General features: G+C 42.3%; 4 protein-coding genes and 3 long non-coding RNA genes across 22 annotated transcripts; 3 read left to right on the forward strand and 4 right to left on the reverse strand.

The window, feature by feature from the left end:
• Nucleotides 1-724: 724 nt before the first annotated feature.
• MOB2 (MOB kinase activator 2) lies at nt 725-113,247 on the forward strand. 8 transcript variants are annotated; one of them, XM_080596116.1, is made up of 6 exons: nt 48,236-48,272; nt 48,568-48,667; nt 102,481-102,641; nt 103,864-103,957; nt 110,148-110,272; nt 111,938-113,247. In XM_080596116.1, the coding sequence occupies exons 1-6, from the start codon at nt 48,251-48,253 to the stop codon at nt 112,246-112,248; spliced, it is 813 nt and encodes a 270-aa protein (XP_080452242.1). In that variant the 5' UTR covers nt 48,236-48,250; the 3' UTR covers nt 112,249-113,247. The 8 variants fall into 8 exon arrangements, with proteins under 8 accessions (XP_080452246.1, XP_080452247.1, XP_080452245.1 ...); XM_080596120.1 differs by lacking the exons at nt 48,236-48,272; nt 48,568-48,667 and adding an exon at nt 725-940; XM_080596121.1 differs by lacking the exons at nt 48,236-48,272; nt 48,568-48,667 and adding an exon at nt 11,577-11,595.
• A 12,296-nt stretch (nt 113,248-125,543) lies between these two features.
• BRSK2 (BR serine/threonine kinase 2) lies at nt 125,544-433,795 on the reverse strand. 6 transcript variants are annotated; one of them, XM_080596108.1, is made up of 24 exons: nt 433,620-433,795; nt 433,211-433,327; nt 431,903-432,311; nt 283,796-283,890; nt 235,511-235,596; nt 221,387-221,527; nt 211,290-211,406; nt 202,358-202,391; nt 201,171-201,239; nt 198,026-198,172; nt 189,296-189,327; nt 184,381-184,545; nt 183,581-183,678; nt 178,450-178,600; nt 174,453-174,518; nt 170,433-170,456; nt 164,567-164,627; nt 160,077-160,689; nt 158,778-158,826; nt 152,323-152,446; nt 150,179-150,359; nt 149,425-149,514; nt 140,947-140,994; nt 125,544-128,818 (listed from the first exon to the last, which is right to left on the reverse strand). In XM_080596108.1, the coding sequence occupies exons 3-24, from the start codon at nt 431,994-431,996 to the stop codon at nt 128,643-128,645; spliced, it is 2,661 nt and encodes an 886-aa protein (XP_080452234.1). In that variant the 5' UTR covers nt 431,997-432,311; nt 433,211-433,327; nt 433,620-433,795; the 3' UTR covers nt 125,544-128,642. The 6 variants fall into 6 exon arrangements, with proteins under 6 accessions (XP_080452234.1, XP_080452236.1, XP_080452237.1 ...); XM_080596110.1 differs by lacking the exon at nt 170,433-170,456 and having other exon boundaries at nt 160,077-160,284; nt 433,620-433,791; XM_080596111.1 differs by lacking the exon at nt 140,947-140,994 and having other exon boundaries at nt 160,077-160,284; nt 433,620-433,791.
• Nucleotides 433,796-445,401: 11,606 nt separating this feature from the next.
• On the reverse strand, nt 445,402-457,002 carry LOC308196714. Its single transcript, XR_013952363.1, has 4 exons — nt 456,954-457,002; nt 454,847-454,943; nt 449,138-449,201; nt 445,402-447,594 (listed from the first exon to the last, which is right to left on the reverse strand). It is a non-coding gene; the product is annotated as an uncharacterized lncRNA (long non-coding RNA).
• A 1,468-nt stretch (nt 457,003-458,470) lies between these two features.
• On the reverse strand, nt 458,471-472,298 carry LOC308196712. Of its 3 annotated transcripts, XR_013952359.1 has the most exons (6): nt 471,191-472,298; nt 469,690-469,853; nt 467,341-467,464; nt 465,648-465,685; nt 464,225-465,565; nt 458,471-460,636 (listed from the first exon to the last, which is right to left on the reverse strand). It is a non-coding gene; the product is annotated as an uncharacterized lncRNA (long non-coding RNA). The 3 variants fall into 3 exon arrangements; XR_013952360.1 differs by having other exon boundaries at nt 464,225-465,559; nt 469,690-472,298; XR_013952361.1 differs by having other exon boundaries at nt 469,690-472,298.
• Nucleotides 472,299-472,428: 130 nt separating this feature from the next.
• On the forward strand, nt 472,429-499,976 carry TOLLIP (toll interacting protein). 2 transcript variants are annotated; one of them, XM_080596122.1, is made up of 7 exons: nt 472,429-472,586; nt 481,258-481,407; nt 483,796-483,978; nt 486,293-486,445; nt 487,677-487,767; nt 491,621-491,641; nt 496,423-499,976. In XM_080596122.1, the coding sequence occupies exons 1-7, from the start codon at nt 472,554-472,556 to the stop codon at nt 496,635-496,637; spliced, it is 846 nt and encodes a 281-aa protein (XP_080452248.1). In that variant the 5' UTR covers nt 472,429-472,553; the 3' UTR covers nt 496,638-499,976. The 2 variants fall into 2 exon arrangements, with proteins under 2 accessions (XP_080452248.1, XP_080452249.1); XM_080596123.1 differs by lacking the exon at nt 491,621-491,641.
• A 5,742-nt stretch (nt 499,977-505,718) lies between these two features.
• LOC308196708 (uncharacterized protein) lies at nt 505,719-552,804 on the reverse strand. Its single transcript, XM_080596107.1, has 41 exons — nt 552,652-552,804; nt 548,801-548,869; nt 547,804-547,869; nt 547,121-547,382; nt 546,594-546,708; nt 545,902-545,992; nt 544,802-544,911; nt 544,376-544,592; nt 543,322-543,447; nt 542,731-542,848; nt 541,783-541,921; nt 540,633-540,743; nt 540,022-540,091; nt 539,006-539,143; nt 538,744-538,908; nt 538,193-538,287; nt 537,287-537,413; nt 536,273-536,528; nt 535,718-535,770; nt 535,202-535,302; nt 534,189-534,340; nt 533,612-533,750; nt 533,411-533,524; nt 532,690-532,869; nt 531,125-531,364; nt 529,497-529,653; nt 529,089-529,217; nt 528,594-528,720; nt 528,228-528,271; nt 527,945-528,139; nt 513,824-526,648; nt 511,440-511,604; nt 510,982-511,232; nt 510,373-510,547; nt 509,257-509,300; nt 508,268-508,390; nt 508,063-508,161; nt 507,587-507,709; nt 507,207-507,252; nt 506,687-506,798; nt 505,719-506,405 (listed from the first exon to the last, which is right to left on the reverse strand). The coding sequence occupies exons 1-41, from the start codon at nt 552,722-552,724 to the stop codon at nt 506,192-506,194; spliced, it is 18,156 nt and encodes a 6,051-aa protein (XP_080452233.1). The 5' UTR covers nt 552,725-552,804; the 3' UTR covers nt 505,719-506,191.
• On the forward strand, nt 543,454-547,172 carry LOC308196713. The gene is made up of 4 exons (XR_013952362.1): nt 543,454-544,083; nt 546,263-546,322; nt 546,437-546,520; nt 547,044-547,172. It is a non-coding gene; the product is annotated as an uncharacterized lncRNA (long non-coding RNA).
• Nucleotides 552,805-568,125: the final 15,321 nt, after the last annotated feature.

Below are 568,125 nucleotides of genomic sequence, written 5' to 3' on the forward strand. Positions count from 1 at the left end.
ATAATTATTTTCTGCAGATGGTTTGATCTGGTGTTTTAAACATTGTAAAAAATCTTTGTCCCAAAAACTCCATAAAGTGTGTGGGGCTTTGCTAGTGTGAGACCTCTTTCCTGCTCTCTGGTACATTCTGTATGTGCAAGGGTAGCTAAAAGTATAAAGGATTAAAAAGTGTAGGCATTAAAGAAAAATATTCAACCTGAACACATACAACACGTATTTTTAAGTTCTGGTCTTCCGTTTTCTTTTATATTACATTACTGGATACCCAAATAATTCTCAGTGTGAAGTTGTATTATAGGAGAGTGGCAAAATAAAACACGTATGTGCTGTGAAAAGGGATTCCCAGCAAATTTCACTGGGGAGTTCATTCCAAAATACAGTGTCACAGTATTGTTGATCCTCAAGCAGCCTCCAAAAGACGGTGCTTCCCTCAGAAACCTGGTGATCTCAAGCACGAATGAGCTTGCAGAGAGTCCTAGGATGTAACTATCAACCACCCATAACACAGTTTTTTGGTAACAGGTGTCCAAAGCGTGTGGACACCCCCAGCAGATCTGTCCAGAGGAGGACATCCTTCCCATTTTGCAAATGGCTTGGGGGGGGGGGGGGGGGGGGGGGGGGAGCGGGACTACATTTCCCAGCGTGCCCCCGGGGGGCCGGGCTGGAGGCAAAAATGGAGGAGGGGGCGCTTCCGGGTTGGCGGCGGGGCGGTGCCAGCGCCGTGTGTTTACTTCCGGCCGCCCCGGTGCGCGAGTGGCGGCGCGGAGGGGACGCGGGCGCCGCGGGACGGAGCCGGAGCGCGGCCGGGAGCCAGCGCCGAGGGCGGCCCCGAGCCGCGGCCAGGCCCCGCGGGGACCCCATGAGCCGGCGGTGAGAGGGAGGCGGCGGCCCAGGGGAGCCTCCCGGGGCGGCGGGACCCAGCCATGGACTGGCTCATGGGGTGAGTGGGGCGAGGGCGAGGCGCGGGGAGGATCCCCCTCCTTTTTGGGGTACACCCCTCTTTTTTTTGGGGGGGGGGCACCCCCTTTGGGGACGGCCCCCTTTTGGGCACCCCATTTTGGGCACCCCCTTTGGGGAAACCCACTTTTTGGGGCACCCCCCACTTGGGACCGCTTTTGGGGGGGGGCACCCCGTTTGGGAAGCCCTTTGGGGGCACCCCCCTTTTGGGCTCCCCCTCTGGGGCCAGCCTCGCCGCGCGCCCCCTCTGGACGCCCCCCGAGGAGGCTGCCAGGAGGCACGGCGGGGCGGGGAGCGGAGCGGCTGCCGGGCGGGCTGCGTGCGGTGGGGGTGGCAGCCGGGGCTGCGTCCTGCCGGGGCGCGGGGAGGGAGCGTGAGAAGGCGCCGCCGGAGCAGGGGCAGGGCGGCTTCTCCGGGGTAGCCCCGCGGAGCTTGAGGGGAGGAAGAGGTGTGGAGGAGACCTCACCTCGTCTCTCGAGTGGTTGCTGGCTGAAAGAGTGACTTTTCATCCCTTTTTCGGGGGGAGTAGGAAGGCCAGGCGTCGCGGGTCTCCCCGCTTCCTACCGGTTCAGCGATTGCCGCAGCATAAGGTTGTTTTCAGCCTAGAGGCTTGCCAAGGTTTAAGTGGCTTTCTGTGGGGAGGAAGAAGAGACCTCAGCAGAGATTAAAGCCAAATCAGAGCCACGCCAGGGGGCTCGGATGGCCTGGGATTAATGGTGCTAATTGCTTAGAGACAGGAGGTAGAAAGCACTTTGCTGCCGGTTTTAGGATTGAAAACCTCAGTACGGGAGAGGGTGGTGCAGCTGCTGAGAGTGACCCAATGCACTATCAGCGTATAAGGGAGGATAAACTTGGTTGCTGGTGACCTGTGCTTGGGTGAACTGTGAATAATTTCGCTCCAAAATTGCATGAGCAGCAAGTTTATGCTTCAGCAAAAGTAGCATTTCGGCGGAGCTCACTGCCCTTCGTTCTTTCTTTACGGTAGTTTGATCCTGTGCCCGAAAGTGGTCTTTATGGCCTAGGTTATGTGATGTGCCTGCAATAGGAGGTAAAAACCTATTTTGTCACAGTTGCTAGGCCTGGCGTGTTAGGAAGATGGTGTGTGTTGCCTCTTGCCTGCAGCTGAACACCAGTGAAAGTACGGCACTCGTTAATTACCTTCAAACGAGATGTGACCGGCTCTTGAGGCAGCAATACCAGCTAGGCTTTACTGGAAGTGCGTTCCCCCAGTTTAATGGGGTGAGTGCTCGGTGTCAGCGGGGTAGATGTTGATGGCAGGGCTGTCCTCCGGCCCGCAGAGCAGCAGAAATGCAGCATTTGAGATGTGTGAGAGGCTCGGCATGCCGTACACCGCAGCGCTTGTGTCGCGGCCCTCTGGCCTACGCTATTTTTACGTGGTCTTAGTGAAAATATTCGTGTAAACGACGAGCTTGTTTTGCTATTTTTGGTAACTACCACACGGCACAGGTGGTCTGTTTCATTTACTTTGTAAAAGTAAAAGCTGAAGTGTCAAAGGTCCACTGCAATTACAGAGGAGTTGAACGCAGTACTTGTGCAAGACGTTTGGATGACTCAAACCGTCTCAGTTACGCGGTCTACTTACTCTGTGTCAATTACATTGTAAAGCAGAAAAGAATCAAAACCGACTTGAGCCAAACTGTCAATAAAATGTTTCCTTATGAGAAATACTGTGGGCTTCTTGAAGCTGCTGTGAAAAAATTGGCATTCATGCCGTGTTTTTTTTTTTACCCAGAGTGGGTGGATCCATCCACGTGTGGAAAAAGGCTTGCCTGTTTTCCCCATTGTAATGGGAATGGATCCTGAGTCACTTGTACATTACGCGCTTGTTCTCAGCTATTTCCTGGTATGTTTCTTGCCTCACCAAAGCAAGTGCAGTGCTTGAGGTTTTCTCCTTTAAATCTGAGATGTATTTGTGGGGATTTTTTGCGGAGGGACATAGCAGGAAAGCAAAGCCTTGATATTTTGAAGGGGAGAGAGGAGGGAGGCCTGACAGACCTTTTCTTACCCTGCCCAAATTAGTGCTGCTGGTAGCACGTGTGTCTAAATGCAAACATCCTTCTGTTGTTTGTGGAGAAAAACTGAGGGCATTACTCTATCCTGGCTGAAGCTTGGGTCATGTTGCTCGCTCAGCCTTTCTTCAGCGAAAACTTCAGCTGTTCCCGGCCCTTGTGTGGGAAGGGAAGGGCTGCAGAAAAACCTGCAGGGATCGCAGGAAAACAGGTTGCTCCCAGTAACCTCTCAGTCTGTGGCCGTTTCTTGCTGTTCCTCTGGAGAGCAAATTGCATTGGTCTGCTCCTTGGGCTTGTCACTCTCTCCTGGATGAGTATTGTCACTAACGAAGTACCTTGATCTTTATTGTTTTGTACTGCTCTGGTAACATGCTGCTTTGTGATTACAGCTTCATGTGTGCTTGCTCACAAGAACCCTCCTTGTATGCCTCACGTTATCAGCTGGACTTTCTTAGCATTCAGTATGAGAAACACCCTCTGTTTTTTAACTGCATATTACCGACACCTTAACCTCCAAGTGCAAGTGTGTTAAATTAGGCAACAGTAACAGTTGCTTCTGTTCTAGATCTCTACCCTTCAAGCTCGTGTCACATTTATCCTATAGAAGATTTAGAGTGCGATCTGCTTTAGTCCTTGCTGGTCCTCCCCTTCGCTTGTGCCCTCTTGGGGAGGGGGAAGGGTAAGTCCTAATCATATTGCTAAGGGCAGCAGCCCGAGTGTCTCTGATCGCCTCCGAGTGCTTAATACACAAAAACGGAAGCTGGAGCTTATGAACAATGGTGAATTTATTGGGGATTAACAAACAGCTATAGGCTTACGTGGTCACACAGAAAAACTTCTCTGGGTGCTGCCTTCTGCTCGGCCAAGTGCTTCAAAATCCAGTCAAGTTGTAGGGAAGGAAGCTGAACAAACCGAGCTGTTGGCACGTCACAGTACGTCCTCAGCTTAGCATCAAAATAATCCCCAAGTCTTCTCTGTGGTTGGTTAGTGTCTTTTACCCTTCTCCTGAGCACGGCCTTAGTACTGCTGCTGAGGAAAGCCCATGGTCTCTTCAGTGCATTCTCAAATGAAAAAAAAAAAAAAGAGCCTTTTTTATTTTTCTACTTTTGTTGTACATAGAAAATATTTTCTAATGCAATTTAGCCTGAAAGTCACTGTTGCTTAGTTGTTTTGGTCACCAGCATCTGAAAGGTCTATGTTACACTTTGAAATTCCGAACTTTGTATTACAAATAGCATTGATCTGCTCTTGAAGTTCACTGGAGCAACAAAGACAGGCATTGTTCCTTCAGCTAGGAAACTGAAATCTCATAATTTGGTTTTAAATTTCACAATTACAAGGGAAAAGTATATTAATGGTACTAGTAAACCTGATGTGGCCTTAGTTAATCTTCAACTGTTGTCTAATGCTATAACACGCTTTTCCTAATCAAAGAAAGATTGTGTACTGTAGTTTTTTTTTTTTGAACTTTTATAACAGAGGAGAGAGGCAGGGTATTTTACTAACAATTGTCTGTTAAACATGAGACACTTTGGGCTACATCTGTACTATAACTGCAACCATGAGAACTGTAAGAGGTCAGCATAGTTGTGATGGCAAAAGACTTTAATAGATGCATCTTAAACTGCAGAAGACACTCTCTTCCAGTTTAGGCTACTGGAAAAGCCTTCAGCATTTAGACCAGCCCTATGGAAAGGGACTGTTGGTGAAGAAAACGTGGAGGGGAGAATGATCTTGCATTTTTTGCTTTGCAAGCCAGCTTCTGTTTCAAAAAGCTGATGGCATTCCTTCTCAATCCTTACCTGAACACCTCTGAGCACAAGGCAACCTTTGCATCCTCCAGAAGTGAAATGTTGCCCCTCTGAACTCTTTAGCGAAGGTTATTTTGTGTTGTTGGTATATCACTATTTCACCTGCATCAGAGGACTGTGTTATTCTGGGATCAGAGTAAGATCTTTTGTACTCGTGGGCTGCAGTGTCCAGTGCTTTTACAGGTGGTTCTGGTACCAGTAAGTGCCAGCATCTTTATCCGTATGGCTTGGTTTCACTGTGGTACTCAGGACTTTCTGAGGTAGCTGCAGCACCTAGCAGCTTACTAAAAATAGCCGAACTTCTATTGTATAACAACTATTTTAACAGTAACTTTTTTTCTTTTGGACAGCAGGGTGTCCAGCTCTGGGGGAAGGGGATTTAAGACACTAAGAAAATAAATTGTAAAGTTAGCGTGCTCCCACTCCAGTGCATTATCTGTCTGCCTTTCTGTGCTTTATGGTGACTTGACAATGACCCACAGCTCCTTCCCCCTTACTTAGTGGGGAGTGGAGTAAAAGGGAAGGGGCTGTATGCAACAGGGATTTGTCCTGTCTTTGGTTTTTAAGCTGTAGCCCATGCTACCCATGCTGTCAGCTACCCATAGTGTCATACCATTCACTGCACAGTTATCTGTTCCTCCATATGTTGTCCTGGTGACTTGGAAAGGAGGGCTTAAAAATGATTGAGGGTTATCTTTTTCTCATATCCTGGCCAAACTGCTCCCATATCTTTAGCTTTGAGCACAGTAAGAAAAGCAATGGCCTAGGAAGATCAGAAAAATGCAGATGGAAGAAAGAAGCAAACTCCTGGTGGGAATATTTGTGCCTGAAGACAGCACAAGCATCTTCAGTCTGCTCAGGTGCTCTGTCCAGCGAATGGATGCAGCTGTTTACTGAAAAATGTTTAATTCAATATAATAACGGCCTTCACACTTGCAAATTTATGTTCTCATGTCAGTCAATCCATTGCAAACGCCACAGATATGCTACCTAGTATAGTCTTCATCTCACCAGGACAGGTAACTGGGAAGTGTGTTCTGTAGAGACTGTACCGTAGCTGTGCAAATTGAATCTATTAGAGTATGTGCTATGCTAAAGATTTTTAACAACACAGGAGAACTTCTTTAGGTCTGCACACTGGCAGATTCTTCTTGTACAGAAGGCCTGTGTGTCATTGCATTTATTTCATTTAGGTGTAATTGTCAGGTCCCTAAAATAAAACTAGCAGATTTTCCACTCTTTTTTTGGATACAGGATTTTGCAGCATTATCCCAACAATGATTTTGAAGGGTAGAAGAAAAACAACATGAACACTGCTGTTTTGCTGTCTCCCATACTGCTTTTATGGCAGTGTCTTTAAGAAACTTCCTCATAAGGCCTTAGGACACTGTCCAGTTCAAGACACACGCCGGTGAAATATGAGTGATATTGTTATGCAGAGAAGTCCTAGCACTGAGCTGAAACAGCTGAGGACTAGAGGAGAAAAAACACACTAGTGTTGTAGTTCTGAGACAGAAAAAAAAAATCCCATATGCTAATTTACAGCTGTTAGGCTAAATCTTTGTTTTTGAACGGGATGTATTAATTGTAAGGAATGAATCTTGTAGCGGGAGCAGTGAGAAATTAGGCTGTTTGCTTAGCTGCTAGCTTGGCTGCTATGTAATGCAGTTGAAGCAAGAAGAGCGCTGCTGTCTGTGCCTAACAGACCTTTATGTATGAAGGTAGCTGATCATTTTCATTCTAGGTACTGCTTGAAACTTCCTAATTATAGCAAATGTTGCTATAAAAAGGAAGAATGCTGGAAGTTCTTCAGCTGCTGCAGCCATGAGGAATGCTTCCCCCTTCGGTCCTCTCCAGTAAGAAGGTCTCCTGCCTTTATAAGGCAGTCTTTTCCCCTAGAAACTCTGCTGCAACCTCCCACCTATCCCAGCTGCACTGTGTAAAGCTATTCTGCTGTTCCACTGACCTCACGACAGGTGTTTCCTCTGCTTTGCATGCCCTGCAAATTCCTGGCTTTGTGGGCTGTTTTCCCTGCTTTGAAAGAGCTGAAAGTAGCTCGGAACCAGTAAAACAGACGTGTCCAGTCCCATTGGGCAGGAAATGTTCACGTGTTCCTTATTTACTCCTATTTATAGGTGTAACCTCGTTACCTGTGGGATTCCAGGTTGTTTTCCCTAGATAAGTCTTAGGTCTGTCTGTGAGCAGTTCATGCTCAGCTCACTGTCTGCCAATGAGACTTCAATATTATTTCATGTACTCTTATCAGCCACGAGCCATACGTCTGCTAAACCAGTAGTTACCTGTCAAAACAACTAGCATAACATAGTCCACAGGTAAAAGAGTTTCTCTGTTAAATATTAACCTGTCAAATTCATACAGTGTATGTATAGTAGTGGAAAGGTGCTGTTTGTTTGATATCCCTGGAGACTCATATTCTTCAGTTGTAGAAGAGGCATCAGTACTGGCCAAGAGCCATTAAAACTGCTCACATCTGTTGCACCCTTATGGGTCTCTGGTTCTGAAAGGGCTTTGGTGTATTACTAAGAGTGTTGCTTTTCTGCCATGGTTATCTTTTGGTATTTGTTTTATGCTGCAGAGCCCTATTTGTGGAAGTGTCCTAGCATATTTAATTATTGAAATCTTGCATTTGTTGGAGAAAATGCCAAAGAAATCCTGCATTTTGAAACCTGTGTTACTTTAGCAAACCACAGAACTTGCATCACTTAGGCAGTTACTTGCCTTTGGTCAGTACAACGCACATAAATCCTGGTTTGATTTTGAGAGCATCCTTTTTCCAGCAAGGGTTTTATTTAGGGGGAAGAAGAATAGATCAGTCTCAAGGTTCCTAAAGTAAAATAAACAATTGACTTCCTTGGAAAAAGAGTTGAGTGTTCACAAAGGGTAGCAGTAGTTCTTCCTCATATATATCTCCATGTTACCTTCTCTGATTTTATGCTGGCATCATTATTCATGAAGGCTGGTAGGGTAAGATGCTCATCTGTCTGAAAACTAATCTGTTTTGTTTTTTTCCTCTTCCCGTTTTTCCTCTCCAGATTAGTTTTCAGCTAAATGAGTTCCTGTAGCCTGTTTGTGTAGCTGCGTGAGTAACGTTAATGGCACTAGGGAGCTGGTGGGAGCACAAACCTTTGGGAAGAAGAGGGATGCTCTTCTGGTGGCGGCAAGGCTTTAAATTAATTGAATGTAATCATGAAGTAATGTGATTATTAGTGGTAATTACTCTAAATAAGTAGTGATTTTCTGATGTATCCTTCTGCTTGAACTGTATGGAGGAACTGCAGAATATGTGAAAATGAGATGCTCTGCCTATGCTGGTGCCTTGGAGCAAGCAAGGAGCTCAGAGCTCCATCAGAGTGGCAGTCCTACGTTGGCACATTCACTTTATGGCTAAATTATAAAGACAGTGAACTGGATAGTTATATATAACTCAGCATTTATTATCTACTCCTCAGGTGGAAGAACCCCAATTTGAAGAGCACTGGCTCTCCCATGGGGTGAAGGTAGTGGAAGTTTGGGTGTCGGGCTGAATCCAGCAGTCTGCTTCAAGGCAATTTTCAGGAAGCCTGGTTCTCACACGCAGGCCTATGTAGCTTTGCCATATTTCACTGGCAGCTTCCATCTGTTACATCTACTGGATGTGGGCCCGGAGCAAGCATACTTGAAAGAGTAATAATAAGGGGCTGCAGTTTTTAGATAGCTGTGTATACAAGTTTGAACTCGGTCTTGTCAGATCTGCATATTCTGCAGTCACTGCTGACCTATTAAAGAACTTTAATGCGGTTCTCTGCTCGTGGAATGCTGTTGAAGGAATCTCGTGCATCGCTTTTAACCCATGTTCTGCCTTCTAAAAACAGGGATAAAGCTGCGAAATCTGCTTACTGGGTTCAGTTTCTAAATGCCTGCCTTAGCAGTTTTTCCACTGATCTTATTCTGCAATAAAAATGAAATTTTGCCTGTCTCCTTCAATGTAGGAAACTTTATAATGAATTATTTTATTTGTTTTTGCAATCATGTTGTTGATAGCATTACTGAAGGCTGTTACATCAATGGGGCTACTTAAGGAAGAGCTGTTGTTTCATCACTGGCTGCTTCAGAAAGTTGCACTCTAGGAGCTTTCCTGCTCCTGAGGCTACGTGCGATAATTTAAGGTAATTTAATTTTGGAGTTAGAATGATGAGTGTAACTGTAAATGGCTGAACAGCAGAGCTATTATTTTAGCATTTGGAGGAAAAAAAATGGAAGTTCTGTCTGAAGTCATTATTTTTATTCTGTCAACCAAGAGAAACCAGTCACGGTGTGGGTTCTTCATCCAATTCACAAAACTGTTCATGACTGTGGAAAGAGGGACTACATGGGCATTGGGCGCACTGAAAAATATGAAATGTATAAATTCTGATGCCTATTATTTGTCAAAGACCTGAAGAATGTCAGTCTTTCAACTGGAATCAAGACAGGGATGACTGTCATAGATCAAATTCTTCCTCTGAACACCGAGTACATCCATTAAGCTAAAAGGCAAGCATGCAGAAGAGTGTGTTTTTAACAACTGTCCCACGGCTTTGGGGGATAGGGCAGAGGCAGAGGGAGCCAGGCGCCTGAACTCAAGCTCTTTAGAAGTTCTGCTGCATATTTTCACTGTGCAGGTTAGAAAGGGGTGCGCTGAGAATTGTTGGCTTCGGTGGATCGTTGCTGTTTCTTCTCTGTGCTGAAATGTATAGATAGCTGGCACTTTCACCTGGGAAGTTTCCTGGTTATTTATACATAGAGCACAGATTGTGTGTGAAGCAGGCTGTGTAGAGGCAGTCTTGAGATTGATTTTAAGGTTTTGTGTGCTTTTTTTTTTGAACTCCATAATTTCACAATTTTAATCCCCCAGTATAGAATTCCTTTTGTATTGTGCCTCCTAAACCAGCAGAGAGTTGTTCAGGAAAGACTTTGTTCCGTAGAATGTATCTTAGCAGGCTATATAAAACTGGAGAGAGTTGTTTTTTTGCAACAAGGTGTTTTGTGTCTGCTTTCTGGATGAGACTACTTGGGCTCAGGTTGCAGGGTTAACTCCACGGTTTCAAGTTTGTGTCAGGTGTGATAAATAAGTAGCTCTCTTTCCAGTAAATCTTGCCTCTGATGATATGCAGGTGTTGCTGGGACTCTGGTCTGTAGCCTTCATGATTGCTGGGGCTTACAGAGTACTAGTGTGCGACTGCCTCTCATGGCTTATAAGAGGAACAAGCCCATATTGAGGGTTAGGAACTTCTGTTAGACCAGGAGATGTCCTGTGGGAAGGAAGAAGCAGCATCGGGGTATGCTTGTATTGCTTCTTTATGTTAATAGACTGTCTTGAGCAAAACCAGGTTAATGCTAAGCTCTGTGTTGGCTGGGGAAGTCTTGCCTGCTGATGTAGCAAGGACTGGTATCTTTAAGGAGCTGACCAGCCTACAGTCAGAAAGCCACAGGTGGGCTCTGCCATTGCCACTACTAAGGTCATGTAAATCTCTTCTAGGATAGCAACGAGATTACAAATTGGAGTATTCGCATGTTCTGGTTTATCTAAAATCCTCAGATATGCCTTATCCCTCCCATGTCTTAGTTTTTGTTCTGCGAGCCACCCTTTCTTGGTTTATTTGTAATCTCTGGCTGGGGTGCGTGTGCTAACCTGCAGCCCTGGCACACTTACTGGTCTCGTTGCGTCTCTTTTTTGTTTGTCAAGGCAGTGACGTTTCCTCAAACCAGCATCAACTGATCTTGAAGGTTTGAAAGAAGTTCGGCTGGTAAAAGATGAAAAGAAGCAGCAAAAATGATAGGAAAGCCTAATTGCACTTGCTGGATCTTGCCCAATTGTAGTCTTAATCTTGCAAGGCAGAGGGTTTGTTGGGTGCCCCTATGCTGCTGGCTTTTCAGGCATGAAGTATTGTTTCTTTCTGCAGTGTTCCTCTTGTGGATGGGCATGTAGCAGTAGTTCTTATTCTGCTCCTTTCTCATTTGGTTATCATGATGTTGTTGATTTTGAGCAATTTTTGAAGGCCATCCTGACATTTCAGTTATTTCTGATATATTTATTAATGTTTCTCTTTAAGTATACGATGGGCTTTTACTACAAGGTCTGGCAGAGCACAGGCTTTTGCTTAGATTCATTGGTGCTATTCAAAATGCTGCCTTGGGTTTGCATTCTGATAGCCCCAGAGTGTCTGCGGTGTGGGTTTCTCTCCTGCCCCACCCTGCTGAGTGTGGCACGAGTCGCTTGAGCCTGTTGAGGCTTGAGCAGGTGGTGTGAACTGCGATGGAAACTCCTCTTTGAAAGGGGAGATGCTCTGTTAGAGCCTGTAACGCTCTGCTAGGTATTTGGCTTCAAGCTTATAGGCAGTGTGCTTGGCTTACTTTTTAGAAGGGTGGCCTTCTGGTTTTTGCATTGCTCTGTAAGGGTATTTTTGTTGTTTTTAAAATGCTTGTGTTTCAGGCAGGATGTGCCTAGTCATCTACTGAAATGCACACAGCTGTTGCTGTATGAGGTATAACCTTCCAGGTGGGTACAATATTATTCACATGTGCACAGGCTTGCTTTTTCTCCTCATTGTTAAGAGAATCAAGGCTCTTGTTTAAGTCAAGTACATCTTGGTTTCAGGTGGAGTGAAAGCTTATTAGGTTGGCTGGTTAGGAATACTTAAAATTAATTAATCATCTTGTTAAGGGAGGCTTATTTTCTGTAGTTCTTGAAACACAGGCAGTAAAACCACTGCCTTGAAGGATGAAGTCACTTGCTGGTTTGCTTTTTCAGCAGAAATGTGAGTAGACTTTTTTTTTTAAGTAAATAGAATAAGAAACATTATTACTTAGATGTGTTAAATTCCTGTTTTCATACATTGTGTTCTAAAAAAATGGTCTCTTATTTTCCAGTTGACAAAAATGTCCTGAGAAGGAAGTATCTTTGTAACAAAACCAGCCTCAATGCAACACGTTGGTTCTACTTGTTAAGGGTGTGGTGGCTATCCTGAGTGTTTCTGAGCCAAGTCAGAAAAGTCAAATAAAAGGATGTTGAAGATTTCTTTGGGCATCGCAAATTAAGCTAGCATGGAGGTTGCTTAACTTCTGAATTACAACTTCCATGAAGGTTTTAATGTGTTTTAACAGCTACAGTTCAAATTCATTCTTTACACTTAATTTGACTTTCTGTATAGAAGAGCATTTGTACAACCAGAAACAGTAAAAAGGAAGCAAGCCTGAGAGTGCATGAGGGATATCACCAGAGTAATGGTTCACGGTGTGAAGAACAACAGCACTTGCTTTTAGAGCAAGCACATAGAATCTGAGTAAAGAGGAAGCAAATACAGGAAGAAAAGTGCTTGTGTGTATAAGGCTTTGCTAGCATGCACATCATCGCTTCTTAGATGGGTATAATAAAGGAATAGTAATGAGTTTCTATTATCACAAAGACCTTGATAGTTTTGTAAAAATGCTGCGTACAGTAGCATCGTACACAGAATCATTACCTGTAATTGAACTGTAGCACAAAACTTGGATCCTGGGAATTCATACATGCCTGGATCGCTGACCTAAAGGAGCAATTTATCGTTCCTCCAGATAAATGTCTGTGTCCAGATTTGTCACAGGTGCCCATTTTAGAATTGATGCTTGCAGCATGCTACCTGAGTTTCACAGAGTGCTGTCTGCATTGGTGTCTGGTGTGGCTCCTTAGTTGCCTGTGGCGGTGAACTTTATTGCCTTCCCTTTAATCCTAATGCCAATAGTTCCTGTCCCATGGTTTGTATATAATGCATTTGTCTAATCATGGGCTTAGCGTGCTTTTATTTTAACATGTGGATATGGTTTCAGCCTGTCGCTTTACAGACAAAGGTTCTAGTCCTAGGTGTGCCAAAAATCAATATATGCAATTTGATGGTATCACAAGTCAGGCTGAGAGATATTGCTGATCAGTCTCAAGAGCTAAGAAAGATGGAGAAGCACAGGTGTCTCGTAAATGCTGTGAGATTTGAACCTGAGGGCACCCAACCACCAAGTCAGTCAACGTGCCCTTTGTGGACTGCACAATATGTGAGAGGGGAATAAAGCTTTTATTTTTTTCCTCGAGGGCTTGATTTGATAGTGTGATGGAAAAGTAAATGTGATTGAGCTGAAGTGTGCAACTTTGTGCTGAATTGTACTCTGCTGTTTCCTTGGAAGTTAGAATTTAGTAACTGCTCTATGCTTGCTCTCATTCTTATGTTGATTGTAGAATGATTTGGGTTGGAAAGGACCTTACAGCGCATCTAATTCCAGCCCCCTGCCATGGGCAGGGACACCTCCCACCAGCCCAGGCTGCCCCGAGTCCCATCCAGCCTGGCCTTGGGCACATTCAGGGATGGGGCACCCACAGCTTCCCTGGGCAATCTGTGCCAGGGCCTCACTGCCCTCTGAGTGAAGAACTTCCTCCTAACATCCAATCTAAATCTGATAAAGTACTCTAGAAATCCAGCTGTGTGTCTGTTAAACGAGCTATGGAATAGTACGTGAGTCTTGAAGGAGGTCAGAGGCTCTTGTAATGGAGGAGCCAGGCTGCGTGTGCAAACCAAACTACCTGCAGCTTTCTGTTCCTAGCAGAGGGAAATGTGAAGGTGCAATTCTTTTTCCTTAATCCTCTTAATTCTGCTATCCACTATTCTAAATCCCGTATTTTTTAAAAATGGTGCATGCAATGTTACTAGCTAGATGGGGGGGATAGTTAACTTTGCCTGCTTGGTATTGCTGAACAAACAAAGTAGATTCTGTATTAGCTAAAATAAGAAGGGTAATGCATCTTTGCTTTGGTGTTAGAGGCAAAATATTGCATTGTTGCAAAAGGACGTTGCCAAGATAGTTTCTCAGAGTCAGCGGCTGACTTTCCCCTTGTTCTTTTGCTAGCGTATGCCCAAGTATATACACTTTTTATATTGAAAAAAAAAAAAGGCAGGACCAAACAACTGTGGGAACAAGTAATCCAAACTGTATCCGTGTTTCCACTGAAATAATAATGTGGCTGCTTACAGGAACTATCCCCTGGCTCTTTTCTCTACAATCCCTGGAGACCAGTGAAGTGGGTGGAGTGCACAGGACACAAAGCAAAAGTATTGTAAGATAAACCTGTCCAAAAAGAAGCTTAATCTCCAAGGAAGACAATGGTTATCATAGAGTCACGGGCTACTCATTAACTGGGGGTTGCTAAAACAAATATTATTCTAAGGTGACAGCCATCCACAGACTTGAAACTGTTACTTTCCTTTTTAATCTCACTTTGGATTTGTTTCTCTGCACCAAGATTTTGGAGTCTAGGGGAAGAATGACAGTGTGAGTATCACAGCAGGCACTGTCTCAGACCTCTAAAGAAAGAATGAATTCTCCAATATGCTCTGGTTACAAAATCAAATCCAGAAGAACTTCAGTTTAACTAGGTTCCAAATAAATTCTTGTTCTGCTTCATCATGTGGAAAAGCAAGTTCAAAAATGGGGGGAGAATCAAGGCAGAAGTGACTTTACAAGGCAATTGACTTGGCAGCATACTTTTACAATAAAGAGCAATTTTGATGTCTTGCATAACAATAGAAGGTTGGAATACTAATGCTAGGAGGAATTCTTGTGTACAGCACCGTGTTACACTGCAGGATTTAAATTATGAGATTGAGGTAAGTAGTACAGCTCTGTAAAGATTAACGACATTAGCAAGGGTATCAGGAGCTGTACGAGCTAGGACAATACTGGTTTTTAGTCTATGCATCAAAGCTGAGCAGTCAAGAGCTGGGAAGAAATTTCTCTTGGGATATGGTGTTGGGCAATTAGCTTTGTTTTGAGAGATTTATAGAGTCTTCTGAATCGCTCCAGTGTTGGCTGTTGTCAGAAATGGAATACTGGGCTTGCGAGGCTGTTGTTTTGCATTATGTATGGTTCCGATGCAGAGGTGGATAACCAGAATGTATTGACAAAATAGCATGGTAAAGATTTATCTGTTCTTCTGTTTGCAAATACCTCCCTTCAGCTTCAACAGGAAGTTGAAATGCTTCATAAGAATCTGATCGTTACAAAGGGACAAAAAATAAAACTTCCTTTTACAATAAGTTCTCTAACGCTCATTTCTAATACCTGTTCTTTCTACAGAAATACTAAATATGTTAATTGGTGATTTGATTTTAAGTTTGAAAAACTTCAGGAGGTACAAGTGGAATGCTTTTGCTCCTCCTTTTTCAGTCTGCTTTTTTGCATTTGTACTTCCATGTTACCTCTTACAGAAAAAAAGAGATCAATTTCTTCATCTTTTTTAAGTGAATGCTCTTTGGGCTAAAGTGAACGTTGTCTGATTTATTTTTCATGAAGTCAGCCATCTCTTAAGCATGTTTCATCCTTCTGTTTATTTAGAGGCCCTGGCTTGCAGCATCTAGTTCCTAAGGATGCTGAAGTCACGCTCTTTCTGGTATTTACTGTTCCCTATTGTTGAAATGTCACCTTTGGGACCTTGGCTGTCATTAGACATATGTTAATCGTTGTACCGACTTATAATGATATTGATAATGCAGTGATAATGAGGGGAAAAAGACAAAATTGGTTCTTGGGGGGAAAAGACATGAAATTCTACAGAATGAGAAGCATCCCAGGATGCTAACATTGAATCGCTGTGGTGCTCTCCCTTTATTACTAGCTTTTTAGAGGTGAAAACACACCAGCTTTTTTCCTCATGCCAGAGAAAGAAGCAAGAATTAAGACAGAGTCTGTTTTTAACATTGGCAAGAATGGAATGTAAACACAGAAACAAGACCACTTGGATATACATATATATATGAGCTACATTATCGATCTGCTGTGTTTTTTCTAATCTGTAACTGCATGCTTTTTTATTATAGCTCTTTCTGAAAAGCACGGCCGCTTGGATTGGGGTTGTGTTTTCAGAGATGCCAGATGGTACATTGACCTTCGTCTTCCCCACTTGAATCTGTAGTGCTTCCTGAACAGTTGAAATACTTAAAGCTTGTATGCTCCTCTTGGGTATTCTGAGCTGAAGCTTTAATAAACTTCTGTCAGAATTTGAAGGGTTGAATTCAGTCTACGGTAATTTTGAGATTTTTTATTTAAGATTTCAATATAACATTAATGTTTAAGCAGAGTTTCTAATTTTAACCCTTCAGTAGGAATTACTTTAGCATCTGGAAGCATGGAACAAAAAGGTCGTGGATTGAAGGTGCTTTTCCTAAATATAATTGCCGCTTAAAATTCACTTTTAAACACTAAAGTGAATTTTCTCCCCCACAGAAGGGGAGGATCCATGGTAGAAAAGAATCATAATTGCTGTTTTTTGTCTTATTAGGTGCATGTTTTACCTTTTTTTGTGTATGTGCAAGAGAAATGTAAGCATGTGATCTAAATATACCTTGTATTTTTAAAGCTTTATGGCTAGTAACTTGCTGGTTTAGTAATTCCAGCTTTATTTTATTTATGTGGCGTTAATGCAGGAGAAAAGTCTTGTTTGGGAGACATAAATAGTATCTAAGTAGATGAAGAAAATACAATTCTGCTGGGTACTCCAAAGAGTGATTGATAACAAAGCCAGTTCAAACAGCTGATCAGCCGAACGTTACCTCTGATTTGTTGGTACCATGCTGAGGATAAATCAGGTTTGTTTAGTGGCTGGAAATGACCTTTTTGTGTTCCTTGGAACCATTTTCACTCAAGGCTTTTGAAAAACCACTGCTCTTCCTGGGCTTCGTTCTTTAGTTTTAAATCAAAATGTTGCAAAACCATTGTGTACACATTAGTGTATGCATAGGTTTTAGGAGAATTTGCATCGGATTAGCTAACTCTGTTCAAAATGTAACTGCAAAGTATGACGGTGGCCAACACTCATCTTACACTGCAGCTCTGTCCGGTGGGGTCCCTTTTTCTTAATACAGCAGAACTTGACTAGTTTAGGTATTGTATTCTCCAAAATCTCTTGGAGAAGATTAAGCGCTTTATCTTGCAATTAGATTCTTCTAAAGAATGACCTCATCATATGCCACGGGAGCAAATGAGGCTGTAGCAGCTCGTACGAGCCTGTATTATGAAAAGCTCCACGGCTTTTATAAGTGCTGCCTCTCCTTCATCCTTTTTCTTCTAGCAAGTTTAACTTCTACCAAAACAAGTCAATGAAGAAGTTGCTGATAAATTCTTTGGATAATTTGGAAAATAGTTTACATGTGGGAATGGAAGGAAAAAAAATAAAGTTGAAAATAATGCCTGCTTCCTCAGATGCACTGTGGCAGCAACATGTTTGTAACCTCCATGTCAGATTTCAGTGTGATACATTCTGTTAAAAGAAAAATAAGATTATCTGGATTTTTAGCACAGCTATGTCAAAAGAAGGGAATGTGACTTTCATCGGGGAGAACTATAGCTTTCTATTGCTCCAGTTTCTTCCTCCAGTAAGTTTACTGAGGACAACACTTTTCTCTCTACACATTGCAATATTTAAAAAGTATAACTGATATTTCTATGGGCTGTGAGCCTTTCTAAAGGCTGATCTTAAAAAGTTGATATGTCTATCTGCGTTAAATTATAGCTGAGTGTTCTTAGTGTTTTAGGTGCTGCAGTAATTAAATTTTTGTGTTAAAGTTGGTATGATTGTGCATATGCCACAGTAGCCTCTGGTTCCTTCAGTTCTCATTACCCTACCTGTGAGGGAGATATTTTTACCCCGCGTCTGACAAGCGAATACAAATTTGTGTGTGTCATTGTCATAGCTTCTTTGTCGAAGCTTGATATGAGGAGAACAAAAGAAGGCTAGGGACCCTAGTGAGAATGCTAGAGAGGGATTAGCAGAGCCTTGTAGCTATGGAGTTAAGCTGGGCTTCTGTTTTCACTGCCAATGACATCTTGATTTATGCATACTGGGGATGTTTTTAAACAGAGAACCAGTGGGAAATAAGGCAGTCTGCTTCTAACCCTTGTTTCCTGCGGGGCTTCTTGGCTTTGCCTTCCGGTTAGACAACAGCATCAGGAGCATACTGTTGTCATTCTTCCTCTTACTGCTGGTTGTTTGGTTTGGCAGTTATGTAAAGCTCCAGGCTTGTGCCTGCTCTCCCCTTTCCCAAATCTTCCTTGAAGATGGAAGTTGGGAATGTGCCTGCAAAAAAACCTACTGTGCACGTCCTGTTTGCAAGTGGGGGTGTCTGCTTTGCTCTTGCACACCTGATGGAGTTGGAGGATGCTAAGGGCAGACTTGTGCATCTTCAGAAATGGCACAAGAGGTTAGCAACCAGCAAGATAATTCCATCTCAGCTATGAATGTGTAGCTCTCTAGAAGTGTTTTGTGTTATATCTAAGTTATCTCAGTTGTGGGTCTGTGTCCTGTCGTTCCCCCCGGACGCATATTTAGAGAAAAGCAGTCCGAAAGTGGTTTGAATATTCAAGCTGTCATTATGAAAAACTCCAACCACCGATCAATTTGCACAAACACAGAGAGCAAGCAGCAGCCTGGAACAGAAATTTAAATTTCTCCCTTCCTCCTGCTTTGCTTCAGTGTTTGAAATGTGCAGAAGGCCGAGGTGAGCTGCCCAGCCGAGCTGAGAAAGGTTGGCCTTGCTACTCGGTGCACCTAACGTGAAGGCAAGGCAGCTTCCAGCACCGAGGGAGCGTTTCTGAGCAGCCTCTGCCCGGTCACCTGCTAAAACAAGGGTGTACTTTGTGATTGCAATAGCATAGCAGCCCTTTGCTGACACGCTGAAAGAGGTTTCAAGTATTTCAACATCTGTTCGCTAAAAATATGTTCATGATTTTGCTTATGGGTTCAATACGAAAGCGGAATGATTGATGGAAGCGAAGTATTACAAAAGAATGGAAATAAAGTATTACAAAAGAAGGAGCTTTTAAGCTGTATTGATGGTGTTTTACTAGGAAGATGACTAGAATTAACATCTAGCCCAGTCTCAGTGGTCTCTGGTAGTAAATTGCTAATACAAGCTACTGATTAGGATCTTTCTTTTCAGCAAAACAGTATTGCTTCATCTTCTTTCGTAGACTACTGTAAAACAACCTGTTAGCCTAGTGTAGTTCCAGTGCTGATAAAAAGTAAAAAATGCTTTCATCTGTGGAAAAAGCATGCGAGCATAGAAGCTTTCCTGGCCCTAAAGTGGTCTAAAACAATAAGGTTATTTTTTGCGGAATCTAGCTGCAGTTCTGCAGTGAAGTATGGATTTCATCATTTGGCCCTTCCATGGTGTTTGTGTTGCACATTTTTAATACTTTACCTCAAATTTGTTCTGTATTGCCTGGAAGCTGTGGTTTCTGTTCTGGTTGAGATATGCTGAAATTTAGATAGTATTTTTTTTTTCCTTCAACAGTGCTTGAGGTTGGATGTACTGAATTATATTGCGAATTTATAACGTTGCCTATTTTTTTTTTGCTTAACTGCCTCTTTTTTTTTCTGTTAGAAGATCCTATTGAGAATATTTTCCATCATTACACGGGAGAAGTGGTGCTAATGTTTGTTTTGTCACATAATGAATAACTCTGCTTTGGAAAGTTCCTCTCCCTAATTCCCATCTTTAAAGCCTTTGTTATGGTTCTAATTAGTAGGTATTAGCATATGTATCAAAATGCAGGATGTTCAAGTACTTATTTGGAAAATTAAATGCTAGGTTTAGCTCGTCATTCTGTATCATTTGGATTTATATTGAACAAAACATTAGCATGCTGAATTATGAAAGCTATAAAATTATGGCATCAAGTCAACATCAATAAAAACCTGTCTCCTACATGGCTATTCCTCTCATAGTATCCATGAAACTGGGCAAAAAAAAAAAAAGTAATATAACAGAGTAATATTAAAAAAAAAAAAAAGTATAACAGCTATTCTTCATGACTGAGGGTGGAGGAGGTAAATGTGGAATTATCAGTGTGGAGTTGGAAGTGTGAAAACACCCAAGTGCTCCTGGGGTGTTGAGAGGGAGGAGATGGGTTCCCAGAGATGTGCTCTTCTCACTGCCCCAGCTGCCTGCTCCCCTCTATTTGGGCAGCTCACATGCTTGAGGGCTCTCATTAGGATCCTGGGATTGATGCAGGTTACAACGGATGGGAAGAAAATAGCGTTGAGGTTTAACTGGGATGTGTTCCTGATGCAGTTCGCGGTGGTGCTGCACAAATCCCTGTGCCTGGTGGAGGGGATGGTGTCGGGGGGACCGAGTGACTGGGGTGGTGCACAAAGGGGGCTTGCCTAATGGCTAGCTGGGTTACAATTTTTCTGTTTTGTTAATATGGCCACCCTGCTTGGGTAAATAGAGTAAAAGTGCCAGGGTAATTCCTGAAGCAAAGCCGGCTTTCGGCTTGCCAGGTATCCCACTAATTGCTGCAGGTCCCGTGAGGGTTTGTGGTGGTGATTTGTACGTACGTGTGTGAAATTTTTTTCTGGAACTGCTAATTAGGTTAATATGTTTTAACAGATGCTATAGCACACTTTTCATAAATGTAGTTTTTAGCTGAGATCTGGCCTTTCTAACCTGATTATCATTGTTGGAGCTGTCGTTTGTATGTCAGCTTATTTTCTGCTAAAATTAGACTAGCTCTCTTTTATGTTCAAGTTGCTTTGCTACAGTAAAATGAATGCAAATCAGACACATTCTGTATCGTGTCTTTTGTGTTCCGTCACCCTCTGTGGTAACAGCCAGCAAAGAGCTCAACTCCAAGTTATGTTTCTCGTGTTAATTTTTCTGCTGGCATAACGTTTCCGAACTGGGATGTGTGTATCCTGGGAGTGGACAGTAATGGGTTCCCTTTGTGGATAGTCAGATGCTATCTTTTGGTAAAGGACTGCCTTTGATAAATAATGCGCACAGCCCATTGCCGAATGCAGCTGTTATGCACAAGATTTGGTTTATTAAATCTGTGATTATAGAAGAATAATGGTAAATGTCCTCCCTCTCTGAGCCACAGATGGCAAATCCGTGCTGGTCTGGGGACTGAAGAGAAGTTAGGATGGGCATCACTTTCTACCTATTACCACGTGCTCCCAGCCAGGCGTTTTGTGATGTGAAAATCCAGCATGGAACTTACAAACCAAAAATGCCCTTTACTGATAGAAAATGACACAGAGTTCTTAACTAAAACCAATTATACCAGAAAGTTCTCAGTTCGCTTTCTTTGTCAGTTATGCTTTGGTTCACATGTGACTCACTGAGGATGACTATCACTGCGTTCAACCTGAAGTTACCTAGCTGCTGTTCAGCATATATTCGCTCCTGTGACTCAGTGACTCTATTCACTCTTAAAACTTCTGGTTTGCTTGCTGTTTTTGGTAACGCTCGCTCTTGCAGGGCGCGAGAGGCAGTGTGTCGATACCCTTGTTACAGGAGCAGCCATGCAGTGCCTGGCCCCAGCGCTTTAAGGTCCCTGTGAAATGCAGCCGTGGAGGTTTATCAGCAGCAGCTGCTTTTGTGCCCTGGACGGATCCATCTCGGGTGGGGGGAGAGAGCGGGTGGCTTTTAGAGATTAGCTGGTGACAGTTTTGCCTGGGAAGTGTACCAAGCGCCAGCAGAGCTGCTGCAACAGAGATAGGAGGGGGAAAGGGACGGGTGCGAAAAACACGAGCTCTACTAATCTTTGTGTCAGAAGAAGCCTTCAGGATTTGGTTATCTGCGTGTGGGTCTAATTGCTGCCTTGATTAGAGGAGTGCCTAACACTTCCTACTGCTGTAAAGATCTGGCTGAGCTGTTACAGCCGTTTGGACGTGGAAGGCCTAGATGAGGAATCGGAGCAGCTGTGCCCTTGCGGCGGTGAGAAGGAGGCTGTCTGGTTTATTGGATTACCTCTTGTCAGATCATGGCCATGCGTGCTTCTTAAATCCCTTGGGATATGGAGGGAGTGCCATGGAAGGGATGGCTTATTTCGGGTAAACTGATTTAGACGACAGTCCGTTTGCATCATGGCTTTTCTGCCGAGAAATGGTGGGATGCTTCATGAGAGGGTAGCGTGAAATGGTCACGTCAGGTGTTGCGGTTTTTTGTGGGCAGATGCTGCGTGGCAGGTATGAGGTGGGCAGGGGGCCTCCAACAGCTTGGCTAACTTCTTCACCTGTTGTTTAACTTCAGGAGCGGTGGGGGAGTGCTCCCTTCTGCTGCTGTTCCCACTCCTGCCTCTCCACTCGTCCTTTTTCCTAAGCTGGTGCTAAGGGTTGACAGTCGGCCTTCGTTCAGCTCGCTAATTCCCTTTGTAGTAAAGGGTAACTGGGAAACCTCTCCATGGCAAAAGAGCAGTGAAAGGCTTTTGGCTTTAATTATTGGCTCTTTGAACCTTATGTTTTTGTAGAAAGTGGTACAGGTTTTGTGGGTCTTCATCTCCTGTTGTCTATTACAGAACCACTAGCTGCTCAGGCCTTGTATCAGTTCCTTAATGTATTAAGGCAAACACTTTGGTCTCCAGCTGAGCAGGAGGGACTTGAGAATAATGCCTTTCAAACGAGTACCGCATCGTGGTTGATTATCTTTGTCTTGGAAGGGACAGGTGGGCTCCTGTGCTTCAGGCTGCAGTTCTCTATGGCCTCGTGCTGTGCTTGGAGAACTTCCAGTTGCTGCACAGGGACAGACTCCTCTTCCCTGGCGAGGAAAGTCTCCTGCCTCTTGCAGTTTAGACCCTGCTGATAAAGTGCAGGCTGCTCTGAGAGGTGTGGGAATGATAGGTATTCCTCAGGACTGTAAGTTAGACATAAGTGGCAATTCAGCAAAGGTGATCTCTGCAGAGGAAAGCATGCTATGCTTGAATTGCTTGGTAGATGTAGTGTGTGTGTTGCAAATGAATAAGATCCTGTTTGCAAATACACTGTGTGGCCATGCCAGTCAGCTTTGTGTCCAGAGTTGTGCAGGTGTTACAACTGGAGCTCTTAATCTTATCTTTTAAACACAACGGGCACTTGCTTGGAACTGTTATTAAGCACGACTTGTCACCCCTTTAGAGCACAGTCATAAAAAGGTTGACTTAGGCTGTGATACCGCCGAGGGAAAGGAGGATAGCATTCTTCTGAATCAGCTCTGCCACTAGCAGAGTGTTGCTGCTTGGTCAGATTATCGTCTGCAGGAGGCTGCGAGATGCCACGCCAACAATTCGTGTGACTGTACACAGTGGCTGGGGGACAAGTGCGCTGTGGGACAAGGGAGAGAAGAGTTGATGGGGACAAAGAGATCCAGGCGTGCCTTTTAATGTTTGTGGTAACAAACAGCTGTCATTTGTAGATGCTGATAATTAATAATCAGCTATGACTGAGTAGTCCTGGATGTAAACAAACTGTAGAGTTTTAGAAGCTGCTCAAAATGGGTTTGAAGATTATCGCTAATGAAGAGGTCAGTAGCATTTTGATGATTTTTTCATTTAACAAAAAAGTCATTGAAAAACTTGGAAGAAATATTTTGAACTGATCTGTGTGGATTTGAGCTCTTAGGAGCAATGTGCGCTATTCAACTGTCTCACCTGCTTCCTAAAGGAAGCACGAAGACTCACGAAGTCCTGTAGCTTAATTGCAAACTTTGCTTTCTTCCTCCTCCTCCTCACCGTACAGCGCTCTGCCCGCTGTAATTTGGAACATTTTATAATGGTAATGAACTTGGCAAGGGGAGAGCCCTTTGCCTGCTGCCAAAGTAAAGCAAACAAACAAAATACGGACAACAAAAGCAGCTCCCTCCCGGTCCCTTTGCGGGCTGACCGGCGCGGCTGGCACCGCTGGCCGTGCCGCGGAGGGAAGGGAGGGATGTCCTGCCGGCCATGCCTCGCAGCTGGCCTGGAACCCGGCCACCCCAGCGGAGCAGCCAGTGCCCAGCTCTCATCTCAGCCGGGCCACTCGTGATTTAATTGGAAGCTGAGCGGACTTAAAAGGGTAGCGCACTGTAAATTCACACTGTCTTTCCAAACTTTATGCAATGGGTTGGGTCTCCCGAGGATTGGCTCTGACCTGTTGTTTGCTCAGGAGAACGTGAATTTTTCTGCCAGACAAGCCTTAGTTATCTTAACGCCTTTCCTCTTTGGGGAATCTTCTCGGAAAGGCTCAGTATCCCCATCGGAAGGGAGCACAGACAAGAGTGTCATTCTGCAGTCACCTCTTCAGACTCTTAGCTGAGTGTTGACCTTCTGTTTTCAGGGATGATGAAACGATGCTTCCCTTGTGGCAGATACCAGCTTTGTTTCTTGGGAGCATTCAGGACAGCTGATTGTACTTCCAGGTGGATTTGTATTTATAGCTGTGATACCAATACTCGCTGCTGCTATAAAATACTCAGATCCCAGTTCAGAGTTTGTGACTGCAAGTTTCTGCAAGAGTACTGCCAGCTGCGTTCACTTCTGTTTTGTGTGTGAAGATGGACTGCAGAAGGAAGGTGCTGATTTGTGCAAGAGCAGCTTCTCATTCGAGTGTGTCTCGCACATGGCTCTCAATACCACTGACTTCAATAACAGCTTTGTATCATTAATCACATCTGCAGGTAGCAAGAGAGGAGCGGCTCCCTTCCTGTAGCCTACGTATTGTTTGGTCAGTCACCATGAAGGAAGCTAAAGCACCGTAACCTTAATTAAAGGATGCAATAATGGTGCTTTGTAGTTATTTAGCAGGCAAAATCCAATGCCATTAAGGAAGTAGAACACCCTGTCCTTAATTGAGGGATATGCTAATGATGCTTTGTAGATGTTTAATAGGCAAAATTTGTGATTAGTGTCACGTATTGTTTCAGAATCTGGAGAAAGCGTACATCATGTGTTTGTGGAATTAAATAATTTTAGGAAGAAGGTGGAAAATGACATCACCTAATTCTACAGTGCTGTGAAATGCTGGCTGGTAGTTTCGTGCTTCCTGATGCTCGGTAAGAAACTGTTCCTCACAACTGGCGGAAATATAAACTGGGGCAGGGCTTCCCCCCACAGCTTAACAGCTGGGAAGACAGCGCTGTTTAGAAAAGTAAGTTCAAGTCCTGTTTCTTGTAAAATATGTCAAGAATGCTATGCAAATCTGTATGTTAGAATAACAAAGCACAAATCAGTTGGTTTTGCTAGAGGTCAATGGCAGCTTAAGGCTAATGCTACCTAGACAGCCAAAGAAAGCCTTGTGAAGCAGGGATGCAGAGGGAAAGGTTAAACTCCTCCAGTATTCTTTGGCTTGCAAGATTGCACAGTGGCTTGATGTTTGCGGGGACTGCAGATTTGAAAGAATGTACCTATGAGCTGGAAGCATTCCCTCGTGATTTAAAAACAAAAAAAAAAAGCCAGCAACTGTTGGACCTCTCTCTTCAGTGTCTCTACCTGAGCTTGATCCAAGTTTGAGCATCACAGCATGGACCAGTTGGCAATCTCGGCATTGTACTGGGACATTTCCAGGTTGCAGATGAGTGCCTTGCAATTACAGCTGCGTTACTGTCATGCTGAAGATGAAAATGAAGAAAAGCTCTCCAAAACCAGCAGTATATAAGACATGGATGTGGTTGCTTTTCCAATATTCTCACTACAACCTGAAGTTACAAAGTTAGTTTTGATGGCCTTTTACAAACCTTCACAAGAGTGACTGTTGCATAGATCCGTTTGTTTTGCTTTTGCATAAACGTGTTTTAATTGCACAAGTTTCATGCTGGTGTTGGCTGTGACTATGCTAGGTTTCTAATTTAATATGAAATGTCTTTTCATCAGTTTAACGTTGCTTTCAGATCCAGACAGGAGGATAACTTACTTGCATTGCCAGATAAATGTGTACTTGGCTGCCTGATGAAAAGCTGTATTTTTCATATTTTTCTTCTGTGTATATTTCATAATGTGGTGTTCAAAAGTCTCCAAAATGCAATTACCAAAAAGAAATTAATGCTGGATAATTATAAGAGAAATGTATTGCCTGGAGCCTCTTATTCTAATATCACCTTCCTGCTAACTACAGTTAAAAGAAAAAGATTACATTAATCACTTGAAAAGGGCAGCAATCATGTTTAGCAAACCATGTAGCTTTTTCCACTGCTCTCAGCATCCTGCTCAGTGAAGGAAAGAAGGAAACCTAAAAGCGCACTGCACGTTGTGTCGTGAGTCGCTGCGTCTTCGTTTGCCAGACTTCTTCCCAGGATTTGCAGTCATGGTGTGCTGAATCTATTGAATGATGAGCTTTAATATCTTGAGTTTAGCTGTTCTTCTTGATGATGAATCAATTCGTCTGCCGGCGTGGTTTGGAGGAACATCTGTGCCCCTACACCTTCAAGACCCCCCAATATAAACCAGCGTCCTCCTTCCCAGGCCCAATACCTGCTGGGTGAAGGATGCTTCATCCCCCAGCTTCAGGCTGGCCAGTGGAGAGCATGTGCACACGTGTATTTGAGAGGGCATAGCTTGCTTCAAAATGTCTTAGTTTTCAATAGTCTTCTATTATAAAATTTAACAATTCATTTTCCTGACAAATGAAGGGTCTGAGTTCTTGAAGCAGCTCCTCTGTGTGAATTAACTAAGTGGAGGGTATTCCAGAAGAGTATTTTCATTAGGGTTGTGTTATAAAAATCTGTAAAATGAGTAGTAACATAAAATAGGGAAGGTCTGGGTTTGGCTTTTTTTACTTCTGAAGTGCAGGTTTCTTCTTTCAGCCCTCCTCTTAAATAGCTGAGCATAACTTGTAGAGTAGGAAATGCGTGCAGGCAGGACTCCAGCAATGTGTGGTATGTCTGCTGGGGATGAAATACTGAGTAAGAGAAGGTAACAAAGTATTTTGTAGAATATTGGATAGAATTTAAGTAGTTTGTTCAGCATGATTAAAACAGCAACAACAAACATTGTTCTTGGAAGTTCTTAAATAGCCTGAATCAGGTACAAAGCAGGTACTGTGTAGGTGGCAAAAAATGCCACACATCCTAACACGCCACACATACCAACACTAACAAGTCCTGCACTAAACCATATCACTAAGCTCTACATCTAAACATCTTTTAAAGACCTCCAGGGATGGTGACTGAACCTTTTCCCTGGGCATCCCCTTCCAATGTCTAACAACCCTTTCCCTAAAGAATTTTTTCCTAATATCCAACCTAAACTTCCCCTGGCCCAACTTTAGCCCATTCCCCCTCGTCCTGTCACCAGGTACGCGGGAGAATAGACTAACCCTCACCTCCCTACAGCCCTCTTTAAGGTACCTGTAGAGAGCAATAAGGTTGCCCCTGAGCCTTCTCTTCTCCAGACTGAACAACCACAGTTCCCCCAGCTGCTCCTCATAAGACTTGTTTTCCAGCTTTGTTGCCCTTCTCTGGATACCCTCAAGCACCTCACTGTCCTTCTTGTAGCGGGGGGACCAAAACTGAACACAGTACTTGAGGTGTGGCCTACAGGGGGACAATCACTTCCCTAGCCCTGCTGGCCACCTTGTTTCTTATACAAGCCAGGATGCTGTTGGCCACCTGAGCACACTGCTGGCTCATATTCAGCCGACTATCAACCAATACTCCCAGGTCCTTCTCTGCCAGGCAGCTTTCTAACCACTCATCTCCCAGCCTGTAACGCTGCTTGGGGTTGTTCTGCCACAGCTGCAGGACCCGGCACTTGGCCTTGTTGAACTTCATGCAGTTGACCTCAGCCCATCGCTCCAGCCTATCCAGATCCTCCTGCAGAGCCTTCTTGAGCAGATCGACACACGCACCTAACTTGGTGTCGTCTGCAAACTTACTGAGGGTGCACTCGATCCCCTCATCCAGATCATTGATAAAGATATTAAAGAGAACTGGCCCTAGTACTGGGCACTGGGGGACTCCACTAGTGACTGGCCTTCAATGGGATTTAACTCCATTCACCATGACTCTTCGGGCCCAGCTACCCAGCCAGTTTCTAACCCAATGAAGCGTAAGCCAGTCCAAGCCAAGAGCAGCCAGTTTCTCGAGGAGAATGCTGTGGGAAATGGTGTCAAAAGCCTTACTGAAGTCAAGGTAGACCACATCCACAGCCTTTCCCTCATCCACCAAGTGCATCACTTTGTCATAGAAGGAGATCGGGTTTGTCAAGCAGGACCTGCCTTTCATAAACCCATGCTGACTGGGCCTGATCGCCTGGTTGCCCTGCAAGTGCTGCGTGATGACACTCTAGATAATCTGCTCCATGAGCTTCCCTGGCACTGAGGTCAAACTAACAGGACTATAGTTTCCTGGGTCTACCCACCAGCCCTTTTTGTAGATGGGCGTCACATTTGCTAGCTGCCAGTCGACTGTGACCTCCCCTGATAGCCAGGACTGCTGATAAATAATGGAAAGCGGCTTGGCCAGCTCCTCCGCCAGTTCGCTCAGTACCCTCGGGTGGATCCCATCCGGCCCCATCGACTTGTGTACATCTAAGTGCTGTAGCAGGTTGCCAGCCATTTCCTCATGGGTTGTGAGGGCCACATCCTGCTCCCCATCCCCTTCCACTAGCTTAGGGTACTGGGTATCCAGAGAACAACTGGTCTTGCTGCTAAAGACTGAGGCAAAGAAGGCATTAAGCACCTTAGTCTTTTCCTCATCTCTTGTCACTAAGTTTACTCCCGCATCCAGTAAAGGATGGAGATTCTCCGTAGTCCTCCTTTTTGTGTTTATAAAAATGTTTTTTGCTATCTTTAACAGCAGTAGCCAGATTGAGCTCCAGATGAGCTCCCATGTAAGCCTTAGAGATCTTCAGTAAAATTACTAATGCAAGACTTGGATATGACTATGTCCTTGAAATACTTAGTCTGTGTTTTATTAAGCTGGTAAGAAGGCTGGAACACTAGTGGCTATGATAAATCTAGATAAGGAGAGGGACAAATGAGCTTTTTTTTCCTCCCAGGATGACATTTAGATTAACATGGACCGTGGTACCAATAAATGCAGCACGCCTTTCCTGTCGGGAAAGTGATGTAAAAGTCAGCCCAGCCTGTGGTAGAATGAATGCAGAACAGGCTGAAAGTGATTTGCAGGCTCAAGAAGACCTTTACCAAGTGGCAATCTTACAGCAAATAAGTGGTCTTGTGTTGAAAACTACACCTTCTTCAAGAAACAAGCATAATTCTGTCCTCTGCGTGTTGAATTTTGTACTGTGCATCTTCCCTGCCCAGTTCAAGACCAGGCTACATGGGTTGCAGTTTATTTTCAAAGGGTCGGTGTGGGTATAGTTATCTATATGAACTTTGCTCTTACCTATTGATTTTGAAGGAACTTTGTGAGTGCTGGTTTCTTCAAATCTTGGTTACTATATCGCTGAAAGGCAGCTTTTCCTCCCTTCTTCCCTTTCATGCTGGCAGGGTTGTGACCTTCATTCTACTAATACCGAGGAGCACGCAACCTACTCTGACCTGTATGGACATACAGACCTGTGCACCACAAGACTGTGAAACTAATTTGCCTTCTTCCAAAGCTAGAAGTGGACTCAGGTTCAGGAATAGTAACTTCTGGCTTTTGGTATTTCATGTATGAGGCCGTTCTGTATTTAGCCTTCTCTTCTACTTAGTGCATGCTGTTTTTTAATGGCGATGGTGAATCTAATTTAGATTGGCTTTGTGGTTGATGTCTTTCTGTTGGCCTGTGAAGCTGTCACTCAGTGAGCTCCTGAAAAGATTTATTTGCAAGTTGTTCCTTAGTGCTTCACTTTAAATATTTGTTCAGTAGGCACGACATGTTTACATCTGTAAGATATGCTTGAGAACATGCAGAAGACAAAAATGACTTCCTATCAGCACTTTGTTGATGTCAACATTTGGGTTGCTTTTCATTTGTTCTGAATTAGCTTGCTGTCCACCTGCTCTGTGTTTTACTGATCCATTCCACCCATTGGTTACTGGTAGATCTAGAGAAACTCCAGGCAAAACGGTCCTGGAGGAAGAACCAAGGCTCACCATCTGAAGTATGCTGAAACTGGCCCCGTGCTTCTCCAGCAAGCTTGTTCGATGGCTGTCCACTAAATACCTATTTATTGAGGATGGTCACACATACCTACTCAGTGTATGTATTCATTCTCTCTCTAGCATCTGGGCTTCACAGAAATACTTTGAGCCTATTTCTGACAGATGGAGTTCAGTTAAAAAAAAATAAATTAATCAGCACAATGTGTTGAGATAATTCCAGTCTGTATTTAAACGGGGGGGGGGGGGGGGGGGGGGGGAACAAAGCCTGAAGTTTATTTTGTGCAAACACTGCCTGTAGAGGGAGAAAGGCGTTCTTTTGTTCTTCTGGTTTAATAGAGGAGCAGTGAACTCAAATCTCCCAGTGACTGCTAGCAGAACACCTGAGTGATGGGTATTAACCTGCATGTACCTTTCCGGCAGCACTTCCAAAGAAGGAGCAGAAGTCAACAGATAGAACTTCTCACCTGCTAGAATCTTGCAAGTAGAATGAAAAGGATATTTTAAAGGTGGCTATTCTGTGTACAACTTGTACTCTTCAGTCTAATAGATCATTTTGCTAAGGTAATAGTTTAATTTGCAGAAGCAATACTGTACATAGTAATGAAGAATCCAAGCACTCTTTGATTCCACCTAAGAAAAAAAATAAAAAATCAGCAAACCATTGGAAGAAACAAGCTGAAATTTGTATGCTCTGCAGATGTCTCTGAGTGGGTTTCTGGAAAACTGGACTTGTACAAATGGAATCTTTTCCGTGTAATCATGAAATTGACTTTCTTGTAAGCCATCCTGTCAAAAACGCTTATTTTGATTAACTGAGTATTAAGAAATAACTGTTCTGTTGTAGCCCATGGAATAACTGATAGTGAGGAAGATGTTTTGAAACATAATGATTTCAATTCAGCTTGGCTTGTTTATTCACTAAAAAAGTAAGTAAGAGTTGGCAATAGAGGTAGTGTTGTATTTTGTTTCTAAGTTATCTGTGAAACACTACCAGGAATTTAAGATACATCTGGCATTACAATAAGCTGAATGAGTTCTGGCAGCATTTACAGTTGAAAGCTCTAAACAGTGTTTTGAGGACCCTGCTTTTCAGGGTAGATAAATCTCCTCCTCTTTGCACCACATTTTCAAGGGAGCCTCGGAAAAGGCAGTGATGCAGCAGGTTTGTCAAGGAAGTATACTTTACCATCTTGGCTGTTGTTTTTTTTTGTTTGTTTGTTTGTTTTTGCCTAGAATGTCTCCAGGCCTGAGGCAGAGGGAAGGAAATGTGACACTCCCAGGTTCTGTGGCTTCAGCTTAGATTTCCATCTAAGTTGTTACTCAGGCTTTGAGTTTCTTATCGCTGCTTTGCTGGTAACACAGTAACAATGAGCACATTTTTCACTAATAATTTTTCCACCATGGTGTGGGTGATGGCTCTCTGACAAGAATATAACAGCAAACACCTTCTTTAAAAGTTCGTTTGATGTTGCTTGTATTTAGTTATCTTCAGAAAACTTTCATTATTAGGAGGTTGGTTTTCATTTTTTAAAAAAATGCATCTTCTCTATCAACTTCTAAATCTGCATTGCACATTAGCCTGTTAGATAACACATGATTTAAAAAAGCTGAGGGCTTCCAAGGGTGATTTCCCTCTGCTGTGGACTGCTGAATCTTCGCAAAGCTTTTTTGCAATCCCCAAGAAGGTATTTCTTTGAAAGATTCTAGTATCTAAAGAAACAGTTTTTCAGAAAGAAAATAATTTCACGCTGGGAACTTTCTTTACGTGAAATATTGCTACTGACAGGAAGGATCTGAAATATTAATCCATCTCTGCCTGACTTCTAGGTTAATTGTACTTTGCTTTTCAAACTTAGAGCCACATTTCTGCGTGCTATGTGAGAGCAGCACCTGATGTACGAGGTGCATCTCATTAGAAAGTGAGATTTCTGTGAGATCTGAGACCTTTACGGAGTGGAAACTCTTCTCTTGCCTTTTGCTTTGCCTCTCCCTGTCTTTAAGCTGCTGCCCTAAATTAATAGCTATGCAGAGCTGTACAGCTACTTAAGTTTACCAAGTTATAAATGGTATTCCTCCTAACAACCCCGGGGGGGTGAATGTGGTGGTTCCTGGACATGCACCGAGAGATGGAAAGTGTTGTGCTTTCATCTCCTTGTGGGTAGGTGTCAGCTTTGGTTTTGTAAATCAGAAACATAAACCTTAGTGCATATTTCCAAAGGAGTATTATGCAGCCCCAAGCACATGAAGAAGATGCATGTTTACACGCAGGATGTTGCTGCTTCTATCGCTAGTGTAATTCTGGAAGTGTAACGAGAAGGAGAGGAAGTGGAGGACTTCCTGCATTAGTTTTTGTGGTTGCGCGAAGGGGCTCTGTAAACTGCAGCTGAGTTACACAACCGATAAAAGTTTTGTTGGACTGAGATAACTCTTGAGATGTGAGCTAATATACCTCGTCATGCTGCATGCATCGTGGTTAAATTTGGAAGTGGTTAAAATGGAAGTTAGAAGAGCAGTTATAATGGCTGAGTATGCTGTCTGTCATCTTTTTTTTTTTTTTTTCCATGGTGTACATTACTTTCCCACATATGTATTCATGGTAGGCTGTGTCCTTAAAATATGACTCACCCTTTTGGGAAAAGCTTCCTGTGTAAACCAAGTACAAGAATGCAAGTAGGTCTGTGTAAGGTGGGAGAAAGAAGGGATTAATGGGGAACCTTTAAGATGGTGATCTATTCCCCTTACAAGTCTCTGAATGAGAAAGGGATAAACGCTAAATGGGAAAGGATTCACGGGTTTGGGGAGAAGCTCAGGATGGATGTGATGTGGTGTGCTAGAGAGAATCTCAGTTACTTACTATCCTTGAAACACCCAAGCTACTTTCATGGATCTGATTTCTACATTTTGGGTTGCACTTGTGCAATGCTGTGCTAGATCGGATTTCCTGAATAGTGATTGCATTTGTCTTGTACACTGTGGGTTTATAAACTGAGTTGATGAAATGTTAGTAAATGTCACTACCAAAAAAATTAGACAACTGTTAAAGTGTTAATTGTGTTTGTTCAATATTTGGTTTTACAATATCTTTGCAGTGGCTTTCATGGATATTTTTCTATTTATTCAACATAGTGTTATGAATTTCTTTGTGCACTTACAAGTTTGTCTGTGTGACTCTCCTTTAATAAAAGGCCTAGGACCTCGACAAACTTCACTGTAGGGCTGAAGGGTGATTTTGAGGCCAGTGCAAGACATTATTTAAGGTGCAAGGAGAAATGGAGACCATTTCTCTTCTGCTTCCGACCTCGGTGCTTTTGTGGGGGTGTGCTTTTGTAGCACGTACAGAGCAGGGGAAGTGCTTGCAGGTTTTGGAAAGTGCTCTTCTGTGTATGTGGATGAGAAGTACACTGTGCTGGTCAGTGAGAGCTTTGCAGAAACAGCAAAGCATGCCAGACATAATTAGCTTAGCCTCGCTGTCTGACATTGATTTTGTTGTTGTTGTTGTTGAGTGTTCATAATGGTCACTCAAATGAAATAATTGACAGAATCAAATATTCTGTTGTCATGGTAGGAAAAAAATGTGGGTGAAAATGGCTTGTTGCTGTAGGTGGTTTTTTCAGGGAAAATAGTACCTTCTGCAAATGGACTAGATTTTCCTGTAATTGTGTTAGGTGGATATCCCAGATTAAACCGGGCAAAGCAGGACAGTACAGGTTGCTGTCTTCCCAAAACCCAAGGGCTGTGTGTTTGCCTGCAGTAACAGCACTTTAACATCGCGTGACCCAAGATAACTGGGATGGGGTCCTCTGCTTTCACTGCAGACTGGCTGGATTAGGTCGTTCTCTGTTAAGGATGTAATGCTGACATTGCCAATTAGCTAGACATGAAAGATTTTATGATGAGATAATGATCTAGTATTTTAGATTATTGTAATAAAAAATATTAAAGTGGAGACTAAAGACAAGGATGGCAGTTGCACTGGAAATGCTCATCCAATATGAAGAAACATAAGCTGAAAACCAGCAGGAGAAGCTGAATTTGTGGAGTCCAACTGCTTTCCCGTGTGCAATCCTGCAGATAATGCAGGAGATAATTAATATAAATGCATGTTCAAAACAGTGCTTAAATTTCCAGGTGCATAGAAAGGCTGGACATTTTAACTTCTCTATATGCTTTGCAGGCCACATGTTTATTTTTTCCCTGTTGATGTCTTTCTCAACAGTGTAATGCAGAGAACCAAAACACAGATTTTTCTCTTAAGAGGCTCATTCAGGAGTTGACCCTTCCCCACAGACTATATCAGGTGGGACAACTAAGTTTGCTATTGGTTCTTCTTTGGATGGGTTTTGAGTTTTAGTTATTTTAGCTGTGAAGGTCTGGAAATTCAAAACTAGTCTGCCAGCTCAACTGCAAGTGTTATAATTCTTTGGTAGCATTGGGGGAAGACAATGTTCCAAAAAATGTTGGTCTTTTTAGGCTTCAGAAAACAATATCTCCATGGTCAGGTGGAGTGAATGTGCTAATTAGGAAGATAAATTCATATATCCCCAGTAAATTTTAAAATTTTCATCACTTTTATTGTAATTTCTATTTATTGCACCAATACCACTTTCCAAGAAAGTGGCTGAAATTATTTAGTACTTTCTGCAGAGTTTTTTTTCCTTATGAGGAACCTTATGCTAGTTGGATATTTTAAACTGTAGTGGTCAGATGTTCTCACAGTATTGCAAACAAGGGTTTGTTCTTTTTAACTGTTTAACCTCTTCTGCCAGAGTGGTGTTTGGTTCACATCTTCATCCTTTTTTTATAGCTGAGGGCTGCAGGCACAATAAGCGTAGCTGCACATTGCGTGAAGTCTCAGGCAGGGGCAGTCAGGATACTGGCAATAGAATAGTGAAGCATCTTTGGTTATTAAATAGAAAAAAAGTATGTAGGGAAATACATAGGAGAACTAGTCAGTGAGCCATGTAATCTGTCATTGCAGTCCACACTTCTAACTCCATTTTAAACATAGAGGAGAGGCTTACATGGATTAAAGGTCACGGTACGTATTGCTGTCAGAGTGCATCACTATGGCAAACTGATGCATTTTAGTCTGTGCCCTCGGTCGCTATAGGTTGTAATTTGTATGAAAGCTGGAGACAAATATATTTTTCTTTTTGTTATTGCAGGGTGAAACAAGTATGAGTTTTCTGTGGTTCCTAGCTTTCTGGCCAATTCTTGTAGTTTGAGTGAATTATCTGTCTGTTCTTGTAATAATACTGTTTGCATGTGGCGCTCTGTGCAGCCCAGCAGTCCGAGTTCAACCTTCTATTTATAAAGTTTTGCTCTTTAACTTTTCATGATGGAGAGGGCGTGCTCAAAAGTGGATTTAGAATATGCTTCTGTTCACAAACAGCTCTCTCCTGCGGGTTCCTCAGAAGGATCTTGGGAATTTAATGAATTCTTATTCCTTAGGATAGTAAATCTAATAGAACATTGGGAAGCTGTAGGTTTTAAAAATCACGCATCGGTTCCTGCTAGCCCTTTCACGCGATGGATGCTTTCCTTACGTGTGCAGACTAAGTGGTTCAGCAGGCATAATATCTCCCAGCTGAAGAAACTAAGCATCTGGCAGCTGAAGTAAGAGTGATAAAGCATGGTGAGGCTGCCAAGCAGAAAGATACCACTGTAGGGACAAAGCATGTGGCAGCACTCAGGCTTTTCAGATACATAATCTAGCTACGACGCTTCTGGTTTCTGAAAGGAAGAAATTGTTAAAACGTTCCTTACTCTACTCTTATCTCACCAATATGGACTTGCTAGGACTAGCTAGGTATGTTGGTGCTTCTACTGCTGCAGGAACAATTTGGCTGCATCTGTTTTTAAAAGTGCAATTTACATACCTCCATCCTTCCCTTGTAATAAATACTACAAAAGTTGCTTCTTTCTTTTTCAGCTTTTACACGTTCCTTCAATTTCATTGTGGTGAGACATACCTTTCCACGGATGACGTGGTCTGTCTAGTTTTGAGTGAAGTGATTTGTACTGCAAGTCAACTAAGGCAAAAAAAAAAAAAAAGAAAAAAAAATTTGTGTGCATATGAGCATAGCCGGAGGAAAGCAGGGGGCAAAAGGAGTTGATCCTTTAAAAACCAGTAGTTTGAGTAGCCTTTTTATTGGGTTCATATGGGGGTCAGAGAGAACAGTGACTTTGAAACCCATGGATTAGATGTCATTTTTGGACTGAAGCTTTGATTTCATGACAAAGAATTATCAAAGTGTGGTTTAAACAAGGGATTTTCACATTCTAAGGATGACTGATACTTTTACTTTGGCATGCCATTTTTTAAAGTCTTTACTCTGTCAGTGTTAAGACACAAAGAGGCTTTTGACCTCCATCCATACACAGTTTTTATATTGTCAATGATTTTGGTCCTGCTCTGTGAACTATAAAAGCTAAGACAAGCTTTTATACTTTGCAGTAAACTGTTTGAGGTGGGGTGTTTTGTGTGTGTGGTTTGCTTTGGCTTTGTTTTGAATAAAGACTTTGTAGTTTCATATTAAAAACTATAGTGTGGGAAGGTAAATTGCTTCACTTTATGTGCTAGGATATATTTAATCTCCAATTGCTTTTTTTTTAAAATTAATCATAAATTTCCAGCACTCTGTCACCCTCGCAATAAAGAAGTGTGTTCTCATATTCAGCTTGGAACACCCTGTGTTTCAGTTTGTGCCCCTTGCCTCTTGTCCTGTCACTGGGCAGGACAATGTAGTTACTGCTAATATTCAGTTACTAATTATGACATATTTAATAACTCAAACTATTAAATCAATATGGATGTATGTTCTTTAAGTGTCTTGGTTTTACTACACAAAAATCTCATGACACTGTCATGACTGTTGTATTGCAGAAGATAAAGGAAAGGTTTAAATTAGTTTTTCTGGGGTTATTTTTCTACACCTCAATTTAGTTTCCTTTATTTGCTCTTACACTGTTTGAAAACAGGAACTGCATGTGCAGTGCTTTAGTACAGCGTCTCTTTGATCTCTGGAGTCCATACGTGCTGACATGGTATTGTAGTATGTAAGCTTGTAAACCTATTTGTAGCCTTCATAGCCCTCATGGGGAGGAAGAAGCAGTGTAAAAAAAAAAAAAAAAAAAAGTGATAAAACAGAATGCTGAGTAATGTAAAGGCTTACAGAGAAGAAGAAAAAACAAGGTATGTACGTGAAACAAAACTAGAATGGTATGAAAGTTGCTATAGTTTTCACGTGCAGGGTCCTTTTTCAGCAGAGGGCAGTACTGGTTCAGTTTCTTTCCAAGTCAGGGAGATGCACAGTCATGGGGAAACACCGGCTTTTAGAAATAGCTGGATGTGGATGTTATAATTTAAGTTTGTTCCTAATAGGTGGCTGGAGAAGGCTTGGGAATAGCTTTTGGAGTACCTGTGTAAAACCAGGGTCAATGTAGTACCAGATTAAGCTCTGTTAATCATTTGTGTGTTCTTAACAGCAGGGTTGCTCCATTCTTTGGTCATTGACCCATCAGCCAGGTAACTGCAGCAGATCTGTCTGTGGCTGCCTGCTTTCCTGCTCACAGGCAGGTAAGTCCAGAGCCAGTGTATATGGTGAAAGCAAGACCTGCTCTGGACTGCTGCATGTGCTGTCTGCTGGTAGATACAGCCTGGCTGCTCTATGTCCACAGAGAGCTTTTTATTTTATTTGTAATCCTCCACTGCTTGTTTTCGTGCTGGAGTAGAATGTATTTAAGAGACTATGGTACTGCTTGGCTGATGACAAAGTAAGTGTCAAACGTTATTAATTGCAAGTCCTGTTTTTCCTCTGGAGCCCATTGGTATATCTATTATAAGCATCTTCCACAAGGTGGAGCTTTAAAGCTCTGCAGCTGGGAATTTTTCTCTTTGACTAATAAACAGCAGGATGAATGGAGTTTATGAAATCTTTTAGAGCAGGTATAAAGTGACCGTTTCATTTCTTTTCAAGAAAGTGGGTGGGTTTTAGAAAAACAAAACAAAAAGAGACTCAAAAGATATTTTGGGCTTGGTAACATGAGTCTCTGAAATTAATGTTATAAAAGAGGATAGGAAGGACTGGAAAAAATCGCTTCATTACTTATTTATTCTTTTGGAATTACTCTTTTCTTCCAAGCTGATTTGAGAAGTAGCAGAACTAGATAGAGAAAAGCACTAGCAAAAGACTTGCTAAATCTTCCTTTATTGGGAGGAGTGTTTTTCTTTTTTTTTTTTTTTAGACAGTCCTACCCTAAAAGAAGAGGAGGAAACTTTAGATAACAGCTATTCTGACAGATAAAAGAAAGGCAGAAAACAATTTCTTTCGGACAGCTGTCTTTTTGAGAATGAGCCGTGCGTGCATACACTTTCTCTGGAGGAGAACCTTTTTTGTTTCCCACGGTACTTGGTAGAAGTTGCATCTTGCTGAATTCTGGAGAAGTGCTACCAGCATTTCAGGCTGTACTTCAGTAATCAGCTATCTTGTGCATCCCGTATTTCTTTGAGTATCCTAACTGTGTTTTACTCTGCCATCTTGTTGGAAATCCCCCGCTGTTAATTTTGCTGGAATGGAATTCATCATCTGCTCATTGTGCTGCTGTTGGTAAGACAATTTTGTACATTAACTAGCGCAGGCATGTGTGAACATGAGGTGGTACTCTGTGCAGGCAAAAGCTGGAAGAGAACTTACTGGTGGCGAGGAAGAAGCACTGGATGGGTAGCAGCAGAGAGGGAGAAACTCAAGTCTTGTGTGTCTCCTGCCTGGCTTTTCTGTCTCAAGCTAACACTTGTTATTATCAGAAAAGGCTAATAATGTACCTCTGCCGTAACTATATGACACAAAACTTGAAGCAATTTACAGAGTACTCTACAAATACTCTTTCCCTGTTGACTTTATTCAGTAAATTCCTCTGTTACTCAATATGTTTGAACCAATTGATTAGTGTTTTCTGCAGGGTCTCTGCTGTCGCTTCATGCTTGATCTGAGGAGTTGCAGATGAAAGTTGAAAAACTTTTTCTCGAAGTAAATTATTTGTGTTGTTTCTTTATCCTTTGCAGGTGGCAAGCTAGTGGGCAAGAGATAAGAAATTGGTTATGACTTCATTTGGTGTTTCAGAGAGGCTGTCTAGGTTAACAAGTAGAACCCTGAAGAACTTGGAACAGGAACTGCACGTCAGAAATCCACTTTCTCCTTTTCTAAAATTGCTACCCCCTACTTGATGGCCCTTCCATCTCCAATTTTAAGCACAGGAAATAGCATATGGCAAATGCAATGAAAAGCAGGGGTTCTTATGCCTAATTACAGTGAGTTGAGAGGCTCTCCAGACAGACCGACTACTACTGATTTAGGCTTTGTCGAGGCCGATGGCTGGACCAGTTTGTAATGCTACTGTATCTGCTGCAGATCCAAGATAAGAACTCTTCTTTAAAATTCAGTTTCCTTCAGATGCTGTCTTTAGAACTATAATTTTTTTCTTTTAGTTCCGCCTCTTATTTCTTTGAAACATCCTTGTCATGCAAATTTGTTTAAATGCCAGTCCATTGCTAGCTGATGAGATGTATCTGTTGGTATGGAAGATGTGGTAGGCAATTTGGACAGTTTTATGAAGAGCTCTGCCCTGTAATATAATGTTAGGTTAGATTTCTGAACCACAACCTCAGAATAGAAATTTAGTGTGTGTAAAAAAAAAAAAAAAAAAAAGTAATATAAGCAGGGTGGTGGAGTGAGCTTGGAATTATGATTTTTTTGTTTTATGGGAAGTGTGGTTGTGTACAGGCAAGAATTTTTGCCCTTCCCTCCCACTGCTGCTGCCAACGTGGATGTCCAGTACTCTCAGAGTACTCCACCCCTCTTGATTTCTAGCACTAATGGCAAATTCCGTTCTTTTCTGAAAGCAATAGTAATGTCAATTACCTAAAAAATATTCCAGATACAACCTTTTGCATGATTCTTAAGTTTTGTAACAGTGAGTGGTTCTATCGCAGTCCGTTCCAAATTGCAATGGCTGTCTACAGAGTTGGATAAAGCATTACTCATTTTTCACACAGACTTACAGAAGCTGGGTGATTTTGGCAGGAAGCTTTGTGGTGACTGGAGATAATGAAGCTAAGGATACTGAAGGTATGTTTTCTAGGGATAAATATTTATTTTTTCTATTACTCAGGCCAGTGCACTATTGACAAAAATGCTTTCAGCAGACAGTTTGGAGGCATTCCTCTGTTGGTAATAGAATACAGTTGTCTTGGAGCAAAGACTTTCTTAACACTTCTTAGCCAAGCTTAATTTAAACAAACTTTGGTATGAAGATATCAAAATAGCAACCCTAAAACATGCTTCCACAGAGTGTGTGTAGAGAGGGGCTAAACATAGCATAACCAGCCTTTGGATTTGAATAGGCAGTTGGTGACTATTTAGCTGGATTTCTTTATTGTCCCTTTTCTTTGCAAGACACATATTCAGAACAGAAGGTGAAAGAACTGCTGCATAGTCACTTATTTAGCTTCAAATCAGTGTGAAAATCCCTCTGCAAATTACAAAGAGAGAAGGGTGACACAGTAAGTTTTTAGAATAATAGTGGAAGATGTGATTGGGAAGATAGATGCTGGCCATAATAAAGCCACCTGTGCCTTCAGCATCTGCTTTTTTCAAATATTCCAGTCTATAGCATTACTGCCCCATCGTCTGGATAATTATTGCCTTATTTCTCGTTTCACTGGTAGACCTAGATGCTTGTAAAACTGAGCAACTATGTAAATTTTACACTTCTGTTCCTGCTCTTGTGTGTTCTTGTCCTGGCCAGTGAAACAGCTGCTGTTAAAGCTGTACGTGTTGAACGCAAAGATAATTTGTTGAAGTGATGCAAGGAGAGTGGCCCTTACGTATGAAGTGGGAACACCCATTCATTGCTAGGCTGATCTTAGCCTTAAAACCAGAGCCGAATACAGGTATGTGGAAGTAATGCTTAAATTCCAGTGCAGCAAACTCTTGTCTCTGCTGCTACCGTGCCAAAAATAGTTGCTGCAAAATTATTGGTCTATTCACTCACTGCTAAGGCTATTACAGCCTAGCTGTAATTGCTTGACCCAGCATGTGCACTTCCCTCCCTACTTTAAAAGCTGCACCATGTAGAATTTAAAGATAAAACAGTTGTCACTTCCATTAATCATAATACGTTTTCATTCATATTTGTTCTTTCTCTCTGTTGATGTATCCTGATATATGATTAAGCGTCTTTTCAGGTATTACTGAAGTCTTTTTGCACCCACTTTCCCTCAGTCATTTTGCTTGGCCTTCTTTATGTACTTAACTGTATTTTTTTTTCAAGCTTTTTTTTCAAAGCATGTCTAACTGCAAAAGTTTTAAAACGATTATCATCTCTCTTTTACCATTCATCTCTTTTATAATCTTAGCAAGTTTTTCAAACACATCCTGGCTAGGGAGCCAACAAGTGAAAGGTCTCTATGAAAGCTCAGCAGCATGGGCATTATCAGATGGCATGGCTTTGGATCAGATGCCACACTTCTCATGCCGTACTTGCTGGATTTGTCAGTTTTCTTTCCGTGAACAACACTGGGAAGTCTCTAGCTTTCACCTAAGTGTCTGGGTAGCAAACTGTTGACTTAAGAGAGCCCAACTTTCCTGTGGTAAGGGGATGTCAAATCACAAAGGGATGGTTTACTCCATTTATGCTGTAGGACTCTGTAGTTGATGGACTTAATTTTCTGTGATTTTAGTACCTGGCTCACTCGGCCTATTTTTTATTAGATAGCTACTATTAACTAAGGTTTGGAAGTGGTCTGTAACTGATTTCAGTTTCAAATACCATAACTTCTGTATTGAATTTTCTGTTCCTGATATTAGGTAATGTTCTAATAGGAGATACCTATTGGTTCTGGATGTATAGTTAGACTGAGAAATCACTTCTGCTGATGCTACACCTCTTATAATCAGTTGAGAAACTTTAAAAGGGAGGAGATAAAACAGGAACTTAAAACCAGTTTATCAGCTACAGCTATTAGACAGTAAATGACTGTAAATCACACAGTAGACATTTCATAAGAGCAGATAAATCCCAATTAGACAATCCCAAATGTTTTTGGGAGGAGCTATGGGTGCTATCATGTAGTTAGTATATTACCCTAATCAGCAAATAGATCACACCCCTTAAATGAAGGAGTTATCTGAGAAGTGTTTGAGTTTGAACTATCTGAAATTAGTTAAGAGTCTTTTATGTGTCTCTCTGATATCTCTTTGTCAGAGAGGATTGAATGATAAAGATTGCTTTCTAACAATGTACAAATTTTAAGGAAGATAAAAAAGTGGTATACATGATTTTTAAAAAAAAAAAGGCCAGAGTTTCTAATAGCATTAATAGCATCTGTTTTTCAAGCTGTCCCAAGTGATAGATTTTCTTCAGCATACTCCTTGTATGATTTTTGGTCAAAATGAGTCTGAAGATATCCTCACTGTGTTATGATAAATGTAAATGATAAGAGATAGAAGGAGGTAGTGTTTTTTAGCCAAAATCTTGTTCCTTAGACTTGTCATTGATTTTTAAGAGGTAGTCAATGTCTGAAGAAAAACAAGTGTGATAGTGGCATTGCAGTACATAATATTGCCTCTAGATTGTATTGATTTTTTTCTGCAGGGGAAAACAGATGTTTTTGGTTTTGTTTTCTTTAACTTTCAAAGGACAAGGCCATGTTTTGCCTAATTTTCCTGTTGCTTCACAGTTTTCATCAATTTCTTTGAGATGCTGTATTTTTAAAGTTCTGTCTGAAACCGGGAAATTTTCTATGCTGGGGCAGTTCCTGTGATGTCTCCTTTCCTACTCCAACCTTAGGTGGGTTTTGTTCTGCAGCGTGTTCTTTCCCTTGCAGTTTTTTTCTTAAATTAATTTTTCTAGCCAAGAGCTACATCAGAGTCCTCTGATGACTCTAGTCTTTAAATAGGGAACTGGCTTTGCTTACTGCATTTGATTTTAGAATAGTTTATTTAAATGTATTCTAATCTATAGCATCCAGGTTTGTTTATTTGGGGTTTAAACCTTCTTAGATCTTGGAAGCATTGTTTCATTTGTATCTATAATAAGTCAGATAATGTCACGGCCTTTGATTTGTACAGAGTTAAAAGAATCCTGAGTAAATCTTACTAAAACTTTTTTTTCTTTTTGCAACCATTGTTCAGTGGAGCTTTTGCTGTACCTAAAGGATTTTTTTGGTGAGAATTTGGACACTTTCAAACAAGATTTATATAGAAGTCATTCTCTGAAGCTTGTATGTGAACGTATAGTGTCGGTCGTAACTGGAGGCATCTCTGTCAGTGGTAACGAGGTCCAGGACAGTCCATGGCAGGGGGATGATGATTTAGGCCTTGCTGAATCTGACTGCAAACTGCTGCGTTCCTATTCCATTTCAGAACACCTTCTGCAGATGACAGGGATCAAGAGGACAGAAACCTATCACCTACCTTTGTATTCTGCATCTGCTTGTCAGAATAGCGTCTGCTTTGTGTGTAGTAAAAGCAGAGACTCTGGTTGTCCATTATAGTGTTGTTTAAGGCCCCCTTCCATTGCCCTTTTATTGGCTTTCTGCAGCTTTGTAGGGAGTAGATTGTATAAAGCATGCCCCTGGAAAGCAGAGGCCGCTAAAAGGTTTAAGGCAAATTTGTTTGGGGACAAAGAGGGCATTGAGGAGAACTTGAGAGAGAGATTGAAGGGCTTCTGCAGCGCAACAGAGCCTTGTCTGTGCAAGACTCAGCCTGCCTCTAAGTTCCAGCAGGCTGCTGAGAAGCAGGCCAAGAAAAGACTCTCCAAGACCCCGTTCCCTTCATCTGAAGTCTGCCATCTGGACAGAGGATGGCTAGAGGGTTCCTGGAACATATAGAAAGGAATCTTGAGGGCTGAAAATAAATGCCAGTGGAGACAGGAAGCGTCTGAGACATAGGGTTGGAGGAGGGGAGCTGCTTAGCATGACTGCTCCATGGGTCACGGTGGTGGCGAGGAGGAGAGGGGTGAGTAAAGCCTCTGTGCGCAGGCCTTCCTCCGAGGCCTAAACCTGCCCTCCACTCACCGCTCTGTGTGAGGGCATTTTAGTTGTTTGCTGCAGAAGTTCATCCGAGTGATTTGGACTTTTCCCTTGTAGAAAGGGGTGCGTATGTTGGTAGCCCTTGGCACACCAGGCATTTTAAGATAGAAGGGTACCAGCTCTGAGACAAGTTTTCTCTCAGCGCTGCCATGCCTGAGTTGTCACAAGGCTGTGTGTGGTGGGGTTGAGGCAGGCGATGTTCTGAGCAGACTATGCTGCTCTTGGTAATTTCTCTCACCTGGAAAAGCTAATGATCAGGGGTATTTTATTCCTTTGATGTGCTTTAATAAGTGTTATAATACTGGAGAACAGTAGCCTTCCTTTGTGGGTTATGAAGATGGTACAGTCTTTGTACTCCTCTTGGAGCAGAAATGTCAGCTAATCACATCACCCATCTTTTCTTCCTATAAGAGCCTCTTATATGTCCAGAGAAACCTTACACTGAACTTCTTTTTTGCATCACCCGTTGTGCATTTTGAAGGATAACCAGCTGAATAATGAATGTTTTTGCTCTGTGGGCTGTCCTGTAAGTATTAAGTTGAAATAAGGTAAGTTCATTTCTCAAGCTATTTCAAAGAATGTGGTCATGAAACAGCTCCTATCCTACTAGTAGGCTTCTCAGTGCCTGCCATAAGCAATCCTACACAAGATTTCTGGGCTATTATCATCTAAGGAATGGAGGTAACTGGCTCTTAGAAGGCCAAGGCACTGATTCTTGAGAAAGTTAGACTGTAAAAAACAGAGCTCTTTTCCTTCACTTAATGCTTCTGACAGAAAAAAAAAAAAAGTGTTCTCAAATAGTTAGTGTATATCCCATGTGAAGTTGGTGGTACATTTCTTATTCCTGAGCTTGCAATTGGAGTGTGCATTAAGAGGCACCAACACTGGCCTACTTGAATTGAGCAGCAACAGAAAGTGGTTTTGGTGTGAGAAAAAACATTTCCAGAGCAACTATTTTATCAGGCACATTGTAGTCGCAGCCTTCTCAGTGAGATCACCAAGGATCGTTTATGGTTTGATTGTAACTAAATGTGGTAGTAAGGGCATGATATATAAGAGTAGAAGGCACGAGTTTGGAATGAGGATCCTTAAATGTCTTAGGATTGAACAGCAGTAAGCTGGATTTATAGATAACTTTTAGGGGAGTGTCTCATGTTTTTCTTTCTTCCAAGCTTCTTCCTGAATTTCATTAGTCCTTTATTAGAGCATTAGCTTGCCAGAAGAGAAATTTCACTAATTTGTTGGTGTTTAAATGAGTCATCACTGATTCTTTGCTGAAAGTCTTCATTTTTTGTATTGTGACCATTTTTTTGGCTGCTGTTGCTGTAAATTACCAGCATTTTAGATTGCTGTCACTTCTGCAGCAGTAAGTTCAGAAGTTCTGTAATCCCTCTTGGCTTGTGGTGTGTGTAATTGGAGCACAGTGCAGTGTGACAACAAGGACCAGGCAAATCTCTCTTTGCATATGAGGAAATAGCATGGAAGTAGTTTAGTATAATTTTGAGCTAGGCTTGGAAAATATCCTGTCTTAAGGAGCTTGTTGAATTCATGGCAGTTGTTTTCACTTTTCTGTCATGACAAAAAAAAAAATATGGAAAAGACCTTTTAAATTGAATGTCTTTGCACTGTCTACGGAAAGGGACAAACCAAAGCTTAAAGAGATTGTGACAATTGTTTCTATGACAATTGTTTCTAATACACTTAGCCAGTCTCTTTTCCTCTTTGAACATTTGCTGTTGTTTTTTCGTAGAGTTTGTGAAATTTGTCACAAATTTCTTGTGGCACAGAATTGTAGGATTTTAAAATAGCTGCAGGTGAAGGATGGAATTTTGTATTAAAATATTCATGTAGAAATACATGCATGTGCTCTCCTTGTGGCACATGGTTGCTTTGTGCTCACCCCTAGCACGAACCATCTTTGTCATGGACTCTGCGATAAGCAGGGTTGCTGCTCGGTAGCTACAGATAAGGGAAGCAATTCTTTTGTGTGGGATTGTGGTCGACGTGCATTGGGAGTAGAAAAGATGGCCTTTAAAGTAAGCTTGTGTCAAATGTGTGTGGGGGGGAAAACTTGCAATATGTAAACTTGAAGTAATCTTGGTCAATAAAGTAGTCAGAAATGGTGACCCATATTAACAAATGTCCAAGTGTTGCAGTGACATTCCCCAAATGCAGCTGTGAATATAAAATATCACCCTTTAGGAGACTGGGGAAGCTGAAAGAGAGAGATTGAAGGGATGGGGCAAGGACTCTGGCCCTGGCTTTGTGCTTGTATAATTGTTCATTGGGCATTTGCAGCTTCAGAGGTAGAGATAAGGCAACTTGCACATGATTATCCAAATTCTTTGGTATATAGTGCTGCATAACGGTGGTGTATGAGGAGGGTAAGTGCTGTCACCCTGTAACAAAGCTTTGTAAGAACTCCAACTCCTTACCTCTGGTATAGGATGAAAACTGGCTAGTGCTCTGGTAATGATTCACAAATAGCTGAAAATACTCAGTTTTTCAACACAGAAGTTTTTTGTCATTTAAATTTGAAATGAGTATGTTTATGAAGGTCAATAGCAAATGTGCAATAATATCCCTCTCTAGCTTCCACTGCTCAGAGCTGAGCTTTATCGTACATTATGGCAATGTGTTGAGGTTTTTTGATTCTAAAACAAGCAGATAATTCAATGCTGTACTAGGATGTGGGGAGCCCAGTGGTATTTATCAACAGAGTATAATTTTTCCATTGAACTAGTTGTCAGAAGGAAAAGAAATGAAACAGGAATGATCTTCTGAATGACAATCTAGATGAAGTTTTAAAATAAGAAACGGGGTTTGGGGCTGTTGGTGTGCAAGGTGATTTGTAAATAGTGTGTGGGGTTAAAGCACGATGCTCATAGGTGCTATCAGTACAAACGTGAGTAGCCTTGCTGGGAATGCAGTGGTCACTGCTATGGTGACTCTTTGGGGTCTGAATTGAATCAGAAGTAGAGGGCTGTGCTGAGCTTTTTCAGGATTTTTCTTAAGACGTTTGGAGTAGCTGGAAAAAAAGATGAGGATCTGTACGTGCTCTGTTGGAGACGGACAGATTTCCACTTAGAGCATTCCTCCTTTCATCACCTGGAGCTGAACCCAGCAGTCCTCTTTGCCTAGCTTGCTTGTCGAGGCTAGCAGAGCAAATGCCATGGCAGAGATGCTGGCATTTCACACTGAAACAGCGTAGTAGCAGTGCCAGCTCAGGTGGCAGGGGTCCATCATAGATCACTAAATTGTATGTGCTCCCAGGATTTGTGGACATTAGGGTTTCGCAACACAGAAGTTACTTTTCAATGTTACTCACAGGAAACATACCAAATCTCTCTTTTGGAGGGAAGAAAATGGTATGATAATGTAGCACGGAAAAACTGGCTCACAATCTGTATGTTCAGCAAGGCTGACTTAAAGGCTGCGGTCTAACTGTTGCGTTTTGGAACTTGAGCTGCTTGATGGTGCATGCTCAAAATATCTTTAACGTACATCTTTTTGGAGGTGTAACGTGGCTGAAAATGCAGGGAAAAGTCTTAGTTATTACACTGGTGATACCCCTTAAAAGTTGTTCTGACTACTACAGTAAACATACTGTTTAAGGTTTTGTGAATTGAATTAGAAGAGAATTAGGACAGCTTCTGTGTGTATTTTTTTTGCTTTTGCTTCTAGACATGACAGGTATAGCTGGTGATTATGCTTTTACTTATTTTTAAATGATGTGAATGCCAAGATCCAGCCATATACATTCTGTTAATTGGTCTTTTACTTTTTTTTTGAAGGTAAAGAGAGGAGATGTAGTCACAGTATATGTAAATGCTGATATTTCTTGGTGGAGAAGCTTGTTCTGTCTCCTTAAACATCTGACAGAAGTTAAGTATCAGCTGGGCAAGGGCAGTGTGGAAACGCTGCGTTAGGAGCTGCTCAGGCTTCTGCCCAACTAAACTCTTATTCAGCAAGACACTGTGCTATGTGGCCTCAAGCAATTTAATCCATTTTTATCCCTTTTCACTTTCTAAAATTGGAGAATATTCCACATTGCAGAGATGTAAATGGCTTTGCTAATGATGAGATAATTGACCTTTGAAAATCGTTTGCTAATTAGTGTAGCTTTTTATTGTATCCTGTTCACAGCAGTATAGGCAAGGCTGTGCTTATTACTGTAGTTTAATAACTTTAATTACAAAACAATAAACTAAAAAAAAGAGCCTAATAAATAATAGCATATAGATAATATAATAATAGATATTCCAGAATAGCATATAAGGATAATTTTTTCCCTCTTACCTTCTCTCAATTTGCTGGCCAGGCTTCCTTTTGCCCTTTTTTGACCATATCAAGAAATTCTGTTTAGAGTAGGTTTAATGACTGGCTTTTGAATTCATTCTTCTGCTAAACTATGAATGCAAACTAATAGCTCTGTTCCTGTGACCCTAACAGTGCGCTTTATAAAGCCAAGATCTAGGTTAAATCTCCAGTGTGCAAGCTGAAATCCTTATAAAAGGGCACGTGCATGGCAGGAACTGCTCACCCAGGTACTGGTCCTCATCTTCAAAGTATGTGCCTAGTCAGGTCTGTGTTTCACCCGCAGTCGTTAATGAAGCTGTGTTATAGTTGTGTTTCAGTTCCTCCATGTTTTTTTTTTTTTGTTTGTTTGTTTGTTTTTTGCCAGTTCTCTCATCTAACCTGGGTCTTTGCAGGAAGCTCAGCCACTCTTAAGTTGCTGACGGCTGTTGTCCTTCTGGGCAGTGGTGCAGTAAAAGGATAAAAATTCTGGTGATAGTTTAGAATTTCTGCTTTTCCCATTAGAGTTGCTTTATCTTTTGCCAGGAAGAAGATATTTTATTCGCCAAAGAGGATTACTTTGCTTTGTTCTCCCAGATCAACTGTTGGCTACTGAAGTAGTGTGCTGTCATATCTTCAAAGACACGTAAGGTCTAGATTCTGAGACATGTGTGTAAGGATGTGATGCTGTGTTACTCAAGACTGAGGGATTGCTTTGTGTTACAGGTTTTCCTGCTGCATAAAATAGGTGGGTTACTTCTCAGGGGAAGTCTATAAAATCAGAAATGTGACCAGGCAGCAGCTGTGCAGTTTTGATGGAATTTAATGGTGACAGTAATTCTTATATTTTACCATTCTCATGTCTCAAAATAAAAAGCAAGAATCTAGTGATAAGGCTATGAATTTGTGTCCCCAACTGAGTTCCTTGGTCAATGAAATCTTTAAAGAAAGTACATGCCTGTGCACAGATGACAGAAGGGCGGCTGTTCAGAACTGACGTGTAGCTTCTGCCATGTACGAGGTGTTTTGAAAGGCACCAGGCCTAAGCAGTGAGGTTTGAATCGGGAGCCGGGGTCTTCTGAATTATGTTATTCTTTCATTTGGTGCTTGGCTGTCCATGAATCGCTTCAACTAGTAAAACTTTGTGTCTTTTCAGTTCCTGGCTGTCAGAGTGGTTCCCAAAGCATAGTTGTTGCTGTTTTACATGTTGGGAATCTGCAATGCCAAAGCTGAAGACTGTCTTTCACTGAAATCTTCTGTAAAATGTCGTTCCCCTGGAATCTGACCTCGTGTGGAAGATGAGGCAGCTTTGACCTGATTTAGATGCAGGCAGACTCTTAATTCGTGGTCTTGACCTGTATGTTGGGGAGCATAGCATTTAAAGCTCCCAGGCCTCTGAAGCTGAAACTCCAGTATTGTATCCTGGTCTTACTAGTTTTATTTCACATTCACTGCTGTGCCTTAGCTAATACGATGAAAATGCACAGTACAGATAGTACCCTGTATGTCCCTGTATGTCTTGTCCTTGGTAATGTAGAAGGACAGAAACAGCAGTGAGATTTTCATTCCCTTTCCAAACTGTTTCCTTTTATTTGCTCCACTTTTTAGCTGTTTCCTCCTGTTTTTGTCCGATCTTATGGCTGTAACAATCACTGAGGGGACCCAGGTAACAGGGATTGAACACTTTTTTCCAACGTGCTGTGTAGATCTTAGTTAATGCTCACCTCATAGAATCATAGAATATCCCGAGTTGGAAGGGACACATAAGGATCATCAAGTCCAACTCCTGGCACCACACAGGTCTGCCCAAAAGTTTAGACCATGTGACTGAGTGCACAGTCCAATCTCTTCTTAAATTCAGACAGGCTTGGTGCAGTGACTACTTCACTGGGGAGCCTGTTCCAGTGTGCGACCACCCTCTCGGTGAAGAAACCTCTTCCTGATGTCCAGCCTAAACTTCCCCTGCCTCAGCTTCACACCGTTCCCACGGATCCTGTCACTGGTGATAACAGAGAATAGGTCAGTGCCTGCCTGTCCACTCCCTCTCGCGAGGAAGTTGTAGACTGCGATGAGGTCCCCCCTCAGCCTCCTCTTCTCCAGGCTGAACAGGCCCAATGACCTCAGCCGCTCCTCATACGTCTTACCCTCTAGGCCCTTCACCACCTTCGTCGCCCAGATATCCTCAACTATGAGGTACAGACTGTCTTGAGTGAAGTAGTCTTTCCTTTCCCTGACGGATGGATGACTAAGGTTATGCGTATGTCTACAAGGACTCTTTTTGTTGAACATTTAGGATCTTGTGAAAGTATGAATAATAGCAGCTGAAGTCCATTTTGGCTAGGACTTTGCTAGAATTGCCTAAAAAGCCAGTGTTTAAGTGATTTATGTTGCTGACTTCACCATTGACATGCGGGTTATTTTTTCACTGTGCATGTAATTTCTGAGAGGCCATTTCAGTACGTGCATTAATTTAGAAGTACAGAAGAATCTGAACACAAAGCTGCTTCTATTTGTTCTGAGGTGGTCGATTAATTCTCTTCTCTCTGAAAGTATGTCATCTAAAGCGTGTCTGATAAGTGACTCTGGTAATGCAGGATGATGTTTTTATGATCAGAATTTATTCTGCAATGCTTGGTTTTCCACTTCTCTTTTCTTTCCATACCAGTCAGTAACTGAAGGATTAGATTAAAGCTTCTGGTCATAGTTGTCTCCTGTGCTATGTGTTTGGCTTTACAGTTTTTGTGGTTTATCTTTGGTTCCCTGTTTTGGGGGAGCACATAACTCACATTTGGCCAAGGCTGAGTATATCGCATGGTTTCAGAGGCATTCATTTGTTTAGGTTTGTGCTTGATAACCTGTTTTTCCTGAGAAAGACACAAATTCTAATCTCTGTGAGTTCTAAAGTAATGCTTTCGGTGTTTTCAGGTTTAAATGAGTTTACTGCAAGTTTGTGAGTAAGCACAAACTCAGAGCTAGACTGTTGGATTCACTTAAATAATAGCTAAATCTGAAATGTCAGTGGTGACAATGTGATTAACATTCTGCTGGTGCTGGTAGAAGCAACTTCCCTGCAGGAACCTACCTCCAGCACACAATTTAGAACAGGTATGGCCATTGTCTTTGGTATTTGATGCAGCTCAAATGCCATTCTAGATCCCGTTAGTCCACGAAGCAGCAAGGACAGTAATAAAAGAGATGAATGACTCTTTGAGGACACTGGGGAGGATGTGCAAAGCAAGTTCATAATCAAATTTAAAATGAGATTCGGAGAGAAAGGGCCTGATAATTTTGATTTGTTTCAAATAAACATTTCAGTGTCTGAGCATACAACTGTGTACATACCTGTTGTATTCACTAATCCATGTATGGCATGCGGTGTCTCTAATAAATTTTGTCCCTGTTATTTGATTGTAGTTCCTGATAACTCTTACTTATAATTGTTCTATATTCGATGAAAATTACAGCCCTTTCGTAATATTTAAAGAATTTTACTTCCTTTCCTTTGTTAAAGGATCTATGTACTAATAGTGTTACTTGTGAAATAGCAGCCGTTTGTATTGGAATTTGGGTAGTTTCCTTATTAACAAAAACAATCCAGTGTTAAACTTCTTTTAATAGAAAAATTGCTTGCAGAGTTTAGCACCTTAGTGTGAGACCACTTAGCTAAATTAAAGAGAAAAAGAAAAGGAAAGAGGTGAGGAATGCAGTAGAAAACTTACTATTTTTCTTTCTGCTTGTTTTATAGGCTTCAGGGATTCGTACGTGTCTGATCTGGTGTAGTTAATTTTAGCTAAAGCCTCTTTCTCAGAAATTTCTCTCCTGTTCTCCCTCTGTGGTGCTTCCAGACTTCTCCTGGATTGTATCATTAGCTAAATTTTGCAGCAGAGGCTTTTATACCGGCTGGGACTTCTTGGGTGGGGCGTTTGGTAAGTCACACAGTTGTTTCCTGTTCTTGGGCTGAAGGGGCAGTGCCTGCTCTAAATTACCTGCTCACGGCTTTTGCCAAGAACATCAATCTTCTCGTGCTATTTATTTTGCTCCATGAGCCTTCCTTTGAGATGGACGAGGTCTGTGGACTGATCTGAATGGGGGTCTTCATGCTCTCAAGCCATTTGCCACAGTTGTATAAATGGCTCTTGTCCCTGTGGCTGGTCTTCATGCCCATCTGCACAAAGCAGGGCAACTTTCACTCAAAAATTCATTTGGCCACGGTATTTTATGATAACCCTGTGCAAGGACCTCTCATTAACACAAACTTATTATTAAATTCTATCAAGCTGCATCCGTTTTTAAAAACCAGGTATCATTTAAAAGGTTAAAAACAACGCAATTAAGCACCGTGCAGTCTGATACCAAACTTGCATTTCATTAACTCTTCTGGACAGCCCTTCCAAAGAGCGCTGTGTCAATGTTCATTTGCTCTAAACCTGCCTCCAGGAAACTGCCCAAAAGGGGGATCAAAGCAGGCGGCGTGCCAAAGGTTTGTGTTTCAGACAGTTTGGCACACGCTGAAAGCTTGTTCTTTCCTGTATTAAGCCATGGGCAGATGTCCATTAAGAATGATTAGGCAAAATTTATATAAAAGCCTTGTAAAATGTCTTTTTTTTATCCTCTTACTTGAGAGGTTTTGTGTGGGCGTGTATTTTTTCTAAATTTATAAACCCTGGCTTTTGCCCTCGTCCGGTAGAGACTGCTCACCCACCCTTTTCCGTTTCCAGGCGGATTGCTTTTCTGTTATTTCAGTTCTGTAACTTTCTCCAACACTGTCCTGTTTGGCATATTATGAAGGGCTTGCAATAACCCTTTCAGTGCCACTGTCATCTTTGTCTTAATTCGGGACTGGCTGTTGTATTCACTAAAAATACAAATCTCTTCTTCGAAGTAAATTGAAGACTCCTCCTGTTATGGCTTTCTGTTTGCATGCAGGGAACGTGATGTGGCTTTCATTTGTTTATTGACCATTGTAATAGCCTCACACTGGGCTTATTCTTCAATACTAAACCAAAACCCCCACTGAAATCAGATTTCTTAACAGCTTTGGCAAAGGAGTACCTTCAGCTCTGAAGCTGAGGCAGCGCTATCTGCATGTGCAGGATGAGTTAGCAGAATTTGGGAAAAATGTTTCCAGCTATGTCTTAGAGTAAACTTCCCTGTTCTTCTTCTCTTAGTAAAGGTTGCTTACTTCTTCATTCCCTATCTAACAGCAATTGATGTTTGCTTGCTTCTCTAATAATAGTGTTTAAATTAAGCCTGAATTAGCTCAGTAGTGAAGTACAAGTGAAATGAGCCTAACTGACCCGCTGTTTGGTGCCCCGTATGATACATGAACTAATACAAAGTGTTGCAAGTGTACAGTCAGACCAGAAATGTAGACTCAAACCTGCTTCTTCTAACAATTCAGCGTTTTACCGTTTCTCTCACGAATTGATTTGGCCAGCCCTTAGGTGCAAATTGCGATGCAGGACAGCAGGAGATAAAGACGAAATATTAGGTTGGTAGGTCTTTTCCAGATGGGGTAAGTTATTCTCTTTAATAGTGGGCTGTATGCCAAATTCAAATAGAATTCCTCAAAAACATTGGGTGGGATGGGTCAAGGATACATGTATAAAATAACACTCCATGCTGTGCAAGTAACTTTAACACACATGAAAAAGCCATGACCCTGGAAAACAGGGTACATATGGGCACACTGTCTCCTCTCTTTCCTGACCAGATGTGGATAACTGAGGTTGCTACTGAGTGTTTCTTTTTTAGATGTAGAAAGATGTTTCATTCATATGCAGAACGTCTCCCAGATGAATAATTAAGCTCTGAGTGTACCGTAATCCTTTCCAAGTAGTAGCGGGCTAGCTATTCTCTTCTGTACCCAGCTTTTTATTTGACATGTACATTTCCTTATTAAATGGAGAATTTTTTCATAGTAATTGAAACAGAGGCCTTTCAATGCTGTTTGCAAAGTAGCAAGTGGCTGGGAGACGGCTGAACATGGTAGATCATCCATACTAATTTCTCTTATCTAAAGAACTGTATTTGAGCTAACTTCTAGAACAACTGGGCCAAATGGTCCAGTTGAAATTCCCCACAGAAGCAGAGCAGTAATGGGATGAATGTTTAGCCTGGGAGCAAATAATCCATGATAAGATTGATAGATGCTGCTTGGAGAAAGGAATAAAAAAGAAGTGGACTGTTAAGAATGTTTTATTTGTCAGAAGGGACCTTGAGGAGATGTGAAGATACTTTCCCTCCTCCCATATGTTTTTGCAGCAGTAATGGTGATTCAGCTTGTGTGTGTTTTCTGGAATGTGTACGTGTAGAGAGAGGGGAGAAAAGTATTACTTTAGGTGCAGCTAATTGAAAATACTGTAGGAGATAATGTGTGTAGCGTATTGCTTCACCATAGAGTGGCCAACTTCAGCAAGTTTATTGTCCTGATTTTTTATGGTGACCAAAAATAAGTTTTTTCATCTTTGTTAACCAACTGCATTTCTCCAGAAGACCTCTCTGAAGCAGGAATTCATTGTTTCTGAAGCCGTTCTGTTGGCAAGTAGACTTTTGCTGTGTTTCTGTGGTAAGTGCTTTTGTCCATGATAGCATTTTGGGATCCCAGCATCAGTGTGGCTGGCTCAGGCTCTGATTGGAGGGTTTATATTTAGTTGCTGGTTTCTTATAATAGTTTTCAGATGGAGATGTTAAAGAACACATACCCTTGTGCTGCTGTAATCCTTGAAAGAGCATGGGGGAGTGAAAAAGGAAAAAGCATTGATGTGTTTGGGCAGAAGCAGACTTTGGAAAAAACAGCAGCTACTTGCAGCAACAGAACACTGAAATTTATTTTTAAGAAATCGGGTAGCCAGTAAAAACAACATGCTCATAAAATCAGCGGGTAAATCATTTGCATTGTGCATCCAGACAGGGGCTTAAAAGGCAATAACACTGGGGAAAGGTCCCTTTTTAATTACAAAAGTTGTGATATTCCAGTTTACAAGTAGCACTCAATTGCTATTACTTAATAGTCATCGGATACCCCCTTCTGTTAACTCCTGTGTTCTGTATTGCTAGAGCACTTCCAATGCAAATTAGCATGCATCCAAAAACCAGTGGCATATAACTTTTAATTGTACTGTCAGATGCACCTTCTGAGCAGGGCATGATCTTTTCCATCAAAACCTGAAGACCCTATTCTGAGCCTGGGTTTAAAAGCCCCTCTCCAAAGGGCTTCCCCAGGAATCTTTGCTTCCAAAAAGAAAACTGAAGTTTTGGGTTGACTTTTAGAATTTATAAAAGATTTTAACATAATTATTTTGACTTTTTAACTTTAACTATTTTTTCTTGTCCAAATTATTAATGAAGTAAATCATCCTAGTTCTCTTTGATATGCTTCCCAGAACATGTCTCCGCTTCATCCAGCACCGGTAGGTAGGTAGCTGCCTGCAGGCGTCGAACTTCTTGGTCCTCTGCAGCCACGCTGCATCTTCGCTCCCTGGTGAGGGACAGCAGGGCCTGGCCACCATGACGTGAGGAATCAGGTCTTGGTTCCAGCCGAGACAAGGGTAGGAGCTCTGCAAAGCTGCTGGTTGGGAAGGATGTGAAGTGGAACGCTTTCCCATGATGTATGGTAAAAGCAGAGTGCTGCTACTGCTGTGGTGGTAATGCATTGCACGTCTTGGCAGTCCTGGACAGTATAATTTTTTTTTTGAGGGGGAAAAAAAAGTCTGAAGCATGCTGTAGTCTGCTTTGACTTGAGCTAGTTTGCCTCATGTGGTTACACAGCACAATTTTCTTTCTTTCTTCCATCCAGTAATAGGAGCAAATCATAGAAAGCTAGGGCTGAGTGAGACCTGTAGAGGTCACCTAGTTAATCCCCAGCTCTGGAGCGACATCATCTCAAGGGCCTGCAATAATGGAAACTCTGGATCTATTCCTGTACTTAAAAGAAAAACAACATTGTAACACTAACCTGGTTTGTTTCTTGTTTAATTCAAGTCCCTGTATGATGGATAGAGCAGGAAGAACATTTTGTTTCCTTTCTCTTATTGTTTTACATTCCTGGGAGGAGGAGTTACATTGTTTTCCTCCATTGGTTTTCTCATCTTTGGGGTGGATAAATTCCATATTGGTGCCCCTGGGCTCCAGCTAATTCTACATCTGTCTTCAACTAGGGTGCCAAGGGTTGGACCTGGTGCTCTAGATGAGGCCAGATAGATGCTGAGAATTGCTTTCTATCTTGCAAAATTAGCATGCTTGTACAGCTCAGTCTCATTGTCTTGTTAGCAAGGTATGATATTGTTGATTCCTTCTCCAAGCCCGTAATCCCTTGTAACCTTGTTTTCTGTCAGCATTTGTGATCTAATCAGTCCCTATATTGGTACGGATCAACACTCCTGCCTGTATGGTATCTGGCATCTAGAAAGAAATGGAGCACTTCTACTTTTTAGGCTGCCTTTTTTTAAAACCTGTGTTTTCAAATGACAGCTCTGAAAGGACAGCGCAAAGACAGGATCAGGATGAAAATTCACAGTTCGATAAACACAGTGTCTTGAGTCATTTGGGCAAAATCAAGTACCATTGTACTCAGGTTGGAGTTTTTTGTGCCCCTACACATTGCTTCCCCCTGTTTAGGTAGTAAATATTCAGTCTTTACATTTGGCTAGCATGTTGTTTGCCCACTATCCTAGAGTAGTTTTATCCAGGCCACAAGTGAATCATCTCAATTTTCATTTTTAAAAACATTTTTCATGCGATTTATTACTTGAGTGTTGATTTGCTCACAGCACCTGATCAATAATGACCTGGATGAATTTGTGCCCCGTGGGGTAGGTCCGTACCTCTGGCCCAGGCGTGGAGCTGCACAGCTGCTTTGTTCCCAGCTATCTGGGATCGGTAGGTGGAACAGAAAAGGGAGCGAAACAGCCTGATCGGAGACAGCGTGACCGGGTGATTTATGCAGAGCAGCCTGCCCAGGACTACACTGGGCTGCTAGAGGATATTTTTCTCTGCAGTGTTCGAGTGTGACTTCAGTCACACATGTGCTGGTTTTACCTTTCTATGGGGGGGGTGGGGGGTGGGGGAAGAGCCTTTAACCACGGGTGGTGTGTCCGTTTCCACGTGTGTAGCGTCCAGCTTGGTATTGGGGGGGGGGGGGGGAGCAGAAGGCTGAATGTTTGTTATTTAGGGCTGGCTTAGGTGCATTGTGCTGTGAAGGTAGTGATGAATACTGGAGCGATAGTCGCAGCTGGGCTTGTGAGGAGGAGGGATTTTTGTCTGAAGCTGCTCTCAGACTAATTGGAAGAGCGGCTCACCAATAAAACACAGTTTTTACGAGGTTTATTGTTGCAAAAGCAGGGTGGTTACATACCTTGTATTTAAAAAAAAAAAAAACAAAAAAAAAAAACCACTTTTCTCCATGTCTCTGCTGCTTTTTCCTGGTGGAGATGCTGTGGGAGGTGGGCTGGGGCCGCTTTACACCTCCAGACCCTCGATGGGTTGCGGGCAGTTTCCTCTGGGCTTCCTGCTAATTGGCTCCAATGGCAGTTTCTCATTGTTCCTTGCTGATGACTCAGAGAAACAGGAAAGAGATCCCCTGATTAGCAAAAGGCACAGCCACCAAACAGGTGCCTGTATTCTGCTCCAGCAGAGGACAAACCTCCTCAGTCTGGATTTTTTCCTCAGATTCTTATCTGCAAGTATGAGGCTCAAGAGGAATGGTTCATACACGCTGAACGGGTAAGAAAAAGCCTGCATCCTCTTTTTGAATCTTCCTCATTAAAGCTGCACGAAAACGGAAGCCTTTTATTTTTCTTTCTAGTGATGGGGTCTGTGAAATAGCAACCAAGTGTTCCGCTTCAGAAATGACAAAGGATTGCAGTGTATGAAATGTGCAGCTTGTTTAGCTTGCTTTTTGTAGCTTTTGGTTAGATTTGCTATTAAAGTGTGTGTTGGGAGGGGGGCTAGGGCTGCCTGTGTGGTGATGATATGAGAGGGATCTGATCTAAGAGTGGGAGAAGCTTCTGCTCGGTAAAAGCACCAAAGCACTAGGAACTGTGTGATTCCTGAAGCGATGCCCATGGTAATTAGTTTAAGTGCTTGCCAGCAAGCAGCCCAGGCTCTTGATACAAACAAGGGCTACACTCATTAAATGTGATGCTCCCTTGATAGTGAACACAGGTGACTTTAAATTTAGTCTGTCTAGAAATCAGTTTAAGTAGCTTCAAGTACTCAAAAGCACTCTGAGATAACATTATGAGTTTTGTAGTTTTAAAAATCCTGCTTTTCTCTGCTGTTAAATCCCTTCAATAACAGAGAATATAACGTTCTTGTAAAGAACAAATTAGTTATTTCTTGTTTGAGGAATCTTAACTTTTTTGTAATAACTGAAATCAGAATTTTTAGGTGAAAATATTTTTTATAATTGCATTTGATGCTACTGATGCAGCTACTGATGCAGAAGCATGTTATGTGTTCAGATGATGCAGGCTTTATTCCTCAGCACAGCATACCTGATCCAAAGGGGACTTGTACTTCACACCGCTGTGTTAACTGTCTGGCTGGTAACCTGACAAATGAAGAACGGTGTTAGTCCTCGAGTGGCGTTTCACTTTGCTGCTTTTAACCACCCGTAATGAGTAAGCGCTGTGATAAATGCTTCATGGTGCAACTGGCTTAGTGCTTCATCCCTGAGGAGCCCAGGTATACTCCAGCGCACAGCGTGGAGCCGAGCACAGAAGTGCCTGCTGGCTGGAAACTCATCGCCCCTTGCACGGCAGGTTGGCAGCCTCTGCACAAGAGATGTAGGTGTGCAAGCAGATCAGGTCAGAAATATTTGGTAGTGGTGTTCAGCTAGTCTGCACTGTTTTTGCCAGCACTGGCTTGCAGAAGGCCACTTAAAAAGGACCTTTGCTGATACGTGCTTAAATTTGATTTTTAAGAAAATAGAAGCCTGTTAGTTTTTTAATAGCAAAGTAGATGGATACTAACATTTTCTTGACTTATCCTTAACATTTTTAATAACTGTAATAATTCCACTATCTGTATACAAAGTCAAACATAATTGAAAGTTACTGTCTTGCAGTCTTTGGTTTTACGCTGTAAGCTGAGCTTGTCACTCAGTGGGGCTGAGTTTGCAGTAGATGAAGGTTAACAATATACTGGTATTTGTTAGTGTTTTGTTGTGGCGTAGGTTTTTGACCCTCTGAGAGATTATCTTAATTTAGAGAGTTACTTAATTAAAGTTGCTGAAATGCAAAATTTAGGGTATATAGTGTTTGTTCAAGGCATTTTTTAGGTTTTAGTTGCACACAGGAAGCACAGTCTTTAATTGATTTGAGGTTTATTAAAAATGGATGCATGCATGGTATAGAACCTACGGGAAATAAGTTGTGCAAGATCACCCTGTGCATCTGTTGGGCCTTGTTCTAACTTGCAAGATGCTGCATAATCATTTTAAGGAATTTCACTTGTGGCCCAGTGCATACCTGGCATTACATTTTATGGCAATCATTTAACTGGAAGCGTTGTATTACAGTGAGTGAAAACCAGTGGCACCCAAATGTTTGCATGAAAAAGAAGCTTCAACCGTGAGTTTGTGGGATACTGCAATATTATCTGATTCTAACATGCTGATGTACTTTGCTCTGTTAAACAGCAGATGCTGAGGAGTGAATTTATCTAATTAAAGAAATTCCTTTTATGTTTATCTCTTGCCTAGATAGTTTAATAATGCAAGGTAATGGAAAAAAAGAGCTTCAAATGTGTTTTCCTGTTCAGCCTCGACTTTTGGCACGTCAGCAGAAAGGCTTGTTTTGATCTTTAGGTTTTTTGTTTGGGACAGCGCGTTCCTCTTGCCAGGTGGAGCGGCACCCTGTCGCGCAGGTCACGCCGGGCGAGGGGAGCTCAGTGCTTTGGAATGCTGCAGGGCCGACACGCGACGGCTGCCCCAGGTATCTGCGCACGGCAGGGGCATAGGGGCAGCGGGGCGGCTGTTTGCAATATACAGCATGAGAACCGCCAGCTTCTGTTAGTTAAGAAAGAGAAGAGCAGGTGGTTTGTACAGCCAAACGGGAGTACCTTGAAGCAATCAGATTTACCTGCAGAATGTAGGGCGAAACGTCCCGTGCATGCTGCACATCAGACAGGGTGGTGTCGTGCTAAGCGTTTAGTAATGTTAAATCATAGAAGCTGTACATTTAATCTTCTCTATCAAATGTGACCAGGTTTGGGTTTTAATCTTCTTGTTGCTGGGAGATGTGATGCTGGTATCTTGGGTGAGGCAACCAGATGGGTGACTGGAGAAGCCCAGTTTCTGGGATGGAGGGGTTAAGTGAAAACCCTTGCATCGTTTGCAATAAAGATGCTTGCTTTTCCGTTTAATAGTATTGTCTTAGATGTCATAAGGACATCACAAGACATCATAGACCTCAAAACTGCAGACACTTGGTCCAGTTTTCAGAAAAACACAACTCTTTTAATTTTTCTTGTGGATGAGCAAGAGTCATCACAATAATTAGTCTTTTCTTTGGGTATAATTCGGTCAGGCACTGATTGCACTTTGTGAACTCACAAGAAGGATGAAGACCGCAAGGGAAGCGAAGATATTTGAAAACGTTTTCAAATCCAGTGCCAGCCAAAAGCTCCCCCTGCCTCACCTTGCTCCTATTTCATTGCACCTTGGTTGATGCTAGTGTTAGAGCTGTACGTGTGTGAATTGGAAACTCATACAAAGTCCAGACTTTCACTTAGGGGTGGTGATTTGTAGGTTTTCCTTGTGTTGCTGTCACTGGATGTGGACAAGTTTGCTTTTGCTTTCTTAAGCAGGTGATGGTTATGTGTGTTTGTGGAGAGACACCTCTGGTGGGTGAGACCACCTACACCATCTTGCTGAGACTGAAGTAGGAACCTTTACCTGCCAGCTTCTTTCTGGCAATGTTAAGTCAGCTTTGCTGTTACAAGCTAGCCTGGAGTGTGCTGGTTCTATTTCTTCGCGTTGCAATATCTCTTTTTAAACAATTTCTTTTGAAGGTCATCTTAAGTTGGATGATATCCCTTTATTTGCTCGGTGCTGTGTTTATTGGCAGCGGAAAATGCACTGGTGCTATAACTATTTCAGTATGTTTTCTCTTGGCAAATGCTGTGTTTTGGTGTTTTTTTAAACTTCTGTCCTGTTCCTTTAGCATTTGGAATTGGTGGCAGCCGAAGTCTTTGCACACTGGTAAGGTGTCAGATAGCGAGTGCTGGTTATTGCCCATCTACTTCCGCTATCTCCTCTCCTAATGACTTAAGGAAGGGTGTAAATCCAAGCACGCATCTTACAAGATATGACCTCAACCCACCCGAAGCAAGTATGCAGCTTGAACATTGGTGGGGTGACCTAAGTTTAGTGTGCCTTTCAAAAGCATTATGTATGGGCCTATGCCTTCCTTCACAGGTGGGGACAGAGCTGTGTCCGTGCCAGTGTACTTTCACTCTGCCTGCAGTTTTCTGCAATTACAGAAGTGGAGAGCTCCCTTGGGCAGCTGGCAACTTGCTGACCTTGCTTTAAACATCCCAGGATACCCTGAGAAACAGTCTGCTAAGTACAGTCGCACCCGAATTGGGATTTCTGGGGGCACTGCTCTGCGATGCCTCATCACTCTGCTGATTGGCCCAGTTATTTTGGCAAGGGGCACTTGGTCTGCAATATTTTCTAAACCTCTGAAGGTTTAGAGACTTGAGAACAGCCTGAAGATGACTGTTAAGACTGTGAGCAATTATCTCTGCAACTCATGCATAGCAGCCATCCCAAACAGCTGGTAATGGAAACCAAACAGCATGTAAAAGAGGTTATTCACTGAAACAAACGTGTAGCAAAAAGTAAAATGTTTAAATGTTAATTGAATTATTTGACCTTCCCTCCTTTCCATTACCAGATTCTGTGCTGCTGAATATTGTCTGTGTGGCAGTGTTTACCTGGGATGCTTTCGGTGCAAAGGGAGCATAGCTAGATTGTGCGTTCGGAAATCTGCAGGGAGGAAGACTTGAAAATGACGTGTTTGCAGCTAGCTTCAGTGCTGTCACTGCTGAGGAGCACTTGCTCAGCTTTCTGGAAAGTTTGTGTTCAGCTTGTCATACCAGGGTCTAACTGAGAAGTCAAATAGCTTGACATCTCCCTGCCCTGTGCTGTCCTGGGTCCTTCTGAAAATGCTCGCTGAGTCCTGGTCTCCAAAAAAAGCAGACCTGGAACAGAACAGTGGAGATGCTTTTTGCCACCTTTATCTCAGGACTGTGTGTACTTGAAGGTGATTTTATGTAATCAAAGGCAGAAGTAAGCGATGTCTTGAAACAAATCCTGGTTGGACAGGGAAGAAATATTTAGGAATTCCTTAAAGATTAATGGATGTTCAACCAACTCTGATAAAATATTGTTGGCCTCAAGATCTGTTTCCTCTGCTCCGAGCCACTGATTTAAACTAATGACTCTTGATTTTGAGCCAAGCACTGAAATTGAAAAGGAATTTATTTTTCTCGTATGCTTCCCTCTTGTACTGACGCAAAACAAGCCAGGGAGAAAAAGTAGTGTCTTGCATTTCTTTTGCCCAAAAATGTAGAAACAAGAAAGAGCAAAGTAAGTCTATTTCAGAGAGCTTTTTTTTAAGGGTCATTGCAACTGCAGGAAAACCGGTATTAAAGGATGTGACAAGCAGCTCGTGAAAGCCTGTTAAAATAGTTCATCTGGCAGACAGAAGTAATACGAACACCCAAATATCTTATCTGAGGAGAAGCAGCTGTTTGAACTGTTTTACAATCCTCCCAAATTACTGCAGTTCCTACCCTTGAAAAAGGGAAAATGTAAGGGTAGTAACGCAGGCTGTTATCCTTGGAAAGCATAGCAAACGTTTGTCAGCCTAAGGCCAAAAAATGTGCATTATCCACTTTGCTTTTTGTTGCACTGGCAATCCGTTTTTGGAGAGTCTTCTTTAAAATGCTTTCTGGTGTCAAACAAGCGTAAGCCGAGATGTCACGCCAGCACCGGTGACTTGAGGGGACCTCATGCTCTCTTGGTCAGCCACAGCTCTTCGTGCTCCCTTGTCGAGGAGCTCCAGGTTTGCTCTTCCATTCTCTGAAGCTGGCAGTGGTTCTTCTCGAACCGTAACGCCGAGATGACGGAGTATTCCCCACCTTCAGCGACGGGAGAGCTTTTGTAAGGATTGTGGGTACTGATTTTGTGGCAGCTGTCCTCTGGCTGCTCCGGTAGCGTTTGTCCTACAGCGCAAGATTTATGATCTCACATGTGTTTTCTTTTGGGATTTTTTTTCTTGCATGTTTGAGCAGGCGAAAGTAGTTTAAGCACTTTTATTTTCATTAACGATGTATGTGTAAAGATTTCGACTTTAGGCCTTATATGGGGAAAGTATTATAAACTCAATGCTTCTAAATAGGAGATTTCATTAGAAGTTGCACTGTGAGTCATTGTTGTTATATTAATAGAGCTATTCCCAAATATGGGTTTGGAACTGAGCCTTCTTCATGGCGAATGCTGCAGATGACTGGGGAAAATATACATTTAACTATAAAATAGTTTTTAGGTAGCCTCTCAATCAACCAGTTACTCGGATCAGTGGACCATACAGCGTAGACTGATATTGTCATGTAATTCTGAAGCTGAAACACTTGCCAGATGATATTGTAGCTGGAAAAATCTTTGTTGCTTTTATGTGGAAAAGTGATTAAGAAATAAAAAATTTCAGGCTATAACATACGAAGATGCTCATTTTAATGCTTACCCTTAACTCTGGCCTCTTCAGTTAGTTTCCTGCAGTTTGACGCAGTTAAATCAAACAACAGCCTTTAGGAGTATATATTCATTCCCATAGGTTAGCTCTGTGCAGCTAACAGCAACACCTCTGAAGAACCAGAAACATCTCCAGGATGTGTTGTGGCATGTGTGTATTCCTGATTTTTTTTTCCCCTATGGTGTGTGCGCTTACTAACTGGAAACGTCTTGCCTTTTGATATAAAACAATGCTGTGGCACAAATTCAGCGAAGCTGTCATCTCTTACACAGAATCTCACACAGTGATAAATGCTCATATTAGGATCTGAGTGCTACAAAGGGCTTGTTACAACCTTGGGCCAGGACGAGAAACAACAAAACACGTAATTGACACTTGACTTCTGTGTTTGTTTTGGTTTTTGGCACCTTCTGTGTTTTTCTGCCCTCCCTTACTCTAAACAGCCTCATGGAGCGTGTAGTGTGGTCAGGGCTTATAATGAAGGCAGTATACACGCAGGGCAAGAAGTGCCTACTAAAAGTAGCCATGTAATTGATCTCTTCTACACCAGAACTATTAAGGTCCCCATTTATAGCCCCTTAATAATAATTAGAGGCTGTAAATTAACTCTAAACTTTTACACCAGTTGCTGTGAATCGCAGGTTCCGCAGTTTGAGCTGCGGCAGGCAGTTTGTTTCTGCTTCTTCCCTCTGAGATGCTGAGAACCAGAGCTTTTAACTGGAATATAGTTACGTGAGATCGTAATGGACAAATGTATTAAATATAGCCATTTTAATTGCTTTTTCAGTGAATTCAAGCTTTCCATTGCGATACAATGGGAACTTGTTTTCTTCCTTTACCAGCTGTCACCCTGTACCTACAGTAATGATGATGTAAGTTGAGGTTTCTTCCCTCATAGCTGTATGAAGGGGATTCTTGAGTATGGTCCACTCTAAAGCCAAAAAAGAAAAAGCAGAACTTGCGAATGGAAGATAAAAATCATTAACAAAGCTCCATCCTGCCAAGCATGTAAGACGAAACATCACTCATTTCATTTTGCTGCTAACTCTGCTAAAAGAAAATGTGGCTTCTTTACGATGTGTGGGAGAGAAGAGCAGCAATGCCGAAGGATGCTAAAGATAAAGAAGCATCTGCATTGGCAGGAGGGATACTAATGCCGAATGTTAGGTGGCTGACAGCTCCACGCTGGCTTTCTGTGTGTCAGGTTTATTGGCTTGTAGCTTTATTTCATGGCCATCATAAAGCTACTGCAGTACTCCAAAGAGCTAAACCTGTTCTTTTTGCAGACAAGTCTTTGCTTTCCTACTCTGTTCTAGTTACGAGTATATTCTTGGCACAGTAGTACTGTAGTTTTCTGAGGGGAATCTAAACATTTTTTTGTTATAATTTGATTTCGTAGAGCCTGTTTTGAGGGATTTTTGTAGTGGTTGATGCTCAGAGAATGCTTTGAAGAGGAACTATATTGATCACATTTAAATATTTTTATAGGGGTTAAATGATGTGCTCTGTAGTATGCTCAGTATTCTTACTGTACTTAAGTTTATGAAAAAGTCTTTTTTTGGTTCTAAAGGCTATTTGGACCTCAGCAAACAAAAAATGAGGTAGCTATTCAGCAGCTGGAACAAGTTAGATGTTTTTTACAGGTTTATTCCATCTTTGTCAAATGCAAATTGATTTCTCAGTGGTTGGAATATGGCTTTCTGAGATTGACTCCCCTCTGGGTTAGCGCTGTAAGCAGTTTGAACACAGGAAGCCTTGTGTGCAGGTAGATAACACAGCCATCCCAGTGCGTGGTGCGATGGAGTGGGGAGCCATGGCTTCAGAGGAGGACAGATGCAGACGTGAGCCATACCTCAGCTCGCACAGCTCCAAAATTACTGAGGTCTCCGGAGGTACCTGAGCAAGTACTGCACTTTTACATTAACTGTGGTGCCAGAGGAGTGTTGCCCTTTGTTGGTGCTGGTTGTACTGACCCCTTATTTCATGAGGGACCTGTCTCTTTGTGTTGCAGTGTACGGTTTTAAAAAGCGCTGTTTAAAAAATGCGATTTTTCTAGGTCTGTAGCACCTCTTTAACAGAAGAGTACTATTTACTGGCTTCGTTTGTCTCCCTCCTGTCATCCATCATGGCAGGGACTGGACAGATTTACGTATCGGCTGGCTGTTGTTTTAGAGAAGTCTTCATGATCTGAAAACTATCTTATAGTAGCTTCGGGTATGAAATGCCTTCTGGGAATGTCTTGAACTCTGAAACCAATGCCGATGCCGTTTGGAGGTGACCTGGGAGCCAAGAGCGGTGCAGGCAGAGCCATTCCACGCAGGACCCTGTGCCATGAGTGGTTTGTTTCTGGCAGAGCTTCTCTGCCCCGAGCTCCTGACAGTCCCCTTTCTTGGGTGAACCGACCACATGGCGTGCTCCTTCCCACTGTCTCTGCAGAGACCAGGAGATAGAGAAGAAAAGGTAGGCAGCGACGGCAAAGGACAAGGCAGGAGAGCTTGTTGGCCGGAGACTAGAAGCTGGAGAGATAGTTGAGTCTTCTTTTTGCGCTTAGAGCTACCTGGAACAGGTGGGGAGCTGGGAATTTGTGCGTGAGGGAAGGGGGACAAACTGGTGGAGGGGATGGATGCATGGACCACACTGGTGTAAGCCGGAGCTCGTGGTAGGTATGCTGTGATGGAGGAATATGTGATTTGGACATAGGTAAATTCATGTTGGAGGCATATGCTAGGGAAGAAAAACGTGATTTAAACCACTTTGAGAACTGCTGATTAATTGCAGCCTGTGCACATTGGAGCTGTTCTCAATATAGGCAGGGTAAACTGAAAGAGCTGGATACTGAGCACACTTAAATTTATTTTCTTCATTTTGCAAGATATCTGGTTTGAGACAGTAATTATATAAAACTTTTTTTTAAATCCAAATTGTGCCTCCCCGTATGATGAAAAGCTTTTAAAAAGTTCTAAACCTAGAACTAATTCAGAGTATATTACGAAAACTGATCTCATACAAACTTCTGTGTTTAAAAGTAGGGGTAGGACATCCCATGTAGAAGCAAAGGCCAACTGAGCTTTGTTCTTAGTACTTGCAGGAATTTTTTGGGTAGCTCATGCAAACACAGTGTCAACCCAGCATCTCAGGATCTTTCACTGGAGAGTCTTCTGTCTGATCCTGCCAACTCCTCTCCTGTTATTGGTTCTTAATGTAAGACCCTGGAATACATCCGACCAGTGGGAAGATCTCTCTCAGACCTTCCAGCCACCAGAAGTTAACAGCTATCAAGTAACTGACATTCCTAGAAAATCCGCATACTTTTCTGTCCTAACGATTTTCTTTCCCCCTTGAGCTAAAGACAATATTGCTGCTCATTTATGGCTGCTGAAGTGGAGGTGTGGAACTTTCTGCATGCTCTGGGGAGCGATATTCTGCACTTGAAACAGTACAGCCTCATTTATAAAATGGGGATAAAATGTCTAGCCACTTTATAAGGAGCTTGTGAACTAATTAACTTGTACAGTTATTTAGGCAGGCATATTTCTTTGCTTTGGTTGCCTTTATGTATAGGTACATAAAGTCTCTGCAAGAGTCTAACCACCTGAAAACTTGGGTAAAAATAAATGATTTTGTACATTTATAAGCAAGTCTGCTTGAAATATAAATAAATTTGAAAACAGCAGCACCGGAGTGGGTAAACACCGGTAAGCCCAGCCATCCTGTCGCTTACCTTAGAATAATTACTGGTCTGCATTTGAAGAACAAATCTTAATGTTGCCAAACTCCACCTTTTTCCTGCCCTGTCTGTATGTGGGAGAGCCTTTATAAGAATCTATTTCCTGTTTCCCAGACGAGGGAGGGGAAAAAATGTGTTTTCTCCTTGTTCTGAAAAACAAAAGACAGGCAGTGACTCCATGCCTGCATCGGCTGCTGCTGTGGCAGCCTGAAAGCGAGCGTGCAAACAGCGGAAGGCTGCAGCCAGGTCCTCGGCTCAACCCTTGGCAAGGTGGCAGGCAGTCTGGCTCATGGGGGCTCACCCTGAGAGTTTTATGGGATAGAGAATGTACGAAAGGTGATAAAGAGCTGGAAGCATCTTTTTATTATGGCACTTCGACCTAATCTCCAAAGCATAAAAGAAATTCTTAATCTTCCTTTTTTTTTTGTGGGATGTCATCTTAACCCTGCTGTTTGCAGTTTTACAGGCTGGGTTTTGTCACAGATTATTGAACTTTGAAGGTTTGACTTTTGCAAGGCCCAGAGAAGATAGCAGCGGGGAGGAGTGCTTGCTTAAGCCACTCACAAAATAGTCGTGGCCCTTTCCAAGTGCAGCACTAATCAACAGCAATAAAATGGACAGGATAAGAAGAGCAGAATGAGTTTTCTTCTGACTTAGAGCACTGGCTGCGTCTCATCTTTATGTTTTCCATGTAAGGAAAAAAATCATACTTAACATTTGCTCTCTTTGGGAGAATTCTGCAGTCGATACTGAGCAAACATGAGTAACAGAGGCATTGCGGTGCTCAGACACGTTAATTTATAGAGTAGCACGTCACTGGGTATTAGAAAGGTCTATGAATTAGTAACAGCTCCCCTAAATATTGCTCGAGGACTAAAAGCGAGGTTTGGGGCTTTTTTAGAGGGCGGTTGTGGACTTCGTAGTTCCCTTTCCTCTGTGGTGTTCCTACAAGGATCGGAGTGCATATTTGCTGCTTCTGCTCTGTCCATCAGCTTGCAGCCCGACTGTAGTGGTTCTGTAGGGAATAGGATTGAGGGAGAGTTTCTTACTGTTGCAGAGGAATTAGCAGACTGGATAAATAATTTGAACTTTTGATATTTGACATGCATTGAAAGTCTAGATAGGTTAATCAGGTTAATAGGTTTTCAGCCTCGTTACCGTGACTTTCTTGATAGGAGGTAAAAAGTGTCTCCTGTGTGCATCGCATAGTTTATCATAAGTCTGCTCTATAGTATGGTAATGTCTCTAACATAAATGGATTCAAGCTATATTACAATGCAGGTAAAATGTTGTCATTGTCTTGAAAAATAATTGCAGTTTCTGTTTTCCAGTAAGCACATTGGAGTACAGCGGTGTAATTTCAACATAGATCCATCTGTATCTGAGGGAGGCTTTTAAAACGTTTATAAACTATTTGTTTCTTTAAGCATGTTTCGTCTTGTCCTTAGGAGAGTAATGCTCTGTTCAGAATTAGGTTCAGACATAATGCTCGTGCTTGACTCTTTTTCTCTTATTGTTACCACTTGGACCACTTGGAGCGATCCTTTAGTTTCTGGCTTGTACCAAGGGTGGTGACACTTTTTGTCAGAAAACTGCAAGACTGGGAGGAGATGAGTGTCTTCTGGGAATCTGGTGTGCTTCTCCAGCTGTTCCAACACAGTGTGCTGAGCAGCTCCACTGGATTGCCCCTCTCAAGTCCAAGTCTCCTGTTTCTCCAAGTATTTTCCTGTGTTCCGGAGCAGCTTTGACTTCCTCCTACAGTGATATTTAACACAACATCCTTGTAGCATGGAACAATGGATCAAGGAGCTGCGTGTAATTTTTCTCTGTTCAGTCTTATCACTCTCGTTTATAGGAACTGATGTAGTTGTACACATTGGGAATTGTTCTTTGTTTTGTTCGCAAGCACGTGTGTGGAGCTATTAGCACAGGCATGCAGTTTGACAGCACAGCGGCAAACCTCCCCTGACTTGACTTCCTATCCCTAGGTGTGTTTCTGCTGTTTGTCTACAGACCAAGCAACTGCAGTCACCCCACGGTGAGCTGGTTCCTGGGCTAGCAGGAAGCCGTCGCTGTGAAAATGCAGTTTCCAGTTGGGTTGAGCAGGAAGGAAGGAATGGGAAGCGGTTTGGCTCTAGCACCAAAAGATGCCTCGCTGGGTTTCAGAGATCCCAATGAGCATTTTGTGTTGGTAGACTACTGAAGAACACTCTTAAGAGAGGGATCAGTGATACTTTTATTGACTACATAAGCCCTATTGAAATATTAGTTTACTGTTACTGTGGTTTTAGGAATTAAAAAGTTCCATTTAAGTGTCTGAATGATGGTCTGGTAAGGTTTCTCTGTATCCATTCAGCCAATTTTTGAACAACATTGCATCTTTTGGATTCTCTAATATTTATATTTGCACATAGCAGATGTTTGTTGCTTTCATTGCAATGCAGGGCTGTTTCTGAAAGGTTGCACAAGTAGAACAAATGCCAAGCTGCTGATCTGTTTCTCATTGCCAATATGTTTTTCTTAATCAACAGTCTGCTAATAGGAGTTGTGGTACAAAAGCAGATGTGTGCTGTACGGGAGGATGATCTGGTTTCCTTTGTTGCATGGTGAGACAGCGTGGGCTTTCAAGTTCTGTTGGCAGTTGATTGTCTGGAGTGGAAATGAGCAATAAACGAAGCGGGGGAAACTGCAGCTTTTGCTCGCGGTAGAGGCTCAAGGTGTGGAAGCTGGAAACCTGTGCACGTCCTGACTCGCACGACGGCGGTCTGGTGTGCCCTTTGTTTCTCACCCACCAGGCAGCCCAGCAAGCCTTGAAGTGTGCCGAGTGTGGTGTGGGTAATGCTTTTCAGCGAGCTCAGGGATGGGTATGTTTTTCTCCCAAGTTCTGCAGGTTCAGAATAGCCTTGGTCAAGTGTGACAAGGATGGTATCGAGGGAACGGGGGGCACAACTTGTTTTGGAGATTCTCTTGCTGCTGCTCGAGTGTGTTCCTTGTAAAGGGTGGCAGAACCCATCTCCTCTTTGAGCCCGAGGGGAGGATGAGGAAGGCGTTGGGACAGCAGGCAGGAAAGTGGAACTGAGCAGCTTTCCATGTTAATGGCCGTATTAGCAGATGATAAGATGCACTCATTCAAGTTTCTGGCTGGATCATCTTCCCCCCTCCCTTCTACAGAGTCCCTCGGGTCAGATAGTTTGCCTTGAATCAGTACTGCTCCTTTGCTCGAGGGTATTCAAGGACTGCAGCGGAACCAAGCAGTGATAAAGAGCTATTTCTACCTGGAAGAGGGCAGAACTTTTTTGCAATGTGCTCTCCCTTTGTTTCTTGCAACCTGATTTCCAATGATCGTGCTGCAGCTTTTTCCCCCTTCCATGACTCTGAATGAGAGAGTGAAGAAAATGGATTTATAAGAAAAAACTTTTTTTTTTTCTCCTTGAGTTTTTTAATCAAAGGTAGCACAACCCGTGTGGGGTGAGATGGTCTTAATTGTTACTAAGCTGATTAAATATTTATAAAACAAGGACTATTTTACATTTATAGCTCTTTTGTCTGGAGAATGAAAGTAAATTGACTTCATAGATTTTTCTTTGCTTGCTCAAATAATGAGTACTAGCATTTTTCCTGGTGCCTTAGGATGTAAGTATTTTCTGAATTTGTAAATGTTAGGAACTTAAACGTTTTAACCTTGCAGCATTATTAAATGAAGTAATGTTCTTTTAATCTGTTGGGGAATGAAGATCCAGATAAAGTTCTGTGTGCTTGTTCATCCCTATTAAGATTCAAAGAATAGCTTCAAATCTTTTGATCAGTCATGCTCACGTTGCCTTGAGTAGGCACTTGGATCCCTTCTAAGTTAGAAAGGCGGAAAGGAGCTGCAGTATTTAAAGATTGGAAAAAAAGATTTCTAATAATGAGGCATAAGGAGATTTATTTTTTTTTTTAAAAAAAAAGAAGGTTAAGAGGTGAATGTGATATCTAGCTAATAAAGTTTAAAAAAAAGCTATAATCTATTTGTAATTGGTAACAAAAGGATGCTAAAGATAGGATGCTTCAAATACTCAAAGGGTGTGCGTTTTAACAATGGATGTGATCAGCTATTCAAACAAATCACGGAACTGAACTGATTTTTCCTTCTTGTCAGAGTAGAAGTTGAGCCCAGATGCCTTTCTGGAAGGTGTGCTTCAGCTAACGAAGCCTTAGGTTCATTACAGAGGTAAAGAGATGGAAGGCAGAGAAGAACTGGAGGCTTGTCCTGGCCCTGAAGCGTACTGATCTGGTGACTGTGGTGTACCCGAGCGTCTGGGAGCTCATTCAATGGCCCACTCTGAATTGTCCCTGCTTCCCCAAGGGCCCCTGGAAACAAGTTATGGACAGAAGATGTCCTGTCTGGGGCAGCCGCCCTGTCTTGGCTGCTATCTTCTGTGGGCTCCCAAACAGGAGGTAGGTGGCTGCACCGTCCCCTGCACGTGCAGCGTGTGCGACTTGCGCAACCCCAGTAAATCAGGCTTTTCGGGGAAGCGCCCGGCAGGTGCCCTGTGTGCTGCTGGAGGAAATGCGTGAGTCATCCGGGGAAAAGCTGGGCGTTACCTGCCTGCATCTTGTCTGTGCTCCAAATGTCTGCTGGCGGCTGTTGGCTGGGCTGTGAAGAAGACTTGAGCGTACACCTGCACTGGAAGAAAGTCAAGCGTAGTTACAGGCAAAATATATTTTTTAACCAGTATAGCTTGTTTTACTTGGACAGCTCAGAGGCATGGGTGAAGGGTGACTTTCAAAATCCTTGTGCAAAGCACAGATTTCATGGGAAGTGCTGTCTACAGTAGCAGCTGCTCTTTGCTAGCGTATTTATATTTGTATAGGCAGAATATCTTCTCGGATCAAAAAAGCACATTTTCATTGTGAAACAATTAGAATATGTAAGCTACAAAAACCATGGTGGGGACATAACTACTTAGTTTGTCTACAAGATTACAACAGTTGAAGTCAACCCCAGGAATGGATGTGCAATGCTGATTGTACCTACCTCACAGATCTGGTCACTATTAAATTTTAAGTTGTGATAAGTATTGTGTATTTCAACTTCTCTTTTAAAGCCACTTTACAAGCCATTATCAGAGAAGATGAAGCAAAAGATGAAAGGAGCTGTGCGTTGTATGTGTGTTGCATCCATGCCAATTTATTCCTTCTTCAGCTGTCTCTTTAAAAGGTTAAAATTTTATCTGAGGAGGTTTGGCTCCAAAAGAACTTACTGAATCCTCAAACGGCAAAGTACCATTCCTTGTTGCTTTTCTTTCAGTGTAGGAAGTTAACCATCTTTGTTTAGGGGTCTCCCTCCCCTATGCCTTCCCTCCTGTGTTGAGCAGAGCAGAAGGATTTCACGGTCTGCAGTACTGAGCATGTTTGGAAGGTCTGGGAGTAGGGGGCAATGGGCATCCATCACAGTTCAGCAGATAAATGGCAGAGCTTCACTGCCCAGTGGTGGTATTTCAGGTTCTGCACTATATTTTGCCATGCACCCAAGTCGTGATGGATGCAGATACTGCTTCAGTTAGGTGGCCTTTTATTAGGCTCTTTATAAACTTGGTCGCTGGGAAAGGCAAGCAGGAAGATACTTTGTACGAGAACTGCTGGTCAGAGGTGTGCAGGTAGTGTAGCAGTGTAGCCGCGGTCAGGCCCCAAACATACGTGACCGTTCACATGTGCAAAAAAAACAAAGCTTAATTTGTGGAGTAAAGTAACTTCATTGCTTTCAAAAGGAGCAGCAGCAACATGTTCTGAATGTTTTCTCATTAAAAGCCACAACTGTACTTTTTTATGGTAAAAGGAGGCTTCTTTTCAAAACTTGAATTTAGTTGTCCGTGTGTTCTTTATATAAACGTAGAACATGAATTGGGAAGCAAATGAAGGTTTTGTTCCACCCCGTAGAGTTAAAATGCCTTGTCCTTCTCCTCACTCCTCCCTGGCCCTTTGAAGAAGCTGCACCGTGTTGACTGTGATTTTTCAATTAGGTTAGGATCCCCACTTTTAATTTCCAGTTTAATATACCACTGGAACACAAAGGTAAGTTCTTTTGAAGCTGATAGTTTTATATGCGTATCTAACAGCCTGGATGTATGGAGAAGACTGGAACTGGATCCTTAGCAACATTCATATGCTTTTTTAGATCTAACGCTGAATGTGTAGGAGAGCAATAGTGAGCAGAATCTATATTCTACCATTTTCCAGCCAAATAAATGAAAAACTGGATTTTGAAGTATTACCAAAAGCTTGAATGTGGAGTGCAAATCCATATACCAAGGTTAGTTTATCAGGGCATAATTTCTTCTTAGCTGTTCTGTGTCGTCTTTTAATGTGCTGCTGCTCAGGTGTGGTTACCCTGAGCTGGCTGACTCTTTGATAGAGGTGTGTGCAAGGAAAATGATAGAGGGCTGCATGTGTTCGGAAGAACTTTGCGTGTTTCATACTTCTGGCTGAAGTATGGAAAAGCTTGCAAGGTTTAGATGGTATCTTCAAAAATCTGCTACATTTTGTTCTTGGTGCTTCTGGGGAACTTGTGTAAACTGGAAATACATCCTGTTTCTTCCTTCGTCAGGTCTGCAGCTATTCATTTTATGAAAACAGGAGAAATTCCTGGACAGCCCCCTCTTATGAATACACATCTAGAAGTGAATTATTTTCCTGAAGTTTTAAGGATATTTTGGAATTGATGCCTGTTTTTTATTCCTGTTTTATAGTCTCACCTTCTGGAAAGTTAAGACAATGGTGGTAAAGACAAGGGAAGAATAATCGTGCAAGAAGCTAATCAGAAAAGTTACTACCTGTTTTAAAGCACTAGCAAAAATAAAGCTATTGAAATGAAAGATAACTGTTCCTTTTCTTTACTTTTCAAGTAAAAACAATGAGGAGACTGATGGTGCTGCCCATATGCGGGTGTGTACGTGTTTATGTAACGTGGGAAAAATTTTGTACCAAACTAAGAATAGTGGTTAAATGTTTGTCCTCTTAGTTGCATCCTAGTCATGATGCAATTCTCGGCAAGATGTACTATAATTACACAGGGAAGTTGCTATTTGCATAGTGGAACACAATGTATTTTCCTTAGTTTCCAATATTTTCTAGAACAGAATGTCAAAAGAGAAAGGTTCACATACTGTACTGGAGCGTTTGTCAGGTGCATATAACGCACCTTCAAAATGCAGAAGTAGCTCAAGGTGCAGGATGAATACATTTATTTGCTTTCACCTCCCTGATAAGAGACCTACAAAAGTACTGAAATACTTCAGGTAATGTGTGTCGCTTGCATGTCAAACTTTATCTGCGTTCATTTATCTCTGCTTTAGAGAGAGAATCATGCTTTCACTCCCACCTCGGGCTTCTCAAATATCCACTAATTCCTCCGGAGTTCCCCTCTTCTGTTATTGCAAAGTGTTTCTCTCTCTCCGGTCACTTGCCTGCCCATGTATCCTAGCAGTAATGCTTCTATTTGAGGGCCTTTTCCTAGTCATAAAGCATTTTTCATCGAACATTTAAAAAAAAGTGGCTTTGCCACGTTTGTGATAATGGTATTTCTCTGTAGTAAAGTAGGAATCATTGTATTTGACATTATCACTCATTTATCCTAGTCTCTGTACTTAGGAACAAAGTCCTGAAAGCAAGTGTTTAGATAACGTATGTAAAATGAGGCATCCAACAAGTAGTTTGTAGTAATTTCTTTTTTGTGGGGTGGGGCAGTGAAACTGGGATGGAGACAGATTTAGTGACGTTCATACAGAATAGTCTTGGGAGATGCAGTAGTTTACTGTCCTGAACTTTGGTCCTGTACCTTAAATGCTCCTTCTTGTACCTTCTTGCTCCTTAAATGTACCTTCTGCTCCTGAGAGCAGGCATGGCTCATTTTCTTATTGCATTACTAAAACATGACAAATGACAATCTTGTCTAACCAGAACAGCCAAGCTCTTCTGTCAGCCGTTGCTTTCGTTTGCTTCCTAGTAAATAAACATCAATTCAAGAGCTGTAAGGGATTGTGAGGGGAAAAAGGTGTAAATCTAGCTATGGAACAAATTGTAGGCAAATTGAAGATTTTTGGGCAAGACTGCACAGCTTTATATACAGCACAGCTGTTAAACAATTCATATGTGCTTAATGGTGTTATTTTTAAGCCCACTTTTTTTTTTCCTCTCCATGCTTGGCTTAATATAGTTTTGAAATTCGGGGGTCATCTGATGCGTGTTCTACCATTTCTCTTCTTTTTCCTTGATCAGATGAAGTTTGGGTTCATAGGAGCTTCCTTTATATTATGGTGTTTCTCTCTTGATTTAATCCATGCTTACCTCTTAACCAAGGTTTACAGCAGTGCAAGCACATGCCACCATAATAAAATGTGTCCTAATAATGTGTCCTCTGTGATAATTCAGCCATAATTCAGAAGGCAATCTGTCGTAAGTAGACCTTTTTGTGACCTCTGTAAGTTTCCAGGAGGATTTTTTTTCTTTTTAGATTACTTTCAAATATTCTGATCCAGAAAATGATACTTCTGATAGTTTGCAGTAATTCAAGTAATTAAGTGCTTTATTATTTTTGAGTGGAGAAGTGATTATTTTCCTTATATTTTATTTTTTTGGACGTTCTTTCTTTTACTACCAGCATGATTTTGCTCAGTGGCTAGCTTGACTTGATTTTGGAGAAATGTTGTTCAAAACCAACAAATGTGATACAAAAGCGACAATCCTATGTGTACCATTTTTAATCCACCAGTTCCACATTGAACCAGTGAGTTTCCAGCATGTGGTAGTGCAGTGCCTCAACGTTGCGGGGGGGGGAAGGCAGGGGCAGAAAAAAAGCTAATCTTAGTGTGCTATCCCACTGCTTCTTGTCCAGACCTGTCCTGAATTTCTATGAGGGGCTTGATCGCAAAGGTCATCAGATCACGTGAGGTTTTGTAAAGTGCTTGAGGTTTTATACCTGCCGAGTGTGGGGTTCAGATCAAATGGGTAAGTGAATGCACTTAAGCCAATTGATCAGAAAGTAAAAGCATGAAAACTGACTCTATTTTTGTAAGAAGCTTTAGAAAAATTACAGGCGGGTTATCTCGGCTAGGCAGCATGGTGTGGCCACGCCTCTGTAGGTGGACTTTGCAGGTACAGGGGAGCTCTCGGGCAGGTAGACCTGGTGGGCACAGCCAAGATCCCAGAGCATTGTGTGAGCACATCTTGTGTGCAGCACCTTGACTGTAATGAAGCATCAAGAGTTGCCCTGTAAAGCTTCATTTAAAATGTAAAGCTTCATTTAAAATGTAAAGCTTAAATCAGCAGTCCGTTCGGTTTGAATCCTCAAAGGGAAGGATGTCCCTGCCTCTGCTCTCCAGATTGTTTGAAGTGCAGCCTTGTCACTTCAGCAGAGGTGAGTCTGTGCTGAGCTACTCATTACAGCAGCCCTGTGTCCATCCAGGAGGCACGTGGGTGCACACACACCAACCCAACAGGTCCGGCTTCGAAGCTGGGAAGCGGCCTCTCCTCAGGGCTGAGCAACGCCAGCAGCACTTGCACAGCTGGGCTGCTGCTGGAAAGCTTTCATTTGTTTTCTAAATCTGAACTATTTCAGGTTTTAAGTTGGGCGGTTCATGGTGTGGTTTGTGTGCCAGAAGCTGTTGCCGGCCTCCTGTGGCTCTGGTCTGTGCTGGGTGTTAGGAAATCCAATTGCAGTGTTTGTGTGTCTTGAATCGTATGTGGAATGCAAACGTGCACTGGTGTGGGCGTGAACCAAGTCAGTTTGGTGACTTCTGGATTTTGTGGCCCTGCTCTTTAGAAGTAGTAGCTAAGGGATTATTTTGTAAGTGCCAGGAATTACAATGAATAGTTTCCCGTGTTTAATCTTACATAATGTAGGCTGTGTGCTTCATATTTTATAATGCATGCCTGGAGAAAAACCTCCTAGAATAAATTTCACGCTTATTTCCTGAATTGTTTTTCCCCCTATGCTGTCATCTAAATGTGACATTACCAGATAAAATCATTTGCTGTATTGAAAAGAGGCCTTTCTTAGCACCAAGATGGAGAGAAACTTGTATTTCCTTTGCGGCTCTCCGTCTGTCTGGGAAAACTCTCCAAGTTCACTCCCAGCATCTCCCCTTTTTCCTTTCCCTTGCCTTTCCCACCCAAGCACAGATAGTCCTGACCAATAACCATGCTCACACAGATAGCCTCCTTTCCTGTGCTGATTGCAACTTTTACTCCTTAGTCTAGAGTTTCGTGCCAATTTGCAATTAGGGTTTTGTTTTCCATGCCATATTTACATAAGTCCGTGAAAACAGTAGTTGTGTTGTAACACTTACAGGGAGACTTCTGTGTATGTGTAGCAAGTAGGTCCGAATATGTTAAACAGTCCCCAGGGAGAATTTGTTAGCCAAGTTTTAGAAGTTTTGCCTCTTTATATGAAGCTGGAGGTCCAGCATATTTGGGGGAGGGAAGGAGAAGAACAGGAGTCTTTCATTTTAGCTTTGCTGTATCAAATGCATATTGCACTAATGCTTCCCTGGAGTACAGCCTATTCAAACTTCAAAATCGGGGAAAGAAAATAGAAGGAAGAGTAAAATCCACGATGAAATTCTTTCTTATCTATTATAAGAAAGCAACAGTGGCTACTGTGGCATAACTTGAGCATCTCACGCTTCACAGTGTGCTGTGAGCCCCCCATGAAGCCTACCTGCAGGTACTCTGTTTGACACGATTTTTGCCTCTGACTCTGCGAGTTGTGTGTGTCAAAAGGCATCCTTTTGGGCACTCGTAATGATAAATGCATTAGCTTCCCAGCTCCAGTGGCACATCTCCACTTTTTTGTGTTTTCTTCTCTCCTCCTACCCCTCTGAAAGAAAAAGAAAAGGTTTTCATCCTCACATACAGACTTTGCCCTGTTCCTTGAGCCTCAGCGTCACCTGGAGCTATCGCTAGGCTTTTGCCTAGCAAACTTCATCTCTTTGGAAGACAGTTTTGCAAGGTTTGAGCTGCCAGTCTGCAAATATTTTCCAGCTTATTGTTCCTCTATTGAGTCATGCCAAGCATACTGCTTTGCAAACTAGTAAGAGGAAAGCTCTGCCTCGTGAGGCCCCGTCATTGTGGTGTTTGCTGTTTAGGAATGAACTGCTTAACAAAGGTGTAGGGGCTGCCTCATCCATCCCTGAAATGGGGTGCTGTGCAGTGGGGTACCTCAGCTCAGCACAGAAAGCAAAGAACACTTTTTGTTGAAAGCAGGGAAACTTTAAGCAGAATGCAGTAATCTTGGGACTTGCCCAGGGTTTGGGTTATTCGCTTTTTAAAACAAATTATTGTTATAGCAGTGCTAAGTGTTCAGCGATGCTCCATGCTAAGGCCTGGACCTGCTGCATGTCCCCAGCTCCATGACAATTCACTGACTCGGAGTCCCCTTGCTACAGACGTGCCTGGAAGAGCTGCTCAGGAAACAAGTGTCCTGACTGCAGGTTTTGCAGAGTGGCCTCTGTCACTTGGGGCAGGCTAACTCAGGAGGGCTGACTGGACTGCAGGTGATAAAAATCCGCTCTGCCCTCTATTTCACATCACTTCACTGGGGAGTCTGAGTGCAAGCATCCTCACTTCATAGCTCTTGGGTACTTGCTCAGTGCAGGCAGAGTTTAATACCTCCTGCTGAGCTGCTGTTAATGCTGCTTCCTTCAACACTTTCATGTTCTTCACATCTCATCTTTGTACACTTCTTGATGAACCTGGGTTAACTTGACATTTGAGGGGATTTCAGAACAATAGATGTGCCTACACACATGCCAGAAATACAGTACCTTTGAGATCACGATTTCTCTGTTTGGTGCATACAGCAGCATTCACTTTCCTTTTTCTTCTCTCTCTTTTTAATAGAGTCATACTTCTGTTGATCCGAACCCTCCATTCTTCTCATTTTGTGCATCCTTTCTGAAATGCCATTGTATAAACTTGTAGGAGTTCCTGGTGAAGCTTTACTGATACTTTGAGGTATTTGGTGTTCTTGCTGTGACTGACTGCTTGTTTCTCAGGTTATCGATAAGGTGAGAATATCGTGTACCATTTTTCTTCTCCACCTGTTGCTGGAAAAAACCTACAGCACTGATGAGGCCGAAGGTGTTTTTTTGCAGGATGATGGTCGCTGACCTGTCATGTTACCAGAACTTTCAATAAAGCACCAGATGTAGGCATCTTGTCACTTATAAATGTGCTTCTCTTAAGCTCACTCTCTTATGCACGAACTTTCTGACACGTGTGTGGCCATTGCTGATAAGGCTTTTATCACAGCACTCTGTGTGGTCCGGAAGAGCAATTTCTCATGCTATCATCTCAAGAGTGGAGCTGAAGGCATACCCTTGAAATCTTTTATTTTCCCCTCTGCTATGACCACCTCCAAACCACTTTTTGAAACTGAGGGGACTGATTTCAGTCTGTCTTCTGTCCAAAAATCCGTGTCTTTGCCGCCTATACAGAGCAGAGCTGCTTGTGCCATCTTTGCTGCTGTGGGAGGATTGCAGAATGGAGAGCAGATGTGATTGTGGTTTAAATATTGCTTAGCTAGAGGATAACGTGTTTTCATGGCTAATACTGAGTGGTTCCAGAGGACTGGGGATGCACTGGGAGGTAAGTGGAAAGGGTGCTTGGCCAGGTAGTGGCAGGGGCACTGAAGTTGAACAGAAGGCTAATTAGCTAGCAAAACCGAAATGTTGTATGTCAGGCAGGGACACACAATAAATTGCGGTTTAATTTAAAACAGAACTTTACAGTCTGATGTTACAAGGCCTCATTTCTTACATATAGATGCTGAGTACTTCAATCACAATAATGGCTGCGATTTTTTTTGCCCCTGACATTGTTTGCTTGTCTGGGTTGATACAACTTGCTTTCTTTGCCAAACCTCTGGATGCTAGCACGCGGCCCTGCGGTGGCTGCTTTACACTTAATTTTTATGGAAGCCTAAAAGAGGCAAATAAATATATAATTGTGCAACAGCTGCTTATAAAATCGTTATATATACAAAGCATTATTCATAAAATTTCTAAATACCATTCCTTGACTTGGTTTAAGCTTTAACAAGAAGTTGGAGTGGCATTGACCACAAAGCTTTTTCTCTCTATCCTGTCCTGATAGTGTTAGGATTGGTGTAGAAAACTTTCCAGGCATGTGCAATAAGCGTATGTATTGTGTAAATGGTGGGGAATGGGGTCTGCTCTTCCCACCAAATTGCATTGTGCCATTGATTCACCAGGGTGGGTGGTGATGGTGCTATTCTGCTGCAGCTAAAGCAGCTGCAGGTCCACTCAGAGGTACTTGCAGTAGGGTTTCCTTGATGACTTCAGTACGTGGCCCCATGGTCTTTCAAGCCCAGCAAGGATGTGTAAGAAGCACTTTGCTGCTGTTGAAACCCACTTGTTCCTAAGGTTGGACCCAGCAGTCGCTATGTGCAGGGGTGTTGAGGAAGCAAGTGAGAAAGAAGCTAGTGATGACTGTAAATAGCCCGACTATCGGGTAGCTCTAAGACACACCCTTGAGGAAATGCAGATATGCTCCCTTCAGAATATGCATGCATGGAGATCATACCAGTGGTTGTGTTCAAATAAATGCATTGCTTTTAGATAGAGTACTGCTCTTTCTGGCTGCAGCAGCTTTCAAGTAAATCCGTCTGTGTCTGCACATGTGCTCTAAATCCTTTTAAAATGTGAGAATCCACGCTGCACGTGTTTTAAATTACTGTGTGTTGATGCCCTATAAATAAAGCATACGTGCTTAAGTTGTGCTTCCTATAATAAACTTGTTTCAGTTTTATTGTTTTGGAGCACTTAAAGTTGACTATGAGATACTGAATTGTCCCACAACTTGCAAAAAATCTAGTGATGCAGGTGAAGCGGCATGCAGTTGATCCCAAAAGGGGGTGCTGCTTGAAAGGAGGGATCCTCAGAGGTGGAGGAAGGACTATAGAATGGGTGCAGCGGGGCTGTACTGGTGAGCAGAGCAAAGTAAGCGTTGGCTTGATGCAGGAGCTAACAGAGAAGTGGGTCACTTATCTAGGTCAAAGTGACAAGATTAACAGCTTTAAAAACTTAATTTCAGCCGATCTATTGGTCCTGATGGCAAAACATCGGTCCCTAAACTTGGGCCCCCATGCGAGGTCATTGAAGCTCCGTTTTTGGAGAGATGTGCAGCCCTCAGAGTCACGGGGAGGCCAGCTTTCCTAACAACTGTACACCGCAGAGCTGTGTTTATTTTGGTTTGACCCCTGGATTTTTCTTGAATTTACTTTGGATAGACAGAATTTCATTAGAACTTAAGCTGCTTTATGTCCCAGGCTTGTTGTTTTTAGGGTGGTTTTTTAACAAACAAAATTCTCTCTGTGCAGATCTCACTGGTGAACAAACAGAAAGAGGGCAACTTCTCTCTTGGCAGGTGTCCTTCCTGGGTTTGCCAGGACTGCTGCCCAACAGTGGGGCCGTGACAAGCCGGTGTTACTGGGGGAGAAGCCTGAGTGGGCACTGGATTTTTTGGAGATTGGGTAATCTTCTGTACAAGGCACAGGACTGCAGAGTTGGAAAGCTGAGCTCTGTTCTCCGTTCAGCTGTGGGCTTTGTGTGTGCTATCAGTGAAGTCGTTAGGACCCCGTCTTAAATGGGATGCTTGGAGGGTGGGAATAAAAATACCTCCTGCTTCACAGGGAGGTGTTGGAGGCCTGGCCGTGTGACTTGCAGTCAGCAGCACGTCAATGAGAAATACTGCTGCCTGCGTGGGTGCTTTGGGACAGAGTAGCACATATTTCTCCGAGTTGCATCATGTGGCTGTAGTTTCTTGGGTTTGTGCAAAGAGCAGCCACGCTCCTGTCTGCGCTCAGCGAGTGAGGGAGGTGCTGGCGGTGGTAGTGGTGCTGTTTGTGCTGGGTTTAACAGAGAGGTTACGGAGGTAACCTCCTTCTGTTTACGGAGGTGCCAGTTTAGCACACGGACAGAAGAGCTTGGCCGTGTTCCCTTGGGGAACAGTGCTGTCCCGTGCAGCTGGTGTTGTGGGTGTACACAGAGTGGCAAAGCCATGGCGTGTTCGCCAAGACATCCCAGGTTGGTCTTGGCATGTCAGAATGAGCAGCACCCTCAGGGCTTCTTGTTCTAGGCGGCGTCACACCACGTCTGTTGTGTTTTTGTCACAATTTGGCTCTAAATGCCGCGTTGGCCAGCAGTGGGCACAGCTGCCTTCTAGAAAAGTCTGTGCTGGGTGGCATGGCCGAGGAGCTGGCCGCGTGGCGCCCCTCGAGTCTTTGTGCCTGCAGGTGAGGCGGTTTCGTGGTGCGAAGGCAATGTTGTGTGGTGACAGGCCTCGTGTTCGGGGACCCTGCTTCCTCACGGGCTGGCACCGAGCGCCTGCCCCTCACCCCCACCTTCACAGCCAGGTGCCTCGTGCTGGCTGCACTTAGACCCCTCCGCAGCTGATCCCCCCACAGCGGAGCTCCCCGCCCGCTCTCCAGCCCCTTCGGCCGGCGCGGAGCCGAGCCAGGCGGCCGGGCCCTTCCCTCCCCACCGCCGCCCCCTCAGCCCCGGGCTGGGCCGGGCCGGGCCGGGCGGAGGAGCCGCGGTGCCGCCCGCCCCCGGCCGCCCATTGGCGGCTCCTGGGCGGGGGCCGGGCCGGGCCCGGGGCGGAGAGCGGCGGAGAGGCCGAGCCGAGCGGAGCCGTGCCGTGCCGTGCCGAGCCCCGCCGCCGGACCATGGTCGGGGATCACTGCAGCCTCCCCGGCGAACGGCCCGTCCGAGCCCCGAGCCCCAAGGCCGGGCTGAGCTGCAAGATGGTCCTGCAGGCGGTGGGCAAGGTGCTGCGGTAAGGAGAGGGCTGGGGAGAGCCGGGGCTGGGGGCCGGGGGGGCCGGAGGGGCCGGAGTTACGGGGGCCTGCTGCTTCCCCGTAGCTCAGGGCTGGCCGGGGACTGCAGCGCCACGACCCCAGGGAGCCTCGTCCCTGCCCCGGCTTGATTTTGGTCGTCCCCGTTCCCTGCTGCTAAATGTTTGTCAGCAGGAGCACTAGCCCTTCCCCTGGGGCTCGCAGCTCTCCTTGCCCCCAAAAGAGTAGGGGAGCCGGTTATTGAGGCCGAGAGGAGGAGGGCACCATCCTCATCTCAAGGCGGCTTGGTGAGAGCCGCTCGGAGCTGCTCCTGACGTAACTCGCGCTTCTTTCCCTGTAGAAAACATCGCTTTAAGGAATTCAGGTTTCTTTCTCAGCTTTTAACGAGTTTAACATCCCTCCTTTCTGTATTTTTTTGGGGGGGTGGCACCATTCAATACGGTGTTATGCAGCTGGCCATATCATAAAACCCCTTGGCTGGCAGCTTGCTATTCATGCCGTGAACCTTTTGAAGTTTTTGGTAGCTGCTCTGCTGGCATCGCTCCCAGATGTAAATAGATGGGTGCCTCTGCAGGGAAGTGGTGCCAAACCTTTTGTTCAGCATCCGTGGCCGTCTATCTGTAAGTATAGGTAACTTCCTGCGGCTTAGCAGGGAAACATCGCTTTGATTTGTTCAGTGTGCATTTTTTCAAATGTATAACAAAAGCTCTTCCTGTCTCCTCCAACTGGAGGACGTGCAGAAATTGTGCAGAATTTATTTGCTTTTTTTCCCCCAAGGTTTCTTTTCTACATATGCTATAAAACTTGTGAAAGCAGGAAAAAGTTGCTGTTGTACGTGACATATTTCGGCCTCGGGAATTAATAGCAAACCTTTGTCTTGCTGAAGCTGTTACTAGATGGTAGTGATTAGTATTTTGGAGTTTTGTTTACTTTCATGTCTTTTCATGCTGGATTATCTCCATTTAGGGAGTTCTCTAGAGTTAGAAATGTGAACTCACAAAAACTTTCTTTAGATGCCAGACTGGTTCTCTTATTTCTCTTCTAGAGTATACTTCAGCTGCCTCATCTGACCTCGTGTGCGTTGCTTAATTTTGCTTTTCTTCAGTTTTTGTTCTGTAAAATAAAAACTCATCATATTTTGAAAAGAGCTCAGACAGCATAAGAGCGCAGGTACTGGCTAGGAGCCCAGGTAAATACTGAGTCTAATCAAAGCTTCCTTATTGCAGAAATCAGGTGCTTAAGAAAGGGGGAGCCTAGAGATCGTGAAAGAAAACAAGTGGGACCTGGTTCAGGAAAGCTGTGGAGGGATTTCTCTGAAGGCAGACATCCACAACTGAGCTTTGTGCACTTTGTTTCTGGTAGAGAAAAGCGGGGAGCTTGAAGACGTGGCTGAATGCAGAGCTGCATTGGCAGCCTGGTAAAGAGTGTGACTAGTGTGCACTTGGTGTGGATGTTGTAGCTGTAAAGTCAGATGAATCTCGCACTTAATGTAGTGGCTGACCCTCTATTCCAGAGTAAGTGGAGGATAACGTGTATCAAGTACTGCTTCTAAGCCTGCCCTCCTGGAGCACTGAGTCTCTTGTAGTCTATGCAGACGGTGAATGAACGCTAAACTTTGGATGAAGTGATTTTTTTCTGTTTATCAGGGCTTCGGGTGACTTGGGGATGACATTAAAGGGCACCTTGCTTGTGCATAGCCAGCATTTTAGTCTTGTTTCATGGGTGAAACCGTGAACCTTCACCACTCCTTGCCCCTTCTCCACAGGCCACCAAGCACTTGTAGAACTTAACAGTGGACAAGGGATAGAGTGCCTGTCTTTTTCCCTAACTTGTCCTATATTTCTGTCTCTTTAGGGGTTTAATGGTTGTGACTTATAAAGCTCACTTGTTCCAGTGAGGTGCTTAGCCAGGATGACTTTCCTCCATGGCAAACCCATTGCACAGTAATTAAGTGAGTTGTGTGTGCCTGTAAGTAAGTTCTCTGGAAACATTCGACATCCCTGTTGCTTTCACTAGCTGGTGGTGTAGATCCAGGCCCTCCTAGCTGCTGATGCCAAATCACGCATGTGTCGCACTCGGGGAGTAACAGTTGCCAAAGGAGAACTTGGCACTGGGAGGAAGCAAGAAGGGAAACAAAGGGATTCACGAGAAGCAGCAGCAGACTTGAGCACCTGGGAAGTGTTGAAAAGAGTGCGGGGAAAGACGACTGAACTAGAAAGGGCAAAAAACGTAACAAAAGCAACAGATGTGCTCTCAGCCTTTCTAATTAATTTTTTATGAAAGCTACTGTTAGGTTTAATACTCTTTTAAATTATTAGTGATTCAACTATGAAGAACTCTGGAGATGTTAGTATCTTTCATCACACGGGCTAGCAAACTGTATTTAACTTTTAAGGGATGGGACTGAGACTACACGCTTCTAATGATTTAAAGAAATTAAAATACCATTAGAAAAGTGTCATCTCCCCTTTTAAATTAATAGCATAGCTGAGATGAAGTTATGTGTGTTCCTCAGCCCAGTGCTTAATTAGGGCTTTCGTTTCACTTCAGATGTTTTTGAAATATGTTGATCTCATTTTTTCCCTCTCCTGTAATGAATTATATGTAATTATTCAGCCTATGGTTGGGGAGGAAGAAAAAACATGACAAAATGGATGCAATTGTTCTGTTTTTTGTTTTCTGCAAGTTGGTGGTTCTAGAGAGGCGGAAGGGGTAAAGTGAAAAAGAACAATGCAAAAAAAAACCCGAATATTATTCTATTTTAAAAAACTAATTGTTCCAGCTTTTTGTGAAGTGGCTGATTATTGTTAGCTTCCTTGCAGTGGTGTGCTTTTTACTGACTTTGAACAGCAGAAGTGGAAGGAAAACTCAAAATTCAGCTATGTGGGAAATCTTCCCTTTTTCGTCCCTGGCTATGTGCACTCACAACTCCTCAGATCTGCGTGCTTGTGACATGTGGACATGGTTTTCGCTGCCCATGTCTGAGCCTGAGTCCTGGTTCAGACGCTCAAGTGCAGCTCAGAACTTCAGCGTTTGTGTTGTGGCACTGCAGGTCCTGCACGAATGATTTTCAGAAAATACTCATCGTGCAGCTTCATTGTCAGTGCTCATCCCTTTAAGCTTCCAGTGGAACCTAGTCCCTGTGGGATAGCTGACTAACAGTCGGTGATATGGTGTCATGGAAGAGGAATGATGAGGGCTGCAGAGTTGTGATGTCATGGTCTAATGACTTCTGATGAAGTACAGTACATTTTACATGTATACATAGTCCAGGACGAGTGTGGGAATAGGTAACTTAAACTCCTCCTCGTGAGAGAGCTTCCCTTTTTAGAGCAATGTGCAGGGATTGATTTGGAAACCAAACCAGAATCAAGGCATCCTTCCTGTGTAGATGTGCCTATTGTGGGCAGCACTAATTATGTGGAATTTTTACAGTCACTTTTCAAGAATTTGTCTTCAGTGATAGTGTGATAAGATTGCTTCCATCACAGATAAGTGGACACGTTTGTGTTGGCATCCTGGATGGTGCTATCTGTTGTTACATCCAACACTTTGAAATTAAACAAAAAAAACCCCTAAGTGTTAAGCATGTTCACGAAACAGGACACATGTGGACAGAAGCAGAGCAGGTTTACTGTGGCTGCCACTTTTCCACTGGCTCGCATGGCCCAGGACAGCTGCAGCTGGTTGTCAGTGACACTTAGGTGTATCAGCAGGGCTGAGGCAAATATTTAAAAAATAAATCCTGTTTTATCCTTTTTTAGGTTGAAATGTCTTCCAACAGTTTAGTCTGGCCTACACCATTAACAAGTAATTAGTGAGGGCCGTGTTTAGTGTTACTAATCTGATTAATGCACAAATCTGAGCAGGGTAGGGAGTAGAGAGGGAGGGGAAGGCAGCGTGCAGGGAAGGGGCTCACAGGCAAAACTATTCAGAACCACGTCAGCTATTTTTATCCTGTTCTTGTCCTTTCTCCCTCCCACAACTTTCCATTGTACCAAAATAGTTCAAAATGTTTATGGTTCAGGGCAACTGACATCAGAAACTGACCTGCTGTGCCTCACCGAATATTTCTGTAGCAGGAGATGGCTTCCTGTCAGCGGCAGCCACTGGGCTCGCGCTGAGCGGCTCAGAAAGGGCAAAAGAGCATCTCGTGCTCTGGCAAAGCGTGGCTGGGCACTAGGGGCCTTGTGGAAGCTCTGCTGTGCACAAGAAAGCACAGATGGGCTTTTGGAGATGGTTCTTTGACCCAAGTGTCCTGTCATGGTGACAGAGCAGGTCCTGACGAAGGTAGGCCCCGCGGCCTCACCAGGCCCTTCAGAGGGCCCGTCCCCCGGCGCCATGCGCAGGTAGCGAAGTCGCTGCGAAATTTGTGATGTTGTGCTTGAAAATCTGCCCCGCTACAAGCTGTAGGTACCTCTGTAGAAGGCATCTAACAGCCTCATCTCCTTCTGGAGTTTGGGACTTGAAGCTGTGTCCTGGGAGGAGGCTGTGTCTCATCAGACCTGTGTGCCAGGCACTCCTCCATTTCTTTGGAATCATTGTCACTGGTGTTTACTTCAGGAGTGTCACAATCCCGGTGTGTTTACGAATCTTGGTAAGCCATGTACAGTGTACTAGCTTAATGAAGAAGCCAGTCTTTGTTCATTCAGAGGTATTTTACAACATCGAGCTGTATTTTGGTTGTGTGTTCTACATCCGGTGAACAGATAGCCAGAGGGAGATGACTGCTGAAATTCCTCTGTGTGTTGAAATAACCCTCTAAGGTGTCTCCAGAGCTAGTATAAGTTAGTGGAGCCTATTAACACTGAAGCTAGGCTGTTTGAACTTGTCTGAAAATGTTTATTTTCCAAGTTTATTTCTGTTTAGTGCTCCTACACTTGTTTCAATAACAAAAGTGTAGGAGATGACGGGGATTGGTTATAGCAGATGCTCCCCGGGTGAAAGGAACATTGTAGATGTCTCTAATTCCTTTTAATTTAAAAAAAAAAAAAAAAGAAAAAGAAAAGAATTGTCAGTGAGTGCAGCTGGCTGTGCTCAGAAAGACAGGTAGTGACAGAACATAACTCTTAAAACAGCTTAATACCCAAAAAAAAAAAAAAATCCCATCATGCCATACAAAGCTGATAGAATTAATGAAGAAAGGTACCTTGGGCTTCTTCATGGTAACTTCAATGCCAGAAAAGATGTTACATGTCCTTCGTAGCTCCTCTCACATTAGCCACTTACCCAAATTTGCTGTTCAGGCCAATGTGGCCATGTATCCCAGATTCAGAACAGCAGAGGGTTACAGGGACATATGCTGACAATCAGCAGGGTGCATTTGGCAAGACAGGAGAAAGGAAATTTGTGCTGAACTAGGTCTTCCTGACTCCTCATTATACAAAGTCCTCGGTTACAACGTGACTGCCTTTTTTTATTTTCTTCAGAACTGACCTGCTCAGGGAAAAGATAGACCATCTTGACCATCTTTATGGGACAGGGGAAATTGCATTGTCTCAGTTGAAATACTTAATTTTTCTGTTTTTCAACATGCAAAACCTGTCTTGTTACATCATTCAAATGCATCAAAATGAGTGTTTTTTTTCCACATCTTATTTAGCAGGTGAGCTAACTGTATCTGTTAACTGACTTGAGTTACAAGCTTTCTGAAAGGGATTCATATTGATTTTTGAAGTAGAGATTTAAGTGTTGAGACTGGATCACCCAGTGATGATATTTAGCTGCTCTCTTGAGAGAGACTTCCTCCTTTATAGGAGATCATCTTTCATTTCTTCGCGGTGAGATGGCTAACGCAGCTGTGCACCAGTAGGCATGGCTACATCCCTGTGAAACCACTGTGAACTGCCCCTCGCTGCCAGGAACTGAAATGGGGCTTCTCAGGCAAGCACACAGCCTTGTTTAAAAAGGGTTAGTCATGACCACCCCTTGTTTTGAGGTGTGATGCTGGGTTAGAAAAGCTGCTGTAAAGCACGACTTCACGTTGTGTTTTGAGCAAGAAGCTTAAATACTAGTCTCTGCTTGTGTGAAGTGATTAATTTTAAGTCCCTGTGAGCAGCTAAAGGTATTGCTTGCCATTTGCACGTGCAGCCAAGGGAACGAAACTAATTCAGCACACAACCGTTCATCTAATTCTAATATTTGGTTTGGAAAATTACTAGTCTTCCTTAACCAATTCCTTGCCTGTGCTTTCAGTGCTTAATTAAAAGAATAAGCAAGCAAGCTCTTGAAGGTATTGCTACAAGTTTGAATGCATCTATATTATTGTGTTTTTTTCTGGTTGCTAATGGATCAGTATGTGTCTACACAAAACTGTTTCTTCTGAAGCTTTTCAGTCTCCCTTGGAGTATCCTGAAAAGTAATAAATTAGAGTCAGGAATCACTACTGTCTCATAAGCTAATTAACAGTGGTTGATCTAACTGTACCAGTAATTAAACTATTATCCACCCTACTATTTTTTTCAATCATTCATTCAAATATAATTTTCTTTGACCCATAATTCTGTAGAGTTTATATTTTAAATAGATTAGTCTTCCTCTGCTGTACATAAAGCAAAATTTTGATCTTCTAGGAACTATTGAAAGGACTATAGTATTGATGACAAAACTGAACAGACAGCATTGCATCATTCTTTTGCAAAGCAGTTTAAAAATTAACTAATGGTTAGATTAGTGAATGCTTTGTACATATTATTTGTTAATGAAAGCTATCCAATTACGATAATGCTTTAATTCCTTTTACCTTCAACTCTCTCCTACCTTGTGAGAGGAGACAGTTTGTATCTTCTGTGATTTTTTTTTTTAATAAGACAATTCATATTAAGACTGAAAGGTACTGTTTTTATTGCAAAATCTCATCAGAGGTATGCCAGGAGAGGTGGGATTTCCCTGAACTAACTTTAATTTACATTTAAAGCAAAAATAGTAAGAAAAAAAGATCAATAATAGTTGTTTTTTTTTTTTTGCAAAGCTACCATTGAGTGACTGTGACTGTGGTAACTTTTAGCGATTAAATGTTCTTTCTAATAAAAATGCTGTAGTTCACTTCAAATGTAAGAGATAAGTTTGTCAAGCTTGACAAACAGTGGATCTGAATTTCACATGGGGCTTCTTCACATTGGTATTTCTGTGCCCAACCTGTTCAATAACTAATGACTCTGTAGGTAAATGAACTCTCAACTGTGTGCCAGTACAAATGCTTTGCAAATAAGTTCATGGGTGCAGGCATGCAAAATTGCTTGTGAATCCTGAAGACAACCTATAATTTTTTCCCTGCTCTATATCAATAGACTTTATATTGTTTACCTAAGATCCTACACAAAGACTAAGATACTTGAAATAATAGTTAGGTTGCCAGCTGTGTTTCTATGTATGCTCTCACTTGTGGTGCACTAGTGCTCTTCTGGCCTAGTAAATCCTTTTACAGTTTTTTAGATGTGAAACAGTTTATCTGAAGGATTCAGCTGCTGAAATCCTGCCTACTGCGTGATTACATAGAGATGATGTTTTCAAAGGTGGAACTGTATATGTAAGGAAGTAGCAAAACAGAGGGAAGAACTTGTTTTCACTCTTCCCAACCAAAGCAGCCAACGTAGCCTTCCAATGCAAGTCACGTTTTATGCCTAAATAATCACAACTTGCCCTGTCCTGCCGGAAGTAAAAAGACAGCCCTTCAGTGTTCCTCGCCTCTGGGACTGTGCTCAGCTGCCAGCTGACATGTTGCACCACGCTGAAATGGATTTATCTGTGGAGAGCACTGACTGGGAGTGAGTATTCCCATTAACTGTTTGGGGACTGCATCACGCAGCCTGTATTGCTGCCCTTCGTACTGCACACTGTAGTTACAAAACATATCATAAAACACTTTTGTACTTGTAAGAGTTCAGAATTATTTCAGATTACAAGTACATTAGATATTACCGTGCTTTGCAGGACAGGTAAGGTGGTGAGCGAGGCTCACACCTCTAACATACCTCCTTTGTAGGTTTTATTTAGACCGTGGTGGTACCTAAAGCTAGTTAGTACTGGTAGGTGAGTATTTTTGTGGGAAAAGGGCAGAGAGGAAAGTAAAACCGTACAAAGACAAACCTGTCTGCACCCTGGTGCTCTGAGCAGAGTACGCTGTCTGCAGTTGTGTGTCTTGGGCTGTATAGCAAGAAGTCTGCGTGCTAAGGCCAGGTTGCCATGGTGAAATAATTCCTAGCTATTAAAGCACAGTTTTACCCTGAGAAGCAGCTCTGTGCAAGCTTCATTGTGAAATCCCACGTTTACGAGGTCGTGAGGTTTCCAAATCAAATTTGCTCAGTTTGGAAATAAAAAGATAGCTTTGCGATCTGCCAGCTCTACAAACTGCCTTTGGCTTGGAAGATAACAAGCAGCGTCTTCAGTGGCTCCTGTGCGCTGGTGGTGAGCTCCCTCCCTGCAAAGGTGGACCCAAGTGTACTGCATGTGCTCTCCTGGAAAGATAGCAGGGCTGCCTCGGAATGGCTGGGAGGAGTGGCTGCTGCCAGAACTTGAATTTAACCATAATGCAGAAGTCAAAATAGCTCTTATTTAAGTGTATTCCAGTGGAAGATTGCAGGAGAGAAAGTAACAACAAAAAAAACCTGCATAAGTTAATAGACATGTCTGAAAGCACACAGGTAATAGATATGTTAATTAAGTTTCCACGGTTTTACTTCAGTACGTCTTACATCCTGCAAGTTGAAAGAAAATGTAAAACCTTGAGAGGTACGGATTTTTTCATTGTTGTTGATAATTGGGTTGGTTTTACTTTTTCCTTGTTCTCGCAAACAGTTGTGCTGGCCTCCAGAATTCCAAATCATGTTGAATAAAACATAACAACAAACCTGGTAGGCCTATATTTGCCTTCTCCATAGTGTAAAAGGGTAAAGCCACCCTAAAACTTGCTTGTGTTCAAGTCTTGGTGCACATCACTTGTTCTTGTGGTTCCTTCTCACAGCTCCTGCTGTGAGAGCTTTCCCCTCTGCAGCATACAGTCTCTGAACAGCAGTAGGCTCTGGATCTCAGCCCTTCTCTGCTCTGAGCTCGGTGCTCCTCCTTCCCCCGTGTGTTTTAATTAACGAACTTCAAGCCATGCTACGGATCTCTGCCTTGGACTGAGATGTTTTCCAGTATACAGAAAAAGCTATTAATCTCCGCTGACTTTAAAAGGGTTTGAGAGAACCAATTCACATGTAAACATTTACATACGGAGCTATCTGTTTGGTGAGATGAGTCCTGTTCCTGCTGTCCAGCTGCAGTACGGGGTATATTTAGCACGCCCCTCGGAGGAGGGCAAGGAAGTGTTTGTGTTGCTATAACACAAATGGTGTTTTCCTCTAAGGGAGGCGAGGATACGGGAGCATCCTTATCTTGGGGCTGACAGCTTCGGAGCGTGCGCCTGGGAACTAAAATGAGCTGCATGTTAACGAGACAAACCCCAGAGCCCGGCACTCCGGCCCCTGTTCTCAGCTGGAAAGCTTGTGAAAGGGCTGGGTGGAGATGCTGCTGGAGAGAGTCACGGCAGCAGCGACTCTCTTGTCCCTTCGTGCCCCGTGCTGGGCTCTGCTCGGGGCAGGAGGCATCGCATGGGGCAGAGCACCCCGAGTGCCACCTTCTCCAGCAGCCCTTTGCTCCCTCCTGCTCAGGTTTTGCTTTGCCTCCAGAGCTCGCCTGCAGCTGGAGAGCTAAAAACACCACCACAACGAGAAGAAACACCACCCCGAGCCTGTCATACGCTCGGGCCTCTGGCACCTCTGACGCAGTATTGTGCTCTGTAGCTTGTTCTGAGCGCTGGGTAAATTAATTGTTGCAACACTCTGACTCTGTGACCTGCTGCATCTCTTACAACAGCCCTGATCTGGCTTCACGTAGAGCTCTTGAGAATAAACATTAGGAAAGATGTGTCCTTTTACTTTCCTAATCCTCAGATTACCAAAAACCCGGCCCGTGCTAAGTCTCTTGGGAAAAGGACCTTGCTGAGTTTTCCCGTTGGCACCTCCTGGTTTGGCTACATGGGGGCTTTTTGGCACGGAGGTAGAACAACAGTTCAAAAGGAAGAACAGGGTGGTTGCTTGGGTAGGATAATTTTCTGCGTTCCTGCTGGTGTGAGTGGTTCCTTCTAACTCACGTCACGAGTAAATACTCTGCTCTTCTGCCACGTCTCGTTGGGGCTCTGCCCTCTCCCTTGCTGCCTGGGGGGGGCCAGGACCAACGCAAGCAGTGCCCACCCCAAGGCCCCCGTGGAGGCAGCGGGGAGGTCAGAGGCACCCTCTCCTGGTCGGGGAGGAGTTCTGGCAGGTACACACGGAGAAGAAAGGAAGCCCTAGTGCAGTGTGCGTTACCACAAGAATGCACGCTGCGCATTTTTGCAGCATTAGCTGAGCCCTTCGCAAGCCCGGCCTTGCCTCTGTAGCCGTTCTTCCCAGAGCTGCGCTTTGGAGAAAAGGGGGGTCCTGCGGCCACCAGCACCTCCCAGGGAGTTGGTGGCTTTCAGAAGGCAAATGACACGTAGCTGCCATCGCAGGGGGGGCAGGCACCAAGTTAGCAGGGGCTGGACGGGCAGAGGAGAGAGGTGTTGGGTGGTGGGAGACCTGGGAAAGGGAAGGGAAGCCGGAGGCACAGCGTGGGCAGGTGCCCCGTGTTCCCCTCGCTTTGCCAGCAGCACCAGCTGGAGCTCGGTTTGGCCCCGCAGAAGTGTTTTGGGCTTTGTGCTGAGAAGCAGCATTATGAAATAAGGTTATGGCACTTGTCGTCCTTAACATGCCTGCCATGCCTTGGCACCGGCTGCGCAGCGCAGCATCCGGAGGCCGAGCAAAGATTCCCTTTTAAGGCAAAGAGCCACTCTGAGAATCCAGGAGAAAAAGTTTCCCTGGCATGGAGGGTACATTCTTCTTTCCTCCTCCCCTTAAGTAAACTATTAGTAACTTTGAAAAACAGAACAAAAATGAAGGAGCAGGGCCAGAAATGCTGCCCAAGACATTTTATTCGGCGCGGCCCCCTTAGAGCTGCGCCATAACCTGGCCCTGGAACTGACCCAGGGCAGGAGCTGGGAGGAACGGAGCTGGGGTCCCGGGGTCTGTCAGAGACCTGGGGCGAGAGGAAACGAGAGCGGAGATGGTCTGGAAGCGCGCAGTCTCCTTCCCATCCCCAGGCCCTGGAGAAACAGTCTGACCACAGCAATCCATGAGCAATTGTCTTGCAGGATGCAGTGGGTTTGGGCTTGCGTCCTAATACCTTGCAGTCTCCCTTCCCCTGCTGACGGTCTTTTCTTTCCCAGCCCTGAATGCATGCATGGACGTCCAGGATTCGTGGTCTGGGCGTGCTGTCACGTGGCGTTTTCAGCTGAAGGCTTAGCGCTGGTCTTGGTTAAAACAGGACCTGTGACTGCAGAAAACTCTCCACAGGGATACTAAATCTGTATGGTTTTAGAGGAAGTCCCTCACTTTCAACTTCAGTGAAGTTCAAACAAGGCTTTTAATTCCGCCTTTTGTGCCTGCTGTACAGACAAATAAAGGCACTGAGTTCCCAGAAGGTGACTTTAAGGTGACTGCGGCCTTTAAGCCACCAGTCCTTGCGCCTCTCAGAGGGCAAAAGACTACGGCCTGCTGTGGGAGGTGGGGTGGCTGGGGTAGGAAAACAGCATTTGAGAGTTTGTGGCTGGTGTGACCTGCTGCTTCGCTGCTCGTGCTGGGAGGTTGTTGCTGGGAATGACATTTTAGCTCATAAAACTGTTTCCTTCCTGCCATGAATAGGTTCTGGCGTCCCATACTTGCGCAGAGCGTTTCTGACCAGAATTTAACTGATAACTTCTTTCCGGTAAAGGGCTATGGAAAAAATAGAAGATAAGCAAAGCTGGGAGCAGTTAGCCTGCTTTTCCTTGCAAAGCTGCAGCCTTCAGGATGGCTGAGAGCTTTGTTTCTTTCCTTTCTGCAAAGGGGGAGTGCGTTAGAGGGAAAGAGCATGAGGATTTAGAGTTTTTACTTTCAGATATTTTGTTTGCTCTCCTGTTCCACACACTGACTGTGATTCCTTACCCCGAGAAGGGAAGGGGAGAGAAACTGCAGTGAAAGCCTCCAGCATGCTTTTAATTTTGAATTACAACCCCCTATTCACTGCAAGATGTAAAAACGTGAAAGTGGTCATAAGGATTGGCCTAAGAGACACCGTTAAAATGTTGGCTCGCTGCCTCACTAATTCTGCGTTGGCTTGTGTTTTAAGAAGCTAACCCCCATCCTCAGATTACCAAGAAAGTAGGTTTTGGCAAGAGTACTTTGTAATACTTCATCTGTGGAGGATGTTTTAAAACATGGTATTTCAGAAAGAAAGGAAAAAATTACAGGATGAAAATCAAAGGCAGAGATAGTTTGATACATGCAGTAATGTGGTAGTCTGGAGGAACACCTGGGCGAGGTGTGATACGGTGTCGCTGTTGGAGACTGTCATTCTCAGAAGGCTGTTTCCCATGACAGTGTTTTGGTCAGGAATGCAACAATTCAACCCTAAAATTTTCCTGCTTGTGAACCATATAAATTGTAAAGCATAAACTAGATTCTTGAAAATAGCCCCCTAAAGCCTTAGGTATATTTTTTTATATTTTGTAATATTCTGTGGGCATCTTGTTTTTGATCTTCCTTAAAACAAACTTTTCCTTTTGCGCTGCTTCTGTAGGCATTGCTATGAACCTCAGGCTCTCACTCTCCTCTCACCAGCACTGAATACATCAGCTAGATTGTCACACCTGAGAAATCTTCTTTTCTAAATTTGCTGGTGATTCCTGGAATTATACCAGTTAACCTTGGGTAATAAATAATAGCAGTTATTAAAAAATATTAACCACAAAGTAAGCGTCTTTGTGTTGCAAGGTTCATAATCTGTGGCAATTTTCATCCCCGCAGACTTGAGGTGCCTTGTGAGTTTTGAAGTTTGCAAGCAGGGAGAAATTCGCCACTTAAGGCCTGCTGGTCTTGCTCTGTTGATTTTCAAAGAGAAACCAGCATCGTTGGGACCTGGCTGGGACCTGAAACTGGTGCAGGATCCACAGGGCACAATGTTTTGCCTACAGCTCTGTTTCCTTGCCATTATGTTTTTTGGTAGGATACATATATATATATATATAGGATATATATATGTATCCTACCAAAAACCATAATGGATATATATATATATATATATATATTACTTTTTAAAAGTCACTTCAAAGTGACTTTAAAGTCTTTCTAAAGTCACTCTCCCATGTGGTGTTTGTTTTTGGAAACAAACAAACAAAATAACCTTGGATTTGCCACATTAAAAAGAAGAAAGAAACTGGTGACTTGTATTTTAAAAAGAAAAACTAAATGGCCGTTCACCCCAGGGTGTAGAGAGTTGGGTGTGAAAGGTGTAGGAGATGGCGACTGAAGCCTCGTGGTTTGACCCTGAGAAGGCTGCAGTTTTCAAACTGGTGTCAGAAACTGCCCAGCTTGCTGGAGACAGCAAGATACGGTTAGAGCAGTGCTGGGCAGCTGGTTCCCTCTGGGAAAAAGGAATCCTGAATTGGTAAAGATCTTAAAATGCATGATCAGTTTAGTGAAGTTTGGCATTTCATAAACCACAGGTGTCCCATGTGTGATCAAACTTGTAATAAATGCGGCTCACATACCAAAACCGTGGACGCCTGGTACAATTCCAAAGCGATGTGAACCAAATCAGGTTAAGGAGCATGACCATGCTGTGGACGCTGTGTCCCTGACACGTCTTCAGCTAAATCAGATTGCTTCCCATGTGCTTCTTTTGAAACAAACCGTATCAGTTGTAATGGAAGCACGTCCTTAGTGTTTGTACAATGAATAAACTTTGAACCTTACAGCCAGTTTCTGGTATGAAAGGGGAATAATACTTTCCTCTTATGGTTTTAAAACTAAATACCTGGATGGTGCTTTGAAGATGCTCCAAAGAAGGTTTTTTAGACCAAGAAACTACTGGGCATCTGATCAAGAAGGAAATGAGAGAGAGAGATTAGAGGAGAATCTTGATTAACTGAGACAGGCTAACAGAGCAACCTGGGAAATTGGCATTTGTGCTCGATCTTAACGAGGCAGTTAGTCCAGGAAAAAGATCATCGTGGCCCAGCGGGCCTGTTACTCGGTGGTGTTGTCTTACACGTCTCTTTCTCCAGTGAGATCCAGGCAAGCTTCCAGCCACTGTGTTTTCTCAGGTGAACACGAGGCTGAGTACGGGATGCAGCAGGAGCAGCAAGGAGCGTTCTCTCTGGCTGGAGCCGGTTCGTGTAACCTGTTGTTAAGACACTTCACGTGAGCAACCTCTCGTGTGCCATCTCCCATCCCTTCTCCCTCTCTGAAACTTCTTCCTGGGTGTGACTTGGCCTGTGGCATCATACTCAACCGAGTGCCTAACACCAACCACACACAAACCTATCCTGGGACTTATCTGAAGGATTAGTTCGTACTCTGGTTTACCTGTCAATGAAAGCTGCTCAGTGCTGTCTCCATAGTTTCCCTAAAGATGTCTCTTCCCTTAATTAGTAGCCAAGCACTGATAGGCAGGCTTTGGGCTAACCTTGGCAGACCTCCACCATGGTGCTGCATAGCAGTTCTTCCTCCAGCTGCTTTGGAGTTGCATTGATCTGACACATAAGTGCTAAGATACATTGAACAGAATTCTCTCTCTCTCTCTTTTTAAGAAAAACACAGATAAACAGGAATCAGGACTTCTGTTGGCTTCAGTAATGTTTTGAAAGATACTGCCCTTTTTGTGGTCTTGCATGACATTTAGTTACGTTTTCCAGTAAATAATCTGTAGGTGATGGATTGTGGTGTTTCCTGGACAGAACAGTAGGTCTCCACAGCTCTTGACGCTTTTCCTTTCCCTGAAAGCAGGCTGAATGAGCTGGTTTCGAACATGCTGCTTTATGAGCTGCTGTAGTCTTCGCTTACAAGGGAGTTCTGGGACACCTCAGAAACAGCAACACGTAATTTTTCATATTTGTGTGCTTCAAAATGAAAAACTGAGGAAGGCCTCTTGCATGTAAACACGGCAGCACGAAGGGAGTAACGGATGGTTCTCTTTGCGCGCTGGGAGTTGGCTCCACGTAGGTGGTGTTTTCTTACAGGCCTTTGAAACAACAGGAGTTTGGAGGGAGGGGAGAGCAGAAGCAAGGAAGCAGACTTCTGAGCTTTAGGCTTTCTGGTACTTCTGTTAATTTTGAACGTCTGAGCCTTGGTTTATCTGGAACACAGAGCTGTTACTTGTTGACTTTTCATCATACAGAATCGTGTTTCTTGAACTGTTTTCTCCATACTGCTGTATGCTCCAGCTTTGTAAGTCTATAAAGAAAATGCTTTAGTATCGACCACTATTGACAGTTTCTAACCTAAACCTACGGTTTTGCAACCCAGGCTGAGCATGATTAAATTAATACTACAAAGTCTGATTTTACAACCTGAGTCGTGCCTGAGGGAAGATGTGTGGTCCAATTTAAAACCTGGCGATGTTAAGACTGGAATTTATTTTGTTTGTACTTAAAACATTTGAGCCGTGTAATATCCCAAGCAGGTCATGAAGATCTGCTGGTAGAAACAATTTTCTGGGGTCTTGTGTTAGTCCTCAGCAGCTGCAAAAGGTTAAAAAGAAGTTTGTGCTGCAGATGATACTCGGACATTCAGGTTTCAGTGGTGTGAGTAAAACCCGCTGGGTATCGGTGACAGTTGTGATTAGGGGCCTCATTGCAGGCTCAGTGATGGTATTCACGAGTCCGGCTCTTTCTTAAATCCAGGCAGAGCGTTGGGAAGCTTCTGTTTGAGGCGATCCAGTTCCAGACTGAGGCAGTTGTGGAAAGCCTTGCAGCCTGTTGAGAAGTGCCTGCATGTACTAATGTGTGGGAATGAGTAGGCTTTGTAAAAGGACCACGTATAATCAGCACATTTGTGAACTCTATCTAGCATAGAATGTTTGTTGGGTTTCTTGGAGAGAAGGTGCTGAAGGGAGGACAAGGTAAAGGTGATGCACGTGCTCTTGCTGGAAGGCCTGCCTCGGCCTCCCATGCCTGCCCTGCGTGCTTTTCCTCCAAGGCCTGGCTCCGTCACCTCCCCATCCCTCCGTGTTTGATCCCCGTCCCCTAACCCCTCCTCTCAGAAGCTGCTCTAAGCTGATGTGGTGCAGCCCTGACCCGGGGACCTTGGTTTATCCTGGAGTAAAGCAAAGATACAAACTCTGTTCTGTCCGCACTGCTTAGCACCGATAGCTTTCCTCCCCAGGTGGTTAACGCGGTTTGTCAAACCAGTCTTACATTGAAGGTATTTTCTGCCTCAGTGTTACTGAACTATAACTCTCTTTAGAGTTTCTTTTTCTCTTAAAAAATGAACTTATCCTTCAGTGTCAGAATCCTGTTCCTCCCCCCTAGATAAACGACCAAAATGGCAAACCACCCAGCTGAAAAAAAACACCACAGCCTAAGAGTATATTCTGGGTTGACCTTCGTATTGTCTGTCAAAGGCCCAATGAAGGTACGGCAGGGAGCGTGCCAGGCCTGGCTTTAGCAGCCTAGGAGTAAGGCAGCCTGTGCTTGGAATTAAGCAAATTAGTGGCCTCAAGTATTTTTGGCTAGCTCAGGGCCAAGTGCATAGTATCAACTGGATTTATGGTGTTTGCTGTCAGGGTAGGGTGGTTTCAAGTCTTAACATGGTATTCCTGCAGAAGGAAGAGGACAAACATGTTGCTTCATCTGTGATAAAGTCGGGTTACAGGCTATCCAGCAAGACTGTTCCTTCATGCCATTATGTTTTCCTTGAGTATTATCAAGTTCTGTGAAAACCTGCAGCCTCACGCCCAAGCATAAATGAAGGACACAGAATCATACCTTTAAATACCTTCAATGCCTTCCTGCAATTCTTTCATGGTCGTTTCTTTCTTATCTACAGGTCATTTTTACATGGTGAGGTTCAAAAGCAATCTTGCAAACGTAAGGGTTTGAAGACAAGAATACTTAGCTAAGAACCAGGATCTAAGACATCCCTTTGGGCACCAGCTGTGAGAATTAGTCCAGGTTGCTTCATTAAATCAACCCAAGGGACATATCTTGCCGGCTTCCTTTGAATTGAAGGGTATTCCAGTGGAAAAAGGAGATGGCAGGGAAATGTGCAAGAGAAGTAGCTACACAGTAAACTAACTGGTCTCTGTAAATACTGGTTTTAGTTTATTCTCCTACTGTATATGTAGTCTTTAAAAGGATATTCATGTCACAGGCACCCTCTTTCTAATGGTGACATTACACGTGTGGAAATGCAGCAGGACCGTCTTTTCCCTGCTGGAGAACTCTTTGCGATGGTTCCTGCGCATCTGTGGCTTGTGAATACATTGTGAGGGTGTAAGTGTGTATCGTACTGCCATCATGAAGCTTTCCTTGATTTCTCCTTGCAGATGGCCTTCCTTCCTGGTCATAAAGTCCCTCCAGTCGCAGGTTACTGCTTAGAGGGAAGTATGACAAGGCTCAACCCAAGTTCTAGGCAGTAACCAGTGGCAGTCCCGGTAACTGAGCTGTAGTAAGCTATGGCAGGCATTCCTCTCTTGTAGAAGGCAAATCAAGGTCTCTCCCTACTACTGCAGTGTTGAAGATGTGAACCATGAGTCATTCTGAAGATAGGTTTAATGTACAGATCAGTAAAGAGCCCATAAAGAGAGAAATACAAAGAATTATTCTTTCTTTGGGGAAAGCACTGACGCGTGAAACACCATTCCAGGAAAAATGTGCATCCCAACCTCATAGCAAAAATCAAGCACTTATCTTAGGGGCGCAGGTGGAAGATTTTTTGAAGTGTGCTAAGAGCCATAATGTGAGGTCAATTTCCTTTGGATGGGATCCAGATGAGTTTCAGCAGCAAACTTAACACACTCATCTGCAAAGTTGGGCTTGTCTTGACTTCACAGACCCTTAAAAACCTGCTCTTTAACCAAGGAAATCTGGCATTAAAAAAAACCAACATCTCCTTGTGTGTATGTGATAATGCACAGTGAGTATTGCTTACTGCACGTGTCCCTCACCATGAAATACATCTTCTGTTTCTGGTTAGCTGGAATTTATAACTAGAAGTGTATGGATTTGCAGCTGTTTGACCACACAGCCTAAAAAAGCCAAAGTGCTGACCCACTGTCCTACCTCAAATGTCCGTACTGAGCCCCCACCCCAGGAATATTGGTTGGGTACAACAAACGCTTTAGAAAATGGAGAAGAAATGTCACAATATGCTGTGGAGGTAAATGCACTTTATGGGATTCTGGAATGCCCTTTGTCGGCTTTTATAAACACAAGCAGAGGGTTATTTCATGATGCAGCTCTGCCAGTAGCTTTTTGCATTGGATTTTGCAGGATTTTCAGGGGAAAAAAAAAAACTGAACTAGGATCAGATATAATGGGAGTTGAGAAAGGAGGTGTTTTTGTAGTTGTCAGTGCTTCTAGCTGAAGTCACAAATGCACGCTTCCAGAAGATGTGTGGAATACCAGAGAATGTAGTGCCACAGCACCAAGGAACACTGTGGCTCTGAATAAGCAGTGCCAGCACATCGTGTGGAAAGAGCGTTTTTCCAAATGAGAGCTATCTTCTTGCAGCAGTCTGCTTTTACTGTCCCTCAGGCTCCCGTTCTGCAGGTGACAGCTACCTGTGATGCAGCAGCTTGTTGGTATACTCACATCAGAGCAGCTCCTTTGGGCACAGTGCCATGCTGCTGTCACGACTGTTCACAGGTGTACGGAGAGACTGTCACTCTCCCACATGATTTGCAATCTAAACTTACAAAAGGACAATGGAGACGGAATGGCTCAGTCTCAAGTTTCTTAACCATTCAAAACTTTCCTAGTAACGTGAAAACAGTGACTGAATCAAATGCACTTTCTAAAAAACAATCTTTTGCTTTAATAAACAACAACAAAAAAGGTTAAGTTGATGGGAAGGAAGGCAGGAGGAGCACTATAAACAGGAATAAATATAATATAAATACAAATGTATTATAATTTTTTAAAATATAAATACAGGATTTTGTATAAACCAACTTCTTTCAGGTTTCTATAGCTGTTCATCAGCAGTAGAGGTAACCCTTCTTTTCTTTTTAATCTCTTGCAGGAAGTCCAAGGGAAAGCCAAACGGTAAAAAGCCAGCACCGGAAGAGAAGAAGCTTTACCTAGAGCCAGAATACACAAAATCCAGAATTACTGACTTCGAATTTAAGGAGCTAGTGATGTTACCACGAGAAATAGACCTCAACGAGTGGCTAGCCAGCAACAGTGAGTATTGCGATCGTTTATCTCTGAGGTTGCTGTCCACGCCCAAGAAGGCACTCATTCACTGTTTCTTTTTACTGATTTCAGTGCTTAGAAAAACACGCAATGACTATTTATGCGTACTGCATAATGCATGCCATTATACCTTGCATAGTAATTAAGCTGTCTTAACATACAAACCAGCTGTGCTCAGCAGCAGGGGATGCTTGATGCGTTTCTTCCTTCCAACTCACCCACAGTGGCACTGAGGGCATTAGGGCTTCTGATGCTCTTTTGAGGACCATTGCTTCGTCTTTGACTGCTCTGCTAAACCTGCTGGTTCAGCAGGTTTCTGACTCAAGCTATTGGCTTTCCAAAAACACTGTAAAAATGCTTCTTTAGTAAAACTTATATGCAAGGCAGTTATGCTTAAAACCAGACGTTTTGATGTCTTTTGGTTAGATTTCTGTTCTCCATTCCTTCCAAGCTTTGGAGGAATTAACTGTGAATTTAAACCATAGTCAGGCCGGAACTCAAAGAAGTGACTGAGTACTGTGACTGAATGCTGTATCTGTGCATCTCAGTTCTGACGTACGATACTTTTATGTGCTGCTGCTTCATCTGCCAGTTCTAACCTGCAGCCTCGACCCAGTCTTGTTTGTATTTTCAACAGTATGTGGTAGTAGCAAGAAAGTTCTTTAAACTGCACCAGGAAAGTTTATAGAGGCTCATTAAGAAAACTGAGGTGCCCCAGAGGAGTAGCAAAATGTTAAATATCTTAGGAGATTTTTAAAAAGTAGAATTGTACTAGTTTTCATGCTTTTTTTTTTTTTAAGATATATCATTAGGATTGTTAATGTTGTTTTGTAGCCACTGTGCATTTTATGTCTGACTTCAAAATAATGTAGCAAATCGTTTGCCTTCAGCTTGGAGTAGAGTATTCTGCTGTAAAGGTAAGGCTGATGATGACAGAGACACTTCCCAGTCTTGCTGCTTAGTGAGTAATAACAGCTGATGCATCATGGCGCTTTCATCTTAAATCAAAACAAGAGCTTTCATTCTCTGTACCTCTTTGTTTTGCAGTTCATCATTAGACTCGTTTAACTAAATCATGTTTAAATATATACGCAAGCTCCAAGACACTGAGGTCACTTCACTTGATCTATTTAAATAATTGTCTGGTGGACAAGCAGTGTTTGAAAGTACTTTACTTCTGAATTTCTTTTCCTTTGTGTTTATTTTTCAGCAACAACTTTCTTTCATCACATCAACTTACAATATAGTACAATCTCAGAATTCTGTACAGGAGAGTCGTGTCAGACCATGGCAGTGTGCAATACGTAAGTCAGTATTTACTATTACGGGCTTTCCGTGAAGTCTTGAGTGTGGCCTGGGGGAGAATTTTGGTGTTAGTTGGCACTGGGCAAGCACATCTCTTCAATCAATCAGGATGTGGAAGCTGTGTATCCTTTTCCCTCCCCTCAGTAGCGAAGTGTGGTGGCAATGTGTTTTTGTGAAGGAGTAGGAGGACCAGATCTTTGACTGTTCTGAGCTGGTTTTATAAGGTCAGATCAGAGAGGCAAATTGCCATGTGTTTAGCTTGGAGGGAGGAGAAGCAGAAAAAAGGCAAAACTGTCCTTACTGGTACCACTGCTGGGATTCCAGAGGAGGCAGGGAAGGATAAATGAATTGTGAAAACCTCAGTGGGTGCTTTTGATATCCAGAGTACTGACAGAGCACCAGGCTGCTGATGGATAACCTCGAGCCTGACGTGAGCTGCTGGCTTTCTGCCTGAGCCCCTGGGCACAGAGGGCACAAGTGGCAGCTTTGCAAAGAGCACAGAAAACGTTTTGGTTTGGCGCTCTCCCTGTGTAGGGCTTAGTGGACTTTTTAAACATTGACTAACTGTCACTTATGAAAGAAGGCTTTGTAGTTTTGCTGTACATGGTGAATATAAGAAAAAGTTACCATAAACTCCTGCTCTTGATTAGCACAGTCCAACATGATGGAAAATGAGATCCACTTGAGTATGAATAAGCCTGTTGTGTTTTTTTTTCCAGCACATGTGTTGATAGTCCCATTCTTCCCTCCTCTTGCATTTCCTGGGATTAATTTTGTTAAGATGGATTTTAAAACAGAAGACTGAGCTGTTAATGTTATAGTACATCAAACAGGCATCCTAGGAAATGTATGGAACAGAACCAGAGCTTTGTATTGTATCTAATGATAATTACTTAGTGCTTAAAAGGAATCCTTGCTTAATGTGCTAGGCTATCTAGTACACTTGAAATTAATATCAGGGGCCTTCTTTGAGAATGCTCTGAAGAATGCAAAGTGTACAGAGGATATTTTTGCATGTAAAAGTTGGAAAGATAACTGTCAGTAGAGAATTAAAGGCTGTGCTAGGGGCTTTGAAAGCAGGCTGGAACAGAAAGTAATAAATCTCTGCTGGACTCAGATTTTATCAAAAGTAGACAGTATGTCTCTAAATGAGAAATGGTGATCAGTAAAATGAGTGTTTTGTTGACTCTTGCTCCCAAGCTTTCTCATGTTTTAATTCCTGATGTAGCACTGGCTGTCCAAAGGACTGAGCTTAACTGTTGATTGGCTTGTCTGATGGGAAATGTTGGCTAAAAGGAGATGGTGAGAGGCTAGTCAGCGTTGCTCCATTCTGCTGTATTGACTCTTAAACAAGAGTTCTCTGTAAGCAGCTTGTGCTGCAGAATAAAGAAAGGAAGTGTCTGTAGGTGGCTCCAGCTGCAGTCTGTATTTTTAGTGGTGAGGACCAATAGCTGAATGTTCCTATCCTTTGTTTTGGAAAACTGAAAATTGCACTACTTGGGAATAACAGGAAACATGGCTACACTTGTGTGAAACGCTTGAAATGGTTTGTGTTTAACTAAATCAGAACAACTTCAGTTATCTTCCTGTACTTGGGGGGCTGATGACTGATTCATGTTGCATATTTCATTCTGCTGTTCATCTAGCTCTATGCCTCAGTGCAGTTCAGTTTTGAAGACCCTGTTCATAATTGTGTTCTCCAAATATCTCCAATGACAATTCTGGATATTCCTTATCTTTATGTTCTGCCTTTCCTCATTCTTCTTTTTTGGAAGAGAGATGCCTAAACACGGAGAACTGCCTCAAAGATGCATGCTTGTTTATGTCCAACTGTGACTATTACAAAGCTATACGTTCCCCCTGACTTTTTAATTTTAAAATCTTGTCCTAATGAAGTAAGGTTAAATGGGTGCTTGTTGTGTAGGAGAAACACCAGTTGATGTGATTTGTCCTGCCTCTGACCTGTCTGTAGTACATGAAGAACATCACCTAAGCATTAGAGTCAGTTGCTTATTAGCCTGAGAAGACAGCCCTGGTCTGACCTTCTGTGACTGTGATGTGTGTGCGTTCAGCAGCAGCAGCTACCTGTGTTAGGTTGCCACAGCATGCCAGTATTTTGGAATAAGGGTGATGTTGGCTGTTTTTTGCAGTGTTGATTTCTTTAGCTCAGTGTGAAGTTCTGCATTTGTTCCTCCTATGTGCTTTCCTTGCCCAGTTCCCCGAGGCGTGTTTTGGATCACACCCTTCTGGTCGTACCTAAGGAAGGCTTTCTGTATTTATGGCTGGGATGTTGAATTAACAATGCAGAACAGGTTGCTTGTCTAGTTCCTTTGCATTCAAACTCACTGCAAATACTCAATCCTAAGTTCAGAGGACTTACTGGCAAAATAAACACAAGTTGCAATTTAACATTCGAGGTAAGGTTTTAACATCTCAGAAGTTCCAGCCAAGTGACAAACTGCAGACAGATGCAGCTTTCAGCTCTCTGTCAGATATATGAGATAACACAGCCATCTGCACACAGTGAGAAAGAGAATTTCTGCCTAGGGTCACAAAGAGACATCTGACCAAAGCTTAGTCTCCTTGTAGGACAGATGGAAGCATTTGCTGGCAAGGTGGGATAATGCCAAGAAAAATAAGGGAATGGCCACTTATCTTTGAAATTTAGGGAGGGTCACCCAAATGTAACTTGGGAAGTCACTTAATTTTGTTCATTAATAAGTTTATCGCTTGCTGTAAAGCAGGTACTATATACATTATAGATTATTATTATTAGGCAAGCTAAGGTTCCCCACCATGGCCTGTAAACTGGTTCTCTATAGCTGACATTGGGGCAAAATTTCTAAAAAGTGCTGAAGAGAGTGGATAACTAAGAGCCTGTGTGAGTGCTGTTCACTAGGTTGAGATTACAAAACTCTCCAGGCAGAAATTAAGAAGTGATACAAATTTCTAAGCAGCCTACAGATAAGAGTGAGAAGTCTCATTTTGGTCCATTAACACCCCTTAAGGAATAAGGAATAAATTCCTTATTACTCATTTTTTTCCCTAATCTTGCAATCTATCTCCTGTCTGTGTTATCCTTAGTATCCCTGACTACAGAAGTTCTTTGCAACTCAAACTTGCATGTTCTGTAGTGTCTTATTCTTCAGTTCCCTGAGCTTCTACACAGTGGCTCTTTTTTCCTTTTTTTTTTTTTTTCCATCTAAATGTTGTTTTGCCCCGTCAAACCATCAAAGCTATTCCAAGTTGCTGCCAAGCACTGTATTACAGCCCTTGCACTTTATACAATTTGCTATCCTTCCTTCTTCATAACCTGTCTTCTGGCATTTATAGCAGGACTGTCTCACCCTCCTTTCCAGACATCGTACCTCTAGTGCATTTGCCTCTCCTTCCTTACAGAAGCTTTTCCTATATACTAAAGTAGCCTCTGGTCTGCCATGGCTTCTCTGTGTGCAGTAACAGCTGTATGGTCCTCCTTAAACTCACCAGCACAAAACCAGAATGTTTTGTAGGGAAAGGGATAAAATATGTACACATATTAAGACATGGCACTGTGACTGACTCCATATTTGTTTTACTTTGTTATTTGTATAACAGGCTTTTCTACGTTAAACCCATTAGTAATTGTTCCCTGGGACTTAGAATGGGAGCTGCAAACTCCTTGTGCTCTCCATACTGGGAAAGTTTAAGTTGCCAAAATTTTACATATGGAGTGGAATCAAAATCTGTATCATGTAAGCACTTTTCGAGAAGTGCCTTTAAGTGTCTGTCTTCATGTCCTGTTTGCTCCCCATCCCTTGCCTAATATGGGGCTGTGCTGTCACAGAGCCAGTGGTGGAATGCACTCAGACTTCTGTGCCCAGCTGAGCCCCTCGATGGCCCCAACCTGGAGATAACTCCAGCGCGGTGGGAGCTGCTCCCTGCCTGAGATGTTTGTGGCACGCCAGGGGCTCCTTCCTTTCTTTCTTCAAGACACGTGAAGACTTTGTTCACAGAGCTTGAAACACAGGGAAGACAAATGATTCTTATCAAACAGGACAATCCCTGTAGTTATCCCCTTACTCTTAATGATTTTTCTGAATTCCCATTTTGCATAATCAGCTTAACTGTTAAGGAAAGGCAAAAGGGATGTACAGTGGGATGTTGTAGCAGATTTATTCACTTACATTTTTGTGTAAGTGAACTTGCACAGTTGCCAAATTGTTTCTTTTAACTAAAATCCAATTATCCAGATTTGGGTTTGTGCCTAAGGGCAACTCCAAACTGTTCTGTTTTGTAGCTGAGGATTTCTGCAGCATGTAGGAACTGCTGAGGAGCAGACAGTCCAGTCTGCTGCTGCTCTGGTCTTAAGACCCAAAATAAGTCAAGAGTTGCCTAGAACTGCCTTCCTCCAGCTTAACACAGGGCTAGACAAAGGAGGGACCATGGCTTGGGTTTGCACACCACATTGTGCAATTCCCTACATGTGGATTGTATAAAGGAAGTGAGCAGCAATGAGCAGAGCCCACCCCTAAGGCCCTAAATTCTAGTGTTGATGCCTGGCATAGCTCTGCAAAGACCTTTTAACTCCTGCTGTTTCCATTCACTTACCTTTTTGTGCCCTTTTGCAGGCCGTCCTGCTACCTCCAGTAAACAATGGAGTGACCAAGCACCACATGCTGAAAATGCACTGAAAGACAAATTCTAAACCTTAGGTGTCTGCAGAACTAGTTTTCAATTGTCTTTCCTCTCTTTAAAGTCTGAGCTGACTTCTGTACTGTTTCCTCTTGTCTTCATATGGCTTGGGGCATGAACTGTTCCTTACTGTCTTCACATCACCCCCCTCAGGTCCCTGAAGAATCTTTCCGGGCAATGAAAACAAGCTGTCAATTAGAACTTTTCAGTTGCTACATACCATTTTTCTTCAGTTGCTTCAGGACTATTCTGCTGGTCAGTATACGTAAAACTCCACTTCCCAAGTGGCACCTGTCGGTCCTTCTAGTTTAACAGTCTAGTCCTGTTAGATACAGAAAAAAACCAACATTGAATCTTTATTTCCTTGCCAAAAAAAAGTGTCCAAAAGTGGCTAAACTTCCCACTGAAGAAAGAAAAATGTTATCAAGCAACTGAGAAGTCCAATACAATGGATTTCTTATCAGTCTCATAATGGCCAGCACCTGGAGCTTACACTGTTTGAAGGAAGAGTTCAGGAATTGGAACTCAGATAACTCTAATGTGACATAGACCAAAAAAAAAAAGTTTTTCAGATAAAGAAATCAGCAAAACCATTTCTTACAGTGGATAGCTGCTCTTGGTAACAGCAGTGTGCTTTCTGAGAATCACAGAATGGCTTAGGACATCCACAGCTTCTCTGGGCAGCCTGTTGCAGTGCCTCACCACCCTCAAATTAAGCATCCTTTAATTAACCATGATTTAAAGAAACAAAAAAAGAAAGGAACAAAAGTTTGAGTTCTTTTACAGCCTTCAGATTCCTCTCTCAGGTGACTGCAATAGTTATTAGGGAATGTTTCTGTTTTATTTCAGTGGCTGCAGCTGATCAAGATGATGATTACAGTTGCTTTTGAAAAGCCTCACAATATGCTAATTTTTCCTGTTCCTTTAAAATCCAACAGGATTATTCCCTGGTGGCAGTGTAAAATGTAAATTCCACTCGTTTAGGGTGTTTGGAAACAAAGGAGCAGGCTTTTGAGGCACATATAGGTAGGGATGTCCAAAAGGGCCATGAAAACATTCCCCAGATAGGATTTTGGAACAGGTTTTGTACTGTTCAAAAACACTACAAGTATCTCAGAGCACCAGCTTTGAAAAAGCTGGTGTTTTGGAGCCACCTTCTGTCTATTTAATAATACTACACTACAAGACTAATTTTTGTTTGATGATGTATGATGTTAAACATTAGAAGTTTTATCACTTTTTAAAAGGCAGCAGTGCTACAATAGTTATATAATGCCTTCCTGTACAGTTTTATGGACTGTAAACCCTCAGTCTGTCACGGATAGGTAGCTGTCACTGCCCCTCCTGGGAGACTTCAGCAGCCTTTCTGTGCTTGGTATTACTTGGCAGTGGCAAGTGATGATCTATTTCAGTAATGTTGCAGTTGTTGTTTTATATTATTTAGACACTAACCTCTTAGGAGTTGAGCTGAGGATCCGAGGTACAACATGGTGACGCTGTCGATTCTCTCCACAGACAGTACTACTGGTATGATGAGCGGGGAAAGAAGATCAAGTGCACTGCTCCTCAGTATGTTGACTTCGTCATGAGTTCTGTGCAGAAACTAGTGACAGATGAGGACGTCTTTCCAACAAAATACGGTAGGCTTACCTTTGGGCAGGTGCTTCCTGGGGCTTTTTGCAGATGCCATAAGTAAGGTGGAAGTTGGCATATATGCATTCAGCATACATATTAATACCAGACAACTTCACACTTGTTTTTCGAAGGGAGATTTTAATTTTGGTTCATTTGTACAGTAACAAAGACTTGTGCTGTTGGCATAGGAACTGGGGTGAAAGACTCCCCATCCTGTCCCCTTGGCTTACATTTCATCAGGACATCTTTTTCTTGAAGTGCTTCAAGATCGTCTAGGAAAAAGCCTGTATTCAGAGAGGAGAAAAACTGTCAGTATGTGGGTTTTTAACATGGTGCGTTGCTAGTAAAATTTAGCCTTGTTGGTTTTTTATTATATCCTTTAGAGCCCTAATGTATTAAGGGGGAAATAAATTGCATTGTCAGGAATGTGGCTAGTCTTCCTTGCCTAACAGATTGTTTAGAATCTCCTTTCCCCTCCAGAAATTAAATAAGAACATGATTTTTAAGGACTGAAAAGAAACAAAAGTAATTTTAACTCAATTTATAACTTAACAAGATAGCTACTTGCAATGCCTTTGATTAAGGGGAAAAACACAGAGACTTGTTGAGCAGAAGTTATTGTAGATAGGCTTAATCTGGACTAAAAGCATCTGGCTTCTTGAGTCCCTTCACCAGATAGCTGGGGAACTAGGATGTTACAGTATCATGCATGTTCAGCAGACAGCATTTACCTATAAGCATCTGGGAGGAGGCAATGCCCAGTAAGCCAGGCGTAGTTTGAGTTTTTGTTGTTATTTTTGTTATTATTGTTTTAAATATGCTAATTCAAAAGGCAACAAGGCCTTTCATGTAAGTCACTGTGTCCAGGGTGTACTGTAGACCAGTAACATACTTCCTGTTGTGCATCACGCTTAGGATGGCAGGTTTTTCTTTTTTGCTTGCCTCAGTTTCACTTTCAGCATCACCAGCAGTGGTTGTCCAACCGTTGTCTTTTACAATGAGGGCAGAGTAATGCTCCAGCAAGAATCACAGAATTGTAGGGGTTGGAAGGGACCTCGAGAGATCATCGGGTCCAACCCCCCTGCCAAAGCAGGTTCCCTAGAGCAAATTGCACAGGTAGGCAAGCATCATTTGGATCACACCTGAGAGAAGGCAGCCAGTATTTCCTTCCATTTCTTTGGCCATTTGATAGAATTTCAATAATGAAATGAGGGAAGTCTGCCAAGTACTTTAGTTTCCATTTCGTGATCTGTTAAATGGTCTCATAACTATTATGCACTTTCAGCAGAAAGATCTGTTCCTCCTGGACAAACTAGATAAGAACCCAGAAGAACCTCTCATTATTTTTATAGCCAGTATCAAAAAAATTGTGGTTTAAAGAATGATTACATTTTCTTCCTGATTTTTGAACCATAGGGTTTAAAAGCTTAACTTTAAATGAAAACACTTAAAACCTTAGACTCTTCCCCTTACGTCTTGTAAAAAGAACATGTTGGGAAGATGATACAGGGCCCGTGAGTTGCCTGTGAAGTTACTGCCTTTGTTGCCCATGAGTTGCCTTTAAGGTGGGCTGGTTGCACTTACCCACAGCCTGGCCAGGACAAAATGCTGATGTGGAGCTCAAGGTGACCAGCTGGAACTGTCACGGTGTTTCTCTGTCTTCCTTTCAGGCAAGGAATTCCCAAACTCGTTTGAGTCCTTAGTGAAGAAGATCTGCAAGTACCTGTTCCACGTGCTGGCCCATATTTACTCCTCACACTTTAAGGAGACTTTGGCACTGGAGCTGCACGGACATTTAAACACGCTCTACACACACTTTATCCTATTCATCAGGGAGTTCAACCTGGTGGACCCTAAAGAGACCACCATCATGGACGACCTCACAGAGGTCCTCTGCAGCAGCAGTGGGAGCAGCAGTAACGGGAGCGGCAACGGGAGCAACAACAGCGCAGGAGCACAGAACCACGTGAAAGAGAGATGAGCCCTCCTACAGGATCTAAACTAACATTAAAAACAATATTATATATTATGTGTGTATGTGTATGTATATGTTCAGATATACATACAGACATATACAGCAATGAAAGCTGAAAGAAATTATGCTGCCACCACAGGACGTGTAGTCATATGGGACTGTATGGAGCTTTGGTTTAATGCGCCACCTGGCGAGAAGTTGCACCAATTTTATTTTATTTTCTGTCCACTCCTCCTTTTACCTATTCAGATGGATGATGAGTGCTGTTTTTAGAGAAGAGCCAAGCTTGAGAGTGGGGCCACTCTTGGCTTTTTTTTGTTTTGGTTTGGTTGTTTTGGTTTTTCTTTCTTTGGTCTTGAGTGCAAGCCCTTTGTCTTTCTAGGATGGTGGTCCTGCCATTTTAAAATTATCTATTATATTATAAGAAGTGACTTTTACTTTGAAGTGGCTTAAAATGCAGATTTGTTTGTGTTTTTTTTTGGGGGGGAGGGGGGGTGTTTTTTTGTTTGGTTTTCCATAGACTGCCCCTTACCCCCTGCCAAAAACTCCCCGTTGAGTGCATCTTGCCCTTTGCTAGCTTGGAATGGGAAGCAACTCCTGGCTTGACTAGAGTAGCAAGTAAGGGCTTGCTACGTGCTGAGAGTGGGCATGATTCTCCAGTTGTCCCATCTACCTGGTCACAACGTGTGAACATGCAAGAGGATCCACAAGCCTTTCTGCTTATCGCTCCTACAAAATATAGGCTCTCTTCTCTGCTCCCCCCACCTCCTCTTTTCCCAGGCACATCTCTATCAATAAAAAGCGTGAGATCACTGGAGTCTAAAACTTACCATGTGAAGAGCCACCACCATTTGCTTCTGTTGAATGGAGGCCCAGGGAGGGAGGAGAAGGGTATATTGAGTCCGTCACCGCCTGTGCTAGAAAGATGGCTGTTGGCATAAAATTATATTGTTGGCTTATTTTAGTTCATCTGTTCTATAATAATAAAAACAAATCTATCAGCCATAAGTTTTGGTTTTGTGTTTGCAGCGTCAAAAGTCACTGGAATCCACCCCAAGGCTTCCCTTTCACCACTGATGCAGTTAACCTTGCTGTCAGCCAGCTTTATGAACAGTTCTGAGTCTTCCACCCTGTAATCTAGCATTTATAATCAATTTGTTGCCCTTTCTGGTATTGCTAAGAACCTCCTCCCCAGGTAAACCTGCAGACCCAAGGATAAGAGACACATGGAAAGGAGCAAATTTCCTGTCTTTACATACTTAAATATTGTAAATCTAGGGGCTCCTGGATACTTTGCAGCAAAAAGTGTATCACAGTATCTGGATCAATATTGTGTCTGGACAGCAATATTACTCTTTTTCTTACTATGTCCACTGAATTCTGGCACCCCAGATTTCCAGTTGGGAAAATGCCAAATTTTGCTTGCAATTGTGCTTCTACCCAGTCTGCAGCAAACACTCTCTGGGAATTGTTTGTTACTGCTTTTAAATCATTAGCCTGAGGTATATACATTATTAATAACTGACATGGCATGAATCCTAGAAAGGTTTCCTGATTGAGCTCTAACTGCACTGGGAGTCAGTGGAAAGGGGAAAAAGAGAGCAAGCTCAAGAGCAATGAGAACAACTGCAAAGAGAATAGACAAGGAAAAGTGCAAGTACAAAAAAGCACAAGCAAGAAGGGACGAAAAAAAGAAAAAGCTCAGCTAAGAAAAAAAGTCTGTGAAGACGTACACAAAAGCAACCATAGGTAAAGGAAGAAAAAGGTGCAAGTGAGAATAAAAATCAAGACATCATAAACATGAGGAAAAAAACAGCAGGAAAAGGGAAGTAGAGGAGCATGTGGGAGAAAACATCCCCAGCTTTGTGGGCCCAGAGTTGTCACCTGCTTGTTTCCAGATTGCAGAAGTGTTTGAGGGCACGGCTTCCCCACCACGTCCTCCTGCTGATGCTGTCAAATGCAGATGAAAATTCCCATTCATTCTCCATTCACGCCGACCTGAGCCTTCCCATAACAATTTCCTACATCAAGGGACAAGTCTAGCATCAGCTGGTTTATCAGAAGCAAGCAGAAGCTATCAGAACAATGCCATTTGTAAGGTCCCTGTGCTACTTGCAGTGACAGCATACAGTAGAGAGAAAGGTAAGAAAGTAATAGCAAGACCATCAACCCAAATCCAAGTATTTCTGGTCATTCATTAGCTACTTGTAAAAAAAAAAAAAAAATGCACTCACTGTCTTCATAAAAGGCCAGTTAGAAATGACACACCTGGGAAAGGCTCGAGTTGAACAAGAGGCCGTTCATCTCGCTGGAAAGACTGCCTTAGCAGTGTGTTGTGGTCTCAAACTTCAGCGTGGACGCTATCAAATGTTTGGCTGTGCCTTACCTTCCCCTAGGAGAACCGACAGGACCGAGCAGTCTGGGAACCCATGCTTGGAGGCAAAGCAGCACACGTTGGTTCAGCTACCAGCACAGCAAAGTATATTTCCTCCAGGAGAGCCAGCGGTTGGTCATGGCAGCTGTCCTGAGTTGCATCTGCAGACATTTGATACTCCTGAAAGTACAGAAGCTTCAGCTAACAGAGTGATCTTTTTCATATTTTACAACCAGCTTAAGAGACAGCAAATAACAAATCCTATTTTAGCGCGGCCTACCCTGTTGATTTTAGCAGTGGGAATAAGGAAAACACTGAAATAAGTGCCAACACTAACAATCTTCCTGCCAGGCGTAAATATTACTGTAAAGATCAGCCGCGAGGTGTCCAAGCATATTTCAGAGGTTACTGAATTATGGTGTAATATAACGTTATTGATACACAAGTGCCACCAAGCCTGCAAAGTACAGCCTGTCGGTGAGCGTCTGTGTGTGTCGCAGTTTGCCCTGTGGCCAGACAGAGTGCGAGTACTGAGCCCGAATCCCTTGGCATTTGGAAGAGGGGTGTAGGTCTCCTAACACAGAATTGGCACATGTCTGCTTACATGTGTTTTGTAAATTGATCAAAGCTGCTACAACAGAGGCACCTAATTAGTCCACGTTCAGTCCACCCTTCTTCCCCTCCCCTAGTGTTCAATGAAGTACAGCACCATTGCAGCACGGCTGCTGTGTAAAACAAGCACACAAACCAAACCGTTACACATCCTGCTAGAAGAAACCTTCCCAGCTATCCCCTTACCCCCAGCACACACCTTTTGCAGGCCTTCCCTTGTCAGACAAACTCTCAGCTGTACACCTGCCTCTGCAGTCCCTAACCAATTTTCAGGCCTAAAACCATGGTGATATGAGCTCAAGCCATCACAGGATAAAATTTTTTTCTTAAAAACAACAATATCTCCATCTATGTTATATAGGGTTATGTTCCCCGATGTTTGGTGTGCTGGATGCAAGAGTGAGATGCTGAAGAGCTGAGGCTGCATAAAGTAAAAGTAAAGCACAAAACACCAGCAAACTGAAACTTCTTTTTTCTTTTTGATGCAGTCACACAGCTACTTTGTGTTGTGATCAGTCTTTCTTTGAGGCTGATGTGTCCTTAACAAATCTGAGCATAAGTACTGGTAAGTAAAACCAGGACAACAGCTGCTTCGCACACAACACCTGGAGCAAACGCCAGCAGCAGGTAAGCAAGCAACAAGGTCAACAGCTCAGTGCCATAACATCAGCTGACTCTGGCCACTGGCAGCAACAGGACACGAGAACAGCACCACAAGTCTCACAGAGGGAAACAGCCACCTGCAGCACTGACCTCAAGGCAATAAACCATAGGTATCATGGGAACAGCTTCACCCCAACCCAAAGAAAGCCCCAGAAGTGACAAGGTAGAAATTGAATCAGGTATCATCCAGCGCAACCTAGCAAAAGCATCTCTACACCCTGCTCTCTTGCCTGAGAATTGCAGAAAGTTATCGAGCCTGCGATCCCACAGAGCACTCTCATTTTATGCATAGACCAAGCACCTTTTAACCAAGAACTTAGATAAAAATTGACCTCGCATCTTAGGGACCGCTCTGCACTTAGGTAGCACAGCCAAACAGTGAGAGCCAGGCACCTGCTCTGCGGGACCACTGGTGCCAGCCAGACACAGCCACAGTGAGGAGCTGCTGGAAGGGATCTGGGCCTGGTGGGGGAACGCTGTCAGGAAACGAACAGGAGACCAAGAGACTGCCAAAGAAACCAGCACACCCACAAAGGATCGGATGTTATGGGAGCTTACCCAGCATGCCGATCTCACACGGCCACGCTTTGTCAAACAAGCTCACGTCATCCTCTCACCTCTAAGGCAGCCCTTAGCTCTCTGTCTCATCTGGTAACAGAAGGGCTGGAAGCCACAGACACCCTTCTACCACCTGAACCGAGGCCAGAGACCCAGGCTGTTGGTTCACCTGGCCAAACTTACTACAGGAGGCCGATGTTCCTTGCCTGCAGCACGAGTGGCACCACCGCCCAGCTCAGAGCTACTCGTGCTGTAGCCGTACGCGGCACAGACAGCTCCTGGTACTCCGGATGGAGCTGGTGAAATGAGAACGGCAGCAACCAGCTGGCCATCCCCCCTCAGCATGCTGCTGGGGGTCCCCATTCTTTTCAGGGTAGCAGAACCCCCTGGCTGTGAGCCCAGGCAAACAGTCAGGCTTTCCCAAGGGAGGTCTGCGCATGGCTGAGAGAAAACAGGAATCGACGTGGCTGAGTGCTCAGGTGAGAGTACCCAGAGCTTTCTCTAGCTCACTAGAAAGGATTTCAGATGGGACCTGACACCAGCAGTATCCCACCCTCACTGCTCCACCAAAGGTTTCACATCTGCTAATTGTTTGCCTTGCAGCCGAAAGGCAGCCATTAGCACACCAGCTCCGATAGGAACCATTCCCTCACAAAGTGCTGCGAGGCCCCTTAACTCTTCCTCCTTTTCCTGGTCCCTGGCATAACTGAAATGCGACGGCACAACGAGCCCGGGCTAGAGGCCTTCCTGCTCAGAGCAGGGCAACCCTCCCCAGCAGCAGCTCGGGCACAGGCAGGCCAAATGCCATCTCACGAGGGACTTAGGCCTCTGTGAAACCGCCGCATCACCTGCCAGCAGTAAGGGCTAAAGGACACTTGCCCGAAGCAAGCACTGCCTCAAGGACTGCCAAAGGAAACCTGCGCAGGGAAAACCGACCAATCTTTGGCAGCAGTCACGGATTTAACCACCGCAGCAGCCCAGTGAAGCGACCTGGGGACCCAGCAGGCATCAGGCTGATTAGGACATGAACATATATGTTCACAGATATGAACAGCCCCATCAGGCCACGCAGCAGTGAGAAGTCCCCTTCTGCAGGGACTCAGGACCTTAAGGAAAGGCCAGTGCTGTTTCTTAGACTTGAAAGCTCCATTTCCAAGCATATCAGTTTTCCTTTCCCCTCCTAATTGCACTTGACTAAGCATCAAACACAAAAACCTGACATCCACAGGATTTATGCCCTAAATCAACTCAAGGAATTGTCTGTTCCCAAGCATCAAAGCTTGCGGAGCACCTCGGGTAGAAGGCCTGACTCTCATATAAATTCTGGCAAACAAAATACAGAAATTCATCCCCATTCTCTGCCTTGGCCAGCCTGGGATTTTCATTTTGCTCTCATCACGTGCTAGTACTAGATCCTTTACTGTCTGTGTCAGGACAGAGTACAGAGGCCTACAGTACGTCTGGATTTCAATGACTAAAAGTAAAGGAAATCTACTCTTTTGTAACAAATTCAGGGACACTGGTATCACAGGTAGCAAGAGTACTTATATCTGCTTATTAAAAGCATTTATTTTTATTAACAAGGAGAGCTCCGTGCTTCACTCTACTTGCAAAGGATAATGCAGAACAGAATGGGAAACTGATACCGAATAATCCGCGTTTCTTACAGTTATATGAAATCTATAGAAAAATTGTAACAGAAAGTACTATCCCGTCCTTTTCAACAAGGTTTAGTGACACCCGACAATTCTGGAAAGTAGGCTTGAATCCTTGTGGCTACAAAAAACATTTTGACAGGAGTTAAAATCAGAAGCGGAAGATAAATTGTGCTTAAGGACCAGCCGTACCTGCTGGAGCAGAACTGTGAAAGCTTTGGCTAATCTAAGAATATTTTCAAGACAGCCCAAATAATAACAACAAATGTCTTTAAATAACCGGTTTTAAAAACATTGTTAAATTGGCCTAAATCTACAGAACGGGTGCTGTGCAGTGATCGGTCCTGGCACACGAGGACTGCAGCTCGGACAGGTAGGGCTGTGCGAACCTCAGCACGGGTGTGCATCGAGACCTCAGCGAGTGCTATTCTTCACCTCTGCGAACTCATTTACTGGTACGCCAGCGACACTCATGGCCTGCAGAACTGCAAAGAGCCAACATGCACCAACTGAATACGCACCGATTGACCCGAAAGGGTTTGAGCAGGCCCCTCCTTTCGCTCCCCGAAGGCTGACCCTGGGAAGTAGGTACCAGGCGGGGTAGCCAGGTGCTGCACGCTGACATTGGCAGGCATCCTGCTGCTGAACACAACTGGCTGTGTGAGGCCCAAATGCTTGAGAAGAATCAGATGGCATGTAGGGCAAAGGAGAGCTAGGCCAGCAGTTCCCAGCCGGACAGATAAGGCTCCTTCCTCATGACATTTTCACCTCGCACCCACTTGCGTTTGAGACACACAAAGTTCAAGCCTGAAGCACCAGAAGACTGCACAGCACCACCTGAACAACAAAGTTCAGCCCCTTGCAATCACAAGCTATTCTGCCACAGCTGCTGGGCATGGCGACAGGCAGCAGGTTTGTGTCCTGCACTCCCAGCCCCAAAGCCCCCACCAGGACGGGCTGCGGGTCCCCTGCGTGCCTTCAGGACTGGGCCCGTGGGCTCTGGCCTGGCCAGGAGGTGGCTGGACACCGGCACGGACCTGGGCTGAGGTTGGTGACAAGATGGCAACCCATGAGTAAAGTCAGTCTCGTGGTGTAACCACTGCTTAAAGGCGAGAGCAGGACAAATACTGCAATCCGTCAAGGAATTCTGAGTGGATTAGGAGCCCTCTGCGCTTCATTATAGTCTCCCTGATGAAGGCAAAAAGCGAAACTACAGCTGGAGGAGAGAGATTAAAAAACCTATTATAACAGTTTAATTATCTGTTATTATTGGATTAACATTCATTGCTGATCCAGGTGCTCCTCAAATAAATAGCTCAGGTGGTTTATAAGAGCATTGTTTTATTTTACTGGTGAAAGACTTTTGGCCCATGAAATGAAAGCAGGAGCTTTTTTCAAAGCCCGGTATTCAAACCGAAGAAAGCTGAAGTATGCACTCCATCTGCCCAGCTTTTTTTAAATTATTTTTTTCCCTACCCTGAACTTTTGAACTGTTGGCTCCTTTCAACCAACCCTGTAAGTCTGGTGATAAAGCGATTTAAAAGTTTTTACATGTTTTGCAGAAACACACAACCGCTGGAAGGGGAGAGAGAGCCTGCAAATGAACCTTTAAATTTCCTGTGCAGGGAAATGATTGCAACCTAGGCTCCCGTGTTCCTAGATGCCACAGCGCCCACACAAGGACGCACTCATGGAAACCCCCAAACACAAAGGGACAAGTCAGAGCTCTGAATCAACCACGAGACACAGCAGTCCACACGCTCCTTACCTAGCGGAACTACTTTTAGAACTGCTACATATATATATGTATATATATATTTTTTTTCCTTAAATGCCTGTAGCTGGTCCCTGGTTGGGTCAATAAGCAAAAGCAAGCCCCTACATGCCAGCAACAAGATTAAAAGCTAGAGCTAGTGCATCAAACAAAATTGCTCCACTTAAACTAAGAAAATTTCTTAGATTTTCATTCTTCTCAAGTGTAAAATGCACAGGGTGGACCATCACACAAACTGAGCTGTGGGGTACTGCTTTATAAAGCAAGCCCACTTGAGTTATGAGGACCCTTCATTTAAAACTCAGAAGGGAACGCTCAAGGCACTTCTCTGAACTCCCGTGTACCACAAACCACAGAACAGCCCGAAAGGACCCTGACGCTGCCGAGGAGCTTTTCCCTCAGCAGCACCCTTTTGTTCCCTGTAGCTCACAGCTATGTCAGCAAAGCCCGGACATTTTCCCTGGAACTGCAGGATTCTCCAGCAGCTGTATCAGCTGCTGTGCTCTGAGCTGAGCACACAGAACAGCAAAGAAGAATGAGGCAGAAGTGAGACCTGGAGCCAGAATTATTGTTTGTCTGGAGCCTGAGCTAAAGCTAGTTTAACCCCGTGAGGCCAACGGCCTTGTGCAGATGCCCATCGGCTGAAGCAACAACTATCAGTCTGTCTCTCTTGAAATATTTCTTATTAAGTTCCCTTTCTGTGTCTTACTGCCATTAACTTTGCCACATGGATTTGACCAGCCTACTCAGTCTTTTCTAAGGCATAAACCATGGAAATTGCTGGTCCTTTTTAAGCACAAGCAGTACAACAACCTTACCTCCTCCTTCCATCAAGGTTGATTTGCGCCTGCGTTGCCCAAAGGACACCTGTGGCTCCCTGTCTGGGCAGCAGCTAAGGGAAAAGCCTGTGCTGTTGCCTTCCCCGAGTCCCTTCTCTGCCCCATGGGACTGCTGGGGCACCCCCATGGTTATACCCAGGTATAGCACTGCTAGTGCCTGGAAAACCACCAGCACAGTCTGTTTTATGTTATGAACTATTTAGCCTCTGACACCTCACCACCATCTCATGCATTTAACATGAAGCTAGGGGCAGGGAAGAGAGTTGTGCTGTCTTGTTCTGAGATACCTGCTGTGCCATACAAGTACTGGCAAATAAATGCCCCCAGACTCAGTGAGTAAGGTAGCTGTTTTTTTGAATCTATATTTTGACAGAAAAATAAAGTTTAGCAGTTTAAGATCAGGATGCCAGCAAGCTACACTATGTGCCACAGATGCCTGCGCTGGGTCCAGTCCTCCTCGAAGCATTTCTGAGTTATTTCAGTGTAAGCAAAAGGACGTGCCAAAGTCCCACGTGAAGCACAGCTACATCCAAGCAGCTCCCATCAAGGTGTCTCCATCAGGAGCCAGCAACTGCAGCATTTATGCACAAAAGAAAGTATCAGGAACCCTGTACGAACTGGAGCAGAGTGCTCCCATAAGGTGATGTGCAGTCTCAGTCAGGACATCATCTGAAATATTGCTAAAAAATGGTTTTTTGCATAGCCTCAGAACATCCCTAACTAATGCAGCTCCAACAGATCCCCTGATGCATTCGATAAACTGTAGCAGAAGCATGGAAGTAATTTGTTTCAGACAGCAGAAAAATCACTATTTCATTATACTATTTATAAAAATAACAGGCCTGACTGAGCCAATTGTCATGAACAGGGTTACCCTGAAATCTAATTTCAGGTAACTCCAGCATGCCCTGGTACTGAGTCAGGAGAGCCTTGTTTCATCCGTTCTGTAAACTGGCTGCATTAGGAATGAAGGTGCTCTCAGAGGAATTATCCAGACAGAACGGACACTGCAATTTGAAGTCACTGTCTCAATCTGAATGGATTTTCAATCGTATATGAGACTTTACTGTAAATACAGTTTTTTTTTCTGACTGTATTTATTTATTTTATAATCTAAAAGTGCTCCCTGAATCAAGGCTTGCTGCTTCCCTAGATTGACCTCTCTCCTGCTGTTCCAGACAACACGGAGGGAAGTCCATAGCCATAGCAGGACTGGACCAGGGCTGCCTTCTAGTCCCACCTACGTCCCTACAAGAGATGACGCTCAGCAGGGGTGCAAAAGCCACTGCAAAGAGCAGGTCAGTGAGGAGCTGAAGCATGGGAAAACAAGATCTCTCTCCTGTCCCCAGCACGTATGTCTGGAACAGGCTGCCCTGAGAGGTTTTGAGCAGGGGTGAGACCACACGGTCCCCAGTGAACCCTTCCAACCTCAACTGTTGTGTGCTCTGCCATCCACACGCAGACCCGGCTGCACAGGCAGCGTCCCCAGGAACAGCAGCTACAGAAACACGCACCCTGACTGCAAGCGAGCTCTTCCTCCCACTAATGCTGTTGATGAGAGCTTGTGTCTTCCCTGACCTTGAAGCTGTGTTATCTGCTTTGGCTGGGAGAAGGCGATAATAGCTCCCGACAATGGGAAGAGTCAGCTCTGAGCCGGTGGAACAGGAAATCCCATTTCTCAAGCCCTTCAAAGCCTGCCAGCCTGCCTGGCACTGTTTCTCTCAGCAGCACTCAGCAAGATTACAGCACTATAAATAACCCACACAATAAGTTGTGCATTAAGGAGAAGAAAGGACTAGCCCTCGATGGGGGTTTCCCTTCCACTTGTGGCCTCAAGTGTCCCCAGGCAGTTGAACTGCTAGGGTTTTGTTCTCCAAATTAAGAAGGAGCTGCAGCTGTTGAAGTGGTTTTAAACAAAATAAGGAGATTAAAGGGTACAACAAAGAGCTAAGATACTTCCCAATGTTAAAACAAGTGTCTCCCTCCCCTCCCTGTTGTTTTCTATAATAAGAAACTCAGAACTAAATCTGATTCCTTACCAATCACTCTGCCCTTCTTTCACGAGCTCAGGTACAATCGTTAGCATAAAATGAAGCTGAACAATGAAGTCCTGCAGACTTGCATACAACAGACGATCCATGTGGTCATTGTGCTACAGCATGTAAGAAAACATCCAAGCCTGTTGGGTTAAAGCTTTGTCTGAACCATCAGGAAGAAAGGCTCACCTCGTAACAGTAGGCACTAGAATTAGCATGCCTGGAGGCCGTACACAGGTGTTGCTGTTTAACAAACACTGCCCTTCGCCTCTGCCTAGCGTGAACCATTAAAGCTCAGCCAGTTGTATCAGATCACTTTCATTAAAGCCAGCCTGAGTAGTGAGGAAATTTTCATGCATCACTTGCACGGCTTGGACAATTTGCATTAATGCTGTCAAACACCACTGACTTCTTTCTCAGCCCCCAAACAGACTGTACGCTGACATGTGGCGATGTGAATTACCCTCACAACTACTGCCTCAGCTGCTCATTCGATGCATATACACAATTTATTGCTTATATAGCACATGTCATGTACTGGTTCAATTAATAACAGTTCACCTTGAGCATAAATGCATTTTTCATGTATGCATTACCTAAACAAACTTCATATGCAAGTGTGCGCAGACAAATAGGACTTGTCAACTGCTGTCTTACACACTTCCCCTGCCTTCAATTTACACTCAGAAGGTTGTTTGTTGCGGTGTTCTCCACGGAAAATCAGAGAGATAAAGGTAAAATGTAGCAAGTGTTTTAGGTACCCAGCCTGAGCTCTCAAAGAGAAATGGCGAGATGCAGAGCTCACAACCACAGCTAAACGAGGGACAGGTGTCACGGCTGCAGGCATCTTAGCAGGCAGCACCTGGGGGGGTTGGATGAAGACAACTGCCAGCACCTGGCAGCAGACCTCCACCACAGAGGCATTCCAAAATCCTCTGCTGCCTTTACTGCTTGCCTTCTAATTTAAGCTACAACAGAAAAGGGTCTTTTGCAGAGAAGAGGTTAAATGTAAACCCCTTTCACTCTAAAGCATGCTCTCTCCTATGCATTAAGGATGATAATAAAACGTCAGGTAGCTAGAGAGCGGGTTAAACATGGCCACATAAGAAGGCAGAATGAATGTGGGTAGGCCCTAAGCATGAGGCACTTTGCTTTACAAACTCATTGTTCTCTACTTATAGCTTTCAGAGACCATCATTAGCAATAAAAGGGACCATAATTACTTCTGGAGACACAAAAAGACCATACAAATTTGTGAATACTTCTGAAAACATAGGAAAAGTGAGAGAAATGTTTAAAAGCAGCATAGATCTGCTGCCACATCGCTGTTAAATCCCACTCCCCTGTATCGTGCTCTAGTCCAGCACCTCCTTCCTGCTCCAGAGCTGCGAATGCCACACAGCTAGAGCCCAGTTCTGGGTTTCTGGTGTCACAGAGCCCAAATCCTGCAGCATGTGTGATTCCCTTCATTTTTTGATCGCTGCCATCTTCTCCACTGCTGCTGCTGTGTCCCCCTTCCCCTCAGGTTTCAGCAGACCAGTAAATCCCCACGTGCTAAACACTCTGGCTTTTTTCAAGGCAAGAGCTTATTTTTTGTCAATAACACAGCCCTGAAGCGCACGCTCCCGGCCCCACTGCTCCCCACTGGCACAAACACCTCAGAGCCCTCCTGCGACCCCCCCCCCATGACACCCCAGGAGTTGCTGAGGGCTGAGACCCTCACCTCACCTTATCTTATCACTCTCACCTCACCCAGGCACCCTCTTCTTGCTGCCATATGTGCACAGGACGACCTGGAGGAGGTGCTTGTCCACCCCGTGCTGAGCAGGCCGAGGTGGCGGTGGTTCCTTGGTTCCTCAGCCTTCCACAGCAGCCGGAGCCTTCCGGAACCCAGCCCTCAGAGGCATGGCGGCAGCCCAGGCCTAGCACCACCTCACCTCACGGCCGTGTGCTGATGCCCAGTAGCAGCCATGCTGTGTGGGTGCCCCTTTCCCTCCCCAGGCCCCGGCACCCCATCCCGTGAGCCCTCAGAGCACGGAGCTGTTCTGGAGCAGCGCTGCCAGTGCAGTGACAGGGGAGCACAAGGTGCTGGGGATGGCTGTGGCCAGAGACATCCAGAGAGGTCTTGTTCTCTCAGGCGTGTGCCACTGACCTCTGAGCCTGCAAGGCAAGCAGCCAGGCTGGGTGAACCCAGCAGTTACAAATCCAGCATTAATGAGAATACCCTGAGGCTGTGAGAGGGGCACAAGCCACCAGATGCCCAAACCGACCAGCAACACAGCCCAAGGCAACCCAGGGACGTACCTGAAAAGCTTTTTCAAATGTGTCTGACTGAGAGAGTGTTTCAGGCAGGGAGGGTGGAGAAATCCTTCCTATGCTAAATCTGGAAGCAATGTGAGAAGCTCAGGTTAGAGATGAGAACAATCATCAGTAGCAACAGTTTATGGTGCAGAGGTTTTCTTCTGGGCCAGATCTGGGGGTTTTCATTTTCCCTCAATTTGGATTCACCTTTTTCAATGCACTGCTGTGAAAACCAGACCAATGGGGCTGAACTCTGCCTGTGCACAGCGTGCTGGGCGGGGACACTAGGGCACGCTGGGTGCAGCACGTGCAGACCCCAAAACGCTAATGGGGAGATGTTAATTCCACAGCCAGGAGGATGCTGCCTCACACGCCGGCCATCTGCTTCTGCTTCCGCATAGAAAGCAGGGACATGGTACTTACCGGGTTCGATGCTGGTGTGAGGAGGTTCTTTTTCACGGACATAAACAAGACACTCAACAGCTAGTATCTTTACTGAATGAATTTATTGGTTTTTGAACTAAAGTTGCTCACAGTTATTTAACAAGGGATACATCAGATTTTTTTGTCCATTTTAAACCATTAAATAATGTCAGTTTGTGTCTGTATATGTGTGTGTGCGCGCGTGTGTGTCTTCAAAGTACAAAATAGGAAGGATAACAAGAGGTATTGCTTTCATTTATTCTTATATCTTGTGTAAGTAATCCCCTTCCTGCTTGTACCACATGGGTTTTGCTGATATAGGTATTTTTAAATTATTATTATTATTTTGTATTGAAATCCCAGCCTTTTGTAGAGGTACAATGTAACAGAAGCATCAAAATCTATACACAAGGGAAGAGAAAAGAGGGAAAAGAAGGACGGGGGTGATGGGAGGGGAGCTTGGAGGAGAAGTAGAGAGAGGGTGGAGGCAGGAAAGACAACGAAAGCAAAAGAGACTAATTTACAGCAATGTCATGCAATTAAAACTGCCCCCCTCTCCTGCACCCTTGCCTCCCCCCCTCCCCAGCCATCACCCCCTGGTGTCTGACATGCACACAGCAATACGAGAGAAAAGGTTCAGAATAGGGAAAATAAATAAATAAATAAAAACAAAAAATAAAATAAATCCCTCCCATTTGGGGGAATGGGGAAACAGGGCCAAAGTCAAATGTCTTTGCCCCACTTGTGTCTTTAAAAATTCTTTTTAATCTTCAAACCTATGTACAAGTAAAACTGGTCCAAGAAGGGGAAAAATGATGAAAAAAAACAACAACGACAACAACAACAAAAAAGAACTCATCCAACATTGTCATTAAAAAAAATAATCTTGCGATACAACATACACCCATAGGAACCCAACGAGCAGCAATCGAAGGTCATAAAAGAGCTGAACACTAATGCTAAGCCTACATTCTTAAAATCTCAGTCAAGAAGTACTTCTCACTGTGTTTTGTCTTCCACGCGTAAAACCACGTTTTTTTGTTTGTTTAACCTTTGAGCTTGGGCCAGAATAAGTTACACTTGGTCACGTAACTCTTGAGGAGGAGGAAAAAAGGCAGCAATTCTTCTTTCTCAAAGTCACAAGATGAACACTTACGGGGTTTCTGTGTCTTTTTTCGCCCTCCTCCACAAAATAAATAAGAATCAATGTTGCCTCTACACAGTTATTAAACAGAAGATATATCTAACAGCTTATTTTTTTAAATATATATATATGTATATATAAATAACCAAGACCTAGTAACTGAAACACAAAAAAGGTCCCCATCCACCCAATCCCACCCTCCTCCCCTTCAAACAAAAACAAAAAACAAACAGAAAACAAAAAACAAACAAAAACAAAACAACAAAACAAAACAAAACTTTATAAAAATATCTTGCAGTAATTTTTAAAGTTTACAGTAGCTTCGTGATTAAGTCTCCCGTTGCCCTGACTCCACCTTGTCTTGCTCAGATTAACTAAGTGCCAGTGATTTGCACACACACACACACAGGAAATAAAACCCAAGATAAGTCTCTTTTCTTCCTCCTCTTCGTCTTCTTTTTTTCTTTTCTTTTTTTTTTCTTTTTTTTTTTTTTAGAAAAAAATCACCCAAGCCAACAAATGAAATTGGTAACTTAAAGAAATAATAATACTGATATCAATGCAGCACTAGCAACACAATTGCCTCTAAATGCAGGGTGTGGTGGAGGATCCAGCTGGTGGAAGAAGGTCCCAGCACGGTGGCACAGTGGCAGGGAGCTGACAGATGGGGAGGAAGGTGTCGAAGGAGGAACAGCAGTAGCAGCAGCGGCAACTGTGCCTGGTGGTGGGAGAGACAGTCCTTGGCAGAGTCGTGTCCCTCTTCTTTGCTACCAGAAGTTGCCTTTTCCCTAAGTTTTAATGTTTTGTTTGTATGTGTTTATTCATTTAACCCCCTCTCCCTCCTAAGTTTATTCCTTTCCCCTTCCAGCAGGTCAAAAAGCAAAATGATACAGTATAAAAAAAATAAATATTCTGTGTCTATATATATATGTATGTATGTATGTATATTTATATGAAAATATACACACACATATACATGTATATATAAAAAAGAGGACAAAAGAAAAGGAAAAGGTGGTGGGGAGAAAAAGAAGGTTAAGAAAATCCTGTGATGAAGCTCCCCAATTTTGTCTTGGTTCAACGCTTAGTTTTGAGTTGCTCCTGGCTGGTTTCTGATGAGAACGCGCTCTGGATTCACAAAACACTGCACTCCCGCTACCCCTTCTCCTTCCCCGCACCCTCCCCTCCGGGCTGTGTTCACCTGCGCGGACAGAAGTTGCCAAGGGTAAAGGTTTCACTCCAACAATTTGCAACCTCCTTTCAGCCCAGACTGTGCAATCCCATAACTGAGCAGATCTCTCTTGTGGAGCACCAAAAAAGAAAAAAGAGAGAGAAAAAAAAAAAAAGGCGTGCATTGGGGAGGTGTTTGGGGAGAAGTGGGGGAGAAACCCACTTCCCGAAGGGAGAGGGGAGGCTGGGAACCTCAAACAGGACTGGTCCTTGGACAGTCTACATCGGTTGCCTTCCGTCAACAAGTGTCCGCAGAGCACAGAAGGTGAAGCCGTGGCTGACATGTTAACTTTTCGGGATAATTCCTGGTAGCAGAGCGGAAACAAGTGGTGTCGTCAGAAACACAGAGAGAGCATGAACAGAACAAGAAACAAACCAAAAGAAAACAAAAAAATAAAAAAAAAAATCAGGAAGGAGAAAAAAGAAAAACATTCAAAAAAAGGGAGGAAAAAAAAAAACAATCAAAAAAACCACAACCCAAGATCTGTCGAACTGGGTTTGTCATCTGTGCTACCTTTTCTTTTCTTTCTTTTCTTTTCATTCTTTTGTTCGTTTGTTTTTGTGTTTGTTTCTGAGATATATATTATATATCATATATAAATATATATATGTATATATATACAGTCATTCCTTCATACAAAATTTGTCTATAGACAGTTTTGTACTGTTGTGGCAAGGTATATACATCCTTCTAGTTTAGAGGCTAGCTTGCTAAGGAATATTCTTTCATTCTTTCTTGCTTTTTTGTTTTTGATTTTTTTTTCTAAGTTATTTAATTTTTATGTGTTTATTTAAGGTTGGTCTTGTAGGCCGACTGATGAGACCATCTTTGCCTTGTCTTTGCCAGCAGGGTACTTATTGTCTCCTCTAGACCCATAGTCATTAGAACCGGAATCGCTCCGCTTGCTGTTTGCGCTATGCTTGGTTGGCGTGCCGGGGGGATGGCTCACCTGCCCGTTCTTCTCGTCTGAAAAAAGTTGTTTAATTACGTCAAAGAAGTTACTCAATGGGCTGCCTGGGTACACAAAACAGAGGAGACAAAAAAAGAAAGAAAGAAAGGAAGAAAGAAAAAAAAACAAGAGGGAAAGAGAGAAAAAGAGGAGAGAAAGAGAGAGAACAAACAAACAAATGAACAATGGGGCTTTTAACGAGAAGAACATGATGAGGAGATCCAGAGCCACGTGCGTGGGGGTGTGTGGGGGATGAAGACAATGAGCAGGAAGAGGAAGAGTGTTTAGGATGGGACACCTACAGAAATAAAGAGGCTGGGAGCACAAAGCACCTAGGTGGTAGGTCCTGGTTTTCTCCTGAGAGGGTGGGTACAGCTGTCTCACCTAGCAGGAGGACACAGTACCATGTTGAAATAGTTCAGTCTACTTGGAGTCATTTGGCCACTCCGCAATGAGACGTCAGTGAACGTAAGGCTGAGTACAGGCAAATCCCATCTTAGTGCTGCTGTTACATTTTTTTAAGGTGGTCACCAATTGATGCCTTGCTTTGCAGCCCTGCTAAGTTCTCTGGCTGCACTGGGCATTATGCTTTTCTTGCTTGCTTTCTGTTTCGTTCTGAGTATCTGCTTGCTCACCTTTCAGATATTAAGCCTGAAGTGCCTGAGTGCTCTAAGGAAGAAAATATGTGAAAAATGAGAGACGGCTGACATGACTACTTCCATCTGCATGTGTGATTTATGGCTTGTGCTTGCAAGCCTCTAAGCAAATTCACAACCTTCTTACAACAGGCACCTCAAAATGAAGATACTGAATGCTATGTAGAAGCAGACTTTTCTGGCTGTAAATATTTCTGGGACCTACTAGGGTCAAGAACTGCTTCCTCACTGTCCTGAATTTATGTTTTCGCTACAATACAGCCTCCACAACACTGACATGGCTTTCAGGGGAGCTAGGAGCCACAGAAGAATGCAGGGTTTCATGCTGGTGGAAAAGGTATCTCATTAAGCCAGCCACTGGAGCAGGCTGCAGTTTTAACATGGGTTGGGCACTGTGCACATCAGAATACAATCTTTCATGCCATTTTGAAGAGTCTCTTTGCCCGCCATTTCACCTTCTGATCAAATCCAAGATTCACTTTACCAATGCCACTTGTCACTGTGGAGTGTGATGCATCACAGACCCACCTCCAGGGGCCAAAAGGAACAGACAGACCCTGCATTGAATGCAGTGAGTCTTCTTCTAAAGCCCTTTGAATGCAGGCATCTGAGACCTCTCAATTCACAAGGCACAAATGATACGTAAGGAGCCTTCACGTGCTTGACTAACAGCTATGTGCTGGGTTTAATTATGCAGCTCCAGGGCAATTACATGCAACACCTTGACTGGTGAGAGCCAGACAGTTGACAGTCTTCATTTAATTCCTGTCTGCCGTACATCCAATGCAGTGAAAGACCCAACTGTGTCTCAGCATGAGTGGTACCAACCCAGGAACAGTCCATGGAGGTTTCACAACACAACAGCTTGGGCTGAGGCTGTGCAGCAGGTTCTTTTCTCATGCTGGAGTGCCCACTGTAGTAGTGGCTACACCTCTCTGCCACTGTATTTTTGGACCTCCAGGCAGCAGCGGTGTGTGGTGTTTGTCTAGTCCTGTGTGAGAGGATGTGTGGAAGGTCATACCCAAGGAAAGGTTCTGTGAAGCTACTGAAGGAAATGGACCAGCTACTATCATAAAGGTAGCCCTTGTGAGGCTTTTCTAGTCCCTTTTAATTTTCCTGGACTGGGGGATTAATCCTGACCAGACATCTGAGGGGTCACAATAAATCCTCTGGACATGGATGTTGAAAGGACTGTTTCTTACCTAGCCTACACCATACAGGTGACGACTGTTTGTGATCATTAAAACCCCATTGTGCTTTTCTCAATATTGGCACTGTTGGCTCCGTTGTTCTAACAAATTCAAATCCGCTCATTTACATCCCACCTAAGTAATTTTGTTCTCCGGCTCCCAGAAGGAAACAGGCTCCTTGTTTCTGCCTTGCAGTGATGTGGCATGCTGTGAGGAGTGGGGCCTTCCTTCCCTGAGATGGCAACGTTCAGTCCAGAGCAAAGGGGTTTCTGCGTAGCAGAGAGCACCCCTTATTCACAGTTAGTGGACACTGGTGACTTAGTAATATTCTATTTCCTTTCACTTTTATTATACACACAGGCAAATCAGTTACTACAGCAGGCAAATACTGTCTCTGTGTGTTAACGTTTCTGAAGAGCTTGTTGAGCGCTGTCTTACTCTCTAATGGAAGATACTAGACAGACATCAACTGTTCTTATGCAAAGAAAGTGCAATATGTAGGATTTGTGCCCTACAAAACAGAATGTGGTACTTTTTCTTCTGCCCCATGCTAGCCAGGTAGTTGTTGCTTTCTTCTGCATGGTAACAGGCACAGAGAGAAACCAAATGGCTGGTAAATAGAGTGAAGGATCACAGTCTTTCTTATCTAATTCATTCCTTGTCTTCCTGTACTTGCAGTTTTGTGTTTAACTTACTGCTGGCCCTGGTTCTCTCTGTGCATTCAATTATACCCACGCCCCAAGCAAATGGCTGTTAGTTTCTGGAAGGGTATCATTCAGCTAACAGACTGAAGCCTTAGAGACGGGCCTGAACAAACAGCCAGGCAACACATGTATCTCAGTTTCTGGCTAAGATAGGAAAAGCTATCAAACTCTCAGCCATTTCTGGGTCAGAACTCTGTAAGCTCCACCTGCCTCCTTCCACGTGCATGCAAATGCTTTGGAAAGGAGATATCTCTTCCAGATCTATGACGTCTAATTCCAATTTTTCACTAAGCCTCTCTAAAACTGTATTAGGTTTGTGGGTGCATGCTCTGCTCAGACTCTTTTCTATCTACTCAGATTCATTTCTACTTCTTTTAAGTGAATACTCTTTTTCAGAGAAAAAAAAAACAAACACTCAGCCTTGAATGCAGGAATGTGGGCAGATCTGGCTCTTATGTGGCTTTGGACCTCTCATCTTCATAAGCAAATGGAGTCAGCAGAGAGAATGAAAAAGAGCACTGAAAAAAATGCTGGAGAGGGAAAGACTGCTAGATTGGGAGAAAAGGGGAGGGGAGTATCTCCGATTATTCAGCTGAGCAGTTTATTCAACAAGCTTAGAGGGAAAGAAGAGGGCAGAGTAAGCAGTGCTCTGCAGGAATTGGGGAAATTTTACTTTTCACGTAGACAGGAACAGCAGACAAAAGTACAACTTGCAAGAATGGAGCAATAAAACATTTTAAAAATTGTATGTAAATATCTTGTACTTGATGAGTTCTGATACAGGATTTTTAATCATCCTATTAAAATATGCAGCCCCTGTTTCATCCACCCTTTCTCCTCCCCATGCCCTACTGGCTTTCAAGTGCTTGGAGATTTACTGCAGCAAGAGTATTTAACAGTCTGCTTTTCTTTGCCTGTATCTCTACTGGATTCCTCACAATCAGCATTTTCAGGTAAAATTTTAATGGGAGGTAAGAAATCCTTAGGGATATTTAAAGAGAGCTACTGAAAAACAAAATAGGCCATTTCACTAACCCTTTCCTTTCTTTGCTTTTTGTAGTATCTGGCCTCGTAATTAAATACTTGGTAATAATACTTTCCTATCTTGCAGTCAAGAAAGAACTGATCCTACGCCAAGCACTACAGACAATCACGGCATTGATGTTATCTGCAGGGCAGCTTGTTAGCCCACTCTTGGGCTGGTCTAGATATTGGTCTTTGAATAGACAGAGAGTCCTCACATTTCTCTCTGGGGATATGTAAACACGGGGCAGCTATGCTGGAAGCATGAAAATGGTGAGTGGTGTTGCTCCTCTTAGTTCTCAGTTCCCTTTGGGCTTATACGGCCAGTAAAACAAGACCTGAAAATGCAGGCGATGATGGATTAGAATAGCTTTTTCAGCAATCTTCCACTCCTAGCATTCAGTGCAAAATATGTGACAGGCTCCTACACCTGCGAGTCCATCTGGGGGCCTCAAAGAGGCTGCCTCTCTTATTTCAGAAAGTGAGATGACATCCCATTTTCTCTGGGCAGGGATGAAGGTTTGGCTCACTGATTCTTCAAAACTTCCCTGGCATTTCATGCATCCGTAACTAAGGTCTTCTTTCCCCTTGAGAGCAAACGTTCATCAACACAGAGCAAAGAAAGCGTGAAGGGCAGCAAGGGTGAGAAACTGCAAGAAGGATCAGAGGCAGGAGGGGAGGTTCAGAGCATTAGGTTTACATCTGTTAGGAGGAGATGGATATGTGCATTTTTGAGTTAGTCCAAGGAGCTGGATGCTGCAAGATGGGGAAGGGGAATGAGTTTGAAAACAAGCACTGAAGCTTATGAAAGGGTCATGTGTTGAAGGGACACTAAAGAAACAGATTTAAGGAGAAGGTGCTGGTTTGTGGCACCTGTGTGCAGCTCTGTCATGGCCAAATATCTCAAAAGGAGTCAAAATTGTGAATGTATTTAAATACAAGAGGAACTAAAAGGAAGAAGTAAGGCTGGGAACAGACACAGAGGTAAAAGGAAGCTGGGCAGATGGCTTGTATCAGCCCTCAGAGTACTCTGTATCTCATTTGCTGTTCCTAAGAAGTCTGGTGACATTGACTTTAGCCCCAGTGGTGTCACATGAAGTTGAAGTGGCAGAGCCAGGTTAACAGAGGAAAGAGAGAAGGTGACTCACTCCCAAGCACCAGGAGTGGCACAAGGAGAGGGTGCATCTGCTCTGACCTTGCAAAGACCTTCCAAGTCCTCCAGAGGAAACTTAACAGGAGGTGGTGAACAAGCAGCTTCAGGATAACCTTGGAGGCTTCAGTCCCTGACTGGAGCCTGCTGTTTTGTAACATTTTAAGACAGCCAGATAAGGACTTGGTCTTGTTTTCATTCAAGCAAATGGCAACATTCCCATTGCCTTAGTGGAAGCAAACCCTGAGGCACTTTCTTGTCCTGTGAAACCATCTCTCTCACATCCATAACAACTTTTAATGCATTAATCCTTGTGGTGCTGACCACAAAGTTGCACAAAGCAAATATGCCATCTGTGAGATTATTATCCTGTGCCTTTCCTTTCTGTATAGCCTGACAAATTTTGAGTTTCTGCATTTTTAGCTTAGGCTTTGAGAGAAAATGAATGGAAAAACATAGGTCTCAACTGGAAACAGAGAGAGACACTTTGTCAACCTGACTTCCCATATTCCTTTTCATGTTGCTTTCACATCCTTTCTGCCTGCTTTCTGCCCTTGTTGTTGTTTTTTTTTTTTCTTTTTTTTTCATCCCTAGCTTGCTATTCATTTCAATAGCAGCCAAGGTTTCAGTGAATAATGTAGCAAAAATCCAACTCCTTCCACATAATGCATTGAAACATTCTGTTGATGAGTGATAACCCAGTCCCTTTCAAACCCATTTGCTACTTTGACAAAATTCTAGCCCCCTTTTTTAAGACTAGACACTTTCTGTCTGTTTTCTGTTGGCAGAGTCACTTTGCCTTCAATAGCAGAAGATTTAAAATAGAGAACCCACTCCAGAAATATTTGCAATGAAAGGGATATCAGAGAGGTAAAACTGGCCTACTCCTCTTCATTTAATTACAATCTCATGTAGGGGTCTTTCTTCAGACTAAGGAGTCCCTGGCCTTGGCACTGTACAAATGCAAATCAGAAAGAGGCCTCATGGAGCTCACTCACTATCAAAGAAGATGATAAAGAAAACTTTTGCTCAACTTGTCTAAGCTAAATTGGATATATGAGGTCTCCCTCTAGACTGGAGAAGGGTGACTGAAAGGCAGTTGCGATGTCTTGCTGGAGGCCATCACACAGAACTTCCTAATCTATGAACCCATCCTACCCTACTTGAAGTGAGCTGAAGGAACTGCTGAAATCCCAAGACTGGTACTTCTCTAAAAATATAGGAAGTCAGAAAAGCTTTTCAGGAGACAAGTATGTGGTTTCATATTTGCTAGATTTTTAAACTGTCACACAACAGATTGACCAAAACAAGTTCTCCCATTTATTTTTTCCCCGGTAAGTTATATAATTGGACAGCTGTTTTGATTTTATTTTGGTTTAGGACTAGAAAATGGAGGCAGACTGACAGCCCACAGGATAACTTGAGTTTCTTAGCAGGACACCTGAACTGTAACTGGGCAAGACTACTTCCAAAGGAAAGAACAGAGCTTATTTTCCAGAGTCCTTGGATTCTGTAAAAATGCCAGCTGATAACAGTGTTTGCAGAAACAGACTGCTGGTAGGAACTACTCCACTTATCACACACTGTTAGCACAGCTGTTCATGCTACCAGCAGGTGGGAACTTTCAGTGGCTACACATCTGGGCAGATCTGAACAACCAACCTGACATTCAAATGCCCTATAACCCATCCTTGTTCCTACTCCCCTAAAACATCCCTTCTCCTGTGCAGGAGGTAGGCCCAATACTTGTGATTAGCCAGATGCATCCAGATGCCCATTCTGCCTCTGTCTCACACGTTTTTTCTCTCACTCTCTCACAGAGAAAATTCAGCCTCTCCTGTCATAGGCAATGTAACTGAGATGGGTACCTCTTGGGTGACTGAGTTAGAGGATGGTGAACACAGCCAGCAAAGACCTAAATAAATGAGGCGTATTCCCTTCCTGCTATCTTCTGCAGAGCTAAAACATGAGTAATTAATTGGAAAACAAACATGTCCATTACTGATGAATAGCTCTGACCACTCCAGCACCACCACATATCTTTCAAAAGAGGAGACATGACGATGAAGAGGGAATCATGTTCATTTGGACAGCTGGTGGCACTGAAAGAGCAGGCAACGACAGTGCTGTGAAGAGATGCCAAATTTTCTTGTGGAATCACACTTCTGGCAAATTGGTTGGTAAAGGAGTCAGCCCAAGAATTCTTTGTATGTCTGTCCTTTTACAAAGATCTGTCTGCACAAGTGTGTGATGAGAGAGTAGGATGACAACCTATACTCACAAAGCCACAGTAGATGATAGTATTGCTGCTACCCATTCTCTTAAAGACTTCTGCTGTTTCATTTAATTTTTTGTCCATAAAAATGTCAGAAATGTATTGGCACTTAATAATATGACTTTTTTCCTTTCCTGCCAGAGGGATGTTTATGTGTGATCTTAGGAGCTTTAAGTTCTCTGACCTGTTCCTAAGGAGAGGAATGAACTGTGTATGCTGGTGAAATGTTCATTCCTCATTTCCTCTGAATCAACCCCTTCAAAATATGATTTAACTTTCAGGGGAGGCCATTGCAAATTCAGCTTAGTACAGCAAGGAAATATTCACATGGAGTATTCTGAAGCACTGCCTGCCGTAAGTACTGTTATCTTAATTAAGAGAGAAGTGTGCTTTCTGCAATAGGTATTATTACAGAGAAAGAAGAAAAGATCTTGTATTGGACAGCAAAAATCTGGCCACAGTGTCAAAACAGAAACTGATATATAACAAATAGCTTAATATATCTGGATACATCTTTAGTGCCAAGTTGCCATCTTTATTGCTACCTTCTTCTACAGAGCAAAATATGAGTTATGAGTTGGAAAAGAAGTGTGTCCCAAACACAACACAAGAATGAGGAGATACGGCTACAGCATGGAGGGAATCAAGCACCCATTTGGATAGCAAATAACTGAGAAACTTGGCTTGAACTCTTTGGAAACTCTGAATTATCTTACTTATCATGATCCACACGTTATGATTGAATATGTGATCTTTCACATATTCAGGTGAAATGAAGGTGGGTTTCTTAATTTGATCTCTCATTTGGGTGTCAATTTATATCCATATCCATCAAGAATCAGCCATGCTCAGAAAGACCGGTCGTAAGCACATTTTTCACAAATGCTGATAAAGAGAATATTGTTTTGACAACCTCGCAGTGTAGCAAAGGTGAGGATAGCCTTTGAGCTGGGAGGACAGCATGCATTTTTTTTTCTGCAGGTCTCAGCATCAGTGTTTCTGCCATCCATTATGACTTTATGAATGCAAATCATCAATCTCCTCTTCCATCAAAGATCAAAAGGCTACTCTGAAAGAAGCAGGGTTACTCTAACTGATGCTAGTATGGATCACTTCTGAGAGCACCAAATCCAGATATTTGCTGCTGTTAATAACACTGCGAGTCTCTAAACTAGCACTCACTAAGTTACATGCTGTAACTGCAACCCAGAGGTGGTGTAACCAGTTTAAAACTACGAAACCTTTCCTAATTTCTCAAGTAGCTTGGGGTAATATTGACCTGGGCTTGCATCTGTATGAATCAAACTGCGTTTGCAAGAAGGTAAAGAGAAGCCTTTACTGCAAGTGTGCACAAAGGATGATGATTGGCCATAGGAGACAATGTCGGATGGCTCAGAATAGGAAGCTCTGTCAATCTCCTAAATACTGGAACCAACAGATTTGAGTGAGATACACTGAAAAGATATGGAAGGCAAGTGAATTTGCTGTGCTTCTGCTTTGGTCAGCTCATTTTGGTGATAGCCATTGGTATACACAAGGATCTGCAAGGCTTTTTGTTTAACTGAAGACAGTTTCAAACTGTGAACAGCAACAGAGTATGTTTAAGCACGATGTCTTCTGACTAGTCTTTTCTCACAGGGTTATGGTTTAAGACTCTGCAAGAAAGCATGTTTGTGCAGTGCCAAACACAATCACATGACTTGACTGGAGCTGCATTACTTACACATAATAATCTCTGATCATCACCCATGTTCTTGGAAGTGCCACTGATGTAACTGAAAACTTCCCTGAGAGTCATGAGAGATGGAAAGCAACAAGCAAAGATTGCCTTACTTGGAAATAAAACTCAGCCCCAGACAGCCACAGCAGGGAAACTGGAAAGTTTACAGGCTCCCTGGTAAGGGTTTTTCAGAAGATAACATGAAGAATGAGGCAAACTTTTCTGAGCTTTCTGCCAGCAGCCAGCACCTTGGTGAAACATGCTTACTATAGGCTACAAAAAACTACGGATTGCTGGGAAAGGGAGCTATTCAAGACTGTGTAACAGCTTTACTACTGATTCAACTGCCCAAACAAACTCTGCTCACGAATTAAAGGCTTTAAAGTCATTCAAGTTTGTGAAGACAGACTCTTTTGAACAAAGACTACTGAAATGGCATTGGGCTTCCGTGTGGTATATATCAATGGCTCCAGATCCAATGTGCTCAATCTATAATGAGATTTGTTTTGTGGCTGAAGCTTGATGGCTTTCCAGTTTGAGTATTATTTTGGTTTTATTGTTTTTATTTTTTTATGTAAAGATTCAGGAGAACCTATTAGAACTGCATTGTTAATTATACAATCTATTCTTCAATGAGATAGACATAAATACCAGATTAGATGATAGTAAACAGTTCTCTCAATCCTGCCTCAAAAGAAACAGGATCCAGCTCAGTCTTTTACAGCTGTGTTAAGTTTATAAGGTTTACTGGCAGCACATAAAATAGTAAAGCTTATTTGTCACTAAACTGATTTGGCTCTGAATATGCACAAGGGAAAGATCAGCTAAGCTGGAAGGTGTCACTTCTACAGACAATTTTCAGGTTATGGCTGCATTTTAAATGTAAAGAGCTTTTTCAAGGCAAAGTTATTCTTATAAACAGATACTAAAGACTTCATGGAAATCAGTTTAGTCTTCCTGACACTAGAAATGCCCCTTCCCCTGCTGACGTGGGTGGAAACTTAAAATATAATATTCCATCCCAATGTGCATTTCAACTTGATTATGAGCCAAATGTTTTTCTTCTCTAGTGAAATACTAAGAGTTGGCAGCAGTGTGCGCAGGTAGGACCGATACAGCAGCTCCTACGTCATTTGGACATTGGCAGGTCCTCTGACATACCTCTGCCATTCAACAATAACTTGTTCTTCAATGCTAATGGCTAGATGCAGAATCATTTCTCAGATTGATGACTTACTAGCGTAAGATGAAATAACATTTAAAGGACTAAATAAATTTGCCTTGCTGTTAATTACAATGTTCAGTGCTTTATAGTAGGTGAAGAGATATTCCTCACTCCCACCACAGCTTTCACATGGCTGAGCCAGGCATAATGCATCTCATTTGCTCTTCCTGCTCCAGTGTTAACTCTTCCACAAATGTTTTCCTATGCTCATTCCTAAAATGTGGAGCGATGATGAGGTCAAAAAAATTCAGTGTAGTTTTTCTTACACTATTGGCTGCTACTAGATGAACGCTGTGCCAACTCCACAGAGTGCTGCCTGTCCTCAAAGTCAGAGGACAGTTGCCAATACTAGGTTAAATCCTGGCATCATTCTGCTTTACTTCCCTGATTGAATGTTGGGTGAGCTCCCCTGCACACAACATAGCTCTCCAGTCATATAGGAGGGTGGAATTCAGCACCGTGAGCATCACCACAACCTCTGTTTTTTGTGAGCACACCAACAGGAATTTGATTCAAAGGAAGCAGCTCCATTAAAGCCCAACACCTCTTCCTATCTCTTCTCTGGATCTATGTATGTACTCTGTTTGTGCTGTAGCTGCCATAAAGTAGTCTTCTTGCTGGCATTCACTTTGTCCTTTTTGTCCCTTGTTGGACGGATGCTGACACTGTGACAGCTGGAAGGCCTGCCTGAGCTGGGAGTGAACAGTAATGCTCTGTTTAGAGAGTGCAGAGTACTGACTGGTTATCCGTGTAGCTCAATTAATGTGCAAGCAATCAGCAGAATCAGCATTTCAGTATTTTTGTATGATGTGAATGCCAGATAAGGCAAGAAATAAAGGCTTGAGGGAGAACAGAAATTTGCTGTCTGATGCCTTCAAGAAGAAGCTGCAGGTCTGCCTACAAATTAAATGAGTCTTTGTGAAGAGATCAGAAATGGTGTAAACCAGAAAACTCAAATAAGAAATCATATGAGCCCTTCTCAGAGAAAAGGAAAAAAGCCTACGACCAAAGCTGCACTTTTAGGGAAAGAGATCATCTGAAATCAGGAAACGGGACAAATTCTGCTCTCAGTCACATGCACATAAACCTAATATTATCTCCACTGTGACAGCTTTCCTTCATTGTTACAAAGTGCAGAACAACTCCAGAAGAACTTCCCTCAATATACGAAGAAATGACGCAGGAGTCACAAGTCCAGCTGGAGAGCAGTACCAGTTCAGCAATCACTTCCTCAACAGCTTGTGTTCCCTTTCACAGAGATGTCTGAATTCAGCCTAGCTACCAGAATGGAAATCTAAAGAGAACAGATTTCTCTTGTACAGAACCTTTCTATATAAGATAAAAGGAAAAAGAAAAAAAACCTCTCTTATAGTATTTGGGTATTTCCACTATTGTATTTGAAGGAGGCAGGAGAGGCACAGGTAATGAAAGAAAGAATACAGTCCATGTGTGCGTAGAGGGGAGGGGAGGCAAGGGACAAGTTAGCCAAAATTCATGGAACCCCAAGCAAGTTGAGATGCAAGTTTTGCAGGAAACTCCTTTTTTTCTCATTCCTAACAAAATTCTGAACCTCTAATTGTTCACTATTTCTCCAGCTAGGAACACAATGTCCTTCCTCAAAACCAGACTGGAACTATACCAATTTATACCAGCTAACTGTCTGGCAGATAATATGCAGTGTGTCTTATGGAAGATTTAAGAGGGTCTTACCCCAAAGATACACGGGGAAGAAGGGAGTGGATGCAAAAGGGAATTAAATAACAGAGCAATCCTGTCTCAGTAAATTGCAGGAGAACAAGGGAGACAGCAGCTAGCTGGGCAGCATTCACCGAAGAACCAAGAATCAAAGGCAGCAAGTAAACAACAACAACAACAAAACAAGAAAGAAAATCACTGGCCTGAGTGACAGTGAGGGGGGAATCTGAAGTGCAACACCACACACTTGTGCTATGAAGGGGAAAGCTGTGGTGGAGCCTGTGCATCTGTGCATGGATGGGGAGGATCAGAAAAAGGGGTACGTGCTCATGTCCACCAGGTAAGTGAAAGACATTGTGGGCTGTTACGGGGTGTGCAGTCTTGAAAAGGGCGTGGGAGAGCAGGGATGGGGAAGGGGAACAGGTGGAAGGGACAGGGCGGCGTGTTATTATGTTGCTCAGCAGGGGCTGGGGAAGGAGAAAAGGCAGTAGGGAAGGAAGTTCTTACCACATTTGGAAAGTCTGCCAGTCATCAACTCCATACAGTTAGTGGTGTCTGGATCATAGAACGGAAAGAGGAGGGAGGGAGGGAGAAACATAAAAAAAGGTTTCCATACCTCTGTGCATAAAGTAGTAACTTAGCACATTATTACCTGAAGCAGGAAACATTTACGCGTCTTGGACTTCACACAACCCAGGCCAAATTCTGCCACCTGCTTTATGCCAGTGAAAACCTGGCCGTGTAACTGGGAGTGGAGCTTGCCTGTTCCTGCTGCTTGCACCCACCTCTTTATCACAGCTAGCGGGATTTCAGAGATGTGGAAATCGTTCTGCTGTTATATTAGCAATCTAAAAGCCTTGAAATACATTGCTTTCACTGGATAGCTTTGCAAGTTATCCTGCAACACCCAGAAAATGTCCAGCCAGCTATGTACATCAAAAGTTTGTGAGAGGGAGGAAATGCAGCACTGTGCTACTGGACATGGGCTAAGGTGGTTACTTACACAGCTCAGAAACATCTTTTAGATCCCAATGCTCACATCCCTAACAATTCTGCCCTTCTCATTCACATGTAGTCTCTTACTCTTCTTGCTTTCAATGGCACTATTCACAGGCAACAGAATTACTCCTGGAAAGGGTGGCAGAATCTGGCCCAGTGATATTACTGTCCACTTTGTGTATAGCTCCCCTTGCCACAGCCTCCGACTGCTTCTTAATTCAGGTGTGATAAGCAGAAGGAGCTCTACATGGGAGTTTTAATGTGGAGAGGACTAGCCCCGCTGGTCTCTTCCCTGTGAAAGCTGCTGGCAAGTGAGACCTGCTGCTGTCAGCCAGGCTGCTGCGGCACCTGGGGCCTCAGCCCATGCTCCCTCTGGAGCCAGTGGAAAACATTTACAGCACTTGGTTCGGTCTTGGGTCTCCTCTTGCCTGGCCTCTCAGTGAGCACTCAGGTATTAAAGAAATAGGCCTCTTGGAAACATGCGCACATATGCCCCAAATCCCTGCCTGCCAGGATGCTCTAATTACTCCCTGTCCGCTGAAAGTCTGCAGGAGAGAGGGCAGGACCATTTCTCAGCATGCCTCTCCACAGAAAAGTAATTTTCAAAGAGGAGGAAGGGATGCTGGATATGCCTGGGTATGCTGAACCCATGCTAGAATAGCATGGCTGTGCTTTCTGACGTGGCCAGGCCTGTGCTGCACAGATCGCCTGGGAAAGCACGGAGTAGTGCTTGGTCCAGTGATGCTGGTCAAAGCGTCCGAGGAGAAGTTACATGCTCTCCACCCCAAAGGTCAGAGGCAGGCTGACAGAGCTGAATGGGAGATTAAACCCATGGAAGGTCTCTCAGAAAGGCACAAGACTGACAGAAAGAGGGGAAAAAGGAAGGAGGTGAAAGAGAAGAGAGGATTCAGGGTTTGGAACAAGGTATCAGAGGTGTCAGAGGCCAGGAGTTCACCTGTTTTTGGCTATTCTGACTGCGTGAAGGCAGACTAAGCTCCCAAAAAATACTTCTCCCCAAAGATGCCTAACAGGTTTAGGAAGTGCCTACAGGTGCTGATTGAGGCAATGACAAGGAGTCACAACCATGACCTCTTTTTTTCTTCTTCAGTAACTTGGAGAAGCCTGTTACCTGATGCCTTGTAGCAGCTCCTGTCCAACCCCTTGTGAGTCAACTACACCCAGCTGCAGTAACTACAGATCTACGGTGGCAGAGCTCAGAGCTGTCACCCAGCCATCAGCATAACCTCTGCTTTGAAAGAGTGCAGAAGAACAGGGAAGAAGAGCAAGGAAAGTCTCAAACAGGACTGAAAGATTGTTTCTGACTCCCACTTCCATCACCTGGAATTCTTCTCTCAAGAGTATCCAGACTGACCACACAGTCACTAGCAGTCAAGAAGCAAAATTGGTAGCACTTGGATAATGCCAGAATAGGTAAATATTATGGTTGGCTTACTAAGAGTCTCCTGAAATGAGTATTTCTCTTTCTTTGTGATTTTTTAACATAAATTAATCATGCCTTCTTAAGGTAGTACCTCAGAATATTGTCTTTTTTTCAGTCATCTGTGGTCAGCATAGCTCTTTTAAATATTTCATTTAAAGCTAATTGTGCAACAGGTCTACATAAATTAATCCTGTGATGAGAATACAAACTGACAGATCCGCAACAGAAAAAAAAGGGAGTGTAGGCTTTTTGACAATGTAACACCTTGGGATCTGTAACCCATTTTGTTCCTAAAATACTAATTTTGCAGGTTGTAGAATAGTTTTGGATGGATAGGAAAAAACACAAAGACTCTTTTGAAATATAAGACCATGGAAAAATATCAAAGGAAAACTAATAAAACTTCACAGTTTTCTTTCTTAGAACATTTATGCACAACAAAAACTACAATTTGTGTTCTCCATATTGCCAGGGCCAGTCCCAAGACCTGCACAGTAACTTATTTTTATTTCTAATGTCTTCCTAATACACAATCAGGTGTTTTTTTCCCCATTCCTAAAGGACAGCAAAAATGAGCATGCCAGAAACAGTAGTTGATACCACATCTTCGAAGAGACTAACAGAGTTAATATGCCTTCAGCTTCTCTCTTATAATGACTACTTTAATACTTCCTTCATTTCCATCAACTTATAACATCTGCTTTAATAAATATTCTGTATGATAAAGTATTTCATAATTTTAAAGGAGAATTTTCATTCTTATTAGAAAGCCGTAGATTCTTGGCAGCAGGCTTCTGCTTACAGATAATAATCCATAACCCAGTGTCTGCAGGATCAAGGTGTTATGTGAGGTGAGTAACACCAGGGTCCAAAAGCTAAATGCTCCCCGAGAAGCATTGATGGGTCATGTAACTACATTTTTAATGTATGCTGTTTAATTTTTTAATTAAAGCAGAGTGGCAGTGCCAGAACTCAATCCTTCTGAAGATAAGGCAATTCCTTATTTCATAAGAATTGCTGGCAGTCCCTCACGCTTCAGATTTGACCGAGACTCTTTCATAAATGACACACAGTTCAGTTCATTAACAGATGACAAATGCTTTGGTTAACATAGGCCCTTCCTGATTGGAACATGAAAAGGTCAAAACGAGCTCTGAATCCATTAAAAAATCCTAGTGTTCTGCTAAATTTTCTTTCCTGAAATTATTTTTTTCAGTAATTGGTGTTTCTATTCCTCATAAATTTCACAATCAAACAGCCTGGTTTGTGATGCATCTGGTATCTCTGGGACTGCGACTTGTCCCAGCCCAGGAAATCTCACACAAACAACTGCTCTCCTGTGATCTCCAAATGCAGGGCTAGATCCCAGAAAAGCACTGAGTGTCTCCTGCCAATTGCCGATAGTTCCCAGTAACCACTTACATTAAAGGAGATGATGCCAAGGGAGATACCACTTCCTCTGGTCCAAAGCAGTTACCATTTGGGTTGGAATTTCCCCGCGTTTGGGTGCCTACTTGAAATGTACTGTTCTATAAAAAAATCTGGAGCGCTTGGACTCTTTCTTAAATGTTTTATTTCAGGACTACTCAGTTAACTTTACTGAGGTCTGTTCAATAATAATACTAAAGTTGTTTATCAAAATGCAGTGTTCTAGCAATCCAACTAGGCATTACACTGTGCCTCTTATAGGTGGGAAGCATGACAGCAAGATAAAGTGATGCCCCAGACACTACAAGAGTGGTTACAACATAAAGGATCCCACAGGAATGCAGGAAACAAGATAAAGCTAGGACCTGGACAAGCCCCAGATAAAACTGAATGGCAGTCCAGTTCCAAACTGACAGATACATAGTCCCATTTCACGTCTGCAGATGGAAGCTGACCTGGCAAAAGCACTTCATTTGCTCCTTACTCCCTTTTTCTGTCTTTATGATAAAATCCTTTGCACACTTGGAAACCATTTCTTACTATGATTTTTTTGTAGCTATTTAGCCAACCCACAGCTCATGTGAGCCATAAAGATGAACACCCAGAATGCACAGATCAATACTCCAGCAAAGCCTTTTGAGTCACATGAACATCTTTTTTTCTTTTTGAGACATACACCAGCACAGTAAGAGAGATCAGGTGCGTATACAGAAGACAGATGCAATCAGGAAGAATTTGCACAGCCCTGTTTTGGAGCTGCACATGGTCTCTAAACAGCTGCTTATGCTGATGAAAGGCATTTCCAGCAGTAACGCTGAGAAACTCTGAACTTCTGAGAAGCTGAGGGTTAAAATCTGACATGAAGCCAAGAAATATAGTAAAACATCAGAAAACCTATTACAAAGAAGTTATAAAGGCTATTTCAGCACTGCTGATTGCCTAAAACACAGGAAAAAAGGTAAAAAAATGGGGATATGCAGTACCCCACACTTAAAACCAAAGCCTAAAGAGGCAAGAAAATATTAAGAAAATAAAAATTGATAACCCGTGTATGATCATGGATGGCTTTTGCAAGTCCCCATTCACCAGCTGTTTCTATTACTTTTTTGTGCAATGGCACTGGAGGAAAACAGATTATAATTTAATGGAAAGGGTACCGGACTGAAATGAAGGCAAAAATATGTGTTTTTTTTTCCCCCCTCAGGAGATCCCCTTATTCTACCAAAGGGCACCAATGGATGAAGAGACAAGGCTAGCTGCTCCCATAGATCTTGTTACTCATTCTTCATCCAAGAGGGACTGTCCTTTCAGGGCATCACTGGGCACAATGGATTTTGTGATACCAGTAACAAGAACACATGGACAGCTATTCCAGCTCAGAAAAAAGGCCAAAATCAAATCACCTAGAGCTCTTTCTCCAAAAGCAGCCACACGTGGGCATGCAGGAGAGTAACAGCAGACCAAGCATATATAGAACACTTTCTCATAGCACTGCCTCATTCTCTCATCACTTACGGGTCAGGGATTTCCTGAGTTTGCTGTGGTTTTATCCATTTGGTAGTTGCCATGAAGTTTCCTCTTCCAGGGAGTCATCCAGTCTCCCTGGGAGTAGGAAGTACTCAGGGGAACATGAGCATCTCTGTAAGCTTCAAAACCTGCTTCAGCAAGTTCTACAGGTGTTACCCATTACATGAAGACACACCTTTCAGTATTTGTTTGGTATTTGGCTTCCACTAGCTTCATTTGATGGCTTCTAGTTCTTGTACTGGAAGAAAAAATGAACCATCAACGCCTATCTAATTGTTCTATACCAGTCATAAGTCCGTAGACTGGGTATTGTCTCAGCAGCTATACCACAGAGGATTTCATGTCCTGAAGCATCAAGGTAGAAAGCTGATACGTTGCACTAAATTTGACCAACTGGACAGCGGCTTTTAAAAGTATTAGATTAGCTTTTGGGATGGATTGCATTTATTTACACATTTATTCCAGTAAGGGAAGGAAGCTGTTTTCCTGCTTCACAGGATGTCAGTAGAAATAAGCACAGCCAGTCTAAGGAAGGGAAAATGGAACTGAATGCAGGGATATCCATGGGGAAGAGAGATTATAGGGTACTCAAGTATGACACAGAAACACATCTGCCTAAATCAGGTATGTATGTGTACACACTCACATAACACACACACAGATGCATGGGCAACATGACATCTACAAACACTGTTGTGAGCTGGAGGAAATGAGAAAGAGAAAAGTACGTTCTGAAACCCAGGCAAGCCGGCTTAGTGGGCTGGCCTGCTGCATAATGGATCAAAGAGGAGCCGGAGAGAGAATGACTGTCAGTGCCATATGCTTACTAGGCCTTTCTGTTCTCTTTTCTACTGTATTCACTGAATCTTGCCCTTCTGCAGGTCTCACATTACAAGCATGCACCTTTCACAGGTGGCTTTCATCATCCCACCTGTAATGGCATCTGAACTATAAGGCAGGGCACACAACCATACAAAGGATATGTCTATGCACAATGAGCTAGGAACATCTCCAGTGCTCTGGCAAGGGAACAAACAGGCCAGAATTGCTGATCAGAGCCAGCAATATCCTCAAAGCCATGGAGGAGGAAAGTCAAAGTGAACTGTAAACTCCGTTGCAGCAGAGGACTGCCTACAGAGCATCCTCCAAACATGAACCTGAACAGGAGTCCAGCCACCACAATTCCTGTGAGGTGTTAAGGGCTGGGAATGTGGGAGAAGAAAGAAATGAAGAACTTGTCTTGTTTCTACGTAAGTAAGAAATACTGAGTCGATTTCTAGGAAGCCCCTATGCAGACCTACCCAACCACAGCCAACCAGCTAAGTAAAGTGCTGAATGTGAACTCTTTGTGATCTCTTTATCCATTTTTTTCCACTTATTCTCTCACTTTGGATGAGGATGTGAACCATGGGACCCCCCTGCTTTGAACCACGTTTTCTCTTCTGTGGTAACAATCTTTTCCCCGTACTTTCTCTCTTTTCCTTGTACTCTGCTCCAAACTAAGTTTTTCAGGTTGAATTACTTCTCTCTTTTTCAAACGACATGCATCTTACTGATCAGGACAGGTGATAGACACAGGACAGTTTGGCACTGTGTCTCTTGTGAGCTGCCTCGCTTGTTGTTAACACTCCACGTGGAGTTTTCACTTTCTCCCTGTCTTTAAAGATCAGGCTGGGTTTTCCCTGCTAGAAAGAAATGCTCTCATGTAGCTTTAGGCAGTAGAAAGAGACTCTGCATCTGTAATATGATTTCTCCATTCCAGAACCAGAGCAAAACTGTAAGTCATACACTTCTTACAGCATGGTTTGCCCTGAATGTCTCTCTGAGCCACAGTCAGATGAATGGTTTTTATTGCTGTTATAATATGACTTTCTTATGGAGATACCCTGCTTCATGTGCAAGTGTGCAACAGGGTCCAAGTCTTTCTATATGGCCTCATTAGCTAGCACATGTTAAGGTGAAAAAGTTAAGAGAGATCATAGTATTTACCTTTTTTTTAACAGCTTTTCCCTTATCAGAGGGCAAGGGCACACTTCTTTCCCAAAGAGACAAGGGATGCTTGAACATTGTTCACGCAGCAGGGGTACTAGGAACTAGACTCGGAGGATGCTTTTCTGTTAGCTAATTGCCCTCACTCTCGATAGATCCAGCATTTCCCAAGAGAAAGGGCTGGCAGAAAATTCTGGCTGCTTTCTTGAGTTTGATTTTATTTCAGAAGTCCACAGAGCAAAAATCTGAATCAAATCTAGTTCTAATATCCTCACCTTTCCTGTTTCCTAACAGAATAACCCATGTGCTGGGCATCCTTGCAATCCAGCATGCAGAAGGTCAGACAGTGCTGGAGGGCAAAAGTAAAGTGGAAAATAATCTTTCGTGAGCTGAGCATACTTTTCTGTCACATAGTGAGCACACACTCTTCTAGCCAGAGTTATTTTATCTTCAGCTGTTAAAGCCACACTGTTAGACCAGAAGGATGTAACCCATATGTGCAATGAGCCAAGGAGACCCAGGATTTAACTGCATGATGCTATGCTGACTTCATTCTCCAATTTTGTCTTGGCTGGTTCACACTAAGGTAAAACATATAACTTAGCTCTTATGTATAATATTTATTTACTACCTTTTCAGCATCATACAATGGAAAAACTCTTCCCATTCCTCCTGCCTCTTCTTCCTGCAGCTTCCACTCTCTGCTTTGCTCCTATTTCTTCCCTGTATCTGTACATTCTTTCTGCTTCTCCATGTTTTTCCTTCCTTGAAGCACTCCCAGTATCTAAGCTTCCTTAAGTTTTCCATTTTCACCTTCTTCCTTTGTTCTATCCTCTAAAAGGACAGAATTGCTATCATTGATTTTTTTAAGTGTCACCACTAGTGTTCAGAGTGAACATTTGATACATAATGGTGAGATGAGGAGAGTTTCTGTAATATCATCTCAGGCTGCCTGGAGATTCAGATTAATGTCATTGCAAAGGGCCACACTTGTAAAGCTTTCTTTACCACTGTGAGGAATTGCAACTTATTTTAAAAATCAATAACGTAATAGCTTTTGCAGAACCTTAGTATATGATTCGTGCTACCACAGTACTGGGCCAAGAATTTGACCACACTACTGGAAACTATTAGCCACCGTCTGACCATCTGAAAATGCTGCTCTTAATAGCTAGTTAAAAGTAGCTCTCAATTTTGTTCTGGGACCCTCTGAAGCTGGAGGTTTCTAAGGCACACCTGAAGGGTCTGTACATCAGGTATCTTCTAGACTGTGTCCCTGTTCTGGGAACTTTTGGACCTTGAGAAAATCTGGAATATCTGTTGATGATGCAGCTTTCGATGGAGAAGTGGGCAAATGGCTCTTTGGGCGGGAGGAGGGCAGAAGCGGTTCAACTAGGGAATGCGCTGGGAGCACTGGAGTGGGAATGAAAGAGGGAGGGTGCAGGGAGTAGGGTGGGTGCGGGGAGTTACTGCTCTGTCTGAATAGAGCTAGGTTCTTGCTGTGATCAGAGGGATGGCATCCCTCAGCCTCCTGGTACTGAGAGGCACTTCACCTTCCTGTCCCTGCTGAAGCAAGGTGCCCAACAGTAGAAACTACTTACCTGATAACTGCTGCACTGAAGGCTGGTCATGTGTGCTTAACAACTGTGCCTGAATGGTTTCTACTACCCTCTTAAAACGACGGCTTGGACCTGTGAGGAGAGAAGAGGCATGCATGGCTGTGAGAGCAGCAGGAGCCAAATCCCCAGATAACACAGGCTGGAGGGAAAGGATCACAAACATTTTCCCTTCAGTCCTGTCCCCAAGACTGTATGGCCAGCATAGCTGAAGGCACAACTTTGAAGAACTATTATACAGCCCCCCCATGTTTACAGGGACTTTGCAGTGCTACGCTCAACAAGAAGGATGGGTTTTGGGCTCCTTTTGTAAAGACAGGCAAGTGTTTTTTTTTTTTTTTTTTTTGTTAGTTACTTTTAACCCCTGTGTGGAGCACATGATGAGCCAGGAAAAAAAGGTGATTGCACATTTCTGTAAGAAAGGAATCAGTGGCTTCACAGTGCCCAGGTGAGATATTGAGACCTTTGAGTGAAACGAGGAGGCAGTACAGGGAGGTATTTCAAATCTGATGCACAGAGCAGCTATTTTTAGCACGAATTGTGGTGGTGGCAACTTCACCTCTTTGTGAATCTCTTGTCCTCCCAAGCATGTCTATCACTACCAATGCCATTCTTGTTCCCAGTATCCTCTTTTTACCCACTGTATGGATCTTTCCCCTGGAAGACCTCTCTTTGCAGGCCTCCATATCAGCAAGGACAGAGACAACTTGCACCCATGTTGCAGCTTTGCCATGGTTACCTGATAAGAGTGTGAAAGTGACAGAATAAATCCCATTCTCCTTCTGCGCCTCTCCCCCTTCTGTGTATGTTATGTCCACCTGGAACTTCACTGGCTTCTGGAAGACAGCAGGACCTCCTGTGGACTTGTATTCTGCACGGAAACTTGTCTGTGAGATGACACTGTGACTGAGGCTTGGAATCTGAAAGAGGTTGGCAGAAGATAGTAGAACCAGCTCAAAAAGGGAACAATTGCAAAGTTCAGTTTACAGCAATACGTATTTCTAGAATGTGTATGATTTGCTAGATTTGCTTCTGGACTTCAATTTGTAATATTCAGGGCATTCTTGTGAGATCAGTAAGAGTGTAGATTGCTTGGCACCACACAAGAAGGCACTGTTCCTTAAAGGAATGACCTAAATTTAAAGGATAAATACTGATGGAATATCCAGCACGCTTATAAATCCCATGCTGCACAGCTTCATACACTGAGTCCTTCTTTTCCTGCTCATCTACCAGTTTTGAGAAATGCCTTTTGCTTAGTGAGAACTGATATTAAGGGAGGGACTAGAAAAGTCAGTGAGATATAAGACTGGATATAACAACAACCTGATCAGCCTGGTCTGACCTCATAGCTGATCCTGTTTTGAGCAGGAAGTTGAACTATTGACTTCCTTACGTCATTTCCAACCTCAATTGTTTGGTGATTCTATGCTATCAAAGAAACATCGGGACAAGGAGCAGACACTTAGACAAGTGTCTGGGATATCCACAGGGACAGCATGCCTGCTATTAACTTACGCAAATCACAACTCCTATCAATATGGAAAACAATTTTGAGAAGCTTTCTGGTGTTATCCAATATCTGTATCATCAGACCTGTGGCAGAACTTCACAACTGCCTAATTTTCAAGCAGTCACTATTCACTGATCCTACTAGAATTTAACATACCCTCATATTCTATTTATTGTTTCACAAAAGACAAGATTTAAAAAAAATCCCCCCAAACACTTGGAAATCTAACTTCTATTTTTGGAGGGAAAATGACAGATGAATTCTTTGAGAAGCTTACCTTACAAACTTACTTATCAGGCTCTTACAATACATTTAATTTGAAGTTGGCTGAAAGAGGTGATTCACAGGGTTTGCACACAAATCACCACATCACACCTTGCACCACACATGTAGGGTATGCACAGGATCACTAACATAGGCAGTAACGTACACTATGCTGTACTAAACTCACAAGCATAGCTAAATACAGGGAACTGGTAGAGTAACACAGCTGCTTCAAACCAATCTGAGATAGATAACAGTGTTTGATGGATGTTACTATACTGCACTCAGTCCCTGTATGCCTGTACTGTGTATGAACAGTTAAAAGGATTACAGCTGCTTTTTGTGAAGAAATTCATTGTAGCATCATAGAGACTAAAAAGGAGAGCAATATTTTGTGGAAAATAACACCAATTCAACAAACAATAAAAGAAATTAAACCGTCTTCTTTTAATATTATTTGAAAAAAAGTCTCATTATGCTTCAAGAACCCTTGAATTGAAAAATCTGTCAAATTAGGTTTACTCTGCTGACCTTTTTCTTCACTGGTACTTTTAAATGGTGAGAATAAGGAGGTTCTGTAGGAAAAAAAAAAGGACATTTTCTCTGCTCACACAGCAGACTTTCTTAGATCGTAAATAAAGAGCATCTGTAACAACTGATACTCTGCTCACCAGAAGAAATTACCCTTCTATCTGCCATAAAGCACAGAAGAGGAGATCTGAAGTAATAAATGCAGGTGTGAGACAGGCTTTTTGTCTGATTAAAGTGGTGGAGGGCATACACAGGGAGGCCCAACCTTTTGCACAGATGGTGACTGCAAGATAAGTGTGACAAAGCAGCCAATCAATGTCTTGATACTGCATTGCCAGTGTGCTCTAATTGCACTGATATTCCAAACACTGGTAACCTGGAGAGCCCGGCAAGAAGGTTGAAAACTTTTCTCACCTTACAGAGTACTTTCTATAGCTAGAAATTTAGACAGAGTACAGTGGAGGCCTGAATGAACATGATGCATAATTTAAATGCACAGAGCATGCATTTGAAGGAGCAGAGACCTTGGTCTGACCAATGAGCAATGCCTCCAACAGGCAGTTGGGCTGACTTACCGAGAGGAAAGCGTGGACAATATCAGCCTTAATGGAGCTTAGTGGTTTGTCCTTAATGACCACAAAAATCTGTTCTTCTTTCTCCAGGTTGATGAAGTTACCAAACCAGGATTTTTTGGCAAGCCTGACGTGATGAAAAGAAAGAGACAGTTTAGAATACTGAGTACTATTTCTTAGATTTCCCAGCTAGGAAAAAAAAAAAACCTGCAGAAAAAAGTATTGATAACACTCCAGATGTGACATTACAATAGGTGGCTCACAGAGTCAGAGAACATCCCACTCACTTAGTGAAAACTGTTAAAATAATGGTCCCGTCAGTGCAGCTCTGGCAGCAGGTGTGACCAACAATTTAAAACTAGGAGTAACTTTTCTATAAAGTCAATATACCAATTAATACTCCACACATACAATTCACATAAATCTGGGGACATATTTCTGAAATGTCTCCAAGGATCTCTCCATTTTTTTTTGTGACAATATGTGGATGCTGTTAACACAGGGATTTAAGTTCCCTCCTGCCCAGTTTCAACGCCTTTGGTGTTCTCGGACTTCGAAAGTTCCATTTTCAAAGGTGTCCTCTTGTACTGACAGTACAATCATATGATATCGCTTTTTAAAGCAAACTAGAGGTTTCACTGGGCCTCCAACCTGTCAGAAAGTAAAATCCACTCCTACCCAGAGGGCCAGCACAAACACTGTCCCATTCATTAGTCCCATTCAAAATCTGTCTAAATAATGAGCAAACTCTGGAAAAGAAAGAATTTTCAGTACTAAGAGAGAAGATACCAGCAACACAGAAAACACAGCTCAGGCTTTCCACTGATAGCAATCCAACTCCACAGCATCAGATTTCGGTTTCATCATAAAATGAAACTGCCTTTTTTCACACTGATTATGTAAGCAAATGTTTGATTTTGCTTATTGTTTTACCATTGCAGTGCACTTTGTTGAAATTCACTTTCAATTTAAACAGGCTAAAGTGAAAATAGGGCAGGTATGTTACTGAGGGAAACTACCCAGAACTTGGAGGTAGCACCTCTGAAAGTTAATGTTTTGAGGGGAGAGAAGATGCTGTCAGCCATGATATGTGGGCAAAGAATTGCTGGACCAAGCTAAGTCCAGGAAAAATTCCATTGAAATCAGCCATGTTCTAGCAGAGAAGAATTTAGCATGAAAAAGTCAGAGATGAAAAGACCTGCCTCCAAGAGAGTGCAGGTTTTTCACTCTACAGGGTATTTTATAAAGCCAAGCAATAGGCTTCCACTTTTAGGGGACATTCGCCACTCAACAGAAGAAGACAACCTACAGTTGAGGAAGAATGAGGAAGGGTAGAATGAGAAAGGGCAGAGATGAGGAGAGAAAGGAGTATGGAAACACCACAACTGGAGGACAGCTCGGTTGTGCAAATACTCATTTGTTGCCAACTATTAAGGGCAACAGAAGGTAAGAGAACAAAAAGATTCACTTGCAATTTGGTAAACCACCATTCCCCACTCAATTAAAGTGGGCTGGAAAACTGTCACTCCCTAAAATATTCATAGGCAGCTGTAATTAAGCCAGTGAGCCAAAGATTAGCATAGGGAGCAGTAAAGAGAAAGGGCCTCTCATTTAAATGGGTCGTTAAGGAGCCAGGGTTAGAGTGTGAAAGGAAATTACATACTAATTAGCTCGTGTGTCTCACACACACCATAACAACTCTGCAAGCCCCTGGAGAGCTGGGGCAATAGCTCCCTGCATGTAAAGGGTCTATGGTAATTAGTAAATTTGCACCTGGTTATCCATCTAAAATGTCTGGTTGTCTTAGGCTTGGATCTATCATACTCTGAACAGTGCTTGGCTATTGGGACTCCAGGGGCCCAGTGTATGTCACACATTCTCCTTGGAAGCTGGGCCTAGAAACAGTGTGAATATTTAACTGCAGATCTGCCATCTACTACTTTTTATATTTTTATCTTCATTAATGGTTTTGTGGGAACTTCACTTATAGATCTCTTAATGAGGGTAGGTTAAAAGAGCCCCAGAACACAGGGAGGTTTTCTGCTGTTCAGTGTGGAAACTTGGTCTGGAGTCTACAGAGTCAAGGTGGGCTCTTTTCTTTGGCAAGGTTATCCATACTAATACTGACTCTGATAGCCTGGGCCGTGCTCCAGATTGCAAATCCCTGGAATTCAGGACATAATTTTGCTGGTGTTGCATGAGATTTCATAGATGAAATATTATATAAGCAGTTGGGAGAAGTCTCACAATCGCTAGCTCTTGCTCTAGTGGGGGACTTCAACTTACCAGATGTCTGCTGGAAATACAGCAGAGAGGAAACAGTCTAGGAGGTTTCTGGAGTGTGTGGGAGATAGCTTTCTGACAGCTGGTAAGTGAGCCAACTAGGTAAGGTGCCCTGCTGGACCTTTTCTTTGTGAACAGAGAAGGACATGTGGGTGATGTGAAGGCTGGAGGCCACCTTGGGCACAGTGATCATGAATTAACAGGGGTTTTGATTCTTGGAAAAGTAAGGAGGGGGGTTAGCTTCCAGAGGGCAGACTTTGGCCTGTTTACAAAACTGGTTGGCAGAGTCCCTTGGGAGGCAGTCCTGAAGGGCAAAGGAGTCCAGGAAGGCTAGACACTTTTCAAGAAGGAAATCCTAAAGACACAGGAGCATGCTGTCTCCATGTGCTAAAAGATGGGCCAGTGGGGAAGAAGACCAGCCTGGATGAGCAGACAGTTTTGGCTAGAGCTCAGGAAAAAAAGGAAAAAAAAAAAAAAAAAAAAAAAAAGAGTTCATGACCTTTGGAAGAAGGAGCAGGCCACTCAGGAGGCCTACAAAGATGTTGAGGCTGTGCAGGGAGGAAATTAGAAGGGCCAAGGCCCAACTTGATCTCAATCTGGCTACTGCCATTAAGGATAATAAGAAATATTTTTATAAATACATAAACAAGAAAAGGAGGACTAAGGAGAATCTCCATCCTTTATTGGACGTGGGAGGAAACATAGTGATAAGATGAGGAAAAGGCTGAGGTACTTAATGCCTTCTTTGACTCAGTCTTTAGTAGTAAGACCAGATGTTCTCCGGATACCCACCCTCCTGAGCTGGTAGGTAGGGACATGGAGCAGAATGAAGCCCTCATAATCCAAGAGGAAATGATTAGGGACCTGCTACACCACTTAAATGTACACAAGTCTATGGGGCCTGATGGGATCCACCCGAGGGTACTGAGAGAGCTGGCAGAAGTGCTCACCAAGCCACTTTCCATCATTAATCAGCACTCCTGGCTAACAGGAGAGACCCAGGGAACTACAGGCCTCTCAGTCTGGCCTTGGTGCCAGGGAAGCTCATGGAGCAGATTATCTGGAGTGCCATCAGGCGGCACTTACAGGACAACCACGTGATTGGGCCCAGTCAGCATGGGGTTACGAAAGGCAGGTCCTGCTTGACGAAACTGATCTTCTGTGACAAGGTGAGACACTTAGTGGATGAGGGAAAGGCTGTGGATGTGGTCGACCTAGATTTTAGTAAAGCTTTTGACACTGTTTACCACAGCATTCTTCTGGAGAAACTGGCTGCTCATGGCTTGGATGGTTGTACGCTCCTCTGAGTAAAAAAATGGCTGGGTGGCTGGGCCCAAAGAGTCATAGTGAATGGAGTTAAATCCAGTTGGTGACTGGTCACAAGTGATGTCCCTGAGGGCTCAGTATTGGGACTAGTTCTCTTCAATATCAGTTTTCTGGACGAGGGGATGGAGTGCACCCTCATTAAGTTTGCAGACAGCACCAAGTTAGGCATGAATGTTGATCTGCTCGAGGGTAGGGGGGGTCTGCAGAGGGATCTGGACAGGCCGGACCGATGGGCCGAGGCCAATGGGATGAGGTTCAACAAGGGCAAGTGCTGGGTCCTGCACATGGGGCACAACCACCCCATGCAATGCTACAGGCTGGGGGAACAGTGGCTGGAAAACTGTCCAGTGGGAAGGGACCTGGGGGGATTGGTTGACAGCCGGCTGAATATGAGCGAGCAGTGTGCTCAGGTGGCCAAGAAGGCCAACAGTATCCTGGCTTGTATCAGAAATATCATTGCCAGCAGGACTCTGTGGGCCTCTGTGCTTTGTCTTTCTCCAAACCCTAACCCTAACCCTAGTCAGCATCCAGGTCCAACACAACCTCACTTAGGTCTCCCAGGAAATACTACTCAAAACAGAAGGCTTTTTGTGTATATCTACTTCTTTGGCAGCCCTTCCCCAGCCCCAGTCAGAAGCGTAGCCTTTGCTTTATCTTTCTCCAAACCCTAGTCCAAATCTTTTCTCCTTGAAATCGGCAGAACTAACTGTGCTTGTATACACAGGGCATAATTCCGCTGAAGAAGATGCAGTAGTTTCAGATTAAAATCACGCAATTAAGGTTTCCCTCCTGACAGGGCTTGCTAAGTGCTACTAACTTGGAATAACACAAGTATGAATTGAACATCTTCAGCATCACCTTAGAAAATCAGGCTGTAAGCAGTGAAAAAAGTACTTACAATTAAAAAGCTTTTCTTGTGATGAAAAGCCTCATAAGGGGGAGGCAGGTAAGAGACATGGGAGGGAGGCTGGGTACATAGATCACTCTAGGGAATCTAACCAGGTGTCCAGTTGATGAAAAAAGCAAATAGATTAGCATGAAAATAGAGGCTACTGCTTTATTATTTCACACTGAATTTCTTCCTGTTATAATGCTGTTCCATTTTCTACTTTTGGAGTGTCTGATTGTTTCACCTTTGGAGACCCTCACTGTTTTCCCTATCTGTCCCTGGGTGCAGGGATCTATAACCTCCAGAAGTTCACTTGCTTGGCATAAATAATAGCATTTCTTTTTCATGTGAGAAAGAATAACATTACCCAGACACGTCAAAGTTTATTACCTAAACATCAGGTTTGTTAAATGAATGGCAGTCATTAAAGAATGCTGTACCAGACCAAGGACACTCATTTTTATCACTCAAACCATGAGGTCAATAGAGCTCTTGATAAGGATATCTTATTTCTTACAGAAAAGAAGACAATATCAGGAAAAAAAAAGATATGTGGAAGTGGGCACTGAGCAACAAGACACCTACCATTAAAATAAAATCTAGTTCATTATTTTTTATGACTTTTATTATGTTTACTGGAGGGTGCAGTCCAACTGAACTCATTAATTTGGCAATTATACAGAAAAAGAAAAAAGGGCCTTAGGCTTTGACTTGCATCCAAACTGCCTCAAATGACAGACACTACTTCTGTATACCAGCTTTTAAAGGGTGAGTGGGAAGTACAGAAGGCAGTAAATTCACCGAAGAACATCTACCAACATAGAAGGGAAAGGAAGGGAAGGGACTTCATTTAGTGGCTTTTCTGCTTTAGCAGCCTTAAAAACAATTGAGATGAGAATATCACTTACTTATTCTGTAAGGATATGTTTATTTTATGAAATTCTCTCATGCCCCTTATTAGTAAATTCTCCAAAGTGCTGAAAACACAATTTATTCCACTCTTCTTCCTGGATTTCTTTTACTACCCTTTGCTATTTCCTTACTTCTCCCTCTCCCTTTCTTTATTATCCCTGTCCACTCTGCAGTATTAGAAACAGACTGCCCATCAGATACATGCCAGGTCTGGGAAAAGTTCTTAAGGCGATACCATTATCACCAATTACAAAACTTTGGGCCCACAATTTTCATCTGTGACTCATGAATATTTCACGCAAGTATCTTGACAAAAGGCCAAATTGTCTTGGTTGGCAGGGAAAGTCAATGGGCATTGGGTGCACAAACACAAGCTGTGAAAATAAAAAGGAATAATTTGGCATCTGTTGCATATATTAGGAAATGTTTGGAGCAGCACTCTCTGGCAGGGGCTTCCAAACCTGCCATGCAGTGACGCACATTTGTGCAGTGAAATGGTTGAAGCGTACACTGACTTTAAGGAATGAGTCTGGTGAATATGAAACAGCTTCTGCACCTCCCAGTGTTGCTGCCCAGAATTAATACTGCATTTACTATCCAAGCTAAAGATTCCTTGGAATCATCCTAGCAGAAGCTTCTGCATGTTATTTTGAGGATGCAAACTCTCATGTTCTAAGAAGACTTTTTATGGCTTAGTTAGTGCCATTATAAGACATCGACTATCCTCAAGAGTCATCTGCTTGAGAATCAAATGAAAGAAGAGAACAGGAAGATGTTCCAAGACTAGGAAACTCAGCATGCTGTGACTAAATGAGCTGGTTACTGGGAGACTGTTTCATCACCCACTAACCCCACTGCTATTACTGAAGTACAGATTTTATTCAGGGTCCTTAGCAGAGGGACCATTTCACATCTGCACCCACTCGTGAGATAACAGGTTACAATCAGATACTGACTCAGAGCAGAAACAGTCACCCTATGACATTCAGGCAAGGAAATGACACTGGTAGGTGGTGGAAAAGAAGTAGCGTACTGGCAATTTACTTACTCTGGGGATGATTCCGGGGTTAAATTGGACATCTCCTCTGGTGTAGGTACTGCCCATGCATGCACAGCCAAAGAGAGGGAGGAAGAAAAGAAATCAATGAATCAGTGCACCTTTCTTTTTCTGCTATTATAAAAATGAAAGAATTCTGACATTGTACCCTCTTTCATTTGCTCATTGACTCTGCAGATTAGTTCTGACATTTGAACATTGGTCATGTGTCCCTAGATCACTGTATATAAACAGGTGACGCATTTCAACCTACACTTCCTTAAATCACTAGAAAATCTTGTGCTGGCTTCAATGGTTTCTGGTCCTGACCCAAACACCGTGCCAATCTGATTGCCTTACAACTTGTTTAATATTATTTCATGAGCCAATTCTCACACTGTATGTAATGGGCATTATCCAAAGTCTCTTTCAGTCACTGAGAGTATCAGGAATCCCTGTGGAATTTTCTAACACAAAGTAAGAGTCTGCCACACCAGGCCATTTGGATGCAGCTCAGTCACTGCTGCAACTCTCAGCAGTTCTCTGGCCAACTCTGAGATAATGTCCCTGACCATCACAGTCCAAAACCTAACTCTTCCACAGCTGTAATCCTCCTTTCTGAGAGGATCCTGTAAAAGCACAGGGCATTGGGATAGCTGCTGCTGCTATCTGAGGGTAATACATATGACTTCAGGTGCCCTTTGCCTGAATATGAAAAGCCACCTGGAGCTCGAAGAAGACAATTTTGCACATCTCAACAATCTAGAGACTCTGAAAACTGAAACAGGCCAGCAGAAATGAAAACACTCTTTGTATTAGGGCAATTTTTACACCAATTATTGAAGGAGTTAAAAAAAGCACTAACCAACATGAAAGAAGCTGCACCTCAGAAGGACAATTTCAGCCTGTTGTCACTGGACATCTTTTTGCAGCAGAAGGCTCAGCCTGTGGCTGCAAAGAGGCAGCAGAGTACAGCCATAGGGGAAATATCAGAGCTCTAGGTTTGCTGGCAAAATAAGGGGTGAGCTGAAGATAAAATTTTCTTGTGTTCTAAGAACCAAGACAGGGACAGTAAGATCTGTACTGCTAGAGTGTGAAGAGGGCTCAGGAGATGCTGTTGGAGCAGGTGCAGTGGATTTACAGAGCCTGCTGACACACGCCTTGGGCTAGGGCTGCCTGACACTATCACTCTCAATACCAATATTCAGTCCTTGCTACATTAAACTTGCAGAGCCACAGAGAGGCATCAACTTGCTGCTGAAAGGCTGCCCAAAGCAGAACCACCCTGGTACATCTGGACAGAGTACTCACCTTGCAATTTCCGGCGATGGAAGCGAGGAGACCCCAGGAAACTATTCTTGATTGAGTTGAGCCGTGTCCTCCATGGCATTCCTCCAATGCTGGGGCTGGATGGTGGTGTTGGGTTGGGTGTGCCTGCTGGGCTCTCCTTTGGCGTATGGACAGGTGTCCCCTTGGGGGTAGGGAGGGGACTTCCCCTTGGAGAGGGGTGAGGGGTGACCTGTATGATGGGGATAGATTTGGTGCTTGGGTCAGTACTAGAAGGGAGTAACCTAACAGGAGACATAGGGTTGGTCTGCAATTTAGGAACAGCCAGCTGTGGGTTAAAGCCGGCAGCAGGCGTGCGGCCCTGAGCATTCTGCACAGGGGTGTTCTGGGAAGAGGGGGTGCTGGCATTGCTGGAAGGGAGTGGGTTGGATTTAGTAGACTGGAGTGGTTTTTCGGCCAATTTGCTCTTGGATGGCAAAGTCTGCGTCTTTGGGTTGGGCTGAAGTGCTGGCTTTGGTTGGAGTACATGTCCAGGCCTGGAGGCGTTCCTACAAGCATCAGGGTCCAAGGAGACTTGGGGTCGGGGAGAGAAAGGGAGGTCGGAGGTCTGAGGGGGGATGAAGAACTTTCTGATAGGCTACGAGACAGACACAGAGTGTCCATGCACATCAAAAACAGTGAAATACGCATAGAGCGGGCGAGCAGAGAAAGGAAAGTCAGAAAAAAATCCATCCGAGTCACAAAGATGCATCATGTCACAAGGAGACACAAGAGATGGAGGTGAAGGGGTAGTGGGGGGGAGGGATTTTGCAAAGAAACAAAAACGAACAAACAAACAAACAAACAAAAAAAAACAAAAAAAAAGACATGCAGTTAGCTGGGAACACAGCATAATCAACAACAGCAGCAGCGGCAGCAGCAAGAACAACAGTGTCATAAACAGGCTTCATCATATTAACCAACCATGTGTCAGCAAAGGAAAACAATGGAAAGAAAAGTAAAACAAAGGAAAAGTAAAAAAACAATATGAAAGAAAGTAACCAAGAAAAAAAAAGAAGAGAGAAATGCCATCTCTCTGGGATTGTTCTGATTGCCCTGCAGTGAGAGAAGCACAATGCCGTAGGGAGGTGAGGAAAGGGAAGAAGAACCACTCAAGCCACAGACAAATCGAGATGTGCCAAGAATGGGACCACCTCTTTCAGCTCAAAGTGCCCACGTGCAAACCCAGTGGAGAAATGAAACTCAAAACAGGTGTGTGATACACACGGAGTGGTAGGCAATGAACACAGGTTACTGCACACACAGGTCAGAACCTCTGTCCCTCCTCTTTATCCCTGACTCTGGTTTAATGCACACATCAGATGTAGCCACCCTTGCAGAAAGAGGGGGGGAAAGGGAGAGCGACGCCCTGTTGGCATCCACCCTCCTCCCCTGGACGGTTAAACTGTTCAGCATCTGCTCGGGGACTTCAGAGAATGCAACACCCAAAGGAAAACACGACCTCAGGTTGGTGTTTAATTTGTGAACAGCTATAGCAAGAATTTCAGACACGGCTGGAAAATTAATTTATCTGGGAAGAGATGGTATTTCCCATCAGACTTTATGCTTCTCCTGCAACATCCCTCACGCCATCGGAGGACAGCTCAGTAATCAGGATTTTTGTCATAAAGTCACAGCAATATTTGATGTTAAGTCCCAATTCTGTGGAGGGGTAGGGGGAACCACTGTTTGTAAGATATGGTTTAAAAAAGAAAAAGACAATTGTAGTTCATAATCCACCAGTGAGTTATCAAAAATGGGATTATGAATGTTGTTTTTTTTCCCAAATAATAACATTTATACATGTTACAAGTGTTTTGGGAAAACCCTTCCTATGGAGTCAGCGAACAGCAATACACAGACTTGGGAGGACAGAAGCCTTTTTGAGGGATAGTGGCAAGTAAAAGTCACTTTGAAAACAAAAAGAATGTTCTTAAAAATATTGCTGTAAACACCTTAGATTACAAATACTAGCAGAGTTGTAAAAACAGAGATTACTGCTCCAGCTCTTTAGCTTTGGTCTGCATTCACATTCTGATTTTTATAAATTATTAACTATTATAAATTATTTATCACCTTTTATTATTATTATCCATTCTGAATGGACAGAAACTCTAGCTAGGCACTGTCCTGACATGCCATGTAAAGGTAACCTTGCCTCAATTGTCCGGTAAGCAAACTCACTAGTAAATTTACTTTCTGGGTTTGATGGATTAACATAATGCTGCCATATTTAGAAAATGCAGAGATGTATTTAAAGCAATGTTTAAAATGGTTTGCCCTAAAGTTTTCTAATGATTTTGAAGAGCTTAGAGTTTGGCCACTTAAAAGAAAATCACTAAATCAAAATATTTTTATTATTATTAGAATTGTAAAGATAAAATCAAGCCTCCCATTTTGGTCAGTTCTGATTACCAATGAGAAAGGAAGGGGAAAAGATAAGGGAAGTGGTTAATTTATGGAAGTCACTATCAGCACCTGACTATTAACCATTGGCAAATGACTCCAGCAGATAAACGTCAAAAACTGTTGATCGCAAATGTTTTCTTGCAATTTTTATATCATATGATGGTTTGAGAAACAAATTTGAAAGATACGAAGTCAAATTAATCTCCAACCTAATTCATTATGAATCTCTAGGGCACCCTTAATTACCACATTTCTAATAACATAACAAAGAACAAGATTAGGTCTGTCTTTGCGATGGTGCAATGGGGAACTCCGTTAGCAAGTTCTTGTGAGATTTAACAACTCTTAGTTGCTGTTGAATTCAATTGCTTATAGAACTTCACCTAAGCAGTGCATACAGTGAAATGTGTATTTGCTTTTTAAAGTATATTCTCTTTCAATAATCTAAGGTGCTATTTGAAGCATAGGTAAGGACTTAAAAAGAAATAAATGATTTTTATTCCAGCATTACCTTTTAAGCTACAAACGTGACCTGTCTTAAAATGGTTATGATCTGCTGAAAATGCCATCTGGCTGCTAAATCCCTTTGAAGACTATTTAATCAACTGCTTATTAAGTAGTAATGTTAAGATACAGCAACTATGGAACAGATCTTGTCATCCTTATTCTTTGAGATAGTCCTACTGAGATGTCAGAAACCGATCCCAAGAGATCAATTAATGGGATCAAGTCTAAGGTTTGCAGCTCTGGATGCTTATTTTGTGCACAAAACTGTTTTTGTTTGTTTTCAGTACATTCTGCAGAGGCATTAAGAGTTCTCAGACATCTGCTTCATTCCACTGCCATCCAGGAGGCCCCAGTGCAGAAACAAGGAAGGAAACGAAATGGATCTTCACTGGTTCCTGGCATGTTAAAGGCACAGGGGAAACTGCAAACATATTTAGCTAGTTGCAAAATAGAGTAACAATTGATAGGAACCCAGAATGTTTCAGAAAACAGTTCAATCAAGCAAGGAGTTGGAAGCCTTATTAGCCTGTAAACTTACACTTGACTGTGTATTCATGTGAAAGAATTACACGCATTATTCAGAAATTACGATTTAAAATATTTGGAATACCGATGGTATCTTCATATAGGTAAGAGAAGATCCATAGGTATATCCATACCCTAACAAGTGGAATATATCTATGTCCAGTGGGGGATGGCACCTTCTCAGGAATTCCTGAAAAGTATGTGGAAAGCCTCCAAAGACTCTGGGTCAGACAATGAGGTACCATGGATTGTCATAGCCCTATAGACTTTGTGATAAGTTCCAGCCTTTTTGTTAGGACTGAAGTCCTGAAGTGACAAAGTCAACCTTTCCAGACACTAAGAATACTGAAGAATTTATCAAGGTAGACGCAGACCTCTGTCGCAGCACTTAGAAACTAATAACTTTGCAACAGATATACTATCAACTATGTTTGATCTGCTGAGTATCAGTATTTGGTTGACTCCAATCGAATAAGGGCCTGTATACGTATCTTATTTATAGGGTTTGAGTGTTCTCATCTTAATTAGTCAACTTCTTACCTTCCCTTTAAATTTGCTGGTCCTCAAATCCATAAAACTTATTTTGTCTTACTTTCTAATCCAAGCTACTCTGTGGAAAACTGAATCGAGTTGATTGTAGTCAGCATGGCTTGGTGCTCTACCGTGACTTGATTGAAAGTAGCTGTGAAACATTTCCTGATATATGGTCTGAAACCATGCTGTATACAGACTTTAGCTAGATATGGCAGTGTTTAGTCATAGCAATGTTATTCAATGCACTTATGAGATTGAAAAAGGACAGGGGCGCAGTGAGATCCCTGAAGTACCTCTAACAGTGCAGGGAAAATGTGTGATAAATTCTCTGCTTGGATTTGTAAATAACATTTCCCTCACCACCCATGAAAATTTACAAGCTGCCAAGGAAAAACAAAACATCCCAGCTAAGAGCCACAGCTCTGCAGCAACAGATGTCGAAAAGCATCAAGCATGTGTGAGTGAATTGGACCAACGGATCTTGAAGCAGCACCACTTACCCTTGGACTGCTGAGAGGACTGGTGGAGAGGCCAGACGATGCTCCGCTGATTGACCGAGACCTGAATGGACACAATAAAGAAAAAGGCCCTCAGAAAACTTAGACGAGTAATAACCCTGAACACCAGCCACCGCAGGCACAGGCATGAAGTGAGGAGAAGGAGGGAGGCTGTCACCGGAAAAGCACATGACTCTTTCCTCTCACTACTCTCACATTTTGCAGTTGTCCCGCCCTCAAAGCAAAACTCTTCGAAATGCTGCTTGTTCAAGGAGGATACTATAATCCCTTTTCATTGAGGGAGTTGCTACCTTCTTGGCCTTCAAGCACATGGAAACTACCACATCTGACGTGTGCAAGCTGAACTGCTGAATTCAAAAAGGACTGTCAAGATTCATGCTGGTGCTGAGGATTCTCTTCTGCGCAGTGCTGGTGGACACAGCATGAGACGTTCTCTGTCACAAGCAACACAGAAAGCCACCGTGTGTACAAGGCACAAAGGTGGGGAATTCCTTGAGATACTAAGGAAAAAATCAAATCTCCATGACCAAGATACATGATCATTTCCCATGCAATAACTTCCCACTGAACTCAAAGCTCACATTGGCCTTTCCAACTTCTCTCTGCTGGACTTCACAGCTCTGCTCTCCACTACGATTTCCTCATGTTGCATTAAACAAGCCAGGTCTTCTCTGTGGATAACTAGTTCTGCTGTTGTTGGTGACTACACTAATAACATGATAACAGCCCAGGTGCCCTCAAAAAGAGGCCAGTCAACAAAGAATAAACTGTCCTACTTGCTGACAAGGTCACCTGTACTGTAATGCTCTTATGCTCTCCCACGAAGGCCACCTATGAAAAATGTCAGCTGTGGACAACAAAACATATGAATGCGCTATGCTGAACATGCTGAAAGGGCACAAGCCAAATGCACAAACATTTCAGCAGAACAACTTTCCAGGAGGTGGGCTGCCCATTACAAAAAAAAACACCCTCTGAATGACTGTAAATGAATGAGCCCCAGAGGCAGCTGCTTTCTGTCCTTTTTAAATAGCAAGACAATGTCTGGAAGACCGAAATACCTTACAGGAGAGGACTTGGCTAAGAACCTAGCTGGCCAACCATCACTATGAAATATGTCAATTCAGCAAAACTACCAATGTTTCATCTATACTAAGAGCAGTGAAAGCAATTATGTGCCTTCAGGTAACAAATATAAAAAGCTGAAATCCTGTAGATGCTCGGAAAACAGAGTGCATGAGTGGATGTGTATTTATGTGTGTCTGTGCATGTGTGTACACATACATATATTTATAATGGATACAGGTCAGACAGTATCAATTTATACATAACAAGATATAAAATAAATTTAGGCCATGAACTGCCTCTGTTTACTAAACTTTTAAATCTGTTAATAGAATAATAAAATAATTTTTAAAAAGTTTCTAAAATGGTGTCCCAGATGTATCCTCCTAAGTAAATTTGAGTAGCAGCATTATTAAAAAGTAAGTAAAACTGCATAAGAGGAGATATTTCCAAGGAAACAATAAGTTAAAACTGAACACAATGGTAGGTCCTATTCTCTCTGTATCCTCTGGAGAAACTACATACTGATGGCTTTTCTTCTATCTCATTTCAGTTTGTCCATCACAGCTAAGTAAAACCCAGAAGACTTGGCATGCTTTTTTTGCCAGATTAAATCTAAATCTGTGCCATGAAAATCTGGGGCACTCATTCTATGCAGAATCTCCCCCCATGTACCCTGCTGCTGTCTGCCCATCAGAGTATAGCAGATGAATACTACAAGCTCAGTCTTGGCATTCTTTTGCACTTGATTAAACCTGAATCTGCACCATCATCATCTGGGGCAGTGATAAAGATTTAAGGAAAGTAACTTTAAGGGGAGAACCGTCTGTTCCACTTCTGATAGGCTATTTTATGTGCCTGTCCTATAACTGCAGCAGCTGAGTGCAACACAGGTGTGTCGTGTATATCAGAACTCCATTTAGTTTAAATCTTCCTTGTATGAGTCATCAGGAAAAGCTTCTTCTAAACCGTAAGTTACAAGGGGAGTCTAAAAATTACCTTGCACAAGATTTGGGAAGTATATAGGTGCCCGGAGATGCAGTTAAACACCTACTTAAGGCATTTAAGTTCCACTAGGAGATGTTCCCACCAACACTTAATTATGGTGGGAAGGTCCTCTCTGACACTCACCTGAATTCCAGGATACTTGATTAAAAGTTCCAATCTGCTATTTCCTCTTTGCAATCAGATGTGTTTCCAACAGTCCTGAATTCTCCCCTCCCAGCCCAACTGCCTCCTATTTTTTTTTTTTTACAAAAATGATCACACACATGGAGGGCAAAACAAGGCAGCTGCCCCTCCCAGCACCCAGTTCCTTATTGGAAACAATATTTGAAAAAGAGTTGCTGTGTACTGTGTTTTCATCCAGCCTAGGAGCCTGAGGTAGGGGACAGAAGAGAGAGTTAGTGTGAAATCCTCCTGGAAATGCATTCAGTATCCACATGATTGCTATCGAACAAGCTTTATTTCTGTTGCTGATTTACATGCAAAATACTTAAGAAGTAGGTCTCATAGCAAATCTTAGTTTGTCCACACTGGAAATCGTATAGAGGAGCAGTGGAAAGAGTTTAAAGAAGCACGGGTTAATTTTAAATGTTTGGGTGAAAAGAGAGTTGTACATTTTCAAAACTTTTCCCCTTTACGAGAGCATGTTGGTACGGAATGTGACAGCCAGACTGAGGAGTTCTTCCCTGCATCTTCTTCAATTTAATAAATCCCCCAGAATTTACCTTTATAAATGTGACACACTTTCCAAGCTGGCTATAAAAACTCAGAACAGTAGCAGGTTCTATACTCCAGTACAAAAATACTAACAAGCAAAAATGAGAGATTTTTCCTCCCAACAAGATCATCTTAGCTGGAAATGCTGGAACTGATTTTCAGAGGAAAAAAAAAAAAAAAAAAAAAAAAAGCAAACACATGCACTGCTCCTGTATCTCAGAGTCAGGTGGACAGAACTGGGACAGGGCCGAAAGAAAGTAATGAAAATGTAGCATTATGCTGAAATGTTGTGATGAAAGAACAGAGAGAATTCAAATCTGTATCCCTCTCACCAGAAAATGAAAGTTCGAAGCCCTACAGGCAGCACATTAGTATGGCAGACCCTGGATGATCTTACGTGTGGAAAAAGGAGAAAAATACGAAATCATCTTACATTTAAGACTATGAACAGAGTTTATTTAGTGGGAAATATCTATTAGTGAATAACCTCCGAGGAGTCTCTACAGGCATTAAATGTCATTCGAAGTATTAAATCTGTAATTATTCCAGTAACTTACTACTACATGCAACAAACCAAGAAACTATGAGTGTTATGTGTGACTCAGTTTAATCCGTATTTTGCTTTGCTGTACGCTTGGGCATTAACTCATTGGAAGACACCAAAAAAATGGTGAAAAAACAAGCAGAAAAGTTAATGCAGTTGCTCAGAGAAAGAGCATTGCCTCAAACACAATTGCCAGATTTAGGGAGAGACTCAAGTCCCATTCAAAGTGATATAATTGCTTTGCCAAGCATGGAGGGAAGAAATAAAAAATAAATCAGTCTTTTGGGATCTAGACCCAAGTTCTAGGAAGGAGAAGCTGTAAAGGGGGCTCTAAGCATAAAGTGGGCACTGAAATCATTGCAGGCTATTCCTCCCATCACAAAGACTCAAACAATAAGCAGGAGACATCTGAGCTATGAAAGAGAGAGGCCAAGCACTGAAAAGAAATGTGCATGTGCAGGCTGCAGTTTGTATATGTCATGACTTTATCCCTCATTCAATCTATTTGATAATTCAGTTAAAAGGTCCTTTGTTTTAAAGTGAGTTTTTACTCATTTTAGTCAGCTGCTGCCAAAGGGGAAGCCATGCAAGGCTCAATTTGTGTTAGACCAGTTGATCTCTTACTGGTGAAACTGAAGAGCTGGAATGCAGTTTCCAGACAGTTTAAGAGAAGTGCCGAGTTTCTTATGGGCTCTAAGAGGTGAAGGGCCGAAGCCTGACACTGCTGAGGTGTAGGCAGAGAGAGACACAAGGAAGAAAAGAGCAGCTGACCTGGTAACTGTAGTACACATATTGCACACACAGAGCACTTCTGTATGGCCCTTCACCCAGATCAATTTTCAAGTGCTTTAAACAGTGCATCAGCTACTACACACCAGCATGATATAAAGGACTTCCAGTCAGCATTAAACATTTGGGTCAGATTTGGCATTTGTTTCCTCTTTGAATAAGCATCTCACAGAAAATTTTCCTACAGTCAGAGGGAAGTTTGGTACCTTGCTTCAGTCCCAGCAGAACCTGCTTTCATAGCGCAGCTTTACTAGGATGCTGAATAAAGCCTTTTAGCTGGTCAAGCTGGAGCCATGCTTCCAAAAAGGGGAGCCTGCAGCATGCATGCAGCGTGCAGAAATGCATCTGACTTGTGTCCCTGGGTGAAATGCCTTAGAAATTTTGAATTGGTTTGATTCTGTGGGTAGTTTTGAAAGGCAGAGCCAAAATATCCAGCCAATTTTTGTTTGCTGAAAGCATAAATTGGGTGGCATTTGATACTCCTCTTTGCTTGTTCACTCAAGTAAAAATAAAAAGTCATAACCTATAGTTCAGGGTATGAAACCATTGCTGAATTAGTAAGCAATGGTGAGCATTCAGGCACTGTGTATTACAAAGTTTCATTGCTTTGCTCTTGAGTGTCCAAAAGATAAAACTTGTGCTTCCTTGCTCCCTGAAGTTGATCTAGGGAATAAGAACAGACTACCTCTAATGCTACTCTGTTTCACAGTCCCAACTGTGCAAATAATACCAACCTTAACATCTCTTACTGGAAATACTTATGCCTAAATCAGAAGGTCTACTCAAGGTAATAACCATTTGGAAGATTAAGCCTTTGCAAAAAGCACAGGGAAAGGACTGTGGGTATTGATAACACACCTCTTCTTCCTTCCAGTGCACACAGAGGGTGATGTTAAACTGCACCACCTCCCTTAATTGGCCAATTATACTGAATTATAACCATTCATAAATGGTTTAAAAAGAATTAATAAATAGTAAAGCATGTTACAAACATGAGAAGTAAATGTTACTGGTGCTATTTAGCCTTCTCAGTTTGTACCTTCTTGTAAGCTTTTACTGTAGTCTGTAATGATCTATTACAATGTTTTTACTAAATCATTTATTAATAAATATTCTCCTTCTGTTAAGTATTTATAAATGGAACCTTAATTCGAAGTGTGACTGCATACCTAATTGTACCTATATCCTCTTTATTGAAAATAAAGAGCTTTGAAGATATAACAGTCTCTAGGGCCATCTGTTCACCTCTTACAAAAACCTACACTAAAAAGAGAGGAAATACCCAGCATTTTTTTAATAACACAGATGGGACTCAACTTCATCTTAAAAAAAAAAAAAAAAGATAAATTAGGATCAAAATTAACTGGAAGGTACCAAACAGATACGAAAAGAGCTAAATGGAGAAGGGGGGTTCATTCTCAGGTGTCCTGGTACCTGCACAGTGTCTGAGATTAGTTCTGTGTGCCCACAGACATTGAAACAGACAGACAGAGAACAAAAAAGAACCCCAAATTAAATTATATGGAGTGTGACTCCAACATAAAAGCACACAAACAGGCACAAAAGCACCAAAAATGCTTCTTCCCACATCTCTCTGCTTCTCCCTGCTGTAAAGCCTCATTCACTGACGTATATCCACCTGGATTGTATTTGTAAAATGCAAATGAAAAGTTTATCTACAAGATACAACAGGTCCCGCAACAGGAATAATCCAAAACCAGAGCTTACCCCAATGGATCAGCACTCGCCATCCTCGGAAAGGGAAAATGAAGAGAGAGGGAAGAGAGAAAGAAAAAGAGAGAGAGAGGGATGTGGAGGCAGGTGGAGAAAAGAGTAGGAAAAGCAGAGTGAAATACTGTTTGGAGAACTGCATGGTCATAATTATTGCCACAGGTACCTATGTCTTCAGAGACCAGGAACACTAGGGGGACAGTTTCATTTACTAGAAAGTAACTTTTGTCCTGCTCACAATACTGCAGACGCGTCCAACTTTGGCACTGGGGAATATGGAGAGGGACATACGAAGGCTGTAAAAAAAAAATTCCCAGCCAAATCCCAATGAGAGCAGTCAGCAGAGCAATGGGGTTCAGACTTCATGCTGCATTTCTTTTCTGACTTTGACATAAGGCACAGTTATACCAGACTGTTTTAAAGGAAATTGTTCTTTTTGTCCCCATTTTGCTCAGTGTAGTGTCCCTCTGTCCCCCAAGCTGGCCTGGTAAGAAGTACTTTTTTTGCCATGAATGAACTGTGAAACATATTGGTTATTAAAGCATGCATTTCTGAGCCAGCTTGGGAGCCCAGGGTACAAGATTGTAGCTCAAGCTGTGAATCTGCTTTCATACTGGCTTATTAGTCATGATGGTCTTATAGTCAGGAATTCAGATCAGCTAGAACATACCAGCTCAGCAACCCGGCACTTATCTCTGTGGATGCCATCTTGTGCTCCAGGATCTCATTTTTCATTTAAAATAAATTCAGTCTCTGGGTCTTAAAGGTTGCAAGGAAAATTTTTCAAATGTGAATGCAGAATAAATCAATGCTGTGCTGAAAAGAGTCTGAAACAGCAGCTCTAAAAGCAGAATGAATCTCTGGCATGTTGACTTTGATGCCTACGGACAATCAAAAACTTCAATATACTTTATTTTTTGCTGCTAATCAAAGCACTCACGGTGGAAGAGAATAGTCAGAATATTGAGTTTTTAGGGGTGCAAGTAAGCAAACTCAGGAAAGTGTCACCACTTCTTCACATTAACAAAGATTAGATTAAGAGTGAAAAAATATCGGGTGTGTTATTAAGTAAAATTATTTTAAAGTCGGATGCCCTGCTTTTTTTCCTCTCTATCTCTTTCTCTCTCTCCTTCTCTCCGTTTTCAATAACAGGCTCCCAAGCTGCCAGAGTTACCTCTGGCTGGGTGAAGAAAATCCATTCTTCACAAGACGGTCACCAACAGAAATGCTAAATTTAATATATGCCCAGTAGATTTCACAGTTTCCTGCTCAGTGCAACTAGCCATGCTTCCGGATACAAGAACATTGCAAATGCTGGGCTGGGCAACACAAGGCAGTTGTGAGAAATGTTAAAATTAAAACATAGTTAGAATAGAAAGAAAAAGCTGTTGTGCTACACATTGATAGAGAAGTGGAAAGAAGCATTATAGTAAATTCTTTTTCGTGTGTTTGAGTGACACTCCATTTGTGATTTGGCCTGGAGTGCAAATTTGGTTAAGATCTAATTCATATATATACAAATACATATGTATTGTATATATTTAGGGACAAATGCTGTCCTCAATTGTTGCAGTACAAATCTACCTACATTGATGTAACTGAGAAGAACAAATTGACACCCATTGTATATTGGAACATGTATGTATAGTTACACAGCAAATACACCCATAATCACACATGCAGAAGATTAAAATATAAATAGAATGGGTGCAAGAAGGTTGATTCATTTTTCTTTCAAGTCATTTTCCCAACAGGGAAGGCACTTAAGAGGTTAACAAAGAGAATGGAAAGCAAATTGACAATAGGGAAAAGGAAGAGGGAAATGAGTTTTAAAAAAAATGAACAATCCCAGGACACAATAGACCCAGAAGCGCAGACATGTGCATTCCCTACAATACTGAAGCAAGTGAACTACGGAGCTGCAGCAACCCAGATACAGAAGAAGAGAAGCACTGAAAGAGGGGGTGAAAGAGAAAGTCAGAAAGAAAGAAAAAGAAAAAGAAAGGGACAGTGGCCTCAGCTACTAAGACAACCATGTGCATCTAGAGGGAAGGGACCCTTAAAGATGCAGTATTCCTTTAAAAAAAGACATCATAAAGTTGGATAATTAAACACTGGACAAAAATTTCATGGGCCACCATGATTAGCTGGCCCCATTTTGCTGGGTTTCTCTTCACTGCCTATCCCTTCCTTTCATGTGGCTGTGCACAGCTCCAGAATTTGGTTCCTCTCACTTTCCTACCACCGAAGTCCTTCATCCTAACTCTTAAAAGTGGGAGGGAGGTGAGAGAACAGTGCATGTGACCTTTCAAAAATCAGCTTGGCCTTCCAGCGAGGGGGATCCTGGGTGATCCTTGTGCACTACCCTAACTTTCACCTCCTGTACTCTGAAAAACACCACCTTCAAAAGGCAACATGAAATGCCTGGGTGTATTTATGAAATTCCCCTAGTGGTTACTGAAGGGTCATTTCCTCTGCTCCTAACACAGCCGTAACACAGCTGCCAGAGAAGTACAGAGGGACCGTGAAAGGTGCTGGTAACATCTGAAGGACCCTTCCCACACCACAGACAAAATGCAAAGGCACCTCTTTTACTGGACCTGGCTTTTAATTACTGTGGAAGAGATAATCTTTGGAATAGTTTCAGACTAAATTTTAACGCAAGAAGTGCCACGTGTTCCAGGAATGTAATTTATGTATAGGGGGAATCAGAAAGGAACATCAATTTCCATGTCTATGGTAACAGTCCAGGAAAGCCCAGACACTAAAGACTGCGTCACCTCTCCTTCATGGCTGTGAAATTCTTAGAGGCTTCTAACGGTTTGGGTGCAATGCTTGTACCTAGCTTGCCATCTTAAAAAATGTGCCTTACATATGTGAGGGACAATATCTCCTGTGGGTACACGTAGTTGGTCTTCACTGTGGCAGGTTCAAGATTTGAAACACTGCCCACAGAGGACTGTCTCAGTCTGCAGAAGGCCAAAACAGGGGCTGTCCTTACATCCTAGGAGTCTCCTGTGGCTTAAACGCCACATTTATCTTTAAGTAGAAAGGCTTACATTAAAAGGGGAAATGGAAAGAAGAATGGTTAGCTGAGTCCTCAGGTTGGTTCCTTTAAGGAATTCACTGCTTTCCCCTTTCTGAATCATATGGAATAGTCCTAAATCTCAAGCCGCTGATTTCAGATAAACTGAGTGTTTGTCCAAAATGTGTGAGGATCATCTTATAAATGAAGAATTATCCATCCAGATGCCAGCTTTTAACATTAGAGAAGAACTCTCTTCCTCTGAGACTGCAATTTTCAGAATTCCACATCCACCAACAACCTCCTCTTAAATTTCTTTTTTTGTTCATGGACTCAAACTTAAGTGAGTCCACTAACACTCCCTAAATCTGGTGGCCTGTATGTCTTCTGCTGTGCCTTTATTCACAGTTGGCAGTTACTCTTTTTGTTATTCTTCAGCATCTGTTAGACTGCTAGACTGGAATCATCCTCCAAACCCCCTCTCTTTCAATGATTTTTTCCTCTTGTGTTCTGTGATGCAGCCAGGCTGCTTAAAGAGTTTGGCTCTTACCTAGAGGCACTTAATATTTTGCTCTGTCAGTCAGGATTTCCAAAGTTTCCTACCACTGCTTTTGCTGACTCAGTTGTACTGCTGTTTCTAGTGCTGGGAATGAAGCACTCTGGCCTTTCTTAGTGTTTTATATTCCCAAAGCAGTCCTAGCAAATACATCTTCTAGCCTGGACATCCTAACTTGGGGAAGGACTGAACCAGAAGTAACGGCAGGATGACATTTTAGTGGGGAAAACAGTACAGTCACAAGCTGCATTGGGGATAGCCTCAAATGTATAGAACTATACAAAAATATATGTAGTGTGGGACTGTAAATATCCCACCCTCTTTGTTTCTCTCTAAGGAGAGAACAGCTATGTCCCCACACAGAGAAGGTAAGTACTGCATCTTTAAGGTCTCAGCAGTGAGGTAGAGGAGAGGAACATATTGTCAGTGTTTATACCTTTCTTCTTTGTTGAATTTGGGATTGGCTTCAGAGATATCCAGGCTTTTACTGAACATTGTTTTACTATGGCAGGAACAAAGCGAGAAAACAGAGTTACTAGTGTGGACATTTATAAAAAAGAGTCACCTGAAGCAATGCTGGACACCCAGCCCCCCAACCCGTCCTCCCCTTTTAAAGTAATGCTCTGGAACCTTTCTTTTACTTTCCAACTATGGCTCAAGCCTACACACAGCTGAAGTTCGTTATCTCCACCTGACTTCTGAGGTCTAAGATGACTTCACTCAAACATACTTGTAAACCCTGCTCTTCTCTATCCAGTTGAAAACCCAAGTGCAATCTACTTCGTCACATTGTCCAGGGGATATAGAACGTGCCTGAAGGCACAGATTGCATAGCACTCGTTACTCGGACTTCTCTAGCAGATCTCAACACTAAGCATGATCTGGGAAAAGGTTCAAATTAGGCCACAGAGACTCTTAGAGGAAAAGTAATCCATTTTGTATTCTAATTTGTACGTCTATTACCACTTACTCCCAGCTCTCTTCCCTATACTCAGTGTATAGAGAAATGTCCTTCTTTATAATCTTGGGTGTGAATCCCTGAAGCTTAGAAGCAAAATTCCCTCTGCCTTGCTAAAAGGGCAGCTCTCTGTAACATGTTTCACTGGTAATATGCTTCACTGTTTCGCAGAACACTGTTTTCTAATGTTAGCTGATCTTTCATGCAAGCTATCCACTTCATTAGCCAGAAGAAAATGTATAGTTAATGAAGCCTATTTTAGAACAGTTTTTGGACTCTCACAGAAAAGCTGCTGAAAATTTCTGGCATATCCCCACAGGATTCTAGTTCCCACAGAATTCTCCCTTGTCTGTCTGATTTTGGCACAGGGGACAAATTAGCTGGTGTTAAACTACGCTCAGAACCTACCACTTTTCTTTTGACATTTCAGTGAAATACCAGATAGTCTGAGAAATGTGGATACCAGAAAAGCAGAATCAAATAAGATGCAATTATGAACACCTTTAGTTGACAACTAGTAGCGAAAACCATGAATCAACAATAGTTAGTCACCAGTTTTAGGGTGGCTGGTGTTTGTGCACATTTATTTTGTCATACACAGTCAAAGACCCAATGAAGAACACTTGGAGAGGTCAGCACAAACATTTCAAGGAGTCTGAAAGCTCAAAAAGCGGTCCTTGTGTTGAATTCCTCTCCTACACTATCCAGAACTAAATCACTAAAGGACTATGCTTTTCACCTAATACTTTGTCAGCCTGTATGACTGCCAAGACTTAAACCTCAATGGAAAGATGTGCCCTTAAACAAGCCAAGACCAGACGCTTGTAAGGACCCCATTTTATTACCAAAAGCACAGTTCATCACACAGACACATAAAACCAGAGGTTACAATCCCCTTTATACAAGAAAACATCTGTTCACTACAGGGAAAGGGAACATACGACTAAATCACAAAAAACATGGGTGTGTTCTGCCCACTGGTTAGAAGAATATCTCTGCTACCTTAAAAAAGAAGTAATGTCTGTGTCTCCAGATGATTGCACAAGTCATTTGTGTCTAAATAAGAGGCCTGTTTCCATGGTCTACCTCCCTGTTTTCCTAGTATTATAGGATAAAAGCACTGAACAGTCATCTATCCAGAACAAAGAAATGCCATTCTTAAAAAAAAGCATTCACTTCTGGGATCTAAGACCTAGTGCTGTAAAATCCACTCTCAGTGGGTCATTTAATGGAAAATAATATGCAGCTAGCCACTAAAAATCCTTCAGTCTTGGTGGAAGGCACTTGTCATTTTGTTACTGACTGCTCTGACAGATGGTGCCCCATCAGCAATGCATCGTCCCCAGACAATCCCCATGCAGTGGTGTTTGTTAATGAAGCCAGTTCACGTTATAAACGACTGTGCTGCCAGCAACACAAAATGTGCCATTGTCGTCTGTGGATGTGGAATGGTATGAATTATGGAAGCTCAGACATAGAGTAAAATAACATCTTCCATTTAACCCCTTCCAAAATAAGCTCTACCAAGCTCATCATCATCAATCATGGTGTTATTACATCCCTTCCTCCACCCTTAATCACACCTTTATGTCCAGCTCTGAGCTGTGTGGTATGCATTTCCCTCTATCTCTTTTGTGCCTGGCATGTTTCACTTCTTCCTATGAGCCAAAGTCCTTCCTTACTGATATGTCGCCTGGGTATGTGCCTCCTCTGCTCTGCACTCATCTCAGATGTTTGGCTTTAAATGCTTTCTCATCTGCAGAATTGAGTGAGACATTTAAAAGCCAAAGAAATACTTTGGATAATGAGATGCAGCTTTGCTTCTTCAGCGTTTTTGAATCCAAAAGCAAAGCTGAGAGCTGGAAGAGAAGATTTCAGCTCTCAGAAAATTTCAGGATCAATCTAACACGTTCTAGGTTGGATGAACATGACTGAATCATTACCTTCGACTGTTCATCTCACCCCTTCCTATTTGTTCCGCCCAGTTGGACAGTTACTGCAAACAGCTGCAGAGTACTGCAACTCACAGGCAGCCTTGGGGTGGGGAGAAGTGATTCACCTGTCTGGCTGATTTCTGGGAGCTTCATGGCCCAGACCTCTACCGGATACCAGATTAAACACTAAGTTGAACAAGGAGTGAGCAACTGTTTGTCAGTCTTGCATTAATCCCTATCACTTTGAGGCCTATGAAGAACACTGAGAATACACCCTGCCCTAAATGCTTCCTTAGCCCAGACCTCATTAAATATCAAAGCAAACCACACACTCGAGACAGGTTTCCAACCTACAATACAATGAAAAATCTTTCTGGCAGTGTATCTCAAGGCCATGCTAGGTCTGAAGTCCTAGCAAGATCCTCAAAACCAACATTTTTTCCTCTCTATAGACTGAACTGCAACAGTTGTCAGTAAAACTTTCCAGCAGATCTAGGGACCTCTGGACATGAAATCATTCCATGTTCTTCACACAGTTCTCAGTCAGCAAAGGGAGTTTCTGAGCATGCACAGCAAGCTCATTTTGAGCAGATCTTAACAGCTAAACAAAAGTAATCATGTCATAAAGCTGAAACAGAAGTTACAGCATCAACAGCATACACATTTATGAAATGTTCTTTAGTACTGATTCATTTATACAAGTGTAAAACCAAATGCATGTGCTTCCCTTAGGGTAGGCATAGTGATTGAGGAAACAACTTCCATTATTCGTATAAGTGAACTTCTACAGTTCACTTATTCTCCCAGAGCATGCCTTGAGGAAACACCATGCTCCTCTGCTGTTTCTCCACAAGACTAACACTTTCTCTGAGAGAAAAGAAGTAAAATTATACTCATTTCATTGCTTTACAGACAGGTGGTAATTTATGGGGGTCAGATGCATGTTGGCTCTGACAGCACATTTTAGAGGTATCCACAGATGCCTGGACAGGGCTTTCCAGAGTCAAGCTGTTCTAACAACATGGATCATGAGGTTCATCTCATTTAACTTCGGGTTCCTAAAAGCTAGGTACCTAATCCAAGAGAGTCATCTAGATTCCTGCTGTAGGCTATGGAGACAGAGAAGAATGACCAGAGCATAACTTATCCTAAGAGTGTTGGAACAGAGGACATATGTATCTAAGATCTTTCAAAGACCTCATCTGTCCCCTCTACCTAGAGTGACAGCCTGTGCATCCAGCTCAGACTGAATCCCTATGTTCTGGACAATTAAAATGAGATGAGATGAATCTTGCCCAGAAGACAGAGCAGTTTCCTGAGAAATAGCTGCAAGCAAACAGAGCTCTTAAGCCCCTGGCAGGGCTTCTGCTCCTGTGTGCATAAGCGCTGTTGACTGCCAGATCATGTTGCAAGTGTGCTTGGAAGTTGTTATGAGTGCTGCTATGAATAGAAAAGCTCCACAGCTCCTTTGTATGTACAACATAAAAGAGGGTAACAAACCCAGGAGGGACTCTCAGCTCTTGGGTAAAGGAGAGACCCACCTCTGTCCATGTTGTGCCATTTCAATAGCTCTGCGAGCAGGGACTGGGGAGCCGCCATCTGTCACGCTGAGAACCTCCATCGACTTCCTTTCTGGCCGCCGCTTCCCATGCCTGTTCAGCATTGGGGAGTCCACACGCTTCCGGGGGGGATCTTTATGAAAAGAAAACACTGTCAGCTGAATCTGGCTGTGATTTACCTCACAAATGTTGGATCAGTCCTTTCTCAACAATCTCACTCTCACACCCCCCTACAGAGATAGGTATCTTCATGATGGGGATGAACATTTGCGGTCTCTTTTCTTCCAAATTTACAAGCATTAAGACATAAGTTGCAATCCATCTGCAGAAAAAAGGAGTATTGCTACTGTCCTGAATGTATGAGCACTGTAAAATAAAGGTACAACTATAGCACAGCCTGCACAAATTACCTTACAAAGCTGATAACAGTAATAGCAAGATGATAACATGGGCTATAGCAGAAGCTGTTAGCCAGAGTGTATGCCATCCAGGGATTCTGCACATGCACTCAGGTTGCTAGAGCTTGCTTTCAATGTCCATGCTAGCTAAATTTAACATGACACAAGGACATAAGTAGATTCTAAATTCAGACTCACATTCTCTTCTGAAAACATATCCTTTTTTTTGCATCTTCAAGATTAGATTTCAGTTTTCCCTGCTGTGTTATATTTTCCTCCTTCAGCATTACAAATTAAACATTCTTGTCTACCTGAGATGAATCTCTGATGAGAGCTACTGAAGTTTATCTCGGAGGTCATCATACAGCTTTTACTGCTACAGTAACTGAAGTGCTTTATACTTTTTATTGTGTAACATTCCTATGATGTATGGAAGTGCTACTTTCACTCTACAGAGTGAAAACTGGGGTATAAGAATGAGATATTTAAAGGCATTTCATACCTAAAGGTGCAGACAAACATTTACTGCAGTTTTGAGAAGCACCTAAGTTGCTCTGGAAAGAGTCTTTAGATACCAAACTGCATAACAGAAAGTGGTCTAAGGTGACTTGCCAAATCTTACACACCTCCATGGTGATGCAGGGAGCCAAATGCAGACCTGCTGAGTTCTTTTATTACTAACATATCTGATAGCATGAAAACAGTAAAGAGGAAAGCAGAAAAATAAATAGGGAAAGATTTTCTTGCTTTGGTTGGGCTATTTCAGTACCCTGCCTCTGTTTATAGGTGCATTTTTAATTTTAGTGGAGAGTGACCACCTGTAAGAAAAGGCATTCTTCACCTCTTCAGTCAAAAAGAGGCTCACAGTGTCCAGTCTCTAAGGCTTCTTCCTCTGCCAGGATTCCTTTGTAAAACCAATAACGCTATATTTGACAATTATATCACTACTGCCACAGTTACGTCACTACCGCCTAGTCTGGTATTATTTTCATTACCCTGACCTCCTCAGCTCCTGCCTACTTGCTTGTTTCTTCTCTCTCTTACATCATGCTTTTTAGAATATGGTTCCCTTGACGCAGGGATTATTCTTGAAACAATGAGCATGAGTAAATACAGCCCTAATGCAAACGGGCTAGTAATAACAACCGAGTGTGTTACTGTATAAGTATTATTTGTATTATAATAATAATTCTCCTGTTAAAAATGAGTTAGAATAGAAACAGTTGTATCTCACTCCATTTCAAACTACTTTCAGTAATAAAAATGTACAGTAGGAAAAAATTCAGTGCATAAAGTTAAGGAAAAAACAGTGGAAGATAAACCTAATAAAACAGTTGTATTGAGTGACTTCAGTTGCACACAGAGAAGTGGTCAATAATAAGCTAGGACAGGATTTAGACATTTCAAATTCCTGCTTCTTCAAACAAGTTCAAAGAACAAGAAAGGATCCATCCTACAGTACAAATGCTGGTATAAGAAGTGTGATTACAGACGACTAACTCACATAACCAGAATGAAATTAAGTTTGGTATCCACAAGAGAGTAAATATAAAGATTCCTAGAGGGATATGAGACATTAGAAATGAAAGGAAAAAAGTGCAGTTGAATTAAAGAAAGGAAAAAAATGAAGTAGGAAGATGACAAAAAAGAATGAAGAAAGAAGATGAAGCAAGCAGCTAAAGTCAAAAGAAAGGAGATGAGTAAGCTCAGACTGCATCACGGTTAGTTAATAATAGAGTCTAAACAAGAAGGAAAAAGGCAAGAAAAACATTATACGAGAAGATATTTTTAAAGGCAATTTCATCCATGCATGTTCAAAACAGAACACTTTAGAAAATGGCAATTCAACCAAGTGACAGTTGCAAAAGTGACAGTTAGGCCAAATATAAGGTGGACATTAAAAGAGAGCTAAAAAGGAATTTGAAGAAAAATGAGCCAAAGATTTGAACAATGTTTTGTACAGCCGTCAAAAAAAAGAAAGCTTGAAAGAAGGATAGTAGCCAGAAGGACTATAAGGGAATCAACAGAGCAATTAAAGAAGATAAGGGTATTGCTAACAAGCTAAATCATTCTTTTATATCAATCTTTGCTCAATATGTTGGAAGATACTGATTTCCAATCTGTATTTTAAACTTTCAAATAGAGGGAATAAGCAAAAGGAGCAGGTGCTGAAACACACCCATAAATTCAACAACAGCAATTCACAAAGGTTTGACGGAAAATACATCCAGAAGTTTGCATCGACGTAGTTGGTCTTCTAACAGTGGTATTTGATTCCTCTTTAAATTGGCTACAAACCTACACTATACATGGCTAAGGTTGTCAAGTACTGTACATATTTTTTAAAAAGGTCTGAATAAGAAACCACAGGGTACTGAGTCTGTCATCAATGTCAAGTCTAAAGATGCTAAAGTACACAGCCATCCTGCCATAAAGACTAAAATGGTGGCATATAAGAACAGTTGGAGATTTTGCAGCAGCACAGGAATTAAAAATAGGAAAACCGCGAATGTGCATACTTCTGTTTTTGAGTCTCTGGAACTATTTCACATGGAAACAAAACAAAAACCCACATTCAAGTCCTGGTCTGGATGTGGTAGTTTTGGAGATGTATTTTTCCTTTCATTTCACATCAGAAAAGTGAAGCCATTCTTAAGGTTTTTTTTTTTTTCTTTTTTTAAGGAGGAAGGCAGTATCATGTAGATAATAATCCAATTATAACAGCATTTATCTGAAAGGCAGGAAAGTTTCATCTTCTGAGTTTGGACGAGGCACTTACATCCTAATAGGGCAACTCTGGCTCAATCTCTTGTTCTCTGGTTTATTAAGAATTTCCACCACACAGAAGCCTTTTGCTCAGGGAGACATTAGTTGACATTCACATATTTTACTGAGAAATTTCTCATTTCCATGTTTTGGAAGAAAGAGGGAAAAGCAAAATATAATGAGGTGCACCTTTTTTATTTTTTTTCCCCCGGCAAGAGCTCAGGCAATACATAACTCTCACAAATGTGGTTTCTTCAACCTGCTAATATTAAATCCATTACCTTTTCTCTGCTCTTCTCTGTTTGTGCAAAGCCATTGCTAATGGCTAATGATGAGATACTCATCAGAAGCATGACTGCTCTTAATTAAACCTTGCCCCATGTTCTCAGAAATACTGCTGGGAACAGAGGAGGTGGAAACCCCCTGTGGAAGACAAAATACAACTTACAAACTCTCAAAGAATAATGCTCCAAGTCTAAAATGTGTTAATGCAGCACAAAGATACATTCACTGTAGTGTTTTCCTGATGGGGAACATTTTCACTCCTTGTACAAAAAAATAAATAAATAAAAAAATCAGGAGAGAAGAACAGTTCAACACATGAAAATACATGTGTAAGAGATATACATGCTGTGTTACGGTCATAGCTGTGTATTCACTTACATGCTGGATATGAACATTCTAGTCATCTTGCTTCTTTTCTTATGACAGAAGCATTTCTAAAACAAGATGGTGGTGTCTTTGCATTGCAGGACAATCTGAGTCAAAAGCTGATGAATAAAGTGTTAGAAGACAAACTGCACTGAGAAAGGGCCTTTTGACCGGAGCACCCGCAGTAGACACAACAACCCATCTTCGTCAGGATGCTTGCTAACATACTTTCTGCAGCTCCATCCAGGTAAGTGTTTAAAAAATTACTGTGTTGACTCAGAATTTCCATTTCATCCCCCACAGATGAGATTTCCCTGTAAAATTATAGGGCCTGGAGCCTGGAACTTCGATAATGTAATAATTCAGTTCAGTATTAGCAAACGTATAGTTCAATATACCACTGCCCTGTAGGCCTGGGAGATTACAGGCTTTCCAGTGAGAATGAAGAGCACTTTGCTTCTAGCCTTCAAAGTGCTGAAATACAAGATCTAAAAATCACAACACTAGTATATAAAAATGCTATTTCAGGTCATTGACAGAAGTGAGTAATGCTTTATTAGTTAAACTTTTGTCACTGTACAGAGCAAGAGTCACTTACATAGTTAGCTCCTTAGGGGAGCATTTTTCCTGTTGTCTAGATTAGTGTAGTCCTTGGTGATCAACAGCACTCTAAAATACTAACAAATAATTCTCCAGAAATAAAACATTATCACAGGAGTTTTATAAAATATGTAATCTTACTGCTATTAAGCTTTTAAAATCTTTTTAAGATAGTCTAAAAACATGGTAGTATAATGTATGTACTATAAACAGGCAAGTGATATTACTCATACTTCTAACAGTGTATGTATTTACCTACAGAAAAGAGGATGTGTACACACATAACTTTATCGGGATGTAATGCTACACAGTCTTACTAGCACAAGTCCGGAAGCAATGCTTCTGCAATACTGCATGTAGATTAGTAATTAGAAAATTCTGCCACTACATTACAATGGTCCTAAACTTCACCTGCTTGCATAGAGGCAGCTTGTGGGTCCACATGGTATTTTTTATGATTTCTGGTTCAAAACCAACTTGGATGTTTCTGCACTGACACAGATTATGTCCAGAAAAATGAATCCCTGTAACCAGAAAACAGACCTGCCTGCCTCAGGCTGCAGATTCTCACTAGCGCTGTGCACTGTTTCAGTAGGAAAGTAATAGTAATGCTAGGGTTTGAGGATATTAAAAAACAAAAAGATGAAGAGGAACTACTTAAGATGTGTTTGTGATGACAGAGGTCTTATCTGTAGTACCTATTTCATTTCTGGGGGGAAGATCCTCATCTTCATGACTGGGATACCTCTCCTTCCGGTCAAGCAGAAGAAAATAAATCATTTTCTCTTGGTTTTCTCTGAAAAAAAATGAAAATATCTTTAAATTTGAAGATAAAAAAGCAACAATGTGTAAATAAACCTTTCTCATCAAACAAATAGTTACAGTTATTCTAAATAAGCTGGAAATGCCTGCCAACTAGATATATAACCCACAAAGCTTTTGAGAACCTTGCTGTCTCCAACAAGCAGCTTGTGAGAGAAGGAAATACGATTCCCACATTACGCATCTGGAACAGAGCCACAGGATAGATGAGGTAACACATCCACAAGAAGCTGGAGAGTGGCACAAGACATATTTCCTGAGCCTCTGTGTGCTCTTTCCACCACGTGTCCCTGGTAACACCTCAGGAAACACAGCAGCTCTCAGGCATAAGTTTGAAATAAGTAACAATTTGCCCACAAAGGCATATCCAACACAAATAGCAGCACCAACACCTCCCCGTCTGGACTGCAAGACCCATCTTTTTGTGAAATGACCATGCCTAGCAGCAAGGGAAGAGACAACAATATTCCTCCGCTGACACCAAGTGTTAGGAAAGTTCAGTGACCCCTTGCTCCCTCCCAGAACATCACTGGCTGCTGAGCAGCTAGAGAGTGAGACGTTGCTACAAGTCCCTCATAGCAAGAGACACAGTAAAATGATTTCCACCTTTCCCCAGGTCTGTAAGCATCCCAGCCCCTGGACACCCAACTGATATTAAGACTGAGCAAGTGCTTACTCTTCTGACAACAAGTCCTGTAAGAGTTTATTTCGGTCACGGAAGCAGCCTAACGAGTGCATGCTATCTAACACGTCTGGATCGATATCCTCCAAGGAAGGGAGAGAACGAATCTGCACCTTTCGAGGGATTGGTTGCTCTGGTTCTGGCTCATTCTTACCACCTCTGCAGAGGAAAGAAGATTAGAGAGACAAAGGGGGCAGGGAAAGAAGGAGAGAAAAGAAACATGAGTCACAAATGAACCTGTACTCTGAAACACAGCCTGCAGCAACATATGGAAATAGCTTGTTAAATCCCCACTGAGAGACCAGATCTCGCAACCAGACAGATATTCTCTTCAGAAGACACCACCATGAAGGCTGAGAATGACCAGCACCTTGTGGATTTGGGTCTTTAATGAGAAATGTCTGTGTTCAGTCAGAAAAGCAGTAGGAACTTCACTTACCAGTGCCCTCATAATGTAAGCAGCTGTTCAGCATCCTAATGCCAAACATTTCTACAACACTACGTGGTTTTAGAGATGCTGTCTCATCAGCAGGCCAGACTCAGGCTGTCGGGCTGGGAAGCGCAAGCTGAACGATTCCCCCTCAAACAACGAGCTGTGAGAACAAACCCTCGCTGCGTTTCACCAGCTCTTTACAACCAGCACTGCAACCATTTCGTACTTAGAAACTTCCAAGGTGATTTAAGAGATCTCACTGTTGAGGTATATATTTAACACACTTTAGAGGATTTTTTTTAGGAAACCAGTTTGTTTATTTATATTCCTAAATAAAACTCTGCTTCTCTTCAGAAATGCAAATTTGAAACTTCTGGCCCAAGCATGATGCCTGAGGTCAGTGGCAAACCTAGGAACATACATTAGTGGTAGAGCATATTACTCTTTGAAAGTAGTTAACACAGGTTTCCTGCACGATCCTCTCACTCTGTTGACTGGACTCAGGAAATGCAGATTATTTGTTGCAGTTAAAAGCCCTTATTGTAAGAAACATGTCAAGATGTCATGACATCTGTAACAGACCAAATGCTACATATTGCAGGCACCCTGGATAACCTTTGCTTTTGTTTAGCTGGGAAAGGAGCAACCTAGGTCAACTCTATCCACCTAAAGAGGTGGGTTTGGTGGTGGTGGTGTTTTGGTTGGAGAAACTGTCTATCCGGGCCCTTCGCTATTTCTCAGTGGATGCTCTGTGTGACCTTGAGGCTTTCAAATTCTTCAGGTGAGGTCTTCCCTTTCCTTTATGTGATGTCAATGTGTGACTATCGGGTCCAGGCTGCATTTGTTGTTTATGGGGCTGATGCCTCCTTGGAGTCTCACAGAAGTCTCTATGTCTTGTGCAATGACAACATGGTCCTGAATCTAATGGCTAAATTTGGAAATCTTGTCCAACTAAAGAAATATCTTACTCCATGAGTGCCCTGTCTTTAGGAGGTAGCTACTCTTAAAGCTGGTTATTAGTCAAAGTGTGTCAAGATTTAGCTCCCAGCAGGTAATAAGCAAAGACTAGACCATAACCTTGGCTATTAAAGCCACTGATGATATTGTCATTAAGATAAATTCTTGCAGGATGGACCTTCGGACAGCAGCTGAGATTTTGTTTTTTAATGATCTGGAGTTCATTTTTAGAAGGAACAGACTTCATTAATAATTTATTACATTAAAAACAGAGGTCCTTAAGGTAATTTAAGAGACTAAGAAGAAATTATTGTTTTGGAAAATTCCCAGAAATTTTGGGTTGCCTACTTGTTGCCCTAGCCTACAGCAGAATATCACCTGCAAGCATCTTTTACAGCTATCAGCTTGGGTGCCATTTCTAGAGAGCACAACTTGGTATCTTCTGTGCAGTGAAAAGTGGCTTTTCCTTATGCCCGGCACCTGGTCAGCCTCAGACATAGGCAGGAATATTCATACCTCCTCATCAGGTACCAGAAAAATCTGCAAGAGGTGCCTCATCATTTGGCAATGCATTCAGTGCTTTGGGAAATGAAAATCACCGGTCTGTGCTGTGATTGGCATGCCTGTATTGCCTGTTCCATTCTCAGTCTGGTAGAGAGTGACAAATTTGTTGCATTTCAACCCACATAGACATCAAACAATGTCACCCAATGAATACTGCAAATCACGTATATTTTTTAAAGGCCTGCATGAATGTAATTACTGCTTTTAAACCCTGCCTCTTTTGTGAGGAATGGTGCATACAATGGATGTGATTCCAGAACAGGGCGGACTTTTTCAGTCTCTCCATGAAATTTCCTTGTGAATCTCACTGAGATGCACATTTACATCAGAGCAAAGTGAAGCAGCACTGATACCATTCTTCTTCTGATTTTAGTAAATTTGGTACCTCCACAATTAGGGCAATAATTCAGTGTTACTGAAGTATGCATTTACCGTAATAGCTAAATTTATTTGCCATCTTGCTTTAGTACAAAGAGGTGAAAACATCTGCTGTTTATTTGCTGATTGAAGATAACCTGTGCTTGAAGTAAAAATAAATGAATTAAATTAAAAAGGCTTAAAAAAACTCACTGAATTAATTTGGGTGGGAGAGTAAGAAGAACTGGAGGTTGGTGATGAAAGGTTTCTCCTTGGTTTTTCTTTTTTATAGGCTTGTGAATCATGATTTCAACTTTCAAGACCTCCTTCTCTGTCCGCTGAGACTGCAATTAAACCTTTTCCCCAGTTTTACAAAATCCTGAATATTTATTTGAAGAATTAAGTGAAATGACTTATTGGGTTCTGAGAACAACCTTCAGGTCAGCAACTTATATATGACAAAGAATAAAGATTTAACATGGGACAGTAGTGTTAAGTGAAGTAAGGAGAAAATGAAAGATGTGAGCAAAACAGCTACAGTGTGCAAACACTTGTAACCACTCCTTCTCTGTCAGCATCAGTATTTCCAGGCAAAATGAATGCAAAGAGGCTGTGAAACATTACCAGATGAAAGCAGTAGAGTTTTGGAGGTGGTAAGGTTATTCACAGACTAAATTTAGCCAAAGGAGGTTAACCTCCTTAGGTCAATCCATGGCCAGTAGAGAATGAGAGAGAGAGAGCCTTAAAAATATAGCTTTAAAAAGCTATTTTGAGCAGAAACTTTGTTTTAGGCAATCTGAACAGATTTCTGGAGGAGCCTTTCTCTCTCTTTATTGACTATAGCAGGAGTGTAGGAGGCACTTGCTTTTGCAAAACTCAGCTTATACTTATGAGAATGGCTTCAGATGCCATTTCCGTCAGGCTAAAAACCTGTTCACTGTGCCAGTCATCACAGAATCTGACCTTCATCAAGAAGTGCATGAAAACGTTCTAACGCTTATGTCTGCAAAGAAAAAAATCTTCATATTTAAAATCTAGAATAAAGTCATGAAATAACACCTGCCTAATTGTGCACGTGAGCCGGGGACAATAACCCTCTGAGGCGAAAACTTCCAGGTTAAAATCTTGAGGATGGTTACAGTAATAATAGAAGTGATCAACGACATTTAATTTTATTTCCTATTCCACTTCTGATTAAAGCACAGAGAAACTGAAGTCAGCTGATCTTACTCCATAAAGAAACAAAGGGGATCAGCTGTCCAGTCTTACAGAACCAGAATTTACTTCTGGAATTTCTAGTGCGACTTTACAGGAGGGCTACTTCAGATTTACAATTAGAGATTTTCCCCCTCAATTTCTCTTACATTTATCCATCAGAGCTGAAAAAAAACAAACCTGTAGCAAACAAGACTCAAGTCCTTCTCTGATTTTAAAAGGTGCCATGTCAGCCGGTAACTGTAGAGCGCATGAAAAAGCCACAGGCAGAGTGCTGCCACGATTTCAGGTGAACTAAGAACAAAACATGTTATTCTACAAACTGTTGAATGCCCTTGGGTCCTACTGAAGTCAGTGAAGCCAGCAAGTGAACAGTGCCCATAAGATAGATTTAGAGAAAACAAAACAAATCAAAACAAAGGTGTTTTTTCTTCCTGGTGACAGGCTTAAATATCAGTTCATATCATCCTCAAATATTTCCCAAGAGCAATGAGAGAAGGATTATGAAGGCAGGACTTTTCTTATCACCCACCCAGGGAGTGTGTAGGAACGCTGACCCCCAGAAGCAAGTATCAAAGCATAATTTCCTTATTTAATATCTGCGAAGTATTCTCCTTAGTTTGATTGGGTTATCGTGAGTACAAACAAAAAATGTTATTTACTTAGGTTTCTTTAAATACTATTAGGGCTACACAGAGTGCAAGGTCACTTTTAAAAGCTATCAATCTTCCTTACACCCAAACCACTCAACAGGCATGTACTTTTATCACAGACCTCCTGTTTCACTGTCAAGACTGCTGCTTTTAATCAAGTCACAGAACTACTCTCACATCAACAGGTTACAAGGTCAGAAGCAGCCTCTTAGCTTGCTGTGAAGCAGTAGGGATTATGAGACAGAAAATCTCTTGTTCACAGGTGCTTACTTATCAATATAATAATTTTTGTTTCTACTTGGAAAGCCAAGATGCCAAGAAGGAACAAGCAAAAGCTTTCTTGTCAAGAAGGTATTACAAGGGATTCTCTGGAGCACTTGAAGAGCAAACCAAATACGGCTGTTAGGTTGTGGGTTTTTTCAGTGGTGATGACTTGCAGATATCTTTTTAACACAACAAGTTGGTGGACTAAATGTTTTATTTCAGACAACTGTTAGTCACTGCATACATATTTCCTAGCTTGAATCTATAGAGATGAAATTATACTAGCAGCAGAGGGTAAAAAAACCCAACACATTAGATGCCTTCCCATCCTCTGCCCCTTTCTCCACCTGTGTGAAAGCTGCTTTCAAACTCCAATCTCTCTTGTCATAGATCACGAGAATACCAGCCCCCATAACATGATTAATACTGAATGCATGCAAAAGTGAATTCAAAAAGTGTTACTTACATATACCATATGTGTTTCTGAATATGTTCTAGCTGCAAAGAAAAAGAAAACAAGGAATTAACTCTGTAAAACAAAAAAGGTAACTCCATAAGACATCCTTATTCAAGGCTTGCTTGTAGTGAGGACTAAATCCACTATTCCAGAGCTGGATCTGTGCGAACAACAGGAACTTTTTACTGCATAAAGAGCATGTTCATCCTCACCCACCCCACTGTATATGAGAATATTACTCTGGACAATGGAACAACTCAGGAGCAAATCCCAGGAAAATGTGCAAGGACGAGGCTTCACCGGCAAGTGTTTTGGCCATTTAAGTTCTTCCCTTCCTAAGCCATTCCCCTTGAAAATACAACTGAAGCTAACAAACTGCTCCTATCAGTATGTGCACAATGACTGACAGTTTACAGCAAAAGTTCATTTCTGGTTTTTATTTTGGAAAGAGAGAGAGAACGAAACAGAAACAGGTTGAAATAGACAATGTACATGAACAAAATAAAATGTGGACATGTGACATGATCTTCTGTCAGGACGCATGCTTGATTAGTGTCAGGTTTATCATTAAAATCTGAAGACCAAGTGGAATTAGGTTCTATGTCAAAAAGATACTATTTATTGTTCCAGCAGCTGAACCCCAGACTGCAAATTTATTTTGCTTCCATTTTTTCTGCTTCACATGTGAACATTTTACTATGTAATGAAGGACTGACCAAAGCTCAACAGTGGCTTTGTCCACCCATGGAAGGCATATACCAGCAAATGTTACATGATGACCACAATTCCCATGAGCAGAGGGGAAAAAAATAACATCTTTTTTCCAAGAGAAACCCCAACAGCAGGGAGAACAAACTAACATTATATACTTACAGCAGAACCTTCTAATCCTGTTTTTTTGAAGCATCATCACAATAGAAAAGCACTTTTCATAGATACTCAGGGATTATTCATTACGAGAACAATATTTCTTGTATTTCCCGTTACAAACCGCCTTTGTACGTGCAGAGCAATGTGCACTCTCACTGCACACAAGCTTGTGTTTGTGCAACACGCAACTGAGAGGCAGGGGAGAGCTGGAAAAAAACTCAAGTGCTAACAGCTACACAATGAAATCGCAGGCCCATTAAACTGGTCAGGAAGAACGGAGACAGCTGTCCTGCTCCTATTACTTTCCACTTCAATTCCAGAATCAGAGAGCGAAAAAGAAAAAAAAAAAAAAAGGAATGGACAAACAACAAAATCTCACAGATAGAAAGTAAGTGTTCATCACAGAGAGGAGTGAATCAGAGGCCTCTGTGCTATGGGACAACAGCTCCTTGCCTGAATGTATGGGGTTTACATGGCAAGGTTTTGGTAGCAGGGGGCTGCAGGGGTGCCTTCTGTGAGCAGAGCCCAGCAGCTGCCCCATGTTAGATAAGAGCCAGCTCCACCTGCTCCAAAGGGACCTGCCACTGGCCAGAGCCCAGCCATGAGCAATGTTGTTTGTCCCTCAGTGAGAGCAGATCTAAGAAAGGGAAAAAAACTGCTGCACAACTGCAGCTAGGAGAGAGGGGTGAGAACCAGTCCTGCAGCCCCTGAGGTGAGTGCAGCAGGAGGGCAGGAGGTGCTCCAGGCAGGCAGCAGCAGTTCCCCTGCGGCCTGTGGAGAGGCCCCTGGTGGAGCAGGCTGTCCCCCTGCAGCCCATGGGTCCCAAACGGAGCAGATCTCCACACTGCAGCCCGTGGAGGAGCCCCCGGTGGAGCAGGTGGATGTGGCCTGGAGGAGGCTGCGGCCCATGGAGAGCCCCCGCAGGAGCAGGCCCCGGGCCGGAGCTGCAGCCCGTGGAGAGGAGCCCACGCAGGAGCAGGGGGCCTGGGGGGAGCTGCTGCCCGTGGGGGACCCATGCTGGAGCAGTTTGCTCCTGACGAATAGGCAATAAATTATAGTAATCTCCCTACATTGAGTCTGTTTTGCCTGTGATTATAATTGTTGAGTGATCTCCCTGTCCTCATCTCAACCTTTGAGCCCCCTTTTTTTTTTCCATTTCATCGCATTTTCTCCTGCTTCCCCTTTGAGGAGGGGGAGTGAGAGAACAGTTATGGTGGAGTTCAGCTGCCCAACTGGGTAACACCACACTGGGAAGCCCAGACAATCTCAGATCAGCTCTATATGAGATAATTTTAAAAGTGAGACAGGACTTGTATCAAAAACAAAGAAACAAGGAAAGCTCAGGAAACCATGACAGAAGGTGAAACCTGCATCCTGATGTCACGTTATTTCCAGTCACAGGAACTCTGGTAGTTGGACTGAAGAGACCACAGGGCCACGTGTTTTTTTTTTTTTAATTATTACTGCTCATACTGGCATTGCATTATATGACACAGAACCCCAGTCTGTGGGCCACAGCTCTGCCACAGGGAGCCCCCATCATCACAGCTCCCCCGTATCAGGCAGTCCTTTCACTCCTGCACTACTAAGAGACAGGTGGAGTATTCATGACACACTGCCGTCTCCCCTGAGCAGCTTAATTTAAGGAGATAAGGTACATATCTATGTATGTTCCCCTAACAGACTGGAGATGCAGCTCTCTTCCTCTTGCTCTGTGCAAGCCGAGGTACAGAGCCTATTAGAAGAGTCTGTTTTGTACATCTTCCACAGGACAGGCCTGTAACATTTTTAGTTATCAAGTGCACACTACTATGAGGATCTGCTAAGGACTGTGCCTCCTTTGTTTGGTAAAACCACCCTATGAGATTAACGAATGGTTGAGGTGGGAAGGGACCTCTGGAGGTCATCTGGTCCAACCCTTGCTCAAGCAGGGACACCCAGACATGAGGTCTATCTACCATATCCAGGAGGCTTTTGAAGATCTCCGAGGAGGGAGACTCCACAAGCACTCTTTAGCAACGTGTGCCAGGGCTCTGTCACTGAATAGTAAAGAGCAGCTTCCTGTGTTCAGATGGAACCTCTTGTGTTCCAGTTTGTGCCCACTGTCTCTGGTCCTGGCACTGGGCACCACTGAAAAGAGCCTGAGATGCATATCTACTCTATTTCCTATACACCACATGGAGGATTAGAGACATTAATGATTTCAGACAAGATGCAGATGATGCAGCTAAGCAATGTCCATGTCTCTTTCATGCTTGCTTCTTCTCTTGCATTTTCTGTCTCTCTGGGTCACATTTTTCTTTTGTGCCTGCGATAGGCAGAAAACAGCACTTTGTTCTTTAAGTCAGAGAGGGGGAAGAAAGGAGGGTCACCAGTTCATGTCTTAGTCACGGAACCCTTGGGCTCCTTCGGAGAAGATATGAAAGAGAAATCCCTTCTGTCCATCCTGCTGATCAATCTCCTCCAAGCTAATTATCCCATATAGCGTTTTTCTGAAAGAGAAGTCCCATAGCACCATGATATATATCTGAAGGTGTATGAGAGCTCTCATGTGGGAACAACAATGGCTGCTGTTTACCTACACATCTGCAGTTCCATCCACATCAAAATCATTGCTGTGAAGTACTCAGGGATATCCCAGATACAGAAAGTACTCTACAAAACCAATTTCTATTCTGATTCAAATGTAATTGCATTGAAATGTTATTACAAGTGTACTTGCCGCTGCCAACATCTTCATTGCTTTTTTAAAGGTAATTAATTAATGCTTTGTTGCTTTTCATCTGCATTAAAGTGACAGAAGGGTTATGGGAGGGCGATTGGTTTTGACAAGGAGAAGTCTGTATGCTTTTTACTATGCAGTGCAGGGGAGGGAGATACACAGTGAGAGCTAATCTCACTCCTCCTGCCTTCATTTAAACACAATGTTTAAATGCATTTAAGTGACGAAGGCATTTAACAGCCCTCCCCAGAGGGTTCTTCTTGCTGTTTGCACATGAGTTTGCCAAATTTAATGCCATTTTATGGAAGTTGTTAAAATGCTGCTTCCTAATATCTCCTAGCCTCCGCAGGCAATTGCCTCATGATGCCATCTCTAAAACAACAAAACATGCTCAGATCCATTGCACATGCACAGTCAGAGGACAGACTTCTGCAAACTAAAATGCTGTGATGGAAGGAGAAAGGGAATTCCTTTATCATGGTTTTACTTAAAATACTTCCAATATATATTAACCTTGTATACTGAAGTAGCATTTAGGAGCCACACTCATAGATCCACTGTGATAAAGAGCTGTATAAATTAATCAGAAAAGGAGGTCTCCTCCCCCAAGGAGCTTACGTCTGAATTCTAAGACCGGGAACAACAGATGGAGACAGACAGGCAGATGGAAAACAAGACAGTGCTGTCTACATCCTCAGCACCGATCTCAGCAGAGTGGTTGCCAAGCTAAAAAGTTCTGACCTGATGAAAAACTTTCTCGAAGTCTGTAGATATGGATGAGGGCTTCTGGGCTTGAACTCATGTCAGTTTCCAAACTTCCCTGTCCAGAAAGTGAACAGTCTCAAACCCATCTGTGCACTAAATCAATCTACACTTCAGATCCTTGTTGTTCAGTTAGAAGATCCTCTAGTCTGGGCTTTAAACCTGCTGTATGATGTCAAGATACAGGCTTTTCCTGACCAAAGGATTCAAGCTGAGCACAAACAGCAGTGGTAGAACTATTATCTTTGTCAGTAGTAGCAGCCATACGATAGCAGCCTCTAGGGACCTTGACAAGGGCAAGGCATCACTGTGCTAAGTGCACATTGTAGGAATAGGCCTTTGGCAGCCAAAAGCATACTGCCTAAAATACATCAACTGGACAATTACCTCCATTCTACAGGTGGTGAAGTGAGATAATCTGAATGATGTGATAGGCACCTTACCAAAAGACCTTCTAGAAAAATGAAGGAAGCAAGATAAGTTTTCCCTCAGTTGTTTTTTTAACATTCTTTAGATTCTGTGCTCCAAGCAATAGAGATAACGTCATCATTAGCACGCATTAGACCCCAGGAAAAAAAAAAAGGAACATCAGAGAAGAGATTCTGAAAATTTGGGTAATTTAACTTGGCTAGTATTTCAGACTTAACATCTATGTGGACACTCAATGCAAGTTAAGTCATTTTATTCTGGAATAAAATGTCAGCACTGGGAACAGTAACAGTTTTATCATAATAGCTTATTCTGCAATAACTGATCTGCTCTGATCCAACTTACTACACATACACAGTTTTGACAATGCTCACCCATCTTTAACAGGAGAGTGGACCAAAAGCTCCTTACTCTCCCCTCTTTGCCTTTGTGTTTCTGCAGAAGAAAACATCAGTGGAGAATGCAAATGGATTCTACCACAGGAACTGTAATTCTCCACTGTAAAGATGCTGAATCATTGAAAACATCCAAGGAGAAAACATTCACTTTCCAAAGTGCACATAATCGAAAGGAACTGTATCCTGCAATACTGCAGGCACTGAGAGCACTCATTTTCTTCCATAAACCTTATCTAACTGAAAACTAGTTCACTTTGCCCTCCTGATACTACTTCTACTAGAAAGCTGTCCCAGAACCCCACTGATACAGCTAAAATGCGTTTTCCAATTTCCAGCCTACTTTCACATCAGGCTATTTGACATACATGTGTTTTTGTGACAGTATCTTCCTTTAGTTTAAATAAACCTCTCCTTGGTAATTACCTCTAATGCATATGAGGATGACTAGTGCATCCTCTCTCACACATCACCTGGGTACACTAAGTCGAGCTCTTTTAGACTGTTATTCAGACAAGCTCTCTCCAGTTCTGACCACCTTAGTATTCATCCTTTACACCACTGCCAGTTTGATTTAATCTTTCCTGAATACAGGTGGTCAGAAATACCACGCCCAGAACCTAGGATCTCCTTTTGCAGCCTACTGAAAGAAAAACATGGATTCTTTTACTCAAAGTATGTTTGTACTCAAAGTATGGTAATCAAGCCCAGTAAAGGAGTGTGGTCAGGCACATCCCACTGTCTGTTCTTCAGGTTACATAACACATGGTGAGCATGAAGATTATTCCACTAAGAAATAATGAACTCTTCTTTCCATAAATGAATCATATACACTGAAAAGTAATGCCAATTTCTGAAGGCAGGAAAGGGCCAGCAACAATAATTCCGAGTACTCTCCTCTCCATTAATTGTCTCAAGCTCTACCACTGAAGCCGAATGATGACAGTTGAATGTGAATACTAGTTCTGTTTTTGTTGATCATTTTAACAGATGGACTGGGGAAGGTGTGGGTGTGCTGTGAAATGGCAATTACTGCAGGGAGGGAAATGCAGTTGGAGGAAAAGGAAAAAAAGATATAAATCAAAAAAAAAAGAAGAAACAAAGCAGAGAGAGGAAAGGAAAAATAGAAGAAAAAAATCTAGTGACCTTACATTCACTATATTTTTCTGCTGAATTCACTAGTAAGACACTGAACGAACAATCACTAATGGTAACAACTACATCTGTCCTTATTGTACCCAGGCCACAATTTTGCTCACATCTTTATATAAACATCAAATTGATTCAAGTGAGAAATTTTCCAGGAATAGAGGCTTCCAAATAAACCCATACTTATATCCTTTCTTCAGAGGACGCAGCTGAAACAGAATTCAGATCTCTCCTGGAAATAAATTCCCAGCTCCTGTGCAGTAAACAAAGAGCTCCCTTCTGCCTGGCGCTCTAAGCAACCACAACGCTAACAGCATAGAAAGGGAAGTGTGACAGCAGCAGGGACAGCAAACCAAGACCCTAAAATAATGAAAATAAGACTGCAGCTAGTAACAAAGACCAATCCTTTTTTCCTCTCATCTCTCAGCTCCTAAAGATATTTTATTTCAAATTCTTATTCACAATCTACTGGTTAGTGCTTGTCCATAACTGATCTGTTTTCTTTCTCCCTAAGGAAATAAGACCTTCTTTTTGATCAAGAAAAGGGGGAGATCACTATGGGACCTTGATTTACTTTAACGTTTTTCTCTCTTGTGTGTGTACAGTTTCTGTTGTATCGCATAATTCAAAACCTTCAGGCAATACTAAGAAATTGGATTGTTCTATAACAAAATTAAATCATAACAATTTGAAGAAGATCTAATGTCTGATGATCTGCTCACTGGCATACTCAAGCCATCTGCACTAAGATCTTTCAGAGAAAAATAAGAACATCTCATCTGTTCTGCATCATGCTGGTTTCCGGAGCAAGAGCAGCAATGTATGTATCTGGGAAGCAAAGGCAGTATGCTCGTCATTCAGGGGCTCGTCTACCCACCCCTTGCTGCCTTATTGCCTTGCTCTATCCAGTTTGTGAGGCAGGGAATACTGTTACATTCACCTCATGGAAAGGAAACTGAGGTAGAGAAGGACTTAGTGACTTTCTCAGTCACAAAAAACACCTGTCTCACTTCTCAGAGTACAGCCCTAGCCTCTGGAGAATTCTTCGCATAAAAATACTTGAAAAAATATTTTCTCACTTTCTTTAAAAATATAATGAAAAAGGGCTTTTGAAGTGCCTAACATATGTATTTATTTTTCTATCAGTGCTACTCCCATACTGCAATGTGATGGTTACTGTGTTTGCAGAGGTAAGGATACCTGTAATACCATAAAGAACTTTCTACCTACGTCACCCGTGCATGACCTGGTTTCGTAAGGAACGAAATAAAAGCCTGGCTGCAGCTGCCAGGTACTATTCTTAAGAGAGTTGAGAAGGGAGCTTCAGTTCACTTCTTAGCAGACAGGTGTGTGCATCCCAAAAGCACCATCACAGCTGGTGGAGACTGATGCTGTTAGCAATCTCAGCAGAGAGGCCAAGCACTGATCTGAGAGTTTATTTATAAATATTTTAGCAGACTGAAGAACCAGGAGGAGTTTTAAATTTACATTTCTTTATACATACTCCCACTCAGAATCTGTGAGCTTAGTAAATCTGTATAAAATCATCACCAGAGCCTGACAATAGGATTTACAAGGGCAATGTACCCATAAAGGCAGAAGCCTCCACTGACAAGCAGGCAATCTTGCTTTCCAAAACGATTTTAATTGCTAATTTTTTTTAATTCCCCAAAACATTACCACAGTGTTAATGAAGGATACAATCACTACACAGTGCTCACCCTTGCAGGCTCTCTGTTGTAGTGACGGGATGTATCTGAGATGCAAAGATTCAATGATTCAATGCCAAATGCCAGGAGCTCAGCACTGCAGGTCTAATCGTGCTCAGGACCACAGGGCACGACATGGAATAGCGAACTAGAAGGTACCCACTCTGAATGCTGCCACAGGATAATGCAGAGCACATGCAGGATAGAATACAATGCAGCTGTGTGGCATGAAGCGAGAAGCCACACTTTTGTTAGAAATGTGAAAAAAAACGTACTCTGCTTAATAGCAAAGCTTCAAAGAACTGTCCTAGCAGTTTTGACCTTCAAACAATTACATCACATCCCTGACAAACTGGTGCACCTACCAGGAGAGCCAGACTACCCAGGTGGACTCCAAAATGTGCTAATGGGTCAGTAGCACTGTGTTGACATCATGAAGGAGTTAGTCTAAATGCCCACTGTGGCATATGAGGGAGAATTATGAAGCTAGAGAAGCAACACAAAGGTAATCTGGCCCCATCATTTAAAAGAGAAGGCATCAAACTTCTTCCCCAGACTCCACTAACTCCACTCATCCTTGGTTCAGGAAGAAACACACAGGACTGGCAGCAAATCAACAAGTTTCCTTAATTATACACCCGCAACTGCAACGAAGTGACCAGTGAAGCCTTGGCCACATGGCTTGCAGCAAATGCCTTCCTACCGTGAGACGTTTCGAGGCATCCACTTCAATCATCCCCCGCAAGAGGTTCTGACAGTCCGGAGGGATAAAATGTGGCATGTGGAACACTCCACGTTTCACCTTCTCCAACAGCTGCCTCAAGTTGTCGTCATCGAACGGCAGGGCACCCTGCAGGGATGTGACAGAGTTGGGGATAGGAGAGAGGAGGGCAAGGGAGTTAGTTGGAAAGGGCAAAAGGAGAAAAGCCAAGATAAACATCATGAAAGAAAGGAAAAGAGAAAATCAGCTCATAATGAAGTATTATAATAAGTGAAACAGTCTTTTTATCCACTGAAAATAAATAATTTCTTAGTGCTGCTGTGTTTTCTCCAATGCAGGAAAAAAACTGAGGACACAGTATATATTTTTTTTAACCTTTAATTAGAAAATGACTACCAGTATAAAGCATAATACAAAATATGAAATTGCCTTTCCAGGCAAATTCAGCAAAGATGCATGGATTCACTTAAATTCAGCTCAAGCTTTTGATCTGCTGGTATTCCTCCTGGGCGTACTTTCACTGCAGCAATGTTTATCGTCTCCTTATTTTTAATCTTCCCGAGACACATTTATTGCAGACATTGGAAAGGAGGTGAACAGCATTTGAGAGACTTTCAGCAAAGAACATCCTCTTTCTGACGGAGCAGTGGAATGACACAGCTGAAAGAAACCCTAACCAACTTTAGCCTTTTGGAAGCAGCAGACGTTCTCCCTGGTTAATACACTTCATGCAGTTCCCATGCTGTGGTCAGGTCATCAGTTCCTATTGCTTCCCTACTGTAGCTCACTTACATGAATGGCTTGAGTTTTTTTAGCTGGAATTACATTTTGAATAGATCATCAGCTTGTCACAAAAAGCAGCAAAAGGCCTATCCTTGCTGCAAGGACAAAAAGGAAAAAAGAAGTTGAAATCTTTAGGATAACTCCACCGACTGAAGCCAATATCCTCTTATAGCAAGTCTGCACCTTCCTGGATGTTCTCACTTCCCTCTTTCACTGACTAATTCTGGTAGGTGCTGAGCTTCTTCGATTTCCAGGAAGGTTTGTAGGAAGTTGCAAGCTGTCAGCTGCTGTGATAATGAAGCTTTCAGTTGTCAGTGCTGGCACTGCTCTTACTACAGCGAGTATTGCATCTGTATAAGGAGGCCTGTGTCTGGTTTAGTGAGACCAACAGCTCCATTTACAGAAGCCTCAGAAAGCCCACCTGACGGCAACAGCTACTGGGCACTATTTACTTTTGTTTGTTCATTCAAGCAGCCATGAAGAAAGAGCCTCCCTGTCTTCTGCAACCAACCTCCTGAGTTACCTGCTTTTCTCCTAACCATTCCAGACTCACAGGAAAATCAATTCTGATAGTTCAGTACTTTGGCTAACACAATTTAATCCACGATGAAGACAGCAAGGCTGCTTTGTGGCATTTCCTGAAGGTAACAACTACAGCTCTTTTATTACTACCACCTGCTATTACAGCTTGAGACTTTTTGCAGGGTTTCTCCTGACATAATTAACTGGAGAGCTCTGCACTCTCTGTCAATAATAGACTTATTTCAGTCGTTTTGCAGGCTCATGTATATATGTAGGAACAGATGAAGATGCTTCCCAGCAACAGACAGACACCAAATCTTGACAGAGAATCCACCTGAAAAGGAAAAGGCCACTCCCACAAGTCCTAGCCATCTTGCCACCTTCTCTTGTCTTTTCTTACAAACTCAGTAAGTCATATTAAGAGCTCATTTTATACCTCTGCTTTGTCACCCATGCAAATAGTTGCTCAAGAGCAAGAGATGAACAGGGGATACTTAGTGAGACAGTTAAAACTCTTCCCTTGCAACATCACGTTAATAAATTTTAAAATTAGAAATATCAGAAAATTTTAATAACCAAAAAAGAAAAAAGAACAAAATTTGTTAAGGTGAATTAAAGCATCATACTGAGATTATTTCACGATATCTTGATTCTAACTATTTTTAAAAATTATCAGTATAATTTCTGAAACAAAAATCCTTTCTAATTTTCAAGTATTTTAAGCCAAAATTATGAACAGAATCTAACCCTGGCAGAAATTTTTATTTTCACTGAACAAATGCTTTTGTCAAAATAAAACATTTAAGTGAAGAATTAGTAACTAGGTTTACTAATAATCATAAAAGGACATCAAAATTTGGCTTCAGGGTTGTTATTTTTGTAATTGTAGATGATCGTTCCCACTATTACAAAAAAACTAATGCACATTAAATCTATTCTCACATATACTATTAATTCTGCATGTAGTAATGTCATACTTACATGAACTTATATCTGTATTTTCCTACACTTAACCATGGAAATTGATAACATGCCAAGCCTATCTGCTTTCAGCTGGACATCCAATTATTGTATGTTTGGGAGTGTTACATTACACTGCAAATCAGAATAAATTCTGCAGAGAATTGAAACTTTGATCGAAAGACGGCTAAGTTACAAGATACTACATTTTGAATACTAAGGAAAGTATTACATCTGAGCCAGATGGGAACTAATTTAAATGTTGTACTACTGGCTTAGTTTTATATTCTCAAGTGAACCAAATAAAAACTTAGCTCAATACTTGCATGAAACAAAATTGTTGCACTTAAATCTTCTCTTGACAAAGGACTGCAGTTAATGTATGCATATACCTACTGAAATGCATATATACATACAGCAGAAAAAAACAAATGCTTCCCAAACCCAGCCATGTTTTAATCCTGTGAAGGGCAACTTATTTGACATTCTCTGTGTCCTGGAGTTGTAACCCTGTGCATTCTTTTGGGTAAAAAAAAATCAGTGTGCTTTGAATGGGGCTTTTCAAAGGGCTGCAATATTACAACACAGCAAAGAACATTTATGGAGGCAAGACTTCAGCACTTGTCTATGCTCTCCCGTGCAGAGCAGCCGCATTTCAAAGAAGCAGTGAAATATTCTTCATGCTTTTCCTTTGGGACTGATGTAGAACTAAGAGGAAAGGATGCAACCGAGAGATACAAAAATAGGGGAACTAAAAAAAACGACAATCTGTACATGATGTCAATAGAATCACCATTAAATACAGCAGCATTTTGGGATTTTTCTTTTCTTTTTAAAGGATAGAGCAAGGAAGATGACTCACCACTAGCAACGCAAATAAAATGACTCCACAGCTCCAGACGTCTGCTTTCCTTCCATCGTATTTTTCTCCCTGCACAGCAACGACACAGGTTCAAAAGAGTGCTCACTAGTAAATGAATTAATTACCCTTGAAGAACACGAGAGAGGAGAATGGGAAATCCCACATTTTGGTTCAGCCACCTGCTTCCCAAGGTGGCCTTCCCAACTAGAAGGCCACAGCACAGCCCATTAATTGAATTTTATGAACATCAGTTTACAGTCTTATTTGGGTTCTGCAAGAACAGGGTCAGAAGTGGGGAGCAAGGCAGGAATGGCTGATGACTGGAACAATTTTAGAACTGGCACTTAAACAGAGTCAGAGGTGCATTAAAGACATCAAGAAGGTGTTCTCTTCCTTGGTTCTTCAGGGAGCTCATCACCAGTCACATTATTTGTGAACTCAGGTATTGGTTGGACAGTGTCCTCTGTACACTTCTTGTTTGGCTTTATATTAATGATATGCTCCAAAAGGGTGATAGGCTTCTTTCCTGAGACCTCTCTAGTTCTGGATTCAGCTCCCCAGCATAAGAAGGACATGGACCTGTTGGAGTGAGTCCAGAGGAGGCCACAAGGATCCTCAGAGGGCTGGAGTACCTCTCCTATGGAGACAGGCTGAGGGAGCTGGGGTTGTTCAGCGTGGAGGAGAAAAGGCTCCGGGGAGGCCTTATAGCATCCTTCCAGTGCCTACAGGGGGCTACAGGGTGAATCTTGCCCACTGAAATCTGGGGTACTTATTTTAAAAGGACAAAGGAAGAGTAGGGGGAAAGGATAGTTTATATCACATAAAAGAAACCAACATCACTGACAGCCAACCCCAGTTCTTCTGCTGAAATGATAGCTACATCAGGGAAGGCAGAACATAGGGGACTGCACTCCTTGGGTGGAAAGATCAAGTTAACTGAGGCTACTGCTTTTCTGTCTGAACACATGGCACAAAGGGTACTGTGAGAACAACATGGGATCATTTCCCTCCCACGGTTGATGTGGCTTGATTCAGAGCTGAGCCAAACAACCACAACCACAGTTACATTTGCTGTCTCCCTTCCCATGCTGTCTGCTGTGGACAGATTTCTTGTAGGGAGGGTCTATCAGCACATACGCAATGAGTGACACTTTAAAATACAGGTACACTGATTTTAATCATCTTACCCGGATAACTTCAGGGCAGGCATAATGTGGTGATCTGAAACACAAAATACAGTTGAATGAGCATGCAACAGTCTGGTATTTATGAATTATTTGCATTTCCATTTTGCTTAACAATTTTTGCTTTAACAATTTTGCTTTGGATTGGCTTGCTTATACAGAAAGCAAGTGTGCAAAGCCAGCACTTTCTTTCCTTACCTTAATGAGAATACCTTTGTAAGACAAACTCTGAAAACGGTCAGCTAGCATAATGCAAAATTCTGTGGCCCTACTACGAATTTCTTAAAAGCTAGAAAGGAAGAGAAGACCAGGCATATTCTGCGATTATACAAAATTCCAGCCTTCTAACCATGTGCTTTTACTTGACCATGTATCTAACTAGAAGGAAGACATGCATTGGAAAGCCTTTTAGGAAAACAAACAAACAAACAAACATAACAATGTTTTCAGAACAAACACATGCATCCCCAAACATTTTCTTGCATTTCTTCTGCTAAGACTGCTCTCAATTACTCCAGCGGTCATTACAGCTGCCAATACATGGTTTCAACATGCATTTTTTTTCCTTAAAAAAAAAAAAAAAACACAACCAAAACCACCAAACAACAATAAAAAGGATAGACAGCAGTACTATTACCTAGTGAGTTAATATATTCTTGTTGCATCCTTCTACACATATATCTCTGCCTTGATTCCTGGCTGAGAATAGTTAATTACTTCAACTTGCCAGGTAATCATTTTAATTCCTAAAGATTATAGCCAGGGCTATTTATTTTTATAGCCTTCATTAAAGTAACTTGACAAGAAAAAGGGATGCAAACTGCCTGAGACCTGCGTGCCAATCTCACTATTGTTTATACTGACACCTCCCAGCAGTCCCTGAGCCTGTCTTCATTTGTGCATTTGTTTCTTGTGACAAACACAACCATGGCTGGGCAATACCTGTCTCACAAAGTAATGAGCAAAACAGAAGCACAGCTCTGTGAACCTTATCATAGGTTCACCTTCTATGGTTCTATGATTAGCATAAGCCTGCTTCAACAGGGCAGCAAACAGGGGGTAGGATGGGAGGTGTAAGGAAGGTGGTAATGTGATATAAACTTGAACAAAAATATTGTGGCAAAGAGAGTTATAGGAACAGAACCCATAGCACAGCATCCTTCAGCACAATACTGTTTAGGTGGACATGCCACCTGGGGTGTGCTGGATGAATCATTATCTCAATTTGCAAAGTGCTTCTGAGTTTTTATTTGTATACTGATGACTCCAACAAAGACATATTTCAGAATCCTTAATTACAAATGCTGCAGGATACAACCATCTTGACAGCTTTCTGTGCAAACACCCTTGAAAAGAAAAATGTAGGTGTTGTGAAGACCCCAAGATGGGTAGGTGCCCATTTATGAGTCTCTCTAACAAATGCGCTTAAAGCATTTTACTTCCCTGATGTCTCCTGGAGTGCAGTGGAACCTGCCAGGTATATTTTAAGACACCAGTGAAATTCGACTAAAGTTTAGGAAAATGGGCAGAGAAAAAGCTATAATAAATCCTTTCAACAAGTTGGATTGATTCGATCATTCAACAGCTGCACTGCAACTGCCCAGAGAGCAGAGGTTTCTGGCATAGCCACTCTAAATTCTTGCCAGCACGCACTAGCTAGATATCTGCAGCATTATCTTGGCGAACAGCTCTAAACGGGATCCTCTGGCCAGCCAGAATCCGTAGAAAACTCATTTCCATGCTGCCAATCACAGAGCAACTTCAACTGCTTTAAAGAGAAAACTCAAATTTAATCAAAAATCTATTTATCTTTCTACAGAGTCATGAATATTTCTTTGGCTCTTATCGCTAATTATTCAATATATGTGTGTCAGAGCGACATTCCCTGCCTTTTCCCCTAGGCCATCTCCTCATCTTTCAGCTACATCTCTGTGCAGCAAAAGCCACAATCTGCCCTTGATAACAAATAAGTATATCGCTCAGCAAGATCAAGAAGCAGTTGCTGCCTGCGGGTACTGCTGCAAAAAAGCTCCGATGCTGGCAGTGTTTATTTCAAGGGTGATGTTGATTTTCCCCGTCTAGCCTGCCTGGGGCAGGAAGGGCTCTCTGAGCGGTCATTCACAGCTGTGACTCTTGGACACAAGAATCTTAAAAGATCTTGGGAACCCTTAGCAAAGCATTTACGTGGGACTTTGACCAGAGGAAATAAGCCAGAGTGCATTGGTGACATCCAGGACAACCTTAAACAAGGGTCATGCATGCAGAGAGAAATGGATATATCCTTGGTGCATCTATCCTGAATCTCACCTGAAAAAATAGAAAAGTAATTTCTGATCTGTGCATAGCAAGATACGGTGATCCTACAGCAGATCTGAGACAACCAGTGCCGTATCTTCAGTGCAGATGTGATGTGCGTCTGACTTGTGCAAGCAGTTCTGACCTACTGTTTCCTTACACAGGTAAAAGAGACCTGCACTGTGCACACACAGACTGCCTGCCTGTGTATGGCTTCTGCAGCAACTGCTTTTCCAGTGAAGCAGTGGGTTGATCAGGAAGCACAGGGAGAGGTGTTCTGTATGACCTTACTCTACAGAGTGACAAGTCATCTACTGCACTTCCTGACAGTTCCCAGGTCCCATCAAAGATGAGTGTCCATGTTGGGGCCTTTGGATCCATGACTTAAGCAGATACGATTTGGGGAACAAGAAATGCTTCTCTGACTGCCATTCTTCAGACCTCACAGCTAGAGGCAGTGTTTCTTCAGAAAGGAAGAAGTCTCACTCTCTCTGTTTTCCTATGCATGAAGATACCTTGATAAAGTGGACGCAATGAAGTCCTCCTGTGTCTGGCTGGTTTTGCTGTTGCTCAGATGCTAGAGTCCCTTCTACCTCCATGTTATTCAGTATTTCCAAGCCGGCTTTCAGAAACAGAAGCCACTTGTTAGTGCAAAAGGCTGCCTGTACTTTCCCCCTGTTCTGGGCAGCAAAGGGCTGAGATGAAGGGGAACACCAGAGGAGCAGCAAAATAGATAAGCTCTTCAGGAGTTCTTCAGAAGGTTGCATGCTAGAACATCCTGAGTGGAGAAAGTAACAGCCACAGATCACACAGGAAAGTAATGCAGGGAAGAAACGGTTCCAGGAGCAGCAGGTAGTTAGGGCTGCAGTGAAGGCAGTAGCTGTAGGTAGGGCTGTAATTAAAGTGCGAGCTGTGGTTAAGGTTGAGTGCTGTTTTGCAATTACATCTTCAATTCAGACATTGAGCTCTATATGAGAAAACTCAGCATCTAGCCCTCAGCCAAGCCATCTTACAGCTGTTTACTCCCCAAGTGTAAGTAGACTTTCTGGGAATTTGCAAATCAGTTCATTAATTAATATATGAGTTCAAATTGTTAAGACTTGGATCCTTTAAGAGATCTTAATTGAAAAACTGAAACAGACCATTTTATTAAAAGGGCACAAAGATGGCAAAATTCAATATTCAAAAGCTAAGAATTGCTAAAGCTTGGTTGCTTGGTGCCATGAAGGACAACTTTGGGATAGATCCATCTGGTTGGCTTACTGGAGAATCAAACTCTCTGACCCTCTCCCGGAATCCATCTGTGAAGGCACACAAAAAGGCACCTTAAACCAAGACATTTACAACTAATCTCAATCTGCAGGTTCCCCAATTTTCAGTATAGTGAATATTTGTAAATTTAAGACTGAGATGAAAATCCTACCTAGCATTCATAGCAAGGCTTCAATGTGGTGAGCAGAAATTATAAATAGATCCATAAAATGAATGATGAGGAAAAATCAAATATTAAATAGCTGTTAAAACAAAAACAAAACAACACACCATCATCAAAACACCAAATGAGACAAAGATTTGCTGAAAAAGAACTGTACAAGCTTGTAATTAAAGGCCATATTCTAATGTGCATGAATGTTCTGGGGCCAAGTTAATTTTATACGGACAACTTAAAGAGTAGCATATCTTATCTCAGTGCTTTATTTTGCAGAATTAAAACTCTTTTAACATACCTTGGGATGTATTATAGGCAAGGCCAATATTATTCCTTATTAATAAAGTTGTCTGATATTTCCCTTCATAATCCTCATTTTAAATTGCTTATGGCTTACCATCAATTTAACGTCTCTGAGATTTTCTCTGCCGGTTGTCTGCCTCACACTGGTTTCATGTTTGTGTATGCATGTGTGCTGTGTACAAGCCAAAACATTTCCACTATTTAAATCTAATTTAAATTAAATATGTTTTCTCCCATAAAAAAAGGAAAATTTCTAGCATCCTCAAATGTAAAGGGAAAACTTAATGATTTGTTCACATTCTCTGGAAAAATGTATTCAAACATAACCAATAGAAAAGCACAGTTTGCATTTACTGATGGAAATTTTCCAGAGCATCAGGATGAAAATTCAACCAGCACTGGCAACACTTCCCAGACCAAACTTTTTATCTAAAACTGATACCCAGCTGAGTGCAAAAATAACAGGAGTTAGATCTGGGACTGAGAGCAACAGACTGGGACAATGAAGTAGGGGAAACTAGAGCTGGAATTTAGCAAAAGAGTAAAGGATCTGGGACATGGGACCAAATATGGAGCAGAAATGACTGGCAGAATTTGCTAAGAATGGAGTGGAAAACAGAGAAGGAGATGGAAATGGAGTGCTGGTAATGGAAGCTCTTGGTGAGATGGGGTAAAAATTGCTAATTCTGGCATATTCCAAGTTTAAGAGCCTAAATTTGCAACACTAGCAGTATCTGGATGCAGGACACTTGCATATGTTTTAGATAACATGCACACATTTGTATACACAACTATATAAAGTGGAAAGAATATGTGCAGCATCATGCCTTATCATTAAAATCAGAAGCGGTGCTTGGACACTGAGGTGTACGGCAGCTGAGTACCACACCACCCTTCTGAACTAATCTCATCACAGGTGTGGTGATCCGCCAAATACAAGGTGTACGGGAACCAGGAGCTAGATGAAATCTGTTAACATTTTTAACAAACACACAGCGCACTGGATGTTCCAAATGCCCTGAGCTCAAAGAGAGCCAATGATCAATTCTAATGAGAACAGGTGCTTTTTTGATGTATACAGACAGCCGGTGGGTCTACAAAGTGTTGCTGGGAATTGCTACGGAGAGCTGAGAGCAGAGGAATGCACGGTGCTGGTGTTGGAAGTTGCTGTTTTCTCTTCCATCATTATGCCACCGGCAGGCACAACGGCTTTCTTCTCACTCAATAAAATTAGAGGTCATAATCAGCATTGTTCTCCCACAGGCACACGGCTTTCTGGATCAGGCCAGGGTTTCCCTACGGAGACGCTGTTATGTGGGGACTGCTGCACATACACCCAGTTAATTGTGGGCCTGCCAGCAGTGGTGGCAGTCTGTGTACCAACTGCCTCTTTACAGATCAGGTCTGGTGCTACAGCAAGCTACCTTTATATTGGCTTTGTCTTAGCTCTCATTTGTTTGGGATAGAGAGATTTGGAGGCAGCACAGAGAGCAGTTCTGCTGTGGGGTTCTCCCATCTCCTGGCAGCCTGCAGCAATCTCCTTCCAGTGGGACGCGGCGTTTCACAAATGAAATGAAGAGAAGTGAGGAGATGGCAAAAATGTACTTTGTCAGCTTTCTGTAAGGAGCAATGGGGAATTAGGAAGGATCATTACAAAATCCCAAGAATTGTACCTCAACAGTATTTTCCTCAATCTTTCAGTTTAGCAATGAGCCCTCTTTGTTCAAGAAAAGAGAACAAGGCCCAGAGAATTTCCCAACCCTTCCTACTTTTCCAAGACTCCTTTAGAAATGACTGCAGTTTATGTTCAGAGCAACTTGGGCACTGCAATGACTCGTTCAGATGAAGAACTGAAGCACAAAAAGGTAATGTGTCTTGTCTAAGACCACCCTGAATGCCTGCAGCAAAGACAGAAATCAAGCTCAGATCACCTGGGTCCCAGTCCAGAGGTTTAACCGTAAGACACTCATTCTTCTTGCCTAGTGACAAGTCAGGAGGGATTGGACAGCATCTACCATTCCACAGCATTGCGAGGCAGCATGCTGGGAAGAATCACTGTGAAAAGAGATGGGGGAGTGCCCTGTTACTTGGGCATTTCAAGGACCATCTCTCCATGAGAATGCCTTGTTGTGCAGTTTCTGCAGTAAGCAGAATTATTCATACAGCTTCTCTTCCATTCAAAGGTCTAAAGACGCGTGTTTAAAACTACAGCTTGTTCCTCTGTGCTGTGTATACACAGGATTCGTGCAATACAGGATTCCAGTAATGGGGATTCATCACAAGCATGGCCTGATTTGCAGTCTCCCAGTGACAAATGATGTCAATGAAACAGCCAGTCTGTCCTTAGCTCCCTCTCCTACACAAACACAACCGGACTGAATTTTTACCACATTCTCCAGGTAGCCATTGATACTACAGAAAACCATGGTGAATGATCTAAGGAGTAGCTCCCATCAGACTGACTCTGTGGTTTGCCATTTGGCATATCTCAGGCTGCGTGAATATCTTGGTGAGGCCCGCTGAGGATCTGGGATGACCTAAAGCCTATCCAAACTTTGGACTCAGCAGTTCACTTGTGGCAGCAATGGATTTTTGACTGCACTGTAACTGCTCTGCTGTACTGACGAAGTTCCTTGCATCATGCTGCTACACCCCAGCTGATCCTCCCACTCTGCCCGACAGAAATACCTGGAGACTCCTTGCCTGACTGTCAATGCAAGTGTTACAGTTTCATCTCATTATCGGTGTTCACAGCACAGATAAAACCATTCTGGAAATTAACTTCTGGGTGCATGGAGGAACATCTCATTAAAGCTCAGTATCTCAGCCACAATTTGGTCTGTCTTGCTCCTTTTCATGCTGGCTCAAAGTACCAGCTACAAGGGGAGGTGAAATTGTTGCCTCAAAAAGCTCTGAGGTTGGTTACTCTGCTCTCCAAGGGAAAGGGAGTCATAACGGGATTGCCTTTCTTTGTGAACAGTGTGGCACACTGTTATATACTCCTCCCTTCCTTCCTCCCTTCACCCCCCAAACCAGATAGATCACAAGACACCAGTACCAGCCATGCTGGGCTCCATGCCAGGAGAATTAATGAAGTGGTGTAATAGCTCACATGGAGGCCTAGTGATTGGCACCACACTTAAAATGCATCTGCAAGGCAGGAGATCATAGTGTTGCTGCTGTGTTCTGTTTATTACAGGCACGTCTCTTCCGTTCCATTGATTTCTTTATTAGCGCGTTTTAAGGCCGCATCGTGGGGGCTGGCCCTGCTTCAAGCATGGAGGCTTGAATTCCAGCACTGCTTATGGAAAGGAAATCTCCCTTTGAGATTCTAGACCTGGATGACAGAGCCCACTGCTAACAAGAACAGGAACCCTACCGAGAGGTTCCCGGGGAGTCTGAAAAATCCTGCAGGGCAATGTGAGACTGGGTTGGGTTTTATACTTCTGTTTTTTTTTTTTTCACGGAAGGAAGGGAGAAAATGTTCTTTAAAGAGTAGAGAGTCTTTGTGGTAACTGCAGTGAGAACTTCATTTCTTAGTCTAGACGGGAGGTTTGAAAGCAGCTGCAAGCAACAGATGTGCAGACTCATAGCTCCCTGCTTCTCATCTGCGCTGTTAAGAGGTCAAATCTTGCCTTGACACAGACAGGAAGGAACGGGTGCATCTCAGTGTTCTCATCAACCACCATTCGATCACATCATCAGCTTCAAACAATTTTGCAATCCATTATTCAAGACCTGGAAAGCAGAGCCGTACAGCTCAGGACTGAGAGGCAGTGGCTGCGCTGTGCAGGGAACCAGGACGGCTCCACGAATTGCCTAGCCTCAGGGCACAGACTGAAAAAACACAGACTGTAGCAGGCTGAGGATGGAGATGGGCTGCAGTCATCAAATTTACACTGCCAGGGGCCAAGAAGAGTAGATCTATACCAGAGGAGACGCAAAGCTGCTGGTACTGCCTGCAACTCCAGTTGCTGAGCTCACAGCTATTACAAATTCAGACGCCACGAAAAGCTGGCGTAGTGGTGCCAGGCTGCAGCAGCTCAATGCAGCTGCTGCCCTGCCACAGCTCACTGCAGCATTACAATGCACAGCCAACGTGGCATAGGGCCACGGCTGCAGGGGGGCTGTGGTCCTATGAGTGCCTGCAGTGTCCCTAGAGGTGATGGGGATCAGAGGGTATTGCCCCTCAAGAGCTAGCCCTGTCCCCAGCGAGGCACCAGGGCTTCAATTGGCTGTTGGGCTTATTGCTGGCTCCCTTGGACATTCCTAGAAAGCTCCTGCTGGCAACCAAATTAACATGGAAGTGTTTTTATACTGCCCCTGCAGTATTCCTCCAAGCAGCCTCCTTTGTATCTGCATTCATGCCCTGCTTGTAATTGCAAAGGACCCTCTGCTGCCTCCCCGTCAATCCTGGATGTGAGCCGAAATGAAGCAGAGTGGAGCACAAGCAGGAAAAGCTGCAAGCAGGCAGCCTGAACACAACACACAAATTCCATTTCAGATCCCTTAGATCCATTTTTTTTCTACCCCTCAATATTTTTAAAGCCACTTCTTAAAACAGCTACCACTACTGCTTTAATTTCCCAAACATATGTCCACTGAAAGCAAACAAGCCAGCATAGGCAGATGAGTCCAAACTTGAAAGCTTTGACTTTTATATCCACATATGACATCTACAGAAGCCTACTTTTCACTGTAAAACACTTAAAAAAAAACCCAACAACAACAAAAACCACTTCTTTTAGCTAACTTATACACTACATACATTTTATCAATTTACTAACTTCCTAGGTAATAATGAGGCACAGTGTGAGCTTGCAGGTCTTCCTCAACCCCCCTGTTATTGACAACTTTTATGTCTGGAATCCATCACTGATTATTTGCAATATGTTCTGAGACACTCACCCACAACTGGTTTCTAACAAGCTGTCCCCAACCTGCAGCGATGCCATTCCGAAGTCTGCTATCCGGATGTTGTTCTTTTCATCCAGCAGTAGGTTTTCTGGTTTTAAGTCCCTGTGGCTGCAAAGAAAGGATTAAAATGTGAGTTAAATTATCCCTGACAGCTTTTCCACTCCAAGACTTGTTTTTTTTATCCAGTATAGCATCCAACCTATTATATTTTAATTGATTTCATTCTTTTTCTCTCCCAGATAGGAGAACACACATATCCAAGATCCAATCTTTGCAATACTCTAGACTATCTCCCAAATGCCCACTCCTGATGAATACAAGGCTTGAGACTGCACTGCCCTGATAGGAAATGAATATCTGCACCTTCCAACAATATCAAGATAATTTGAGGGAGGAACTGAGGGAAATCAGAGGAAATTTTCAGTTTGGATTTAGAGCTGATGTATTCCATCAAATGCCAACTCCTTAAGGTAGGAGTGAACATCATCAGTGTATTCTGTCAACAACAGGAAACAGGATTAGTGATATCTAGAGGAGAAAAAGCAGACTTGTTAAAGCTGCTGCAGAAAGACCCTATTAGGAATTGTTTACATAGGGATATGGCTTTGAAATCATTTCGGGCAGCTAGTTCTGATGGAGAAACCCCTTGAGCCCAGCACTGCTTATAACTGAGGGTGTCAGCACTGGGAAGGAAGAGAGAGGATTGCCTCCTTTCAAGCAAAGCTCAATTTTCTTATTATTTGGCAACATAGGAACAGCCAGGCAGCCACGCTGCTGTAACATGGTAAACATTTAAAGCAGGATGGCAACTCCTGCTTTAAATCAAAACAATTACATGTTGTCTAATTTATTAATTTCCATTACCCACAGCCAACACCACCATGCACCCGTCTGCTTCTTAGAACTCAAGTACTTTTGCACAACTGTTACGTTTACTTGATTTTATATGCACAGAGAAAAATGTACAAAATTTGTGATGATTTTGCTTTTTTTGCTTTTTATTTGCAACTCTTCGAGAGTCACAGAGATGAGAGAAGCACTTCAGGCAAGCTGGAGAAGCAGCTCTTCTCTTGTTTTTGCTTATGAGAAGGCAAAATGTCCATCTTTGATGTTTTGCTTGATAAAAGGTGCAAATCGGAGAAAACTCTTCCAAGGCAGAACAGCGAGTTCAGGTACTCAGTTTGAACACAAACCTGTTGGAAATGGCTGATTGACAACATATGTGTCAGGCAAACAACAGCCATTTGCTACAATGGTTCAGTAAAAACAGCTGCCTGCCCAGAAAGTGAACTCTGCAGAAGACCCAGCATTAGCACAGCCTAGTGCAGCGACACCAGCAGCAGAGCTCTGCCCTATCTTTATGCCATTTTCTCTTCACCTCTAATTACATCCTCTAACACTGCTCATGCACACAAGTGTAACTCTACCCCTAAACACCTGTAAAGGTGGTCAGTCTGTATCCTCTCAGAGGAACATATGGAGCATGACAATGCCTTGGAAATGATCTCTGATCTGAACAGAAGTCTGGAATGATCAATCAGAGACAACGTGTAAATAATGCAGGCCAGCTCTATGCAAAACCAGAGCATGCTGTAATAGGACACTTGGGGAGTGTAACGGATAGAGCTAAAGGAGGCTTCCAGCAAAATAGCACATGTTCCAAACAGATACCGACCATTTACCTTATCACCGAGTCCTAGGATTGCTCTTCCCTTCCTTTTTTAAAGAGCATAAAACTTGGTCTCCAGTCTTGCATAAACATGATGAACCCTGCATGTTAATGCTGTCTTGTTAATCATGAGCAAACAATCTCGTAAATAACTAAGCGGCATGATTCAGATTTGTGAATATTTTCATCTGAAAAAGCAAAAGGTACTCTATAAAATCCCTCTTTCTCATAGAAATCAAAGTTTCAAGGTACCTGGGGACAGAAGACTCATCCACCATGCAACAGATACCAAGACAGCCATACCTACTTGACAAAAAAAGTTGGGGATGAGTGACAATGAAATGTTTCAGGACTGGGAATGACCAGTTAGCGGTCAGGAAAAGAGGCCCTGAATGCCCTCACCAAGGACAGCAGTCCTGGACAAAGGCAGTATTTGGCGACACCTGCCAAATGTGAACATGCTCCAGCCCCCGCAGTGAAAAGGACAGAAGAGCCCACCGTTCTAAGGCAAGCTTGGAAAACCAGACACTAATGAGATGGTGGTGTGTGATTTAATCTTTCCTCCAGCAGACATCCTGGTCAGCTCTCATCTTACAACTGGTTTCACTAATTGGGTGCTGGGAAGACCTCATCCGACCAGGGGGATGCACAGAAGTTCTCTGGTCTGAGTACTAGGGCCCAGTGGCAAGTAGCAATTCCCTGTAAAGTGAGCAGTGCTTGCCTGATGCTATGAAACAAGAAACCTCCCCTTAGCACAAGCTGAGTGTGTGACCTTTGCTTTGTGTGGCTTTTTAAATGGTTTTGGTTGTTTTCCAGTCTTGGTGACTGCTCCTGGCCAAACGCTGAACAGACGCATGGTGTGGATGCTGAGGGTGCTGCTGTCCACGCCTGTTAGCCTGCAAGGAGCAGCACTTGCTGATACTGTAGATGTTCATTCTATAGCAGACATCCCGCTGCCTGCCTAAAAAGACCGCAATTCTTTGCTAATCCTAAAATCGTACAGTTTTATTTAGAGAGAAGGAAGACCATTTGAAGGAATGTCTGTTCACCATGGCTGAAGCAAGTCTCCTCAGTGCTGGTGGCCCTGCTCTTTGCCTGGTCAGCTCTCAGCCTGCTAGCCGGTAAGGTCAGTAAGGATGCCAACTAACTAATGCCAGTCATATCGACAGTTTCTTTAGGAACAAAACTAATGAAAAAATGAAGCTCCTCTAAAGTGGCAAATAATTTTTATTTTTTATTTTTGGAGAGCCACGGGAAGAGAGAGAGGATAGAGGATGCCTTCATCCACACTCCAGATGTGAAGTAAGCTCCACCTCACTGTGCTGTGCAATGCTTTGTCCTGAAGGGTCAGCCTACCTGGGCTGATGGAGCTCTTTGGGTAGAGGTCCTGGCCCACCTCACAGAGACCATTTTGAAAGCCTTACATTAGACCTCAGGATCGGTGGGACTAGGATGGTTGGATAATGTGTGTGGAAGGAAATCTGGAGTGGCATCAGCCCTTAAAATTTTGGTTTTTAGTCTCTAGACTCTCACCAAAATAAAACCAAGGAAAATTACCCTCTCTTCTCTACAGCCCACACAGCAGAGGGGAGAGCATGGACTCTGACAAGAATTGAAATGTTTCCTTCTGACTGGGCGCTGAAATACCTGAAATTGCAGCTCTCTGACCCTCCCCCTCCCTCCTTTAACACAGTCCCTACTGCCAGGCATGGATGGTGGTGAGCACAGGAACCCATGGCAGCCCTGAGCATTTTTTGTTGTGGCAGCACTCCTCTCGGGATCAGGGTGCCAATGGGACCAGGCAGTGCTTGCACATTCAACCACAGGAGAATTTTATGCCCCAGATGGAAGTTTTCTTCCAGCTGGGACATTTCCCTGCTATCTATCTTTGGACCATTTTGAATTTGAGGAGCATCTTGGGGACGGTATTGAGGCCAGGAGCCTGCACCAGAGTGGCAGAAGCAGCATCCCTGCCACTGGGAACGAGACCTCCTCTCTGCATTTGCATTTCCCATCTCTGCACTGCCAGCTTTCCAAAGGCCAGAAGGAAGGGAGAAGAACATATGGGAATAGGGAAGGCTTGTTATAATTTACCTAAGAGCCCAGCCACCCGGACGGCCTCATGCATTCATATTTGGAAAGAATTCTCTTGTGCCAAAACGAAACAAAACAAAAATCCCACTGTATGTGGTAATTACTTGGCATTACATTGGAACATTGCAGAGTAAACGCCTTTAATTTGGTCCCTTTCCAGCTGATCTCTCTGGCTCTCCATGTCTTCTATGACCGCATCAACTCCTCTCTCTGCAGGTGAACAGAGGACTCGTTACCCTTTCATTGTTCTAAAGGCTCTAAAGCTGTGGGGGCTTCTGCACGTGGCTGGGAAATAAGAATAGAAGAAAGCAGCTCCTTTAGTGACAAACAGGCAAACTTTCCTCTTGAGCCCTGCATATGCTGAGAAGGCACACAAAAGGAAATGCAGCCCTGCAGGAGAAGTCAGTGTGCCCCTGACCCAGGGTGGCCACAGAGTGCCCAGAGCTCCTCGCCCAAGACAACGGAACAGGAAGAAAGCTCTACCAGCCTGCATGCAGCAGGCTTTTGAAGGGAGAGCCTGTGAGTGAAAGGGAGCCATTGAACACGCCATGACAGGGAAAGTACACACTGTCAGGCTCTCGGCATCATCCCTCTTTTACATAATGCAACAAAAGCTTTACAGTTCCCTTGCAGCACAAGATGAGGAGAGGGGGGAGAGGGAAAGAGAGATTTCTGAAAAAATGGTCCCTTGCAAATTGGCACAGATCTCAGAGGTGGTGCAGAGAAAATGAAAGGCACGCACATGCATTAATGTGTTCTAGCTTCCCACTCACACGCTGGCCAAGCTTGCTTTCTGGTCGCTCCCAGTGATGCTATTCAGCTTCCTTCACTCACCTCTCCAGTCTGTCCTCCTGCTCTGGGGATATCCCCGTAGCTGTACTGCAGGCAGTCACAGCACAGTTAAAAAAGAGAAGTAAAACAACCACTTTCTCCCCATCACCTAGAGTTGGCAGAAGATTTCTGGTATAGAGACAGATTTGAGATCTTGGATTCAAAGAAACTATGTCACTTGGCACGAGATGATGAACTAACCCCTTATTTTAAAGTGATTTTTGAGCTGAAACGTTCATATCAGTTTCCATGACGACTCGTTGTAGGTCACGGATTTCTAACTCAAGAAACCTCCTAATTGGAGTAGTTGCAGGTCATTTGTACTAATCAAATTGTTGGCTACTTTGCAAATGCTTTTCTTACTGACCCCAAACTCCCAGAAGGGCCCGACCACAGAATAATTGTTCTGCAGTATCCTCTTAAAAGTGCTTAGCACAAGCCTGATGTGATGCAAATAATTTACCAGTAATAATTAATAGTATGAGAAGAAGTATTTTTGATTTTCATGAGCAGAAAAAGCCTTTCATCTTATTTTCTCTTGCTTCTGCAAATGATATCCAAATGTGTAACTTGCATCTACCTACAGAGGAATCTTTGTTTAGAGTCATGGTTGCTATGCTCAAATTTAGTATTTTTTTCACAGAATCCTGCAGAACAAGTAAATATAGTTATAGCTAGGAAAAAGGACAACATCTATAAACATATCAGGAGACCTGAAAAAGGGCTTGAATGCCTGAAACCATCTGCTTTTTATACAATTATTTCCACTGATCTATTAAAATATATTACCCCTCCTTGAAAACCTAGCCTCAAAACATATACTCTTGTATTCCAAAGCCAGAGCCGACTGTCAGGTCTCATCACTACAAATGCACTTGCCAAAGACTGTTACCTGGTTATGCTTACAATAAGACTATGCCATTTTTGAGTTTCCAGTGGCTTACGTAAAGAAATAAACTTACAAAAATACATGTCCTCTGACTTTAGCTGAGCTGGTAATTTTGCCTGTGACATTGCAGCTGCTGTACTTGATGGTTTTTCTCCAGTTTCCTGTACAAGGAAAACATGAAAATTCCTCACTGTTTGGAGTGAGTCTCAACCATAGACCTGCAGCTCCTAGATTCAGGCAATGACTGGCAAATCTCAGCACTCAACAGCAGAAAAAGGCAGCTTTTGAATTTGATAGTCTGAAAGAAAACTTCAAAATCTAAGGGCTCAAGGACCCCAAGAAGAAATAACAGAAACCAACGTTATTAAGTTTTGTGATTTCTAACAGTTTCATATCTGGAGGCCCTGTGTCATGATTTCAAAGTGTCCAGTTGCAGTAATCTTAATTACTCAGCAGACCATCTCTGCACAACAGTATAGCACCCTCCTTCTAAAAGAAGCAAGGCAAAGCTGGAATCACTAGGAGGGTGGGACTATCTAACAGGAAAGGTTTCTCATGGCACCTGGCATTCCTCAGCTTTCTCTGCTTCTTGAAGACATTCCAGGTCTCTTCCTAAAAGCATGCTTCCTTTATTGATAGTGCTCTGCAGCTCCTGCCTGCAGTAATATACCAGAGATTTTGGCACTACCGCTGTGAAATCCTGAACTGCTATTTTATAAGGAGCCATTTCCCCTCCTGCACCAATGGGAAGAACACCAGGCGAAGTCAAACAAAGCTCTTATTCATTGCCTTAGCCCCCCAAGTCACACACCCCCATGCGTACGCAGGCACACACAGACACACTCCAGCGAGAGCCTTGTGCGTACTCAAGCAGGCACAGCCCCAGGCAATGAAAGGAGAAAAGGCTCTCATAATTGTCATTTATCAATATTCATAAAGAACCTGCCTTAACCCCCCTTGTGCATACTCGGGGAAAAAAAAAGAAAAAAAAACACAACACAAAATGAAACCCAACCAAAATAAAAATAAAATGAAATAATAATCTTGCTGCTCATTACCGCAGGGGATTTCCTCTCAATGTCACCACTGCCCTGTGCAGTAATTGGCATTATCTGTTATCTCTGAAGCCATAATAAGGTTTGCCACGGGGCATTTTCTGTAATCATATTTTTATTTGTCAGCTTGTGAGATACAGGCACCGAATATGAGCTTGACCAAAGCACAAACCCAACGCACAAAATCCGGCCGCGGCCAATCCCGGCGTTTGGCGGTGATGTCACCCGCAGCCAATGCGGCACCCGCCAGCTCCCCCTGCCCCGCGCCCACCTCCTCCCGCGCTGCAGCATTCCCTTGCTGCACCTAACAGCCTCTTCCTGAGGAAAGCAAGAATTTGAGACCTACCCCAGTACGTGCTCCTCGACTGCTTTTTGCAGAAAATATAGGCGGTGCTCAATTAGCTGAGAGCTCTGGATGCAGGCTATGCAAAAGGGCTATTATTTTGGGGCATCCAGCTGAGACAACTTACAGGTCCTGACATAAGACAGTAGGCGCCCAGCATTTGGTAGCCTAGGAAAAAATTATTAGCTACATCCAGAGAAAACCTCCCGAGCTAGAAAGGTCTGACACCAATGCCCAAGGGTCCCCAGGTTCCTCTGCCATTTCTTGTGCCACCTCTGAGCATGCCTGCACTGCGTGCTGCAGCACGGCACAGAGCCCTTGGAGCTCGCCGAGCTGGGAGCAGAAGCAGTGATGCTGCATCACTGAGCTCACTGATCCGCTTGCTAGCTCGGGCAAAGCACCAAGGTAACACACACACACTGTTTGCAGGATGCCACGTAATACCTTGGCACAGCACTGTTTTGTTTTCAAATGGGTGCTATGCCACCCATGGAAGCCCTTAGAGAACCCTCCAGCGGGTTACCTGAGAGCTTCCCCCCATGGCCAAATGCACCACAAAACTCCATAAGTAACTGCACCTCAGAGTGAGCTACCTCAAATCTTTGTCCCCAGTTTCCACTAAACAGAGTAACAGAAAGCTCCTGCATTTTTTCAAAGCAACATCCAAACACACTGAAGCTCCAAGTCTATTTTGCTTCTTTGTCTGAGCTGCTTGTTTGGAGACGCCTTCTCAGACACAGGTGATCTCTCTACACAGAAGCAGAAGTCTGTTATTGACGGGAGCACTGGGGAATCCTTTCTGATTCTTTGATCCAGGAATTCTGATGCATCAATACATTTTGAGCAGGGAAAGCTGAATGTGGTTACTTACTGCAGTAAAAGTAAGCCATGGATATTTCTGTGTTTTGGTAGGTAATGGAAGACAATCAGATGATGATATGGGTCTGGGGACACCAAGCTATCAATCTATCCTGCCAGTGGGTTACAGGCACCCACGTTTAGTCATTAACCAAAGCAGAAGCCTTCATTTTTCAATGTGGTCATAACTGGATAACCTGGCTGATGAGATGATTTGTCATTTCACTGCCCCACGACAGGACAAGGTCAGGCTTCATTGCTTAGGAAAGCACATTAACTTTTTTACTCACACACACATGCACACAAATACATTTATGCATGCTCTGATTTTCAAAAAGGGTTTAATGATAACTGTTCAGAATATCACCCAGAGCCTAGCATAACACAGACCACACAAGACTCAGAGTGACCGGGAGGGAAGGAGAGCTTATGATTTACTGCTAGCTTATTCAGCACTAGATGCTCGTCGAGTGGGAGTTGGCAAGGAGACGGGATTTACTTCTAAACAAGACTACTGCCCACAATCCAATGTATTTAATAGAGGAAAATGGACTCCTCAAGAGAGACGTGCACTCTGCCTTGGAAATTCCACATCCCCTTAAACCTCCAGAAGTGCTTGTCTGTCGTGGTGACAGCCTCACCGTGATCCTCGCTCAGTTTATTAAAGTCAGACATGTCAAGAGGTACCCAACACAAGCTCAAAGGACTGGCGTGTATGTGTATATACATATGCTTTCTGAGAAACTTCTATCCCAACTGTGAATCACATTTCTCTGGCATATTCATTCGCAAGAGCAAAATTACTTTTCTTCAGTTGTAGTTAAACATATTTTGAGTGTTCTTGGATTGGGTATCTAAGTGTTAAGCCAAGTAGGTGTTTCTGTTCCCTATGTATACAAACCACTGCCCGGTCAGAATACATAAAAGGTTACACTTGTACAGCCTACGAAGGATTGCATTGATTATGAGAAGGTCATGATCCCTCAAACCAGTTGATTAGCAGGGAGGAAAAATTGTGGAATTCATAGAACAAAACTCCTCCAAGGTATCTGCCAACAGAGAAAACTTAGATCCTCTAGTCAGGGCAAACAACCTGCTCTCAGTTTCTCTGGAAATTTCTCTGGCTATTATAAACCTGCCTGTGCCAGGTAGGCATTGTCCTCAGGACGTTCCCACCCAGACCTACCGTCTTTGGACCGCTGCTTCCACTAGCGGTATACTCTTCTTAATATGTCCTCTAGAAAGGCTCTTATTTCCCTTTCCATTTATTAGTAATATGCTCTCTTTCAAATTAATATTGCATGTTGACTTGAGTCGTAGACATAAAGGGAGCAGGCTAAAAGACCGAGCGAAATATTTAGGCATCCATTTTTGCTGCAGCCATTTGTGCTGCAGACATCTGGGTTGGGAGTTCTCCACACAAAACTGGGGGTACAGAAATCACTGTATGGTTACCGAGAGGTAGCCACATGGTGATTATGCAAATCCTTCTGCTGCAATATCTAACAGCAGCCCTTGGCCTCCTGGAGAGAGGAGATCTGTGGCTGGCTGTGGCTATGGAGAAGCAGCCACGCAGACATAATGTAAATGGTATCCCCCAGCCAATCTAACTGCGAGGAGCTACATTTCTCAGAAATAAGCAGGTCAGCAGCTGCACAGAAACTCCGTGCTCAGACTGATCATAACAACTTAATTTCAGTATAATTTAAATTACCTAAACTTGCTGAAGATGAAATGGAAACTAGTCCAATGTAAACCATCACCTGAATGCACAGGTTAAACCATACACGATGGATAAATCAACTGATGGAGATGGTTAACACCAATTGCAGTCAGATCAAGGAAATTCTTCCCTACTGGAAAGGAAATTAAAGGCAAAAATGACTCAAATGCCCAGAAGGGACTCAGTCAAATTTGCCAAAAGCCAGCGGGCTTCCAAAAACTGAAGGATGCCATAAAATGACTTGTCAGTATTGGTAACTGTCCCAAGTTTCTTCAGGGACTCGTTTTGAAATACTGTTTGTAATTCTCAGTTATTAGCAAGTGTCACCATGAATGATGGAAATTAAACAGCTTTTCCCTGACGGTTTTGGTTTTCCTGGTTAAAGCATTCCCTGTGAATGAATTCTCTTCCAGTGAGAAATGAAGGACAACGTACTCCATGAAAGGTCTCTCTCTCACTAGTGCAGTCTCACCGACAGCCACGTATTTAAAATATGCCAGCACTTAATGCCTTTAGAGCTTTACAACATTAGTTACTTAATAGTAAATAAAAGTGTCAAGAAATAAGATGCCTTTAACACGTGCTTTTATGAACAGGTAACACCTGCTGGAAAGGGCTGTACTCACCATATTGAATGACTATGGCAGAAGTCTAAAGCAGAGATGATTTGTCGGAAGAACTTCCTGGCTTCTTTTGGTGTCAATCTTCCCTTTTTTACAAGATAGTCGAAGAGCTCCCCACCTGACACGTGTTCTAGCACCAAATACCTAGAAAAAGACAAAGCCAGGATTTTGTAAGCAAGCTATCATACAGCCTCTCACACACAGTTATATAAACACCTCTATTTACACATGGCCAAGGAGAACACTTCTGGAAAGAACAGTAGAAAATGATTAAAAAGTTAAAATCAGGGGAGATTAATATTTTTAACACAGGTGCCCCTGCAGATTAACAGGGGTTCTGCAAACTTTAGACAAGCAAATGATTTGAAACTAATCAGGCGTTCACTGATTTGTTGGATTTGGTGTTTCGTAGTCTAGTGAGAGATAATGTGGAAGCCAAAAATGACCCAAGAAAACAGGAGGGGAAGAAGAGAATAATCAGGTATAAGCTGATGTGCTTATACCTACTGTGGAGTGAGGCTGCATACTAGGAAGGCACAGGTCCCCTAACCAAGCTGACAGTTCCTTTATAAAACAGCCTTGGCAAAGCTGTGCTCACGTACTGCTCTGTCTTACACACCTGGGAACCAGACAGATGTCAACAAACTAGAGGGAGTTCGGAAAAAAGAGGTGAATAGTTTAAATTATGAGAAAAGATCAAAAGAACTACATGTGTGCAGCCTCAATAAAGGGCTTCAGCTCTTGCTGCTGAACAGCAGTTATTTGCTGGAGCAGCTGTTCCCCCCCAACTCACATGTGAAGAACTGAGTGAATAAATGTGGCACAACAGGGGCCTAGGAGCAAGAGAGGAAAACCCCAGTCCTCACACAGCACTCTTAACAATCAAAGAGAGAAAAGTGAAATCTTTGGGAAGGAAAGCACTTGCCATGGATGGACCATCTTCCTGTTGTAAGCAGGTGTAATGAAAGGCAGCCAAGCAGAAGAAAACTTATAAAAAATAAAATAAATTTAATAAAACATATTAAAACAAATCTCTAGAGATGTTGCGTAATAGTGGAAAGGAAATAGTTTCCCTAAGGGAGTGGCACAAACACCATCAACTGAAACATTTAAAAATAAATTAGATATAATCTGGACTAAACCATAGACTTCTATTGGCAAGAGGATTGTTTGAAACCTCCATGGACTTCTTCCATCTCCACTGCTGCTCTGAGCTCTCCTGTCTCCTTGCCTGATTGCCCAGCATATACTATTCTAATACAGAATGAAAAATTATGCAGTGAGATTATTTGGTTTTATTGCTCAGGGTCTGGAATGACAATGATAAACAACAAATGATTTTTTAAAACTGAATATTCACTTCTGTTCTTTGTCTCAAGCAGCTCAGCTGGCTTTTATGCCCTTCAGCTTTGTAAGAGGGGCAGAACCACACTCCCCCTTCACTGCCTAGCTCCTCTGAAGTCAGTTTCAGGGCAGCATGGCCAGGCAGGTGATTGGAAAGGTGACTTCTGTAAGGCAATAAAGCAACGGGGCCTTCAAACCTTTGGCAGTTTGTTTGAGAGCCATCACTGGAAAACTTGCAAACAAGAATTGGAGTTTTTTTTCCAAATTTGGAGTGTGCATCTCTGTTCTTATACCAACAAGGCTCAGTGTGGTCAGCACAACAGATCGGGCTGGTCAGTATGTGCAGTATGATCCCCATCTCTCGAGGCTTTGCTGTACAGCAAAGTAGTTTTATTTCTGGTATTAATCCAACTCTTCAAATTTCAGAGGACAATGACAAAATTAATCCAGGATACTGTTTTTCTGTACCTCAAGCAATGTAATCTCTGAGGAAATCTCTGGAATGGAAGAGGGGAATAGTTCATAAACTTGGGGGCTTAATTATTCCTGTTTTCAGAGTTTCCAAAACGATGGAATAGGAGAAGGAGTACAAGCTGGTCTGAGGAAGGTAAAATTGGCTTAACAATAATGGCATTAGCCTTCAAGTTGCAGAAGTGGGACGTGAGCTCCAGTTTCAGCAGCAGCTCCTGTGCACCAGCCACATTTCATATCCCAGCCAGAAAAAGAGACAGCATTTCGTGGAGCCCCAGAGCCATCTGACAGCACTTCCCTTTCTTACACAAATGCAGCAGAGAATGCAGCAAGGGACGGGCATTAACACTGTCTTGACAGCTAGGTGAGTAGGACGGAAGCACAAAAGTGTGGACAATGAAATGAATTTCTAAAATTTTAGGGAATCATAACTATATTTTCCGCATTTTCTAACAAGATAGAAACAACTCTAAAAATATGACAGTATTGACAATTTTTCATTAAAACGAGTAAAAAAAAAAAAAGAAAAATCTCGATTCAAAAATCACATTTTGAATATCTGGATTACCTTCTCTCCTGGAAGAGATAGGTACTGGCCAGACTGTCTGCTGAGTACACCCTGATAATACGGAGACCACCTTTCCTTAGCATTATGTTTTTTCAGCAAGACATTGAAACACTCAGAAGAAAGCTGACATGCAGTAGCCATGGGCACTGGGCTGTCCACAAATTCAAGTCCCAGTCCTCGCTTTCCAAATCCTAGCTAACAGACACTCTCCTACGAGTGTTTGCTATATAATTCATTCTCCCTCTCATACTAGAGACAGATTTGGCTATGTATCCCATATGGCAGACCCAAACCTGGCACAGAATCAATCCTAAAATTCTCCTTGACAGCTCCTTCTCTCACTGTGCCCAGCAGAAGCTGGATACAGCAGTGCATCTTGCCCCCAAAATTCAAACTGATAGCTGTTTTCTTTTCCTGGGAGGAATTTCATGAAGATGATTGCAGTTACAGGCATACAGAAAACCCTCTCCACTGGTTTCAAATGCATGGTTTTGGAAAATTACAGACCCAGCATTTCTGTCACCCACAGCAGGAACTGCAAAGCAATTTATTTTCATCAACTTCATCTTATTAAAAACACTCGACAAAAATGCACTGACATGTTGTACGAAAAATAAAACAAATTGAAAGACAGGGAGCATTTACAAGGTTATTCATTTCTGCTTGCCACCCAGAAGCACCAGATATAATAATGCAAGTGAACAGGGGAGAACGTCTGAAAAAGATTTGTGCCTATGACAAGTTAAGGGACATAGAGAAGCACAGCGACGATGTATCCTGATCTGACAAAGCCCCTAACGTGACAGGAGTTAGAAGGACGACAAACACATTCCCTAGTGGTCAAGTGCAAGAAATAAATGCTGCAGGGATTGTTCCACTAGTACGACGTGGTTATGTTGCATCCAGCATTTCTGAGCTCAGATTTGCAGCTGGTCACCCGCCAACCCTATTCCCTCCAGTACAACTGTGTTGTGTTTTTTTTAGGATAGCCCCCAACTAGGAGATTTTTGATTAAACAAGGACACCATTCAGCACCTGCCTCCATCTCGGTGCCAGCCAAGGTTTTGCTGGCACGTGACGGGGCACAGCAGCAGTCAGTACACACTATTTCCAAACAGGCCAGCGAGGGGGGTTTCAACATTCCCAAGTGTTGCACCAGTTCTAACCACCACCATGCAGCTTACCCAATCCCCACTAATTACTATGTATACATATTTCTGTCTCTCTCTCTATTTTTATGTGAATAACTCCATAAAGGAAAAACATACACATTCTGAAAGGCTTTCAAGCCAAACAGAAAGAGCAAATGAAAGAAAGAGCATTATGCCAGAGGCTGGAAAATAAGGCGTACAGACACAAAATCTTTCCTGAATCTGTGGCACAGAAGAGAATCCAGATCTCCTGAGTCCACACCAGTGACTAAAATCCTTTACTTGTGTAAAGTGCTATGGGATTGGAAGCATGCCAGTGCCAGCTCTTGGAGGACCTAGGAGAAGGTAAATAGCATAGAGCCTGCAGGGGAGAAAACACTAAGAAGTATTTTCCTGTGTCTCTCCTTCCCTTTTTATCTTTCCCAGATACGACATGCTCTCATCTCACTCTACTACTGTTTTTCCCATTTTTTCAGAGCAAGGGAACGAATTCTAAAAACCCAGAAGAGTTGCCAGCACTACTCTCCTATTACATTAGAAGATGAAAAGTGACTTACAGGTGAAGGAAGCGTTTTTTAAATCCTGCCTACGTAAGACTGATGGCATCAGTCTTCCCACTGTAAAAATGGAACAAGCCCTGCTCTGTAATTGCCATCGCAAGGAAGGCTCAAGGAAAGGCAAGGCTGGCAGCAGGCACCCCACCTGCAGGGATAATACAGAGAGAGGCTACATTAGGACAAAAGACTCCATAAGAGCACTTAGCTCTCACCTCTTGGATGCTCCAGGCACACACCAGCTCTTCTAATCCTTGCATTTCACATGAGACAACCGTTGTGAGCATTACCTCCTGTTCTTTACAGTCACTCAGTATCTGAGCTGGGCTTAGTCCCTGTTGTCTCTTGCCCCTTCTACCTGATGCTGTCCCCACCAGCTTCCTCTCTGCTTGCTAGGACTGGAAAAGCGAGAAACCAACAGGCTTCTGCAGCTTGATATGAAGCCTATTGCACATGGTGTTAAAAATAAATTCTCAGTCAATGATTTTCCTCACTAGATATATTCTTTAAGAGGTTGCAAAAGTTTTTTCAGGCCACAGCTTGCTTTCATAAGGACACCAAGGCACAAGGCTTGCATGGTATTTCTTCATGCCCCTGCTACAAGCCAAGACATGAAACAAAACATCTCTAGTGAAGTTTCTGAGCTTCAAGGAGACAACACTTCAGTTTTTCAAGACAAAGAAGCTAAATGCTTAATGCAAAAATGGTTTCATCTGCTGGAGGGGAGCTGAGAGATTGCATGCAGCTGTGTTTTATCTATTCCCTTTGCCATCTTTCCATCTGCATCACAGCATCACCACTTCCCCAGTAAAAGCTAGTAAGTTCCTAACCTCAGATGACCCACGACATACCAAATCAGAAGCATGCACACAGTTTAGGAAAGTAATAACCCTAGACTATTTTCTTTCTTTTCTCCTTCTTTCTGTTTCACTTTATTTACTCTTTCAGAGACCCAAACAGTAAACAAACAATAACAGAAACCAAACAGTACTGCAAAGGAGGGACAATTTCTGCATGTAAAAAAGATGGAGGAGCCAAGATGAATATAGAGAAATGGCCTTAAGCCACCTTTGCATCTCTCAGATTCTGGCTGTATCAGGAACCAGCAGAGACCTCACAGCTCTCTATCTTACAGCAGCCTCTCCATGGCTGACTATGGCTTGTTCTCCAACTTAGACTAGAAATTTAACAAAAAAAAACAAAACAAAAAAACCACCACTATACCTGTCCTCCTTATTACCCCAAATGGCCTGTATGCTGAGGATCACAAGCTACGATGGCCTATAGGCCACCAGTGACACATCATTCCTGTACCTGAAACACTTCCCTAAAAATTATTTTAGTCTTTTCCAAATCCTGTGTGTCAGTAGGACTCCTATAAGCACAGTGAATGATCCATTTTCCCCTGCGAACTATCAGTAAATATAGGATGATCAACAACATGTTTAAACATAATTCAACAAAACAAACATAATCCACCATATTTTTGGTGATATCCAACTATGCTACCTACCTGCCAGGTCTGTGAAGATTTGGGATTCCAATACCAGCAATTAAAAGACCAAAAGCTTTTGCCCCAACACTCAAAAAAAACCCCACAAAACAAAACAAAACAAACAAAAAAACCCAACAAACAACTTTGCAAAATTTTTTGTTTTCAGATAAAAAAATCAGTACAGTTTTCTTCCTTTCCTCCCAAATAAATGAAGACCTTCAAGGTCATTAAGTCCAACCATCCACCTGACCTACTAAGTCCACCACTAAACTACGTCCCTTAATGCCACATCCACACATCTCTTAAATACCTCCAGGGATAGATGGGGACTCCACCACTTCCCTGGGCAGCCTGTCCCAATGCTTGGCCACCCTCCCCATGAAGAAATTCTTCTTCATATCTGATCTAAACCTCCCCTTGTGCAACTTGAGGCTGTTAAATGTTAAAAATTCTTGTCTAATTTTAGCTAGATAACTTCTATATTGATTGATTTATCATCTTCTCTTTCATTTTGATATATTCTTGCCCTACTACTAGCAATTCAAAATACGTATAGGATCATCACTGCAATATCATTTTCTTAGCTTTCCACTTTGACCACTCCTTCCATATCTCCACTATCACCTCCTTTTGTTAAATTTCCATGCATTTGTTAAATTTCCAGGCAAATAATTCTGCGCTTTCACAACATCCCCTACTCTTGGAAGGACACCATTCTTCTTAACCACAGAGCTACGTCATTGTTTTTCTTCAGCTCATTCCTGAAGACTGTTCTTTGCCGTAATGCTTGACAACAGCTTGACTTGCCCATCATGAGGTTTCCAGCAGTTGCTTTGTGATCTGAATTCCGAGCTGACTGGTACACAGATTCTCTTTTTACCCCCTTCTTGTCCAGTGCCAGCACAGCAAGGTCTTTTCCATGATCAGATTGCCTTTGTGCTGCAACACTACAAAGACATCACTTAAAACAGCTGTGAAGACATGATGGTTTCTCCTTCCCACCTGGTGGATTATGTTACACCTTATTAAAGGATGTCTCTGCCCAGGCCTTGGGGAACTTTGAGAACTAACTCATAGTACTCCCACTGAGGCAGCAGTGCTACATGCTACCTCTAAAGCAGGGCTGCAACAAAATAAACAGGCTGGCTCTGAGCAATGCCTGGAAAAACGCTGTTAAAGAAAGACCGTCTGGCACAGAAAACACCAGGATCATGCATTACCAGATATCTATGGCAGAATAATAACAACAAAAACAAACACCCCACTTATAATTTGTAGAAGATGAAAAGCTGTCTGTAAACCATTAGCAGGAATGGTGTGAAATACTAAAATTTGTGCCAGATGGGATTGCCCACAGCAGCCCATCACTATACATCCTAGTGTGGGTATGCAGTTCCTGTTTTCTCAGCCTTATAGATGAAGAAAATTTATGAGACATTCACAGCTACACAAATTAGATCCTCTGGGGTGATACAAATGTATTTATTACTATAAAAGTATTAAATGGATAGAGATCTTTTGATGAAAGCTCATACACAAGGTATTTCAGGTAAGTGTTATAAATGCTAAAATAATACAAGTAACAAGAATAGTCTCTGGTGCTCTAGGAATGGTAGTCAATTCATGCAGCTTCTTGTTTTGGTCAGGCAACAGGTTCATCAGGGCATGTGATAAGCTGCCCGTTAGGGAAGCAGTTAATATTCCATTTTTTATTGAATGGTACAATATTTACCCATATGATGCACAACCTCAATTAAACCTAAACAAGTAGGTTGGTCTTCTACATGTGCCTGAATTTAGTCACCACTGGGTGATGTTCTAGGGCTTTTACTATGCCAGAAATTAGACTGGGTATTCATGTGGGGCTGGCTAGCTTTTAAGATGCACAACTTCAGGTGTGCACTACAACGAGATGTACAACCCAGATACAATTATACAGGATGAGATACAAACAAAAAGAAGGAAAATCAGCGGAGTTCCTGCTTATTTCCTCCATGCTCAGGAGTTTACTGCTTTGTGGTACAATGCCTATGGGTAAGGAACTTTGTGAAATGACCATATGTGCTGAGATGTTCAGCTACTCTTGTCATATCCTTTAATAGATGATGATTATATGAAAATCATGAGAATAACAATATGAAGACCAGGGAACATGGCATAGATTAAGACAATCTGGAGTTGACACAGATGTCCAAGCAATTACTGAGGCCAGGGACACAAGTCAAGTAGGAATCTCCTTTATAAAAACAGATATATCTTTAGCTCTTTCCTGTCCCTACACTTCTTGGAGCCCATACATGTAAAAAGCTCTTGCTCTATTCCACAAAGATCAGCCACAGAATCATACACAAACCAAAAGAGCCACACCACAAATGTCATTTGCTAGGCACCAGCACCAATCCTGTTGAAGTGTGAACCATCTCACAGGAAACCAAAATCCCCAGCAGATGACTCATCAAAAACTAACTACTTTCAGCTAAGAGCTAGAAAACTCAACACATTTCAAAGCTGTGGTGAATCAGTAAGAGATCTGTCTGGAATGACAGACTGTCAAAGAAAAGCCTCTAGAAAAAAAAAGTCCTGGCGGTTCCTCTCCCATGCTACCACTCCGTTTGTAAAACACCCTTTCATGCATATATATGAAACAACACCTGAATAGCAGAGGAAGGGTTAAAAGCTGTCCAGCCCTGACTGACAAGCTTTAATTCTTTGACGACTTTTTCCCTGCACTGTTTTCTATTGATTAAATAATCTCTATCAGATATTAAGCCCCTTGTTATTGGCGCAGCCTATAAATTATTCAGAAGTTATATAAATTCTTATGGCGGGCATGAATTTTTAAACCCTAATTTGGCACCAGGCCAGGAACTCCTTATTTTTTATTTTTTTCCTTGCCTGCAAGAAAATGTGCACGCATTAGATTTCTTTTTCCAAAAGACAAGTTTAACTGTGATCTGCTTGTTTGAGTGGAGATCGTATTGGGTTGCTAATTCTGTTTGGACATGTAGAGAGTGGGGGTTTTGGAGAGGAAAGAGAGGTAGCAGGAATTGATGCTGTTGCGCTCTGTACCTGTGACTTACTGGGGATGAAAAGTGTTTCGAGCACTGCCTTCACGGAGAGCAGTCACGCATGCCAAGGCACCACAGCATCTCCTGAATGGGCACACGAGACGGAAGAGACCGGAGGGATCCTCTGTGCAGGATGGGCTGAGTTGAGCCACCATGCGTCGGCTCACCACTGCAAGTCTGCCGGAGACCGTACACTTCTGGGGTTTATTCTTAAGTGCTGAGAGGCCTTTCCTTTAACGACAAAGGCCTGGATACACCCAAAGTTGCACACAAATTCTCTGAAGGAGAATTTCAGCCCTTAAATACGCTGAGGATGTGGAACTGCATCTCCCCTTCACCGTTGCTTGTGTGAGAGAATTGCCATGCTGAGGGCCTGCTTCCCAATGCCAGGCCAAGAGGCCCAACACCACGGATGTTCACCATCTCACGTGTCAGGCAGTGAGCAGAGGACACCATCAGGCTTTTGGGCAGAGCTTATTAAGGCCGTGTTGCACAGATTGTACCTTTAACCACCACCACCCCATGCCAGGCTGGCGTCCTGCAGGCCGTGACACCATCCCGGGCTCAGCACCCGCTCCCCTTGGCCTCCCGCCAGCTCCGCGGCCCCAGGCCCACCTGCGACGCCCGGCCCCACACGCACTGGCTCTGCTCCCAACTCTGACCGCCCCCGTGCCTCTAATTCCTGGAAGTACTAAAACACCTCAGCAGCAGAAGAAAAGGGGCCAAAGTGCCTGGTTGTGAACATTTCTCTCATTTCTAACCGTGGCCCAGATGGGACATCGTTTTGTCTTCCAGTCATGTTTTGTTTTCTTTCCCTGTGTCCACAGCATCTGACCCCCCATGACCAGACTACCAAGAAGCATGCCTATCAAGAAATTAATTTTCAGTGCTGAGCCCTTGGAGCCACTCCAACTTTCTGAACCCTCCTTCTGCCTTTTGACAGCTTTTCCCCACAGATGGATTGAATGCCAAAGTCCTGGGCTACCGATAACAAAAAAACAAGCAGAATCCTTTCTTCTCTTTCTTGCATTCTCTGTCACCTCACAATTAGTTTTTAACAAAAAAGGAACAGAATTATAGGAAAACCCTGCAGGAAAGGACTGGCAGCATGAATGCCTCTGCAGACAGCACTGGAGCTGTAAGTCTTTGACACCTACTGGCAGCTGGTCTTGTCTAAGCGAGAACCGTAAGCTGTGTGTGGGCAGGAGGACATTTTAATTTTGCTATCTGGCTCATTGGGAAGCACCTTCACCTCTGAAATCAGGAGGTGGCGTGTTGTGTACATTGCAACGAGGCTTGGGCACTTGCCCAGTGATAGCACGGTCCTGCTGAATGATGAGAAGGGGAACTGTTGTGCTCGGAAAAAGAGCTGATGCATGGTGCATTTCAGAGAATGGGAGACGATGCCAATATTCTGATGTCCACTCTTTCTCTCAGAACAGATTCTTCTTTAAAATGCTGATCAAGTTGAACAACAGGGAGATTAAAATAAATGTTCCGACAAAATTTGAAAAAAAATCAGAAGCGTAAAGATTAAAAAATGCCTGGATATAAATATATACATATATATCAAATAACTACATGCACCTGTGAGTAGAAATTTACTGGTATATATACAGCCATATTGATGGAAAGGGAATCGAGACATACTAGTAGAAACGTCCACAAGAAAAGGGCACAGAGTGGTCCAAGGATGTCTTTATTCTATCTCATTCGAACTCCCTGCCAAAACTCCACTAATTTAAACCGAACAGATGATGAAATGAGATTGAACGGATAATGCCAGCTCTGTCAGAACTTCTCCAGCAAAACTGTATCAATGTGACATATCTGCTTTAGAAAGGGAAGGTCCTTTCCCTCTGGACTCTATGATGGCAATTCTGTTGCATGCAAACAGTTCCTCCAACAATGGGACAATTGCTTTTATAAGACCACGAGGAAAGCTGAGTTTACTGCATAAATGTACATTATCAGATTGTATCCTAGAAAAAACATTCAGTCATGCAGCTTTTTCTCCCCTTATTTAATCGTCAACGCCTGTTCATGAGAACCTCGAGCTCATTCACAGTGGTAGAGCTGTTAATAATGTATAAACTCCTCCCTTCTCTGCTACACAAAATTCCATGTTGGGCCAATTCAGGGAAGACCTTTTCTATATGTAGCACAGAGGAAAGAGGACCATCACCCCAGTTAATGTGGTTTATTTGCCACACAAAAATCATAAGACTAAAGGACTGTTTCCCCTCCACTGTGCATTAAAGAACGTGTCTAAAACTCAGCTTTGCTGTTACCTTGCTCATTCCCTTAGTTTATTTACATTTCCCTACAATTCCTGACCATCTGAACCTGGTTAGTCATAATTACCGGTGCACACTCAAATTTTGGTAGCTCATTGATCACTCCCCATTATGAATCAGCAATATAAGTTGTTAGAGTGCTCTGGACTTACCCCACACCAGCCTGCTTTACCTCACTCTCTATCTTTAAAATGGGAGGATGACCTCCCTGCCCATCCTTCCAGGCTGTTTTGTCCCTTAGCATTATCTGTTGGGAGACAGGGAGGCACAGATTACCCATAGCTATTTCTAAATTACCTGTTACTGTGGGGTCCCAATCTTGCTTAAAGGCTGTCAGTGTGATCATGCAACAAATACAAGATAGAACAACTGTCTGCAATAATACTATTTTAGCCAACGTAATGTGTATCTGGTGTGGAGTATCAGCACACATACAGAGAGCTGCTGTGGAGCTGCGTTTTTCCCCTCTGTATCTAGAATTGCAGTCCACAGTCTTATGGTTAAGTATGACAACTCAAAATACAGCATATAGAGCTCAGAGTCTTAGGGCTCATAACCATCTCCATCCCTCTGACCACCTTGATAAAACCACTAACACCACCACCACCAACAAAACAAATGGAAAATGACTGCTAGGCTAACACAGATATGTTAACAAATTTTTGTTATTATTTTTTGAAACTCATTTTCAGTGTTAAATAAACTGTGGAAAAAGGACTTGATTCATGGTTGCATTAGGAATCTACTCAACCAAAGCCCCTTGTCACAAATTAAATCATAAACCAAAAGTCAAACATGATTTGTGAAATTAACATTAATCGAGGAAATACTCCCTGGTGCTGCATCGTGATTAGTCTCTGGCATCTGAAATATCACCCATAATTCACAAGCTCCTCTGAAACCATGCCACTATCGTTACTGCTGAGATGGCAGGCATGATGGAAAGGTGCTGCCACAACCAGAGAGCAATCCTTCTTTTGGTGCTGGTGAGAACTAGAAGTCACAGTGTCTTATTATTTGGGAAAGTATGTGCATATGCACTTCTCATCCCACACACACTTCACCCCTCCACAGGCACTCTCTTCTAACTCTTAGTTTTATCCAAGACTATGGTTATTTCTAATTTTGAACAGGAAGGCTTGGCAACAGCTCTGCATTATGCCCTTTCTTTAAAATAGTGACTAATAAAAAATGAAATGTATTGGGAGTCACTGGCACTTTCAGGGAGTTAGTGTCTTTCAGCAGAGGGATTCAGTGCCTTAGTGCGGAGAGGCAGACAGCAGCTCTGACACAGCTCTGACGGGAGCAATGGCACAAAGATGACTTTGTGTCACTGGCAAAGCCCGATTTTGAGCCCAACATATTTTAGAAGCCAGGAATTCCAGATACAGCTTAAAGATATGGGATGCTTCCATTTACAAGGTGATCTTCAGCAGGAAGACAACTTGTCTGCCAAGAAATGCAGTCATTTTTGGAAGTCTTGGTGTAAGACCATCCCCACTGCTCTGAGCACTAGATATTCTTTGTTTGGAGCAAAATATGCCCCAAGCCTTTCAGGGGAAAGAAGGATTGTTCAGCTCAGCTTCTGACTTCACTGGTGTTCAGAGCAACAAAAAAGCTTCAGTACCTCTATAACCCCTCTCTTCACCCCAAGTGATGATCACGGCCTTTGTCCTTCAGGTATTCCTACGTTGTCTGCACCACATGGGTATACCACACCTACCTGGAACACATCAGCTGCACGCTGGGTTAGGGCATGTGTGTGTGTGTGTGTACACCTAAAATACACAACATCCAAATAAACAAGAATCACAAAGAATACTCCTTCTCTCTTAACTGAAGAAAAGCCTGGGGCCTGATCCAACTCACACTGAAAGCAGAACACAGAGGCGTGTACTCTTACAAATGGCACCAACCCCTTCTTCTCTGGATTAAAGGACAACATCCTGGCTGTTAAGCCTCATTTCCCTTTCCTATCCCTCTCCTGCACACACAGCAGTCTGCATCACATCTGGGCCTCCGTCCTCAGCTGGGGCAAACCAGGTTTAATGGAGCCATGACCATTTGTGCCACTGAGGACAGAGCGCTCAGCATCCAGCTCAGAAAGCATCTGAGCCAGCCTCCAGCCCGTGCCTGCACGAGTGCACTCTGGCAACCCCACTTCACCACAAATGGCAGGCGCTGCCCCAGAGGAGGACAGGAAATCCAAAAGAAATTACTGCCTGCTCTACTAAGCTAACCCTTTGGCACAGAGGCCTCACTTCCTAGAACAGGAATTCATTGCTCCAGTAACAAGGCTGGCTGAAAAGTCCACGAGGGATTGTTACCTCCATTCAACACACTTTCTTTGGGTAAACAGTTATTCCCTTCTTGTGTTGTGACATTAAGGAGAGGTCACTGATGGATGGTGGTTCTTAAAAATAGTTTAATTTTTTTTAAACACTCTCTTCTACTTGCAATAACCTGTTAAAAAGCTGAAAATAACATTGAGTTCCCTACTGGTTTGCCCTTTTCCATTTGGAGAGCATTGATTTTTTTTCCTGTTGTGCCAAGATTAATGTGGCCTGTTTGTTTGACAACAGATTCAACATATCTAGTGCACTGTCAAGCTAAAATGACTCTGTCTGTGGGCAACATCCCTGCTTGGAACTGGCAATGATCTGGGAAAGAAAGGCTTTGCTAGTTAACTCTTACTGCTGAACCATGAGGAGATTTCAGTGGCCCTCAAAACCGAAATTTATTATTGATGGCAAATTTAAAACACTGCCAGCGAGAGTCAAGGGATTCAATGAAGACTATTAGACAAGGGAGGTTATCCAAAACATTCACTTAACAATCTGTTACGGTTTTGATTCCAAATGGTTCCAGATCTTACAGGTACAAACCTTCCTCTCCTCTTGCTCCTTGATAGAAAAAAATGGTTTGTTCTCTCTCCTCCATTTTAAGTAGAAAAAGAAACATCATATAAGCAAAGTACAAAGAAGAAAAGGAGAAAAGCCAAGAAGATATGGACTGTTCCTTCCTCATTCAAATATCAGATATGACATGGAGACCAGATGAGGGTGAAAACCCCTTCCCCCCCATTCTTTTGGAAGTGACACCGAGTCCAAAACCATCCTCTCCCTCCCATCCTTCATCCTTCCCTTCCCCTTTCTCTGGCAAAAGCCAGTAATACCTACAAATATTTTTTATTTTCGTAAACATCATGCAGCTTTAAAACGTGGGGATGTTCTATCAACTTCAGGATGGCTATTTCCCGCTCCACCTGGAAGAAACAAAAAGAAATACAGAAGATTAGAAGTTAGGTATTAGAACGTATTACGTATCGCCATACATTTTTTTCCCATTTATCCATTTCCCACTCCTCTACATATGCTGGGGATTCTTCGACTTATAACCATGTATAATGTTTAGCAATCAGATACTTTAAGAAAAAATAATTTATTCACCCTCAGCACTCCTTGCCCTGCAGAACAGAAAAAAAGCAAAGTTTCAGAGTTCAAAGAAAAGTCCCAAATCTACCAAAGGGAGTCAACGGCAGGAGCTAGATGAGCATCCAAAGCTGCTCCTGCCTCACAACCCAAAGCGGTGACAAATTCCCAAAGTATGGAAGCTCCAGCACGGCATTTAGAGCTCTCCTGACCTCCCACAGGCACAGGAGTGGCCACATGGCACTATTTATTGCATACTCCACTAATACAAGAAAATTCCCATTCTGAAGAACTTGACGTGTATGTAGGGGAGACAAAGAGTGGAAGAGCAATGTGATTTAATAGCTGCAGAACTGAGGCACAGAAAGAGAAAGAAAGAAAAGAAGTGACACAAAAAGTACAAGGCACAACAAGAAATTAAACCCAATTACTGGAACCTCGGTGTTCAGAGCCTTAAGCATAAGACCGTGTTTTCTCTCCATTCCCAATCTGTCTAAGCACGGCTACTTCTAAGAGTGTGTCTTTAACACTGAGTTAATAAGTTGTGACTAAGTCCCTGCAATTAGCACAAGTCTTGTTCTTACCCAAAATTCCTATCATGACTGCAATGTGGTTTGAACTTGAATTTACTAAGGGTATTCATTAGAGATGAAGTCAGTGCAATTCCTCAGCTGCTAGCAAAATTGCTCTGTGCTGCTCAAAGCCACACTGTAACCGCTCTGATTTGACCTAGGCTAACTTGAAGGGAGTGAACGTAGCACTGTGGAGACTGTAGATAACCAAAATAAACTCTGCAACAAGACACAGTCTAAGCAATGCACAGTCAGGCATGACAAATTTCCAGGAATCCAGAAATACAAGAAAATGACCTAAAGATGAAGACACGAACAACTAGGTAGGTTTTTTTTTTTTTTCCAGTCCTTTAAATAACTGATTGTCCTGAAGCTGCTATCCTAACAATCTATCCTAACAATCAAAACATGAACAAACTACAAAACCACCCATGAACACCTCCTCAGCAGGGATCAGACAAGTAATTAGGAACTTGTGCCTTAATTCTTGATGTCCTTTAATTTCCTGAGATGTCATCCTCCATTAAACCCAAACACAGCCAACTTCCCTTGAGTGCAAGTCAGATACTCGACAGGAAATCAGAAGGTGCTAGTTTTCCAGCACTGTGAAGACGACGAGGGTTTACTGGCACACTGGTTGTCACCACAGATCTCTCTTCCTTGATACCACCACACAAAAACAACAAAAGCAACTCCAGCACCACATCACACTTGAACTTCCTTGCGTATCAGGATGGAGGAAAGGGTTTTTGCACATGTATCAGTCTTATTCTTTCAAAGATATGCTGCAGACTCAAAAGCCATCTGACAAATCCACTTCCACATCTAGGATCTCTGGAAGAAGCTACTTCAAGAACTGGTGAAAAGTATATCAGGAGGCTCTAATGGATTCATGTATGTGCCTCAGCATATAAACATGTATGTACACAGGTCAGCGCTTCCACAACTGCCGTGAATTCAATGATACACAGTACCTGATGGCGACAGCTCTGTAGGCGTAACTGGCTCATGACCAGCACTTAGATCAAAGCCACTTATACAGTAGGAAACCAGAGCTGGGTAGATCTCAGCTGTACAGCTACTCCACCAAAAAAACAGGAGGAGAGCTCCTTTATGTCATTTTTGTCTCCTCCTCTAAAAGACCTGCTACTCTTTTCTTCTATGAGATACGCACTGATATTTGCAGAGAGCTGTGTAAGCTGAATTTGCTTCGAGAAAGAAGAAAAACCAAACAGAAGCAGCACCCACTCCCATAACAATCCTCCAGCGGTACCGAGATTCAGACATCAGCATCATGCACCGTAACCATTCAGAAACTGAAACTCCAACAGCAAAGTTCCCTTTGGATGAGGGAGACCAGCTGTTTCAAGGGGAACGGGACCACCACACTAGCTATGGCAGTGATCATCCAACCCCGTTCTCCCTCCTGGGCATCTCCTGCTTGCAGAAGATTAAATTCCCTGCAGATTTGCTCTCTGACTGCACAGGAGACTCACTTCTGAAAACCTCTTGGTGGGTGCTGTGGTGGCACACGTTCAGACCCAGTGAGTGATGGATGGCAGCATCCAGTCAGGGCCCAGCTTGGTGGCTGTCCTACAGCAAGAGATGAGGCAGTGATTTATGACTACTGCTCAGAGAAAGGAGTTCAGTTACAGCACTGCATGGCCTGTGTTCAATAAGAGAAAATCAGACAAGAAAGCAAATACACACTTCCAACCTGCATACTTATGCAAGAAACCAACTAAAAGGAAATAGCCCGAGTTGCTTTACTTTCATTGCTTTCAGTATATGAGTATGGAAGGTCCTGCACATATTTTTAATTTCCTGGAAACTAAATCCTGAGAGGAAATACAGTTTCAGAGGTCATAATTTCAACCTCAGGTATGCAAAAAGCATCTGGCTTGATGCGCCTGTGGCAGCGCTTCCCCACGACGTATTCAGTTCAGCCTTGTGCTGCACTCCCCAGCGCAGGCAGCAGCCTGCTTTCCACAGTCTGCTGCCTTCTCTAGCTGTAATCCAGGGATAAAACTAACCTACTATTCGTCCAAGTAGGACTTTTGCAAGTTCTTTGTGCAAGCCTTCAGGGCTTTATGAAGGGGAAGTGTTACTACTTTACTTCTCCTAGTTCAGGCTTTGGCCACTGTGTGGCAAGACAGCAGTGGCTGCACTTGAACAACAACAGATTCCCAGCTCTCCGAACAGCAATCTGATAAAGATCTTCCTCAAAGCCCTTCCAGCAGTGCCGTGCCTCTTCTCCCCTCCAAAGAACACAAAAATTCCCAAAAGGCAGCAACGGACCATGCTCATGACATGACTCCTGCAGGTGCTGTCACTGGGGGGCTCGCTTGGCTCTTATCCCCCCAGAGAAGCCAGAAATTGGTAGGGGTTGGACACCAACTGGGGGTCTCAGTAGTGGTTTTCTGCTCAGCAGGATGGAGCATCAAAGGAGAGGAATCTCCTTTATACAAAAAGGAGGCCTGAAGCAGCAAGCGGCTTTGCCTTCCTCCCCAGAGCTGTGCCAGCTGCTGGCAGGCCTTTGCTGCACAGCCCTGGCCTTGCAGGGTGCTGTCCAGCAGAGCTGGCAAGGCTGGGGGAGCAGAGAAACCCTGCAGGGGTGTTTGCCTGGATGCAGATGCAATTATCGGAAAGCTGGCCAAGCTTGGAATAGCATGTCTAGAGAGGCTCAGAGTCTGTGCTAAACAGGAAACATGGAGAAACATTTGCATAACAGTTAAAAGGGAAAGAAAAAAAGTGGAGCCCTCTGCGTCACACGAACACCAGGGCACGTGATGGGATCCCAGCGATAGCCTGGGTTGCCTCATGCCACGGCGAGTTATCGACCATGTAGCACTCCAGTGCCTTGGCGCTGGGGGAAAAGCTGTGAAAGGCAGTGCAGGGCAAACAGAGACACTCTGCTAACTTGTAACCTTGCAGGTGCCAATTAGGGGCTTTAAAAATCTATGCAGGAGGCTGATTTGACAGGATGCTCCAGTGATTCAGCTAATGACAAAGAGCAACATGAGGGCAACACAACCCTTAGAGGAATAATGCAAAGCTCCGGTTCCTCTCCTCTGCCTCTAATTCACCCTCCTTCTTCCCCCCAGAGGAACTCGCATCTCTCTGGTTTAAGCCCATCTCATCAGCACAGTTTCCTCTGACGACAAGTGCTCTGCTCCCTCGCCTTCCGCACCACAGACACACGGGGTGCTCATTCACCTACAAGGCACAGAGAGCAGGTGGAGGGAGCGTATGCCATCCTCATCGCGTGTCTCAGTGATGAAGGAAGGTTCCTCTTCTCTTGTATCCCCGTGCTCAGTAACGATTGGGTCACCCATCACCCATGCGGTGCTGTATTTGAAAAATGAGGTGGAAAGCTGTCTCACATTACCAGGCTGTATTTTACCCACCAAATCTGCCTAAGCACTAGGCACATCATTAAGAGCTGTATTTCTCAAAGACCAGCTATGCCCCAAAAGCTGGGGGACAGCTGATGACACTTCTCCTTGGATGCTTTGAAGTTCACCAGCAGCACGCCACAAAGCTCCCTCTTTCTCCAGTGACGCCGGTGACTCCTGTATTGTTCAAAAAGGTGGCCTGAGAAGGAGCTGCAGAGCTGGTGAGGAGAAAAAAGCCCTGCAGGCTGTACATTTGTGATGTTGTTTCCCCTAATCTCAGCAAAATGGTGCGTAGCAGGAGAGGAGGCAGACTTTCATCTAAAACTCAAGCTCTCTAATGTTGACCCTGCTATGGTTTGAAGTAATTAATGAAATAATGTTCAAGACCGTCCCTCAGTTACTAGGAACTCAGTCTGGACATGAACTTTCACCAAGTTCAAAATTATTCTGACTCGAGAAGAACTTCAAAGGATGCAAAGATTTGGATGCTTATCTAACTCCTCAGGCTAGAATTCTGGCTGGAAACCTTGTACCAAAATACTTAATTTCTCCTGTGTCTGGCCTGCTGCAGAGTAATTTGCATTTCCATGATGAGAGCACGGAAAGTACAAAGTAAATCACTGTGATAGTATTTCCACCCACTTCACTGAGCTGAATTGGCAAAAACAAAGGTATGAGACATCAAGAACGTAATCTCAAGTTCTCTGTAAGGTCTGCGTTTTTGCCATACCAGAAACATCTCATGAACAGACCCCAGGATTTCATTACTTCGGTATTTTTGCTTCCATGAAGCTTGTGTGGAACTGAAAGTTAAAAATGATGAAAAAAGACTGGCTTTGGTGAAGCCCATCTAAGTCACTTTCTCACATTTTTCCATGATAACAGAATAAAAAGGCTATTCTTGAAACGAGAGAACAGCATTAAAATAGAAATAGTTTTATACAAATAACGGTAGACCTAGGGTCACTGCTGTGGGGATACCATTCTTCCAAACAAACTTAAGCCACTACAATATCTAAGCAATTCCGTGTTGTATCTGTTGCATCCTTAATTTCAATGGGAGCATAAATAGCGTGTAAGTGGAAAAAAATAGCTTTTAAATGACGAAACATTAAAATATCTTCCTCTGCAGCTCTGAATTTTGTTGATTTTTCACCGAAAGTGGCCTTTCACTACATTTATCCAAAACTTCTTCAGCATGCCATTACGGAAGCAAATGGAGAACCACAGAAGTTGGCCATCCACGGAGAGTATTTCCTGCTGCTATTGTAGCCATTAGCTTCAAATTTCTGAATATACTGAGCCAGATTCACAATGCACTGAAGTCAACAAAAGACAATAATTGACTTAAGTGGGCTTTGAAACAGACCTTCTAATGATCATTAAGTGGTATCTGGAAGAAATCTTCTATTACACAATTTTGACTAATTAAATGCTTTAGCATGAATTCAGGTTTTCTGCTAAGTACTAGTAATTATAAGAAGATTCTGTAAAAAGGGGATAAATGCGGGGGGGAAACTAGATTTAGATATCCATAGAATCAGGCAGCTAGATAATGCTGCACAAAATACAACAGACAAAATTACTGGAAAGCTGAGCAATTCTTCATTTTATTGAAAGCTCTATTATGGGCTCATTCTACCACAATTTTTGTTTGTATGTGTGCTTTTCAAAGTTATTTCCCCATAAATGAAAATGAAAATAGGTATGTATGAGAAGCGAGCGAGTTGCATACTTGATGTTAAAATTTGCATGTGCAAACTTTTACACCACAAGGCTCTGGTAGGGAAATTCATTTTCCACAAACTGCCGTTATAATAGGATGTCAGTTTCTACTTGTTTTTATTGAAACAAGTACCTTTCCCTAGTGCCTTCAAAATCGCATTGCTAGATGCTGCAGTGAATTTTGAACTTGGGCCTGAAGTCTGAGGGCACAAGACCAGCTGAAGCGGTATGGCGAGAGTTTTCATGGTGCCCTTCCTGCTGGCTTCCCCATCCCTCCACAAGACAAGAGGACACCTGGCCTGGCCAGGCCCACTGATTGCAAGCTCCTGACGTGACGGGCTTTGGAGCCTACAGGTTATCTAACCATGGCAAATCCCTCCCAGGATCTTCATGGTTTAACTCAGCAGTTACAACCCACAGCGTTTCTCAGCACTCTGCCATAGGCTACCGAGTAAATACGGCGCTTAGCCTTATCCGCAGCGTATGCTGCTTTAAGAAGCATTGGGGCTTCATGCGAGGGACACTGATGGGACCTGACAAGGAGTGGATTTCTTCTTTCAGCACTTGAGATTATCTGCTGCCCGGTGGTACGCAGCTACCCAGTGACTGACGCGCGAGCCTCTGCCAGCAGTCAGCAGAGTGGGCCCCTTTACACCGGAGGGCAAATAGCCTCCCTGGGCCTCCTGTCACCTTCCGTGAGTGCCACATCCTGGCTGCTATCACCGGGCAGCGCGGGGGACAGGGCACAAACCAACAGCCTTTCTGCAGGGGAAAGGACCTGATATTTCACTTCCTTTTTTTTTTTTTTTTTTCCCCCCTCCCTTATCCTTGTTTTTAGCTTTAATGCACGCTGTGCTTGCTTTCACCCAAAGCAGAATGCTTACACAGCTGTTTTTTTTTTTTTTCTGAAAAAAAAAAATACAAAACAACCCAGGTGCAGCCTGGTCGTTATGAGAAACCGACTACCCCAAACAAGAAGGCTGAGCCAAGTCTTTGTGAACAGTGATAGCTGCTGCCCCAAAGCTCTCCTTGCCACCCCAAATCCCCAAACTTAGGAACTGAAGCCTGCCCCCCACAAGCCGTGCTGTAGGCAGGACTCACCTGAAGCTTTTTTCCTGAGGGACCTACATAGTTATGCCTGTGACACAGCTCTCATGAACGCTCAGTTGCTCACTTCAGGGATGTATACACTAAAGATCCCAAGAGCAGGAAGCCTAACAGCCCCTGTGCAGGGACCCACTGCAGTTCGTTGCCCATTTTCCTCCAGAAGAAGGCAGAGCTACTCAAATGCTTTGTGGGAGGCTGCGCCCAGCTATGGAAGCACGACCACTACCCACAGAGGAGAAACAAGCTGCGAAACTGAGGGGTATGGAGAGCTCAGCCTCAAAAAATGTGAGTGCAGAGCTCCAAACAGAGCTGAGAGGGAGGGATAGAGACATTACAGATTTAGTACGTGCAGCACCGAACACAAACTGGAATGGCTGAGCCAAAGAGAGGGTGGAGGATGCAGGAGATGCTGAATCCCATAAGGGAATATGGGCAAGCACAAAAGGCTTGGTATAGCACAGCAGAGTATAATGTCCTGCCAAAAATACAGCGCAGAGCTTCTGAAAGCATCAGTTGAGGCATGTGATAAGGCAGAGGGGTTCCCAAGAGCACGAAGAGCGTCCAGGAAAGGGACTGAGACAGTGAAGAGATGCCCACAGCACCACGGACTGGCTCCTTCAGGGAGTCCACCGTAAGTACGAAGAGAAATTTAGAAGGACAGTTTTGGAAAAGCTTCAAAGGATAAACTCTCCACTACTTCCTGTGTGCCTTGGCTAGCTTCTTTCTCCCTCTTTCACTTTTTCTCCATTAGTCATACTGGCCTTGTTTAGCTCTTCGGCATTGTATTACAAAAATGTCCTTTACACTTTCTCCCTAGTACTCTTCCTGAAGTAATCAATAGGATTGCTACTGTTTCCTTCTCTGAATCTTTCCTTAACGGCCATCTCTGGTTCCCTAAGAAACAAGGCAGGTAAGGAATGCTCCAGGAGAGGGCAGAATAGCTGGAGCTTTGCAGAGTCTGATGCAGAAAGCCAGACTTCAACCCTGCCCTGTGCTACTTGACAAAAAACCTGATGACATCAATCATTTCAAAGAGTGGAAAACATATAATAGGGGTTTTGTTATTCTACTACATCCCTCATTTTTGGGTGTCCTTGACTCTTAGGTGGATATTTGTATATTAGGGTCTGGTTTCAGCGGAGTTAGCAAAGTTATGGAGATGCAAATGGTAGGGAGCTAGGATGGCAGGGAGCTAGGATGGCAGGGATCTAGGAGGGATTCTCCACTGCTGACAGCCCCGCACGGCTGGCAGCAATGGAAGCAGAGGCTGAAGCAACCCACAGCTCTCCCCCTTACTTCCATTTTCTAACACGCTGCTGAAGCACAACTACACCTCCCAGAGGGGCATGGTCCCAGACAAACGGCAGCACGGATCTCATCCAGGAACTGCGAAAAGGCCAAGGGCAGCACAGCCCCACAAAGTTCATGTTTGCACTTCGCTTTGCAGTAACGAGGGAGCCTTGAGGGGCAGCCTGGCAGCAGCAGACAGAGGAGGCGACAGCCAGCTTTCTGCCAAACCGCGGCACCAGCAGCTGCGTGCTCAGGGAGGCCATGCAACCCTTCAGCCCGGCTCTTCTTGGTCAGCAGGTCTGCAGCAGCTTGTGTCACACTGCAGCGAGAACAGCCCCAGCCTGACCTGCGCCAGCTCTCCATCACCACTTCTGTCTGTCCATCCTGGCTTAGGTTTGCTGATCCCAAGAGCTATTTATTTAAGGTGTTGGAATTAGTCTGCTTTATCCTAAAATAAGCACTCTGAACACTGAGGAAGGCGCTTGTTTGGACACTGTCTCCACTGTGGTCTCTGCCTATGCATTCTCCGCATTTCCTCTGTGTAGGTTGGCTTGAAGGAGAAACAGTAAGCGAGATCCCATTCCAGGCTCTTCCTAGGATCAATCAGTCTCCTATCCATGCACTTTTCTGGAGTAAGAGAGATGTGGAACACGAATCTGGATGATAACACTGGAGAGGCATTCAGTATGCATAACCCTGGGGCAGACTTCTCAATATTTCATATTTGATATGGGTTCCTCCCAACAAATGTGGTCCCTTTAATAGGTGCTAAGGCCTCAAAAAATGGATGTATCTCTGCAAGAACATGAACCAGCACTTCATTCCCAAACATCCCTTCCCACTCATATACATATGGGATTATAACTTTCTAATGCAGACCCACCTAAACCACAAACATGTCTTTTTGTATCTTGCAAGGCAGGCCTGAACAGCATGGGAAATCAGCAGTGATCTCGAAGTATCTTCATCTCTGGGCTACCTGTCTGAATCTAGGCAGCAGCAGAGGGGCTCAAAATCTATTACCCTCAGCTCTTAGGTGACCCACAGAGCAACATGATCTTCATGGACTCAGTCCCATTCCCAGGTCAGGAGGAAACTCCTGGTGGACAGTTCGATGGAAGTTGCAAAACTCTCCCCTTCCTCCAACTCCCGCACCTCAGTGCTGAGAGTGACACAAGCTTTCCAGATGACACCAGCCCCGATGCAACAGTTTTCTGCCTGCTGCTTCTGCTTCTTCCTTTGACATCATGGAGGCAGCAGAGACAGGAACAGAGGCTGGGAGCTTGCTATTGGGTTTCAGTCTGCAAAAAGAACAGCTAATGAGGCAGAAATTGTAGTACAAAGCAAGAGGCAGAGAAGAGACGGAGAAATAAAATTGCACATTTTGCCTCAGTCTTGAGGCTGCCCGTGCTTATTCCCTGTCTCTCGTCAGGTTCAGCCTGCACCAGAAGACATTATGGCAACACTTGTACTCCCCTCAGAGAAGACAATGTCTTGCTCTGTTTTGTACAAGCAACAGAAGCTGCAGAAAATTAGTCGATTGCTGCCATCAGCATCCAGGATCTCTCACAGCTGGGAGTTAAGAGATCAAAGACAGCAATGAAGGAACATTTTGTTTCTCAGCTATTTTATCTCTGCTCTTCTCCTATCCTTCCTATCGCACACCAGCGCCTTATTGCTGGAGGTGCTGAGGACATCTTGCAGCCAATCTACATCAATATCGGGATCAAGAAACCTCTTGGCAAGGGAGGTTTGCAAACAACACTGTAAGGAGAGGCTCTTGAGCATCTCCAAACAGGTGATGAGGATAAACAAAGTCATTCCTTCTCCACAGTGTCCAAACCTCCTAGAGGTTCAAATCAGAGCTCAGACACCTTTGGGTACATCCTTATAACAGGGTCCAGTCAAACTAACTCCAGTGGTCATTAAGTCAAAGAATGAGGTTCCCCCTCTTCCCCTACAACCCCCTGCCAAACCTAAAACAAAACTGTTCACAATCAGACAGCACTAAAAGACTGGTCACGTCTTGGATCTTTACTGAATGTCCCCAAGCTCACCAAGGCAGAAATCCTTTCTTGCTGTTCAAAGGAACTCAGCACCAAACCACAGAAGGCATACCCCACCTCCAGGTTATATCTATAGCTTACAAACAGTCACGGACTAGTCTGGAACCAAAAAATCTTGATGCAAAACCTTAGAGCGTGACTTGGGAGGTAGCTCACAGCTGTCCAGGTACAGTGCCGTGCTTGTGGAGAAGGGGCAGGTAGGCATCTCAAAGTACTCTGACTGTCCCACATTCCTGGTGACATGTCCCCGAGACAATGGCTTTCTGGGTGCACACTGGTGAGCCTCCTTGAGGTACTGCTGAGACTAAGCTGAGCATGACACCTACAAGCCTTTCAGTCCCCCAGTCTTGCTCTTCAGGAAGCTCTCCTCTATGAAAATTACAAAAGGTTGTCACCTTCAGAAAAGAGAACACTGTTCTTCCTGGTTTGATACAATTAGACATAGATTATTAAAAATGGATTGAGATTACAGAAGAAAAGCGATAGGAAATACCTATAAAGTTTTCAAGCATATTCTCTGGAGTCAAATACTTTTTTTCCCACATTTTCATTATACTTTCCAATGCATTATTCAGCCTGGTTGGACTCCCAGGAGCACTTAGCTTTGGCCTACCTCTTTATCTCAAGATCTGTGGGACTTCTGCTACTAAATGAGACCAGAGTTAGGCAGCAATGAATGGCAAACTCCATCTTTTAGTTCTGTGTCTCTAGAGATGGGTCTTGCAATGCGAGGTCTGCCTTGCTATTTATGAAGATGTCTGGAACATTACTTCCCAGATCCCACTGATAACCACATTGCAGTATTTCTGAGCACTTCTGAGTCATGACACTGAACTCTTTAGCTTTACCAGACTAAACCTGAGCTGAAGACATTCCCTATCCTAAAACAGATGATCTTTAGCCACCTCTGCAGTGCTGAAAATTTCTCCCTTGAATTACCTGGGTCAACCACATTTTTATGACCAGCAGTATACTGCAATGCAGATGCACCCATCAGCACAGCATTACTGCACGGAGAGCAGGAACAGCAAAGAAACGAAGGCATTTTGAACTTGAGAAAGGTGTTGTGGATCCTGCATCTTCAGAACGGTTGTCTTTAAGTGTCGGTGCTTGCTTAAGTCTTTTCCTGTTTCTTCATATCTGCCTTATACAACACATCTAACAGAGTTCAAAGATATCTGGCTTCAGACAAAGAGCAAAGACAGGATGCAATACTTTGTTATGTCAGGGATAATGCATCGCTAAAGAAAGTGCTAATGACTAAACAATTACATAGAGGAAGCTATAGGAAAGTCCAAATGATAAGCAAATGAGCTTAATTCTATGGAAAGAATGGACCTGGCTGGACATGCTTACTCTAGCTATTACGGAAAGTGGCAAAGCAATCATTATAAAAACAGAAGAAAATTTGAAAGTCGAGGTTCACTTAAATCACACCATCTTAGGCCCATATGCATTGGGATGCTTCGGCACATAGAGCAGCATCCCACTTTCAGAAGCTAATCGAAAACCCCTTGCATTTGCCAAATACTTACAATAACACTTACACGTGCAGATTAAAAAGTGCTCACCAACAATTTGTTAAGAAAATAGCAGGCTAAATTTGAAACCAGAAATGTAAGAAATGGACAGCTGGGCTAGATCTACCCACCTACCCCCCAACTTCTCAGCATTTTCTGCCAGAGTACACATTCATCAGTCAGCTGAACCTTGTTCCCAGATGTTTGGAACATGCAAAAAACAACCTGTGAATTGGGGAGTTTTCCAAGACTCAGCAATATGGTCGCAACACAGTTTTGGAATGAAAAGGCGAGGGATGTGGTTCGTGTCATCCTCACTCAACAGAAAAGAAAACCAATTACACCTCTTTATAGGAGACATAATTAGCTCCCTTCTTTCCAATCGAGAAAGCCTTTCCCTCCATGAAAACCTTCTGCTGCCTCCCACTCAACCATGGGGCAGACAAAAACCTCCACCAAAATCCTGCTGAGGCAGATGCCACGCTGAGGAAACCCAGCAGTAACCTCAGATAGGAGGAGATGGTACCCATGCTGCTTGGCTCACGTGTCAAGTCCTGACTTACAGTAAAGTACTGCAGAGATGCTTTGTGTGCACCAAGCACAACCCTGTGAGGTTGGATGCAAAACCTCAAGGCATTTAGGGGTAGCTGATCATTACATTATTATGAGGGCGGGGATTATGCTGTATCACACCGCTACGTAACAGGGATTTGAACGGGGCTCAGAAATTTCATTTGTGCACTGTGTCCTACTCTTAAGCTGACTCCTGCACCAATGCAGCAACAATCCTTATTCACAGTCCCTCCTCAGAGCAGAAAATGTGCACTTCAGGTGAAGAATTGGCCTTCTGCACTTTGTTGCTAAACACCATAGGACAGCAGGGTAGCGCTCTTCCATTTGCTCTGTGAACTAAGGGCTTCTGCAAAGCATCCTCGCAGGGCACTCAGGAAAGCTCAGTGGACGTTTGCCCCCAGCTATCTCATATTTTATTTGCCAGAGGAACACAGTAACATGAAGAGGTTCTTTTTCTTTCCAAGGGTCCTAAAATTATTGCTGCGTGCCATTCAGCGAGAAGGGATGAAATAGCAGGTGACAATGAACCATGGTGATTTTTGGAGACCAGACCTTTTCTCTGCGGAGATCTATGTAACCATTAAATATAGTGGAGGTGATTTTCCTTATCCTAGGTCTTACTCCATCCCATGTGGACAACTAGAGGGTTATCCAGAGTTCTGTCATGCCCTTCAGTATCACTCTGCTGCCTACACATTCCTGTATTTAGGGCAAGGTAATGTCACACACCCAAACTGGAGCCTGCTTTTTGCTTTGGAGTGGCTTCCTTATGCCACCACAGAAGCCACTCAATCACACTCTGAAGTCCTAGGGATTGTGAGGGCCTTTTCCTGATTTCTGTTTTTGCATTCTTATGCTTGTGTATGTTTCTAAACCATTAATATTTTCTCTTCCATGCTACTTTATTTTCTGAGGCAGATGTGATTTTTCCTCCAGACCCTTCCCGTGTTCCCTTCATGGTGGCTGTGGATATGAACTTGGAGAAAATCTCTGACTTCCATTTCAACAGTGTTTAAAGTGCTTGCTTTAGTCTCCACCTCTATTACATAGTCTGGGGTCTACTTGTAAGCCATAGAAAGACAGTGAAGTAATGTAAGAAGGTGAAGAAAACATTGCCTTGTAACTTCTAGCAAACAAATATGAAAGAAACAGTCTGAAAGCTTGTGGTGGCCAATGTGGATGTTCCTGGTGGCCAAGCAAGTAGTGGGGACAGTTTTTATTTCTGACACATTCAACACACATCTTGCAGGGCTGCTCGTGGTGAGATGCCTTTGGACAAGTCTTCATTTACCGAAGGAGCCAGGCGCTGCTGTCCCTGTCCCCTCTGTGGGAAGTGACCTGTTTGAGAAAGCCGAGATGTCTCCACAGGGTGTAATTTAGCACTCTCCAGGCGTCCCAAGGTCCCTGAAGCACTGTTGTGTCTCTCTGATCCCTTATCTTGCTCATGATCTGCAGATGGTCAGTCACTTAAAGCCCACAGGAGAGGGGAAGGCTGCCTACCTACTGAAGGCCTGAGTCCATCAGTTCCAGCTTCAAACATGAGCAGAAGCTTTACTTCAGGAAAACACATACAGCACACAGCGCTGATACATGCTCATTAGGGAAATACGAAGCAGTTCTTTAAACAAGAAACAGAAAATGAGCAAAAGAGGAAAAAACAGAGCAAACAGCCCTCCCTTGAAAGTAGTCTGAATATTTTCAAGCACGACAACACTCCTTGCAGAGGGAAAGGGAATTTGTGGCACATCGCTGTGTCCTTTCCTTGATCTGAACCAGAATGGCTCCTCCACATCCCCTTCCATGGTCACGTGTGTGTATTCTGGCCTCTTCTAAGCTGGCCTCCGGTGGGAGCCATCACCCCTGTTCAACTCCCCAGTGGGATCTCTCTGCTGTTGATCTCCTTCAGACCTAAATCCCTGCCTTACCACACCGCCCTGCGGGCTCCTCTCTCCTGGGAGAAGCAGCTGATGCTCCCCGAGAGCCCAGGACCTCAGCGATGAGACAGGGCTGTACGAAACCACAGAGGGCTTACATGAATGAACAAGTTCGATTTTCAAATTTAGGCCAGGAGCAGCTCGCGCAGCCTAATATTTTCTCCCTCATGCTGTTTATTCAACCGAAAGGCTTTTCAGATGACCTGAGGCGATTGCCTTCATGGGTGAGTGTGCATTTTACCAGAAGCCCTGTTTGGCAGAAGGACTTTATAATAAGCACTTTAGTTCTGTTGCCCCCACTGCATGCTGCTTTTCCTGGCCCCTAGCTGTCTCCAAGTCCTACACAAACTTCCCTCTTCCAACACACAGGGACCTAGCAGACACACAGACCATGTCACTGAACAATCTGAGGCTTTATGCCTCAGCTGCTGCCTAACAGTTTATTGTACAATTGCCCTTCTGCTACATAAAACCAGGGTGCCGTTCAAGAAATGCCCTCATTCTGCTCAAAACACCACCTGGATTTTGCAGCAGTGGTCCTAAACCAGCAGAATGAGTCAGACAAGGGGTTAAAAAAGGATTTCTATTTTATTTTTACCCAGGGCTGGAGAATTCCCTTCTTCTCCTCCCCTTGTGACACCTCTTTAAATAGAGTTGCTTCTTCCAGCCCCAAGCCCACCTAAAGCCAAGGGGTCAAGCAATATTTCTCAACTCCTTTGTTCACCGGAGCAGGACGGGGGTGCGAGATAAGTCCTCGCTGAAGCCACCGCGGCAGGCTGCCGATGAAGACATCAGCACCATTAAGAGCTGCTGCCTCCTGTGCTGGCAGCTCCCTCCCAGCCGCCCCCAGAGCCCTGCGGTGCCTGAGCAGCCGCCTCTCCCCGGGGCATCCCCACTGCAGCGGGGCTGGAGCTCTGCTCCCAGTGTGCAGCCCGTCTGCTCGTTCATCACTCGGGATGCGGCTACCACCACCGCTGCAGACGCCTGAAGACTGAGGATGTTGTCTCCTCCTCGCTACGCAAGGCTTTTCTCCCTTCCCTGACTGCTTTTAAAGGGAAACATCCTTTTTTTGCGTGTGTGTTGCAACAAGGGAATGTAGGTTCTGACCTTAAAAAATGTGACAAAGGCTTGCACTGCAGTCCTCGCAGTGGCTGCAGCTGGCTCTCTGGTACAGGGATGTTCTGGCAGAGTGTGTGCCTGGGAGCAACCTGCCATGCAGAAGCCCACTGTGATCTTTGCAGAGCTGGACCAAAGACTCTGCACCAGTTTCCCCCCAGGTACAGCATGGACGCATGGAAGTGCCTGGCTGCTGGGTGAAGCACAACTGCTGTTCTCTTTCAGTCCCCGGAGTAAAAAACTATGGGAAGCAAAGAGAAGTCAGAGAATTTGCGAGGCTATTCTAACCTCCCTTTGGAGACAGGAATCTTTATCTCTGCAGGCTCTCTAATGCAGCAGAAAGACTGGGAAAGCAGGCTGTGCCATTCAAGCTACAAATAATGCAGCTGCTTGGCACAATGCAGTGTGCAATACCAAAAGGGAAGACCTCTTCCAGTAATGGCTTTTCCAAACCAAAGATCAGTCAGCAGATAGGACAGTACTGCCGAGCATCCCCAAAATGTGAGGCACGCCCCCAGTTTGCAGCTAATCAGCAGAAAAACGAGGGCGTTCCACACGACCTGATGGCACAAAGCAGATGCAGTGATGTCAGAGCTCCCAGCCCCTCTGCAACACTGACCGGGCACAAACAGCAGCAACAAACCCTCCAGTGTCACAGACAACCCTTACAATGAGGGTATTTTGTCCTGCAGGACAAACAGAGAGAATCCAGAGAGAAATGAAGAAAACTGACCGCTTTCCAAAGACCCTCAGGGCGGCTCTGATGCGCTTGGGTGCTTCTCCTGCCTTTGCACAGGGCTTTGCCCATACAGCAGCTCCACTCAAACCCAGCGAGAGAGGATTCAGTGGTTATTTGGTGGTAACTCATGCTTGCCTGTCTTCCTTCCTCTCCAGGTAAAAAAGCTCCCACAGAGCTGCTCTGGGAACAGCCAGGCACAAGGTGGTCTTTTGGGGAACAACCCTCATCCTTCTTTTGCTTCATTCCTTTGCCCTTTCCAACCAGTTTTTTTCTTCCAGAGCAGTCACATCATGAGGGCAGTGGCTCCAGTACCCTCAAGCAAATGCGAGCAGGCTGTCTTTTCTTCTAAAATGAGTTTTGTTTTTTTTTCCCCAGAAGTGCTATTGTTACAATTTTTGTGAAAAACCATCATTGAGAAACACTAAAAAGCATTCTGCAAATACTGCTCCCAGTTGATATTTGTTTCCCCCTGGGAATTCAGGTACTGCCAGTGGGAGCTACATGAGATGCTGACCACTCCTCCCTCAGGAACACCATGAAGCAGAAGGACACGTTCCCTCTGGCAGCTCTCCTGGGTCTGGCAAAACCCCTCCAGCAGGCACGGCACCAGCAGCGGGTTGCTCTGCTCAAGGAGCACCCTGAAGGGCATGAGGTTAAGGCGCTGATACGGGACTCAGGAAGTCTGGCTTTGCTTTCCAACTCTTTTGATAGCTTTTTTTTTTTTGCCCTGGATGGGTCAATTTATCTCTGCCTTATTTAGAGGATGGAGAAAATCAGACATTTGACTCTTCTCACATTTCTCCGCCCTTTTGCATGCATTGCCTGTTTAGACTGTAAATGCCTCAGGTCAGGGACGGCCCCTTGCTTTGTTTTTAAACGTGTATAGAGCACCTGGTATGCTAGGACACTGACATTGGCCTAACACGTGGGAAGACACACCCTCTGCCAAACACAGAGGGAAGATGGCATTTCCAACACCAAATGTCATTGTAACGCAACCCACAGCCTGCAGAGAACGAAGCAGCACGGTGCGAAGTCTGCGCGGGGCGAAGTCAGAGGGGGCAAAGCGCATGCTGAAAGCACGCTGCCACGGCTGAGCACTGCCTCTGGTTGGCTCCGGCGTGCTCCTCTACTGCCCTGGCTCTGAAATGGCACCGCGACAGCAGCATTTGTCCCTGTGCAGGCAGAAGTGAGCAGCCACGGCACAGGAGAACACCGTGCCTTGTACGCTAGGAGGGAGGGCAGGCGGCATTACAGGTAGACCGGTAATAGCAGAGCGAGCTTCATGCTGAAAAGCAGGAAATCTTTGTCATGACAACAGAGCTGCTCAACTCCACACCACGCGCGAGGAGCGTACAGTGAGGCAGTGCTCTGGGTCTCCTGCTCGCAGCAGGGAGGTACTGGCACCACCGCAGCACTGAGGGATGGTTTATTTTTAACAGCAGTTTCTAAAGCCGGAGCTAGTGATTTTGTTTGTTCGTCACTTTTCATTCCATCCAATGCTCTGGATGGATACCCGCTCCTTTTACAGGGTTTATTTATTTATTTATTATTGTTTCTCCTTGAAGCAGGGACTGTGAATGCTGTGATAAGTACACTGAAAGGTTCACTTAGTTTCAGCTGCAGTTTCCCTAAGTGCTTCTGTGTCCCCTGCTGAACTGCTGTTTTGTAACGCTGGAGGTGGAGCACGCTTTGGGGATATTCCACCACTCTCCTGCCTCCACCACAAACGCACTCAGCCACACCACTGAGCATCTGCCCTCTCCCCTTCCCTTCCTGCAAGAAGAGTCAAGAAAGAGGGGTGGACCCTCACCTTCGTGTCCCTTTTGCACCCGAACCATTAACTGAGCAGCTCCGTGCTTCGCTCCTGCCCCACGTCCTTCAGGGGGCACAAACACAGCTTGCTGCACTCACGAGCCACACAGCCACCGCTGCAGTGACGCCGGTGCAGGGGAGGATCTGGAGCTGCAGCTCAGTGGGCTGAGGAAGGAGCACTGCCAGTTTGTGCCCCTTCGTAACGGGCAGAGAGCACGAAGGGCAAGTGCAGCAAGGCAGGAGACCAGGGGCTGTCTAGGGAGTCGTACAGCACAAGTGCTGGGCTTTGCAGTCCGTAATAGGGTGAGTCAGACTCTGAAGTGCTGCGCTGCTATCTTGGTTACAGAGGACGCTAATTCAGCTGGTCGGGTAAAGTATGCTTCCAGGAGGCTAATAGCAGTAAGTGTAGCGAGGCCTGGGACTTCTCCAGGGCTCGCAGTTGCCCAGCCCATCACACAGAAGAAGCAGCTATGAAATGCAAGTCCATGCGAGGACCGGGATGCCAAATGTCCCGCAGATCTTTGCTGGGTGGAGACAGCACCGAACTGAGCACTTCACCCAGAGCCCTTCTGCCAGCTTCACAAAAACGCGTGTGGAAACTTTTAAAAGGCTGATTTCCAAAGAGGGAGTAAAACACTGGGGCGGAATGACAGTGCTCCCTGTCCTGCTTCTTACATACCCAGCAGGATTTGAGGGGGTTCTTTACAGGTCGCAGTGCCCAACCTAAAGCCTTCTGCAAGCAACTCAGAGGACTGGGACTAACTCTGGTGGTTACCAAATCAGGTCCCTGAAGCTTTCAGACTCTCGCTAGCAGACCTGCAAACACTTTACATGGAGGGGAGATGGCAGAGGGGGGGGCTGAAGGGAAACTGGCCTTGAAGCCTGGCAGTCGCTGGTGTGTGAAGCAGAACGGACACCACTCTCCCCTCCTGGAGCTGTGCGGGCCCTGCAGGGCTGGCAGGACCAACAGCTGCTGTTTGTCAGCTAACTCAGCAGCTGTGTCTCCAGCACCACACGGACAGCGGGCACGGGAACACACGGGGTGCTGTTTTTAGGGTTATTTTGTTCAGACTGGACCTGTGCCCCAGCCCCTCGGGAGCTGACCCTCTGCCGGAGGTGGCACGGGAGCAGAGGTGAGATTCCCAGCCGAGACATCAGCGCCAAGCTGTTTTCTGAGACACTCTTTGTTGCTGGCTCTTCGCAAGCCTGCAGCCTCCGCTCCCTCCTCCCCTTCCCAAAAATAAAGCTCCATGATGTAAAAACATTCCTTTGGGGCTGGAGGTGGAAAAAGTAGGACACCACAGTTCGGAAAACGCTCAACACCGCATGAAATATTCACTATCAACTGAAACAGGTTTACCCGGAGGAGGGTATGATGAAGAGGGAACGGGGAATCAATTTCACTGTCCTATGGTTTGTTATTCTGGCTTCTTCTTCTCTTCTCCAAATAAGCTAAGCTTTTTGGAAGCTTCTGGCTGACCCAGTTCTCACTCCCTCGCTTTCCCGTCTCTCTATCCTTTCCGTTTTATGAGCAAGTCAACGTGCATCCTATAGGCATGATCCTAAAGACCGCTGCTCTCCAGAACAGGGCTAATAATGTAATAAGGCATCGGAGAGAGAAGGAGAGAGCATGTGCAGTTGGAGCAATCCATCATTTGAGCATCAGGGGGATGGGGAAGCACAGAGTGGTGCCATCAGTCCCTTTAAAGGGCTTTCCAGTTCCCTTAGCAGAACCAGCAAGAACAAACCAAAGGTTACAGGAACAGCTATTGCTCTCCTCTCTGCGCTTCAGGATCGGGAATGAAGCAGAATACTTCTCTCTGTAACCAACTACCAACTTTCTGGTACTGTTTTTTGCTAGACACAAATGACAGCAAGAAGCTTGGAAAATATGGAAAGCAGGAGAAAAGACTCTGGTGACATATCAGCCTTCAGCATTAGCATGTTATTTGCTGCAGTTACACCAGTCCAATGCAGCCCCAGCCCGAAGAAAAATTAACTTCGTGTCCCGTCTTACAGGGTGTTCAGCCTCATCGCCAGAATCACGACACCCCAGGCAAGAGCGGGGTGCTCCAACAGTGCCATGGGAGAAGGGAGAAGCTCAGGAGAGGCGAAGCAGCAGATGACATGAACTACATCTGTGGTTCTCTGGGGCCATGCCGGGATGGGGATGAAGGCAAAGCCCAAGTGCCCAGGCAGAGCCACACCGGAGGATTGTGCTGTTGTCTGCCTGGGATACAACCCCTGTGCAACCAGTATCAGTGCCCAGCAGGGACCTGACCACCCCCTCCGAGTTCTTCAGCACTCGGTGCATTCAGACAACACATAGGGGAAATCACACATTTAATTTTTTTTCCCAATGAGCCCTCACAGAGAATGGGCCTTATACAAAAAGCCAAGCTCCCATACTCTGACAGCTTCAGAAAAAGCTACGACTGAAACCTAATCTGCAATGAATACATTTTCCGCTCAACCAAACCCCAAATTTGTTTTATCAAACAAAGGAGCTCCTTAAATGATCACCTGCTCCAAAGGGCATTTTCCTAACGACAAAGAGCACACGTGCTAGCCGTTTCTTCCACTGCCAGCGAACACGGAGCCAGCCACCCTACCAAACAGGGACACCACAGGGAAGCTGCACCCACCTCACTCGCCACCTGCCACCCTCCGAGCTGGAGCCGCGCTGCTCACTCGTGCTGCACACGGGACGGGATGCAACAGCACATCCCTCTGAGACATCCTTACCACCTACGGGGCTTGGACAGGCATCACAGGCCCGAGCAGAGCAGGAACAAGCATGACCAGATGCCCACAGTCAGCCCCAAGTTGGCCGATGCCATAGTAAAAAGGAGGATTTGTTCATTCTTCTGAGTCTGGGCTTGTGGTTTAATTCTGGTTAAGTCAGTGCTGATGAAATTGATTTTTAAAAATATTTATCAATTATAATCCTATGATTCCTATTTTTCTAAGCCCCATTTAACATCACACTTTTTTTTTGAAGCAGGTAAGCACAAAAAACAGATGGCTCTAGCCTTACCAAGCCTGGGGAAGGAGCAGAGGCAGACCTCGGAGCAAAGGTCTGGCTAGCCCTGGGGTGCCCCAAGAGATGCAGCCGGCCCCTGCTTATGGAAACACGCCAACATGTGGAGCAACTACGGAGCGATTCTTCCCTGGCTTACCTGCCCTCAGCTTCTGGCAGCATGACAAGGCTGCCTGGCCTGGAGCATCTACCCAAAGGGCGCTCTGACTCTTGAAACTTCGCATGCTTCAGGCTTCCACTACTTGGTGTAATTTCATGATGTGGTTTTCGTTCCCTTTAAAGCTCCTGCCTCCATCATTTAACTGATTTCCCGCTCATGCTGATGGATCATTTCCTAATCGCTTCTCAGAACCTGTGCTCTCGTCACAGGCCCATGGTCAGCAGTAGGCCAGGACTTGGACTCTGATTTCTAAAAGTATTTGCAAATTCAGATCACAGAATCACAGAATTGTAGGGGTTGGAAGGGACCTCGAAAAATCATTGGGTTCAACCCCCCTGCCAAAGCAGGTTCCTTAGAGCAGGCTGCCCAGGTAGGCGTCCAGACGGGCCTTGAATATCTCCAGAGAAGGAGACTCCACAACCTCCCTGGGCAGCCTGTTCCAGTGCTCCGTCACCCTCACCATGAAGAAGTTCTTTCTCATGTTGGTGCGGAACTTCCTGTGCTCCATTTTGTGGCCATTGCCCCTTGTCCTGTCCCCACAAACCACTGAGAAGAGGTTGGCCAGATACCTCTGTCTCCCACACTTAGGATATTTGTAAACATTGGTAAGATCCCCTCTCAGTCTTCTTTTCTCCAGGCTGAACAGACCCAGGTCTCTCAGCCTTTCCTCAAAGGGGAGATGCTCCAGGCCCCATATCATCCGTGTGGCCCTCCACTGGACTCTTTCCAGGAGATCCCTGTCTTTTTTGTACCGGGGAGCCCAGAACTGGACACAGTACTCCAGGTGAGGCCTGACCAGGGCAGAGTAGAGGGGGAGGATCACCTCCCTTGACCTGCTGGCCATGCTCCTTTTAATGCACGCCAGGATCCCATTGGCCCTCTTGGCCACCAGGGCACACTGCTGGCTCATGGTCAACCTGTCGTTCACCAGGACCCCCAGGTCCTTCTCCTCAGAGCTCCTCTCCAGCAGGCCGTCCCCCAGCCTGTACTGATACGTCCGGTTGTTCCTTCCCAGGTGCAGGACTCTACACTTGCTCTTATTAAACCTCATTTGGTTTCTTCCTGCCTATCTCTCCAGCCGGTCCAGGTCTCGCTGAATGGCAGCACAGCCTTCTGGCGTGTCAGCCACTCCTCCCAGCTTTGTGTCATCGGCGTACTTGCTGAGTGCGGACACTATTCCCTCATCAAGGTCATCAATGAAGATGTTGAACAAGACCGGACCCAGCACTGACCCCTGAGGAACACTGCTAGTCACAGGTCTCCAGATGAAGACCACCTATGTGGACCCATTTTTGTATTTTTCCCAGATGTTCACTCACTTCAGGAATTCCTTACTCACCAAAACCAGCAGTGTTTTCTGCTCTGTTAAGTGATGTATAGATGATTATATATATTTGTCTTTCTCTTTTATCCATAGGAACAGAAAAATCTTTCTCCATCCACTGATGGGAAGCTCCTAAATGACAATGTTAGCTCTCTTCAGACGCTTTTCTAGAGAAGTAATCATTGGAAAGAAAGGATTCTGTAATCAGAAGCAGATGACAATGCAGTGAGTGGATGGGTAACAAAAGGTAAATGTTCTCCCTAGCTGAGCTGGAGGGAGAGGACTGGCAGAGAAAACTCCCAGATGAGCTCATATTTATACCAGTGAATTATGGTGGTATTTACTAACTTGCAACGCTGTGAAATAGCTAGTTCTTTTTACTACCTGCTGCTAGTATTTGCTTTTAGGAATAAAGCCGGCCTTTATGATCTGATCACTTGCTCTTTTATTTCAATTAAAACACATAAGGAGCTTTTAAAGAGGTGCTCCCTCTGAACAAGGTCAGTTCTCTGCCATGCCCCAGGGGAACTGACACAGGAGGAGCTATGGATGGTACCCCCCTGAGGACCACCGGCTGAACAGTATCATTGTATTTGAGGAACTGCACATTTTCACTGCACTGGCAGTCACTCTTCAGGCTAGCTGGCTCACCAGGGGATTGTGTATTTGCTCTCAGTGCAATGTCAGGAACATGGAGAAGCCACATGGCCACAGCTCTATTCAAAATTACAGTGCCTGCTGGATGGAAATGAGCAAAGCCTCACTACCTGCACGAACAACTCCTCTGGTTGCTTCTGGCGGATCCTGCAAGAAAAATCAAGAACGCTCCTGGGGGTTTACAAACTGCTTAAAGAGACACTGTCTAATTCCTATATACTCTGCAGGGCTTATTAAAATCCTCCAGGAGAAAGTCACAAGCACAATTAGAGCTGGTTCCAGCAGCACACAGCTGCATCCTGTGATAAGCAGGGGATTGAGTGCATGGCAACACAATTTGACTCAGCCAAAACGGCTATCAGAGGGACTGATCATCACTACCTTCTCTTCCACTTGTAGTAGGCTGTCACTGTGCTGGCAGCAGCAAACTTCACAGGGAATAAGCACACCTGGGACAGGGCAGAATTTGGCAGGCACCTGAAACTCAGCAGATGTCAGGTGTTTTATATAGCATGCATTTTCCCTGGAAAGTCAGTCTGTTTCGATAAACATGCACTGATATAAATCGAGCCACCAACCCTCTTCTCCTCCACCCGCTAGCTGCGTTATCTGCAAAGGTCTGGCTACTTTTTCTTTAGTATTTCTGAGGAATCTCCTCTGAGAGAGGATCCACATCCTTGTGTCTCCAAGCAGGAGTCACCACCGCGTGATCCTCCAGGGACAGCCCTGGTTTGCCTTCCATCACTAACAGCAGGCACGGGGGCCAAGCTGAGCTGCCTACATCATATTTTGGGCTCTGTTACCCTTCACCAGTCAAAATGCCCTATAGTCTTTTGAGCACTCGTGTAGCCTAAAACCACAAGAGTTTGGGATTTCTGGGGCAGAGACAAGAGGCTGGGAAGGAAAGGAAGAGAAGCCATCCAGGGAGCAGAAGAACAATCAGTTTTGAGGACTGTCATCTGCCCTGTCTCATTCTGTTTACGTATTTTTGATATAAACGATACCGGATTAGTAAGTGTCTGCCAGAAATAGAGAAGGCCAGCCCCTGTGCAGCTGCCCAAGGAGAGCTCTGGAGATAAAGAGCTCAGCTATTTCTAACTGGCAAATATTGTTCTATGGGATTATTAATGCCTGCTGCAAACTTGGCTTCCAGGGGCTGCCTTCTCTGGGATCAGTGGGTGTTCACAAAGCTTCTCCCCTGCAGAAGGTGTTAACAGCACTGCTTACAAGCAACATCCCCAGTGTCTGTATTGTCATGGGGATTTCTGCAGATGGCTCACAGTCATGACTGCTGATAATTTATTACTGCTCCCTGCTCTTCTTCCTACCCTTCCCTCTCTGCAAGCTCTTCCTTATGTTGGCCCTCTTTTCATTTAGCCATAGCAGGCAGCCTGCAGGAAGCACTGGCAAACAGGGGAAAGGAAGAATGAGCTGGGCGAGCACCTCAGACAGGTGCATGGCTCAGGGGCAAGCGACTGCACAGCCCCAAGTCACACACGTCAGCCCTGGATTAGATAAACTGGCAGCCAGCCGCCAAGATAAAGTGCCTGCCTCTGAATCCAGCAATGTCAATTGTCACAGTGTTACAAGGGGAGGGAGCAGGGAGAGCGAGGATGGCACAAGCTGGTGAATACACGCAGGTGAACCAAACTGGACAGATAAAAAAAGAAGACAAGGACAATACATGCTAAACATACTCCACGGCAGCAAGCTCTGTCCTGCTGCCCTTGGCCAATGATTAATGTTCCTTTGGAGCACATACGGGTCTGCTCTTAATGGGACTCCCTCTGGACTGCAACTGGGAAAAATGCCACTGAGGCTGCATGGGGGAATTTGAGAGGAGTAAAATCAATCTTTTTTTGCCATTTAAATAATTTTGTTTCTGGCTGTACTTTATGCCTGAATTTCAGACTGTGCAACTTTCTTCCTCTGGACCAAGTATCACACCTCCCTCTTAGTTTACCAGAAAAATCTGAATGGTGAGAGTTGAGGAGAGGCTCAGGATGTCGATGGGAGAAGCCTGCAGGAAGAGATGATGTAGGCTGGAAAGCAGCAGCCTGGAGACATGGGCCTGAAGTCCCAGTGGGGGTCCTGATCCAGAGTCTGACGCCAGGCCACAAGAGAAGCTGTCTGAAAGCAACCTGTGCATCTCCAGACTATGTCCTGTGTAGCTCTAGCTAACTCACCAGCTGACCAGATGTACGAGAATGTTTCAAAAGAAATAGCAGACGCAGGGGCTAAAAATTCCTCTTTTTACTTGCTTTTCTTCCTGAGATTTGCTTTTACATTCCTGTGTTTGTAGCATCTAATCCCTTCCCCTCCTCCCCTACAGAATTCAGACTGCTGAGTTCTGCTCAGCTGACCTCATAGCTTCTTGATATTCCAGCAAAATCAGGGATGCCCAAAGAAGGAAGCTCAGATCTTTAAGGAATACCCCAGAAAAGGCCTCCTCATGCAAGCTCAGCAGCCATTCTCTGAAGCCTGGTCACAGCTGCCTGCTACCTCTCACATGAACATGGCATGTGCCCGGCCTGAGACCAAACCTGAGCAGGTTTTTCCCCAGGGAGCGCTGCCATCAATTTCTGTCACCATTTTCTACGTGCACCTGGGCACCAGCTACTTGCACCAGTTGGCACTTAACCGTCATCCAAATACTTGCCATAATTCATGAGCCTGGAGCAGTGAACACCCACCTTCCTGCCATTTCTGTCTTTCCCCAGGAGAGCTCTGCTCAGACACAGCACTGAGGTTTCTGCTTTTTACCCAATTTTCCAGCTGGGTTAACTGAGGCATGCTGAGGTCAAGTGACTCGCCCAAGGCCACGCAGTCAGCTGCTCAGCCAGCACTGCATCCCAGGCACCGCCAGTCTCGGGGACATTTGCTCCAGCCGCTGGGCCGTAAGGCTTCCCTCTGAACTGTCGGGTGGCGTGCACGATACCTACAGGCCAGAGGAATCTTCAGCTTTGGCTTCCAGCTCTACAATGCTTAGGAAGGAAGGGAAGCGAGCGGGAGGCAGTGCGGTGGGGATGTCGCAGTAATGAGGGCAGGCGCAGGTGTGGGAATTCTCAATTAGGAGACAAACAGCTGCTGGTGGTGACAGACGGTGCCTATAACTGATTAGCTTTAATAAGAATGACTTACAAGTATGCATTAGAGCCTCGGACAGGCAGAACCATGTCGCTTGCTAAAGGTGTGCCTTCCACAGCCCCCCAAAACAGCAAGCATCAATGGGAAAGCAGGTTTAGACTGTGCTGGGGACTCTTCAAATGGCTGACCTCAGCTCACAGGAAAAGCAGCTCCCACAGAGAATAGAGAGGCAGAAGCTGCACCACCCTTCACCGACGGGTTTTATTAATGACAGAGATACAGGAAGAGAAGGCTTCACAGACTGTGCTCAGAGACTTCTCCTGCCTTTTGGGAGAAGCCAAACTACATACCTTCCTCTGTTTATTTAAAATACATAGAGCAAAACATGTCAAATAAATGTGAGGAAGGATTGTGACCCAAATTAAAGCCAAACCTGCTCTGCTCCAAGAGCATTGCTTGCACTTACTCTCCATGAGCCCAACAACACATTACAGGGAAGAGCCTACTCTCTCCTTAGGATCAATAACCTTGCGACACAAAACCAAGCAGAGTTTTCCTAGGGATTGTAATTGCAGCTGCAGCCCTAACCCTTACCTTCCTCTGGTTAGCACCTCCTGGTGTGCCTTCTGTGCTCCCAGGCACATGATGGAGTTGCAGTCACATGGCTGCACTTATTAGGATTTGGGAACGTGACCAGATCAGTCTTGGAAATTTATCATAGCAGGCCACTCATTTGCAATGGGTAGTGTTTATGCTCCTGCACCTTTCAATTTGCCTTTGGTTTCTTCCAGGGACTGGATTTTTCCAAAGAAGGTTTTTTTGCTCTCTAGACTTTCACGGACAGAATACATTCCCCTCACATCTACATGTCTAGTCCCTTCTCTATACAAGAAAGCGAATTTTAAAAGAAATCAGTACTATCAAATTGCTCTGCACAGGGAGTAGACTAAAGACTGTCTTTTTCTATTCAGCATGAATTTGAAAGGGTATTAAATTTTATGACAAAACCAAATTCTTGGTTCAGAAAGAGAGGTTTTACATGCAGAGCCAGTTCTGAGGTGCTGCAAGGGAAGCTCATGTTTCAATACCTATTCAAGCCAGCTTACCTATCTATACAAATCCTACAGGTAATCTCCCAAAATTTCAAGTAATCTGCCGGAGAACTATTATTCTTGCCTGCCACCATGTTCCACACTGAGGCCAGCATGTCCGTCCATATAAATCACCACCTGGTGATTAAAATCTAGACCTGAGAGCCAAGATTCTAGAAAGGTTTTGGGTTTGACCTTCAGAAAGTCACCTTGCTTCTCACTGCTTGCCTTCACCTGTACAATAGGGAACGAGACCAGTGCTAGAGGCAGTGAAGTCCGCTATGAAATATCTCCCTGCATAAAACCAGCTGCCACTGAGGTGTTAAGAGGGTGAGGCAACTAGCGCCTCCCTCTCACCTTCACTGGTCTGTTGACAGTGCTTGCTACCACATACCCACTTTTTTCTCCTGCAGCACAATCAACCCAAGTGAGCCCTGTGCCTGCACCTCAGCAACCCCCATGTGCTGTCCAGCATATCAATTTAAACCACAAGTAATGGTAAATGGACACATCTGGTGCACGTTCTCTTCTGTCACTTCTGCAATGGAGACAGTAACGAGCAACAGGAGGATGCAAATACCTTAAACCACTGTAGCTGTTTGCTTAGTGATCTGGGCCTCAGCCCCTGGTCCTGCCTGGTGGGGACACTGCAGGGGGCTTTGGCTGTCTGCTAAGTTAGATTACCAGTAAAGTATCTGGAGATGGTTTTTCTCCCACATTCAGCCTCTCTGTCTTGAGCAGAATATCCTTAAAAAACACAAGTTGATTTAGCGCATTATGAATCTATAAAAGAAAGAGAAGAGCTAAGAAACAGAAGTTTTAAGGACATCATACCAAAGACAAATGCCCCCAGAAAGCACATGACTGCAAGACTGTAGCTCCGTCTCAGCGGCACAGCCCATGAGCTACAAGGGAAAGCTTTCAGCCCTTCCTCCTCACCTCCACCCTCCTCCTTCACACCACAAGGCTCCTTCTGCATCTCCAGTCATTATTTCACTCGATGTTGGCTGCTGAACAGTCAAAATCAACAATTAATAAGAAGGCTACGCCTGGAGGTTTAGGTCAGCAAGCTGGGACATTGGTTCTCTGGCAACAACCTGAATGTGTTAGGGCACCTCCAACTTCCCATTTACATGTGCCCTAGTCTGCTGTCTGTAACTCTGGTCCCACCCCCATTACAGGAAACTGAATTGACTGTGGAAGCAGATTCTCAGTGACATAGGTGGGAATGGGATAGTGCTGCTGCAATCAGGTGCTCTGCAACAGCCCTTCCTTCTTCACCAAGCCTGTGCATGCTCCTAGCTCCTGCTTTTTACCTTTAGTTTCAGTTAGGAGATATGTTTGAATAACCATTATTATTATGTAGGAATAAAGCAGTCAAACACTGCGAATGCCAGTGCAGAGCCTACCAGTCACCTTGCTCACAAAGTCTGTGCCCACTGCCATCTGGTCTTTCTAAGACCCTCAGGCAAAGATGTTTTCACATTGGCTGAGGGACTGCATTATTTTCTGTGCAAAGCCACTAGTTATGTGAGAAGAAGGGCATATACTGCTCATTATTTACCATGACAAACTTTTCTCTTGCCTGCTTCAAAAGTTATCATCAGCCAATGAGAGGGTAACTCATGTAACTGAGATAACAAGAGACCTAAACCATGAACAGTGAATATAAAACAGCAACCAGTATGAATGGTTTTGCTAATAAAATATTTCTGAAAAATTAACTTCAAAAGAGTCACTTTAATACTGACAAACAAGGGATTTCATACAAACCTCAGTAAATTCACAAACTAGCACCCTGATCAGGAAATTATAAGCAGAAAGCGGACATAAATCTACTGTCAAATACATTTGAAATGAGCATCATAACCAAATTTGCTGAGGAATATTCTTCCGGGAACCTTGCATATTAGGTCTGTGGGAAAGACAACAGAGATTAAAAGGGTGTTTCCCATTTCACAGTTCTTCTATCACCAGCACAACTTAAAGCCAAGAGTATCTCTTTCCAACCTAATTACTACCGAAGGTATACTGTAAGAAAAGTAATGCATTGATCTGTATCTCACTGACTGCCAGCCAGGAGATGTGCTGTACAGAGACCTCTAACACCAGGCAGTTTATCACTGAAATGAAGATAGAAACCACAAAGGAAAATCTCTGAGGAGCAGCAGAAATGCATTTTGGTGTCGCATGACATGAAGCTGGGTGCTGCCTAGAAGGCTCCCAGGTGGATGTAAGCAGCTGCACTGAGTTACAGCCTAGCACAGCAGTGGGTGCAGATTGCACTTGTGCTGACAGAGGCAAAATAACTCCTGGAAATGAGATGCCAGCCAGTACAGGGCAAAAGGCAGATGAAGGCTCCTAAAGTGCTTCAGATTGGAAATTGCATCCTCCTCTGCTGCATGAATAATGGTCTGGCCTCCATTAGGAATCCTCTCCATTTCTATTACAGTTCTCTTGATATAAACACACTTCTTTGTTAACAACACAGACACTTCTCCTCTCCCTGATGGTCTTGGTTTACCCCTTGGTGCCAAACGGCAAAATATCTCCTGTCTGCTGACTATAAAGTCAAGTAAAAGACAGTTAGCCATAACAAAATGGAGTAGTAAACTCTGCACAAGCAGAAGCAAAAGGCTTTGGAAATCAGCTCCTCCTCATGCAAAGTGTCTAATGCTTTCACGTGAGATGCTAGCTTGAGCTAAAAGCACAGTATTTTCAGAAAAGCAGACTTTAGTTTTTAAGAAGCCTTGAAATTAAGGCAGGCAAAGTTTCAGTGCGTGGTCTGCAAGCGGTGAGGCAAAGGCTGCAGAGAGTGTAAGTCAGAAGCTTGGAGTGCCTTTATTCAACTGACTGGTAATTTTTAACACCACATATTTATGCACCCAGCTATCAGGTATGTTGGTATCTCAGAAGGTTAGTTAGCCTTGAACATCTGAGGGTAAATGGCCAATTTAAGACAGCACTATGATTTGGTATTGGAGAAGAGGATTTTTAAAAGCAACTACCCCAAAACTGAACCCCCTGTCTGACCTTGTGGAGAGAGGTATACTTTCATCGGAGGTTGCTCCCCTTCTATCTCGAGAACAAATGACAGCTGACCACGTTGAAACCATTTGTTCTGGCTGAAGATGACGTGTACGTATGTACATAGGAAGAGAGGGAGCACAGGACTCTGCAGACAGACTTCCTACCCCAATATCTCTTTCACTACCAACTTGTGTGGTGAGAGGGCCTGTGCCAGGCCACAAATGCTGTTAAGAGTTGTTGCAGCACCTTTGCATCTTCTATAAAGCCCACCTGCACAAAAAGGTACACAACATGCTGCTGGATTTTTATCCCAGGCTTTGCCTTCTGCTCCTGCTCTGCAGTTCACAGTTATCATGTCAAAACCAAAGACACCAACAATTTACTACAGAGAGATTAATTTTTCTTTGTATGGGCTGATAGAAAAAGATGACTACGGCAAAGTTTCCTCTGAAAACAATTATTACAATACTTTTCCAAAGCTCCAAACTGTAGTGAAACACAGGTGTTAAAAAGAATTATTTGCTCTTAACAAGTTAAACTTTATTCAAACTTCAGGAAGAGGCCCTACGAACACTGCTTTTAGAGAAGCAGTTTTTTCAACAGAGACCAAGTAAAAAATAAGTGACAACAAACCATCAACATCATGTGTTCACTCAGCATAACCAGAATTAAATAGATCGAAAGAAATTAAAAATAAATTTCAATACTATAAATTAAAAGATGCCACATAAGGTATGTAAATTGCATGCCACAAGGTCTTGTTTTTTGTTTACGAAGAATGTGTTTTCAGTTTGATGGAGAGGCATCATTACAGAGGGAATTTGAGGCATTTTAAACAGCAGAAGCACTCATTAAGAATTCATTTTTAACAGGAAGACTGAAAAAAAAATTAAAATTAATGAGCAGGATGAAGGGAGGGGGGACTTTGAAGATGTCAGCTTCTTGCTAAAAAAAGGCCCACTTGATATTAATCACAAGCAGTTCACATACATGCATTACCCCTAACTCCGCTGCCAGAGTCTCCAGGACTGATTCACAGCTGCTTCATGCTCGCTTTCCGGCAAAGCGCTGTGCAGCCCCTCAGCCCCGGTGGCCGTAAAGAGGAGGAAGAAATCCCCGGGCTAAGGACACAGCCCAGGCTGTTTTAAACCCAAGTGATTCCATATTCCTGTGGTGGCATCTCCGTGAAACCTTTGGGAAGAGCTACAGCTACAGGCTATACCAAAAGCTCAAACTGACTAGAGCAGTTTCTGAGCAGGGGAGCACAAGGACTTCTGCTATACCCCTACTGGGCATTTTCTGTAAATGAATGAAATTTAGCCGCAACAACTTTTAATTGGCAAATTAAAACACTATAACACCTTCCAAGCCTCTTCAAAAATCCGTCTGGTTTAGGAACTCATAATCTGGACATCAGAGAGATTTTCTCCAACATCTGTTCCTATCTCTTTGTCTTAAAAGAGGAAAACCACCCTCCTTACAAGGAGGAAAACCACTTCAAACATACCGGTACACAAACACAGACACATATATACAAGGGCTAGACTGCTAAACTGCTGCACAGCAACACAGAAGTTGGAAATTCAACGTTGTGCAACCATCAGTTTGTTCTTCAATACCCTCACACAGTGGAATAAAGCTTTGATTATTCCTCCTGTAAAATTTTGTGTTTGTTTCTCCTGAATGCAGGTATTCTTGAGAAAGGGTTTTGTGGGGGACCCTGCTTCGGGCTTGCTATAAAAAGTGGTAATTACAGAGTTACAATGAGGCAACATGGGAAAGACTTTGCTCTCTGGAGAGAACCACCTCTTAGTTTAGGTAAAAAAAAAAAAAGAAAGGCAAAAAAAAAAAAAAAAAGCCCTGAAGATAGATCTGGAAGAGAAGAGACTAATCCAAGCTGAACTGACACCGGCACTGGAGGGCATCCTGAACGAGTCTGAAAAGCCTGGGACAAAGAGAAGCAAAAGCATCAATGCAGAAATTACCGGAGTGGAGCAGGAATTGCATGAAGAAATCTGAGGGAATAAGTGTTTGATGTGCGTCTCACTTCACACAGAGAACGTGCCAGAATATCACTTCATGCTAAGCATCTTTCCTACTAACGTGTTCCCACAGTGTGATACTTCTCTGCATTTCAGCATCGTCGCTGTCCTCCCTGAGCTGCTTGTATTTCCTTCTGACCACGCACAACGCCGTGCCTAAGAGGTGCCCTGCATGCCAGCCAAGCACAACTCTACAGAGGGACAGCGGGCTGCAAACACCATCTGGATCTGGTCCAAAGCCCGCAGAAATCAGCAGAAAGACTTTTCTCAAATGCAGGGAGCTGGGGATCAGGCCCAGGTAAAGCCTGAACTCGTTCAGAGGAGCTCTAGGGAACGCTGATGCTGGTTTTAGCAGCAGCAACACAACAGGCAGTTTACAATTAGATGATTATTTCTTTTTAATATTTGTCCCTTTAAGGTTTGGCATCTTTGACAACCGTGTCTGAAAACGGGCTGAAAAGACTGCATGAAAATTCTCCTTTAGGACTGAGCTGACCCAAATACACAGTTCTCCTGCTCTGAATTCCCCTACATGGCGCAGGAGACAAACTGCTCTGTTTTCCTCACTCTCTCTCTCGCTGCTTTTTTTTTTTTCCTTCCATAATGCTGCATTGCAGGACTGAATTTTCTGATTATCATGCGGTACCTTATTTTGATTTTTCCTCTCCCCAAATTAAATGACTCTGGTGCTCTCGGGACAGTCAGGAAAGATGTGTCTCCTGTTAGGAAGGGACAGATAGCACCTCTCTGGAACAGGTGAGCTACAAAGCAGATGTACAGTCAGAAATGTGGTTGCACTTCAGAGTGCTGCCAGCATGACTATATCAGACAGTGGCATGACAACATGCAGCTAAAAAAAGCCCTGACCACAGAAACCCCTACTATAGATAGAGCGACAGCACGAAAACACAAATTTCACTGGTTTAACTTGCCTTGTGTAGGCTGAGGGTAACTAGTGGGGCTGTATTCCCAGCAGCAGCGCTGCACTGGTATTGCATAAGTATTTCGACAGTACAGCAGGCACAGCTTTCAAAAAAACCTCCTCTTGCTCCCCACTGTGTATTTGTAGACAATCCTGCAGAACTAAATGACACAGACAAGACTTGAGCACTTCTATCATCTCTGCAGAATAAGCACAGCCATGACAGAAGGAATAATATCTACTTTGGCTCCTCTATCAGTAAAGCTAACCAGCAAACCTTCAGTTGTAGAAGCTTTACCTTTGGGTATCTTTACCAAGTGAGTGAGCTTCTGAAACTAGCAATAGAACATCCTTTCTTTCACTTGCAAGCTTGGACATATTTGATCTACAAGCCATGGAGAGAAAACAAACAGGAAAGCCTCAAATGCAGTCATACTGCAAAACTGGCTCTTTGTGCTCCTCAGGAAACCTGCACAAGCATTTAACAACTGCAAGAACATTCAAGGTCAAAGGCTGGCTCTTTTAGGAGATGAGTTGCCTTCTAACTTTAGTGTTCAAGTCTGCAAAGCAGAGCCTGTATTGCAGATAAGATGACTGGGAGATCCCTAAATCATCAGCAAGATCTGTGAACCGTGTACATAAATAAGAGCTTTATGGAGCCCTGTGTCTGAATTTCATACACAACATCAGAATTGATGTGGGAAAGCTGATTATTGGTCTGATTCAATGGATCAGCATATGCCAGCACCAGGCCTGCTCCTGTCACTCAGCAAAGTATATGCTGCCTTTCAAGACCCCAAAGGCACGGGCAGAGAGGAAAGCACAAGTTACACTTCACTTCCACCAAGCTAGCCCTTTGCCAACTTTCACCAAAACTGCTAGAACGGACACTGCACGGGTATCTATGTGATGCTGAATGAAACTCCTCAAGTCCCATCTCAGTACATCTCGGGACCAGAGAACAGGCAGATTGCTGCGAGGTCAGAGGTTTGGTTGCTCCAAAGTGCTGGGCTGATGTGTCACAGCGGTGCAGGATGCTGCTCCTCCTGCAACTTCACCACTCCACCGAAGCAGGAATGCTCTCCTGCAATAACATAAAGCATACCTGTAGACAGTGAGAAGCTCTGCAGATGAAAAAAACAACAATCTGGTTTTGGCATCTGTTTTGTTTTCCTATGAAAAGATATGCTGGGGTAGAGTGTGAGCCATGCTACTTGCAGTTACTCAGCAAGCAACTTGAACACGGAGCAAATTCTGGAAAAAGGGAGCCGTCTCTGGTTGGAAAACAAGGAGGGAAGGCCTGACATTGAAGGAAATGTCTTACAGGAAAGAAATGGTAATGAAGCCTCAGAAGAGCATTGTTTGACCTTTGGGCTGCGTAGTTTTCTACAGTAGTCTCAGCTGAGATGGGACTGTCATGTGCCGCTGAAGAAGGAAAAAAGGCTTCTGGGAGCCTGGTTAGTCACTCAGAGTGCTTCTGACACTGTCGTGACATGAAGAACTACTTGGGAAGTCTGATGTGTTATTGGCACAAAGAGTCAGGCGAGCGGGAAAGGATGGAACGGGAACGGTCTGTTGGTGAGTATATTGCTCATCCAGCTCGTGGTGGGAGTAGAACGAAAAGGAAAATCCCAGAAATTAGCTGTGGATGTGCTATCAGACTACAGCCAGAGTCCAGCGTGAGCCAGGGTGCAGATTTTTCCCATTTCTCAAGGAGAAATGAATGCTGTAGCAAAGCTGCTCCAACTTGCCTGTTTTCTTGCTCTCCAAAATCAAGGCAATAATCTGTCTCAGCCTGCTTCACGCCTCTAACAGGTATGGTCTTCCCACCAGAAGCTTCAAGTTAACAAGCAGTTTATAACGCTGCAGCACAGGAGCCCTAACATGCAAGCAGAATCCACGAGCTGATGCATCAACAGAGAGAATACCAAAGAAACACGGTGCGCTCGCAGATACTCACCCCAAATTTGATGGCAGGGCTGGGGAAACACAAAAGGATGGGAAGATGAAGACACACCTAGCGTACAGTTCAGAGGCTAAACTGCTCTGGCAAGAAGAAAGTTTAGCCTTTGCCTATGATTAAGTGGTTGATTCTGCAAAGCTGGGCAGGTATCAAGAACTGGTTAATTGAGGGCAAGAGAGAGTGAGAGTACAAAGTGAAAACAGAGCAGTCAAGGGGAGAAAAACAGCTGCCACAAAGTCTGTTTTCCCTGAGGGTTTCTAGTTATCATTCGAAGATAAATACACTTTTCAACTAAGCTATTCTGTGGAGCTAATTCCCTAGGAGTGCTACTAATACTGTTGCCTGATGTGCTCAGGAGCTGATGGGTCTGTGCCTGTGTAATGTCCATTCAGCCTGTGCTAGGGCACATCCACTGTTAAACCTAATAAAAACTGAAATAATACAGCTGTGATGAAAGCACTGTATACATATCTTTACTCATCCCTCACAGCAGATGGCCAGTAGACATCCCAAAGCAAGTGCCAGACTTAACAGTGTGTATTTGTGTAACAACGTGTGTAAGAGCACAGAGGAATTAAAGGCAAGTTCCTACACAAAGAGGGACAAACCTGCCTCCTTAGGTTTTGCAGCTGTGCACAGCTGAAGGAAAACAGCCCATCTGACTAAATAATGAGATCTTTGCCACCTCCAAAGTTTGCTTCTCATGAGGCAGCCACACTCCCTCCCCAGGAATTAAATCTTTATAGATAGCAAGAGGTACAATAGGCTGGTTTCTGTGTTGCTCTGCAGTATAATTTGGCAAAGCACTGTCCACTTTACTTGTATGCTGCTTCTACAACGGCATAGTTTCTAAAGTATGCGTATGAATTTACAAACAACTGATTAAAACTTACTCTTGTTCTACTCCGTTTTTCTGATCTAACTATTTTTGTGATTGCATTGCACCAGCAGACCCCTCGGGGGAACTCAAGTCTATGGGAAGAGACAAATTTCACGAACCCACACAGTCCATGCCCTTTGGTGCTTTGGGTGCAACATCAAGATCTCACAGAAAACTCCGCGTTTCTTCTTGCATCACTGTGGCACACACAGAGAAGGAGGTGCCCAGAAGCAAAGAACATTTAGCATAATGAGTTGGATGGGTGGTCAGCAGTTTAAACCAGCCACTTGATGTTACTGTAATGAGGTCTCAGTTTAATAGTTGTTCTGCATGCACAAAAATCTCCTCCGTCCCCAGGAAATCACTTAGAAATATAACAAATGAAAATCAAATCGTCTGTTTGAGAAGAAGGATGTTATGGTTTGGAAAATGCATATAATGGGTGCAGAAAAAATGGCCATGGATGAGTAAAAATTATTTCTCATAGCAACAGGATCAGGGAGCCTCCAAGCTTTATCTCAGGGACAGCACAGTGTAAATAAAACTCACATTAAGACCTGTAGCAAATACCTGCACTTCTGCAGAATCCAGGAGGAGTAAAATCCTCCTAGGATAACTCAAGAGCTTAGGTCAGTGTGTTTTATACGCACTTTGAGCCACAGAAGTCTTACTTGAAAATGAATGAAAATTATTTCCATGTTCGTTAGCAAAATTATGTCACATGGCACCTCTTCACAGGCAACAAATACCTGTTCTGTACGTCTCCTAAATCAGTTAGAACATTCCCATCCAGCATCAACACATTCTGATGCATATGGGAGCAACCTCGATCATTCCACTACTACATCATTAGCTTCCTGAGTCTCATATCCAAGACTAACTCATTAAAACATATTCTTGGGAACTTGCATGGCCCATAAACCCCTGAAACACATTCTTAATTTCACTAGGCTTTAAGTATTGGCCTTAAACTCTGGATATCTAAACATCTATACACGCATTGAATCTACCCAGACCTAACCTTTCTGCCAGGCTCTGGATCCTTCACTTCTGCTCAGGTCTCTCACTTTTCCCATTGCACTGTGTGCTGTGGGTCTAGGTATTCACAGTCCTTATCATAAGAATAATGCTAAAACTACTGACATATACTGGTTAAATATCATAACTTTTAAAATTCGTACCTGCAGATGCAAATAAAGGAGCTGATTATTTTGACTATCTATTAACAGCATTTTCTTTAGATCAGGCTGTGCTAAACTCTGCATTCATTTATTCTGAAGTTTGCAGAGCTGGTATGAAACCACTAGACATGGCAGCAGGATGCATGGCATCTTATTTCAGGTTAAGAATGCACAACAAATAGACTCTAGTTTTGCACCATTGACAAACAGGGACCTGGGCAGATGAACAGCTCTTAAGACATATGGGATTAGGAGATCGCAGCAAAAGGCTGGACTGCGGTGTGAGGACACGGTCAGCAGAGCTGCCAGACGGCTTATAACTGCAGCAGCTGCAAAGGATGATGGCTGTGGGGTATTTCTGTAGAGAGGTACATACAAGACCCTGAATAAAAACAGGAGAAGAAAACTGTATTTGCAACAGTAGCCGACAATTATAGCAACGGGGAGGAAGAAATGGAGGATGATGTGAATGGCATTGCTGGTCTAAAGATGTGTAAAAATAAGGGGAGAGAAACCAAGCATCTCTAACTGGATCTGCACCTGCAAAACAAGTGGAAGAGAAACAGAGACTGTAATGAAAAGGACAGCTGGAGAGATGATATCAGAGGATGGAGGTCAAGCCTCTGTGAGAACCAGCAATTTGAGAGACTGAGAAATGAGAGAGTCAGAAATAGCGAAGACCTCTTTAGAAGGGCAGTGAAGGTATGTCAATATGCTGGTTATTTCATCTATAGGCTGCTAGCTGTTTCTCAAAGTTTACTTACAGAACTTGCTCTATATTTAAAATTTGATTTACATCCAACACTTAAATTGCAGAATTTCGGTAATCACATCTTTCATTCCAGCCCAGTGCATTTATGAGCCCACTTCCAGTGTTCCCTCCAATGGACCACTGGGTTCTCAAGACTCCAGGCAGGCTCCAAGAAGGCATGCCTGTTGAGATGCATTTGCTCTCTTGTTGGTATTCAAGACAAGATGTGATCATTACATAGGTTCCTTTAGGATACTTAAGCCTCAGAGCCCCCTCAGCACAGCAGCCTTTGAACCAGAGTCCTAAATCCTCTTCATTCTGTTGCTGTAATGTTTACTTTCGCCTGCTGAGACCCCCACTCTTTGGATTCTACTCTGCTGATTGTTGATTCTCAGTTTTACTTATCAGCTTAGTTTCTACTGACCTTTTTCATACTGAATTTTCCTGACATGGCTCCTTCGTTCACTCGTTGTTCCTTCCATGAGGCTGAAGCATCCAGTATTGCCTCCGCAGTTCTCCAAGGACTAAGTTTTTCTTACAGCTGATATATATATATATATAAATTTTTATATATATATTTAATTCTTCTAAGTCTGGTCATGATATTTGGCCAATCTCTTTCAACACATCTGCACTAGGGTTCAGGTTAGACACCGGGGAAAAACAAAATCACTAGGATTGTAATGTAGCACTGGAACGGGCTATCTAGAGAGGCCAAGGAATCTCAATTCCTTAAGGTTTTCAAACCAAGACAGAGAAAGCCGTGGCTGACCTGGGCCCCTTGTTTGAGGGGGAAGATGGACTACATAAACCCTCACAAGTCCCTTCTGACCCTTATTTCTATGATTTTACACATTTCTCCAATATTTCACTCTCTCCCCTACTCCTACTTAGGAACTGTAACAGTCTGGTTATCCTAGATTTCACCTTCCTTGATATCCCCTCTATTCTTCAAGCAGTATGTCATCAACTCCAGTCTGGTCCAATTTACATCATGGTCCATTTGCAGCCAAAAGGACGCACAGAGACATTGAATCATTCATATCTGCCCAAAAAATGCACTGAGATGTTGCCAGGTGGCAGGATGGCTCCATAAACTACACGTCACCTTGGTACCCAAGCAGCCAGCGGCTGTAGCCAGCACTGACCACATCCTGTGTCCTCAGGTAACTGGTAGTTTTTTCCTCAATAGTATAATAAAGCAACTTTCATCAGTGCTGTTGCTGAGCTTCTACATGTCAGCACCCTTGAAATGCATCTTTTTATTCTGCTAGACTACTAGACAGGGCCCAGGTGCCTTGTCTCTTACAGCTGCGATATTCTGGTACTACAGAGCAGTCAAATCCACAATTTGCACTGCTCTGCTGCCCAGAAGGAGTTTGGCACTCTTAGGCATCCACACACAACTAATCCTTCCTATGCTATGTACTTTAGCCATGTTCTTCTGTGACTGCTAAATTTAACTTACACCCCTCTATAAGAAATGAAAATATGACCCTAGATGACTGGGAAGACAGCTGTGTACTACTCTGCCCTGTATCCAGCAATCTTACTTATTGTTCCTAAGTAAATGTTGTTTTGTGGATTTGATAAATCAGGGATTGATTTAAGAGGTGGAAATGAGGATGAAATGAATACGTCATATCTAGAGGGTAATATGCACTCTCATGCTGCATGTGTCTTTCTTTTCTGCTTTCAGAGTGCTGCCATGGACAGCAAGGGACAACAGGAGGTTAACAAAGAACAGAAGGGATTTAGGAAGGAAATTCAGGGACAGCTGAGGGAGCAGGAGTCAAGGGAGAAAAATCATCAAAGAAAAGAGATAAGAACATTAGACTGAGGGGATTTATTTCAGGGTATTAGGAAGGAAATATAAGAATAAAAATCTCAAAAAAAATGACTTTATGTTAAAGTGTTTCACAGCTGGGGGGAAATTATTCTGTCTCTATTGACATTCTAGTACTAATTCAGCAGGTACTATCTGCTGGACCACCTCCACACACGTGAATCTAGACAGGCATACTGCCCTTTTGCCCACAGAACAATAGTCGCTCAGTTCCAGTCTGTTACAAAGATCCACGGTGACAGGTTCCTGACAGACAGCAGAACACAACTTCCAGAATGTCACAGCGTGTCATTTACTAGCAATTCTTCCAAGAAAACTAGGTGTGTATTCCAAACCTGTTGAAAAACTGCTTCAGATGCAACAGGGAAAAACTAGTAACATATTCTTCATCTCCTTGTACATTTGTTGTGGCAGTTTTTGCATGTTCTGGTGGCTCTTCTTCATTTTAGATCTTCTAGCCTTGGTTACTTTGTTATATAGAGCTGTACAGAAGGGCACAGAAAGTTCTTGGGATGTAGAGAAATGAGCTAAAATACACACCCCATTAAAAGAGAGGAGCATTCCTTATGAGCAGACATGAGAAGCAACTGTGTATTCCTGTCTTTACTAAACAGTTTGCTAATATTTATTTACTATAGACAGGCCTCCATTTGATAGAGGCAGAAGATAAGGCAGGAAACCCCAAAGTAGATAAAACTACAGGGTTACACTCCATTGTGTTACCCCTTGCAACAGTGACATTTCCTTACCACTTCTCTGCTGAACGTACATTAGAGGAGGCACTTGTTGCTAGAGCTGCAAGTGATGTAAGATGTTTCTGCCTGCGGTATATGCCAGGAACCAAACCACAAACAAGTGACTGTATTTCATAGACCAGATTTCCTTCTTGAGTGTTGACAAATTCGCAACTGTCCCTCTGCCTTAGCAAAACATTCTAAAACAAGATTTTGAATGTTAATTTTAGCAGAAACTGGAGCGTCAGTCCCAAGTTTCCAGAAAGGACTGGGAGTTTGGTTGTCTGACTTTTTCAAGTTATCACTGGATATTCTTGAAAAATCCAGCCTGCCACTGGGTTTGGCACCCCAGAATTTCTTGCCACTTTCAAAAGTCCCTATTTCCACCAGAGGCAATGCATGATAACATAACAGAGATGTTACTGAGCAATCATTACATGCTGAGAGACCGGAACAGATGCAGAAGTTCAAGATTAAACCCACTCTTTCCTTCCCTATCGTTTGTAAAGAATTAAGGTAAAATCTCTATTATCACTCTCACAGCACAAAGCCATTGGTGCTGCCTCCTTGTGCAGCTCAGAGCACACCATGGTATATTACACCGTACAGCTCAAGAGCACCAAATGTTCTAACAAGGCTGCGATTGTGAAGAATCGACCACACCTTGACTGCAATTCTGGCACTGCGTGGCAGCTGGACCACTGGAGCACAGGCATGAGCTCTCCTAGCATTAATGCACCTGGACGATTTTCTTGGAGTTGGAGAAGAAACACCACTTTGAACTAAACGTCGGGCAGCTCCTCTCTATACGAAGCACGTGTATCCATGGGAGGACAGCAGCGGAATACAAACAAGGGTTTATTGCTGTGGGAGTGTTCTTCATGAACAAACCTGCATATTAAATGCATGCACACCATGGATGCAAAACAGTGACTTCAAAGACAGCAGTTGGTAAGAGAGAAAATGATGAAATACCTAAAAACTTACCACTAGAGAGGTTAGCAGGCTCTAAGAGCAGCAAAGCAAACCCATGGCATATTGTATCCAGCTCCAGCTGACAGCTCTGGAACTAACAGTTAATTGTGCCGGGATTGAGCCTTTGCAGAGTTTTCCAAAATTCATGCCAACTATTTAAATAGCACAAACTGCAGGGATAGACCATGACAGGTCCAGTTTACACTTAACAAATGACCAGCAGAACTTTAATGTTGGATATAAAAATGGAGAACAAACAAAAAGAGTCCACATCCCCTAACTGACAGTGCAATGCTAGGCCTTAGCTCACAGCTGTGCTAGTTGAAATATCCCATAGATGACACATTTTATTTGGGTTGGGAAACTTTTAACAGCTATACAGAGCTAAGAAATCCTGATGCCATAAGGCACCACACAGTTGTATCAGCAAAATCTTAAGATAAACTTTGAACTAAGTCTTTGCTGAGATGGCTTGCCTGCTATAAACAGGGATGGACTATATCCCGTAAGTGCGATGGATCAGTGTATTGATGTTTATGGTGCTTATTATTCTAGATGACAGATGCAGAGTCAAACATCTGAGCCAATTCGGGTCTCAGTCAATCTACTTGAGGATTGATGTCCCATTACTGCTGGAGCTCTTCTGATGTAATTCTGGTTCTTTCCAGGAGAAAAGAAAAAATAACTGAAAGGTTTCCAGACAAGATTCTGGAATGTGAAATAAAAGCCAATGTGAAATGGAGTCTTTCCATCTGCACCCCAGAAAAACAGTTTAAGGCAGAAAAGAAAACATAGACCAACCTAAACCACACGTACTGAGTTACCCTTGGTCCTCAATGAAATAAGCGCATGCTGTGCTGCAGCACTGAGATGCCAGCATCTTCCTCCTCCTAAACTGTTGACAAACTTTTGCAGTGACACTGAGCAAACACTGGCATGACAGAGTCGTGAAAACAGGATATAGCAGTTTCTAAAAACCCGAACCTATCCTGGTATGACACATATACATATACAAACACAGTGCAATTACAGTGGTAACAGTTAAAGAGAGAGTTGAACACAAAGGGTTTTTAGAGGCTGATTACTGACAGCAGCTTCACAGGTGGATAAGGACTGGATGGCCAAGCACATCTACACATCTCACCTCTGAGAGTCGTTATTTTTCTACCCATGCATGATGGTTATGATCAACTAAAATCAATGGCAAAAGTATTCCTTGGTTTCAGCTAGCTCTAGCTGGGGCTTAGGAAGGACATTTATTGCTGCACGACCAAGGCAGCGCATGAGGATGTTAGACTGCCTGTGTCTGTGTTTGCACGCACGGGGCTGTGGATAGAATTTGTCTGGTAAAAGAGATTTAAGCCAGACAGTCACAACAAAAGTCTGTGGAATTAAAAGTAGGGTGAAAAAAATAGGACCAATTATTTTTATAGCTCGCTCAAATGCCTCAATTGATCACACTAACTTTAGAAAGCAAAAGGCACTGTGCACACTTGACAGGTTTGTTCCTGTGACAGGTACATCATGTGCTCGTGATTCCTGTTTAACTTCCTTCCTTACGAATACCTCAAACTGTGCTCCTTGTGGGTGTGGTGGAAAGTGGAGGCGGAGAATGATTCTCCTCTGAAGGAAAATACAATTATTCAACTTCTTTAACTGCTCAAACAGATGACAAGTGAACAGGCTTTCAGTGCTCCCCACCAGCCCCAGTTTAAAACAAAACACCCTGCATTATACATTCAGTAACAGATCCCTAGTCCCAAACTCCCTATAGCAGAAGGGAGCCAGGGAAAAGAGGCCCCTTTTATTTGCCTGTGGTTTTCAGATCGCAAGGTGCTTTTTTGTCTCTTTGAACTAGAAGACAGACTCTCACACGTGAAGCTGTGCTGTGCTAAATGGGTTGTTACTGGCATACGAACCAGGGCCAGAGAGGCAGGGGGGAGGCTGCATTTGTGTGCTCGTGTTCCTTGATGAGTGTCAGTCATTCCTGCAGCTTGGTCACCACCTACACAGACTCAAACACGCACGCAGACACGCACATGCTCCTCATCTCTTCTCTTCCAGTGCTGAAAGCAGACAAACGTGGGGTAATTCTCCAGGCTGAAGATGAATCAAAGCAAGGGTGAGTGTGTGCATTTATAACATAAATTTCATCCAGTGCTCAAGTAGGCTGAGCATTTCTACTTTTAATCTGTCTACCTACAGCTTCCAACTATTAGTTTCCAATAAGCTTTCTGCCCCAAGGACTGCAGTATCTTCTATTATCAAATGCCTATCATCCTTATCAGTATTTACAGACTGTGGTTAAGTTCTCTCTTAACCTTCTCATTGATTAACTAGGTAGATTGAATCCTCTGAGTGTCTCATAAAGCATGAGCTCTGATTGTTTACTTATTCCCTCACATCTTTCCTGAACTGTGCCCTATTTTAAAACATTTTCCTTGAAGAATGGACACCTCGACCAGGTTGCATTTTAGCAGTTTTAGTAACAAAACAGTGGCAGCTAATGCACGGCTTCCCACAGCAAAAGGAGAAAAGAGAAAGTAAAAAAAAAAAATCACTGAACGTGAGAGAATAGAATAATGAAAGGGGCTAAAAAGGAGGCAAAAATAACTGAAAGAAAATGGAGAAGGAAGGAAAGAAAGTCAGATGAGCTAGTGAAGAAACAACCAGCTATAGAAATAGAAGCTCTTGAAGAAGACACAAGATGACAAAAAGACTGTGCACAGCCATACCTATTTACACGAGGGCTCTCCTAAGTTATCCTGACTGCTCCAAGAAGCTGACAAGCCATCCTACTACCTGTCCCTCCATTCAACTACTCCAGGCAATAAGGGGTCTCTGATGCTGATGGCTGCATGATCCTTCCTGCCTAACAACTTAGGATTTTTGGAAGCAGAGCTCGTTGGCAGCACAGGGCAGTACAACACCCCCCGAACCCACCATCCATCATTCAAACCAGCCCCACAGGAGAGGCGCGGAAGGGAGCGGGTCGCTTTCCATCCCCCAGCCTGGAAATACCTGCCTCGCTTCAAGGCCAGAGCGGAGGATTCAGTGAGAATGAACAAAAGGCACACACACACAAAGCACACATATGGAGCTCCGGGCTCCAGTCATCAAGCCTGGGACATCTGCGTCTTTCTCAGGATGTCTGCGTGTGCAAATAATTAGGCTAAGGCCAGCTGTCCCCTTCTCACTCTTCACCCTTTATGCTCCCATTGCTTCCGCTACTATTGCCTTTCCGAAGAGTATTTCGTCAGGCAGATCACCAAAAGAGGAGGCGTTTCTTTTCGCTTATTCTGGTGAGGGATTGGTGAGGTGGTAAAGAGGAAAGTACTCCTCCGAGGACATCTTACGAGACTCCTCCACATTTCCAAGCAAGCTTTAGCCACACCAGAGGAAAGATTTGCTTTAAGTCTTAAATTCTGAAGTTATAAACTCCAAACGCTCGCGCTGGTACTGCAAATGCAACCATCAACAGCGAGGCTGCATGTTCAGGAACACTTACTGCTTTACGGCCACATTTAGCTCACGTATTCTGGGCCTAATTTCCTTCTCTCCTCGAGCAGTGATCCAGAAGTAATTCAGTGAAATTAATGAACCCTACTCAATCTCGACACACTCCCTCTAATCCACTCACTTCTGAGGCCCTTCTCCGGGTTCGTGCTGGAGTGAGCTGAAGGTCCCTCGGGAGGCAGGCCTCCAGCCCAGCGGGACGAAGAACACGCCACCGAAGACACCCAGCCAAAGCATTTACCAGCTGCGTGAAAGCAGGAGCGAGAACAAAACCAGGACTTCTGTTCTCAGCTGTGAAATTTGTAGCTTTGCCCCCAAACAGCGCTCCCAAGCAGGCTCCATCTGGGGCTGGCGAGGGAACACGGCTCCCCAGCCTGCGGTTAGCAAGGCAGGGCGCCACAAAGTGGAAAGCTCACAGGCACGCCGAGCAGCCCCATCCTCCGACAGGGCAGCGGGAGCTTGGATGATGCATTTAGTGCAGCCTGCGCTGCAGCGTGCCCACCCGTGTATCATCTCCATAGCAGCAGTTCCGTTAATTGAGACCAGCTGCTTCAACTCCAAATTCTTCTCTCCAGAAATATTGATACTACTACGTTATGATTAGAAAGCACTTTACCAAATGCCTCTCAATTTTGCACAGCTCAGATGAAGAGCAGCTGCAGAAAGAAGGGACAGTTCCCTGACTGCACAGAATAAAAGAAATGCTCGCTGCAAAAACGCTGGAGAAATGAAGGCTGTAAGTAGCAAGTCAAAATAGCATAACGATGGCAGGAGAAAGCAGCCTGCTGCATGTGCTCGTGCCTGTCATTTTAGATGTTGAAAGGACTCTGAGCAGACTTCTTCCTTATGCTCTAGGATAAATGGCCACAGCACTGTGGTTTTACAGCTCCATGCGGCAGGTGCGCGGATTTGTCAGATCCAGTTTTTCTGTCCAAGGATGGATTAAAGCAAAACCCATCAATCTGGGCCTGGCTTGGAAGAGTAGCTGTGGTCTTGACGCAGCTCCAGAGCCTGTTCTGCACAGCCCACTGGCAAAGAGTCACTGGAGCTGATAAGCGAGCGGGAAGATTTGCGAAGCAGAAATGCCACCACACCACCACAGCTTGGCTTCCCTGGTGGCTGCTCCCCTGCGGCTGCTGACTCCTTGCAGCAGGCTGTCACCTCTGCCTGGCAATGGTCACGCTGGGACTGCCGAAAGCTGAAGCATTTTTCCCCAGCAGCCAGGCTGGATTAAGCTGGCTAACAGTACAGTTCAATTCCAAATTCACTTAGAAGTCTCGAGCCCTGTCTCTGACCATCAGACACAGGGCGTTCCTGAAAAGACATCTGGTTACCGAGTTTCTGCAAGATCTGGGCTAACCACTTCAACCCCATCTGCTGTTCCAGCCTCCTTAATATGGAGAACAGAATCCTTGAAAGAGAAAATCTCACCGTGAATGGTCTGAAAATGAGGATCACGATACAACACATGGTTTCCTCCTGAGAAGGATGTTGTACAGGCTTACAGAAAACATGGCACTCTTCAGCATGCGGCTGTGCAAACAAGGGCCTAGCCATCACCTCATTACTCAGATTTCATACTACAACTGAGGTAATGCAACAAAACGAAAGCAGAGCTCACTTTGCTATGCTCCGTGATTTGCCTCCTACTCTGAAAATCAATGAGGTAAATAAAGTCTTTGATAGATACCAGCCAGAGTGTCTCTCAGCTAACATAATGCTCATGTTTTTAAAAAATATTCCTACTGTGTTGCTCTGGAAAATATTCAAAGTTTTTAGAGTCTCATTCAGATGTTACCATTTACACACTTCTTTCATTTTCATTGTGTTCCACTCATCTGGTGAATCTCCCTTTAAGGTTGCAGTTTTCTTATCTACTTCACTTTCTAATTTCTGGTCTCTACTATAACACTGTTTGAATCCACAGTGCTGCAGGAGATGGAATACTTCAATGAAATTCCACAAGGATAAGTCTGAGGCACATTACAATTGAGTATCAACTTTCAGAATCATTCTTTGAACAAATAAACTTACATTGTACACCTAGCATTCACTGTTTGCATCTTCCTTTAATCTCCTTTTTCTTTTTGCTTCTTAAGGTCGCCATACTTACTTGTGCTTGAAAACAGCTGGCAGAGACACGTACATACAAGAAATGGCAGCGTAAAGATATATGCTACATGTGCTCACAGGGAAGTTACCTCAATGATGCCTGCAGATCCATTAGTTGTTTTTGGAGGTGACAGCTTAATGGAATTCTGTTGATTGCAGTGCAGTTCTGCTCAACCCCACAAGCTGAATTTAGCCCCTCGTGTCACCAAATCACATGAATAAACTTTTATGCAAGTAGGTTTTTATTATTATTATTATTATTTTTAGGTTTCCAAGATCAGTCAATGACATTTGTGTAAGGAAATGTATATCACAAGACTAGGTAAAAAATGAATTAAGCTCTTCTGAACACTACTGTCATTGGGACAGACTCTTTGATCGCTTCCAATGCCACAGCTCTGTGGATTGTTAACAGAATTACACCAGCTTAAAAACAATTGTGGACCCCAGCACATCAGATCATAACGAACCCACGCAGAAGAGCGAGCAGTAGGAGTATACAAACAAGAGATTTACCAACCTCACTGAAATCTCTTCCCACTGACATGTGAACCCCTCTGTCTGCAACATACTGCAACCACTCTGCCCTGTTCCAGTGGTGAAACTCACGATGCCCAACACACAGCTGCCCCAGCAGAGAAGTAACAACTCTGCAGCTGACCATTAATTTTGTTCTCAAAGCACAGAAGTGCTCCCGTTTAATTTCAGCTGCCCTCGCCTCCCCCATAACTGAATTATTGTTATTAGGCTCTGCATAATCCTAGTACTGACAGGGATGTTTGTTAAACGTAATTAAAGATATTAATTTTGCATGGAACAGAAGACAGCGCCAAGAACTTATTTTTTTTTAATCTCCCATTAGAAAATTACCTTCATTAGCACCGACTCGCTGAGCTTCTCTCTGTTGACAATTTTTATCGCGACCTTCTGACATGTGACACAGTGAACCCCCAACTTCACAAGCCCTGCAGGAGAAACAGCAAAACAGAAAAAAACAATTGGTTAAAGCTATCGACTGTTGAGATTTTTGCTATCTGTACATTACCCAGCAGTTGGCTATTTATATGCCAACAAATTTCCATTAGCCCCTCCTCCTGCCAGATGAAATCTTGTGAGTAATGAAGACCCTGCAGCCCACACTGCGACCACTTGGCAGTGAAGCTGCCAGCATCCTTAACGCCGCTGCAATTTCTCCCATCAAAGCTGTATTGTTGCTGAAATGCTGTTCTACCGGTAAGAAGTAAACTTCTGCCAATTTAACTGCACTAGGCTGGGGGCTTCTGCCAACACCTGACATCACTGAAAGCTCAGAAATCCACCAGACTGGATGGTCAAATGGCTGCAGCGTAGACATGGTCACTACATTTCTTCCAGCCCCTTTCAAAGCTTTCAGGTTCGTAATAAAAACTTAATCAGGTACTTAATCGAGTTTTCTCCTCCTATTTTAAACTTATCCTGCTGTATAAGGTTAACACCGTGATGAACGCCACACAGGAATGGAGGAACATCAGTATGTGCTGATACAATACTAAGTTGTTCTTATTTGTTACTATTTACTATATCCTTGTTAATATCTACATCCTCACACAGGAGTGCAGCTAAATGGTTATATTTACAAAAGGATACCAGTGTTCCCATTAGGATCAGGATGTCTGAGCTGTCAGAAATGTGGAATAAAACTCCAAGAATTAAAAGAAAGAGGTAAGTAACATAAAGTATTACCGTCTGCAGAATTTTGATCTGAATCTGCTGACTCGCATTAAAGTACATCAAGAGATCTCCCATGAGTGAGTTAAACATAGTCTCCCGAGCTCTCAACTCTATCTCCATTAACAAAATTTCTGCCCCGAAAAATTTTACTTTGCTGGCCTATTCAAGTGAGATCTGTTTGCTTCAGCTTTTACTCCCGTCAAATGTGCGCACGCAGCACACCACCTAACATGCTGGACTCCGTCCCACTCCACACGCAATGTGCCAAGCTGGCATTTGGCTTAACTCAGTTATAACCTGAGGAAGAAATGGCACCTCCCTGGTGGCACTAAGACCTGCAGGGCTTCGCAGAGCATTTATGAGCAGTGATACTTGCAGTAAGAAAAAGTCCAGCTCAGCCTGCAGCTCCTGCGTTGGGTGCCTTTTAAGATCCTGACCTCATTCCCTGTCCCAAACGCCAAAGCCAGAAGTGTTGCTTTATCTGCAAAGTGAGCACAACAGATCTGCAGGCCAGAGAAATGACGACCACAGGACTTCACGCTTTATCTTCAAGGGATGAAACACAAAGATCACTGCCTTACTTCAAGCTGTCCCCAGAGAGGTGAACTAGAGTTTCATCAGGGGCTCTAGCAATCTCCTACAGATATTTGTTCATCTTTTTGCTGCACGGTTAATGACAGATGCTGAACAATTAAGCACGGGTTATTATGCCAAGAAATAACCTCCCAACTCACTTCCAGTCATCTCTCTTTTACGGTGCGCTCAAGTTTTCTGGATATTTCCAGTCACGTAATCCTTCAGTCTCATCTGGTTAAGTGCTGACACCCTCACTTTCAGCCATGACACAACCGAGTCGCAAAAATTAAGAACGCAGCGCGCTGACAGCTCCATCTGAAACTGCGCGTGGCAATGGGCTGTCCTCTGCCTCAAGCAGCAGGGGAGCACAGCTGGGGGAAGACGCCGTGATGTCCAGCAAATCCTCACTCTTACGCCTGAATTTTGTCCACTCAGTACATTTATTTTATTACCTGTAGCACCATGGGCTCTGTGTTCACCATTCCCAGCCTCTGCAGCCTCACTTCTGCTTCTCTTTGGCTTTGCTCTGTGTTTGGACAGTGCCTGCCTGGCACGTCTTTGTTGTACGGCCTCAACCCGTGCCTACTGCTTTCTTCCAACACAAATCACAGCTCTGCATCACGCTCTTTGCATCACTCTGAACTCCCTCCCCTTACATTGCCAAATCTTTGCAGGAGTTCTAGCTCAGTCATTTATATGCAGACTCCCAGGATATGTGACATGGTGCTGCACTGTAACATGCAGCAGACTCATTATTTTAAGAGTTCAATAAAGGTGGCGAACAGCTACTTTCTCTTCCCCCAAAGAAAACGGAACCTCACATTTCAAGACTTGATTTTAAATGTTGTTCCTCCCAAGTCAAGACATCTGTCCCACTGCACCTGGCTGATATGTAAACTACTTTTTCCTTCGTCCTCGCTGCAGCATCCTGCCATTGAGTCACTGAAGCCAAAGACACCACCAACTCCTGGGACACCATCATATCGCACAGGTGATCTTCACAGCATCCCTTCAGCTACTCACCTACCACAGAAACTGAGAAATTAAGATTAAACTGTTCTGTTTACTCTGATAATGACATAAATCAACAATCAGAAGGCCTTACACACCTCAAAAAATTACAGTGATACTATCACAATGATTTTAGATTGAATTAATTCCACCAACCTCAGGAAGTCATTTCTGATTTACACCAGTGTACCAGAGAACAAAATGAGAAAACGCCTGCCAGATCTAATGCATTTTTCCTCTTTTCTTAATACATACATTAAAAAGTGAGAAAAAATATACTGTCACCATTATCTGTTTTGTGGAGATAAGTCTGAGACAACCTTCTGAACAGCCCAAGACAGCACTTTTCACAGCAGTAAATTCAGTGAATGCAATTTTCGGATAAAAATAAAACCTGTTGCTCTGCTGTGCCTCCCCACCTTCCCTGCCTTTGACAACTGCATGCCACCCTACCAAAATAAAACCCTGACAGTAGACCAACTATAGGAGAATGTCCTACTACTACTAGGAGAAAATCCCAAGTGAGCTGGGGCAACGAAGGACTTGTATTCTGGACTTCAGCTTTGGTCCCGGCAATTCCAGCCTACAGAGTTACAACTCAGAGATGGCTTACAGGCATCTGACTCCTGTGAGCTCCTGATGGTCAGCATGGCTCTTTACTGGCATACAGAACATAAAACATTCACGACGTATTATATATCAGTACAATGACAGATCCTTAGAGAGAATAAGAAGCAACCACGTGAGTAAACTGCTGAGCTATTACTGAAATGGAAATAGCAGAACACATGCTCAGAAACAAGTGGCTAAGGTGCTGTTTGTAGGGCTCTGGTAGGGGCTGGTGGTCTTCCAGTTCACCTTTGGCTGCATACGCTGCTGCTAATGAGCACCTCAGGTCTACAGTGAACCCCCAGCACCAGTGTGTCAATATGTTAGGTGCTTACTTTTACAGCTTATCTGTATGTTTGGCCCGGCAGAAGTTCCTGTGTGGTCCCCAAAGGAGAAGAACCAAGGCTGCCGCTAAGAGGGCATTTCGCCTTGGCTTGGCTCAAGGCAAGGCTACCAAGGCAACAAACAGAGTTTGAACTTGTCTGCTTCAGACGCGATTAACCCTCAAATGCAGGCGAGTAATCTTCACAACTGTAAAAGCCAACTCCGGTCTGTCCTGGCAGGAAATCTGAGAAACTGGGGGAATGGAGCGCTTGCAGACGGATGTTTCCCCAGCGCCCCATGTAGCTGCCAGGCACTCGCTCCTCCTGGCGTACTGCAGCTCTGCATCCACAGGCAGCTCTGGGCACTGACACCCTGGGGCTCTCAAACGGGCTGCCACTTCTTACCAGCTGTGAACACTGGGCTGCTTTTGATCTTAGCCACTGAACTGCACCCAAACAGCTCCGTAATTTCAGGCTGGGGAGTCAAGAAGGAAAAATGAACACACTGAAAAGCAAGGGGATGCATAAGCTAACACTGGCCTTTCATTTATAATTAAAAGTCACAGGTTTTAACCAACGAGCAACAGGAACTCCAGATGGCACAAGGGAAAGATGGCTTACAAGGAAGAACAGCACAGGAAAGCTTGTGGTATGCTCCGTGTTAACAAATAATGCTCCCACAATCTTTTAGAAATGTTAAACAAAAGTAACACTTTTTTAACCATAAGGCCTGTAGTTACTTCAACAAGTGGAATAAACTATTACTTACATTTGCTATGTTTAATAAATGTGATTTTTCCATTGGCAAATGGAGGCCTTTCATTTTCATTTGAAATTAAACAAACCCAAAGCCCTATCTGGAAGTACCGGTAAATTTCTGCCATAGCGAAACCAGTCCCTGATTTCAGAAGATCCTCTGCATGTCTCCTGTCGCTTGTTCGTTTTATGACAAAGCACAGTGTCAAAAAACTTCTCCTTGAAAAAAGCAAAGCGGAAAGCCCCGGTCTGGCCGGTAGTATCTCTTTTGGCTGGATGAGCAATGAATGGAATGTCCAGAGAGAAGCATTACTCCTAACGTGAGCTAGCTAATTGCCAATTAATTCAAGTCACTGAATACCCAACAAATATTAATCTAGGCACTGCAGGACACAAGCATTTGTGGTTTACATTAGGGCTCAGACTAGTATGGTAACAAACTATTTGAATTAAAAGAGGAACAAAAATCTTAGGCTGAACGAACCCAAGAACACTGTTTTTTAAACAGCTCAGTATGCATACACAGTTGCTGCATATGAGATTTGTACATACGATTTTTAACACAAGTAATGTGATTTATCCCCACAAATTGGAGGCTGCTGTTATAAATCTTAGAATTATTTACAGGTATGAGATACCTGAAAACTACACGCACTGATATTTGCAAGATCTGCAGACCTTCAAGGATGCCAGTTTAGAGAATCAATCCTTAAAGCAAATAAAAGCATTAAAATAACTCAAGTAAAGCATAGTAATATTAAAGTAATATTCTTGCTCCTTATTCTCAACAGCTGTCTTCTCAAATACTCTAGTTTCAAGTAGGGTTAAATCAGTTCAGTTACAGTGCCTAACTCTGCTGACTACACTGAAGTTGCTTTAGATCTACAACAGTGGAAGACGGATTAAAATGTGGCCCACAGCAACACGATTTCCATAGCCGTAAAATAAGGATAATGACACTTACTTGCCTTGCAAGAACTGTAGACGGATTAAATGATTAATCCTTACAAAGAATGCTGGAAATGAGGGGATGGGGTTTAAAATGCTATGCAAGTTTTACATATTACACCCAGGAAAATTGCATCTTAAATATAATCTGGAAAGAAAGCTCTAGATTATTTCTTAGTAATAGTTTCCATTTTACGTCCCAAGTTTTCTAGCACACTGTTTTTCTGGTTTCCTAAAACATGCATCTTATGCTCGTCTTGGCTGCACTGGAAAGAACTTTGTTACCGAGCATCCTACTTATGGAAACCAATAATTGCCCTTAATTACTCAAGTCTTCTCATTGAGCAGATGTTTATTTTTCTATAGCAATTGTTATCTCTAATTACTGACTTTAAAATAAACAGTCTTATATCAAGTGACACACAAATTACACAGTATCAATTTATAATTGCGTGTGGGGAAAGGAGGTGCAGGGTTGTCTACAAATCTAAAAGGATGAGGATGGAGCTACCCACACTGGTAATGAAATAATTTGACCATGAGCTGTTCTACAGAGAGATTCTAGTGCTAAAAGGCTGTTCTGAGGGCTCATGCAATAACCATTTCTAAATTGAATAAACTGTAATTACAGTAGGACTAAAGCCAGAGTTCAAACGCTCAGCAGGAGCGTGGAAGGAGATGTTCATCAGTGCTGGGATTCACACGCCTCAGCTCGGAGCCCAGGGAAGCTGTGCACTGAATTGCTACAGCCCAGGTTTATTCTCCTAAGCTGCAAGCACTGCCAAACGTGTGTGGCCCAGGCAGCCCAAGGGACACGCGCCTACACTCGGAGATGGGCAAGAGCAACGCATCAGCTCAGATGTGACTGGATCCACATGCCTGATACTAGAGAACAAGAGACACATACATAGATAAACAGCAGCTCACCGGGAGCTGGTTTTACACTGTATGCCTCAGAGATTATGGTAGGATCATCCTCCGAGCTCAGCAGGATCAAAACACACAGAACCAACATCACCTCTATTGATTTTTATCTTGGTCTCTTTCTTACAATATTTCATAAATCAATACTTCTCAGAAATTCTTTGTGCCTGCTGAATATAGTGAAGAACGTGGCTGTTGAGTCCCTCTGACATGCCGCCTTTCCCATCTTGCCACACACACCCACGCGACTGAAGAGGCCCCCCAGGGGAGCAGGATACAAAGCTTGGTGGACACAGCCATGCTGCTTTTGTAAAATGCTGCTACTCATCAGCCAAACCCCAACAAACTCCTGAAGTCCTCTGGGAGCTCTCAGCAGCTTGTGATGTCCAGTGGGCTGAGCTTCTGTTTCAGCTCAAGGCTTTGTTCCCATACAAACCCAACCAAGATACTAAGCTTTGCTGCCACCAACGAGGTACGGACCTCACCTTCCTGGGCGTGTGAAAGCCTTGGGGTGGCACCCCCACCCCTGCCGACAGGGACACAGATGAGTGGCTTCCTGGCTTTCAAATGAAAAAGAAAGAAAAGGAAATATATATATATATATTATATATATTATATATATTATATATATTATATATTATATATAATAATATTAATATTATATATATATAATATTTTAAATATTTATAATATATATATTAATATTATATATATATATATAATTTTTTTTTCCATCCCTGAGGCTGCAGACCCAGCAGCCAGAGCTGCACGTCTCCTTGCAAAGCCCTCCTTGAGGAACGCGGAGCTGCACGCCCCCCTTCAGGCCTCGTTACTCATTTGTCAGGAGATGACCAAAACTGGCCATTTTCAGGTACAGCAGGAAGCCAGCAGAGCTCTGTCTATCCTGCCTAATATATCCTTTAGGAAACATGTCACTAGAATTAGGTAACGTCTGGATAATGAGCCCCGGTATCCAGTGATCCACTGAGCAGGACTGATGCACTAATAATGAGGGAACACTGCAAGAAGGGCAAGAGGAGGTGAGGAAGGAAAGACAGGAGGAGAAAGAGGGGAAAAACAGTTCCTCACGTGTGCTTTTAGCTCATGTTAATCCCATTTTCCACGCTCATTTCTCCCATCTCCTTCTCCTCACCACCCTTCCATCCTACCTCCGCTTGCCTCCTCCTGACGGCCTCCCGACCCTCCCAGCAGCCGGGCCTGTTTCAGCCAGGCTCTGTGTATATTAAGAACTTCACTAAAAAGAGGGGCTAGCAAGGAAAGCCTTTCTACAGAAGACAGAGGTTGTGCTCTTCACAAGATGAGGCTCACCGCAAAACACTTCATCTACTGCTGCAGCTTACCCTGCCCTCTGACATCCCTTATCACCCCCTGACGGGTTCCTATGGGGCTGTGCGCTGACTGTCGGTGTGCTGCACTTCACCAGTGCCTCAAGAAGTGACGGGGCTTAGCTCTGCCTGCACCCACGCCATGAACACAGTGCCCAACGCAGGTCCTGTGTGCACGCAGCACCTCCCGCTTACCCAAATTCCCAAAGGGCTTCTTGAGGGCAGTCGGATAGGGCTCGTATGCAGCCAGGGTAGAACTAGACCGGGCAGCTCTTGCACCCTCCAGATGGTTTTACAGTGACAATTTTTCCCAACGACAACTTGCTCTGCACCCAGCAGAAGTAGGGGCTGATCTTGGATTTCCAAGTGGAGCTCCCTTGGATTTCCCTCTCTGATTTGGGACTTTCTTCCTTACTCAGCCAACAGCCTCCAAAGGAGCTGGAAAGGACTTCATTATCTTGGGAAGACTTTGAGCCAGTGAGACTTTTACACTGATGTAATTTCATTTATTTTCAGGGGGGTTCTCCCACCACACACTAACTACCCCATTATCACGTACAAGAGGTGAGTCAGGCCCAGATTTGGGTAAGAGCACAGTGGGGACATCTCATCTTCCCTGCTCTGTGTGTGGCTCCCAGATACAGAAAAAGGCCTCAGTCTTTTTCAAAATGATACTGAGACCTTCCAAGAGGGTGTGGAAGAAATACCCTTCGTAAGATTCTGATTTTTAAAGTGACTCCTACAGCCCTACACGTGGGCCTATGCAGTCCCAGTTTCAGCAAATGATTTAAGAGCTTTCTGCCCTCCGTAGTGGAGTGCGTGCATCACGCTGTATAACACTGTGAGAGCAGAGAGCTCATGACAATTGTGATGGACCGCTTTTCCCACTTCCTAAGATGTTCCTCTGTACAAAGTATAAGAAATCTAGCATATAACATTTTTTTAATTATGAGAAAGAAACCCCAAGCCTCTGGCTTAGGACAATGGGAAGAAAGACCACTTGAAAACTGATCTCTGGCTTAAGAAAAGGAAAGTCAAAGCAAACGGAATTAAAGGTCAGAATAATTAGACTATTATCATTTTAATGAACAGAAACAAGCATATAAAACCCCCAATTTTCAAAAGTATTTTCTTTAATGTGAGACTAATGGCTCAGGTCACAGCATGGAGCTGAAAGCATTTATCGACTTCTACACCGAGAAGAACAGGAGCTGCCTGCTCATGTAGTACAAACTTCACTACAACCAGTTCACTGCGTTCCTTACCGAGAGAGGAAAGTGGGGGGTCATATTCAATACACCTGCACAGAAAAGGCCCAAGCTCCTCATTAATTTAAGGTAAGGTTTATGAGAAACAATGCAATACCTAGAGAGAAAGCTCAGCTGTGCCTCCACAAAGAAGAAAGAAAATAAAGTGAATTTAATTTCCTTTCAAAAGAAAGGTGGCTGGATAAACACAAACATGCACACCCCAACCCACCTTCTGATACACAGCTTCATCACTTGGATATTCATACCGGAGCAGCTATGGCTAAGTATGTCCTGAAATACAGTGCAATTTCCAACTCAGGCAGGAGCCGTCGATTATAAGAGGACAGTGGCATGAGACCTGAGCTGCCAAAACACATCTTTGTGTCATGCTCCTGTTCCAGGATTTCTATGCAACAACCCCTACCTGGGTTGGTGGGAGATCCCACAGTGAGTTTCTCTCTTCTGGAAGAATTCACTGAAGGGGATGGTGAACAACGAAATCTGTACAGGCTCACTTGTTTAAGCAATTTGCAGATGAGTTTGTTCATCAGCAAACTACAGCTATGCAGACCTTGCTTCCTCTAATGGTGCTGCTGCAGAGAATGAGGAAAGCTGAAAGATCTGGCTGTAGAAGAGCTCACAGCTATGCCAGATGTTTTCAGCTGTTACCATGTTATACTACGACCACTAAGGCAAAACAAACCTGCAGGGATTGTTGTTCTCAAATCTACAGGGCCTGTTACTGCTCCACTTCCCGACACAGGAATGGGTTCTGCCTTTACTCAGACTGGTAATTTCTTGGTATCAGCAAACCATCCCGAAATTTCACTCCCCACAAACGCTAGTTCAAGGCCAAAGCTACAATTAAGATGGATAAACAGTGAATGAGCTGATCTAGATGTCAACAGAGAATCTCATCCCCAGGGTTTTTCCCTGATTGCTTACTATTCTGTTTCTATTTCATGGCCCCACAGAGTTAGCACGAGGTGTCAGAAGACTCAAGAAGATTCAATCCAAAAAATCAGCTTAAGCAGAAGGGCAAGCTGTAAGCCTAGATAAGTAGATAGAAACAAGCAAAAGACCAGTAAGCATCTTCTCCATACAAGCTACGAAGTCTAGGGAAAGTTAAAAAAACCCAACCCTCAGGAATGACATTCCCAGATGACGATCTGGTTCTCCCCACAAGCACACTGCTGTGAGGCCACCGACTTCCTCGGGATCCTCCAAATCCTACTGCCAGAGACGAGCCGCAGCCCTGCCAGCCCCTCCGAGAAGGCTGCACAGCACAGCTCAGGCTCAAGCAAGAGCCGCAGAGGAGCTCGCTGTTGACTCAGAGCCACTCACGCTCAGAAGAGGAGGCGGCTCACAAATAATTGAGATTGCTGTGCCTGTTCAGCGTCCCGACGTACACAGGGGATAAACACACCGAGACAATAGTGTACACTACCGGCAATAATGGCATTAGACAAATCATGGATCACTTTCTGCAAAAACACTGGCCTTAAGGGATCCTGCCTGCAAAGAAAACAGAAAATATTGTCTGGCGCTTAGGAACATTACACACTTTGGCTTTATGTTATGAGCCTCCTAAATGAGTAGGAAGTGCCATGCTATTCCTCACTTGTACTGCAGGTCAGGCCACTTGCACCTCAAGGCTACGGCAAGTTGCATAGGGTAGGTGATGTGAGAGTCTCTCCCTGAGCAAGGGAATCATCATCGGTTGTACAGCATTCATCTGGCAGGGCAGGCATCCAGCAGGAACATTATTTATCTGTGACCCTCTGTGCTCTAGATACTAAAGGTTAGAGGTTGTTGTCCAAATCTTATTATGCGAATAATTAAAAAAGAAACATAACATGGAAAGGATTGAAAAAGACTTAAAAGAGAATTGAGAACTCTAGCAAAGGACAAATGAAGGAAAGCATCAGTCTCCAAACAGAGCTGGGAAGTCTGATGCTGGTAACTCAGCTGCAAAACACTGCCCGTGGTTCAGCTGGACAGAAAAGCACAGGATGGGAAGCACTGCAAGCTGGAGTGACTTGCATAACGTCACAAAATGGTGTAACTGCACAGCCATAAACAGAGGATCTGCTTCCTGAGACCCACCACGGGTCCACAACATGTCCTTTTGAGGTAGACTATTGTAGTGGGTTTACGTGGCAAGGTTTTGGTAGCAGGGGCCCATGGGGTGGCTTCTGTGAGAAGGATCTAGAAGCTGCCCCATGTTTGGTAAGGACCCCACTGCTGACCAGAGCCGAGCCAATAAGTGATGTTGTTTGCGCCTCTGTGAGAGCATATTTAAGACAGGGAAAAAAAACACTGTGCCACACAGCAGCTGGGAGAGTGAGAGGAGTGAGGAACAGCCCTGCAGGCGCCAAGGTCAGTGAAGGAGGAGGGGGAGAGGTGCTCCAGGCGACAGAGCAGAAGTCCCCTGCGGCCTGTGGTGAGGACCATAGTGAAGCAGGCTGTCCCCCTGCAGCCCATGGAGTACCACGGTAGAGCAGGGTTCCACGCTGCAGCCTGTGGAGGAGACCACGGTGGAGCAGGTGGACCTGCACCGACGGAGACTGCAGCCCGCGGAAGACCCCTGCCGGAGCAGATTCCGGGCCGGACCTGTAGCCTGTGGAGAGGAGACCACGCAGGAGCAGGTGACCTGGCAGGAGCTGCTGCCCGTGGGGGATCCAGGTTGGAGCAGTTTGCTGCTGAGGGATGGACCCCGTGGTACGGACCCATATCTGGAGCAGTTCTTGAAGAGCTGCTGCCTGTGGGCAGCCCACGCCGGATCAGTTCAGCAAGGACTGCATCCCGTGGGAGGGACCCCACAGCACAGGGGACGAGAGTGACCGAGAAGGAGTGGCAGCAAAGAAGCGCTATAGACTGACCATAACCCCCATTCCCCCGTTCCCCTGCACCGCTCGGGGGGAGGAGGTGGAAGAGGGTGGATGGGGGGGGAAGGTGCTTTTGGTTTCTTTCCTTTGTTTCTCGCTTCTCTAGCTTGTTAGTAATAGGCAATAAATCTTACTATCTCCCTATGCTGAGCCTGTTTTGCCCGTCACAATAACAATAATTACTGTGCGATCTCCTCGTCCGTATCTCAACCCTTGAGCCCTTTTCATTGTATTTTCTCCCCGTTCCTCTTTGAGGAGGGGGCGTGAGAGAGCGGTTGTGGTGGAGCTCGGCCACCCACCCGAGTAAAACCACCACAACTACTGGCTACAGACAAGAGAAACACAGGCCTGAAAGCACGTCTGTAACATAATTTGAACCTTAACAACAGTACAGCGTGGAACAGATTTAACCCCCCAGACTCCAGCTGCTGGAGGCCATGTCCTAAGTTTCCTGAGGGACCATTTATACTTGCAGGTACACGACTTGTAGAGTCCTCAGCACCAGATCCCTTCCCTTCCCCAGGACAGAAGCCCCAGCAGGCTCCAGGCGGCAGAAGCACAGTCTTGCTTCTCACACAGCGTTTGTCTAAACTAAGGCCGAGCACGGTCGCAGCTGAGTACAACAGAGCTGAGAAAGAGCAAGAGGTGCTCTCCTCTGGTCAGATTAAAGGGAATTAAGGCACATCTGTGTCCTGTGTGCTTAAACTGTCAAAAATGAAGAAGGATTCCCTCTGACGACACCATCAGCTGTAAATCCTACTAACAACTACATGAAGATGCCTGAAATAAAGAACTGAAACACCCCTGGATGCAAGGTGTCTGGCTACAGGTACCTGACACGCTGGCATAACTGTTTAAAACAAGCAGTTTTGTTCTCCTTCCTTTTATGTTTATTCCGAAATGGAACAATCACAGTTGGATAATAAACAATGGCTGTTAAGCTTTTGTATCAATTTGATGTCACTTGAATTTCCAATCCAAAGAGATGTCCATGCAAATTAACCAATAAAGAATGTGTGTCCATCTACAGCGAGTAGAAAACGGCAGTCGATCTATAATGAAAAAACTCTTTTAAAAAAGCATGCAAACAATTGCACATTAACTACATTATAGTGTCAGTGAATGGGCACTGGTAGAGAATGTCTTTCTAACCACAGAAAAAGAATACTGAATTTTGTATAAAGATGTTTTTTTTCTTTGCATATCAACATACCCAGACAGCCACCAACTTGAAAATTAACCTTTCATTAGGGAAAGAAAGAAAACCTACAAATGACAAATAAAAATGGAATCCGTAAATGAAATCAAGCTTTTGTCCTTGCTGATTTAAACAATAATAAAAAGCTGCTACTTAAATCACCTTGATTTAAATATAAATGATTTCAATTCATCAACTCTGCTCTTCCGCTAATCCTCCTCTTCACAGCCAGGAGAGCAGCCCCAGGTCAGAACCTCCCCACACAAGAGCGCTCTGCTACCGCCGAGCCTCCGCTGCATCCTTGCCATGTCTGCACTCACGTACTGGCACCTGGAGCCCTGCCTTGTGGTTCAAGGACTCGGTCCTGAGCTGCTGCCGAATGCGGGGACTCAGCTCTTGAAGACAGGGAAGTAGGGGTGTGATTGGGAAATCTAAACTCAGCTTGGTTACCTTTAAGACATAAAGAAGTGTCTAGGAAGCGGTGGAGCTACTGAGGTATACCAGGTAGAACCAACACTAATCAAGGAGCAAAGAGGTTCATATTTACACATAAATGGGAATTTGCACTCTCACCCACCTCTCTTACCCCCATATGAGCATGTTTCAAAGCATGAGGTGATATCCAAGCTGCCACAAGGGAAGTCTAACATTATGACACATTTATCACACGAATAGGATGCTGCAGAAAATAATTGGTTTCCCTAATAATTTTCAAGCCTCATAAACATATTCCAGGACAGTTTTTAAAGAGAAAATACGTAATAGAATTAACATGAATGAGAGCCCTGTGGAATTTTTATTGCTGCTCATATTGGAAGACTCAACCCCAAACCAGAAGTCTGCTCTGGTAACCGTCACGCATTCACAGCACAGGTGCTACCCCTGCCTTGGGGTAGACGGTTATGATCCAAATAGTTAAAGCTGCCAAAGGGTGCGTGTATAATCATACACCATTTATCTGCTTGAACATAAAGGCTTGAGGCACATAGAAATCGGGTAACTTGCGGAGGGTCACAGTGAAACCCTGTGGCAGAGCTGGGAACCAAGGACATACCACAATCACCTTTTAAGTCGGTGTGAGCAGGTAAAAACTGAAAAGGAGAAAAAAAGGGAAAAAAGGGCAAATTGGCCAGAACACCATCATTTCTATTAAATTTCACACAACCCCCAACTCTGCCAGAGCAGGATAAAAGGAGAATAATTCCATTTGTGTCACCAGATCCATTCCAGAGCTACAGCAGAAAAGCCGAGAGTGATAGTGGGGTCCTTCCTGTGTGATACACAAATGCATACATTTGGGGGGAGAGCTTTCAAATTTATGATCCACTAAATGAAAACGACAACAGCAAAGAAACAGCAATGGTATATTTCAGCTAGGATAAAGGATGCTGATTTCTGGAAGCGATGACAGAAGAACAGAAAAAGCAGCAAAGGAAAATCTCTCTGCTCTTCCCCGCCACTTCACTTGCTGTGCCCCAGGAAAAGGGCTGGTCCGCAGCACAGTGACAGGCAGCGTGGTTACGGTGAGCTATTCCAACGGGAAGGGTTAAGCTGCCTGTGTCAGGGAGGGGAAGGAAGACTGAGAACCATCGGGTGCCCACGGCAGAATCCCATGGGTGGCAGCAGAATGGCTGCCATGGCTCTGTTTCGGCTTGTGCAGGGCGGCCGAGCACCCTCTCAGCTCCACGCCGGGGCTGGGGTGGGTTCAGCACCGTGCAGCGTGCTGCGGGACGAGTGGGGTAATGGCGATGAGACGTGCCACGGGAGTACCGCTGGCACACGCGGGGAAGCGCAGGACAATAATCTCCCATCTGCACGATACGGCTTTGAATCCCGTCCTTTACAGCTCAATAGGTGCATCTGCTGCCCCTCTGCTAATCCTCAACAGCGTTTAAAATGCAGATCAGCGGAGATCATGCTTTTTCTCTCCCATTACAGACCACAGCCTAATAAAAGAGCTTTAATCACACAGACAATATTCTATCTCCTGCAAGGTCTGCTGCCTCATTTGCCTCTATGCCTTTGTTTGGAAACCAGATCTTTGTCAGGCGCCGGCAGCAGCAGAAAATAATTGCGCAACACAAGGTTTGAAGGCGGTCGAAGCGCTTAAAACCTTTCCCAAAACTGTGCCATTGTAATCAGGAAATTGTGACCGCAAAAGGTAAACAGCAGGGAACTCGGGGCAGGGGAACCCCCTGAGAAAATGCATCTTAAACCCCTGGATGTGTTGCAGGATTTTAAACGGAAAAAGCAGCATCAGCAGACTTGCTTACATGTCTTTGTCTCCCTAGCACTAATGCGCTACGACATCTTTTTTCCAAGTCAGAAAGTACAAGGGCTGCCGAGGAAAGCCATGACTAGTTATGTGACTGCAGGTCAAGAAATATTACTGAGTATATTTCATGCACAGCACATGTACGTGAGTATATATATATGGATGTGGAAATGCTAACCTGAAGTAACTAGCTCGTTCCAGACAATTCTGTGGCCAAATGAATGACCCAGTAAGCTGAGAAGCTGTTCTTGCTTTGACGAGAGCAAGTCATCAACATAAAAATGAGGCTGTGAGATCCACTGTAGTTAAACCCTGCTCCAGCTCAGAGTCTTCTTGGGTAGAGGTGAGCTGCCAGAGTCCTCCTTTCTGTGGTTTTTGCCACCAGTGTATTACAGAGGGAAGGGCCAGCCTGGAAGTCTCCTCAAATATGTTTACTCTTAGATTAATATTCTTCCCCAGGAACCTTCGCTCTTGCAAACAACTATACAGCATAATACAATAAATCTTGCCTCTCCCTGTATTTATACACTGCAGCAAGAAAGATAGGCAAACCAATTACTTCATGGATCAGGGTATGCCTGTCCTCTACAAATGCACAACATATAGCGGAGAGGGCGCCAAAGGAATCCTTCCTGCGTTCTTACCTTCCAAGAATTAGACACAAACATGTTCATGGCATGACAACAAATAACGTAGCACAGCACTTCCCAGCCACAGGGAGCAAGAGAAATACTGAAGGAATAAAACCACACCAGGGGCTAAAAAAAGGATGCGCTCCTTGCCATTAAAGCTTCTTGAGTCACCAGATTCCCCACGAGACCAACCGAGGACAACCCACTGCTTGCAAGACACGTGGATGCTATTTGGAGCTTGGCAAGCCCCAGACCTGCACTTGGGGAAACACCGGCTGCTCTGCAGGGACACTCCACTGCAGCACAGCCAGCTGGGCAACGCAGAGGGTCTCTGATGGCATGGTCCTGCGGGCAGCCACAGGCCAAAACCACTCCAGCAACTCCTCGCCATAAATACACACGATCTGCTCACTAATGAAGTCTGGGCAGATGCTGTGCTAGCCACTGACTTCTTAGCAGGAAACCCAGCATGTTCTGAGCTATTTCAACATCTGTACAGGAACTGTTGGAAGCAGCAGTCCCGTCCTCCGGGGCCTCTTTTATTTGAGCTCACTGGAGTCCCTAACAGTAACTCTGCTAGATTTGCTGATCAAGGACAGCCCAGCACGTGGTCCTCTTCTGCCAGTTGCCATCGCAGCAATTAAAGGGGAAAAGACTATGGGACAAGTCATTTCTGCAGTGCACAAATGCATATATTACTTGTCTCATTATGTAGACACAATGTGATTTTCAATTAGCTGTCTAACAGTATGATCGAACACAAAATACTTTAATTATGTATTTCATGGACATGCTTCAAAGGTGCTGTTTCATTCTCAAAATAATTAGCTGCATGCACAGGAAACTTAGTTCCAGAGGGCCTGTGGTGGATCTTTCTGAAGATCCAGAGAGTTATTTGAGTTTCTTGAAATGAAAAAGGCTCCAGGGGCAGGATAACCACACCTAATGTACCTGTGTTGAATTACAGGTGCACGTGCGTGTACAGTTGGGCTCCTGAAGAAACATGGAAAGTGGTCCATACCTGCCATATGATATGATGTTTCCCAACAGCCCTGATTGTGAATATTAGGTCTTGCAGGGGAGCCTTTGATGAAGCATCACAGGATATGCAGCTTTGTGTGGGAACACACCTCCCTGCAGCCTACCTGCACCGAATTCAGGAATGCAGAAGCGCAGTGGGGCTGAAGGGGGCAAAAGGTGGGGAAAGGCTGGCCCTGAACTACCGAAGCTGTGCCACAGTCGCTTCTCTCACTGAGCAGCGGTGCTGACCTACGCTAGCAGTGTCTCATCTGGTGTTTGTATAAGCAGTAGGAAATTACTACCTCCTGGTGAAAAAGGAAGAAGGTGAAGAAGGCCAGGAAGATGCTACGAAACAAGTTTTCTCCAATTAATAAAGTCTCCCAGGACCACTTACACACTGTCCCCTCCTAATGAGGGCACCCAAAGTCAGAATACAGTTCTCCTCTATTATTAACATGTGTAATTACTAGTATACAACACTACGCCTTAACAAATGGCGTTATGCAGAACATCAAACATTTATATCTGCCCTTTTGTATGTACTGGATGTAAAGCATGCAAGTTTCATAGCAAAAAATCTGTTTTGCTCACACTAGGAACCCCAGACTTCCACGTCTACTGCTGGCTAAAATATCTGAGTACTCCTAACGGAGGCCAGAGAGAAGGTTAAACTCTGGCAACGCTACACGAGCATATGTGCGTACGAATCGATTTTCTTGTTATAAATAGCAATGTCTTGAATACCCCCACCTGTCAATGATCTCCACCAAGGTGACCAGACAACATGCACCTCAACATAGCTACATTTTTTTTCTTAAACACCTCTTCTGGGCCTGATGAAAATAGTTTCAAAAGGAATTAGGAGCATTAACTGAACTGGTAAAAATGGCAAGTATAAATGTTGTCCAAGGATAATTATTGTTACTGCAACCAGAATGCCACGCGACATCTCTCTCAAGAAAACAGTCAACTTTTACACTAACTGCTCAATAACTCCATTATCTATGTCAATGTCAAGGCAGGGCTCTGACCCTTCTCGTCCTTTGTCATATGCATTTACCTCCTCCTCCATCACAGCAGTCCTGTTGGCCTTAGGAAAGAGATCCCTTGGTGGAAACGAGGCCTGACAGGAAAACAAGGCAAAGCTTCTGAAAGCACAGAGGCATCTTTTGTAATTAAGGGTTTTGGTTGTTTTTCCTGTAGGTATTTATAAGAGGTTTGTTTGTTTGTTTGTTCGTGAAGTGAAGTGAAGCTACTAAGCTTCAGGGAATCGTTTCAAAAATTGTTACTCCTTCAAATTTAGAGATTTTTCCACTGCTGAGTTCTCTGTAAATTATCACATAGGGAATGGAAGGAGGTAGCATGTAACTCCAGAACGTGTGAGATGGCCAGGGGTACCACCCAGGCAGAAAGCTAACATTTCTCCATGCATCCCTGCTCCTTGCTAAGAGGATCAGCTGGGTGATCCTCACTGTCAGTGAAAATGTCAGTGAATCTCATTGGCACCAGGTGCCCGATTCCATCAAGGATGGGTGCATCAGTACCTAAGACACAAAGTAAAGCAAAGGAAAAAAAAAAACATTTAGCAACACAAAACTTTGGACAGAGTTGCGTGCTGTAGTTTCACATGCACTTTAATGCTACAAGCAGCAGTTCAGTCTCCTCATTGTCAATTGTGTCTTGTCCATGTAGCAGACCAGCTCACAGAACTGATGCAGGTGAAAGCTAAGCCAGGAAAAAAAAGGGGGTTAACTAGCTCAGGCCTGTACCTAAACCCAGCTCACTGAAGAATCACACAGCCTGTATCATGCTTTCCCTGCCAACATGTGCACGCACCGTGCTACATCTATTGCTCCAGAATGTCCAAATCCAACTCCTTTTTCTGTCACGAACTCCCTTTGCGTCAACACTTACTCTATTTCCAAGCCTCAAATCCCCACCCGTGACGTGGGGCAGCATTATTTCCTTCACTCTGTCTGCTCAGGGTGTACGGCGTTTAGCACAGGGCGATGAGTTGGTGCAATCTGCACCGCAACAAGTACAGCAGATCTCCAGTTCTGATGGAAAATCGCAGGGACCACTGTGCTACGATTAAGATACAACAGCAAAGGAGAGGTGACAGGTATGCTACATGATTGAAAGCTGCCGTGACTTAATGAATGTGATACCAGTTCTGCAGGACGACTGAGATGAGCTACGTCTCTCTCACGTGTTTTGTTCTAGTGCCAAATACGAGAAGGCATTTTATCAGGACTATGGCTGACAATAAATGGGACAGTGACATGTACCTTGTTAAGGCACAGAACTGAAACTGCCAAGACCTATATTCCCAGACGTAAGGAAGGGGCCCTATGGGTTAAGTGCACCAGCCAGCATGGACCTAACGACCTCAACACCCCTCTGAATCAGGGCATTGGTCTTCCTACACCTTTGTTTATTCCACTGGTAACATTAACCAGCCATACAGAAACAGTAAGGATTAATGCATGCAGGTTGGTAAAAGGTTACAAGTACCTCTAAGGTGTTTTTGAAAGGCTTCTTTTCTTTCTCCTTAGAACTGAGTAGAAAAGACAGTTTGCTTATTTCCTACTTCTGATTATTCTACAGCGGCAGACACACAGAACCCATCAATCCACGCTGACCAGTCTGCACCTGTAACACGTCCACCCCAAATTCATGGTTCAGTCTTTACATAACACATCATGCTCCACACAGATTGCTGACTCACTCTGGTGTTCGGGGGCACAAACTGGGTAAGCATCCAGGTATCGTCTTGAAAAATTCAGACCTTCACTAAAACAAGTTACTCTTTCAACATCAGTCCTTGGAAATCTCAGAGGTACGGCTAGATTAAACATGGCTAAGTCAGGTCTAATCATACACATCATTCATAACTGCTTAAATTGATGGCTTGTTTGCTTTAGTGATTTCTTTTGGAAGTTGCTTCTCCAAAATGATACATCTCATAAAAAGGCAGTCAAAAGGCAGTCAGTCTGTGCTGGCTACTACGTAGGAGCATGTCTCACCAAGAGACAGAAACACGTCTTCCTCCTTTATGCTTCTGACACAGCTCTGAGTTCCCTACTAAAATAATCCAGAACCACGCTGTGCAACTTACCGACAGCAAGTGCTCTTGTTGTTTGACCTTTACCACGCATCCCCCTCTTCTGCATTAGAAGCCTTTCCCCATCCTATTAGGAAATCACCAAGGACATCCTTCCCAAGCAGCACACCAGAGCTTCCAGCTATGCAATGAACGATGTACCAGGCTTCATAAACTACATATTTATGTTGGTGACACTGACAGCAGTAAAACAACTGAGCTCAAGTCAATAAACAAAAGAGACGAGACAAAAAAAAACAACAACACATGGTCGTGGTTAAAAGCATGGGAACAAGGAGAAGAGTAACTGAAGTTAGTGGAACTACTGCTGAGTTGGACCAACACTAACCAGGGAGGGCTACAAGCGCCCTTTGTAAGCAGCTGGGAAGGCTGACAGCACCCTGACGCTGCGGGACGAGTTGATAACCCATCTCCTCAGCAGAGGAAGCCACACCAAAGATTTTATCCAACTGAAAGCCAAGAGGCTAAAAGCTGCATATATCCCATTCACTTATGGAATGGGAAATCCACTTTTAGACCTGTGCTTCCTAATGCTCCGTCTACAGATTAATTTTAAGCTTATTTTGAATTAAAAAAAATCCCAAGGAAATACGTTTCAGTCTGCAGAGCAGAAAGGCATCACCAATTAATAACTGGGATCCCTTTAACGGAGACAGTCAAGCTCTAAGCTTTCTGTGAAGGATACGGAGCACATGCACACAAATAAAAAGATTATGCAGATCAAAAGCCATGAGATTATGCAAACAAACAAGACTTTACTACATTACAGTCTTCATGACAGCCACACATCATGCTAAGCCCAGCTCTCACCAAATTAAAAGACGGTTGAAGAAGGACCCATGGCTACACACACATCACACCACAGCCAACTTTGCCAACAGGGCTCTACAGGCCACTTCCCCCTAAGCAACCCAGCAAGATTTTCACCACAGCTGCAAACAGGAGGCAACAAGGGCCAAAACCTGGTATGCTCTACACCAGCATAAAGGAAGAATGACCCCAGTCACTTCAGGCAGGTTTACCTAAACTTGTACAAGAACAGCATTGAACCTGTCCAAATGGTCCATACAGTACTGTGGGTTTCCCTAATTCTTCCACGTGATTTTCATATCGAATTTATTCAATTCATAATGCTAAGAATGGCAGGCATGTGGCAAGGGTATCTTTTCTCTGTGTATCATTACCAACAGTCTTCATTTGGGGGGAGAAAAACATGGAAGAGTTACAGGCTCATCTTGACATTACTGAAGGCTCTCTGACTTCTGAGCATCCAAGTAATCCGTCCCTCCAATTTTAGGTCTGTTTAAAGTAGACAGCCTGGCTTCTTCACGATTAAAACAGGGTGAAGATCTTAACTGTCCATGCCAACTGTCTCAAGTCTGAGGTACCAAAAAGCTTTGATGACATGGCCCTAATGAAAGTAGCTGCACCTTTTTTGTAAATTGGCTTCTTAATGGGCCCCCAAGCATGTGACTGAGCCCCTAGTTTTGGGGCTGAAAGCTCTTTTGGGCATGTTTTCCCTTAGTTAAGCCAATTCTTTAGTGCGGGCTGTCATATTCACATATTTAAGAATTATGAGGGATCTTCTGCACTGACTTCAGCAGTATCTGGCCTCACTGAAGGCATGAGGTACCAGCAGTAAAGTGTCTCAGCTTGGTGGCTCTGCCTCAGATCTGTCAAAATCAGAGAGGACCACTGCGAATTTTATTTGAGGAACTGGCAGAAGCAGCACCTTGAGCGCAAGCTAGGTGAACCCAAGCCCCAGAGGACTTAGTAAATCGCTGGGCATTAAGGAATTAGATTGCCACAGAAGAGACTCAGCATGTTCTCACTTGGGCTCCCTGCTTGGATTTCAGAAACCAGAATTCACCCCCAACCCACCTGATTTTGCTGACAGAATAAACAATCCTGCACAGACACCAAATGAGGGCAGTTAACGAAAAACCACAGTTGAACTTTCATGTCTAAATGAGTTTGCTGATAGAGGTTACCCTCAAACCCAGGCCATGCCTGAACGATTCCACTACTACGAATATCATCTAACTCTCCTCCGCCAACTCTCCGACTCGCTCTGCAGCCCAGTTTAACATGCTGTTTACATCAAAAAAAGTGAAAGAAAGCAAATCGAAATCTCTGGCAGTGCCCTCCTACTTGTCAAGCACCAGAAACGACTGCCAGAAATGCAAGTAACTTAGGTGAGCTCAATTTGATCTGCATATCATACCACACAAGCACTGCTGAATTTCTCTCTGCATCCAATTCAAGGAAATCGCATTGGCGGGGAACCTCCCCTTCAGGCAAACTCTGCTAAAAGACTTCAGTAGCGCTCAGCATCTTTTGGCCAATCTACCAAGCTCGATGTTTTCTGTACAGAAGTGCCTAAATAATAAAAGCGCCAGTGAACAGGCAGCAGAGGCAATTAGGAAAGCAGTTTCGTAGTGAAGAGCATGAAAAATGGCCCAAGAGTCACAAACTCCACTTTGCACGTTCTTATCCAGAGGCATTCATGCATTTCTTGGAAGGTGGTGGTGGATTTTTCTCCCCTCCCTAATGATTTTGCTTTCAACTTCCACAAATGCAGACCTGCAACACTTCCAGCCCTCCCCTCTATTCTCTGCCTCCGTCGTACTTTGGATGCTTTCAGAGCAGCTTAAAGGCTCCTTGAAGAAAAGTGGAGTGATAACGCACGCTTCGAAATCATACCAATAAATTATGGCAGTGCTGCAGACCCTGATGAAAAGAGAGAAGCAGCACACATTGCCTCAAAGTCAAATTTATTTAAGCCAATGCAGGAATAAAGATTTGCCTCTGGCAAAGAGGCAGGGCTTGCATTCCACTGCCTGCCACATTACAGGGCTAATCCATCTTTCTACAAATCTCACTGTACATACTCTACATTAAACCCAACTAATAAGCAAAGTGTGAAGCAGAAAGAAACAATTTAGTTTAGTTTCCCAGGGAGATGAATGGCCAACTGAGCCATTCTCTGGATCTCACTTTCCAAACTAAAAGAGCAGCTCCAAGGCCTGGAGGGAAAAAAAAAAAAAATCAACTCAGCAGTAGCTGTTCAAAGAGATATCTTAAAATCTCTTATGAACAAAAGCTATTTTTGTCTAAAAAGAGGATGTTCTCTATTGCCTCCCAGACTCTTCTCAAATGTGCTGACAAAGAAACCTGAATGGGTGAATGGGAGCTGCTCTCCCAGAAAGTGCCTGTAAGGACCGGAGTTTGGCAGGTGGAGATGCAAGATCAAGAAACAAGGGGGTCAAATCACACCACTGATTTCAGTCAAAGATCAGATTAAAAATTCATTCTTGTGTCTAGAAACACAAACCTGAAGTAGAGGTGACGGGTAACTGCAGATCAGCCTCCTCAGCCTCTTTCCTGCTCTGACCTGCTCTTAACAAAGATGGCCGGGGGACTCCTGGCTGCTGCTGAATAAACGTGAGCTTAACTCAACAATACGCTTACCCAAACTCCAAATCAATGGTGCTCAGAGATAAGCAGCCCTTTAAATGAGCAGATTCGCTTTTCTAAAATCGAGACAAAGAAAGAGATCCATAGCTACCGATGGACAATACAATTTGTTCGAAATTACTTTTCACAATCCAGTTATTGGTAACAAAAAGATACTTTCAAATTCGCCATCTTTCTGCCAAACAGTTCAGAACATTATTAAAACAATAAATGGAAAAACATGTTCTTTCTGAAATCTATTTTTACACTTCTCTTTGCCCAGAACACACTCGTCACTGCCACTGGCTTTTCAGAAGAATGCTTTAAAGTGTCTAATTTTAAATCTTTTCTGTTATTTTTGCTTTCTACTCTTCTTGACAAGCCTAAAGGATAGCAGATGTGCAGGGAAACAGCACAAATAAAAAGCCCTATGTTGCTAATACATTGTCTGATAAAATAAAACCAATTCGGAGGGCTTTTTCCACTCTACAGCATGCAATAGCATTAACATTCTCCCAGGAAAGATGCACTTCTCTTCTAGGTCACGGAGCCATCTGACCCTAATTTGACTCCAAAAAAACAAGCCCTCCAACTCTTGACCACCTCACAGCATAGCAGTGGAAAACATCTAGGTCACACAATCCTGTCTCATCCAATTTGGATGCAGTTCTTCCAAGGATATAAATTCATTAGAGACAGGTTGTAAACAAACATACACACGCAGAAGAAAAATATGCAGACAGATTCTGCCTGCTCACTTTGCATATATATGACTACTTGACCCAGAAACCAAAGGTATCACCATCCAGTCACTGGGTTAAAATCATTCACCATAACTAACTCACTCAAGAAACTGTGCTTCCCATCCACCTTACCAAATGTTACACAGCTTTTCAGCTTTTTCCTCCCATTTATTTATTGGAGAAAAAATAAATAACCAGCCTAGTGTGGCGTTACGTACCAGGAATTAGTGTTTTACTCCACTGGGAACCCCAATTCTGGAAGTACTGTTAAACTCTGGAAGTTTAACAGTAAGCAAGCAGTACTGACAGCATCTAGTGCTGGATTATTCCTAAGATTTTTAATCATTCCAGAGAGAGTAAAAATAATTTGCACCAAGTTCTGAATATATAATACCCGAAACGGAGAAAATACTGGTTAGTTGTAATTATCTTAAGAGTTAGATCCCAGCAATTCACCTCCTAGGAAAGACTAACTTATTTACCCCAATCCACTGAGCACAGCTTTCAAAATTAGGAGAAGGGCTGAGGGCAATGTCTGGACCTTTGGACCTCTTGCAGAAAGCTCCATCTTCTTCTTTAGTGAAGAAGTAGAAAATAATGCCACGTGAGGGATCTAAAAGTATCTCTGCTTCTTCTCTTAGTCACCTGTGCCTTACCCAAGACGTAGCTGCAGAAAACACCGAGCTGTAATAAGCTGATGTCAACCACAAAAAAACATAGGTCAGATTTTCCTCTTGCAACTTCCAACCAAAAATCACTTCTCACACCTGCACAGTTGCAACTGCAAGGGTATTTTTGGATCACTGGTATTTCCATCAAGTTGCCTTTGCCAGGGCTCCCAGGGAGCCCAGATCCAAACGCTGCATCCTGCCCAACTCTGTCATGCTGAAACATCCTATGTGGGTTACTACATTTACTGCTTTGCTATTTTCTGTCATCACTACAATGAGAGACACACTGTAACTAATTGGGCATGCACACTGCTCCCGCTCACGCTGCTGTCTAGCACAATTAATTACCTGTGCAGGGTTTGGAAAAGTTGATCATCCCACTATTCCCTGTCCCACAGGAAGCACAGCACTCAGTAAATAACTCTGAACAAATACAGGACACGCACGTTAAGGAAAAGTTCTGCTGTCCCAGACCGATTTCATTCTTGATAACAAAAAAGAAAGAAAAAAGATGAAAACCAAACATCGTAAATCTTTCTATGCTAGCTTAACAACCAAGAAACCATTTAATTGAAGCTAAACCGATGCATTTCCTTCATATATGCAGTACTTCACACATATTTCCTGTAGAAAATTCCTGAAACCCGCAATACTGACGTTTATTCAATCCAACTTGTATTTTGTTATCCAAAACAAACCACAATGCTCCACCATATGCTCAAGGAGCACGGGGAATCCTACCCTGCCAACGTGAGGCGTTCATCCGTTGTTGCAGCAAGTCCGAGACGGCACAGGATGCATTCCCATCTGCTGAGGAATTTTGCTTCAGCTAGCAAGGCTAATAAATTTCCCGATCCTTTTGCCCCATCAGTTCCCTTAACGGCAGCACACAAGTCAAGCGCAGCCTGGCAAGCGCTTTCTGTCCACACAGGCAGTCGGGGCAGCAGTGGTGTATGGATGGACGAGAAGCAGCTGAGCTACCTGATGGGAAGACAATGCACGCCACAGCCTCCCTAGTCCCTGTCTGAAACAGCACTGTGATGACAGAGCCTCAGGGGCTGACACAGGGGGCAACAGCCCCCTGCAGCTCCAGCAGCTTTGAGGCCGGACTGGAAGCCAAATACCTCTTCGGGCATAAGACTGCGTGGTCGAAGCACTTTGGGAACAGGCCAGTGACTCAGCTGCGATGAAGAGGATAACTGTGGTGTTCCCTGCTCAAAGAAGGAAATCCAGACATTCATGTCGAGAACAGGGAACTCCTCCCTGTGAGCTACGGGGTGAGGGACAGTCGTCTTCTTTTCCCCATGGCTGGTATAAAGATCTACAGGCATTCGAAATGCTGCTTACCTTCTAGGTGCTACGTTATTTTGTAAAGAACCTCACCGTCTGTTTCACATCTTAGTTGCACATGAACAAATGGCATATATAAATAAATAAATTTAAAAATATATTTTATACATGTGTGTATAAATATATACATATGTATATATTTGCATATGTGCTTATATATACAATTGCTCCATTTGTCTTCACTTACATACCACAAGACAGATTCAGACTTCTTGTTTGTAAGCCAAAAAAAGATTTTTAAAATATAAGAGAAAGTCATGAAACATGGGACAGCCCATAAGATTCAAAAGCGCTCCTCAAAATGCCATTTCTGTATGCTTTCCTAAATTTAATTAAAAATAAAATAAATGCATGTTTTGCCTTTTCTTTACAGTAATTAATACACTGGGGGCTTAAGGACCTTTATTAACACTGCGGGAATTTATGTTTGTGGTTGCAGTGTTGTTCTTTTCTCCCTTCAAAAAGACATTCACAAATCAGAGGAGAAACCCTTTGAAGTATGCGGTGGGGACTTCTGCCCACTCCTTATGCATAACTCTTCCAACAGCATCTGACCGAGCTGCAGTTTTCCCCCTGCAGCCCTCGGCAGCATGAATCTTACATCAGTCAGGCAGGGAGGAGCGCGCAGCCCAGCGCCGTGCAGCCACTGGAGCAAGGGATGAGAGAGGCGATGCTCTCTGGGGGCTCGGCCACTCTGCAGCCTGCCCACAGCACAGATACCCCAAGGTAGGTTCAGCCTGTGATGTCACAGGGCTGTGACACATCACAAGCCTTTTCTTGACACAACCCACAGACACAAACTAAGCTGGCAGCAAAAAGGTGGGAAGGGGATGATTAATTTTGTCGAGCTTTCAGTTCAACTTTCATTATAAGTCATCTAGTTCAGAGACAGACGCTCTTCAAAGCTGGCTGGCATTTTACGTAAGCCACTGCATCGGGGTGATTTGACTCCGTGAGCTGTCTTGCATTTCTCATGCCAGGGAGACAAAGGGGTGGCATTTATATGTATCCTCTGGATAGGAAAATCAGCATTAATGGAAGTCGTGACAGCTTCTATTTGGGGAAGAGTAGCTGCATTTGCAGAAGCAGAAGCTGCTTTCTAGAGAAATGCACCATCCTCTCCAGCTTGTGGTAGCTTCAGTGGAAACGAGATGAAGCCCCTCAGAACAAGAAAACTGGTCATTAGTGCTCACTCCTAAAAACTCAGAGGGATTCGCACAGAAGAAGGAAGTGCTGGTAAGTCTAAGAGAGCCAAAGGACCATGCTTTCCTAACCTGGGTCAGAAGGGGGTGGAGGGGGAAAGAATATTTTTGCTGTTCTGTCTACACATAGCTATCCACTTTGTCCTGATTAAATGGGACTGGGTCTTTCTCAAAGTCCAGTCCATCGACTGTTGCACATCCTTTGGGAAGTGAACTATCATCAAGTCCCTGCCCAGGCAGAGGTTGCGCTGGGACAGCCTGGAGAACAGAGAGCACAGCTACGTTAAGCTAACGTAAGCATGTGAGATGTGCACATCATGATCGAGAGAAAGCTTCAGCCTTCTCCCGCCTCCTCGTGCTTTGCTGCCTCCTAGCAAGGCCAGGGGGCCCTCTCCCACATCCTAGACACCAGCTGAACACAAACAGGGAAGAGCTCCAAAGCAGCTCCAAGGCTGAGTGGAGTTTGAATGCTTATGGATTCTCTTGACAACTTTTTTTTTTTTTTTTTAAAGTAGCAGCTTAGCCTACATTATTGCTGCTACAAAGCCTTTTCCACACCATGCAGAGCCCCCATCATGTGAAGACACAGCTCTTCTGCTGGCAGCACAGCTCTTTCTTCTTCCTGTGCCTCCTGCTAGCCAACAAGGTGAGCACTGTTCCTGTGCAGGCCACATGCTAAAAGGTGTTTGGATTAGCCACATCCAGATTGCACCCAAGCTAAACACGGATCTTCCCATGCCCAGGCTGGTACCTTACAGGAAAAACAGGAGCAGAAATGAACATGGATGTCAAGAAGAAGGAATGAACTCTTTGATAGAGCAGTTCCTGCGCAGCTCTTACAGCTCCTGTAGGACAGAACAGCAGCTCTCCCAAAGGGGCACTTGAAGTCTTGGATTACTATATCCTGATCAGCAATTAAGGCTTGTGATCCCAAATTATTTTTTGCTTGTCCTTGGGCTATTTGGCAATGAAGTATGAAGCAGGAAGGCAGAAGCCCAGTTCTCATGAGCCAGGTTGGTGCTTCAGGGCTGAGGATAGCAGAAACTAGTTTTGACAGGTTAGCCATGCAAATATTATGCACCAGTCATTGAGCAAGTATCTCCCTGCTGCTCTCCTGTGTCACTTTCACAGAGCCTGATACACTGCGACATCCTTCATACCCACAGTTAGGCTCAACTCACTTCAATCATGCTTTAAAACAAAGAGAATTAACACCAAAATCCTAATGCACAAAATAAATACTAAAAGTTTAGAGAGGCGGAACATCTACGAGGAAATCCAGATACCCCTCGCAGTAAGAACCCCAAAGCTGTCTCTCCACCCATACTGCTGGTGGCCTCACTAACGCAGCAAGCTTTAACGTACCTTTGTGCTCTCCCACAGCCTCCCCGGCACGCGTACCTTACCTTGGCAGACGCTGGGTGCAGGTAAAATGCTGCAGAACTTCTGTGTGCTTCGGTTATGAGCAACTAGGGGTAGGGACATACATCAGCCAGCACAGCACAGCCCTACTCTTCCTTGTGAACCTCTAGGCATCACCATACTATAAATAACCTATTACAGCAGTCAATGAGAAACAGGAATGAGAAGAACAGCCTGCCGCAACTAGACTAGGTCTCGTGCTGCAATTAGCCAAGCACAGTTTAAATGAAATCCTGATTAATTAACATTTGCCAGAGGACCTCACCTCTCGTTCAAAAACTGTGCTTTTCCAGCCAATGCAGAAATGGCACACCTCTTCGATGGAGGATGAAATAGGTCATTCTAGTGACATCTCCTCACAGGACAGAATGGCAGCATAGGCAACAACAAGAAAGCAAAAACAAAACCCCACACCCCAGAAACAAGGATTACAACGCTTCAGAACCACATCCAAAGAGCAGAGGCCACACCACAGCCTCTCTGGTTTCCACCAAAGGTCCATTTGGGTGAATCAAGCTGAAGAAGACTCATACCTTGATTTTTCAGCACTTCTCCAGGTCCTGGGAGTTATGTTTGGGCATGTAGGTAAGAGCCTTACTTCTGCACAGCATGCACTGTGTTTCAAGCAGCGGAGGCACATGCTACTTTTGTAAGGCCAGCGCGAAGGCCTGGATGGATGCAGTGAACTCTCTGCCCTTCCAAGGTGAGGCTGAAAGCCACGGCCACTGTTTCGCTCTGTGACGGAGGGCAGATGATCTGCCACAGCCAGAAATCAGGCAGGCTCCCTCCCTCTGTCTATTAGTGACAGACACTTAACTCCATTTCATTCAAAATGGGGCACAACCTCATCCTAGGGCTTTCTACTTTAAATGGCAGCACGCAGCTTACAGCAACGATGTCGATAGCCTCAGCCATGAGGTAGAAACATAAGGACACCGGAGCCACGGAACCTACAAACCATCACCAGCAGCAGCAGTCTTATTATTTATACTTACAGAGAAGCCAGCGTGATTCTTGTTCACAGACAAGAACTATTCTGGTAGACAAGCATGAGATAGTCTGGTAGACAAGAAAATATTTTAAACTCAGTGGTAAATTCTTCCCATCCCAACAGCTTACCTTTTCAATGGGTGTGAAAGGCTTCATAAAGAACAAAGATCTCTGTCAGGTATTAGACAAGGAAAGAAAGAAGAGGGATGGGAACCAATAATTTCCAGTTACATTAACCCCCTTCTGCTTCAAAGATCTTTATTTTAAACTGTTGAGGGGTATTAGAAAGCTCCAGCTTGGTTTCCCATTACATTCTCCCTGTGTCATTGCACCTAATAACACAGAAAGCTTTAGAAATGTTTTCGCTTTCATTATTTTCTCCTACTGGATGCCTTGTTGTTTAATAACTTTATCATTGTACAGTTATTTGTATTCAGAATAATCTGTAAATCAAATTCACATGTAACAGCACAAAGTGGGGGCAGAGAAAAATAATTTTTTAGCATGGTCTGGAGTAATAACTCAGTTTAATGTGATAGAAATAGCAAACGAAAATGTAGGTTAAGTATCAGGAACCATCTCCTAGCAGCAAGATCTGCCAGACTGAAAACCAACCTCCCACAGAAAAGGAGGGATCTTTTCCGCTTGCTCTCAAACACGGACGGAGGATGGCAGTGGAGAGGACACCACAAGGCACCACGTGTGAAAGGAAGGTGACCTAAACCAGCTTCCACTTGTGTCCTCTTAAGAGTGATTTGCAGTCTGAAAGGAGGAAACCCTGTAGGGAACACGTTCTATCCCACCTCAGCTAAGTGGAGAGCCCAGCCTGCCACGCACACAGGGGCCAGAGCTTGTCACCGTGCCTGCAGAACGCAACAGCAAAGCCACCTCTAGCAGCGAACCAACACCGGCGACGCCTGGGCTGACCCTGTATTGTTTCTTATCCTGCTAACCATTTTGCTCCAGTCCTGCTCTTTAGGACTCCAGCTAGGAAGTCGGCCATGCGATGAACATGTTTAAGTTCCAGTTCAAGTTTCCTGAAATTGCAGCTGTTTAATTACTTACTCATCTTAAGTTTGCTTCTAACTTGTGTGCTGACCACAAGCTTCCTGATGGACTTTCCTGACCTGAGGCCCTTTGGCATAAGATGATGGCAGAACAAACAACTTACTGTGCATGCATATCTACATAGGTATCTAATATACATGCATGTATTAATAAATAATAAATGCATATCATTTAATATTAAATGATGCAACATTTACTTGCTGTAGCCACCACAGTCTGTGCTTTCTAATTCATGGAGAGAGGATGCCTACTAAAAAATTTTTCAAATTCTGTGGAAGTTCATTAAGTGAAAACTTAGTCTCAAATGAAGATGTGGTCATCCCACAAACACACACAAAAAAAAAAAAGTACTGTGAGTGTATCTATTTATTTACATCCATCACCAGATTTTAACTAAGTGATTCCACAATAACTGAAGGAGTTTTCACCTCCATTTTGCAGGTAAGAAGACCGAGGCTCACAAAGATTAAGTGACTTACCCAAGCCCATACTGTAAAGCTAGCAACAAAGATTCATGTGTGGTTAGGAGCATATCTAATTTATTTCTAATTTTTTATTACACTCTGGAGCATAGTATTTCAGTTCTTTACAGTACTCGCAATCAATAAATCCTTGCATTTTTCCTGTCAGAAGGGACTTGCGACTTTCACCATTACAGAAGGAAGCAATGAAGACACAGAGGTATGTGCTGACTTGGCCAAAGGAAGTTACCCAGGGGAATTCACGCCTGAGGCAAGAACAGAGGCCCAGCATTTACCTTCACGTCACTCTTTTCCTATTAAAAGTCTTTTTTTTTTTTTTTTTCCCATTCCCTTTTTCTCTCTTAAGTGGCTCTAATAATCAATGAGATTTTCCTGGAGATTCTCTCACTACATTTTTCACCAAAAAGGCATTGACACGTACAAGAATGAAACCAAATTGATAGCTGGCAAAAATGTGAAAAAGCCGTGTTGATTGGTGAGAGACCACCACCAGCAGTGGGGAGGGAGGGCATGCCATGGCCTAAATACCTCTCTCCAGGTCATCACCAGAACAAGCCTAAAGGATCGACCTCAAGATCCTTTTCTGAGTGGTTCACGTAAGCCTCTCACTTCACTTGGCAACATCCTACAGTTGGAGGGGAAATGAAATAGGGGCTACTGAGTTCTGCCTGACTCACGCACGGATGTATCACCAAGTGCTGCATGTACAATAAACCCCCTACTCCAGCTGACTCGCATTCCTACTGCTTCTGTAAGCATGGAGTACTCAGACACCAACAGGCCCAGGGAAGTCGCTGCTTACTGCAGGGTGCCTCAGAGACCTCTTCCCAGCCTCTGGGTACTAAAGTACAGGGCAAGAAAATTTGCTATGCAGAAGTAAAACTCGTCACTTTTTTTTTTAAAAAACCTTTTACTCCAGCAAATAGCTCACAGAAGACCAAACTGTTTGATGTTTTAATGTTGCAATACATATCCTACGGCACGAGCTGGATTTAAGGAACTAGCTACGGCTTTACTCAGTGCTCACAGTAATCAACTTTAAGTAACGTCACGCTGTAAAGATGGCCCAGAAATAGCATTAAGATGTGGCCAGCGGTGAGTTTTCTGAACTGCTGAGCAAGGCAGAAAGGCAGGCCTGCAGCCAGCTTCTGGAAACACCCACTGGGACCGCGATGCATCACCTTCCCAGTCCAGGGGTGGTTGGTTACCCAGCTGGCACTACAGGAACAAACCACTCTTTCGTAGTTCTCCTCTAACACATCCCCCTAGTCCTCCAAATCACCTTTTCTGAAGGGGAAAAGGCAAGAAACAGCCCGTGCTCTGCTGGCTTAACCTCGCGCCATCCAGAGCATTTCACAAAGTTGTGGGTGGCAACGCACTGAAGAGAAACCCTCAAGCAGCAGGGCAGGTTTTCAGGACCTACCGTGCTCTGTCATTTGGTCCTTCTCAGTTCTCTCAGTTAATTGTAGAATAGGTCACCTCAGCACTTGGGGTCCACGACAGGCCTGCTACCCAAAACCCCATTCCCAATTTAAAAACAACATGAGCTGAGCAGCCGCAACCCTTCATCCTCTGATGAGCTGGAACAAGGCCCCTAATTGGCCAACAGGCAGAACTCTCCAATAGGTTTTGCAGGACAAAAAGGAGGTGAAGTAATGAGATCTTGTGGTAGACATGGACTTAGGAAAAAAAAAAAAAAAGCTTATTAAAAAATCAGTATCGGAAACAAATTGTGTGTGTCTGTTGGTACAATGGCAAATTTGAGCAGGGATGGGAATTTGAAGATTTCTCAGTCACAAGAAAAGAGTTGGTGCACTGCACTGGAAATTCTTTTCTTGGCATAAAAATTGTTAATCGCACCCTACTTTCAGGATCTGTGCATGTAAACTTTCAGCAGTGATGGGCATTTCAGTTGCTGAGGTTTCCATAAATAAGGAAAAGCAGAAAGAAGCATAACATCAACACGTTGTGCTGGTTTAACCTCCCTTTGAAACGCACCCTTTAACAAGACATTTTCTCTCCTCTCTTTTTAAGCTACAGTCAACTGGCCAAAATTCAATCACTTTCTTTTAATCACTGCCATAAGCTCTAACAATATACATTCAAAATTACCTCTGATTGGTAGCTGCCCTCACGCAGCAAGCCTCTGCCAGTGGTTAGTTACCTGCTCTAATTGTGAACTGCAGATGAAGGGGAGATCCCAAACTCTTCCACTGCTACGGTGCCTGATGGGCTGAAGCTCATTTACGACATTAGGGTTTTCTTTGTAATGCAATATTTTTATTACACATTTCCAAACCACAAAACAATTTAACTATAAAGCTGTCATGATACAAAACCTGTATTTTTAAAATTGCTTTCTGCTGCAACCATCACATTACATTATCAAAATGGAAAAACTATTAAGACTAAATTATGCTTTACCATTTACTTGCTGCTAGTTGATTACTTATCATTTTTTCCCTCAACTTAGACAATGGAAGAAGGCAGCCACACTCATGTTTGTTACATTATATTTTAAATATAGTACTGCATTTCCAGTTTTACAGAGAAATACTTAGACTAAAATCTTCCAAATTCTTCTAATTCTGCATATTCCCTACCAATTTCCACATGCAAGAAAAAATACGTCCAATGTTACTGCAAATTTATTTAAATTCTTACCATGAAAGATCACTCCAGTGATCACTCCATTTGGTTGTACAATTGGGTTGTCTGGTAGTGAGAAAATGGGAACAGAGCTCTGAAGCCCCAGTTCCGAAGCTGTTTGCTTTCTTTTATACTGTGGCCAAGCAGATAATTTTGTGGGGCCTCAGTTTCCCATTTACACAGGAGGGCATGTTGCTCTTTGCACCTTCCTTGCCTCTTCTCAACATGTTCACTACATAGTATCAACAAAATATCTATCCTACGTCACATTAGCATTTAAAAGCTAAAACTAGGAATTTTGCTTTCACTAAACACACTCTTCCAACATCCCAAAATAAGTAAAAAAAAAAAAAATAGAAAACACAAATACACCTTTTGGCTAAGGAAAAAAAATAAATATCCAGGACATTCAAGCGTTTGTTCTGGATTGGCTGAATGCACAGAAAGTACAGATTTAGAATTACAATGACAACTCGAGCATAACTGTAATGAAAACTGACAATAAGTAGGTGCATTCAATCCAGAAAAGATAAAAATGGCAAAGTGTGATGTAGGTAGAGAAGCATTCTGAAAGGTAACCAAGAAAATAAAATAAAGTGAAAGATTATTCTTGTTCGTAAAGAATCTATTCCAGCGAGAAATGGAACCATGACCCATGAATCCACAAGCAGTGAAGGAACCTACCAAACAAAGGTAAATGGGCTTTTGTTCCCAGCAAAGGGATCTGAGACCTGTAAACAGCAGAGTAGGAACAAAAGCTCCATATGAGCGGACTCTTTTCTCAGCCTTACAAATTTCTTATCCGAGTGCCATCTAGACGAGACATTGCTTTCTTTTGTAACTCATAGAAACCCGAGACACTCAAAGCACAGTCTCATTCGGTCACACATCCTCTGCTCCCACACCTCCATCCCCACAGGTAGCAACCAGAGGGCAGAGCCTGGCCTCTGAGGAGCAGCCAGAGCACTTTGTCAGTACCCGGACAAGGCAGAGCTGCAAGTCTGGGAGCTGGCTGCATCAATTCTTTGACGTGAAATGCTGCTAGGTCCAACTGTTCTCCCTTTCTCCATCCGCTCCCTGCACCTCTCTATTTAATAAGAAGGTGAAAATGTTGCCAGGCTTCAATAGACGCTAAGACCTAATTCAGCAAAGCACATTGGTACAGTCCTTGTACCAAAGCTGCCTCATTTAAGGAAGATCTCGAAAGTTACAGAGATGACCTACACAGAGCTAGACCATATTGTTCACAAACATCTCCCACTTTAAGATAGGTGTGCTCCATCCCGTAGACAAAGAAGGCAAGCAGAGCCAGGGTTCCCATGCACTTTTCCTCATAACCTCTTTCAGCTCAGCAGCATAGCAGCTGAAGCAACTTTCCTATCTGTGCCAAACCATGCACATGGTTACGAAAAGCCATAGCAGAGGCAGTGCCCAGGAACTGTGTGCTAATTCCTATAGGTGTGTGCAGCTGCATAGCATCATCAGGTAAAATCAGCTTCTGAGCAAATAAATTAACAGAAAGGAAAAGGCATTTAGTTTCCTTCAGGATTACAATTCTCACACACTTTGAGTTAGTCTATCCCTTTCAAGGGAAAAAGAAAAATCACTCCAAGAAATTACCATTGCTATTTAAGAAAAACAAGTTTCTCATCTATGCACACCTCTGCTCCTTGGCAGAAAGCAAATACGGAATTTCAGCTTGAAAGGTATTGTTCTGGGAAAGTTGGAAATGACAGAGAATATAAGGCTGCTGATGAAAACGCCATCTCAACCTTAAATATAGCATTGCTACAGCAAGACTGTAATGAAATGATAAAGTGGCTGCTGGCTGAGGGGAGACAGAGGATTGAGTCAAGTAGAAAAGACAAACGTGAGCAGTCATTTCTTTGCTATTCAAAGGTTTGAAAAAAGACCAACAGCATCTTTCCCCACATGAATGAATTTCGTCCTTGTATAATAAATTTCAAAAGGGAAATGTCAATACCGCAAGTATTAACACAACTTTCAGATTACATTAAAAAAAAAAAAAGAAGAAAGGAATTAAGTACTCGCATGGTAGATTTGCGAGAGTAGGAATCAGAGATTTACTACGCAGGCTGGATGTTGTACACTACCCATACTCACCCTTTCGGATCCAAGAACTGTTAGCATGCCAATATTAATACAGCAAAACCCAGCAGGGTATAGACACCGCCATTAGCACTATTAGATATGCTATATGCACTAATAAAGAATTGTTGCTTTCTCCACCGAAAAGCTGCTTTTGTTCTTCACACAGCTCTGGGACCCACTTTCAAGCTTTTGTCTAATTTTTGCTCCTTCACACAGAAAACTAAAACCATTCCCAGTGCTTTGTGTGTGTATGTTAGTATTTTCTGGATCAGGGATTTTTCTGGTTTTATAATTTCTTGCATTTAGACTAGGAGTGGAAGCTGGAAAGTAGCGAAGCGAGAACTTGATGGAAACGAGAAACAACAGAGTAGGGAAACAGTGGGCACTGTTACTGAGAGCATTTGGGAGACTGCCCTCGCTTGCGAACAGCCCCAAAATATGACAATATCCCTACAGTTCTGCAGAAAAGAAGGGAGCGTGTGGTGTCAGAGCCCCTCTGCAATCTGCCCTCCCGCAGCAGTGAACTGGCATTGCAGCTGAGCCCTCAGGACCTCCCAGCACCAGCCTTTTGCCATATAAATGCCCTACGCCCATTTACTAAAAATTCCACCTAAAACACTACTGTGTTGTGCACAGGGAAGCCAAATGTACCTCAGGGGGCCGACCTGCTCTAAGACGAGGGGAGACTATTTCAGGAGCCCATTTGCTGCTGACGGCACACACTTGCTGCGCTTTTCATAGGGTGCCCAGTGCCACAGTTGTACTCAGAGATCTTGCAAAGATGTATTGCTGTTGTATCCACGTGCTAGCTTGCCTTTAATCTCTTGGCATCTTTCCTGCTTTTCTCTGGAGCTGAAAAACATGTTTTTCTGCTTTGTGTATTCCTCTACTCACTTTTCAAAAGGCTTTTTCCCAGTTGGTTTCAATCACTAAAACAAGATGCTTTAAAATTTTGGATAAAGAGTCCCTTCACTACAGGTAACATTTCAGTGCCCCCCTAAGCCACCATATCAGAGGGAAGGGATCTGAAACAACATATAGCTCTGAGATTGCATGAGTAATGAAAAGAAGCAGCTGAGACATTTTATTTCAAGCAAAGCAGCAGAAAAAAATGCCTGAAAAGATGCTTTAAAATATTTTAAGGACATCTTGATCTGTCTATTTTTAGGATCCTTAAGGCAGAAGTTTTCCTACAAACGATTTAGTGTATCTTCAACTTTTAATAAATGTGATAGGTTAGTATTATAAATTAATGATGAACAGTAATGAAATGAGGGAATCGCACAGATAATGCTCAAAATCACGTAAGTAAAGATGGTAAGAAAGACTGTAGAACACTTTTCCAGTAGCATTGCTGTGGTCAAACAACCAAGGAAGCAAATGCCCATCAAGCTGAAGCTCGATGTATTTTTGTAAAAAGATTAGCTGCCATGGCTGTCCAAAATAGCAGAAGAATAACTACAGTTACTGAAATATCCCTTCCAATGCCTCGTTTTAAGCTATGATTGTGTAATGATTACAGAATCTCGTAAAAACAGTAAGTTGAAGCATAACTCCCCTTACTCTGACAGGACTGTACTTTAAAAATTCTGAAGGAATTGCAGGGATAACCAGAACTCAGGTTTAATTCTCCCCAGGTGCTGACATTCTCTCTAGGCAGGCGTTTTCTGGATTTCTGCGGGAAGTCATGAACAGATACATCTCTGTATATCATCCATCTACCTGTCCTGCTGCACTGAGCTTCCAACAGGCTGGACCGGCATTCTTTTAGGTGAAGGACATGGCGGACATTAATTAAACCAGGTAGAAAAACTTGCCTTTGTCAGAAAAGTGCTAGGGCACCCATAATTAGTACCAGAATAAAGATTTCAAGACAGACAGACAGAAAGTCCAACTGGAAAGGGCAGGAGAATTTCCAGCCCTGCCAGCTCCATGTGCAGTCAGAGGAGAGCAGGCAGCACCAGGCTCAGGCGCAGTGCCAGGCCAGGGACAGAGCCAGTTTCTGCCGTACTTCACACCCATGCGAAGAGAAACCTGCACATAAAGGCTGCTGGTGAGATGTTCATTTGCTAATGCAACTGTTTGATGACAAAATCATTAAAATGGCCTGAAATCCAAGTCACTGGGGCATTAGGAAGCACATAGAAGCTGGGATTCACTACTATTTATGGTGATGTTGTTTAACTTGCTTGCAACATAAATCTATTTTCCATAGGCAACAAGAGCTGGGAAAACAAGGGCTGTTATTTTTAGATGTATTTGCTTGATTAAAGCAAACTGATTTTTTTCTTGTGATTTTATTTTTTTTTTCCCTCTTAGAAAAGGAAGAGAACTGAAAGCTACAGACAAAGACGACTCCTAGTCCATCACTCCTCTTGGCTAGTTATTGCAAAATCCAGCTTCCAAAATTGAGGAGCAAAAGGTCAAAACTGAAACCTTACTTTTGAACTTTCTACATCCCCAATAACTGACTCAGATGAAAGATCCAAACTCAAGCCACCAGTAACAGCTTCTGGGAGATGCAGGCAAGAGGGAGCGTGAAAAATCCAACTAAGCTCATTTTAAGACACAGTGCTTTGGGGACTATTAACACTATTGCTAATGTTTCGTCTGCTCACAGATAGGAAGTAATAGCAAAGGACGACTATTCTGTGGTGGAATAAATGAGGTAGAAACATGAAATGTTTTTTTATGAAATGTGAAATAATCAAGAAACAGGATATATTATCTCAGGCCTTGATCCCATGCAGCTTTCCTCTGGCACTCACATATCTACAACTTGAAAAGCAGATTACTCTAAGATGCTCTGTTGAAATCACAAGCAAAGAACTTACAGAATCCTACAGTCATTCAGGTTGGACATGACCTCGAAGATCCTCTAGTTCAACCTTTAACCTGGTACTGACAAGTCCACCACTAAACCATGTCACTAAGTTCTACATCTACACATTTCTGGAAGACCTCCCGGGATGGTGACTCCACCACTTCCCTGGGCAGCCCATTCCAATGCCACACAACCCTTTCTGTAAAGAAATTTCTCCTAAAACCCAACCTAAACCTCCCCTGGCGCAACTTGAGGCCATTCCCCCTCATCTTCTCACTTGGTGCGTGGGTGAAAAGCCTGATCCCCACCTTGCTACAACCTCCTTTAAGGTCATTGTAAAGCACAAGTCTCCCCTGAGCCTCCTTTTCTCCAGGCTCAACAACCCCAGCTCCCTCAGCAGCTCCCCCCAAGACCTGTTCTCCAGACCCTTCACCAGCTTCATTGCCTTTCTTTGTGCACAACAGACAAACTCGTAAAAGAATGGCAGGATTGCTCTCTTGGTTGCAATGAACCAGACTGTCTGAGTCGAACTGAATGCTGCTGTTATTCCACCACTTCAGTGCATTTACTCCACATTTGCATGAAGCCTAGTGAGTGGAGAAATAGCGGGCTGGATGGTACCGAAAGCTCCTGTCAGCAGCCGACCCTGGACCACCAGGGTGTGCAAACATGCACTTCCCGCAGCCAGCCTCCTCTCCTGGACCTCCATAACCCAGCACCCCTAGGGTTGTGTTAAGTTGGGTTTTCTGCTGTTACACAACAGTTACCAAGGGATTTCTAGTAACTGAAAAGATTGTCTTGAATGGCAACTTACACTTTTATATGCTTTCAGCAGAAAATAAGCATGACTCAGGCCCTGAAAACAAGTTACTTCCTTCAAAGAGGGGAAAACTCAATCAGAAAATGAATTGTGGAAATGAATGTTTTATCCTGCTGCTTGCCAAACCTTAAGGAATGCAATTCACCACATGGTGACTGCCAGTATGAGTGAACTTGCCATCTTAAACGAATACACAAAGGGATCACAAAGGACTCAGGTCTGAACATCACAAACACTTCTCTCTGTACCCCACTACCAGGTGTGCTGCTACAAGGGACCTTTGCTGTCGCTGAAGTTACAAAGAAGAATGGTAGTCTGCAATGAGCAAGCTGTTCTCCTGGTTAACTGAAGTTAACTTCTGTTTCAAAGGCTTTCTTTTCCTGTTTTCAGTTTGATTTTTCCTCCCCCCAAACTCACCAGCATTGCTTTATAAACCTGTAATTCTCTATTGCATTAAAACCAAGGAAGTCTATCCCTGGAAAGGTACAGACCATTACTTCTTTGTTTTCCATTAAAAGAAAATGAAACCAAACTGTGCTCATTCGACTGTGTGGAATAGGAGAGTATAAAATTAAGTCAGAAAACGCGACACCTCCTGCTTTCTATAGTTGGTGAGGTCCCTGATGCAGCTCTTTTATATTTATTATCTTTCAAATGAACTCTTGTTCTAAAGTTAGCATCTTCCTTTTTTTCCTTTTTTTTTTTTTTTTTTTTTAAAAGTTAATATGAAGCCCTGAGGCCTCTAACCACCAGTGTTACACAACCCCTGCCTCAGACCCCAACAAGATACGGACAGAAAGTTATCTCATTTCCACTGTAGTTTAATAAAAATAAACTTGTTAAGTTATACGAATAGGTACAAAATCTAGACACACCACTTGGTGGTGGCTGCTGCAGTTGACATCTTGACTAATATTGCAAAGGCAGTGCTTGGCAGATTTAATCATGATACCAGACTCAAGGGGCAACAGAGGTGTGAACAAAAGTAGTTGTGGCCATAGTTCATTCCATCAGTTAGGCTATGACCAGCTGATAGAGACGATCACAACTCTTCCTTGACCCCACTAGAAGGCTTTCATATATCATGAAATCCTGCTGTGCTGTTCTTGCAAAGAGAGCAGTTCTAGGGGAAACAATGACATTGGCTACTCTTAAACATGAGCTTCTTCCTCTGATGTTTCTAGTCCCCATTCACCTTGTTAATCTGGTGTATCCTATTACCATGTTCTTTAACAATTTAAAATAATGAAATCCTATAGCACCCTACAATTGTTTGGATTGAATTAAACCTGACATGGTAATAAGCACGATGACAAAACCAAAGGGGTAGTGACATAGCGATGTAGCGGTTCTCCTGCCCCAGCCTGCAAGACAGGGAATGCAGCATTTACCTCTCAGAAGCACACATCTGCTTTCACATAGCTCACAACTTGAAAATGTTACTGAACACACAAGGAATTGCTTTGATTTATAGTCTGTTTAAAACTGCATGTGTCAACAAAGTTACCTGAAGTGCATGTCAGTCAGGATCTGACCTACAGTGCCCATGGATACTAGGAGGAGAGTTTTCACAGACTTTAGTGAAGGCTAAAATCCTGGAAAATACTGGTGTCTGCTGGAAAGTGACGAATCCATCTGGTTGCCAGAAAAAGCCATGATGCTTCAGTGCCACTGCACAGACACAGAATCAACACTTAATGAAACAGAAAAAGCGTTAGACACTACACAAGAATAGTTTTCATAAAAAGCTGGGGGCCATCCCATACATATTCAAAAGGACTTGGATAATTTATTTGACCTATGCTCCAGAACACACAGAGTTGCTTCTGGTTCATCATTTATGATATATAATGGCAAAACATCTCCTCCACTCTGCAGAGCGAAATTAAAGTAGAATACACCCTACTCAAACATTCCCTTTTTTCTAACTGAGAGAGGAGAATAAACAGGAAAGTAATTAAAAAACAAAAATAATATAAAGTACAAGCTCTATGGGGTCCAGATCACAGCCCGACTTCAAATGTAGCATTAGAAGTCCGGAGAAGGAGAGAGATCTAAAGGAAGTGCAAATATGAATAAATAAAACCAAGCACTCACCCCGCTTGCTACTTGTGCATGAGGAAGGCTACAGCTAGGCAACTTCCTGATTCACTATGGGTTGTGTACATACTCGGGGGTTAAGCCTTTGCAGTGCTCTTCCAACACATACTAATTCAGGATAGGCAGCAAATTAGGATATGGAGCAAATGATGAGCTCCTGATGTGTGACAGGGCTCTAGAGAGGCGCTGGAAAGAGGGTGCAGCAAAGAGATACAGGTCTGTATCACCACCCCGCTGCGTATCCTGCTGGTGTGTTCCTGTTCATAACACCAGGTCACAGGACGCACCAGAGCAGCCAGAAGGTTTTGGTGCCAGGGAGCAGCATCCTTCATTCCGCAGCAACCTTAAGCCTCCCCCATACAGCCACTGCCAGCGAGGCTGCCGGCCAGGTACCAGCTCTGCCAGTGTTGGTACAGAGCAGGACATCTGGTGAGGGACGAGGAGCCGCTGATCCCAAACACTCTGTGTTAAGTTATCCATCATCTTTTCCTCCCCTCTGCTCAATGGCACCAGCTTCCAAACAAAGCACTGGCCTGGGTTTTGCAGTCTATGTTGCACCCAAGGTGGCGTATGCAGCACCGAGACCCAGATTGGGAGTTTGTAAGCACTGATATACGGGGGATAAACCCTCCAGTGCATAACAGCGACAGCACCTCCTCGCTAGGTTTGTGTATTGATACCTTCCAAATTGTTGCTGTCCCTCCCGCTTCTGCTTGCTCACATTCCAGCCAGCCTCGGAATAACGGGTGCGGCTCTTAAATCATCACAGAAGCCTGAGATTAATGAAAGCCGGGAGGGAACATGAAGGAGAGGCAGAGGTGATGTATTCAGGCCCACTTGTTTCACTCAGCCAACACAAAGGAGCTAGATAATATGAGTAAATCTGTCTTAAAGTCTTAATCTAATAAACTTCAACAGTCATCCAGAAAGACGAGGAACTGCTGACTAGCCTAATCGAGCAAATTCCCTAACCCTGACAGGAAAAAAATGCACCCCATCCACAGTTCACAGGCAACAGACACAGACTCGCAGAACTGCAAACAGCCCCTGTTCATTTTACCCACTGAATCTCTACACCTGTGCAACGCCTGTCACGATGAAAGGCACTAGAACTAGATTACAGAAAACAATTAAGTTTAGCAGCAATCCTATGAAGAGCTTCATTCCCACTGAACACAAAAACGAGGCCTGTGGAACTTTACTGGCTTGCTGAGGTTACGCAGGAATTTTCCAGAACATCCGGGAAGAGAAAGCAGAATCGAAACCTTTCTTTGTGTCTCTGGCCCAGTTATCTTTTAGCACAAACAGCAAGACAGGACATGCAGCCAATAAAGAATGCTGTGGGATAAGAAGAAACACCAACAAGTAAGGGAAAACAATCTGTAGTTTCCTTGCAAGAGGATGTAGCATTTCCCCCCAAAACCAATTTATATGTCCTGACACTTCCTTACAACTCTTCTTTTATGCCAAGCAGCCAGGTGAGAGAACAAAAGCAATCAGTGTATAACCAAAATACAATGCTAAAATAAACTTCCATCACAAACTAAAACCCAGAAAGCTAAAATATCCTAAAACATATTAATATGGGACATGAAATTGCAAAAGTTTGCAGAAAGCCCAACAGGAACAAAACAATATTCCGAATGATGCAAATAAACAACGCAGCTACCATTTAATACTCCAGAAGTGTTGCATGCTCTCTCATGGCACTTCCCAATGTTGTTGAGCAACCAGAAATTCTGCTTTTCAGAGAAAAGAAGTTGTGCTCATTAACAAAACCTCAGCAACTAAATCCCTGTCTTGCTGCCTTTTGTTAGACTTCCCTGGTTATTAATTGTTTGTTGCTGAGTGTCTCTCCCATGAAGCCAATTTCCATGACTGAAATCAGTAAAGCTCTGCCCGTGTCAGGGCTTACAGAAGTGCTCAGGCAGCGCGACAATTGGCTATCTTATTGAAATGTATGCAAATAGACCTTAAACAAATTAATAAAGGTCTAGACCTACACAGGTTCTTTGAAATACGCCAACTGAAATATTTATGGTTTTCTCTGCTTTTCCTCAACAGCCTTCAATTATACAATAAAACACTGAATACTTCTCATGTAAAAAAAAAATATGCTTGAAGATTGAGCAGCCGGGCCTGTATCTCTTACAATCCTCACAACTAACCAAGAATTCCAGGACACATCTCTCCTAACACAGGTAGAACAAAACCTGCCAAGATGACAGCCTGGTGACCAACTCCCTGCTCCCAGTAGTCCCCAGCTAGCAAACCTCAAGCACCCAAGCATTAACAGAAAAGGTCCACACCAATTGTTGCTTGTGCACAGGAGTATTTGTGAGCACTTCCCTGCTCTCAGTCTCACTCCTGCTTTGTTTTATAGCCCACGGATTATGTGAAGCAGAGGAAACTGAGAGCATGACACACAGCACTGTACAGGAAAACTCCCTGGCATCTCAGGTGCTTCACCTCAAGAGGAAGAGAAGCCAAAGGAGTATAATGAGTCTAAATGGACCATGGCAGTTTATAGGCCATTTTAATAATTAAATGCTGGGTGTGCTATTAGCACCTTCTCGGCATCCCCACCCACAGGTTCTTTAATCAGCCTGCATCAGGGAACTCCTGTCTCAAGGTTTGTGTTCTCACTGCGCTGTGTGGGGCACAGAGCACTGTGGGGCCCTGCAATAGGACCCCTGGGGTGGAAAGTGCAGAGCTCACCATCCCCTGCAGAAGGAAGTAAGGAAGCACACAAAAAGAGAATAGTGCCAAGCAACGCTCGCAGTCCTGACCATCCACAGCAACACAGGCACCGGCCGTGAGACGAGCGATACCTGCTGCTCTGGAGATGAAAAGGGGTTCAGACCGACATGTTTCATTACCTTCAAGGCTACCAGTGACCACTTCCCAAGGAAGAAAACCCCCGGCTTAATTAGGCTCCTCTGGTAATCTCAAAAAGGCGGCTATCCATCCTCCGCCCACCCTTCGCAGCAGACACTTGGGGCGCTTTCTGCACGGCTGACAATGAAGGTGTTTTGCTTTGATAGGCTCGCAACGCAGCAAGAAGCCATCTGCAGCCCGGGAAGACAGAGGGCAGAGCCTGATTAGCAATTCTGTGCAGGTTTCCTATCTTCCATCCCCGTTCTCCCCTCCCCCCCTTTGCACTCCCTAGGGAGACCAGTTCCATATTCAAAGCAGCCTGGGGTCTTCAAGCAGAGAAATGTGCATGATTTGTACTTGGCATTAAAGCAGGGAAAGAACTCCAAAATTACAGCAGCTGCATCCAGCCCCTGAGACGGCCCAGCACCGATAAGGGATTCAGAGGGTCGCATAATTCATTTCACCTGCAGCAGTAGCATCAGGGGAGGTTAAATGTGTCACTCCATCACAGAGAGGCAATGGGTTGGGGGAAGCCTTCATCATTCATCCTGTCAGCTCTGCACCTCCCCTCGCCTCGCAGCAGCGGGGGGAAATGGGGAAGATTTTCTATAAGCATATGAACAACACAGTGGGGGATGTGATGACCTTATGAGTTCCCCCTCCTAATTCAGGAATTAATTGTCAACACCTGCCCTGCTCTACCAACTCTGCTCCCTGCACTCCATCCTTCTCCCAGTGCAATGGGCCTGATCCTGCAGCACTTACTCCAGGATGTGAGCTCAGTGCCCTCCTGGGACCACGTGTGCAAATGACACTGCAAAAAGGTCAGTGTTGCAGGATGAGATGCCCTGTCCCAATACCAAGATCCCTGTGTAACAGCGTAGGGATTTGGTTCCTGGACACGTACCTCTCTCTCATTTGGCTTCCCTAAGAAACAAAGGTATTCTCTCATTAGTTTTTACTTGTGCTGAATCCTTTTGATGATTCTTGTCAATCTGAGGATCTTTCACAACTAAAATTTTCTGAGCAGATCTTCTCTCCAGCAATTTTCCACAGAGGCCTAATGCTACTCCCTTCTTGACTGCATTCCTTGCCAGAGCTCAACCGCAAGCACTTCAGGAGAGGATGTCTATCTTCACCTACTCCAACCTACCCTTTACCTACTGCACCAGTTCACTGATACTTGCAATCGTGTACAGTAACTAACAGCTTGCCCGTGACAGCGCCTTTGGGAATGTGGTCACCTCACCTCTGGATTTTCTCTTGAGAATTCAGCTTTTGAGGGATTTCTGAGACATGTCAGCAGTCTGTGACCACTGTGCAACCAATGCAAAAGTGATACTAAACTAAAGAAAGAATAAAAGCAGCAGCTGAGCTCTAAACCCTGCCATCACAAAGATCTGTTTGGTACATAGCACAGATCACCTACCTTTAAAAAAAAAAAGGGTGTTTAATTTCATAAATAACAATAAAGCATAGGTTTTCAGTAAGAAAAGACAAATATTTAGATGTTTCAATTTCTGGTATAAATAAGTGCACAGGAAAGCAGCAAGTCCTTAGAAATTAAGAGGAATATTTTCACTTAGAATAAAATTCAAACAAAGCAAAAGCAGGGAGTCAGCTGAAATAAGTGCACAAATAAATACTGTTTAAATTCAACGACTGAAACACAAAGTGTGCAAAAACAACCTTTTTCTTTCTGTTTTATCCTGGGCATACAGAGCTTTATATACAAGTATTAAGAGATATGCTTATAGCTATATCTGTACCTACAGATTCAATCTTCAGGCATTCATGAAGAGCTCATTCTGTTTCATTCCAGAAGCTACACTCTTAAGGAAAGAACTACTCCATTAGCCTCCTGCAGGAAAATTCAGCATAAAGCATTTTTTGATGTCTTGACAAAGATAAAATGCAGTCTCATTTGATGCTTTTAAATACAAAAATAACGTTTCAAGAAGTCACTTTTCATTCCTTAAGGCTACGTCTTTGACTTTTTCTCACTGTATTTTTTCCCCTGGCTTGAGCTACTAAACTCAGTAGCCGTGGGTCTTTAGCATCCTGCTCTGCTCTGCCACCGGTACTAATCCCAACACCACCGACAACTGAAGGATGAAGGGAGCGTTCATAATCAAATGCGTACTGGGAAAAAGGCTTTTTTGTTTCTGCCAGCTACCTGCAGCTCACGCGCACGTACCTGTAAACAAAATGATACATCAGCAGGTCTTTAGTTCAAAGCACCCTTTATTTCTCAACTCACTTTTCACTCTTGGACTACAGAGCAGCAGGCAACCTGAGCGCGATTTCCATGCAGTGAGTTTAAAAGAGATTCAGGGAGAGATGGAGGGAGAATAAAATACCTAGCTACTCCATCCTCCAGAAGCCGTTTGAGCCGCGGGCTGGCCTGGTGCTCGGTCCTGACGCCAGCTTTGCTCACGCAGCGCCTCTGACTCACAGCTGTGAGTCATTCACTAAATCCAACGGGATTGCAACAAGGCCAATGGGAAAATGAGCTCACACCTGTTCCATGGTACATACATGCTCAGAGGTCCCAGCCTGGCAAATGATGGCTGCTGAGCCCCACTTCACAACAGGGGACAATTTCCAGTCTCTTTCAGAGCTACGCAGAGCACAGGAGAGCAGAGCTGCCGACAGCTGCGTCACAGAGAGGGGACAAGTGCATGTAGTGCCTGGAAGCCTCCCTCTGTAAGTCTTGCCTATGAGTTTTACATGGGCAAGGACCCAGCAGCATCAGACTTCAAGGCAGCTGTGGGCCAACTACAGAGAATTCAAAGGAGTACGAAAGGAATAATATATAAAGGTATTTTACTTGAATCAGAATGAAAGTTGTACCTAACCAAATCCAAAGTAGTTGATGAGCAGCAACTAGAGCATACACAGAGAAGCAAGGCTTTTCTTCTGTTAGCCATGGGAAGTCTTGAAGCACAGCATGCACAGAGTGTGACGTCCTATAGCTTCACCTCCACTGCAGGACCGACTTCATTCTCCATCAAACACCCCAAATGACAACTACCATGCTCCACCAGTACTCCCTTGACAAAGCAGAATAACTCCAAACCTGCCACCATATAGAACAACGATGGCTCCAGTTTGTTCAGGATCCCAGAAGATCGCCTGCACACCTATGTTCCCGAGCATTCCTGAAAATCCCAGAATGCTGCTGTACAGTAGCAGCAACAGCCATTGTGCGTGTGATTAAGTTCAAGCCTTCTAATTGGGATCAGGACCTCAGTCTACAAGGACTGAAACGGACAGGCCACCGATTTAAGAAGTTTAGAACTGCATCACAAAACAAACGAAAATAGAAGACTTGGATACAGGGTGAGAGGCAAGATGAAAATAAGGATAAGGTTACCCAGGTCAGCTAATCACAATCAACTGCATGTTTTATCTTCCACAAGGAGCATGAATAAATAAATACCATTAGCAATCCCTGGTCTACTGCTGAACGTAGCCATCATTAGTGAGCTGATTGCTGCCAGGCTCTAACACAGGAGTCTGTCTTAAGGATGTCTTGAAGGAGGGGAGATGATGTCAGGTGGGCAACTGGGCATAAAGGACACTGCCACAGGCAGTGACGGCAACAAGACAGATAAACATATCCACGGCAAAAAAAAAAGGGGGGGGGGGGAGAGGAGGGGAAAAGAGAGACAGAAGGAGGGAAAACAATGGGCTCTGGAGGTGGGAAACAGAAGCTTGAATTTGATATGGTAAAAAAGAGAGCAACTGGGAGATTCAGAGAGACTGTGACATGATCAGAGTGACAGGCAAGGACAAGGAGTTTAGCACACGCAAACCAAAGTGGGGGTGCCAGAGGTGGTAAGAGAGGCCCGAGAGAAAAAGGTTTCTGTGATTAATATGGGGTGGGAGGAAGAAAATACGGGGTGGGAAGAAAACAGAACTACAGTTTTAAAAACACAGGCAGATTTTCAGAGTTTAGGTTTGCAGCAGAGAGAAAGAGGGAGGGAGAGAGGGAGAAGCCATTCCTCAGAGCTCAGCTCCCTGGATTTGCCTAATGATGTTCTCCAATGAGAAACACTGGGCATTTAAAAGAAGTTCCTGTGTCACGATCCCCCCACTGCCTTAAAAAGCTTTAAGAAAGGCAAAACTTTCAATCTTGAACTGGTGGCAGGCAGCTTACGAGAGCTTGCATGAGAATTATTCACCTGGGGGCATCCTCTTTGGGCACTTTCTTTGTTCAAAAATCTGAACAGCTCAATCAACAAACTTGTGAAGAACTATTTCAGCAAGTTATACATAAAGATGATGTAGTGGGAATACAAAATGCCTCTTACACAATTTCTTTTATTTATTCTATGATCTTTCAACTACATTGATGTCTTCTTATTTTAAAGTGATGGAATGTGAGTAAGAGCTAGAAGCATCAGGCAAACCTTGGTTTCTCTCCTGTAAGATGAACTTGCCAAGAAAACAGCTCCATCAGAACCCAACCCACTACGTGCACAGAAATCACAAGAACGCTGATGTTGAAGTCTGCAAAAACAGGCAGGTGCCACGGACACCTGAGAAAGACATAAAGGGGAAAATTACATGGAATAATCTCTAAAAAGATATTATTACAAGAGAGACTCCAGTGGAGTCTGACGGTTTCTGATTGCCTCTCCTGTTTTGATGGCACCTTCACTGCTTCTGCATTTTAAAACTATTTACTGTACTATTTACTGTCTGTTGTGAGTGCAGTAGAACCTTGAGTTTTAGGCTTGGTATGTTAAAACAGACCACCAGCCCTTATCAAAGGCTATAAAATTCGTCGGGAGGGGGGGTGTGAACAAAATCTATTTAAACTGGTATAGAGTAGTAGTTTGAGGCAGCATAGAACAGCATGCATTGTACTAAGGTTTCTGGAACGCAAATCACTGGCTAACAACTTTCTAACTAGTCAATCTGTTAACTGCCCAGCTCTCCAAGAACAGTTGAGCCCAATCTCTGCACAAAAGCTGCCTTCAGCCGAACCACCAGTCCTTCCCTCACCTTGCCCAAAGAGAGAAAAGCAAACTAAACACCCACAAAGGCAAAAGAAGTTCAAGAGAGGGTGACCAATGTGAGTTTTCATTTTTTCTCTCTCAGAAGCACTGCAGTTGATGCAGTTGATGAAGTGAGGCAAACTTACTGTTAACAGCTCAGTGATTTTAAGTGTCTTGCCTAGGCATGCGACTGGGACTGCTGGACAGCATCTTGTATTTATTTGTTTTTAAAACCACCTTTTTCTTCTTTCTGAAACTCATCTCTGAATGTCATGCTCACAATCATCTACGTATCCAACCATGACCATGGATCTTCTGCTCTGAGTGGTTGTTCAGCCTTCTTTAACACTGCTGATGGGGTGGCATTTAAACAAAACACTAAAAAAATATCAGTGCACACGAGCAGAGAGAGATCCTAACAAAAAAGCAACCAATTCACCCATACAACTCCAGACTACAAGCCTGTGAATATATTCCTCTTGCTTTTCTCAAGAAGGAAAGCAAATGCGAGATACTGGACAGTAATCAACCAACGATTCTAGTCCCAGCACAACTTCTTACTGTCACTGCTCTCAGGCGGCTAACCACAAACACATTCACAGGAAAACAAAGTCTACAATCTCTTTTACAGTAAAGACAACGAAGGACCCAACATGAAATTATCAGCCTCAGACTAGAGAACCACAACAGGAGGTTTTGCTTGGTTTTAGGTCTGTGGCTGATTTCAGTAAAGCACAGTCAGAGAGGTGCATGAACTAGTTAAGTGAACTGAAGCACTGCAGGGGGAAAAAGTAAGAGGCTAGAGGATAGGAGTGAAGTAATCTGATGTAACATAAATTACAGTTTAATAGTCTCAGTGTAGAATGGATAAACTGTGACACCACTACTAAGTCAAGAGGGAACCTGAAACAACGCAACAGCTGCTGGTGTGGGAAAATATTAATGTTACTCATTACAGAGACTAGACAAGACTAGACTTCTGTTTTCCATATCTTGTTGTTTGTTGTTTTTTAAAAAAAGGGGTTGCATAATGTGATTATTTACATATCCAGGTAGTAGTACCTACAATCACCAACTTTCAAATTCTCAATGAAAAAAGCAGACAGGCAAGTCAATGGCAAAATTTCTGTGTATTGTTACAAAAGTGCCCCTTAGTTTCCAAATACAAACATCTGAGCATTTGGAAGCTTGTGACCGAACCATCAATCCCACTTGTTCCTGTAGCTTAACAAGAGCCCATGGGTTCTCATGGCAATACAGGCCATCATGGAAAGACAGCCTGCCAGCAAGTCCTCTAAAGCAGCAAAACATCGGACACTCACTGTGTCACCTTGAGTTGCTGAACTGCTTCAGCAGCCCCAAAAATACATTGGAGTGCATGGCACAGCCTTCCATGAGTAGGACTTTGACTAGATGAATTACTGTGAGTGTATGCAGTCTCTAATTTCCCTGAATAAGTGCATGATTTGCACTACTACCCCCAAAGACAGGAAACCAAAAGGCATTTGTAGGAAGTGCAGCAGCAGTGACATCTGAAGAGGTGATTAAGTATCTTCTTGCTACACAGCAAACTCTTGTTACATAAAGATTTTAATTCTTGGCTTACCTCTAATTACAGCAAACTACAGCCCAGCAAGCATTTGGGATCAAACAGACACACACCTGACTCAAAGCTGAGAGATGTAACTCAGGATTCATCAATTCAATGGTGCAAGACCTTGGGCCTGAAGTTCTGACAAATAAGTCAAAACCATTTCTCTGCTCCTATCCCTTGTGTATCTGAACGTCAGTGTATTCTTCTTGAAGTTCTCGGAAGGGTTTTTCCTTGCTGCGTTTGGTTTATGCACACCAGTGGTTTCACTTCAAGCAGGAACCCTCCAATTTTGAGTTTAATATCATCTTCTGGTGTTCTAAAGGAGTATGTAATACAAGTATTAGTAATATCTTGCCCATATTTCACACCATTAGAAGTGCAAGCTACCAAAATTAAATGAAATCTTCAGAGATATCCCAATCACAAAACCCATTCTACCTCTTATTAGTACCTTGATACATTTGGGTAATCTACACCACTTGCTTACAGCCCTGACATAGGAGCAGGTTACAGTAGCAGTGCTGGAGTCCTGTCTCTGCTCCCTTCCGAAGGGCTGGAGGGGCCACAGCTCTGCTTGAAGGCTGACATGAAGGGGTTGTCCTTGGTCTCAGCAAGGGAACGGGTGGCAGACGTCAGGAAACAACTGCAAAAAATCCTCCCCTTCTGATAGGCCCTACGGATCTACTGACACTGCCTAATTGACAAAGCTCTTCTCACTACGGAAAGCCATAGAAGACAGTTTCTGCCTCCTCCCCACACAAATCAGAATGGGGAAACAGTAAAAAAAAATTTAAGCATTCTCCAAAACATTACTCTGAATTGCATTTCAGCTCCATTCACGCCTGCTTCAAAACCCTTATTTATTTTTCTTCCATCTCATCCTTCCTTTCCCCAAAGCCCCAGAGAACATAAAATTAAGTGTAATAAAATATCCATACCTATTAATCTAAAAGTTCTTTTTGTCTGGGATTTGGATTTTGATGAACTGAGGCCTTCCAGAACCTTCACTTTGATGCTTCCAGAAACATCAAAAGATCAGGCTTGTTATCAACATCATTAGCACGGCCTGAAGATGTTTAATACTCCAGCACATAACGAAAACGCAGCACAGAATGCCCCAATGGACTTTGCCTTGTTTTTTATTCCTTCTTTTTTAATTTTATTTTTAAATGCTTTGCATTTCTCAGTCAGAGCCCCTCGTCTCTCTCCCACCCTGCCCTATGCTCTCATTAATTCACCAGGAAAGCTTTCTGGTGCTGACCTATTCCCCCTCCCCTAAGGGAATGGGATGAACTCTTCCCTCCCATATAACGACGAAACGCACAGCAGTCTTCCCACGAGCGCTTACCGCCGTACACAGAAACATCACGCATCTCTTCAGTTAGTTTGCTGAAATGAGGCAGAAGAAGTTTGGGCTTTGTTTTGTTTCAAACACCTTGTTTTTCAATACAGGTATAAATTTCAAGAAAGACTTGAAGGGAAAAATGAGGGAGAAAAAGTAGAATTTGGATTCCTCCCAAGGAAGAAGCAGCGAACCTGTGGTGCTGTGTCTTTTAATTTGGGGAAATCTGTTTCCCAGCCACATTTTAATTTAGACCAAGTAGAAAGTTAATGCAAGAATACACTGAGCTCTTCCACAGGTGTTTCTTTGATATGAAAAGCACCATCCCTAGATCAAGCCCTCAGCTGTTCAAAGCAGACACAGGTTTACAAAGATGGCTGCTTTTGTCACAAAATCTAGGGAGTGATAACAACACCTGCTTCTGCACCTTCTCCCAGGAGGCGGTGCAGTTATTTCTCCACCAATATGCAACACAAAGGAACTGCAGCATATAAATCTCCCTACAAGGCTCCATAGGACTAATGGACTTACTGTACAAGAATCCTGCAGCTAGGCTCCTCTCCCAGTCACCCTGAGGTTTCTCCACAACCAGGACAGGTGTCATGCCAAAGACTGACACCTACTTCCCATGCCCTGCCTCTTCCCTTGGCTCTTTCAGGGCCCCGTACTTTTCCCCGTTAAATGCCAAAGCAGTGGCAACCTAACAGTTCTATTTTTTTTTTTCCTGAAATAGCCACTTTTTGCTGAGCAGCCAGTCACTTTATGCACAAAAGCACAGGGAGAGGTCCAGTGGAATCAACCAAACTGTGTGCATTTTAATTTAAAACGCTGGCATCAGACTGAGCTTGTAGCTTGATGCTCGCTTTTGTCCTATCAGCTCTAAGAATCAAGCGATATTTTTTGAGGACTGGTCAAGCAGAGAGATTTATTCCAATACTATCAGGCTTCTTTTATTGCAGGCAACATCATTATAAAAATATCACTGCATGAAAGGATCTACCAGTGACAAAAGTGATACAGGCTAACTCACTCTGCTCTGCTGTCCTCGATGAAGCAGTTTCATGTAATCATCTGAAAGAACTAACACCTTCTGTACTCCTCTGCCATGAACAATGTCGTCCATCTGATTCTCCTCTATAAAGCTATCAAGATCTGTTTGGTTATAAGATGCACAATATTTGTGTAAGGCTGTAGCTGCTTAAAGGAGGAAACTGAACTGGTCATCACATACCTAGCTGTACTTCGGAGAAGTACATCGAAGCCGGGATGAGGATGAATAGGCAAATGGATTCAAGTTCTAATTTATGGATTTTGTGGGCTGCAATCTCTCGCTGGTCTGTCTAGAAGTAGCAGTGCTACATTTACATAAACTAATGAAAGCATGACTGCCACACAGGCCCCCAACTGCATGCCCGTTACTCCACGAGCCACCATAGAGTTGGCGAGGGCATACTGGCGCTGCAAACTGTTTGCTGGCTGCACCAGTACAGCTCGGTGACAAAACCACTGAAATATCCAGGACAACCAAATGGGTTTTCCCCCATCTTTTGTTATAGTGACCTTGGATTCAAATTTGCCATAGAAAACAGCTGAAATGCATCTGGAAGGAGTGCAGAGTATATTTAAGAGAATACACATACCTTTTCCATAAAGGCATTCGGTGCTTCAGTGTGAGCACTCATTGTTGCTACAAAGCAGAAAGGCACAGACCAGATCCATCGGGGGGCACTTTGCAGGTCCAGGGGGTAGCAAATGCTGGACAGAACAGCCTGTGGAGAAACTTGCACCGGAGCTGCCTGCAGGACTCTATGCCTGACCTTGTAAAGGCCTACAGTAAATATTTCTCACTTGGAAATATCCCTCAGACAACAAAATTGAACCACAATGCTTTAAAAAGAGTACAAAAGGAAAAACGGATAGGACAGAATTTTTATTAAGTGAGTAGGGGAAATTATTACCGCAGAATCCATCTGTCACATGCTTTTAATAGCACAGTAGCTATGACTGGTAGCTTCCAGAAGCACTGTATTGTTACAGGTGTAGCTCTCTGATATAAATAGATCACTTTATAATGTGTCTGCACTCTGCCCTTTAAGGACTGTGTTCTTCCTACCATTTGCTACACTCAGTTTAATAGCACATTGTCCAGAATTGCTGAACAACTGGAAGACTGCCATTCGGCACTCCGCACTGATACTTTGGCTGACCGAGCGAGCAGCAGCACTGCTCTGCTGCCCAAGAGGATGGGCCAAATTCAGAGCTTTTTTAGGCTGACGTGCACGGTCTGTTGATCTCTGCAGAGTCATGTCTCTGCATCCTGGAACGTGGGTACACAGCAGATTTAAGAGCGGTGCTGGAAGACACTTAGCCATCCCAGTACCAAGCTGAATGCATCAAAAAGGGCTAAGCTGTTTGTAACAGTGGTTAAGAATACAAATGTGAGCTACAGAAAAGCATTCCTCATAACTCTCTGGCTCCATGCTCCCCACCTTTAGTGCAGCAGTGTGACCCCCTGTCAATAGGCACAAGTCAGTGGACTTGAAACATAAGCTTTATTTGTGCTTGTGTCAGTGGCCTGCAGCATCACACTTCCCCTCCATAATTCAGTTCCCTTGTCTGAGGAATGGAATTAACAGTATTTGCTTTCCATATGAAGTGCTTTGAGAGCTACCTTTTACAGCTGCTACATAAAAGCATTACTATTAAAGTAATTGTTCTGTGTATACGTAGGAACTCTGTGTGTGAAGTGCTGGAGCACATTTCTATTTCAGTAGGATACTACAAGATCCCTTGTCTCACTGGAACAGCCTTAATGAGCTACTGGAAGTAGTTCAGTACATGTTTCTGCTGCATAACTTGTCCATACATCAAACAATCTTGGAATATTTACCTTCTTTTCTCTGAACCCTCTTGGCTGCAAAGATACAAAGGCTACTCGTGTGGCTGGCAGCGTGCCAGCATGAAAATCTGGGCAGCCTAACAACTTCCTGCAAGACGTGTGAAGATAAGGTGGCATCGAGACAATGGGAGGCAAATTAAATTCCCCAAACTCAGTCCTTCTGTGAACTGGAAATTAAAGAACCACTTTCCAGATCAAAGATTTCATGGAGAAACAGAGGGCACAGGTTCCTATTTCATTCTCCATTACTGGTTGTCATAGCTTGATGAAAAGATTAAGCAGTAAGAATAGCCAAGGGTTGTTACTATATTATTCTGAAATCCTGTTGTTTGGGTTAGGCTAAAGTAGTTATTTAAAACTGCAACTACTGAGGCCTGGGACAAAACCAGAATATTTCTGTGACAATGCTGCTTTTGCATCACAGAGAGAAAATAATCTTTCTTGTTCCTATGCTCTTACACTACTTCGACACTTCAGGAAACTGAACAACAGATGCTGTAACAATTAGCAAAAATTGTGTTAGGGCAAAGCATGAACTTAGAGAATCTGGGAAGGCTATACACAGTTCCTGGTTCATTCTAAGAAACCCCAGATTAAAACAATCCAAGAGACTCTCTTGTGTTACCACATGCAAGGAACAAAGTTTCCACCTGCAGGAGACCCCTGCGGTGTTTTCACCTGAGCACCTTGTTGGCAGTGCTTTCGGATAGATTCCTAGTTCCCTGCTCCTGACATCTCACAGTGTCTTTTTGTTCATCTGCCCCACCCAAATGCACACGTGCAGGGCTACAGCCTCAAGCAGGGTACAGCGGTGGCTGCTGTGTCACCAGCAACTCACCAGGAGGGAGAAGCAGATAGCTAAGGGGAGATGGGAGGCAGCAGACATCATTAGCAGCTTCCTCCTCTGCTCACATCCATGGTGGAACTGTGTGCCTGTAAGCCAGGGAAAAGAAACAACGAGCCTTTCATTAGCATTCCCAGCCATCTGAAACCCGAAGATGTCGTTGCGAAGCCTGTCAGTACTAACCATCTGCATCTGCGCTAGGAACAAAACACACAGACATGAGAGGGGGAAACACAAATGGGATTCTTTCTGCCGGAGCCTGCGGTGGAAGGGAAGGGAGGCAGGGGCACGTCTCTCCTGTGAGACGCTTGCAAAGACTGATTCAAAGGCAGTGTGCCTGCAGATTCCCTCCCCCTGAAACAAACCTTGGGGGGATTCTTGAAGCTAAACAAAATCCATCCTTCCAAGCTGTTCAAACAGTACTAGCGGAAAGGAAGCACAAAAAATGGTGCCAAAATAAATACACAAATGAAATGGAAATTACCTCAAGGAAAGTTAACTGAAATACAAAGGCAAGAGATAAGAATTAGAGGCAGAATCACCAGCTTCAGAGGAATTACACCAGCTTAGACCAGTTGTGACAGAGGACAAAGTGTGGACAGAATGCAAAGTCAGACTGGAGTAGACTCACAGCGCGTTTCATGGGGCAGGGGAAAACATAAAACCACAGAAGTCAATTTTTTGGATAATACCTTTTTCCCCCAAGGCCTCTCTAGTTTACTCACTCCTACCTCTATGATTTATCTTTCTACTCTTCCATTTGTAAACTGGAGAATGTAATACCATAATAAAACTCCTTAAAAGCTATAGATAAAAATGCTAATACAGGAGTAAAGAATTGTTATTGTTAGTGCCGCTGTTATTGAGGATGCTGATTTACAAGCAAAACCAATCTTGTTCTTGACTCCAGTCAAGACTTTGTGCTTGGGAGCTCACCTCTAGCTATTTTTGCAGAAAACGTGATGCATCACAGTATTTGCAAACTAAGGAGAACCACAACTATGTTACAACTTATTGGAAAGAAAAACAGAGCCTAAGCAATCACCGCGATTACTATTTGAAAACACGACGAAGTTCACCACAAGCTACAGACTCGAGTCACCCATACAATCCTGTTACCATGGGATGGTGCAACACTGTCAGATTGAGCGGATTCACACAAGCATTAGCAGGATTAACATACCGGTTTATCAGCCACTACACATGCCATTCCCCATAGGACACAGAGTTCCCGTCCCTGGGATGAAGCATGGCAATTATTTAGCAGCACACAGCAATACTGCACAGCCCTTTGAGACCCAGGATCAAAGGCTCCTACATGCAGGCAGCTCTGAGGGGGGGATTCTGGCCAGGCAGAACGGATTCTCTGTGGACACTGAAGTCGGGAACTCAGAAGTTGTTACCTTTTGATGCCTATGAACACACAGCCTCAGCTCAACTCCTCATTTGAAGTCCTGGGGCTCCTGTATCAGATTGTTGTGCTGAATACGGGTAAAAAGGGCTGCCTTCTGTTTCAGAGACCCCCAAAGCAGAATTTCTTTGTTGATAGATACACTAAGCCACTACTGACCTCAACCAACCTTGTTTAAGATACAAGACTTTAAATCTGATGCTGCCTGTTCACTTAAAAAGGACCACAAAACTTATTCTAAACATTGAAGTGCCATCAGAATCCAAAGTCATCCTGCCAAGGACCTTGTTCAAGGACCACTGCCAACAAAGGGGACTGCTCAGTTTTAGTAAAACACCTTGAAAGCAAAGCATGGCTGACAGCAAAGTGAGAACCCGTTTTATGGAAATAAAATCAGCACTGCCACAAACCTGCATGGTGCACAGGATGGTCAGCTTGATTCCACCTTACCTCTCTCCTGAACACAGCCCTCTCCATGTCAGGTAGATATCTCTGCCACTCCTGTGTTCTTGTACCTAGCAGCTTCCTCCTTAAGCCCCAAGCAAAGGTGTTCCCTTCTTCAAAAGCTGAGATCCCTGTATCAGCAGCACCTAGCAGGGGAGCTCACAGAATCACTCCCTGGATGCCTTCCCACATCCCGCGCTCTGGAAGGAACAGTGATGGGGAAGTGGGCAAGGCACACAAAGGGTGAGATTGGTCAAGCGAGGATGAAAGAGATGAGTGATACTGCGATGAGAGAGGTACCTCAGAGCAGCCAAGGTGAACCAGAGGGAAGAAACACAGAAGGAAGAAACCCTGAGACAAACAGGTATCAAAGGATAAGGTAGAATGTGCAAGAAGTGTGCTGGCACACTGAGGAAGAGCAGAGCTAACGTTATTACTCCAGGCTTCCTCACATTTGATATCCAGCTACTGGAAAGGAATCCATGACTGCTTCCCAGGGGTTCATGTCCAACCCTGCCTGCACAAGCAAGATACAGGCACTAATGAGGTTTTTACAGTTTAAATTATTTCTTTTAGAGCAAAATGAAGACTAGTACTTACTGGGTTACAGTGACCTCTGCTTATTGATCCAGTAACTTGAACACATTCTCAAAAAAAAAAAAAGGACCCCAACATCACTCACTCAACTTTGCATCACTACAGCAAATGGCTTCCTGACCTGGCAAGCTAAGGTACAAATCGGTCAGTTTTGTCAGCAGAGAAGAGGCAGAATTGAAAACTCACAGAGCTTAGGGTGGTAGGAAAAACACCAGGATTAAGCCGACACTTCGTCCGAAGGTTGTGACAATAAACTGAGTACCAGTACAGGCAGATTTCAGTAGTTTAGTCTTAATGTTCAGCAACATTAGGTTCCTAGCATGCAATTAAAATTAAGCATTAAGAGTAGGGAGTTGGTTAAGATCTAGATTAGGATAGTACAGGTCTGAGTTTAAAAATGCCACTATAGTATGAAACGTCCCCCATATGTAAAGTAAAATCTAAGATTTGCCATCAGAACAAGACAGGTTGGTGAGCCCAGGCCATCACTTTGGTTTGCAGTCTCTAAGGGTAGGATGACTGATGGCATCATTAGATGTCAGTGTTTTATTCCTCGTTTTGGGCAAGACCAAGTGCTTAGTGTTTACTCACACCCAGGGTTTGGATCTGAAAGGTAAGGTTTGAGATATATGGGATGAAGAATATCTACGTACTGCTGTTAATAGGCAGCCCCAGAGCTAGATAAGCAGTATTAACAGAATACTTTATGCTTAATTTTCAGCAACCATAAGCCCCTACTTTAGGGAAGAGTCTGCAGGAACACAAATTAAGAATAGCATTTAAGAGAGTCAAAAATACAGAGCCAGAGATATTGTTTTCTATTCTGAGATTAACAGAGGTAAACTGAGAGCATGCTAACAGGAAATGTTAGCATTTCATTCATCATCTCGAAGTAGTGCTGAGTGCCAGTGTACAAGCCCAGAATTAGGTTTGAGTTTGGAACGTCTACGAATAGGAAAGCTTGGCTCACTTCTCACTTATGCAAATTTTGCCTAACAAGCCAAGGGAAAATACCAATAGTTTGACAATCTTATTCTAAAATTAGGGGCAGCACTAGTGATCCATTGTTCAAAGCTACACATACACTACTATCTTACACAACATGGAGCAGAAGTAAGGTATGCACTCCTTACCAAAAGCTACACATAAAGCCTGAGTTAGGTTTAGAGTCTGTGGCAACAGAAACAAGATTATGACTTCATGGTTCACAAATTACAGAATTAAGCTGAGGATGGGCATGAGATGATCTGAATGTCTTACTGTTCATGTATGTGAGCACCCGATATATACACGAGCTTAGTCTCCAGGAACAGGCATTCACATACGATCAGAGCTGGAGTTAGGTTTTGGGTTTTGCACAGGATGAAAGATGGAAATACTCCTTTTTTTTCTGCAAGGTCCAAGAGGTAAATTTTTGGGGGTCATGTTTTTGGACCTAGCTTATTTTTAAACCTAGGGCTATGGTCAGGCTTGGAACAATTTGGTCTGAAAAGCGATCACCCATCTTTGTGTGAATGCACTGTTAATAATTTTCAGGCAGCAAACAATACTTACACCATACTAAATCTTACGGGTAGGGCACACACACACTACTAAGGTTCAGTATGGAAGGATAAAAACTGGAACTACTGTTTCATTTTGAAAGGTAAGATGTAATTTGCATATTTTTAATGTTGGAGAACTGGTTGGTACATAGTTTATACTAACCACAAAGACAGGAACAGGTTATAGTATCGGGATGCAAATGTCCCAAAGTTTCCCTATGACCTGTAGAGGTAAACTGAGAGAAACTATTACTAAAATTAAGTATTTTATATTCTTAATTTGGGGGCAGCTGTGGACACCTTACTTTAGGTTTTATAAACTTAGAGGTATGGACAAGACTACAAGCAATATCAAGACAGGCACGACTGTTTTTTTTGTTTTTTTTTTTTTTTTTGTTTTTTGTTTAATTTGATAGATTTCTTTCACAAGATCATACAAGAGGGTTTTATTGTTGTTGTTAGAGTAAACTCAGGACCACTGTAAATTCATTTACATATCGTAATCCTGGGTTTTAGACATCAATATTTTTTCTATACATTCAAGACACGGGTTTGAATCAGGAGCAGGGGATTGATGGTCAGAGTGGAGCTTTGTTCAAGCTTTATTTTGCCCCTTACTTGAAGTTATTTTCAAATATTTCATTCTTATAGGACTGTACAGAATGATCTTCATGGTTTGTTTTTTTCCGCTCAAAAGATGCATGGAAGAGGGTAATGACAAAGGTCTCCCTCCAACTGTAAGGAATTAACAGGAGAGGTGACAAGGAAGAGTGAGATGTGGTGCCAGCAAGGACTGGAACATAGTAAAGTCAGGTACTCTGACCACTTCTTCTGCAGGTGTCCAGACACACAAATCTGCAACAACCTGCAGGAGAGCGTTACACTATTCTGACAGGCTTTGGACCTGAACGATAACTGGGGAGGTGACAACATAACAATTTTCTAATTCCTTAAAGCACCAAACTGCTTATAAACATTTGGGGGAAATAAATAAACAAACCTGATCTCTAGTCAACTTCTGAGGAGAGAGAAAATGAATGAGTAATGCTCTGTGAGTGAATGAGGTCGCACACTTTGAAACACCAATTAAAGTCTTCAAAAGCTAAAACAACGATGCTCTGCTAAGTGCTAATTCTTCTATTGAAGAGGGAGATGGCTGAGGGGGTAAGATGTTTAAATTATTAATATGACCCCATGCTAGTCTGCTTCATTGGAACAATGAGATGAATTATAGTGAGGGCAATGTTATTTTAAATTACTCTCAGCAAGGTGTGGAGCACTTACTCATTTCCCATGGGCTGATGCTTACATGTGTTCATGCACTCCCCTTATACTCCTCCTATATATATATATATATGTATTGATCTAACTCAAAACCATTTCACATATCTAGAAGAAAAAAAAGTTAATTACTGAAAGACCAGATTCACCCAAGAAAAATAATCTCTCTGCTGAAATAGCATTGTTACAAGAAGGCTGGAGCTCATAAGCCCTCAAGGCAAAGCCCTGTGTGACAGGAGACAAGGAAGAGCTATGAGGGATGGCTTGGTGAATGAGACACTGGGCTGGGATTCAGGACACCTGGGCTCAAGCCCTCTTTAGTTAGTGATTCTCTGTGTGACTTTGAACAAGTTGCTTAATTTATTACATCTTTCAGTTTCTTCTTTGTGTAACGGAGATAATGGCTTCACATCTCACAGGGTGGGGAGTAAAATCTAATGATTCAATGACTCCAAGGCAATCAGACACATTAATTACTTTAAATATTGTTCTGTCAAACAGGCTTGGAAATGCTGAACAACTCTTCCAGAAGTACTGCCCTGGGTATGCAATGCTTTGTCCGTCACAATTTCCACCAGCATGTTCTGCACTCCTTGCTGCTTCTTACTCTGTGAACAACTCTCCAAATCCCAGTAAAAGTCTTCTTGGAAGGAGAAGATGCAGGCTGAATTTCCTTAGGTTTGTATCGATGCAAGTGAAAGAGGATCAAGTCCAAATCTATTGCTATCCTGAAACACTTCGAAAGGGCACACATATACATACCTCAAAAGTATCAAACATGAAAAGACAGCAGCCACTGCTACATGTGGTACACTATGTGTCAGACTACAAACTGAGATTAAATGAGTGTATTTCCTCCTCCACTTGCTATTTAAACTATACTATACTCTGAGCAGTGAAAATAAATTACGTTAAGCACAGACTGGGTTGCATGGGATCTGTATATTCCTCTTGTGATTCTGCCACCAGGTTTCTGATCTTTCACACTTGCACTCTGCTTGCATCATCTCCCACCTTTACCACCCAGAAAGCATAAAACTATTTAAAGTATTTTGTCCTGCAAACAGGAATACACAAAGCACAAGTATTTGAACCCCACAAAAAAACCCTGACATTCAGCTTTTTCTACATCCATCATACAAGCTGACAAACCCTGATGAGCTCTCTCCTTCAGCACAGTTCCACTTGAGCCAACTCCACTTTCACAGAAACCACCTCTGCTGGCCTTACTTCTTCAAAAACCAGAAAGCAGTTACAGTAAAAGTTGGTACGACCCAGGGGAAGACAGAAAGAGCTGATAAAGCAGTATATATGTGCAGTATATATTCCCTTGGAACTACACAAACCAGAAATAATAATTTCTAAAAGAAGTGGTAACTTTTCAACTAAGCACTCAATTACAAATGCAGAAGATAGCCCATGCAAATGCAATACCACTGCCTGGGTAGGGCAATGTCAGACCTTGCACCCCCACCTCCATCCCTTCTTAGAAACATGTAATTAGGTATGTCATTGATCAGGCCCCTCAGTCGTCCCTGGAAGCATCTACAGTCTCCCAAGATGGAGAAGGTGCAATGCTGCTGCTATTCCTGTTGCTCAATGTATTTCAATACATTTTCTTTTGCTTTTCTTCAGTCTCGACTGCCAGCACATAACGAAAAGATCAAACGCAGCAGTAGACAGGCTGCAACTACAAGTTTAACAACAGCAAAAAGACAGCCCAGCTAGGAACAATCCTGCAGAGCTACTCTGCCCATCGCTTTCATACAAGCACATTTGTGTGTGCATGTGTGTACATAAAAGTGTTTTATTTTTTTCTTCCTTTTTTTTTTTTTTTAAAGCAGCTTTTTTAGCCAGCAAAGAAGTGCAAAGCCTACTTCTCTCGCCAGAATGCATATCGGCATGCTAGTGCTCCAAGCACCTTCCTTATGACACCTCTTACATTTTTAATCTCCTTTCTGGTAGTGCAGAATGGGTGTTAATGTCTGATTCACATTCTGTACATAGAACATAATGTTCCCACCACTCCCCATCTAAACCAATGGAGACCAAAGTTTTTCAACTTCTTTGAGTGTCTTTATCTGTATTTCCCTGTTCTATCACTTCTGCTTCCTTCACCTCAACCTGAAAGAAAAACCTAAAATAGCAGCCATTACCTACAGAAAACTATGATTATTTATCACTTTCCAAGTCTGGATACCAAAAATAGCAAAATGTTGAAGTATGTCTTTTAGGATTTATTTAGAAAAAATATGTTTTTCGAATCCTTGTAGTAAATTTCTTCAACCCATTCTTTCTCTCCATCATTATGTGCACTCTTAAAAACCTTGAACATCTTGAAGTATGAGGTTTCAAACTGTTATTTCACACACTCAGTGGCCCCTCTCAGACCATTATGGACCAGTCTCCCAGTCCTGAAAACAGGGGCCTGTCACTCAGCACATTTGGGACTGCATAAATTCTAAGAATAAAAGAGGAAAAGAAAAATCTGCACCGAACTATAAAGTAGTGTCAGAGAAGTGCCAAACCGTTTTATTATTTTATTTCCATTCCCTGAAATATGCAAGCATTCCAAATCGTCCCTGAAATGAGCATGGCTGCTGTGCCCATGGGGACAGCTGGGAACTGGGACGCAGCTCCCGAGCCAGCCACTTCCTTTCCACCTCCCTTAACACCACCTGTACGATAGTGAGACTCAAGCTATCTTTATAAAGTCTATCCTACTGCTTATCCTGGTTCCCCTTTTCTCCCCTTTCTCCACTCCTGCGTAGAGCTCATGGCATCATCATGGCTCATCACTGCTTTATGGGACTTGGTAAAATGGTTTCTGATACAGATTAGAAACTTACACTTAAGAAAGCTTAACAGAAATGCTCTGGGGACTTGTACCAAGGAACACCAAGCTTCTCTCTTGCACCGCCAGGTGTGAATTTTGTTCACCACAAGATTTATGGTGAAAAAAAAGGAAGACAGTCTAGCATTATAAACAAGGTATATTTTGAAAAGATTCCTGCTTCCCCTTCTTACCCCCCCCCTAAAAATTCATCACACATTTAGTCCTCCTCCCACTTTCCTAACACCAACTTTTTAATGCAGATGCCCTCAAGCAAATAAACTTAGGCACTTAGTTGCAATTTTGACTTGCGTAAAAAGCCATAAAAAATCTGTAGAGACTTCTGAACTGAGGGTTTCTGGCTAAAGAAGAGCTGCCTACGGCCTGCCAGATCTCCTGAGTGACTGAAACAACCACCCTAGAAAGCCCTGGCAGCGAAAACGATCAAATAATGCACTTCTGTCTGTACCTGGATCGCTCAGCGCAGGCACGGTGTGGCAGTGCGTGCAGAAAAGCCTGCTGCTCCCAGCTATGTTAGCAATGATGGAAAACTGCAGCTGGACCACGCACCTGAACGTCGCCCAAGTGCGCGTCAGTGAAGTGCGATGTGGATCCAGTAGCATGAGAGAAATTTCACTTGAAATCATCGCACACAAAGTTATTCAGCAGAACAAGCTCTCCCCCTCTGCATTAATTAATTACTACTTTCACAAGAAGCACCCTGTCTCTTTTGGGCAACAATTTTCTTAAGCAGCTAACAGTCACATTAAGTGCACCAGCTGAAAAAGGAGCATTTTACCAAACGAGCCATGAAATCCATTTCACTTTTCTGCCACTAGTATGTCAGAAACTCTACGTCGCCTTTAATAAACTTCTCCAAATGAGCATGCTGATAACTAAACAACATGACATTTCTAATAGTGAGAAGGCAGAAAACCAGAAACAATTAAATTAAGAAATGAAGGGGGAAGGGGGAAAGCAAGCTGGAAACATCTTGCTTCAAGTAAAGTCTCGTTACGTTAGGATCTCGCGCTTTCAGGGAGAAAGACTCGGAGGTCTAAGAGGGGCCACGTGCCAGATCCCCTGTCCCAGTACAATGGTTATTTTACTGAAGTGACATCCAGGTCACTGTGTTAAAATTAGTATGGTGGGTCCAGAAAAAGTAGCGTAAGAAGCAAAAATGATAAAAGTACTTGAAGATACTTCGGCCACATTGACGCTCAAAAGATGTACTTTTTTATATGAAAAAAAGAAAAAAAAGAGAAATACTGAAAAAATGGTAACAGAAAGAATGCACCATTTGTGGAACCAAAAAACTCCAAGCTGACGACTTCTCATCTTTTTAGTCACTGATACTCTGTTCCTTCATATTCTCTTTTATACCAACAAAAATACAAAAAGAAAATCTAAAAATGAAAAGAAGACAAGCAAGCCACAGAGTTTAAGTGAAACAAAATGTGTTGGTTTTTTTTTTTCCCCAAAAATATGAAAAGTCTCCTCCTTTTTGAAACAAATGGAACTAAAACAAAGTAGATATCTTCAGCTAGCTCATTTTTTGTCGTTGCCATTTCCTGTTTTTCAATCAGCTCTAATCCTTGGCTGGAGACTTGAATGGAGCTATGTCAATTTATATTAGCTAAGGATTTGGTGCATCATATTAAGTATTTCCCAGCGCGATCATCTCTCTAAATAATTAAAACATTTCATGCAAATAGCTGCAGACTCTATATTTCAGTTTCTTGACTGATCCCAGCACAGCCCAAAGGGCTCCAATTTTCCTCAAACAAATGAGTTGGAACATTTATTTGTACACTGAGACTTCTAGTCCCATACCCATGGTGCCTGAATACTTCTGTACACCAGATATACCCCCTTGAAATAAAATGGGAAACACTGACTTGCAATTCATACCTTCACCTCCTTTTATAACATCACTTAAGTACTCCTCAAGCAGCCCTCTTCCTCTCGTCTAACACATCACAGCACCCCACCGTCTAGACTAAATCTGTACAATCAACCCAAATATAAGATTGTCCTCCACAGGGCTCATTTTACCTCCCTGACATTTCAAAGTGACTTCTGTCCTGGGAAGTGAATTACAGCAGGGCAAGGGGCGTTATGGCTGGTACCTTGATTACCAGTGGACTGCAGGGATTAAAGCGTTCAGAGGTGAATTTCACTGCAAGAAGAAAAAGGGCAGGGGGAAAGCAAAAATGAATGTTTTCAATTTTGACTCTATTTTTGTTTGCTTTGACTCAGTCACGGGTTTCATTACAGCTTAGTGAATACTGTATCTAAAAAGTTTTATATTTGGTTTAATGCTACCTCCTAACCACTGGGTATACTCACACATTCTCACCTAGAACAGAAATTTTGTCTCTGTCAAATCTGTTGAACAAATTACAAAGGGACAATCCACTGCAGACTTTTTTTTTTTTATTTTATTTTACTCTATTACGCAAAATAGACTCTGGCAAACTTTTGCTGTGATGAAAGAAGAGAGCCCTCGCTTTGGGTCTGAACAGGAATGTAGAGAATGACTTAAAAATAAAATTAGCAGAAAGCCATTTTGGACATTTAGATTTCATCTCAAGCCACAGAATCTATAGAATTCTTTTTTTTTTTTTTGACCATAGCAGCCCTGGATCCAGCCCTTTACGAGCTGGATCTTTGAAGAACATTAGATATTCAATTTGATCTATCTTAGTTGCTAGCATCTAACCTTGCTCTGTCCGTTTACCTCTCAGAAACACAGGCTGTGACAAAACAACTGCATAAATAAGAACCCCAGATCAAGGAAATGGTAGCAATGAGACAGGAAAAGCTGTTCCTAAAGCGAGGCTGAAAGGATGCAAAACTAAACTGCAAGGAGAGTAAAGAAAATCACCATAAAAATGACAAGGTTGGGAGAAAAATTAACAAGTCTGTAATTTTACTTAGGAAAGAAAAAACCACAGCTGACAGCAAGTTACCAAGTATTTCTACTTCAGTTCATGCTGGTGGCAATTTATTTTCCCAGTGTGTTCCCTTGGCTTTAATAACTTGAGGTCTCAAAAGCTTTTCCTTTTCTACCCTGAGTGTCATGGCAAATTCTGGCAAACTGTCTGACCACAGGAAACTTCTAAAACAACCTCAGGACGTTCAGAAGCACAAAATAAGGGGGAGAAAGTACTTTTACAGACTCAGGCACAAATTACAGGAAGAGTAAGGACAGAAGAATGGATTTCCTTAATCCCCCCCCCACTACCCTAATGTGGAAAAAAAGACCATCAGGTGGCTCAAAACAGCATCTCCAGTCTGAAGATCCCCAATGTCTTGCTATTTAGGTAAAAGATTTGAGGCCAGAAAGGACCACTACCTACCTCATCCAATATCCTGCAAAATAACCTGCAAACTGTGATCAGGATCACAGGCTGTATCATTTGAAAGACATCCGTCTTGATTTACGAGGGGAAAACTCCTCATCAATTTCTACCACCAATAAAATACCGTAACTGTAATAAAAATAAAAATAGCACCTTACTCCCAGTTCACGATTGCCTGCCTCTGTCTCTCCTGTCATGTCTTTGGCAAGTTCTCCAGTAAGACAGACCAAAGATAACCAACATACCTGTCTTATCTACAGCAACTGCTTTATCATAAAAACACACTAAGAACATCCCTGGCACTGCCAGGGCGTTTGGCAGAGCACGGCCCAGCACTTGCCCAGCCACAGAGCCGGTAACAACTGCCACCCAGGCCAGGCTTGTGGCAGTAAAACCTCTCTACTCTGCTTTGAAAAAAAGATTTTGAATGCTCATTTTCGAGGGAGGAAAGGGGAAAACCCAAGACTGATCAAAGACACTGCACGTTGCCTAGTCTGCTCGGGTCTACCCAACACAAATTGTAGAGTGAGAGATCCCCGGTTTCGGTTCTTCTTTGGGGATCACTACTGGGCACGCATGATGAATGAAAAACTCCTAAATGCCCACGTAATTTGCCAAAGAGAGCATTTACTTACCACACTACTGCTATAGGAATAGACAGATTGGGGGGTTTAAATCTATAAAAGGCTATTTTTACATGCATTTGTGATTAAGCTCATTTACATATGGAAATAAACGTTCAGAGCACATAAAAATAAGGCATCGAGTTGGGGCCACTTTGAAAACCTTATCGTGGCATGCAATTATCTCTCTCATACACGAACTATATCATGCTGTTCAAGCACTCACCAGTAAAGTCAGTGCAGACACAGAGCTAACCCCATGGCAGAACAGCAGCACTGGATTTGCCTTTCTGCCCTCCACATAATTCCAGAAGTTTCAGAACCTTCTGGCTTTGTACAAGGCTGCCAGAGCTTTCACAGATGCTGGCAACCAAGCCAGTGAAAAAGAAAAGGAACATTAGAAGACAGCTGTGAGAGGACACTGGCATCACTGCATATTCTTTTCCAGAGAAAAGCAATTAAGGTGCAAGAGAGAGGGATATGAAGAAAAAGGAATCGTGTGAACCATGAGTGGAAAGCAGTAAAAGGCAGAGCTGTATTTCAGAGAGAAATAAAAAGACTAGCATTCAGTGTGCAGCATCAGAAAAGCACTGTATTTTGTGGTGAAAACCAAGGAGATTAAAAGGCTGGATTCACTGGTTTGTTCCCGTCTTTGTCACTGATATGCTTTTATCTCCAGTTTTGATCCTACTGCCCTTTTCTATCAGTAAGGGTCACAGCTTTGGCTCCACTGCTCATAGCATACCCACCTGTTCATGGATGTAAGGGCTGAATTGCAGAAGTGCTTAGTACTGCAACTCCAAATTCAGACAAGTGCTAGATGTATCCAAAAACTTCTAGGGGAAAAAAAAACACATAAAAAAAAAAAAAAACAGGTCTCTAATGCTTTACCTTCAGGATGTAGTAAGGATTAATTAACTAATGCCTGCAAAACATGTAGGGATTCTCAGATAAAATGCTGCACACGTCAGAAAAATAACTTAAATCGAATGTCACGTAATCACTGAATGCATTGGGGGGAAAATACCAGGCTTGCAAATTACAAAGAAACATTATGCTGGCTAAGACGAAAGAGGAAAAGCAGATAAAACGCTACAGAATTTGTTTCAGCGATGGGATGAACACAAAGCTGAGCTATAAAGCTAAAGAGCTGAAAAAAAAACCTTAGCTGTATAAAACATGGACAACATTCTGCTCAGATGTCAAAGTCCAGTGGAAATCAGAAGAATAAGACCTGTGCAGGAGCCAGGCCTTACTTCCCATCACGGCACAGCAGCAGGACAAAAGCAGGACCAGAAGAGACGTGAGCAGCACCAGCTGCCCACCGCTCCCCCCCAGCCCTGCCCCACACACCCGCACGCACCCGCACGCATAGATTGCCATCTTTCACCCGATTAATCCTCTCCCAGGACAGATTAACGCTTATCTGCTCAATATCCATCTGCTTTGTGATTTCTGTAGATTGTAACCAATCCCAAGGCCTTATCAGCGCCTCTCCCCCACAGGCAGATGGGAAAAGATGGAAATCATCGTGTTCTATTAGGCAGTGACAACAGGCAAACGCAGCTGCCTCTCTCCCTTGTTTCCTCATGCAGGCTCTGCAGCACAAAGGTTGGGGCATGGCAACACAGGCAAAGCCACCTTCTCCCTCTGCTTGCTCCCCACCTGAATGAGTTTGGAGAGGACAGCAAGAGCCAAACGTTTCTTTTGAGATTTCATACAGGAGCGCTGCTGTCTCTACCCTGGCAAACAGATCAGAATAGATTACGGAAGCAGGAGGCAGAAAGGAAAGCCTCAAATTATTTAGGTTTAGGCACTGCAGACATCTGAGGATGCATGGTACAGAAACCAGCAAACAGAACTGTTACAGCACGATGCTATTCTCTGACCGTCATCTCTTGTACATGAAACAACGTAGACCCATCCTCTGGAGTCCCTACCTGCAGGTTTCTCTCTCCAGCTCTTCTGGGCTGCATACATCCTCTAATTCTAAGTGTGAACACAAGATATCAAGTCGTACAGTTCATTTGCAAAGCAAACATGCTTTCAGTTGTGCACGTGAGTGGAGGTATGGCCTTTACATTCCTACAAATGGAAGAAATTGATTTCTGCTCTTCCATGTTCCTCGCCCTTTTGTGCTGCCTCTAGGAAGAGTACAGCAACGATTTTACTTGCAGAAAGACAAAGGGGAGAAGTGAAGGGGCATAAACATTTTAAAGGAACATCATCACATGAAAAGCCAGACTTCTGTTTTAAAATCTTAGAGAAGCCCATAGCTTTTCCTGAAAGCTTGCAATCTTCCTTTGTTTCTCTTTATTCTGGGGAGTCAACACAAGTACCTTACCCGAGACCTCCACTAAAATGCTTGGCTAGGCAAGATAAATCCCACTCTAGAATAAATAATGGGATTCAAGTATCCAAACAAAATAACACACTGATCAGATTTCAGACACTGAATACTCACATCAAATTGCAATGATTTTTAATGTGCAAGCACAATAAGCAAATGCATGCTAAACATTGTTTGGCTGCCCACTGGCAGCAGAAATTAACAGAAATATCTATAATCCCAGCACACAGACATGGAATGCTTAAAACCTACACGAATATATTCTTAGTCAGTGAACACAGTCCTGAAATCCAGTAGGATGTGTAAGCCTGAAGTCATACCTGGCATCTCTTCCTGGAAACAAGACAAGTTGCCTAATCTGACGAAGTGGTTAAACAAACCCCTACAGAGACAAAACACATATTTGTATGGGATTTATCTATGCGATTCCCAAAGCGCTTTTCAAAAGGTGAATATTGGAACTGCTTCTTCTCTCGCTGAAATGCAGTATCTTTTACGGTGAAATGCGATAGCTGTTCACTAAAATAGGCCAATACTACAAGACTGCTTAAGACACAGAGTGAAAGGCGGGGAGAAGAAATTAACAAAAACAAAAAAAAAATTAAAAAGCATGATTTCCCAGCCTAGAATTCTTCCCAGAAAACTGGGTCTACCATCTCTTCTTAAATTGAATGACTCCATGAACTCTTTCCTACCTCGAAGTGGGTGAGACCTGATCTCCAGGTACACAGAAATTCAGTGGTAAATGTGCTATTTGAAGTAACAAACAAAAATCAAAGAAAAAGAACACAACAGACACTGTACACAAAGCAGACACGCACTGTCTGAAGAGGCAATACAGAACATGAGAATATCCTACATTGTTTCTAAAAATGTCTTCTAGACACATGTACAAAGCTCTTTTCCCCAAAGGTCAGCTGCATTCTGCACCCAAACAGCAAAGCCCACGAAATAGAGGAAACATTGTGTTTTTAATAATGTAGAAGGTCACCGTAAGGCAGGTCAACAATCCATTAACTCTCCTGTGACAGCCCATTGTTCCAGCTCCTTATGAAGTGAGGTGGTAGGTGGCTGATACATGGATAGGGTGTGATATTGATCTGCTCCCGTTCTAATAAATATGGACTACTCCCTGCCATTGCTAGGGTAATAGAGCACCTTACAATCTTTTGTATATTTATCCTTATAATAAACATGAGGTATTATTTACTCCTTTCCCGCCCCCCCCCCCCCCCCCCAGAGATGAGGAAGGAGGTATTTAAGAAGCTGTATTTCACTGTTTTCCATGGAAAACAGATGCTTATATGTCTTTGACAGTCTGGGTTTTTGCGAGTAAGAGCAGAAAAATAAATACATCCCAAAATGGACCTACCGAGGACCAGGAAGTCCTACACCCCACCCGTTGGTGTGGCCTCACCTGCTTTTTACCAGCCTGTGTAGCTTGAGAATGAAATACCTGTTATCTCCTTCCAGAGACTCTCCACAACAACGGATCAAAGAAGCAAAAGGAACGACCACTAAGTGAAACAAGCCTGGAGACCTCTCTTTGCGCAGGGTCCAGGACTGGAATCCTGCAGGGGGAGGAATCTTTTTCACAAGTAATATTCATGAAGGAATCCTATGAAATCTGGCTTCAGGGTGGGGTTACCTCCCATGACATGGAAGGTACAAGGGCAAGGACAAAGGAAGTAAGATGGATGTATAAATTATTTACCATGGAAGAGAACCAAGCTAGATATTGTCTACGTGTCTAGGAAGAACTTAGCCCTAATGATAATTCTGAGGAAATCTAGGTGCCTTGTATGCTTAAAGAAGCTGCACATGGGTCTTGTCTTGATTTAGAAAAGCACTTTGGTATGCCCACTTTGTGAGTGCTGACCAACTTCTCTGAGATAAAAAAGGTGCAGCTTCTTAAAATGCCAGCCTAGAAAATAAAATACCGCCCTAATGGGAACTAAGAGACTTCATATTCCTGCCTAACATCTCCCTTCCATCAGAGAGAGGGAAAACACAGTCTCACAGCAGGGCGCTGCTGTTCTCAGATGCACAGGCATACATTATGAATGACCGATTTAAGGAGTCTCAGCAGAAGACATCTTCTACAACAAAATCACCAGGTAACCCTCCTCAACCTGTTAACATCCCCACTGTTCCCTACTTCAAAGCTTGTAAAAGAACCATAAATAAAGAGTAAATAAATTAATATTTTTTTAAAGAGTTTTTATCAAAACCTGAAAAAAAAGCTTTGATTTAAAGATTTTCATTTAAATATTTAAAGATTTTATAGAACGGAGGAGGAATGATAAAGCTTTTACTCTTGACAAGTATTTTAAAATGATATGAAAAAGGAGATCAAGTTGAAAGAAGAAAGCCCCTTATCTTCACGTCAGTTTCGAGGCTGCAATGCTTGGCACTGGCCTGCATATTCCATTGCTTTAAGGAAACTTCCCACGTTTTCCCTAGTCCAAAAACTTAATTTCTGACTGTAGCTTTGGCATTGCTCACTTCAGGCATGTGCAGGTTACTACCTGTTACATGAAAGCACCCTGAATGATTTTGCTTGAGTTCACTGGTAAATACATCTTCTGAAAATTTTCTTCTACCCTATAGTCAAGCGTTAGTTATGGAGAATCTCAGATTCATACAGGCAAACCAGAACGCCCATATTGCCATCTGCCCAGGTTATCCTTTTATTTCATTTCAAATTTTCTGAAACATGACTGATGGATTTTTTTATCCTACTCGACCACAAGTTCCACGCTTCTGTCAATGGTCTCACTAATTAAGAGCCACAATATGTGATTTAATTTGGTCCCTTTCTAATGTTATCTTACCTTCTCGCATGCTTCATGGGGGAGGAGCTACCAGCTACAGGTTCAGATGCCCAGTGCTTTGGGTTATGCTGCGTCTAGAAAATAATCCTGTGGCAAAAGCTATTGCACATCTTCAGTGAGGCCCTTTGATCTGCTTCTCACACTGTACGTTCTCCTTGCCCTGTTAATTGACTACACTCAGGCACCGCTCATGCAGCACAACACTGCTGACACACTCGAGCTCGTCATTACAGCTTCTGGTACCTGCACAATCCATCTGCAAGGAGAACTTCAAACCTGGTAAACGCAGAGGTCAGCACCGCATGGTAGCACTGGCACCAGTGATCACGCTTGCCTTCTGCAGGAGTATCTTTCCATTCGCATGCCCCCCCTGCCCTGGCTCTATCTTGAAGCATCTGGATTGCTGCATTTCTTCTTCAATGATATCTTACTCAAGCCTTGAGATAACTACTGTTCCACAAACACTTGATATCAGGCAAGACTTAATTCACGCTTTCTTGTCAAGCCTCTGCCTTTTCCGTATCCTTCATCTCCTTTCCTCACTTTTCCTCTCTTCCATACCACCTTGTGCAGCACAGCTTGCCAGTTAACACACACTGCATTCCTCCTTCTCCTCTACTCTCCAGCAAGCATCTCAAAATGTAACTGGCCTAGCAAAGACTTTAACTTCAGTAACAGCATCACACAGAGGTTGTTTATGTATTTCTATTGCCCCAACTCGTATCTTTCATCTGTCACCTCCTCGCAGCCTTTGTCCCTCTCATGCAGCCTACCATCTCTTTACACAGCGAATAACACTACATGCAAGCAACAGCACTGCTCTTTGTTCTCATTTTCAATTCACCAACATGTGAGATGCAGTCTGGTGCGCTGCATGACTTGTCACGTCCTCCTGGTCACAAACGCATCTTGATTATTGACACTACAAACTGGGCACCTGTCAAATTGCTATAGCCATCAGATTAATATTTTCTTTTGTTCTCCAAAAAACCAAACAAGATTCTTCAGATGGCAAGCTTTATACAATTACATTTCAAGTCAAGGTATTTTAGGTCTTTTAGTGAGCGTTATTTGGTGGCTTTGTCTACTGGGATCCCTACTCTTGCTGATCTCCCACTGTTCTTTTGGCATAGAAACCAAGCTATAGGCATTGGTCCATATTTCCTACTCTCTCCGAGAACGGTTTGTGCTTTTCCATCTGCTTGTCTGACTGGATGGATGTCTAGGAATAGTAATGGCTCTGACTCCTTTGCCTACATATTTTAAGGCTTCACTGGGGAGAAATGATGCCATTTTGCACTATTTGTTTCACAAGGAACTACGTCAAGGATAGGGTCAAAAATGGCAAGGCAGCAGCTGGCTAGTCTCTTCAGGAGTTTGGCTGTTCTATTTCTTCTCTCTTCTCAGAAAGTGCTGAATGAAAGATTTTTACTTCCACAAGGGAGAACCTGATAATCCCCTGGTGGGCGATGCCATCTGTCTGCTCAGGAACACATCCTTACATCAGAGATACGCAGAATGGTACGATACACCGAGTTCTGGGCTCCACAGAGCGCTCACCGCTGGGCATCCACCCCATGCGGAGCAGTCCCACTTACAGTCACTGCCTTAGCTTCTGGTAGTAAAACAATTTAAAGGATTTGAGTCTGTTCTTACTCACTGAAGTCAATGGGAGCGGTTGTAATCAACACCAGCTGAGGTTAAGGGGTAGGCAACTTCAGAGCAGATGCAGAACTGGGCCCAAAACTACAAGTCCTCGTGGGGTCTGTTTGGGCAACTGCCATTCTAATACAGCTGATGGAGTGAGGGGCTGCAGCTTAGAAGAAAAGACCAGAAAAGAGGTGAGGGCAATGGGAAAGGAGGGTAATATTCTGCAACAGCAATTACTAAATCTTACTTTCCCAATGGATGTTCTCAAGTGTATGTTTAATTGATATACCTCCAGCTAGAGCACTTGCTGCTTTACTCCATCAGGATTGCTGCTTTACAGCGTTACGGGAGATAGAAAGACGAAACAGGCAGGATTCAGCACTAATGGAGTAAGTCATTCCTGTGCTCCCGCCTTTCCTTCTGTCTACAGGTGACAATATAGTCAATACAACTATTGGTTATTTTAAACATTATGTATAAAAATTTACTAAAATATAAAAAAGTATATTACAAAAACATAAACAATGTTGTTTTTATTGACTTTCTGTTACCGTCAGTGCATGGCATGTCACCCTTAGGATGACTGGATTAACTTTCAGAGAGAAAGAAACTTTCCTTTGCCACGGAGCACTGAGCAGAGCATTGTTTAGCTCAGCCGTGGGGAAGAGTAATCAATAAATAAATTAAACCAAAAATATTTACAAGAGTCTAACCACTAGAGTTTTCAAAGTACAAACTGCAGGCGAGTTTGGACCAGATAAAGGCTTCTTACATAGCTGGCAAAAGACCTGTTTAATAGTGGGCATCCTCAACAGAATCAGATAAAAGTTGAATCTGCACTGGAGTCCCTGAGCAGTGCCTCCAGGAGAAAAAGGGCTGGCTGATGACAGCACTGGAGCTGTCAGCCAGTGCCCCAGCGGCCGTGTCAGCCAACTGGAGCCCAGGAACACTGCCTACTGCAAAGCGTGACTGCTCTCAGCACTCTCTGATCACTGTGCGTTGCAGTGAGATGCTAGACACGGAGGAAGCAGGCCCCGGTAAGTTTCAACCTTCAAGGACAGCGGGAGAGGGAACAGCCTGACTGTGAGGAACGGCTGCATCCAGCAGCCTTTCGAACCTCTTCGTGGTGACTAGGGAGTCCAAATCGAGGCTTTTTGTCTTCATGCTGATGACATTAAACATGAACAAATGAACGAACTTTTCCCATTGCTAATTCAAGGCAGAGATAACATGAGGCAGCAGCTTGCCCAGCCCTAAAGAAACACAAGCTTAATTTGCCATTCCTTGTGTTCCTATTTGTTCTTTATCCTAATGCTTTAAAAGCAATCACTGATAGACACTTACAGCTGGATGGCTACAATGGATGTGGTGATAATGGATGTGCCTATAAAAAAAAAAAACACGTGTTGTGGAATTGCCTGGATAACCTTGAGATCTACCAGTCAGCAAGTCCTCTCAATCAGACTGGCATCCACAATCTCACTGAAGGAAGTCCCAACACTACAGCGTGCTAACGTCTTCAAAAGTAAGATCACATTTCTGCAAAACTGGTAGGTTCACAGTCTAATGGCCAGCACAAACCTGTTTAGGCTTCAAAGTATAAGAAAGCACGTGACTTTTCCTTTTACCTTCTGAATTCCCAGAGGATTGAGACTGTTCTCCTCAGTGCTGCAGTAAGAAAGGAATATGACTTCCATCAAATCAGCAGGTGGGGGCCAACAGGACTACGAGGTCAGGAAGAAGGATGAATCTTTGTTGCTCGTCTGTTGGAAGTGGCAATTAAACATGTACACCATAATACTAGATGTATCCACAAGGCTCGACTGCAAAAATGCTTTATTAGATCTAAAAAAAAGGCTTTTTGACGACTTTCTACAGCTATTGCAAATTCTGTATCCTCAGCCATTTCTTTTCCTATGGAGGCTACTAGGAAGGCTTCAGTACCAGGACAGGTTTTAGTGCTGCCCTAACTAACGCTGACTTGCAGACATTTTACTGGAAGGCCTATGGTGTTGCCTCAAAAAGTTGAAGACCTAGCAGTCGCAAGGTATATATTTGTGATAATGAACAAATGATATGTAGATAAAAGCTTGTTATCAGCTAGTAGCAATTACCACCACTATCATTTTCTAATGTCCAGAGCAGATATCAGCTGTTATTCACACAGTAGTAGGGTTGCAGTCCAAAGTTACTCCTCCCTTGCCCTTCTTTCCACTGCAGTTACTGTATATAAAGCAGAGATATTAATAGTGCTTGTAATTATACAGCTCTAAATACATATGCAGCTGTGGATCCAATTCTGCAAGGTGCTTTGCACTGTCAAACCTCATCTAAATCTTATTTATTTGTCTACCTTTTGGACAAATACTATGGAGTATGCTTTTACTTTATTTTTAATAATAAAATTTTTTATAATCCTTCTCCTTGAAAGAAATGTTTTCTAATTACACACACAATGGGGGGGGGAGCGGAGAAGAGAAAGGAAAGATGCAATAACTTTTCACATTAAGGTCGTGGCAACCTTGACTGCTATTTTAAGGAAAGAAATGGCATCCTATCTTCTGGAGCCTTACACATACCACAAGGCTCTATTTGCAGTTAGCTCTGAAAACCTTATGTCACCAGACACTAGTCACTGCAGCGCAGTGCTCATGCAACGCAAGATTTGCATGAGAGAAGGGAGCAGAGTGAAGGAGCGGTGACACGAAGAACAAACATCCATGTCATTTTTAAAATGTGTTCAGCAGAAATTAACTTCATTGATGTTAGCTCCAGCTCCGAGCCTGGAAAGCCCCAGCCCCTGCTGCTATGATCCGTGCTGGGTCGTCTGCCTGCGCAACAATGAAGCCAGGGGTTGATGGTGCAGACCCACGGGAAGCTAAGTGCTACTGTGTAAAATTGCTTTGCAATGCACGTGTCCTGCTCAAAGCCGCCTCTGCTCCCTGCACCTTGAGCATCAGAAGGGATTTAATTTCCCTGGGAGGGCCCATGAGAAATGAACAATACAATGTGCACAGTGGGCATAATCCTTGACTTTTGTTGACGCCACACAGAAATCCATTCTGTCTTCTTCTAATCCTTGCGCACAGCCGAAGCTTGCATGATGAAGCTGAAGGGACAGGAGCTATTTATAGCCTTTAATTTCATCCTGCATCAGTGGATTTTCAGGCAAAGGAAACAGAGCTTTTAGCTTGTTTCCCTTTTTAACCTGTTCAGCGCTCACATCTTGAAGAAGTCAAAATAGGTTTATTTCCGAGTCATTTAGTGGTTTAGGAAGATAAATATATCGAAATAGATTGAAAATGCTCACAGTTCAAACCCACTGTTTACTGACAGGACAGGAGCAATGCAGGGTTTCCCACTGCTGCCCCTACAGTTCTGCAGATGAACCGTAATGAGGGAATACACAAAGCAATGGAGATCATCGTGCTGTCGCCCACGACAGGGGCAGGCTGCCAGGAGAAGGGGGTACCCATCCCCTCTCCCCTGCTTGGTCCTCGATCCTCAGTTTCTGGTTTGCTTTCCCTTTTGCTCCTTGCTACTGTCAAGTCGATGTTTCTCCCCTGTTCCACTGGCACCATTTTCAAGGTGGTTACACCATTACAGTGGGTGAGTTTCATGCAGGTACACAAAGCAGGCAGAGCTGCCTGCATGAGATAAGAGACCTCCAGAGAGAGCAGTGCCTCCTTAAGCCCCCTAATCCACGAGCCATGCAGCACTAGCCTCTTGCAAACAATTTGGAACAGCTAAGACATTTCACGAAGTTCACGCTTCTTGTTTGCATACTGTAATTTTTACAAGCTCATTGCCTATTCAGTGGTATTTGTTGTTACTGTTGTTTCCTGTGATTTGACATTTGAAATCTAGGATGTGATCTATTTTGTTTTGTTAGGCATGAGAGAATTGGGCATAAGGACTCTTTTTCCTTGCTTTTTTTTTGTGAACACATCTCTGCTAAAAGCTGCTGCTGAACATGAATTTGTATTGCCTTTGTCGATGAGCACCCATTCCCAAACAACTCCACAGCCTAATGTATGCATGTAAAGCATATGCAGGAAGAGTATAAAAAGACAAGTTCTAATAAACGTTCATGGAAGACATCAATAATTTGAAACCAGTCAGCAACAAACTAAAAGAAACACGAGGAAGAAAATGAAAAGAGGAAATATAGTTAATAAAATTACACAGTTACAGTGGTTAGAGTGTTGTTGCTAAGTCAGTGCTCCTATAAACAAGTATTGCATTCATCCCGCTGGTCACTCTACACAGCCATCGCTGGTGACACTAACGACAGGAGCTCAGGGCGCTCTCTGACACATCTGAAACCACCCTGACACTGACAGCCAAGCGGGCCAGCTGAACTAGTTCTGTAATGGTTGGCAATCCCAAATCAGTGCTGTGTCCCTGCCTGACAAATCACCAAGAGAAAGCAAACCGTAAGACAAACACAGACAGGGCAGCCACTTCTAGAGACCTGCCTTTGGGACCTCAGGTTGCACACTGTAAAGTTTTTCAAAGCTTTGTTGTGTTTCTAATTCCTCCAGCCAAGAGCATGGGAGGCAATTCTGATGTCTGAATATCAACATAACACTTTTTCCCTCCTCCCTTTGTATTTCCTCTCATCTTGATCTTCTCTTAATTTCTGAAGAGCCTCTGTAGGGGGACATACTTTAAACTTACTAAGCCAACTGACTGAGGGTAGAAGCCACTGTAGCTCCAGTAAGGTCCACAGAACTTTACCACTTTTTTTTAATCAAAGTATATTATTCAATTTCTTCCGCCCTTCTATAAGTTTTGAATCAAATCCCTTTTACCAGGGATTACAAAGCCAACCTTAGTTCCTACCCAAATGTTAATATTCACACTCGGTAAGATTTTTAAATCAGTTTATGGAAATTAAGCACCCTATGGCCATTGCTCTTCAATGAGAATTGGTACCTTACTCCCTCAGGAGCTTAAAAAATCCCAGAGGTAGTCAAATCCTTCTTTCAATTACACTAGCAAAGAAGCAGAGTTATTCAGAGGGGTCCTGCAGATATGTCACAGATGCAGTGAGATCAGATTTAATTTCCGGAGAGTGACACGTACAATATACCTTTCCTGACCTGCAACATTTGAGGAAGTATTGATCAGATTAAACTACTGGACTGGAAATAAGAATAGATTTTAAAGGGAGATGCATAGAGACATGCACACAAATATAAAGCTATATAAAAGCTACATCTCTACTGTCACTGCTATATTACATAAACAGACAGCATTTCCCCAGCAAACAGTAACCTACCTCAACATAGCTGTTGTGATGTCTAGTTAATTAGAAGCACTGAGTTTATATAAAAAAAGCTCGTGGATCTCTTCTGCCCTACCCAAATGCAGGCTGCATGCAGGTGGTTCATATGTGCTCCTCGCTCCCGACCCTCAGAAAGAGCATTTGTTTACAAACAGAATAAACAAAGCAAGGAGCCCCTTGAAGCCGCAGAAGAAAACCTGCTTTAATACAGAAGAAATCCTGGAGGGATGAACTTGCTTTGGGTGGGGCACAGGCATGAGATCAATAGGCACATATAAAGATTCCATGACCAGATTTGCAAAAATAAAAGCCATTTTTCCATGAGCTTCTCCTCTGAGCTTGTTATCAATTCTTCTGTCAAAGAACCAATGAAGTTTAGATAAAGACTTATGCTTTAATAAAGAATTTTCTCACTCCCCATCTACCTGCCCTTAATCCTGCCTTTTCTCTCCTACCCATTCTCCTAAGAGGTCATAATCTTCTAGCTGTGACATCGGTGTCTCCTCCTGCGGGGAATGGTTGGCAATATCATTAATACAGGATTATGGTCAGCACGCTGCCGTGTGCGCCAAGCAAGCACATAGATGAGGGGAAAGATCCTGAGCTGCATCTAAATGTTTGCTTCTTCTCCGTCTCCCCACTGGAATGACAGACCCCACAGGGCCACAGAATGGCTCTGCAGGAAGATGGTGCTTACCCACTGGATGAGCCATCCCACCAGGACCAATTCCACACAGGCAGCTGAAATCCTGAATGGTTTTTCCATCCCACCCCTTTTCAGAAGTAAGCTTGGGAGGTTGGGCTGGCTGTCCTTGTTGCAGGGCCTCCTGAGGGTCTGTTCCAAGTCTCTGCATGGCCTCCCCTCATCAATATCCTTATTTTCTTACTCCATATCTGCATATTGTGATACTGCATAAGTGAAACTCTGGAGGCGTAATTCTTCCAAATGCCCCGCATCTGTGACATGAACATAGTATTTATATCTGAAACAGAAGCCAGCTGAATTCAGATCCTCCTGCCACATAAAATGTATGAACATGACAAGTTTTCCTGCATTGTACATACAATTGACAAACAGGAAAAGCGTATTCCAGGCTTAGAGGTATAAATAACATGCTATACATTGGAAACTAGCCCTAAAACACATTTTCAAAAAATCAAACTGGAACAGATCCAGTTATTGGCACTGCAATTCTCTCTCTGCTCTTCTAAGAGAACTACTTCTAAAGTAGTTCTTTGCACATATAAAGGCATAACAAGAATCATCCCAGAAGAAATTTTCTGTTCTTGTCCACAGTCCTTCAAGGAATATTCTCCTTACCAGGTATTCATTTATACAGTTGGTTATGAATGAGTAATGATAGTAGCATGTAAGATACATTTGGGATATCACAGACCAAATCTTCATTAAGTGGAGAAACCTAAGTAGGCAAAACGAAAAGCAAATTCCTGCACACTCTGCTGTTCAGAATGGCTTCACGATCTATGTGCTGAGATGCTGTCTTTTTGGTCTGTTACTGTAAGCCTTTCCAACATAATGAATAATTAAAAGCAGATAGATTACATGTTATATCACAATGATGACCAGAAAACAGGGTTTGTATCACGTGCCCATTTTAATCCCCATAGCACTGCTGACCCCAGTCCCCTCCTGAGAGTTATTCCCATCTAACCTACTCCCTACAGCTTGGGACCAAAAGGAGTAATTACATCCAGCTTATAACGGCACACAGCTTAAACCAGAAGGCATCACCAATGCCATCTTCCACATGGAAAGTCGTGCTGCTGGTGTTCTCCAGCTGGGAACTGCACTTACTGACTGCACCTTCCCCGGTAAATTACACAGGGTTTCATGAGGTCATTTCTCGGGGTTTTTGCCCCGCAATAGCATGCTGCTTGGCATAGTCCAAGCATGGGAAAGTTTAATCCTAAAGGTAACACCTCTCATCAGTTGGTGGAAGTGTGATAACTTCCTGCGTGTGACCAACATTCTTTGCCATATTCTTTTCTGAAGATTCTCGCTAAAGAATAGTCAGTCCTTAGAGTTACCAGAGAAGAAGGAAAGAAAGGAAAAAAAAGAGACTTTTAGTGGAGGGGCATGTCTGTGCTCTATCTGCTGTGCAGCAGTATGCACACTATCCATAGTACAGAATTTAGCCTAAAGTCAGTTAAGTCCCCAATTAGATTGAGCAGTATCAAAGCACAATGCCAAAGAGAGAGGAATATGTTGTCAAGAGGAGAATTAGCATGACAGCACCGCCTGAAAACTATTTGCTGGAAATGGCACTTCTCTTCTCTAAAAAGCAGACATTTTATATTGTTTCTAGTGCATACCAGCTTCTCCTTGAGGGCCCCTTCCCTATTTTTTTCAGGCTATACAGGAATAAAAGTCAAAAATTTTGCAGATTGTGGAATTTCAACTATTTACAGCATACCCAATTACAGAAAAAAATGTGTATCTTGCACATCTGCCATCACTCTGCAGGCAAAAGAAAAAATCCAAGATATGCAACAAGATTCCCAGCATTTGAGTTGCAATGATGTATTTGAAACACAACATCATGGCTACAAGCAGCCCTACAGGGGCATAAACAGATGGTTTGATATTATTCTCCAGACCTTGGATTGCCAAGCGTTAATAGGGTTGTAAATCATCACTGTAAAATCAGAGATTGGAAGTGTAAATGTGTGTTTTTATTTCTCTATCAAAATGTGCATGATATATCTATATTGCTACCCATTGCATAAATACGTTCCTTTTCAAGGAGTTCATATAACGTTTTGGCTTCACAACTGGCCAGCCTCCAGTAGTCCAGAGAAGCAGCAACTGCTTGCAGTTACTAGTCAGAAGCATAAGCCACGCTGTAGAAGAAGGAGATAAGGTGCATTCAAATTCTGCTGTGCTGAACCACAATCACCTCAGCTCTCAAACTACCACGGTCCCACAAGCTACCCTCATGAAATACAGCAGAGGAAATGTTTCTCTCCACTTCTCAGAACAACAACATCTTTCTAACCCCTAAAACCTTCCCTGTTTATACAGTAGCCCAAGCTATGAGTAACCTGAGACTCCAGCCATTGTCAAAGAGCACTTGGTTAGCTTGTCTTTACCTGCTCCAAAGACCAATGGTTGTGGATCAGGCTTTGTAGATTCCATGGAGGCTGTACCCCTGCTCAGATCTGGTACTTTACTTCACTTCTTCTATAAGTTAATTCAGTCCACTGAGTCTGAGGGGTTTTAGATAGTGTTGACATTAATCTAAGGGAAGGTAATGTTTCACAATTGAATATTTTAAACTACAGACTTTTTTTTTGTCCAAATTAGTAAAAAAAAAAAAGTTGTTCCATGTATTATAATTTTTCATTGTGACAACAAAGTGCCTAAAAGAAGCTGATCACAAACTGAGCCAACTTTTGAAGTAGGGAGGGAAGAGAAAGCACTCTCCCTATACAGCTAGAAAAATGACAATATCTCACACAGGAAAATGAGGCCCAAATTCAGAACTCCTGTAACTGTTGACCAAGATGTCTCGAAGGTGTGTTACCTCGCCTTTTCATTCCCACTTCCTCGCCAGGAGGTGTACATGTCACCTTCCCTCCCTTCTGTCTCCACAAGGTCAGGGAGCTTTCCACCCTCCTTCCCAGGGCGATGACTCCAAAACATGCCTGTTCAGCATACTTCATCACAGAGCCTATTGATCTCTGCAGCTGTGCTCAAGTTAAAGAGCCCACAGAAATCCCATGGCTGCAAGAAGGTGCTATGGGCTGATGGCAGCCCTCTAGGAAAGTGATCTGTAGTGAGGGCTGCTCAACCAGAGGAGCACTGGCAGGAAAATATTTGCAAGTATGATTCCGGAAGGGGCTAGGAGAATCTTCCCTTAGAAGAATTTGGGCAAAGAATAACACAAAACAAAATTCATACTGTTTTTGTGGTGGCCAATTTCAAAGGGAAGAGACTAATCACACTTCAGTCAACATCTAGCTTGTCTTGGGGTTAGCCCAACAAAGAATCAGAACGCCTGTATTTCTGGTATGGGTACTGTGGCAAGCTTGGAGCACAAGCCACTGCTTTATGCCTCCAAAGAACAAAAAATGCTAACACTGTAAAGGCCAACTGCTAAGTTGCTAATGGCCAGTACTTAACTCCATTTCTTAATCAGTCAATTTGTTAGCAAATTGGTTTTTCAGAAGTATAATAACTAATCACCAAGATTTAAAATATTGGCCTTGAATGAAAGATGAAGATTTTTTTTATTAAATCTATAAATAGACTCAAAAATTAGCCTTTTTTTTTTTTTTTTTTAATTCTCACTGCTATGCGAAACAAGACAACCATTTCATCTACAAGAACACTTTAATTCCATACGCAAGTCGATGGGGCCGGATGAGATCCACCCGAGGGTACTGAGCGAACTGGCGGAGGAGCTGGCCAAGCCGCTTTCCATTATTTATCGTCAGTCCTGGCTATCAGGGGAGGTCCCAGTCGACTGGCAGCTAGCAAATGTGACGCCCATCTACAAGAAGGGCCGGAGGGTAGACCCGGGGAACTATAGGCCTGTTAGCTTGACCTCAGTGCCAGGGAAGCTCATGGGACAGATTATCTTGAATGTCATCACGCGGCACTTGCAGGGCAAGCAGGCGATCAGGCCCAGTCAGCATGGGTTTATGAAAGGCAGGTCCTGCTTGACTAACCCGATCTCCTTCTATGACCAAGTGACGCGCTTGGTGGATGAGGGGAAGGCTGTGGATGTGGTCTACCTTGACTTCAGTAAGGCTTTTGACACCGTTTCCCACAACATTCTCCTCAAGAAACTGGCTGCTCGTGGCTTGGACTGGCGTACGCTTTGCTGGGTTAAAAACTGGCTGGATGGCCGGGCCCAAAGAGTTGTGGTGAATGGAGTCAAATCCAGTTGGAGGCCGGTTACCAGTGGAGTCCCCCAGGGCTCACTGCTGGGGCCGGTCCTCTTTAATATCTTTATCGATGACCTGGATGAGGGGATCGAGTGCACCCTCAGTAAGTTTGCAGATGACACCAAGTTAGGTGCGTGTGTCGATCTGCTCAAGAAGGCTCTGCAGGAGGATCTGGATAGGCTGGAGCGATGGGCTGAGGTCAACTGTATGAAGTTCAAGAAGGCCAAGTGCCCGGTTCTGCAGCTGGGGCACAACCACCCCAAGCAGCGTTACGGGCTGGGAGATGAGTGGTTAGAAAGCTGCCTGGCAGAGAAGGACCTGGGAGTATTGGTTGATAGGCAGCTGAATATGAGCCAGCAGTGTGCTCAGGTGGCCAAGAAGGCCAACAGCATCCTGGCTTGTATAAGAAGCAGTGTGGCCAGCAGGTCTAGGGAGGTGATTGTCCCCCTGTACTCGGCTCTGGTGAGGCCGCACCTCAAGTACTGTGTTCAGCTTTGGGCCCCTCGCTACAAGAAGGACATCGAGGTGCTCGAGTGAGTCCAGAGAGGGGCAACGAAGCTGGTGAGGGGTCTGGAGAACAAGTCTTACGAGGAGCGGCTGAGGGAGCTGGGAGTGTTCAGCCTGGAGAAGAGGAGGCTCAGGGGAGACCTCATCTCTCTCTACAGGTACCTTAAAGGAGGCTGTAGCGAGGTGGGGGTTGGTCTGTTCTCCCACGTGCCTGGTGACAGGACGAGGGGGAATGGGCTAAAGTTGCGCCAGGGGAGGTTTAGGTTGGATGTTAGGAAGAACTTCTTTACTGAAAGGGTTGTTAGGCACTGGAATGGACTGCCCAGGGAGGTGGTTGAGTCACCATCCCTGGAGGTCTTTAAAAGACGTTTAGATGTAGCCCTTAGTGATATGGTTTAGTGTAGGACTTGTTAGTGTTAGGGCTGAGGTTGGACTAGATGATCTTGGAGGTCTCTTCCAACCTAGACGATTCTGTGATTCTGTGAATTGTCTTAGCAACTAGGACAGACACCAAAATCTCCCGTCAGTACAGAACTGCTTCATTAGGACATTCAGCTAAGCAAGTACAAACAACTGCTTCGTTTGTTTGTACCTAACTTAGCCCTTGTGTTTTTCAGAAAAGCTAGATGATTGATCTCGATTAGATGCATTTACACTGTCACTTTATAACAGGAGTAAGAACAGTTGTAAAGATGAAGGGAAACCCACAGAAGTAGCTACAAGAATCAAAGCACCAGCAAGCACCATGGTTCATTGAAATCAATGTAAGGATAAATCTGATAGAATTATTCAATGAATCAATAAAGTAACAGCTAGACAGATCTTCTGAATAAAACTTTCCAGGCCTCCATAACAATACGGCACCCCGGTTTTCAGCTTGCAGAGTAAAGGGAACAGGCAAAGAGCCAGAGGTAAGGATAAGCTTAGGTAAAGAGCAAAAAGGCAATTTGGATTTTCTCACTGTCACAACAAAAGGAAGGCTCAAACCCGATCTCTTCCAGGCATTCTCACATGGATGGCATTGGGATATTGCACAACAGCCAAGCGTATTACATTGCACTTGGAAGGGGGCCTGCTCAAGTGCACAACAGTTCTCACTCCACACATGTAAGAGCAGATTCACAATCCTTCCCCAACTGAGCACAGAAACCCTGTCCAAGTAAAACCCAAGGCTTTGACCCAGCTCGCCTAAGAATGCAAGAGGAGTCGTAGCCCCGTGTCAGGTAATCCACGTGATGCTTTCCAGGAGCAGAGCAGCAAATGCGTGAGCGCACGCGTGCCTGGCCGAGCAGACAGGCAGGCACACATGGAGACGGCTCCATCCTTGTATACGCAGTCAGAGCTCCTGCGACAGCTATGCCCATGGGTGGATCTGCTCTGCAGGTACCTCTGCAAGCAGAGAGACCTGCAGAGCCCCGTAACCTCGCTGAAACCAGGGAGTGATGCCACTGTGCAGCAGAGGGGTATTTGAATCTTACTGCACCTTTAAAGCCTGCTTGACTGAAGGGTTTTACAAGGGAGGGAATTCCTTTTCCTTCAGCTTATTTAAGTGCTCTGCAGTTACTATGGTTACTCTTAAGGCATTTGAAATCTGCCTGCATGATGCAATTGGTGAAATGACAAGGCACAAAAACTGATGTTCCTGTGAAACAGGCTGTTCTTCCAGGACAGAAAAGCAGAGGGTTGTAAACGCCCTGATCCTCTGATGCTGAGGATCTCACATTTGGCCCTCTGGCTCCACCGCAAACACTTGCAGTGCTATCACATCAGCATTGCCCCTATCGTGCTCGCAGTGACATGGGGCACAAGTGCTTTTGTTTCAACAAAGCCCACTGTGTTGAGATCATTCCGCTGAGGCTTTAAGACAATAGAGAAATGTCATTCAAAGCGCAGGAAACAACGAGCGATTATTTATCTCATTTATCTGGCCTATCTATCAGGCAGGGAGTAAGAAATTCTTGTTCCTTTAACAAATCATGTCATAAACTGTGAAAGAGGCTGCAAACCCTCTCCCTTCTCACTCACCCTGCTACGGTGGTACTGGAAAGGATACATTCTCCGAGCGTTTGTGCTTGCCCATTTTTCCCCCATATTTCAGATCAAAATACCACAACCAGCATTAGAACAAAAGCCCCGTTAAGCTGTAATGAGTTAATGAACGAAATATGGGAATACACAAGCAGCCACCCACCCCTCTCCAACACTGCTATTTATACAAACACCAGCATAGATATATTCAGCCCAATAAATCCTGTTATTTCAACAATTTGGAAAGTGTTGGAGTAACATTCTTTTCACGCACATTTTAATTCCCTAACCTGCCCCAGGCTGACTACTCAGTAACTTACCATTTATTCTTTATCTTTAGCCTGGTGCCATCTGTGGCAACAAAACAAGAAGGGTGGAGGGAAAAAGAAATGTTTGTTAAATAAAATCTAACCGATGGATTCAGGTAGATGTTTTCCATTATTAAAAGGAACCACTGTGTTACTTCTCCAAACTACAAGCCTGCAATACTGATTTCAATAAGCATGAGCTGAATACAAAACAGACAGTCCCGCTTCTTTTATTCAGCATCTGAGAACGAGGTTCAGAATGCCCCCTTTTTGCCCTGTAGTAGAAGATGTCAGGATGCACCTCCAGTAAGGCAGGGAATTGCCACTTTGTGCCCTGATCCTACAACACTGATGCCCCTGAGAGCTGGGCACTGACTTCCCAGGTCTTGGGATCAAGCCTTCAGGTGCCAGCTCAGTTGTTACACACCACAGAAGAAATACCAACTAAAGGCTTCTGGCAGCAAGGGACAACAAAGTTCATGGTTAGAAGCCACTCCACTTGGCCTTCTAGAGCTCCCACTTTCAGTACCACCCCTCAAGAGCTGTGTCATGTGTCAGTGCTTGCAAATCTGGAGGCAATAAGGTCCCCGCAGTGTCCCCAGACATAAGAAAATTTTAGAAACAAACGAAAGATCTTCCAATGAACTCTCCAAAGAGAGATGCTTCAATGTTAAGTTAAATGTAAATAAAAATCAAGTAAAAACATCACCTCTTGGATTCAGAAGCTGCACTCCAAATAACAGGTGATCCCTTTTGACTCATTGTCTCTAGTACATGTTCTTAATTCACCAAACACCATTTCAATCTGATAATTTCAGCTTTAACAGCTCTGCTTCTTGCAAAACCTACTTTATGACATACACGTACCCCAAATTATCTCCTTATATCAGCACTGTCTGAAAGCTTTGTTTGTAAGAAGTCATTCTAGACCTCTGCACTTGTAGGACTAGGGGTACAAATTCCCTTTTTTGTAGCACCTACATCAAACAGCAGTAGCCAACCCTAAATCCACAGGCAAAAGCCTTCTGCTCCCCCAGTCTCCACAGTGCCAAGAAACATTTGTCCTATTCGGTTTCATCAGATACATATGGCTGCAAATAAGGAAAAGTAAAACACACTTCAGGCAAGCCTTGGACTGCAGATTTGGGATGGAATGACACTCCAAACTCAGCAGCAAAGCATCAACCACATCCTTAGACTCATCTCCCACTCCTAATGGTTTACAAGGCCCCGAGCCCGTTACGTGCTTAATGCAGGGATCTTCATATATACATATGCAGGTCATGTAAACGCAGGGAGGAGGGCTAAGCGGAGGGGCCCTGAACGCTTCTTCAAGCTTTTGCATAGCACGCTGTATTGTTAAGCAACAGCAGGAGTGTGAAAACCCTGGCTGTACAGCAGCTGTTCCTGTTGCAGCAGGCAGAAGATGGCTGGCTAGGCTACAGAATAAGCAGCAGGAATCCTTGCGCTGCCAGTCCAGCCCTACCTTGCAGAAAAGGAGATGAGCAGGAGCTCTCCCCGGTCCCTGTGCCCTCCAGGTTGCTGCAACGTGAAGCCTGCACTCAGCACTTCACAACCTAAGTGATTCTGCTCTGGAAGGCGGCTGGCCAAGTGGCAGCCCAGAAAGATAAAGAAATGTTCAGGGAAATCATCAGAGAATGAAACCCTGTTTCTAATAAAAAAAAGGTATATTCAACAACTGTTAAGTTACTCTCCTGCACAAAGGGCCTCGCTGTGATTCTCTGTATTTGTATTTCCTCTGGCTTACAAGAGCTGAAGTAATTCTTTAGTGCAAAAAATAGGAATTGTACTTCCCAAAGGACCTGGAAAACCACCATTATAAACACAACTGGTACCTTTGATCGCACAAGTATTATCTACAGTGTAATCTGTCACACATTCTAGTCTATAAATCTTGCCATCCAGTCCCACAGGTTCCTCAAAACAGTGATGTTAGAGCACCAGGGGAAACGAGGAGCAGGTAGAAAAAAAGACAGAAAAAATCCCCTCTCAAAACATACCCTAGAAGGCAATTTCAGCAGCTATCAAAAGGCCGAATTAATGGTGAGTTGATTTAGGGGAGATATTTCCAAAGGATTAGAGTCCAGCTTTCCAAAGAACTATTTGGTAATTTAAGAACTAAAGATGTCGCTCTCATAACCCAGACCAGCCGACACACTGTTATCCTTCAGATTCCGTGTTTCCTTCAGAACAGTTTTATGGCTACGGCTTCACAAAATAATGGAAAGGCCGCAGCAGTCGCTGAAAAAAATGAACCCATACAAGGTGCTGGACATTAAATGACTAATCAGCCATCAAACAGAATGCTGCAGAGGGGTTTGTACCAGTGAACCTGAATACTAATGCTATCCAGGGTGTATATACCATTCTTTTCTGTCTGCATATGGCTCTCCACCTGCACAAGTAGTGGATAACCTATCAGCAGATACTTTTCTGATGAAGCATTTAAAAAAAAGCATTGCACATTAGCAGAGTCCCCAGACTAGGAAAATAAACTATCTTGGTGTTCCATTTGCTTCTTTCTTTGTGGTTATTTTTAAAATTAAAGCAGTATTTCTCCCCACAGTCCTAGTACTTGCATCTCACATTCCACAAATCTCTTCATATGCTTCTTATGTGCTCCTTAGACTCAGTTTGTTTACTCCAGCAAAAATCCTGTTGGCACAAATGGAATTTAAATGCACATAGTGACTACAAGCTTAAGTTCATGATTAGCAAATCACTTCACTGACACTTCTGAAACGTAGAAGACCAACCTGTTGCTGTAAATTTTCTCCTTTCTCTGGAGTTTTGTCAGAAGACAGTTTGGTATTATCACCAAAATTAGAGAGCAAAGGACAGCGACCCTCTGAAAGACAGGGCCTGGATACAGCAGGGGACTGAAAATGCACCCAGTCAAAAGATTCAAGATTTTGACAATTCCATCCCTTGTTCACATCAACTTGCACAAAGGTCTCATCCTACATATAACTATGCTATGAGTATTTGCCTGTATTTCAATATCTCAGAGTCTCTCATGGAGCTGGGCCATAACATAAAGACAAGGCACTGAACACGCTTCCATGCTAAAACTCTCCCACCTGCAGATGAAGGAAGAAACCTGACTGTATCTGAATTTGGAGCACTCTACTACAGCCATTTTGGTAAGACACTGAAAGCAAAAATTCTTTTCATCCCTTTCTTAGGATGCTTATAGTTACATAAGTCCTTCTGGACTAATACATATATCACAGCCAGAGATTAAAATGTACATGTATTTACATAATATACCCATGTATGTATCTGTAAGTACATTAGCTCTCTAGTATTACACCAGAAGCACAGAAAAAACGGTACAATGATGCACATAGCACCAAAGACTTTAAGAAAATGCAATAATCATGGATGAGAATCAGAGTGTTACTTAACTTTTCATCTTTTTCTCTGACCCAGAATAAAAGGGATCAATCTCTAGGCCGCCACGCACACATGTACACACATGCACGCATTTTTCCTTGCCTGTCAATAATAGAGAGATACGTCTCAAGAAAGGCTCCGACATTCCCTGACAGCTTTGACAGCCACTGTCATTACAGCTTATCAGAAAGAGGACATAGTACGACACCAGTATGTTAAAATCCCTTCCTCACTTCTGCCCTTTCCTTGACATTTCTTATCGTTTGCTGCCAACAGTCTTTTACATTTTAAGATCATCACTGACACATTATTTCAGAGTAAAATTTACAACAAATTAAAAACCTTGTTCTCTTTGTCATCTATTAATTTAGAGGAGCATGAGTTCTATAAGAGCTCTACCTTACTCAAAGGTGAAGCTCCAACGATGGAAGCTACAGAGAAACTCGGGTGTATCTGTGTTTGCAGAAGCTTGAAAAGCAGTAGCAAGTGAAATAGGACTTTTCCCAGGTTCAAAGCAGAACGTTTGTTGTTTTAGTTTAAATTCTGGTTTGATTGTACTCGATCTTTTAATTCTACTGCCTTTTTCTTGGCTGTATGTAAATGAAGACCTGGAGAGGGTCCATATTTGAGGGCTCATATGTACCTTCAGTGAAAGTAAATAAACAAATGTTAATAAGCCACAAACCTGCTTAACCTTAGGCCATTTACCATCTCCTTTTTCTTCACAGCAAGCCAAGCTACATTTGAGTTGGACTAAAAACCACTATCTGCATTATCCCACAGGCTACTTGGATGAGAACAGTTTTACCTTATCTCCAGCAGAGACAGCTACCAACTTTTTTGTTCAAGCCTGAAAATGAAGAACAGCTGACTCTTTTGGGACACGTATAAAAAAAAACATTAACATACCCGAAATACAGACACACAGCAAAAAAAGCAGCACTCAGACACTGGCAAGGAGTAGGTGGGAAAGTAGGCAAGGACTATGTGCAAGCATTTCTGATGGCATCACCCACATCACACACCTCACTTGCACAATGATCCATGGATCCATGAATTAGTTACAAAACTGCACTAAGACATTAGACTGAGAGTTTGACTTAGATTATCTGCTACTCGAGGATTTTAAAACTTGTTTTAAGCAATTCTAGGTCCCTTCCACTAGAAGCAGCTTAAAATTAAAAAAAAGAAACTTCTCAGGAATGGTCTGACCTATTCTATTATCCAAAAATTGCAGTGAACTAATTTTATACTTTGCTTACTATGACCCAATCAACATGAAATAAATGGACATTCCACTATGAACTCTGTGGTAGTGTAAAGTTGTGTACTTAGAAATAGGAGTGGGAGGACTTGTGAGAGTTATTTCAAATTCAGATTAGTACACACATTAAATTAAATTGGTTCTCTTAAACTGGCCCCAGGGATCTTTGCCTACCTCACATAAAATTCTCTCAGACAGGTAAGCACAGCTGTAAGCTCTCACAATGGACACATTTGCTCCACCAATGAGCAAACTAAGACATGCTGGCAGAGTAAGGTAAGGGAAACGCGTATCAACTTAAAAAAAATTGCTGTAAATCTCTACTATACTTGGGCATTACAGTTCACCACAGCTTTACATAACAGAGAGGATTCAGTGAGAAAGAGATCTGCTTTCCAGTCCAGGTGTGACATACTAAAGTCAGTCTGGCACACAGAAGCACCAGTGATGAACATTTCCATTGTAAAAAAAATAATAATAAAGTTTAAAATAGCAGGATCTGGTCATTAGAACAGCATGCTAAGATGCAGAAAACTAGAGTTCAACTCACAGCTATGTCACGGACTTCCTTGGGAAGTCTGGAAAGTCATTTAATGCTTTTTTGATTACAATCAGTGGTGTTTATTTCTGTACATTTCACAGTATCTGTTTGGAAAATAAATATTTCTGCATTTAGGAAGTCCTGCAAAACAGGCTGAATCACATTTCAAGCCCTGCAGTATTAAGTTCTGAGACCAATTCCTCACCATGGGAGGTCAGCCAGGAAAGGAAGCTGTGGCTATAAAATCCATCTGCAAGTGCCCCTCTACAAAATCAGTTGCATGCTGGCTGCCCTATCAGTAAGAAAGGGACATCCTCAGATCTGCTGAACGATCCCCGGACACAATCCGTCCCTGCGGCAACACCAGGTGAAGTCTGCAGTACCAGGACCATGCACCTAGCATGGTTCTGTAGGATCTTCAGGGCTACTGTCTATCACGCAGATACACCGCTCACCGAGCAATAAGCAGTGACAAAAGCACATAATATCAACCAGCCATCCTAAAAGCATTGTTTCTCCCCAGCATATTATGGTGCAGATTACCACAAGAGAAGACGTTATTTCTCTAACCGCTGGAAACCTGCCATAGAAGCAACCCAAAGGGAATCCCAATACTCTGATTCTGCTCAAGCTTGGTTCCAGCAAGACCCGTACCTGTGAAATGCCTCCGATACCCACACAGACATTGCACTGAGTTCCGCAGGGACGTCTCTATTCTACGGGTGCTAAACAGCCAAAAGACCAAACAAGTAGGACCATAAGGAAAGGAAGTGAAGTCTCCTATGGATTTGGGTGCCATCTGGTTTCCAACAAGCAGCAAACAAACTCAAGATTTCTGTTACAATTCTCACTCCCAACAGAGCTTTTTCACTTGTATTCTCCAGTGCCTACTGAAGGTTATACCTGTGATGCTGTTTCCTCAGCAGAGCACTAAGGGCATCCCCTCTCCTCCACTACAAAGGCCATTACTTTTGTTGTCAAATTTGGATTAAAACGCCCAACAGGTCCGCAGCTGGAAGGGGTAAAAGACTGGTGGCAACCAAGGATGGTAACATTGCTGATGATCACATACACCTTGGTTCTATCGCAAAGCTAGGTTTAAGAAACTTGGAGCATTTTAGCCCACTAATCTTAACCCTTTGCACAATACCTCTGAGGTTCCCAAAGGCGGTTCAATAAACCAGACTTTAACAAAGTGCAAGTAGAAAATGGACAGCAGGGGGGAAGATGATGGAAAAGGAGACAGAATTAGTGCTCTGTACTACTTCCTGCTTCAGTATGTTAACCTTTCTCTCTGCCCTCCACTTCCCTTTAGTTACTCACCACAAAATAAGTCTTTTAATTGCTATATAACACTAAAGCCATCTTTCTCACAGATTGACTGAGAAGGCCAAGCTGGTGTCTAGGGACTGCAGGCCCTTTGGTGACAGTTTTAATTCTGGTCAGAGAAGTCAATAAATCATTCTCACAGAAGTCATTACTGACCCTGAGCAAGTCCTGGGAGAAGAGATGTAATCTCTATTCACTACAAAATAAAGACCTGGTTTTTTTTTGGTTGGCTGTTTTTGTTTGTTTGCTTTTTGTTTTGTTTTTTCTTTTAAACTTACAGATAACAAAGAAGAAAAAAGTTTGAGAAGGGCAAGAAGTGCAAAGCCAAGCCTGCAGTGACCAAGGGGAAGAGAACATCGATAGAGTTCTGCTGCGTGTGAAGCCAGGGCTGACCCACCTGGACAGCAGGCAGCAGAGCTGTGTTGCCAGTATTTCAGAACACTGACCCAAAACTCAAGCAGGCAATCATCATACAGCCAGCCTTCTTGCATTGTCCCTGTGCATTCTGCATTTTCTTGATGATACAGGAGGTTCTATTGGTCAAATTCATTTTTTTTCCTTTTCTTGAGACAATTTTTAGACAATTTTCTTTAGACAATTTTTTCTTAGAGTTTGAAAGTATTTTTTTGGAAATTAGCCATGTCATTATTATTTTGATGGAAATATGCTAATTAAGACTAGGTAAGGCATTCCTCAAAGAGTGTAAATAAATACACCAGTTCATTGCACAATTTTTCTTTCTCTCCCATACAAATCCTCTTTGTGGGCTTTGGTGAAAGTGGCTGTTACACACCTCCAGCAGGCTTTATATCCACATTCACGCAGCAGATTAATATTAACTTGAGTACTTGTTTCATACGCACCTGCTACACATCTAAAGTTAATGGTCTTCAGAGAACAGGTGAAAATGAGGAACCACCAGATGAAAATGCCTTTCACGACAGCATTATTTGAAAAGCAACAGCCAGCAATTGCCTCCTACAAGCAATACACAATGTATCTGTATAAAATGCTGTGCAACATCTGTGCAATTACGTTTCAGGTTTTCTAGATTTTGCAGCAAGGATAAAACCCACTTTTCATCAACAAGTTGAGTAGTACAAGTTTCCCATGCTAAGCAAAGTATGCTTGAGATGCTATCATCTTAATATCATAAGGACAAAGCTCCTTTGGAAATACCAGCAAATAGATAAGCAATATTTAGTAACAGATGTAAACACTGTGTCCTAACATTTCATACTTGCACAGTATTTATTTTAGATGTTTGTTTAGCCAATATGAATTTTAGTACTGGCTTCACCAGAAACAAGAATAAGCTTGTTACAAAGAAAGGCCCAAAACCATGTTTCCATGATGCCAAAGTGAAAAATGAAGCAAGAAGGATGAGAACAGCATATAAGAGTGGGCTGCAAAGGACAAATGCAGCAGCTAACAGCAGTTACTGCTGTAATCCTACATTGTTTTACTTTCGGAAAAAGATTACTTCTCTACTATGCTTGGCATATCTAAAAAAATTACAATGGCGTGTCCAAGTCACAGCAGAGGTAAAGAAAGCAAACCCAACACATACACGCTTTATTATCGCTTCACTTCATCATCGACTAGAACACAAGAAAATCAATAAGAATCCTATACGAACACATCCACCATAATAAAATATGTGGCTTACATATATCAAATCCTAACAAGTGTGCTTGCATGCTCAGTGGAGAAAATCACTTCATAAAACAAGCCCAGGAGAGATCTAAAAACAAAAAAGGCATCTAAGGAAGTGACAAAACTGAATGATATATCTGAAATACAGAAAAGATAACCAGAACAACGCTTTATTAATATACCGGACTTGACAGGCCAATGTATATATCCATTATTCTGCATCTTAGTTAGCTTCATACATCCTGAGAGGAGAGCCATATGCATTTTTGTCTATGCTAGAATCAGTGAATTGAAGTGACTAGCGTCTATTCCTGCCCCTCTAATTCATCTGATTTCTTACAGAAACAGCCAACGTTAAATAGCAAAGACTACCCGTCTAGGACTCAATCATCTCCTCTGTAAGGTGAGTGCACTGCATAATGGGTCCTGCTTCAAGAACTGCCTCTGGAAGTACAGCTCCAAGGAGTTGGAAAATTTGAATAAAACCTCACTCTAGCTTTAAAGTCCTGCTATTCCAATCACTCCTCTAAGACGTGAAAAGAAGTCAGGTTCTGTTGTATGATCCAGCTTAAAAAAATATACGGAATAAAACCTAAAGTTGGCCATTAGCCACAATGGTTTTTAGTTGTTCTGATTTGCCACAGTAACAATAATTTGCTCGTTGTCCTGTACATTGTGAATTTCAATTTACCTGATGAAGGATTTCTCTGTTAAAGCCTAGTATTCTAGCTCAGGATCTCTCTCAAGTGGTTATCTATAACCTTCTCAAGATTAGGTTCTGCAAACCTCCAGCAAGCCAGCCAAAACATTAAAAAGAACTGCATGAATGGGAAAAATCACATTACCCTAGGAAAGTTAAAAATCTGTTCATGTAATCAGCAGTGTTACTGACCAGGAGAGAGTAGACCAGACGTACTTTATTTGCAATTTTAAAATTTACTGTATTGTCTTCTATTTAGTTCACTTCTTCGGCACATTTAGCAACTTCTCCTGTGAAGCCAACACCACCATTTTTTTCAGTAGTGTGCATCGTTTCCTAGATATGAGAAGGACACTTGATCAAAAACTATTACCAGCAGAAGTGAGACAGAAGATATTTCAGCAAGAAAGAGATAATGAAGAAAAAGAGAAAGAATGGGCCTGAGCATTGTCATGATCAGGGCTTGCAGACTTTTCCAAGAGACCTACCATGAAAGACAAAATAATAAAAATCTAATACTCAAAAAAATGTTCTACCATTAATCTGCTCTTTACTGTTGGGTTGTTTTCCTAATCAGTTAAAACACAAATTCAAAGTGAGAGTGCCCCTTGAACGTTCACCTGTTCCAATTTCCTTGATCTTGGCTACTGCCTATTACCCACATTGCTTTTACAACATCCTTTCATTGAGCTTTCTTTTCACCGCTGTCCCGTAAGGCCAGAGACACTTCTCAAATCAATCCTCAGTGCACCTGAATCAATTTCTGAAGCTCACCATGTCAAGGGAGCAACTTTTGTTGTTGTTGTTGCTGAGACCAGAGCTGGTCATATGTGTCTTTAATGCATGGCATTAAATTTCTTCTGTAATTCAGTGGCAGGCTTTAAACCCAGCACAGACACTAGCCGTAACACATCCTTGCAAAAACAGTGAGCAGGATATGAACTCGCATTACAGGTATTACAGCAGCATACATTTAACACAACAGTCCCCTTCTATTGTGAAAACAACCGTAGGGAGTCCCGGTTTCTCACAGCTAGATCCTGACATTTGGGCGTAATTCCTCACAAAGCACAGGCCTATGGACTAGTGTTGCATCACAGAAATAGGACCCGAACCCTTAATAATGGTATTTCAAGATAAAGAACAAAACCAAGTGATTTCTTGGGTTCACAGTAAGGTTTTAAGTCAGTGTCTAGCAGAATAGCTAGTGTACCCAGGAAGACGAGCTTCTTTCTCTCACCTAAGAAGGGAGAATGACATATAATTTATTAACAAATGAAGTCTAGGGAAATTCAGAAAGTGCTGCATCTCTGTGAGGATCCTGCAGGACCTGTACTGGGGACCCTCACACCTCAATTCAGGACCTCTGTCCCAAGAGGAGCAAGCCGGCAGAGGCTCAGTCCTACCCTCACAATTCTGAGGCCCCTAGGAGGGGCAGCCAGTGGTGATGATGATTTCCTCCCCAAAATATACTAAATTCTAGTTCTTTGTGGACAGTCCTGAATATGCTATTATTCATTCTCTACTTTTCCCCACCAGAAGTCATGTTTTTTTCTTTTTTTCTTTTTTTTTTTTTTCATTTTTCTGTATTTACTACAACACTCTCATGAGATCAGAAAAAGTATCATTTGCCACTGTGCCATTCCTCCATTCAGTTAAGACAGAAGATGCTCTGAACTTAGAAATGGAAACTTGAAACACACAGCAGCTTTGAAGCATCTCCCCATAGATTCAGCCCTCTTAAGTGAGGGCTACTCAGCAGTAATTTCTTGTGGCCAAACCAGCACCTTTTATTATATGACATGGTATTTACAAAGTAAGTTGAGGGCTTGTAAACACGGCAAATGACTCCTGGTTGGTGCTTAAATTTTGGATGTTATTTATCAGTTACATGCCTCAAAACAGTATTTACTTAAGAACACTTGGGAACAGAATGGAAAAAGAGTTTGGGAAAGTAGAAAAACAAGGTGTCGCATTCACCTATTGCTATTATTCGCAGGTCAGTTTAGTGCAAGTAGAGTAGCTCTTCGTCTTCAAGAGCTCCAAATTATCTTTCACCATTAACAAAGAAACGAACAGTTACCAAATTACAAGCTTTCTTTCAGCTTTATATTTAGGTGAATGCTTTTAATTATATACCTGTTATATATAATGTGTGTGTGTGCATTTTGATATACAAATATGTATATATATTTTGATATACAAATATGTACTTATCCTGAAGCCCTCATCTACACAAAAAGAGAGAGAAATAGGCAAAGATGTAGATGGATAAAGCCTTACTTCTTTTTTATGCCTCTCTAGCACCAGGCTCAAATGCAATGGAAGCCGAGCTTCTAGAAGAAATGACTGGGATGAACAACAGTGTAACAACTGTGCCTGCACAGCAGAGCCAAGGAGAAGAGAACTGATCAGAAAGGAGCCAGTTGAGCCACTCCTCAACCCAGAAAAGGTTTTGCCTACTGTAGGAGTTCCCAGTGACATTCAGTCACCTTTTCTGGGGGTTTTCCCCTCCTTTTTTTTTAAAAGGAGCTTTCAATGCTGGTCAGTCTGACCAGAGGCTTCTGCTTTGGAATAAGATCAAGAGGACACCCTCTCTGTTTCATTTTGTTCAATAGCACAGCTGGAGTCATGTTGCAGTGGTTTGTAATCCCATCACGGCACAGCACTGAAACTGACAGACAGAACCCAGAGACGTAGGGCAGGTTTTGCAGATAAAAATCTGGCACTATATGAAATGCATCTTAAAACACACCTTTGAATCAGTTTTGAACTAATGCCTTGTTTTAATTGTAAGGGAGAACATATTGATCTACCTCAAACTCAGGAAATCATAAAAGCCTACTTCTAGTCAAATCTAAGGGTGCATCATTGTATCTCCGCTGCTGAGCACACTAATCACTACTTCCTAACCTTCACGTTTCCTTGAAGAGGCATCATTAGAACAGTCTCTACTTCCCACTTCAAAAAATGTCTCAGTTTGCAAGCAGCCAGAGAGACTACATTTTATAATTCAACTGTCCTGAGTTTTTGTAACATGTTTATTTTGGTACTTTTTACACAAATATAAGATTATTACCTCCTGCTAAGCACACTTCACTCTGCTTTCAGTAGATTAAGTCCTCTGAAGTAGGCTTACATGCACAGGGGAACTTGTGATTCTCTCCATACAGGAGAGTAGTCACAGTGGTTTGTTAGACACCTCCCTAATGCCCTGAGTTTTCTAAGCTGCAGTAAGGAGGGAATCAGTCACCATGGAGTAAGGGTGCTTCTTGCTCTTAAGAAAGCTCACGCTGCCACCAGTCACTGCCTACAGCTGTTTCCTTCCTCTGTGCTGCTGAGCTTGGCACCCAAGCAGGGTGGAAGGCTATCTGCAGCGAACGGGCAGAGACAGAGGGTAATATTGGAGCTGAAGGAGTCTGACAGCCCATGAAGGCAGGGAGAGAAATTCAGAGGATGCTTTTGGCCAGAAGTGACATAGATCCAGTGAAGAACAAAAACATCTGTTTCTTCATTCACATTCCAAGGCGCTAATTCAGCAAAGCAGGCAGACACTTCAGAATCTTGCTAGTTAGCATCATCAGTCCTTGAAGAAATCTTAGGACAAACTCAAGTTAACTTGGAAGATTTTATTTACAGGACCAGTTTTAGCTTCCACCTCTTAGGCCTCACTCCTGTTTTTAACGGCACAAAGAAGTGATGATGCTTAAAGGAGCATGTCCAGAAAAGCATCTGCAGTGCTGTTGGCTCATCTTTCTACTAGTCTGTGACACAATACCACAAATGTGAGGCGATACAAATAGCAGTAAAACCAGCAGCTAAGAAGGGGACTTCAGGAAGGAGAGTCCTGCACTCCTCACTGCAGTCACGCAGCACTAACTCCACTGCAATACATACTAGCTGATTTCACTGCAGAACTCCCACCTGCTTCCAAATGATGCCATATCCACCTCCCTGACTGTCTCATGCTGTTTCAATACTTATCAATACACTAGGATTTTAACTCACGCATTCACTCAAACATTTCTGCAAGCACTACGGTGTCGGGCAGCGTCAACATGTACAGCACTGCAATTCTGCTAACCTAGAGGAACAGGAGAGTCAAAGACAGAATATTACACTGCTCTAGTTCTTAGAAAAAAACACCAGTTCCCGAGACACCTCCTAGAAAGAAATCCTGTGGCTTTTATCATAGTTCAATATTCGTTATGCACAAAATCCTGAAGAATTCATGCTTAAAACACCACACAGCACTCCAAGGATCTGAGAATCAGAACAAGAAGGATATGCAAAACATGGCAACTTTTTTCCCCCACTCACATCCAATTACAACTAAAATAAGCAACCACAGCACGGACAAAGATTTTTTAGTAAGTAAAAAAAAAGTACAGAGATGAAAATATGCAATCCTTATCTACATCTACTGAAGATCTACAGGATTATTTATGAATATTTTAGTGAGCAAACATTATTCAAAGCAACACAGATGTAAGAGAATTTCACTGAAGGCCAACCCTGCAGTGCATTTCTTGCTGTGGTCTTATAAGCACACAGACATCCATTAAACTTAATGGGGTCTGGACATAACAGCATTCTCCCATAACAAAAGGGAGGTGTGCAACTCAGGAATAATTTTGGAAGAAGTTGCATAAAACAAAGTATGGAGGGGCTGAAAATATACATCACAAAACGTAACTTTCATTTATGCAAGTGCTTTACACCTACAGTTCCATAAATGTACTTAGTGCTTTACAGAAAGTTAGTTAATTCCCCTGACTCTAGGAGCTTATGTTCCAGGTTCAATACTTCTAATACATCTTAGAAATATTAAATTTACCACAGGTCTTTTAAGAAGTAAAGAAGCCTTAGAAAGCAAGACTATAGAGCAGAACCTTGCTCTATAGCAATGATTCAAACTATAATATCCCTCTGATCTAATGCTTCTTGGCATAGCTGAAGGCACTTATATTCCAGGAAAAATACGCACTAGTTAGCACTTCACCAAGTATCTAAAAGCTCTTTAAAAATTCAATGCTGCATATGCAATAGTCCTTTTGAATGTCACCCACAACAGAAGTGTTATTGTATATGAAACAATACACGATAACTATTTAACAACACATGACATTATACAAATTATATTTTTATTTAGGAACAGGATACAGACAGGCCATTTGACAGAAATTCTGGTCAGAATTAAAAAACCCAAACTAATGGTTTGAGCCAAAATCCTCTGAAGGCTTTTTCCCACTGTTACCAATAAATCATGGGGTTTTCAAACAATGCACCAATAACTCACAAATGGGAAGTAATTTAGACGAAAAGGAGGAGGGAAAAGTAGACATCTACTGTGGAGCACTCTATCTAGCACTCAGATACTCAGCTAAGGGAGTAATTTCTGTGCCACATCGCTAAATCTATGGGGGACAGCCAACCACAAAGCAGACATTGGTCTCCAACCTTACTGCTAACAGCAGTAATAACATTATTTATTCTTGCAGCTGCTGCAGGTTAGCCTAAAAAGCGTACTTACAGTGCTAGGCACTCCGCAGGTACACATGTTGCTGGGATCTCTCCCAGAGTCTAACAGAAGACAGTCAGCAAGACAGAGCAAAGGCTGAACGCCCACAGAATGTGCACAGCAAGGGCTTGTCTGAGGAGCACGTGCATTCACTTTGAACATGACACCTAACTGCAAAGCTAAGGGAAGGCAGGAGCCTGCAACAGGGTGACCTCTTTCACATCATGCCAAAGTGGCCAGGATTGAGGAAAAAATGAAGAAGAGAAGAAAAGTTTGGAGCACATCGCCTGTGAACACAGGGCAGCAAGCGCATCAGGCAGCAGCTCTCTGCACGGCCTCCAGCCTTTGCTGTGCTGCTTTTGCAGCTGTTGGTAGCAGCTGATGTGTCTGCCTGCTTGCTCCCTGCAGGTGTTTCCTCAGGCCCCACAGACAGGCAGGGAGGGGAGGAGGCACAGCCACTGCCCTAGTGCAACCTGTATGGTGGGTGTCATGGGGCTGCACATCCCACAAAGAGGGAAGAAGCTGGCGCCCAGTCCAGCCAAGCCAGTGTTTGACTCTGCTGGGAGCCTTTCATCTGGTTCCAGGCACTCCGGTCCCAAAAGAGATACTGGCACAACTTGAAGGTTATCAAAGACAGAAAACAGTACCTGCTTGGAAGGACTATTTTGCTGCTATTTACAACTAAACAAATAAGAAAGTCCACGCACGCACCTAGATATGCAGAGCTTGCCTAATAAAGAGTACATTATAAAATAGAAATACAGGAAAAACATATGCAGCAATAACAGAAAGGAATTACTACACTAAACACAATTATGAATGACAGATAAGGGAGAAAATTGTGTGACAAACAGAAACATCTAGGAAAGAAATAGCAACTCCGTAACACTCTCCACCTTAAGAGAGCAAAATTCCAGTATTCAAAGTTAATAAAACCAAGTGTAGGCCAAAAAATACACTTAAATAACAAAAAAATTGTCTCAAAGTGTGCAATATACAACAATCCTCCAATGACAGTGTTGCCTGGATGATCTAAGGTAGCTTCTCTAACACGTATTTGCTGATTGCAGTTAGACTGAAGATAAGAGCATTGCAGACTATACAAATGTAATCGAATGCTGGCATTCTTAGCTTAATCTCCCCTCCCTCTTACAAATAATGCTATTGAGTAATAACCTCAGAACTTCAAGATACCTACATGCAGTAAACAGGAGCACTCAGAAATGAAAATATACTTACATTCCTTACTTCACAATTCAGATTGTAAGTCTAGAAGAGGGAACTTGGTACTACTACTATGACGTTACTTCCAGTTCATAATTTGATGTTTCCCACATAACAAACATACTGAAAGTTGGTAACGTTCCTTTAAGCAGGGCAGATTTACAAAGACAATTTATGGCATATACCCTGTAATTTACTTCAGCATTATTATATATTTCTTTTACAGCACAGCTTGATTAAATATATGGATGATTAAAAAAAGAAAATTAAATCAAGCTCTACAGTATAAAGGGAAATGCTAGGGAAAATTTCTCCTACCGTAACGAGATCATACCATTAATGCTCCACTGCCTGCAACTTACAAGTCATTTTCTTGCTTTATGGGATATTGTCCTTCATTCATACACAGACTCCATTATGCATTATAGATAATGTATATAGGAGACTAAATGGAAGAAATTGCAATAAGTATTTCATACAAGATAATGGAATGGATATGTGATACAAGGGAGACTCGGCATGGATGAAGAAATCCGCTTATCGGGCCCTCCACAGAATTCCAGCTATTTATGTAAAGTTTAACCATTGTTATCTGGAGAAGGGGGGTAAAGGGAAGAACTCAGAGGAACAAGGGTATTCGTTCGCTCTAGTAAGCCTGTGTGATAAACCATTACTCACATTCCCCACAACCATAATTTTCAAAGACTTACCTTTCTCCGAGACTCCGGGCTCTCTCCTGAAGTTATCCTGACAGTAAGAATGATGTGGTTGATGCCATTACTATATACTTGTGTGGAGGTACAGAGCAGGAACTGGCAACGGCAGGGTAGAATTTAACAGATACATTTACATGATGGCAAAGACATTTTACCACTACAAAATCCCCAATCCTGTTAAAGTTCCCTTTACTGTCAGCCAAGCACAATTAGGAATCCAAGTTCTACTGGGTCATAAATGAAAAAACCTTCTCTCTGGAATATACACTATTCAGCTTTTCTCATCATTGGTAAGGTTTGATCTAAATTAAACCACACTGGCTCTCCAGTCCACCAACCGATTTTAATAAGAACCGGACCAGGCTTTTGGAATTTAGCCCAATCTCACATGTTTAGCTAAAACAAGAATCACTACAATTTCAAGACTGAACCTGTGTTTTTGCTCGAGTTGTTAGTCAACAAATGTTTCCCAGGCTTCTGGGCCAGATCTCTCTCTCTTCCATCACATATTCAGTCATTCCCATTATCTTTCCTAACTCAGCCTGTGAACTATGAGGGTCTGCAGTCCCGAAACAATCTGGGGGCATGAAGGGCATACCCACCTGAAGATGACAATCCTAAAGCTCTAGCCTGTTTTACCTAGCCAGAACCACTTCACCAGCAGACATCACAAGACACAGATATTCCCACTTTTCACACTTCTTCTCAGTAACATCCTGTTCCATAAGCTTCCAAAGCAGCGGCAGAAATGTGGTGGATTGCTTGGAAACTAAATTTAGCATATTGTTGTCAACAGGGCTTTACAACTTACAGAAGAATGTTCCTGAAACACTGGCTGCCAGGGTCTCTACTTTTAATCCCTGTTTTATGACCTTCACAGTCAGTAAGTCAGACACACAGCATGTTACCTTATTACCTCATCCAGTGTCCGTGCCACGGGCATATCTTCTACGTAGGACTCATTCTTGCATTCACTGAGAAGTTTTGCTACTAACAGCACTGACACACAAGCCTCTTTAATTACCAGGAGCCATCCTTAGTTCTCTTTATAAACGCTGCTTAATACAGACAAGTTTAAGAAAATCACTGATGTCTGCAGTCCCTCTCTGCTTCTCCATACTCAGGTTTTCAGTGGCAATGCACTAACACAATAGACCCCAATACACCATAATAAAAAGTAATTTAAAGATATTTTCATTAATAGAACGCTCGTCTGTTATTAGACGCTGAACCTCTCAAACAAGTGACAAGGGTGTCACTTAAAATCTTGTGGTAAGTGAGGAATTCAAAAAGGACAACAAAGTTTATAGCTCATATAAGAGGAAAGCTTCAAAACAAATGGCTCCCGCACTTAAAAAGAAAAAAAAAACAACCCTCCACCGGCTTGACTGTCAGCGTGGGCTCAAGTGACCATGAGCGGTGTGGTGGCAGAGAGGACCCTCAGGGAGCTACAGGGAATTCACATACATAATAAGTAACACTCTAACGTCAGAAACTCACAAAAAATGATTCCAGCTTCAAATTATATACATCCTCATTTACAAACATAGACACAGGGGAATAGATATGCATAGATGCAAAACACAGGTGTACACCTATAATTGAAAGTTAAGGAGGGATACACAGAATAAGCAAACAACCTTGAAAAATACAGGGGTAATACCACACACTGATAAATACTCCTTCTGGAATAACCAGATGCTGCATTTCATGAAAAGAAATTGCCTTAAAATTACACGCACATTAATTTTGAGTGCACCCTATACTATACTGTTTTGGTCTCAGGGTCAGAAAACCCTAACAGAGGTAGGTAAAAGAGACAGGAACCAACTGGTAAAACCTTTTTCATTTTCTAGCATGTGACTGCCCCTCTTAGAATGCCATAGCCCTTGTGGTGGCATCAAACCAACAATGTGAAGTAGGTTAACTAAATCCCTAGGGATTATTTTGCTTTCAATCTCGTTTGAAATTGTTTCAAAAAAAAGAAAAAAACAACACTTAAGTACTGATACAATGAGAATTACAGGCACTGGTAAGCAGAATAGGTGCAGATACTTCCATTAACTAAAACCTACCTCTCTGAAATCTGGGTTCAGATTCGCCCCATGGTACAAGGATACAATCTTCAAAAGCACTTCAGTCATGTTTCAGCCCCCTAGACAGCGCCCCCTTTCAAAACCTGAGCCTTTCAGAAGGCTCTTAAGCATGGGTGTAAAATGCTCCTTTGTGGATCAGTGGCAAAACTGATCTCTGACACTTGTGCATGCCCCAAAGCCACGCTGGAGCTTTATTTTAAGGAGTCAGCATACTTGGAGATAATGGCCTGTAAACGTTAAGCCTAACGGAAGGTCACAGTGTTGCATATCCAGGCTTCCTCAATTTACTAACTAGAAACAATTTTGCTCCCCCCCCCACCCCGGTACAGAGCTACTTGTAGTTCCATGCTCTGAGAGGAAGTAAGGGATATGAGGATATCAGTTAGCACAACCAGGTGCCTTTCAGGATTTCCTACATGACTTTGCATTTCTGAGCTGAGGCAATGTAAAAAAAAAAAAAAAGACTGTGTCTGTGTCAAGCAACCCTAAAGAACATTGATCTTCTCTCTTATTTAAAGGATGACAGATTTGGGGGCAAACAATTGTTCAGTTGTCCTGACTCAAATGCAGAAAAAGTTTAATGAGATCAAGTCATTTGGAAGGGGTGTGCTCAACCGATGACTCCTCAGAAATAATCAGCATACATACAGCCACCCACAGCATGCACTGGGGCTGCAGGAGCAGAGTGGAGATTACCTGCACACACACACCCACACTTACCCCTCCACTCCTTCCCCTCTCTCCACTCCAAGGTGATGAGAAGCCACTCTGAGTTTGGCATGTGAAATCTCAAGCTCCTGGTCTTACTCTAACAGGTAAGGCGCTACCTAATAGCAAAGAGGGAAAAGTGACCTGATCAGAGATGTAAAGAAACTGCCACAAACAGCCTGTGCGTTTCTGATGCTATGCCAGAGCTGTGAACAGGCCAACTTCTGCACAAGGAAAGGAAATCGTGCCCTACAGATTTGCATCTCTCAGGAAACCGCTGCCTCGTCAAACAGTGACAGAACACAGCACTAGCAAGAATGATCTTATTTTGGAAGAAAGATCACTTATCTAACATGGCCACACAGGCCACCAAAAATAAAAGCCACAAGCAAATCCAGGACCAAAATTTCTGCTTCCTCACCAGCTGACCCGTAACGGATCATGCTTACACCCCCGTGTCGGCACCAACTTCTCCTCTTAAGTTTTGTTCACTTCACATTTGCCTTTTCTCAAGTAATTTCTTCCCCAGTCTCTGGTTTTCTCTTAGACATCGTGAAAAGCAAACTAAAATACCCTATTAATGCAGCACTAATAATCCTGAAAACCTGGTTAAAACTCCTCCATACTTTAATAAAGGACCTGTTTACCAGGCCTTTCAAAGACTGAACAGCACAGGGTGTTACACAATCTGTGAAAGGTGTGATGATTTAAAATGTGTTTACTAGCACAGGAGAAAAAACAAGACAACATCAGATTGCCAAGCCTTCGTCTTTATATATTCTGAGGTTTCTGATACAAAGAACTTCTTACTTTTCCCACTGCCAAGCACTAAAAGCTTTGGTCAGACATTTTATTCAAGACATCTCACCTTACTTTAAATAAACAAACAAACATACTGCTATACCAACAGGGCTGAAATCAAAATAGAAGGTTTTTGTGTTTATTGAGGAACAGGGGGTGGAAGCACAAAGAGAACCACTTCAGCACACTACTGAAAATGCATCAAGGCAGCAAAAACAACTGAGAACAATCCCAAAAGGCTGCAGCAAAGTTGCACTTTCTCCTACTATCTCAATTCAAAATCGCTACAACTCAGAAGGACAGCAACTCACAGACTTCCTTATTACATGATATTTACCTGCTACCACTCCCTCATCAGCCCCCATAAACCCACAAATCCCACTCAAAGCTATTTTGCATTGCGTTTCCTGAATAATTACCAAGTAGTTAGTGTTCCCATTTATTTCTGCAGTTCACACAGACCACAGTCCACGCCGGGTCATGCCTTCTGCCCATTCCCCTTCCCATAGGGCTGGTATGTTCTTCCTCCACATCTGAAGACGTTCTGATCTGACAGTCTACCTTGGCTTGCTGCACAAAAACACAGCATGCTGCAACAGCTAACCCACTCGCCAGTAATGCTACCGTACTGTCCCTTCCTTAAAGAGAAAGGAAAAACATTCTAAATAAATACATACACATTACAGACCGCTCTTATGGTGTCGACATATATCACAGAGAGAGATAAAAGAATTTTAGGAGGTTTAAAATATCCCCAAAATTGCATACAGCAGTTATCTGAAATAATACAGCAGAAGATTATTCTTGCCTAAATATCATAAATACTCTTCCATTTCCTGCTATCCAGATAAACAGCTCTGTGGACGCTTTCCAAAACAATGCTTTTTAATACAGCATTTGGTTTTCATAATTCAGATTAAAAAAATAGGGATATTTTGAGACCAGTGAAATATAACTTCTGTGGGGATTTGCAGCCATTGTTTCAAAGACAGCTCTTGCAGAACTCAGTATTGACTGAGATACATTGCAAAAATACCACCAAATGTCATTATTGCCAGTAATTCATTTCTACTGGTAAGGCATCGGAAAAAAAGCACCATTTCTACGGCATACATTACAGACTTAAGGGACTCAATGGCTTTTCACAGTCACCTATAACTGCTGTAAGCAAGCTTTTATGCAAAGGGCTGAACCTCTTGAGTCCTTCTCTAAAGCAAATCAAAGATTTTCCTCCATCCCTCCTCCACTTTCTTCAATAAAAAAAAAAGTTTAAATAATCCCCCCTGCAGTCTCCTAAACATGACAGTGCAGATTACATTACACATCCCAACTCTGCTCCCCAGGGAATTGTTTTAGTAATAAATATACAATACAGAGAGTACCTGACTCCAGCAGATTTAGTCTTGATAGCAAGGCTTGAATAAAGAAGAATATAAACTTGGACAAAATAGCAAACACAGCCAAATCCTTCAGAGCAGTACTCGGTCACAGAAAACTCAGCTTTATTTGTGTGAAATGCAATTACCAGAAACTCACATGAAACCAGTTGTACTAGATAAATGCATCAGATTTCAATTTAGTCACTGAAGTCTGCATGTGTGACTGACACAGAAGTCTCACTTCTCATACGAACAGGAAGACCACAGCCAGGATCCACGTGTTGCTGGAGGAGAAGCCAAGACAAGAGAGTGGGCAGATGCAAGCAGCAGCGGCTGCATGGCCCCATCTGCCACAGCCACCCTGCATGATGGAGCTCAGATCAGGCTATACTTACGTTGCAAAGTAAATTGATGCAACAGGGATAGGCCACCAGCCTGAAGTAGGTAGTGCTACACCCAGTCAGGCATTTAGTTTCACCACCAACTAGCCAGCACCCAGAAACAACTGTCACCAACACAGGAGTGGCTTGCAGCTCTCCGCAGGATCAGGCATTGGCTCAGCCCCTTCAGGATCCCATTAAAAGTTGCAAAAGGGCTTAGTAGCGCCTCATTTATGCCTAAATATTTTTACGTTTAGGAAGGAAATCTCTCCTGTAGTCACACCTATATGGTTATGTTTAATATTATTCTAGCTTCTAGTAATGAGCAGTGGGTAGGAACCAATGTGAACATTTACACTAAGATCATGACTTTAAACATCCACACCCTCAAGGAAAATCGGCATGTATGACATACATGTTTGGACCTCTTCTGTACACAAATTACACCAAAAGGTCAGTCGGCTTTCTACTTCAGAGAAAACCTTCAGCACAGAAAATCTTTAGCAACCTGTGCACATGCAGACTCAAACAAATCACTCCCAAACAAAATTTCCATGCCAGGCAAAGCTTACGGTTCCAGAGCCTGATCTTATAATTGGGGCCTTCAGTAAACTAAAGAGAGTGATGCCCAATTTCACAGATTGGTCATGGTGAAATACAAAAAATTTCATAGTTTTAGTCTGAAAATGAGAAGAGAAGGGATGAGAGGTTTGGTAGGTTATTTTATTTTTTAAAGTTATTCCTACACATAGTGCTGGATCTTTTTTCTGCAGATGTTTTAAGATGCAGCTGAATAGAGAAGAGAATAAAATAATCTTACGAATGCAGCAAGCACGTAACAAGGTGACTTCTCTGAGGACATAAAAATTGCCACACTAACTTAGGCCAGTGGTCCAAGTCTGACAACAGCCAGTTGATTTGCTGACCAAACCAAGAAGCTAGAAATGTGTATCCACTGTGTTCTTCTCCATCCCTCCTGTTTTTGCCTTTGTCCTGTCACCTATTATTTCAGCATCTGAACACGTTCCATCTCTTCTCTATATGTCAGCAACACAGATCTCTCTGAGACTTCAAGGATGCAACACATGAAAGCTGCGTGTGTTTCCATTAAGAGGACAGAGGGCTAACTGATGCTGTGAACAATGCTGGTAGAAAAGCTTTAGCAAAATAGAAAGGTTTTGCAACATTTCCTAAGAACAGTTACAGGGATTTGTATAATCTTCTCTTTGAATCTGTCCACAGCCATACACGTATGTCCAGAGCCACATACACAGATCTAAAGTTTTTTTTATGTTATTCTAAGTTTTGTTATTTACAATTTGCCAGAGAACAGTAGCCACAGGCTGCCCTGTAAACCCTGCTATAACAGAGTAAGGGATCTGACCCATTAATGACTGTGGCAGGGGGAAAGAAGACCTCAGACGTGATCCATAATCCTGATGAAGCACTGGAACATATCCACCAAGTGAGAGAAACAACACTGCTTTGCTTCAGCAAAGTTTTCAATACAAATTCACCTTCCTCAAACATAGCACATATTCCTGAGATGGAAGGTAAAGGAGGCTCTCACTAACAGTGAGAGTTCTTGGGCCAAAATCACACCTTCAGCCGGAAGGCAGCCCCCTCACTCTCCTTAAAATACATCACATAAGTCGACTGCTCCGCTTGATTCCAGTACAAGCTTCTTTCCACGTGATCCAGAACGTCCCTTTGTCATACTGCTTTATGGTGTCAGTATTCTGCACTAAGAGAAGAGGCATTGATTTGAAAGCAACTGTTTTGGTAGGGCTGTTTTCATTCCGTTTGACTTTTTAGTCATGCTTTTGAAGAGGAACAATCCCAACCTCCATAGGGAGTTCTAGCATTGAAGATGCCAAGAAATAGATTTCATTTGTTTCCTGCCAAAGCATATCTGCATGCCAGGCCTTCCACAGCTGACTTGAAGCTGCAAAGACCTTTTTTCTTTGCACTCCCTTCAAAGCTTGATTGCAACTTGTAAGAGCTCAGCAGGAAGCCAGGCTCCTCCAGGCAGCTCTCAGAGACACTAGGAAAGCTGCCCACCACAACTCCGCATCAGTGGGAAACTCCTACAGTTACAGTAGCAGCAGTCACCTTTGGAGAGATCTTCATAGACAGTTTCTTTTTTTTTTAATTATTGTATGGGTTTTTATCTTTTTTTTTCCTCCTATAACCAGCCAAGAACAGAAACTGTAACTCCAAAGCCTCAACAGATTAAGTCAGAAACATACAAATGGGAAGAGAATTTTTAGAAACCCTCCCTGCTTGTCTCCAAATACACAAGCTACACCTTGGAAGTCTCCAGTGGACAGCTAAATGTTTTAATACAATAATATATGCCACAGCCAAGAGCAACTGCTGATCTTCAACAAAAATCATCAACTGTATTTGGATACTTCCCAATAGTCAGAACTCCCACACTTTATTTGGACGAAGCTTGTGTATGGCATTTCTTCTTGTGTTAGAGGTAGTGGGCATTCCTACTTAACTGCAGCATCTTTCTTAATTACTTTATTCTTCCTAGATCCCCCAAGATGCCATCATATAAACTAAGCACTTACCACCTTGGGAAACTCAGACTGAATAGTTGTAGAGACAGGTGAGATGCTCAGTCGGAACACACCAAGCAGCCAGCGTTTACCTACTTTTAGGTAAAAATAAGTTATGTGAGCAGCACCATTTCCTGCAGATCTGGATTTAATGGCAGATTCCCCTGTTTCTAGAAGGAATAAGGTCACATCAGACTTTTCTGCAGCTGAGCCACGTGAAATCTCTCTCGCTTACAGATTCCCTGTTATCTAAAAAAAAAAGTTCAGCTTCCACCACAGGATTTCCCTCAAATGGAGCACTAATCTGTTTTCCACCCTCTATCCAAGATGATATTTTCAACAAAATTTTAGAAATTCAGTATTTGTGACTCTTACCTCTGTCCTCCCCATGCGACTAGCCAACATGATTGTAGCTTTAAGAGGCATGTGGAAAGCTGCATTCCTTATACTGAATCACGGGACAGTATTTCAGAGATGTCATAGAAGTACAGCAAGTCCTGGACCAGGTATTACAACTACACCAACTGACAAACAGATTGCAAATGACAGGAACAAAATGACAGGAAGGGCAATTTTGAAATCCACCAAGCTATACTGGGAAAAAGCGGCTGAAGTGCTGTTTCTATTAGGGGCGCAATAGGCATTTCCCAGATGTCACTGTCACTACAAGTTTTTGCTTACATACCACTAGGAGTCAACAAATGAACTTCATCACAGGCACAATCACCACACAGCACGATTTCAGCACCACCAGAGATCAGTGTAATCCAACACTAACACAGCTCACCCATGCTAAGGTGGCAGCGATAATCCTCAGCTGTTCCAGCCAATGGTGAGTACCAGCTACAGGTGTACACTCAGGTGCAAACCTCCAGCAGGGGCATCCTAAAATGTTACACTGACTGACAGCGCCTCTCTGACACCCGTCCTTACAGCAAACAACATAACCAGATGCTGTGCTGTCAACAGAACGGTACAGCATGGTGTGTAATTACATAATGCATAAGCACACTAACAGTAAAAGTGTTCCCAAACTGTTCCTTTCAAACATTAATTTCTTCCATTTGTTAACGACACTGCACCATAATCCCTCTGCTCCATAAAACCAGGAAGCTGGCACACAGTCCTGATTTTTGAAATATCTAGGAAAACTGTGGCTCTGTAAAAGATAGAACAAGTCCATTTGAACATCAGCTTGTAGTTACTAGTGTCCACTTCGCCATCCTCACCCCCTGCCAAATATTCAAGTTTCATCCTATTGATCCCTCCCCCCATTTCTCCAGATACATATAGACTGCAAAATACAGACAAAATTTTTTTTTAAACTAGATCTCCATACACTGTCAGGAGCTGAAATAACACTCCTAACATTGAGCTCTGCACCTCAAAGCTGTCCTGGGAACTCTGGACAAAACCCACACAAACTGCCATAAAAATGAAGATGAATTTCAGAATGCTGCCCTCCATTTCTCTGACTGTCAGTAACCTTTCATCTTCAATAACAAGTGAAGGAACTGGCAAAGGAAATACTAGGAAGGAGGGGGAAAAGGGAGGAAAGAAGCTTTTTACAGATGAAGAACTTCTGATGGAGCCAAAATTGAAGAAAAAATGCCTTCTTCCTGCAGACAAAAGCAGCAGTGTTGTTCAGCCACAGGTGTGATTTGCTACTCCTCAGCCTCATGACTAGTGCAAGGCGCAAAACAAGAACCAGAAGGGATTTATTACCTTCTTTCTCAGATTCAGTTTCCTCCATTAGTTTCATTTTTATTTGGACTATGACACTATAGAAGCTTCAGTCGAAATCATGTATTCTTTCCTCTAGTCACTAAGAAAACAGAAGTGAGAGAAAGGAAGCTTCATTCACTTTCATTTCACAGAATGGGAGCTAAGACATGCAAAATGGGGGATGAGCCCAAGCAAACACACTTTGTAGAAGAGACAGAAACTTGAATATGGAACTCAAGAGAACCGAAAGGACCCATTTCCTACCTTGTTTCACTGCAGGAAGTAGACAAAGGTTTGAAGAAACAATAAACATATTTGTCTGTACAAGGATAGCTCCTCTGCACTAGAAAGAAATGATTTCTTTGGTTAACTTAGGCCTCTCAAAAAAACCTTTTTGTTTGGTTGGTTTCAGTTTGTTGTGCGGCTGTTATGGGTAGGAGAACAAGTAAGGAGAACATGATTAAATGCAGATCAATTTAGAAAATGGGAATTCAGCTCTTCTTAAATGATGATTGAAAATTAAGACTTTTATCCTCCCCCAATCTATGGGTGCTTCTGCAAACCTGAGGAACTGCAGTTCCATCAGAGCTATACTTTTCTTGAGTGCAAAGTTCAAGAAAGCTTTAATTGCAAATAGAGTTCAAATAAAATGATAGAGATGAGAAAGTGCATTAAGAGAAAAAAGAGCAACAAAATGCCTCCATTTCCTACCACTTCCTGTACAGCCGTTAGAGATCTCAATCGATGATACTGCACAGAGGACAGCAGCTTTAAGCAATCTCCCTGGTTTCTGAGAAGCAGCCTGAAGATGGTCTCAGTTCTGTGGACACTGCTAGAACAAACGCTCAAATTGTTCAGGTGATTACTTACCCTCTTTCCCTCCCCATATGGATATTGTCCAACATCAGACCTTTTTTGAAATATAAGAATGTGTAACAATAACAAATGAATTGTTTCAGAAAACTTGCAAGGTAGGCTAAAGGTTTTGGTAAAATGAAATATAGAAAGCTAATGGGGAAACAAGATTTTTATTCTAGGCTGCCTCGTCAAAAGGATGCTTCATTTTGTGGATACAACACTGCAAGGGACTAGAAAGGTGACACAACCCCAACATTTTCAATAAGCTTTAGTTCAAATCCCCACATAATGTTCCTAATTCCATCACCAATTTCTGTAGGCCTCACAAATTCAGTTTCCCCGCTTGTGAAATATGAAGTTACATGCGCTTTATCTGAATGCTATTATGAAACTAAGACTATCATTTCTAAAGTGCTTTGAGATCCTTGAGTAGAAGTTGCTATAGAAACATACCTAGTGTGTTATTAATTGTGATTAAGAAACTGAAAATGCGATGAGAAAGCATTCACATACAGAGCGTGTGAATCCTTAAGGTAATCCTTACCTGAAATCAGAAACAGCAGAGAAATAAGTGAATCTCAAATACTCTTGCATGCATGTAAAATGCACGATCTGCTGCTGAGGCACTAAAATGTTGGACTGTAATAGTGAAATAAATACAGCAAACCACGCTCCTCAGGTTATATTCATCAAAAATCTAATAACCTGCCTTTTGCTCAGAAAAACCTCCCAACCACCTCACTATCACTTTTTATCAAAGTAGCCAACACTAAGAACTGTTGCAAACCCCAGTTACAGTTGTCATCTCTATATAGAAAATGTATCATTGTTAAACAGGGCTATTGTCTCTTTCATTTCAGAAAGTGGACAGACCAAAGAATTCCTAGTGCTATACTGAAGAGCAGAAATAAAAACATCCCTGTTGCCATTAATAGCTGCCAGTATATTCACAGGATGAAAAATCTCAGATTGTAACAGCATGGATAGGGCGACATTCAAGCATATTTGGTAGCAAATTCAAAATGAAGAGCGAGAGAAGCAAAGAGAAAAACACACACGAAATTCAAAGTGTATTCAGACTTTTTTTTGTAAGGTTAAGTACTAGGCACCTGTGTTGTGATACTTGTGGAGCATTTTTTTTAATCCTCACATGAGTAATCTAACATGGGTGAGGTAGATGAGTACAACTTTCTCTTCCACCTAAGGAAGGCTGAAGCTGAGTCAGCAGGTAAAATTTTCAGTGACTATAATTTTAATTTATTAAATTCTAGGTGCGAGTGCTCAAGGGAATCAAATTGAACCTTAACAGCATATGATATGAACTCAGGTGACTGAAGATTTTGTACAATGTCACAGTAGCTTAACAGCAGAGAGAGGTATAGAACCCCAAATCTAACCTGCTGGATCCTCATTCCAGTTGTAACCTCCCTTCCTTCCTTGGCTTGGAAGCTGAAGTCCCAATTTAACTTTGAATACTTGAAATGCTAAGCAGTCAACAAACTCAGATGGTAAAATACAGATTTTTCTATTTAGATTCCTCCTAGCAACTCAGACACCAGATCACAACGAAAATCTATAAATACCAAACTAGTAACAGAACATCCAAAACAGCAGAGTTTGAATGGACATGGTCTTGCTGCTAAAGAAAACAACAGAAGACACCTCTTAATTCCAGAAAAACAGAAAAGGACCAAATAATCACTCCATTTATGCTCAACATGTGGGTTTTATGCATTTTTGGCTAACTTTTTCTGGCTTACATTACTATTCTATTAAGTTACTATTACTATTTTTGGCCAGAATTACTATTTTGTCCCCTCCCAAGTATGAAACTGTATGCAATACCCCTTAAGCACCTAAAAACTTGCAAAATGACCAGGCAATGCCAGATTTCACATAAATAACAGGTTCATGCTGACGATTATAATTTTTTGGAAGGAAAAGAGTATATTTCCACGGCTAAATATTAATTTCAGAGGCCCACACTATAGATATATTTACACAGCTGAAAACTTACAGGCTGGTTCCTGCTATCTGAGTAAACATGATACTATGTAATAGTACGGGCATTCATTACATAGCTATTGCTGAACCAAACACGTTACTTTTATCTGTTATCTAATAACTGAAGCTCACTGCGTTATTTAAATTAGAAGCAAAATAGCTTTTAACAGGCCTTCATATTTACAAGAGAAATTCTCTGAATGTAACTGTAGGCATTTTCATTTTAAAAGTAACGGAAATTTGGAACAGTTTAATGTTTTATTCTTTCCCTTCATCTGGAAAGAACTTTTAAGTACGTGCATTGAAAAGTTGCACCTAATCAAATGAACTTGTACCTAACTTTTTAGTGAGTCTTGACAATGGGGTAGAAGTTTCGTAAAAACAGAGGGTCATAATTATCTGATCAATGAGGCTGACAACAAAAACTTATTAGCATCTCTGGTTCAGCCATTATAATCAAAATAAAGATTAAAAAGCTTATTTCTAATACCTACATGGCAGTTACATGTGCTGTATTACTATTAAGCTATGGAAGGGGCTTCTGCATAGCTAGAGAAGCAATGGTAATTAGCAGAATGCTTTTTTTGGTTCACTAATTAAAATAACAGTGTTCTAAAAGCTGGTGCCCCATATGGAACTGCAAAAGGTTTTCCAAGAAGTGAATAGAAAACTGGCATACAACACCCAGCATCTTTCCAAAAAGAGTTTAAATGGTGGGTTTTTTTGTGTGGTTGTTTTTGTTTTTGTTGGTTTTTTTTTTTTTGAGCAGGGGGTGGAATGAAGAGGGGTGTTGTTTTGTTGTTTAAATTCTTTGAAGACTTCATGCATGCATGTGTATCAAAAATTATCTATTTCCTAGCTGCACTTTTTCTGTAGCAAACACCTCCTAAAGTCATTGCGTTACTGTGACCAAAACCAGGCAGAATGCAATCTTAGCTAACCCACTCCTCCAGGCAATAAGCTACAGCTATAAATCAGCTCTCTGCCCCCAGCCCTCACAGATCGATGTCACAAGCAGCTATCTAGGGAACAGCAGGGAAGCCAGGCTGGTGACCATGTTCAAACACTCCAATGGGTTATTGAGACGTGGTATTAGGTGCCGCAGTCCAACAAATCTGTTGTATTTCTCCCCCGAACACCAGTGCTCCAGAGTAGTTCATCAGGAAAACAACAGCATGAGGCTGCTTTCATATCACCTTCCTTTAGCAGGAACTACTCAAAGGTCAGCAAGTCAGACAAGCAAAAGTTTAAAAAAAAAAGGGAAAAAAGTTAGCAGTGCACGATGTATAGATGGGACAGAATATCAAAGCCGTCTCAAATAAATGCTCTCTAGGGCCTCTTCACAGTTTTTTTTAGACACTAGCCTCTCTCACTGCTATGATCACTGGCACTTTCCTCACATATGAGCAAAATAATGAAGATTGCCTCTTCCCTTCTTTGTGTAATACAAGTATCAATTGCTCTACTTAGTCTTTCGCTCAAGTCCACAACAAGAAGAGAAAATAACACAAGAAAATGGGACAAACATTGCATCTTATGCTGCCTGAGAGGACACGAAGTATTTGATAGCCCTATTATCATTAACTGATACAACTGTAGTTTGGTTTCATTCATAAGACACAATCCATAGCCAAATACAGTTAAGTGGGAAGGGTTTTTGTTTGTTTGTTTTTACAGATTTCAGCTGGCTCCAGACCAGGCTCAGGGTGAGGCAGATCAAGGATGCACTCCCTAATTATGGGGCATGCTGAGCACCACCTGCAAATCACTGGCTGGACTGAACCTCCAGTGATTTCAGGGCAAACAGCAAACACCATAACCCCACAAAGCTATCTCCTATGCACAAGCCTGGTAAAAAAGCCTAGCAGAATGAAGCTATGAATCAACTTTGACTCATAAAGCATAGCTTGCACATCATAAAGATAAGGAGGAAACACTTTTGGCACGTCCCTTACTAAGGGCCCTTCCTTGTTACTAACAAAGCAGGCTGACTTAAGGAACAGTCAGTAAAACCTTACAGCCTTTTGCTGCTTGGAGCGCCTCTGCAGAAGTCTGGTGAACCTCCCTGGTCCCGCAGCCGTCTTAAGGTTTATGCTCATCTTTGCTCTCATTTGGCTCAGTCCAATGCACAGGCGGTGCTGCTTAATGCTCTGCGAGAGGCTTGCAGTTCTTACTTAACAAAGCTTTCCTCCCACATGTCATATGTATTCAGGCTACAGTCTGTTTATCTAATATCTCCCTCTTTCTCTTCCCTTCTCCCCCTCCCCCTACTTTCCACCCCCTCGTCCCCAGAAGAGAATAACCATAATGTGCCTATCGCTTGCAGAAACAGACAGCTCAGCTCCCCCTTGCCATCTGGTCATACTTTGGTCTCTCAGCTGTCGTCAACATGCGAATCCCATTGTTTTGACTAGTGGGGTCCCAAGGAACATGCAACAGTGCAGATTGCAGGGAATCAGGATGCCCTTTTCTCTCTTCCTTAAACCAAAAAGCAGCCCACATAATTAGTGACTGAAAGAGTGTTTGTGAAACGCAATAGAAGGCACAATCCTTCCACCTTTGCTTATGTGATGGGAATTATGCCAGCCACCCCAGGCTATTCTCTAACTCAGCAAATTACAGCATTTACATATTGACTAAACTTGAAGACACATTTTGCTGCCTTCATCACCAGCAGGTGACCATCCCTTCCTGCTTACTCCTCAAACTTTCACCTCTTTAAAAAAAAATCAAAATCAAGTTCCCACAAAAGACAAAGGTAAAAATATAAAGCCTTAAACTGTAAGAGTTTGTCTTCCAAAGAACCTGGAAGATTTTCAAAGACACCTCAAAGTTAGCACTGATCGGTAAAAGTGTGTGGGGGAAGAGGTAAAAAAAAGAAGTGTGGCTACTTAGCTTACGAAATATTGAAATTTCCACTAAACCAAAATGATTAGCATTATTTCTAGCCTGAACAACATTAGCGATTTGTGTTGATGATACAATTACAATGCCTTTTGTTTTTTTAAAAGCACCAAGAGCCAAAGTTGGTTCTTTGCCCTGTATAGTGGCACTGCAGTGGATCCAGAGAGCTCCAAACCACTCAGCAGCATTACAGAACAAGCCTGACCCCTGATCTTGGCCAAATGATTGGCTTGTGCCTACTCTTTTGCCAAAATGGAGTCATTGAAATTCCTAATAAGCATCTCAGTCTTTCCACGCTGATCCTCCAGTGGGTTCATCTGAGGACTGCTGAAAGGAAGCACAACATGGAACTTCACGTTCATATTCAGAAGATGACATAACTTAGAAAAGTGCTTCGAAAGCCCCGCTCAGACTCAGTATCTCCCTACAAAGTTTGAGAGCGCGCTTTATTTTTTCATAACATGTTCAGGACAGCTCCGTGAAAACCTCCTAAGATGTGTTTCTGAATCATACTTTTCAAAACCCAGGGTTTCACGTAAACCAAGTTGCCGCTCTCCCTCTGTATCAATCAAATTATTCACCTTGTGATGTCTTATTCAATCAGGACTGTCTTGTGTTGCAACAGTACAACCTGTGCAGGTTCACTAGTTCAGCAACGGCTGTGTGTTTAAACTTCTGTTTTAAATGTTAGGTATATCACAATATATGCAAATAGAGAAAGAAAACAAAATAATTTTAAATTATATTCACATGAAACATTCCATTTCCTCTCATGCAACATGCGGACAGAAGGGTATCACGAAGCTTTGTCAGAGCAGCAGCCGGACAACCCAAGAGATGCAGTATTATTCGAGCCCTTTGTCCCTCACACCCATGACTACACAACCAAAGGTATTATCACAAGTAGCCCACCGTCAGCTTTCAGGATTCAAAGTGTGGTCAAAGTTCACCTTTCAACGAGTAACACTGTAAGGCTTACATCTTGCACCTGTACCGTGGCAGGTACCTGCCCACCTGAGCACAGTTCCAAAAAGCAGCAGGAGCAGCCCAGGCCTCAGCATGGGTTTGCGGGCTTTGTGATTCAAATGCTTGAGGTTCTGGGCAGGTTTATCCTGCCCAGCTCTGCAGTGCCACAGCTTTAGTCTCCAGCTCACTGACCTAGTAAGATGAAAGATGGTTTAAGGATGCCTGCAGGTTGCAGTCACAGCTCCTATAGCATGGTAGATGTACTGCACGCTGCAGAACAAACACTAAAATTTCCAGGAGTGAATAGGCCATGGAGACTACAAGTAGGCAAACAACTTTAAAATGGTCCTTTCAGACTGCTGCAATACACAGGCAGGACAACAGACATTTTATACCACTGCCCACATGGTACCTGTTTTAAAACTCAGCTCAACCTGCTGAACAACTGTCAAACACTACGAGTTAACGTGAAAATTTAAGAATGATATCAAGTATTGTCATCTCCTTCACTAGCTGCAAAACACAGAACAAAACCTGCATCTTCTGAGTTCCAAATACCGCTGCCCAGGGCTGCCTGATAGCTGCTGTAGTTTAGAGCAGCCCACAGTTTTGGCTATTTCTGCCACGGATCATCCTGCAACTACAACAAGTCATGTCCTCAAGCATGCTACCCATGCCGGGGCCAGTTCTGCAGCCAAAGGGCATGCCCTACTCAATATTCAGCAAGAGTCACACCTACAGGTATTTCCACACACAGACATAAAAAAACAACATGTTTTTAAATGTCCTTCCTGGTACAGCAAAATGACATTTAATTCACATAAAACACATTTATTTACACTTATGTCCTTTTATACATGACATATCTCACTATAACATTTTTCAGAGTTTTTTTTTTTTTTTTTAAATCTATGCTGTTTTATGATTAGCTGTAAATCCCTTAGGATTTTTTGATCTAAATTAAATAAACCATAAGTCTGAGAGGAGCCCTCCGCCTCCTTACAGATAAACCAGCATGTAACCCCACTTCTTATCTGTCCAGTGCAGCAGCCTCTCCCACCCCCCCATACAATCAGAAAATATATTTCTTATCAGTACGAAGACAAGCCTCCAACAAGGCTCATCCCCTTTCAAATGTCACCATCATTCCAGTCACCTTTCTTTCTCCCTCCCCCTGCCTTGTCATTTACTAGGGCAACGTTCTCCAAGAACTACCAAAGTTGCTGTATTCCAAAATTATACATGTGGGTAGCATTTCCTCTGCTTTTAGTGGTTCCCCATTTTGTTGTCGGCACCAAATGGCAAGGCACAATAAAAAACCCTCAGTCATTCTGGCTACTGGGTTAATTTGCGGGTGGCAGAAGTAATGCAGCACAGCTAGCTCTCTTCCCATGATCTACTCATGCTAATCAAGATATTTAGGTTCACAACTCTTCATTAAGACATCCTTAAATAAGCAGCCAATTTGCCTCTCAGACTGCTTTGGTATAAACCAACATTTTACTGCAGGGGGTAGAAAACATTTATTTCCAATGGAACTCGTAACATGAAAATTTAATATCAAAGCAATGCATGTAATTCAGAATGACTGGAAGGCTAGTCTCAAAATACACCAAGGATCAAAATGTTTAAACAAAGCTACTTTTCAGTCCTAAAAATAAGAGCAGCAAAAAATGGGCTCATCCTGCTTGGGAGAATGTGGTGCATTTGGCAAAGCACTGATGGCAACTTTGCTCCTCCAGCTGGTTGCATGACACCTGGCTCAGATGAAGTAAGTGGGAAGCAAGAGAGGATTCCAGTTCCCAGAACTACCTTTAACCACTCGGGATGACAACTCATCATAAGTTTGTGAGAACTCAGAAGACAATTTCTCACCCAGCTGTAATTTACTACAAGTAAACATGACGTGTAGGTATTATAAGACTATAATGTGTTACTTAAGTTCACTGCAACACAGCTCCCACTTTAAGATCTTATTTTTCATCCCTTAGTTCCTGCAGAGATATTCAAAAATAGTACTGATGGAAATTTAGACATCGCAATGATGCATAATGGCTAGGCAGTTTGGGACACTCAAGGTTAGAAACCCTTGAAAGCTGCTGTTGACAAACAAGTTTTCCCAGAGCACTGTTCTACATTACAGCCTGCACAACCAAAGCCACAAAGCAGACTTGGCACCACATACTATTCTGCAGTGCAGGCAAGGCTTTTTTTGTTTGTTTTTAAACACACAAAAAAAGTGATACCATGCGTAGAGATCCAATTGTAAAGCTCGTTGGCAGAAAATACAAAGGTGTCAGTAATAAACTTACCACCCCCTCTGCTACACAGGTCAACATGAAGCTCAGACAAATCTCTGAAGAAATATCTCCTCCTGAATTACATTATATAGAGGCCGCTGCTTTAAAGCAAATTGCAGAAAGTGAGGACTTTGCTGCTGCACAGCTCAGATTTAGGTTTGATGAAAGCCTGATATAATACAGCAACGAGCAACTTTGAAGACCTTTAGGGGACTATCAGAAATTTGCCAGTAGACCTTTAAGGATGATTTTGCAGAGTCATTCCAAACTAACAGCTAATGGTACGCTCTTTTTTCCTTTGATAGCTCTTTTATAACTAGCTGATGATAACCAACTGCTAAGAGGGAAGGCTATTTTATGACTCATTAATTTTGAAATTTTTAAGATGGCTTTTGATAACAAGCAAATTGAATCCATAAACCAAGTACTATACCTCTCTTTCCCTTTCTTTTCATCGTCACTGATTTTGTCAACTATGCCATAGCTTAGAAACAACTCTGTATTATTTAACCTGACTACCCAAATGCATCATAGTTTATCACTGCTTTTAAAACACGTTTTGTACCCTTTCACAAACTCAAAAGTTTTTAGAATTTTCATAAGGAAATTCAGAAGTTAAAGCTTTAGTCACTTTTGCACTGCATCTACTAGAACTAGGCTACAAACAGTATTTGTCTTTGCCAGTATCTGCCTTCTCTCTCAACATATATATCTATAAAGATATATAAACACATGTACTCCGTGTATAAATATTTCAAAGAGACGATAGGCTTTTAAGGCACTGAAGAGCAACATTAAAAGCCACTTCAAGTTTATCAGTGTTTTAACACATTCAGCTTGGAAAATGCTGGACAGTTCCTTTTGTTTGCCAGAAGCAAAGCTTTACCACTCCCACATGGTTTTCCTGCAGCAAAGAAAAAATTACAGATGGGTTAATTCCTCACAATCAAGAACATTACTGGAAAATTGAAAGGTGGAGCAAATGCAGTACAATCCATCACAGTGCTAACAATCCATAAATTGCATGTAGTGTTATCTCCCCCTGCATTTAGGTTGGTTTTAAACAAAAATAAATATACAAGTGGTATTAAATGCTAGATATACATATCTATATATATATTCAACGTGCAATGATAAACAGAAACAGAAGTCTGATTAAAGGATGCATCATCAGTGGAAAAAGGTGAGAAGTTTTCGTATTCTGCTGGGCACTCAATAGCTGTTGCAGTTCAGAAAATTACTGGAAAATGTCAGTAACACAAAAACAGTGTTGTCAAACCACAAAAAACTGTCTTAAGCAGCACAAATTTATGGCAATACATGTAGTTAGACAAAGAAACAGAAAAGAACTTAGCACAAATATGAAATTCGCTAGTGAATTTTTGAATACTGGAAGCTTCTGTTTAAAAATATGTGAAATAGCCCAGTCATGATGAAAGATGGTTTAAAATTGTCAGTTACTCATATTATGGAAGAATTTAGTAGAGCAGGGCATCAATATGCAAGGGTTTTTGTATGTTTTGCAAGAATGAAAATACATTTATTTTTAAATGAGTCTTTTTGGCCTCTGGCAGTACTTAATATCCATGAAGTTTAATATTCAGAGTGCATGTTTCTCAGGGTAGCAACTGCTCAGCCAGGATGAGGCTCCCCAAGAGGGTGTGTCCCAAGATGTTTATATAATATGAAAACAGTAACAATTATCATCAGATGTTTATCTCAGCTTCAGCTTAGTGCATTGATTCTAGATCTCTGATGGCTGAATAGTTAAGAATATGGGAAGCGTTCAAGAATAAGGTGGAAAATAAAGCAATGATTTACATTATCAGCCCGTGCCAGAAACCATCTTTTACTGTGATAATCAGGTGTCCATGTTATCATTTTTCTGTGACCTTTCTATACATTGCATCAAGTTCATAGGAATTTTATTATAACCACATTACAGAGCTACACTCTAGCCATGTTAAAAAACAGGTGTCTGAACTCTCAGTTTGTGGTATTCCCAGAACACTGAGCAACTCCTACCTCCGGAAGAGCTATCCACATCCTGTGAAGGGGAGAATTGGCCCCAGGGCTGTAATACATTTCAGTACTATCATTTCAACATGGCGTGGGCCCAACTAGAGAGGCAAAAAAAACAGCTAGAATGGCAAAAACATAAGCAAGTCTAACTACCACTAGAAGCATGACTTGACCTCACGTAATTTTTGTCTACGCATTTTCTTTTTCAAAACAGCTATTGCTCCTTATCCACGACATATAAAGAAAAGCAGAATCTCCCTCCTGTCTCTCCAGACTAGATAGGAGCACGGTTTGATTTCAGGAGTCTTAATGGTCTTCCTCCCTTCATCATTTAAACTGAAGTCAAAGAGAAAGTCCATCCGCCTTCCCCCAACCCTTGCCAGGGTAAGAAAAACCATCACTGCCACTGGATGATGTGGTAAGGGATTTGATTCATGACCTAGACGTAATGACACCTTTCCCAGTTGCTTCTGTGGACTTCAGACGATGGCCAACATGAGCAGGAAAGCTTTATTTTGCCCTATAGTATTTCTAAAGGAAAAAGGTGTAACAATGATGATCCCTCCTAGAGGTGTAAGAGTCAGACTGGAAGGGGTGTTCTGATCACCCCATCAGATTCCCAATGCCATGAAGTAAGAAGGAGGACTTCACAGGAATCTAAGTGGAATTTATGCAACAAAAGAGAAGGAATGGGAAAAAGAAAAAGTTCCTGTAGTAGTATAAAACTGAGAAGAAAATATTTAGATATAACTGAAGACTCCAACAGTTATTTAGCAGACAAAGTGGGATAAGGGAACTGAAGAGCAGAACTATTCTCCTCAGAAAGTTCCTTCTGTATTAACTCTCAGCTGTGAGAGTTTGCAGGAGTTGCAAAACCCTGAAGGTCCTCATGATTCATGGCTTCAGCAAGTCTGAGTGGCTGAAGTGGTTCTGCAATTCTTCCAGAAAAAAAAATAAGGAAAAAAAAAGTCTTGTGTGCTTCTCCAATACTTCTTTTTGTGAGCTCATTTGCTGCATGCAGCCCTTACCCTGGCTTCACGTTTCTAATTCCCCTGCCACTCATCCAGCTCCTGTGTGGCCCGGTGAGCCCAGGAAGAGTTCTCTGGAAGCAGCAGTTTTTGCATTCCTTGCGATGTCCGGAAGCCAACTCAGACACACAAAGAATTGTGTTTCAGTCAGTGAGGCTACAAGAGATCTGGATCAAGATTCTGATAAGGAGGTCACATTGGTGAGAACTCATTCCCAAGCTGAGGGAGCATAATCAGGAAAAAGGTCCACAATACAAACCTGATAAGTAACTATAATAAGACAGACTGCAATCTCATGGCAAGTGAACACATTATTTATAATACCAAGCCCTTTAAGATCTTGTTTTTTCACCTTTATACTCTTAAAAATTTCTAGATAGAAAATAATATTCCTGAGCATTTGCACATAATCCAGATGTTGCTGTTCTCCACTGCTGAGTCTAAATCTTAATCCTCCATCCTGGCGACACAAACATTCCCCTTCAATAATGGACTGCGATGTTAGCATGAATGAGCATGACCAGTATTAGCAAACCAGAAAAAGAGTTGTTTTAGGAAACTGAAATGCAACTTTAACGGGAACTCATCTAGCACCATAAGTAAAATTAGTATAAAAAGGTGATTATTTGCAAGACAAACCTGGTTTAACTAGAATAGCTTGACTTCACACACAAGTGATTTACCAAGTCCTGAAGTTTGTTTGCAAGGTTCTAAACTTGCTTTATATCTGATTTCTTACAGTTCTTTTTCCATATACTGCCCACGATGGAGTCAAGCACCAGCACAGCCTGCAGTGTATGCTACTTAGAAGAGTCTAACAGTTATTTCCTTTCAGTAACAATTTTCCCTTTTTCTCTAGAAAGATGCATCCATTTTTATTTTCTTTCTAAACGCGACAGGGGGATAAAGAGGCTTCAGGAGCCTCAGACACAGCACTTATTGGTTTTGTGCTGTTTCACCAGAATGTTTAACTCATGGTGACATGCAGGATAGGCAAAGATCTTCTGATATGCAAGGTCATTCCTGAACCACAAATATTATTACCGAGAGCTTCGAAGTCCCTAAAATGTCATGTCAGAAGGCATCTGTCACTAGTTAATAGGACCTATGGACTGTCATTTAAAGGTCCTATTTGTCTCCTCCCTCCTTACAATTTCACGAAGATTAAAAAATAAAGACTCATAAAGAAATCAAAACAACATACACAATACCCAGGGTGGGCAGCAGGCAAACAGACTAAGCCTTGCCTTACATAGATCCTGAAGCCAGCACTTTCAGGGGATGGGGAGCAAAACACATAGGAGGAGAAAGGAGGAGGTTGCTCATTAAATAATCATGGTTTTCAGTCTAAATTGCTAAGTAAAAGAGTCACTGCATGTTTAGCAGATGCTACTGTGTAAAACTAAATCAACTAAGATACCAGTACGCTCCTCTCTTTCTCCCTGCTCTACTTCCGAAGCAGGATTTCCACAAGCAGACAGGCAGCCACTGAACAGCTGGGCACAGTTTGCCGATTTTGCAGCAATCAGTGATCACTGAACCCATCAAGTTCTTTCCCCAAACCAGAATAATAATAATAATAATAATGCTTGCAGGGATGAAAAAACTTCCCATCTGTTCACATATTTTTACACCCCTTATACTGCAGTTTTATTTAGTTTGGGTATTTTTTGGAAGTAGAAAGAAGAACTATCTTCATAGCTTTGTATTTTCCTCTTCATTTTGCAGATATGGCAAAGGCCTCTTATTTGGTCTGTCAATTTGTTGATATTTTTGTTGAGCAAAAGACATATCAAACGTCAGCAAATCCTGTTATATATGATGATAGGCTATGCGTCAAAAAAAAAAACTCCAGCTTTTATAAGACACCAGGCCTGCAGCTCTCAAAGCAGTTTGTGTAAGGAACGTAATAATCTTTTTACAGGTAACAAAACGGAAGTGTCAAAAAATTAGGCTCAGAGATAACTAAAGAAACTTCCTAATCTTGAATTCAACCCTTTGCTAACCTACCTACAAAACTCTGCAGGAAACAGCAAAGAAATTGATTTTCCTTTTAACAAAAGCAAAGAGATAGATGAACAAAACTAAGTAGCATAAAATAGTCACTTCTTCAAAATGCTACTAAATGTTTTAGGCTTTGAGAGAACCATTATTGGCTTTTGAAAAAAGTTATGTTACAAAAAAACAACAGTCAGGATACCTCCATAGCCAGCAGATTGCTACTTCTGTGTTTCCCCTATGGTAGTACCAAGCTAGATCACCAGAACTTTTAAACTACAGATCATAATACATCAGCTTTGTGGTAGACATTCTAGATATGGCATCAGCACTTAATTCAGTTCTGAAGGGGTTAATAGGGAAATTTGATCCTTTCTGTTGCCCTAGGAAATGGAGGGTACATCCCTGATTAATGTGACAGGATGCATCAGTTCATAAAGGGTGAAGTTTACCCTTGCACAGCAGGCTAGCACAAGACTAACATATCAGTTAAGTCCCACTAAAGCACTTAAAAAATAAAGAAACATCACAACTTGGTGGATGGACAGCATGGCTGTAGATGAAATTCAGTTTTGACAAATGCCCAATAGAAAGAATAATGTGAACCTATAACAGATATTGCTGACTCCTAAATTAACCAGAGCCATTAAAAGACTTGCTGTCACTTCAGGCAGCTTAATAAAAAATATCAACTCAATGTGCAGAGGTAACCAAAAGTGCCAAAGTGTTGAATAAGATCAAAAATTATACTTGAGAATGTGATAATGCCATTGTATAAATCATTGATACATCCTGTTGGAACACTGTCCTCAAAAAAAAAATGCACTGCAAGAATAGGTGACATTAAGAATCAAGCAGCAAAAACAATGAATGCATAAGGATTGTATCAGGGCAGAATGAAAAGCTGTGTTGCCAGTTTGGAAGACCTGAGTGCAAAGAGACATTATTTAATGTTAGACGAACTGAGGATGACGATACGTATAAAGATGATAAATCAAGAATGCCTACTTTTCTGAATACAATGATACCTAGGTAAAGTAAAAGGGAACAAACAGAAAAGGAAGTATTGGAAAATAGGATTTAAGTGTTCTGCATCCTTCATTTGGGGGATTTACACAATATACAACCACAGTAAGTTGCTGCCACATAATATCAGGAGGAGTTTAAAAGATCTGAAAAACAGATGGATATTGGGAATAGATTCGTATTCCTGTATTACGAATAAAAACCAGCCAAGAGATAAGCTTTGACACATCCAGATGGAAGTCAATTATGAACTAGCAGATAGTGGGGGAAAAAAATAATCTTACTATTGGTGATTCTAAAGTCATATGCTGCAACTTTTTAAACTGTCCACGGAACAAGCATCTACTACACCATACTGGAACAGGACGGACCACTGATCTGATACAAACAAGCTGTTTTATCACAACAGTCTCATTGTGCTCATCAAGAACTAAGGTGTCTAAAACTCTGTGATTGCAATGTAGAGTAGGGATAACCAAGACATTTTCAGATTAGGAAATTCAGGTATCAGTCTGAATTACAGCAATCTGAAGCCCTCCTTCTTGCTTGGATAGCAACCGCAGTGCAGGCACGCACAAAGGTGAACTACGAGTGAAAGGCTGACATCTGGGCTTCGCAATGCCAAAGGTCCTTTTACAGTTTTGTATTTTATGCAGATGAAAACTGCGTATGTGGTTCTGTTCAGTTGTGAAACAAAAATCACTTTTCCCCTACAAGGTCTCTCTTGAAGTTCAAAGATTTTGAAAATGCAAATTTAAAGTAACTCTGACAGTACCTCTTTAACTGTGCAAGTTTCAGATTCATGAATGTTAATACCAAATTAACACCTTCCAGGTTTTCTAAAGAAAAGGAAATAAAGTACAAAAATTATGAACCCTGATGTGGATAGAACCAAGTACAGGAAAACAACTGAGTATACCTTAAATGAAGGATAATCCTTATTTTCTCAGAGATTTAATTCCAGCAAGGAATGGAACAAGTGACCTTCCTTCCCTTACCACCTCCTGACACCAAAAGTCAGATAAAATAAACCTAGTCATATAGATTTTTATCAAGATCTCTTGAGAGAGAAAGAAGTCATTTTTGGACTAGAGGCCAAGCATAAGAATCTTAAGCCAAAAGGTCAATTTTCTAAGAGAATTGCAAGCACTTACGAATATCTTAGAACAGAGGTAATATCTAAGTTGTGGATATTATACTAACAGAGAAACACAGCTGCTATAAATTGAGATCATTTACTTTAAAAAAAAGAAGAGAAATGTGAGGATTACAGAAAGGGTTTTCCAAAGGCAGAAACCATACATGACTATTTGCAGAACAGGTGCAAAATCGAAATCTTCAGGCACCATAACCTTTCACAGTGTATGTGGTTTTGTTTCTCTCTTAACTAGCAGTGTTTAAGAGAGAATCCAATATCTAGGCCCCTTCCTAAATCTAAAAATCTATACTCTTTGTCCTTATATAGAAGATCAAATCCATAACAAGGGTAAACCAATGCAGTGGTATGGAGCTCAAGGCCCTCGCCCAAACGATTCCAGTTGAGGATCTAGGCCATAATGCCACAGAACCTGACCCTTCCTTCGGTTATGCTGGGACTAGGCAACTCCACGGAAGCTGCCAGGATCCAGCCTCAGGCTGTTTCCAGTGTAATGCATCATCAATTTGCATTTTCTGGGCAGCTGCCTAAGCGTAGAGTAAAACCCAATAGTCTCAGAACAGTCAGGCCCTTTTTGCAGCAACATAAGGGAAACACCAGTTTGCCTGTGGAGAGAAGACGACTCTGGGCTTCTTCATGAACGCACATATCCCACTTTTACAGCCTGTCATTACACCAACTACCCTTAAGTTTTTTGTAATGGTGAGTGAGCTTACAGTCAATCACACTCTGTGGTGCTGAGCATGCAACAGCAGCATGGATCAAGACCTTTCCATTCCTTTTAAAATCCAAGTCTGGATTGCTTCAGCTTGTTTTTCAATAGACCAGTTGCTTTCAAATGCTGCAGTTCGATTTTACAATGCTGTTGGCGAGGTTGGGAATCAAACTAAATCCAGATGCACCCAGCAGAGAAAGTTGCCACAGGGAAAGAGTGAAAAATCAAAGGGTGAGCAGTAAGGTGATCCTACACCACTGACCTGCTGAATGCCAGTCAAAGAATAAAGGTTTAATATAGCATCAGAGGAATTAAAAAACAACAAAAAGTTATTTTCAATATTGTCAATACTTGTTACTATGAGAAGCAGAGATGGACTTTTTGGAAGCACAAAAACAGGGAAAAAATGCTGCTGCATATGTATTGCCTCTTAGTCACCCACTTACATTTCAATTATTAAGTGCTTCTCTTCAGCAGTATGTCATTTTAAATAAACGTCACAGTTGACAATAAGAGAATGTATAAGGTTGAGGTTTTTTTGGTACAGTTTAAATCAAATCTCATTTTACTAGTATTTCCATACATACCCCTTATATTAATGCTCACGTAATAAATTATTTGCTTAAGCTGTTTAGCCTACATATAATTCAGGAGCAGAAGTTACAAAATATTTTCACTTCAAACAGCTTTCTGGCAGCACCCCCTTCAGACTTGCATGTAGTGACTCTGTGGACATTATTGTCTTTCATTAAGGTCCACAGTAAGGCATTGGACTGCTCTGCTGCATCAGACTACTGTAAACCCAAAGAAACGTCAATGAAGCACTGGAGTTGCAACAGGGAATGAAAAAGAAATGTAGCGTGAACAAAAAAAATGACCCATTATTCTGGAAGAATTTATATATAAAACAAGCTCTTAACAAAAGACAAATGATGCAAATTGGATGACCAGGGAGAAATTTAGACTCACATAAAAGAGCCTGTTACGCCAAGAAGAAAAAAATACTCCAGGACAGCAATGTGTCAGCTTAAAACCTATGTTTAAGTATTGTTTTGTATATGAACTGGCTCACATTACAGAACATCCAAAACATAGTGAAATAGCATGTATATACACTACTTCACAGCAGGATAAATATTAGGATAGCAAAAGCTGCAAAGGTCATGTTACCAAACACATCCAGGAACAAAACCAGAACCACTAAGAGGGCAGCTCCCTTTCAAATCTCAGTCTTCTGCAGGTTAGGAGATAACAGCAAATCAAAAAAAAAAGTGCTGATCGCAATGTGGAGGGCACATCCGGCTACTGATACTATAATTTTAGCTGCTTCTCTATTAAGGTTAGGGAATAGAGTCTTGGAGATTAAAGTCTTCCTAAAATGCATGTACTGCTACACTGGGATCAAACCAGAAGTCTATTGAGTTCAACACCCTCCCTCCAGCAGCAGGCATAAACCACTTGAATTCATTTTTAGGCTGGAAATAAACAAAATCTGAGTTTTCTTCTGGTAAAAGCATGTATATAGAATAATCAAGATGGGGCAAGGTGAAGGTGTTTACTATTTGAAATATGACTCGTTTTCACTTAAGTTCAATTTTCATAACTTAAGAGTTATTCAGTTATTTCTAAAGTTTTGAACTGGCATACACTTGAAGCAAAACCTTGGTCTTAAAGAAATGCAGAGAGCTGAAAGGGTTCTGAAGCGCCCTAGCACCAGCCACTTGAGTGAATTTCATCCTTGGTTTATTGTACCAGCAAACAAGACTAAAAAAATAATAATCCTCATTTTAAGCCATTACATTTTAAACATTATTCAATGATTCCATGACTTGTCAAACTGGAGGACCTAATGTCATGGGTTTTTATTATTTCATTTATTTTTTGAAAACAATGCTCAAGTTGGCAATAGTCCTGCCTCCAATAAATGATCAGCAAACCGCTACAGATATGTGTTACAATAGCATATGCTTTTAAACTACAAACAAGAAGCTGAGTAAGCAAAAATAAAATCATGTTTTGGAGACTGGGGGTTATTCACTCAAGAAGAGCTAGTGATGCCTTGGCCTCTACTACCATTCTCCATTTTTTAAATGTTTAAAAAAATAGCCCTAAGGTGACAAAAGCTCTGAGTCTTACATTGAAAGATGATCCAAAATCCCTCCTTTACCACATCTTTTTAACTTACTAATTATTGTAAATTGGAGGGGGTGGGAATTTACTTCTAGATTTCCCCTTTCATTTCACATTAACTGTAAGAATTAAAAGTCAGAAGCTGACCCATCCCAGTAACACAGAATCTACTGTGCAAGTGAAAGTCCTCTAACCTGGACTTGGTCCTTACCTGATGCAAACTTGGCATGACAACAGAAAAACAAAAAGCACAAAAAACACACCCACAACCAACTGCATAACCAACAAATAATTCAGATTTACACCCCCCAGATTAGCATGGCTGGAACAATACTTTCACACGGTGTATCTTATCTATTGAAAGTTGCTAGCAAGTATACCACAGGTGACCCAAAGCATTATCCAGTAGTAAGGCGACAAATTTATACCATCTTCTGTCCACAGAATGAAGTCAAAAGGCTCATTTACTAGAATAATTTACTAAAACTTAAGGTAATAAAATTTGTTTTGTATCTTAATGTTTTCTATTAGCCTTATTAAGAAAATACACATGTGCAAACAGATTCATTCAGTACATTGTTTCACTTTGTAGATATACCCTCCATAGGCCTCAGATATCACAATCAATCAAAAACCAGTGATTTTAAAACAACTAATTTTAAATGAAATTATTTGCCCTAAAACCTGAAAATGCAGAAATTATTTCTGTTCAGCCTCAGCTGTATAGAAGCTTGGGTTTTTTCCCCCCCTCTGTAAAAGACAACTTCAGGCTTTAACCATAACAGAACCATGTCTTCCTACCAAGACAGGTTATTTACACAGTAATATAGTTGCAGACACAGCATGATTTTGACATTTACTATAGTCCTCAAATGGAAACAAACCAAACGTGTCCCTGTCACAACTTCAATAATTCCAGAAAAATCTGCACAGAACTCTGGCTTACCATCTCAAAAAAATTGTAAGGAGTAACATTTACTTCATCTAGTCTCTAAACACCCATTTTAGCTTCCCAGTACATTGCTTAGTCCTTCAAAATAGGGCTTCAGTGGGACTCAAATGATAGCTGACACTCGGGCTAGCAAAAGGATAAATTTCACTTCTATCTAAGGCATTGATGAGAGGATTCTCCTTCCCTGTTAGCTGAAGTATTTTTCCAGGCAGTAACTTGCAATATAACTATCATTAACATCCATAACACAGACTTGTAAGGTCACCCCTTTAAAAAAAATAATTCTTTGATATTTCGACTTTGAAGTTCATCATCAGCCTCCTCAGAAATGCCTGCATTCCGAACAATTCAGCCAGTCTGCAGAACAACCGATTAGCCTCGCCACCCACTTCGCACCGGCCTATACCCTTTTCCAGGCAATAGTTCTGCAAGCTGAAGCTTACTGAAATAGCATTTGGTAAATACCACTTAGCCAAATAAGACTGTTGCTATTATCAAGTGGGTGCATTTATTAACCTTGCTTTGCCTTTTACATTTCACTTTCAAATTTAGATGCGGGTGGTGATGAGGTGAGGACTGGAAAGGAAAGGAGAGGAGAAGATTGGGAGTGTGCAGCAGCTGAATTTCAGGCATTTTGAAAGGCTTCCCTATCAGTCTGTCAGAATTTCTGAAGATGACTTGGGAGAGGAAAAAAATAAAAAAGACACCGCCACCAGAGGGCTGTTGCCTGCAAGAAAATGAAACTGCTGCATTTTAACACTGCAATATAATTCTACTGGCTTCATAGGAGCATAAATAAAAGTGACCAAGTTATAAATCTTTTGTAACTAGAACACATAGCATCATACAAACGTAGTTTTACTCAGTGACATTTTGTTTTAGAGATCAGGGACAATGTCCCTAAGGAAAGAAGCAACAAAAGTCAGCATAGTTACAAATTGTCAAAATGGGAACATCAAAGCAATTCTTCTATTTTATTGAAGATTTAAACTGCGGCCACATAAATTTCAGCATCTACATATCAGGATTGCAATAATCAAAAGGAGAAGCTATGGAAAACAAATACAGCATGAAAAGGTATCATCACCTGGAATAAACAGGCTGTATCCTGGCCTCCTTTATCATCAGGAGACAAAAACCAAGAGAGATGCATTAAATGAAAGGAAGCTACATGCAAGAATACTAGGCAAAACTAAAAAAAAAGAAAAAGGAAAAAAAATCACTGGGCCTAAAAAGGTAGGGTTATCCTAGGCCCTTCCATGCTGCTTTCTATTTCTTTAAAAGGTATCAATACTATCTGGCTAATCCTGTCAGTCCCCAAAGGGAAGTCAAGTATTATCTTAGTTTCACAGCAGGGCATCATGAAAAAAAAAGAAAGATAGATTAACTTGCCAGACACTCCACCCCGAGTCAATGGCAGAGCCTGTTAGGGCCAGTGACGACTACACAGTTATTGCTTCTGAGTAATCTGCATTATACTGCACAAGGACATGAACAGAGCCTGTTTTGTACAAGTGCCTCTACTGCTCTTCCCCAAGAAATCACCCAGATAGGACTTGATAGCATTTTAGAGAGCACAGGAGTACAAATCGGGATGCAATCCTTTGAGAAGTTGAGTACCTTTAATCCAATAGGAGTTGAGAGCACAGAATAATCTTTCACAGCAGATTTAGAACTCCACAGAATCAAGCACAAGGTTGGTATTTTGCACACACACAAGAAAACAACCCTGAAATGAAATCATACACAAAGTGCACAGTCCATTATGTAAACAACTCATCCACTTCCGACACAGCCACACCACGGTGATTTCTAGCTGATGCAGGGTTTGACAGGAGAGCAAAACAAAGGCACAAATGGTACAAATGCAGTTTCAGGTAGAGATCGAGAAGCCTGGATTTCTGCACAGGGCAAGGGTCTTAGGTAGACTCATCCAACCCTCACACAGCCTTCCTTGCCCTATTTTCAGGGCTGTCTGTGCAAGGAGAGAGAGTTATTTAGTGGTGTTACTGTCAGTCCTCCCATCGCAAGGTAGACACACCCTCTGATGAAGATACTTTGCTTTGCCACGTTTTCATATCCCACCAGTTCAACGAGGAGAACAATGCCTATAGCACTGGGGGTTTCTTCTCCCCTCTGGTGGACTCTTCAGAAACGTCCAGTAGAGAAGCAGACAGTTGAGCAGCAAATATGAGGTTAACTTTGCTATTCTAATCAATCTTATCATGAATGCCCAAAAAGCAGTCCACAGACCACCTGGTTCCCCAGGCACTAAGGCACCAAGAACAAGTATGGGTGAAGCTGAAAAGGTTCTCAGCTGCCACTCACCTGAATCAATGGTGATAAGGGCAATGGTGATGACAGTGTTACAGCTCAGATCTTGAAAGAGTGCCTGTATCTGCAGCATTCCCTCTGAGCAGGAAGAGCCACCTGGCAACAAGATGGTGACTGTCCCAGCCACACGAGTAGTTCAGCTGTGTCTGTCCCTAACAAAGGTGCAGCAATGCTAAATATAAGGACATCTTCTACGTCCTGACGTATAGACTGGTCAGGTGATTTCAGTACATGTATGTGAGAGAATATTAAAGAATTACTGCTGGAAGTATTCAAACATTCGCCTACCTTTATTTGTCTTTGCTGAGCAGACAGACTTCTGCTTTAAGGACAAAGGACAGTAATGTGTAAAACGTGCCTGTATTTTCAGTTTGAATTGAATTCACTTACAGCATCATTCCACTTTGTGCTCTAATTTGTTTGAATATTCACCGCAGAGGAGATGCATTCCTAGGCTGTTCTTAACTAGAACACTGCCAGAGGTCTGCCTCTGCTATCATCAATAAGCAGCTTGCTCACGGGTCAAACTCCCCTCTCAGACAAACTTGAGTAGGGCCTTGAAGTCACTGGGGCTGCACAGATGAAACAGAGTGGGGAATTTGACTAAGTAACGTCTTCAGCACAATCAGAAAACAACCAGAAGCAAAAAAGATGCAATTTCACAAATATGAGCAATGAAGTAAACCACAGACCCAGAAGAAAAGCAGCACCAGACAAAACCTAGAAACACTAGGACAGATCTTTCTTTCTTGTTGACAATTGCTAAGTTTAAACAAGCTTTACAGATTTATAGGAGTGGGAAGTTTGGGAGAAAAGGAGAAGTGTAGATTTAACTAATTTCAAAAGCTAACGAAAAACTATTTAAGGCTGCTGCTCACAAAGCAGAAGGATCCTTAAAAGCTGTGCCACTCATGGCCATGCCTTTTCAACAATACAAATGCCCGTGTTTAATAGGGCTATGGCACTTGTGTCATTGCCAAGTTTTAATATAATACTTGGCTTTGTCTTTGGTGACCATTTTTGTACAGACAGGCATTGCAAACACACAAACAGCTCTCAGTCTTCCTCTCAGCTTTCTGCAGGAAAGGACTACTTCAAATACTGCCACTGTACCAACATGGATACACAGAGGAAATACAGCGAGGGCTCCCTTCTTCCCACCTTCCCCAGTCATCCAGCTCAGCTTGCAAACAGAAAGGAGTTCGAGCCTCCTCCCTTCCCGCTTTGCAGTGCTCCAGCAGCAGCTAGCAGGCAGAAGTCCAGCTTATCAAGATAACTGGGGATTCCCCCAGCATTAGGGGATCACAATGAGCCACTTTAGAACCACTTTTTTCTCCCAGCTTTGGTGTAAGAGTTTTAACCAAGGTGAGGGGCAGTATCTGAAGAGTAGCTGTACTCCAGCAATCCCAATCTGCCATAGCAGCACCTCATGACTTTCAAAATGCAATTTAGAGAAGCAGCACTGTTTATGACAGCTTTGCTTCAGTCTGCTTTCCTAAGGAAACAAAATTTAGATGTTCAGGCTGTTTGCCTGTAATTCCTCCCATCACATCAAAATCTATTAGCCAATTTCATTGAAGTTTGAAGTCTCAAAGATTTCCTAAGTTTCATGCTGAATGCCTGGAGAAAAAAAGATACAAACGATTGCTCCTACAAAGGAAAGACTGACTGGGATTTAATCCTTAATCTAGTCCAAGAGAAAGCAAAAAGATGGACAGCTAGCAGAGCAAGATCCAAATCAGCCACAAACACAGTTCTCATCTAGCATAAGAGAGAGGAGACTTGAGAGAGATCAGGAGGATGAGGGAACACAAGGTACAAAACTGCAAGAAACAGCTTTCCTTAGTTTCACAGTGTACTAAAAATGTTACAGTTTAGCTGTATCGGATAACACAGAATCGCAGAATAGCTGAGGTTGGGAGGAATCTCTGGAGATCATCAAATCCAACCCGCTTGGTCACAGCACAAACAGCTGGAGCAGGCTGAGCCCAGTAAGGGTTTTAGTGTCTCCAAGGATGGAGATTCCACAACCTCTCTGGACAACCTGCGACAGGTTCAACCACCCTCCCAGTTTCTTCTTTGAAAACAGAGAAGTTTCTTATAGTGTTGAGATGGAATTTCTAAACACAAAAAGACCCATCTGAGATCAGTGCCTTACCATGAAAGGGATTATATGCACGTAATGTAACACAAGTTATTCTTCCTATCAGTTCACAACCTAGAAAAGATGCATGAAAGGTGGAAATCGTACATAACAAAAACTTTCCAAGGGCACACCATGTATTAGTATTAATTTTCCAAAGATGATACAACTGTATATAATATGGGAGAAAAATCCAGAATTCACTTATTTTTTCATTCCACCATGACCATATAATTTGAAAAGACTTCAAAAAAAATCTGTTTCTTTACAGATAGGCTACGTGTCTGCTTTTGAGTATCTCTAGCAGCTCTTCTGACGGTAATCATCAACCTACTTAAATAGGACTGAAATGATTAAGGAGCTCAGTCTTGGAACACCAACATTTTTCTCAGAATTCCCTCCTAAGGCCTTCATTAATTTGCTTGAGGAGACTGCAGCTGTAGAAAAACCTAATACCCATCCAGCATCCTCTAGATTAGGAACTAGTTTATAGTTTGAACAGGCAAGGCAACTCAAGTAAAAACAGAGATGACCAGAACTGTAAGAGGAGAACTGAGCTCAATCCTTTACCTGCTGGCAGCAAATCATCTGGATGTGACAGCCGAACTACCCATCGCTTACAACCTGAAGTTGAGAGCTTCGGAATAGAACACTGGGAGAGATGAAGAGATTCCAGGAAGGTAAAAATCTGAGTCAAATCCATTCCTTAAACGTAGGGACAAGTCACAGGTATTAAAAGAAATCCACACAGTCACTCACTGAAACTTACCCTGGACAAGTGGCAGGTAAGATGAGTTAACTCAACTCCCAGCTGACATTGAGTCAGCATAAGGCGTGAGAAATTTTGAAACATGCCACACAGTGCATATCACTCCACAAGGACCCGGAACTTGAAGTCTTCTTTTCCTACTAGTGCTTTAATTCAAATGCAATAAAATGGTAGTCTTAGAATAGTCATGATAGCCTAGCTTAACCTTTAGTAGAGCAGGATGTTGTTTAAAAAAAAAAAAGGAAATTGTCCATCAGCCTATGTTTAGCTGCAATTATGTTATGGCTCTTTCTCACCAACTATATTGTCATAGGGCTGACAAACCAACATCATGAAGCAGGGCTACGGGTACCTCATCTAGTACCAACACAGATAAACACTCGCTTTTCCAAGGAGAGCATTTGAGCAGAAATTCAGCGTCTACATTGCCAGCCACACGTAAGAAAGAAAGAGAGTCAAAGAAGAGAAAAAGCTAAGGAATTCCACCACCAACCTCTGCTGGGTCGGTATGAAGACCCGGCACACTCACATGCGGTGAAAGACCAGTGCTCAACCTTCGGCAGACAAATTTGTAGGTCCAAGGGCAGCCTTCAGAGAGAAAACTAATACATTTTTGGTCCAGACCAGTTTACTTCTCCCAGAAACCAGCTCCATTATTTTGTTCCAGTCAATGGTGCTTTTAATATCTAAATGACAGGGCACTCAGCTTATGCTACATAAGGCTGAATACACAGATGAATGATGCTGCAAAAGCAGGGCTTGTTAATACATATGTAATGCAGACATTATTTAAAAAATATATACCAGGTATCACAATTTCTTTTCCTCCCACATTAAACGTATACTGCAAAAGACAGCAAATCAAAATTGCAATAGCCTGAGGATATAAAGAGAGTATGTTGTTTGCTAAGCAGACGAAGGCAGCCAGAAGAGCACTTACTAAATGAATGCCTGAAAACAGTTTTCCATCAACCTTTTTTTCAAAACAAAAATAAAAAAAAAAGTTAAGTACTTCACTGGAAATATTATCATGTCTATACCATGCCCACATAGTGTTGCAACATTTTAAGTATATATATATATATATATATACACACACACACAAGCATTTGCACACCCTAAGCCACTTGATTCTCATTTCCCTCGACACCCTCCAACCCCAGCATGAACCCATTTACTCTCAGTTGATGTCACAAATCTTGAGCACAGTTTTTACCAGCAATAACCTCCTTTAGCCAGTTACCAGAAAGCTATACTTTTTTTTCCCCAAAATTCCTTAATTGCCAAATCACTCATTATCAATAGGTAAACGTTAGATAAGAAAACCTAGAAGAGCCTTTTAGCAGTGGTAAGCTACAAAAGCAAGTGTCCCTTCCAGTCTAACCTCATCCCTTGTATCACTGCAAATGAAAAATATTTCTTTAAACAAGGAATTGAAAAACATTTATTTTCTTCTTATGTATGCAGTAATATTTATGCAAGGAGGCCAACAGAACAAACAGCAAAAGTTAAACACAGAAACAGACTGGCACAGAAAATTCAGCTATTAGGACAGGGCAGCTTTAGGGCTACTTCAATTTATGCCAGTTGACTATGATCTCTGTGGCCTTCAGGAAATAAATAAATAAATTTCTCAAAATATAACTGTAAGAGCTGACAAACCAAGATAAATATTCTGCCCTACCCAATCCAGTGCTGAGTACATCAGCTGCTTCCATCTGCCTGAAGGTTACTCTGAACTACTACAAAGACTGTCCCATTTGCAAGAGAATCTATCTGGATTTATTTATTTATTTATTTTTTAAACACCAACATTTACCATTTTGATCCATCTTGCTCTTTATTCTCAAAGCCTTCCAAACAGAACTTTAATATTAACATTTCAGCCAAACCCTTTCTAAATATATCTTGCTTCCTCTGTCCATGTCCTTGGCAATATTTTCAGTTGTTGATGCACACTTCCATTTATTAGCCTGTAAAAACTGTATCCCAAGGTCACTGTGAAATAAACAGTATATTCCCGCTTGTACAGTCCACAGGACAACAGCGATCTCCTAGGCATCTGTGTCACAAATGATGACTATGAAAAAACGCTTGCAGCAACATCAGCGTTTAACACACTTATGAAATGAACCAACATAATTTCCTCTGTTCCACCTAAATTCCATTTAGACCTAATTTCTAAAAACTCTGACTTAAAGAAATCTTAGGGGTAGACTGTTTGCTTGAATTTTATCAGAATTTTATTAGCAATAGTTCTAATGTGTACAATAGGCACCTTTGCCTATTTATCAGGGGTTTGATGAACTTCCTAATGAAGTCAGGTCAGCTTGGCCAACTGACTTCACAGGGGCAGTTCACAGTACCTCAGCATGTGAAAAAGAGCATTCCTTGAGCATCCATTTGTGTGCCTGCTTTGACTCCACTGCTCTGGAAATCTACATCCAGGCTTCCATCTCTTCTCACTCTGACTTTTCTCCTAAGGTCATAATAGGTAGTCCATGCAATATCTCTTACCTCAGAGGGCATTAATGCCGAATCTCTCATCTCTTTTCAATTTCTGTTTGAGAGCTAGATTTCTTTCACCACCTACATTTGTTCTGTATTACCTACCTCTTAATTTTGAGGGCAACATCAATATTTATTACCACCATTGCGATTATTGTTTAACTCTATAAAGCATATAACATTAAAATTTACTCCATATGTTGTATTTTATGGAGTCTTATGGTATACTGAAAAATATTGTAGTGTTGGAGAATCCAAAACATTCACTGGCTGTTCCGCTGCAATTTATAAAAACTACTGTAAAGACCTTTTTAAGAATACCATGTTTGCTCTTGTTATGGAGTCACAGGCTTTCTCAAGATCAGAAAGAATTCCCCCTCTCAACAAAGTTTACCTCTGAACATTTTTGATTTCTCCAGCCTTTCTTACCATTCCAATATAGCCCTTCCCACTGCAGCGGTGCTGACAGAGAGTAGAAAGAAAAACATTAGAACGGGGCAAAAACTCTGAGAAATCACTGCTTCCGTAGTTCCTGCTGACGTCTGGAATGCAGGTATATAAATAGTCATAAAGGCCTACTCATTTGACAGTGTATCTGAATTCTAACAACTCTTTGGTGAGAAAGCTTACTGTGTTTTTACAAAGAAAAACAAACCACCAGAGCCTACTCCCATTTCATCAAGTCCATAGTGGTTTTGCTACTTAAACTGGGATAAAGACTGATGGCATGCCTCCACAAAGTTCATAGAAGGATGAAGGGTAAAAGTCCATTTTCACTGTAGTTGGCAAAAAGGAGTTTGCAGATAAAAAAGTGAAAGTCTTAAAAGGGAAGCCTGGACTTGTAAGTCCAGACAGAAAGCACAATGCTCACGGTAATACTAGTTTACTTCAGTCACAAATGCAGGCACATGGTACTTTTGAACAATCAGACCAAAGGTAACTCAAATTAAGAGCAACTACATCTCCCCAAACCCATAATCATTCCTGGAAAGTCCATTAAGTCTAAGTCACTATGATCTAATCTTCCTGGCAAAATTTCACTAGAAGTTTTTTCTTAAGACCTCTAATGCCCATAGTATTGCTTGCAACACTGGATTTCTATTATTATTATTAATTAACCGTTTAAATCCTCACAGATTATCACTGCAAAGGATGCAGACTCACTGTTTTGAAAGCAACTCTCATAAGGAAAATAAATACATGAAAACATATATAGAATATATATTTTTTAAAAAGGTGATGATTTATGATTTACACCTCTATAACTATATATTCATCTATAGACAGCTAAACTGAATAAAGCTGTACCCGTTTAGAATCGTCTCTAGATCCAACACAGTGGCACAAAAAATACTATAGCACTATGGATGAAAAAGACAGACTTTGTTTAGCCCACTTACCTAAAGGAACCGGGCTTCTGAGATTGCATTGTCTACCCAACACTCCTCCAATAGATTTGAAGCTTTCAATTTCAACCAAGTATGACACACAAAAAATTAACAAATTTCAGTTTCTGACGGTGTCATGGAAACAGGTGGTTAAGGCTGTAAAGAAACATCCTGTTCAAGCCCTTGCTGAATCAAAGGCTATTAAATTTGCTAAGACTCAAATGTAACGATCTCTCTTATATAACCAAACAGCAGATTGCTCAACGCTTTGCTGATGGCTCATACAGATAACACATTATATAAAGAAATAGCTGAAAGTTACATGGTATACAAGTCAGAAGAGGGACCCCTACACTTTTTGCAAAGGTCAAAGTGCCATGAGTTTCCAGCAGGATTCTTTGTATTGAATGCAGGACTGAGCTTAAAATGGAATGAAAGGAACAAGACAAAATGGATCAGCAACACTGAGATTATCTTGGTAAAAAAAAAACTACAGTGAATAGGGTAACAACCACTTCGAGCCGGTCTCTTATTACTTGTAGACAGCACAGTGTTCCGGAAATCTCAACCGGACATTGATTTGGTGCCATAGCAAACAATGATGGTGAAGTCCATAAAGCAATTGTCAAATGAAAATACAAGAAAACCCTCTGAAATGCTGCAGCCTTCACGTGAAGCAGTACTTCAGTTCCTCATCTTTGACTCTAGTGAATATTTATTAATGACTGCAATCTGAATTACTATTAAGAATTTCAAGGGTGAAATAGGGGTTAATGAGGCCAGGAGAAACACACGAGCAAAAATATTTGTGGAGTAAAAATAATTAAATAAGGAGAGAGGAATACAAAAGAAGCTGATTTCACACAAAATTAGCGGCAAATGGAAAACAGTCTGTCTGAGCTAAGAAAACTAAAACAGTATTTCATGTTTAGGTATGATTGGGGTTTCTTAAGGCACACTGTTTCCACGTGTGTTATCGTAACATGACACACATCTTTTTCCTCATTACTGTTAATTACAATGGAAACCTCCTACAATTAACTGTAGTAGAATGTAATTCAATGAAACTTACATAAACCAACCTTTCCCCACACACTCATATATATAGTAATAATCTTTTGCACTGAGATTTCTGTAAAATAAAATGTTTTGAGTATAATAATTCAAATTATGCTGCTGCTTCTATTCCTGTAAAACCATACAAATAGAGATTCCACGACCTATTCGTCAAGCTGCAACAAAACAAGGGAAATGCTCAGAATTCATGCTATTACAAAAGCAAACAGGCAACAGAAAACCACCTCACTAGAATACGCAAATAACGTTAAATTCTTATGCTACATTAATGAAAATAATTCTCTATCATTCCCACTCTCAGAAAAGGTGTAAGCACACACATCTTTCAGCTCTGCCCCATGCAGCCCTTTCAGGACTTCTCTGACTAAGAGGCCCTAATCCTCTATTTGTGGCATCAGTCACCCTCAGCAAGCTCGAAACACCAGCCAAGAAGGCCGCTGAGGACAAATTTTGCATACCCTATTTTGAATCCTACTCAACGCTTTCAGCACCGTCTGCTACCATCAATCTGAACTAAAGGCTTTTCCACGTGGGTTTTGCCCACCCACAGACAGATGTGACCAGGTTCCACTGACGGCACAGTCACAGCATCTGGACCTCTCTGCAGGGCCCAGTAGGCTGCTGGTGGTGAATGCTTTTTTCAGCTGTTAAGAAGGTAATCCGTGAGAACGTCATGGAGAGAGAGCTAATGGAGAGTTCTACTTACCATCAAGTTCCCCTTCCACGGTGCCCTTTCTAAGGCTGCCCTGAGCTGTGAACCCAGGCTTTTCCCCAAGACCCTCTTCTTTGGATCTCAGCAAAAGCAGGTTAGAGTGATTAACAGATTTGTGCATCAACGTATCTGGGAGCAAAGCTAAAGCTGCATAACTGATATAGTCAGAATTTTACTCAAAATAAAAATGACGACTATGAAGATCACTGTAAAATGAATAGGACATTGCAACACAACTTAAGCTTTCTTTCCATTCATCATTACATTTTGCAGGATTTTTCTCTCCTTCCCATCTCCCTAGAAATATACACATACATATGCCAAGCTATTACCTCCTAATCTTCCAGGGTTAAAATTCAAGCTCTAAAGGAATAATTACAGCCACTATTTTCAGACTTAGGCCACTGCAACCCAAATTCAAAGTTACCCACCATGACAACACAGTATGGCGAATCAGGCCCTCACACTGCGCTTGTTGTCCTCCCCCTAAAACACTGCAGGTTGCCTGCTCACCCTCCAAAACAAGCAGGAAGAAGACTAGCTACTACCACACACTGTTCATACCATTCTGCATGCTCCCAAATGTGATTAGCACAGAAAATGCGAGAAGACCAGAAGGCTTCTTTCCATATTTAGCCACGTATGTTTAACACCAAGCTAGATTTCACCTCAGTGTATTACTCTGTTGATGAAGGGCGGGTATAGCAAGGAAGACATAGGCTGACATCAGCTACTTTTAAGCTTTCTCTCCCCCCCAAGCTTCTATGACACCACGCATTGTACATTTATGTGCTCTCATGTGTGCAGGCAGCACAGACTTATCTATAAAGATCAGTTATATGGTAAAACTGCAAAAGGAAACTTTCACCCTTGTCCAGCTGGTTGAATAACTGCAGAGGCCGACAGCAGCCTCTAAATACATGCTCTCCTTCTCTCTCCACCCCCACGTCTCTAATCACTTAGGAGGAAGATAGGAAGATTATCAGAGAGGAAAAAAATAACCAAAGCTGCAGATAACCCTTTAGGACCACAACGTCAGGCTGTAAGATTTGGAGCAAAAGGTTAATGCAGTTGTATTTTCAGGAATCTTAGACAATTGTATTTTATAGGAAAGGGAGGGGTGCTGAGAAGGTGAGAGAGAAAAGGAAATGGTGATGAAGACAAAAATGAATTTGTCATCCACAGCTGGCTCTTTGATCACCTGGAGTATCCAGGAAAAACATTACCAGCAGAAATAGGTCAGTTTTATTACCAATACACTGCAATTTTTTGGTGGAGTATTTTCATTACCATCATCAGAGCAGATTTCAGTAAGAATATAGCTGTCCAAGCAAGGGCTTATTGAGCTGTGCAAAGAATAAAGGTTGTAACCAAAACACTGTCAGAAAGCTACCTTTAGCAGCTGATACACTGAAAAGATTTGAAAAAAAAAAAGAAAAACAAAAATATAAATAAAAGTCACTTTCACTGGAAGACAATGTCATCTTCATCCCTGTCTCTGAACGGTTGCTATGGGGTTGTGAAGAGGAGGGGAAGGATGGGGGGAGTTATAATCAATCATCTCAGAAGAGCATTGCTTCTTACAGAGAAAGATCTGGATTTTGACTGTGTCCCTAAGAAAATTGCGGACTGCAGAGCTGCTGCCACGCAGGGCAATGAGGAAGCAGGCAGAGCAGAGGCAGCAGCTGGGGATGGAAACGCCTATTAAATCCTTTAGACAACAGATGGGCAAAGCTCGGCTGGGTTTTAAAAAAAAAAAAAAAGAAAAACCACCACACCACAATGCATCATGTTTTATTGTCCCACCATAATGAACAACACTTAATACCCACATGCCCAAAGAAGCCCCCCTATGGCTGATTTCCCCTTTCCCTAAATTATCATCTGAAGTCTCAATCCACTTTTAGGGGTCTCCCAACGCAATGAAATTGCCAGATCCCATCGCTTATTGCACCTGTTACTAGAAAAAAGAACAACACCAAAACCAACAAAAAAAACAGGAAAGACATTTTGGCATTTTTTAAAGGTTTTCCTTTCAATTAAAGCTCCCCTGCCCTTGAAGTGAATATGCTATCTAAGCAAGCAACAGCAAGTCCAGATCTTGAACGCATTTAGGGGATCTAATTATGTCATGTAGGGCAGAAGCACCTGCTCTCTGTTAATTCCCTCCACTCTGTTTCCTCTTTTTAATATTTCTTACCATTGTTCCATTCAGGAAAATCTGCTGGGGGCGACTTTCATAAACAAGCTTTAAGAGAAATAATTAAATAAACTCCCCTCCCCCCCTCCCTCCCACAAAAACACAGGGTAACCAGAATGAATCCTGCTACTGATCCTCTATTTTTCCTTTTATTTCAGATGCTCCCCACAAAAAACACCAGCTCATCCATCCATATTTGCTTAATGCCCATAGCAGTCAGTGCCACAGACATACTGTACATATTTCCCACCACCACCACCAACTGCACCTTAAGGACTACACCCTTTTCAATCATGATGTCATGAAATACTGCTGGTGACTCCCCCACTACCACCACCACCACCTCCTTGGTACTACAGGCTGTGAACCTTTCATTTCAATATAATTTGATTAAAAAGAAAAGACTCCTAAGTAGGGCAGCGAAGAAATTGATGTGAAATCCAGCAACAGCAGACCATCTATTTTTTCCTCCGCATGCACTCTTGCTGTCATCAGAACAACACCCATTAGCAGGAGTAATGAACATAAAGCATCCTGGGCTTTTCTTTGGTTTTTCAAAAATAAGAAATAGGAAAAAAATAAAATGAAAGCTAAAAAATTAATATTCATAAAGGATTTTTGCCTCTATTTTCTCCACTAAAACACCAAATGGGAAAACCTAAACCCTCATATAACCCATCCCCAACATCTCACTGGCTGCTACAGCACCTTCCCCCTAGTGCGGGTGCTGCTGCAAAAGAACCAACCTGTCTGTCCTTTTCCTAGGGTTTTCTCCAAACGATAGGGTCCAACATATTGTGCATGTTGAGCTCCGCTGCCTTCTTTCCCTGTTGATGTCATTTCTACCTGGATCTGTAATTCTGCAATGTGTATGTGCTGATGAGCTGGAATTTCTCTCTGCAGTTCTTTAAATTCCCACTTTGCAGCTGTGCAAGCAAAGCACTCTCTTTGCTTTAGTCCACTTGGTCGCAGATTTTTCTCTTCCTCCTCTTTCTTTTCTTTCTCTCTCACGTGTATGTTCTCTTGCAAGGTCTGTCTGGGACGCTGATGGACGAAGGAGTTATTTTACCGTTCAAAGAGGGGGGATCTATGATCCAAGCCCAAGGAGCATGATGCTGGTGATCTGAGCTCCGCACGCCTTGTTCCCTCTAGGAGCTGTTCAAGGGAGAGCCAGGCTAGAGCAGCGGAAGAGCCGGGGCCCGCAGCTCTGACTGACATTAAAAGCAGCCAATCTCTCGTCTCCCACCTCCTTCTCCCCTCCTCCTTCCACTATCTTTTCTTTGCCATCAGCAGCAGTTACTGCTTCTGCCTGCTACAGAGAATCATAATCAATGCTAACAGCAAACACCTAAGTTTATCAGGCTATTGATAAGGCACAATTAAATATAATTAAGGAGTTTTTATTATTTTAAATCACAGGCATACACATTTTTTTGAATTATACTCCACTATACAGCTGTACTTCCACAATATGGAATAAAGGCTGAGACTGTGTCAGGAAATAGGAAAGAAAAAAAAATCTAGTTTGGAAAATGAGCTTGAGAAATTCATTAATTCTGTTTGATCCTGCATCTTCCATAGGTTTTACCCTTTAAAGAAAGCATTTGGGGGAAAACGAAAAAATGATGGGGAAAAACAGGGCCAATCCTGTAGCTACTGAACTCTGTGACAGACTTGCTTTCGAATTTGATGAGAGCAAATAGACTTTAGGTCCTTAGGTGAAGAGGCCAAAAATGGCATGGCCGCTATCTTCATTAGAAGCACATCAGAAAATCCAAGTATTAAATGAGAATAGGAAATGATTGTCAGATACACAGGTGATGCCTTCACAGACTCCATACTAGCAGCGTAAGAAAACCTGCATTGTCTTTGTTGAAATACTTACACAGGTCTTTAACCCTGAGAGCTAAAAGCATTTGTTGAAATAAATAAATAAATAAAAAGTATATGCTGCAAGATAGGCACAAGCCTACTTTGTGGACTCAGGGCCATACAATTTCAGACTCCATGGCTACCAAACTGAAACCAATACCACACAGAAGTTCCATTTGTACCTTCTCTTCTCTGCTCCACTCCAGGCAGACAACTGGTCAAGATATCCTTACTGAATCACAACCGAGATACAACACACAACAAGGATTCTTCAGTCAGAGCAGAAAGCCATGACAAGCCTGTAAAAGAAAGGAAAAGTAGTGACGGAAAAAAAAAGGGGGGGGGGGTATCCTTTACCTGAAATAGTCATTTCTTTCAATAAGCAACATATAATCATTATTTCATTTTTTTTTTAAAGAGGGAAAAATATTCTGTTAATACTTAAATCTACATATAACACCTGCTAACGGAAATTGGAAGAACACTAGAAATTGGCTCTGGAGCAGTAACACAGGCAGCACAACTCCACACAACAGGTTGCAGAGTAACAAGAAGAGAATATGTGAGGAAACCAGGCCAGCAGACTGAAACCTTAAACCAGTTCCAAGGTGTCCTCCTGTTTCCCTGAAGAAATAACCCCCTCCAGTTTTGACCTTCCTCTGCTTTGTGGTTTATGGTTCATCTTTAATTACTTCCAAAGCGTGCTGTTACAGCTACCTGCTGGTAAAACCCCAGGGTGGTGCACCCCAAGCTGCCCCTATTTCTCCACGCCCCCCAGGCCTCACCTGTATGTCTGTCAGCTAATGGCTGCTGCTCTGCTGAGAGGCTTGGCTTTACCGTTCACCTACAGCAACCTCCAGCCCCCACGGGGGGGGCTTACCTCCCCTATGACCTCACTTTTGCTAAACTAGAAATTGTCATTTCTCCAGTCTTTGATTAAATATAGCTCGTTCTCCACTTAATGCAACCCCAGCAGCTGCTCCGCCCTCACCCCCCCCAAAACCCATCACACTCCTACCCTCTCTCTCCCCTCAGAGTCCCTGCACGACGCCTCACCAACCTGACCCGTCCATCCCTCACTGAGAACGGAAGAAAAAGCACTCGGGGAAAACACCGCTGACACTGGGGTGACATTTCCCCTCACCCTGCTCACCTTCCCTCTACCCTACACCCTAGGGAGGAGGAAAGAGGGTGCAGCAGCCCTGCTGGCAGCCACAGCAACATGGCGGTGGCTTGGCCTCGCTCTTCCCGCCAAAAGTGCTGAGGTGATGGCGGCAGCATGGCGGCCCTCATCAGGGCAGTGTGGGGCTGGCTGCCAGGGCTGATGGCTAACCAGGCTCAAAACCCCCAAAATACGAAGCTTGGGCTCAAAATCCTCAAAGTATGAGGTCTGGGCTCAAAACCCCCAAAGTACGAGGCTTGAAGACATCAGGAGGGCTTCGCAACAGAGCAATCAAAAGGACTGGGCTCCTGGAAGCACTGTCGGCCACAGAAATTGAGTGTTGGAGAAAATGGAAATGCGCTGATTTTCGGACTTTTAACACTTAAAATGGTCTTTCTCCTGCTGCCCCCACTGTTAAAGGACACTACACACACAGAAAGGGGGGACTGAACATGAACGTTGCATTACATGAAAAGTTCGATTAGAGGAACACAAGCATAAATTTCAGAAAGTGGAAAAGTCAGTTTATTTGTCTGAATTAGTAAATTATCCACGCTACCGTATTAGCAATGCAGGGGGTGAATATCAGTGTGGATCTTTACACTTAACAGCTTTTTAAAATTATATTTTAAAGGGCATTTAATTGGAGATTATGATGTTTGTATGTAGATAAAGCATGTCTGGGTCACGATATTAATAGAAAGATGAATAATCAGACAACGTTGTCTGTAAAAGACCCAACTTGTGTATTTTACAGTTTGCTTACATTGTGCTTTGGGGAAAATGAATTACAGTTCCCTGAATATTGCAAATCCCTACATTCTGACACAAAATATGTGCCAGTGTCATGGCTGGAATAATAATAAAAACATTTAGATGACCCTGACAAAAAGATCAGTGAGCTCAAAAAACAAACCAAAAAAACTTGTTGGTGTCATTTAGTTATTTGTTATTTTCATTCCATAAGAGTATACTGTTGTATGGCCTATTGCAACAATTTTGACCTTTCAACCTAAGCTCTTTTCAAAAAAATATTTGGACACCTCTTGATTCCTGAATAACCAAATGCTGTTTATTTCATTTGTTCGTATAGAGTAAAATCCAATTTATCTGTACCCCTTTGATCTGAAACTCACTCCTTTGAATCTAGGTTATGTCCCCCTGGTGTGAATTACTTATACAATAACTCCCTCAATTATTTGAAGCCCTGTTTATCCAAATGTTTTGATGTTCCAAAAGTATTTTGAATAAACAGGGCTTTGCTGTCATTGGATATATCAGATATCTTTGGGGATGCATACAGGATGATTTCCCCTGACCTTGTTTTGTATCATCTTGGGCTTAAATGAACGGGCAATGTAAACTTAAGTGTACAGTTAGCATATCATCACCATCTTTATTACTTTTACTCCTGTCACCATTAGTGATTTCACTTTTATTCTCATTAAAGGCCTAAAAGTGAGAAATTTCACTCAGGAAGGACTTAACACAGATGCCAGTGAAGGTGTTGCTTGAGTAAGGAGTGAATAAAAGAAAAAAATGATCTAGAATTTTGCTCAGTTTTATCATACTTCTGAAAGAAAGTAGAGCAAAATTATTCCTCATTCATTATCATTTCTTCATTTTTAGTCACTCCCATTAACACTAGCTTGTGTCTTCTGAAAGTCCTCGTGTTCATTTATTTTCTTAGGTACTTGCCATTACCTTTCTTCTTATTCCCATGAGAATCTTACGGGTCAAGGTGGATCATGAAACGATGCAAGAAACTAGAGGAAACACAGGCCCATGAGGCTATTATATACAATATTTTACACTTGTTCAGTTGAACGTATTCATGGAGTTACTAAAAAGGGAAGTGTCAGGCTTCCAAGAAAAGGCATCAATAAACTTGTGTAATTAGCATAGAATGAGTCAATAGTCTTCTCCTGGTAAGAATAATTTAACAAAAACTAGGGGGTTGTTTACAATTAGGAGAGCCTAATAGCTAATACCAATGATAAAGGCACATTAACAATAAATGGTGCAATGATATTCAGCATTTGCAATGTCAAGATCCATTATCACATCGTCAATGTTCCATCCACAAACCTATGGATGCATGACACCTTTGATAAGTGGTATTGGGAATAAAATGTTTTGCATGTTAACTTGATTGCATAGGTACATCATAAGAAACTAAGCAAGGTGTTTGCAGGACCTTTAGGCATCAGTTCTGTTGACAAACTGAAATACCTATGTTGAGAATAATGATATACAGCTGCCACATCTCCAAACAGATGCTGTCTAAAATTGAGAATCCATCCCCTTTATACTAGATATCTACCATCTTTCTAAGAAGTCTGGATAGACCCTAGGAAAAGAAAGGGATTTCAGTAATGTAAGTGTGTGGTGTTTCACATTGTTAGAATACCCTCACAACTCAGATTCTTTCTACTATCCAGGATTTGCTGGGGAAATTAAACTAGTTAACACTGGTTACTGGAAGGTAGTGCTTCCGTAAAGAAACTGGTCCACATTGCTCAATAGAGATATATACCATGATAGGATTTAGACAGACACTTTGGAGAGTTGTTTCTTCTTGTTATTATGTATTTGGCTACTGTTATGGGGATTTTCAGCATTCTGTATATTCTAGTACCTCATGTTAAGGTTCGCCCAAAAGAACTGTTAGCTTGCCATCTACATATCATCTTTATTTCAAACCAGATTAAGGTAAAAGTATGCAAAATGTTTAATAACAAAATAGATAGTAGTGTTACAAGGACTTAAAAGGATGCTGGAGAGAGAAAGAAGAGACGTTTATATTTAAGCTAAATACTAAATCCAAATGACTTTTTTTTGCCATTTCTTTATCTAAATGACAACCTATTAACACTTACCTAGCATACCTAACAGTTATTTAATACTTCTGCACCTTCCATTGTCCGCAGGTTGCTTTCTCGAGAGAATCCCACAATCTGGAGAAGCGTCCTCTGTATGCTCCCACTCTATAGTCTCTCCTGGGAGATTTCAATTCAAATTCACTTGTTCTTGAGACAATCAGCAATCATTGATAAATGTTCAAGAATCTTAAAAAGTTGTTTTTTTTTTTTTTTTAATTAAAAAAGATGAGTGAGGCAACCTTCTTGAAATCTTGCAGCTGTATGGAGCAGTTCCAGCTGCAAGGTGACTGCTCAGAAGGAAACATAGAAACAGTAGAGCTCAGGAACCAGAGAATTTGGTGATTTGGACTCTGCTGAGTGACTGTTGAGCATGTATTAGCAGCTATCATGAATGTTTTATTGGCACTCTAACAATATGCAGTGAACTTGTTTGATGTCAGATAACTGAATAAAACAAATTTTCAAGAGTTTAACACAGATGATTCAGTGGAGGAGTCAGTCATCATCCTAGAATATCTGCATTTCTCTGCAGAGATTTCAAGTAGCCTAAGAAGTTTTGACCAGGATGAACAAGTAAAAATATTAATTCTCTAGACCACAGGGGAGTTTTTACCAGAGAAAGTAAGAGGTACAGTTTGAGTTAGACACGCACAGTGGTTTTAGCTATATGTGCGATGTAAGATTTTGATGAAAAAGGAATCAGCAGTAACTGTACAACTTCTCAGAACTGGTATGGACGTTTCATTTGTGCACATAGGGGTATTCATGAGACAATCCAGGGAATGTATCTGTTGGGCTGACAGGAATGCGCAAATGACCTGGAGCAATTCAAATACGGGTCTTAGAGGAAAATGTATCATGCCAGATCTACCAGTCTGAGAGAGGTGAGGCTGCTGCACCTCTACATGCACAGGTCCAGCCATTAGCAAAGCTAAAAATGCATTTCAAGCAGACATGCACACACAAAACACACATTTACATTACACATAGATGTGCTACATATCTAAATGGCTAGCCACACAGTTCACATGGATCCCTGCCCAGTATCCAGCCTCTAGATCCCAGACTGCCCATGTACTGGCACCTGGATATACAAGCCTCCATGGCTGCAGTCCTCCTCCAGCTGTATGCGTGTAAAATAATAAAATGAAACTGTTTTTTAAAAAGGAACTTTGATGCCCAAGATGTCAGCATTGTTTGCCTCTAGGACAGATACAAATAGGAGTGTAAGCTTTGTATTTGTCCTGGTGTTTCTGGAACTCTACATTAGGAAGTTTTTCTTGCACTATTCCCTAATTCCACACTTATGTAATGAAGGAATACTTCTAATGTCAAATTTAAGACGGCAATCTTGAATATCCAGTACATATGTATGCAGTCCTCCTTAATTTTTCTCTAAAATTATAAACTATGGAACTGAAAGTTTAATACATGCGTAGTTATCAAAGGCTCACATCCAAACAAAAGTAAAATCAGATAACCTCAAAGGGAATTTCATGAGACTGAATTTTAACCTCCAACTTTGGAGGTGGAGTGGTTTGTTAGATATTCTGTACATATGCACCCTACAGTTCTATGTTACAAATTTATTACATATGTAAAACATTCCAAAGCAACATGGCTGATACAGACATGCACACAGAATAGGGAGCCCTCGCACAGGACAGCATTAGAAAGGAATTTAGTGATAGAACAGGCTGCACTGATCACGGGCAGGGCATAGCCATACAGGTGTTAAGACTGGCCAACAACAGTTTATATGCAACTGGCCCTTTTTATCTACTTACACCTTTATTTTCCCACTCTTGCTCTTACCTAAACACCTTTCTTTCCGTATCTTTGATTCTTTAAACATCCCATAACAAGTCCCCATGGCTGTAAACCCCCACCGTAACAACTTAAGTCCACAAGGTGATTGGAGAGCCCCCAATTTGTGTTTCTGCCTTCCCTTCCTTTTATCACATAACATTTTAAATGTCATTCTGTTGGGTAATAGGTGTTTTAATTACAAGAGGCACTTGGTTTCTTGGTTCCAATAGCCTGCCATTCCTACTGCAGGGAAAATTATAGAAATGACTCTTAGGCAGGAATTGTGATCCTGAGGCATGCCATACCTCTTGGAAGATATTGCATAGCTGGCATTTGACACGGAGTGGGAAATAGCAAAACACACAGATTTTAGCAATTTTGCACCCCTGGGGACTGAGAAGAGTACATTCAACCCTAGGTTCTCACAAAACGTTGAAAGGAAGAGTTAGAGGGAAATACAAGCCAGAGACTGATGGCTATGGCAAGATGATAAAAGGGTCCCTTGCTCCAGAAATACACGTTCCCAGGTATTTGGTAAAAGATGAACAAAGAGATTGATGAGATGAAGAAGTGGGGCTTTGCTTTTTGTATTCACAGCAGTCTCTCAGAAAACAAAAGGCATTACTCAAAAAAGAGTGCCAAGTTAAGCAGTAGGCAAATAGAACAAAGGAGCCAAGAACCCGAGGCCACTATGCACCAGTGGGCAGATCTATATCTATTCATCAAATTGCCACACATAGCAGTGGCAAATGCAAAAGATAAGCTTTTAAGGAAAATAGATCACAGGAGGTAGTTCGTGACTTAGGACAATAGTTGGGATGAAAACTACAAGGCAGATGTAGGTTGGCAGTAGCCAGCACACCTGACAGCTGAGTTGAGCATAAAGCAAAAGGAAGAGTTTTGTCTAGTGAAGGAAAGTAAAGAAATGAAGAACATCTGAAGGGTAAGCAGGAAATTGCTCATCAAAAGGAAAGGAACTCCAGGATTCTTGTTCCACCAATTGCACAGGCAAGATGTGAGAGGTTGTTTTGAAGATTTGCATATCGAGGCTTACTCATTGGCACAAGTAGTTTCTTAGATTGGTCAAAACATTGGTTTTATATCACAAAAGAAGAACAACATCCTTAAAATGTATATCCTAACTACACCAGTAATTTGTTCGGTTGGAAAAACACAAAACTAACAGCACTCACTGAAATGCTAACACCTTCCTGAGCAACTGATTTTTCTTTGGAGCCTTTCTCCTCAGTAACAAAGAAGTCCCCACACATTCATAGGGGGAGCACCATCAGTGGGATACCAGAACAATATTTAGAAGATTGGGCTATGATAATGCTGCTAACATAAAAGTGTAATTAGTATTTATCAAAAACTGAAAAATCCAGCTCCAAAATCCATGAGGTTATTGAACAGAGCAGTCCAGAATACCAAATGCTGAACGACATTCTCTGCCTGCCCAAAGAGCAAGGAATTGTAGGAAGGGATTTCAAACTCTATAAATCTGTGCTTTAATAACTTTTTGAGAAAATAAAAAAGGAGAAAGGAAAGGAGAAGGGAAAGGAAAGGGAAAAGGAAGGGAGAAAAGAAAAAAAGAAAAAAAAAAGAAAGGAAATGAAGTTTTGAAATTTCTGTAGAACCATACAAGCACCAGAAGGTCACAGTTCATAGCTCCATAGGTGATGCAGATTTTCAGAGAAAAAGCCAGCCTGTTGGGAAAGCCTCTAGCAAAATAAAACAATACACAGATGAAAGTTATGAGGATGACCAAAAGGTGAACAGAAAAGTGCTTTTTAAATCCCCACCTGCTGGCGATATAAAATGCTGAAACAAAGTATAGTATTGTAGTGATTAAATGATTCAGCTGGAACAGGAAGAAAGTGTTACAAACTGGTTGACTAAACAAACTTTAGAAAGCAGGACTCTGTCCTGTTGTACAGGTTTCACTTTTGATTTACTGTATGAGCTTGGTCAAGTCACTTTGACCAGGAATTCCCAAACCGACTAGTAAGTTTATGTGTCACAGACATTTGCCACTCTGCTGCCAGAGTCCCAGTTACCAAAAACTGCAAAGCCCCTGCCCTCTGAAACATTGGACCTATTTAAATTGGCTAAAGCTAGGCAGCCCAAAATTGAGATATCTAAAATCCCATTATTGCCCTTAGTTTCCTTTGCTTTATTTCCTTCATTTTCAGAAAATGTTTCTAACTTACCTACCCTATGATTTACATTGAGATCTTTGAAAGGATCAATTAAAATATAGAGACCTTGAAAAGTTTTATCAGAAATTCTTTCTCTGCATATTACTTACTCTTTTTCACCTGCCCAGAAATGGGAACAGCAAACACTCCAACAGCTGGACTGAACAGTCTTCTGAATATGGTCAGTTCTGTGCTGACCTTTTCAACAATTTTGCTGAAAAACTGGTGGGAAACTGCTCTGAAGAACGGTCCATGAAACCCTTGGGAGTAGCAGCACACGCATTAGAATGAGCGCTGCCTTCAAATTTATCCTGCCAAGGCAAAAGTTATTCTCTCAGAAAAGCAGTAAATCAGATCACCTGCTCTTTTTTCACTGTGGTTAGTAGGTCACATACACTTAAGGATAGATTGTGCCCTCTAGGCATGGGCTCGCCGCAGATACAGTACAGCATGTACTATAACAGGAGAGTCCCAGAAGGCTTTTTTTTTTTTTCCTTGCCTTTCCTACCATGATCTTCTTACATCCCCCCTTTATGTCATCCCTTTTTGAGTGTCCAGAATGTCAGAAAATGCTAGGAAAATGGCCTGGATTGATATAATGTTGTTTCTTTGAGAGCTTCTTAGGAGCAAAATTACAGATGTCATCCTTACTCTTTTTACACCTAAAGAAGAGTAAAAAAGGGTCTAGCTAGTGATTCACTATTAAAACCTCCAGTAAGACCCTACAGGATTTCCACATTGTTCATCATCACCTGGGAGACTTTCCTCAGCCTTTTTTTAACACAGCCCTTGAGATGGAGCTAGTTGATTTCAGAATGGCAAATATCTAAATACAAAATGAAAAAAATATATGTCCTGGAGAAGTCCTGAAACTTTTGCTAAATCTACAGTGTTCATTAAGGCAGGATAGGGTAGAAAAAAAAAGTCCCCAGGGCTTCCCTCATGGCAATGCTTGCATGACACTTGTTAATAAAGAAGAAGAGAATTTTGAATTCAATGTGTGTCCTCATCAGCTCATACACATAGATCCCAGTAATGTTAATGAAAATTACATAGATGTTCCAATGGGACGCGAGACCCCTGGTAGAGTTAAAACCATCTGCAGAAAGAGGAGCACAATAATAGTGTCTGTACAATGTGTCTTCTCCCAGTGCACCAAAAGATGTTTTTAAATACCCTAACTCAACCGTAGTTTTGTGCTTTTTCAGTGATAGGAATTTTCAACCCGCAAGTTATTTCATTAGGTAACACCACCTGTATTTAAAATGTCAGACTCAACTGCATTTCCCAGTGTGGAAGCTGAATACCAGTGCCTGAAGGAAAGTTTTATAGCATCGATTAACTGCAACCATTTGTAGAACTGACAAAGAGCTGTGTAAAAGGTTTATTCTGACTTTTAGATGTGAGTATTGTGCATCATTTTTATAACATGCAAGCCAACAATGATGTACTTTGTTACTGCAGGTCAGAACAACTTCACCCCAGCAAATAAATCACAGAGATTGACATTAGCAGTCCCAGAACATACAAGGCACAGGATAAGAGAAGACACAGAAGAGGTATTTCATTGGTTTTTCCATTTATCCCACTTGTAATATGAAAAACAAAATATTCCTAAAATGAAGAACACAGAACTCACATGGAAAGAACGAATAGTGAAAGAGGCCTGAGCTGGAGTGGAGGAAGAGCGTAAAATACCTGCAGTGAACTTGGATGGAAATCCTGTCGTATGTCTAAGGACCAGGTCCTGAGCAGGTATTTAAAAAATATGTCACGTAAACTAACATCAGTGGTGGTAAAGTCAAGACCTAGACTTAAAACTCTTCTCATGCTGGCTGACATTTTTAGTAAAAAGAACAATCTTTTTTTTTTTAAAAAAAAAAAAAAGTGGAATTCCCACTGCGTGTATGTTGTTCATGTCAGCATTTTACAGATTATTAAATTTTATGTTATACTTTGACATAGACCTCCAAACCCAAGTAAGAGCTGTGTTTTAAGATGTGCTGGACAGACACAAGACAATCCCTCTCCCAGCAATGACTCTCTCCAGTTTACAAAGATGATACAGAGAGAGAAAATGATTTACCCATCATCACTTGAGAGGTCTACAACTGAAGCAAGATTGAAAACAGGTTTGGAGTCCCAGTTCAGCAGCCACAAGGAAGCTTTTTTTTTTCTTTTTTTTTTTTTTTTTCTTTTCATTTTTTCCCCTGTATTTCATGCCAAAAGCCATGAAATCCTGGGACACACACAAAAAAAACACAACATAATACTTTCTGCTAAAACTTAGTGATTTAGTATGTGTTATAAAGTCAGTCTGATTATCAGTGATGTGAAATCAAGCTGACTGTCTCAAAGGAGGCAAGTAGAAACAAATACACTTCTAAATCAGAGGAAATCAGGAGGAAGAGTTGAAAACCAAAAGGGTCAAGATACTGTTTTTATTCTCACTATAACAAAAATATGCTAACAATAACAACAGTGGAAGATTCTTCTTACTCGTAAGCACTGTGGAGAGAGCCCTAGGTGACATAAACAGGAACAGGGACACACACAGTAAGACAAATGAGAAAAAGACATACAGAGATAGGGAAATATTTATGTCTGTAGACAAACTATACTGAATCCTACTGTTTAAGAGGTCCTTCTGCAAAATGTACCTGCTTATATAAATATAGCAGACTTCTGGCTACTTTTTGACAGCAGCGCAGCTGTGTGTATAAACCTAAGTCAGATGTTTGAGTACCAAGATCACTTAAAAAATTTCCATCCCACCTGTAAAGATTTGTGTAATTACATGTCAGAAACTTCTTGCCTTCTCATGCAGAAATCATGCTGGTAGCTCTGCCTGCATTAGTGACAGTACAGTGCATTTGAGCTATTCCTAGCTACCCATAGAACTGTGGAAAATAATGTGGCATGTTACCTTTGTGTTCTGCATTGTCTAAGCTATGGACTTGAAAACAAATATGCACATGACTAACTTCAAACATGGAATTTCATAACTGGTTCTCTTAGCTGGCCAATAATTTTGGATCTCACAGGCACACAGTAGCAAATAATTGCCTATACATTGATGCATGGTTTAAGTTCTGGAAAGCACAACACACGTTTGTGAGGTCTGTTACCTCCTCCATGTACACCAGAGGTCTTTTTTTATCTTACACACCTTACTCCATTCTCCTATGCATAAAGCACCTAGTGCAAATGTACGTGACTTCCCTCTAGTGGTCAACGTGGCAAAGTCAAATCTTTCTGCTAAACACAGCTGGGGCACAGGGGTCCTCATCTCAGATTGCAGACAAGTTTTGCAGCTAATAACGTTGGGATTCACCCCCAAAATGCATTTGTCTGACAGCACTGAAGCCTGTAAGCATGTGACAAGTTCTATTACATACCTGTGAGTTCTTCTAGCCTGCAGGGGTAGGATGGGTGCAGTGGAGATACAGGTAATAAATAACTCTATTAAAATCCATAGAGGCCATAAGGTCCTCTTTGCTTACACCTGTGGAGCCCCCTCTAATGGCATCTTCAAAATTCTTCTGGGTCTTCTCTGTTGCTTGCTAAGGTGTTTGCACACCAGATCCCTGTGGCTGCATCTAATCATAGCTCACTGTCAATCACTGTTCAGCATTGGCAGCAGTCATTTTCTATTGTCAGTTCCAACTCCTTTAAGTATGTGTGTAATATACAGCATGGCATGAATACTGTAGGGGTCTGGAAATATACACAGACAAGCTCGGTTCTTTAGCTGGTGTAAATTAGTATCAGTACCACAGACCTCACAGCCATATTATTTGAAGTGAAAGCTTACTAAGCTTACTGTGCCTTTTCACCAAAAGAAAATCCTCTGTCCAATGAATATTTAGGCTTTTTTTAGAGCATAGCCACTGGTAAATTCACACATACTTGTTTTATTCTTTATTACTATTGTTATTATTATTATTTATTTTATTTTATTTTAACAGCACTTACCTACAGTTCCCTGAAATACTTAAATATTTAAGCATCCTCTGACCATGAATTGGTTAACTATGAGACAACAACACTACAAAAGACCTGAGCAGGGCCAGTTCAGCTTCCTTGACTGGACTAATGCCAAAGCTATAAACCACTGTCTTGGTGCCGAAGCTATAAACAGCTACCTGAGTGACTTAGGACTGCATCTTAAGAACAATTTGTATGCATTATTCTGCATAACTGTACATCTGGTGACAATAGAAAACATGGTGCATAAACAGGCGCAGCCAGGGTTTCAGACAATAAATTTGGGTAATCGCTGCCCTTCTCTGCATTGAAGATTTTGTGGTTCCCTGTAAGAGCCGAACGGCACTGGTACAAAACAAGCACTAACAACCTTCTAGGGCAGACAGCAAGTGAAAAGCCACTAACAAAGTGGCTGTACTGTTTTGGGGAGGAATGGGTCAAGGCCATGGGACAGAACAGCACCTGTGGGTTTTCTCACTTCCCTTCAACTTCCATTAGCTGCAAGCAACAAGATTTTAGCTTTCTCTCTCTGTCACTGTGAAGACCATGGTTTCAACTGCGCAATGCAGCCTGGTACCCACCTCTGTGAAATGGGGGGAAATATCCCTTTCAGCCTGCCAGAGGCACGGTGAGGTTGGCAACATGGGACAAAGAACCGAAATGAGAAATAGCCACTGGGAAATTACTGCAGTAGAACTGTGTTTTATGCTGTGGTATCCATTTACAGTAGGAGGAAAAGAAGGCTCTCTCCATAACATTCAGCTCATGAGTTCCAATTGCTGATGTAGGTATTTTTTATCCGTAGAAATACAAATTTATGAAGAACTTGGATTGCTCTGGAACTAGAAAGTTCTGCTTACAAGGCATGCAGACATTTCCTGGAGAGTACAGTACTGCAGAAGTCAGAGTGCAGGGGGAAGACATAAAGAAGAATCTTTCTTTAAAAGCATCGTGTGGAGGTGCTGCCTTTTTTTTTTTTTTTTCCCAAACCAAGCTCTTACTATGGATAATGAAAATTAAAGTGATACTGCGTATTTCCAAAAGAAGAAATCTGTTTCTCTTAGGTGTAATGACATCTTTAGGTCAGGACAGGCAGAGGTGCAGTTAGCATATGGTGGAGAGTCTGGTGTTTGAGCTGTAGGTGGTGGTGTTGCTTTATGGGAGTTCGGGTTCGGTGAGGATGGACTACTTAAAGGGATGTAAACAGAGGCCAGTTGGGGTAGCCAAAGGATCAATTTCCTTTGGTTGCCTGAAAATAGTCACCTTCCCTCTATGCCCAGTGCACTTGCTTGCACAATGTATATGAAAAATGTGAATACGTTGAAAGTCTTACTTTTTAACAAGTCTTACTTTTTAACATGATTTACAGACAGCAGAATAGCATTTATAGCATGAGTGGAAAGATCCCAGTCAAATAATGCAAGACGTTCTCTTTATCAATACGGTGCCTAATGACAATTCTTTTTTATTATTTTGCCTTTTTTATGTAAACTGTCATTCTTCAGTTAGGAGGTGGCTTAGTCTTCAAGGCACCTTTCACAGAAGTCTTGGTTTTGGTTGCAGTCAACATATAGCAATTTGTCTTGCAGACAGCGTCTAATCTAATTCCCAGGACAGACAATTGATTTGGCTGAGTTTTGCATGCTCAGGAATCCCATTGATTTAGTGTCTGTATACAAATTGAAGAATTAAACCTTACATCTCTAATCTCTCCATGAACATATACAGCCACTGTTCCCACTTAAATGAGTTTTGACTTACTGTGTGGATTAGAACCTGTCTGTAAATACATGTCTCACCTCATTTGTAACTTATTCCTGCTTATTTACCATGGCAGAAAGGAGGCAAGCACTGAGACCTCTGTTTTTGCTAGATGACAAAAAAAAAAAAAGGTATTTTCAGCTCCAATCCATAAACTGGTACTGAAGTGGCTTCCTTGTAGGCCGTCAAACTGACAGAGCATAGGAATATTATCGTTCTCTTCAACATAGCTGCTGCCAGTTGCCTGTCAGTAAAACTCTCCCATCCCACCATCGCTTGTGGGCAGACCCGTGGCCAACAAGTCGGTGATGAATGGGAAGAACAGCCCTACTTCTGCCCTGCGGCTGTTGATATGAAGCCTTACATGAGTTCACTTTATCCAAAATAAAACCTTTCCCAAACCAGAAACAACAAAAAAATGCAAATATACCCTGTGTGGTAGCTGAGTTCTGTTAACAGGCTGGTCACCCAGAGCACCTACTATGGATATTAAAGTGATCGTGTTTAATGTAATTCATGCAGATCAGCATTACATTACCTCAGATCAAAGTCTATTTCTTTATTACTCCTGATTAACAGGAGTTGGACCCCTAGCATGCAGAGGACTTTTTCTTCAGCCTCTGAGACTTGGCATGGGGATGCTGTCTCCCTGCAGCATTACAGACTATGGCATGGTCCATCTCTTTGCTCAACACAATAGCTTGGCCACAGGGGCATTGAGACACAGCGGGTAGAGTGTTTCCAAAGATCTGCAGATGGAGGATGTACTATGGAAAAAAAGAAGAGAAAACAGGGAATATATAGGGTATGCTAGAGTCCCTTTGTCTTTCTAGAAAGGTTGTCATGTTCACCATGCTTTTGTCTGAAGGCACCTTAAAGAGCAGCAGCATGAGAACAGACACTACTTAGACATCACTCTTGGGACAATGATTTCAGACATGGTGTTTAACCTAGGTTTTTCCTACAGCAACATGCTCTCAGGAAGCCTGCATCACTCCCATCTCTTCTGGGCAAACAGAAAAGAGAATATGAGGATATTGGTAGCTGCCAGTCTCTTAGGCTGTGGTTTTGTTTTTCTTCCCTCATGACAGTGTCCTCCTGGGAGCCACTATTCAGCTAAATCAGCATTCAAACTGCCAGTTTCTTACCCTTGTGAGTCCTCATGCCAGCTAACAGTTTTATAGGTGCTTTTGCCTGAGCAGACTGAGACATTCAGACCCCTCCTTCACTCCTTCACTTGATCTCCCCAGATGCTGACATATGCTAACTTGACTCAAGCTTGTCACTGGCCTAAATAATCATAACAATTGCTAACTTCCATTTAATGTCTTCAAAGAGGGGATTTTGGTAATTTTTTGCTGTCTGAAATGTTGAAAGTAACTATATTATTTGTAAGGAAGTCCAAATCAATTCAAGTCCAAATCAAAAGAGTCACAGATGATGGATCTCTGGTAGGACCCTATTTTTAATTAATTTCACTTAATCTACTTAATAGATTTACTTGTAAGTTATAAGAAAATTCATTCAGAGCTTATGTGCTGTAAGTTCTGGGGTGATACATGCAGTCTTTTTACATACTGCATAGAGGCTGAGTCCTTATTTTTTAAAATTACAATGTTTTGGAATTGTACTCAGCAGCGTATTTGCAGTTTTTCATGCAAGTAGCACTAGTTTCATCACTAAGGCTGCAAAGCCAGACAGCTTGAAGTTGGGAAGTTCCTGAGTTTAAGATGATCATAGTGCAACACAATCTCAGTTCCGAATTTTATTTTCAGGTGACTGTACTTCTTTTAGTCCAAGAGTGTTTACTTTTAGCTAACAAACGTTAATTTTATTCTCATTGCTCACTGGTTAGCAGGTCAGGTATTTACTGAATATTAAACAAATTCTTATAAAAATACAATTATTAATTTCCCTCTTGGTTTTCCTGTCCATGGCACTCATCACTATACCACGCCAGTACTTCATACGTTTTCTCCCGCAGCATCTTGTTATTTTTATTCATTCTCCAGATGGAAATTGAGACAGAGTGATTTAGATGCAAATTGTTTATTCACTTTGTGTTGGGCGTTATAAATTAAATAGTTCTCATTGATGCTAATTTTAGCTGCAAGTTCTTAGCACATCTGATCAGATACTTAATGAGTAGGAAGTAATTAATGAACCCATGTCAAATATGTGACTTCTTATCTTGCAGCATGCTATCTGAGGTCTGTCACAGGGGCAGGGAAAGAATATGGTTTCTCAAGGTATCATTGATTACCTTAAGCATGAGGCCATCCTCTCCTCCTCTTAACATCCACTACTTACCTTCCAGCATAGGCAGCAAACAGGGGATTGTCCTCTGGAACCACGCCATGAAATTCAAACTGGCCTATATAAAAAGAATAGAAGAGTTGGTATTTAGTTGTAAAGAACTCAGAGGGATTATTTATTAAAGCCACCAAAACCAGATAGGCTCCTTAACTCCCCAGTTATTACATTTGGGGCTTCTGGTCAACAGCAAGTTGAATACGAGCCAGACTTGGCAGGCAACAAGGGTGTGCATCAGGCATAGCACTGCTCGCCAGTCGAGGGAAGGGATTGTCCTGCTCTGCTCTGTGCTGGGGCAGCCTCACCTTGAGCACTGTGTGCAGGTTTGGGCACCACAAGATCAGGAGATAAAACCTCCTCTGGACTCACTCTAATATGTCCTCGTCCACGTCCTCCTTGTGCAGGGGGCCACAGAGCTGAATGCAGGGCTCCAGGTGGGGCCTCATGAGAGCAGAGCAGAGGAGGACAATCCCCTCCCTTGCCCTGCTGCCCACGCTGCTTTTGGTGCAGCCCAGGGGACAGGAGGCTTTCTGGGCTGCAAGTGCACATTGCCAGCTCATGTTGAGCTTCACATCAAGCAGCACCTCCAAGTCCTTTTCATCAGGGCTGTTCTCAATCAAATCTCCACCCAGCATGTATTTGTGCTTGGGATTGCCCCGGCTCAGCTGCAGGATCTTGCACTTGGCCTTGTTGAACTTCACTGTTCGGACAAACACTCTCAGACATACAGTTTGTTTTTTGGGTGGTCCTTTGTGGAGCCAGGAGTTGGACTTGATGATCCTTGCGGATCCTTCAACTCAGGATGTTCTATGATTCATGTGCTGTCCAGCAGCTAGCTGTATTGCCAAAAAAGGGCCAAATGTCTGCTTGAATTTGTAGACAATAATCTCTGAAGCAAATGCATTGATTTATGCTTCATTTAGGTTTGTGCTGCCAGTGAGAACCCAGCCCAGGAATACTCAGCTCCTGACTTGCACGACACTTAAAGGACTACCGAATGCCCAGGGTGGTAACGGCTCATATTAAGGCTAACTGAGAAGAAAGGTGGAGCAGAGTTTCGGTGTTGCCATGACAATAGGAATCATAAATCAATGAAAAGTAGGAAAGATCTAAGTAAACTAAACTTAAATAAAACAAAGAAAACAAAAAACCCAAGCCCTAAATTAAAGAAACATGTGCAAAATACTGTGATGTTGGGGGGTGGGGGCTGCTTGTTTTCTTTTCCATTTTGCCTCTGAATTCACCAAGAAAGAGTTGATGAAGAAAACAACCGTGGCAAAAGCAATTGGGCATAAAATAAATGGCACTGTGCATACTCATCTGATTGATAATGGCTTATATCAAAACCTAATATTGTTTATACTCAAGTGAGATGTGGTTTAATATTCCATGCAATTTTATATGACTGTCTTTGTATTTACTTGTTTAATGAAATGTGGATCTTGAGACCTTTTGCAATGCTCCTTCTTCTGAAGAAACTCTGTGAAGTGGAAGGTGAATATGCTCAGCCATGTAATAAGATCATTTATTTATGTTTTTAATTAATTTTTTTAGTTTTTCAGAATTAGAAGTGTATTACATACCAAACATTATATGAAAGACAACATGTGGAGGTGCAAGTAGTCGTAATAAAAAGCTCTTTAGATGAAAGTAATAGACAAATATTGAGCAATTATGCAAAGCATTCAAGATCTATATAATTCATTGCATGGAGATAATACCTCCGTAGCTCTGTCTTCTTTATCAAAATACTATTATTCTGTACAGCAGTTGTCAACATTTAACTAGCTTGGATTTCTTGTAAGAGTTTTGCCATGGCTGTTCCTTTCAGGAGGAGTGATCTAGAGCCACAGAAGCTAAATGGGGATTTTTCAGGTGAAAGTGGATTGGACCCAATATTATACATAGATTGCACATTTCAATCTAAACAAGGCAAACAAAGTGTTCTGATTGCACACCCCATTCCATTTGCCCTGTTTATTATCCTCAAGGATGGTTCCTCAGTGTAGCAAGATTCAAAACTCCCTAGTGTAGGTGAAAGGAATAAAGCGAGGTTTTGATGCTCCACCATAGCTGGGCCAGTTTGGCCACCCTGCCACAAACAACGGCTGCAGAATGCCCCCAGCACCGCAGCCAATGCCCAGAAATTGTAGCAGGGCAAGCCACGAAGTTTTCTCTGGGGAGAGGGACTTAAGGGGGAGCTGAGGCAGTTGTGCCAGCCAAGGATTCATGTATATTGGGGTAGGAAATCTAAGTGCAACTGCTTTGCACCAGAAAATCAGTACTCTGCTTCTTGCCTCAAAGCCCTAAACACGTAGCAGGAATTAAATGCATATAAATTCATAAAAGCTGCTGCGTAGACTCATGCCTTCCTGTTCATTCCTATCCTATGGACTACAGATATTTATAGTTTGTAGTAAAACTGCTCTAAACAATTCCTTTTTCTTTTACAAAATATAGACTCTGTCCAGGTATCTCTAGCACTTAGCCCATCCCCGTGAAAGGCATTCTGTCTATGACCTCCTTTATTTATACTCAGAGAATTCCCACTGAAACATCCCTAGAAATCTCCGTCAGGACAGTTGCGAAGGAATCAAGAGGCAGTCCCTCTGGTAATCATATCCCATAAATTTAGGGATTTATAGATTGATCCTAGTATTTTAAACTCCATCTAGAAACCTAGTGGCAGGTGCTGCAGACCCAGGAATATTGGTATAATATTTTTGTCATGATGCTGCTTTGAAAACTGGTTGTAGACTTGTTCCTCAACTGGAGTTTCCCAGGGGCATTAAAGTAAAGCCCCATGCAAAGGGTAAAGCAGCTAAGTAATCTTGAAGTGATAGAAATAGGGATTACTCTGGCAGGGATTATCTCTGAAAGAAAGAGTCACACACTGCTCACCTGATACAGATGAAAATATGTATAATAAATCTGATTGAGAAAAGTTTTAGCATCCTTCTGTTTTACCTAAGCAGTAGAACTGAGCTGACATCTTTCCAAGCTAATGAGGCCATAGTGTAGGACGCTTTCATGACGGCTGTGCTGCACTAGAGAATCTGGCTCAGTCCTTAGCTGGCATAAATCAGCTCTGTTATCTTCTCACTAAATTGGCAAGTACTGTCATTCCCAAAGCCTCCACTAGCTTCAAGAATCAAGCTGCCATCCCTAACTTTATATGTCTGCTTCAGGACAAAATGAAAGTGCTTCTCTTAATGCCTACAAATCCCCTGTCCTCACCCTGCTCATTATTACAATGTCTTGAAATTCAGACAGAATGCTTAAGTAACTGAAGAATAATCTCCAGAGATTAAGAGATCTGCAGCAAAAACAATAGGCAAGTGATCCCTAGAGTAAGGGGTTTTGTGACTCTTCTTTTGCTTATGTAAGTCCACAGCAGCTTCACAGAAGTTACAACAGAAGAATCAAATGAGAAGATCATCCAGACCTGCAATTACTGCTATTTACATCTTGAAAAATGAGGACTTTCAAATGTAGAAGGGGAATTTGAAGGTGGATGGAAAGACTTGTATGAGTTTTCTCACATAAGGCTCTTGTTTTTCTTGTTACCTGTTGATCTGCTCTTGCATTGTTTTTTTGTTTTGTTTAGTTTTGTTTTGTTTTTTCCTCAGTGATGGGGAAGAGATTTGGGCATTAGCCTTTTTACCAGACCACTGTAAAAGCTAGAAATGATGGGCACATGTTTATAAATCTGCACAGGGGGCATAGACTCTTTTTCCCTATAAACTGAGAGCTAAACACCTGTTCAAGTTTTCATCAAGTGTTTAACATACAGCTCCAGAGATATTTGCACTATCTCTATAGACAGGCAAGGTTGCCCCTTTCTTGGCAGGCAGTTGTTTTCCTCTTGTACCAGGCTGAGCAGACACATAGGTCTTAGATTTGCTCAGGCCAGAGGTTAAATCACATTTAAACAGCTCCGCAATTATAACATTTTCTTCTCTTCCCCCTGCTCACCTTTAAGGTATGCTTCCTACAGAACCTCCTTTAGTTTCAGAATTCTGCTAATTTCTTGCTTCTGTTTTAAGCAGACCAGCCCCAAGCATCCTCCTTTCCATGACCCATTTCTTTTCTAAGCAGACAGATTTTTTTATTTTTTTTTTCCCCTGGATCTTTTCCAGTCTTCATTTGCTGTCTAGCATGGCTTTCAGTCAGTCTTCATGACAAATCCACTCTCACTGTGCTCCCAAAACCTGGCTTTTGATCCCGTGCTAAGCCATTTCACCTCCAGGCTTCCAGTCCTGTAACTTGGAAGATATGGCAATACAGCAAGCACAACTAAGAATAATCCCTGAAATGGACTAGATAATTCTCCCTCCTATTCTCCCCAAGGCAAACACATTGACATTTTGAGTTAAGTTATATTCTGACTGTATATAAAAAAACCCGAAGCTCACCTATAAAGTTTGCAGTGGCAAGCATTATGAGTCTCTCAGAGGACAAAAACTGCGACTGAACTTGGTCCTACTGCTAAAAATTCATAGTCAGTTTTTCTGGGTAATGGCAGGGAAATCATTCTTCCGCTACATAACCAAATTTTAACTGCACTCGGGCATTCTGAGGAAAGCTATTAATCTTGGACCTGATCCATCTTGTGCTAGTGTAAATCAGAAAGAAGTCCTCTGAAGTCAGAGGAGTTACAAAAACGCATTAAAAAAAAAAAAAAAGTTTTATTATTACTGAGGCCAGGAGCCCTGTTATGAAAATAAGGGCTAAGTGCCTCCACACATTTGGTATTTCTAAACTTGCTAACATGAGGAGTGATGAGATCTAGCAGGCAAAGCCCAGAAATAAGAGCTGGGAGGCCTTGACTCTGTTCCTTGCTCTGACAGTGACTTATTAGGTGACAATGAGGAGATCATTTCACTTCCATAAGCCAACATTTCCCCTTTCACCTTTGGTCTTGCTGGTCTGTAAATTCTTTGGTCTCAATGGGACTTTGTAAGTATTCTCATAATATACATAATAACAAACTCATCCCTGCAAAGAAAATTAAATGGAGCTTACGTGCACTGGAGTTACTTTAGAGAAATAACGTATCAAGGCATTGTTTATTAGGACTGGGATTACATAACTCTGTAGAAATAAGGCTGGTTTGTTACCCCAAGACTCATTTATCACCACCAGTCACAATGGTTTCTTAAAATGACAAGAGATCAGTCTATCTAACTTGCAATTAGGGATAAAAAAAATGCTTGACAAAAAGATTTGACCTTAATTTAAAAAATTAACACCGTGGCAAAAAGCAAACGAAGTGCATTTTCAGTTTAATTAAAATGCCACAATTACAACGTAAATAATTATGTTTTATTAATCATCAGCATTCAAGCTTGAGACTGCAGTGATACTAAAGATAATTAAGTTGCTGGTGCTGAGTATGGTGCCTTAATAATTACATAGTAGTTAATACAGAATGCTAACTAAAACTGGGAAGTTCTGCATAGCAATTATGTTATCTAAGGCTGCTAATTACTCATGTTAATTTAGAATTACTTTAGTTTCCTGTGTAGACTAGGCTTGCTAAGCTGCAAGTCCCCATTGTCACTTCTGTCAGATGCAACAGAACTGGGGCTCTCTCGCTTTCCGTTGAAGTGTTCACACCATGTTTCACATCATCGAAGTGTGTACAGGAGACAGAACCTTGCGTTGTGCCTGTTGTTAGTTGTCTGGGATGGGATGGGGACTTACCAGCAGGTTCGTAGCTTGGGATGCTAAATTGTTGTGAGGACCTTCTGATTGTTCATGTCAAGGCAGAGTCCACTTTTTAAAGTTGTTCTCGTTAGTTCTAATTTCCAGATGGAAAAAGAAGGTTATTTTAAGGAGCATGATGAGAATGATGACATGAAACTAAGCTGAGCCAGGGATAGACCAGAGACAATATAAAATCATAGTTAATTCCTGCATAAACTCATAATATTGAGGACTGTGTTTTAAGGTCTGGCCTCCTGAGTCAGGATATGGGAAGGAGCTGTGAAGCCTGAAATGCTGAATCAGTTGAGCTGAGTGTAGTATAAAGTAGACATTGCAAATAGCTTGAGTGCACAAGGTCTCAAAGGTAAAAAGGAACTGAGAAAATATACTGCAAAGGAAAGTGAACTGGTCAAAAGGCCCCATTTGTCGATTTAAAATTCTCCAGAAATGTGGAAATGCAATGGAGGAAGATTAATGAGTGCTTTTCCTGTTTGTGCGAAGGAAGAAGAGAACTAGGGAGAAGTTTTAATCAGGCAGTTAAAAAATATATGTAAAGGAAGTACACCGAATTGGGTTTTAATTGGTCTCTGGCAAATAAGTCAACTTCTAATTTTGCAAGCTCAGTCCCTGGGAAAGAATCAGATTATGGTGGGGAACTAGAATTAAAAAAATAAAATAAAATCCAAGAGAAGCTGGTAGAGGTGCAAAAGCAAAGCCTGGATAGAGAGCTTGGGATGCGGCTGGGAGAAGCGGCTGGGGCAGTGGAAGAACGGGACTTCAGTCCATGCTGGATGAGGGGACAGAGCTGGGTTGCGCAGGAGGAGGAGCAGAGCAAACCCATGGTTGCTGGGACATCTGTTGGCACATGCCAGCACAGGGAGCAATCACAGCAGAAAGTGGCTGGGAGTCAGTAAGCTGATGTGCCCATCTCCTGTTACCACCCCGTGACAGGGTGGCCGTCCCCCAGTTAGGGGACAGGAATCCCAGGACAGGGGATAGGAATCAAGATTTTACGGTAACGCAATGGCAGCGTCAAAAGCTTTAAACCTTGATCTTCTGTTTTTTTAAAAACAAATTTATATTCCATGTTGACTGCCTCCTTCTAGTGTGAGAATAAGTTTCTAACATGTTACTCTGAGCTTGTTTGAAAAGGCACTGTGGCTGTGGGGAATCTCCAGAGACGATGGAACAAAAGAATGCCTCTCTCTCTTCACTCAGCCTTCAAGCATGAAGGAGCTATTTTTAATATCACAAATCAATGCATATGGGGAAACAGATCCTCTCGGCAATGGAGTGTCAGCAGCATCTGAGAGAAAGATGCAGAGAAGCAGGGCTAGCGACTCTAAGGGATCTCCAATATGGCATCACCCACCAGTCTTGATTGGACTATTAGCTATCTCTAATGTTTTGCTGCCCTTGGTAGCCCTATAGACAGGGCTGGCCTCCCAAAGAAGTTAAGTGCAGCAGAAGGGATCAGTGCTGCTCTTTCTCTCAAAACCCTTCCTTCACAGCTCAGAGTCCTGCTTATCAGCTGTTGAAGGTGTGGCTGCTTTAACTTACCTTTATTCCTTGGTGACTTTATTAGATTTTGATCTAGATCAGAAGTTCATAATTTGTGTTTTCATAAAACATCTGAGTGAGGACCAAAGTCTGCTCTGATCACTTCTATGTGGTATAATTCAAAAGCATTGCATCCGAATGTATGAAATTAGTTCCATGTAGGGCATATTAACTTTAGTTTAGGACCTCATAATCATTATGAACTTTGGAGTCCATGTCAGAAATCATCAGCACTGCGAAACCATATTTTTTGTCTTCCTCAGAAAGCTACCTGAGTGGAGATGTGAAACTTAATCCTGCCATTATGTTTGCAGATTTGTCTCTGGACTTGTTTTTTCACAGAAGCAAAATTATTTTTTCAAGGAGCAAACACTACTCAGAGAGACTGACTTCTGTTTGCTGTGGACCATCCCAGATCTGTGTAACTTTTCCTGAGTACCCATAACCCCAGAGGCATCGAGACCACTCTTTCAAGCTGCTCAGTAATTATTAAGGCCCCGGTTTTACCGAACATGCAGATAAAAAGCCTGAAAAAGTCACTTACATTGTCCTCTTGATCTGGTTTCACTCCAGTGTTCTGTCAAAACTAGGGTGAAGTAAAGCACCCTACATTCTCATAGATACAGAAAGCACTCCTTGTACTCATTAATTTCCCTTGCAGTATCACAAAGCATTTTGTAAACATAAGCTAATTACATCACCCCGGGAAGATGGATATCTCAACTGCAGATTCACAAACAAGGAAACCAAGGCCCAGAAGACCTAAGTAAATCAATTATGAGGAAGTTTCTGGTTAAAACAAAGACTAGACTAGAAATCTTTACCAAGTTCCTCATGCTCTAATTGCTGGGCTACAATTGTGAAGGGATTCTCCCCCACAGCACTGCTGCTTTACAACAGCTCTCCTAACTATCTGCTGCAGCCCATCAGGTCCCTGTCTGAGCTTGGTTATTTTCATTGTCTGGTGCAGTGTCAGCAGATGTAGTTCATGTCTGTGTTCTGCATGTACAAGCAGGAGGGTCTGCTTTAGGAAATGCACCCATCCATTGCTAGCTGCATGTGTACCACCATGGATATCAGCACTTCGGTCCAGGAAATTTTGAAGTAAGTGACTTAGAAAGCAGCCCCTGCATGGGAGCTCTGTCCAGAAATTTAGAATGCAAAACATTCCAAGGGCTGAACTGCCCTCATAGATAAACCATTTCCAAGTGCCTTTCATGTACCACAGAGTAAGAGCAATTAGCACGCTTCCGCTGACGTGCAGCAAGGTCATGCCCAGCTTGTTTCTGTATCTTCGGCTCAGAGCACACATCGGGCCATTTTAGAAATTTGGGCTTTTGTCTGAAGACAGGTCAGCCTGCATCTGCTTCCCCTTCAAATCTCCCCCAAAGTACAGACATCTGGACTTTTTCAAAGACATGGAAGGAAAATTTGGCATCCAGCTCCAAATGTTTCTCAAAATCTTCCCCACAAACCCTTAGAAACACGGACCCTTGTGCTCACGCTGTTCTCCATGTGCTGAAATCAGTGGAATTACACCACTGTAAGACAGAAGTAAGGGGAGGAAATGGCCCCGTGAGAGGCCCTTCTGGATAGCAATGGTGAAAATGAAGCCGTTAATCATCATATTGCATGGTGATGAGGCTCGGCTGCCAGGCTAATAAATACTCTGATCCAGTGTGGTATGGATGCGCAGCCAGATGTGTTCTTGTCTGCAGAGGCAGCAGAGGGATTTCAAGGTCTACAGTGGGTCTGCTGGAGACAGAGGAATTATTAACACTGCTAGCAATTTGAATAGTCAAATTGATGAGGGGCTCAGGGAAAATGTCAGTAAATTAGAAATCATTAGAGGCATTTTGAAAAGCACTAAGGTTGAGAATTTTGTTAAAGGACGTGTTTGTTACAAAGACGACTGAACCCTGTTAGAAATGAAAAGACATTTTATAATATCACTTGACTGAAAGAACAAGGGCATACATGTGTCTGTAAGTTGCCACACACACACACACACTGGCAAGCTTTTAAAAGAGCGAAGTTTCAGAAAACAAAATGAGGGCAAGAATTTGAACAGGATGGGGAGTTGAAACAGAAGCTTTTAATTGCTTCCTGATTGCTTGGGTCAAGTGTTGAATATGATAAAAGGGAAAGCAGAACAACATGATTTTCTGTTTGATTCTCGCTCCTGCTGTTCTCTGAATGGATATGGTGACGCACCAGGGAGGGGGAAGAGATGGGAGAGAGAAGAGAAGGAAATGGCTTCTCAAGACTTTCTACTTTTGTGCATGAAAAGTTGAAATATTGTAATTTTTATTTTTTTTTACCATAATCAGCAGTAATCATCCACCTCTATAATGTTTTGTAACCTCTTGATTAGCACAAACTTTATTTGATGCTTATCAGTCCAAAGCAAAGGGAACATGAAATTAACTTAGGGTCAAATCTTGGTTTCCCTCCTTTACCAGCTTCCTTTTGACATATGTAGTAATATTGTTGAATAAGGAATGAGTTTAAACTATGTATTTCCATGTTATTCAACACAACATTTTTCTTTTGAGCATTTTACTTTAGCCAACCCAAACCTGAATACTCCCTTAAATACAGCAGGCTCTGGTGTAACTGTCTGGCCTTTCAACTTTCTTTCAAATAGAAAATTAGAATTTCGGACTTCTGATCGTGTAATTCCAGTAGATGAACTGATGTTGAATGTAGATATTTCTTTTCCAGTTTTGTGACAAGTCACACTGGTCCAAGGAGCATTTCCCTTCCGTTTTGAAAGCTGAACATTTTTATCCTCCTCAAATGGGAATATTCCCACATTGTTGTCTACAGGAGTTTGTCTTTCTCTCCTGCATCTGTATACAACACAGGCAGGGAGGCTGCACATCTGAAACAGCCACAGGGAGTCCTCAGGAGGCATCCTGAAGCCATGTGAGGAGTCATCAGCAGGGATTTTTCGGTGATGATCTCTTGCCAAAATCTCCCTTGCGTTTTATGAAGCCGGTGGAGTGCTGCTTTAGTGAGCCTTAGCTGCGATGAACAAATCCTGTATGGGTTAAAATAAGTTGGGACGTCGCCTCCTGTCCTCCCAACTAGGCTTTTCTTCCATAGAAATTCACTGCACATCTCTGAATCCCCTTCTCTCTCCCCACACTCTTTTTTGTGAGGCATGTATAAAGGGACGTTGTTCAAAGATATTTTAATAAAAGTGACTCAGAGCTGCTGTATGTTCCAAACTTATTAAAAACAATAATGATTTTGCACACTGAAAATGAGGCTGGCAAGTTCAAACTTTACAATGCAAAACGTGACAATCTTCCTTGTCCCTATTGCCTTCTCTCCACTGCGAGGTTAGTGGACAGTCCCATTCAAGAGGGCAGTTTTTGAGGCATTTAAAAAGGTCAGTTTTTTGAGGCCAGCTGGAGTTGGGTTATTGATACATACGATATCCCTACAGGGATCTAATTTGCAACATGGGGCTTTGTAATTTCATGCTAGACCAGCATAAAATGGAAGAATAACTCATCCAGAAGGAGAGGATTATGTAACAGTAGTGAAGGAGAATTTGCACAGACAGTAAAGATCCTTTGGAAAGTCATGTTGCTGGTTCTGCAGTGCCATACACTCGCTAATTGGTTTCTAACAACAGGGAGATACATTACCAGCAAGCAGAAAAAAAGAAGGGAAGAAAATAGCTTGGTATTAATACAGCTCACCTTTGAAACTCACTCAGACAAAACTATATTGCAGCTGAATAAAATCCTCCGGTATTGCCCAGGCTCCAACTAATGAATGCCTGCATTTCCTTCTCCTTTCCTTTTCTTTCCCATGGTGTTACTGACTGTGACAAAAACAGGATCTTTGGTGTCATTGGAGTGCTTCAGCCACCGACAATGCAGAATGAGACGTTTGGCGCAGGGATGCACACAGCCTGTTACAGGTCATGTCAGACAGAAGCAGTACGTGCGCTGAGAGGCACAACACGCTGCATCGAGGATTTGGTGTGGAAGTACGCCGAGTTAATGGAAGCTGCAGGCTCTGCCCTGGAAATGACACTTGCCAGCAAGAGCAGAAGAACTGCTGACATGCAGAAAAAACTTTGAAGGTTGATGAGCTGGATTCGGAAACCTCATTAATTATTCCAACACACAGATGCTCTAAAGGTGCTGCAGATCTTCACTGGAGAGTAGGGTAGACAGCATTACGCAGCCCACTTTGCTTGCCCTGGAACTGGAGCACCAGAGGATGGGGATGATGTGAAAGTAGCAATGACAGTGCTGTAGACAGCTAGTCTAGGCTGCTCCTAATTTTAAAATAGCGACAGTAGACGTACAAATAAAATAGTGTAGGTGTGGGGCAGCTTAGTTTATTTAGGGGTTGCTGTAGGCCATGGATCAGTCCAGAATCTGAGTGGAATCTAACTGAAAGACAGAGAAAACAAGATCAAACAGGTAGAACTGCAGAGTAGAGATCTGGATAAAAATCAACGAACAACTGAAGGCAGAGATCATGGGAATGTCCTGCTGGATTTCTGCATGCTGGGATAGTAACAAGTATAAAGGGAAAGATATAGCAGCAGTGAGGAATATGCTTGAAAATGAGAGGCAAACTGGTGTTGAAGGAGAAGATGTATAAGCAAGAAAAGCTCCGAGTCCACCAGTTAAGGAACGTATTAGAAGAATTTGACAAGCTCAGGAAAGTTCAGAGAAATTGCATTGTGCAGATGAAAGGCAGACTAGAAGAATATGCTGAGAAAGCTGCATTTTTGGTGGTAGTGAATGAAAACAGATCCCAGGCATGCTTTTCTTTACGGCAAGAGTCTGCTGAAGCCAAACTTCTGGAGGACTTGCTCCCTTTGGTTAAAAAAACAAAAATTCTTCTGTTGCCTTTGGAGCATCATAATGCTCCTGCTGTTAGTAGCAGCTTGCTTTGGAGTTCTCGGTTACTGTTTTATCATGAGCAACATTCCAGTACTGTTTAGTGGCCATACATTTGATACACTGATGGAAGTGTTGTACCCGTACTTAAGTTTTAAATGTGCAGGACTATTACTATTTTAAGAATAGTTACAAAGGCACTGCAGAGTTGTCCACATTGATTTAATAATCTCCTCTTCCATGCCTTCATGCATAAATTCACTCATTTTTTTTAGAATTTAAGGAAAATTTAGGTTCTGACCATAGGTATTTTTGAATGAAATTGTTACTGTGAATATATTTTACAGTATCTAGCTGCATGCAGTACAAACTCAACAGAGGATTCTCTGCCTCAAGCAAAGGAGACAAAAAAATTGCACTTTGTGCTAATCTGACTGAAAGTAGGAATATGCAATACTTGATCCTGGAATTTGCTTCCCTACTAGAGTGCCATCTTCCAAGTTTTTTCAGCAGTGGGTCACATTGCAGAATATATCTTTTCTCTGGACTTTGAGGAAGAGCATGGAAGAATGTCAAGATGTAGGAGAGATCCATGTGTTAGTTTAGGTTGGTTATGAAGGGCTTTCATTAGTGGGCATTAATTCAGACAGTGCGTATTTATGTTTAGCTAAAACCTTTTGTTTGTACATCTAGAGACAATAGGAACAGAGGAACTTTTTAAATACAAATAAATAAATAAATGCCACTTTGTGGATGGAAAATTAAATCCTAAAGACCAACATGGCAGCTGGCCAACTGGTAATCATGCTGAGCCTTCAGAATTATCCCTGACATTTATGTACAAAGCTAGTAGACGAACCTTGCCAGGCAGGAGCTAGCAAACAAGCAGTACGCTGAACAAATATGATACTGGGAAAAAACAAAAACCACCACCACTACCACCACCAAAACACCTTTGTCAGCGAAGCGAAAGCTGTGATTCCAGGACATCATTTTTGCTAGTGATATATGCAGCAGCTTGCAGCAGTAGCAGTGAAGAAAAATTCCAGAGATGAAAAGGCTAGAACAACCCCTTAATCTCCTTCGTGCCTGTCCTGTGTGACAAGAAAGTCTCCCTTTGAAATGAGAAGAGATACAGCCTAGAAGAGGAAAGTTTGAGCATAAAGAGATTGGGCAACACTCAGAGGTAAGGTGAAGTCAGAACAAAGAGGGTTTCTATTTAAGATGCTGAACTGTGACTCAAAGGAACTAAATTTTCTTCCTGCAACCTTCCTCCTTTTCCTCTGGCAACTCACTTAATCTCTCTGTATCTCAGTTCCCCAACTGAATAATGAGGGAGTAATATTAAAGAGTGTCTCTTTTGATACTTGAGAGCATTTATTTTTTGTTATTATTATTTTTTTGAAACTTGAATCATTTTACAGAACCAAGGGAGGGGATGATAGGGTGTACAGTTAAAAGAGCAGAGCAGAGGCAGGGAATATCCCCTTGCAAAAAAAGGAGCAGTAACAAAAGGCTGAGGGTAGGAATCTGTTAGCCTGGATCGACGTCATCAGTCAGAACAGTTTATGTACACACAAAAAGGCCAGCTTTAGTCAGAGAAAAAGCCTGGTGCAATTAGGACCCAATCTAGAGACCTTGAAGTAATAATGTAATTGCATAATACTAATAGTAAGAGATGAACTGCCTCTGTGGGGGCACCTGCGCCAAGGTAGTCTGAACTGGCATTTCACTGACAACTGCAGCAATGCAAAGCTAGATTGATATTATTTAATTTTTCTTGTCCACTTCCACAGGGAAAGCCATGAGGAAAACAAATGTTTGTTGGGGACAAAGGGAAAAAGGAAACATGGCCACCAAGAAAGGGTTCCAGAACTGGGTAGGGTTACTGGAGGTAACTCTGCAACGGGGTGGATAGCTGTGTTGCTGTAAATTTTCAAGAGATCTTCTCAACCAGCTTCAGCTGCCGTCCTGTATGCGTAACACACCCAAAATCTGATGGTGGCATATATAAAACTTAAGAGGCTTCTGTAGGAGCTGATGGCAGCGTTACAGTTTGCATATGTATTTTCAGTATAAAATCGTTGCTTCACATAACACATAAATATGTGATGAATTCTGCAGAGAGGAAACATCTCCCTGTTTTTGATAAATTGTTTCAATAACACTATTTACAGGTGACACAAAAATAAGGTTTATCTGTTAAGCTAGGGTTAAAGAACCAGAATGAGCCAAAAAATAACATATGCAGCACTGTCCTTTCTACACTTGGCAGTCTTTATGAATGATATGTAGAAGGCTCAGATAATCCTATGATGTTTCTGTCTTTTCTGTCTTTATTTTAGGGGGAAAATAATATATGCTTGGTTATAACAAAAAAAGCAAAGTTGTATTTTTAATTCACACTTTTTTTATGCTCTGAATGTAGTTGTACGGCTGAATTCCTGCAGGGGAAATCTGTGCAATTACAGTAGGTGACAACACCTTTCCATTGAAGATACCATATGTACCAGAAGGTGCTACACAATGCTATAAGCAGCAAAGAAGCTGAGCAGGAAATGACTTGAAACAGGTATGTAAGCATATGTGTTACACAGATATATTTGTGTGTTATACAGACTTCTCCTGTATTTACAATTCATTATAAGTTTAGTTAAACCTATATTTAAAGCAGCAACACGTTGATTTTAAACATTAATTTTCTTTGTCTGAAAATTTTACGTACAATGGTGAAAACTAGCTTTTCTTGCCTGCCTTATTTCATTTGCACTCTGATTGAGTTTGTTACTTTTCTGGCATTTGTTCTTTCCAGGTGCGTTCTTGCATACAATTTGAGGTGTACATGAGGTCTCATGAGGGTTCACATGCACACCCACTTTTACAGAGATTCTAACTGGAAGAGCACTGTATGTTAAGGAGTTAGTGATCTGTCATAGCTTACCTGAGAAGGTGCAGGCCTGTGCTGTCCTGTCCTGTCCATACACATTGGTATCTGAGTCCGTGTTGCGCTGCATGTGCACTTTGGCAGCAGGAAAAACTTAGCCTGCTAATTGTACTGAAGAAGCCCTTTGGCAGCTCCCATTTGGCACCAGTGATTACACCACCTGCATATCCTGTATTTATCTTTTAGTGAAGCAATGTGTTTACATACAAATGTCCATTTGTTTGACAGTAGAAATGATGAAAATAGCTATTTTATTCTAAGAAAATTCTGGAAAAGCTCAGGAAAATCATACCAAAACGCCAGTGACCTTCTTCATGGATGGGGTCTGCAACATATACCAAGTCCTGACTGGAGATCATCCTCCAATGGTGCACAATCCAGAGTTTCCTGGCCTTTGAAGGCATATACTGTTATCTATAGTATCTTCTTTTTCCTTATAGTGTTGTCAGCTGCAATAAATTGAATTCTAGTTAATACCTCTCAGAGAATCACTCACTGAGTGACTTTCATACTGGGGTCTTAAGAAAATACTTCCATTGCTCTAACTTTCTCCCATCTGCTAAATGATGGAAAGAATGAAGTACACTCTCTAAATATCTGGTCTGTAATTTCTCTCTGTAAATTGCACTATGGATATTATGTCCTGCAGTAAATGCTCGAGACCTTGAGCACACTCTCACCTTTTGTGCATGTTTATTGACATAGAGTCCTTCCCCTAAGGGTGCCAAATTGTAACATATGGCAGGTGTGGTAATATCCCCATCTTTGGGAGTGAAGAGGATGTGTGATGAGATCCAACTTACTTTCCAAGATCACATAGCCTACGGAAACTGAACTTAGATCTTCAGCAAGTCTAATAAGATGAGTATTGCTTTTGTGTTTAAAGCAATTAGCTCTAAACAAAAGACCAGTACCTCATTAGAAGTCTCCCTTGTACAAAGAAAGTAAGTTTCTTCTTTCAGATAGTTGCGTGACTGAACACTGAGGTGACACCTCATATGATGACACCTAATGATCAGTGAACAGAAATAGGAATCCAGAACTTCTTGATATATTTATCTACAGATGTAGGCTCATCCAGTCCAGATGTTTGAGACCAGTGAAGCTTTGGCTGACCCAGATTCTTCTCTTCCTCAGGCCTGCCTCTGGTACCATAACAGCTTTGAGGCTGTTGGAAGAAACTTGCTAAAAAATTGCAAAATATGCATTTTTAGCAGTGTTGCACTCCCGCAGCTCCTACTGATTTCCCATGAGGCTGAGGTAAGTCAGTTTTGCAGAGATGCTCCAGACCCTCTGTATATATTGGTGCTGACTTCAAAGGAGGCTGAGGATCTGACACTAGAGAAACAAGAACAAATACATATAAGAATCCTTCCACTGCAGGCACAAAGCCTGCAGCGCAACTTACTGTGCAACTTACCTGTCTCCCATAAATTGTCACATTCAGCAAGAAAGAACCTGGAGGAAAGATGGAAATAGTACATCAAGCCATTGTATCATTTGAAAATAATCTTTTCCAAAGGGAATATTGGCTAGGGACTTTTTTAAGAAGATGGAACTTCACAGCTGACAAATGTACCTAATATGTCAATGTAGTAATGAAGTTAGTTCTGCACCGTTTGGAAAACAGCAAATTTCCTTGCAAGGTTTGTGATTAAACATCTAACAGAAAATAATGATTTCTTTGCAGGCACTTAGGCACAAAATATAAAGACAAAAAGGGAGAGCCAACCAGAGAAAGAACCTGCTAAATATCACTATTGAAAGCCACCATTAGAGTCTTCTTAATATTCACTGTTCATTATAAAAACTAGTATCTATAAAACTGAAGTACCCAATGGGAGAAAGTATGACATTTAACTTGCAGAATGCCTTCTCCCTTCAATTCTTTTTCTCACACAAAACTGATGCTTATTTTGTAAAGAACAGTTCAGGAGAGGAGAAAGGTAGCATATTGATTTGGATGTGTATCTTGTTATTGAGGAGGAGCGACAGATTAGCTGAATTACAAAAGAGAAAAACTGTATTTTGCTGCATATAAGCAAAGATTTCTATAATGAGTTTGAGTAAGTACGAGAGCAGTATTGACTTGCATGGGGATGGAGTGGGAGAGAAAGGATTTCTGCCCACTGTGATGAGCATGGGGAACTAACTGTACCTTTCAGAAGCCCTTGCCTGAACCTGCTGGAAAGGTTTTTTATGTTGAACAGAGATTCACATTTGCACTGCTTGAATGTACACAAAATATTAGAACAAATGGGAAACAGAGAACAAATCGAGTATGAAATATTTTGAAGAAATCTGAACAAACAATGTTTTGAAGGAAGTTGTTGCTTCTTCCTGCATCATTTCACTCTTATTTTTCATTGTTTCTCTCTGTCCTTCTCCTAATTTACATTCCGATGAGGAAAAAAACCAAAAAACAATACCTTCCCTTTTCTACATATATATTTTCTTTTCTGAGAAACCCTTTCAAAAAGAGAAAAAATGAAACAAATGCATGGAAAATGGTGCAACATGTAGACAGGATTTCTACTGTAATGTCTACTTACTGACTGGCATGGTGGTAGATACAAACTTGGGTATAACAACCCAAAAGGCTGTATGCCCTTCTGTGATTCTAGAATGCAAAAATCTAAGTGCCTTAGTCTGTATTTTCAAATAAAGGCTTCCAAAGTCTGTCTTTTTAAAAATGAGGCAGCAGGAATTCCCTTATCTGAGAAATAAACTAGATAAAAATGATAATCTGCGTCAATAAAAAAAAAAAAAAGATTTCATTTGGTAGACTTCTCCTTAGAGAAGAGACCAGCTTCTTTTTAAATAAACAAGCATGTTGATTTATTCATAATTACTGTGGATAGATATTTTTGCCAATCAAACATAACAGGTATGCATTGTAGAACAACTCCATAAGGAGTTGAGAGGATGCAATTCATTAAAAACAAACAGGTCACTGCATTTAGGCAAGAATAATGAACTGCAAAAACAAAAGGTGAGGAAGGACAAGCTAAGTAACAGCATGGCAGAAAAAGATTTGGATGTTAACATACATCATAGGCTGAATGGGAGTAAACAATGTCATGCAGCTGTGAAAAAAAAAAGCAAACACTTACTGCAATTTTTAGCCAGTGGTATCACCTACAAAACATCTAGCAATTCTTCAGCTCTCCTTCAAGATGCTTATGCCCCAGCTGGGATGCTATGTCCAATCTGGGGTACTTTAAGGAAGGTATGATCCTATTGGGGAAAAACAAACAAACAATCAAACAAACAAAAACAACAGAGGAAGACACCAGTGATTACCAAGCTTCATGGAAGTATAATTGTAAGTAAAGGCTAAAGGAATCGTCCTAAGTTTAGACTAAGCTTAGTCTGAACGGCTGAACATCAGAGAAAAGAAAACTAAAAGGTAAAACAATAGCAGTCTTCAAATACATAAAAAGTAATTTCAGTGAGAGGAACAAACTGCTTTCTGTGTCCTCTTCATTTTGCTTTCATAACTGTTTGCTCATCACTTTTGAAGTACTGCTTGGAAATCAACGTTACCCAAATAATACTAAGTATAGTCTTTGCACTACTACCATTTTCCTGGTGCATTATAAATACACTTAAGAAATACAATTTGGGAAAGGCAAGGCAGAATGGGAAAAAAATCTTTTCCATGATTGCAGATTGCTCTCCTCCTCTAAAGCAGCTGCTGTCAGAAATTGTTTTCAACAAACCTTCGCCTCACCTCTGTGCTGAATGAGCTTACAGAAAAAGCTGGCACGAGCTTGATTTGAAATGAAATAACTCCCATTTTAGAGTGGACTGTGTGATGAAGATGTAGTTATAAAATAAATAATGATTCAGCTCTAACTTTCAATTTTGTCCTTATTAAGTTGCTCAACCAGGTGTTGAAGCCAATAGAATTTGCTTTTTCCCCTGTTGGAAAGCTATTTTGAGTGCAGCGTGACTGAAGAACAGCCACTTATTAGCTGCTCGGCAGTGCTTTCGGCTTTTCTGCTAGAATCCCCCGCAATTGCTCAAACAACACTTTTGCCAATACTCATCTAGCTCAATCAGTACCTATAACACTGGGGTATGAAATTATGCGGTGGTTGCAGTGGTGGTAAATTGCCTGCTGTTTAACATCTCTGTTTCATGGCCTGGTACTGGGAGGGATGCAATGCTGATTTTGAGCTTCAGTTTGTATTTAATTCTTTCTCTCTTCACTCTATCCACTTGAATTCCCCTGTAGTTTCAGTGCAGTATGCATCCTGGCAGAAATTCCTGAATAATGTTGCAGAGTTGCCATGGTTTGTGCTGGAGCTATCTTTCCTTCAGTGATGAGTGATGTAATCCTTCTGCATCCCAACTGGACTGTGAGGATTAATTAAAGTTTGCAATGCGCTGTGAGTTCCTCACATGCTACTGAAGTGGAAATTATTGTTTGTTACAGCCAGTTTGAATGCCATCTGGGATTTCCATGTTAGTGTTGCAGCTCTGTTGTGCGTCACCAGGCTGGAGCTGGTACCATGAACGAAAGACTAGCACTGCACTCTGTTGTTGTGTATTTGGTGCTGTGTTCAGAGCCTACTTAAGGACAAATACTTCCTGAGAAGCTGAACTCAGGACACTGGCACTCCATGGGCTTTTCTGTAGATTGAAGCCTGCAACATCCCCTTCCTTTTGCTGTACGCCCACTCAGCTATGAGCTGGATCTACACAACAGCAGATCCCTTCGACCTTCTCCACCACCACCCTTGCCAGCTTTGAGAGACTGTGCAAGAAATGACGGAGGAACTGGGCTCTGCACTTTGCAAGAGATGCTTTCTCCCATGCAACAGAATTGTACCTTTCTGTTGCATCTAAATCCCTCAGGGACACGGCAGAAGGGACTGATCTTAACCGAAACACAAGCACAGCGATTCCGCAATATTCTTGTATGCTTTTAACACCTACAGAAATGAACCTAAAACTTGCTTTGCTAATTTGCAGGGCCAAATGAATGTCTGTGTACTAAACAGCACAGCCATGATTTGTTACTCTGCTTTTATTATCCAGCTTTAGTTCAGCTCAGAGCGCGTTTTAAAACACACCCGTGTGCCTTCAGTCTTTGCAAGCCCCAACAAACAAACCAGGTTTAAATGAATGCGGGAACTCCCCCGGTATCCTGACAGATGCTCATTATTGACAGAGAAAATGACATAAAATGTAACCACCCAGTTTGCTTCTGAGGATTCCCTGCAAAAGATGAGCTAACAGTTTGAAATTCACTTCCTAGATGAAAGAGTCTCTTTTGTTTCTTACACAAATAAACTGGGAGGATTGGCTTTCCAAAAAGGGTGCTATTAAAGAGGTACAAATATAGAACTGTCACCACGCTATTATTGTTAATATTATCACATAACTTAGCATAACTTGGCAGATTTCAATCTTACAGTTAAGACCCCACTGCTTAATGCTAAATAAACACTTGCCAAAAGTTAGATGCTGTCCCAATGAGCTTCCTGTGCCCTCCATCCCCCATAGCATCAGACTCTTCAGCCTTTGTAGTGTCCTCTCTGGTTTTGTGAACAAGCACCAAATGGAATTGGCAGGAATTTTGCAGCAGTGGTTCTTCATTGAGGACATTACAACAAATCTGTCAAAAGCAAAGTTAAATAGAAAAATGTAGGAGACAAAACAGAGGGACAAAGCAAAAGAGGGGATGGAGAGGAGCAAAAGCGGTAGATGAACGTAGGAAAGAACAGACAGGACGAAGGAAAAAAAAAAGGCAGATTTGGGGAGAAGAAATTAGAGGAGAGACATGAGAAGAACTGAAAAGGACAGAGAAGGAACTGGGAATGAAAATGAAAGAATGACACAGGAGAAACTGGCATTAAAATTTTTATTATGAGATAAGTGTAATTTATTGTCATTAGAGCTCCTTTAATTACCTTTCAACCTTTTTTTTAATGATGCCCATATGTTGCTTGTAACAGGGTTTTATGACTTTTGTTCTCCCACCTTTCCCATGGCTTACATTCCTACTTTAATTACTAGATTGACATCAGATGCCTTGCCTAATGTTTTTGCACCAGTGCTTCTATTCGTGGTGATGCTGCACTTGGGGAAGCAAAAACACCTGCCTCTCCTGGTCGAAGGCTACTTGCTGTTCTTGAGGATCTCCACTAGATGGCAAAGCCGATATTTTTGTGGAGTTTCCAGGCCACCTTTAGATAATAATTCACCCTAGGGGGAGTAGTAACAACAGATCCTTTACTGCATGGATTAAACATGGTGATTAAAAATCACTGAGTAGATTCTATGTGGAAAAACGTGTATTTCCTGGGAATAATAACAAAACAGGAAAAACGTGTATTTCCTGGGAATAATAACAAAACAGGAAAATAAAACATTCAGTTACAAAATGGTAATGCTATTGGGAAAGCACAATGTTCACTCTTTTCTCTGCAAATCTCTATACGAGCGATGCAAATCTCAAAACTCTTTGAGATAGTATTACTACTTTTCCAGTTGAAATAAAATTTTATGGAGAAAATAATGTTTTCTCATGTTCAATCTTTGAAATTTTTGTGGCTAGCCCAGGCCTCCTCAGTCTGAATGTAATCCAAGGTAAGTAGGTAAACCAGAGGCAGTTACAGTAAGATATAATCTCTTAGTCTGTGTAATTACATACATAAGAAGTACAATGAGGTTTGCTGTCAATTTTTTCCCTCCAACATGCCTTTATGACAAAGATTGTAATTGTGAAGACAATCGCTGATTTTCTTCCCTTACCTCTGTGAAGTTTACGTACCATTTTAACCACGCTGCTTCAAGAAACTGATTTCATCACTGAAACTTGGTTGCACATACATAATTATACAGTATGAAGAAATGCAAAGAAGCAAATCAACCAAAAGAGGCTATATCTAGATGGCATTTGTAATAAATCAATATATCACTACACAGACTTTGTACACACAGGCCACATACCTGACATTATAAGACACTCAACGTTCTTTATCGCTCAATTTTACATTGTACTGCTCTTTCATGTAGTGCAATATATCTGCTGAAGGACCTACAGGAGGAAAAAGGCAATAAAACATTGCCTTTAGCTTCCTCCAAGAAATTGGCCTCGTCTGTGCCCAAAAAAAGCCTGTATCAAGAAATTGTTTAGCAACTATTAAAAAAAAAAAAAAGGTGAATTTACCCTTCTTTTTTACGAACAAAATCATTTATTTTTTAGAACAAAATGATTTCTTTCAGATTTGGCTTCTTTTCTATCAGCAGGAGGAAGGGAAGGATTATTTACTTCTTCAATAGTTCTGTAGGTTGACCCAAATTTTACTTCCAACTGTTGACAGTGATGACAAGGAATATTAGAGCCTTTCTCTACTGGTGCCTGGTTGAGCTACATCTGGCATCAACTATATTTGTTCAATGGCTCCCAATCAATTATATCCTGTAGTACTCATTTTTCTGAGTATCAAGACAAGTAAAAAGATGAGGCTGTTCCCACTCCATGTAGATGAGATGGTAGCATGAAAAAAGTCAGCGCTATATTTGGAGTGTTCCTAATTGCACTGTTCTATTTCCAGCTGCCGAAATCTGCACTAGAATTTTAATTAAGGGCTAAATTCATGCAGCAGATCCTGACAACAGGAAACAGTTATGTTATTTAAATAGGCTTTGCAACGATCAGATTTCATCTCCCAAAGCAGCACTCAGATGAATATTAAAGCCACTTTTGTTCTTCTGGAAAGAACTGCTATCACACACACCAAGCCGAAGGAGGTCACATCCTCGGCTGAGGAAAAGCCATTAAAGCTGGGGCAGCTCTCCAGACGATGACTAAGGTTTAAAACAAGATAAAAAAAAAAAAATAATAAAGCTGCCTTCTTGCACACAAACGGCCGGGAGTACTCCCACACGAGGCAGACGCACGCCGTGGGAGCGGGGAACTTCCCTCAGGGCGCCCCCACAGCCACAAAGCCGGAAGCCGCGCCGTCTGCGCCCACAAAATGGCGGCCGCGAGGCCCCGTCTCCAGCTCCGCGGCGCCCCCAAATGGCGGCCGGCGGCGCGCCGCGCTGCGGAGGCCGCAGCGCCGAAGTGCGCATGCGCGCGGCCGGCTCATCTTCCCCATCCTTTCCCTGCCGCTGAGCGAGCGCATGCGTACATGAGGCTGGGGCGTTGCGTTCCTTCCAACCCGGCCGGTGGCTTTGTTTTGTGCGCATGCGCGCGGGGCGGCACTGGAAAGGGCCAGAAGGGGCGGGACTCGGTTAGGTGACGCGGGAGCCTTGTGCTGGGGCCGTTGGAGCCGTAACGGTCGGGCTCGGGCCTGAGGGAGGTGCCATGGCCACCACCGTCAGCACCCAGCGGGGCCCGGTGAGTGCCGCCCGGGGCCTGCCCCGGCGCCTTCCCTTCCCCAGCCCCCAGCGGAGGGCAGAGAGGAGTCCCCGGCCTTCTCCTGGCCGCCGCCGTGCGTCCTGCCCGGCGGAGAGGCTGCGGGAACGGGGGGGGGTTCTGGGGGCGCGCTGCTTTCGGGCTGGGCAGGCTCAGGCAGCCGTCTGTGAAAGCTGTGGGGTGAAACGTGCTGAAAGGGGCGCCTGGTGGTGGTGTGCAGCCGCGGGGGGAAAGCAACTGAGCAGTCCGGTCTAACAGTCTTAACAGTCTTGGGAGCTCGTGCTCAGGGTTAATGGGGAGTGTTTAATTGCATGGCGACGCTCTGGAATCATCTTCCCTTATGCTAGGATGTTTTGTGGTGTGGTGTGTAAGTTTGGTGGTATAACATCTTTCTGCATATGCATTATTTTTCTCTAGAAGGGTCTGGTAGTAATGGGCAGTATGATGTTGCTCTGCAGGTGAAGTAAGATTTTTTTTTTCTTGATTAATTTACATTTCTGTTCTTCATTTCTTTCAAACGGCTGCTTTCTTTGCTTTGCTGAGAGACCAGAGGACTGCATTATTAAATTACTAATCTTGAAAAGCTGAATCTCTGTCTGTTATTATCTTATGGTAGTAATGCTATTTGATCCTCAATTTAATTCATTAAAATGCCTTACTTGTCAGATCTTTAAGAATGGATTCCTTTTTCAGTTGGTTTTAATCATAGTTCTGTTGTTGGGATAAAAGTTTTCAATGAGGAATTACGGTAAAAAGCGTGAATTAAGACTTCTGCTATCTCTTGATTATATTGTGAAAAGATAACAGCTGATAAATTAGGTATTGTCTATCCTCAAAGGCTTGGTGTTTGGGAGTTTATTGCTTGATTAAACCAAGTACTATTCTTTCAATATGTGACAGATTTTATTAAATATAGAGACAAGTGACATAACAGAGTTTATTTCTAGGTATCCCTTAGCTGATGTTTGGAAATGGCTGGGGAGATGGAAGGGAACTGGTACTTGAAGAGGATTCACAGGGACTAGTAGCAAACAGTGGTGATGTGGCTGAAGCTGGACAGCAGGCCTGGCTGCAGTCCTGACCTGCTGAGAGGTGACACTGTGTAGGTGCTCTCTGGAATGGAGAGGCATTTCTTTCCAAGAGAAGTTTTACTTGCATGGGGTGCTAAACACCTTGTTGATATTCAGTACAGTACTTTAATCTCTGCTTATTTTAGCTTGTTGAAATCCTCTTGGGTTGAGAAGGCTTTAGTGAGAACTTTCTTGGACTTGTCTATAATCTCACAGTTTGAAGATCGTAGTTTCTTAGGTTTTATTAAGTGTTTTAAAGGAAGTGCATCTCAACATCTAGGATGTTATACTGGATGTCGTGTCTTACAATTACGCAGGTAGTCCTATAGAATCTCTTGGCAGTATTTTGTTACTTAGAATTGATCTAGACCTGACAGGTAGAAAGGTGTATGTGGGTTTATCTTGTACAGCGCTGGCTTTCTCTTTTTTTCTCATGTACTCCACACATTGTGCATGCTTTTCTTCTTTGTCTTAAGCACTTCAGAGATTTGAATGATTTCAAATGAATGATTATATTATACAGTATTGAAAAACTCCCATTAATAGATGAGAATGCTGATCCAGTACGTAACACGCCTTTCTTAATTTTCTCTAGAGCAGAAGATAGAATTCTGCTTGTTTCTGTGTATATAACTGCATTACAAATGAATAGCCACTAAATGGTGCTAAAGGATAGAGAAACATTTTTTCTTCAGTGCTGCAGAGAGCAGTTCTCATGTCTCTTTCAGTTTGAACAGGCAAGAAAATACTCAAGGTTGTTCTAGTTCCATGCAGATAAGAAAACAAAGTATGCTGCTATACTGTATGCCAATCTTGTTTTTATACCTATGCTTTCTAGTTTGTGACTATGCTTCTTTGATGAGGAATTAAAAATTCTGATTGACCTTGAGTTTTTTATGTGAAAGAGAACTGGAATTCTGTCTGCTAATGGTAGATACTCTGCTAGAATATAGATTTATGGTCACAGTGATAGGAGATTAGTATGAATTCATGTTGTGTGGTATTCCTGAGAACAAAACAGCTTTTGAAATCTAAACTACAGCTGAATACAGAAGGGCTGCTAAATGATACCTTTTCCAGGTTAGGGGTATTGCTAAACAGTCTGGTCAGGCTTCAGGTTGAGTCTCAAGTCTGAGACATCAAGACCTCGTATTTGTGATATGTCAGTTAGCCTAGCACAGCCAAAATGGATGACTCTGATTATTCATAATGCTGGCAAGTGCCAGATCCTCCAAAATTTAGATCAAGTGCCAAGCTAGGCTACTTAGATTTCTGGTCCTACAGTTTCCCTAATAATCACTGCTTTCATGATTGGAAATTTTCTAATGAGCAGCTTGTATGTGCGATTACCTCTCTTTTCTTGTTCTAATACTGCAATTTAACTACATAAGCCTTGTCATCTCTAATTTTACTTGGTTTTGTTTTGAAATGTAGCTCAAGAATGCAGTAAACACTTCTTGAATTTGAGATGTCTGTAGACGTTAATTTTATCTTCACTTTGTAACTCTTGTTTGAATATGACAGTTCCTGCCATATTTAGCCTTCAAATCACAAAAGATTCCCATTTTGCAAATTTCTTCTTCCCTGAAACCACATCAGTCTTTTTCTTTGTTAATGGCTGTACTTTTGCTCTGTGGAATGTATTTTGCAGATCTTTCAATGTTAACGTCCTGGACAAATTTAGATGTGCTGGGAAAAGCCAGTAGCAATAGCTTGTGGCAAAATGCTCAGTCAGGACTAAATATAGTTGGTATACTTGGCAGAAAGGGAAAAATACTGTGAAGGTGACTACTGTAGATTCGTAAAGTGCTTACAGGTAGACATATGGAAGCAAAGGAAGTAAGTAAGTAGATGAGTCTTTCAGTTAAAAAGAAAGGATCGTGAGAATGAGGTAAGAAATGTCTGGTAATTTTGTTGAAAAAATAGAAAGTGAAATTTGCTCCTACCTGTGGCTGTCCCTGTATCTCCCCCTCACCCCCAAAACTTCCCCTGTTCCAGCTGGACAACTGAATTCTCTCTTCTTGCCCTGTATCTACAAAGAGAACCTGGCTCCATTTTTCTCAGCTCCTCATAGTTACTGGAAAGCTCCTAAGAGATACATCTGAAGATTCCTCTGCTCTAGACAAATGGTCTGCCTTTCCTCACAAGTCCTGTGCTACAGCCATTTCTGTGGGCCCAAACTGGATGCACAATTCCAGATGTGGTCTAACCAGTTGTGAATAAAGGGAAACAACTGCTTTCCACAGTTTACTGGCTAGACTTCTGTTGATGCAGTGTAGTATGCTGCTTGGTTTCGTTCTGGGAATGCACTGCTCATTCACCTTTCACTTTGCACTTCCATGGGTTTCCCCCTGCTACCCTGCCAGTTGTTCTTTAGGCTGTACCAGTGCCAGGGATTTTCCTGTCCAAAGTGCAGGACTTTATGCTTGTTGTTGAATTTCATGGGTTTCCGGCCAGTATATCTCTCAGACACTGTGGTTGTTGGCTATGTCTTCAAACATACCACCATTCTCCTCCAAATTTAGCATCATCCTCAAAAACTGACAAACATACACCCTGTCCTCATCTCTGGTCACTGAAAAGAAAAAATAAAAACATTAGGCACACATGTTAGGTCTCAGACCCGTGCCTGTTAGGTACACACCTCTGAGAAACTTTGCTTTTAACCCACTTCCAGTGTCATTGACCACTGAACTTCAACTCCTGAGCTCTGTAATCCGGGCAGTTTTTCCTCTGTCCAGTGGTCAACCCACGTGTGGATTGTAATAACTGAGCTTTGATACTGAGATGTGGTTGGTGACCTTTTTGAAAGTCTTTTGTGAAAATCAAGGTAAACAAACCTACTGTTCTCTACTTATTCACAGGTCTATTAATTTTATCATAGAAAGCAGTCAGGTTCAATTAGGCATTTTGTACCCTTGGTAAATGTTGACTATTCCTTGTACCCTCTTTCATGAGCCTGGACATGGCTCTCAGAAGGACTCCTCGCTCTGTGAATTTCCTGGCAAGCGGAGTAAAACTGACTTGCATGTTGTTTCACACATCATCCTTTCTGCCCTTTTCAAAGATGGGTGCGACATTTGTCTTTCTACAGTTATGGGGGACAACTCCTAATCTCCATGACCTTTCAAAAATGATAGAGAGCAGCCTTGAAAAATAGCATCAGCTAGCTCTTTCAGCACCTTTGGATGCATCCAATCTGGTCCCAATTTTTTTCTTCAGCATGCAAAACATAGAATAGTTCAAAATTCTCTTATTCACTCGGTTCTTCTTCTTTCTTAAAAACAGTGAAACCATTTAAAGATAAATGTGTAGAACTTTTTTGAGTAGTTAAGGTGTTTTATAGCTCTTTAGCATGAAACTTCTCTGAAACCTACTATCAGAACTTCTGGTGTTATTTGCAAGTGTAGAAACCTTAATTACATTTCTCCAAAGGTATCGTGGTTCCCAAAGTCAGAGCATTTGTGCTTGTCCTTGGGCCGTGTTGCCTTTCCCTCCATTATGGAGGAAATCGCATTATCAGTTAGAGAGCCAGGTAAGGTGCCTGATGACTTCCCCTCCTCTTTCCTTTACCTCCAACCCTTATTGCATTTTCTTTTGTTCGGCCCTCTGTGGTAGCTTACTTAACAGTGGCATTGGTGCCACCTAATCTTGCATGAGAAATGAGAGTGAGAAGGAACAGGAGGATGAAACTGACTGCCCAGTCCTGTGTTAGGCTGCACAGCTGTGGAGCACCATGCTGCCTTTGGTTTGAAGGAGTGGGTTGAGATGGGTTTTTTTCACCTGCAACATTTCACTGTAAAGATCCTCAAAACAAGATGTTACATGGCTTTAGTAGACAGAAGGGGCAATATTTTTGTCTAGATAACTCATTTTTGATAGTAATGCTGTCAGTGAAGCTTATTAAGAAGTGATTACTAGGTAGGCTTATTTTTATGAAGGCCTGCTAAATGTCTGTCTTCAGAATTTAGTTTTGTCATGACGCTGTCATATTTGTCTTGCTTGAAAAGTGAATCTAGTACAATTCAGATTGGAATATTTTATTCTGCAATTAATGGTAGAGTGGAGTTGAATTTCACATTCTTCTTTAAATGTTACAATAGTAGAGGGAAGTGTGTGTGTTTTTAAATTGGATATCGAGCAGGATACAAGCTTGTTTCTTATGCTCACCTTGCTTTAAAAGTAAACTGTGGTCGAACTCAGGTTATGCAATTATTTTTGATTGGGATTTGGAGGTGGCAATTACTTCTAAATACTTTGAAGGGGAAAATTTCTGTTTTCTCTACAGATAAAGATTGTATACTATTGGTTTGTCTCCATCTATATGGAATCAACTGATAACCAGCATGAGAACTTACTGATTAATGTATTTTCCTCGATGAGCATCTCTGCTGGGTGCTTATGGAATGTAGCACTAGGACTTCTGTATCAGATCTCATTCAGAGCTGAGAATTTAAGATGGGAGTGTATATATCACCTGTTTCCCACTATTTCTCTTGAGGGGTTTGCCACTCAGATCTTTTAAGAATTTAATTACACTATCGGTTTTCAGTTTCTGGCTATGTCTGTTCTACAGTTTTAGGATAAGAGTGTAGCTTTGTATGAGATAGCTGAATGGCCTAACAGCAGCTTAGATGCTGTGAGAAAGCTTTGGTCTCCCTTACAGATTTTGCCTTGTCTCTTTTGGGCCTCAGTGCAGAGCCTGGTTTATGTGTTTAACTTTGGAGCAGTATCTGGGTGACCTTAATAATAAAAAGTTATAGTGTTTTTTCACTTGTCTGACCATCATGAATGAATAAAGTTTTCCAATGTCCACATTAAGACAGTTGTACCAAATAAAATAAAATTCTGAGAAGCTGGCAGAGGCAGCTAGAACATATGGCAGTGTAATTCCAGAGCTGCAGCCACCACTTCTGGCTAGAGGAAATCTTTATGATGCATGTTTTTAAAGATGCTAAAAATTCCAGATTTGAAACTTTCTGGATGTTGTCGAGGATTGGAGGGGACCTGCTATGTTGCAAATGCCATTCACTGCCTTTCTAATTCTGGTGCTGTTTCAAAACTTTCCTAAATGGACTATGTTTACTTTGTTTACTTTAAAATAGTGGTTTTTGTTTTGTTTTTTTTTTTAAATAATGTATATTCTAATAAGAAGGCTGCTACAGGACCTGTCTTATTTCCAACCTAACTTAAATAAGCTTTCTTTCAAGATTAGCACAGTATTTTAGCTCAGTCTTCTGCCTCTTTCTACCCGTTTCCCCCCTCACTTCTTAAAATTTAAGCTACTGGTTGCTGTCTTGGTAGAAGTAACTTATGCTCTTCTGGCTTGATTTCTTAAAGCGGTCAATTTTTTTGGCTATCCAGGAAGGATTGTTAGTGTGCCCGATTCAGTCCAAATTATTGTCTTCCAGGTCGGCTACCAGAATTTTACACTATGTAGCAAATGAGGCCTCACATATATTCTCTATCTGAGAAAAAATGAATGTCCTAGAAATCAGCGTTAGCCTGTTTTTATCATGATAGTCATTATTCAAGCATCAATAAAGCAAATGTTTGATTGGTGAATAAAAATATTTTATGGGTAAACATATTAGAGACTGCAAAGGCTGATGAAAGCTCAGCTATCAGCTGAGGATTCATTAGTTTACATACTGGTTGATCATACCATTAGAGTGCTACTAAATAACCAATAAAGTTTTCTGCAAATAGCTTATTTAATAGCTTTTAATTTATTTATGGAGTTATTTTCTTCAGGAAGCAAGCTATTATGAGGAATCCAAATGTCAAACTTGCGTCGTTGTGAGAAGATAATGTATGAGGTGCATACTCTCTGTAAGGAATATTTTTTGTAGTTCTCTGTTCTCTCCTTTGAGAGCTATTTCCAGCACTGCCACAATGCCTAGGTAATGCCTTCAGCAAAGTGGTGCTCCATGAAAAAGGAATTTGTTGTTTTAACAAAGTAGGAGTCTAATAAACACGAGCAAAGCATTCACTTCTAAATCAGTGTTCTTAATGTATACTGTCAATTAACTATTTTTAAAGTTCCCTTTAAAATGTTCACCTTCTGTAACAATTGCTTTTTCATTGTAAGATTTTAAGACATGGGTAAGCAAAACTGATTCTCTTCCCTCCCTCGTTAATAGCCTGGCAGCAGGCATTCAGTATTCTTCCTTGGCTGCTTTGATAAACTTCCTTTCTGGCATGTAACACCTACTGTTGCCAGGATCCCTGAGGCTCTTGAACAGAAATGGTGTCACTTGCCAAATCGCATTTCATATGACTGTTGCTATCTCAAAGATGCAATCCCGGCATGCAAGCGTTGTCTAATCTTCAGAAGCTATGTCCTCAGGGCTTTTTAACTTCCTAAAATATATTGTTCTGTGGGCATGCGTTTGCCAGATACGCAATTGAGTAATCTTGTCTGGGATAGTAACATAAGAGATTACACTTTCTTTTGTCTTGATGCAGTGGACAGTTTTGTATTAAATATGTAAACATCTCTAGAGTCAACAGAAATGAGCTTAATTATGAGTTTCCTATGCTGCTTATTACATTATACTCTCTATTTTAGTGTGGTGATCCATCTGAGTGTGTTGGTGGTAGTGTTCACTGAGCATTTAAAACCTAGAAACAAGCAGAGTTGTTGAACTGACAAGTAACAGGTAGAAACTTAGTTATACCATAAACATACCATATACTTTCTTATACCATAAACATTACGTAAATTAAATGGTGACTGCTGATTCACATTACCACGTGTGACAGAGTTCCCCTCAAACTTTTCTACGTAAGATTTTTCATCATTGTGCATTTCTGTGGTAAGCCAAATTTGGAATTCCTCCGTTATTTTGAGTATGGTGGGATTCTATCCCAAAAATTGACAAAGTTAGTTGCAGGCTGCGTGTAACATTTGAAGAGGATTAGGACATCTTTCTGTTAAAGGATTTGATTTATAGGAAATGTCTTTGTGATCTGTCTTGAGGATGAGTATGAAGATGACCCTTTCAAATAGTGCGTTGCGCCATGTATTTTGGAAAGATTTATGCAGCAGTTGCATCTGCTGCGGGTGTGTGTAAAAATACTGGAAACTTCATTGAGCAGTAGCTTGCATTAATGGTAATGAAAGCATATTGGACTTTATCACCTCTATTTCAGTGCTCTTTCATACTGAAAGGGTACCATCTTGTCACGGGAATGATCAGCTAGAGCAAGCAATGGATAAGTGAAGGAACTGGGTGGCATCGGATGTAATGTGTGAATGGGATGTAAGACTTGGTAGATCTGACCTTTGTGTGGACTAGTTAAATGGCTAGCTGTAGAGCAGCCTGGGTTCTGTATATCCAACTCTTTTTTTTTCCAGAGGCTTATACTGGAAATTAGTATTTTTGAAAGAGAGCATGAGTACATTTGTCATGTGAGTTGGCAGTTCTGTCATTTAACTAGTTCTTTGTTTATGCTGTCAAAACAGAGTAAAGTGCTGCTGAATGTTTTTGCTATGCTTTTGATATTTTTTCGTTCTTTCCCATTGTTCATAATGAAAGTAGAAGACAAGTTTAAAGATGATTCTTTTTTTCTTTTTTAAGGTATATGTTGGTGAGCTTCCTCAAGATTTTCTTCGCATTACTCCAACCCAGCAGCAACAGCAAATCCAACTGGATGCCCAAGCAGCTCAACAGCTACAGTATGGAGGACCAATGGGTACAGTAGGCAGACTCAGCATTACTGTGGTACAGGTATAAATCATACCATCTTTGTGAAACAAACTTTAATCCTTTTCTGTCAATGGCCATAAAAGACTGTTGGAGTTTGAGTTACTAAATTACTTTTGTATAGGAAGTGAGTTCTTAACATTTTTTCTATCTTCATGTTTCTGTATGTCAGTGCTTTTTTCAATTTTTTCTTATCTGTGTCATGCGTGGCACAGCAATTTCCTATAAAGCTTGTTACTATAACAGATAATAAAATTGTTTTTCTTAAAGTGAACAGATTTTTTTCTAAGAACTTCACTTAAGAAGATTTCCTGTAGAAACACTCAGTATTGGAAGGCATTAGCAATTTCGAGTCTATTGTAGGAAATTGCAGTTGGCTTATGTATTTTTCCTTAAGTGGCTGCATTGTTCCATCCCTGCTTTCTTTAAGACCTTTTGCTGCTTTTTTTCCAGTACTTTATGCAGGTTTCCTTATTAACTATGAGTATAGTCCTGGCTTTTTATTTTCTGCTTCCTTTTTTCCGTTGTTATCCCTCTTCTGATCTCTTGGCAGTACTTTATTGCTGCCTTCATTATAAGATTTCAGTTTTTACAAATGTTCTATCTTAACACAATTCTGTAATATCTACATTAGCATACCAGAAGTCCCTCACATGAACTTAATGCGCCTCATCTATTTACAAGTGCTGTTTTCATGTCATTTTCTAAAAGTATACCAAAGATATGTTTAGCCTCAAATTTTAGCGTGAAGACTGGTATAGTGTGAGTATGGTTACAGCTTTAATAGTGAGGTGAGGTCCTTACTGGGGAGGAAAACCACAGGATCTCACAGGAGAAGAGGCGTCATTCCTCCCTTTCTATCTATATCTTTCAGTGGTCAGTTTCTTCCTTCGCAACCTATGCAAGAAAAACCCAAGCAGCCAACAGCTAGTCAGTCTCACCTCTTTGCCTGGAGAGATCATGGAGTAGATCCTCCTGGAAACTATGCTAAGGCATGTGGAAAGTAAGGAGGTGATTGGTGACAGCCAACACGGCTTCACTAATGGCAGATTGTATGGTGTCCCAAAACTGTCTGTGCCTGCCTGGGAATTTATGCAAGATTGCTGCAGTAATCTTGGCTGTGTATTAAGGCATGTGGTACTCTGGATAGGAGACTTACCATGGCATAGTTAACCTGTGGAGCACGAAGTTGAAGTATTTTGTATTTATTTACATACCTGTTGATTAGGTATATGCACTGATTCTGCTACTAATAAACTGGGGAGAGATCAGAAAAGTTTTTTTTTGGAAGGTATGTACAGCTTTTTTTCTTGAAGATACACAGGAATAGTGATGAGTTTATTTAAGCACAATTGATTATATACTCATAATCTGTCAGTCTAGTAATTTAAATACTCTGTTTTCTTTTGGTAACACTTTATGGTAAGCTTTTTAATCTCTGGACTTCAGAGTCGAGAGAGAAGAATGATTTGGGTGCTAACTTTCCTACTTTAATTGCAAAGCCCAAACTTACAAGAAACAGTGTGAGATACTTCTCACCGGTGCTAATATGTGAATTACTGAACTAGTGTGTGCCCTGAAGGAGTAAAGGGCCTTCCAGGATGGAGCTACACCTGTTGTGACTAAATCTGTTGCCAGTCTCAACTGTTTGAACTCCTTAAATCTCCTGCTGGTGGGAGACGTAGGCACCACTTTGTCACTTTTCTTTCTGTAAAAAAAGAAAGGCTGTTTCATACAAGCCAGAAACGTGTCAAATTTTGATTTCTACTTTGGTGCATTTATGCAGCAGTACTCAGTGTTGTCTTTAGGACTGTTATCAACTTGTTTTTTTTTCTGTTCCTCTGTTACAGCAAGAGTAAGTTGGCTATCTTCTGATTATATACTGCATCTGTCTTTATAGTAGCATAAAACTTAATTTGTCCACTGAACTAAGTAATATCAATTGCACACATCCGATTATTTTTTATCTCTGAAAAGAATAAATAACTAGATTTTACCTGAATTGAATTGATTTTGTGAAGAAAACCTTGTGATATTCTCAAAGCTATTGTATTTCTGTATTTCATCGTTTAAAAGTACTTCAGGTGAAGAGGATAGGTTACCTATCAGATGAAGCTTGTAACTGCATATTGGATTGCAGAAACCAAGGCAAAAATTGAACTCTTCTTTCCTTATAATTGTGCATCTGTTGTTTTTTATTAAGTAACTTAAACATCTTCACCATAAGTGTTTTCTACAGCAGACAGTTTGAAACGAGAATCTCTTTCTAAAGATTCTCTTAAAGACTATCCCCTGTTGGCATTACAATTCATTGTTGTCCTTTTTGTCCTCTGATTCTCTTTGTGAAGTAATAATAATTACTTCACAAGTTCATGTAAACATTATGCACTTAGAGGTTCTTTTCTCTTTCAGGCAAAATTGGCAAAGAACTATGGAATGACCCGCATGGATCCATATTGTCGAATACGTCTGGGGTATGCTGTGTATGAAACCCCCACAGCACATAATGGAGCCAAGAACCCCCGCTGGAACAAAGTTATTCAGTGCACTGTTCCCCCGGGTGTGGATTCTTTTTACCTAGAGATATTTGATGAGGTCAGAATGAGTGTATTTTCTCTTCTTCATCCCCTGTTTGGGCTGAGGTTTGGGTAGAATCTTGGAAGGTAGGATTGAGTTAGCAAAGGCCGTTTCTTAGCTGTGCTCTCTGGGAAATGATGCAGATTTCTCAGAATCCCAAGATCAGCAATGCGTAAGGCTTTGCTCTGCCCCAACAATGTCACAGCTTGGTAGCTGATAAGGGGTAGCTGAATATTAGCAGGGCTTCCTGCAAAGAAGGAGAAGCAAGAGAGTCTGAGGAGTGTCTTTTAAGTTCCTTTTCACCAGCAAAATGCTCTGTAGCCTTATATTCTGTAATGTTCCTATTAAATAGCATGTTTATACAATGCTGGTTTAGTCAAATTTCTCATTTTTATTCTAACCCAGGAAGAGCTTATATGCAAGCTCATAAATGCTAATAAAGCAGTCATTATATATAATGTGTAGTCACTGGAATTTATTAGCAGAAACATAACTTAGATCTGGGAATGAAATTCAGGCCAGTATGGTAGGCATGTAGGCTCTTGCATATGTTTTACTTAACACACAGTGTTAATAAATTCCTACCTTGTGAACAGTTTGATTTTTCTTAGAGATTAACTACATCTGATTAACAGCTCAGTTAGGTAATCTGCTCTACAAAGGTTACCTAGAAGAGTAGTACTACCTTGAATTCTAGTATGTTCTTCTGCTAGATGTTGTTATTGGCAGCAGGGAATATGTGCCGCCTCCTCAGTTGTTCCAGTTCAGGGTATTGACTTTGACTTAGCACAGATGTGCCTTCTCAGATAATCTAAGAGGCTATGACTTGGTTGAAGTTTGTTTCATTGCTGTAACAGGGGTGGCACATCAGTCCTTCTATCTGCTCTTGAATCACTGGAGTTCACAGCCTATTTTAACAGTGTAAGCAGGAGCTGATTCTTACTTAGTAGTGTACTGACTGCTCACCAGTGATTGTCATTTACAGATACAGGCCTGTTTACATACCTTCTGCATTCTGGCTGATTAATCAGATGGAGACTTGAAATACTATGTAAAATATTTCTGTATCTGTTGTTTGTTTTACGTCAATTCAGGCAAGGAAAAAAAAGGTTTTGATGCTGTTTCTCACAGTATCCTTCTGGAGAAAATGTCCAGCATAGAGCTAGACAAATACATAATACAGTGGGCAAACAATTGGCTGATGGGTCAGACTAAAAGGGTTCTAGTAAATGGGGTTACATCAGGCTGGTGGCCAGTCGCTAGTGGGATTCTCCAGGGCTCTATTTTGGGGCCATATCTCTTCAGTGTTTTTAGAAATGATCTGGACACCTGGCTTAAATGCATACTAAGTTTGCAAGTGATACTAAATTAGGGGGAACTACTGACTCCCTCAAGGGTAGAGAGGCCTTGCAGAGAGATCTTGACAGACTAGAGCACTGGGCAATCACCAACCATAGGAAGTTCAACAAGAGTAAATGCCAGATTCTGCACCTGGGACAGGGCAACCCTAGCTATATGTACAGATGGGGGATGAGAGGCTGGAGAGCAGCCCCACAGAAAGGGATCTGGGGGTTCTGGTCAGCAGCAAGTTGAATACAAGCCAGCAGGGTGCCTTGGCAGCCAACAAGGCCAACCGCACCCTGGGGTGTATCAGGCACAGCACTGCTCACTGATTGAAGGAAGGGATTGTCCCGCTCTACTCTGGGGTGGCCCTCACCTCGAGCACTGTGTGTGGGTTTGGGCACCACAATATCAGAAGGAGATAAAATCATTAGAGTGTACAGAGGAGCACCACAAAGATAGTGGTAGGTCTAGGGGAGGGGAAGACACATGAGGAACAGTTGAGGTCAATTGGTTTGTTCAGCCTAGAGAGGAGACCTCACAGTGGTCTGTGCTGTGACATTCTATATATAACATGTACAGATAGATAGCAGTAAGGTAACATGGAGTGACATGATGTGACTAAATTCCCACAGACTATGCTGATGTTAGTAAGTTGTACTTCTAAAAGTGTTGTGCTGCAGATTTTTAATTTTTACATGTTAAATACCTGCTATTGATCTGTCATCCATAAGAAAGCAATCCATCGTTCATAAGAACACAAAACTCCCTTCATCCCAACTGGAAAGGAGATGGTTAAAACACTTACTCTTTAGTAATTTCCTACTCTTACTCTTTTAGTAATTTACCTACTCTTTCAATAGGTATTTATAGAATAATAGAATAATTTCAAAAGTAATAATAAAACTGCCAAAATATAATAGCATAAAACTGAAGAATCAAGAATCAGTAGTCAAGAATCAACTTCAGATTTATTTTTTTTTCCTTTCAGCGAGCCTTTTCAATGGATGACCGCATTGCTTGGACACACATTACAATTCCCGAGTCTCTGAAACAAGGGAATGTGGAGGATGAATGGTATAGCCTGAGTGGAAGGCAGGGTGATGACAAAGAAGGAATGATTAATCTGGTGATGTCATACACGGTAAGATGAGTTAGGGGTGAGAAGAAGAGGGATTACAGAAGGGGGTATTTGATGTTAAAGTAGAAGTATTTCCATTGTATCTTACTATTTTTTTTTTTGTGTGCATGTGTTAGTGTTTAAAATAATTATACTTACCTTTGGGAAGAGCAGACAAAAATACTAGTTAAGGCAGTACTTCCTTGGTGAGGCAGTAGATGAATACTTACTTGGTTTTGTAATTATTAAAACATTCAGATAATTTCTGTGTTCCTGCCCTTAAATACTTAGAAAGACATGTCAATTTAAAAGGAAAACTAAGGACAGCTCTTCTGTCTTCCTGGAAGGTTTGAATGCTCTTTCTGATGACTGCAATTTTTACTTCCATTCTTGTTCATTTGGTCTTGAACTATTAACTTACTGTTATCCATTTAATAGCTTCTGGGCTGTTCTCTAGCCTGTCATCTTTGGCATAAGTAGTTGTTGGATAGCATGGTAACCCCTGAATGCTTCCTACTATGCTTGCACATAATCAGAAGTTCCAGGTTGCTGCTGAGTGCACAAGAGCAAACAGGTGCTGTTCAAGATTCACATTTGGCCCCAGAGCTAAACAGTTTTTCCCTTCACCCGTAGGATAAAGGATTTTTTTATGAACCTTTAAAACTGTCTGCAAGTGAATGTGCTACACAGAGAATCTAACCTGCTCATATCGTCCAGGATCAAAGTGAACAGGAATTGTGGTAGTAAAAGGGGATATACTTGAACTGATACTTTATTTGAAGTACTGGTTTACCTCAAAAATTGATTTGAACTAGTACTTGCTTCTAGAAGCAGTATATCACTCTTAATAAAATTCAGTTTTGCTTTGTTTTCATTTGATGAATACAGTATATGCTTTATTCTTGTGAAATAAGAAAACTGATAGAGCCATTTTTAAAACTTGCTTCAGGAATAAATTTTCAGTGGCCAGTTTTATCAAGCTGCTGTGAAAGGATAGTTTGATATGATGTGCTTATGCTGAGTTACACTCAAATCAGTTGTAAATTAAAATGACTGTAGTTGAGTTAATTTGCTAGAGAATTTGCTTTCTATAGATTAGGTAGGCCTTATTACAGTCATACTGAAAGTCTGTATTTCATAGTCAGTATCACAGTATAGCTTTTAACAAATGCCGTTTTAATTGCTGTTCTAGTCATGTTGCCCGCCCCTCCCCCCTGGAGTTGTTCTATTATCTGTTGTGCTTTTTTTTGTCAAGTCTTTGCCAGCAGCCATGATGATGCAGCCCCAGCCAGTGGTCCTGATGCCTACTGTATACCAGCAAGGAGTGGGATATGTGCCTATAGCAGGTATGTTTTTTTCCTTGAAGACTCTTAAAACTTCCAGATAAAAGGTTTTACAGAGATAGGTACCAAACTTCTGTTGTTTTTCAGGATGTAAGGGGAAGCTATAAATGACTTTGCCCATTTTTCCATGGTATTTTTTTGAGAGAAAAGCAAGTGAATTAAGTGTAGGTCTGATTTCAGTCTTGTACCTTGTTTAAGAGAGCTGCATAAGTTTATTGCTGTTTTAATCCATTTAGCCAAAGTCAGAACAAGCAGCTTGAAGGCTACTCTTTCTGCATATATAATTTAGATTTATTGGTCATTGCATATCTAAGTATCTGGCAGGCCACACTGTAATACATTGTGTGCTTTTAAATGCTGGCAATCCAGGTGAGAAACCGCTCAGGCTTCAGAAAGTGTGCCAAATGATTTCTGCTGTCAGAACTGCAGCTTAAATAGACTATGAAGGGATGGTCCTTTCTGTGGTCCTTGAAGTTACTCTGTTGGAAACTTGCTACACAGCACATGAGCTCTGTAGTATTCTGAGTGAGAAATGTTAGGGAGCTTTGAGATGTGGAAATATGTCAAGGCAAGCTAAAGCAGATGTCAGTTGTCTTGGTCTGTGCAAAATAAGTTGTGGACTTGTATAGAAAAATGTTACCTTCAGGTTTTGTAATTTTGCTGTCAGAGATGAGAAGCTTAAAGTATATAAATAACCATGTGGTTGCCTTACCTAGGTAACAGGTAAGTAAAGTTCATTTTTTTCTGTTTTACTTAGGGCTCTTAAAAGATCCAGTTTGTACATGAATTCAGCAGGATACATACTTCTTAGGGAAAACAATCTTGTAATCAACATATTTAGAGTTTCTTTTCATACATTTATATGAATGAGTGATGGTGTATGGGACACAGATCTGACACAACATATTTTTCTCTTCTAGAGTCAATCCCTGATTAGGGAGAATGAAGTTTAAATTCAAAAGCAAACTTCCACAATAGAAGATGTGTAACTTAAGGAATAATACTTCCTGTTTCATTTTCAGAGTTAAATTAAAGCAAAACATGGGAAGGTTTTGCTATATGCTTTGCTCCCTGATGTAAAACATGCAATATGCTCCATTTAATGTGTTTTCATTGCTATAGTTTAATTCTCAGGAGTTAAGTCCTTCTTGGCCAATAGTATAAATTAGTGTGTGTATCCTGTAGTATGCTTCTGTCGTGGTAAGCCAGACTTCTGCGTAGCATTTCTGTGTTTGAATTAGATGCTGCATCTTTTTACTTTTAGCTTCATCCCATCCCTATACACTGAAACAGTTAGTGAACTTCAAACTTAGTATCTTGTGTGTGATTAAATGAAAATTAATTGCTGGGGTGGTACCTATAGTAATACAATAGAACTATAGAATTTCTTTAACAGATCAAACCAACAATATTAACATAGCAAAATTACTGGGCTAGTCAGACTGTGATCAGTGAAAATGAAGCAGAGACCAGTTTCAGATATAACTGAAACTGGACATCCAGCTGAAGAGGTAGAACTGAAACTCAACCCACAGAGTTGAAAAACAAGTACAGTGGTGTATCTTGGTGTTCTGTAAATTTGTGTTGGCCTTGACTATTTTCAGGTATACTTCATTAAATTGTCTTGGACAAGTGAACAAGCAACTTATGTTTAGTGCATGTGATTGATAAAAGGTCAGGTGTTACATATGAATGTTATCTTTATGTAGCAGTCTTATCGATGTGTATGTTGGAGTATTTCCCTTCTTCAAAGATGCAGCATATTTGTTTTAGTTACTGTTATGATAACCTTTATTAAAAATTCTTCCTGATTCTGTATCTTGTATTTTTAAAACATTGTGAAGTCCCATCACTCCGTTAGAACTTTTCTTTGTTCTGAGAAAACTTGAATGTACTTCCTTAATTTCATAAATGTCAAACTAACTTATTATAAGCCATCCTTGGTCTAGTTAGATTTTCTGTATTTTTGATAAAAAAATTTGAATATGATTGTGCTTTTTGTTTGCTGTTCCAGAATTTCTGTGGGCACCATGAAAATTTCTCAAAGCACTGAGTTTTTAAAGCTTTTGCCTGTTCGCTAATCTAATGACTCACTCATAATTATAAATTTTAATATAAATACAAAAATTAATAAAGGTAATTTCAAATGATAAATGGAACTGACAGCACATCTTGGAAGACATGAAGTATTGTCACAGTGTTTTCTGTGTATTAAACTAGATGTTCCTCCTGGATTCTGTAAACTCTTTCAGGAAGATATTTGTATCCGTGTAAACAACTGGCCTCTGACAAGCTGAATTGACTGTATCTTCTGGGGAAGCTCTTGGTATACTTTCTTTGGAATATTGTACAGGGATTTCTCTCTTTTTAAGATTGATTACTTAAAGAAGGGCAGTGGTAGGACATCAGTATATTCCACAGGAATATATTTACCTTCCCATCTTTTCAGTTCCATTTCTTAGCCTGTCCACTTAAATGAGCATAGTCAATAAGCAAATTCTATTTGTTTCCTTGAGAAAAGTGGAAGAGCAGTGCTGAAGGTAGCCTATTACATCTGAAATGGAGAGGATTCTGTTGGTGGGCAAGACAGAATATAAATCTTGTCTAAGATGAAAAATAGATTCAGTGGGTGGACTGCAATGCTTATCCAGAACAGTGTAACACTGATTTGTGGAAATTGTCCAAAATTATTGAGCTTTACAGTGAGATGGTGTTAAGTCAAATTTAGCTGTGTCATGAAGGCCAAACTTTTTTTTTTCTGCGGGTAACAGAATATTCTGTTCAGAACTTAGCATACGTGATAACTAGTCTTCTAATTAAAGTGAAAGCAACTGATTTTACTTACGCTCCTCTCTATCATACAGACGGAGGTGAATAGTAGCGGCAAGCAGTTAGACACTGTGGTAAGCAGATAAGGCTTGAAATGCTAGCACAAGTAATGTGTTGGTCATTTCCCCACGTTTTATGGTAGGGATGAGATCGTGGTGAAAGCAGAAATGACCTTGGAATATTCTTGTATGGTGTTAATTCATTTTTAAAATTTTCAAAATGAAAAACTCTGATGCTAGTTGCTACAAGCTATAGTTGTCATGGATGGTATCTCTGGGATGGGTTTGGGAAAACTTGAACTTCTGTTTTAACCTTCTGAAAGTTGGCTTTCTCTATACTCTTCCAGTTGCCTTTTCTAAAGTTTAGTGGATTTAGCACTGTAGAATACATAGTGGCATGCTGGTTGCTTACAGTCCAAGCTGATCTGTGATAGGATGTGAAAGGCAGTAAGCTGAGCGAAGTTGGTTCAATGAACCTGTATTTCTGATCTTTTCTTTTTTCCCATGAGATACATAGGAAATGTCTGCACGTGACTTAAAAACACCTGCATAAGAAGTAGGTTTAAAAAAAGTTCAGAGTCCAGCATATCAGTTCCATTGAGGTAAACTTGTACCTCTATGTAAATTACACCTTTAGGTGTCAGTATTGGGTTTCATGTGTTAGCTTATGATGGTGTTGATATGTTAGAACACCATGGATGTATGTTGTCCTTTTTGGACTATAAAATATAATCCTTGCTAAAACACCTATTAGCTTATTTTGATTTTCTGTTCCCTCTAATTGCTATTTCTATAAAAATAGCACACTGAGAAGCTTGCTCAGAGTGCTGAAGCAAATTAGTTGTAGGACTTGAATCCCTAGCAGCATTTTGTTTTTGATATTAGGTAATTTAGTTTTTATGCAGTTACCGCAGTTTATCCAACTTTCACATTTAGAAACTGAATGGTTTTTCTTTTAAAAATAGATTAATATTTCTTTCCCGTGTCTTATTCTTTTCCCCTGTCCCTTCATTTCCACCTATCTATAGGGCTTGAGTACTTTGCTTTGGGTAAGTTTCCAAGCTCTTTTCTCACTCCCATCCTCGTTGACCTGAGTCTTTGCATGAATTCATGTAGACAGCTTTATTTACGTTACAGCAGACTGTATCACAAGGTATTGCCACTTGGATGTCACAATAGAATAACTTAATGCATCTCGAAATTGTTAAAGCCCTTCTAATCTGTGGGAAATTCCTTAGTCTTCTACTCAGCATCAAGCTATAAGGCTTAAAGCAAGTGGTGATGGTGTTGATGGATAAGTTGTGATGATTCTTCTGGAATTCTTTGATGCCAGTGAGCTATTTTAAGTGACAGTACTGGTTTCCTGGAAGACAAACTTTAATCTTGCAGTTGTTCTGCTACTGAGAGATCTGGGAGAAGGAGGTAATGTCATGACTTCTTGTAAACTTGGAAATGAAGAACTCAGCTCTGCAATAACATTCTGACAAGACAGCCTGTCAATTACCTCCTGTTACTCTTCAAATGAGCTTTTTTTCCCAAAAAACAGTAACACTTTTTCATTAGTATGCACCTTTCATACACATCTATTTTAGATTCATGTGAAGTTAAGCATTTGATATGATTTTGAATAAACTCTAAAGGTGAATTATGTTACAGAAAATCAAATTTTCTTCAGTTAGGCTTGCTGTACTATGACACATTTGACTTTGAATTGTGCAAAGATATTGTGACATCCTTCAATACAAGCACTGGTGTTCAATCAAGTATGTTCAGAAAATTCTAGAACTATGTCTTGTGAAATATAACGTCATTTCTTGATGCTCTGAATTTCAGAAGAATGCTGTAAACATAACTGGTGTGGCTATTGCAGCGTATTTAGTTTCATCAGAGCAGTGGAATTGTAAAAATTCTGTGTCCATACTGTTCATTTTACCTGGCAGGTTGTGAATAAGCACTTTATGGATGGCACTTTATGGATGCCATCATCTTTTTTTTAGTTTTAGAACTGTTTTTTCTGAAGCAATTATCATTAAGTCATGCTTGAATATGATTTAAAAAAAAAAAAAGTGGTGCTGATTTCTTTAAATTAAAGAACTTGTTCTGAGGAGGTTCCTGAGAGTTTATTTTGGAAGGATCTGTGCATGGGGCAGTAATAATGAATTATTACATGGAGTACTTGACTGAACAACAAAATAAGTATGTAATGCCTTGTGTGCAGGTGGAAAAAGTTTACCTTGTTAAGGCTTTGATGCTTCATTGCTGCTTGTAGCAACTGACTTGCTGCTATACATACTCATTTCATTTATTGGGATGCCATTGCTTATGCCAGCATGTTTGCCATTGCCATTTCACTGAACTAGAAAACAGCGCTCCATTCTTCTGATTTATAAAACTTAGTCCCTGAGAGCAACCCAGGAACATTGGGTTCCATTTATAGAGGATGCTAATGTGGGTTAGTTTGTCTTCCACTGTTAGTGGAATGAGCTGCTTAATATGTAAGGCAGCTTTTTACTGAACATTGAAAAATCTGAAGTTTATTTTAACTATTGTCTGATAATTGTGTATGTATGTATGTTAAATTATGTAGTGTCTAAGTTTAAGTCTTGCTTGCTATTTTGTAAATCAGTAATGGTGGATGCTTTTAGTCTGTGGTAGGGAAAACAATAGAGAAGGGGGGGAAAAAGGCAAGCTACTATTCAAATTGGTAATTATATGGCTTGAATGTTGAGCTTCATGAAAAGTAAGCACTTATCATGGTAAATATTTATTAAGTATCACTGTGGTTCTTACATTTGTATATAGTGTGAATGTAGAGAACATTAAATAATTATATTAATATATAAGAGCTGAGGAAAATGGAGTTTTAAAATTGTTAATGTAGATCAATACTGAGGAGACATCTTGTTTCTAAATTCAAGTGTTCAGACTGAAAATAGTTGGTTGTCTGTGCAGATGTTTGGCCTCACAATTATTTTGCTTTGATAAAAGCAGTAAGAAAATTGTGCGACCTTCATGTTTTTTGACAAGACACTGAAACTTTATTTGTAAGCTATAGGATGCTGTGGTAGTTGAGAATTGAACTTGATGTTTCATCTGGGTTAATGCTTTAAACAGGCCTTTTTTATGGACAGTTCTTACGCAAGCTGATAGTTGGATAATCTTTGCGTGCTGATGACTTACTGGAGAAAATTAGGAAGCTGAGGTTAAAAGTAAAGCATAACTCGTACTGCTCTGTTCTTTCAGGTACTTTTCAACTTTATTTTTGAGGCCACACATCTTTGTTCACATTTTGTATATGCCTAGATTGTTTGTAGGAATAGTGAGGAGAGAGTTGAGTGTTGAAGCTACAGAAGAGGAAACCTGAAGTGCTGTTGGATGTGGTTGAGTAAAGAGCTGTATTCGTAGCTTTGGTGAGGACTACTGTGTGGATTGCCTCTGAGGTACTACCATGGTCTGATTTGCCAGATGTTCAGACAATCTCACAGTGCTAAACAGAATCCCAGGGACCATGGCTGAAACAACATATGAAGCTCTAGAGCCAAAGCATAGGTTGTTGTGGAAGAAAGTATAGATATCCTTGGTAGGGGTGTGATGCATATGGCTGGGCAAAGATGTGGTTCCAGTGTGTGGGTAATAAAATTAGAGTGAGAGGGGGCTTGTACTTAGTTGCCAATGTGAATCTTTTCAAATAGATGCAGCCTGTACCCTAGACTTAAAGCATCTAGGTTCCTTTTTTGACTTCTAATAAAGCTTGAGAAGATTACAAGAGGAATTTTTAAGTCAGAGAAGACTGATTAGTATGGAGACACTTTACAATTCAGTAATGCACCCCTGTATCAAGTTGGATAGGAAGGAAGTCCAAACTGAAGAAAGCACGTTGAGTAAAATCACAATTGCAATACACAGTCAAACTATATTCAATTACAGTGTATTGTCAACCAGAGTTGATTCAGATGTGTTTAGCTGATCCAACCTAGAGTTTACAAGTAATTAATAAGATGATCAGTAAGAAAATGCAGGTAAGATAACATTTACCGGGTATTGTTTTTTATGTTTTTTGGGGAGAACCAAATGTCATATGTAATCTATTACTTGATGTAGTTTTGCTTCTAGATAAGTGGAGGATAGCAAACTGAAATTTATTGGGAAACAGTTGTGGGGTAAATGTTTTCATGATAAACCCTGAGCTAATTAAAACCTATGAAGATCAGAAGTCTTTGATTTAGAAACAACAACAAAAACCACTTAGGTAAACTCTAGGAGGAGTTGACATGGTTGCGTAGGAAAAGCACATAGCTTGCAAATTGTGAGTCTGTGTGTAGGTCAGGATGATGTGGTCTCTGTATGTCGTGTTGTCAGCAGCATTGTTGACAATGTCATTTGCTAAAGATTCTTGTACTAAGATATCATATGGAAGGAGTAAAGGTTCTTTTCTGGTTTAGTAGCTGTTTTGAAAATCTGCTGAACAAATGAAAATAAGCAGCAAGCGATCCTGTAATGGGAGGGAGGCTGTTAGTGGGGTGTATCGTATTTTTAAAGATGTAATCAAGAGAAGGGGGCTAATAGATAACTTGTCAAAACAAAAACTCTTAGTTTTCTAAGTCTTTGACTGCAGTAGGTTGCTGAAAAATCTCATGTTACTAAGTAAATGGGACATAGTGACATACTTTAACATTATAATATTATGTGTAAAGATTAAAAATAAGTGGTAAAAATAAAATACTTGGTGGTGCTTTTTTGTTTGACTGTTGCTACATATACAGATCTTTGAATTACTGTGGACTACTCCATGAAAATATCAGATGAATAGTGGTCAGAAAAGTGGATAAAATGTTTGAAAGGGAGTAGAGAGCAAATGTGAAGACTTCATTGTGCTGAGTTATGAATTGGTGCCATGTTTGCATCTAGATGCAGGTAGTTCTTCTTGCCCTATTTTAAAAACAATACGGCAGAACTGAAGTAGTGCATAAAAATGCGGGACTAAGATAATCAGGGCTGGCTTTTAGTGAAATAGGTTATTTTCAGAAATTATAAAATCCTCTAAATGTACTACTATTACTTGGTTTCAGTTCTATAAAAACAAGTGGTAGTTTTTCAGCAACAGATCTAGTCTGAATTAGTGGTAGAACTTGTCAAGTGATGAAAAGGGCCTTTTGTCTAGTAATTCTTTTTAATCAGAATTCAAAACCCCATTTTCTAAAACTGTCTTTCTAAACCAACAGTACTTTTATTTCACACAGCAATAAAGTCCATTAAAAACGTCACATGAATTTTGCACTCTGGCAGAGGGACAGGGAAAACAGTGTGTACCCCTATGGGCATAAGAGGGATTTCTTTTTTGCTACTTTGTGATTTTGCAGGCTGGACTAGATGGAACTTTTAACCAGGAAAAAACATTTGCTTAAGATTTGTTTCCAAATATGGTCCAGTCTCTTTGTGGACCTAACTTCCTTTTTAATGCAACAGAGAATTGCATTCATTGAATGTCTACTTATCAGTCATGTATAATGCTGAAGTAAAAATACCTTGTTCATCGCACCATAGGACCTAAATATGTTTAGGGTTTGGTTAGTGATTCATGTATAAACCTGGTTAATACAGGTTGTATCTAATTCTGAGCTGTACCTGTTGTCATATTGCTTTTGGAACATAACTTGGACAGAGGTCCAGTTCTAGAAAAATGTGTTCTGATTGCAATCCCTTTTCCAGAGTAGATTAAAAAAAAATAAATGCTGAAGTTGGTGGGTTAGTGGGGAGGGATGAGCCACTTTCTTCTTCAGAATCATTTATTTTCCTCACATGCTTGTGTTGTGGTTTTTTCTGTGTGCAGGGATGCCTGCAGTCTGCAATCCAGACATGATACCTGTGGCAATACCACCTCCTGCAGTCAACCCTCAGCACCTGTGTAACGAAGAGGACCTGAAGTCTATCCAGGACATGTTTCCCAACATGGACAGAGAAGTTATCCGCTCGGTGTTAGAAGCTCAGAGAGGGAACAAGAACGCAGCTATCAACTCCTTGCTTCAGATGGCTGAAGAATCATAGATCCCCACTTCCTGCATTCTCCCTGCCCTCAATGCCACTTATTTTTACTTGCCAAGCCAGGGATTTAGCTAGAGGAAGAATTTCCTAACAGTTTTCTGTTAGTGCATCCTATGTGAAAGATTATACCCCTTTTCCTCCTTGGACATTTGGATCTTTTCACCTTCTTTCTCTATCTGTACATACTCAGTTTAGTGTATGTCCTACAATACAGCATTGAAGCATCTTCACTATCAGCTGTGCCCTGTGTGGCTATATTCTGATGGGGGATAGGAAGTAATGCTGCTTTTTTTCCTTTCTCTCCCCCTTTTCAAAAACTTGTTCTTAAAAAGTAACTCTATGCAGTACAGGATTTACTACTGTTCGTTAGATTGAAAAAAAAAAAATGCTTTTCCATTGAAGGGTTTGCTTTTTAAACATAACTAATTTGTTCAAGTATTTAGGTTTAATCAAGCAACCTGTTTCTGCCAGAAATTAAAAGAAAGGCCTTTTCCTTGTCCTATGGTAGTTAGTTATTGCTGTGATACATTCAACTGTTTCTGATTGATAGAAGTTTTTTGCTTTTAATAAGCTAAATGTTTAGGTTACACTGTTGGTATTTGTAATGAGCATCTTTGATATAGTCATCAAGCACCAAAGCAGTATGTTATCTGGTGTGTATTTTGGGGCTTTATCCTGCAATATAGTATGGTCATGTATCTGTAAAATCTTAACAGGTAACTTTCCAACTTAGTCTGTACTGCTGTAGCAGAGAACAGGACAGAACCCTAATGTACTCCCACTGCGAATTGCACTCTTACTACTACTACTTCTGCGTTCCTGTGGCTGTTCAAAAGGATGAGTGCAGAAGGAAAGATTTTGTACCTGGGAAATTAATGGAGCCGTAAAGAACTACTTAAGGTATTGTCATTTATTTAAAAAAAAAAAAAAAACAAAAAACAAAACAAAAAAAAAAAACAAAAAAAAAACTATGATCTGGTCATAAGGCTTCTTTTTATGTTTCAGCAAAGTTATCATATATTGTATTAGGAAAAACTATTACATTTTTTCATGTAACTTGAAATCAGAAGCATGAAAAATAGCTTCAGAATCTTTGAATGGCATTATGAGTTGCCCAGTGACTTACTAATTATGGTTGCTCTAATCACAGAATGGCTGAGGTTGGAAGGGACCTCTGGAGGTCATCTGGTCCAACCCAGTTTATTATGATTTGATGCAGATGAAAATAAATTCTTTGTGGGAGACAATGTAACATATCTGAATTAGTCTGATCCTCTGAGGAGGTTAGAGGTCGCTTGTATTTATTATTAGTGTTAATTTTTCAGATAACAGTTCATCTTGGAACTGCAGAATCTTACAGAACTCACCAGTTAGACTTGTTGGTTAAATTTCTGCAGTGTCTGTGTAGATGGTAAAATAATGCACTTTAAGTAGTATGCACCAGTTTTTTTTCCAGTGATGTGCAATGTTGCTGTTTTATCTTTTTAATGTTTGTGTTCAAATACTTTCTATGATAGCCATACTCTTATATTTTCAAGAGTTTGAATGAATGTACATTTGAAATCCAGGCTCTTGAGTGATTCATGAGAACTTTAAAGCCAGGTTTGGAATAGGGAAAAGGGACCCTTATTCTCTTCTTCCCCATACTTTGTTGCGTGTCCCATACTTAAAATATTCTTTTTCATATCTGCTGAAAAGCTGATTTTTCCCAACTTACATTTAAGAAGCCTTTTGGTAGCACTGATGGTAGAGTATGAATATTTATTTTTTTATGATTAAAAATGATACTGAAACTTTTAAAATATAGTACCAAAAATCATCCCAGTTCCTGATCTTTTAAAGCTGTCTTTTCATAATGTACAATTTTATGTTTTATTACAAATCCCTTACGGTCTTAAATTTACCGTTGAGAGCCTAAATGTCTTTATACATCTTCCCATTGTCTTTCCAATAATGAGATTCAAAGCTGCAATTTCTTTGTGCTTTAGTAGTAGAGTCACCACATCTTGTTTTTCTAAACTAAAACGGGTGTTCATCAAGAAACTAGTCTTGTACCTTCTCTGCAATCACTGTAAATTTTGTGGTTGAATAGGTGTGGAGGCGTTTGGTCTTTATCTTCATAGCACAGAGACTTGTGACATCGTTAATCAAGAGGGTAAATCTTGGTGAAGATCTAATGCTTAGCTGTCTCCAGGAAGAGTCCCTTGTTCTAACTTACTCAGCGTGAATTGATAGGGATGGAACAATTCAGGGAAAATGTATATATTTAAATTTTTATATTAAAATGTTGGGATCTGCTATAACAGCTTTTTATAAAAGCAAGCAGTAGTGGTTCAACTTAATGGCTGGTAAATTGTACTGCGTCCTATTACAGCTCTATTTCAAGCAGAGAATAAACACTTTTCAGTTCTAACAATCAGGAGAGATAAGTGAGAATGTTAGCTGGACTTACTCATGTACAATGTTCCAGGCCTCTGAGCGAGCTGTAGGTCCTGTTCTTAGTTCTTTTTGTTGGTATTTGGTGGCTTGTTTTATGCAACTGTTACGCAAAACAGGGTTGGTATGAGTTGAAGATGGGGCACGTAGGAGTGGTATGGCCAGTAGGGGGATTTCTGCATGTTAAACTACACTTAAATATTCTGGGGATTTGTCTTGATTTAATTGAGCATTATAGCTGAAATTCCAATTTCAAGATGTTTTACTCTTTAAAAACAGAACAAAATACTGTTCGTGAACCTGCTTGGCTTTTTCACATATCCTTTCAGTCAAACTGCTTGTCGTCAGGTTTGAATTGGAGAGAGATCAAAAAAGGCAGGGAGTTGGTTTTTCTGGGGTCTGTGAAGTGAAGGCATTGGAACCAAAAGTCTGTTTCTTGATGTAGATAAATTGTCGCTCATTATGATTGTAGCTTTTGATGAAATGCGAGTGGGATAATACTGTTTGACACTGCTCTTCTGCTCAACAGCTTCAAGCAGCTTGGAGCCAAAGCCAGATGTAAGACTGGCGTCTGCTAAAAGTTAACACTTTTAGTACTAGTTTGAGTACTGCCAAGAGCCTGAACTTGCTAAAGATAGGAACATTTTTTGTCTAGCTAGATCCTTGCTGCTTTCTTGTCTACTGCTGTTTGCATCTGCTGATGGTACTGAATGTTTTTTCTCCTTACAAATGTTATTGCTTGTTTGGTTGATCTGTAATACTGTACAGAGGATGTTTTTTTGCTGTAATAATTCTGAAGACATTGTTTCTCTCTGTATTGAGGTCCAGTGTCCAAATATGTTTCTTGCACTCTAGAATACAATAACTTTTTCATTCTAATTTAATAAATGTATCATCTAAATGAAACTGTGTTATGTCTCTTCTGGAGAACGCCAGAAGTTGGGTATCTGTAGACTGATACAGAATTCACTAAGTATTAATTACTGTCTTTGATATTGTGTCAAATGTTTGTTAAGAAGCTACACTTATGTTCTTAATGTGATCATCAGGTGTGACTAGCACAGTAAATGCTCAGAAGTATTTTAAGCACTTCCAGGTATATACCTGTTTCTAACTCCTCTAGGTGCTACTCCAGAAAATGTTATGCTATTGCAGGTGTAGAGGGCAGAATGAGGGTGTAGTGGGGTTGCAGTGTGCAAAGGATGGAGTTGGGGGAGGAAGGGAGGACGGTTGTGTGTGGGGTTGGAGGAAATACTGCGCAGTGTGAAGGGAATGAGAATTCTCTAGGTAAGAGTGGTGTCCTGGTGAAGAGGTACAGAACAAACCTTGTTATGTGCAATTTTAGCTACAACATGAACTGGCTTTGTGCTAGTATTTAATAAATGAATGAATTTCAAAGATGTTTTCTTAGTAACTAATTCGAAATGAAATCAAGTTCAAATTGTGCTTTCTTGTAACCATTGAGTGGCAGTGCCTATCCTGATTTGTGTTCTGAAGCTTACCGTTTGCTCTCACGTTTCTCCAGCACGCTGTGAGAGATGAGGAAAGTGTGAATTAATTTATGTAAGCAAATGTTGGCTTTCCTGTGATTGCTAAAACATCTATTTAACATGTTAGTATTTATTAGCATTTTAATTTCAATGCTAATCAACCAGTGATGGTATTTGGGGGTGTAAGAAGAAATCAGTGTATTTTGAATTCTTAAAACATGTAAGTATATCAGTGAAAACAGGGCCTCTAGGAAGAAATGCAAATACGAGTTTTTTTTGTTTGCTTTTTTTTTTTTTGGAGTAAGCAGGAGAAATAAGCCTTATTAGCAGTCTTCTCTGCTGCTGTTTTAAGTTGTAGCCTACTGGAGATTTCAGCCTTCTTTCCCAGGTCTTCAGGAATCTTGTTCAGAAACCCAAGTTGAACTATTTCCATACTACTGTTTGTATACATCAGAAGGTTTTTTTTTTTTTACTATTTGCCAAAATGCAGAATTAATTTTGTAAGGAAAACAGGCTGTACTTGATAGTACACAACTTTTGAAGAAAAAGCTGCATATAAATTTCAATAGTGAAGTTGTAGAAGCAAGTAGATTGAAATAGATCTTCGCTACATCTGTATTTCCATGTGTGGGAGAACCATGAAAATACTGCTGTTCGAAATATTTGAAGAATTCATTTAGAACATACTTTTGAAGTATTCAGTGTAATAATCTGGAATATGAAGCAGACTGAGGAACCTTTTTAATTGTAATGCATTCTTCATTGGAAGTGAATGAGGGATGATTGAATTTACTTTAAATATATTTCCAATTATAAAATAAGTTTATTGTATCTTTTAACTCACTGTGCTGTTTAGCTTCCGTGTCTGTGCTGTCCATGTTTCTTTTTGGATTAGTTTCAGTAGTTTGGCTCTTGGTCATGGTTTTCCCCCCTACAATGTACAATTTCTGTAATGGTACTCAGCTTAATGTGAGGGATTCAGGTTAATATGAAATGCTTAATTCACTTTTTATTTTAAAACATAAAAAGAAATGAAGCACTAAGTAATTTTTAAAGAGATGCTACAACACATGCTTTAGAGCCAGCTCACAAAATGGAATACCCTTTATAAACACTATTTATTCTGTTCTTTATCAAAACAGTGTGAAATAAGCTTGCTTATTATCACTAGATTCTTTTTTTAAATTTAATCTTGTGCAAGTAAGCTAGCAACAATTTCAGTTTAGTTTAGGGTTTGATTACTTCATTTAATAAAAATTTACAGAATGAAAATACTGGTCTGCTGTAGGTGTGTTCAAACTCAAACAACAGACTGATTACAAAAGTTTTTATCAGTCTGCCTCATGTTTTTTGATCACACGATTGCTTTTTTGCAGATAGTGAGAGGCATTGAAGAACAGAAAGACGAATCAGATATGCAGTTCTGGCACTGCAGTATCACTACTGAAGAAAGTATAAAACTTAAAAGGCTATGACAGCATGGTTTTAATGGCATGGAATTTTGTAGTAAGTTCTAAATTCTTTCTAACTTAAATGGTGCCAGAAAATATGGAGAAACTTGTAAACAAGTGGGGTGGGGGTATTGCTATTTTTCATCTTTTACTTCAAGAGTTACAGTGAAGTGTTGAAAAATGTTTATTTTTTACTAGTACTTCTAATTATTTTTAACGTTATGAAGAAAATTACTACTTGAGTTATTTTTACAAAGTGTAAATTCGAATTTAATTGAATACCATTAAAATCTCTAATTGGTTAGAAAGGGCACATTTGTGTACAGTTTAGATACTGTAAGAACTTAAAATAGGTGAGACTGAGAAATTCTATGCAGATGATAATCTGATTGCAAGGGATTTCTCATGTCCTGTTTCACCTCACTTTTGAGGTATGGTACCAAGAGTAGGCTGTCTCAGCTCTCCATGAATATACTTGCATCTTCAAGTACATATCAGTATATTTTCTTGGAAAAACACAGTCTAATTAGAGAAGGAAAATGGATTTCAGTATTGTGTGCTGGCACCTTCTTTTGTAAAGAGATGTGTATGCAGCCAAGAAATAGTAATGCTTCCAACAAGTCTGAGAAGTATTTAAGAAGCAACTTTCTTATAGCAATTGAGTAGCAAATCTACTCAGTTTAGTCATGAGAATAAGGCTGCAGTACCTAAGCTTGTTAGTATTACCTGAACTGAATCAGCACTTTCAGGGGTGAGGTACTTAACAATGTAAACAACATTTTCTGTCTTTTTCCTTAAATGCGGGGTTTGATTCAAAGCAGCCTGGTATCAAAGGGATATTTTCACAAAACTTACTGTTTCGGATCAGGCCCTTTTTCATTGCAGATCATGTGGTAAGCACTGCTGCATGAGAAACTTTAGGTTATTGTTAGATTTTTCAAGTGTTTAACCATCAACTACGTATTCTTAATTGGTAATTAACCACATATAGAAAGCTGTAATATATATCCTTTTGGATATTTCATTTTCATTTGAGCCCTAACAGGAATAAGGCTGGCAGTCAGTCCAACCTATGTACTACTGCTGGCAGAAACTGATACTGAGATCATTGCATAGAAAATAACCCTGTGAGGTACATGCCTTGTGTCCGTTTTTATAATACTGGTAAGAGAAAGTTGCAAAATGAGATTTATTTTTTTCACAGCTCTAATTAAAAATCAGCATATGGCCTGTAGCATGAGGTTTAAAAATTTGTGTGGGGGCATCAAAATAACCTGAAACTGAAACAGACTTTTCATCCTATATTTACCATAATGAAGTATACTGATGTTTCATGTAAACTTAGCACGGAAAAGCATTTGCCTACATTAGGAAATAGATAAGTAATTTCTCTAGTTAACTAACTATGGTGGACTTGTGCATTAGGGAAGGTCATGTGGTAATATGCATATATGGTGAAACTACCCAGTTAGTGCAATTTACTGATGTGGCAATGTTCTGACATTTAAACAAATCCGTGGAGTGTATTGAGAATTTAAGTGTGTCCCATTAGCAACTAATTCAAAGGTTTTATTGTCTGATCTCACATTAGAACTGGGCAAATATAAGTGCTTGGTAAAAGTCAGTGTATTTGTGGAACTGTAGTACGTACTTACACATAAGACACTTGCAAGTTTCAAAGGACCATCCATAATATAGAGCCAGAGCTCATAACTGGGAGAACAGAACTTAGTTATCACCGAATTGAACTGGATGAGATATTTGCACAGCATTCATTTACAAGGCCCTTTGCCTTCCACATTGATTTACTTACACTTGCTCTAGGCTTTCCAAAAGAGAAACTACTGACAACGATCAGTCAGATGGAGGACTAGAAAATAGCCAAATAGATTAAAAGTAATTTTAAAAGATTCTATGAAATTGAATTGATGCTGTAAACTGGGAACAGCTCCCAATTATGGTGAATTTTCCTGTTTCTCAATTCTTCTCCAAGTCCCAAGCAAACTTTGAAGAAAGTGTGTGCATAATCTGGGAATATCAAGAGGAGAAATTTCCCTTAAAAAATATGAGAAACTGTATTTTAAGGACATCAGAGAAAATTCAGTGGTTTCCAGCATTTTCCAAAGGACTGGTGTTAAAGTACAAAAAAAAACCACAAAACACCACACCTGAACTACAATCATATTTTCTGACCTGTCAATTATGGTGTTATTTCTTTTCCATGAATGTGGTACATGCCCATTGAGGATCTCATTTGATATCTAGCTTTGAGGAATAACCTCTACATCTTCCATAGTTTACACTGAATTAAAATATTTTTAACTGCTACTATTACTGATCTCTCTGATGGATGAAGATGCTCTATGAAGGTTAATATCTCCAGTAGAATTAAGGAAATAGGTCCTGTGTTAGTTCTCCTTAGAAAAGTAAATGACCATTAGAGGGCAGTTTAAGACTCGAACTTGAACGTCCTATTAATGTGCTAACACAGTACTTCAGTTCAGGAAAACCAGCAGCCCAGGAAAAGTTAGGGAAGCTTTGTAAACTGTGAACGTGGTACTAAACACTTGAAGTATAGGGATTAGGGTGGTGGAGAGGAAGGGGAAATGCACCCAAATTTCACTGGTTTCAATTTCACTGGTTTCAGTCTGAACTCAAAGGCAACTTCAGAAGTGTTTAGATTTTGTTTTTATGTTACTGTCACTGGGATTTTGAGTTCTGCACCCAGTGACCTGTGAACTCTGCAGGCATTGATTTGCCCAACCCAAATTTCGATTACTAGCTCAGCATTATAATGCCAGGTTTCACATGGCCGGTGTATGTGAATGCCTCTTACGCAGCAAGCCCTCCCATGGCAGGTGTGCTGGTTATGCATGCCACCACAGTTCTGGATCCCAGCAGGCTCACTCTGTTCCTGTCATGGTATGCCCAAAGCTCTAAATACTGCGGGAGCCAGAGATATGGGAAGCTGCACTGAAGCTGTCAAACTGCTTGACCCACCAGTCACTCTTCTGATGTCTTCTCACAGTGATACCTGGGGTTCATGGTCTGAGAATGCAGTGGTGAAATTGTGGAACAGACAGAGCATGGCTGGTCTGGCTCCAGCCTGTGTTCCCAATGACAAGTGGCTTTATCAGAGATCGGAGAAGGCACAGGAAGTACTGTTTGCTCTGCTGTCATAGGTAGTAACCCTGCTTGAAGCCTGTGTTCTTGCTGTGGGTCTGGCAAACTCTGTACTTGTGATACGGAGTTCAATGCTAAAATGTAAAGCCTCCCTCTGGATAATCCCAATATGAGATCAGGTCCTGCCTGTGAAGGCCAATAGAGAGGGTGCTACTGATTTCATTCAGGGATTGAATTTCACTTCTAAATAAACATGTATAAAATGTGTAATTATTTGATCAATCAGTTCCTCCTTTGTTTTTCAGCCAAGCCTTCAGGTCAGATATCAGGCTTTGTGTTATAACAGATACTGGTATGGTAAATGCTCCAAACAGTTCAGGTAAACGTGATGAACTACTGTGGGAAAATGCAGCCATATTTCTCTCTAGTGTAAATCCATTCAAAAACTGTTAGATAATACAGGAAACTGAGATTACACGCATCTGATCTTATAAAACCAACAAAAAAAAAACAACACAGAACTCTGTCATTAACTTCCCATCATTTAGATAGTGAACACAAGTATCAAAGTCACCACTCATGCATTTGAAAAATGCTGAAAGTTTTATTGATCAAATAAGAGACAAAATGAACAGCAAAAGTCTTTTCTCTGTCACTGTGTGATGTCTGTCAAGAGCATTACATCCATGAAAATGCTATCCAATAAAACTTTCTCTAGTCACAAGAGTGAAGTGCAATGTAGCTACACTGTTTTCTGGTTTTGTTTTTAGAGCCCTTTTAGTCTTTTCGTAGAACGTCAGTTTTGTGATCTGTGATGGCACTGATACATACTGGCCTATTTGCATAATGTACAGCAAGATATTTTACATGGTCATTTATTTTTCACCTTCAAAACGGTATCACTTAAATAAAAAAATTAACTCTTTGTTTTTACAAAAAAAGGTAAGATAAAAGAAAAGATAAACTGAAATAGTATCAGTTAAAGAAGGAGTGCAGGTTATTTTCAGGAAAATGTGATTCTAGCTTCCCTAGGCTCTCTGTTTTCTTTTTGCAATGATCATGTCAGTTTTTCACTGATTTTTGATTGGTAACCATCTATTTGAGAGATCTGTGAAGTGCACGCATTCATACACTGGCACTGTTCCACATAGACATAGTTATAATTTATGCTTGTTCCATTTTGGCAAGTCAGGGTCACCTCTCTTATTTGGCTGCTGAACTCCTGGCAGCAACTACACTCATGTTGCATCTGGTTTGCTTCAAGAGAATACCTGTATTTTGCCAGAAAAAGAAGGCATATATTCTCATTAAAAATCAACACCCAGGAACCCCGTAGTGACTTTTTTTCACACATACCCCCCTCCCTTACCATCCTATGACTGTGATTTTAGTAACTTATATTTTCAATAGTGAAACTGTTCTTTAATTGAGTCTGATTCTACTCAATGAAATTGTGAACATGTGAACTTTGTTGCTATTCTGTGATTAAGTTAACAGAAACCACACTATAAATGACTCTAAAGAGATGCTAAATTATTTTTTTGGAACTTACACAGAGGAGCCAGGACACGTCCCTTCACAATAGGCCAGCTCAACAGGTTCAGAAGATTCACAGTCTTCATGTCGGATCACAGTTTTTGTGCTGTAAGCTTTGCAGTTCGTAGCTTCAGAAGAACAGGAAAAAATAAACAGATGCTTCAAACCTCCAGTTTAGAACTACATGCTTAAACAACTTCACTGTGCGTGAGGTCTTATTATTGAGAATATATGTACAGTATGCAACAGTAGGGGATACTGTGTAATGTGTTTAGGGATTTCAAGTTATTCTTTGATCTCAGCTGTACAGTGTATTTGGAAGATTGTGCTGAGGCTTGAGCATCGGTGGCTTGAGTTGTGGTATTCAATACTGGCAAGCATTTGCTTTTTCCTTTTGAAGAAACCGAAACAAAGGGTCTTGATAAATAGAATAAGTGAAAACTGGAGGAGTGATGAATCCTTCCTTCCACCTGAATATGGACAGAAGTTGAATATAGCTGTTTAGAAGTAGAAAACATGAACACAGTATTACTTACGTTTACATATCTTGCAGCAGCCGTCAGGAGTAGTCTCTGCTTCATCCTTTGCAGAAGTAAAGAAAGGATTTGTGTTAAAGCATGGATGACAACCAGGAGTATGAATACAAGTTAACATTACTAATACTGGGAAGAAGGCTCCTCTGTGATGAACAAAATGAAACCATGGGTGTCTTACTGGCTGAGTCCCCACCACAAAAGTCTTGAATCCTTGTAGGCTCACGTAAAAATACTAAGCTTCTCTCAATAGTATTGTTACAGCAAGATTAATTTCATTCTGCAACTTTAATGAAAGTGATTTTTTGCATTCTTTCTTGCTTCCCTGCCCCCCTTGAGCTTTTAAGCTGCATTTGATAGATGAAGAATTGATTAAAACTTACAGTATCACACTCTGTTGGATCGAATTCAGGGCACACTTTTTTAGTTTGGACTGTAACATATTGATCTTCAATTTTTTCACATTTGTAGTAGCTGCAGAGATCAAGTGGCAGAATCTCATCAACCTATGATTTTAAGAGAAAAAAAAATCCGTTGAGATCAAGTATAGCGTGGTTACTTCAAAAATGTCTGGCTAATTAAGGTCTCACACTTCAATCAAAGATGCATCTGAGATGCATCTGAAGTTCTTTCAAGCCGCAAATGGGAAAAGCCGAATTTTGCAAACTGGCTTGCTTGAAAGCTGAAATCCTACATCTGAATGGTTACCATTACCCAGTTAATCGCAAATATCAAGAATTTCTTTTTCCAAGTGAGTCTTCAGAAAACTCTGTAGTTCTCAGAATGATTTCAATGTTAAATTGATTCTTACTAGGAAGGAACACATTGATTGAGATATGAAATTGAATAGAATACTTACGCTGAGCACCTGAATAGTGTTGTTACTTAGTTTGATTGTGCAAGCTACTTCAACACACTTCCCACAGCAGTCTCCGTCCTCAATCTTATATTCATGACCCTACTCGTATAGAGATGAAAGAGAAAGTATGTTGAGTTGGTGGTGGCTAATTCTAGTCTTACTGTAATTGAGGGCTGATGAGACATCCTAGAGAATCAGAACTCACCAGTGGGCAAGATGTTTCACATTGCACTGGTTCACACTGCACAATATTTTTACTAGTCACTGGATCTTTCTCAGAACTGCAGGCACATTTCTTACAGGAATCAATTGCTATGGTCGTTCCAGGCTGGAAGAGAGAGGGGATGGGAACAACAATAAAATCTAAACAGTGTCCTTATAGTTTATCAGCAGGGTTGAAAGCATTGTTGTGTACTATTAATGGCTGCTGAAATGGAAATGTGAGTTTCTCAATTGTCTTTGAACATAGAATTGTTTGACTTTATGCTTTACGAGAAAACATTAGGAGGAATCTAAACAAAGTGATATGAAAAAGTAACTAATAAAATGCAGGTATGACCAGTTTGTACGACCTCAGTATTTTACCAGCTTTTCAATGCTCTGTTTAAGATTTTTTTCTCATGTAAGACATTTTCAGAGGTTATAAAACAATTATAACTTACAAATGGAGATTAAAATAATTGGAGATACATAAGCAGTGATACAAATTCACAGGTGGATTTTAGTCTTTTTAAAATGTGTCCCCATAAGGCTGTGGTGCTGCTGTTTAAATTTTGAAAAAGATTTAGGTACCAATTTCAGCAAAATATTTATGTATCAATTAAAACAAAAATCCTGGCTTTATTTTTGAAGGTTTTCAGTGCTTATTTCAAATAACAGCTGAGCTCAGGTGATGCATTAGGTCCTCTGCAAAAAAAAAAAAAAAAAAAGGAAAAAAAAATCCACAACTAGGAGAAGACTTTTTTAAAAAAAGTAGGTCACTAAAAATGACACACTCTTGTTTTACACTCCCTCTCGAGGAACTCTTCTGGGACAGTTTTGGTTTTGACATTAGAAGAAGAAAAAAAACACATTCAGTTTAGGGTTAGAGATGGAATGACATGAATTGGGAAAAGAATTTTCTCAAGGGCTTTTGTGGTGGAAAGGGTGTACATTTCAGTTCTGTTAATAGGGCATTGTAAGTATCATTCTCACCATATACATTGTGCCATTAACCACACAGATGTTGGGTATTCGTTCTGAAAAACAACAAAAAATCCAAAGTAAACTTAAGTTGTGAGATTTTCAGAGAAGTCAAGATGTTATCAAGGTTTGTTAAAAACGCAGAGATTATGGAAAACTTGAATTCAAGCCCTGTGTGGTTAGACCTCATTTTTACAGTATAGCTAGATATTAAAATAATAACCACATCTGTTAATTAGATAGAAGAATTGAGCAGAAATAGCATCAAACTGGAGCTATATGTGAAAAATCCCCTTCTTGCCCTGGGTTTACTTCAAATTAAAGTAGTTTCCTCTTTGAACCCTCTAAGTCCAGTAGTCTTCAAAGATGCCTTTGTTATTGATACTACTCAGAATGAAGCTTGGTTGGAAAATCAAGTGGAAAAGTGGTATTTCTTACTGTAGTAATATAGTAACGTGGCAGATTCCATTCATAGCTTTCACAGAATTACTTCAAGCCTTGCAGTTCCTTTTTGATCTCCCTACTTCAGGCTTAATTTATGGTTATCTTTTGGTTTTGATTCATTTATAAAAAATATACATATATAAACATATATATACATTGAATTGTTAAATTTTCATCAGTGTTCTACAATAGCATGTGTAATTATGTTTTTTTGTACTTCAGTTATTGATGGTGATTCACTTTGTTGCTTCGTGTTACCTACTTTAGCAGTTAAATATAAAGCTGTCTGCTGGCTCATCCTTATGTTTATTCATCTTTGTTTAGATGTAGTTAGGCCAATATTAATGTGCTTCAATATTACACTAATAACATAAAATACATTAATAACCTTAATAGCCAGATACAGAGAGACTTGAGGTACATCAAATACTTGAAGGGTCAGAGTGTTATCCTGCTCTTCCACCCGCTCCAATTCTCAGCAGACTTCATTGAAAATAATGTTTTGTTTTAAGATGAACTTTTAATGCATATTTAGCAAAAAATTGATGTGTGTTCACTGAGTGAGAACAATTTAAGGAAGGTTTTGCTGTTACCGTGATATATATAGAACCTGCTTAGAACCTGCTTAGTGTTGTTTCCCACAGTGTGTAGCTTGGTGTGTGCATATGTATTTTTAATACTTACTGCATTCAAATTCAGGACAACATGGGTCTTTTGATGGTAAAACAGGTGTGGAAACAAATCCTATTTCACAAATTAGTGTCTGAGCTGTTTGGCATGGGAGTGGCTGACATTGCACAGTAGAAGTGAGTGGGTCACAGAGACAGTCCTGGCATTCACTTGTCCATTTCTCTCCAGGCTGAAAATACATAAATCATTTATTCTTAAGTGCTCTTTCACCCTAATTATTCTGGGTCAACCTGCATTAGACTCTCAAGATTGGTAAGGATTTCAGATGAGAAATTTGTTAGCATATGATTTTGAGAACAATCACGGAATTATCTCTTCTCTGTAGAAGGAAGGCCATTCTAACATTTTCATAGCAGGTCTACTTATTGCCATGACATTTGAATCTTTTATTTTAAAAAGTCTCTGCCATGATATTAATGAGCTTTTCCATCTCCAGGGGATTTAAAAGCCTAATGGTACTAGTTTTAAGTGCTATAAGGCCATTTGTAACATGACCACCTTTGTTACTGAAATACACGCAAGATGATTCGAATTGGCTAATAGAAGACAGACACTGGGCAGTTTTTGCAAAGGTCATATATTAGAAAAAATAACAGTAACCACCTTTCGTGGAGGACTGACATCAGTACAGTTTCTTTCTGCTGCAGTTGTGAGGGATGTTGCTGTGGTTGGTGAGACAGAAGAAAATATGTGTTCTGTGGATGAGGAGGCTTGTGTTGTTGTTTCTGAGGACTCTGAAGTTAAAGGAGTTGTTGGAGGACATGGCCCTTGAAATGGGGCAATTTCGCATTCATTGCTGCAAAGCGCATAAAAATTACATCCAGCCCTATCTGTTCTGTTGTATACAACTTCCCCTGTAGAGAAAAGATGAAGGAGAAATTAAAAGACTAATGAAAAGACTTTGGAAAAAAAAAAGTGAAAATATGAAGTAAATAGTGAATAATATATCTATTAAAAGATCTATGTTTGGATGATTTTGAGTAGTTGTCTGTAACAGAATACACTATTAAGGATTCATATTGCTTTAGAAAATTTTTACAACCATAAAGTAAGAAACTCACCAGGAGAAAAAAAATCACCAAAGACGTGACAAAAACATGGAGTTGGTCTGCTTAATGTAACAATTGTACTTGCTTCTGTTGTGAAAGCTGTGGTGAGGGAAGAACTGAAGATCGCAGAAGTGCTTGTTGTTATGTGGCTTGACTGTGAGGTACCAGATGTAGATACTGTTAAGCACAAAACATAGTTTAGTTCACAGCACAGGTTTTGGTTCAAATAATTCCAACATAGTGCAGGGGACTGTTCAACATTCAGGCAACTAAAGGCAACATTTGGTTGCATTCCACTATTTGATCCACTTTTGTTAAATGGAGATCAGGGATGTCTTACAACTCTACACCAGGTATCATCTGGATTTTGTAAATGTTAAAATCTTCGGCTCGAATATTTTCAGAAGTTTCAGACTCATCACTGTCACAACTGTGAGAAAAATCTCAATAATTTTTTCAGACATGTTCTTCTGTGAAGCTATTGTATTTGCAGTTGCAATGGCGAGTGTCCTACAAGCAGGAGCACACAGTAAAAGTATACCATAACTTTATATTCCGTATTATCCAACGCTTGATTCCTCATGTTTCCCCTGACTCAGGATAAGTATTATCAAACCATGGAATCCACTCAAAGATTTAACACAGCTACAAGTAGCAAAGGGAGTAATGGAATAAAAAATGGTTTCTGTGTTAAAAGAAGCATGGATGACTGTGGAAAAAGTAACAGAAGATCATAGAATCATAGAATGGCTCAGGTTGGAAGGGACCATAAAGATCATCTAACTCTAAACCCCTGCCATAGGCAGGGATGCCACCCACTAGATCAGGTTGGCTATCCAGCCTGGCCTTGAGCACCTCCAGGGATGGAGCATCCACAGTTTCTCTGTGCAGCCTGTGCCAGTGCCTCACCATCCTTACAGTGAAGAATGTCCTCCTAATGTCTAATTTAAATCTATCCTCTTTCAGTTTAAAACTATTCCCCCTTGTCCTATCATTATCACCTGGGAGTATTGGTTGATAGTCGGCTGTGTCCTGGTTCCAGTTAGGACAGAGTTAATTTTCCCTCATAGTAGCTGGTAGGGTGCTATGTTTTGGATTAGGATGAGAAGAGCGCTGATAACATGCTGATGTTTTAATTGTTGCAGAGCAGTGTTTACACCAGGCCAAGGACTTTTCGGCTTCTGAGCCAGCAGTGTGCCCAGGTGGCCAAGAAGGCCAACAGCATCCTGGCCTGTATAAGAAGCAGTGTGGCCAGCAGGTCTAGGGAAGTGATTGTGCCCCTGTACTCGGCTCTGGTGAGGCCGCACCTTGAGTACTGTGTTCAGTTTTGGGCCCCTCGCTACAGGAAGGACATGGACGTGCTCGAGCGAGTCCAGAGAAGGGCGACCAAGCTGGTGAGGGGTCTGGAGAACAAGTCTTACGAGGAGCGGCTGAGGGAGCTGGGCTTGTTCAGCCTGGAGAAGAGGAGGCTCAGGGGCGACCTTATCGCTCTCTACAGGTACCTTAAAGGAGGCTGTAGAGAGGTGGGGGTTGGTCTGTTCTCCCACGTGCCTGGTGACAGGACGAGGGGGAATGGGTGAAAGTTGCGACAGGGGAGTTTTAGGTTGGATGTTAGGAAGTACTTCTTTACCGAAAGGGTTATTAAGCATTGGAACGGGCTGCCCAGGGAGGTGGTTGATTCACCATCCCTGGAGGTCTTTAAAAGACGTTTAGATGTAGAGCTTAGAGATATGGTTTAGTGGAGTACTTAGTGTTAGGTCGGAGGTTGGACTCGATGATCTTGAGGTCTCTTCCAACCTAGAAATCTGTGATACTGTGATACTGTGATTATCTACCTGAGTGAAGAGTCCTTCTCCAACCTCTTTATAAGACCCCTTTTAAGTACTCAAAGGCCGTGATGAGGTCTCCCCAGAGCCTTCTCTTCTCCAGGCTGAACATCCCCAGCTCTCTCAGCATCTCTTTATAGGAGAGGTACCCCAGCCCTCTGATCATTTTTGTGGCCCTCCTCTGGACTCACTCTAAGAGGTCTCATCTTTCTTGTGCTGGGGGCCCCAAACCTGGATGCAGTATTCCAGGCAGGGCCTCATGAGGGCAGAGTACAGGGGAACAATCATCTTCCTGGACCTGCTGGTCACAACTCTTTTGATGTAGCCCAGGACTCAGTTGGGCTTCTGGACTCCAAACACAAGCTGCTGGTTCATGGCAAGACTTTTGACCACCAGAACCATCAAGTCCCTGTCTGGATTCTGCTCTCAATGAGTTCGTCCCCCAGTCTGTAATCCTGTCTGGGATAGACCCAACCCAGAAGCAGCACGTTGAACTAGGTGATAAAGACAGCAATGCTCTTATAACAGTGTAACTGCTTCCAAACATAAGAGAGATTGACAATGACATACCTGGGCTACCAGTGGTGGTAAACCTAGTGGGAAATATAGAGGTGGTGGTACTTTGGCTGGTAGAAGAAACAGAAGTTGGAAGAATAACTGTAGTCCCTGTCTTCCATGGAATCGTTGTGTTGGGGAGGGTAGAGGCAGTACTGCCTGATGATGGAGTCTGGGTAGCCACAGTGGATGTTTCCACCGGAATGGATGTTGTGGAGGACGTTGGTGTGGTAATGATGGTGGTTTTGGGCTCTGTCACAAGAGTAGAGGACTTGGCGGTGCTGGCACTGCTTGGGGCTGTGAAAGTGGTTGTGCTCTGTGCCGGAGAGGTGGAGGTCCTGCTGATCACCATGGTGCTGGTGGTGGTCGTCATCGTTGACTGGGGAAGGGTAGAGGCAGTAGTGCTGGTGGGTGAGGTGGGCGCTGTGGATGTGCTGATGATGGTCGTGCCCCGTGTTGGAGGGATACTGGTCTTGAGCACAACCGTGGTGCCAGCACTGGTTGGCGTTGTCGGCTCGGGTAGAGTAGAGGAAGGAGTGGGTGGTGCGGGAGTCTGGGTTGTCTCAGTGGACGTTTCTGCAGGAGTGGGCGTAGTTGAGGAGCTTGGCGTGGTGCTTGGTGTTGTCTCGCAGTGGTTGCGGTCACAGCACAGCACACTGACCTGGTAGTTGAAGCACATGGGGTACTTGCTGATCTGATCCTTGTTTCTGCACACAAGGCCTTTTTCGACGCTGCACTGCAGTACCTGGCCCAGGCTCTCCAGGCTCCTGTTGGGGTAGTTTTCAGCACGGCAGTTGATGTCCAGTGGATTGATGCACACATCAAATCCAGCAGCTCGGATATTTTCAAACGTCTCTATGTCTCCATCGTCGCTACCGGGGGCTGGGTAGTCCACGTCAAACCACTGTGTCCAGGCACAGCGTTCGTGGCAGATGCCCGTGGTGGCGGAGGTGCTGGCGGTACTGGTGCTGGTGGGTGAGGTGGGCGCTGTTGGTATGACGGTGGTGGTGCCTTTTGTCACAGGGGGAGAGGTCTTGATGGTGCTGGCACTGCTGGTAGGTGTGCTGACGGTGGTGGTCGTGCCTTCTGTCAGAGGGGTGGAGGCCTTGGCGGTGCTGGCACTGCTGGTAGATGCAATGGGCTCTGTTGGTGTGCTGATGATGGTGGTTGTGGACTCTGTCACAGGGGGAGAGGTCTTGATGGTGGTGGCACTGCTTGTAGGCACGATGGGCTCTGTTGGTGTGGTGATGATGATGGTGGTTGTGGGCTCTGTCACAGGGGTGGAGGCCTTGGCGGTGCTGGCACTGCTTGGGGCTGTGAATGTGGTTGTGCTCTGTGCCGGAGAGGTGGAGGTCCTGCTGATCACCGTGGTGCTGGTGGTGGTCGTCATCGTTGACTGGGGAAGGGTAGAGGAAGTAGTGGGTGATGCTGGAGTAGGTGTTGCCGCAGTGGACGTTTCAACCGGAATGGATGTTGTGGAGGACGTTGTGGTCGTTTCTGCAGTGGTCGTGGGTCTGCTTTTACTGCTGGTGGGTGAGGTGGGCGCTGTGGATGTGCTGATGATGGTCGTGCCCCGTGTTGGAGGGATACTGGTCTTGAGCACAACCGTGGTGCCAGCACTGGTTGGCGTTGTTGGCTCGGGTAGAGTAGAGGAAGGAGTGGGTGGTGCGGGAGTCTGGGTTGTCTCAGTGGACGTTTCTGCAGGAGTGGGCGTAGTTGAGGAGCTTGGCGTGGTGCTTGGTGTTGTCTCGCAGTGGTTGCGGTCACAGCACAGCACACTGACCTGGTAGTTGAAGCACATGGGGTACTTGCTGATCTGATCCTTGTTTCTGCACACAAGGCCTTTTTCGACGCTGCACTGCAGTACCTGGCCCAGGCTCTCCAGGCTCCTGTTGGGGTAGTTTTCAGCACGGCAGTTGATGTCCAGTGGATTGATGCACACATCAAATCCAGCAGCTCGGATATTTTCAAACGTCTCTATGTCTCCATCGTCGCTACCGGGGGCTGGGTAGTCCACGTCAAACCACTGTGTCCAGGCACAGCGTTCGTGGCAGATGCCCGTGGTGGCGGAGGTGCTGGCGGTACTGGTGCTGGTGGGTGAGGTGGGCGCTGTTGGTATGACGGTGGTGGTGCCTTTTGTCACAGGGGGAGAGGTCTTGATGGTGCTGGCACTGCTGGTAGGTGTGCTGACGGTGGTGGTCGTGCCTTCTGTCAGAGGGGTGGAGGCCTTGGCGGTGCTGGCACTGCTGGTAGATGCAATGGGCTCTGTTGGTGTGCTGATGATGGTGGTTGTGGACTCTGTCACAGGGGGAGAGGTCTTGATGGTGGTGGCACTGCTTGTAGGCACGATGGGCTCTGTTGGTGTGGTGATGATGATGGTGGTTGTGGGCTCTGTCACAGGGGTGGAGGCCTTGGCGGTGCTGGCACTGCTTGGGGCTGTGAATGTGGTTGTGCTCTGTGCCGGAGAGGTGGAGGTCCTGCTGATCACCGTGGTGCTGGTGGTGGTCGTCATCGTTGACTGGGGAAGGGTAGAGGAAGTAGTGGGTGATGCTGGAGTAGGTGTTGCCGCAGTGGACGTTTCAACCGGAATGGATGTTGTGGAGGACGTTGTGGTCGTTTCTGCAGTGGTCGTGGGTCTGCTTTTACTGCTGGTGGGTGAGGTGGGCGCTGTGGATGTGCTGATGATGGTCGTGCCCCGTGTTGGAGGGATACTGGTCTTGAGCACAACCGTGGTGCCAGCACTGGTTGGCGTTGTCGGCTCGGGTAGAGTAGAGGAAGGAGTGGGTGGTGCGGGAGTCTGGGTTGTCTCAGTGGACGTTTCTGCAGGAGTGGGCGTAGTTGAGGAGCTTGGCGTGGTGCTTGGTGTTGTCTCGCAGTGGTTGCGGTCACAGCACAGCACACTGACCTGGTAGTTGAAGCACATGGGGTACTTGCTGATCTGATCCTTGTTTCTGCACACAAGGCCTTTTTCGACGCTGCACTGCAGTACCTGGCCCAGGCTCTCCAGGCTCCTGTTGGGGTAGTTTTCAGCACGGCAGTTGATGTCCAGTGGATTGATGCACACATCAAATCCAGCAGCTCGGATATTTTCAAACGTCTCTATGTCTCCATCGTCGCTACCGGGGGCTGGGTAGTCCACGTCAAACCACTGTGTCCAGGCACAGCGTTCGTGGCAGATGCCCGTGGTGGCGGAGGTGCTGGCGGTACTGGTGCTGGTGGGTGAGGTGGGCGCTGTTGGTATGACGGTGGTGGTGCCTTTTGTCACAGGGGGAGAGGTCTTGATGGTGCTGGCACTGCTGGTAGGTGTGCTGACGGTGGTGGTCGTGCCTTCTGTCAGAGGGGTGGAGGCCTTGGCGGTGCTGGCACTGCTGGTAGATGCAATGGGCTCTGTTGGTGTGCTGATGATGGTGGTTGTGGACTCTGTCACAGGGGGAGAGGTCTTGATGGTGGTGGCACTGCTTGTAGGCACGATGGGCTCTGTTGGTGTGGTGATGATGATGGTGGTTGTGGGCTCTGTCACAGGGGTGGAGGCCTTGGCGGTGCTGGCACTGCTTGGGGCTGTGAATGTGGTTGTGCTCTGTGCCGGAGAGGTGGAGGTCCTGCTGATCACCGTGGTGCTGGTGGTGGTCGTCATCGTTGACTGGGGAAGGGTAGAGGAAGTAGTGGGTGATGCTGGAGTAGGTGTTGCCGCAGTGGACGTTTCAACCGGAATGGATGTTGTGGAGGACGTTGTGGTCGTTTCTGCAGTGGTCGTGGGTCTGCTTTTACTGCTGGTGGGTGAGGTGGGCGCTGTGGATGTGCTGATGATGGTCGTGCCCCGTGTTGGAGGGATACTGGTCTTGAGCACAACCGTGGTGCCAGCACTGGTTGGCGTTGTCGGCTCGGGTAGAGTAGAGGAAGGAGTGGGTGGTGCGGGAGTCTGGGTTGTCTCAGTGGACGTTTCTGCAGGAGTGGGCGTAGTTGAGGAGCTTGGCGTGGTGCTTGGTGTTGTCTCGCAGTGGTTGCGGTCACAGCACAGCACACTGACCTGGTAGTTGAAGCACATGGGGTACTTGCTGATCTGATCCTTGTTTCTGCACACAAGGCCTTTTTCGACGCTGCACTGCAGTACCTGGCCCAGGCTCTCCAGGCTCCTGTTGGGGTAGTTTTCAGCACGGCAGTTGATGTCCAGTGGATTGATGCACACATCAAATCCAGCAGCTCGGATATTTTCAAACGTCTCTATGTCTCCATCGTCGCTACCGGGGGCTGGGTAGTCCACGTCAAACCACTGTGTCCAGGCACAGCGTTCGTGGCAGATGCCCGTGGTGGCGGAGGTGCTGGCGGTACTGGTGCTGGTGGGTGAGGTGGGCGCTGTTGGTATGACGGTGGTGGTGCCTTTTGTCACAGGGGGAGAGGTCTTGATGGTGCTGGCACTGCTGGTAGGTGTGCTGACGGTGGTGGTCGTGCCTTCTGTCAGAGGGGTGGAGGCCTTGGCGGTGCTGGCACTGCTGGTAGATGCAATGGGCTCTGTTGGTGTGCTGATGATGGTGGTTGTGGACTCTGTCACAGGGGGAGAGGTCTTGATGGTGGTGGCACTGCTTGTAGGCACGATGGGCTCTGTTGGTGTGGTGATGATGATGGTGGTTGTGGGCTCTGTCACAGGGGTGGAGGCCTTGGCGGTGCTGGCACTGCTTGGGGCTGTGAATGTGGTTGTGCTCTGTGCCGGAGAGGTGGAGGTCCTGCTGATCACCGTGGTGCTGGTGGTGGTCGTCATCGTTGACTGGGGAAGGGTAGAGGAAGTAGTGGGTGATGCTGGAGTAGGTGTTGCCGCAGTGGACGTTTCAACCGGAATGGATGTTGTGGAGGACGTTGTGGTCGTTTCTGCAGTGGTCGTGGGTCTGCTTTTACTGCTGGTGGGTGAGGTGGGCGCTGTGGATGTGCTGATGATGGTCGTGCCCCGTGTTGGAGGGATACTGGTCTTGAGCACAACCGTGGTGCCAGCACTGGTTGGCGTTGTCGGCTCGGGTAGAGTAGAGGAAGGAGTGGGTGGTGCGGGAGTCTGGGTTGTCTCAGTGGACGTTTCTGCAGGAGTGGGCGTAGTTGAGGAGCTTGGCGTGGTGCTTGGTGTTGTCTCGCAGTGGTTGCGGTCACAGCACAGCACACTGACCTGGTAGTTGAAGCACATGGGGTACTTGCTGATCTGATCCTTGTTTCTGCACACAAGGCCTTTTTCGACGCTGCACTGCAGTACCTGGCCCAGGCTCTCCAGGCTCCTGTTGGGGTAGTTTTCAGCACGGCAGTTGATGTCCAGTGGATTGATGCACACATCAAATCCAGCAGCTCGGATATTTTCAAACGTCTCTATGTCTCCATCGTCGCTACCGGGGGCTGGGTAGTCCACGTCAAACCACTGTGTCCAGGCACAGCGTTCGTGGCAGATGCCCGTGGTGGCGGAGGTGCTGGCGGTACTGGTGCTGGTGGGTGAGGTGGGCGCTGTTGGTATGACGGTGGTGGTGCCTTTTGTCACAGGGGGAGAGGTCTTGATGGTGCTGGCACTGCTGGTAGGTGTGCTGACGGTGGTGGTCGTGCCTTCTGTCAGAGGGGTGGAGGCCTTGGCGGTGCTGGCACTGCTGGTAGATGCAATGGGCTCTGTTGGTGTGCTGATGATGGTGGTTGTGGACTCTGTCACAGGGGGAGAGGTCTTGATGGTGGTGGCACTGCTTGTAGGCACGATGGGCTCTGTTGGTGTGGTGATGATGATGGTGGTTGTGGGCTCTGTCACAGGGGTGGAGGCCTTGGCGGTGCTGGCACTGCTTGGGGCTGTGAATGTGGTTGTGCTCTGTGCCGGAGAGGTGGAGGTCCTGCTGATCACCGTGGTGCTGGTGGTGGTCGTCATCGTTGACTGGGGAAGGGTAGAGGAAGTAGTGGGTGATGCTGGAGTAGGTGTTGCCGCAGTGGACGTTTCAACCGGAATGGATGTTGTGGAGGACGTTGTGGTCGTTTCTGCAGTGGTCGTGGGTCTGCTTTTACTGCTGGTGGGTGAGGTGGGCGCTGTGGATGTGCTGATGATGGTCGTGCCCCGTGTTGGAGGGATACTGGTCTTGAGCACAACCGTGGTGCCAGCACTGGTTGGCGTTGTCGGCTCGGGTAGAGTAGAGGAAGGAGTGGGTGGTGCGGGAGTCTGGGTTGTCTCAGTGGACGTTTCTGCAGGAGTGGGCGTAGTTGAGGAGCTTGGCGTGGTGCTTGGTGTTGTCTCGCAGTGGTTGCGGTCACAGCACAGCACACTGACCTGGTAGTTGAAGCACATGGGGTACTTGCTGATCTGATCCTTGTTTCTGCACACAAGGCCTTTTTCGACGCTGCACTGCAGTACCTGGCCCAGGCTCTCCAGGCTCCTGTTGGGGTAGTTTTCAGCACGGCAGTTGATGTCCAGTGGATTGATGCACACATCAAATCCAGCAGCTCGGATATTTTCAAACGTCTCTATGTCTCCATCGTCGCTACCGGGGGCTGGGTAGTCCACGTCAAACCACTGTGTCCAGGCACAGCGTTCGTGGCAGATGCCCGTGGTGGCGGAGGTGCTGGCGGTACTGGTGCTGGTGGGTGAGGTGGGCGCTGTTGGTATGACGGTGGTGGTGCCTTTTGTCACAGGGGGAGAGGTCTTGATGGTGCTGGCACTGCTGGTAGGTGTGCTGACGGTGGTGGTCGTGCCTTCTGTCAGAGGGGTGGAGGCCTTGGCGGTGCTGGCACTGCTGGTAGATGCAATGGGCTCTGTTGGTGTGCTGATGATGGTGGTTGTGGACTCTGTCACAGGGGGAGAGGTCTTGATGGTGGTGGCACTGCTTGTAGGCACGATGGGCTCTGTTGGTGTGGTGATGATGATGGTGGTTGTGGGCTCTGTCACAGGGGTGGAGGCCTTGGCGGTGCTGGCACTGCTTGGGGCTGTGAAAGTGGTTGTGCTCTGTGCCGGAGAGGTGGAGGTCCTGCTGATCACCATGGTGCTGGTGGTGGTCGTCATCGTTGACTGGGGAAGGGTAGAGGCAGTAGTGCTGGTGGGTGAGGTGGGCGCTGTGGATGTGCTGATGATGGTCGTGCCCCGTGTTGGAGGGATACTGGTCTTGAGCACAACCGTGGTGCCAGCACTGGTTGGCGTTGTCGGCTCGGGTAGAGTAGAGGAAGGAGTGGGTGGTGCGGGAGTCTGGGTTGTCTCAGTGGACGTTTCTGCAGGAGTGGGCGTAGTTGAGGAGCTTGGCGTGGTGCTTGGTGTTGTCTCGCAGTGGTTGCGGTCACAGCACAGCACACTGACCTGGTAGTTGAAGCACATGGGGTACTTGCTGATCTGATCCTTGTTTCTGCACACAAGGCCTTTTTCGACGCTGCACTGCAGTACCTGGCCCAGGCTCTCCAGGCTCCTGTTGGGGTAGTTTTCAGCACGGCAGTTGATGTCCAGTGGATTGATGCACACATCAAATCCAGCAGCTCGGATATTTTCAAACGTCTCTATGTCTCCATCGTCGCTACCGGGGGCTGGGTAGTCCACGTCAAACCACTGTGTCCAGGCACAGCGTTCGTGGCAGATGCCCGTGGTGGCGGAGGTGCTGGCGGTACTGGTGCTGGTGGGTGAGGTGGGCGCTGTTGGTATGACGGTGGTGGTGCCTTTTGTCACAGGGGGAGAGGTCTTGATGGTGCTGGCACTGCTGGTAGGTGTGCTGACGGTGGTGGTCGTGCCTTCTGTCAGAGGGGTGGAGGCCTTGGCGGTGCTGGCACTGCTGGTAGATGCAATGGGCTCTGTTGGTGTGCTGATGATGGTGGTTGTGGATTCTGTCACAGGGGGAGAGGTCTTGATGGTGGTGACACTGCTTGTAGGCACGATGGGCTCTGTTGGTGTGGTGATGATGATGGTGGTTGTGGGCTCTGTCACAGGGGTGGAGGCCTTGGCGGTGCTGGCACTGCTTGGGGCTGTGAATGTGGTTGTGCTCTGTGCCGGAGAGGTGGAGGTCCTGCTGATCACCGTGGTGCTGGTGGTGGTCGTCATCGTTGACTGGGGAAGGGTAGAGGAAGTAGTGGGTGATGCTGGAGTAGGTGTTGCCGCAGTGGACGTTTCAACCGGAATGGATGTTGTGGAGGACGTTGTGGTCGTTTCTGCAGTGGTCGTGGGTCTGCTTTTACTGCTGGTGGGTGAGGTGGGCGCTGTGGATGTGCTGATGATGGTCGTGCCCCGTGTTGGAGGGATACTGGTCTTGAGCACAACCGTGGTGCCAGCACTGGTTGGCGTTGTCGGCTCGGGTAGAGTAGAGGAAGGAGTGGGTGGTGCGGGAGTCTGGGTTGTCTCAGTGGACGTTTCTGCAGGAGTGGGTGTAGTTGAGGAGCTTGGCGTGGTGCTTGGTGTTGTCTCGCAGTGGTTGCGGTCACAGCACAGCACACTGACCTGGTAGTTGAAGCACATGGGGTACTTGCTGATCTGATCCTTGTTTCTGCACACAAGGCCTTTTTCGACACTGCACTGCAGTACCTGGCCCAGGCTCTCCAGGCTCCTGTTGGGGTAGTTTTCAGCACGGCAGTTGATGTCCAGTGGATTGATGCACACATCAAATCCAGCAGCTCGGATATTTTCAAACGTCTCTATGTCTCCATCGTCGCTACCGGGGGCTGGGTAGTCCACGTCAAACCACTGTGTCCAGGCACAGCGTTCGTGGCAGATGCCCGTGGTGGCGGAGGTGCTGGCGGTACTGGTGCTGGTGGGTGAGGTGGGCGCTGTTGGTATGACGGTGGTGGTGCCTTTTGTCACAGGGGGAGAGGTCTTGATGGTGCTGGCACTGCTGGTAGGTGTGCTGACGGTGGTGGTCGTGCCTTCTGTCAGAGGGGTGGAGGCCTTGGCGGTGCTGGCACTGCTGGTAGATGCAATGGGCTCTGTTGGTGTGCTGATGATGGTGGTTGTGGACTCTGTCACAGGGGGAGAGGTCTTGATGGTGGTGGCACTGCTTGTAGGCACGATGGGCTCTGTTGGTGTGGTGATGATGATGGTGGTTGTGGGCTCTGTCACAGGGGTGGAGGCCTTGGCGGTGCTGGCACTGCTTGGGGCTGTGAATGTGGTTGTGCTCTGTGCCGGAGAGGTGGAGGTCCTGCTGATCACCGTGGTGCTGGTGGTGGTCGTCATCGTTGACTGGGGAAGGGTAGAGGAAGTAGTGGGTGATGCTGGAGTAGGTGTTGCCGCAGTGGACGTTTCAACCGGAATGGATGTTGTGGAGGACGTTGTGGTCGTTCCTGCAGTGGTCGTGGGTCTGCTTTTACTGCTGGTGGGTGAGGTGGGCGCTGTGGATGTGCTGATGATGGTCGTGCCCCGTGTTGGAGGGATACTGGTCTTGAGCACAACCGTGGTGCCAGCACTGGTTGGCGTTGTCGACTTGGGTAGAGTAGAGGAAGGAGTGGGTGGTGCGGGAGTCTGGGTTGTCTCAGTGGACGTTTCTGCAGGAGTGGGCGTAGTTGAGGAGCTTGGCGTGGTGCTTGGTGTTGTCTCGCAGTGGTTGCGGTCACAGCACAGCACACTGACCTGGTAGTTGAAGCACATGGGGTACTTGCTGATCTGATCCTTGTTTCTGCACACAAGGCCTTTTTCGACGCTGCACTGCAGTACCTGGCCCAGGCTCTCCAGGCTCCTGTTGGGGTAGTTTTCAGCACGGCAGTTGATGTCCAGTGGATTGATGCACACATCAAATCCAGCAGCTCGGATATTTTCAAACGTCTCTATGTCTCCATCATCGCTACCGGGGGCTGGGTAGTCCACGTCAAACCACTGTGTCCAGGCACAGCGCTCGTGGCAGATGCCCGTGGTGGCGGAGGTGCTGGCGGTACTGGTGCTGGTGGGTGAGGTGGGCGCTGTTGGTATGACGGTGGTGGTGCCTTTTGTCACAGGGGGAGAGGTCTTGATGGTGCTGGCACTGCTGGTAGGTGTGCTGACGGTGGTGGTCGTGCCTTCTGTCAGAGGGGTGGAGGCCTTGGCGGTGCTGGCACTGCTGGTAGATGCAATGGGCTCTGTTGGTGTGCTGATGATGGTGGTTGTGGACTCTGTCACAGGGGGAGAGGTCTTGATGGTGGTGGCACTGCTTGTAGGCACGATGGGCTCTGTTGGTGTGGTGATGATGATGGTGGTTGTGGGCTCTGTCACAGGGGTGGAGGCCTTGGCGGTGCTGGCACTGCTTGGGGCTGTGAATGTGGTTGTGCTCTGTGCCGGAGAGGTGGAGGTCCTGCTGATCACCGTGGTGCTGGTGGTGGTCGTCATCGTTGACTGGGGAAGGGTAGAGGAAGTAGTGGGTGATGCTGGAGTAGGTGTTGCCGCAGTGGACGTTTCAACCGGAATGGATGTTGTGGAGGACGTTGTGGTCGTTTCTGCAGTGGTCGTGGGTCTGCTTTTACTGCTGGTGGGTGAGGTGGGCGCTGTGGATGTGCTGATGATGGTCGTGCCCCGTGTTGGAGGGATACTGGTCTTGAGCACAACCGTGGTGCCAGCACTGGTTGGCGTTGTTGGCTCGGGTAGAGTAGAGGAAGGAGTGGGTGGTGCGGGAGTCTGGGTTGTCTCAGTGGACGTTTCTGCAGGAGTGGGCGTAGTTGAGGAGCTTGGCGTGGTGCTTGGTGTTGTCTCGCAGTGGTTGCGGTCACAGCACAGCACACTGACCTGGTAGTTGAAGCACATGGGGTACTTGCTGATCTGATCCTTGTTTCTGCACACAAGGCCTTTTTCGACGCTGCACTGCAGTACCTGGCCCAGGCTCTCCAGGCTCCTGTTGGGGTAGTTTTCAGCACGGCAGTTGATGTCCAGTGGATTGATGCACACATCAAATCCAGCAGCTCGGATATTTTCAAACGTCTCTATGTCTCCATCGTCGCTACCGGAGGCTGGGTAGTCAACGTCAAACCACTGTGTCCAGGCACAGCGCTCGTGGCAGATGCCCGTGGTGGCGGAGGTGCTGGCGGTACTGGTGCTGGTGGGTGAGGTGGGCGCTGTTGGTATGACGGTGGTGGTGCCTTTTGTCACAGGGGGAGAGGTCTTGATGGTGCTGGCACTGCTGGTAGGTGTGCTGACGGTGGTGGTCGTGCCTTCTGTCAGAGGGGTGGAGGCCTTGGCGGTGCTGGCACTGCTGGTAGATGCAATGGGCTCTGTTGGTGTGCTGATGATGGTGGTTGTGGACTCTGTCACAGGGGGAGAGGTCTTGATGGTGGTGGCACTGCTTGTAGGCACGATGGGCTCTGTTGGTGTGGTGATGATGATGGTGGTTGTGGGCTCTGTCACAGGGGTGGAGGCCTTGGCGGTGCTGGCACTGCTTGGGGCTGTGAATGTGGTTGTGCTCTGTGCCGGAGAGGTGGAGGTCCTGCTGATCACCGTGGTGCTGGTGGTGGTCGTCATCGTTGACTGGGGAAGGGTAGAGGAAGTAGTGGGTGATGCTGGAGTAGGTGTTGCCGCAGTGGACGTTTCAACCGGAATGGATGTTGTGGAGGACGTTGTGGTCGTTTCTGCAGTGGTCGTGGGTCTGCTTTTACTGCTGGTGGGTGAGGTGGGCGCTGTGGATGTGCTGATGATGGTCGTGCCCCGTGTTGGAGGGATACTGGTCTTGAGCACAACCGTGGTGCCAGCACTGGTTGGCGTTGTCGGCTCGGGTAGAGTAGAGGAAGGAGTGGGTGGTGCGGGAGTCTGAGTTGTCTCAGTGGACGTTTCTGCAGGAGTGGGCGTAGTTGAGGAGCTTGGCGTGGTGCTTGGTGTTGTCTCGCAGTGGTTGCGGTCACAGCACAGCACACTGACCTGGTAGTTGAAGCACATGGGGTACTTGCTGATCTGATCCTTGTTTCTGCACACAAGGCCTTTTTCGACGCTGCACTGCAGTACCTGGCCCAGGCTCTCCAGGCTCCTGTTGGGGTAGTTTTCAGCACGGCAGTTGATGTCCAGTGGATTGATGCACACATCAAATCCAGCAGCTCGGATATTTTCAAACGTCTCTATGTCTCCATCGTCGCTACCGGGGGCTGGGTAGTCCACGTCAAACCACTGTGTCCAGGCACAGCGCTCGTGGCAGATGCCCGTGGTGGCGGAGGTGCTGGCGGTACTGGTGCTGGTGGGTGAGGTGGGCGCTGTTGGTATGACGGTGGTGGTGCCTTTTGTCACAGGGGGAGAGGTCTTGATGGTGCTGGCACTGCTGGTAGGTGTGCTGACGGTGGTGGTCGTGCCTTCTGTCAGAGGGGTGGAGGCCTTGGCGGTGCTGGCACTGCTGGTAGATGCAATGGGCTCTGTTGGTGTGGCGATGATGGCGGTTGTGCCTTTTGTGACAGAGGGAGACGTCTTGATGGTAGTGGCACTACTGCTAGTTGTGGTGGATTGTTTTGGTGTGGTTGTGCTTTCTGTTATCTCTGTGACTTTTGGTGTTAATGTTGTTACATCTGTTTTTTGAGCTTCTGTTTGTTTTCCTGTAGTTGGTGGTTGTGTCTTTGTCTGTATTGTAAATGGTGTTTCTATAGCAGTAGTTGTTTGTATTTCTGAACATGGTTTATAACTACAGCATAGTATTCTGATGTTGTAGTTATAGCATTGCTTAGATTCTTGGTCTTTGTTATTGCATATCAATCCTCTGGTTTGACTGCATTCTATTATTTGATCAAGATATTCTATTCCTATATCTGGGTGTTCTTCTGCTCTGCATTGAACTCCGCTTGGGTTTTTACAAACGCTGTATCCGTTCTTTTTTAGACTTTCAAAATTTTCATAGTCTCCACTGTCCTCTCCGGTTTTAGGCTGTGTGCTATCATACCATTCTGACCATTCACATACATTCTTCACACATACAGTTGTCACTGGTGTTGTGGTTGTGATTTCTGTAATTAAAAGGAAGAAATATAAGTCTTGTTTTCTGTTACTAAAGTGACAGTAATTATTTATTTTCATATATTTTACTGTTTTACGTAATAGTATATATGTTCATATAGTATTTTAATTTTAATAAACTTTCTTTGACAGCCTTTAGTTTCATTTCTAAGGTAGGTTTCTATCTCATCTCTGTATTTTTTTCTAGTTGTATTTAATCTGACATTAAAAAATTGTATTTAAATATAGTTAATGTAACATGCGTTATGTGGAATGTTGATAGATAAGATAATGTGATCTCATGCCTGTTACAATAGAAGTAAGAGGATTTTTTATTTTTCATACTATTATCTCTAGTTATTTATGCTTAGCTACATAACTACACATAATGTAAAATATTTTTACCGGTTAATGACTTTTCTACTTATTTTAGTATTATAACATGTCACATATTTGTAAACTGCCAATATAAACTAATAGTTTAGCTTCATATAATAGTTTATAGTAGTTTATACAGTTGAAATAATAAACATATGAAAAATATTTAGGATATAATTTAATATATACATAGTTTCTTCTTACTTTAATAACATTTCTTGTCATATTCTTAACATTATGAAAATAAGCATATGGAATATGTACCACTTTCTCCATATCAATGTTACATCTGCTTAACAGAAGACTTATATTTAATTGTACAGTTCTTGTGGTAGTATTGTATAATTTTCTTGAAATATTTCTCAATTTTTCACAATTAGATGGCCAGTACAATGAGTTAACTGCAGGAATAATGTAGAAGTGCATTGCAGGAATACGATATTGTTAAAGATTAACAATTAGGAATGGTTTCAAAGAATGGTTTTAAATAATTTGAGTATACGTTCAAACTGAATTTCTTATTTTCATTTTGCGCTAATATGGTCGGTAATTTTTAAAATGGTTCTAACTGTCTTTTGTGTGTTCAGACTTTGTTTTAGAATTGCTCTTTTTTATTTGCAGGGAAGTGAGGAGATTCTCCAGAGTGCAATAACTAATAAGCTCTGTTATTTTTCCACTGGAAAAAACATGGTGAAACAGTGGAGACTGACTTTGTAAGAAATGCTATACATTTCTACATCCTTGATTATGGTCTAAAAAGCATCTGATGCTGGTCAGCTGAATTGGTTGAACTGGAAATTCTTCCAGAAGAAGTCAATAGTTTCAAGTAAAAGTGTGTGTCATTAACTGATGAAAAGGATCTGCCTTTCAGGCAAGTTTTAATCCCTTCCAGAGATTTTTCAGTTATTTTAAAGAGTATTGATGCATACCTGAAGCAGTAGTTGTGGGCTGACTTGTAGAAAATGTAAATGGGGTTGTTGTTGAGATGCCACATCTAAAGATACTTCTGTTTATTGTTCCATTGACATCGCACGTTGCACTGAAACACCATCCCGTTCCATCTGTGGTGTTGTAGATGAGTTCGTTGTATTTATATGTGTTCCCTTCATAAATGCAGTTACATGCTGTAATTCAGAAGGTTTTTGTCAGTCATCTATGAAAAGATAATATCTAGTACTTCATTTTCTTATTAATACTTAATAGCTGTCTTACCTTTATCATCAAACTTGCACTGTAAACCTTCTAATGTGCATTCACTGAAATAAAAAATAGAAAAAAAAACACATCTTTTTTATTATGACCTGATTTTATTACTGTCATCTTTCTGCCAGATACTGGCATCAAGTATCAAGGATTGAACAATTGTGAATGAGAACTTGGTTGATTCAGTTACTCGGATTCAAATGGGCATGTTGCCTAAATTCCAGCTAATTAGTAACTGCTTGTTCCAGGCCTTATTTTTACACAGGCATCATAAAACTTTCACGACTCCTGTCATGAAACAGAAATATGCAATTTTCCATTACTGATTTGTTCATTTTTCCTTGTGCATAATTAGGCTGATATGTTAAGCCTTACCATAATTGACATTCATCACGTCTATATATCTTCCCATCTTCATTATCATAACAGTCACAGAGACTGACGCACTTCATCTGATCCTCATGAAAATACGGCTTGTCTGGTGGGCAGTTAGGGTAGCAGCCTGAAGCAAGGAAAGAGCACATATAAGGTAGAAAACATGCAAATGAGATACAGTCAGGAAAAGTTTTATTTGTTCAGAACGTGTTTGCAGGTCTTGTTTTTAATAGTCACAATTTTTGCTAATTATTTTTTCCAACAATCCTAAAAAATAATGCAGAGAACTAATATTAGCACAGCCCACAAGGACTTAGCCCCAGAGATGTTTTTAGCTCCATTTTCCAGGCTTTGTCTTCCTTCATGTGAATGCAATGTTGTTGAAGAGAATTAAATGGTGGAAAAACAGCTGATAGAGAAAATAGACTCCATTAAAGACAATTAAAAAAATATAATTAAATACACCCACTTAAGAGTACTTGCAGCTCTTTTTACCTTCTAAACCTGGCAAGTTATGGAGGCATTTTCCGCTTGGGTTCCTACAGGTCTTCATACAGGAGGCTCCACAAGGTTTATAGTGCCATTCACATTCCCCTTGTTGATTATAGTAATCACAGAACAGTGCTAAGGAGAAACAGAAATTTGGATGTGTTCAGAAAAGAACGACCTCTTTTGATTCATGTCTGTTCATCAGATCCCTGATATGCTGCTTGAACAGTCTTGAAAACAGACTTGAAAACCACGAATAGGTGAAAGTGTGAGCATCGTAACAGTGCAAAAAGTCTACACAGTAAGATTATAAGGCATGTACATGAGATACCCAGAGTGTGTGTTCAAGCATATAAGCAAGGCATGACTGTGTATTTACACTCTCAGGAACAGTGTATATAAGATAAAACTCACGACAGATTGATGGGGTTCTCCAGGCTATGCAGACACCAACTTCACTACATGCTTGAGCATAGGCAGCTACTGCTGTACAGAAGCAATCACAGTCTCCTCCAGAGTCACAGGCACAAGCATCTGTCACACATGCCTGGTAATATTTTGCTGGTTCAACCTGTTATAAAAAAGAAGAGTTATATTATACATCCTGTCTTCTAAATTCTTTCTTAGTTTTGCTAGACTAGTTTTCTTAAAATTGTAGCATCTCAGAAGGAAGACCTACATCAGTAATTTCTTTTTATGTTTATATACACTGTTAAATACCAAAGGTAATGCCAGATAATATATCCAAATCATCTATTGACACAGGTTTAGACATCTAGACTTGTGTTCCAATGAAAGATTAGATTCATGTTCCCAAGCAGTATTAGGCAGCCCCCCTTGAAAATGGTCTCTAGCAGTGGAAAGAACTAAGGTAATACGAAGAGCACAGAGTTATTCTGCATTGTTGATATGTACTAAGTGTCAGTTAAGGCTATGCTGATCATAGAATCACAGAATCATAGAATCATTAAGGTTGGAAAAGACCTCCAAGATCATCTGGTCCAACTGTCCCCCTACCACCAAATATCACCCACTAAACCATGTCCCTAAATACCACGTCCAACCTTTCCTTAAACATTCTCAGGGACGGTGACTCCACCACCTCCCTGAGCAACCTATTCCAATATGCCTGACTACTCTTTCTGAGAAGAAATTTCTCCTAATTTCCAATCTGAACCTCCCCTGATGCAACTTGAGGCCATTCCCTCTAGTCCTATCACTAGTTATCTGCAAGAAGAGGCTGAACCCCATCTCCCCACACCTTCCTTTCAGGTAATTGCAGAGAGCAATAAGGTCTCCCCTGAGCCTCCTTTTCTCCAGACTAAACAACCCCAGTTCCCTCAGCCGCTCCCACAGGACTTGTGTTCCAGACCCTTCACCAGATTTGTAGTCCTTCTCTGGACATGCTCCAAGGCCTCAATGTCCTTCTTGTACTGAGGGGCCCAAAACTGAACACAGTACTCGAGGTGCGGCCTCACCAGAGTTGAATACAGGGGGACGATCACCTCTCTGGTCCTGCTGGGTACACTATTCCTGATACAAGCCAGGATGCCATTGGCCTTCTTGGCCACCTGGGCACGCTGCTGGCTCATGTTCAGGCAAGCATTGACCAACACCCCCAGATACTTTTCCTCTGCACAGCTTTCCAGCCACTCTGATGCTTCAATACTACCCCAAAATGTTGTTATTGCATTGAGCTTGTGTTCTGTACATGGTACATGACTTTTATTCAAGTCACACCACAGGAAATCCACAGTAATTCTGAAATTCTTCTTTCCCGATAACTGAAGGAATAAATATTCTTTTCCAAGTCAATATTATTTCCTATGAACTCAATGGCCTATTACTTTTTACAATTAGGGGCTATAAATCTGTCCCATTGAGCAAGATTCAGACTGAAGTTTTTCAGACACAATTTGAAATGAAATATGCTGGCTAAGGAATGAGGTATGTTTGGCAGAATTTTTGAGGATAGCCTTCTTTTTAGCTTCAGTAATGCACATACTTAGTCTTCACAGAGTAAACACCTGCAATGGTAATACCTGAGAGTGACAGGCAGCAAAGACATTGCTGTTGATGAGGCTACACTGCTTTTCTGACCAGGACTTTCGATAAGGGTTGGTAGAACATGGGTCCTTTATGATGTTAGCATCAGGACATGTAGAAGATACTTTCCAGCTGTTTCCAAACTCTAGGACATTCTCTACTACAGACAGACTCCTTGTAGTAAAGTCATTTATGCCGTTGCCATCATAATTTCCACAGAGGCCACAGATCTGGCCCTGCAAAAGGAAATAAAATAATGATGATTGTGAGAAAACTTGAAGCAAAATCTGAAACTGAAAGAACACCTGAAATTCAGCTCTTAGAGTGGTGCCATTCTATTCTAACTTTCCCGAACCTTCTCATCCTTTGAAGATACAGGTTTAGATATTTTGGAAAAACAGCCATCTCTTTCCTCAGCAACAGAACATGACCACTAAGGCTAGAAACTACTATTGACTTTTCTTCTTTTAAATCTGAAAAATACTGGCTTGGTCATTTTCTCCTACCATCTTTGATGTACATCTTTAACAAGGAAATGAGGACTCAACTGATGACACAGCTGACTACACTTTTAATTTATGCCTCGTTTTATCCAATAAATGTATGTATAAAAGACAGTCTTACAGAGCTATCATAAATACTACCAGTCCAGCCATGTAACCTACTAATTGAGTCTGTACTGTTATGACTGCAGACAGGTGGAAAAAGAAATGACATTTTCCGTGCACATCCAGAAGTAGCTCTCATTCCAAATTTATGGGTATGTAACATAGTGATAGGCTACAATGGATCCTATGATTTCTCTATGAATCTAAGGTGCATACTTTCCATATTGCTACTGTTCCTATAATATGCCAGTGGGCTAGGCAGCAAAAGAACCTATGGTACTAAAATGAACTTTTGTACCTAGTTCTAAATTGCACTTAGATTTGTGTACACATAATTGAAATGTCACTGTGGTATTCAGTCAGATAGCATATTCCTAATCTATGACAGTTTTTAGTTCTTACATACCATAAGCTATAAGAGCGAGCATGACAACAGGAATATATTTTCCTTATCACCAGTTCAGATACATGCTTGAAAAATCCATGATAGAGTTTTACAAAAGGCTTTCACTCATAATATTTTACTTCCTTGTTCTTGAAGTACAATAATTTGATTTGTGTATCACTGTGTACTGGAAACAATGGATTACTTCCGAGATCAAGACTACTCAGTTGATTTCTACACATGTAGCTATGTAATTTTAATTAGGTCTGATAGTCTTTACTGAGGTTCACTGGGTAATTTTAATGAAGTCAAGTCTGCAAAAGCAGTTTGCCAGCTCAAGTTCTGTCAGGCCAAATAGGCACTATACACTGTCTTAGTAGATCCAAACAGCAGCAAGATGCTGCAATGGCTTCCTAAGATACCAGAGGAATGTAAAACAACATATGATGTATGTCCCGTAGGAATGTGAGAGACATCGCCTGTTCTTGGGATCTTGGTTAGGTCTCACCAAAATTCACACCCAGTACAAATCTACACTTAAACTGCCATTGAATTGCTAGTTCCACACCTTAAAATCAGGGCTGAGCTTGATGAAGATGCTGGTTTTCTTGTCCCACATGAGAATCAGTCCGCTGGTGGTCTCAATTACCAAGTACATACCCATATAGCGGACTGTGTATGGCACCTCACCATCTTGTCCTCTCTTTACCACACTGACATGCTCCTCACCAAGTATCAGTTCGTAGCTCTGAAACAGGAGAAAAAGGTGATTAGAAATGAATCCAATAGCTACAGCTGTGCTATTAAGTATGTTTTCCCACTTTTAAGAGTACTAAAAGCAGTTTCAATAATGAAAATTAATAATACAAATGCAATAAATCTAAATGATATGGTTCAAATCTCAGGTTCCGTAAATGGTGGTAAAAATGTATTTTAAATGGTGTAGATTGAAAAAGGGTTTCTCGGTAGTCATGGGTGAAATATATTGCGCAGAATAAAAGAATATTCTGACATGATAGGTCAGATTTCTGCTAAAGACAGTTTTCCTGTAGAGATGTGTTTTGCCCAAGGGTAGTATAAGATAGCTTTGTAAGGGTTGGAAGTGGAAAAGACAGAAAGCTAGGAAGTTCTACCAAATATTTCACCTGATTTTGATTTAAGCTTAATTTACAAGTTGACTTGCTTTTTAAAACATTTTCTCCAACTTCTTTGCAGCGATGGCTATTTGACTTCTCCTAAGTCTTACACAGATACAGAACAAAACTGGTCTGTATGCAGTACCTACTTACCTCTAGGAAAACTTTGATAGATTTTGAGCAAGTTGTCCCAGTGTTGCCACAGGGAATATTTTCAGTGACAACCCGGAAGGTCCCATTGACTGTGCCACTCTTCCCACAGTGGTCCTGGGTAGAGAATAAAATTTAAGAATGTATCATTGCTGTAGACAGGATCAAGACTACATTACATTTTGTTATTGCGATTATCAGTACCTGGACTAGTGTATATTCACAGTTTCCATTGAAGCTGAATCTTTTGTCATCAAAGGTGATATAATGCCCATCTCCATAAACAGCACAAGTACCCAGACATTGATCTTCGGTGCATTCCCACATCCTATCCTTGCACACGCTAGGAATGAGAATTAAGCATTTTAATAGTAAAACAACTCACTGTTCTGTGTAGACGTCCTTAAAACTTGGTATTTGTTTGTCACCTGATCCCTTGTAAATGTTATATTTATTCTGCAGTTAAAATAGTCTTTTACATTTCTCATGTGAAGAATTAAAGCAAAGTTCTGTTCTGCTATTCTGAACTCATGATCTGCAGAATAGGATAATACTTAATGACACTGCAGTCCCAAAGATTTCCTTCTGTTCTGTGTTTTGGCCATCTGCCTACAACAGAAGAAAACTTGCTAATACTACTGAATCCAAAATTAAATGATCCATCAGTTGATGAAATGCATAGTCCAAATCTTTCCTCACTGCTGAACTACTTAAGATCTTTTAAAAGACAAATGGAACAAGATGATGGAACCAGGAATGCCACTTCCCAGGAAATACTCACCAGGTATTACAGTCAACGTTGATCTTTTCCCCAGGCTGATACATGGCTTCGTTGTGAATACATGGACATTCCTCTTCAGGAATACAACCACCCTTCCCATCTAACACAAGCCCAGATGGGCACACACAGCCAGATATACACTGTGTGCTATACTGGAAAAGTCAGGAGGAAGATATAATTTCAGAATGAAATAATTACAATAGACAAAAGAAGATTAAATTATTATACAATGTCTTTGTATTGCCTTATTTCTGCCCAGCTTAAATAAGAGAGGACAATGAAGTACTAATAGGCCTCTAGAACAAAGAGGAAGTTATTAGCCATTGATTTAATAGAATATAAATCTGTTAAATGTTTTATTTATTCTACTCCTGATTGCTGTGTTGGAGTGTGTGTGAAATTTGAAACATATTCAAATCTTACGTCTTGCTCTTGTTTGCTGAAGAAGACTTACACTTTGTAAAGGGTGAACTGTGATTGAATGAATGGAGCTTCAGAAAGAAAATAAGTAAATTTTGTTTGTTTGTTTGGGTGAGTTACATTGAAAACTGATTTATCAGATTTGTGGTACTTCTTTACAAAATGTAATATGGCTATCATATACCTCAATGGAGTGATAATTATATATAATTAGGAGTGCAAGAAATTCACAATTGCATCGTGGTATGGGAAAGAATGATTGCTCCTGGCCATCTTACAGCAGGTAATTTTCTCCTAAATCAGTAAAACATGTGGCAAAGCCCTTGATATTTTTACTACTAACTACTGTTATATGCAGTAGCTGGAGAAAGTTTGACACTGATCTTAAAATTTAAATTGGATGTTACTTTATTACATTTTGGTCTAAGGATCCTGTTGTTAATGCTTCATAACAAGGTTCGGGGATTTTACTATAAGAACAAAGTATCTGTGTTGTAAATTCACACTAGAAGAGTTAGATCAGCAATGATTGTAGCACCAAGGCCAGGGACAAAACCTGGAAGTGCCATTTCATCCTGCCGTGACATACTTACACACTTCATATCCAGAGTCTGGCAACTTTTTTGACATTCTGCACCAGTTGTTCCTGCAGTGGTGTTTGTGCAGTCAAAGTAGACCATGGGAGATTTACAAACTAGAGGAAGGAAAAAAAATGAGAGCAATAAGAAATGGCATGGGGTTTAACCCACAGCAGTAGCTGTAAAAAAAAAACATCTAGAAATTCTTGGAATTTTCACATTTCAGTTAGTAGGGACTGCTGTCCCTATTCAATCTGCTAAATAGGAATCCAATTGTAGATTCACTTCAGAGCACTGAATTCTCAGAACTTCCCACGGTATTTCAGAAAAAAATATCTTTTAGAGCAACATGATTTACCATGAATCTAGGTTCACTTCTGCCTTTTACAATAACTGCTGCACTATAACTATAAAAGAAAGACTTCTATTATTTAAAAATCCATTAAGAAGTATCAATTGTATCAATTATTTCTGTCCAAAACCTGGCACAGAAAAAAGACAAGTGGAAGATTTTTTATTTTTATTTTTTACCTGGAATTGGATCAGGTGCTCCAATGCAATCCAGTCTTCCCTGTGTGCAGGTGCTGTAAGAAAGGGAAAAATATTTTTTTTTCCTCTCAACCATGTATTGAGACTGAGAGCTACTTCTATCTTGACAAATTTCAGTACTTTCTAAGGAATACATTGAATTCAAGAATGCTATTTTGCAATCCTGGGAAAGAATTTCTCTCAACACCACTACCAATGGTGCTTTTATATGATATCCATTACTGCTTAAAAGGAAAAATCATAGCTTAAAATGGGTGTATGTCTCTGCTTGTTGCTTACTTTCTCATTAGATCTCCCGTTGCTGGTTCTGTCATGTATTTTATGCTTGATAAATCACGGAATTAAATAAAAAATACACCTAAATACAATTGCTTTATTAATCTGGATGTATGCAGCATTCTTAAAAGTTGAGAAAAAAAAAGTTTATGAGAGCACTGTATTGAATCTCAGGCAGGGTGAGGCCAATTTAAATGCAGCATATTTTAATGAGAAAATACATATACTATTGCTTGAGCGCTTTGCAAAAGCTCCCCTTACCATACAAGCCCATTGTCATGGACAGCTTCTCCAAGTGGTATGGGAGATCCTCTGTAGTAACAGGGGCATTCATTAGAAGGCACACATTTGCCACTTTCATCCATGTAGGTTCCATTTATGCAGGTGCAGCCATCAAGCGGGACAAACTTAATGTTGCATGTGACATCAGGCTCACTCAGAGAGCGACAAGTGGGTTGACAAGAATCGATGTTATAACTGTAACTTAGGGATTTGGGACATGAGGTGGTGTATTTTGCTTGAGAGAGTTAGAAAAAAAATAAAGAATAGGTTTGTTAATTACAGATGCCAATTTTTGGTGGGAAGAAACAAACAGTAGGCAGTAAAAATAACAGGTAAACAATACTGTACACCTCTGCCTATGTTGTATCTTTCATATAAATGTATTTTTGAACACTTCCAGAGTTAGACCTGAAAAGCTACTGTACATGTGGAGTAATCCAAGTAATGTATGCAATAAAGAAAATATTTTTTTCAAGTGAAATTTGGAAAGACACCTCCATTTGACATTGCTGTTCATTGCTGAGACTTTTAAACTTCTGATGTATGAGCCAAGATGTCTCCCTGAATGTCTTCTGGTATGCTGAAAACAGACCTACCGGATCAGTGGAACCTGGCTTGAAGACATCTTTAATTTTCCAGTCTTCTGGTTAGTATTACTAATGCTGTTATTCCAATATGTCATATTTATCTCTACGACAACTTGTGATACATAAAGCTACAGTTAGATTCAAAGTTGTGCAGAAACTGGTGAAGGCACATCATTGACAACAGTCTCTTTCCTAGGAGAGCTGTCTCCCATCTATTTATACTTACTCTTGCTAGTAATGGATTGATTCTAAGGTAACAGCAGAGAGTTACTTCCAGGAGTGCATTTAACAAAATCCCTTCCTCAACACTTACCATGTTTGCCTAGAAATCACAATAAAGCAATCTTTGATCAACAGTTTTTATTGATAGGTGCTCTTAAGAAAGGGAATAGTGTTAAGTACTTACAACAGACATCAGACCTCCATCCACTTATCTGGATTCCTCTTGCAGCACAAGCTCTCACATAGGAAGAAAGGGCTGCGCACAGACAATCCTCACTGTTTTGACAGTTACATGTGTCAAACATGCAGTTCTAGGAATGAACAGAAAAATAAAGTCTCATTTGCATGACTGTCAATCTAAAAAAAAAAAAGTTATCTATCTGGTTTCATGCACAAATACTTCCTCAGATATGCTCAGTCACACTAACATTCAATTGCTTTCCAATCATTATCTAAGTTTCCTGGCTGGAGAGAATGAAGCTAATGGAAATACAATTGATGTTTAAAGTTATTATTGGGAAATAGTAGTTTTAAAGTCTGTTACATATTTAACAGCTTCATCTGAACCCATATTTATGAATATGCAGCACAATATCATACAAAGCTCTATTTACATTATGCAGTCTAGACACCATTTCATCAGCATCAATATCTCGATTCATAGTGAGAAGAAGGATTGGCAATACACTGACAACAGAATGGTGATAATTAGGCACTGAGCTTTCTGTGCCAAGTAGTTATTAATGAGATATGAGATTGGTGAGATAATTCACTGTAATATTCAAATAAGCATTTGATATGCCTTTATATAAATTTCCTACTATATGTGTAAGTCCATCCAGGCATAAATAGCTGCCTTTGCATTTACAAGCAGGTCAGGGTGACAAAGCCAAGCCTGACAATTGAAATAAAGTAATGTTACAACATAAAACAGAGACACATTGAAATGAAGAAGAGCAGTGCAGAAATGAAAAATGCAGGCATTGCATAAGACCAAGAGAGACATGTCTGTGACAGTGTCTTCCTGGTAGCTAGTTGTAATGATCCTATTTCTATAGTTTCTAAGGAGGAAAACAGCCTAACAAACTACCGTGTGGTAAGTAGAAGGATTCACTGCATAGTGACAATCAGCAAAAGGTCCTTCTCTGTCAGTTAGTAGTCCACACCAATGCTGAGCATATTTTTCTGTGAAAAGAACAAACGGTGCAAATGCTCATTACTCTTTGTATTTCATCACTGACAAAAACCCACTGCCCAGGTTTGTGAAAACAGTTCTGAAGTTACATCAAAACTCTCCTCCTATTTTTTTTTTCACTCAGCTTGTGGACTAAGGTTACTAAAACCAAAAGTGCATTGAAATGGAGTTGCTGAAGAACTTGAATTAAGCAATTTCCAAAGATGCTCCTGTGATCCACTCCTCTGACACACTTATGTTTCCAGGACTCTTCCTTTACCTCATTACCTATCCCTTTTGTTTTCACTGTGAATATTCTGATTTCTGATTTTCAACAAATATACAAGTCTTCATTCTCTTATCTTCTCTTTCTAACAGATGTGTTTTCATTAGTGATGAGGAAAAATAACCTAAAAAAAATCTAGAATGAAAAAAAAAAAGAGAAAACAATGTTAAGAAGTATTTACCATTATCAATGCTGAGTGCGCAAGGGTTCTCAAAACTGCTCTGGATATTAGGGCATGAAGCCTGAGTTTTCCATGTATTAGCAAATGCTGCTGCTGTTCCTTCAACTACTCCACTCATGGCCTTGAAGTCATCAGTTTGGACATTATTGAAATTTCCACAGAGACCTGTTGAAAAACAGTGAAAAGTTTATACTGTCTGTACTAGACAAAAGACATTAAGCAAGATGTTCTTAAATTTCATTCTTAAATTTCATTCACTTACCACAGGTTTGGTCTTTGAACTGAGGATCAATTCTAATGAACACTTGCATGATGGGTGTGATTTGGATTTCAAGCTGGAGACCAAAATTTGTCTGCATGATGATGAAGAATGATGAAGGTCTGAAGATGGTGACATTGGCTATAAAAGAAAAACGGAATGCTCATTTTCTGGATGAGGCTAAATGAAAGAAACAGTGCATGATTATACAATTCTTATTGAATTTCTATTGCAATTGTTGCAAATTCCTAGGTAAAATAAATACAATCTTTTCAAAAATTATTCAGAGATATAAATCAAAATGTACAGTTAAGAATATGCTAGTAGCTACCAAGTTGTTAACTTTATTCACTGTCTCAATATTAAGCATTTGGGGATTACTCTTGAGAGAATAAGAAGGAAAAGCTGTATGGCATGGCATTACCAAACAAAACAAACAAACAAAAAACCACACACACAAAAAGAAAATGGAACAAAAAAACACACACACACACAAAAATAATCTGTTTTTGTTCCTAAGCATACTTCGGGCCCTCACTCCACTGGACAGGGAAAATAAGCAGGATCTGGAAGTCAGAGGTATCAGGTAGTATCATTAGTTTTTGAGACATCAAAAGTCAAATTTATATCTGAGTTGTGGGAGTACAGCGTTAAGTTAAAACAAACAAACAAAAAACAACAGTAAGTAATCAGCTGTCTTTCATGTTCTGTTTTGGGCAGTGAGAATGAAGTAAACTTTATAGAGACCAAAATCAGTAGAGTGTAAAAATGGTTTACTTCTATTTGAACTCTCGCCTATGCTTGTACTGTCTCACTTTTATTTCTGACACCGAACTTCACAATTCTACTTTAAAAGCACTTGCACAACTCAGAAAATATCCCAAAGAGAACCAAGGTTAGGGCATGCAGGTTCTGAACAACTCCCAGTCCTCTCATCTTCTGTTGTTTAAGACAATGAGCAGGTGTAGAGTTGAAGTTCTGAGCTTATCACTCATACGCTGTTAGAGGAAAAAAAATACCTGCTGAGATGGGCAGCTGGGTGTAGATCAAGTTCACAAACACGCCACCGTCAGGTTTGACCACAATGAGCTGTTAAGGAAGAGGAATAAGAACCAGCCAGGTGAAGGATTTCTATAGTCCAAAGAGTAATAATAATTATGACTCCAGTGATATTAATTAAAGAACTTTTAGTTAAAGGGGATAGTTTTTGTGATTTCACCCCCTGTTCTACTTTGTACACTTTACTATTTTCCCTGCCAAAACAGAATTGCTTTTAAAGAGTCTTTCTCAACTCATCAGTGAATTTCATCATTTGGTTTCTATGAACACAACTTTGTGATGAATTACACCCCTTACTGTTGTACTTGTAGCTTGTAACCTGCAAGCTCATATTTTTTCATCTGATTGGCAGAGAAAAGTGTGTTTTTTCCTGCTTTTTAATGAACTTTCAGAAAGGCAGATTTACTACTTATTTCATTTTGATAATAAAATAAATTTATTTTCACTTAATTAAAAAGTAATGTACTTATTCCATATGTTGAGAGAGAAATGCAGTTCCCTGACTAAGACCTAGCTTCTTTGCTGTCTACATTTTTAATAGCTGTTTCTCATGCTTATTTTGCATTCTTACAGTTTGTCCTTTATTCATGCTGAGGGCCACTGTCTTTAAGCATGTTTCAGTGTCTGTCAGGCCACACTTGCGTAGTTCTGCCAGGATGGTGAATGTTTCATCTTCACAGTGCTGAGAAAAAGAAGTCAACTGTTATTTAAGGAAAGGCTAAATACAGAAGCTTTCCCTGTCAAATTCTCTCTCAACTCTGAAAAAAATATTTCTGTTTCTGGATTCTCCCGAATACTAAGCCTGCTTTGGCCTAAAATTCAGTTTTGCCTTTTGTAATGTTTAGGAACCAAAAAAGAATTTGAATCTCTTTCTGCATTTAATTGATAATATCCATATTCAGAGTTTTTACTCATGCTTAATTCTAAAGTTTAATTCAATTACACTGTATCTCTCATCCTTCTGGAGATGGTACCAAGCTAGACAAAAATTTCAGACAAAATATTTTTCAGGAAAACAGCAATAAAGATTGATGTTTTTTGAACTGAATTGTGCAAATAGGAAAAAAAGAAAGCAAAGAAGAAGCACAAGAAGCCCCCAAAGATCAAACCATTTCACTTGCACATTGCTGTAATGAAATGTTTTGGTTATAAATAACTTTTAATTTCTCTATTACTTTCGATTCATCTTTAGAACGGTTCAAAACCTAAATGAAACATATCAGTCGACTTGAACTGATTTTTTTGTATTTGAACTCCCTAGAAATGAATGAAAAATGTTAGTCTTATTTATTAAAGATTATTTTCCTTTTATTTCTCTGAACTGTTAGTGTAAATTTTCAGACTTGGCATACAATTTGGCCCAATGCCATAAAATACAGTAACAGGGTAAAATTATGCAACCCAGTAAGAGAGCTGGATTAATCACACTGAAGAATGTAGATTAACCAATAACTTAAAAATCAGTGCTCTTCAGCAATTGTTATATCACAGAATTGGAAACTCTCTGGAAACCACCATATACTGTTGCATGACATCATAATAGTTAACTAATAATAAAGTAATTTGAATGGCAGCATATGTTCCTGTAAGCATCTGGTTAAGTGAGAAGAAATTCAATGTATATATGCCAAACGAGGTAAGTTTCCAAAGTGTTGATTGAGATCACCTTTCCTTTCTACAAATGTATAAGGCTTTATCATCAAGTAATATCTCATTCCCACCTTAGAAAGGACATACATGCAGTCTCCATGGACATCATACTGTTTTTGATCGTATGTGGAAATGTGTGAGCCTCCCTCTACTGAACATATTCCTGGGCATGACATGTCTGTGCAACTCCATTGGCCTCCGTTACACGTACTGGAAGAGAAACGATAAAATTAGCTGAAATCAGTAATAGCAGTCCAGAGTGAAAGGAACTACAATGACATTAGGTTCAGCTATTTTAGTACTATTTTTCCTTCAATCTATAGATTAAATACACAGTAAGTCCAGGTTTAAGGACAGTAAGTCCAGGTTTATTCACAAAATATTGTGAATATGTGATGTAAAGCTTTAAAAGGAGTAACAGGTGAACTCTATAGCAACAAGTACTGGATGCATAATTGCTTGTCTTTTGCAACTAACATAAAGCACAATACCAAATTAAAACATTTTCTGTTTTGTTTTATAAATATGTCAGAAACAGAAATGTAGCCCCAAATCTACTCCTGATACAGAGCATATGAGTTTTCTGAGGTAACATGCTACTGAGCAGGTACTGGAACAAAAATTGTGAAACTGAGGTTGTTATTATCACCTCTTGTTTTCTGCAGAGAAAATAAATATTTGCAAATACATAAATTACTGCAACTTCATTCCCCTTAGAGAAGCCCAAATGTTTGAACAAAATAAACAAAGAGGAAGTACTTTAATTCACTGGTGAGAAATCTAAACATTGTAAATCCTTACTTTGATCACCTTGATGTTGAGTGCAAAGATAGTTAAGGTTGTTGCTAAATAAAACAAAGAGTGTTCTTTAGGGTTATTTTGGAACTGTAGTGGTCAGTTAAATACACAGATCAATTACCGATGATGTAATTGCAAATAGTAAACCATTAAACTCATTAAATATATTAGAGGAAATAGTAAGTTTAAAAAAAGAAAAAAAAAAAAAAAGAAAAGGTTACCAGGAATGGCACTGGTCTGAAAAAGAAGTTCCTGGAGTGTAGGTTTTGTCATTGTAAATACAAGAGCACTGTTGACGGGAGATGCAGCCAGAATTGTTTATGTCATCAAACACAGTTCCTTAAATTAAAAAAAAAAAAATAATCAGTTGAAGACATATTTCCTATGTTTGGGGAAAATATTTTTGTTTGTTTGCTTGTCAGTAATCCTAAATAATGTTTTGGAGACAGAGTTCCAGCTGTTGTGAATGGTCATGCCAATGCTGAGGACAGTAGAACTATGCAGACCAAAGGATTCAACCTTTGTATTCTTAAATTCCACCTGTTTTGAAAGAGGGAGTTACTATAGTACAGGTGGTGTGTTGAGAGATTAGTCTTGTTGTGTTTGCTGTTCTGCTTTCCTGCTTTCTAAATATTGCACGTGTACTGGCAATCAATTCAGATGTCTTTCCTCAGTTGATAAATGATAAATGCTTGTCACTTGCAGCTATGAAAAATGTAAATATAGGAGCTCTAAGCTCCATGGAACTTGCCCAAATCCTGTAGGTAGGCTGTTGTTTTTGAGGTCAAAGACGTGAGTATATAAGAACTTGCCTGGGGGGCAGAAACAGCCATCCATACAGTGCTCTTCACAAAACTGAGATCGTTCAGGATTGGTGCATGTGTCAGTGCAGGGGGAGCTGCACTCCAAGTATTCCATGTTGTAAGGACACGTCTTGGCTGAAATGTTAAAGAAAGAGAGATTTTTTCGTTCAGTCAAAAGTACTACTTGTTCACTGTATATGAAAAATATATGTGTGTGTGTGTTCATTTACATTTTTTCAGCTAGATGTAAAACCACACTGAACTGCAGATCCATCCCCACCTCTCAAAATTTGAATCCATGATCCAGATCCATGTTTTACAGTTGAGATTTGCTTTTCATGACTGTGTCTAAAGACTTAACTGGTCTGAACTGGGGACACAATTACTGGATTTCCAGGGACACCAAGATAATGACCCCAGACAGCTAGCGAGGTTTCTGTTGAAGGCACCTTTTTCAAGAATACCTGTATTGCTAGGGAAATGTAAGACTCAAGTTCCTAAGGCTTTATTATATTTGGATTTTTAAGATACCATTGGAAGGGCAAATAGTACACTAGGGGATTTTATTTTGGAACAAACATTGGTGACAGTATCAACAGCTGCACCCCATAATGGTCTGTGTTTAATTCAGTGCAAACAGTGGTGCAAACTACCAAGCAACAAGAGGTAAATAAGTGCTTAACCAGACAAACACCTGTGAAGACTCAATCAGTTAATTAATGAGGGTAAAACATGCTGTAGCCACCACGAGAAAAGGAGAGAAACAGGAATGTAAGCAAATGACCTTTCTTCTTTCCCCTTTATTTGCTTCTTTTATTGTTCCAGTTAATTCAATAGCACTTCAACTCTGAGTAAGTGTATCCATTTAAGTGTGTTTAAACCAGTTTGCATTAAAACCCTTAGTTCTTTTTCCGAAGTCTTCTTGCTGGAGCTTGTATATCAGAACCCTCTGGAGAATAGTCTTGAATTGCTTGTAATTTCCCGTGCATCTTTAGCATCATTTGAGAACATATTGTTTTTTATTTGTTGAGCATAAAGTAAGTCTATCTCCAGTGATACTTACAGCACAGTTTTGAGGTTCTCCAGTTCAGAGGTTCCCCACCAGCATGAGCGCACTGTCGGGAGTATTCGGCAAAGGTGTCACAGATACACGAAGCATTTTTTGACTCTTCAGAGCGGCACAAATCTTCTTGGCAAGCCATAATGTACTCACTAACATCAACTAGATCATTACATTCTGCAAATGAAGAGCTGGTCAATGTTTTCTGGCATATGTCATCCTTGGGAGGAAAAAAAAAAACTTTCAGAAAATAGAAAGGAGCAGATTTTTTTAGCATTGCTAAACTGGTAAACTATTCTTTAATAGAATTTCATTTCCCTCTTTACTTTCTGTTGTCCTTACGTCTTTTCCTATTGAGCGCTCTGAAGCTGTAGAAGGGTACAGATAAATTTGAAAGAAAAATAAACGAATAATCAAAAAGATCCTTACAAAAGTGTCTGTGCAATTATCTGGCAGGGAAGTAGTGGGATCTTCACAGTTTTCTGTTGGCCCATTCATTTTCTGCATATTCCCAAACTGTAAGACTGTCATTTTCATATCTGTGTGAAAGAAGTTTAATAATGAGGGGTTTTATTATCATTATTATTTGTTTGTTTGTTTAATTATCTTTTTCTCCTGTCAAGAATTTGGTTCAAAACTGGCCAAGGCAGCCAGCCTTAAGTCTTTTTCCTTTGATCATCATCCCTTCCAAAATAAACACTGACATCACTGTCTCAATATACCTCGCACAGCACCCTGGAAAAAAGAAAAACATTAGAAAACAATTCTCAGCCTATTACATATAGATGCAAACTAAGATTTTTACTGGAAAATAACAAACTATGATTCTATGAAACTATTTTCAGATAATATTGAGACCATGTAGGGAAGAGAGAAAATAATTAAAACAGGGATGTGGACAATGGGAAATGCTGAGGTATGAGGTTTAGGAAAAGACTCAAACTGAGAATGAACAAAATAATAGAGAGAAGATCATATACAGATTATGCAAATCAGGTGGCAAACATGGATGTAACTTGTGGAATGGCATTACATATTCAAGATTGTGATGTTGTGCCTAATAGGCTCATTAATTGTAAACCAGAAACTATTTCCTGGGCTTTTCAAATCAGAATCAATATGTTATTATTAGAAGCATTTCTAATTTTAAGAGAGAAATGAAGCAATAAATGTACTGACTAGACAATATAACTACCTTTTATTTTATTAGATATCTTTCTATATTTATTTATGTTATTAGTGAGAATCTGGCTTATCTTTATGGGGTTAGCTGATTAGGTAAATAAAACCATATCATACAAGAAATAAGCAGTCTGTTGTTAGCACAAGTATTATATTTACACTTTAAGTATTAAATGACGTTATCTGATCTCAGTAATATATATTTTGGAACAGAGATTGAATCATAACCTCTGGCTAAATCCTTTAACATGATAGGAAAGAGGAATGATGATGATGTTAGAGCTAAAAGAATGCAAAATACATGTTGGAGACCAGAAACCATGTTTTTTGTTATTTGGAAGACTTACTGTTAGAATAGAACTCATTGTAAATTGGAATGCCATTGAAGTCTCCACAAAGCCCACAGGTCTGATTAGCATATTTCTCATGCAGTTCCAGCTAAAATGATAGGCATTAAGTTGATAGAAGTTAGTATACACATTCTAAAATATATTCAAGATCACTGAAATCACCTGCATCTGCTGCCCTTAAAAATTTTTCATCAGAGCTATGTAAATTTATTTAGCAATCTAATTTAAACCTGGGGGATAGAATGAAGAGCTTGCTTGGACTGGATTTAGAACATATTCCAAGCTACTGATGCAGACATAAGTTTTCATTGCAATATCTAAGGAGCTCTTAGCCTTTCTCTCTCTATTTATTCTTCAGAAAGAAAATCAAATCCACAATGAAGAGAGAGAAATTCTGCTCAAAATTATATTTGAAGAGGTAAGTAGGACCTGTAATGATGCTAATATGTTAATGATATAATGTAAGTGGTTTTTCACCCCATTTTAAGCAGAAGTCTATCAATGAGAAGTAAATCCACATAATTTTCTTTAGGCATACCTAGATGCAAATCTGTCTTTATTAAAGAAGAATTGCTCAACAGTATGAGATGAGAAGGCAATAATAAACACCAAACAGGTAGGGATTAGCTTAATCAAAGGCATGCTCTTTGGGCTTTGAAGGTGTAGACAGGTCCAGGAGCTGTTCTTACCAGAATACTGTCATCTTCATTCCACATAAATATAACACCCATTTTGCTGACAACTTTCACATAAATGCTGCTTCTCTCTATTGTAATTCCAGCCTGGCTGTATGGCAGTTGAACTCTAGAAACAGGCAGAAGGAATACTAAATATTTTCTGATCCAGATGTTTGATAAAGAGAAAAAGAAATGGCTTGTGTGATCCAGCATCTATAAAGATTCAACTATAATTCAGCTGTGTTGAAAGAAAAGCAATTAAAAAATAAAATGGTCCAACACCATCAAATGTGGATTTGAATTTTGACCCAACTTCCCAGGATTTTTCATCCAGATTTTGTTTTTGAGTTAGTCTTCAAAGAAGTGATTGATTTACTATGAGTGGAATTAACAGCAACTTATTCATTATTTCTATGGGTAAAATTGTCAGATTTATTGAAGAATGCATATTTTTTTCCCCAGAATACAAGAAAGTACTTGGCCAGTTAGAAAAAAATACATATCTGTGTTTACCAAACAAGTGTTATGAATAAACTTACCTGTTGCTATCGACCATGACAACATCCTTTGTTAGCTCAATGGCTACACCTTCAAGTTTCATGGTAATACGGCTGATTGTTGGAGTATTTTCTACCACCGTACGTCTCATCTGGATGTTGAAATCCTCATAGGGAGTGCTGCAATGGGATGCAAAAACATAATTGCAGAGCCCAGGGAAGTAGAAGATGTCTCCATCAAAGGTCTTGAAGTGGAAGTTGCCCCATGTGCTGCACACGTGACCATTGTGAGCAGGGTTGGAAGCTGTGAATTTAAAATTAGCTGTAAAAAATGACTTAAAATTCCCAGTCTTATTGTGGCGAATCAACTTGTCCAAGGCTTCATTTTGTCATTGAATATTTTTCCCCTGCCCACCTCCTTAGTTATTTTCTGTCCATCTATGCATTATAAAACTAGTCACTATGTGTTCATTCTTATTCATTCTCGGTCTGCTATTCATCATATATACCCCTATAAATGGTCTTAGTTATGTACAGGTATTTAATTGTCCGTATTTAATCTGATATAACAGTTCAACATTACACTGTTTCTTAACCATCCTCTTTCTTCTCTTATGACCCCATGACTACCTTTACTAGTGCATTTCCCTGTTTGTATTAAGTTCCTCTGTCTATTTCCTCTAAAACTGAATACCCATTGGATACATTTAATTTCCTTTACTTACGTGTTATTATTGGATTTGTCAGCATTGTCTGGATGATGTTGACCTTAGATGAAACTGTAGCAGAAACTAGAAAAAAAATAAGAAAGAACACCAAAGCTAGTATAACAATACCAAAACTTGCATCTAAAACTGACCTAGAACGGAAAGACTAGCAAGTTAATACGACAGATCCAATGAAATAATGTTAAGCCTGGCGTTGTTTCACATGGGCCTTGGATCATATTAAAATTCAAAATCAGGACAGTTAAATAATAACTTGCTTTCAGCTGTCATGATCTGCATTTTCTACCTCATAGTTTTGACCCTTTTATGAAACTCTGTATTGTATTAGGAGAGGCAGAAAGTCACAGCTCTGAATATTGCAGTGTTTCAGACACACTGACCAATACAAAGGGTTAAGCTCTACTAAATTAGCCTGTTGCTAGTACAGAAGCACAGCTGTCTTCTAATTATACCTCCTCTGTCTGAGGAGGAAATAAAATTTTTGATTATACTTCACTCTCTATTATTTTTCTGTTAAGAGAGTGGAAACCCTTAGAAAAGACTACAAATCCATTGTACAGGATGATCACTAGTCATTATATAGCAAAAATCAATGAAGCTGGGTTACCATCTTGATTTCTCATCAACCACTGACTGTATATCTTGCCAAAGTAGTCTCAATTCCTGTGTATAAGGAACCAAATATCCTGCATGTATATTCCACTTTGGTTTTATATATACAAATTCATGCACATCTGCATGTGTTACACTCTCTATGAACATACATCTATTTTCTTATTCACCTGTTATTATGCAAATATAGCCATACTGCATGTTTAGTAATAGGTATCTAATAAAGACATTACAGTTCTTCTACACAGTGGCTTTCTAAAACATTTATCTTTAATTTACATCACTAGCAATTTGCTAAAGAGGTTTTTAGGCATTTTTATTGCTTAGTAGAGATGTGCCAAATAAATACAAATACACATGCACACAGTATAAACCAACGTACTGTTTTGTTCCTGCTGAACAACCTCAGTGTAGATACTTTCTGTTTCCTGCTGGATTTCAGTCTGAGCTCCTGTGAAGAAATAGTAAAAAGCATTTTAAGTACAATGTCCTATATCTGAACTTTTTAAGTTAAGCATTTAGATAGGATCAAAGGACCCAGATACATCTCCGTAAGATAGAGGGGAGAGTCCTTTGTAACATGAGAAAAAATGAATCTGACCCAAAGAGGAAGTAAAATGTAATTAGAGAAAGAGACTTTCTATTACAAATCCATTGAGTTTGAAATCCAAATAACCTTTCATATATATCTGCTTTTTTTTTTTTCCCTTAAAACTCAGTACAAGGAATTGTAATGACTGGATCACAGCCCTTATTTCACTGCTGCACTAAATCTCACTAATATGTGAAAATTGTAGCAAGAATTCACAAAATACAAGAGAGTCATTTATTAAAATTGCTGTGTAGAATTTACATAATTTTAAGAAAAAACACAGAACTGGTTAAAAAAAAAAAAAGGGATTTAGTGCTAGATCAAGTGATGGCTGCAGATACTTCAGTAGTTTCTTTAGTGCCTAAGCACAGGGCTTTTGCCTTTGGAGGCAATCCGAAGCCTCAGTCAGTGATCTAGATTTGCATGACAGCAGGATGCAATAAGGCACCCCTGACTGATGTGCATACACACTGAGCAGTAATCCAGGAGAAGTAAGCAGAACACTAAACCCAGTCTTACTCCACATGTTTTAAGCATCACTGCTTGACGAAAGGCTGCATGAGGACTGCCCATCTGTTCAAGAGCCTGCAGGGCGCCATAGTCAGTGTGTGCAAGAATGAGACACTCTCATACTTCTCTTCTAAAACACAACTGCTAAAGGAGATATTTCCTCACTGTTTTATACAACAGCCTGGCAGTTTAAGCATTCACCCAAAGAGCAGGAAACCTGGTCCTGTCCCTCTCTCACTCTGAAATGGCTCAAATTCGTGGCTTCTCTGGAGAAAACCTTAAGCATCGGGCTGTAAGTCTATCTGATTAAGGATTCTTGCTAACCAACCTGAAGCTGAGACATGGTGCTGAAAAGAGTGGGATGATGGCAAAGGTGGGAAAAGCAGGACATGTGGCCACATGATTAAGGCACTCAGCTACATCTAAACTGTCTTACTCGTGCTCTGCCTCATGGATTATTTTTGTATCTCTAGTTAAATGGGTACTGGCTCAACTACATGAACTGTCCTCCAGATGAGTTCTCCTCTCTATTCTGTCTCCACGAGTTTTGAATTCCTTGCCATGCATGGCTCAACTGGAAGAGGATATACTGGCAAGGAATTTTGGGAGATGACAAATCAACACTTTCATGATTAGAAAACAAAAAAAACCAAACACCTGATCCTTGGCTCTAAGTGGTTTGGTGCTCTAAGCTCTTGGTTTTTATAAGTAAATATGGCAGGCATTTCCCGTTTAAGAACAATGGCTACAACTTTATCTTGCAAAGGAATCGATCCTCCCAGAATGTAAAAACCATGCTAAGAACATGTTGACTAACACTTACCTATAACATGCCAAGTCTTAATCTTCAGAGGACTTAGGCTATGAAATGACTAATAGCTGAATCCTGATCGGGATTATGTGAATGAGCACTCTTGGTGTCTAGAGAATTTGTCAGTTGAAGAGGAGCTGGCTGTGTAATTTAATTACATCGCCTTTCTGCTCATACAATAGATGGGGAGAGTCCACAGACTCAGAACTGGATTTGTAACACCCATCTTACCAAATAGGGAAGGATTTCTAATGTAAATGGTGTCCCTGCCCACCATGTAAGCAGACAGAGTACTTGATCCCAGAGCCGAAGGATGCCTGCCTGAAGGGATTAAATACCCCACTCCAAAAGAGGACCCCAAGAGACTGTTGGCTTTGGAGGAGAGGGTTCTGGGCAGCCTCACCATCTTTAGAAGTTGTCCTAGTATCTACAAAAGTTTATTCTCAGACCTAAGCTTTTGTTCTTTCCTCATTTATCTTTCTGAGTGACCACTAGTGACGTACAAAGAAGTAACTTTATGTTTTTTCCACTTCCTCTTTGTCTTTCAGTATCACAGATGATATGATTATGTAAATACATTCATATCATTACAATTGTTGAGAAAATCTAAAAAATGCCTCTGTAAGTCTCAATAATAGGCCAGAATTTCCTCTCACGCAACACCTAGGAACTTCAGCAGGTATAAAATCATCCTGACTTCATGTGAGAGCCAACCTATATTGTGAATGTTTTTTTTTTTCTACTGTGAGAACCTTCGTAACAGAGCAAAACAGTATATACACATATTTTGGTCTGTTAATTTTTCTCAAGGAAATAACATGGTCTTTTGTTTATTTAGCAGATATAGTTTTCAAAGAAATTCTAGCTGCATTGGTTTATCTAGCAATTGCACAATGCCACATTGTTGACCATTATAAAAATAAGTGCCTCTCACTTCCAAGAATATGAAAGATAATTTAGTCTTTGATTATTTGGAAACTGAGCAAATCATTAGGAATATTTCTGGATGCACCTTGCCAGGCCTATATCCATCTGCCGATCCAAATACACAATTCCCCTTACAATCAATTCACAAAACTTGGAATTTGACCTAGAATATAAAGTCAGGCACAAAATGTTTGTGAAGACAGCATGGAATTAGGTCAATATTCTGTAGTCAGTCAGGACATCTGAAAATATTTTTCACAGAGTGAGATTTGAATGAAGAGGAGTTCACTGGACTTGGTCTAACCACTATTCATTTATCAAAGCAATTTGTCAGGTTAGCATTGCACCTTACAAATAACTTGCTTGTTCAGCGAAGGGCTGAGGATGATATGGCTGATGTTGTATAACGCTAAAAGTGTAAGCTTACACTCGAAGTGACTGTTGTATTTTTTGCTTAAATCAACTTACCACGTTTATCAACTTATACGTGTTTATTTCATAAATATGAAGTAGCCAAAATTATATTTGCACTTGTCAATGTTTTTAAAATGATATGAAATATAAATTCAGAGGCAATCTGAAGATTTTAAAACGTTAACTGACAGGGCAGTAATTACTGTACACGAATGGAATTGACTGAACAAGCTTGTACTCATGCAAGTAATTTCTATTTGAGTGGTCTGATTAACTGAACAGGACTTAATAAAATCTGACAAGATCAGCCCTGATTAATGTAATATTATCAGGAGAAAAAAAAATCCACACACACAAAATGATGGATTGCATACATCAGATAAACCTCCCAGTCCTGCTCATACTCAAAACCAACAATTTACATAAATGTCACACCTAATGTACTACCAATGTACAATCATTACTGAAAATCATTGCCACATGAATATACCCTTCCAGTCTCTTTTGCAAAAGGAGCTGCAAGAAATCTTGAGGAATCTGATACTAGCTCCTAGTTGGTGGAAAAGAATGACCAGTGGTCTGGTCTAGCAATGGGGAAATGTAGTGTTTTAAATTGCATAAAAAGAACATAACATTCATAATCAATCTCACTACAAAATACAAAAGAAATAAAATGCTTTTGTAAGGCATAGGCAGTACTGAACAACTGGCACTTGAATGAATGGACATGAATAATGGTTCTTTTTGGTTTGCTCTGCAAGACTACCTTCCAAATGTAGTTATATTCAGTGGCTTGAGGGAACATTAAACTAATCAGCCCAGTTAATAGGCAGACACTAAATATTTAATGAAAGTAACATACAAAGAAGTCTCATTTAAGTGCAACCATTTTTTAAGTGAAAAAACAAAATGAGTTTAGTTGCTTAAAATATATTAATACATCTAAAAAACAGCAACAGAAAAAAACCCAACTCCTTACCTGTCTGATGGATACAGCAAACTGCTAACAGAAAAGCCCATTCTGTTACCCGTATCCTCCTGCCAAACCCCATCTTGAGTGGAGTCTGGCACAAGGATGCTGGGTCTAAGGTTGGTCAGGAGGAGTAGTTCACCTGTGTTCTCTCAGTCTTATATAGCAGGTGACTTTGGCTTCAGTCCCAGATTGATTCAGAGAATCTAGAAAGGTGGGGTTTGGGGGATTTTAGCAAATGAACAGGTAAACAGAGGATGCTCTTCCTTCCTCCGCAACTGGCCAATGGTATTTGCATTTTGGGAGGAGTATATAGATATACGTATGTATATTTTGTTAAGGTTCAGTCTAATAAAGAAACATAACATGACTGCAAATAAAACACAACTCATCCTCCACAAAAAAAACAGGTCCTGGAACAAATAGAGTTTGATGTTGCTTTAGTTATGCAGATGGTATGTAAGTAACTATTCTAAGTTTTTCAATAGTGACAGGCAGCTCCTGGGCAAAACAAAACAAAACAACAAACTGCTGATTTCTGAAGTCAGAGAAAGTGTGGAGTATTTTAAGTTGGGGAACCCAGCATTAGGGAGTCACTCTGTGTCTTTGGGGGCAGCTAATCTTGTAAAAAGAACAAATAACCTTGAAGGGTCCTGCATGATCTCAGAGTCACAATGCATGTATGCCATGAAAAGCCCTGTGTAGCACTGACAAGCATTAGGCAGCTATCTAATGAACAATAAGGCAGCTTTAGCTGGACTGTATCCTATATTTGTTAGAGACATGTTCAGACCTTGCCATCTGCTTCTGAATTGTCTGCAGAGTCTAATTTTGCCTTCTTGTAGAAAATAGCAGGAGTAATTTCAGACAGTCAGCCAGCTTCACCACAGCTTCATAGGACAGAAAAGTTAGAATGATAATGGCCTGCGATCACATTATTTCAGTACCTTTCCTGTGCAATTCCATTCATATCCATGGAGTCATGAGGCCTACACATTAGAGAAACAAGCAATGAATCAGTCCTATAAGGGTTAAATAAATCCTTAAATATTTAACAGTAAATATTTAACACATTTTTTTTCCCTGATCATTGATTTTTTGCAGTTCTACTGGGTTATCATTTCATAAGCATGAATGAATGTATACTTCACAAAACAGACAGGATTGCTGTTTCATGTCCCCTTCTCTTTTTAGCTTGACATTAAAGATAGTTTAAAGATAAGTTGCTCAGGGCAGATTTTTCTCTCTTTCCGAAGTCAATAGATCTTACTTTAACTTGGTTAAACATGGACAAAATGTTCAAAGTTAGCAATACAATTCTTTTAAAACTGCTGTTTGGCAAAAACAATGCAGAGTCCAGCACTTCGTGTGCGCATAACATTTGCCCTCAGTTCATCTTCATCTTCAGCCTCCTGCTGGTCTATAAGAATGAAGGTAGCTGCTGCTCAGTGGGGAATTTAGCAACAGGCACCTGGGAGATGTAATAGGGGTGGCTGAGCTACAGGAGAATTAAGCAGCTAACAAAAACATCATGCATACTAGGATATATAGAGATTGCAGAAAGGACTTTCTTTGAATAAAATGGGGCAGTATTACATTCTGCATGTCTGGCAAGATTTGGTTCAGCAATCTTTACTGATGTTTGTCATTTCTGCTGAAGAAGAAGACAAAGTTGGGAAGTTTACTAATTGTAAAATGTGATCTCAATTGGATGCCTAATTCCTCTGGGCTCTTACTGAAATCCTAACCTGTGATTATAAATTCATAAACAGTTCCTAAAAGAATAGGGGAATATAATCACATATCCCATTCAGGTGTTACTCAACTGACTTGTGTCAATTTCTTGTCAGTTCATTTACAGTCCATATTTCCACTTTTGTTTCGAACTAAATATAGTGGATCCTCACCCACTCAGTATTATAAAATAAACCAAAAAGAGTACCTTTATAGAGTGTTTTCTGGACTTTCGGATTGAAATCAGTGGTAGCTTATTGTGGCAATGTTAGGGTACTTAAGTCAACATATTAGCCTGCTATAGTATGGAACATGTTCCCTATCGAAATATCCAGGATGTTTAATGAAGTTACATCTTCATAATCAGCAGTAAGCTGTTTACACACCCTAGATCTATATCTTCATGCTTCAGCAGACCAGGAGAAAAGAAAAGACTGGATTTCCTGCCCATACAACATTGTTTTATTCTGTGCCAGTACTCATAATGAAAGTAAATTCATCTGTACATACAGAAGGCAAATGATATCTTATTTACATGACCAGTTAGATGTATTAAATAAATATACACCAGTCTCACTTAAGAAATTAAACAAGCTACCCATCATACTAGGCTTTCAGCAGCTACTGTGCATATACCTGTAGCAATGGGCTACATGTGGTGCTCAAAAGTAGCAGAGCTTTTCTTCTGCCAAACTTGATGTCCCATGCATAGCTGAGCAGTGGATCCCCTTCTTTTAAATTTCTGAGAGTTAATTACAAAAATTATTCCAGTAAAGCAGACTCTGCAACTGCTTCAGAAAGCAGAGAATTCCAACCGTTAGGCAACTAATCAGAGCCAAGAATGAGAAAAAAAAATGGAAATCGTTTCTTTCTTCACATGGGGTATAACAGAGCAAGGGATTAGAGGTAAAGGGAGGTATTTTCTGAGGGTGGAATTAGTGCTTCTGATACTCATCTGGGGATAGTGAAGAGGGTGTCCATACCTAGGATGACTTGGTATGTCAGTGGAGTCGAGGCTGGTTTTGTCTTCTGCTCTGTCTCTTTTGCTCAATTCCTTGCTAAGCAGAGAAAGAACAGCTATCCAGTTCTTTCTTCTTCTCAGACAGTTTTTAGTTTTCACTCACTGTAACTCTGTGTGACTAGAACAATGCATGTCAACCTTAAATACGCAGCCTCACTAAGCATTTACTGAGCACGTTGTATGGCTGTTCTGAGAGTTGTCCCAGTTGTATCTGTAGATGTTCTTCAAAAGATGTTGCTCAAATCTTCTAATGAAAATTTTATGTAGTTTGGAATTGTTATGATTGCTACTGCTCACACTGATTTTTTCTGTTCTACAAGGAGTAGTGACTTTCAAATGGTGTTCCCATGTTCAGCTTATCCACCCATATAGGCTCTTTCTCTCCCACCCTCTCTACCACAAGGAGTGGGTGAAATTGATAATAACAAAAGAGGTATAGAAGATATTTGGGTGACTCCAAGAGATAGCTAATGAAACTCTGAACGTTATCAGGTTATGTGATTGGACTGATTGCTGGGGAAATCTTATCTGGAGATGAACTTGACATTGTTACAAAAAACAGAAGGGTTTAAGTAAAGGTGTTTATCGGTAACATGGGCAGGTGCTCCAAGTGGTTCCTGTAGATTAAAGAACAAGCAGTTGGAGGACTTTGGAGTCCCCCCAATGGTATGGTGAAAAGAACCTAATCATGCAGGTAGGGTGGAGCAAGTTCACCTCTCCAGTTGTGTAAGGGGAAAGAAACCCCAGAAGTAAGTTTTGAAGTATTTTAATAATAGAAACTTAAGCAGCTGTATTTACTGTTAATGTATACCAGGAATCCATTTAGAGACCACAGTTTTCGTGTTGCCTGGCACTAAAACAAAGCACTTTTGTTTGCAGAAATAAATGTTTAGGGAGGTGTTAAAAGCATTTTTGTTTCTTTCCTGCATTTTTTTTGTCTGTTTTTCTCAGTTTTTAATGCTATGTAAAACCCAGAAACTTGTGACATATCAGTGTCAAATAGCATGGACATTAATGTAGAATAGATCTGTAAAGTTGCTATAGACTAGCTCTTTTTATAGGAGGTTAACGGAGATGAATTACAACAGCCAAGGATCTGGATGACAATATTTTTTATTTTAAATGTCTACGAAAAAACTATACCAGTGGATTGGTCAATGACAGCAGCTTTTGTAACAAGAAATCCAAAATAATGTGTTTTTTGACTCATAATTCTGAAAATGGATATAATTTCCAATTTTACCTTTTCATCTTGGTTTCTTGCATAAAAGTGGGGACAAAAAAAATAAGACATTGATTATACTAATTTAATGTAAATATTTCAAATGCCAGATAAAATGTGGATATCATATGAACACTGCAGCCTGAAAATAGACCATATAATTACAAGAGCGGCAAGCATTCAGAAGTTAGGAAGGGGTAGCATTAAGGCAATTACTGAAACCAGAATTCATCTTCCTTCTGTGTTCAAAATGGAACTCCATTAGGTGTTGAGAACTACCTCCTCCCAAGCATGACAAACCAGATGAATCAGGGACCTGGGTAACTCTTCATTGTGCCCCAGATCTGTAGAGTCCTTGTTTACCATATGAACTGGGAAAATGAGTGAACAGCTGTGCTGTTCAGAAGTTGAGAATACTTATTGTGATGTGGAAAGCAATGTAAAGTAATGACAAACACTCTGAAATTAATGTAAAGCAAGTCGGCATTAACTTAAGCGGAGGACCATCACACTCTTCCCACCTATCTCTGTAGAGAGGTTATCTGTTCTCCCTGGCTTGTGCTGCTCATGGTCTTCCCACCTTTCTCTCATTTTTTCCTCAAACATTTTTTCTTTCCAACAGCTTACAGGTGACTCACTTGGGTTTTGCTTACCAGCCCTACCCAGGGGTTCATTCTCACTCTCCACCCTTTTTCCAATACCCCGTTAACTTCCCCCTACTGAATATATGCACTGCCACTGTGGAAGACTACAATGTACTCTGATCATGGGCTCATTTCCCTGGATCTTGGAACAGATGATGCAGTCTGTTGCCAGCTTAGTATAACATGTCACACCACCTGAGAAATCTCAGTGAGGTTTCTCCATGAAAAACAAAGCTGCATGCAGCTTCACAGTGAAAGGCATGTGGAGAGGGTTAAACTCTTACGATGGATAGCAGATGAGCTGTGTATTGTATATGGTTATTATCATTTCTTAGTTTCATAGTTACAATAGTTTTAGCAATGATTACAAAGGTACTATGAAAAGTGGAAGAAAATCTCTGGCTGTGGAGATTAGATCATTGAAATAGAAAACCAGTGATAGAACAGTGGTGAAGGTTAGAAGAAATGAAGTAACTTGCCTCATTTCTCAGTGACAGTAGTCATAGTTTCAGAATGATACCTTAAGTGCACAGTTGTGCTCTCTTCCCTTTTTTTTTTTGCGTGTATTTTAAAGGATTTGGAAGAGAAGCTTGCAATAGGTATCTCATACTGTTGACAGACAAAGAAGAGCAGCTGAGCTGTCACTTTGCTCATCTTAACTAAGGGGAAAGAAAGATGCAATGAAAGAAATGAAACTCATGACTAATACCTTGGCAACAACAGCTTCTGCGCATATCAGACTGCATTAATATGTGCTCGTTCACCTTGTGGTTTTCACATGTAATAGCTCTTCTTAAGTACACGGTTTGCTTGACGTCTGTGTGGTCAGTATTTAACCCAGGTGAGCTCAACACCTTCCTCAATCCCTTGGGTTTTAATGCTGTGAGTACTCAGCTGTACTGGATGAATCATTTTATTGCCTAATCTCGATCCTCCAAAAACATCTGGATAAGCTTTGAATAGCTTTGCAGCCAGAAAGCTGCTGCACCTTCTCTTATCTCAGTATTTTTGATTGTTGTGTGGTATTTTTTTAAAGCAGAAAAATGTATATAGGTATGTGCTGAATCATTCTTACAAGGTTGAATATCTCTAGGCTCTTCATGCACTTAATTCAGCTGAAAGCATAACTTTTCCATTGCACATACCATCTAAAAACTCACCTGGTAGATTTTTTTTCTTCAGTTTGCAGTATACTTGGTTCTCACAGTGTTAGACTGGTGCTGTTTGTAGCTTCCATTTGGTTTGTCTGGATGGATTGCAGTTTTGCTTTCCTCTTCTGCATAGTACTGATGATGTCTTTCTGGACAATATCACTGACGGTTTATTATCTGTTTGGCATTCACTGTCCTGTATCTTATTGAGCTTTTTCCTTGTCTGCACACATTTTCTTCATTTCATAAAATGCTTATTCAGTGGGACAGTAAAGACTCAAATGAGCTAAATCTGATCTTTTGAATCACTGATGGTGACTTAGACAAAGTTTATTTTTCCGTTGTTTTTCTTCACGAGCTTTGGCATTTCTCCTGCCCCAGCAATTGCATGTGACCCCTCACTCTTTTCACTTTTTTTTTTTTTTTCCAAAGCACTCTCATGCTTTCATTAACATCTCTTTGTCATCTTCAGAATCTGCTGTTGAATACATTTTGGTGTATTTTTCCTTCTGTCATGAGGCTTTTTCAGTGCTGCCTGATGAGTCATTTCTGCATCTGCTCCACAAAAAGTTGTTCAGATGTGGGTGTGCTCATTAGTGCTGCACATAGCTCAACCCGTGATAGACTAAATTTATGCCAATATTGACAGGTTACCCTAAGTTCAGTCTGAAGACTGTATGCACGGACCAGGTTATAATTTCGACTCTTGTCTGCAGTGCTGACCGAGTTTAGTGGCTCAGATGAACTTCTGCATAAGAAGTTAAGCTTATCATCCCTTATCTCCTCATCTGCCCTATTCTTCAGATTGATGAAAGTTACCTGGTATCTGTCCTAAGCAAACACCAGTGCAACAATTCTGTTTTCAGTTCAGGGCTCTTCTGCTCCGTCTTTCCCTCTCTACCACCCATGCAGAGTAGACGACAAACCTCCAAGTCGAGAAAAGTCTTATACACACTAACTCCTGAAAGAGCTTGATTTGCAAATAAAAGCACAATATAGGTAGTCTAGTTGTGGGCTACCAAGTCTGTTTTGGGATGACTGACGCTAATGGTCAGCGGAGATGACCACAGGCACTGCTGTCCTTCGTGACATCATGTTCTATACCATTAGTTAAGGTGGGGTTCCCAAGAGGTTCAAACCCACCTAAAGCACAGCTGCTGCTACCTCCTGTTCCTCAGCACTGGCTACACATGTTCACCCCCTCCCTCCAAAATTTTGTTGCTCTTTTGTGCAAGGTTATCCATCATGAATTCAAATATTTTCTAAAGTTTTGACAATCATAAGGATTTTTTTTTTTTTTTTCTGGCTTGCGGCCTATTATTTTTCCAAATTCTGGGTTATATACACTGAAGAACACACCTAACATGACGTATTTGTGGCATGAAAATTTTTGGAGGGATCTTCTATGATTTCATACAAGCCCTTGTTGTTTTCTCAGAGCAAATCTAGATGTTACAGGAGCACTTGTAAGCCTTTTCCCCCATCTAGTAATTCTGTTTCATTCTTCCTTTTTCTTACACATTCCTACCTCAATTTCAGATCTCTTAAATATTAGAAAAATCACCAGGAGATTGTTAAGTGCGCTTCTTTCTGCTCAGGGACAGGGAATCAGTGTTCTAGTTTAATTCTTTATATATATATATATATATTTGATCTTTCATCAAATGCTTCCTAAAAGTAGGATTTTCCAAAACTCTAGGCATTGTCCTGTACATAAGTCATCAAAAGGGCTGCTGTATCCTTGGAGGAGTGGGGCTGTGAGCCATGTAGCTGTGGTGATATTATCCGGTGGCAATGCTCTCCATATGCTATCCGTGAAAACAGCCTGGTGGTGAGTACAGACCATGCTCTCTGATTATGCTGTAGCCAGCAAGCAGAATAAGAGAAGCAAAAAATGGATGTAAATTTGGCATTATTTCTCTTGCCCCAACCTAACTGCACAAAGGAGCTAGGCAGATATAAGAGTAACCGAGCTTCTGCGTTCTGTGGACTGCAACAGCATCCTTTATATTAAAACCAAGCAAAGTGCTGCCTGTCAACTCAGGATGTTTCCCTGACTGCACAGTTTGACTGGTCCCTCTTTCAGGGAAAGGTTCCAGAGTAACAGAATTGTATTACTTATTGGATTTTTTATTTTTTACTTTTTTACTGCTGAGGTGAGTTTTAATTTTTGTTCTTTCCTTGCAAACAGAAAGAACATGCAAAGCAATTTGCACTTGGTTTAAATTAATTGCCATTCAGCATATGGTATTTAAGGGCAGTCAAAGCAGAATGTTGTTGGATCTCATGCAATCAGGCTTTGCTTTGGGAGAGGCTGCAAGTTACCCATTCTATTTATTGTTTGCATGTCATAACCTTTCAGTGCATGTTTGTATATGCATGCTGTTTTGCTAGTTTACCATAAGGAATACATTGCAAATGCTGAGAAGTGCTGTAATAGAGTTTGTTTCTCCACTTCTAGTTTCAAATTCCCAAAGAGAATTTGAATTGAACCAGGCTCCATTTATTCTTATCTCTGTGGCACACATCAGTAAAAAAAGGAGTCTCCAGATCTTTAACAATTACACCTCATCCAAACTTGACTGTATTTTAGGACTACATTCAGTAATGGTGCTGACTGATTTGTATAAACATTGCAGTGTAACGCCTACTCTTGAAGATTTTTGCACATAATGAGCAAGATTCTTATCTCACTTACATTCCTGTATGTCACAGCAAAGGGTACTCAGGTACCCTGCTTAAAGATAAGAAGCTTGAGAATCAGATTACATGCAGATAGTGTGCTATTAAAGTGGCTTAGTGAAGACAAGATGCTGGTCTGAGATCCTGAAGGTCCGTATCCTAATAAGTGTCCAACACAGGTTCTTTATGAAACTCATGTCGCTGCAAATAGGATCTCTCCAAATTTTTTGGTTAAAGTAAGAAGTGCTTGGGTCCCATGGAGGAAGGGTAGAATTTAACATGGAAATCAATCATAAGGAATAAAAGTGTCGCTGCTGTTTCATTGCTGAACTTGCTGGTTCTCTGTCAGGAAACAGCAGGCAGTGTTGTGAAGGGCTACACACTGCTACGGATTTTCTCTACCACTCGACTTTTTCTTTGCTGATGCATTTCTATAGAATCATAGAATGATTTGGATTGTAAGGGAACTTAAAGATCACCTATTTCCAACCCCTCTGCCATGGGCAGGGACACCTTCCACTAGATGAGGTCGCTTAAAGCCCCATCCAGCCTGGCCTTGGACACTTCCAGGGTTGGGGCATCCACAGCTTCTCTGGACAGACTGTTCCAATGCCTCACTACTCTCACAGTAAAGAGTTTCTTCTGGATATTTAATCTAAACCTACCCTTTTTCAGTTTAAAACCATTACCCCTTGTCCTATCATTACAAGCTCTTGTAAAATGTCTCTCTCCATCTTTCTTGTAGGCCCACTTTAAGTACTGGGATCATTGCAGGAATCTGCAGAGTCTGTGGTCTCCTACAGAAGTGGCTGTGGCAATATGCTGAGAGCCAGGAGTCCTTGGATTTCTTTTCACCTTTACAATTTCCTTGCAGAACACCACTGGGTTAAGATTCCTCTGTGTCTGATATCCCATTTATCTTCAGCCTGGCTAATATGATTTGATTATAAATACCTCAAGAAGGAACTAACAAATTCTACATTTACATACTAGTGTGACAGGAATGTGAAAATGGTTGCTAATGGATTGTATTTTATTTTATTTTTTTAAATAAGGCAATAGCTAGTTAAAAATACTAATCTTTTTCCCCAGATTTTGCTCTGGTGTGTAGGAATGGCCTCTTCCACCTGCAGTGACTTCATTACATCTTGGCACTAGAAGCAAATTATAGTATCTTTCAGACTGTTCTAATCTGGGCAAAGGAAAAAATATCAAAGTAATATTTAATGTTTTAAGCACAAACTTGTCCAACTCTAGTACTTTTTAGGTGTGCTTTATATATTTGAGATAAACTGAACTATTGTCTGTTCCTGTTCAAGTCAATAAGAAGTTTTACCATTGTATTCAGTTTGAACATAATCATTTCAACAGTGAGGGAATCTTTTGAGACTTTTGTGTGTAATAAAATGTATTGTTAGATTAACATCAGACACCTTAATTGTGAAGACAATGGTGGTCTCAACCATAGAGCATGCTGTACTTACACAATGGACAATCCAGTGGGTTTTTCCATTTTGCATTATTTTGCTCCTAACAGAAGCAATATCCTGAATATAACAAGATAAGTACAAGCAGGGCTTTAGGAAAGAGTTCCAGTTTGACCACTCGTGAAAGAACGGAATGAGCTCATTCTGTACGTCAGAGACATTAGCTGTATCCAAGAAGACATCTGGCTGTAGAATTATTTGCTAGGATATCTGTGGATCAAAACTATATAAAAGTTCTGAATGGAACAAAACATTTGGTGTGTTATATTTTGAAACCAAGGAGAACAGAATGGAGGGTCAGGAAACTCTCATGGTTATTCTTTTGGGCGTATCTGCTAATCCGTCACTATTTTAGCTAATATTTGCTCATAAAGAGAAAGGAATGTAAGTGCATTTACAGATGTAATTTATTCAGTTTTAAACAAAAACGTATTTTAAAAATCAATGGCTCTTGAATTTTAATATAGGGAAGTTGTTCCTGTAGGCTGAGGCAGGAACTTTTTCTAAACTGATTTTGCGAAGAATACTTTGGGAAAAGAACTGTGTTCAGAAAAAAATATTTTTTTTCTGTGGTCCAGAGATTGCAAAAATGAAAGTCATGACAAAAATATATGAAAATCATTATTTTTTAAAAATTACAATAATTTGCTAAAATATAAGAACTTGCATTTACAGTGATTAACCTTAGAGATCCTCTATTCTTCACAGTCTGGTAAGAATTTGGTCTCTGTAGAACATTATTCACTTCCCACTGAAGAGACTTCAGTGGAAGCTCATACAAATTTTATTAATTCTTTAGTAATGTACACTTTGCTGGTGATTGCATCCCTTCACAGACTGGCTTACTATGTGGGCAAAATGATTCCTATCCCAAGGCAATGTATAACGCAGACACCTGGAACCTGAATGACTGCATATCTACTGATACGAACTCTTGAACCATTGGTTACCCATTAGCTAGAACATGACCGACTAGTTTTGATTTGTTCCTGAATTTGTCTTATGAAAGCTTTACCTTATAGCACTGCCAGATGTGATTAAATCATTTTCCATGCTAAGACCCTCTTTCCAATTGCTATGGCTTTGTCAATCTTTAATTGTTTAGTTGATATTTTACAGGCTTTTTATATACTTGCATCAAATATTTTTGGAAGAGGAAGGTGGAAATATTTCAGTCAGAATGGTCCAGCTGTTCAGAACGAGACAAGAGAACAAATTGCTTGGTGTATCATTTAACACGTCAAGGTGTTGCAGGATATGGGAATCTGGGAGGATCTTGCTTCTATTTAAAAAGTATATCCTGTCAACTACATTTGCAAAGCAAAACACCGCTTCATTGGAATTTATCGGAATTCAAGTTGTTCATACAAGTTTTGATGCCATCCTAAGGTGTTATTTTTTTAGCTCAAAAAGATCCTGATATTTCTATTGTGTGGTAAAGCATTTACTGAATGCCAAATCAAACTCTTAACCTTTCTGTAATTCAGCTGAAAAGTAAACTAGATACTAGGAAACAGAATCAAGCCTTTCTGATAAATACCTGTTTGCTTTGTTAATGTGTAATTTTTATTTTTCCCAGAACTAATGTAAAGAATGTAGGTAAGTGGTTGCTGGTTTTACCCAACATGAGAACTACTTTCACCCTCTTCCTTTACCATAAGAATAACCACAGCAGATGAGAGGAAGCGTTCATCCAACCCAATACCCTATCTGTGGCAGTGGCCAACACTGGATGTCAAGGAGAAAGAACTGAGCAAGCACAAAGTGATTAACCCCCATAAATCCCACCCTACTCCACAACTATGTAGGTCAGAGTATCCTGCCTTTGGTTTGAATATCTCTATGGCTTTTTCTTTTGTTGTTATTTTTTTGTTTTGTTATTACTTTTAAGTCAAAAGGGGATATAGATCATGGTTCCAGTCAATCTGGTAAAGAAGCAAGCTTAAAATTGGAGTTAAATACCTCAAAGATTGACCAATTTCATTCTCTTCATGACATTTTGTGGCAGATTAGCTGTTTCCAGCAAATGAGCTTCCTCTTCACTGTCTCTTTTCCTTTTGCCTTTTGCTGTTGCTGCTGCCGTCAGCACCAGGCTACAAGAGTGACAGCTTCCTCTTACAGAAGCCAATGGGAGATGAAAAGTGGAGCACTGACTGAAACAGAGGGGAGAGAAAAAATGTGGGACTGGGGGATCATAAAGGGAGAACACCTACGAAGAATGAATGAGGAGACAGAATGCAGAGAGGTGCTAGAGAGAAATGGGTATGTACAAGTGAGGAAGATGAGAATGAGTATGAGGTAGCAAGTGAAAAAATTAATGGGATAATATAGCTATTTGTACCTCTAACTTAAACACAACTAAAGATACTGGCTGGTCTTTGTGACTGAAAGAGTTAAACATCTTGGTATAAGTAATTCCCTTCTGTGCTGTTCTGTGCAAGCCATGGAAAGGACGTCATGCTATTGAATTTTATTTGTCTTGGAGGTGGTGCACGGACATCCTTGTATCTCGGAGTCTCCTTTAAATGACATTGCTTTCTGGAGTTTAAGAAAAGTTTCTGTCCCTAGCCAGCTTTGATCCCTCCCTGGCTTGTGGCTAATGTACTAAAACTAGCAGAGCAGGGGCCACATTATTACAGAAATAACTAGCAAATTCTCATTTTCAGGTATTTGTCTGTTTCCTTTAAGCTTCATAAATAGCATATGTAACCTTAGCTGCCTATTACTGTTCTTTCTTTCCTCTCTTCCGTGTCTTTATATTACCTTTTATCTCTAAGAATTCTCATATTTTGTGTTTGTACAGCACAGCAGAGCATAATGGTATGCCATTCTACTACAAGCACTACCATGGCTTAATAAATATCTAGATAAATAATAACAGGACAATGCAGAGATATGTAAGCAAAATGAAACTCTAATCTAGTTTGGCAAAGCATGTATGGGAATGTTTCAAAGAACTGATTCAGAGCATAGTTTATTATTTTGTCTAGCACAGGAAAATCCTGGTCTGTGTGAGTAGGATTCTTAACTGTTAGGGCAACACGATGCCAAAGCAAGCTTTTAGTTTATTCTGAAACTCGTATGTTCTTACACTACCTTTCTGAATAAGTATGTGGAATTGAATTGGGTATTAGGTGTAATCTGACATTGCAGACACAAGTAATCCCAGTTGTTTTAACAGAGCTATTCATGAGCTTAGAGTTTAACAAACTCTCAAGAAGTTTGCTGAGTTTGCACCTAAGAACCAATACCCCACGGACCCCAAATGGGAATGTTCTTAATGCAAGAGAATCAGAAAACTAGAAAAAGGCAACACCCAGTGGAGGGGAAGGGAGAAAGGAAAAAACTCAGAGAGAAAAGAGTAGACTTACCCTTTCACTGCTACTCATTCCCTTCTATAAAGGAATGTTGCTTAATGTGTTGCATGATTTTTACAGAAATATTTCAAACAAAACTTCCAGTTTTTGTACTGTATTCCTGTATCCTTCAAATGGCTATCCAACTGAATGTCTTGATGGCTTATATTCTGATCTCTTCATTAGAAAGTACATTTTTGATGAGGATTTACTTTAGCTACTAGCGATTATTTTACAAGGTTCTAATCTGTCAGCATGTACATTGTTTTGGAGCTGAGCCAAGACCACACCTCATGAACATCTTTAGGCACAAGGCTGAAGGTAACACAACTCATCTACAATGCCAGTCTCTGTCTAACTGTTTGCTCTGTATGGATTCAGTTTGTGTGACGCTTGATAAACATCTAAGCCTTCGTCAAAATGAATAGGAGATTTATTAGCAGGGCTAAAATGACAACTACCCTCAACCTTTGCAGAACTCAAGGGCAAAGCAGTTTTTCCAGTTAGAAGGAGCACTATGTCTGCTACCAGCAGCTAATGATGTCACAAGCATGGGTAGACTCGGAGGATCCTGAACGAACCTATAATCAAATCAGATTCGGTGAAATAAGCAACTACCACTGTCCCAGCCACCCCAACGTTAATACCAGAGGGACCAATTCTTTCTGCTGGGAGCAATTCCTTAAGAGGCAGGAGCATTGTAAGAAAGTGTTTACAGATAATATGCTGACTGCTTGTTTACAATTTGTTTGCAAGGTTGTTGCATATATGTGTGCTACATGTTACATGCAATGTACAGACGTATAAATGTAACACTACAGTATGCTCTACTGGAAACAAATAGATACCCTTGCATCACTACAGCCTGTGGGAGTGAGTTCTACAAATCCCTTTTTACATCTATCAACATATCTATATCACAGTAGCAATACTAACTGCTTAGAGTGTCTATAGTGACATAGAAGTATGTGGAAGAAGCAAGCATTTAAACACATTGCTAAAATATTGCAAGACTTTTCTTCAAGTGTCAACGATGCAAGTATTTTCATGATGCTAACTTTGGGCCAAATTTTGTCCTGACTGCACAAATCCAGTCCTCTTGGCTTCAGCTAAATTGGCTAGGAGAATAGGATTTGGCTTTGTTACATCCACTTACGTAGGCACGTCTAATAACTCTCTGATGGCAAAATAATTAGTTGTCTTTTTAGAAGCTGTCTGAAGGCTTTGTGTGCTGAAAATTTTGCCTAATTTTTCTAATTTATACCATCTAAATCAATAAAGCATGTTATTTCCACCTACAAATCTTATGGTACATATGACCTTCACTGGAGAGAGAGAAGGCTTTATAGATGACCAGGGAGGTAAACGTCCCCCTGCACTTGGATCTGGTGAGGCCACAAGTCTGAGTCCTGTGTTCAGTTTTGGGCCTCTCAGTACAAGAAGGACATTGAGGCCCTGGAGCATGTCCAGAGAAGGACTACAAATCTGGTGAAGGGTCTGGAACACAAGTCCTGTGAGGAGCGACTGAGGGAACTGGGGTTGTTTAGTCTGGAGAAGAGGAGGCTCAGGGGAAACCTTATTGCTCTCTACAACTACCTGACAGAAAGGTGTGGGGAGATGGGGTTCGGCCTCTTCTTGCAGATAACTAGTGATAGGACTAGAGGGAATGGCCTCAAGTTGCGCCAGAGGAGGTTCAGGTTGGAAACTAGGAGAAATTTCTTCTCAGGAAGAGTAGTCAGGCATATTGGAATGGGTTGCCCAGGGAGGTTGTGGAGTCACCATCCCTGGGAATGTGTAAGGAAAGGTTGGATTTGGTACTTAGGGACTTGGCTTAGTGGGTGATATTGGTGGTAGGGGGGACTGTTGGAACAGATGATTTTGGAGGTCTTTTCTAACCTTAATGATCCTATGATTTCAGAGAAGCAATGATAAAAGTAGCTCCAAACTGATTACTGGAAGGAACAGGAAAAAAAATGGTTGAAATAACAAATTTAAAGAGACAACAAATGTACATTCTTTTTGTAGATCCTTTTACCTTTGGCATCCTTGTGCACTAATCAAAGAAAGTATTCTTAATGTGAGAGCTTATATATATATATGTATGCATATCAATGCAGATTGCCTAAAACAGATGAAGTATCTGAGGTGCATCCTAGATTACACACAAGTATTTGGGAGAAAGGAGC

Source organism: Anser brachyrhynchus (genome assembly GCF_964034855.1).
Source record: "Anser brachyrhynchus genome assembly, chromosome: 5".
Taxonomy (NCBI): Eukaryota; Metazoa; Chordata; class Aves; order Anseriformes; family Anatidae; genus Anser; species Anser brachyrhynchus.

What these genes read in the sequence shown, in the direction of transcription:
- MOB2 (XM_080596114.1), top strand. Translation starts at nt 57,500, where the DNA reads ATGGGTTGCGGGCAGTTTCCTCTGGGCTTCCTGCTAATTGGCTCCAAT. An exon ending in CGAGTGGCTAGCCAGCAACA is followed by an intron (nt 102,642 to 103,863) that starts GTGAGTATTGCG and finishes TTTATTTTTCAG; the next exon opens with CAACAACTTTCTTTCATCAC. An exon ending in CGTCTTTCCAACAAAATACG is followed by an intron (nt 110,273 to 111,937) that starts GTAGGCTTACCT and finishes TCTTCCTTTCAG; the next exon opens with GCAAGGAATTCCCAAACTCG.
- BRSK2 (XM_080596108.1), bottom strand. Translation starts at nt 431,996, where the DNA reads ATGACATCAACAGGGAAAGAAGGCAGCGGAGCTCAACATGCACAATAT. An exon ending in CCTAGGAAAAGGACAGACAG is followed by an intron (nt 283,891 to 431,902) that starts GTTGGTTCTTTT and finishes TTTCTCCTGCAG; the next exon opens with GGCTTGTGAAGTTGGGGGTT. An exon ending in TCCCCCCAGAAATGAAATAG is followed by an intron (nt 178,601 to 183,580) that starts GTACTACAGATA and finishes CTTTTCATAAAG; the next exon opens with ATCCCCCCCGGAAGCGTGTG.
- TOLLIP (XM_080596122.1), top strand. Translation starts at nt 472,554, where the DNA reads ATGGCCACCACCGTCAGCACCCAGCGGGGCCCG. An exon ending in ACCTAGAGATATTTGATGAG is followed by an intron (nt 483,979 to 486,292) that starts GTCAGAATGAGT and finishes TTTTCCTTTCAG; the next exon opens with CGAGCCTTTTCAATGGATGA. An exon ending in ATCTGGTGATGTCATACACG is followed by an intron (nt 486,446 to 487,676) that starts GTAAGATGAGTT and finishes TTTTTTGTCAAG; the next exon opens with TCTTTGCCAGCAGCCATGAT.
- LOC308196708 (XM_080596107.1), bottom strand. Translation starts at nt 552,724, where the DNA reads ATGGGGTTTGGCAGGAGGATACGGGTAACAGAATGGGCTTTTCTGTTA. An exon ending in GAGAACCTCAAAACTGTGCT is followed by an intron (nt 543,448 to 544,375) that starts GTAAGTATCACT and finishes TTAACATTTCAG; the next exon opens with CCAAGACGTGTCCTTACAAC. An exon ending in TGGCTGTTTCTGCCCCCCAG is followed by an intron (nt 542,849 to 543,321) that starts GCAAGTTCTTAT and finishes TTTTAATTTAAG; the next exon opens with GAACTGTGTTTGATGACATA.